Source organism: Psittacula echo (assembly GCF_963264785.1).
Source record: "Psittacula echo genome assembly, chromosome: Z".
Classification (NCBI taxonomy): Eukaryota; Metazoa; Chordata; class Aves; order Psittaciformes; family Psittacidae; genus Psittacula; species Psittacula echo.
The window spans coordinates 19,921,228-20,427,905 of NC_137742.1; the positions used below are offsets into that span (position 1 = coordinate 19,921,228).

Here is a 506,678-nt window from a genome sequence, read left to right on the forward strand (position 1 = left end):
GGTGCAGTCAAAATCTATAGGGCCAAATTCTGCACTGAAGTACCAACTGGAAATCTCACTTTATCTACTGCGATCAGTAAGACTTTTATTATTATTTCACATGTATGTGGATTTCATCTAGCAAACAGTGCATCACTTGACCTATAATAAATAAGTTTAATACAGAACAAATTATTCATGAACAATGTATACTCTCTTTTCCATATTACATCAATCAGCATGACCAAAATTCACTGTAACTACACCCAGTACTGATTGCGCTTCAAAGTTGGGTTTGTTTTTCGACAGTACTGGATCATTTCAGGATCAAGGTTTAACCAGCTGTTTTGAGGAGACTGTTCTGCAGTGAGAGAAACTACTGCAGGAAGCAGCTGTTCATGTCTAACGGCCATGAATGGTGAGGCTGTATTTCTCTCAACCCCCTTTAGGAGAGGAGTCACTGTAACGCTGGGTACAGTCAAGCTCCGTTCCAGACATCGATCTGGACTACTGAGGACTGCGTCTGTTTGACTTTTGACAAGTGGTTTTGTCTTCTCTTTCTTCTGACACATTAGCAAAATGCACACAGAAATGACAGCAGCAATGAGCAGCACAGACACCAGGACCAGAGGGATAATGATGTACCAACGGTTGCTACTTTGACCTGCCTGATCTCTGGGACTCCTGGCATTACCCTGGGTTGTGGTCTTAATCCCTGCAGATCCACTTGTTCCCACTGCCAGATTTAGCGATAGACCTTCCTCATGTAGATTTCCCCAGTGATTCTGACCTGGCAACATGGTTGGTTCAGTCTTCTGTGGTGCTGCAGTAGGCTCTTCATTCTGAAAGAAGGCTGCTCCCTTGTCCTTCAAGGTAGCGTGAATCTTTAAAGTGGTCAGGCTGGTTATGGAAGGCACTTCGGTTGTAAAACTCTGCACAAGTCGGGGACTGTGTGGCACAATGGAATACTGAAAACAGCCAACAGCAGGCTGTACAGCATTTGCCCTAAGTATATATGTGAATGAGTCATTTAACAGATCAATGCCTGTCATATTCGTATTGATGTCTAGAAGCACAACACCACTATCAATGTCAGACTGGGTGAATGTCTGAATGTCTTGGAACACTACATCATCCACAAACCTTTTCTTTACAATTCTTCCATGAGATGGCGGCACTATCACTTCAAATCTAGGATTGCTATTTGTCAAATTAGCTAGCTCGGAAGCATCCAGGTCACTGCTCCTGAATTTATAAGCTGCTTGATTTGAAATCTGCATGTCAGATACAACTTGTACTAAAGGCTTCACTGTGATGTTCAACACTTGTCCTGTTAGATTGCATTCTGTAGTGAAAAGCATAAACTCTAGTACTTCTTTGGAAGCAGTGAGGTTTGTCAGGTGGTAACACAGCTTTCCTGAGTACAAATCTGCCTGCTCAAATTTAGTAACCTGTTCATTTCCAATCATTAGGTGCCCATATTTGAGTGGCTGAGTTATTTCATATATGATATTAGTGCTTTTTCCATTTGTGACAGCTGAAAGCTGAACATTAGTAATAGTGACAGATGTCTGACCCTGGGGAAGCGCAACACTGGTCAGGTTGACCAGGACAAGAGTGATTGGTATGACTTCAAGACTGAACAGCTTGTATAAAGGGCGATGTTTACCATCAGTCACACTGAAATAGAACACCCCAGAAGATGAACTACCATCCTGTACAAACCAAACTTTATCACTGTCAACATCAGCTTGTGTGAAATCATTTATAGAGACACTGAGATTGCTTTTCATTGCTAAATAACCATTATTGGGGTTATTAACAATGGTGTATTTGAGCTCAACTGGGGCATTATCTAGGTCTTCAACTTTCAGATTCTCTGACCCCAACACTGACACATCTCCTTGCAAGACTTTCAAGTGCAGCCTTTTAGTCTTCAGTTCTGGAGCTTGGTCATTCACTGGAACAACTGTGATATTAAACGTCTCTTCTAAAACTTCGCCATGGGGCTTTGTCACAGACTTGCCTTTTAGGTTTAACCAAACAGCAAAAGTGAAATTGTCCTTAAGTGATTCAGAATTATCATGTATGTACACAATTCCAAATTTGTTCAGTATGTACTGGGAGAAGTTAGGTTTTTCTTTGGTAATGTTTCTTTCTCCAACAACTACCACACCATGTTGGGGTAAAGATACAACTTGATACCAGACTTCATATGTGGAGCGCTGCACCTTAGGTGGCTTAACCAATAGGTTTGAAGCATCTAGATTTGTTCTGTTGATTAATACTCTACCTCCCTCCTGGACTGTGGCACCTAGCAGAAAGGTAAAGAGAATCTTAGAAATTTGACTATTTTATAGTTGTAATGTTTCAGAAATTAGATATCAAACACTGATGATGCTCAGTAAAGATTCTCCTTCATGATATCCTTGATTTCCATATGTCATGGCTAAAAATACATTATCACTATTTTTAAAATACAGGCACATGCATGAGACAAGATGTTCTGTTGATGCATACATTAAGAAATATCTACATTCCAAAAGCTTTTCACCCAACATATAGCAAAATGGAGAATACAGCAGGTGCAAGGATCAACTGCAGATACTTAATCTCATTTTTAAAGATGCAGTGATGCAGGTTTCCAGGCTACTGTCTACACTACACTCTGCTAAAAAAGTATTTTAGTCATTTGTTACAGATGAGAAAGTAGCATTGTTTTTTCACATTTATTCATTAGAATCCTGACAGATCAAAACAAATCTGGAGCCCAAACTGTACAGTGTCTTTACCTGTATTTGCCAGAAGACGACTGTTCCGATCATGCCTTGTAATTTCATATGAAATAACAATATGGAACACTTGGAGGTCCAGAGCCGATGGTGGAGACGAGACAGTAAATGTGAAGAAATCTTCTGCACTCCAGCCAGCTGACTCGCCATGTAAGTGCTCATACATGATCACACCTTCATCCACCTGTTTCAGGTGAAGGGAAACCACAGATGTAAGAGGAGAGACACTTACAACACAGAAGTGTAAGGCCAGTAAAAAAAACATTTGGAACACTGTTCAAGAGAGCCCTTGTACCTTAGACCACAAAGTGTATACAGAATCATAGGAAAAAAACCCTTACAGTCAAGTCCAATCGTTAACCCAGCACTGCCAAGTGCACCAATATACCATGTCCCTAGGTGCCACATCAACAAGTTTTTAAAATACCTCCAGGGATGGTGACTCCACCCCTGGCAGCCTAGTCCAGTGCTTGACAACACTCCTGGTGTAAAGTTTTTCCTCATAGCCAAGCTAAACTTCCCCTGGAGCAACTTCTTGTCCTATTGCCTGCTACCTGGCAGAAGAAAGTTACACACACCTCGCTACAACCTCCTTTCAGATAAAGAGTGATAAGGTCCCCCCTGAGCCTCCTTTTCTTCAGACTAAACACACCCAGTTCTCTCAGCCGTTCCCCATCACACTTGCACTCCAGACCCCTCACCAGCTTCAATGCCCTTCTCTGGACCTCCTCCAGCACCTCAATGTCTCTCCTGTAGTGAGAGTCCCAGAACTGAACACAGGATTCGAGATGCAGCCTCACCAGTGTCAAGAACAGGGGAACGATCACTGCCATGGCCCTGCTGGCCACACTATTCATGTTCATCTAGCTGTTGACCAACACCCCCAGGTGCTTTTCCACTGAGCAGCTTTCCAGCCATACTTACCCAAGCCTGTAGCATTGCATGGGATTGTTGTGGCCCAAGTGCAGGACCCAGCAGTTAGCCTTGTTAAATCTCCTACAATCTGCCTCAGCCCATCGATCAAGCCTGTATGTAACATACACTGAGATTACCTCAAAATTCTCCTTCTCTTAAGATAGACTCTGTGTTGCCAGACAAGCTTACCTGAAGGTAGGTGAAATGTTACTGTATATGAATACTTACCAAAGCCCTCATGTGAAGAACAGAGATATAAAACACTGAGAAATTTATCTCAAACTAGCAACAGCAAACAGGAGATTAGCTGGACTGTACTTTTAACGAATTGCAGTTTCATATCTAGGGTTTTTTCTTTATAAGGATACCAGTGGATCTGGAAAAAGCGTATGAAAGACTGAAGGCTTGGAAAGGACTCTGATGCAGATACTTCATGATGAATAGGCAAATACAGTTGGTAAGAGACTAAGGAAACCAGAAGGAGGTGCAATAACCACTGAAATACAATCTCATTTATAACCAAGAGCTGATGAGATTATTTAGAGAAAAATTCCTGCATCACAGCAAGAAGGGGATTCCCAAGAGTCACAAATGAATCTGGTTTGTCCTATACCTGCCTTCACTGACCTTGCAGACCATTACACTCAAGATAATCCTACCAATCCCAGCATGAGTGTCTAAGCTTCAAAGTACTGCGAAATGCTGTAGTCAGTCTTCAGAGAAACACATATTTATACAAGATACAAACATTTACCTCTTTAGGCCCCAAATCAAAAGGCAGAATTTTCAGACTAGGATTCTCATTCTACACCTACACTTTAAGATCAATACCATGATACACTGAAACTGCAATAGGATTCCTAATAACCGCAAGACCAGAACTCTTACTAAATCTCATCCAGTGGATTCAGCGTCTGGTCTGCTTGATAATTCATTCACTGGCCTGCAGAGAAGACAGCTATACCTATTAAATCCCTGACAACTTCCCAGGGAACTACTGACCTTGCTTACATGTGTTAGTTTATAATGGCCAGAAAGATCCCTGTCTCAGATGGTGCTGATTCTAAGTCTACTATTCATAACAGGCTGCAAACACCCTGAAGGAACTCACTACCATGTTTTCCTATCACATATGCTTGAAAGGTGTGAAAAAAGAGAACACCCTCCTCACCTCCCTCACCCCTCCACACCCCACCCCCCCCCCGCTGCTATCATAAATGAAGCACTTTAGCAGTATAGAATCTGAGTTGTGACTACAGAGAGAGCTAATCCTGAAATTACTGCAACAGACCCCACTGAGATCACTAGAGAAACAGGGCTTTCAGGGTCGGTTTTCTCAGCTGACTCAAAACCATCGCATCTCATTGTCTAAAAAATTCAGACTGATGTGATAAAATCCTATACGCACATCTCCAGGTTTATACTTTCCCTATACTGATTTAATTCTTAATGGCCATTGTAGAGCAAAACAAACAAAATTGATACTAAAAAGACACGTTGGTTCAGGATAACTTTCCAAAGAATATATCTAGGACTTCACGTTGGAGAATGCTGATATCTGTAACAAGAACAGGCACAACATGCATTCTTTAAATCCAACAGTGTTTAGGATCAATCTTAATAACCTGTTTGGTTTTTTTTTTCAGTTGCAAGACCATGCTAATATCTGGGATAAGAAGAAAATGAGATTGGTAAGGATTTCTGTGTTTACCTCTGCAATGATTTTAAATATAACAAAGAAACTGTGGCTTGCAGCAAGATGAAAATACTTTCAAGATACCATAGAAAGTATTGGCAGAGAAAAAAACCCCAAACATCATGTTGAAAACTACTGTGTTACTCAAGTGGAAGGGCAGACGCAGGGACTGTGAGAATGAGGACCCTAGGCCCACTGTAAGAGAGGATCTGGTTCGAGACCATCTTAAGAACATGAATGTACACAAGTCCATGGGACATGATGAAATCCATCCATAGATCCTGAAGGAGCTGGCGAATGAAGTTGCTAAGCCACTGGCCATCATATCTGAAAAATCATGGCAGTCAGGTGAAGTTCCCGACGACTGGAAAAAGGGAAATATAACCCCCATTTTCAAGAAGGGGAAAATGGATGACCCGGGGAATTACAGACCAGTCAGTCTCAGCTCTGTGCCTGGCAAAATCTTGGAGCAGATTCTCCTGGAAGGCATGCTAAGGCACATGAAAAACAAGGAGGTGGTTGGTGACAGCCAGCATGGCTTCACTAAGGGGAAATCCTGCCTGACCAATTTGGTGGCCTTCTATGATGGGGCTATGGAACTGATGGACAGGGGTAGAGCAGTTGACATCATCTACCTGGACTTGTGCAAAGCATTCGACAATGTCCCACACGACATCCTTGTCTCTAAATTGGAGAGACATCAATTTGATGGGTGGACCACTCAGTGGATAAAGAACTGGCTGGATGGCCGCACAGAAAGAGTTGTGGTGAATGGCTCAATGTCCGGCTGGAGACCAGTAACGAGTGGTGTCCCTCAGGGATTGGTGTTGGGACCGGTCTTGTTCAACATCTTTGTCGGTGACATGGACAGTGGGATTGAGTGCGCCCTCAGCAAGTTTGCCGATGACACCAAGCTGTGTGGTTCGGTTGATACGCTGGAGGGAAGGGATGCCATCCAGAGGGACCTCGACACGCTTGTGAGGTGGGCTGATGCCAACCTTATGAAGTTTAACCATGCCAAGTGCAAGGGCCTACCCCTGGGTCAGAGCAATCCCAGGCACAGCTACAGGTTGGGCAGAGAAGAGATTCAGAGCAGCCCTGCAGAGAAGGACTTGGGGGTGTTGATCGATGAGAAAATGAACATGAGCCAGGTTCAGTGTGCGCTCACAGCCCAGAAAGCCAACCGTATCCTGGGCTGCATCAAGAGGAGCGTGACCAGCAGGTCAAAGGAGGTGATCCTGCCCCTCTACTCTGCTCTCGTGAGACCTCACTTGCAGTATTGTGTGCAGTTCTGGTGTCCTCAACATAAAAAGGACATGGAACTGCTGGAACAAGTGCAGAGGAGGGCACGAGGATGATCAGGGGACTGGAGCACCTCCCGTATGAAGACAGGCTGAGAAAGTTGGGGCTGTTCAGCCTGGAGAAGAGAAGGCTGCATGGAGATCTCATAGCAGCCTTCTAGTATCTGAAGGGGGCCTATAAGGATGCTGGGGATGGACTCTTCATTAGGGACTGTAGTGACAGGACAAGGGGTAACGGGTTCAAACTTAAACAGGGGAAGTTTAGATTGGATATTAGGAAGAAATTCTTTACTGAGAGGGTGGTGAGGCACTGGAATGGGTTTCCCAGGGAGGTTGTGAATGCTCCATCCTTGGCGGTGTTCAAGGCCAGGTTGGACAGAGCCTTGGGTGGCATGGTTTAGTGTGAGGTGTCCCTGCCCATGGCAGGTGGGTTGGAACTGGATGATCTTAAGGTCCTTTCCAACCCTAACTATTCTATGATTCTATGATTCTGTAAGTGTGTTTAATGCAGGATTAATTTTCTGATATTGAATGAACAACAACCGTCCGTGAAAATATTTCTTGGAATGCAATAGTGATTTCAATTATAGTGGTTTTTTGGCAATGAAGCAATAAGCCATGTGGCACAGTGAAGAGTTCAGAATCATAGCAAAATTGACAACTACCTTTATAAGGTAGCTGCATAGTACTTTTCAGAAGTGAAATTTCAAGTTCTGCAACACAGAATTAAGTCGATGAAAACCCAAAGATCTAGTATCTTCAATTCAAATCAGATTTACAAGCTTCTTATTGCCAAAAAGAAATTTAATGTCTTATTCTCCATTACATAGAGAATATGTTTGCAAGACCAATGTCATTTTGCTTCATGTGCCTACAACACACTAAATAGTGAAAGCTTTATTTAGGATCTCTTTTCTCTCCCTCATACCTCATTCTGTACCAGAATAAATAGCATGCTGGTTAGGATACATTAATTCTATCTGCAGTAAGTCACTTAGCTCTACTTTGTCTGAAGTAAAAATGGCCAGTATAAATACCTCCGACAGAGAAGAATAGCATACACATTATTGCAGCTCAAATCCTTACACAGCTTACAAAGATCAAAGGAAGTTTAGGTCTACATTAGTAAGAACTAAAGCCATAGAGAGTGAGTGGTATGTTCTGACATGGCACTATCTGATAAACATACGTAAAGACCATACCCATAAGCAAAAAGTGTAAAATTCCAGAACCTTAGCTGAAAGACTTTCTATCCAACGTGCTTACTATTTCACCTAATGCTCGTAAAAATCACAGATTTTAGGAACAGAAGGGAACATTGTCATCATACAGTTCATCTCCATCAAAACATAAGAGAAAACTTGGCAACTATTGCAACAAGAGCAGTATCATAATGGGATTACAACACTTTTACAATGGGATTACAACATTCTGTGTTCGCCATGATTTATAATGTTCAAGTGGAGATTCATTTCACCACAGTCCTTGACCAGGTTGTTTCAAAGTCTGATGGTAACTAATAAGAATGTCAACCTTTATTCCAGGTTTTGTTGGTCAAGTTTCAATTTCTGGCCAATAGATTTTCTCATTCCTTCATATATACTAATCAAATAGCCACTTTTAAGATCTGTAAATGTAGGTTAAGACCAAATTATCTCTTAATTTTTCCTAATACTGAACTCCTTTTATCTCTACTACTTAGATTTTCTGAGAATAACTTACTGCATGCACAGCTCACAGTTATATTCAGATTCTGCACACAGACAGAAGTAATTTCAGTTGCAAAAGAATGTTTTCCATCAAGTTACGTGAGCTTCCACGTTTCAGTCGTTCAAGTATGAGTCCCTGTATCACAGCGAAGATTCTTTAAACACTTACTATCACAGCCAATCATGTCAATAAAAGTCCTCTTGGGGACACCCATGAGGACTGTGCACAGCTGAAATTAATCTCCTACTTGGACTTTTCATAGATCAAAAGGCTACTCCTTCTGCCAAAAACTAAAGGCTTCCAACTTTGGACTGCTGGTTAATGGCACCAGAACAGCTCTTTTTGAAAAATACTGTTACAAGCAAAACAGTGGAAATTGCCAAGACCCTGATAGTATCCAAGTAGAGGGGAAAAAGGGCTCCTCCTGTGTTCATTACTAGATGCCAGATATTTAATGACATAGCAAATCTGGGTGATTGCACTGATGGGTCAAATATGCCTCGTTATTTAACACATATAAATGGATCAGACAAAGAACAAGCAACTGAGATGCCCTCTGAAGTAACAATCTACCCCTGAACTTGGTATTGAAAAGTAAATGCTTACCATAGACTGCGTAAAACTGAGGATTTCCTTAGTAGTATTATCAGAATTTACTCTGATCAGCCTTCCAAGTTTTGGGGAAGTTACAATCATAAAAGTTATAGTTCTGTTTCCTGCATTGGTCACATCACTGGTTACAGCTTTCAGATCATGTTGTGAAATAGGCTTCCTGGAACCTAAAAAATGTCAATTATAAGTAACACAGATTTGAAAGAGCAAAGGGCCCCAAAGGGCAAGTTTTGTATGCATGTCTCACCCTCTCATCTAGCATTTTAGTAATGTTTTATAAGATTAGCAGGTTTACCCTTTTTATAGTTACCTTCTACTTACAACTCTTCTACAGCTTTTTCAATCAAAAAGTCCATCAGTAGTATGTACCTTGGTTTTACAATAAATGAAGAAACTGCAGTTCTTTTCAGCGCATGTAACTGCTAAACACTAGCTTCTGCAAAAATAACCCAAAGTAAAGAATACAGCATGCATAAGAATCTCTGTTCCTAAATTACATGTCTAGAACTGAATTAAAACTCCAGTCATCACTGTTTCTAGTAATCTCAGCTGCCCACAGAAGGCAGTGTGATTTGGCAGGGAAAAACCTCAACACAGCAAACTTTCCAGTGAACACACAAACCAAAATCGATTATTACCAGCAGCTTGAACCACACTTTATCAATATGAAAGAAGATTTTCATTAAATGAAATTAAAACATAAATACTAATTGAACACATTAAGAAGAACATCACATCACAGAAATAATGACCTGAACTAAAATAATGTATTATTAAGATGGATGGAGACTGAGGGATACCAAAATCCTTTTAATACATAGGACCACACTAAACAGTACATTCTGGTTTAAGTATTATAAAGATTATAAAGAGCTTTCCGGCATTTAGTCAAACAAAATAAATGTTGATATAGCTGACAAAACCAAACCTACTAATTGCTTAACACAAAAAAAAAAAAGTATGTTTATTTGTCTTCTTTTTGATGCACTGTTTCATGGTACATATTTAATGATACTTTTGGAGGAGTAATAGATTCCTGTAAACCTATTCCCCCTGCTTCCACTTCTGCCTCCATTCTTACATTTTCTTTTTTTCTTCAGCTAGAAGCTTCTATAGATACTAATACATAATTTCAGATGCTAGTAATATATATCTTGGAAGTCTGAATTATCAGTCCATCTTCAATAAAGCATAATGTTTATACAGGAATAACACAAAATAACATTTCCCTGCTATAATAATCAGAAGAAAAAATATAGTGATGTTCTGCAAGCCTTTAGCAACATTAGGATTCTGACTGTTTGCATGCGCTTGTGCCCTGGTTCAAATCACATCTACTTTGCAATAGAGTTGTTATAATGAAATGAGATGTTTTGGTTCTGCCTGTTTTCCCCTTTTTACCTTCCTATGCCTCTCTTTGTCTATACTGCTTTGAAAACTAAAGCAGTCACGCAGGTCTAGAAAAATTCTTCCACACCGTATCTAATTTCAAGGAGTCTCCCTCCTCTTCCTCTCTCTTCCCTTTTTTGCATGACAGGCAGAGTGAGAAGCATGACCTTGTGTTGTGTGTATAGCAGATGTGATCAGGAATGTACAACTGAGAGCAACAGTTAATCAGACCACGTGCATCTGCAAACACAGTTATTTCTCAATAACCTCCTACTTACACAAATAAGGCCTCATGGCCTTAACAAAGTAAGACAGAGCAACTCTCGAAATGGTCACACTGCACTGATGGAAGTTACCACTACAGTTTTTCGTAACAGCACCAGGTTACCATGCCACCACCATCACAGTTCAGATGTCACTCACTACACAAGATGAAATACAGTCTAGGGCCACAGACAATAAAGTCTCTCAAGCTTTTCTGCAAAAATGAGATCCTCTGCCAAACTTAACCTGCTCCTTCACCCACTTCTGTCCTGAGACTTAAGAACCTTTTCCAGCACCTGCAGTAGTTCTGCTGTGGTTTGACACCTCAACAGAGAGAGTCAACAGACTGGGTAAAGGAAAGGGAAGTGAGAATACTGGCTCCTTGTTCCCAAACATGGAAGCACAGAGGTTGCAAAAGCAACCCAACAGAAACACAGGGAAAATTAACAGAGATGGGGAGGAAGACACACAACAAGGATGGGTGATGCACAGTAGGGCAAAACTAATCCAGACAAGTAAAAGACGACAGCATAAGGCCATCACTGGTACCTAACAATTTTGGTACCCATTTTTAATTGCCTACATTTAAGACTTGGAAAGTGCTTTGTAATGATCATTCTGCCTATTACTCCTAAACAGTTATGAACCATCTCATCTATGGACTGCTCAGACAACTTTGCTTACAAATACCTACAAGTAAGGCTGCCTTTCCTTCTCAAAGAGCAACCCAGTTCATTCCTTCCTTGACCAATTGCTTCCCTGAAGAAAGCAAACCCCCACATTTTAGATATCTAGCATACATAAGAAAAAAATAATCTATCTAGCAGTCAGTTTTCTGAGCACACCGAATAAAATAAGCTTCTGTTAAACAGAAAAAAATCCATGAATTATATGAACAAATCTGGTATATCCAACACAAAGGAAGACAGCAGTACATGCTCTTATAAAATCACAGAACAATATACTTGAGAGAACACCCAGTCATGAAGACATGGCAATTTCTTCACGGTATTTTCAATTTTTACTTCTCTAGAGAAACAATTCTTCAAGTTGCCTCAAAATTAACTTTTCCTGCAGTGCTATAAAATATAACAGGACACTGGCTATTGTTTTTCTGTGTATTAACCATTTAGCAGCATCATTACTGTAATAGTCATTTCATGATCAGCAAGTACAGCTGAAGCCCATACACCTCCAGAATGTCTTTAGAAAGTATCATAAAGCAAACACGTGAAAAAGCTAATAATACTTTTTAACACCAAAAAGGAGTTTTGCTAACCCAAAGTAAGCAAGAATTCAGGAAAAACTGTGGGCTTAGACGAACACAGCTTGCAGTGCTGAAAGAAATACTGTACTTCGCAAACCGGAGAACAGATTGATAGCCTAGAGTCTTTGCTTTCTATGGAAGTATCAGGTATAATTTTCTTACAATTATTTTTGGCTTAAGATAGAATTCCTGTAAATCCCTGTGCCTGAGGCAACCTTACACACCAAATCACAGATTAATAAGCTTTTTAAGTGGATTTATGTGAATCCCATTTATATTGACTGAATTAGAAGATCATGCTGCTACAATCTCATTTTTTGTTGCCTGTGTTTAAGTAGCTTTTGTTGCAAGCCTGTGTTTATGCAAGTTATACCCGGGAAGCTTAAGAAACTAAAGTGTTCCTCTTCTCTATCAAATTAGTAACTTAAGGTATAGTTTAATACCTATAAAGCTTTACCAATTCTCAGTCTCTCTCTGGCTGTACAAATGTTCAGAGCAAAAAAGAAGATAGCACACATTAAAGTGTAATGCAAGACACTGCTGAGAGAAGACTAATCTTCATTTTTCCTTTAGTCCTGCAATTAATGTTAGATTACTAACTCAATGAGGGATTACTCCTGCCAATGCAAAGCAGTAAATGGCTCTGGTGAGGCTCTCTTAACACATAACTCCTGCATGGTGGGATTTCACAAAAAAAATACTCAGCTGTTGAACCAACTAGTACAAATGCACAAATACGAATCAAAGTCTTCAGTCCTCCTGATTAATCAGTGACTATGCTGCTGTCTATAACTCAGCTCAAACAGTAAGAAAGCGAATTAGCAATCTGGCGAGTTTATGTTTGCTATTCACAATCCTATGGACACAAGCTTCACTCTGCTTTTACGAGGCAAAATACAACCAGCTAAGACACCTCCAAATATATGAATAAAATACCGACCTTTTAAACAAACATGAAATGGGAAATGTTGAGAGCTTAGGAGAACAACGTAGTTGTTACTCTGTGCTCGTATATTTCACTGCCAATTTCCATGACTCCAAGCACATTAAAGATTATAAAACAATAAAGCAATACATTGTTTGAGAAAACGTAAATGTTCTTTTAAAACTCAGATAGATGGTCCAAGGTACAGTTTTCAATAGTCTACACAGTTAGCTATCTGAAAAATGTATACATATTTGTACATTTGCAACTTCTTCAAGTGTACGAAATCACAGTAATCTTTAAAAACAGACCTGGGAAGACTCCGAGTCCTTTGTTCACTTCAAGGGTAATGACTAGTGTCTGAGCTGTTATGCTAAAAATCTGGCGAGCTGCAAGGTTCAAACCATCTGTCACCTGAAAGTTGAAGCCTCCAGACATTGCTCCTGTAGAAAACAAGAATGTAAATTTATTCTTGTATTATTCTGTCTGTCATCCAAAACATGCAAACATACACGGGACCTCTTTTGCTCTTGGCTACAGTGAAATATATCCAAAGTAATACTGAAGCAATTTTTTACTAGTACCTTCATATCTTAATTAGAATCAATTTATAATGCAGAAAGAAGAACTTTCCAAGGAAGAACTACTGGCTATTTTTTGCACTGAAGGCCAGACAACCCTTAGATGTAAATCAGCAGAGTGCCCTTTTCTTTCTTTCTTCACTGACCACAGTGGAGGTGAAACCAAGTTAAACTTGGGGAGACAGTGACTCCCAGATTGCCTACTCCTTTGTATCTTAGGAGGGACCAAAGCACTTAATAAGCACATTTTGGCAAAGAAGGAATCTGGGGACAAAACCGACTAGAAAGTTCTTTCATTTAGATTTACATTTTAAGGACTGAATCAACTACCAGGTTGTTTCCTTTGTCTCTTTACTCTGCTTCATCTTTGCTGAAGAGCCTATGTTGTCACAGCTTAAACTATTTCAGAGGTTATGTGTACTCATAATAAATGTACATCTTTTTCTTTAATCTTAGGACCTGTATGTACTTTGGCACAAGCAATAGCAAAATATCTCCAGGAGTCTGAGTGGATTCCTGTAAAAATACATGTTTCAGAACTGACTTATTGCTTTAAGTAGAGGCTCCCCAGATTGTGTAATTAGGTAGAAAGACAGAATGAAAAATAAAAACATTAACTGCTGCAGTTACCATTGCTCATCTACTTGGTTTGCCGAACTTAGCCATGAGATACTGCTACATGAATATATATCCTGAAAATGAGAGAGTGTCATGTATTTTCACATAAAGATCAGTACTGCTTGCTGAACTACAAATTAGCATACCAGAAGAATCAAATGTGGGTTCTGAGATTATAGTTAACAATTCCCCTAGGCAATGCTCTTATAACCAGCCAGGCACAAAAGCAGTTCAGATCATACTGTTTTTATTTTAAATGTTTTTTATTCTCTGATGTTCCCTCTTCGTAAAAATGCACAAGTAGTTGCACATTTAAAAAAGGCATTGAGGAGTCTATGACTTGCATCAGGTTGTGGAAAAAAGGCTTACCTAGCCTCACTTGTATTTTTGGCTAATACAGCTCAACTGCCCAACTCACACACACATTTTGTCACTGGCAGTTAGGAACAGAACTAAATCCTGAAGTGCTGCTTGGGTGGAGCATGTATTACTTTATCACAATTGATTTTTAAAGGCATATCTGATCAGATGTGATAAAAAGGACACCAGAAAGAGGACTGTACTGCACTGAAAAGACACTGAGAATTCAGAACCAGCAAGAGTTCAGTACTGCCCTAAGGGAAAAAAACACAGACAGGGTTAAACGGCAGACCCCATACTGTGAAAGCAGGATAAGAGCACCCTGGAGTAGAGCAAGGGTGGAAAAGGGAAGGAATTCTCATACTGAAAGAGGAATACAGGACCAGAAAGCTATGTTCTGGTTCTGCCTTTATGTTGGTGACAGAAAAATCAGGGATTATAGAGGAAACACAGAATTTAAGGGGAAAACATGAGAACAAGGAGGGAGATTTGCAAGTCACAGCACAGAATAAGGAGCACAATGTAACTCGCAACACTGAGCAAAGATGAAGGGAAAATTTTATGAGGTCGAACATTAGAGGCATAAAAACAAAGTTCAGTAGTACTTTTTCTAGTAGTACAAAAGATCCTGAGTCACTGCCATGTACAGATGTAAAAGACCCATGGTGTCATGAGGAGCAGCCAGGGGATGGAAAAGCTGCCTGTGCCAAGAAGATGCTGCTCTTCCCCTTGCGAAAGGCTAGAGTGAGTAGGAAAAGTAGATACCAGGCTGTTGAGAACATGAAGTGGGGTTTCCTCCCAGGAGAAGCCGAAGAATCTGGCACACACCAGAAGACTGAAGATGAGGGACAGAGCAGCTGAAAAGGGGCAAGAGAAAAGGGGTAAAAAGCTGAATGACAGCAATCAGAGAAGCAAACCTCCCTGGACAAAGCTGGGAGCAGTAACATCAGAGTACTAAGTACACTTCTATCAACAGTCCAACACGAAGTAGGAAAGAAAATCACAGACCGAGAAAGGAAAAGAAGAAAAATGTTCAAAGCACTTTCTGGAACACTGGAGGCCATGAGGCTGGGAAGATGGCAGCTCAGAGCAGCTGTAAGAGGTGACACGTCACCTGCGCAATTTTACATTTCGAATTTACAATACAACCCACACTCCCACTCACTGAAAAATTAAAACTGGTGTTCTTTTTGCTTTTATTAATCAAGATTCACTTCCTGAAACTGCAGATGTGCATTTTCCCATTCTAGAACACAGAGTGGATTCATTTCCTCACACTGAGACTACCACCATTCTAACACCATAGGAGTTTTTACATGTCGAAGTCTCCCTCAGAACAACTTAGCAGCTTGGATCACTTTTGCCATGCTCTTAACCTTTTATTTCCTGACCAAATTATTTGAGCAGTATACTTAGAGCTCACCAGCACCTGCTTGTAAAACAATTTCAGCAACACATATGCACTCTGCAAGGCAGAGCATGGAATGTTGGAAAAGTTCAACCTGCAACCAAGCCTCATGAAGACACGGCACAGACCTAGAGTGACTGTTGCACCCAAGGGAGCATTGGAACAATTCCAGCCTTCTTGAAGGCTAGGAAGAGAACACCTCTTGCATCTTCTTCCCCAAAACTGGTTTATTGCTTCATTAGCACCTCGCTTCTTCTTTCAGCTGAGGTAAGATGTTAGTAGAGTTGGTTATACCTACTTTTCTCCTCTTCCTCTGGCTGTAACCCTGCTAGGATGTTCATTCCTGTGGCTTCCTAGCCTGCCACTTTATTTTTATTCCCCAAACATTCTCTCTGTAGCAGCAGCACAAACAACCTGATCTCTAGCTCTGGTCACTGGCAGAAAGGAGCCAATCATTAAATCTAAATTCCTTCACAGTCTGAAAGGAAGATTGACATCACCTAGATGAACCGTAACTTCATTGCCCAGAGCTGTTCAGGAACACAACTAGGCTGTGACAGGTATCTGAGACACTGTTGGTGCATGAGTAGCTATGCACTCTAGCAAGCCACAAAGGTTCCAGGAGATTCTCAATGACAAAGGTCAAAAAAATGGATTTCCTATCTCTGAAAGCTGCATGACAGCGTTCCTCTCTGCAAACTAGCATTCAGAAAGAAGGCTGCTACCAACAGAACCACTAATACACCAAGGTTTCTTGGTAAGCACACATTAAAGTAGCCATCAGACCCCTTCCTGTTTAGTTTGTGAGACCACGTATCACATAACCGGTGCTTTGAGATTTTTGTGACATTACAAGATCTTCAAAGGATTACAAATGTATGGAATAGGAGCAGTATTTTGGTAACAGAGGTGGCACTTTTGAAACCACATACCATTGTGTACAAATACCAGCTGCCCTTCAATTATATGAGCCTGGGTAAAACTAAGGATGCTCTTGTTTGGAGAAGACTTCAGAGCCAAGTGCCCATTGCTAGGTGGAGTAATGGAATATATGAGTTCTGATGGTGAGGAGTCCTTGTCTTCTGCACAGAGGTCATCAATAGTTATTTCTGTGACTGAACCCACCCAGACCTAGAAAAGCAAAAAAAAAAAAAAAATAGTAACAAACAAAATGCATACAAAATAAAATCAGAGGGGGAAAAAGGCTCTCCAACAAAACAGTAAGTATTTCTGCTGTGCCACACTAGCAGCTGTGACAGGTTTCTCATGACTGTCTCCTCATGGATTGGACCAGTTAATGTTGGCAAACAGTTTTCAAAATACAAGACCATGAAATAACACAAGCAAACACATCCTGCACCAGTTGGAGTTTTACATAGCTTCAGTATGAGTGCTCTATTTGTCAGGCAGTATCCAAACTCTTACAAACATAACAGAATTCTATTATGACAACTGAGTCAAAGGAGCAACTTTCCAACACATACACATGAATATTAGTGTTATGTACTTCACAGCAGGCAATACATTCAATATGCTCTACTTTCACCAGCAGAAAAGAAAAAACAGCCTAGGGACAGCACAATCTGTAATACAAATGAAACACTTCTTCTAGCTGCCTTATTTCCTTCTAACAACACATGCTAAAGGCCCTTTCTCAGTGCACTGAACAACCTACAGAGGTGCTTAGTCCAGTGGGAGATGACAGAATCAACACCTCCAAAACCTACTTAGCACTTTGCAAGGTCACGCTTTTTTTTTTTTTTTTTTTAAGTTGCACAAACTGCAAAAACCCTTCTTTCAAGCAGGGACTGCTGTCTGCACTTCATCCCTATCTTACTGGATAATTTCTTGTTTGGAAACGATACGCAACAGCCCGTTTTACTCTTCATCTTTGCTGGTTTTAGTTGGAATCACAGGGAAAAGTACTAACAACAATACATGTTTATCTCAACATGAAATGAAGCCCCCAAACATTCATTCCATCAATGGCAATGCTTTCTATGCTGAGTTTATATCGCAGTATACAATCTCAAGAGCCTGAGCTTTTAAAAATCTCAGCTGGAGCTTCAAAACACATACTGCATCGTCCCTTCCTGTCTTCATAGGGTCTCAGTACACTTGAAAAATATCTCGTAGTAACATCACACCAAATGGTTGAAGAGGAAGTGTGATCCTTGTAAAAGGGCATTTTACCTCTGCTAAAACCAAAAATGAGCAATCACAGATTTTTCCTTAAGTATTAACTTTACTTTTTAATAAAAACCATGGAAGAAAACCTTTCAAAGCCACTGGGATTTTTGCCACGACACTTCAATAGAGGAAAGATTTCAGACTACACAGTGTCACAAAATATGTGCCATGGAAAAAGAGACATTAAAATGAAATGATATGCGTTTTCTGGTTAAAGGCTTGAAAAAGAACTTGTATTATAATTTATAATAGAAGTCTTGCAAGCAGGAAATAGCTATTTCCTCCCTTTAATATGTATTTCTCTGTAACTTAATTACTACTACTGAAGTCTCATAAAAGATGCTACCTATGAGCACAAAGGATGATAACTAATAGGAAAGACTGACACACTGAGTGGCACCAAATAAGCACATCAGCGTCACTGGTTGTGTACTGAGACCCTTTAACTTGTCTCTATAGAACTTGATTTAGATTATTCTGAACAGAAAATAAAAGGTCAGGTACAGGATACGCAAAAAACATAAGAAAGGACTATGCAAACATGTTATTACAAGTGACTCACTGAGTTTTGAAATATTTTCTCATCCTAAAGGAAAAAAATAGCTTTTTTCTAGAAGGACAGTGTTTATTTCTATTGTTCCAGCACACTAACACACAATGCTTTTTAAAGCATTGTACATGCCTTGCAACATGATCCTCAAGGACTGAAAGGAGATCCACGAGCTGAAAAGGGCTATAGGAAGTGGACACCCAGAACTGCAATTTGTACAAGTGTCTTATTTTCCACATCTGGGATCAAGTCCTCCTTTAAAAGCACCATGAAAACTGTATCCAAACTTCCAAGACGTACCATTTCACTAATTCTGCATGTTCCACAGCATGGTCAAACAAAAAAATTCATGACCCTGCCCAATGGAAAATAATTCATTCTGTTTTACTTAGAGCATTCAGCTCATCAGTATCTCCTTGCATGCTATGCATCCTACCAGGCACTCTATATTCACAGCCATTTTAATACTCTGGTAAGTGAGTGATATTGAGAAAACAACAAAAAAAAATCAGTGTTTCAATTTGCTGGATTTTTTAAAATCTAATTCTAGGAAAATACAGCCCTCTTCTGGCAAAGGGAGGATACAGTCATTTCACAGCATCCCTACCCATATACTTACACGTATACATAAATGCAGCAAATAATGCCAGATAGTGATTTTCTTAAAAAAATCCTATCTCCCTTCCCCATTCCCACCCCAGAAAAAAAAAAAATTGCCATAGAACCTGCAGAAATTTTAGGAAATTATACTTGAAATGCTCTATAGTTCTAAAGAAATAAACCCCTCACGCACTTATATTCTAATGGAAAGGCTAAAAACGTCACTTTCAGTTCTTAGAGAAAAATAAGAAAATCCTCCCAAAATGGTTCATTATTTGTCCTCCTGCACCTCCTGCTACGGTGTTCATAACCTTCATAACAACAGACAAGGTTGTTTGAATGGATGTTATGGATGCCTCATAAATGAGATTTCTCAACAGCAGATGCCATACACTAACCATATTTCAACTGTTCAGCAGTTCTTTCTAACTCTTTATACTGGGACCTGCAAAATTTCTGAGGTGCTAAACTTCAGTTGACCCAAATGATCCTACTGGACCTCATGTAAACCTTCATACATTTTGTACAACCTGTCAAAAGATATAAAAGAGCTACTGCCTTTTTAAAAGCAACACACCAACATTTGCTGCTGGTAATGTCCTCGAAGAGCACAGGCTGTTTGGGCACCAGCTAGTACCACCCTGCTCAGGAATCCCTAGCTCATCTAAATATTTAGCACGACCAAGAGAAATCCATTTTCTCCCATCTACTTGGGATGTGCAAGCTTGCTTTGAAGAAGGATCATCTCAGTGTATTCCTCCCAGTATACAATCGTCAGCTTTGTTACAATCTGCACATGAATCCATCATTTATGTGCATATTAGTACCCACTCATGCCAAAAATAAAGGTTATTTCTCAGCAATAGCTTATGCATGACCAGCAAAACCACAGGCACAAAGGCAGCATCCCAATTCTGGGTATACAAACTGCCTCCCCAGCAGAGAGGGCCAACTTTGGCTAGGTTAAGCTCTGTTACCACTGTTCCTGGGAAGCCCAGACTTAGATATTTTTAGAAAAATCCATATGCTGCACTGCAGAGCACTGCAAGGCCTCAATTCTGTTAATAGACTGCAGTTCAATGCCAGCAATGCACCAAAAGGGAGACAGAAAAATTTCTGACTGGACACACATCCTTCTTGTCTGCGACTAGACGAACATTACTACGTGCTGTGCTGATGTCTGTAAAGTACCACTGTAAATACTTTAAACACAGTTTTTACTTGGTACCACCCAAATGCTTGTCAAGTGAGTCTGCCCTTCTGTCAGCACTCTCTGCTCAGGGCAGGGTATCTTGTGTCATAGAGACCTGCACATCATCACAGATCACCTACCTTCACTGTGAAGCTACACAATTCTACCACTACCACTGTTCAAATATTATGTCTTTCCTCATGTGAAAAGCCTAAATACACAACACAAGGTTATAATTACCTTTGCAGTAACCCATTCTCCCTTTGCCACACATAACTAACTATGCAAAATTAAATGTATGTTTCAGGTATCACCACTATGTAAACTGTATCATACAGCACTGTGGACAATACATATGGATGTAGCCTCAACGTACCCTGCTTAGCTTCTTTTAAACTTATTCCTAAATATCTTTGTCTTGATGCCTCCCAGCTGGTTTACTGTGACCACAGGTTAATTATATATCCATTTAAATCTACTTTTCAATCATCTAATTTGTTTTTACTCATCAGATCTCTGATCGGAATCCTTTACATACAGGGGCTTTTTAGTTTACATGGGCAGAAAGTCCGTAATAGATTGGTTCTGGTTACTGAGTGCTATTGTAACACAAACAAATAACAATCCTATAAATAAATCAATAAATAAATCCAACAAAGCAGAGAAACTGAAGTGACAGAAATTACTTTTTTTGAAGCCTGAATGATTACAAATCCAGTAATGGTTACTAGGAGGAAAAGGTAGCATCAGTCAACAATTTCAAAATTTTCTTCAGGAATTTGGGTGGCACAGAGTTAGAAACATGTTCCTTTTTTGGTGATTTCTAACACCCCAGATTTTCACAGATTGAATGTATTATCATTATCAGGATTTTTTAAAGAAGGAAACATTCCTGTTTTGTAACACAAATACCCCATATGTACTCAATTCTCTAATGAAGCACCTGTGAGAATGCTGCTCTCATCTGTCGTCCTGCCCCACTGGAGATTCAGAGAGGAGCAGGCAGCAGAATGCACTTCAACAGGTCTGACCCTTTGGCACACTTAATGGCAAGAGGCAGAGTCTGAAGGCTCTGCAAGGACAACAGTGAGATGTTTGCATCCTCACCATCGTTAGTCTTGGCACTTTTCAAAGCTACACTGTTCATCAACAGCCCTCAAGATGCCCTAGCAAACAACACCAAAACACAACAGTGATTCAGGTGGAAGACATCCTACCCCACAAGCCCTCAGTCAGTCCCAAGAGACTTCATGTGTCTTTTAGATTAAAGGAAAGCTCAGTCAGCCTTCTAGATAAACTTGACTTGTTCTCCATGATGACTAGATTCTCCATAAATACACACTACCCATGTACTGCCTTCCTTCATTAACACTAATTCATTTAAATTCCAGAACCACCTCTTATTATATTGACTATTCCACCATATACAAACCTAATACTGTGCTAATGAAGGTGCATTAAATGGTATCAGGTTCAATATAATTTTAACATTTCAAAATTTTGACAAACATACCTGAAGAATTCTGTTAACTTGTATAACAGGAGCTTCATCATTTACTGCAGTAACTGTTACAAATACAGTTTTGGGCAAGCTTTGTTTCCATAATTCTGTGTTATTCACTATCACAGTAAAACTGTCCATCAGTTCTTCACTGTCATCATGAACATAGTAGATTAATTCTTGTTCCACCTGGAAATTACAACAACCTGAAAAATTAAAGATACTAAAACATCATCTGTCCATTCTTCTAGCCAGAATATCTTAACTTGCCAGTCTTGGCATTTCTCCTTCCTCCTCAAGGGAAAGTGGAAAATCCAATCCCCCTATACTTACCACAATGTTTCCTGGAACCTATAAACTGAACATAGTATTAAATGGTGACTTATGATATGAAGTTTTGCTTCTTAGAGCTAAAAGACTGAAAATTAGCTTATCATGCATATACTGGCTCTCTGTGAGTAGAACCATGACCTGAAGGTTTTTTTTCCCCACTTTCCTCCTTGTTCAATCCACATATCATTTTCTCTTTTTGAAATGTACCCACAATCTGCCTTAGGTTTCCAGAGTATCAGCTCTGCCTGAATATGAGTGGCCCATGAGTATACTGTGATTACAGCACATTAGTCTGTGTGATCAGTGGCAGTTTATCCCAGCAATGCACCCTCCCTCCCCACCCCAAATGACCAGCTAACAACTGCAGAAAGGTCCTTGATACAAGGCCAGAATAAGGCTCAAACTCATGCATCTCACCACCTCCCACCAAATCATCCGACAGCTTTTAGCAATTTCATCGTGACTACAGCAGAGCAGATCTAAACACATTACCTGTTTTCTGGTAAATGTGGTTAACTTTATTCCAGGAACACGAGAGTTTTCAACATACCCATGTTTTGGCTGCTCAATTAAAACAAATTCACAGCTGAGTCCAACAAAGTGTCTACTAGAAATTTTTAGATAGTCTTCCACCAGGGCTTTAGAGCCCCCTTCAATCACAGTGAAGTTCTGTACTTCCAGTGGAATCATTCTGGGGATGATGTCTAAGGAGATCTCTATTCCACTCACTGTTCGGACACCGTTAGTCACATCCAGAGAAAAATGGTCATGTAGTTGGTCAGGAACTGTCTGCACATACTGAACTTTGCCTTCATCAACATCTTGCTGTGTGAAGCTCAAAACCGGCCTTTGGTCAGCACTGAGATAACTTTCTTCTGAGGAAAACTTCCGAATGTATCCATGCACTGGAAACTGTCTTACTGTGAATACAATCTCAGATGGAGAACTGTTTTCATGAACAACCTTAAATTTAAAAACACACCCCAAAATTACTTAAACAGAAACAGGAGAAATTCTATAATTCTCTTCTGATTTTTTTACTCTCAACCCTGGCATTGTCCTTCTAATTAACTGGTATTCCTTATTTGGGTTACATGGTTCGTAATACAATACTTCAAGTAGACGTGTGTTAAACAAAGATGGCATGGGAGTGTTTTGAAAAGGAACAGCCTCAGAACCCCTGCATGAAACAGGGATTTCAGTTACACAGTAACGTGCTGCCAGAGCCCCCTTGCGGTGGTTACTGAAAGGCTACACAACAAACAACGTGTAGGAAGGTATCAATCAAGGGGAAACGACCTCATCAGGTTTGTGACTGGATGTTTTTAAAGTTTTGGATGCAATCCTCAGAGTGTATTAATTGGGCTAGTTCCAAACTGAATGAAACAAAACCCAAGAAGTTTATATTGGACATTAGGAAAAATTTTTTCACTGAGAGGGTGAACAGGAATTGGAACAGGCAGCCCAGAGAAGGGGTGGAATCACTGTCCCTGGAAGTGTTCAAAAAACATATAGTTGAGACCCTTAGTGAAATGGTTTAGTGATGGACTTGGCCGTCCTGCGGTAACAGCTGCAACTGATGGTCTTAAAGGTCTTTTCTCATCTGGTTGATTCTATGATTCACTGGCATTTCACACCAGCTCAACTAAGAATGATACATGAAGTAACAACAATTGTCACAACAAAAAACAAATATACAGGTGCAGTATCTTCAAATCTTAACCTTCTCGAGCACCAATATGTAATGGAGTCAAAGACTATGGGCAACTTTTTTCTTTAACATAACCAGTTTTCCGTTCGAAGATTGCTAGTGTCAGCCCCTCCAGAATAAAGTGTCCAGAATGCAGACATGTTAGTGCGAACTAAAAGGAGTTGAAGAAGAGACTGCAATAGCTGAGAAAGCAGTGAAGAAAACTTGCTACAAGACTGGAGAAATGAACAACACAGTTAACTTACTTGAAGTTTTCCTTTACTGATTTTAACTGGTTTTCCTTCTTCAACCAAGAGATTGTTTTTGTTCACAATCGTTGGTGGCCACTGATGACTTTCCAAATATATGCGAACATGCACTCCAGCATCCAGATGGACATCTCTAGCATGGACCGTAAAGTTAAATGTGTCAATAAAATTGCTGCTGTCATCATGCCTGTAGGTCACATACCCCTTTATCAGATCAAGTTGAGAAAAGGTATCCAGCAACAGATTATTTACATATATTCTTCCATATTTTGGGAAAGAGAATATCTCATATGTAAGCTCATGACCATTTCTTATATCTTGGTTTGTAGTAGCACTTAGGTTAGCTGTTGTAACAGTTTGCTCTTTCCCTTTTTGAACCAACAAGCCTGTATTATTTGCCAACCTAACATAAGGATCAGTGGCACTAACTTCTAGAAGCAAAGACGTATAGTGCTTGCCATCAGTCACAAAGAGCACAAAACGCCCAAAATCCGCACCATGGTGTATAAACAGGACTTGCTTTTGCTCCAGGTCCACTTGTTTGAATTGGTAGAGTCTATGTGAAGTATCATTTGTTAGCACCAACTCTCCATTGGAAATGCCACGTCTAGTATATAGCAACTGTCCATCATCAAAATCAGAATCAGGATCATGATAGCAAAGATCTGCCGAAGTCAATAATCGCTGCCCATTTCTCACTATGTTAAATATCTTATCAATTACACGTACTGGTTTCTCATCATTCTTCAGCTGAACAGAAATGTTGAATCTAATTTCTACTGACAAAGGCTCTACTTCAGGATCCAAGTTTGTCCAGTTTCCTGACTCTTCACTGGAACTCAAAGCTCTGACAAGAAATTCATCAAACACTGTCTCTGAATCGTCATGCACATACATAAGGCGCTTATTAGTTATATCTTTGTTAGTGAAAGTGGTCAGATTGTCATTACTTTCGAATGAGCCTGAAAAATTCATGAGTTTTAATTTCCCATGTTTAGGAAACTGTATAACTTTATATTGGAAAGTTTTATTATCTGGTGTTTGCACAAACAGCTCTGTGCTTGTTATTAACTCTCCTTCACCTTCAGTAACTCTAAGGCCATTGTTAGTCAAAATGATGTTTCTGAGATCTGATTTGATGTAGACTTCAAAGCTGTATACATTTGATTCCAGATACTTTGTAGAAATGAGGAACTGAAATGAATCAATGTTATCTTCATGACATCTGCAGTTTAATTCATATGCCACTTTTTGATCAGTAATATCTTTCTGGCTAAAGACTGAACCTTTTTCCAAAGGCTGGTCATTAAGTAGTATCTGTCCATTCTTTGGTAGGGATAGCAATTTAAAATTCAGCTCATCTTCAGGTATTTCTAGATCCACAATCACAGCAAAAAGATTATCTGAATTCAAGTACTTCTTCTTTGATTTTTCAATTTCTAGAGGAGTATGTTTCAATAAACTGTATCCCAACCATTTCACTTTGATTGGAAACAGGTGCTCTTCACTCATTCTGTTTCCTATGCTAACTTTGAATTTAAATTGGTCAGTAACATTTCCCAGCTGTATTTCTTTAAAAGTGCTGCAGTATCTCACACGGCCGCGCTCAAGAGAGCGTTGAGAAAAAGAGCTGACTCGCCTCCATTCCCCCCTTGAATGCTGCCTTTGGACTTCCCCAAACTGGGGTGGCTCTGTGATCTCGTAGCGGATCTCCAGCTCCTGGAGGTTGGCATTTGTTTCAACTGCCAGATGCCTAGGTGTGATCAGAGCTGCAACACCTTGGAGTAGCTTTATTCCCAAGTTGTTAACAACCCTGTAATCCAATGGAACTGCCATGACGCGTAACACAACAGTGTTGCTCACCTTCTCACCATCACTCGCCCTCAGAACAATCCTTGAGTTCTTGACGCCTGTGTGGACAAAGAAAATAGTGCCTTCTCTTAAGTCCTCATTAGAAAAAGTAGTAATAGCTTTTCCAGGATGCTTTGAATCTTCTAAATACCCTACATCTGCATTCAGATTTCCAAGCACTGAAAGACTCAGACCAACAGGATCTGTATCCTTATCTAGAACTTTTATCAGATCACTAGTCAAACGTTTCCTTGAGTTCTCCAAGAGAAGAAGCAAGTTTCCCTTGGGAAGTATAATTTCAGGTGCATCATTTACTGGAGTGACAGTAATGCTAAACACATGCTGCTCACTTCCTTGTAAATATGGAGGCACAATCTTCTCCCTGCTGGTAGAAATGGAGAAATTAAAATAATCATAAGTGCCCTCAGAGCCATCATGGACATAAAGAATCTTCCCTTGCCGTATGTCCTGCAGAGTAAATGTATACACCTCCTGCGCTGGTTCAGCATCTAATTTCAAGTTTCCATGAGAGGGTGTTTTTTTAATTTCAAAAATAATTTGTGATAGATTAATACCTAATTTCTGAAAGTCTAAGTTGACTTCAATATGTTTAGATTCAAGTGAAGCCTGTCCGCCCTCAACCACAATCAAGTTACTAAGAACTAAAAGGGGGCTTTTGTCTTCCTTGCGTGGAAAGACAGAGCTTTCAGAGGAAATGGCAAACGTTGGAGCTGCTTTCACAGTAGGGCTCTTCACAGCCATCTCTAAAGAAACGTTTGTATTAAAAGCACTCTTTGTTTCACATCCAGCTGAAATGTCCTTTGTTACCAGAACATTCTTAAGCGATTTCTTTTCTGAATTGGTTTTCAGGTCTCGTATGCAACCTTTGAAGGATCCTCCTCTGGCGTACTTCCCAGACACTGAGACTAGCTCTAACTTAATCACTTCTGATCGTGTGCTGTCATCTACACCACCTACAAAGAGAGACCCCTCCAGAAGCGGCAGCTTACTGTAGGGAGGCAATGATTTTTTCACGGTTTCTTCATCCAGTGTCAGCTGCAAATATTCTGCAGTAAATTTCAGTTTGACGTAGTGCCAGTGACTATCATTGACTGACTTACGAGAGGAAAGCTGGGTTCTACTTCTAAATTTTCCAACATGGGCTTTAATTAGTCCATTTTCCATTTCCATTGCAATGAAATCTCCCACCTGCCCAGCATGGTAAAGCAGCAAGCCACGTGTGGCTGAGGTCTGCAATGTATACTCCAAGATTCCCTCATCATCAACATTCCACGATGGGAAAGAAACATAGGATCTGGAACTGAAGAAACTAATGGGTTCGTCTTCACTTGCAAAGAATTCATCACTGCATCCCACTGAAACTTCATGGACATTTTTAAAGCCAGGAGAAGGTCTCAGAGGCATCAAAATGTCTAGCTGATTGAGTGATACATCATCAATACATCCTCGGAAACCAGGTAGTGCTCCAACAAGGTAGGGAACATCAAGTTTACTACTACCACCTATATAGAATCCATAATCAATATTTAATTCATGGAAAATTCCAGGCATTTTTGCACTATTTGTATCCTGCTTATCAATTACCAATGTGACATTGTCATGTTCATGATGTAGTTCAACCAGGTGCCAAGCTAAATCGTTCAGCTGAGATCTTTGCTGAGAATGCAGTACTCGTTCCCCCATGCCAAAGTTAATTCTCAACTGCAAGAGACAGAATTTTAACCATTAAAATCCAAAGTAGTATTTTTCACAATCATGTATCAATATGTAGTTAATACATTGATTTTTGTATTAAGCACATTACTTACAAAATGTAATTGAAAAAAAAAAAATCCACTAAAATTTTCTGTAGGTTTTCCTGCCATGACAAATACGGCTTGAATAATTGCAGAAGATTCCTCTGCAGTTCTGCTAGGATCAACAACTCCTGAGAACCCAAAGGGCAATAACATTTCAAGGACTTACTCTGCATAAAAACCATTATTTGAACCATTTTCTATGATGCTAACATCATCAAATCTGAAATTTTGACTCTACTGACCTCATGCTTTGAATACAATTATCTTCATTTTAAGATCTAGGGACCTCAAAAGGCATTTAGAGTCAAATTTTAGTAACTATAATTGTAAGAAATAAATACCATATTTTGAAATTATCAATTATATTTTGTGATCTCTCCATTTTTAAAAACATAACCTATTAGAATTGTTATAGGTAACACCTTAAAACATTAAACAATACAAGCCACACGTCCTTTTAGCTACAGTTATATACCATACCTTTAAGTACCCTGAATGTAGCTCCATTAAACAATAACCCTTCTTCCCAGCTGCAAGAAAAAGCAGTCCATGTGGCTTGCTTGTTCGAAACCGCAACTGTAAGGATATCTGAGAGGATACTTCTACCATGTTCAACTCCACAAAGCTATCACCATAAAATGATACTGAAAGAAAGGAAAACAGAGGACTTAGTCACACACACACAAAAAAGTATTTTTCTTATCTACAGCTAAATATATGTTTAAAACCTCTATTAACCCTCTATATACTTCAATACGAATGAATGAAACTAGATCTCAGACATCAAATTTACCAGTTCAATCTACTGGATAAGAGCCCAAAGGCCAAACTAGTATGGACAAAGAATGAATATGGCTCAGTATTCTACCTCCAACAGTGATGACAGGGCAATCATAAGAACAGTGCAATCACATTTAGTACTTTTCTTCAAATACTCTTCTCATTGTTTTTTTGTTTTGGTGTTTTCCTGAGCTTGCCATAGTCACTCTCTTTCGTAACTGCCAAAGGATTTCTCTCTGAAGTACTCCTCCAGTTTTTCTTGGAAACATATTTATCTAGAACACACTCCCATGTCCCCATCAGAGACATCATCTGCCATCTCTGATGAAAGACCCACAGGTCTCCAGATATCTGCATCATTCTTTCATGTTTTCTCACCCATCTCTTTTCCAGGCTGAAGTTCCCTCTTGCTTCCTGCATGCAGCCTCCAACCACCCCTGCTGCCCTGTTGGCCAGTCACACAGTTCTGTGCAGTCTTCCTTCACTCTCCTCCCCTCTTTTCTGCCTTGAAAAACAGTAACAGCAGCAAACTTCCTCATTTGACTACTCACTGCCTTTACCATCCTCGTTATTACTATCCTGAACAACACAAGACCAGAGACTCTAAGACCAAATCATCAGAAACTCTGCTGGTAACTTTCCTCCGATATTTACACTTTTCTCCCATCATTTACTACTTAATATGCAAAGCCCTGCCTTTCTATCCAGTGGCTCCTCAAAAGCTTCCGATGTCAAACTTCACCAAAAGCCCTTTGGGAATCGAAATCTTAGCTAGCCTTCCCATGCACATCAAGAAAACTCCTAGAGGTTTGTAATGCAGAACTTATACCACAGAATCACAGAACGGTTTGGGTTGGACGGCACCTTAAAGATCATCTAATTCCAAACCCCTGGACAGACCGGGTTGCTCAAAGCCCCATCCATCCTGGCTTTATCTTTAAAACAATCCTACTGGCTCTTCCCAAGTTGATCTTACTTACTCTAGCATCTTTTACCCTTTGTTACAGTATCTGTAAATATGAATGGCATGGACGTCACGCTTACAATCCCATGGTCATTCTTGTTTTAAACACTGACATAAAATTTGCCACCCCCCGGGCTTCAAGTACCCAGGTAGTTTGAAGTACAAGATCAGATGCTACCCCTAGCAAGTAAGTGATTTCATCCCTGAAGTCTTTTAAGTCAGTGCCTCTTGTTCCCCCCACAAAAAAAGGGGTAATTTCAGCTTGGGAATCTTCTCAATTAGCAGTAAACACCATTTCCTTTAGCTTCTCTGCAGTAGTCGTGCCCTTTTTGAGTGCTTCTTTTATATTGATAACTTAATCAACTGGCTGCACAGACCCTCTGCAGGGGTTTTGTCCTTGATACATTTAAGAAGGATTTAGTAAAAGCTTTGATTCATTCAGCTAGCTGATTTTTGACCTTTTTTTTCCCCCAGGCCTTTCTATTTTCACATTACATCTGTCAGGGTTTATGATGCTTTCAGCTGTGTCTGGACACAACTCCTTAAGGACACCATCAGTTAAATATTTATTTTGCAGCTTTTAGCTTCATTCTGAGACAACTTTCTCATTTTAACACAGTTCTTTTTAAAAGTAACCATAACTCCAAAGAAGTTTTGAGGTTTAATTGTTCCTGTCTCTACATTAACTGTCCCTTTGCTGAACATAACATGCCCTGATGACACTTACAAAGTGTGGCTTTAACTCAGATCCTGAACTGGATTTTGCACAGTACAGAGTACCAAATCAAAGCTCTCATTAAACAGCTGTTTCGTGATACAATCATTAACAGTATCTAAAAATTCTCTGCAGTACACATAAAAATTCGAGGTGGCTCTCCCAAGAATCAGATTTCAGCAAACCCCACAGCCAACAGCTATGCAACAGCATGTTAAGTACCCAGAGAAACACAGGAAAGATTTTTAGATTACTGAAATACACCTATTTCTTGCAAAGAAAGAGTCACCACTGTGCAGGGAAAAACTGGCTCCAAGTTTAACAAAAAGGAATTCTTCCCCATCAGTTTACTTCTAGCATAAAAGTTTTCATCAAATAGCTCTAATATAACTCACAGGCCTTCCATTAAATCTATATAGCAAAGGAACCAATGCTGTTCATTGGTAACAGAAATGTTTATACCATGGGGTTAATAAAGACCTCCCTTTTAAAGTATGTATTTGGATAACAGAACTAGAAACAACCCACATACACATGTAAATGAGGACTAACTTTTACTAATAGGATAGGAAACAGGTTAAATGCTTGAAATTTTTATACTGTTGTAAATTCATATTACAGCAGTGACAAGGACTGCCACTGTTCTACCTATGAAACAGATAACTATAGGTGATTGTCTCTATCCTATAAAGCTTTGCACCCAGTAATACAGGTAAGGGAGAGGAGTCCCCTGACTTCCAGAGATACCTTCTGAAGATCAAAGGAAGCATAACCTAGCTATCTGAAATAACGTCTTAATCAAAAGATTACTCCTTTTCCTTCAGCCACTGTAGTAACATCAAAGCATCAATATAATGTTATGGGTACAAGAAGGTTTTACCTTGAGAAGAGAAACCATTCTAACCCTACTGAGACTGAGAAGCAGTTACATTTGCTTTGCTACATTACATCCTAGCACCCCTACAGAACTAGCAAGTAAGAGACTTCATTATAATTTTCTCAGTGAAGTTCCTCAGAAATTAACAAATAAAATCCAAAGCATTCACAGATGTTAATGTCCTGGAAGTTTCATTATGATCATTCTCACACAGCCCAGAATTTCTGAATTGAAACAAATGGCTGCTGATAGAACAATAACTTTTTAAAGACATCATAATCTCACTAGTATGTAGGGGGAAAAAAGGATTTTGGGGAAAGCAATTAGGCAGAAAGATAAACTTATTCATGGATTATTAAGTATAGTTTAGAATAACTAGAAATGAAGTTGCAGAGTCAGTATTTTGCAGTGTGCCACTTGGAAGCAGTTCAGTGTTTACATTACATATGAATTTCCTGGAAAATTAAAATTAAACATAAGTTAAAGCTTCTGCCTTCCATAAAACACTTCAGAGTCAGAATCCACCACTGAATGTGAAGCAGGAAACTCAACATCAGCCTACGCACTGATCCAGCACTAAATGACATCTTGGGCCAAGACCACCTACAGTACCTTGGTGTGATTTCTGCTTCACTACCCACCAAACTAAGCAGCATGTTATTATAGTATAGGAATCAAGTTTCTCTGGAGCAGAAACTTTTAGACTGATTTCTGGCTGAAACCGTGTTATGGGTGACCTCAAAATCAATGCGGTGCCACAGCTTACTAAAAGAGGGTATTTTGTTGCGGACTGTTACAGAAAGTAAGCGGAATTCAATCAACAACACCAGCCTTGCATCTCTCTTACTACTGGACAGGTGAATTCAGCAGATCATATAGGGAATGATTCCTCTGGAATGCCTGGGCAGACAACCTACTCTCTTAATAGCTTTATGCCCTAAACGGAAAAGATGAGTGGAAGCAACTGCGTCAGATCTACGTCAGCTGTAATGTCACTCCATGGACATGGACACAGATACATGAAGGCTTAAAAAAATAAGGTATAATCACTTAGGATGTCAATTTAAGGATCTGTCCAATCTGAGTTAATGGCTAATGTGGTTCCCATCCCTCTTTCTTCTCCCTTAGAGCCAGTCCTCAACTCTGACTACAAAAATATTAGGGCTATAAATCCATCCTAATATTTCCATCATAACAGATAACATTTATATGGGAAGTGTGAATTTTATTTCAAGTAATTTTACTAAAGATTTCTGACCAGCTCAGTCCACATTTTTCTTAGAATTAAGCACAAGAAACCAGGTCAGGCACAACAGCGTTCATAATCACAGACCAAAAAGTTCTTCATTCTCTCATCATCTAGTGATGGCATTGGACTGTCATTTTACCCGTTTGTTCAGCTTTCATTCTCCAGTGTTAAAACCTTCATCAAATTCAACAAATAGCTACACCTTGAGTAATTTTCCTCTTGGCTTCTGTACTCACAGTGCAAAGCAACAAAAGCTCTCTTCTCCATTGCCAAAATTAACAACCCCAGAAATGTAACCACAAGAAGCCAAATCTGGACTCAAACAGTTATCACAAGCTATGCACATCCATCCAAGAACAAAATCAAGACTAAAGAGCTAACTGAAAGAGCGAACTTATTTTTTTCTCATTTTTTCTGTACTTCTCATTTCAGACTAGATTACATATCTTCTCAACAATGCATAAGGATCATAAGGAGGAACAGTGATCTTAGAATCACAATTCCATATTCACATCTTAATTGGAAATAATTTAATGCAGCTTCAAGTCTGCCCAGCGTCTTTTCATCTTTACTATGGACAAGAAGCAGTAACCCAGAAAGACTTTTATACTCATAAAGCTTTTTATATTCATACCAGATGAAAAAGAGGGGCATTTAACCAGATCCCTTCCCTGCCCTTAATAGCCATCCTTTTATGAAAAAAATTAAAAAATATAATCTTCAAACAGAAAAATTACGTAGTTCCCATATAAGAGAATATTTGGACAAAGTTCTTGTCTTCAGAATGTTCAGGAGATAACAGTGCCAGGCCCCTTTAAAGATAATGCTTTGGCCAGAAGCCTACAGTGTTAGGAAAAATAATGTAGGCAACAGTTTAAAGTATTGTCAGACATCCTAAATCCTCCTGATGTAGACAAAAACATTTGTTTACTTTTAATACCTAGCATATTGATCTTCTATTTTAAACTCTACAATAAATGCCATAATTAGACTACAGAACTACTGTTGCTCATACAAACTGTTTCCGTGTAGCCTGTCAATCTGCTGTGAAAACAACTATATCTAACTTGATTTATGGGAAGGGGACACGTAGTCATGCAAACTATTACACCGCTCAGTCATTAAAGATAAAATCATAAAAGTAGAGGATTAAGTCTAACATAGCCCAGGTATTTTCAGTAAGGATCCTCTCCAAATTCCGGAACTGCCATTCCAGGAGTTTTTGTTGCAGCAGACAGCAAAAGACAATCACGACTTCTGAGCCACAGTAACTCCTCAGTAGAAAACACAGTTCAGACAGTGGCCTCACTAATAATCCGTATCAGTGTGCTCTACAGGCTCGCTGTGTAAGAAGGAATTAAAAAGAAGAAAGCAGGAGGGGGAAGGTCACTTTTGAAATTGCTGTCTTGCCATCTATGTTAGCCTGTGGTGCACTGGTATCTAGGAGCCCCAACCACAGAGGGTCCTTATCTGCTAGATCATAGAGTCATAGAATGGTTTGTGTTGGAAGGGACTTGAAGATCATGTAGATCCAACCTCCCTGCCATGGGGGTTGCAACTAGACCAGGCTGCTCCAAGCCCAGTTCAACCTGGCCTTGAACACTGCCAGGGATGGGGCAGTCACAGCGTCTCTGGGCAACCTGTTCCAGTGCCTCACCATCCTCACAGGAAATGATTTCTTCCTCATACCTAATCTCAATCTAACATCTTTCACCTTAAATCCACTACCATTTGTCTATCCCTTCATGTCTTTGTAAAAAGTCCCTCTCCTGATTTCTTGTAGGCCCCTTTAGGTACTGGAAGCTGCTCAAAGGCCTTCCCTGAGCCTTCTCTTCTCTATGCTGAACAACCACAGCTCTCTCTGCCTGTTTCCATAGCCAAGGTGCTCCAGCCCTTTGAGCATTATCATGGCCCTCCTCTGGACTCACTCCAAAAGGTCCACATCTCTCTTGTGCTGGGGACCCCAGAGCTGGTCACAGACTCCAGGTACGATCTCCCTCAACCTGCTAGTCACAATTTGCTTGATGCAGACCAGGACAAGGTTGGAATACTTGATACACATTTCTCCCAAGACACTCCAACTGTACAATGTACCTTTAAGAAAATAAAAGTACTTTATCTTTTTGGGTGAAAAATGCGAACTCAAAATAAAGGTTAATGCTTCCATCCTACCAGCACACTCAGATAAAGTGCAAGAATCACATACAACATCAGCTGCAACTGATGAGGTCCTGGCTTTATCACCTTTAGCATACCTATAGGCAACATCTGTTTTAGGCATTTGAATGAATAAGCTTCCCATTTTCCCGCTCAGATTTGCACCATGAAGATTTGTACCCTGCAGCTCACTCATGAAAGTGTAACAGGAACAGAAATCAACTGGCACAGGCAGCTCAAGTATTAATCTTCCAGACGACTGTGGGTTTCCCTGTGTTGACAAATTCAGGTATGTTTTTGACTCTATTTTGGAAGTTCAAGTAGAACCTCTTGCTAAGAGTGAGACCTGTTTCTCCCTGTGGTTGGTAAAAAAGGTGCAACCTCTTCTTTTGAGAAGCAGACCTTTTCACACTAATATTAAACAACTAGGTACGTTCTGAAAGAGCTCAGTTCAGGGCTGTAGAGAAACCAAAGCCGTATAACTTGGTCCCCCCCTGCTCTGCCTTTGTCCCTCCATTCTCAAAACAGAGCAGCTGATTTTCTGTACTGATACATTTATTTTGTACCATCAAGTCTTTTACAGCGATCCAGTGAGAGGTGGAGGGGTTGTGCAACCTAGGGAAGAAATAAGGTTTCCACACAGTAAAAATACTTTCAAGCTATACAGAAGTACAGCTTGAAGATTCATTAAGGGTCCTTATGCACTAAATGCTAGGCAAACAATGAGAGCCACCGTGAGTTCCAAATAGCTTCTGCTGTAACCAAGATGAAATATGCAGGTCCTAACTTTGCTGTCCTAAACCACAGGAAAAACAGCACACAACCTCCAAAACAAATGTAACAGGAACACGCTCCCTTGGGACAGGATTTGAGTGATGGAAACAAGTGTTCAGAGCCTATTAATACAAAATATAAATAAGATGTTGTGATATTAATAACTTCTAAAGGCCTTGTTTACTGTCATTGTACAGGACAAGTGGAGGCACATTAAAACGGAGAGAACATTAGTGAAAGAGTACTAAATTCCACTTACTCAATGTAACAAGATTTTAACAGCCTTTTGCCAGAAAAAAAAAAGGCAGAATGAGAGATTAAAAAACACACTTGCAGTTATTGCATGGACACACATTCTGCAGTATAAACATGCCTAGAGGTGTCCCACAGAACCAAAACATTTCTCTCTTTCCAGCTAACAAAGCTTTGCACCCAGGTCCAAGACTTCTATCACCGCTCCACTAGAAGAGCTGTCATTCCTCTCCAAATTGAATTTCCTAGTGTACAAATACTGACTCTACTCCTACAAAAGTCTGCTACTTTAGCATGTTTCAGTTTTGCATTGTGCAGCTTAGCTGGAACCATTTATCAGCACAACTGAACCAAAGTGGTTTTTTACCATACTGTGCGTATCTGCTCTGAATTTTGTTATTTTGTACATTTATTTCCCCATCTAGTTGTATTTCTTTCTTTCACCTTGAATATGCCAATAATGTGTTTGAAATCATTGTGACTATAGTGAATCCTAACTTCAGACTAGATAAAAATATCTTGGAGAAACAGATATTGTGTTCTAGCATTCACGTACAATTACTTTAAAAGTGATTAATATGAAAAAGATACTATGAAGCGAGGATAAAAAGAATTCACTATATTAAACTGTCCTAACTGAAAAGTAATTCTTTCAGGCAAACTACCTTGTATGGCTACCATTTTCCTGGAACTTTGGAAAAGGTTTGCATATACTTTACTACATCAGTAGTAAAGTATATACATCAGTAGTAAAGTAAATACATCAGTAATAAAAGTCACTATTTTTTAAAATGCACTGCAAATAGTGAAAGAAATTGCCATATGTTTCATGTGGTTGTCAGGAGCTGCATATTCTAGAAATAAAGATGACCAGTTCTGATGATTCAAAGCTCCAGTAAACTAGCAGTTAGAAAAATAAAATTTAACAGCAATTACTTTCTTCAAGTACTTTCACATCTGGCTTTTTGCTTCTGAACAGCAGTGAAGAATCAGATAGGTAGCTGATTTTTTCCAAGTTTCTCATTGAAACCTATCCTTATGTTAGAAAATCCTACAGTTTGTGTGACTGCCCATTAAAACTAGACTGAGTGGGCTTTAAAGTCCTAACCAGAACTTCATAAGCATGACTACCTGCCATGGTTTAAGCCAGTGGGCAAGTCAGCCACACAGTTTCTACTCCCCTTCCCCTCCCCCAAGGGATGGGGAGGAGAATCGAAAGAATGTAACTCCCATGGGTTGAGATAAAAACAGTCCAGTAACTAAGGTATAACACAAATCACTACTGCTGCCACCAATAACAATAAGAGAAATAACAAGGGAAGAGAATACGATACCACTCGCTGAAAACAAGCCTGACCAAGCACAGCGTGCCCTTCCGGGTAACTCCCAGTTACACCCCCAGGCATGATGACCTGTGGTATGGAATACCTCTTTGGCTAGTTTGAGTCACGTGTTCTGTCCCTGCTTCCTCCTGGCTTCTCCTCCTCCCTGGCAGAGCATGAGACTCACAAAGTCCTTGGTCAGACTAAACATTCTGGCCAGCAACTGAAAACATCAGTTTTATCAGTACTGTCCCCAGGCCAAAAGTCAAAAACACAGCGCTGCACCAGCTACTAAGAAGGAGAAAAAGTGACTGCTACTGCTGAACCCAGGACAGTATCCACCCCTTATTCCATACCATTCACGTCATGCTCAGATCCCACATTTTCAATATACCCTCACTCTCATCTTAGTGCACTGTTATCTTAGTGTGTGGACCAATCCCTATAAAGCTGCTGAGTCCACCCAGTCCATGATGTTGGGCTCCATCTCTTGTAACAGTCTTTCAGAGCAGGAGAGGCTGTGTGCAGTGTTGCATCGTTGCCTGCTGATGCTGATCATTCCTTTACCACAAAACTCGTCTGGTTCTATCAAAGTTCATTCTCTGTTGGGATGATGGTCAGAGGGAAGTCAGGGTCAGTCGCTGGTGCCCTGCAGACTTCTAGTTGATGGGCTATAAAAGTATTACATAGCAGGCAACAGCATACAGTTGAGTTCATTGGCTGTTTTCCCCTAAAATCAAATCCCCTTGAGGTATAAATCGGACTTCCCCATCTTCCCGCATTACCCACCAAGTATACCCGGGTCCCTGAGCAAAAGCAATCCCACGAGTGGGTTTGCCTTTACCTGAAGCAGGAATAACCCAGACTGTCTTCCCCAGCAAATTCTTTATGTGCACCACAGGAACTTTGTCCCCCTCTACAATATGTAAAAGTTCTGACTGGGCTGGGCCAGCCCTGTTGGCAGATCCTCTGGTGTTGACCAACCAGGTGGCTTTTGGTAAATGCGTATCCCAATGCTTGAAAGTTCCCACACACATTGCTCTCAGTGTAGTTTTTAACAGCCCATTGTACCGTTCGATTTTCCCAGAGGCTGGTGCATGGTAGGGGATGTGATATACCCACTCAATGCCATGCTCTTTGGCCCAAGTGTCTATAAGGTTATTCCGGAAATGAGTCCCATTGTCTGACTCAATTCCCTTTGGGGTGCCGTGTCATCACAAAATCTGTTTCTCAAGGCCCAGGATAGTGTTCTGGGCAGTGGCGTGGGGCACAGAGTATGTTTCCAGCCATCCAGTGGTTGCTTCCACCATGGTAAGCACATGGCGCTTGCCGTGGCGGGTTGGTGGGAGTGTGATATAATCAATCTGCCAGGCCTCCCCATATTTATACTTCAGCCATCGTCCTCCATACCAAAGAGGCTTTAACCATTTGGCTTGTTTAATTGCAGCACATGTTTCACACTCATGAATAACTTGGGCAATAGTGTCCACTGTTAAGTCCACCCCTTGATCACGGGCCCATCTATATGTTGCATCTCTGCCCTGATGGCCTGAAGTGTCATGGGCCCACCAGGCCAAAAATAATTCACCTTTATGTTGCCAATCTAAGTCCATCTGAGCCACTTCAATCTTAGCAGCTTTATCCACTTGTTGGTTGTTCTGGTGTTCCTCAGTGGCCCAACTCTTGGGTACATGGGCATCTACATGGTGTACCTTCACCACTAGGTTCTGCACCCGGGCAGCGATATCATGTCACAGGGCAGCAGCCCAGATGGGTTTACCTCTGCGTTGCCAGTTGCTCTGCTTCCATTGCTGCAACCACCCCCACTGGGCATTTGCCACCATCCATGAGTCAGTATAGAGATAAAGTACTGGCCACTTTTCTCATTCAGCAACGTCCAGGGCCAGCTGGATGGCTTTCACCTCAGCAAACCGACTCGATTCACTCTCTCCTTCAGCAGTTTCTGCAACTTGTCGTTGAGGACTCCATACAGCTGCCTTCCATCTCCGATGCTTTCCCACAATACGGCAGGACCCATCAGTAAACAAAGCATACTGCCTTTCACTTTCTGACAGTTTATTATATGGTGGGGCCTCTTCAGCACGCATCACCTCCTCCTCTGGTGACATTCCAAAATCTTTGCCCTCTGGCCAGTCCATGATGACTTCTTGAATGCCTGGATGACTGGGATTTCCTATTCGAGCTCGTTGTGTAATTAGTGCAGCCCATTTACTCCATGTAGCATTGGTTGCCTGACGTGTAGAGGAGACCCTGCCTTTGAACATCCAGCCCAGCACGGGCAACCGAGGTGCCAGGAGGAGCTGTACTTCAGTGCCAATCACCTCCGAAGCAGCTCGAACCCCTTCATAGGCTGCCAGTATCTCTTTCTCAGTTGGGGTATAGCTGGCCTCAGATCCTTTGTATCCCTGACTCCAAAAGCCGAAGGGTCGACCTCGAGTCTCCCCTGGAGCTTTCTGCCAGAGGCTCCAGGTAGGACCATTCTCCCCGGCTGTGGTGTACAGTACATTTTTTACATGTGGCCCAGTCCGGACTGGTCCAAGGGCTACTGCATGAACTGTCTCACGTTTAATTTGCTCAAAGGCTTGTTGTTGCTCAGGGCCCCATTTAAAATCATTCTTCTTCCGGGTCACATGATAAGAGAGGGCTTACAATCGAACTGTAATTTGGGATGTGCATTCTCCAGAACCCCACAGCACCCAAGAAAGCTTGTGTTTCTTTCTTATTAGTTGGTGGAGACATTGCTGTTATTTTGTTGATCAAACCTGTGGGGATCTGGCGACGTCCATCTTGTAATTTTATTCCGAAAAATTGAATCTCCTGTGCAGGTCCCTTGATCTTACTCCGTTTTATGGCAAAACCAGCTTTCAGCAGGATTTGGATTATTTTCCTTCCCTTCTCAAAGGCTTCTTCCACTGTATCGCCCCACACGATAATGTCATCAATGTATTGCAGGTGTTCTGCAGCTTGCCCCCGTTCCAGTGCATTCTGGATCAGTCCACGGCAGATGGTAGGGCTGTGTTTCCACCCCTGGGGCAGTAGGTTCCAAGTGAACTGGACACCTCTCCAAGTAAAAGCAAATTGTGGCCTGCACTCTGCTGCCAAAGGAATTGAGAAGAATGCATTGGCAATATCAATCGTGGCATACCACTTGGCTGCCTTTGACTCTAATTCATACTGAAGTTCTAGTGTGTCTGGTATGGCAGCACTCAATGGTGGTGTGACTTCATTCAGGCCACGATAGTCTACTGTTAGTCTCCACTCTCCGTTAGACTTTCGCACTGGCCATATGGGGCTATAAAAGGGTGAGCGGGTCCTGCTGATCACTCCTTGGCTCTCCAGTCTACGGATCAGCTTATGGATGGGAATAAGGGAGTCTCGGTTGGTGCGATATTGCCGCCGGTGCACTGTTGTGGTCACAGTTGGCACTTGTTGTTCTTCAACCTTAAGCAACCCCACAACAGAAGGAACCTCTGAGAGACCAGGCAAGGTGGACAGCTGCTCAATTTTCTCAGTCTCCAAAGCAGCAATACCAAAAGCCCATCGGTACCCTTTTGGGTCTTTGAAGTACCCTCTCCTGAGGTAGTCTATGCCGAGGATGCATGGAGCCTCTGGAGCAGTCACAATGGGGTGCTTTTGCCATTTCCTCCCAGTCAGGCTGATCTCAGCTATAGCTATAGCAGCAGCTGGAGTAAGAGAAGAGAAGTGGACCTTAACGAGCTGACCTGATAGTGATGCCAGTGCACACGGGCTGGCACAGCTCATCTTGAAGACAGCTCAGCCACAGCATCCTGCACTTGCTGCATCTATGTCAGCATAAGCATCAGCAGCCTGCATTGCTGATGTCCCTACTTTGCAGTTTGGAAACGTACCCTCTGTCTCTGGCTTTGTCTTGCACTGCCTTTAATGCCAGGGATAGAGACGCTACTGCAACAATGAGGCATAAAGTGGTCTGACAGCTTCATATTTTCAAAGCAGTACGGGTTGGCTGCACGTTACTGCCAGCAAAATTAGTGACAAAGCCCTCTGTTATACCACTTAAGACAACACTACTATTAACAGAGAAATTTCAGTGTCAATCACATCTTCCTGACATAGAATCATAGAATAGTTAGGGTTGGAAAGGACTTGAAGATCATCCAGTTCCAAACCCCCTGCCAGGGGCAGGGACACCTCACACTAAACCATGCCACCCAAGGCTTTGTCCAACCTGGCCCTGAATACCGCCAAGGATGGAGCATTCACAACCTCCCTGGCAACCCATTCCAGTGCCTCACCACCCTCACAGTAAAGAACTTCTTCCTTATATCCAATCTAAACTTCTCTTGTTTAAGTTTTAACTCGTTACCCCTTGTCCTGTCACTACAGTCCCTAATGAATAGTCCATCCCCAGCATCCTTGTAGGCCCCCTTCAGATACTGGAAGGCTGCTATGAGGTCTCCACGCAGCCTTCTCTTCTCCAGGATGAACAGCCCCAACTTTCTCAGCCTGTTTTCATAGGGCAGGTGCTCCAGTCCCCTGATCATCCTCGTGGCCCTCCTCTGCACTTGTTCCAGCAGTTCCATGTCCTTTTTATGTTGAGGACACCAGAACTGCACACAATACTGCAAGTGAGGTCTCATGAGAGCAGAGTAGAGGGGCAGGATCACCTCTTTCGACCTGCTGGTCACACTCCTCTTGATGCAGCCCAAGACACAGTTGGCTTTTTGGGCTGCGAGCACACACTGAAGCCGGCTCATGTTCATTTTCTCATCGACCAACACTGCCAAGTCCTTCTCTGCAGGGCTGCTCTGAATCTCTTCTCTGCCCAACCTGTAGCTGTGCCTGGGATTGCTCCGACCCAGGGGTAGGACCTTGCACTTGGTATGGTTAAACTTCATAAGGTTGGCATCAGCCCACCTCACAAGTGTGTCGAGGTCCCTCTGGATGGCATCCCTTCCCTCCGGCGTATCAACCGAACCACACAGCTTGGTGTCATCGGCAAACTTGCTGAGGGCGCACTCAATCCCACTGTCCATGTCACCGACAAAGATGTTGAACAAGATCGGTCCCAACACTGATCCCTGAGGGACACCACTTGTTACTGGTCTCCAGCCGGACATTGAGCCATTGACTCTTTGCATGCGGCCATCCAGCCAGTTCTTTATCCACTGAGTGGTCCACCCATGAAATTGATGTCTCTCCAATTTAGAGACAAGGATGTCATGTGGGACAGTGTCGAACGCTTTGCACAAGTCCAGGTAGATGATGTCAACTGCTCTGCCCCTGTCCATCAGTTCCGTAGCCCCATCATAGAAGGCCACCAAATTGGTCAGGCAGGATTTCCCCTTAGTGAAGCCATGCTGGCTGTCACCAACCACCTCCTTGTTTTTCATGTGCCTTAGCATGCCGTCCAGGAGAATCTGCTCCAAGATTTTGCCAGGCACAGAGGTGACACTGACTGGTCTGTAACATCCTTGATAGCTCTAAGACATCTCTAGAAGCAATAAACCCTCCACCACCACAACCTTGTATGAAGGCTTTTTGTTCACAAAACTGGTGAGAACATCACTTAGAGCTCTGAAATTCTCTTGTGGAAAGACAAGAGTGGCATTTCATTTGTAGTATCTGAAATTAATCCAGTAGTAAGAAAAACTACCGATGCAGCCATCACTAATCTGTGAAAAACCAAAAACTATTTTTTTAATTTAGAATTAAGTAGTTAGGGTGTTTTTTTCTAACTAGTCTTTTCTTCTAGTGAAAACAGCCACCATATAGTGACGGGAACCGGCAAGACACTTGACAGTTTTTAAGAAAGGGAGTTACGGCAACTGATTTGTGTCACATGGGAATGGAAAGAGTACGAAAAACTACCCTTCTGCAACTGCCTGATTGTCCATTACTTTGAAAAGGTATTTAAATAATAAATTTGATTACCAAACTTTGATGCTGTAATGTAGCTGAAGACATACGAAAGAAGAAAACCAAAACTTCCAGCTGAAATTTGTGGTTGATCCAATTTTTTAAGTCACTGCCCAAGACCCACACCTCAACACCCATCACCACCACCAGCAAGAGCTTCAGGCCCATGGCACGTCTGAAGTCAGACCTAACAGCGCTGAATTTGGGTGCCAAAAACCAGCTCCCCGCAGTAGCTGTGCTGTGCAGCCTCCCGGAAGGCCGCTCCCCGCAGAGGCAGCCGACAGCAGCAGGGCACCGGCTCCCGACCACCCCGAGGGACACCCAGCCCCGCGCACACTCCCAGCGGCTGCAGGGAAGCCTCTTCCGCGGCCGGTGCCAGCGGGGGGGCTGGGCCCACGGCCAGCTGCGGCTGCCGGGCCGGGGCACCCTGCTGGTGGGCTGCTGCCTTTCCCGGGACCGTGGCGAAAAGTCCCCTTCAGCGCTCAGGCGACTTCCAGTGTGGTCCCAGCCCAGCCCAGCCCGACCGCGTGTAACCACCGCACCGGCTACTACCGGTCATTGGCGCCGGGCCGCCCCTTCCCCCGCCCGGTGCAGGTGCCTTCCGGCCGGCCGGGCCGCTGGCCAGCGCTTCCCCCGCCATGGCGGCGCTCTGCGGGCAGCCCTACCTGCGAGAGCCGGCCGGCTGCCGGCCAGCAGCAGCGCCAGCAGCAGCACCGCCAGCAGCAGGGCGCCGGGCACGCTGGCCCGCTGCCCGCCCGCCATCCCGCTGCCAAAGCAAGGCCGGAGTCGCTGCCCGACCGGGCACCACCACGGCCGGCTGCGGGGCCGGGGCCGGCGCGGACCCTGAGGAGCGGCGAAAGGGTGTCACCGCTCCGGCCCCGCTGCCAGCTCCCGCGGGGGCCCGGCCCGGCGCTCCCCGCCCGCCGCCCGGGACGGCCTCCTCTTTCCCTTTCTCCCTCCTTCCCTCTCTCGCACGGCGCAGCTGTTCTCGCGGCCCGCCCCCTGCTCCAGAAACACCGGCCTGGGACTGGAGAGGGGGCCGTTCACTCGCGGGGGATAGGGGAGACTGCGGGGCGCCATGCGTCGCACGCGGCAGTCAGGTGGTCTTGAGTTGATCTATGTGGCCAGGTTAGACCAGGCTGCTCAGGGTTTTGTTGCGCACTTCTTAGAATCCTCCGAGAACGGAGGCTCCGGAGCATCCCTGGGCCACCTGCGGCGAGAACAGGCTTCACTCTCGTCACGGATCTAGTTTTGTGTTTGTGTGAGGTGGCAACTGACCAGGGATCGTTTGTAGCCGTGTCAGCCCTTAAACCATTGTACACGGCTCGGTGGCCTGTGACAGCTGGAGCTTGCCCTGGGGTGCCCGAAAGCCTTCTGCTCTCCTGCGTAGGGCAGCCTTGTCCCTCACAGTGTTTGCGTGCTGTGCATAGGGAAATGCATCATAGTTCTTTTTGGAGGAAACATGTAACAGGTTAAAGAAGCATTAAGAACAGAAACTGAGATGATTATAACCAGTACAGGACCTAAAGTAGACAAAGTTCTGCATTCCCTCGTTTTGGATGGGGCTTTGAGTAGCCTGGTCTAGTGGAAGATGTCTCTGGTGGCAGGGGCCTTAGAACCGGAGGAGCTTTAAGGCCATAGACATTCTATAAGATGTGGTTTCACACCTCCTCGGTGGTGTCCTGTGCTTGAAAGCACAAGGTGTTGTTCGGAAACTGTTTCAAAGAGGACACTTGAACTGCTAGTGTGTAAGCCACTTACTGAACTAATCAAATATGCAGACATTCCTTCAGTTACATATCTCATCCGTGCCAGGAACGGCCTTGCAGGCATGAAATTTTCTCTGATGTTATCAGCTGCGAGAGTGCATTGCAGTGTGTCTCAACAGGTCGGTTGTTTTTTTAACTTGTTACTCGCTTACACCTAGGACTGGAATATGTGCCCTGAAATCTGACGCTAAGCAAGCAGATTAAGTAACCTAGATAATATTCCATAAACGGCAGAAAGAAGAAAAAGTGGTGATGGCAAGAATCTCTTTACTGGGTCAGCTGTCTGGTTCTTTCTCTTCCTTTGAGGTTTGCAGTCATCATTTAGTCTAGATTTCCCTTAGGCATTTTTGGCAGGCCACGCTATCTTTACGTTTTTAGAACAATATACATGGTGGGAGGGGTGATCCATGCCCAGAGGGAAATCACAGGGAGTGGTCTTCATCTAGATAGCACTTAACAGCTTTGTTAAAGATCTCAAAGACAAAGGCCTAATAGATTTAATTCTCTTCAAACTGGCACTCAAGATTTGTGAAAACCTGGAGAAAGAATTGTAAAAAAGCATCAGTCTGAGATGTAAAGAGAAGGGCAAAAAAAGGATTTAACGTGGAATAAAATGGAATAGCAGGGCTGAGGCTATAAAAGCAGACCTCCAGATGTGCTGCAGCAAAACTCTACTGCAGTGGGGAAGCCTGGGGGAAAAATTTGCCTTTGCACCATTCATGTGTTCAGGTCTGACTTAACAATTTGGCTTCCCTAATCCTCTGCAGAGAAGTTTGCCATGACAGTCCTTGCGTATACCTCAGAAGGGTCAGCATTGCTGGCACTGTAGGCTTTGGGAAGTAATATTCAAAACCACCTTAGGAAACAAATACTGCAACAACATGGTTAGATGAGAGGCCAGGGAAGGCAAATGGAAGTATCCTGTACATACTGTTTTGGGGCTACCTGCAGAGGCAGTGGGGCAGGAGTGTAAGAGCCCTGGTATCACATGCAGGTGAGACCTCGTGCAAGATGCCATGCAAGCAGTGCATGCATCTGTGCTGGACTAGGCCACCAGATAGAAGCATGAGGTGAGGGAAGGGGAAAACATTTGAGTAATGTGATTTGAGGTATCACACTGGATACTGAGCTACCAAACTTGTGAAAAAGAATGAGACTTTTTTTTTTTTTTTTTTTTAAATACCTTGTAATTCACGGTGCAGGATGAAATTTGGGAATACGATGCTTTATTTTAGGGTATATGAAACTTAAAATCTGTTCCACATAGCTACACCAACACCATCACAAAAATGTAATCAGTCAATTAATATGTTATTAATATGTAACTCGAGTAAGTAATTCAGCCATCACTAAACTAACATTGTCTTGAAAAAGTAATCCTTTTTTTTCGTATGCTCGTTTCAGAGTTACCTCTCATCCAGCAAAAGGCAATCCACTCTAACACAGAAGAGACTGACAGAGCTGAGATCTGGGATTCAGCCTGGAGAAGAGAAGGTTCAGGAGGTCTCACAACTGTCTATGAACAGCTGGTGGCAGCATGTGAAGAAGAGGAAGCAGAACTTCTTTGAAGTATCCAGTGAAATGACAAGAGCTAATTGGCACAAACTGAAATAAACAAAATTTCATTTAAACACAAAAGATCTTCCTCACGTTGGGGCTGATCAGGTACCAGAACAGGTTGCCCAGGCTGGCTGTGAGGTCTCCATCCTTATTGATATTCAGAACTTGACAGGACACAGCCTTAAGTAGCCTGCTGTAGGTGACCCTACTTTCAGCAGAGGGGTTGGACTGGGTAATCTTCAGAAGTGCCTTCCCATTTCAACTGTTCTGTGATGCTGTGACTCAGACAGAAATCCCCATGGTCACTTAAAACAAACTTGTAAGTGACTTCTGAAAAAAGAAAGGCCCCATCTTGAGAAAGGCCTAAATGGCCTATGGCTTTAAACCACATTTCCTTAAAGTCACTCAGGGGTTTCAAACCCCGTGTCCTACTTGCTTTCAGCAGGATTTAGCTTTCTTAAGAAATGTAAATCTGAATTTTCCTTTGTTTCTGCAGTTCTGGGGGGAGGCGGTTGTAGGGTTTTTATCATCCTTGGCTTTTATTACTCAAGGATTTATTTTTTTTTTATATTTTGAAAGCTTAACAGGACTTGTTTCTGAAACAAAAAACCCTGGTCATGCAGTCAGACAGGCAGAAATCCAGTATGTGGAATGTGCTGGTTTGTGTTCTTTCTTCCTCCTACGTAGGGTGGTTCCTTGCGCCAGCTGCATATCCACTAGTTGACCTCAGTGCTGAGTACTTCAATGCGAATGTGAAAAATCATTCAACCAGTTGACATATTCTTTCCTATTAATGACAGAAATCTGCTTGTTTGCATCTGACAGCCTATCAGTCTATTCATTAAAGCAGAACATGTGACATTACTGACCACTATAAGACACTGCACATCAGTTTCTTTTTATTGGATTTGGTTGGAGAAGAAAGGAGTTTTGTGTGGTACTAAAAGAGTAGTTTCTATTCAATTTTCAACAAACAATGCCGTTTGCAAATTGCTGTTGCAGCCAAGACTTCCTTAGGGTTCCTATAGGCTTTCAACCAATTCAAAACAAAACAGAAAAACCACACACAGAGGGGGAGAAAACCACAAACAAACAGAAAAACCCTCTACCTGTTTTGAAAAAAAAAAACTATCAATTTTTTTTGGTTTTTTTTTTTTTTGTTAAGTTATGCTGAAATTACTGTTATGGATACATAACAAGCACTCAGAAGACGTGCCTAGGTAATTCTGATGGGAAAGATTGAGCACTGGCTGCAAGCAGTCAGGCAAGGTACTATGTTAACAATGTAAAGATCTCCAGCTAAATAGAAGAAATAGTCTTTAGGTAGAAGAGTAGTAACCTAACATTTATTTAATTGAAATGGCTTTTTGACTTCTTAATTTTAATTTAACACTGTATTATTAAATGGCAAATACTCAATTTGGATTTCCTGAGTGGAGGTGCAGTGTAGTGGACCAGATCTTCTTAACATCTTGGATATCTTGGATATAAATAAGAAGTTAGGGATTTATGCTTTGTAGTCTTCAAAGAAAATACAAACCTGCAGCGGTCCGTACAGTTCCCCGAAGAGCCTGGCTGTAAAGACACTAGAGGGAGTCCTGATGCTGCAAGAAAATCTTTTTCCTGTAACATTTTCCTGTAAAATTTCTTAAGTAAATAGTGCCTTATAAATGAAAATGTTGTTGAAATAGAGCTTCTGGGGAAGATGAAGAAGACATTACATTCAGATGGGATCAAACTGCATCCAAGTTTTAAATTCCAAGTTTTCCCACGATTCATTAAGTAAGACAAGTGAATTTTAAAAAGGGCATTGTTAATAAGGACTTTTTTTTTTTTTCAGTAAAGAGAATATTTAAAGTCAGAATTCAAAATGGAGTAAAAGAATCTCTTACATTATTGTTTTTGTAATTTAAATTACAAGGGCCCTGCTCTAAATCTATGCTCTTCTTGTTCTTATTGAACACTTAAAAGGTGGACCATGTAGTCCTGAGTTTTTGAGTTAGACAACTGAATTTTTACTGAAGCCAATGGCTGCTGTCAGGACTCAGCACTTTGAAGTTCAGGCTACACATCTGCAGTAAAAGTGGGTTTCCCAAAAGTACATAAGTGCATTCCACAAGTTACTGTGCCATGCTGGTCCATGCATGTTCCTAAACCACTTTAAGAATTTTGAAAACTGTAGGTATCTGAAAAAGAAATTTGCATGCACCCACGACTGGCAGTCCTCAATAGCTGAGAATGATAATTTATCCTGTGCCACTGGGATTGGGAATAAGCGTTGTACTCTGAGAGATCATAATAGGCAACCCTAAACCAAGGCAAGGCTCTGTGCTCTAAATGAAGAAGGATGGCACTGGCATTCACCAGGGTCCCAAATACTTCCTTTCTTCCCCTTGGTGGCCCATGCCTCAAATCAAGACCTCTTAGCATGCTTCAGGTATTAACCGTACAAACTGTGTCCCTTGCAAGATACCATGAAATGAGTGCTCCACTCTTGCTTCTCTCCTGGTGTTGGGTGAGCGATACTGGAGAGCTCGTAATTGCATTCAGGAACAAGTCATTCAGGAAACTGAAATCTTCCTCTTTTTGAGCCAGAGTGGCATGGCCTAAGAAGCTTGGGAGAGGAGGCTGCAGCTACAAGAAGGAAGAGGCTTAACTAACCGGTGAAGGGCCCAGGGAAGAAATTGGTGTAGTAATGTTACCAGAGCAAGAGGAAATCCACAGCCATGTAGGCAGGCCAGATACTGCATTTTCTCTCTGGGGCTACCTATGGGGTGAAGACTTAGGCATACTGTTTCTTATGTTTTTTAACCTGTGGGTGGTAAGGCCATTACATCACTTTGCAGCTGTGCACATCTACAGGCTGTGCAGGACCTGCTGTCTTCATGGCTGAATTGTTGTTACTGCTCAATTACACTAATAAAAGCTACTCCTTCTGCTAAAACAATAGAGCTTTAAAAAAGACACGCCATGAAGAAGCATGAGTGTATATTATGATGCTGCCATGGTGTAGACTGCCTTGTTCTTCATAGGATACATGCTAGCAAACACAGGGTGTGCTCCATGTATTCTCTTCTAGTCACAGATCAGCCTTTCATCCATTTCTTAGCAGCACAATTCCCTGATTTAGAGACTATAATAGAGTATATTAACTTGCATGTTAAGTGTTAATGAAATCAAACTATAATTAAAACAAACGTGAAAAATTGACCAAACAGTGCATTGGCCTTAGTTTATATTGTCTTGTTTGTTCAGTTTCAGTGTGTGGAGATGTGTTTCTTTATCACAGGTATTTATTAATATACATATGTGCAAGAGTCTGAACTCTAACACTGCCCTTAAAAGAAATATTCATTTGCCTGAAGTCCAGTGTTAAGTGTTGCAGTTCAGAGTTCTCTCTTCTGCAAATCTGTGTGCAAGTATCAGGTCATTTCTTTCAAGGGAAGCTATTAAAACTTCTAACTCCAGAAGCTTCTTCAGAGGAAATCTGAGTGAACTGAGCGTCTTGAACCAGATCTTCACCCCTGTCTGTCGAAGCAAAACAACTGTCAGTCAGCCAAAAAAGGCCAGCAAAGAAAAAACAGAAACACAACTGCAGCAAAACTGTGCAAGTTATCTGAGTGCAGGGAGAAGTCTAGAAATGCAGCTTTTGTACAGGTCAAAGAAGGCAGAGGATCTCAAAGGGATGCTAAAGAAAATGCTTTCATGTCCCTGGCTTCAGCACACTGAAAGAGAAGAACCGCTTCCCATAGAGGGCTTCACTTCCAGGGCAGTAGCAGGTGGTCTGCCTCAAGATATTTGCAGCATTTAAGTTCTTATTTTTTAATGAAAAGTACCATCTCATTCCATGACATGGCTGATTTAGGGACTGTATAGGGATGGGACACTGCTGACTCACATTTACAAGCAATTTATGTCAGAATGCTGAATAAAAGTAGTGAAATAGGAAAAAAACCCCAAACTTTCATACAGTTTTGATCTTGGTTTTGTTTTTATTTTTGTTTTTTATGTACTTGCTTCACTGATTTATGCAGTTTTAATAAACCTTTTTGGCTTCAGCAGGCTTTTTTATGCCACTCCTGCTGATCAGTAACTTCACAGTTGTTTGTAACTCAGTCCCCTTGGCTGGACCATTATTCTTCAGGAAAATAATTTATATCCATCCAGACTGATGTGATGTTCTCATTTGCCTGTGCAAACGGTTCAGATTCTTCCAATAATAATAGATCTTTCTTTCACCAAGTGAATCCCGTGTTAGTGAGAACTATCCTCAGCATCATTATTTTGCTTGAGCATCTGGTGCTTTTTCATGTGCTGCCTTTAACATCACTAGAAATAACTGACTTCTTTACAGCTCTCCTGCTCTGATACTCACATGGCTCCCATTCCTGTTGCTTATATTAAAAGGTGCGTTTGCAAAACCATTTTGTAAGGCTTTGCCTTTGAGATACTTATCAAATTGCAGCTTTAGTAAGTTTGCACCACTGCTCTGCAGAAAGCTGCCACTTCCTATAAATCAGTACCCTCTGCTGATAGTTGCTTTTGCATCAGAATTGGATTCCTGTCTTGCATCAATCTTACACAGGTGCTGTTGTGCTTGCTCAATTGTCTCTGACTCATGCTAGCTATTTTCACAGCCTTCACGATTTTGACTAGTTTGCTCTTACTAAAGCACTTGCATTAGAAGTAATGGGAGCCTCTCTTTTTCCTGTTGGCCATGGGTACGGAATAATGTTGGCTAAGGATACATAATAATGTAGGATGGAAGGGACCACCTGAATCACTCAATTCCCCCTCATAGCTACTGCAGACATTACCTCACATGGGAAGTATTGTTTTCATTTACTGAACTCTATGTTAAAAACACTAGATGCCTTGGTCTCATCCTTGTCCTGTACCTGACTGGCCCTTTGGAAAATTGCCCCCGAATGGGATTATTCTAATGGTTTTGACTTCTGATTTTCAGCTGAAGTTCTTTATGGGCAGCTGATATCTTATTTGTGCCAGCATTGCTTTTTAATCTAAGCAGTTACTAAACCTTTTGTGCTGAGCTTTTTCCTCAATGTTCTGTAAATGGCATTCCTTTTTTCTTCAGCCCTGAACAAACCTAGCTCATCTGTATAGCGGCCTCTCACACATTTGGTTCTCAGCACCCTCACTGTTCTTTTCAGCCTTCTCTTGCTTCCTTTCTGGCTTGAAAACACCTTTCAGAAACGTATGTGACCAAAGTAATATAGATCCATCCAGACATGGTCACAGAAAGGCCTTTTCTCATGCCTTTCCCTTTTTCCTTGAGAAGGTATATCTCTACCCTAGTCCATGGACCGGATTGTCAGATCCAGGGGATACCCATTTTACCTCAAACCTGGCAAAGAAGGGGACTACAAGAGCTGGCACACAAGCTGGCTGCAATTGTGCAGTCGTGGGCTCCGGAGGCCCCAGCTTTCTGTCTTTGTGCTGTCTGATAGCATCCTCTCAACAATGGCTTAGACTGATAAGAAGCACTGGACTAGCGCCTATGCTTCCTCACACCAGATGTGTGGAGTACAGCTGGGACTGCTGTGGGCCTAGTGCAACAGCAGGATTTACCACACATCTCAAGGCATCGTGGAGCCTGTGTAGTACGCAGTATATTATGTTCACTGTTGTGGCTCTTTATTCCTTGGAATCTGAACATTATTGATTCCATGCACCTTTATGAACTTGTGTTGGTTTGTTTCTTTCGTATCTAAACAAGTTGCCACATTGCAGCTTTTTCTTGAGGACTCTGACAGCTCTCTGTCACTTATCGTTATCATTCATTTGCCTGGGGTAACAGAAGTGCTGCATTTCTCACTACATAGTTTACAAACAATCATAGCCCAATAGGATAGGAAATGGGTCTGATGAATGATGAGATGTCGTGGTTTAAAGAGTGAAATGGTAGACTGAGATGATGTGAGCTGCAAAAGGGACTTTGCTTAGGACTGTCTCTGTGTTTTGATTACTTTGCTGATATGTTTCTCTAATGGTTAATAGGATTAGTATTTTACATATTGTGTAGGTTTTGCCACAGAGTTTGGAAGAACAGGATTTGAAGGCTGGACTTGGCACTCATGTTTGGGAGCACTGCACTGGGTCAGAGGAAGTACAGGAGGGATTTTGAGAGAAGGGACAAAAGAACATCAAAAAGACCATCAAAGCAGTGCCCTTGATGAAGCAGATGCCACAAATTCAGTCATGTATGCCCTTGAATGGAAAAGCCAATAATAGTACTTACCTAAAAGTCTACTAACACCAGCAGAAGCATTTTCATTGAGCTTGACAAGGCTGAGAGTTAATCAAAAAAGTTTAAATCTAATACACATAGGGGCATGGGGACATGGCAGGTCTCAGGGTGACTTGGTCACTGGTAAAAGTTTATTCCTAATGGCTGCACTTTTTAAAGTCTGGGGGGACACAACCGTACTTGAGTTCAGGTTTTGTCTTTTTGTGATAAACTTGTCATCCAGCCAGGATTCCCAGTGTTTCCCAGCCAGGACAGTTCCTTACACAAAGAAGAGCAAGATTTATTAAATTTTTAATCCATTAATTTCCTTAAGAAGGAGGGTGTTGATCTGAAAAGCTACCTCTTAACACTTCAGGCATGTTTGACTCATCCTGTCTGGCCAGTCCCTCAGTGCCCTGATAAATCCGGTGTGAACACTTTGTTCTGGTGTGTGGTATTTCAACCCTGAGATTACAGTTTGGAAGCAGCCTGGTTATTGTATCCCACTCCACTGTCCAAACCAACTGAACTGAAGCCAGTTCACTCTGCACTGTTACCACTGAGGAATGTTTCAGTGGTCTGGGTGGCCTGTGGGAGCTGGGAGAGGGAAAGACATACCCTGAAAACAACAAGAGATACAGACTTTGCCATCTGTAAATGGTGATGATACCTACTCCGTTTTGTGGAGTGTCTACACTACTCCAGGCAGTATGCTTGTAGACTGCTATATGGGAGGTGCTGGACTCTTACCTTCTTCACTACATTGTGTGTAAGCAGCCCATAAATCTAACCATTGCCCACTCACTGCCAATACACATAGTCCCACATTCAGATAGGTTCTCCAATATCAGTAATGCTGTTGCTCCATTTACTTTGGTGACCTTATTAGTGTATATAAATATATAAAGGGGGAGTGTCACGAGGATGGAGCCAGGCTCTTCTCAGTGGCAAACAATGATAGGACAAGGGGTAATGGGTACAAACTGGAACACAAGAGGTTCCACTTAAACTTGAGAAGAAACTTCTTCTCAGTGAGGGTGACGGAACACTGGAACAGGCTGCCCAGGGAGGTTGTGGAGTCTCCTTCTCTGGAGACATTCAAAACCCGCCTGGACACATTCCTGTGTAACCTCATCTAGGTGTTCCTGCTTCGGCAGGGGGATTGGACTAGATGATCTTTTGAGGTCCCTTCCAATCTCTAACATACTGTGATACTGTGATACTTTTTTTTTTCTTCTAGCTGTCTGATCACATGCTATTCCTGTGTATCTGGTTTAGACTGATCACTGATGAAAGCTTGTTTCCCTGCTGTTATTTACCTTGAAGAATTCAGTGCAAAAGCCTTAGGCAACAAGAAGATCATCTGAGGGACATCAGGCTTCTCCCTTGACAGCTCCTATTCATGAGGACTGCTTGTAAGATAAGAAATACATGTTCAAGCCCTGACCAGTCGCAGGTGATGGTAGGGCTCATCTGCATTGTCTTTCAGTGCAAAATCTCTAACAAGTGTTGAGGGATAGTTTCTCCTAGCTTTTACCAGTTGTCTCAGATTTACATAGTGCTGTTTTTTTCAGGTGGTGCTTCATGATCCTGCTAGGATGGGAATTGCTGTTCTCTTCAGCAGTTTAAGAATGCAGATCTCATCTTTGCAGGACTTTCCTGTTGTCCCCTATGTGGCAGTAACACTATCAGCACTAATAAAACTTGTGCCCTTATTTGAGACCAGGTCTCTAAACTTGCAGTGACACTCTAAGCAGTAGGTATGGTCCTCCCAGCCAGGGCCATCTAGTGATACGGTGGTTGAAAACAGCATCTGTGTCTGAAAACCCACCTTCACTGAACCATAGCATCATACAAGTGGGCTTGAGTTAGCTAACATTGAGAGCAGAAATAGGGTCAGGGGTGTGGTGTGTCAGTATTACTTCCCAAACTATATCTAGGCTCTCCTAGGCTGCTTTAAAGATATGTACACTACCTAGGGCAATTCCAAAGTAGAAAATCTTCACAGCCGCATCACTGAAGTGAAAAGCAAGCAGAGATGAGTTGCTTCAAAACAGAGGGAGCCTGGATGTTGGTGGTCAGTCCAGCTTCTATCAGGAATCAGGAAGGCATTTCTAGGATTGTGGAGGATGAATAAAGAAAAGAGAGAAAGAAATTCTGGCAAACAAGGAAAATTAAAAAAAGAAATATGTAAAGGAAAAAGACAGAAGGGAAAGTTTCTTTCTTGCTTTCACCCACCTTGCTGTCCGCCTTGCAGGCACTCGATAGCTAGCTATACATGTGTGGCTGGGATATAGATACCAGAAAGAAAAGTAAGTATTCTAATGAATTAGGGAAGAGGTTTCACCCATCATTTATTTTTACAGTCTGTCACCATTTTTCCTAAAGCCAGACTAATCCAGAGAGCTTATAATTATTTCATAGGCAGATCCCCAAGCTTCCAATCACAAGCCTGTTCCCTTTCAAAAGAAGGCAGCTTCTCTTCCCTCTTTTTTTCTCTCCCCTCTTTTTTATGCTCACAGTGAAGTGTGATTTTCCAAAGCTCTAGATTTGTATTCTTTGCACAGAACAGTCCTTTTTATTGTTACATACTCTGATCATGCTTCTTCTGCAAACAGTTCAGCTTTTAAGCACAGCATGTCTAGTTTATTTTGGCTTCCTTGCTCTTTTTACCCAGCGTATGAGGAAAATAGACATGCATCTCCATTGCATTGTGCCTTGCTCTGTATTCACAGCACACTGATCTGTACCATTTTCTGAAGACACTCTTGCATCTCCTGGCAGGGTTAATCTTGTGCTGCCAGTGAGAACCGCTTGAGGTTGCCATTGATCAAAACACCCTAAAGCTAGAAGAAGCGTTGCTTCCCCAGTATTGTCCCAGTTTTCTCATTAACAGTGGCAGAGGTCAGCCAAATCTAATACAATTCTTGTGATGAGATCTCAGGCCTAACTACTTGTGTGGGTGTTTCCTTAGGAGCAGCCTGCCCGCAGAGAGCCCAAACTCCCTCTTCACGCCTACTGGTGTGGCACCACTGAATCCAGTGGAGCTCCAGCGCCTAAAAACTGCTGCCAATGAGAGCAGCATCGGGCCCGCCCATGGTGTGTGTTTTACAGGCTCTGTAATTTTTTCCAATCCACTCCTGACTCCGCTTCAGGACTGTAAAATTGATGCTCATAAAATATAATGCTCAATAGATCGAGGGAGGGTTTTTGTAGTTCTTAAATAGTGTGGAGTTCTGAAAGCTATTGGTTGCCTTAATTTGTGAGAGTGTGGTTTTTAATATGGAAAAAGCAGAATTAGTTATTTGATAGCTGGCATTTGAATAGTGTTATGTTGCAAATAGTAATTTTTCCTTTAAATATGGTGTGGAGGCTTTTTTTTTAGTAAGTAAGCCACAGCTTTCAGCCGTGTGATCCAATGAAAATAATTAGAGGTAGGAAAGGGACTCCCTGTGGATCTTAGTGATCCAAGTCTTTTTTGATTACACAAGTATCTGCTGCTTTGACCCTCAGAATCCATCTATCGTAAAAATATCCTTAACATTTCAGTTTGCTTATAGAGGTAGTTTTAATCCTCCACCTGACAGTCAAGCAGTATGGGCAGCCTCAGAGCTGTATTTTGCAACTGCTCAGAATTCTCTGAATGCAGCATGACCTCTGCAATAGACCCATTGAAAGCATTACTTTCCCTGACATATAATCTTCTTTATAGGATATTGCACCATCTGTGTACCAGTCCTCAAGAGGGAAGTAATAATAGAGGGAGAAATTTATTTGTTCTGTTCTCCTCCTTTGCTACTTTTGCCATACAAGGTGTGCATGCCTGAGCTCTCCATCCTCCAGCAGAAAGAAGGATTTCCTTTGTGCTTACAGACCTTTTCCCGAAGTGTTGATCATCCAGCATCTCCTTCCAGTTCCAAGACAAACTGCTGTATGGCCAGTTGTTTTCAAAACACTTAATAATCCCCAGTTGCTGCTGTTTTGGATGGTCAGACTAAGCAATTATGCTGTTTTGACTGCTTAACACTTCCCTCATTATGTTAATTTTCAGTGGAAAGACTTGCAGTAAAAAGTCAATGTTTGCCAAAGAAACCACAAAGTCATCAGTTATTTCTGTTTGTGAAATCAGAGAGTAACTGTGGAATCTCACATACACTGTCTAGTGAGGATAGGCACATGCCAGCACCAATGTGACAGACACCAGAGCAGTATCAGGCAAAGAAGCTTTTGAAGTGTGAAAAGAGATGCTTTGGAGACCAGTGAAACTTATGAATAAATGTCCATTAATTAGTCACTGGAATATGAACTCAACAGTTTGCTTTTCCATGGAGAAAAAAAAGAGAGCTCCTCACTTTGTCTCATTAATGTTACAAGCAACAATAAGAGTAATATGAGAAAGATACAGAAATAGGGATATAATTTTTATGAGTATCTGTTAACAAACTTGTGCTTGTTAAGATGAGGACACAACAAGTTGGTATGTTTATTTGCCTGCAAATATTTCAGTTAATTCCAGGGAGTATTACCTACTGTTCTTGTCAAAAGATCAAAATTTTAGAGTGCCATTACCATTCATTTTCCAGTGTGAATGTGATTAATTTGTGATTTTTCTGATGATTCATTCCCTCTTCTCATCTGGGCTTCTCCAGATTTAAATTGCAAAATATGTGCAGTCCTTGTCTAATTCTCATGGCTGTTTTGGTCAAGTTCACTAGGTGTTTTAAGTAATTCTTAGGAAGCATGCAAGGCCGTCACATTGCTCTTGCAACGATGGAGAATAATGCTTAGATTAAAATTATCTGACATCTTTCTTTGTTAACAATTTTCTGAAAACACTGAGAACACTCAAGCAGTTAGCTCTAAAGTATTAGTTTCTTAGTCATATGCTTGTGAATGATTTGACTTTTCAATTAGGGAGCTAAACTGAAAGAAATCAGGAAGAAATATTTTAGGTCTACCTTGGAAAAAAAACCCTGAGGTAATATATGTGGTGAAAGGAAATTTGATCCATAAACCAAACATTTATTTCATTTTCAGCAGTGCTGGGAACCAAGCAAAGTAAAAGAGAGTTTGCCTGCTTGTAGGCATGTGGCTTTTGAAGCATTTCTTTCTCAAACAAGCAGATGAGTTTGCCCACCTTATCACACGGCACTGATTTTTTCTTTGTCAGGGGCAGCAGGGAGAAGAGGAGTATTTAAAACTTCTCTAATTTCATTTAGCTGAGCTTAATTTTAAGCATCTTTTGGCTTTGGTTTTTAATCATAACAAATAGTCAATTGAAAGAATACTTTCAAGAACTTGTAAGCCAAAAATAACAACCCTTCTTCCATCCAGCTCTGGCAAGTATTTCTCTTCCTCTCTTTCTCCAATTATCCAGCCATGTCCTCCTACAGGACCAGAGGCTGGGATGTTAAAGCATACAGGAAAGCAGCTGAGGAGAGAGGACATAAAAGCATTTTAGGTGTGGGGGGGACAGAGATGTTTTCTCTTGTTCCTTATATACTTTCTAAGCATCCTGCCTGCCTTAGAGGGAAAGTACATCTTATCTGCCAACCAGCTTTCATGTCACTTAAACTGATATCCTTTTCCTAATCCAGTATTTGGAAAACTGGATTGCCAGTTGGCAGTCCTAAAATGTCATTTCAAAAGAACATTTGAAATGGCTTATTTGGAAACTTTAAAATTACACCTCTTGAATTTTTTAGAAAATAAATTTATTTATTTTCATTTTATTTATTTTTCATTTTATTTTTATTTTCAGATTTATTCACAGAATCAATCTGAACTGTGTGGATAGCTCCATCCAGCCCCAGCAGTGCCATTTTTGAACAAACTGAATGCCTGCTCTAGTACTTTGTCAGATCCTGGATGTCATCTGCAACCTGCCAGCCACTGACTTACATCTTGAGAAACAGTGTTTTTCTTTCAATGTGAACTGGGTGTTCTTCTTGTTTATATGCAGTGGTATAGAACAGCTCCTATTGTCCATTGTTCCTTTATGTACTTTCAGAGAACTTGTTTGTTTCTGGCAGCCTTCTTTTCGAAGAATGTGATGCAGAGCACAGATAAAAGCACAAGCATCGGTTAAGATGATTGGCATTATCCTGACAACAGTGTAAAAATTGTCTGCTTGGGATGGCAGGCAGGCACAGCCAAACAAAGTTAACAGTAGCTTCAATTTGCAGTGGGTATGATAAAGCATATGCTTTAATTCAAGGAGCCTGTGCAAAGCTCTCTGCTTATTTCTTATGCTTCTTATGCATGGTAGTTGTGTACACACTGATTCTGTCAGCAGGAGCTGATGGTTACATAGGTGCTAAGCTCCAAAATACTTTTGAGGATAATAGTATGGCTAAAGGAAAAAAAATAGAGTTCTTTAAATATTGTTTGTTCTTAAGAGCATTAGGGAATGTTTGCAGTCCTGAAAGCTGGTACTTGACATATTTCAAGTGCTGATGCTTTATTTCAGTCCTGAATGATGGAGGAAAGCATCGCCAGTCATCAGTGCTATTTCAGGCATCACCAAGAAAATTCTTGATGTTTTCTCATTCAAGCTTTGACCTGGCCTGACCCTGCTTAACTTTAAAATCAGACCAGCATGGTCTGGAAATATTTTTGCGTAGCTAAGTGTTGAACCCATATTTAAATGCTTTAGGCCTTCTGCTACCAATGTTAGTTCTCTGTTTCAAGATATATTCTTATATTAAGCTTTTACATAGCTGATTTTGCCTTGGCATCCAAAACAAATATTTATGTTGGGAAAAATTGCTGAAAACTGGCATCCTATGTGTTTTTTGTATTTCTCACTAAAATATATTTTAAAAAAGGAACTGAGAAGCTTCACTGGTGTCTGTTGAAATTCCCCACTGTGTTCCTGCAATGACTTTTTTTAACATTATTCCTGATTTTCTGGCTAGATTCAACCACATAACCTTCCTGAAAGAGACCAGCTGTTACTATTCCTTCCATTCACTCCTCCCCCAGTGTTTTATCCTCAGTTTTGCAATACGAAATGCAAGAAATCTTCTAGATGCTTTCAGTGAATACAAGTGTCAAATTCCCAAAACATCAGCAAGAAAATATAGCTGTGGAGAGTCTTCTGCAGTCCCCAGCACCTTCATAAAATGATCAAAGTGAAATGCTGGCATGCAAACCAGGGAAAGACTCTCTCCCATCACTGACATTTCCCTGTGGACTGCACAGAGATATCAGGTTGATACTTTGATAGATTGCAATCTGTTTTCAGCAGCTGACCCAGACATAACATCATCATTTCCTGATTATATTGATATGTGTTTCTATTATTTGCTTATTTTGCGCCTTGAGAAACAATTCCTTTTTGTTGTTAAATTGTAAACAGCATTGCAAGGCCTCATATTAAATCATAATTATTTACCGTGCTGTTCACGCACCTTTGTCCCCGGGGAATGTGGTGACGTGAATTTACAGGAAGATCAGGGTATTTCTCACCAACAGTTTCCTGTTATTGATATGCTTTTGTTTAGTTGTGATCTTTTTTTTACCCTTTTAGGTTCTCAGGGGAAAAATAAACAGGCACATGACATTAATCACAGTCCTCGGGTATCATATTGGAAGCCTCACAAATACTTTTGATGTGGAATTGGGAACAAGGTTTGGATCTTTCAAAAACACCAATGACAGGTTGTTGTTTATTAGTACTTACACTCCTATTCTGATACATGATTCCAATAATCCTTAAGAGTTCCTTTGTGATTGTGTTCCTTTTTAGAAGCCAGAAGGGTTCAAAAGTTTATGAAGACAACCTTGAACAGTTTGTATCTCTGTGTGTAGATTTGCATAACTGGGATAAGTTTATGTTTGAGAGAAAACATGGATCATACGGAGATACAGAGATTCAAAAATCCTGAGTCCTTTCAGCAAATACTAACAAACATGGACAGAAATGGTTTCTTCAAGGTGGCTTGCCAACTTCTTTTCTTTATAAATAAATGAAGCCCATATTCTTTTTGCAAAAAGGTAGTACATAAATTGTATTCACCAATGCATCAAGAGCCACCAGCATATCTACAAAGGTAGTTATCCAACACATGTAACACACAGATCTCAAATCTTTGTCAGTGGTTTTGGCTATCCTACTTTTATTTTTGTCTCTGTGGACTTGTGGTACACTCCTAGCCAGTGACCTTTGCTAATATCTTGATTTTGCAATAATGAGCTGCAGCAGAACAACCAAGAAATTTAATGTCAAACCAGATTTTGGGAGGGTTACATTTTTATTTTTTTTCTTCCAAGATATTTTATAAATATTGTGGTAAAAGGCAAAATGACAGTGTGTTCCAGAGAACCCACACCAGGAAGACGCTGAGGGATAGATCTGTTGGCTAAAATAAACCATTAAATTAAACTCACAAGTAATGTAATAGCTATTCAGATTCATTACCAAATTCTCAGGGTTTAATATTTTTGTTTCATGTATTGTTGAGTAGGACCTTTCTTGGAAATTGTGTTTTAAGGTTTAGAGCAAAATCTCAGAGTCAAACCTACATATACACATCCTAGTAGTGGCTGTAGATTTACTGTATTTGGTACTTAGTGTTCTTTGTGTGACACTATCGTTTTCCTTCATTACTGCTGCTAGCATTAAGGACTACTAAGAACAGACCAACAAAAGTTGTATGTCATATAATACCAATAAAAATCTGTTATATAACTTCATGCAGAGGTTTTTAACTACCTTCTCTATTCCTTTTTGGAGCATTTAACTTCTGGATAACATGTAGATTTTATTTGAATTCTTGAAACACTTGATTGTTCTTTTTCTAGCAGGCCATGTAATCCAAAAGACTGCAGTTTTCTCTATGGCCACTCACAGTCCTGCTCCCACTGGATTTCTGTAAATTTGCCCTCATCTGTAAGCTCAGCCAAGTGAGATCTGTCTTATTTTCAGATGACGAAATTCTGAGAAATGTCAGGTTATTAGTTCTAGTTGTGGCATGTCATCCTCTGGACTTCCAGGCCTTGAAAGCAATTTGTCAGTTCCATTACTGGATCAGATATGTTTCCTCCCAGCAGCATCAGCTTAAGATTTCACAACCTGAACAAAATAGTTTTTCTTTATGGATCTCACTAGAAAAAACTGGAAGTGGAAAAAGCCACAGATATTTATTAACATAACAGATATTTATTAACGTAACAAGGCATCCATTCTGATTTTGTTCTCTAAGCATATTTATCCCTCCAATTATGAGTGCGTTCATTCCCCATAGTCAAGTTCTTTCCATTCCAAGTGAAGTTCAAGATGAAGTCACAGCACACCAGCAAGCTCACCTCCCACTCTGTGATATCACCCTCAAAGACCTTGGGTGCTGAGTTCTCTCCCAGCACATAGGTGTTGCTAGATAAAGTTTCTGTTTTACTCTTTTTCCAGCACAATGCCTTTTTAGCAGCACCTGTGGGGATGTCAGCTTCGAGCTGTGTACCTGTGCAGTATGCTCTGGCTGTGCTTGAGCAATTGTGTGGTCTGAACAAAACGGTGGCTTAGCATTCTATTCATGTAACTGATGTATCCTTCCACCTGCTGCCAGAGCTGATTGACCTGGTGAAGATGAACTTGGTTAAAGTGCTTTAGAAATGAATGAAATTCCTTATTCCCTTGTCATATCCGCAGTTACTCACCCTCCGAACACACAGAGCTTTAACACACTTCTTCCTTCCTTGGTAAGGGTTTTAGATAGGGATCTGGATCTTCTATTTAAGTACCAGACAGGATGGAAGGAAGTCAGAATTACATGTCATCCAAGACATTCCAGGCTCTTCACTCCTCCTGGTTTGATGTTTGGAATCAGCCCTTAGTAGAGAGGAAGAGAAAAGAGTCCATCAGTTCTCTCAGACCTTAAGCATTTTGTGGCTATCCTTCCTCTATAGTACTTGCTCTCTGCTAATCGCCTCAGGAGCCATTTCCACTAAGATGGTGAGACCATCTTGTAGTTTGCTATATACGTCTGAAACCTCAGGTAGTGATTTTGATACTTTTAGTATCTCTCTGGATAATTTTTATTATTATTCTTTCATGCTACAGTAGAAAGTTATTTCTATTGTTGCTGAGTGCCTTTGGAAAGCAGAGATGTCAGTCATAATCATTACAGAATCATAGCACCAAATCAGGATGCCTTTCCGTCTGTATGTATGCTTGTGGCAACTTTGGTTGGTTTTATATATGACTAACTGATTACTTTCCTATTTGTCGCACTTAGGAGGACAAATGTTCAAGATAACAGATGAAGGCTAAGTTTTTGAAGGTCAGTGTCAGATAAAAATGTTTATTCACAAACTCTGTCCTGTTTTCAGAAATACCCAGCTTCTGGAAAACTAAACTTTTTTAAAAGCTCACAAGTCTCTCCTATTTCTGTGGTTCAATATCTTGCTGCAAAATACTAATTTCACCCAGGATGTGCCCTTACATATTAAATCAGCAGATATTTTACATAAAATAGAGTCATAACATCAACTCAGTTGGAAAAGACTTTTAAGATCATCAGGTCCAACCATTACCCCAAGAATTAGTCCACCTCATCTACATGTTTTTTGAACACTTCCAGGGATGGTGATTCCACCACTTCCCTGGGAAGCCTGTTCCAATGCCCAATCACCCTTTCGGTGAAGAAGTTTTTCCTAATACCCGTATTTCTCTTCTTCCCTAATGACAAATTTATAATGTTCTTATTAGTTCCTACTGGTCAAATAACACTAAAAAGGCCTTGATTTTCTTGCCACTGCATCTTAGCTTTCAGTGATATTTAACTGGTCAGGCAATTGGACTAGATGACTGTTGTAACTCCTTTCCAACTGAAATATTCTAGTCTAGTCTGGTCTAGCCTAGTCTGGTTTGGTCTAGTTTGCTCCATTCTGTTCTGGTCTAGTCTGATCTAGTCTAGCCTAGTCTAGTTTGGTCTCTACTGTTCTGTACTATACTGTGTATCGTATACATATATGGTATATATGATATCATGCTATACTACACTACATGACATTATATGACCTTATTTTAATTTCCATTCATCAGCTGCAGGGTAGTGTACTTCTTTAATGAGTTTGGGCACTGTCTTCATGTTACTGGTTTACTATTTCCAATCTCGATATAGCTGTGTTATTTTAACAGAGGGGCCAGAAGAGTACTGCTGTATTTAGCTGAAAGCATGGGGTAGTATTCACCTAACCTAACTCTAACAACTGCAGTGCAGACACGTGCTGCCTACTGCTGATCTATTCTCTCTAGTTCCACAATATAATCTACAGAGAAAGGTTCTTTGAGTGAATTCCTTTCACCTTGTAGAGAACTCCAAGTGTAGGTCAGATGAGGATGTACATTTGCGGCTGACCTGGGTTTAGGAGCATAGAGGTTTAGCTGTGTATCTCCATTTAGTGTGGTAAACCCCGCCTCAGAACCTTAGCACTACATGTGCATCCCCTTCTCACCCTGGTGGTTTTTCATCACTGCTGGGGTTTTAGCATTGTTCATTGCTGAAGTATGATTTAGCAGTGAACTCAAGCACAGAGAAGTACCCAGCACATGGTACCCAGGCAGTGCAAATGGAGTGCTCTCTCTGCAAATTGTCATGGGTTGTGAAATGGATGCTGTGAAGGCTCAGTCACAGTTACAGGGAACAGCAGATATATTCTGTCTTTGAGATGCAGGGTGCAAAAAGCAGGTCAGCTTCCAGTGGATCTGTGCAATTGTCTTGGATTCCTAAAAGAGATCTCAGTTTTGCAATTAAAAAGTGTATTGTCTACCTGAGAGGTCAATTACATGGGCGGGTTTTTAGATATGCAAATGACCATGGGTGAAATGTGTGGCCCTCTTATCTGTAATTTTTTTTGCAGACAGAGAGCAGTGTCCCTTAGTATGTAAATCTGACTGATTTGAAGGTAAATGTAGGTTGAAGTTGGACCTCAAAGCCAAGTATAAATCCCACTTACGGACTTGCTGGGCAAGGCTCTCAAAGCTATCAGCAAATGTTGCCCTAGAGACAGCATGGTCTCATTGAGACACTGCTCAAACCCAACACAGAAAGAGGGACGGTGACTATGAAATCATTCCACTCTGTTTAAGAATTCCAGTGGGAGGATCAATGGTCCTAGAAAAAGTCTCCTTGAAAACCCAGCCAGTCTGAATACAGCGTTTCCAAACAGCTTTAGTTTTAGCTGAGGAAGGGTAACACAGGTTATTTGAGTCCTGGAGACATTTCAGCTGTGGTGTTCTCTTCTGACTTATTTAGCTAATGAGAGCTGAGTCATAGTAACCAGGAGACTGACACAGAAATGGGAATGTGTGAGTGCAGGCACTTTCTTCTTTTATTCCAGAGGTACTTACAGTGTCCCACGCCAGTGAGATGCAGAGCACTGTCATCTCACGCAGGGAAATTTCCAAGCACTTTCAAAGTTGCACAGTGAAGCAGAGCTTACAATATTACTTGTATGCTTAAATCTAAACACACCACTCAAATCCCACTGAAGAGCTGAGCTCCCAGCCATTGAGGTCTACCACAGAGAGTGCATTTATAAAACATAAAAACCCACTATCTTTTCTGCTGCAAAATATTTATTCTTGCCTTTCCTAAGCTTTGTTTTTCCCTGACATTTTTCAGATATTGCTGCCAATGTAATTTTACAATTATTTGGCTCAGAGTACAATATATTGAACTCTTCCTTTCCACACAAAACAAACAAATGAAAAGAGGAACAGAAAATACTTTATCTGTTGTCTTTATTTTTTTTCCCCTTATAAGTAAATAGCTACCCATTGTCGTGATAGCCACAAATCACTCATGAATGTTACCAGCAACATTCTGGGGAAAATGAAGAATATAGATGCCACTAAATAGTCTTAGTCCAAACACCTCAATATGTTATCGTAGCAATGGACACTGATTTTATTTATAGAACTACATTTTAAAGGACAAAATGCCTGTTTGCACTTACAGTGAATTATGGCATGGTACTAAGATGTATGTTTTTCATTATTTTTTCTCTGGATTTCACCTAAAGTTCTGCAAGCCATGACTGAAAAAAATGTTCATCAGGATCCAAACCTGCAATGTGGCCAGAGCACTTTGCTGCTGCGCTTAAGAAAAAATAATACAATAATCCTTCAAAATGTCCAGGTTGCATTGCTTGTTGATTCTTTATTTGAGCCCTCCTGCTTTCTTCCATTGTACTTTCAACTCCACAGGTTCCATCCAGTAAAGACTCATTTTAAAAAGAGATTGAAATCAACACGAGCTAAGCAACATATTTTCAGTCAAGGTTATGGAATACAAGTACAGTCCCAGGGAAGTTTGCACAGGTAGAGAAATTATTTCATTCTTAATGATGAGAAGGGAGAAAAGCACTTGGCTCTTTCCCTTGGAAACGAGGTTCTTCAGCATTATGATTTGAACAAATTGCTGCCCCACAGTGGTGTAGCACGTCACACTAACATTGGCTGTGAGCCTGAAGGAAATTGCCAACAAAAGCCTTAGTGGGTACACAGTTATTCTGGAAAAAGACTCCTATCATCAGAGTTTATTCCACTCTAAACTGGTTTGAGCAACATCAACATAAGTGCTCCCTTGCTTACTTGGTGCAGAGATGGTGGGTGGGCCCTGGGGGTGCACATGACCCAGCTGGTCCCCAATGCCTGTTTTGTGTAAAGACATTGGCAGCGAGAGAGGAAGGCTTCAAAAGGACCCACTCATCAGCTGCCTATCAAGCTGCTTCCATGGGTCCTCGGTTGCTTAACCCACACACACCAGTATTACTGGTTGTGTTGCCACAGAGGTGGCATCTCCACACAAGGTAGGGTCATGTTGCCAGGTCTGGAGGATAACCCCTATACAGCCCACATGGCTCTATGTGGATAAGATGCAAGACAGGAACCTGAGCAGGGTTTGGGAAATATATGGTGCTCAGCAACTACCTTTCCTGGGAGGAGAGAGACACAGGTGGGGAGATCACCAAAGCACTAGCAAAGAAGGCACAACTTGGGGAATGAAAAACGGGAAAACGGGGTGGAAGGAAGTAATATGACAGCTAAGGCATGACCTGGTAGGCACAGATGAGCCGCCTCTCCCCAGTAAGCATTGCTGTGTGTAGCTTTATGGTCTTATTTTTCCTTTCGATTTATATGTTTGCTAGGTTTTATTTCTCCCCTGAAGTTCAAGTGTGTGTGTGAATTCAAAGGCAATGCCTTTTGTCCCAAACTCAGAAAAACTCTGTGGGATTTGGGATTTATAACTCCAAATTGCGAGACACAAAGAAAGTTCCTTTCCCAAAATGATGCCTCATTTTAACAAACCAAGTAGTAAATAGAAATCTCAAGCAAAGGAGACTCATTATTCAGTTGGTAATGACCAAGTTTACATGAGGTTTCTGGCTTTTTTTTAAATGTATTTTATTAGTAATAGATTATTTCTCAAATATAACATTTGACTGAATGATTTATTTCAAACAAGAGGTCAGCATCCTGTGGCTGATGAAAACATTTCATCAGTATGTACAGATCACATTTCATCAGAAGTGTACAGATCTGAGAGAAAAATATTTACCCTTCATGAAGGCATGATGGCAAGGAGGAGATCCTGGAGACATTTCCAGCTGCTGCTTGGAAACTTGGCAATGTGGCCAAGGGACTTGTTCTTGCAGTCTTTACACCCCTCGTACAAAACCCCAGTGGCCCTCATGTAAGCCCTTACTGGGGAATCACTGCAGAAACAGACCCATTTGTCCTCAAGGAGATAAGTCCTAAGGCATAGGCTTAGGTTTTACAAAGTGACAAATGATTTTCAGCATCTCAAGGATTAGAAGGAGACCTGAGTCTGCTTCCAGCTGCCCCCCATCTTGTAAGTAAACTTGGTTGTGTTACATCAGTACTTTGGGTCTCATTTTCTTCCTTCTTTAAACAGGAAAGGGAAGTGTGCTTTAGAGATAAGGATGCAATCATTATACGAGAGGCAAATTTGGCTATTATTTTTTATTACAAGTGTAGGACATAGTCATTGCACTAGTGTTAAGAGCTTCAGCGCTTCAAACACTGACTCAATGTTTCTTCTATTTTCTTCTGTTTTCTTCATTGCATGTTCCAGATCATGGAAATAAACCTTCCCTTACCAGGAAGAACTGGACAGAAATAGTATAAAGAAGTAAACATTTTAAATTTAATTAAAGAAAACAATTTAAACCTGTGTTGTGGGAGAGGGAATAGATAATCAGTTTTAGAATGAGATCTCATTCTGTGTTACAGAATTGTAGGAGAATGAGACATGGTTTGTTTGCTGAAATAACTTTCGCTGCACCCTGGAAAAACATCTGTGGTGATAAAAATATATAAAAGAACTTTTTATAATAAGAATTAGAAAAAGCACAGACAGGAAGAAACAAATTAACATAGTAGAGAGGCTAAATTTACTATAGCCCAGCAAGAGGCAAGATGAGGACACTAAATAGCAGCTCAATGAGCTACTCCAATACAGACAGCATGTTGTCCATGTATGAGGACATACTGCTACTCCGATCCTCCTTGTGTGTAATTCATGCTTTAGAATCATAGAGGGAATGTCAGGGCTATTGAACCATGATTGTGAGCTACAGGTGTGATACATCACTATGCATGTTAATTATAGCCAACATTTCAAGTATATGTGTTTGCATAGGTGCATGCTTAGATGGTGGGGTTTATATGCATGTATTTTTCTCAGAGCAGCATGGGTTTGCACAGTCCTGCACTGGAATGGGACTTCTTTGTACTTCACTCTGTGTAAGTTCACAGGAAGACATGGTCTTTGTCCCAGAGCATTTTAATGTCTACCTAGAAACAATGGCATGAAACAAAAGGAGGGAAGCAGAGAGGGAAAGGGACAATGAGGTCTCACAGTTACGTGAGTCAACTCTGTGTACAATAGAATTGACCTGAATCATCTGAAAGGCTCCTAGGGTAAATAGCTTTGCTGTCCTGGTACGTGTCCGGGCAGCTGGTGCTTTTACATGGCTTTGATGGTGTGTCTATTCAGTTTTTGTTCTGAGGCGGAGGATGTTGTTCGCATTGTAGGAGAAGCAGGCCTGGTTTTGAGGAGGGAAGCAGGACTTCCAGGTTTCCATGCCATTCCAATGAGTTTGCAAAATAAAATAAAACCTAGGACATACAATGTTTTTACAGCATGTCTGAGGAATACAACAGGAACTGATACTGGTTTTATTATCTGTCCTTCTGGACTTCTCTGCTTCTACAGCCCCAGCAGGGGCAGAGGTTGTGGAGAGGATGCTCCTATGATTTAGTTTATGTTCCCTGAGAAAATCGATAAAATTTAATTGCAGGCGACAGTCAGGCAGCATAACTTTCACATGAGTCTTCCAGGAGAAACAGTTGTAAAGATGCACAAGCATGCTAGAAGCAAACATCTGCCCAGAGATGGAGGAAACATTCATAACTGTTGTGCAAACTTGCTGAGCTGTGATAAATCAAACTGCAGCAGTAGCCATCTCTTGCTCAGATATTCTTCATTAAAATGATAAGGCTCTAGGAAACAGAGAAAGTGCACACTCTGCACCAAAATCAAGTCCTCCACTGTACATAGCTGTACAAATCATAGCTACCAGAAGTCAAACTACAGACATCCTTCTTCCTATTAAGCCACTGGATGCCTGGAGGTTTACCTTGGAAACATTTTGAAAGAACTTCATTAAATCAGGACACTTCTTTAAAAATCAGTGACATCATTTTGAAAGCATTGAAGAAAGCCAACAGTGTCCTGGGCTGCATCAAGAGGAGTGTGACCAGTAGGTCGAAGGAGGTGATCCTGCCCCTCTACTCTGCTCTCGTGAGACCTCACTTGCAGTATTGTGTGCAGTTCTGGTGTCCTCAACATAAAAAGGACATGGAACTGCTGGAACAAGTCCAGAGGAGGGCCACGAGGATGATCAGGGGTCTGGAGCACCTCCCGTATGGAGACAGGCTGAGAAAGTTGGGGCTGTTCATCCTGGAGAAGAGAAGACTGCGTGGAGACCTCATAGCAGCCTTCCAGTATCTGAAGGGGGCCTACAAGGATGCTGGGGAGGAATTCTTCATTAGGGACTGTAGTGATAGGACAAGGGGTAACGAGTTAAAGCTTAAACAGGGGAAGTTCAGGTTGAATACAAGGAAGAAATTCTTTACTGTGAGGATGGTGAGGCACTGGCGCTGGCATTTACCACTGGCAAGTGGTAAATGCTCCATCCCTGGTGGTGTTCAAGGCCAGGCTGGGCAGAGCCTTGGGCAAAGTGGTTTAGTGTGAGGTGTCCCTGCCCATGGCAGGGGGGTTGGAACTAGATGATCTTAAGGTCCTTTCCAACACTAACTATTCTATGATTCTATGATTAAATGATCCATTATGAAGGCCATTAGTCTGGTACCTGTAACAGCTGGCTGGAGCCCCTGCTTTGGCATGAGTGCAGGTGGGGTCCTGGGTGGGACACTTGGCCTCCTCTTTCTTCAGTTTGCCATCTGTAAGCTGTAGCTCCTTTCTGCCTGTGAGTGCACTGATGGGGAGCACACTAATGACTGCGAGGTGCTCATGAAATGATGGAGGAAGAGCCACACCACAAGGTGGTGAAAATGTTTTGTAATACACAGGGGTCCCCACTGCTGTTTTCAAAAGAAAAATATTCTTACCTGCTCAGCACAGATTCAACTGAGTTGCTGTGACAATTGCATGTGAGTTTTTCAGAGCACAAGAGCTACAGGTAGCTCATTTTCCATTTCCCCATATGTGAGCACTGCCAGCTGAACTGCAAATGCTTCTTTCTTATTAAGGGTGCTATTTATAGCCCCTCTGGCTGCATTCCACCTGAAAGTCAGATTGTTTACATGGAATGAGGATATATTGTGTTTTTCTAAATAGAGAGCACATTTTTTGATTCATAGAAAAGCCTCTTTTCCCTGCACAGCATAATGGACAGACCTTAACTTCTCACCCACAACAGAGACCTGGCTGCAAATCTAGGGAGTTCCAGAGAGCAGAGAAGGCTGAAACATCGGGAGAATAGAGTAAGGATATTCACATACATGCAGAAAGTAAAGAACATCCATGTAATGAACACAAATAAATACAGATTAGTGCAAGGGTATTTATCTCCACTGAATGTTTCACCCAGGGTTATGTTTGTATTTTTTTGCAGCAACTCCTGCTCTAATAATAAACAGCATATAACAATTTCATACTCCTCAGACAGTGCTACTGTTCCCATTATTTATTTTCCAGTCACATAAATCTTCCTCTTTCCTTTATTGGAAGCAGAATTTAGTCAAAAGTTTTGGGGATCTACAAATCTGAACAGAAAACAAAAATGGCAGATGCTGTGAAAAGTAAAATTTCAGTTTATATGGATATAGTAAGTATTACATCTATTTTTTCCACTGAATTCCCCATGTAATACAGAAGTACTTTGTGTCCTGGTGGAACAAAACTGTGCCTGAGTACGACAGGACGTGGTTCTCCTTTTTTTTCTGATTTGTAGTTCTTCAGCATCTCCTCACCTTGATGTCACAAGGGGGATAAAAAAATATCACAAAGATAACAACTGTTCTCTCCATTCCAACATTTAAAGGCATAAATAAAGAAAATGAGATATTTCATGACTTTGATGATGCAGTAGTTTGCGGGACAGAAGAACACGGATCAGGCAGAAACTCTTACACATGGAACCAGGTAGTTCACATTGATCGGCCACAACACCTATTTTTGGCGTTTTATCTTGATCCTAGGAGAATAAGCTTCCTCAGAAAGAATTCTTACTCAGTGTGCAGTAACAGAGGCTGGTGCACGGACAGTGAGCTGATTATAGTCTCAGACTTAATTGGAGAATTAAGGTTGCTGGGCTTTCCTCCCCGTTAATTCCAGTCACTGCCAGGTCAGTTGCAGCTGTACACGCTGCCCCTGAAATGCAGCCTGTCAACAGCCTTCAAGCCTGTTCTTTTCATTACTGAGGTGACTGCAAAGATAAGAGCTAGTAAAAAGAAAGAGAAAAAAATAAAGCAAAAATAAAATGTTTAAAATGAAGAGATTGGAAAGGGCTCTAGAGTACCCACCACCTTGCAAAGGCAGCCAAGGAGCCTCATCTGCCCAGATGGGCTCTGCCCAGATGTATGGCAAAGGAGAACTGTTGAATTTGCTGATGTGCTGTGGGCAGCTGGGAGGCTTACATGGCTCACATTGGAGAATAGGCACTGTGAGGCCAGGGGTTAAGGCTGGATGGTGTTTGTTCAAGAATTGCTTGAGGTAATAGAAAACCAAGGGTTTCAAAGAAGTTATTCTGTCTTCAACTAAAAGACATGAGAAGCTGCAGGTGGACCACTACAGCATGAAAAGTACTTCATGAAGTGAAGTACTTCATGAAGTGACTAGACTGTTGTCTGCCCAACAGCTCCATTCATAGCTGAGTCTTTCAGGGCTATTCTGCAGCACAACAGAAGTATCTCTGCCACCTGCACTGGTAGGCACTTCCCAGAACAATCCCCTGCCTTGTTGTTAGGACAGATCTGGTCATTGGGAAGAGCTGCCAGATCCCAAGGAGGTCCTGAGGAAAAGACCGGCAGATTGGATGGCTGTTAGGGAGCTAAGGGTCGTTATGAGGAGCATATTGGTCTAGAAGGATATTTAGTCTGAGCTGGTATGGCTGTTCTTACTCCCTCCTTGGGGGAGTGCTGAGTCACTGAGGTGAGCAGCAGCACTGCTCTACTTTACAAAGTGTTGACATCAGGGTTACCATGGGTTGAGATCAGCTATCATGTGCTTCCTGCGTGTTCCTGGTGTCACAGTGTTTGACCCTATGGAGTCAGCTGAGACTGATCCCACCTTATAATTTTTGTGCATCCACCCTGAGGATCAATAGAAAACAGACCCCACACTAGATCATCTGCTTACCTAAGACAGAAGCAAGCTAACCATAGACTTGAACACCATAAGAACCTGGGAAAAAGGTTAATCTGCACCCAGGTATAGCCTGTGCTGCCTTGGTAACCATTTAATTTTGTGCCCAGGGCATTTGTGCAGTTTCCATCGGGCATTGTTTTATCGCTGTTAAGCCAGGTGTGCTGGTGGAAAGGTGCTGTGACTGGCAGAGCTGGGTTGCCTGCGCACACACTGGCCAGAGGGAGCCAAACGTTGTGACTTGCTATGGTAGCAGCCAAATTTCAGTAGCTCGAGGAGGCTTTTCAAAGTAGGGAGACAAGAGAATTAAAGGAGGGAAGCAGATGCTTTCAGTGTTCACTGTCCTTTGTTGTGTGCTCTGTACTTACTGTTGGTCGGTATCAATACTGCCAGCCTCAAGCTTTCAGTCTCAATTGGGAGCCAAGTCCCAAGAAATCATGGTGTCAGTTTCGAAGTCTTAAAGGGTTTGGTGTGGTGGATTTCTAACAGCTTTTTGACTGTGCGTGTGGCTGCTGTGTCTCTGGGTGCACACCTGCAATGAAGCGCATTCCCTGCACTGAGGTTTGTTGTGTGGGAAATAAAACCTCCCCCAAAAAAACTTTCTATGCTTTTAAACATCAGCTGAGGTCCCTGACTAATGCTGTGCAGACAGGTCCTAGGCCACCAGCAAAGCCATTGGTAATGTAAGGTTTGTGGTATGGCTTTAAGAGGTGATAACATTTCCTGTTCTGTAGATAAGCCTGTATGACTGTACAGTATTACAAATGCTTCAATGTATAAGTAAGGTGGGGTAAGGGAGTGCGAGGGGTGATTTCTCTATAACACAGTGTTTCACCAGAGCTCATTTTGTTCCTTTTATTTATTAAATGCCATCCTGGAACTTTAATGTGGGACTGGGTACTGGTGGTTTCCCGTGTGCAAAGACCAGCATATACTGAAGGGCAGACTTGGGCTCTCCTTGTGTGCTGCTCTTTTCTTACGCTTACAAAGCCTGAGCATGTTCAAAGCTGAAAACTAGCAATGTAAATTTCCTAAATGCCTTTAGAAAACCAAGAACTCAACCACTGCCAAGAGAAACACGAGTTCCTGAAACGGGGCAGCGCGGCTTGGGTTTCCTTTGAAGACAAAAAAAAAAGAGAACAAAAAAAAGAAAAGCCAAATGCCTTAAATATGTAAGACGGAGCTATACAGGAGTTAAAGGGAAGCTGCATAGGAAGCAAAGCAAAGCCCAAAATAAAGAGCAGGAATGGAAAACTAAAAATAACAAACAGGAAAGTGTGACACAGCTGCAAGGGCTCTGGTGCATTCTCCCCCAGCATTGTACCTTTTTTTTTCAGGAACATACTAATATTGTGTTTGGATTTCAATGGCATTCCAATCCATTATTTGTTCTTCAAAAATAGATGTTTCTCTTGTGAGGAAGAAAGATATTTTCAAGTAATGTTGGTATGATTTCACTTGTCTCAGTTTATCGAATAACAATATTTTAGCCTCAGCATTTGCAGAGCAGAAAGATTGCATCAAGTATGTCATTTCAACAAGTTAATCTGTGTCTCGTTAGAACTGTGAACATCAGTTCATGCATTATCAACTGTTGCCCTTAATTCCAGTTGAATATTTACTTGACAGCTTCCAAAAGTAGGAAACGATAGCACATGAATCTGAGTTGCAGCTCCTTTGGCAGCACCGTGGAAGGGAAGGGATCAGGGAGGATCAGGAGCATCATGTATTAACAAGGTTAAGGAAATCTCTGTCTTTTTCTTCATCCAAACACAGGTTTGTTTGTTTACACAGAGCATCTGCCTGCCCTGAGAATCCTGCAGGAAGCAGCGTATGGGATACGGGGCTGCTGGGGCCAGATTCCAGCCAGCGCCTGCAGAAGAGCCGGGCTCTCCAGGCGTGGATGCAGCAACCACCCCAGCCATAGCCAAGGAACCCAGCACAGGCACAGGGGTCAGTGGCAGCTGCTGCGTCAGGAGATGAGTTAGGGTCTTGCTGTATTAACACCTATTTACTTGTTATACTCGCCCATTCTGCAAACATGAGCCATGTGGCTGCGTTGTACATGGCCTGTATCCACCCAGAAGACAGATGGACAATTGACTACACTTGAATAGTGCTGGTGCCTATTTCAGGAGGGCAAGAAAGCCAGAGCACTTCAGTTTGTCATCCCAAGTTTCCTCGGACTGTCACAAACCCCAGTGGAAACCACACTAAGACGTGCCAAACTGGACATTGTGGTGCCTGTCAAGTTATCAGTCCTACTTGTAAAATTCCTATTTTCAGCAGACACAACAAAACCAGGAAATATTTACCAACTTTGCAGGTGTCAGGAAATGCTTTCAAAGCACTGCTACAACCTGACAGTCCATTTAAACAGATAGCAAGCATGTACAGAGGTGATAATAAATATATTTTAATTTAAAATACATAGCGTGGTGGTTTTGGTCTAATACGTGTATCCTGGCAGATCAAAGTGGCAAATTTATATTGTTAATCACAGCCTGGTGATTAGGCCACAATATATCTCACAATACTTGTGTGAATGTATTTATGTAATGAAATTGTACATTAAAGTATGTTAAACCTGTTTTGAGGTTGAAGCTGATAAAGCTTTTTTTCATTAAAAGTTGGTCTACACTAGAAAGATATTTATTACATATTATTATTTCAATAATGGAATACATGTGTTTCAGATTTTTCTGTGTATTTCAGACATCACTCTGAAATATATGATGGTATATTGTCTGAAATGTAATGGGGACTGCAACATCCTATAACACAGGCTATAATAGAAGCTATAATATTGCATTACCACATACTTCTTATTATTGTCACTTCATATTAAATATAAAATAAGAGGCGGTTTGTATATTACTAGTTTACTGTTTAGTAGTTGAGAAAAGTCTACCTACTAGAAAAAAGGCCTGTTTGCCAAACACATTTACACTGGAAATAATATGCAACCTCCCCAGAATAAATCTAGAAACTAGATGATAGGAGCACTTTGTATGATGAACCATCTTATGGCTTTTTCCCCAGGAGAGAAGAGCATCTGTAGCTACCTCCAGGTTCGTGTGGCCAGGAAAGGTTGAGAAGGCGATGCCTGGAACACAGAGTTAAGAAAGGAAAAAAGTCTAAAACAAAATCCACCTGTGTAAAACAGGGGAAATGAGTTGGAGTGTGCAGGGGGGAGCCAAGAAAGATGTGAAAGGAAAGGTAGAAAGACAAAGGGGTGGAAAATAAAAAAGAGGCTGGTGAAGAACCCTTGGTTCCATAAGCATCACTTCATGTTCCTTGGGAGGCAATCCTAAAGGGCCAGTCCTGTTTAATATCTTTATCAATGACCTGGATAAGGGGATCGAGTGCACCTTCAGTAAACTTGTGGATGACACCAAGTTGGCTGAGAGTGTTGATCTGCTTGAGAGTAGGAAGGTTCTGCAGAGGGATCTGGACAGGCTGGATCAATGGGCTGAGAACAATGGTATGAAGTTCAACAAGGCAAAGTGCCAGGTCCTGCATTTGGACTACAACAACTCCATGAAATGCCTCAAGCCTGGGGCAGAGTGGCTGGAAAGCTGCTCATGGAAAAGGACTGGGGGGTGCTGATTGATGGAGCTGAACATGATCCAGCTTGTGCCCAGGCAGACAAGAGGGCCAACAGCATCCTGGCCTGTGTCAGCAATAGTGTGGCCAGCAGGGCCAGGGCAGTGATCATCCGCCTGTACTGGGCACTGGTGAGGCTGCACCTCAAATCTTGTGTTCAGTTCTGGGCTCCTCACTGCAAGAGAGACGTTGAGGTGCTGGAGCGGGTCCAGAGAAGGGCAATGGGGCTGGTGCAGGGTCTGGATCACCAGTGTGATGGGGAACGGCTGAGGGACCTGGGGGGGTTTAGTCTGGAGAAGAGAAGGCTCAGGGAGGATTTTGTCACTTTCTGCAACTACCTGAAAGGAAGATGGAGCTAGAAGCTGGCCTCTCCCTTCTCCCAAGGAACAAGTGATAGGACAAGAGGTAATGGCCTCAAGTTGCTCCAGGGGAGGTTTACACTGGGTATTGGGAAAAATTTCTTCACTGAAATGTTTGTAAGCACTGGGCCAGGCTGCCCAGCGATGTGGTGGAGTCACCATCCCTCGAGGTATCTAAAAGATGTGTAGATGTGGCACTTAGGGAAGTGGTTTATGGTGGACTGGGCAGTGTTAGGTTAATGGTTGGACTCAATGACCTTAAAGCTCTTTTCCAACCTATTCTATGTTTCCATGATCATTTGCATTATTTCTTCTACCAGTGTAGTCCCATTGCCACTAGTAGCAAGAGGCAGACATTTCAAAGGATAAAATTTGATTATAAGTTCATCCTGGAACCTCCATCCAAAAAAATTTTACAGGCTTCCATCTCCTCCTTCTCCTTTCTCCTGACTTGCCAGGTGTGGATCCACAGGTTATATGGTAAATCAAGCAGTGCCAAGGACTGGCAGTCACTGCCCCAGGTCTAAATGGTCCCTGGCATGGTGGTGGCTGGGCCAGCAAGACTCACAAACTCTTCCTGTATTGGGGTTGGCCAGGAAGGGGCTGTCCCCAGTAGGCAACCTGGATCCAGCCACTTTGTTTTGGAGGTCATGTTTGGTGTGGACACAAACCATTCTGAACATGGGCTACTACTCAGCTTCAGCAATGGATAACGATGCCCAGCAAATTCCCTGAAATAGATGCAGCCATTGTGAAAAGGTTTCTGTGGAAGTGTTCCTGCTCTGCAAGCTCCATGGCTGTGCCATCACCAGCAGTCTTACTCTGTCATTAATGGATAAGAAAAATAGACAGCAATGCTTTCAGGGTTTTTTTTATTGGACAATAATCATACAATTTTTTAATCAACCAGCTTATTACATATACATTCAAGAACTTGTAATGTCATTTATGACACTATTGCAAAATAATAATAATGTATGCAAATATTTACTACATTCTTTAAATAATTCTCTTCAGTCTGCTGAAGGACCATGGGTGTGATCCTGCTCTCACTGAAATCAAGAAAAATTACTTTTGATAACAGTAGATGAGAATCAATATGCTTGCTTGTAAATAGCCCAAGATAATATTGCTCCCCCTCAGACCTAACCATTCAGTACACATTAAAATGTGGTATATGCTAGTTTAAGATTTTTTTCATGTTTGTCCAATTATCACCATAACAGAGCCTTCACTAATAACGCTGACATTTGGGTGTTTACTACTGTCATAATTCTCTTGCTCTAGAGCACTTTTCAGCACTGCTTTCCCATGTGAAAGCAGCCTGCATCCGCTAATGCTGGCTTTGAATCAGGATCTGGACTCTCTAAAGGCATTGGAATTTCTGTTGTTCCTAGATTTAAAAGCATGTTTTCAGATCCTGCACCAAACTTTGACTGAGGTACTGCATGCTCCTTCTTTCACTGAATTCACTGTCAAAGCTCACATTGATTTCAAAGGAATACTCACTTCAAAACACATTTCCAATGAGAGTGCTCTGCATTCCTGAACTCAGGCAATCTAGCTCCACTCTAACACAGATACGTCAATTTCCAGTATCTGTTGTTTCCAGACATACTAGCAAACCCATCTCAGTGTGGATTTTTTTGTGGAACAAATATCTTGCCCAGTCTGATCTGAGTGAGGGACTGTCAGTTCCCGCAACACTCTTAACGTGTATAAATTGCTCTCCTGGCTGAAATGGAGCCACTTGCTCATGCAAGTAAGAAACTGAGTACTACAGGCTGTGGAGGCACTACTACCAGTTAGTGAAAGCCCAAGCCTTCCCTACACTGAACCAGGTGAACGCTCTGTGAGTGGCAGATGGGCTGCAGCCAGCAATGAAGATGGAAATTACAAAGGTTCATTTGCTGGGTTCTGGCATTGGACCCATTTTTCCCCATGAAATGCAGACATCACCTTAACACACCATAGTAGCTACTTTACACAAACATATATATTTAAATAATGCTAAACAGCTTGTTTCTTTTCAGATCCCCATCTACAAATCGTAGAATTTACCAAGCTGCTGCTTCTCTGTACAGAATTTAACTTTAGAAATCCACCTAAATACAATATATGGCTGCAGTGTCTTGGTTCAATTATTCACAATGTACAAACTTAAATGCTGGGTGTTTTCTTACTGAAGAAAGATGTGTTTATCTCTGAGGAATTGTCACCAAACTTCCAAAAACCAGAAAACAACTAATGACTAACACTGGTTTATTTAATTCACACTGTTGTGCTCCTATGCTATTATTATTCTTGTGATTCAGGGGTGTTGTTTGCTATCCTGGGATTTGTTTATGTGAGTTTCTTTCATATTGGCTCCACACCAATAGTTTCACTCACTCAAACTGTCCACTGAATTCAATGAGAGCTCTCCCTGCCTCAGGCTGCAAAAGTCAGCCTCTGGCATTATTTAGATGAGGAGGGTTGAATTGTGTTGGGTTTTTTAATATTACTGTACATTCAGGAATCCACAATACATTTCTGTTCAAATACTTATCAAAACAAATATTAAAAATCATATACACTGTACAGTCTATTTTTAAGTAAACATTTTTCTCATGGAAAACAGAATAACAATTGGCCTTCAGAGGTTACATTTTCATATGCTATACATCTACTTTGTTCTTAAAGTGTGTTGTTGCATATTCAATAATCTGTGAGAAATGCATTCACTTGAAAGTCTTATGAGTGTGAGTAAATATCAGCGAGGATTTAGCCATTTCATTACCGGAGAGCGAATAGTTTTCTCCTTAACGAATTCCTCTTTCACAGAATTGCCATCCCCTGATGCCATGTCATTGTCTGAAAACATACAAACATAAAGGTGGACTTCATGAAAATGAGAGTTAAAGTACTGTCCTACAGCAATGTCCCTGGTTTGGGGAACGCTTCACAAAAACATTAGTTGACAAATCTTGCAGGAATCTCCCTGAATGCCTCCAATTATCCAGCTGCAAAATTTCTGGCAAATTATGATGGCATAAGCCAAATGTGCTTTCCTGTAGTTTAAGCATAAGGTGGGTGATTTGAGTTCAGTTTCCAGTCTCACTACAACACTCCTGTGTGACAAGGGACCAAGCATCACATCCTCTGTAGCTACAGTGGTAAATGAAACATGCTTGGAGCTACTCTCTGACTGAGGCCAGCTGGCGTGGAATAGCCTGGTGCATGCCACTAAACTCTCTCGCTCTCCAAAAAAAGGGTAAAAGGTATCCAGTTTGCCCACTGAGAATGATCCCTCAGTGACACTGATTCCTGGGCTGCAGCTGAGATTGTTTGGCACAGCTGGATAGACTGGAACAAAGCGTGCCAGCCACTGCCCACTGTTCAACCATGAAGGTGGTCAAATTGCAACATACAGGAACATGCTCCAGCAATGTTAAATTTAGTAGGGTATATGTAGTCATAATGTCTTTATAAAACATATGGGCCAGAAACTAGTCTGTTTAAAATTCAGAGGTATTCACATCTGGTTTAATTCACTGAGGATCTGTCCTAAGTGCTGTAGCTACCTCCAACCACTATTAAATGAAACTGCGTGTGACCATCCCATGCAGTACTACACAGTGTCCCTGGTCTGCTTCCAGTGATGGACATCTGGGGACAGAAATCAGTGTGAAACCTTTGCACTGGTAAAAAATGGGGTCAGTATCACCCTGGCTGGGAGCAGACAAGTTGCTAAACATTGAGGCAGCTAAAGGTTTGTAACCAAAGGCAAGAGAAGGACAGGGAAAGAGGAACTGATGAAAACAAACTACTTAGGAGGATTTGGAATATAGGCTGGATACAGGAAATAAAAAGCAAGACAGAAGTATTTTTTTCTTGTGATTTCATCACCCTTGGTAACAAAAGCTGGAAAGGCAAAACAGCACAATCATACAGAAAAATACAAGAAGTTCATAACAGATGCATCTCATGAAGTTTTTTTTCAAGATCATTTTAAATATGGCATGGTCATGAGCTGTAGAAGTTTTCTTCTGTCCAACTAAATGGAGAGCGGGGGAAAGATAAACCATGTATTAAGGCAGCAAACTCTAGATAGCTTACTCTAACAGGAGGAAATCAAAATAAGGCATACTAACTGCAGTTGAAGAAGAAATAAAATTTGAATACTTTGGGGTGAAATCCTAGTAAAGCTCCCAGTAGGCCTATGATTAAATCTTTGATATTTATTTAACATATTCATCTTTCTATTTATACTGATTGATGTTTTAAATTTAGAGTGAGCATTGTTTGGTTAAATATACCTCTGTATCCTCATGTGGAGAATAAAAGAGGAATAAATTTTAATCCCAGCTTTAAAAAATGCTTTCCTGCTTCAAACACTCTGCATTTTCAATTCTGAAAAGTTCTGGTTTTAGGCTTCAGACATAATGTTACAGGTAAGAACTTATTCTAGAAATAATGTGATTAATTATTACAATAAAACATTTCATAAAACAGCCTACTGACATCTGAAAACGTATAAAGCTCTGGGATGTTATTTTTACCATATATTAGCTAACAGTAATAAAACTTAGTGAAATCCTATTCTACACATAGCAGGTACATGGGCCACATCTCAAGTGACTAATGCAAACCCTGGCATAGCCTCCCATTGCACGCAAGACGCCGTACTCCTAGCACATGCAACAGCTGTGAAGTATTTCACTCATGTTAGGATTTCAGAATGTTTTTACCATGTGCCACAGCTTACCTAACTCCTTGCCTTAAGTTAGGGGAGCTGCCAATAAGAAACATAAATGTACCCTTGTGCTGTTAGCTGTTTGCACAGCTCCAGCAAAGTACACATGACTCACACGCAGCGTACATAGCGTGGCAGTAAATCACGTACAAGGTGATTTCTGCTAGAAGTAACTGCCCAACAAGGTCTTACCTGTGTGTGAAACGATTTTTCGTCGATTTGGAGGCTTGGAAGCAGACAGTTGAAAAAATGGAAACTTTAGACACTTGCCAGTTACTCTGTCACAGATGCCAGAGGGACAGTTGCAGGTTTTCCTGCATTCCATGCCATAGGTACCATAGGGACACTCTGAAAAAAAGTAATATAGCAAAGCAGTCCTCAGTGATCCAAGTTAGCTGCTGTCTTAGTAGCTTGTCTGCTTATATCCTTAAAAGTGGAAAACCTTTGAGTGGAGATCAGCTAAACATTAATTGCAGGATTTCAGCAAGCCATCTGCTTATTACAGGTATTTTCCAGTTTTAACAAACCTTGACACACATTATATACACAATTTCTCTTCCTATAACTTACTTACAATGTGTTATTAGTAATCCTTCTGTGAAACACTTGTAATATTGAAATGTAAATTAAAGGCAATATGAATATGTAAGTATATAGTCATAAAGGATTTGGTTGAAGGATTGGCATTGGATTTAGAAAAGAAAACTTCAGAAAGTTCCTGAATTCACTGTTTGGGAATGATATTGTGTGACTTATATGATTGTCATGATTTAGAGGAGCAATTTATTGCTGGCATGGGCAGCTTGTGCCTGAGGCCACTGCATGTCGGCTCAGTGAAGACTGCTGCCCAATCCTGAGGAGCTATCCAGCAAATGCACCTTCCTCCTGGAGATACTCCTGGCTCCTGGGGAAGAACCTTCCCCTGTCAGATGGCTTCTTATACAGCAAAAGTCTGACTTCCCACGGCAGACAGCAAAGAGCTCACCTACATCTCCAGCTTGAAAAGTGAGTATGTGGTAAAGGGATCTCTGGCACTAAGGCAGCTGCTGGTTATACTGCATCTGGTCACATACTGCCCCAATTCAAATCTCCTGTCCCTGAGCAAGCTGGTAGAGGAGCACCAAAGCGCAGCTGTCAGGATGGGACCAAATGCTTTTTAAAAAATTAAGTCAGGTGCAGAGGATTTGCCCTATCCCATAGCTGACACATATTCTGCTGGACCACATAACTTCCCAGAGGGGTCACAGCACTTGACTTTCTCTGCCTCGATGATGAACAGAGTATCTTCCCAGGACCATAGCTGAAGATGGAGACAAGGAAAATCCAGCTCCAGTGTCCTCTTTCCAAACCCCCACACAAGAGATCCTCACAAGAGAACTTTGGGATGTCCCAGGAGAAAGGTCATTATGCCCAGGCTGCTCTTGCCAACCTGGGGCACATGGTCACCTTAGATGGCAAGTCCTGGAAAGTTTCAAATTCAACTCCTAAAGGCAGATGCACGACCATTCAGGGCTGTACTAGGTTCCCACAAAACACTTGAGAGAAGATGACCATGATAAGCAGAAATTATACCTCCTTTATCATATTCTCCCCCATCTTCAGCTCTGGGACCTCCTAAGCCAGACGTGGTTTCTGAGCATATAACCCCACAACAGGGTTATCCTTCTGAGTTTGCCCAGTCTCCTTTTGAATCAGCACAAATATTTAGTTTTGCCATACAGCTATCTGAAAATCAGGCTAATGTCCCAAAATGAAATCAGTATCTTACAATTCTCTGCATGTCCAGAGGTTATGCTTTTATAAATGAAAGTACTGGAAAATTGACCAATTCCCTCGTAGCAACTGCACAGTGAACCCCTCCAGCCTGGATCACCTCACTGAGCTTCCCCAGACTCCCCTTTCCAAGCAAGGACACTCTTTGATCTGCTGTTTGTCCACATAAAACAAAAACAAAGCCTTGCCAAAGTGAAACAGGTTTTGTGTGCACAATTCTCCCTGAGGGACAAACTGAGAGCACACACCACACGGAGCATCAATCTGTCTGCTGCAGGTGCTCAGCTGCTCAGCTCAGAGTGGTGGGATGCAATGCTGTGCACAGCAACATGGAAACAAGTCTGAGACAAAGCAGTTGGCTCCATGTGGAATAATCTGTCATTGATGCTGCTTTTCAGATTTGATAAAACCGAGATCTGAGTCAATTTTGCTGTTAGAAGGTTTTGTTCAGCAGAAGCAGCTCCCGATAATCTAAGGGGGTACAAAAGCAGGGTCTTCACTGTGACAGTTATACCTCAGGTTTCGAGGGTATTTACTTTAGTAACAAAAGTGCAGAGCACCAGTGTTCCTTAGTCTGGTTTGGACAGTTATGGCATTGCTATTCATAATAATATGATTATTATACTATCAGTCTTGTAACACCGAAAGTGCTCAAAAAATTGCTCTGAAACTTATTCTGTCCATGCCTTACACATTTTAAAAATAAGAAATTGAAGAACAGAGAGTTCAGATCATTTTTTCACAACTTCAAAGTAAATGAGTCGCAGGCTAATGGAGGCAATATAGCCATCCTGACCCTGTGAATTAGTACAAACATGGAAGTTATCAAAATGAGTGACATGGTATCATAGTGGATATAAAAAAATAATACTTGGCCTCATAATTTGCCTGATAGGATTCAAATTCATACAGAAAGACATTGTACTATCTCAGGCCTGACATGAAAAAATGAAAAAGAATTGGAAATTACATGGATAATAGTGCAAATAAATATATGGGGCATACAAGCCTCAAATACCAATTTACAACTCTAAATCAAGATACGGCTTTATTGAAAATAATGGGAGTTTTTCCACTGACTTGCTAGGAATAAGAAAGAAAATATTTTCCACAGAGCTTCCAAGATTCAGCTGCAGGGATTCAGATGTCATGTCTCTCAGTGTTTCTTTTTTCCCATTTGAAGTGTGCTATTGGAAAGAAATTCCTATGAGGACATTGAAAACTATATAACCATCCAAAAGAACTGTTAGAAGAATTATAGGCATATCTTGCACTGCAGTAACTTTTAATAAACTGAAAATCAGACATCTATCTCAGTCAAATACTTTTCTGGTGTGTGTACCAAAGATATGACATTTATATGCATAGATTTTAGTCCTTAGAAATAAAAGTAGTATTTTGGGTCTCACTCTCAAACATGCACATGAATTTGTTTTTAAATACCAATGTAATTAAGTGTGTTCTATATGTGAGTCAGCCTGAATGACTTTTGCAGCATCTGGTCCTAAGTCATTACTTTAACTGAGGCTATTAATACTCCTGATATTTAACTGCCAAGACATCTTCACTTTTAAGGAAGTTATTCAAAGGCATATCTGTATCTACTTACTGAAGTGGTACATGAACACAGGAAAACTGACTGCATTTACATTTTCCAAAACCTTTTTTTAAAATTATTTATTTAAAAAAAAATTCATCCTCCTTCTCCTCTCCTTTTTGCATGGAGTGTGGATTGCTCTTAAATGAAAAATGCTGTTCTAGTCTATGACTAAAGAAATCAGCATGCAGCATACCTGGAATAAGCTGAGAGCAGTGGCTGGCTGCTCATCTCTCAGTCAGCTCTGTTCTGTTATTCCCGTCTTTCAGGCAGGAAGGTCTCTGCCTTCCCTGGCAGCATCCCTAGGGTAGCTGAGATCTCAAAGGCAGGACTGAATTAAACAAAACAATGTCCCCAGGCGCTCAGGAGGTGCTGTTATCTCCGTCTCTCAGACCCCAGAGAGAGTACCTGGTCCCTGGGCAGGCAGCCTGCAGTGCCTGAGGGAACCTCACCCCAGGGAGAGTGCAGCAGGAGCAGGGATCCGGTGACAAGGTTGGACTTGCAGGATTAAAGTCTTTGCAATTTATAGAAAGCCACCCACCAAATCAGTGGAAGGATCAGGACTAGTGCCTGCGTCTCCCAAGTCCCAGTCAAAAATCTCATTTCCAAGCACACCCCATCCGTATTTCCTCACACATGACCCCAAATCTAAACAATATTCTCACATTAATAACCCTGTCCTCCTACATGTAACACCTGTATTTTACACATTCTTCTTGGATAAGGGCTGAGCTGGAAAAATCCCATTTTAGACCTTCCAAGCAGGAGGCAAGCTCTATATGTAGGTTGCTGTCAAATTGCCAAGGTGGGTGCATGCAAAGTGAATATTGTTACCTTTGCAGATACCAAATTCATCACCAAAGTCATCCTCCTCAGTGTAAAACTGGCACTTCAGCCCAGGACCACACTTGACACCATCCATACCCGAGACCGTACGATAGCAAGTCTCCCCCAGAGCAGCTGCACACACTCTGCAACAGCCACAGTCATCCAGCACCGTTCTCTTACAGCGCAAGGTACTTTTGCATGCGTTACTGTCACAGGGCTCAGGACAATCTACTGCGTATTTCGCACTCCAAGCAGTTCCAGCGTGCACGGGCATCAGGAGGAGTGTGAGAAACAGGAAGCCCTTCATGTCTTGCAGGGGTAAATGCTCAGTTCCAAAGAGCAGGCTTTAATGCTCAGCCTGCTGGTGCCTTGTGCCGAGGGAAGCAGCAGTACAGAATCCAAAGTGGTAGCTGCACACATCAGCCTACAAGTTTATGAGCTTTATACAGTGTGTTGCCCACATGCTGCACCGTCGTCAGCTTCCTCAATCCGGCAGCGCTGCTCCTGCCAGCCTCCCTTGTTTCAGTTTATGAAATCCAGGATGAAGGTTGGATTAGCACTCTGCTGCCATCCAGGAATTGAAAAGCCTGAGCTGATGTAATCTGTTATGTTTAGTTGGTTGTTTTGCATGAGGACTAAAAACTCTCTCACATCCGTCTCAAATGCTCAAGGACGTCTGCCAAAAGAAAAGGGAAAAAAAAACCACAACACACAACCGAAGAAAAAAGAAACCAAGTAGGGTGCATTACTGTCCTGCAGGACAGGGATCGCTCTGACACGGGGCACACTGCTGGCAGGACAGCTCTGCCTCACTAGCACAGCTCACTTGGCCAGAAGAAAATCACACTGAATCCTCTCACTGCTGGAATAATAATCGTTAAAAGAATAAATCTTTGCTATCTCCTTTGAGGGCATGTGGACAGTTACATTGAGGAACAAAGCGAGATTATGTAATTTAACAACCAAGCTCAAATGCTTCAGTAGTGTTTTCCTGCCTGCATCAAAATGGTACTTTTTAATCAGTATTTAGGAGGAGATGAATTAAACATTTCACTCAACAATTACTGCTAGAACTTAAAACAGGTCAGACAGAAACCAGCATTTTGTGGGAGCTTCCGCAGGAAGTTCAGGAGAATGATCAATGAGCTGCCCCGACCTCACAACCAAAGGGGGAAATCCACATCCATCACCAGCACAGTCTGCACAGCCTCAGATCCAGGGGGGCTCGTTCTCCTCCTCTTTACACCACTTCTATCTGATCAAACTCTGTGGGATGCCCTGATGTTGCTCTTCAATGACATTAGTGTAAATAAACAGAAAATAAGTCTCAATTTCCTGCATCCTCCTTTTAGATTTATTCATGCTGCTAGAGCCTTGACAAGAAACAGCAAACAACCGAAGATTTCAGTGTAACAGATGAGCCACTGGAGAGACGGAAATTTCTGCTCTAAAGAAAGATCTACAGGAAAGCGAAAAAGAAGTAAAGCTAGCCATAAATAAATCTCTGCATGCCAAAAGTTGCTACCACTGAAGTTAGTGGGAATCAGATCAATCTAAACTTGTATGTTGTGATCAGCTTGCTATTTGGGAACCCTGTGTCTCGAGTGGGCTCAGTACACTGCCCACTCGGGCAATGTACGTACTCAACCACTGAGTAGGCTGCCAAATAAAATGAAGGGCTATGCTGGAAATAGAAGAGAGCAGGAAAGCCTTTTCTTCATGAATGCAAATGTGAATTGATAGATCCAAAACAAAAAGCTGAACTCCTTTCTTGCGAAGAAGATGAGAAAACCAACATACAGTATACTGAATTTGGGTAGGTTGTTCATATAATTCTGGTGTACATGGGTAGAAGATCCTGGAGAAGGAGAGGAGTGGAAAAGAGAGGGAGAGGGAGAGGAGAGGAGAGGAGAGGAGAGGAGAGGAGAAGAGAGGAGAGGAGAGGAGAGGAGAGGAGAGGAGAGGAGAGGAGAGGAGAGGAGAGGAGAGGAGAGAAGGAGAAAATATGTTTAACATATATCAAAGGTAGACTATACTTGGGCAAACATTTGCAAGCATCCATCTTATACAGTATATAATTACTTAAAATACAGTTCTTCTCACAGTTGCCAGCTGGCAGATGTTTACATGCACTAGCTCATGCCTGTGCTCACGAGTAATCTTGGACCAATCAGTGAATTTAAAGTGTAACAATCAAAGCATTACGTTGAAGTCTTATGTAAACCATAAAAGTACTATTGGTAGCTATGAGATTACAGCAATTAGTAGTAGTAAATCATTTTATCTTCGAAATCCAATGCAACTGTCCTCTGGGAGGTGAAAACTTCAAACATGGAAGTGAAGATTGCACCTAAAAACCAAGGAGGAACAAAAGTGCAAGGTTACAAAGAGCAGATAAATTAGAAATGGATGTGCTTACCGATGACCCCATCACAACTACAATATGGTAAAAGCCTATTCAAAAACAAAGTGCAACCCAACATCACCCCACAGTTCACAGCTCAGCAAAGTAATGTAAATCACTGCCCATTTCTGCTAGCATCAACTAAAACTGACATTGCTTTATATTAATAGGACTCGCTGTGGGCCTGAGGAGCCTACATAATCCCACTGGACAGTCCCCTCAGTGGGAGAGAAAGACTAAGTTCAGTCAGAGGGCAAGGGAGCACAGCTAAGCGCAGGAACAATTTCAGTTCCCTGGCCAAATCTGCTCACAAGTGTGGAATAGCCCAAAGAAGCAGGTTGCATGCTTGGTGCAGGAGACCTCACAGGGCAGCAGGAGGGCTCTCCCTTGAGTCCCTCCCTTAAGTCTTCCCTAAATTAGTTCACACCTGCCTTTAAACTCATACCTGCTTGCTCCTTCAGAGAAGATAACAGGGGAGTGTGCAGACCCACCCATACATGCACTTAGTGTTTATGTCTGGTAGTAACCACCAGCTGGTAAAACTGTGTTCTGTAAATATATTTAGGAAATGCTCTTTGTATAAAACACCTAAAGATCTGAAACGGCTGCATTTCATGTTTGGGTTTCTAGCGGGAAAAATGTCCTATGGAGATGATAAATAAAAAAATTACAGACAGATGTGGTGAGGAAAAGAAATCGTAAAAGAAATCAGCACACTCCCCTAGCAACTCTCCAATATTATTTGGACTAAGAGGGAAACCGTATTCTGTGCTTGGAGGTAGAAGCCAAAGTAAATTATTACAATGGATAAAAAAATACATGTAATGGAAGAAAACAATATGAAGAAATAGAGGTCTGTCTTATACATGAGTGGCATGGAGAAAATAATGGTATTGCGATCTTTCACACTGTCTAACAATTAGTTTGTGAAATAAATCCAATGTCACTCCCTTTAATTTTAATGTTTCTTTGTTGGTTTACCTATTGAATCCATTAAGCTTTTCTTTGCAATGAACAGCATGATAATGTAAGGCCCTGAACTAAGTTCTCTCTTGAAATTGGTGCAATGGGAATTAATAAAGCTTCCCCAGCTATCAACAACAGAAAAGTTGGCACTATTATTTAACCTGTGGTATAAATATACTTTAAATGTGGAAGATTTTCTGGATCATATCAGAGCTAAATTTCTTTCCCAAATTTACAGTATAAATTGTCTTGGTGCCAGTTTACATCATAATTACTTCACCATATATAATGTTTGGCATTTCTTATGGAAGCAGAAAAGGTTTCAGCCCTTAGGTTCAACGCTACAGGGAACTGAGCAATCACTGCTTTAGCATCACTGAGCTGTGAAGTGTGTTTCCAGCTGAATACTTCAGAACACATTTTTTCTAGTTCTTTGGCAAATAACCAATTTCTCAATCAAAAGCAGCTTGGGAGGGGGGGAGTCTTGAGGTTGTATTTATGCCCTCTGAGAAGCTTGACCCCACTTGTTTGACCCCACAAGGTCCCCATGAAGTGACATACCTCATGATACATGATTAAACTGTGCTGGTAAACAAGTCTATTTATTAGGTCAATACTGTAAGGCTTTGTTTGTTTTACTCTGAAAAACAGAGAGTAATTCACCTCAGTTCTTCTGAACTTAAGCATTCTAGCCACTGTTGTTATTCAGTCTTTTGAACACATAAAGGCGGTTAAGCAGGAAGCATTAATATCTCTTTAAACATAGGAAAAGGTTTAATACATGACCCTTGTTGCTTATTTCCAAAACGCAGTCCCTAAACTAAAAATATGTTACCGTACATTCCTGAACGATCCAACCTTTTCCCAGGCTTCCTTTACAAAAAGCCATAAGCACAATGCTACAGGAGAAGCAAAGATTCAAAGGGAAACACCAAAAGGAAGCTGAGCTGCAAAGTCCAAAATGAAAAGCCAGAAATAGGAAGTAAAAGATAAGAATCAGGAAAGTGAGATAGCGGCAAGGACTCCCCTTTGTATGACTTCTTTTCTTGTATCTTTTCAATGAATTGCTAATTACTCTTTGTTTCGACTGTAACATGGCAACTCAGCCTCACTCTGGTAAAAATAGATGATCTGGGACATTTCCTACTTGCTGAAGGCAAAGAGGTGGTTATTTGCTTTCTTCAGGCAGGCCAGGTGCTATGCAGAAAACTTGGTAAGCTGGCTACCTATGCAGACTACATGAGCTACTATAGAAATTACTGGATACGGTGAGGGTATGTGCAGAGAGCTTCAGGAGCTACAACCACAGCTTATTTGGAGCATATTAAAAATATATTTGCCCATAACTCCACATACAAATATGTGGCATGTCCAGCCTGGGAGCTAGAAGCCAGACTTGCTGCAGATGACTTCCACTCTGTTTCCTTCTTTAGACCTGTGGCCATACAAATGGAGCTGGGCACCTTTCAAGTCTATGCTACTGAGTCCATGTGGCACAGTCCAGTGCCTCGTCAGGTTACGGTCAAGGCGTGGCTCCGACTGAAAGATGCCTGCACAGTGTGGCTATTCCCAGTGATTTTACAACCACTGCGATGATCGTTGTGGCAGAAATCACTGGCTTTTCCTCAATGAATTAATGAATTGAGTCAAATATTTCTGCTGTGCTTGGAGAACATGTTAAAGAGACAAAAAATATCACAGGAGTGGTGGAAAAGCTCTACTACATGGCAACAGGGCTCAATTTTCTCCAAGGCACACAGATTTGGGTTTGTCAGACACAATAAATAGGTAGTTTATATACGTGGGGAAAAATGAAAAAAAAATTGGTTGTGATTCTGTTATGCTGAAGCCTTTTTCTACTACTTTCAAACCACCGGCTTTTCCAAAGGAAGAAAGGAGTTTCAGTGTCCAAGACCTCTAGTACCTATGTTAGGGAATTTGATAAAGGTACAAGAAAACTACTCGTTTTCTACTTCAAAAAATTTGCTTCTCTAAATACAATGCTAGACTTGATTGATCACTCACAGCCCAAACCAAAGCTCTGCCTCCACAAATCCCCACCTTATCAATAGTTTTATCAGTAGCTGTTTCTTTGTTGAGATGTCTTGGTCCTAGGAATCTAAATCACCCTGACTAAACTGTATATCCACCTAGGAAAATAGGAAAATAAAGCCTTTCCACATAGAAAAACATCTTCACTGTTTTTCATAGTTATGATTTTCAACAACTTGCAAAAAAAAAAAAAAAAAAAAAAAAGACTCTTTCAGGAATGATCTTCAAAAATTATCAATAAAAACAGATGTGAACAATGGTTATTTGCATGTTCTACTTTGGTCCCCAGGTGCATATATCATGCCCGTATGCTAGGCATCTTTAATGCTGAGATAATGTCAAAGATATTTTTTTGCCCCACTATTTGACATAATAAACTGATGTAGTAATACACACTCTTTTTTCTGTTACCATTCAATCTATGATATTGGTAGTTCTCTGTAGAACTAGAACGACATATATTACACTGTAATAGGCATTTCATTGTTTTTTGGGGACATAGCAACAACAACAGTTAATAAAATTTCAAATATTGTGAATTTTATCCTTTCCCTACCCAATGTGAATTGTAATTGTAGTCTGACTCTATCAGTCTCTGATAATTAAGCAACATTCCCATTTGAGAGAAGTTTTTTCTTAGTTTCTGTGCAGCATTTCAAAGTGCACTGTTTGGTTTTCAAATCCTAGGTATAAATTCTAGAATCAAGTATTTCAGGATTGTTTGGGGCTATCCTCTTACTTGCAACTCAAGCTGATTTTGATCTTTGTTCTTTAAGAAAAAAGGTGACATTTCTATAGATAATCTGTACTGAAACCTGGTTTTGAAAACCCTGGTGTAATTAATCAATGCTATTGTCTTATAACTCTTCTGCAAAAGTTTCAGCTATGCTTTGTATATAGTTTAGACTTGACTAAGTAGCTATTTCCTGTAATGAATGACAAAGCTATTAAAAGCTCAGCTTTTGTACTCCATGGGTTGCTAATAAGAAAATCTGTGGTCATATGTGTGAAATGTTGAGGTTTTTGAGTTAGGGCTAGGTACCCTCATAAGCTAATATTTCCATGTATTCTTTGTGATATTGCCAGGATAATAACCTTTCTATGAACTAATTCATTTAGATAAGCAAAATTACCCAAATCTAAGTCAATCATCACTTTTCTTTAACAAGAAATGTCTCTTCCGTATCTCTGTGTTCCAAACTTTCTTTTACCCATCTTTGAAGCATAAACAGTTTCCAGAATAACTAGATGACCCAGAAAGGCCGTAAGAGGACTTCAGCATCTCCTAGGTAATAAAACTTAAGGGAAGAGCCAGCCAAAGGCTGAAAGCTGTAAGGACACCAGCGGGACTATTAAAGAATTTTCCGCAGTGTTACACACTTTCTTTCCTTAGGATGAGGGACTGTTTTATCCTGGCTTTTCTCTGCGCACAATCTCTCCAGCTCACCCTTATCCCTTATTATGCTGTTTTATTCCATTGCTGACATTTTAATCTCTTTATTTAAAAGTCCTCTTTCTCTGATTTATATGGAGCTTCATATGCAGACTCTTCACAAGTCTGTGCTATACACAAAGCACAGACTAAAAATGAGAGTGCATCACTTCAGCTCACCTTCATTGCTTTCTCATGTTCACAGTCCTTACATTCTGTCCATCCTGTCTACCCAGACTGACGTCTATTTGAGACTTTGGGCTAATTGGTGCAGGGTCTTCATACAACCATGAAATCACAGAACAGTTTGGGTTGAAAAGGACTTTAAAGCTCATCTAGTTTCAACCCCCTGCCATGGGCAGGGACACCTTCCTCTAGACCAGGTTGCTCAAAGCCCCGTCCAACCTGGCCTTGAACACTGCCAGGGATAGTGCAGCCACAGCTTCTCCGAGCAAGCAGTTCCAGCGCCTCACCACCCTCACAGGAAAGAATTTCTTCCTAATATCTAATCTAAATCTCACCCTTTTCAGCTTAAAGTCATTCCCTCTTCTCCGATCACTACAGGCCCTTGTAAAAAGTCCCTCTCCAAATTTCCTGTAGGCCTCCTTTAGGTACTGTAAGCCTCTCTAAGCTCTCCCCAGACTCTTCTCTTCTCCAGGCTGAACAAGTCTAACACTCTCAGCCTTCCCTCACAAGAGGGGTGCTCCAGCCCTCTGATGCTCAGAGGGCTCCTCTGAACTGTGGTCTCCTCTGGAATTGCTCCAAAAATATCCACATCCTTTTTGTGTTGGGGGCCCCAGAGTTGGAAGCAGGACTGCAGGTGGGGTATCAAAAGCAGGGTAGAGGGGCAGGATCACCTCCTCAACCTGCTGGTCATGCTTCCTTTGATGAAGCCCAAGATACGTTTGGCTTTCTGGGCTTTAAGCACACACTGCCAGGTCCTGTTGAGTTTCTTGATAATCAGCAACCCTTAGGGTTGATATCAATCCATTCTTTGTCCAACCTGTATTTGTGCTTGGGGTTCCCCCAACCCAGGTGCAGGACTTTGCCTTGGGCTGTTAAAATTCATGAGGTTTGCACCAAACCTGTCAAGATCCCTCTGGATAGCATCCCTTCCCTTCAGCATGCTGACTACAGCACACAGCTTTGTTTTGTCAGCAGTATGAGTTATGTTTCCCCTTTTCCCTTCTCTTCTTCAAGAAGTCTTTTGACGTTTTGTCTTCAAGCGTTTTCATGCTATATGCCATCAGTAGCTACTTCAGTGAACAGGTTTGGACAGGATTTAAATCATTATCTTAGCTTCCATGAAAAAAAGATACCAATCAAGGTGTCCCAAAACAACGCACTTGGAGGTGACACAAATGGCACAGGTCCATTTGTGTCACCAGGGTGTCAATAGGATTTTCATGCATGCACATGCTTCCCACATCTTTGTCCTTTACCCTATCAGTCATTTGGCTGTATTTCCGAATATTTGAATGCTTTTTTTTATTTTTCTATAGCACATACATTGTGGGTGAACACTGACCCTAACAACATAAATGCTTTGCCACTTATTTCAGTGAGGCCAGGATTTCACATAATACTTTCCATGTGTTATGATCTTCTTTTGGTTTCTTGTAAAGAAACAAAAACCAATTCAAAGATTTTTATGTGTGTTTTTCACTCAAAGAAAAGGAATGTTTGCAAACAAGTTCCAATTAGAAAGCAATGAAAGGTAAAAGCTGCATATTGCCTGTGATGAGTTTGTGTTTCATTAAATGACAAAATTGTCAAAAAGCTTAGAATTATAAGTCTAAAACCAGACAAATTATAAGCCTAAAAACAGCCACTTTCAAATCCATTTTAGCTTGTATCTCATTATTTTTAACTTTCTTAATATATTGCTAAAAGAGGTCTTATAAATAAGAAGTGTTACCACAGAACACAACCTTTCGTTTTGACTCAGAAATTTGATCTTTTATACACATTTATATCATTAGGTATATTTGAGAGAATTAAATAAAATATGGTGAGTTGTATTGCTTTCTTATTCTATTCATAAATGAATCTTAATTATTTAATAAAAAACCTTGATGTTAATTTTCAGTCATTTAATCAAATGACCAAAACTTTATCCTTTAGGACAAATGCTGAAAAAAACTTGAGTAAAACATCCAAAGCTGCAGTATTTTCCCAAATTATGAGTCTGACAGACTGATTCTGTGATTTCTCCATCTTGGCATATTCTTCTTCTCTTTTGCTCTATCTTCTGAATTGTCATAGACTGACCATGTGTTATTTTATGTTTCTTGTCCTGATAGAATAAACTTTTTAAGCAAGCAGAATTTTTTAAATAGTTCACAATGAGATATATTGTCTTAGGTGGTTTAATTAAAATCAAATAGCTACTGTTCAGCCCCCAACCCTATGTTCTAATTGCCCCCTATGCTGTATAATGTGCCCTCTTCACTGTGACAGGAGTTGGCCTATGATGTTATAGACTGTGAATGTTGGCCAGGTGCTAGGTATATCTTATCCTTCCTGTCAAGAAGCTGCAAGGGTGACCGAGAGGAAGATCTGCTACAGATGGTTGTTGACAGTAAAAATCAGCCCCCAGAATACCTCATGTGTTACATGACATGTGGATCCCATGAGGCCAGCTGAGCCAGAATTTTGCAATATTATCCTCAGTTCCAGCTTTAGTAGCTTTTTCTGTTTAATAAAATGAAAAATACTTTTCATTTTATAAAACATTGATAGTAAACAAATAAGCCTGTTTTCTAGAACCAACGTGGAAGGAAAGCATTTATTTTGTTTGTCTATTTCCTAAGATAAGTGCCTGAAACAGGGCTTATGACTCATTGGCTGTGCGTATTGAAACCCACCAGAGCCACCAGCAGTGTTTGGCTAAGCAGATGAATACTGCCCAGGATGGCCAAGCTGGAACCAAGCATCATGAGAAGGCAAAAACCCAACCCAGCTGGTAGAATAACAAACCCTTCTGAAAACCACTGTCCCAAGTATATCAAAAGTCATGACACAAGTTTTGATACCAAAATGTGACCCTGACTTAGGTAACTGGGTGCAGAACAAACAAGGGGAGGGAAAGAGGCCTGAAAGAGAAACACTTTAAATATCCCATTAGAAATTAGTCTGTTTCTTGTGTTATCAACACCTGTGCTGTTATCTTAGAATCATAGAATTATAGAATCATAGTATGGTTTGGGTTGGAAAGGACCTTAAAAGCATCAAGTTCCAACCCCCTGCCATGGGCAGAAACACCTTACACTGGACCATGTCACCCAAGGCTTCATCCAACCTGACCTTGAACACTGACAGGGATGGAGCATTTACCACTTCTTTGGGCAACTTATTCCAGTGCCTCTCCACTCTCATAGTAAAGAATTTCTTCCTTATATCAAATCTAAACTTCCCCTGTTTAAGTTTGAACCCGTTACCCCTTGTCCTGTCACTACAGTCCCTGATGAATAATCCATCCCCAGCATCCTTGTAGGCCCCCTTCAGATACTGGAAGGCTGCTATGAGGTCTCCACACAGCTTCTCCAGGCTTGAACAGCCCCAACTTTCTCAGCCTGTCTTCATATGGGAGGTGCTTCAGGCCGTGATCATCCTCATTGCCTCTTCTGGACTTGCTTCAACAGCTGCAAGTCTTTCTTATGTTGAAGACACCACAACTGTACAAAATACTGCAAGTGAGGTCTCATGAGAGCTGAGTAGAGGGGCAGGATCACCTCCATTGCTCCTTTTGATGCAACCCAGGATACGGTTGGCTTTCTGGGCTGCGAGCGCACACTGAACCTGGCTCATGTTCATTTTCTCATCGACCAACACCCCCAAGTCCTTCTCTGCAGGGCTGCTCTGAATCACCTCACCATCCAACCTGTAGATGTGGCTAGGATTGCCCTGAGCCAGGTGTAGGACCTTGCACTTGGCTTGGTTAAACTTCATCAGGTTGGCACTGGCCACCTCACAAGCGTGTCAAGGTCCCTCTGGATGGCATCCCTTCCCTCCGGCGTATCAACCGAACCACACAGCTTGGTGTCATCGGCAAACTTGCTGAGGGCGCACTCAATCCCACTGTCCATGTCACCGACAAAGATGTTGAACAAGATCGGTCCCAACACCAATCCCTGAGGGACACCACTCGTTACTGGTTTCCAGCTGGACATTGAGCCATTGACCACAACTCTGTGTGTGTGACCATTCAGCCATTTCCTTATCCACAGGGTGGTCCATCCACCAAATCCATGTCTCTCCAGTCTAGAGGCAAGGATGCCGTGCAGCACAGTGTGGAATGTTTTGCACAAGTCCAGGTAGATGACATCAAACTGCTCTACCCCTGTCCATCAGTTCCGTAGCCCCATCATAGAAGGCCACCAAATTGGTCAGGCAGGATTTCCCCTCAGTGAAGCCATGCTGGCTTTCACCAACCACCTCCTTGTTTTTCATGTGCCTTAGCATGCCTTACAGGAGAACCTGCTCCAAGATTTTGCCAGGCACAGAGGTGAGACTGACTGGTCTGTAATTCCCTGGGTCGTCCATTTTCCCCTTCTTGAAAATGGGGGTTATATTTCCCTTCTTCCAGTGATCAGGAACTTTACCTTTTTCAAATATGGTGTTGGGACCTGTCTTGTTCAACATCTTTGTCGGTGACATGGACAGTGGGATTGAGTGCGCCCTCAGCAAGTTTGCCGATGACACCAAGCTGTGTGGTTCGGTTGATACGCCGGAGGGAAGGGATGCCATCCAGAGGGACCTCGACACGCTTGTGAGGTGGGCTGATGCCAACCTGATGAAGTTTAACCATGCCAAGTGCAAGGTCCTACCCCTGGGTCGGAGCAATCCCAGGCACAGCTACAGGTTGGGCAGAGAAGAGATTCAGAGCAGCCCTGCAGAGAAGGACTTGGCAGTGTTGGTCGATGAGAAAATGAACATGAGCCAGGTTCAGTGTGCGCTTGCAGCCCAGAAAGCCAGCCGTATCCTGGGCTGCATCAAAAGGAGCATGACCAGCAGGTCGAAGGAGGTGATCCTGCCCCTCTACTCTGCTCTCGTGAGACCTCACTTGCAGTATTGTGTGCAGTTCTGGTGTCCGCAACATAAAAAGGACATGGAACTCTTGGAACAAGTCCAGAGGAGGGCCACGAGGATGATCAGGGGACTGGAGCACCTCCCGTATGGAGACAGGCTGAGAAAGTTGGGGCTGTTCAGCCTGGAGAAGAGAAGGCTGCGTGGAGACCTCATAGCAGCCTTCCAGTATCTGAAGGGGGCCTACAAGGATGCTGGGGATGGATTATTCATCAGGGACTGTAGTGACAGGACAAGGGGTAACGGGTTCAAACTTAAACAGGGGAAGTTTAGATTTGATATAAGGAAGAAATTCTTTACTGTGAGGGTGGTGAGGCACTGGAATGGGTTGCCCAGGGAGGTTGTGAATGCTCCATCCTTGGCGGTGTTCAAGGCCAGGTTGGATGAGGCCTTGGGTGACATGGTTTAGTGTGAGGTGTCCCTGCCCATGGCAGGTGGGTTGGAACTAGATCATCTTAAGGTCCTTTCCAACCCTAACTATTCTATGATTCTATGATTCTATGACAGTGGCTTAGCAACTTCATCTAACAGTTCCCTCAGGACCCATGGATGAATTTCATCAGGTCCCATGGAGCCCAGGTTCTTAAGATGGTCTCGAAGCAGATCCTCTCCTACAGTGGGCCTAAGGTCTTCATTCTCACAGTCCCTGCATCTGCCTTCCAAGACTTGGGTGCTGTGGTCAGACAATTCTGATCAGTGAAGACTGAGGCAAAGAAGTCATTAAGAACCTCAGCCTTCTCCAAATCCAGGGTAGCCATTTCTCCCAATAGCTTCTGGAGAGGGCCTACATTGTCCCTAGTCTGTCTTTTGTTTGCTACATACCTATAGAAGCCCTTCCTGTTATCCTTGACATCCCAGCCAGACTCAATTCTAACTGGGCCTTAGCTTTCCTGACCTGATCCCTAGCTTCCTGGACAATGTCCCTGTATTCTTCCCAGGCCACCTGTCCTCACTTCTACCCTCTATAAGCTTCTTTTTTCTCTCTGAGTTTTCTCAGCAGCTCCTTGTCCATTCGTGGAGGCCTCCTGGCCCTCCTGTCCGATTTCCTTCTTCTCAGGATGCAACACTCCTGAGCTTGTAGCAGGTGATCCTTGAATATCAACCAACAGTCTTGGCCCCCCCTGCCCTCTAGGGCTATATCCCATGGAACCTTACTAAGCAGGTTCCTGAAGAGGCCAAAGTCTGCTCTCTTGAAGTCCAGGGCAGTGAGCTTGCTGCATGCTCTTCTTACTGTGCGGAGGATCTCAAACTCTACCATCTCATGATTGCTGCAACCAAGGCTGCCCTGAAGCATCACATTTCCAACCAGCCCCTCCCTGTTGCTGAGCACAAGATCAAGCATGGCACCTCTCCTTGTCAGTTCCTCTATTACTTGCAGGAGGAAGTTGTCCCCCACACAATTGAGGAACCTCCTGGATTGCTTGTGCTGGGCTGTATACTCCCTTGTGCAGATACTGTCGATATTTCTGCATAATGAGGCCAAGACCACTTGATAAGATCAACACCACTGTTCATAAGACAGAATACACAAATCTATTTAGTTTAATAATTGAGGGCTCTGATGTGGAATCCCTGTCAAATCTCACTGTGACAGTGTCTGGCTGATTGCTGCTGCAGCACAGTATTGCTTCACAGCTCCACAAAATAATTCACAGGGCAGTAAGTTAACCCAAACCACCCATTTCCACTCCTGGAGAAGCACTAACACCAATCCCCTCCAGCTAGAGAGGTGATAACTTCTGAAGTTGGTGAACCTTGAATCGTGAGCACCATAGACCCCCATATTGCACTTTTCGGCACTCTCTCATATACTCATGATTTAGTGTAGATGCATCCCCAAGAAAACTTGCAGTTAGAATCCATCCCTCTGAAATATTGCAGGAAGAAACTGAACTGTGCAGCAGTAGTAGCAAGCTTATTTTCTGTCTCTGTGCATGCGAGATCTCTGGTGCTGCAAGTAGAATTGCTGCCTCCACATTACCGTTTCTGCTGTGATGTGGATTGTACATAGTAGGAATTTGTTGACATGATCTAGCTGGACCACAGTGGAAGATGGGGCCTCTCACGATCCCCACTGAAAAGAAGCAGTGCAAGTTTCTCCACAGTGCTCCACCATCATGCCCAAAGCCTGTTCAGAGTATTGTGTGCTCAGTGTGACCATTTGTTACTTGAACTTTGCTAAGACCAGTGCTAGGCCAGGACTGTGGCTTCTGGCAAGAGACTGGCATGCCCCAGGTTCTAATCAGTAAAAACCACATCACTGTCAGCGTGGTCCATTGCCATTTGAAAATGTCAAGAGTTTTGCAAACATGCTAGTCCAGAGCTCCCCCTTCTTTTCATGCATCTGCTTTTACCTGGAAGCAGGGGTGCTGAAAAGGTGTGAGATACAGCTTTGGTTGTAACACCTTGAAACAGGGATGTTCCAAGAAATCTGGACACTACATCCTGATAGGTAACATCCTCTTTGTGGTTTCAAGATAACCTAAACCAAAAGCCATGTGCCATTTATTTGTTTAAATGGAATGGGTTAATTGAATACTCATTACTAGGAGTTTTTATGACAGCAGTGATTAAGAGTGATTTAAGCTGTTTTTTTTATCTACTGATGTCATTGTTTTAATTATTGCTTATCTTAATTTCCTATGTGGCTGCTGAGAGGTTTGATATTTTATTGAAATAAAGGTTTTGTGAGAGTGTTTCAATGGGGCAAAGCTTCTTGCTCTTTACAAACAAATGTACACTAAATGAACCTTGTGAAACTCCATTGTTTATACATTGAATCTGTTCTGTGTCATTGAAAGTAGCCAAGATCTGTAAGTTTCTGTTCTATTTTTCATTAAAATAAGGGCTTTTTTGCTCATCTTTCTGTGGTTTCTTCTTTGTCATGACAAGCATGTGAGTTTTCGTACAGCGTTTAGACTCAAGGACTTTTTGTGAAATTAGTGGCTGACTTTCAGTGCACATTCCACAGCTGATTTCAATGGCTTAGAAGCAACCTGTTTCACCTTAAATGAAACTACAACTAAATTTAACCTATTTGCAATCTGTTAGATGTTGATTATTAAATATAATCTTTTTACACTAAGTCAGTGCAGAAAGAGCTTCATCAGATGATTGCGGGGTTATAAACATGGTGGGTTGGTGGGGTGAAAGTGCCTGAACCATCTGCCAGACCATTAATGAAATGAGGAGAAATTTTGGAAACTAGTAAATCATAATTAAAAGGTGTAATAGACATATTTAAATGACTTGCTGTAATTTGACTGACTATGGAGAACTGACCTGGTCAGACTTAGAAAGAGCCTTTGAGTTTCTTTTTATTTCTCTTTGGCAAGTATCCAAGAAAATTATCTTGAAAATCTGATGGCATGCTTTGTTTTAATTCTGTTTTCTGAATGTTTCTTCCTGATGCCAGATTGAGTTGCCCAAAAGGAAGGTTACTTTTACGGCCTCTTAGATGGCGGTCAGCTCTGTAGTCAGGAGATAAAACAAAGACTTTGACTACGAGCAGTGGAGGCAATCCATGCTTCAAACATATCACTGCACTTTCAGGAGACAACAGTTATTGACAATAGAAAATGCCACCCTCCATATTGAGAACTGGAAGTTTGTTTAAAAATAAAAAAGATTCCCAAATCGAACATACAGTCCATTAGATGTACAGCCAAAACAAGCACAAAACATCAGCCTTGAACATACAGTGCATTAGATGTACAGCCAAAACAAGTACAAAACATCAGCCACTACTGCCCAATACAAAGGCAGAACAAACGTAAGGACTAAAGCCCACTGCATCTGCATCCCTGAGTGATGTGTGAATACAAGTTGTCAGCCCCCTCTATTGGACAGATAGTCGTCAGCCAGCTGTACACTTCTACATCAGCGCTGTATGTCATGTCTTTGCTTGGTTGGTTAACCATAGGGGCTGCTTTCTGTGCCCAAATGCAACTATGTGACAAACAATGAGCAAGTCAGACTCCTCAGCGAATAATCGTTCAGCAATATCGCTGACCTGGAAGACCTCAGTAAAAACAGATAGGTGCAATTGTCTGACAGAGATGTCATCTGAAGCTGCAAGTGCAAGCACGGATAGGAGCCCAGCCTGGCCAAGGCCAGAAGGATTCCTAGGGCAGGGCTCATTTAATCCACTCAGAAATTTCAGTAAAGATGAAAACATGCATTATGACCAGAGAGCTGGTCTGGTACAAGAAGCCAGTATTTGGAAAACGGGAGGGAATGTGCAAGGGGACACCTCACACAAACCTGGAGGTTAGTGGTATGACAGGTTAAGAGGGACAAGACTAGATTTCTCTTACTGAAGGGAAATGGAATTGCAAATGCTATGCTGGAAACAACTAGAATCTGTAGTAAATTCCATCACAAGCTTGCCTCTCAGTCTAGTAAGAATGGGTTTCTAGCTTACTCCGTGAGACTTTGTGGGTGTCTGTTATTGTAAAACTGTAACGTACCTGGAGCTACTGTCTGTGGCTGTCCTGTTTTCAGCTCAGCTGTAAGAAACAGCCCAGCTCTGTAAACCAGCCCCCCTGCAAAACTCCTGCCCAGACTGCCCCTCCCCTGAGTGTACACTCACCTCTGGGTGCACAGAGTCAAGATTACTGATCAGCTCCCTACTTCTGCACCTCTCTGGGGCAGGCCAAGGCTAGGCTGGGACATGGGCTCAGCAGGGCCCATGGCAGGGCAGTGACTGGCTGAGGGGAGAGGAAGACTGGGCATGCTGCAGCACTGCTGGGGCAGAAGCTGATAGCCCTGGAGCTGACATGGATCCTGGTCCATGGGCTAGTGGGTAGTGGAGCCCCAGGGCTGGGCAGGGGCAGCCAGGCCTGGTGGTGCCCTTGGACGCCCAGCAAAAATGCCTTTCCACCTGCTGCATCACCGTGAAAGAAAGAAAAAGGTGCTGTAAATGAAGTAAAGTCATTACAGGAGATCACACACACAAAGCCCAACATCTCGAATGGAATTGACCTGCTAGGTTATGGTTTTCAGACTCTGTCACTCATTATTTTCCATCAGTGACTGAGATACAGCCACTATTACACGAAGCAAGCAAGCAAAACCTTTGTCTTCGAAAGACTAAACACCAAATACTTCTTACCAGGCTGCAAGGTGCAAAAAGTCTCCTGTGACATGGGAAGGATAGCTAGCTTTGCTGTTATTTACCTTACAATGGTAAAAGGGACTAACTTGTGTTTGCAACATCGTCTGAAACCCCAGCTGAAAAAGACAACAGCAGTATACTAGTCTTTCTACTTCTATATCACTTCCCTTTTTCCCCCCAGCTTTTCTTAGTTCCTGGGAAACCACTTCTTCAGAAACACAGCAGGTCCTTCTGTTGGTAGACATCTGTTGAAATCCACAGCAAAATTCCTGGCTTTTTGAAAGATTTTAGATTGGAACTGTGTTGCAGAAGTTGCATAATTACTCCCATTGCAATCAGCATTCATCCTTCTTTCAACAGACCATTTACTGAAAGGATGAGATCATTAACCAAGCTGTGAAAAGAGATGATTCTCTGCTATTTGATCTCAAAAAAAAAAAAAAAAAATTAGGGGGAAAAAAAAGATAAATTATTTTTCTCCCTCTCATAATAGAAAATTAATAGAAAATATTTAACTGTTTAATATTTCAACTCTTTGAAAATTAAATTTAGTGATGGATAATTGACATATAACATCATGAATAACATCCCAGAGAAATGTTTGAATATTTAAAGCTTTTGTTCTGTTCTTTGCTCATACAGCAGACATCTCATTCACTATCAGTCTGAAACTGAATTTTCTGTAAGTACACATTCAGAAATAATGCCTTGTCCCAGGCACAACAAGCAAGGTGAGCAGTACTTTCCCATCACATTAAGAAGTAGGGTGAAGTCCAATAAAGACTGTGTTATCTAAGAGGTAGTTTCCTACTAAAGATGAGTAAGCATGTTATCTGTACAAAGGGGAGTATTTTGAACTGTTCTCTTAAAGCTGAGATGATAATTGCAAAGCTGTAAAGCTGGGAGGTACTTTTTAATGGTGACACACTAAAGCAGCAGCATCTAGATCTAATGCACAGCACAGTATTTACTAAAACTATCTTGCCTGTCTCATGGATCTTTGTAAAGGGAAATTATTTTTTTCAGACAGTCAATGTATTTCAGTCATTCACATATAAACTCCAGGAATGTCTCTTCTTCCATACCCTTTACCAGAAGAAATAATCCCACTGTATCAACCAGCACAGATTAAAAACCCACATGAATCTCCCTGGAACACACAGTAAAAGTAACTACCCATGTGTGTTCCTTGCTCTCCAGAGGAGCATGCAGTGCTACCTGCAGTGCATAAGCAAGTTTGGAAATGTTGCTTCTAATCTGTTCCAACCTATGAAATGGATCAGTTGACTTACATCATTTCATGAGAGTTGTGTGATGTATAAAGAGAGGCCGATTTTCAAGCCTTACGGAGCATTCAATGTGAATGCTGTAGACCAGCACAGTGCTATCATAAATCTATTTCAAAAGGGGGTTTTTTATTGTTGGTATAAATGTATTCTCACTTTAGCAATTGTCTTTCTGGACTTGGCACAAAGACATCAAAAACAGCACTTCTGACTGTATAGTTAATTCTGTACTATTCAGATGTTGATATCTGGAAAGGATCTGATGACTCAGACCCTGAAAGTTCTTTTTCTCTAGTAACTACAGGTGGTGCCTAAGGAGAGCACATTAGCTAAGAAAGGCATCTGAAGTTAACTGAAATAATCCCAAACTCAAATTCCCACACTCTTGATCTGGCTGAGTACATTGACCTAAACTACTCAATGTTTGAACACTTATTTCTCACAGCAACAATTTTAAGAGTTGTTTTCTGAAGATATTTTGATGGCTTTCCTTAAGATGTGATTCCCAGCCTGGAATACGCATTGTGCCAGGTTTGGTATCTTCACCAGTCAGGAAAGGCAAAAGTTGTGTATATTCACTCAGTTTTGCAATACCATTCAGCTGGAAAAAGGAAAACAAAGTTTTCTCATGAAGAAAGGGAGGAAAGTATAATCTAATTTCATCTGGTATTTAGTCTAATTTTACCAATACTTTCCCTGTAAATCACTTTTCAATATTTAGGAACTGATCCTGAGCTTAATTGCCCCTTCGCAAATCCAAAATAATTTCCCTGGTGTCTGTATAGAAATTCCTTCCCTGTGGCAGCTGTTCAAGTCCAACTTTCCATTGATTAAGTAGGAAATTAAAAACCTGCACAGGAGTTAGGCTGTTGTGTCAATGTCCTGTTCAAGAACGGAACTTGCCACTGAACTTCTATGTTGAAATCATTCTGGTGCTTGACTGGCACATAGAAAAGTCTCAAAGCATGGTGCAATGTACCCAATAACAAAGATGAAAACAAAAGCCATAACCAATTAGACATGACAGCAGCAACATAACGGGGGAAAATGAGAACGCTTCAGATTGCTAAGTTTTTCTCTGGGAGATTCAAGAGGGCTTAAATGATCCAAACTGTGTGTTTTGCAGGCTTTTATCTGACAGATTCATCCTGAGCATAGCGTGGATAAAGATCCATCCAAGATTTCTTAGGCATCGTACAAAAGTCATGATATTTTTAAAGGTAAAGGCAAGATGATATACAAGTCTTATCTTTCTCAGGGAGTTTGGATCAGTCCTGAAACTGTTTCTTCTGCAGGAAGGCAGACCTCCAGACCCATTTGACTACCTATAGGTTTCCCATATAGAGGCTGCCCTCTCCCTGTTCAAAACACCCATGGGTGTCTCCATGTCAATCTCAGTGCTGGATTAACAGAATTCTCAGTACAGGACATGTGAGGCACAAGCCAGGTTGAACAGGACTGGTATGCAGGAAATTCTTACAGCCATACCCCACTTTGGCATCCAGGATGACGATGTTGATGACATCTTTCCATGCTTCATTCTCAGTTTCCTAAGCCTTCTTCACTATGTAACCACCCTGTGCTCCTAAAGGTGAATTTAGTTTTGTCCTGTATTAGCCATATTTTCACTTCATCTGGTTACCCCAAATAATAAACAGTAAGATTCATCCCCATTTTTGCTTAGTCCAGCACAAGATATCCCTTTGGGATACAAGTGGGACTCAGACTCCATTGCATCACTTCAGCAATGCCCTTGAAAAATTACTGAAGAATGTGTTTTGGGGTTTTGGAGGGGTGAGTTAAAGAGTTTGCAGTGAGTGGGTTAAAGAGAGATTTAGAGCACAGAATGGGCTTGAAATATCATCCCTGCTCACAGTGCCAGCGCTCCTCTAATCTTATCTAGATTAATACAGCCAAAAGCAGGGTGTTCTGTGATACTGTTAAGCTATCTAAACAATGTACTCTTATATATCAAAGAATAGCCAAAAATTATCATCAGCAAAATTCCTTTTATAATAGTACAACAGTAATTAACACAATACCTTGAGGAGTATTGTATCATTTTCCTTGGAAGAGCTGCCAAACTGAGAATTAGGAAAGCACTCCATAACCTTAAATACCTGCTGTTCTTTTTCAGCCATGGATGTTTGATGGGCTCTAAGAACAACTCTAACTTCTGATATGTTTAATCTGTAATTTAAAGAAAGTACAGGGAGAGAAGGTCACTGCTGGAACTGAACAACGTCTCTCAAGATAATCAAAAGACATGTAACATAATACTCAATTTTGTTTTACAACAACATGATAAAACACAGGGAAGAATACTGTTCATTCCGATGTTTTGACATGAGCTTGTATTTCCCTGTACAAAGTAACATTTCTTTACCGTTAATCTAGTTTGGTGAAATAATGGTTTGGTAGCTTCAGGCATTTCCAAAGTTTGAAATTAATTGCATGAAAAATGGCTTTTTAAGGAGAGTCCCTAGCAAAAGAACTGCTGATACTGATGCCTTTCATTGATCTTTTAACTGTCTACTTTGAATTTACAGCCTAATTCCTCAAAGCACTAATACGTGTCTGACCTACAGCATATACATTGTTTTGCTGACATCAGTGGGATGTCAGAACCCACAATGATACTCAATACTCATTCTAAACATTATGCATACAGGTAAGAGGTCTGCAAAAGTGGACATCTTCAATATTAGTAAGGGTTTTGTTCTTCATTAAATACAGGATTCAGCCCATTAAGGAAGAAGAATGGATGTTGCCCAAATCAAGACACTCCTATAGTGAATATTAAAATGGGAGACTGCCAAAACCCAAAGAGAGTTATATGTTCAGTTCCTGCTAATAAATAGTATGAGTTAAGCAACTAATAAATTTCCCTCTCCCCCAAGCTCTCTGAGTATCATCAGAAATGTATTTATTGGAGTTTGTCTTTCTTCATTTTACCCTGCTAAACTTAATGCAGCCCAGTAAGATTACACTGCCAGAAGACATACAGCTAGTTTCCTGTGCTTCATCTTTAGGACACAACATCTCTACACACATGACAACTTAGTCAAGCCAGAACAAAGACTTTATCAATCAAAAAAACAAAAAAAATTACGTTCCTTATTCCAGCTGCATGTCTCACTGAAAGATACAAGTAATTTATTTGTATTTTAATGTTCCTTGTGAAAACAGCTGCGAAGGCAGTGCTGGATCTTGAAAATGTATCTTTTTATCTACTAAGCATGCCTACACAGTGAGAACGATGTAAGACTCACAAAACTCCATCCCTGGGACTCTTACAGGTATCATCCCCAAACGCAGGTGCAACTGCTAGACTTGCAGAAAGCCCAGGCAATCAGCCACTGTGCACACAGAAAAGCTTGGAGGAGGAGGGGAGGAACCAAAAAAATACCCACTGCCACCTCATCCAGGTCTCTGGCAGGTCGTTTGAAGGGCACACAGAAATTCATGTTGCTGGATTTCTGCAATTTTGTGTAAGACAAAAACTATTCCAGAAGTGATTATCACATAATGTTCATTAGCACTTGCTAAAAATAGTCCACACATAGCATAGGGGTGGGTAGGTTTTGCATGGGCATCATCATATAGCTCAGGAGAAGGAGATCAGACAAGATGTTGCTCCAGTCTGCCCCAGTGATGAAGACTTAAAGTTAGCCAAAAAAGATGTGCTTGTTAGAAAACAAAACCAGTGGGCAGAGCACACTCTTCACAGGACCAGAGACAATCTTTCCACTGAATAGCTGCCAAATCTGATTTTTTATAACCATAACTGACTGCAGATCTCTGACCCACGAACTGAAGAGAGACCCCAGCTCCCAGAAAAAGAAAAATCTCTTAATTCCAAAGAGGAAAGTTTGGCTTTTGTTTTGTAAATGTCCAAAACAAGCACCTGCTAGGTGCGAATGTTTCTACCCTTTCAAAAAGTGCAACCAAATCCGGTTCAGCTGGAGAAGAGTGAAAGTCAAATTCACTTAGAAAGAAAATGCTGTGTCCTCTGTTTCAGACTAACTGATGGAAGAAGGCTGGCTCAGCTGACCACAGTGAGAGGTCACAGTGTGAGGTCAGTTTTGCACGGGTTTATTCTATTTGGTTTGCTTTTAGTTACCCAAAATACAGGGGGGTAAAAAAAAAATGGAAAACTAAAATACAATTTAGAGAACATTTTTGCAAACACATGGCATTTTAATTTCTAACATGAACAGCAGATGTCCTCCTTACCCTGAGCCAGCTGTTCAACAGCTGTGCCAGCCTTGGGGTATCCCACCTGGGGAAGGGTGCTTGTGCTCGCATTTGACTTGTCAGGCTCCTTGTCATAGTCATGACTGACATTCAGGTTTTGTGAGCCCAGGTCATTAAAATGGGAGGAATAGTATGGGAGGAATAATGTTTGCATCTAATTCAACTTCATCTCTCAGAGTGTTTTGAGGCTTAGTCCAAGGAACACAGGTAAGATTTGTTTAAAGCACTTAGAAATGTTCTGCTCTAAGGCCCTGCTGTTTCAGATGCATAAATAATGATTGGGTCATTAATAATGCACAGTCTGTAGCATTGGCAGGATCCGACCAATGAAGGTAAATGTATGCAATGCAGTAGTTTACAAATCAACTTAAAACAGAATGACAAGTACCTAGATCAGGTGCAGGCTGCACATAGTAGGGCTCAAGTCTTCAAGAAATCTTCAGGGCTGTGTGGTAGTGACACTTCACTGAATGTAACCAGTTAGTTTATAGAATATTTGATACTCCAAATTACTTAATATCAATGGAAGTTATTTCTATTGTTTGGATATATATTTGGAAGTGAGAAACTGTGCTTTTACAAGGCTCTAATAAGATTTATTCAGCTTTCATTCAACCAGAGGACTGGCCAGTCTAAACAGCTGCTCAGAGAACAGAAATAAATTCTTGTCATTTTATTCTGTAAAAGATATGCAGCCCACCACAGAAAGAGACAGCATGCAGTTACACAGGAGCAAAAATCCTCCAGACAGATGATGAGAGATCTCTGCTCTACTGGACATGTTGGCTAGTCAGCCAATCTTTCTTCTTCCTGTCTGACTCACAATGCAGACGGCTATTTGGCCTCACAGAGTGCCTCAACAAGGCAAGACGTGAGGTTTACATGACATGTCCCAACCCTTGCCATTGTGGAGAGGACCAGAGCTGCTGCTGAGCCAGACCTCACACAGGAATTGTCAACAGCCTACCCGGGACCAGTGAATCACTGGACTCAGCAGACATCACAGAAATTTATCCATCTTTCCTATCCCCAGCCAACAGGGAGATATATGGGACCTACTACAAAGGCAGCATTTTGCCCAAAAGCAGTTATATTAACATAACATAAAGAGTGTTTCTAAATGATATCACATTGAAGAGGAAATACAATAAATAATTAACCTCATGATGTTCATGCAACAGTCAGACAGCTCTTAATAGTTGAAGGAAAGGAAGGAACCTCTTCCTCAGGGTTGTGTTTGCCACACAAGATGCAATTGAGGGCCAGTGACACATCTGCTGAATGAATATTCTCCTATTCAGCTGTAACATACATTGTTCTTCCACAGGCAGGTGTAACCATTGTCCACAAAAGACTGCTTGACCAAGGAGTGCTAGATTCCAGTTTTCTAAACCAGAGAGCCCCAGCAGGCACAACTCTGTTCACCACTTCAGTATTCAGTAAATATATGAAGTTGCAGAACAAATTAGAGAAAGGGAATGAGCTACGTGGACTCAGAAAATAGTGTCTGAATGATGTTAGGACAAAGCAACGGTACAATCCAGTCCAGTCATGATGATCTCTGAACTCACAGTGCTGTGAGCTGTTCTCCTAAATTTTCAGCACTTTGCAGAGGGCACAGCTGGTGAGACCACTACCAACAGCAAAGCTCACGCATCTAGCCCTCATTCAGCTCCCAAAGGTCAAAAATAGGGGTAGCTTCAGAGCCAAGTAGCTGAACCCTGTCTATGCTCTTGGGAAGCTGAAAATAAGATAGCAAGAATTTTGATTCACCAAGTCAATTTTTTATTTGTAAAATCTTTATATTTTTCTAATTACTGTTGCTTTTCAGGCATAAGAAAAGAGATTCTGTAGCGGCTGGACATTATAGCACCAACTTTAACAACAAGGAATTATGGAGTTACAGCAGCAAATTCTGCTAACTATGTTGTCACTCTTCAAAGGGAAGGAGGCAAAGTTATTCTTGGACCTGATTCACAGACAGCAAGAGGAAGACAGGTTTTTCAGATTCAAAAAGACATTCACTACCCATTCTACCTTTCTAATTGCATGGAAAATGATGTTATGCTGCTGAAGGTATAGACTTACACATCATTTATGGAATATGTACCTCCTATGATATATCGTTTTCTTCCTTCTTATGATGGAAATGAGCCACAGGAGTTTCTGGTGACTTTTTTGGGGAGGTGATATAGTCTGGTCTGCTAAATCAGCAAACTGGTGAATTACAGATGCACTGGGAACTAAGGCAATCAGCAAGTTCTATACTGCATGCCAACGCTAGAAGGAGAAAAATTCTGGAGCTTGACCAAGATAGTTCAGTCTCTGGCTTTTCAATGAAAGAATAAAGACTATCCACAGAAAGAAGTATATTTCATACATAAAAATAATTTGGTTAAAACTCCTAGTGTTTTGTCTGGAAAACAGTTCTAATTAAAAATGTCCTACTTGTCTGATTTTTAATTTTGCCATTGTCAGTGAATTTGTGATTTTGTCTTCCCGATGATCTGAGAGCCAGTGAAGTAAAATAAGGTATTTTTCAGAGCTCGTATTTCAGCGAAGCTACATGGGTTTTCATGAGACATAGAATACTCATTTTCCTCATTCTTACATTGATTATGTAAATCCTGTCAGAAAGAACTGAGGAATCTTAAAAAGGGGTTGCAGTAACCCCCTATTACCATAATAAAAATGATCCAATGGTTAACATGCTGGGGCCTCTATTAGACTCTGCCCCATAATAACTATTTTCTGTATCTTCTACAGCTCCAGAAAAGAGCAAAACTTGATAAAGCTGTGCAACTCATTCCACTGCCTACCTCAGATGACCCCCAAACCAGGAACACCTTGCACAGTAGCAGGATGGGAAAAACAATCGTCTGAGAAAGGCTTTCTGATACCCTGAGGGAGGTCAATATCACTGTCATCAGCAGGCAAATCTGCAGCAAAAATCATTATAAAAACAACCCTATTATAACAGATAACATGATTTTCACATGAGCTAATAAAAATCTTAACTTCAAAGGAGGAAAAAAGAAGAAATCCACAATACATTTTATTTCTACATGCAACTGATGCAAATTTTATTTAGAAGAAGCATTTTTCTGCCCTTGTAAATTTGAATGATGTATTTTTTTTTTTCTCTTTTCCACAGGGATTCTGGAGGACCCTTAAGATGCAATAATGTGATGAGAGGCATCACTTCTTTCAGGGAGGCAAACAAGTGTTGATGACCCTGGTGCTTACATTTGACTCACGAAGTAATACCCTCAGTGAATAAAGAAAACCATAGAGGGAGCATAACAGATGAGGTTTTGACCAAGTTTGTACTTGTGTAACAGTATCTAGTTTCGAAATAGGCTTTCAAAAATCACTTCATTATACTGGTAAAAGAGGTATTCCCATGGTGAATTTTAGCAGCTTTATGCCCTTACAGATGAAAATATGTATGTCTGTTTTCAAGACAGATGAGATCTTAGCAGGGCCAGAATGCAGTGCCTGCTGCAACAGGACTTGTAGCTCATACTGTCAGCCATGGAAACATTTAACCAGTATTTGTGACTCAAGTTTCCAACATTTTTGTGTTGCGTATTCGGACTGGGCTCTACATGTATGAGTATTTCTGACCAAGAATCTAATCCAGCTGCCTGTGCCCTCACTGCATGCTGAGTGTATACAGCACTCTTCTGTACCTGGACTACTGCAAATACACTGCATGGCTTCAATATTGATTAGCTCCTTTCCTACCAGAGTCACTCAGACTGTGTTACAAACCTTTTCCTATATTTGGCAAACCAGCACCATTAACGTACTGTTAAATGAAAAAAAGAATTTCTGGGGAAATTAAAAAAAAAAAAAATGGGTGAAGAGACTAATTTCAGTCTTTTATTCTCATTTAAGAGAGAAAAGAATGTTTTGAACATTTTTTAAATTGTTTAAAATACCAGTTTTAATATTTAAATCAGATTGAGTATTTTAAGTCAGATTCTAAACATGTAATAAAATTTACTGCAACAAACACACTCATATTAGAAGACAGGCACAGTGCAAGTTATTTCCCATTCTTAGACATCAGCTTCTTGGTAGTAATTTCTCAAATGATATTCAACGTTCCCATTTTCTAACCTGTTTTGAAGACCACACAGATGACCACAGAAACCAGCAGGTTAGTAGCAAATTACTAGGTAAAAAATGGTCTTAGCCTTCCAGATGTGAAGTTAGCAACCATGTGATTTACGAACAGCAGAAGATGAGGTTTTAAAAATGATGAGAACTAAAGTCATGATAGTTTCACATTCATTTCCAGAGATACTTGCATCCCTGCTAACGTATCCTATCTCCTTTCATTCGATTACAGTGTAATTTTCCATGGGCTGACACTGCTTTACTCCCCCAATCTCCCATTCTTCCCACCTACAGGAAATAATCTATATACATTTCCAGGAAAAAAAAAAAAAAACAACAAAACAATGAGAGTTTCTGAGCTCACAGGGCTTCTAATATACAGGTGCAAGAGTGAATCCTTACCACTTGCCTCTCGTCACTCCTAACAATAAAAGCAAAGCTCCAAAGACATCTGTGGATAGAACATGTCTTGAATAACACTACTAAGTTGCATCTGAATAGCATCTGAAGACCAATCCTGACATCCTTACTCAGCTGTTGACAGTGTAGAAGTCTTACACAGGCAAATGTCTGCTAAAGTCCAAGATGCTTGGCTCTTGGGACCACTAAATACAACTCATAAGAAAGCAACAGCTACCAGGTTTGCTGTCACACAGAATTAAACTGGTACCCTTGAGGAATGAACGAATGAACTGTTGTGTTTGATCAAAACAGTGTGCTGCTTAACTACGTCCATCCAGCTTATTAACCAGTTGATCGCATAATTATGCCTAATAATAGAATTACGAAGCGATTATTTATATTTTCATTGTCAAACATAGTAGGTGGATTTAAGGAAAGGAAAAAAATCAAAATCCAATGGAGACAGATTGCTAATTAAGCTACTTATTATTACCACTGTGAAAACAATAAAGAATTCCCAAGAAATCATTTATATCTATTTACAGTTACATATTTAACCCAGATCTCTACAAATATCTAAACAGATTCTGTACCATGACCTATGTGATATATAGAACAATACAGACCCCTGAAGTGGTCTCTGCTTATCCTAGCCTTTGAATGATTCAAAGCAATTTATACACATTTGCACGTGATTTCCAGTGGAGATACTAAAATGATATAAAATTACTTACAAGCATCACAGCTAAAAGCAGGACCTACGACTTTATGCTGGAACTTGGCGCAGGGTGGATTTCATTAAACTTGCTAGTTTAATGAAAATAAATATGCTGCTATTCTTCAGAGTTAGAATATTTTTCCTCTAGGGTAAGTAAGACAAGCTACTAATATTTCACATTATGGACTGATGAGGAAAATGGCTTTCTCTTGAAAAAAATTGTACTATCTTTTGCCATGTTGCCATTGGAAGGAACACACATATTTTGAATTATTGAATGGGGTAAATACATTTAAATCATTTGCTTTCAAGTAAAAGAAGTCAGAAAAATGAGCTCAAATAACCCTCAGAAAAAGCCTTGCTGCTGTGCTTGCTCTCCCCAGGCTCATGGCATTTCCACAGACAAGATGTTCCATCAGCTGCAACAGAAAAAAGCCTGCTGTGATCTGGACTCACAGCTGTGTGGAGGACTCTCCCTTTGTGACCTGTAAAATAAAATACATACAAAAAACAAAAGATACATCACAATTCTGTGCTAATTAGGCCAGTCATTTTCACCATCCGCAATCACACTATGGCTTGTTCCACTTTTACTGCAGCAGCAAAACATGCTGCATAGGATGTGGGAAGCTCTATTACCTAATAATATCTAATATTATCTATAGAATATGTTCACATTAAGAATGAGCTGAAGGCAATAAGTAAAGTGAATAGGAAAACAGGAATCAATGCTATAAAAAGGTTACTGTCTTTCCGTTGTTATTCTGCTCTGCTCAGTAATAGGCAACCTCAATTACTAAAGTACCCAACAGTTGCTGATGGTTCGTCATTGTTAGCTGAAATCTTCAACATTTTGGAGGAAGATTTAAAAATGGTGTTTAGTTACAATTTATCTGTTCATTTCTTTGGGTGTAAAACTCATGTGGTTAAGGGTGTTTGAGGCTGATTTAGAACCACTTCACAATTATCCATCACAGTATTTTTTCTGAATGTATTTTGATACATTCACAATTTCTTCCAATATTCAATTGCTTACAGAAAAGTATTAAGAGCTTTCATAAGCAGGAACATATGTGTAACAATTATCTGGTCTTTTGTTCATGAAAATTAGTTTCTTTTGCAGATGAGTAAACTGAATAGGAAACAGGATGATGTGTAACACTCCAGCTTCATTAAATTACTAATGCATTTGACTTATATGGTAAAGGTTTTACTCCATACACTATTATAGAATCATAGAATAATAGAATAGTTAGGGTTGGAAAGGACCTTAAGATGATCTAGTTCCAACCCCCCTGCCATGGGCAGGAACACCCCACACTAAACCATGTCACCCAAGGCCAACCTGGCCTTGAACACCGCCAAGGATGGAGCATTCACAACCTCCCTGGGCAACCCATTCCAGTGCCTCACCACCCTCACAGTAAAGAATTTCTTCCTTATATCCAATCTAAACTTCCCCTGTTTAAGTTTGAACCCGTTACCCCTTGTCCTGTCACTACAGTCCCTGATGAATAGTCCATCCCCAGCATCCTTGTAGGCCCCCTTCAGATACTGGAAGGCTGCTATGAGGTCTCCACGCAGCCTTCTCTTCTCCAGGCTGAACAGCCCCAACTTTCTCAGCCTGTCTTCATAGGGGAGGTGCTCCACTCCCCTGACCATCCTCGTGGCCCTCCTCTGGACTTGTTCCAACAGTTCCATGTCCTTTTTATGTTGCGGACACCAGAACTGCACACAGTACTCCAAGTGAGGTCTCATGAGAGCAGAGTAGAGGGGCAGGATCACCTCTTTCGACCTGCTGGTCGTGCTCCTTTTGATGCAGCCCAGGATACGGTTGGCTTTCTGGGCTGCAAGCGCACACTGAACCTGGCTCATGTTCATTTTCTCATCGACCAACACCCCCAAGTCCTTCTCTGCAGGGCTGCTCTGAATCTCTTCTCTGCCCAACCTGTAGCCGTGCCTGGGATTGCTCCGACCCAGGGGTAGGACCTTGCACTTGGCATGGTTAAACTTCATCAGGTTGGCATCAGCCCACCTCACAAGCGTGTCGAGGTCCCTCTGGATGGCATCCCTTCCCTCCAGCGTATCAACCGAACCACACAGCTTGGTGTCATCGGCAAACTTGCTGAGGGCGCACTCAATCCCACTGTCCACGTCACCGACAAAGATGTTGAACAAGACCGGTCCCAACACCAATCCCTGAGGGACACCACTCATTACCGGTCTCCAGCCGGACATCGAGCCATTGACCACAACTCTTTGCGTGTGGCCATCCAGCCAGTTCTTTATCCACCGAGTGGTCCACCCATCAAATTGATGTCTCTCCAATTTAGAGACAAGGATGTCGTGTGGGACAGTGTTGAATGTTTTGCACAAGTCCAGGTAGATGACGTCAACTGCTCTGCCCCTGTCCATCAGTTTCGTAGCCCCATCGTAGAAGGCCACCAAATTGGTCAGGCAGGATTTCCCCTCAGTAAAGCCATGCTGGCTGTCACCAACCACCTCCTTGTTTTTCATGTGCCTTAGCATGCCGTCCAGGAGAATCTGCTCCAAGATTTTGGCAGGCACAGAGGTGAGACTGACTGGTCTGTAATTCCCTGGGTCATCCATTTTCCCCTTCTTGAAAATGGGGGTTATATTTCCCTTCTTCCAGTCGTCGGGAACTTCACCTGACTGCCATGATTTTTCAAATATGATGGCCAGTGGCTTAGCAACTTCATTTGCCAGCTCCTTCAGGACCCGTGGATGGATTTCATCAGGTCCCATGGACTTCTGTATGTTTAGGTTCTTAAGATGGTCTCAAACCAGATCCTCTCCTACAGTGGGCCTAGGTTCTTCATTCTCACAGTCCCTGCGTCCGCCTTCCAAGACTTGGGTGGTGCGGTCAGAGCCTTTGCCAGTGAAGACCGAGGCAAAGAAGTCATTAAGAACCTCAGCCTTCTCCAAATCCCGGGTAGCCACTTCTCCCGATATCTTCCGGAGGGGGCCTAAGTTGTCCCTAGTCTGTCTTTTATTCGCTGTACCTATAGAATCCCTTCCTGTTATCCTTAACATCCCTAGCCAAGTTCAATTCTCAAAGGTAAGATTAAATCTAGTTTTCATTTCATGTAATATAATGAAGACTTACAAAGATTTGTGAAACCTCAAGCTTCCAGATAATTTCTCATAGCAACACAGGACACTGCCTTAAAAGATGTACATAAATGAGGAGGGATAAGCAAGGAAAAGCAACACAGACAAGCAGCATTACGCAAGGATAATGTGTAACCAGATCCACGTTTGTCTCTGCTGCCCTTTCTCTTCCATCCATCTTTGCTTTGACCCTTCTGTGCCTTCGTCTTACAGGCTACTACTAAAGACAAGTCCCTGGTTCCACTCAAGTCCCTGGTTGAAATTCCAAGGCTTCTTTGACCACATCTTGTCAGTGAGTATGAAAAACCAACCATACATAAGAAAATGCAGCCAGTGCACAAGAGATTTGGTTTTTTTATTTAACTTCAGACACTTCTATTGGATCACTTCAGTTAACACTGAAACAAGTAAAACTGAATGGATAGGAGTGACAGCAAGGACCAGAAACAAGAAGGCCTAATAGCAAGGAACAACTTTTATGTGTAATGTATCCCTACACAATGACACAAGGAATCTCCACCTTCCTCTAGCTGTCAACATGGAACAAGGGAAACATGCTGCACCACATTGTTTCACAGTCACTCATTCATTAAAACCCAGGCAGCAATAAATAACACATGGTGATTTACTTTAAATATCATTTGGAAGCTGGTTCAGTATCCTTGCATGATGAGCTGCAAATTCAAAGAGCTAAATCTAGTTCATATTACCTAGAAGGCCATCAGCCTAGAATATATTGGAAGCAACCTAACATTACCACACTCAATCCAGGCCTAGTAAGCCTTAGGGAGAAGTGGAAATCCACATCCTTCACCTGGGATTGCCTTAGAAATAATAGGAGATAACACCATCATTGAAACAAAAAAGTTTTACAGAAGCAGCTTAGAATACTACTCTAATAAATCAACCTTTACAATCCCATGAATCAGGATTGTGCACATGAATGCATTGTGTAGGCAGAGGAAGGATGTGTAGGTGACTGCTCTTTTAACTCTTATTTCACATAAATGCATGAGGTTTGCAGTTGCAAAAACACACTGGTTAGACAGACAGCTAACTGAAGTAATTAAAACTACTAACTGAAATACTTGCCATAGAGTTCTGATGAATTGATAAGTATGGGATACTTCCATATTTTCATCTGATGTCCAGGAAGGCCATGTCCAGTCATCAGTTCGCTGGTTTTGGGTAACCAGAGCAAGGAACAAATCTATTGCAATTTAAAATTCTGCTTTAGTTTTCAGAAAGCATCAATATACACTATTCAGTGGATCTGAAACGTTATCTACAATGTGTAAACAAGCTACTGTGAAATAGTCACAGCAAAATATTTACTTGTTTAGAAGGATCATTTAATTCCTTACACCACTTGGAAGTACAGTTGCCTTATTGTCCTACCTAAATGTGACAATAGTCTATCAGCATAATATGAAAGCACTTGGAAGACATCCTCAGCTAAGCTATAATAGCTCCAGGAAAATCAACAGTTATGCTCCTTTACTCCAGATGAAAATCTGTTCCTCTGTCTCCTAACATTCAAACTCCAGAGACAGATGTTTGCCCTCTGACTCTTACACCTCTTCTCACCCCAGCACTCTGGGAACCTTCCCTCTTCCTCAACATTCTCTCCACATCAAGAATTTTGGCCAAAACTATTACTTCCAATAAGGAAAAGATTATGAGAAGTGTCTGGCTGCAAGACCACCTCCTCTTCAGTCACTTCTATGTGGAGACAGAAGTGGTGAATAAGAAACAACAAACTGCTTCTGAGTTTAATCACACACTGCTGTGCTGAACGTAGAACAATTGCACATCCAGAGAAAATCCTGCTGTTTCTCTGACCACAGAACCACCTTTAAAGGCAGTGGGAGTTTGCCAGAAGAGCACAGCTATACAAGAAGAGCACAGCCTAACTATGCAGACATTCCATCATTTCACCTGAGAATCTGTAGCTGCACTTTGGATTATTTTCTCATGATTAATGTCCCAGACACGCAAAATCCCATCTTTCATTCCACCTCCTGTAGCAAGGACTTTAGACTGCCAAGGACACCAGTTCATAGCCTAAAAAAAAAAAAAGACAAGAAAAGATACCAGAACAGACTAGACTAGGAGGTTAGCTGGAAAAACAGTAGTTTTTGCTTAAAAGCCTAGTTTGAAAAATTAACTGCAACAAGCACCTAGAATGTACACACACAGCAATGTAGGATCCCAAAACTCAAAATAGTGCTTCCCTTGCCATTGTTTCACAGTAGTCTACACTGTCCCACACATGCTCATAAAACTCCATCTTCTCTGCTTAAGTTCACAGGCTACAGACTCACTCCTCAAAACTGGAAGAACCCAGCAGGATAGTCTTACTGCCTAAGTCATTGTAGAAGCCTAAGCACCACAATTCACAGGGCTTAAAAGAGACCTGGTTTCTTCTGAGATATTTTCAGGATTTGCCTTCAGGCTCAGACTCAACCGAAGAAAACTAAGAACTCAATTCCACCTGTTTCTGACTCTTTAACCCCAGCACTTCAGGCCAGCGTCAGACTCTTTCAGGAGGATAAACAGCTTATAAATGCTGGACTCTTCTGCTTCTTATTACTAATACCTATCTTCTCTCCCACGCAGACTGGGACTTCATAAAGATGATGAATCTTTAATTGTCTCATATCCAGTTTACTACTTCAGATTGTTTCCTAGCAACAGTTACATGAAAATATGGGCAGGACACAAAACAAACCTCATATTTAAATTAATTGCAGCAGAGAGAATTTTCCAAAAATCAAAAAATTGGAAGATCTTGTTTATTAACTTTTAAGTACTGTGTCTCAAAACTTCTTTGTGCAAGGCAGAGAGATAGAGAAGGATGTAAACTTTACTTCTGTTTGGCATTATATTTACAAAGGCCTAGTAATCCAGTAACATTTCCTAATCAAAGCCCTAGCAAACTTCTTTGTTATTTGGAATAAGGAGAACTGGTCTTAAAATTAACTGCATCACAGACAGGGAGAAGAAACTAACAAATCAGTGAAATAATTTGAAAAATTACCTAACCATCCACATCAACAAATGAACACATTTGTTCATGAGAACAAATACAGAAAAACAGACATTCCTTCTCCATATACCTTAACTGCTGAGGAATGTGGTATGGTTTTCAGTGGCTGTGACTGCAATTTCACACCAGGGTCACTAGGCCAGATATTCAATATACCATCACTAGACCCACTTGCCAGCAACTGGTTGGTTAGTGACCACTTCAAGCTGCAAATGCTTTGTTTATTTTGGCAAAGAGTCCCAACATGGTGCTGAGCAACCCGAACATCATGGTGATGAATAGATCCTAGTCGTGAACCACTGTAGATGAGAAAAGACAGCATGGGTTTAAAGAAGACAAGCTACATCATCACACTCATGTTTCTTCAATGGTTTCAGAAGCAAACCACATCAGAATGAAATGTGTCTGCAGAACAACAGTAATTCAGTAAAAGGAAACACAAACCAAGCACCAAAAGCACACCCTGACTGCAGGGGTGACTGACAACAGAAAAGAGCCAAAGAGCTGCTCAGTTCAAGCCAGGCAGAATACTTGTCATTTGTGGTTTTCATTTTCCCAAAGAAACATTGCATTGTATGGCACTAATCTGCACCCTGTTCAACTGTCAAGACATTTAGTGTAAACTATTTCCTGTTCTTCATGAAAAATCACTTCACAAGATGATTTTTGCCAAGGCCGGATATGCCTCCACACCCAACAGAGGCACTCTAAAACTGCACTGCCCTGGGAAAGGGCTTACTAGCAACTAACTGGGTGTTCTTTGGTTCTGTCCCTTCCCTTTACTCCTTCCTGCCTCCCACTTCAAGGCTTAAAGAAGATCTGTACAGCTTGACACTGTTGCAGTAATTGCCTGTTAGGAAGTGAATGCAGGGTTCTACAGCCAACACCATCAGTTTACCAAACGAAGGAGGAAATACCCTGCCTGGAAGCACAGCTACTATTACAGCTCAGTTCCCAGACATAGGCATTACATCAACAGCAGATTGGAACTGAGAATACTGAAAATTTGCAGTATTGCAAAATTGCAATTGCGGTGCATTTTCTTTTCCTGCTTTTTTAAGGATATTACCTACATTAAACATGACAAAATAGAAGAGATTCCTGCTGGAAATTCATATTTCCAACTGTCACGATGACACTGAAAACATCAGCAAGTTCAATACCATCTTTCTGGGTATCTAAGAAACAGGTACCTGACTATTACAGTAAACTAATTTAAGGCAATAATGACTGATGACTATCCTGTACTGGGTCTTAAAGATTTTTCAGATACAGTTGAGTGATTTGGAAGCTCAAAAAATGCACATACAAAACAGACTGACTGCAAAAAATACCACTCTGGTGTGCTTGTGTTATGGACTTTCCAATTCTCTTGAAGTTCAAAAAACCATGAAAGATTGCAACCAAGCAGTGCTCAAGTGAGTATCAGAGACATCTTCATGGAAAATACCTATGAAAATACATGTGAATACATGCATTATATGCAATGGCATCACCATTTGCCCGCCAAAGAGCTAGATAGATTTTTCCTGCTAAATAATAAGGAGAAAATCTAACTCAGTGCCTTGTGCCTGGCTGAGATGGAGCTAGCTTTGCCATAGCAGCCCTCAATAGCACTGTGCTCCTTACTAGTAGCTAGAAAGTTGTTGGTAATGCACAGTGTTTGGGCTTCTGCTGAGGAGTACTCACTCAGCATCAAGGCTGTCTCTCCAACATTCCCCACATCACCAAGACCAGGGCTGGACAAGACCATGGTTGGAGACACAGCCAGAACAGCTGACCCAAACTGACCAAAGGGATATTCCAGACCATACGAAATCTGCTCAGCAATAAAAGATAAGAGTAAGGAGGAGGATTTGGGAGCATTTGTTACTATGATATTTATCTTCTGGAACATTCTTTATGGTACTGAAGCCCTACTTCCCAAGAAGTGGTTGGACACTGCCTGCTGATGAGAAGTAGAGAAAAAATCTTGTATTTTCCTTTGTTTCTATGCACAGCCCTTGCTATTTATTAAACTGCCTTTATCTTGACCCACAAATTTATTTTTTCCCCTCCCCCATCCAGCTGAGAAGGGAATTGAGAGAGCATCTTGATGGCCATTTGGTACTCAGCTGAGCTCAAACCACCACACCAAAAGAAAGAAAACTGAATTGCCTGTGTTGGCCATATGAAGGATTTCAGTAATTCTAGTAGTGTTAAGTGGAAAGGAACAGGGCTCCTGAGAATCCTGGCTGAAAGGACATTTTTCCACTCAGCATAAAAAGAAATCGGAATTACTTGCTTTAAACACAGAAGATGGCATCTGTTTTGCTAAAGGCAAAGAGAAGACAAAAATACTGTGGTGAGTTCATTTATGGTGCTGAAATTTATTTACAGTTCATGATGATGTGTTGTTGGACTATTTTAACCACAGGAATTAGTACGTAATCCCAAATTATCAATTGTCCAGTGACATTTACTGTAACAATGCTACTCTTATTTTATTAGCAATGAATATTAACCATACATCTTTTTTCTACTTATACAGATATTTTAACTCTGCTCTAATGTTAGAATGAACCGGTTAGCTTCAAACCTAGCGAAAGAAATAAACATTATCTCAACCTAATCTGTCAAGTTCACAGGTTCATGATGAATTACCAGTCCCCTTATTGAAATAAGCCCTAAATATATACCAGCTAGTATAAAATTCACCTTTGGCAAAGCGAAAGTCAAGCACTTCAAACCTCCTGGATAGCAGTGAGATGGCCTTCCCTTGTAGATACACAGCTAAAGAGGTGTGCAACTCTTAGCAGCTGTTTCAGTGGGCATCTCAAAAGACAGATGCAGTCTTGGTATCAGCAGAGGGGCAGTCTAAACTACATGCCCCCTGCCCAGCACTGGGCAGGCTACAATTTTGGGAGCCCAGACCAAATGGAGACACCATTTCAATCTGAGGCTTTGCACAAATGCAAAGCCTAGCGATATTCTGCAACTGGTGACAGTTTTCTGGAAGGAAAGTAAGAAACTGAGACTAAAGAGGCAGGCTAAATCCCATTTGGCTGCTTTCCTACATGCAATAAATCTACATATGATTTCTGAGATGGCTGATAAGTAGAGAGACAGAATAAAACACTTTTGAGCAAAGCCAAGGAAAACAGCCAAAATGAATAGGACATTTGTGTAAGTAAAAGCAGCAGTGCTGTTTCTGTGAATATACTATACCACCCACCTGCTCAGAATATAATGATTCCAGCTCAGAGCTCCAATCACGGACAGGTGACCAAACATATTTCTCAACCTCTTTTTGGTTTCAATGTCCCACAGCTGCCAATCCAAAACAAGAAATTCAAATTTAACAACAAAAAGAAAAAATATTTTTGTTCTGTTAATTTTTTTGCAAGTAAGCCACTGTCCAGTTCTGATTCAGAATACGGACAATCTCAAGCTCATTTATTTCACAAGTAAGGAGTATTTCCAAATTTTGGCACCTATATCAGTGATGCTGAAGTCAGACAGGATTGAAGGGAATACATGTCTCTGAGTTCAAAGCTGTTCATTAACATATCAGTGTTTGGAAGTCCATACTTGAAAGCACCAGTCTTCAGTACTTTCAGATTGCTGACTCAGGACTGCAGCAGGTAGGTCCTCATATCATCTAGCATCTCAGCCAAAGTGCCCCAAAAATCTTTTAACAATAGGACTGTCCTATAACAGCAGGCTGAGACATGTACAATCAGATTAAAGGCAAATTCTCATATGTGAATCCGTAAGGAAAGTTTTGGATTGCGATCTCAAAGCATAGATCACTGCAGTGAATTTAGCAACACAGACCCAAGAAAAAATAGGCTGTGCTGAGTAAAATAACTTCATAAGAGTTCCTCTTACTGGTGGCAAAAAAAAAAATCTGACTGTCTCTGGGCAACTGAATCATTAATTAGGTCATCAGCAACTTAGTGGCTTCAGAAGCTCCCCTACGTATAGATAACGCTGGATGTCACTAAGCCCTTCAGTAGAGTACTATATATTGCACAGGGAGTGCTATATATTGTGTCCCACAGAGTTCTTCTATAGTTTAGCCCATCTTTTTTATTTGTTTCCACTTTAAAAAAAAACCCAAAACACCACAGTATCAAATTGTCTTGTGACCACTTTGGCTAAAAATGGAGAAAGACTGAAAAAATTATCTAGTACTTGCACTTCTCCATCACTGGTGCCAATCGCAAGGCAAGTTCCTTCTGTTATCCAAGCTAGAGAGGAAATGTATTTGGAACTGGAATTCAAATCAATGCTTCCAATGGCTTGAAGAGTTCCTCCATTCCAGATGTGTGCAGCAGGTCCTACAGCAATAGCAATGAGATTTTCAAGGCTCCAGTCCAGTACATTTAGATCTAGAAGAAAGCTACTAAGAATTATTGCCAGAAGTTGTAGGTAATAGGATGGGGACAGAGGGAGTATGGTTTGGGGAAGAGAAGCCTGTTTTTTCTTTTTATTTAGCTGTGGAAAAATAGCAAGAGAATGTTTCTATGAAAACACTACTTACAAGTATTCCTCCTACATGAAGGAGAGTCTCTCTAACAAGCCAAGGTCTTCATAAGTCTGATCTCAACAACTCATATGTTTGTATAGCAGGATCTGACTTACAGCTTTCCCAATATAATATTTTATCCTCTCATCCTGCGTTTTGGATCACCACATCATTCACTCAGATTTCTGCTACCAGAAATGAGGGTCCTCCATCAACAGCTACTGTTCCCAAAACACCCTCGTTCCAAAGTAATTCTTGTTATTGAGAAAGACACAGGATAAAGTCTATATGCTACAGTCTGTCCTATATCCTGAGGTTAATAACATTTACCCTGCACAGAACAGGAAAGAAAAAATGCAGAAAGGAATTAGACAAATTCTGCTCCTCACCTTCAGAGCTTGCTCATCAAGTGTAAAACAGAAATACTGTTCCCACTGCCCCTGATGCTAGGTACACTGCACTTGCAGATCCTGGCAAAGCAAGTCATTAGTCATTGGTGATTAGCCTTTCAACATCCTGCTATGGCAGGTACGACAGAAGTTGGTATAGAACGTTTAATATTAATCCAGTACATTCATATATGTCAAGGAAAATCCTCAGCTGTGCACTCAGGGCAGTTGAAAATATATCTTGCATGACACCTGAAGCACAGAAGACTTTTACCACAGGCCAAGATCTCACATCATATATTGGAAACTAAAATCACTTTGAAGAACAGTTGACTATATCAGTCAGCTGTTTGTTGCAGTCCTGGTTGTCGCAGCCAAAAATCACTTCCAAAGATTTCTGTTGCTGCAGTTGGCCTTGGAGCATACTTTATGCACAACCAGTGTAAATCACACAAACAAACCTTTGTCCTGTCCATAGACATACATGAGCATTTGCAAAGATATGTTGAAAAAATCCTCAAAAGGACAATTAGAACACTTTCACAGAGTTGCTCATTAGATGTTAATTAAATGTTAAAACATGTATTTGCTGCTCTAGACTGGAGATCCATTTGTGTTCAAGTGTAACTTGAGACTGTTTAATGTTTTGCTTGTGCACCACCAAAGACATAAGTGAAAATTTAGTTCAGAAGGTATCTATCATCCAAATTACAATGTCACTGATACCTCCTAGAACAAGAGATGTCAAAATCTGGTCAATAAAGCTGTTGCTGAGTTGACAGGCTGCTAGACATCCAAAGCTGATAGCTGAAATGTTTAACTTAATTAAGCAGAAGTAAGTATACTGGGTTGACCTGAAAGTTGTATTGAGATCAACAACCAAAGGAAACTGCATGAGAGGCAGTACTCATTCTAGGGTTTGATCAGTAAGTCTACATCCTGGGACAAGCGGTTTTCAAAGATGCACCCTTGTAAGATAAATGACACCATGCATATGTCCCACAGCTTCCATTTTATGTGAAGGGGACACACCTTTGCCATCTTTCTTGAAAAACACATAAGAATTCCCAATCTCTGCAAAAACCACCACAAAGAAGAAATTAACTTACAGTAATCATTGCGCAAGCCAGTAATATGAAGCCTCACTTCTAGCTCCATTGGTACAGAAAGTTTCATCTTGGTAACAGCTCTAAACTCATTTTGGTTCCCCCCTCGGCACCCTGTATTTGAAGATTCATCACACACAGATCAGTAATGCAAAACACCACCAGTTCTTCTCAGGCCTAAGCCTTTCATTGTAGTTTTACAATCTTTTTCAATCCTCCATGGATTTTGTCAGCTAGAACAGAAAATAGGATCCGTTATATTTTGCTTAAATTCTACCACAGCTCAATACAGAATGTGAGGGGTTTTGTCTTTTTTGCCTTAGTTTTCTGTCAAAGTTGTTAGCAGCAGAATGTTTTATATGTGCTCTCCCACTTCAAAACGCCCTCATACAGCAATTATCTTTTTTGCTTTCTGGTGTTAATTTCTCACCAAAAGGTCTCCCTCATCAACACATAACCAAAGGAAAAGGTTGTTAAAGCACATGACGTTGATCACAGCACACAAAGTTTGTGACAACACATATGCGAGAAACAAAAGCGAATACAAGTATAAGCAAGCAGAAAAGTCACCCTCTGTAGTCTTCATCTATATTATGCTGCAGGGGCTCCTAAACATCACACTAAAAAAAGGCAGATCATTAGTACTATGAATCATCTCATGTCAGATTTTTATGTGTAAGAAATTACCTTGCAGTAATGTGCAGAGCAGAAAGCTGGAGATCCACATTTCTGCTCTTTTCTCTGTGTTTTGACTTCCTTTTTGAATTATTCTCCAGAGAGGAATATTTAGTATCAAAAGTTCCACAGTCAGAAGACATTATTTATCTTTACAACTAACCTCTGTTCAAAAAAATTCCTCACTGTAAATGTAACTTAAACACACACATAAACATCCTATATGGAAATCCAGTGACAAATTGTGGAGAGCTTATTTCACGCAGCTCTTCCCTACTCTGTCGCAAGTCTTCCCCCCTAATCCAAAATTCATTTCTGCCAGACAACAAATGTTTCCCTTCTCAAGTGTGGTACCCCCTCTCTTTCCAAATAACAAATAAAGACTGAAAATGAGCAAGAAGCAGGCCACAGTGATTTTCTTCTGTATCTAAAATTTCGTGCAGTGAAACAATCAAGGAAAACCTGCCCAGTGGGACATGTAACACTGCATTCTAACTGTATAAAGGTCTAAGGAATTCCGTACAGAATTCTCTGTACAGAAAAATCTGTATTTCTAATAGCTAGATTTTTTAGTTATTTCTTGCAAACTGTACCAAAACTTTCTGAACCCAGCCAAGTAAGATAATTCAGGAAAATTAAAGCACTTAATTGTCACAGCTTCAATAGCAGCACTTCTGAAACACTCTGAAAATCTGTTTCTTCTTTAACACTGGTAGTTGTTAATTGAGAAGTGAGATATGAAGGATGAAATTATCCCTGTTACTCATTTCAAGTTACTCTTCTCTCATGAGTAATTCATCTACCCAAATTCATACTGATTACTCTTTCAGCTCATTCACTAATTCACAGACACACGAATGTGCATAACAGGCTTTTTAATTAGTGCAAATTAAGTTTCATTACACCATTTTGTGTTACTTTGCCTGGGCACTAGCAGATAGCACTGACTTTTGATAGGATTTTGGCTCTCACATGCCTCTCTCACTTCTCAAAATGAGACCTGAGAAATGGTAAGTAGTACTGTCACACCAGACCACCTGATCAACAAGTAGGTTGGTGGGATAAAACCCAGTATTCCTGATACCTGCATGCATTTGCCATTAAAGAAAACAAAACAAAAACAAACCACTGTGACTAATTCCTCTACTGTTGCTATTGACTGCTCTGAAATTAGTCTTATTTGCATGAAGAAGAACAACAGAATATATAAATCTATCATGTAGCCCCCAACTTCTTCTACAAGAGCTGAACTACAGATTAATAAAGAAGCTGGTTTTACTGTTTTCACTTGAGCATGAATCAGGCCCGGACTGCTAAGAACCCACCATATACAGAAATAGCCAGATTACCAAATCAAATCTTATGTCCAAGACAGAACACAACAAATATTGGTTTGATATTTAATGAACTGCCTCACATTCAAATAACTCTGAGAATATCCGTATTATTCCACAGGTTAGCTCCTCACACCCCACCTTATTTTCCATCACCTGATCATTCACACTCTCTTACGCTCATTCATTTCTAAGAAATCTTTTAGACCTAACTAACCAACTCCCCAGCACATTAAACCACAGGCAGTGCAGTTTACCTACCTTTCCTTACAGGTAGGAGAAACAAGACCCCATCATCTCTGTATGTCTTGCACTTTCATGTACTCAACAGTCCATGAAATACATACCCTGTGCCCATACTGCAGCACAACCCTACATTATCTGTAGGGTTCTGAAACTGAAAAGCTAGAAGAAAATTAATGTTTTAAGCCATCAATGCTTAAATCAGATGGAGCCCAAAGGAGAGCCAGGTAAAATACTAGGGGTTAACCACACTGGAAGAAGTTCCCACAGGCAGGGGAACTCTAGAAATAGCCCTGAGCAGCACAGCACAGATTTCAGCCACTTTGTATTATCCTGTAATATTTGTTGGAACAGGATGCACTTGCTTTTCCTGTGTAGACACAGCCTGCTGTATCTTACTGTTCAATACACACAAACATATTTGCTGTAATGGAACATACCCTTCCAGGTGCAATTGGTATTTTCACAGACCTTCATGTCACCTCTTTCTGCAATGCTATATCCAACGTCCTGGACCACTGGAAGCTGGGAAGGACATTTCTGTCAATGCAATGAAGAGAAAACACGATAGAATCAATGAATCTGTCAAAAACGTATTTTAGCATAATGGACAACATAAATGTCCTCAAAGAGTTCAACACTTTTTACAAAAAGCTTCAAAATGATATCTTTTGGATGGACAATCAGTAACAATACCATTGCCCAAATCATGTGCTCTAACTTGAGCCACCATCTTTCCTTTCATAAAACATCTATTCGCTGCTAATGATCACAGAAAATTTAACAAACCTGTCTGAACAAAGCCATCTGAGCAGTGGAAGAGGTCTCAGGCCTATATGGCTGTAGGTACTACCACAGGTCACCTGCCAAACCTTAGTGTGCTCTTGTCCTCTTCTGAATTAGCATTTGGGCTAATTTTACCAGCAAACACCACCATGTTTTCTGCATGCAGTCAGTATGCGGAAGACGACTCAGGCTGGCTCTATGAGGGAAGACAGGGTTTGTGGTGTAGACACTGCAGGGCCACTGATTCCAGCATGAGACCTACTGGACATCAGAGTCCTTTCTCAAACCAGGGTCCCAGAGCATGGACAATATGATCCCATTATTTAAATCAGTATTCCAATATGAAAATGAAAATACCTACAAGATGTCTCATCATTTCCTGGGGTGTCAAAGAAACAGATCATGCAGCAGAGATGAGAAAAGGTAGATCTGAACTGTTACTGGAATTTTATTTTTTTTTAATTAGCTTAGGCCTTTAGCCAAGATTCAGGCAAAGGCTTAGATCACAAGATAGGAATCTCTTCACCAATCCCTAACAGTATGCATTTCTTCACAGTCTGCGCCAAGTTGAATGCTTTGATGCCAGTTGTCTGTTTGGTCTGTAATTCTTTATTACAGTCAGATGGAAATGCAGCTGATGCTTTCACCGACCACTTAAGATTAGTATGCTCTTCCTCCAATGCCTGTGAAACCTATGCTTCCAAGCACACTCAGTGTTACTCTTCTTCAAAACCCTGTTGCAATCATGATAAGAAATGTCTCATAAAAACACAACCAGAAAAAAAGTGTTCCTCCTTTATATATCCCAGTTGTTATACAGCAGGCCTTCAGCTTTGAGAGGCACTTTCTGTATAATTTATATTGACAACTTGGCAGAAAGCTAGTCAGATAGCTTGGATCTGTGTCCCTCTGAAATAAGTGAAGATATTTCTGTGCAAAACTGATTGTGTATACATGGAAGTAATCTTTTGTCCCACAGGGAGACCACACACAATCACTGGAATGTGGAAAGACTTCATTTTTAATGCATCCCATCCTTTAATGCTTCAAGGCAGCACAAACTAAATAGTCACCAATTACTATGTCTAAGAAGATTCATAGATTTGGACTGACTTCCAAGTGGTGTCAGGAAGAACTTGAGATTTGGTCATCCCACAATGTTACCCCAAAGACCCCCAAATCACACTTTAAGGAAATGGTTGTGGACCTTCATGTAGAAATCGAGTATCTTAGTTCTAGCTCAACTCCTGCTTGTAAATCACAGGTAAGTGACTAGGTAAGTAACTTCATTGTAGAGATGGAACACTGACACATGGAAGACTGACACACAGTGCTTACTGGGATCAGTATAGTTTAGTATCTTCATCAATGACATAGACAGTGAGATCAAGTGTACCATCTGCAAGTTTGCAGACAACACCAAGCTGAGTGGTGAAGTTGACATGCCTGAGGGATGAGATGCCGTTCAAAGGGAGCTGAACAAGCTTGAGAAGTGAGCTCATATGAATCTTATGACGTTCAACAGAGCCAAAGTGCAAGGTCCTGCAGCTGGGCCAGGGCAACCCCTAGAATCAATACCAGCTGGGGGATGAAGAGATTAAGAGCAGCTCTGCGAAGAAGGACTTGGAGGTACTGGTGAATGGAAAAACTGGCCTAGAGAAAAGAAGGCTCTGGGGAGCCTTTATTGTGGCCTTTCCATACTTGAAGGAGGCTTGTAAGAAGATGAGGACAGACTTTTAGTAGGGCCTGAGCAACAGGACAAGGAAAGAGGGTGGATTCAATGTAGATGTAAGGAAGACATTTTTGGGGATAAAAAAATTGTGGTGAAACAACAGAACAAGTTTCCCAGAGAGGCTGTAAATGCCCCATCCTGGGAAAGAAGAGACCCTGAGCAATCTAATTGAAGAGGTCCCTTCTCATTGTAGGGGGGGTGGTTTACATAACTTTTTAAGGTCCCTTCCAACCTATACCATTTTACGACTTTATGACTTAGAGCGAGGACAGTGACATGTACTCATCTTTCAGAAGACACTACATTTTAAGGAAGAATGGTTTACATACATTACTTTATAATAAGTTCTTATCTCAAAAAAAAAAAAAATTAAATTTCTCTGTCAGATAGATTCAACTAAGGTTATTAAACCCATTGAGTTGTTTAATTAAACAGTTCTGAAATTCATAGACCATGGAGGGGGACAGGAAAGAAGAAAGCATTGTTGTTGAAAGGAGCTGAAAACAGCTATCAGCATCCTCAGTAGTGACTTTGCAACTGGTACAGTCAAGGAAAGGAGAGCACAAGAAAAAGTGTCGTCACTGACTAAAAGTTTGCAACTTAATATATTAACTGCACCAATTAGATAGCTAAAATAAAGAAGTGGTTTAGAGTGTAATGTTATGGTAGCAACTTTTACTAATACAGACAAGTATCACCATGCTACACATGAACAGAAAATTTTCGGTAAGTGAACAGAAAGAGGTGGGTGGCTGGAGCGTAGTTTATTTAAGATGACCAAAAAGCAACAGATAATATCTAAAGAAAAAAAAAGCTATGTGAGTGTCTACTAGGAAAACTGAAGGGATAAAATGTACACATGCAGAAAATAACGCCTACATGAGAAATGATCTGAAGCTTGTTTCACATGTTAAGCAGATTCCATGTGTTCTTTTATCCTTGGCCAAGATGCTGACCTTCTATTGTAATGACAAAAAAATTTCTTTTGAAAAATAAAATCAAAAACTACTTTTTTGTGAATTTTTCATAGCACTTCATTCTGTCTTCATGACAAAATGAACAGCTACATACTGCAAAATTGAAGAAATTACCTTCTTCGGACATAGTGGTTATTAAAGCAAGTGGAAAACTGAGTCATTCATGCTTTTCATGCATATTTTTTACAATACACATTTTCCCCCAGAGGTAACAAATGCATCTTGAGGGGTTCATTAGCTTAGTTCTGATTTTAATTTGCAGGACAATAACCTGGAGGAAGGGAAGAGAAGCTGAATCAAATAAATAATGAAGGAATTGCTCCTGACATTCGTCTAGGAGACATTTCTTAAATGGACCTCCTCATGTTACTGTTCTCCAAGTCAGTAAGATAGTACCCACATAACAGATTCCAGGCCCACAATAAGGTTAAAAAAAAAAAAAAAAAACAGGAAAGAAAATACCCTACCTGTGCATTTCAATGTTGCATTACTCACCTGTTTCTTTTCCATTCCAGCTCTCCTGATATTCCTCCCTTCCAAGCCTGCTGCAGCATGTCTGCTAGATAAAGTCATAACAGTTTTTATGCTGGAGAGTTCCTTAGGCACCTGAGATGTCACTGGAAAACACAATTTTAATGGTAACAATTCCTTTTAAAGCCATATACAGGGATATTTGTCAAGTACTTTTCAGAATAACACTGATTTTGTAGTACTAGTACTCTAAATGCAGATCTGATACACTAAGTGGGACAATGCAAATACTGACAATTGAACCAGTTACCCTGCTTTCTTTTTGTCAGTGAAGCTAAAGAGATATTTCTACAGCACTATTAATTTTATCCTAAAAGAGTTGTCTAAAAAAGGTCAGATTGATCATTCCCTTCATAAAAAGCGTCTGTTTACTACTGCAGCTCACATACAGTCTTAGATATATTGGCTGGTTACACAGGATCCTACCCCATAGGAAATCAATATCCAATTTCCCATAGCCATATAGGCTTTCACCACTGCTTGTACAGACAGCATGCAGGACTTTCTGTTCTAGAAACCGAAGTAGGGAAGACTTCGTCTTATTTTAGAACCTGAGTTTCGTAGAGTTAGCATGTATTATTGAACAGCTCTAGTATTCTGCTTAGCAGAAGATAGAATTGCACTTTCTGACTAACAGCCATAGCATCATAGGTATACATTCTAAACACTAAACAGCATCTTTTATTTGCTGTCTAAAGATTTCAATTATTAATCAAGAAATAAGCTGTCTTTAGTTCCCTAGACCTTTCTGGAAGCTCTTCTCCTACATGCAGCATTTAAACCCTTCCTCATTTTCCCTAAGTGCTGCTTGAAAGTAGGAGTCAATGAGTTCAAAGGCTCACTTAACTTTTCGTCAGCTCCCTCTGTTGACACAAACAGCCTCCCCTTCAGTCACTTCTTCTCCAGACCAAGTGAGAATACTGAAAGCTTGACCTCTGCTCTGAACCGCCCTCAGATAAGTCTCTGCATGAGGTGAACTGAGCGTGACCATTCCTTGGTTACTGTCCCTTTGTCAGTAGCTGAAGCTTTACACTTTGAAGGAGAGACAATAACAAGGGCAAGCTTCTCCGTAAGAAAGTGTACACTACACTGCATCAGGCATGGACACTGATCCCAGTCCTGCAGTTTTGGCCAAGTCTGTGGTAGCTGTGTGTAAGGCAAAGGAGAAGCAGAAGGAAGTGAAGGACAAAGGCCTGTATGAATTCTGCTGCTCTCCTGTCACTTACTGTTAACTATTCCAGATATGAAGGTGCAGCAACAAGCCCTGTGCAGTTACAGCCCAGTGCAACTTAAACCAAGTCTAATACAGCCCCATCCTAGAGGAAAAAAGATTGGTCTGGAACCGGCATTACTTGGCTTGGGATAAGACTTCCTTTTCATTCCTTGCTTTCACCCCCCTTGATACCAGCTGCCCATATGACCTGCTGTCCCATGCTGGCTGTGCACTGGCCACAGAAACCCCAAGGTGGCCCAGCTTTCCTGTCACGACAGCAGTGCACTCCTGTCCTGCGTTAGCTCTGCCTGTGAAGGCCAGCACAGGCTGCTGCCCAGAACATGCACGCTGCCATGGCCAGAGCCCGACAGCGGGACACGGGGAACACACCAGCGCACGTCTCACACCAATGCCCCACACAGAGTTATCTCCGAAGTCCCTGCACGAGGCCACCCCTACGGGAAGGCTCCTCCGCGCCCGGTCTGACCTGCCGTGGTCCCCGGGCCGCTGATAAGCCAGCTCGCGCCGCGGCCCCCGACACCTCCTCCAGCGTGCCGCTGCTGCCATCTTGTGACAAGGGGGCTGCTGGCCAGAGGAGCCCGGGCCGCCAGCTTTCTCCTCATGGCGTTCTTAAACCCGGAGTACGTGGTCCCTTCGGCCACTGGGTCCTGCACAAGGGGAAGGAGATGAAACACTGAAATTAGTCATGACTAAGTATCATTCCGTCCCTTCACGCTGTCTCAGGTTTTCCTTTACCATGCCACGTGGGCGCTGGTCACCACAGAGCACAAGCCATGGAAATGGATGCTGGCAGTCGGTCACCCAAGTGGACAAAACCAGAAAGAAATACATGTTTCTGGATTAATAAGCACCCCTGAATCAACTCGAACACAGAAAACCTGTGGCAGAGAAAAAAAGCAATGACTGAATTTGTGTTACTTACACACCAGGCTTCAGCACTGGCCTATGAAAGACCCAAGGCATCTTCAGACATTTAGCATAGGCTCATGGACCTTGTCTTTCCTGGGGAACGGGCATTTGGGCAAACCCACATGTTAGCTGTCTGGAACCAGGCTGTTTTTTCTGATCCTCACCCAAAGGAGGGCTTCAGTCTCTTCTGATTTCTGAATCTTATCACCACTGCAACTTCTCATGTTATTATTTTTAATGTTATCTGATACTTTTTAATACATTAAGGCATACTAAATAAATATTAAATTACGGATTTAAATTCCATAAACTCATAGAAAGGTTAGGGTTGCAAAGGACCTTAAAATCATCTAGTGCCAACTCCCTGCTGGGGAGGCAGGGACATCACACACTAGAGCAGATTGCTCAAAGCCTTGAACACTGCCAGGGATGGAGCATTCACAGCTTCTCTGGGCAACCCATTCCAGTGTCTCAGCACCTTCACAGGGAAGAACTTCTTCCTTATATTTAACGTGAACTTCCCTGTTTAAGTTTGAACCCTTTATCTCTGGTCTTATCACTATAGTCCCTAATGAAGAGTCCCTCTTCAGCAACCTTTGTAGCCCGCCTTCAGATACTGGAAGGCTGCTATGAGGTCTCCACGCAGCCTTCTCCAGTCCCTACTTTCTCACCCTATGTTCATAAGGGAGGTGCTCCAGTCCCCTGATCATCCTCGTGGCCCTCCTCTGGACTTGTTCCAACAGTTCCATGTACTTATGCTGAGGACACCAGAACTGCACACAGTGCTCAAAGTGAGGTCTCACGAGAGCAGAGTAGAGGGGCAGGATCACCTCCTTTGACCTGCTGGTCACACTCCTTTTGATGCAGCCCAGGATATGGTTGGCTTTCTGGGCTGTGAGCACACACTGAACCTGGCTGATGTTCAGTTTCTCGTTGACCAACACCCCCAAGTCCTTCTTCTCAGGACTGCTCTGAATCTCTTCTCCTCTCAGCCTGTAGCTGTGGATTGTCCCGACTTGGGTGTAGTACCTTGCACTTGGCTCAGTTAAACTACATGAGGTTTGCATGGGCCCACCTTTCAAGCACGTCCAGGTCCCTCTGGAGTCCCTCCCTTCTTAATTTCAAGTTTATTCATAGAGCAATTTATGTCAGAGAAATATAAAACATAAGAGTGTATCAAAATTTGAAATGTAAGAACCTAGGTAATATTGAACACAATATTTTGGTTTTTTGGACAGTTTTAAAGCAACGTTTATGTGAAAATAACTACAGTAAGGAAGCACAGGAAGTATAATAGGCTTCTGGATCATTATTAGGTACTCCAATAAATATTTATAATATACAAAGTCCTTTTTAATCTCTGAAATAATATTAGATGCTGATTACAAGCTGTTGAGACAGACACCAGAATCTTGCATGGGTTTTCTGAAATCAAACACATTCAAACTTGCTTTTCAAGTCAGCATGTGAGGAAGACAAAACAAAATCTTGAAAGCTGAGAGGAAGAAAGGAAATAGCAAATGAACAGAAAGGGAAAAGGGAAGAACTGAGTAAAGGAAGACATGAAGACAGAATATTTTCTTTCCCATAACTTGTTTGTTGTAACCACTACATGTTGATCTACCTTCAGAAACTAAGGTCAACAGGCAAACATCTTTAACATGTACAACAATAAATGAAGACACGTAAAACACCAGACTTGTGTGGCTCTGAAGTTCAAAGTGTCTTTCACAATTGCATCAGCAGAACACCACTGGAGCTGTCTAGCTTATACTTGAAATTCTCAGCTAACTCACGCTTCTCTCGTGCAGACCTTCAATCTTTTCATCTCAGCACAGCTAGTTGCCACTTATCCAGAAGCAGTAAGAAAAGCAACCCATCTTCCATCATCAGTCACACACACACACCCCTTTCAAAAACAAAAACCATTTTACTGTCTTCCCTTATGCCAGTGCATCAGCAAGCAGGTTTTCTTTGCCTGGTGTGCTGTAGAAAACCTTTATGAACAGCTGGTCCCCAGGCTGCTTGTCCAGGTCTCCCTGATAGCTGCTGAACCGCTCTGCCAGGGACACCCAAGGGGCACAGGGGTTGCACTGGAGCTGAACTACAAACTCAGGGCACCAGCAACTCTCACGACAGTGTGCGGCAGACCAACATCAGTTTCCCACACAGATCAGTTAAACAGAGCACTCGGCATCCTTAGGTTATAGGAATACACTTATCTTTCATTTTGGCTTTGGATTTTATTTTTCTCCCCAGAGAGATTTCTGGTTTTCCCCAGGGGCTCGGAAGCTCGGCAGAGGAACTGTGATACGAAACAGCTGCTGCTGCAACACAAACAAAACGAGCAGCTTGCTCTTCCCAGTCCGAGCTGCAAGTTTCATATTTCAGCTCCTCCTTCACTTTCCAGGCCTGCCCAGGCGCCTCTCCAAAGATTCCAAAAATGGAGCCTCTCACAACTACTTATCCTCTGAAATACTCAGTGCCCAAAGCCAGGGTCTTTGTTGTCTTTCTGTCAATGGTTTTGTGTACCGCCATTCTCTGCCTGCTGCAACTCAGATTTTTTAAACCTAAAACCAAAGATTTTTATTCTTTCGAAGTCAAGGATTCACGAGGAAGGATCATTTCCTTGGAGAAGTACAGAGGGAAAGTAAGTTACGATTTTATTACATCTTCTTGAATCTTTACTGAAAACGGGTATCCAATTGTAGGTAAACGAGAGTTTGGTTATGGGAATTTTCAGCAAAGATTTGTGCTAAATTCCTGCTCTTCAAACAGTTATCTGGTAAGAATTTTTTTTTTTTTTTTGTTTAGGCCTGATCCAGGAATTAAACATTAGTGTAATAAATCAAGAAAAATGGGGGAATGGAGTGGTGTATTCTTTATTACAACTTAGTATAGCCTAACAATACAATTTGTGCGTTTTAATCTTGGTTAAGAATAGTAGCATGTTATATTGAATTCTGAAAATTGATCTAGTAAATATGATTCTAGTGCCTGTCTTATTAAATACCTGCTTTTTTACATGTTTATATTAAAACAAAGCTGTAGGTTGAAGTTTTTATTGAATTTTTAAAAAAGTCTATCATCTTTACCTGCTTTCTGGCAGGAACGATTATGTTAGTGGGAGATGCCATTTTAAAACTTAATTGTATCTCTACACAATCTCTAGGGTTTTTTCTTACTCTTATAACTTTATTCCTCTGAAGGCAACTTTGGTTGTAAACGTGGCCAGTTACTGCCAGCACACAGACAAAAATTACATCGCACTGCAAGAACTACACAGAGAGTTTGGCCCCTCCCACTTCACTGTGCTGGCTTTTCCCTGCAACCAGTTCGGAGAATCAGAGCCTAGTTCAAGCCAGGAAATAGAGTCTTTTGCCAAAGGAAACTACGGAGTAACTTTCCCTGTTTTCCACAAAATCAAGATCCTAGGATCAGAAGCAGAGCCCGCCTTTAAATTTCTAATAGGTAACTGTTTTCTTTTATATATCGAGTGTTCTGTAACCACGGTATTCTCCCAAAGTTATAGTCTGAGTTTGTTTGTTGGGAAACATTGTAGTCCTCATAGTCAATGGAGAGAAACAGGCACTCACCATACAGTTCATCTAGTTTCAATGTGGGTATCAAAAATATGGTCAGACGAGTTGTGCCCTGAAAGCATCTGTTTCTCCTCGCTGGTTATAAAAACAGCTTACTGTGTCCAGCCCAGCTGGAAACATACATTTTGCAGATGTATAAACTTGAGAGCAAAGAGTACCATCTACAAAATCCCATTTCAAATTGTATAACTTTTGTTGTAAAACAACTTTTTTTATAGCGAAAAATCTAATTATGTGGGTCATAAAATTACAGACAGATTTTACATAAGCACATGCACATTAAAAAAATTCCTTTTCTAGCAAAGTAATATGTCTATCTTTATGTAAACTGTATTGTAAAGCATGTATACCATAGTTATATATAATCACTGATTTGCATTAATTTGTCTTGTGAATTTCAGGACCCAAAAAACTCACTTGCACAGGTAATCCTGTTACAGTAAATTTAGTGACTCAGAGCCTCATATTCTCACAAGCAAAATGAAACTCTCTTCAGCTGACCGAAGAGCTCGTAGTGTCGAAGTCAACTTGAAAATCCTCTCTGAATTCTCCTAAGCTTTGGCCAGGTCTTTGAACCATACTAAATACTGACATACGAAATAAAGGATAATTAGAACATAATCCTTCTCTATCACATCATTTTAAAGAGAAAATAAGGTAGAAGGCTCAAGCCCATATTCCATCTCCCTGCCCCAAGACAGGATCATGGTTACCCAAATTAGTACTACAGCTGCTTTTCCAGACTATTACAGTAGTCAGATGAGAGATGCTAAAACCTCCCAGTCTGTTATAGGTGTTCACAGCTCCTCTTGTCAGAAAGTCATTCCACCATCTAAATTAAATCTTTCTTACACTACTTAAGTCTGTTGCTTCTTGCCATATCCTCTGTGATACCTGTCATGTACTTGAAAAATAGTATCATTCAGGAGTCATTTAAGTGGTCACCATTGTCACTGTAACTGTGTTTCTTCCTGCCTCCCCTGAGGCATGTCACCAAAGACCTCAGGTAAGGTCTTGTTGCTGTTGAATAGCCTGATGTCCAGTGGAATTATTAAATGCACTTTGGAAGTGCCTTTTAGTTCATTATAAAGGAGACTAAAGCACATAGGTACCAGCTGTGTGGGATGAATCTAGATTCTAACTACCAATCAGTATCAGACATAACACTTAGAAACAGAACAGCCATATGCATTCAGTTGGTTCTTTGACGTGCTGTTCATCCACAAGGAGGAGGAAGATCCTCTGATACTTACATATTTTGAAATAAGGCCTGTCTTTTCCTGCATTTCTGTGCTTCACTTGAAATTATTGTTTATCTTCAGTTAAAGAAGCATCTGTTTTCTTCATGTAGCCATCTTGACAGTCAGAAGGGAGTCTCTGTGGCGCAACTGGTCAGCGTGTTCGGCTGTTAACCGAAAGGCTGGTGGTTCGAGCCCACCCAGGGACGGGTTCTGCTTTCCCTGCCCATGGCAGTGGGGTGCAACTAGGTGTCTTTTAGTGTCCTTTCCAGCACAAACCATTCTATGAGCCTAAGATTGAGCATCTTCGTGCTACACCCCCTTGTGACAGTGACTGCTAGCTACTATTTGTTCAGCACTGTAAGATAGTCCAGTGCAAAAAGAATCCCCTGGCAGCATAAACCCCAGGGCTTTTACACAACTGCTGCTTGTTTCTGTCATAGCAGTAAGGCATTTTGTTGGGTAAAGTTTGTGGCCTCACCTTTCCTCAAATAATGTCCAGCTTCCTACATGTCTGTACTTTGTATATTCATATAAATTGATGAACAAGGAAGAGTATACAGAATCACAGAATCACAGAATCCCGAGGGTTGGAAGGGACCTCAAAAGATCATCTAGTCCAACCCCCCTGCAAGAGCAGGGTAACCTAGAGTACATCACACAGGAACTTGTCCAGGCAGGCCTTGAATATCTCCAACATAGGAGACTCCACAACCCCCCTGGGCAACCTGTTCCAGTGCTCTGTCACTCTCACAGTAAAGAAGTTTTTCCTGATGTTCACATGGAACCTCTTATGCTCCAGTTTACACCCATTACCCCTTGTTCTATCACTGGACATCACTGAGAAAAACCTAGCTCCATCATCCTGACACACACCCTTTACATATTTGTAAACATTGATGAGGTCACCCCTCAGTCTCCTCTTCTCCAAGCTAAAGAGACCCAGCTCCCTCAGCCTCTCCTCATAAGGGAGATGTTCCTCTCCCTTAATCATCTTTGTGGCTCTGCGCTGGACTCTTTGAAGCAATTCCCTGTCCTTCTTGAACTGAGGGCCCCAGAACTGGACACAATATTCCAGATGCGGCCTCACCAAGGCAGAGTAGAGGGGGAAGAGAACCTCTCTTGACCTACTAACCACACCCTTTCTAATGCACCCTAGGATACCATTGGCCTTCTTGGCCACAAGGGCACATTGCTGGCTCATGGTCATCCTCCTATCCACCAGGACCCCCAGATCCCTTTCCCCTTCACTACTTTCCAGCAGGTCAACCCCCACCCTGTTGCTTCAAACTGATAACAACAACTCAGTAAAGATATAATTACTAGGTGGGCCAAAGCCTCCATGACATGAGCTTTACTATACCCATTTGCTTGCCATGGTGTTCCCTTACAGTCATAACATTACAAATGTAGTATAATGGCAAAATTCAAACCATTGATTCCAAGAATCAGTGTAGGATTCAGTATTGTTGCCCACTGGACGCATTCCCCAGTCAAAATCTCCTGGAGTTTTCTCCTAGTTTTTCTCTCAGAGAGATTTCCCTCCAAACCTGTAAGACCCTCCAAAGACAAAGCCTCTTCTAGGAGCCACACAGTTTATGGATAGCCCTTTGATCTCAGAAATTATCTTGCTTGGTATTCATCCTAGCAAAGATACTGGTAAAGTTTTGCCTCACGGGATTTAAGGAGTCAGATTAAGCCATCACCAGAGCGACTTCCTGCTCCCATTTAATTTCCCCTAAACCAGCATAAAACTGGGGATTCCCGAAATGAGTATTCAGACCTCATATCATCCTCCCTAGGAAACAGAGCATAATAGAAGTAGGAACTCTTTATCAATTTCACAATGAGGGGAAAGCATAATTCACTTCCCACTTTTCAGATTAACACTAACCACTAAACCCATGCCCAAACTACTAGCAGAGAATAAGGTGGGATTACTTCAACATAGTTTTAGAATCACTGACAGCAATGAAACTATTACAAGTGTAAGTCACTAAAATGATTTGATGCCATTCTTACAGATTCTTCAAAGAAAGAGCCTCGATGGAATTTCTGGAAATACCTTGTCAGCCCTGAAGGTAAAGTTGTGAAATTCTGGAGACCTGAAGAGCCTATAGAAAATATCAAGCCAGAAGTAGCATCATTAATTAGGCAGATTATCGTGAAAAAAAGAGAAGACCTATGAAAAAGCCATTTATGCGGTAAATCCATTCAACAACATGGGTACACAGCCTTACTACATTCTTGGAAAATGCTGCTAGAAGCTAAACCATCAGGTGATTTTACTTCTCTTTCGTGTTAGTATTTTCAGCTATACTATGTCTATTAATGTTGGACTTGGTCGTGTAATGGCCTTGAGAACCATGGGAGGCTACTGAGAATAGCAAGACACTCAGTACCTTGCGGGGATGGACCTTGAAATTGCATAAAGTTTTGAATGTTTCTTTACATTACTGACAGTAGCTATTAAAGTCAAGAGCAGGGAGACAGGTAAAAAGAAGAGGAATTGTTGATAAATTACTCAGTATTTGCACAGAAGAGTTTTGTTTCTCATTTACCAGGAGCAGATTTTGATATTCCATTAACACATAAATGCCCTGACTGAAACACATGGGGCCAGATGCATCACAGCAGGGTTTTTAGAAACAAATGCAACTGAAGATTCCAGCTTTGCAGTATCTTCTCAGAGAAGATGAGTAAATTGTAAAGCTGTCAACTTAGTTGTAAAAAATTGTACATAGAAAATAAAATTATGAAAAGAAAAAGGAAAATTTGCAAAAATATTTCGTTGCCTGCTTTGTATTTTGATTAATTTTACATTTCACCTTTACAGCAGCACCTTTAACCACTTTAGCCTTCTGCATACATTTGCCCTGCAGTAGAGCAGCTCGGCTATGAGCTGGATCCCCAGCCTTCTGACCTGGATGAAAGCAGGGCCTGTGTGAATACATACACATGGGTGCTCACAGGAAGATTCAAGGGGCAACAAACATCGACAGCCTGGCAGTCAGACATCCTTCTACATTGCATCTCTGGAATAAATGAGTCCTTACGTAAAGGTAGAAGAAGGGGCTGAAAGTTCATGCTTTAAGCCCCACTCTTCTCACCTTGCAGTCTCCCCAATCCTGCATGTAACTGCAAACCCATTTCCAGCTCTGTTCCACTGTTCTATTTCAAACTGCCAAGTGCTTTGATTTATCTTTTGATGAATATAGACAGAAAATTGAAATAAGGAAGTTCATTCCAGCTGTCCAAGTCTTAAAGGAAGCCTGAGAGAATATAAATGAAACAGCATCTCAGAGGGGTTTTCTGTATGAAAAAGGACTGGAAGCATTAACACTGTTCTCTTGCAAATCTAACAGTGACTGAAAATATCCAAAGTGCTTCAAAACATTTTCCAATAAAGATAGCCACATAACTGAATTTAAAAAGAAATTCAGAAGCAATTTAAAAAAAGGTATTTTCTCATTCCTCTGTGAAATTCATGGAGAATTTCACAGGAAGCCTCTGAAAGATAAGGACATAATTTAAAAAGAATGAGTAATGATACTGATGTGGAGGATTAAACAGTCACCCTCAGTAAGATAAGCATCATTTTGGAAGGAAGGTCAAACCTTATGCATGACAATTTTATCCACTCTAACTTTCAGAGATTAGCAGAGGCCTACATAAGGGTCTAGTTAGTCCAAACGTGCCTATTCCTGGTGGTTTAGACCAACCTCTGAGCTGTTTGCTCACAGGTTTCTACACCCAATCGATCAAAACAGCTCCTGCTTTTACACTGAGGTTCTGTGTTTTACTCCAGTTTTCTTGTGCATGTACAGTTCCAGCTTTGGGAACATGTAGTGGAAGGTGTCAGATGATTTTTGTCACATGTCCCTGCTGCTTTGATGGAGTAGGAAGGAAATAGAGATGTGAATTTTCTCCCCTCACTGGCAGCAGTCTATATTCCATAGAACTAAGTGGCAGGACACCATGTTGTTCCCGTAAGTTGTGGATGATATATTTACTTGAAAAAATGTATGTGACTAAAACATGCACATCCATTCATGTGCACTACTATATCTCCCTGGTTTTTGTATCACCGAATAAAAAAGGGTAGGTATAAAGAAATGTTGGGTGCTGCTAGTGGAACACCTGAAAAATAATATATTTTAGCCCTGTTATTGCCTGAGCGTATTACTCAACATACAGGAAATTTCACTCAAGTTGTGAAATACCCTATTGAGAGATAAACTGTGCAGTATCATTTTCTCATTTGGAAGGGATCAGAAGGGAAGGGAGTGTGCACACCTTGCTTGCAGTTCACTCACTGAGGTTCACATTCTGTTTTTCATAGGGCATGCTGTAATCTTAAATAACTCAGTGCCAGCATTGAGATTAAATATCTTTCCTGGTATTCAGAAATAGCATGGGATATTAGCAAAAGAGTGGACATGATTATTTAACTCCCTGCTTCCTGAATTACTTTTACTTCAGATTTCTAGGAAAGGAAGGTTTTGCCTGAGGAAACAGTCACTAAATGTCTTATTTCACTGTTTGATCAAAATCCACTACAACCATCTTCTGTAGAAATTTGAATATAGGTACCATTCAGTCCTGAATTTACACAGAGTTTAAGTTTTTCAGTTTCTCAAACTGTAAATTCAGTATGTTTGTATTACTTATTCTTCATGAGACATACCAGCTTTTCCAATGTAATATTTAGGGCAGATCACTGATAAACTTATCACTTCTTGCTTAAAATCAAGTTAACAGTTAAAAAGGGTAAAAATAAAGCAGGCATCTTTGCCAGCCAAATCTACACAGACTTGGAAGGGTGAATAAATAAAATGAAAGATAGAACACTGTTATACAAGCACACATTTATCTATAGTCGAAAGTCAACAAAGTAATATGAATACATGTTTTTATAAATGTCCATTTACAATTTGTGAAGGATATATCTTATAAAAAATACTAAACTACAAACACTATAAACAGATTAATACCTATTTATTAGATTCTTAAATAATCTCACAAATTTAAGATTGAACTGCCCAAACCTGAAACTCTTAATTAATACTTACATAATTTGTTAACTTCTTTAGAAGCCAGTTGGATTAGCTGTACAGGTACATCAAATACAGTTACTTTTTTACGCTTGTTCACTTAGTTTGTATAACCTAGAAGAGCTCCTTTCAGTCAGGGAAATTAGGCAGGCACTGGGCCCAATACCACCTTTAAGGATCAGATGATATATTTCTAAAACAAGTGTATTTATTGTAACAGTATTTATGATAACATTCTTGTCTCAACAGTGATGTGGTAATGTGGCAATGTAGTCAGTTGCTGGTGTATGTAGAACAGCTACTAAGTACACTGCCTAATCACCATACACAGCAGCAGGATCACCCCAATTCTTTGGACCATTACAGTGTTGCTATTTCTCTTCCTATGACACCTGCACTTTGCAAGGCACATATGGCATCACCCAGATAAAGCAAGTAATAACAAGTTTCTTTATAACCATTCGAAGTGCCTGAAGTGCCAGGATGAGGATAGAAGTAACACTCAGTTACCTGTGGCAGTATGATAGAAGTTTGCAGTGTAACATCAGTCAAAGGATCAGTGTATTTCCAGCCTTTATCCTTCCGAGGTATAGTATTATGTCCTATTCAGATTGCGTCTCCTGGTTGGTGAGACTATGTGTATGTCTGTTTACAATTGTATTGCTGTTCACAAATTAAGTTATTCTGAGAAGCAAGAGGAGAAGAAAAACTCTAAAAGGTGACTTGTCTTTTTTTTTTTTTTTTTTTAATATAGAATGGAAAGGTAATTATTTTTCAGATACAGCATTCAGGCAGTTATTTTAAGTCTTTCCAGCATCTATTTACTCAGTAAACCAAACTGTAAAACTCTTGTGACTTTTTAACTGTTCTTCTTTTGCTTTAAGAAAATTTCTATAGCTTAAAATTGTTTCAAATGTTTGAATTATTTATCTGTTTCAGGTACTTACAAACTTTCTGTTACCTTGGTAGCTAAAAGCAGATGAAAATCAGAGACTAAATCAACTAGAAATTCTCACAATTCTTTGGATGATAGTGGATAACAGAAATACAAGATACCACTGTAATACCAAAAATAAGTCTGACAGTCAAAAAATTAGGTGGACCCAAAAGATTCCTGATGCAGAAGTAGTAGCTCTCCATTGCAATGATCAAGGTATGTGGAAAAGGATAGCAACTGCATGTTAGCTGATATCAGAACTTTAACCAGCTAACATACACTGCCATCCCATCACACACAAACACACCACCTGCATTCCTGGAAATTAGACCCCTACCACGTTCCAAAGTGGTTGGCTGTTCCTTTAAACAGTGATGAGCTGGCTCTGCAGCTGGTGACAGTGCAGTAGTGGCTGCTCCATTCAGCTACAGCAGCCAGCTAGCAACACACTGCCTACCAGACACAGAATCCCTGCAGAGCAAGATGTCTCATGAAATAACATGCCTGGAAACATCTCTTATTTTCTACCTAAATTCAGCATTGCTCACCTGTTTTGAAGTTGATGTTTCACATACATGCAGAAGTTCAAGCAGTAAATATTGTAAATATATGAAAATATATCACACAGATAAGTTTCTGATTCAGAAAAACCAGAAGTAATAGTTAAAAACGTATGTGCAGTATGACTAGAATCACATCCCAGACTATCCAAAACAAACTGAATAGCATTGCAAAGAGTTTGTTGTCTCGGTTTTACCAGCACCAATATAGCATGTTATCTCCACAAGTTAATTAGTATCACATATACTTAACTTCTGTCCTTTCTCTCTTGGGCATCCATTTGTGGTCACTGTTGAAATCTTAGTCTAGATGAGCCCAAAGTATAGTCACCTTTAGGCTATTTTGAAATTAGAATTATCATTGGTTACTCCGTAGAGCAACTTAACATCAGGTGATCAGCCACACTACCTCCATGTACAGCCACATAATAGAAGATGCATAAAGATCCCAAGATTCAAGCTAATGGATTTAGGCTGAATGGAAGGCAAAATTTTACCTACAACATCCATTTTGATGGAAAGCTGTTTGAAGTCACGCTGGAAAGCAGCCACCGAGTTATACACTCTATATAAACATGAATACCAAATTCAAAGCTTTCCCTTGCTTCTTTAAAACTGGACTTAAATCACTCAACATAAATCTCAACTCAATACGAAACAGAACACTGGAAAATTTACTTGCCTGAATGCTGTTGTTAGCAGCCACATAAAAGCACTGGCTAATTGAGTTCTGCTTGTTCCATAGCAAGAGGAGGCCACCTCTGAGTTTTCCACGATGCTTTTGAATGAAACAATATGGAGTGCAGCTAGCAGCTGCTGACACTTCAGACACAACAGCCAGCTAGCGCACTGCCAGACTGTTACATCCTCTTGAGTTTTGGTCATTAGTGCTCCCTTACCATCCCCCTTCAAAGTTTCTTCTCCTAGGACCCAGTCATTGCTCAGTTTAACAACATAGCTTTTCCCACGGGGTCACTTACATGAAATATTTATGTTGAAGTGACATTCTCAGCATGCTGGTGGCTACGTTTCTATACTCTGGTCACATCTAAGAGCATACTGCTCATCGCCTGCTTCAGTATTTTCAGCATGGTCAATGCCTTCTACGCCTTCACCTCCCATTCCACCACCCTGTGTACTGCTGTCTCACCAGGTTTTGTGATCTCTGTCAACTCCATAAGGCACAAGCTGCCTATATTTTGCCTCTTTTTACTGTCAAGCATGTTGTTGGTGATTTATAAGCTTTCCACCTATGTTCCTACTGGTCATGCGTGAGGGTTTTCTGTCCCTTTTATCTTTACTACCTTCTAAACGTGGACAAATCAGCGTGCACTGCCGATAAAAAGACAGGTCTGGAAATCCATACAACCCCTTCAATCATTTCAACCAGTTTAAACAGCAAGCAGTCCCTCTAGTGTCAAAGGAGAGAAGCTTACACAGGTGTTTTGAATTTCTCCCCTCAACAGATGACACTTTACCATAACTTGTGTTTTCCTGACATTTCAGATGGTACATTTAAGGAAGTGTGAGAATGATTAATAGGAAAGGAAAAAATAATATAATCTTGGGGGTTTTTTTAAGATCCCTTATTTTCGACAGTTTCCACCTCTCCCTGCCCCAGAAATGTAAAGAGAGGAGCTCTTTAGCGCAGCGCATATAAATTGTGAATGCTTGTGCTTGCCCTTACCTTAGCTGCTTTCTGTAGGCGTTGCTCTCGGCTCCGCTTCAGATCTTTTCCAAATGTTCTCATCCTTTTCTCCTTGAAAGAAACACAGAGGCACAACACTTCACAAACGCGTGCCTCGCAGCTTCTCCTCCCTTAAATTACTCTCCACCCCGCCTCGCTCCTTGCAAGGCTTCGCTGGGAGCCACAGGACAAGCTTCCCGGCCGCCCCCTACTCCCCGCACAGGGCACCGTTACCGGCAGCAAGTCCTCATCCCTCCTGCCTGTCCTCGGGTCGGATTTCTCCAGCTTCCACTCCATCGCCGCCGCCAGAGGCAACCACCGCTGCCGCCTCAGGCTAGACGACTTGACCTCCAGGTGGGTCCCTGCGGGCGGAGGGGGGCCCGCCGGGGTGTGATCGGCTGGCCAGGGCAGGTGTACTGAAGGCAACCTGTGGGAAAGTCTGCTCGCAGCCCCGCCAGCCCCCGTGTCCTGCTGCCCGCGCGGCGGTCCCAGCCTCTCCACCGCACACCCCGCACCGCTCCTCTCCGGCCGCCGGTGCTCTTTAAGCAATCCTCAGACGCGCCAGGCGAGGCGGGAACCCGCGGCCAGCAGCGCGGCTCGGCCCGGCTCGGCACAGCCTGGCAGAGCCCGGCCCGGCCCGCCGGCGGGCCGGAGCGCGCCCGGGCTGCGCGGCGGCGCCAAGGAGCGGCGGCGGGCGGCGGCAAAGGAGAGCGCCGCGGCGGGTCCCGCAGCCCCTGAGCGGGAGGAGCGGGGCAGCGGCCGGTGCCGAACGGTCCTGGCTCCTCTCGGGCACTGACAGGCCGCGGAGCCGTCACCCCAGCGGCTGGTGACCTCGCGCCGGGGCGGTGGGTCACATCCACAGGGCTGCCTCGGCCCCTGCCCGGGGAGCGGAGCAGGGCAGCTTCGGCACACTGCACGGGCAAAACCCCTCACGTCGGTTGGCTTCTCACCGAGGGTTTTGCAGACGGTGAGGACCCGGGCAACGGCACCCAGCAGCGGCCTCGCAGCGAGGCCTGGGGAGCATCGCCTCGCTGGGGTGACCGGGCCCTCCTGTCCGAAAACGGGAGCTTGGCAGAGACCTAATGCAGTGCACCGCATCTCTGCACCGTGTGGTGGTGGCCAAGGCTTCCAGAAACAAAACCGGGCAGAACCTAACCATGGCCATAAGCAACCACTCAACTTGCGATCACTTGCTTCATGTGATGGGCAAAGGCACAAGTCGTAGGGGAAAATGTGGACAATCAGTTTGTCCCAGCAGATGAGTTGCTTACCTGTGTGTTATGGAGTGCAGGTGACAGGGGGATTGCACACACCTTGGGCACTCGTGTCACCAGAGAAAACTGGAGTTGGCAGGAAATAAGTTGAACATGGTTTTTGTGGTTTTGTTGCAAAATAAGGTTTTGTTAAATCCAAACAGCTAGGAAATGGAAAAGAGGAGTTACCACAACATATATCTCCCTGTCTTTTCTTTCCTTTTTTTTTGTTTATTCCCAAAAAGTAAGTTCAGAACCATCCTTTTTTCAGCCCTTGTTACAGTTTCAAAATTTCGAGTGATCGTTTTCAAGTGACAGAAGCTGAGGGACAAGCAGCTTGTAAAAAAGAAAAAGCTTTTCATCTTTCTAGCTTTTGGATCTGAGAATCAACATTAAAAGTGTTATATTTTTTACAGTAAGAAACAGACTGCCACTTTTAAAAATGTGCTCAAAGTTTTTTTCACTTAAGGTTTCAGGAATATAAGAGAGATTTTTCCAAATTTCAGTTGGAAAAGTATCATTTGAACAACAACAAAAGAATTCTTCTGCAAAAATCCAATAGAACCATGGAATAGTTCGGGTTGGAAAGGAGCTTAAGATCTCATGAAAAGTCCCATTTCTGATTCATTACTATTTCTATAGCGCTGCACATATCACATCTGAAAAAGGTCATAATGTAAGCAAGACGGAGGAGAATATTGGTGCCTGAGTTACAGGCAATACTTAAATATCAGATGATAGACCTGTTTTGGCACATCAAAATGAAACTATTTCAAAAGTGCCATTTTATTATCTCATTTTGTACTGGTAAGGACACAGCTAAGCAGAATCAGGACACAAAGTGTCTGAGTCACTCAACTCCACCTTAAAGCTTTCCATAAAGCAAACAACACATACAGCATTCATTGCTAAAGTACTACCACAAAGGATTGTTTGCAATGCTTCAGTTGTTCGTTTAACTGAATACGAGCTCTTCCTACAAGAGCTCTTCCTACAAAACTATCGTTCACGGCCAACCAGCAGTTACCCTCCCTTAACAGCAAACGATGGCATGCATGGCAAAGCCAGCTAACTTTAATACTCAATGAATTAGCAACACTCAAGCAAAGTATATTGAACCGTTACGTATCACATCAGTGTCTAGGCCTCTTAACAAAGCTTTTGCACGCACTGAAAAGTTAATTTCAGGTGAGCAAACCTGTAACCACAGTTTGTCTGACAGTGGGACAAAAGAGGTCGCAGTCTGAGAGCTTTATAGTTGTAAGCTGGAATACAAGTCAAAAGTCGTTCAGTTAACAAGGTTTTCTTTGAGTGAATTAGAACTACGATTAATTAATGCCAAGCAAGTCATTAAAGAGTAAATAACATGATGCACTGCAGTTGGTGTTACAAGCAGGGATTCCTGCCTGTGAACCTTCAACTTATGCACGCATACCTCGGGAACATGTTACAAGAAAAGATTTGGAGGCTTTTCTGTAAAATGGCTGAATGCTGATTAGCAAGTAAAAAACATGCCAAGACATTATGTTTGCTAGTAGCCCTAAAATAAGTAGACCCTTAAATGAAGTCAGTGGTAAATAAAATCCAGAAATAAGCAGAAGTGGGAAAATCTGAGTTGCTTTATGTTTGCTAAGGAGGATGACTTGAATTTTGAGGCAGGTATTACGCAACACACCAAGGATATCCTTAAAGCTCTCATCTTCACTTGAAGCACCTGGTACTCTGCAAATGATGTGGTAGATAAAACCTCTGTTGTCACTTAAAAATTGAAACTGAATTTTAGATAATGGACTTTTGTTTTAGAAAAGCTTTCCACAGATAAGCGTATCTCTTCTGAAATGTTTCCAGCATCTCATTAACATGTGTCTCTTCAAAGTGAAATGAAAAGTTCATCTTGGTCAAGTGTCTTAATTTCTTTCTCACTTCATTTCTTTCTCATTTTAGGCTTCTCATTATAGAACCGATGCAGCCAATTGCTCAGTTATTTCACTTACATACTAGAAACGGGGGTGAATTTTTGTAGCTCACTATAAAAATATTCCCAAACCACTACATAGGAACCATGTAGTTTGTCTCTGCTGGCAGCAGATGGTGCTGGTATGTCGTTGCTTGGTACATCCTTGAAAGCTGGCATGCAGGTTCTCAATACCATAGTAACTTTGGGGAGGGGGTTCTCCTTTGTTATCCCCAGTCTTTAGATACCAATTTTTCAGCAGAAGCAGCCTTCAGAATTTTTCAAACTAAAATACGAGTTTATAGTTTGAAGGTGGGATCTGGACATCAGCTACAAGCCTCCCAAATGTTATCAGGTAATTAAGCACTGACTGAAGTAACACAGTTCAGCAAAGCTGGATTCATCACATCCAGACTGCTGACCAAGGACCACTAAAAACTGTAAGCCCAGGTGTCTTGGAACATGATAATGAGGGTGCTCCTTGCCAGATAATTGCTGACAAGAGATGATGCTAGTTTTCACCAAGTTCTGGCAAATAGAGGATCACAAGAGCTGGTCATAGAAAATTGTCTTAAAAGTGGTAGAAGACAGCTTGTATCCATGTCAGAGAAAGAGAGGTAAACAAAACTGCTCTTTAGATTCTGTTGCAGCTCCATGCCATTATTTCCCATGGAAATAAGTCTCTGGTTTCACTTAAAAAAACCTAATATTCAGGGAATGTCAAACAATATTTTCAACTATATTATGTAACTGTTGGCCTCTGTAAGCAACTGACAATAGTAGTAGATTTATAAAAGGAAGCTTTGCCACTCAAGTGTTTCTAAGTGCAACAGAAAGCAGAGAAAGGCTGGGCAAGGAAAGAATCAGGAAAGGGAACGTGCTGAGTTCATATGGCTGTTTTCATCACATCATTTCACACTGCAACTAGCAACCATTGTTTAGACTCCAATATGAAATATTGTTGTCCAGACAACTGGAATATTCTGGCAGTGAAACACAGCTCCATTTTAGCTGTAAAAAAAGCGCAGGTTATTAAGATGTCTTCCAGCGGACAAGGAGGGAAAAAAGTTCCTGTTTCTTTGCTGGGGTTTACCTTAAGCTGTGCACTTAACATCTCAGTCTACTAGTTTGCTTGTCAGGCATCTCCCATTTCATGTCTTTGCCAGCACAGGAAACGGGTTGTGAGTGTGTGGGAAGTGAGCTGTAGAAATGATTGTCCATTATTTATCCTCAGATGAACATCTCAGACATCAAGAAAAATTGCATCTATGCAAACAAGTGAGAAAATTAATTAAAACCCCTGTAACTGTCTCTTATGTGCTGCATTCTGTCACTGCAAGTATGCTGTATTATGTGGATAGACTGACACTTAAAAGGTGAAGACTGTGTGTATATTTTTCTGACTTTTACCATTTATCCACACCTTCCCCTCCACCTAAATTTTTAATATTTCCAATGTTAAATTCAGCACTAATAACAAGCCTCGTTGTCAGGCATGTGTAAGTAGACGAAGGATCAGTTTATCTCAGGAAGGAATTTGGGTCAGCTGTCAGTTTCTGGCTTGTAATAGGTCTTTATTGGTTTAAAAACAGGGTGGGGGGAAGGGAGGAGGAAAAACGAAAACAAGTGTACCAAGGGATAAGCGCATTTTAATACATTATATGACTTTTCATGTAACATACCGTTTAACATGACCTTCAGCTTTCATAAAACAATAGCGCATTCTAGTAATTGCCTGGTTTTGCTGCTCAGCAGGCAGACCAAGACCTATCCTGCTTGTCCCAGGCCTTTCTGCTAAGTTTCTGTCTTCAGTGTTCACCTCCTTTATCTGTGCATATTAAGAATCCATTTCAGCACACCACTGCTACAAAAAATGTTTCATTTAAGGCTTCAGAACACCTTGGAATCCCGTGGTGGCTTTGGGGTCTGCAGAACATAGAGCTACATTTTGTTTACCTTGGTTAAACTCCAACCCAACAACAGAACCTCTGCGTTCCTTGCCAGCTGCCAACTGTGTGCTGAAATAATAGTTCTTCTTGGAATCCTGAGAGTCTGGATTAGCAAACTGCCAAAACGCCACTCAGATGTGGTGCTTTCCAAAGCTTCTCTAGCAGCTCTCACTGTTATCACATTACTTATTATTATATTACTATACCAAACTGCTGTTATTGTAAAATTAAGTTATCAAAAAGTAATTATGGCATTGAATAATTATGAACTGTAACTGTATCCAAAGTTTCAGGCACCTGTTGTAGACGATTCTTCTTGGAGGTGGTCTTGGAGACAGGGCAAGGTTTCTAACATTCTTTCCTGGGTATACAGGACATACACCTTAAAAAGCAACTGTCATCTCTTTTTGCAAATATGTTTCAATCTAATAATTGCTGACAGGTCCAGCTCCATCAGCTGAGAGGTCCTCAAGTTCTGTTGCACCTCCACACCATTATTTCCCATGGAAACATTCTTTGGTTTCACTTCAAAAAACTAACATTCAGGGAATGTCAGACAATATTTTCAATCTAGTTGAATATTTTCAATATAGTTGAAAATCATAAGCTAAGTTTTTGATTAAATTGTATTTTGGTAGGTTGTTTGGTTTGGTTTTCTTGTTTTGTTTTGGTTTGTTTTTCTGTTGGGTACTACACTCTTCAAAAACAGGTCTGTAGTTACACTCAGATAATATCCCTCACTATTGAGACAGTAACTTCAGCAAACCAGTGGTTTACTCAGTTTCTAGATGACATAGGTTAATTCATCATTCATATCCTAAGACTGTTCATTCAGTTAAGCACTTTAAAAGCTTCTTGAGTCAAAGATAGGCAGTTTGTACCTAACTTCATAGTAGATATTCATCTATTTCAACTCTTCCACCTTCTTAAGCTTCTAAAACCCCTTCTTCATATTCAGGTTACAGATATAGGTCAAATCATCTTTGTCCACCCACAATCTGTGAAATTCTCTTCCCTAACAGAAGATACAAGTCCATTCCAGCTCTTTCTTCTGTCTCCACACCAAGGGCCTTGGATTTCTGAGCCCACCCAAAGACCAACTGAGACAAAGGGGACTCTGAATTTTGCTAGAAGACATAAACTTGGCATCAAAAGAAAAGAGAGAAACACAACACATACATACAAATGGGACTATGCTGGGGACTATCAGATCTACCAAGAATAAAATGCTAGAAAACATTTATCAATAAATAGATCTGTAGTTATTTTATTAGTAACACATTTCATACACACACACACAAAACTCCACAGGGTAAGAGACTCACGTATTATTTGTAGCCTCATCTCTTCCTTTCCTCTTCATTTTGTTGAAATGCACGTGCTCTGCATTGCACACCCCGGAACATCCTGGGGCCTGTGTAGTCCATTACTGTGATAACGTGAATAGATATTTGATAGCTATTACATTTCTGAAGAACACTCTGTAGAGGTGTTGGGTACACACCTCTTATCACCTATGCAGTCATCCATAGAAAACCAACCATGTGAAGGAAATACAGGTATTTTCTCCTAAGAAAAGAAATAACTTAATCAGAGCTTTTAGAAAGCTGAGCAGTGGTGCGTCACAGGTTAAATAGTGACTTTGTACCACTCTTTACCTCTCACCACAAAAAATTGTGCAAAATGCCCCAAGGATACAAACAACTGTAGGAAACTTTTGTCTGGTAATTTCTACCTGAGATCCACCTAAGTTAGGGGATTGCAAAGCTACTTCTTAGTTGGTGGACAATGAAGACCCATGAAAGTAGAACAACACAGCTTGTACTTTCAAGAGAAAACTCTTCGCAGGCATGTAAACTTTTCAGGCATTTGTTGTCAACCTATATTAACAAATGGAACTCTTTTTCAGGAGTCATTGAAATTTAAAAGCTCCAACACTTGAAGTAGAGAACAGATCTGCTGGTTTTCAGCAAGGGGGGCATTTTTCTGTAAGTGCTACAGTTCCTTTTATTACATCCCTCAGGATGGCTACGTCATACAGCAGTGAAGTACTGAAATACAAAACAGTAGAATCATGATCTCTAGAAACGTCACTTTAGAAAACCTCCCTTCTCTTAAAGCTTCCTACTTAAATCTTCAAGAAACTAATATATCCTGAAATCCTGTGGGATCCACACCTTACCACACAAACCATACAAGCAGAACCATCACATCTATTACATGATTAGGCCTAAGTAAGGCAGTCATGCAAAAGTCACTAGGTCAATTTGCGTATTCAAGGTTAAGTGGATGTACTAGTGTTTACAGACCTCAGGCCACAGAGTCCTCTCATGTGCCCCAGCAACAGCTCAGCCATTGTCCATGAAAGCTGGGACAGGCCTCAGTAAAAGGTATAGACAAGTAAAAATCAGGGGGAAATGCAAACAGACACATTGGTCTTGAATGCCAGATACATGCTTATGGCAAAAAACGTTCATAGAGACAACTGTATGAGTCAAATGCAGTGTTTTGTTAATGCCCTTCAACTCTGAGGAAGGAAACAAAGATCAGGAGAGAAGAGGTGGCTCCATACACTGGCAGCCACATGTGGTTTTACACACACCTGCAGAAGCACCCCTTTCATCACCTGACCCAAGACACTGTCAGGAGGACCTGCCAGTACTGAACAGCAATACACCAGTACATCTGAACGACTACAGAGCACTCCTGACAGCTCAGAGCGCAGCTGGAGCCACTGCTTGACTTTCTGCCCTTCGATGAGTACACACACCATTACACGTTCAGGTTGTCTACACAGAGCCAGAGCTGGGAGAAAGAAATGTATCTTGGAGCAGATACAACGCCAAGAAAATGCCCACTGCAAAATGATGAGTCCAGGAGTCCTGCATCCCAAACTGAGGCATTGCAACGCCTCAACCTTCACTGGATTGTTACCTCCACATGTAACATTGACGCTCGGACACTGGTTGTCAGGTATGTGGTTGTGTTTTGAAGCATGGATTGCTATGATCAGGTCTTTTCCCAGTGGATTTGTGAAAGCGCTTGTGAGCAGTTACTGCCTCTATTTATTATATTGAAATACAACCTTGTGTGCTACTGATTGTCTTCTCATTTGCCTCTAAATTCTACCTTCACCTTTTTTACCTTGACTGTAAGTACTACTGCTAATATTTCTTGCTTGTGTGTCATCTCCCACCATTACTTATTTTTTGTTCCTCAGTTTTAGTATTTTCTTTTTGAAAAATCTTGAATATGAGCATTGAAAGCCAGTGCAAATCCCGCAGTACTTTCCTCCACATCCTAGTTTGTTTCACTCTTGGTTGTCATTGAAGAACTTTTTGATGTCAAAATCACTTCTAAATCTAGCCCTTGTGTATCTACTGAAATGTAAACATAATTGACAAGAATTCATTATCTTGAAATTATGACCTACTTGATAATTTGCACTGTAGTGAATGCTAGTAAAATGCCCCTTGGTTACACAGGCGTATTTGCTTTGTGATAGAGCATACCTGGAGGTGTTTTGTTTAAACAAAGAGATTTGATTAGATTATGGGGCAGTTTTCAAAAGCATCCAACACCCCTAACATTCATTCAGCCCAATAACTCTTTCCATACATGGCTTAAGGCTTGGGAGAAGGTGAATCATATGAAACAGAAAACCTTACTTGTTCATCTAGAAGACCATAGGCTATTCCACAGGTGCTGCTGGAGTTGCACATTGTTTTCAATCAAGGCTCCTTCTGTAATAGCAGATGGGTGAAGGCTTTGGCCAACAAGCAGACAAAATTCAGGACTAAAATTTCTAGTTCCTCTCTAGATGGATCTCCTAGTTAGCGGCAAGCATTCAGGTCTGATATCTGCTTGCTGGCCTTTGTTTATTTTATTGAAGCAAGTCAGACCAATGTTTTGCTTGCTTGTTGAACTTGAGAAGTTCATGCCTTCCCATCCTCTGTAGCCTGATTCAAAGCCTACAGAAGAGAGCAACAGCCCCTTTTGTTGTTTTGAAGGGGCTGTGGCAAATATGAACAAACCAAAAAATCCACTAGAGAACTTCCAAAGAGATTCAACTGGACCATGGGGATTTCCAAGATAATATCTTAGTAACTAATGAGGAAATAAGTAATTTTTTCATAATCTTCAGGCTTAACCTCAGATGCTGAATGTGTGCTAAAGTGTATTAAAGAATTTGTGTTGGAGGTCAGAACTTGCTCTTTTGCACAATAATTGGGAAAGCCTTTGCAAAGGTCCACATCTCTATTTCTTCTACCCTAGCTGTTTGTTAAACTCTCCTGTGAGAGGTTGGTCAGGATCAATGCTCCTTGCACTGACATCCTGGCCATGTAAGACATTCTAAACATGTCCAGAAGGGTTCACCAAATACTAGAAAAACCTTTGAAAAAAAAAGCTTAAAAACCGCTACAAAGGGAAAGAATGCATTAAGAAGAAATATCATATTTAATACAGTTAGGTAAGTATCTTGTTTTCCTCTGCTAAATATTTGACCATGAAATTCTGCAAGTTTTCTGCCACCAAAGAAGTCACACAACATAAGCCAAAAGGACATCCTTCCAAAAAGGACACTTCCAAAAGACTGAGTTTACAGAGCATGCAGCACAACAGGACTCTGTTTTCATGTCTCTGGGTACTTTTGAACTACCAACATAGTACTATGCTACAAACTATATATATATATATATTTATATATATATATATATATATACCATAGTATATACTAACAACATAGTACTCCCTTCTTAAGCAAGCAGACTTTAAGAAGGGAGGAAGAAGACGAAGGATAAAATATGAAGTATTTTTTTGTGTAGAATTTTTTGTGTAGAATTTTTTTTGTGTAGAATTTGAACTTAATGTATGCATTGACCAGCAGTAGCACTGTTTAGTGTATTTTGCAACTAGGGACTTAATAAACCAAATTAAAGCTTAGCTCGTAGAACTATGTTCACCTCTAATTCAGTGTGAGCACATAAAGCCATATCTCTCTGTCTTAACTACTGTGTCGGTACCCATTGCCATCATAATATGGGAGCTCTCAAAAAAATTACATTTACCCACCTATCCTCTCTTCTTGAAAAGAGGCAAATTTCTGGCTATTACCCTTGCCAGTGCACACCTGGGAGCAAGTCTGAATAAAGAGATAGGTTCCAAACTTAGTTCTGAAAGCCACATCAGCAATACTTGTGCTTCTTCTTTTACCACCTAAATCTGTGACCCAGTTTGCATTCATTAATTGTTTTGTCCTGGATATTCTATCAGTGAGTTGATAATTTCCTTCTTCCTCTAAAACGCTGCTTTCATAGGAAACTAGTTCCAGACTGAAAAACAGTATCTTGGGTGATGAAGATTATTTCTAATCAGGCTTTCTAAATCAGGAAAAAGTAAGTGAGGTGCACATTCAACAGAATCATGTGCTGGGAGATTTGTTGGGTATTTTCTGGTCAAACTGAAAAAATCTCAGAATTGTGGTAAATGAGACTAAAATTACAAATACAGGGCCAGATGTTTGGTGAGGAGCAGTTGTTTTGGGGTGTTGCCAACATTCCCACGTACCTCCAAAGTCAGTTTGTAGTCTGGCTCATCCCAGGGCTGCAGCCCAGTCTAAGGTACAGAAGGGAGCACCTGTACATGGATAAGGCTGTGATTCACACATTGTTGTAACATTTTTGTCCGCTTTGAAAGTCCATGATTTTGAAGGTTTCATGGTTTGAATTTTGAAAAACTACATGAGGGGGGTGGAACTAGATGATCTTTAAGGTGCATCCCAACCCAAACCATTCTAGGACACTATGAAAACAGAAGAGAGAAACTCTACATTTGAGTCTAGCCTTGGTTTGTATTTTTGAAGGGCTTATATTTCATCCAGGAAGAAAGCCATATACAGGTGAGATGAACTTCACCTGTTTGATGGCTCCACACATGCCAGAAGCTGCAATTTAAACTTCATAACTTTGAGTGTCTGTCCTTTGTTAGGCACTTGTTCAAATGCATTCATAAGCTCTCAAGATCTGTGTTGCAACTGTTGACTGAAAGAGGGTAACAATATACCGAGGTGTGTCTTTGGTACAATAAACAGGTTAATCTGGCTAAATGGAAAGAGTTTAGGTCTGTAACATAATTTTTTATCACTTTATTTAAACAGCTGTATACTGTTCAGTAAATTGTAAGGAATGCTTTTGCACTGTAGTTTTGACATATTAAATATATTTTCTTACAGTAAAAAATCACCTTATATAATGTTAATGACTATTAATACACATTAATAGAACTTTGATTATATGAAGCTACGTCTCAGTCGTCTCCTGCAACCACTCAATTGTGACGGTAGTGGAAATGGACTTCAGTTTCCCATGTCTCTCCATTGAGCTAAAAGAAAGTAAATCACAGGTAGTAAATTTGCTAATTCATGTTGCTTTTGTTGCCAGAATAGACAGCTGCACAGCTGCAAAAGAAACAAAAAAGAAACCCCAAAGGAGCTATGATTCAAAGTAAAATTGCTTGGATGATATCCAGTGGAAAGTAATCAGAGATGCAGAGGCTGCAATGTCTGAGCACCTGCTAAACAAATAAATATAACCCTTCTAGTTCTGGCCATTTACAAAAATAACCAAATGTTTTCAGTCACCTTCTTTTCTGGTAACTTATTCCTGTGCTTCACCTTTTTCTTCCTAAATCAAGGTTGTGTAAGAGTTCATACAAAATAACAGCATAGTATTTATGAATACTTTCTGCAGGTTCACGGTTCTTCTTGTAGGTGTTGATTTTGGCCTTAATCCAAAACCCCAAAATGAGAAGTAAAAAGATTTAATATGGAAGATGTTGGATCCATTGCTCACAGGGAATTCTCCTCATGGCAATCATTTAGTATAAAAACAAAATTATCTTAGCTATAGACCTTGATTCCACCTGCTCTGAGTTTCATTCAAATTTAAAAGGGATTTTTCTGTGTTATGTGAAGAATTGAACATATCATTCTATTTAACTATTTCAAAAGGCAGTGCTGAAATTCAGGGGCTAAAAGATTATAGTTGTACACTACTTCAGTTTTAACACCTTATAATTCATACTGAAAACACTAGTAAGCTTTACAGTTGGCAGATATTTCACTTTTTTTTGTTTTAATTTCCCTCCTTTAGTTGTTTGGTTTTGGTTTGAGTTGGGGTTTTGTACGTATTTTTTTCTTACCACAACAGTTAACTCTACCACCATGCTGGGGCTGTAAGGCTTGGAAGGAAGAGGCATGAGTTGATTATGGGTTTATAGTGTCCAAACCACCAGTTCTGGATCTGTTCTGGTCCGTGGTGTGAGAACACAACATAGTGAGATGACCAAGGAGCAGGCAGAGTAGGCTGCCTGAGACTAACCACTAGCACAAAGGAACTGAAAGCCCAGAAATAAAGGGAAAACCTTTCCTACAAGGCATCTCTGATTCTGATTCAATTAAATACATAGTGATTTAATTTTTTTTTTATGATAGTTTTAAGTCACCTCTCTGGCATCTTTCATTCAGAAAATTATTCCTTTAAAAAGTTTATTTTTATTGTTTTATTATTCACAGTGGTATGAACCCAAAGGTCACTGCTAACCAATCTGGAATACAGAACAAAAGAAATTTAAAAAGAGAAAATCCGCAAAGGATTCATTATAAATAATTTCATTTTTCAATAGAGAACTGAACATAATCATGGACATAAACGCCTTTATTCCTAAAGAGTTCAGTGACTTGAATTATGACATTTAATGTGCAGCTCCTGATCAATTCCTAAACCCTTTTCAACAAAAAGAAACTTGCTTCCAAACCTACAGTTTGGCTTGCAACATTCTTCCTTCCACACATCCCTCTCCTTACTCATAGCTCCAATATCAGCTCGTTATAGTCCTCCAAGAGGCAGGATGAGTTTGGGGCAGAGAGAAGAGACAATACACAATTATGAAAAACAACCTGAGCAGGTTGCAGCTTGTCAGGATCCTGTCTCTTATTTTGTCACAGGCATGTGCAGTGGCCTATGCCAAAATATGTTACACCTCTGTGCTTCAGCTTCCCAACTGCAATCAGGGTATAAGATGCTTCCTTTTGTATTATGCCTATCCTTTTGGAATCAAGGAGTCTACGGACTATCTTTTACTACGTGCACATGCAGGGCACTGTGTCCTCTGTGTGCTACTGCAGCACAGCTTAGGAAAATGGCAATCCTATTAGTCTAGAGGAGAAAAGTGTCTCCAGCAGGTCACTGACTATACTCCCTCAGCACTGTCATAAATGAGAGCTCACCTGATGTCTGGGACAATTCAGCTGTTACCACAAATCCCCAAGGAGAAACTATTAATTGTTCACGTAACAGTGCTAAAAAAAGGGCTGCTTTTTAAGGTACTGAATCAGCTGTACACATCACTACAGAAAGGCTTAAAAGAGAAGACATTTCTATAGTTCAAGGACATAGAAGAGAGATTAGAATTGTTAGTAATTATTTGCATTAAGTGCCTGCAAATGTTGTCAATCAGAGTTGAGATTTCCCAGCAATTTTGTGAAATCCTGCTAAGTCAACGTGCCATTGGTGTCCCCTCTCTGAAAGCCAGAGCAACCCACTCAAAGGGACTCAGGGAGATCCCTGGTACATGTGCTAAAGCTATTTGAAACTGTAAAGCATCAGCTGAGGTGAGCTTTGCACAGATAGAAATGTGAGATTCAATACAAGAGTTACTGCCTGAAATCCTGAGACATGTGCCGTAGAACAGATCAGAGCACAAAATGTATCCATCTTCTGGGGACGTCTGAATCACAGCCTCATAGGCCATTGAAACACCTTTCTGGGTGAGAAGGAGAATAATCCTCAAAATTTCCAGCTACCCTATTTTAACAAGTGGGTTCTAATTGTAACCACATTACCCACACAAGAAATCCAAAGACTTTATCAAAAGTGATTACAACATGAACATGCAGTGTTTGCTCTTAGTGACACATTGAACAACCTTGGAAACTCAGGAAAATGGCCACGCTGACACTCAGACTTGGGTATTGCCTTTAGACCAGGAAATGGGCAACACTGATAAGAAAGGCTTTCACAAGTTATTGTTATACCAAAAGCCCTGTGCCATTTCTAAATACTTCTATGCAGGTCCCTTTTGACCTTTCCATCCTGAAGAGACCTAGAATTACTGACTTAATATGCAACTATTTACTAAAGATAGTTCCTCTTTCTAGTATTTCTTTTTAATCAAACTGCACCTTGAGATCTGGTGTAATTTTTTAATTAACACCTAAAGATTTTATCCAATGAAAAATCCACATGCCCAGAACAAGGCTTATGTAAAATCAAGGCGCTTACGTTCGAAACACGATCACTAAGCCCTTTGCCTGCTCCCCTCTGCCCTCCCACCGCAAATTAAAAGATATTTTCCTGTTTCACCTCCAAGTGTCCCATGTGTCCACATTTCCGCACCACCACACATCCACAGCCACCTATCCCGTGGCCAGCACCAGCAGGACAGGGAAAGGTAGAGGAAGGTTACTTATGAGAAGGAACAAGGCTCAGGAAATGTCATTGCATCTGCTTTGTCTTACTTCTATTAGGAGCCTGACCAGCTCCCTTTACCCACCACAAGGACAACACACCACCAGGGAGAGAAAAACAGAGTGAATGTCAATCAGAGACCAGCATGCTTTTCACTCCATCACACCTGCACATCCAGGGGCTCCTGCCTGGTGGCACAGATCCTGACCCAGACACTAGCATAAAGCCAAACCAGTTTGGACAAGAGGTTTCCTAGAGGTGAACTTCTTCAGAGATCACCTTCTGAGGGAACAACCATGAAGCATGAGCATGCATGAAGGGGCCAAGCTTTGTTCCCTGTGATCCCACCAACTCCTCTGACAGAAGGACAAAGCACTGGGAGTCTTTGTAAGTTACTGTTGGTGAAAGCAGCTGCTAGGCTGCTTTAACCTGTGCAAGAGATTTGTCCACTTTTCATGAAGGTCCTGTCTGGAGGTGGATAGATAAATGTGAATTAAAAATAAAATACACCTGTAGAGCTTAAAGGAGATGTTTGTGATGATGATGATGGCTTAACTTCGCGAACAAAGATTTGGGAAGGGCTTTACCCACGCTTACTGCAAGTGCACTGATGACTAAAAAGGCCAACGTGAGATAGGCAAATCCAGTTGCAAAAAGCGGAGACAGTGCTGATGGAAGCATTCGAGGAGTCGCAGGTGATGGCGGTAGATAACCCACGATTCAGACCCATATAAAAGAGTAGACATGCAGGGTTGGGTCTGCGGCTTCCAGTGCACCTTGTCACCTACCGTTTCGTCCCTCGCCTCTCGCTACAGGGCTTTGCAAGTGTGAGTAAACCCTTTGGGCCTGCACAGTGGATTTTTTAGGTGAGGCGCAGCATGTGCAGAACTGGCCCCACCCTTCACACCTGAGGTTTATCTGTCAGGGCCTAGATAGCTTGGATGGTGACAGCAACGTCCTCAGGTCATAGGTGTGGTTAGAGTGTCCTTCTGTTAGATGGATGGCCTTACAAGGCTAAAGGAGCTCCATCTGCCGGGGTTTGAAGTTAGAGTTGTCCTTCTCCTAGGATGGTTGCCCGAAGGCTAGTGAGCCCATCCTGCCCATGGACACACTTTGTCTGACCCTTCAGTTGAGACCTGTCTGACATGGGAGACCCTACCGGAGGCATATGCCACCACCAGCATAGCTCCCAACCTCACAAGGGCACACAGGCTCTTTCCCCACGACAAGGGGGTGTCCGTGAAAGATAGATGTTTGTAGTGTATCACTATAACTATGTAACTATGTTTATAGCATAATACTATGAATATACCATGTTACAGACCAAACACCTTTTCCATGTTACATGCCTGTGTGTCTGATGATGCTCCTGTGAGTCTCAGTGAGAAGCATCTCGGTCTGATTAGCCAATTCTCAGCCTTTCCAATTGGTGGGGATTAAAATAAAGGAAGTTTCAAGACGACATCTACTTTCATTTTCTGTTACTTTTAGATCACAACTCAAAATTAATCAAGGATACTTTTAACACAGAAATGCTGTGAGTAAAAGTAATCAGTGGAAAGTCTATAGCAGGTTAACTGCAAAGGTAAGTGGATAAACATGTTTGTAATTCTGAAAAGACAGGAACAATACTAGTGACGATCCAAGAGGATGATTATTTTTGTGTTGCGTCCTGTATAAAATCTCCAGTTTTAATGTGTCACTTTGTCTCTGGGGAGTTTATACACTTATGAGCATTACAAAGCTGTACACACTGAATGTGTTGTGTTTAGCTTCATAAAACACATGGAAGGGAACTGTAGATATCTATACAAGGCGCTTTATGTTCTCTGTTTCTTTCCTGCTGAATTCAGTGCAGCCAGGCAGATTTTGTCTTCCATCTCTGCTGCTGAACCAGAACTTTCATAAAGCATTTTGGCCAAGGTGACAATGGTTTTCTTTTGAAATATGCACATCTCCAGAGTCATCCCAGGGCTGAGCCCCTGACATTCCAGACAGGGCTTCAGCAAGAAGCCCCTGCTAGAAAATGGCAGTGCTGCAGACATGAAGGACCACAGATAGGAAGGATCACAGAACCTGTGAGGAGCAGGGAGTTGGACTCCAAGGTCCTCATGGGTCCCTTGCAAGTTGACGTACCCTGTGACTCTGTGAAGGACCACCCCTGCAGTCTCTAGGAGCCACATAACTATACATCATGCTGGCAACAAGGAATGTTCTCCTTTCTAATACAGCCTCTGCCTGCCAAAAGCACAACTCTATGCACAAGGCTGTGGCTACCCTAAGAACTCTACCAAGATGATGGCATAGTGCTGTCACCTGAACCGTCATACAAGCCTGTTACAGTTGAATTCCCAATAATGTGCATGGAGCTGTTCAGGAATATTGGAAAATCTGGGCATTGGAAAGCAGAAAAACTGATCACAGAGAGAAAACCTCTGTCATGGGTAGAGCACAGTGCCCTCGATCACTTATGTGCCACAGGAAAATAAACTTCAGGTACCATTTCACGTGTGCTGCCAGTGGTTCAGCTTCCAAACCAGTAGGCGCAAGTGAAGTGTATCAGCCTTTAATTGAGACAGTATCATTGAATGTTAACAGCAGCATGTTTTATTCTACCATTTTCTGCTTGAGCACATCAAGAAAACTTGCTGAGCTCCTTTATCCCTAAGGAAAGCAAATATGCATGCCTGGTGCAAAACACTGTGTTTACATTAAATCAGTACAAAGAAACATCAATTCTAAGCAGTGTTTAATCATCACACTGAGTGCAAGTATCTGCACCTACGGTTGCGTACATGAACGACACAAGTGCAAGCTGTAAACATTGTGGATGTGAAATTCCATGATGAGGAAGGTTTAAACTTCTCCGTAGGTTTTCACGCCCGCCAGCTGCAGTCACTGTTCTCCGAGCTACATTTTCCTGCTCAACTGAGTGAAAACTCTGGGCAACACCAGGCAGAGCTTCATTTAATCTCTACATTCATTACATTCATTAGTAAAAAGAGAAGCTGTGGCTGCACCATCCCTGGCAGTGCTCAAGGCCATGTTGGACGGGGCTTTGAACAACTTGGCCTAGTGGAAGCTGTCCCTGCCCATGGTGGGGGGTTTGGAACTGGACGGGCTTTAGGGTCCCTTACAGCCAAAACTGTTCTATGCTTGTATGAAACTACTGAGGGCAAGCTGCCAACTCTATAACCACAAGAGCTCTGTGTGTAGCCTGGCGACCGCTGCAGTGCCCCCAGCTCACTGTCGTTGCCGCTGCCGCGCTTCTCCCTTATCTCCAGCCTCCAGCGATGGGGGAAAGTCCGAAATACCGAAATACCCGTTTTCAAGGACAAGAAGAGAAGCGGGGGGGTGGACGGGGATCCCCGCCAGCCTGACGCTGCTTCAGGCCCCGCTCCGCCTCGCCCGGACATGCGTGTCCGTGGTGGCGGAGCCCGGGCGCGTCTCAGCGAGGCACCCAGCGAAAGCGGTACCCGCCGCCGGCCGTGCGGAAGGTGAAGGCGCTGCCCTGCGGGAAGGCCAGGGTGCGGATGCCGCCCGCCTCGCCCAGCGCTGTCCGCAGGCTGCCGCCGCCTTCCAGCCCCCCACCGCCCTCCAGCTCTCCGCAGCCAGGACGCGATGCGGCGCAGCAAGTGCGCAGACCGCGGAAGGAGCCGTGCAGGCGCGGTGCCGGCCGCGGGCGCTTGGCCGTGGGGCTGCTCCCCGGGCTGCTCCCCGGGTTGCCCCCCAGGGTCCGCAGCGCTGCGCGGCACTTCTCCGACACGGCCCGCAGCATAGCGTCCACCGCCGCCGTCTCCTCCCGCGGCTCCGCCCGTCCGGCACCCACACGGGACGCGGCGGCGGGAAGAGGCGGAGGGTGAAAAGGCGGAGAAGGAAGAAGAGCCGCCCCGTCGGTGCTCTGCGGGAGCATCAGCGTCTGCCGGGGGAGGAAGCGCGACTTCCGCGGGCTGCGCCTCACCGCAGCCCTGCACCGGCACGCACTGCCTTGTCCCGAGCCGCAATACGCTGTCCACCACTGCTGCTTCCCACGCCTCACTGCCCTGCCCCACACAGCCCAGCCCCACACAGCCCCATCCTGCACCACCCCTCTCCGAACTGTATCACACTGTCCCCCACTGCTCTGCTCCATCCCGCACTTTACCCCCCACCACACAGGTCCACACTGCCCTGCCTCACACCATCCCACCCCACCACACAGACCCCCACTGCAACACCCCATCCCACAATCCCGCCACCATGGCCCTGTCCCACCCTTTGCCACTCAGCCTCACCCCGCGCCCTGTCCCCACCGCACTGTCCCCAGAGTCCAGCTGTGCCCTGGGGCAGCTAGGCCAGACGTTGTGCAGGCAGCACTTACGTCGAGGACGGCAGCCAGCTGCCTGGCCTGGCTTGCCAGCTCCTTCAGCTGCACGTTGCTTTCCTGCAGTGTCACCAGCTCTTCCTGCCTCTGAGTGAGGGTCTCCTGCAGCTGCCAAGGGCAGGTGAGGACAGGGTGGTTGGGACAACCCCACCACCCGGAGGCCGGGAGATGCTGCACACCCGGGCTGTGCAGCACCTCAGCAGGATGAGAGAAGGAAGAAGCCCAGCGCATGCAAGCGAGCGTCCCTACCTGGCTGTTAGCCTCAAGGGCATCTCCCAATGCTTTCTGGTTCTGGTCTGCCAGGTCCCTCCAGCACGGCTCCGGGGAAGGTGGGTGCTGCAGAGGCATCTGTGCCGGCGGCATCTGTGCCAGCATGCTGCTCTCCAGCTGCGGGGTGCAGCAGCCAAAGGCCACCTCCTCACCAAGTGAGAAATCAAAGTCGGTGCAGTCCAGCGATGGTGGCATTAAGGTGGATGTGTCTGAAGGGAATAGCCTCAGGTGTTAAGACAGGTATTCACATCCTCTTCCCCTTGACCGCAGTACACACATTCTGTTATGTCCCAACAAGATTTTTCTCCACTGTGGCAGCTGTGCACCTAAATTCAACCTCTTAATTTGGCTTTAAATTCTTTCCCCCATGGGGAAAGCTCAGTGCTAGCCCAGGTTCCCTTAACGGGGTATACAGAGGCATGCTGCCTTAGACTGCCACGGGGTGGGAATCCTGAGTGAGTGGGAACCCAAAATCCAAAATCAAAGCAAACAAAAGGAAGACAAAACAGCGTGACTGCTGACATGCACATGCAGGTGCGTTTGGCTCAGGTAAGGAAAAATATCTACTTGCCAGATATAAAATCATGGATAGCATCTCTGAACTCCTGGAAATCAAACTCTGGTCCATCTTGGAAGTAGGGACCCTGCAAGGGGTGAAGTTAACATGCTAATGAGCAGGACCCAGGGCTCATACCTTCCCGCACTAGCCACTGCTGCCCATAGCGCTCAGACACAGGCTAGTGCCTGTGCTCAGCACTTTCCCGCAACCCCAGCACCCCTGGGTGCCTGTCTCCTGCCCTCCCACATCTAATGAGTGGGGCAGGATACATTCCCCCACTGTGCCCATTTCACAGGGGAGAAGCCTGAGGCCGGGTGGGGCTGCCAGCACCCATCAGCTTGAAAGGACCACCCCGTGGATGCCCTGAGATGGGGGCTGCCAAGCCTGCCCCAGCTGGGGGTTACCTGCTGGAGCGTCACAGGGCCGGCCGGGGTGCTGGGAAGGATGGGGTCACACGCTGCCAGCCCCTGCCAGTCGATGGTGGTGAGCGCTGGGGGCAGTGAGAGACAGCGGTGAAGGGCCCGCGCAGGGGTGGGCACAGCGAGGGCTGCGCGGCGAAGTGTGAATCGCGGCCAGGGGGCACCTCGATGGGCACGGCCGGGGGATGCAGGGCTGGGGAGCACGGTGGGGGCCGGCGGACACGGGCTGGGGTCGGGGCTGCCATCGCGGACAGACTCACCGAGGCCGGGTGCGGCGGGGGCCGGCGGGGGGCCGCTGCGGCCAGGGAGGGACAGGGGCGCTCGGGGGCTCGGGGCGGCCCCCACCGCAGCCCCAACGGGCCGGGCCGGCTTCTTGGCGGGGCGGGCGGGCGGGCCCGTGACCCTGTTGGGGCAGATGCTGCCGAACGCCCGGCGGCGGCCGCCTTGCTCCATCCTGCAGCTGCGACACCGGCACCGGCTCCAGCCCCGGCACCGGTGGACGCCGTCCTGCCCGCGCCCCGCTCGGCACCGCCCCGCGGGCAGGGGCGCGGGGGGCCGGGTCCATGCCGGGGGCTGTCCGCCCGCCTGCCCTGCGCCGGGGCGCGGAAACCTCCCGCTGCCTCCCCGGACCGCGCCGGCGGCTCCCGCGCCCGCGGAGCCCTTCCCCGCGCCCGCGGAGCCGGGGCGGGTGGTGGGGGCTGTCCCGAAGATGCTGCCTGCGCCGCTGCCAAGGACACTCCGCCCCGGTCCCGGTGTCATCAGTTTCCCCCCGCCGCGGTCCCTGCCTGGGGCTGGGCGCGTGTTTGTAAGGATATTTCTGAAGCGGCAGGGACAGGGGCCGTCAGCGGCGGAAAAGTAGAGCGGGGAGAGGAAAATCCCAAGCCGTCCTGCGGCATCGGGACTTTACTGAGCCGCGCACCGGGAGCTGGAGGAGGGGGGGGGATTGCCCCCACCTGGGGAGTCCAGCACCGCTGTTACGCCGAGCCCGGCTGAAATCACGGACGGGGCTGGAGGAGGGTAAACCCGAGACTCCCGCGATGGGCGCGCAGGTGTTCCCCGCTGCAGCAGCTCGGGCGGTGCTGCTCCTGCTGCCTGCAGCCCTGCCGGCAGGCAGCCCTCGGAGCGCGGCCCCGCTGCAGGCGCTGCGCGGCCCTCGGCGACAACCGCGGTTGTGTCTGTGCGGCTCCAGCGCCACAGCAATGCAATGGAGAAAGTGGAGTTCTATTATTCTAATGTTCCCCGTGCTACGGTGCCAACGTATTTGGAGCATTCACGTGGATTACAGACTTGCTTCAAAACCAGTCACCAGTTGCTTTGTTACTTGGCGTTTTCGTTTCTTACACTCAGACCCCTTCATCTATTTTATCTTTATTTATTTTCTTTCCCCAAGCCAGGACCCAACCAGCAAGAATCAGTTTGAAATGGTGAATGACACCACCGGCTACCACTGTTTTCTGGAGCTGGAGCTAGCTGCTGGGCAAAGTCGTTCCGTGCCACTGTGTGTGCTTTCCCAGCACATAAACGAGAATGGGTGACAAGTAGAAAATAGTTTATTCAGCTTTCATTCGGTCCTTCTGCAGTTATCTTTATGGACCATCCTCCAAATAGATAACACAATGTTATCCATGTTATTTACACACTGGGGTTTAAGAAACAGCAAAAGGAAAGTGCAACTGAAAGACAGTAACATCATGTGCAAAACGTGATCTGACTCTGAAACGCTAACGATCAGCTGATCAGACTACACCACCTCTACAAAGCACAAACGGCGACCCATCAGGGAGCCCGCTCAGCCAAAACCGAGGCGGGCAGTGCAGGAGCCGGAGGTGCCGGTGCCGGGCGGTGCAGAGTCAGCGGCCGCCCCGCAGCCAGGGGCACTTCCGGACCACGTCCGGGGGCAGGAGGAGCGGCAGGGACTGCCCGTTCAGCGACACCAGGAGCTGAAGCTGCTCCATGCAGTCCCGCAGCAGCTCCTCCGAGTAGCCGCTGACCCGCAGGTCCAGGGGCCGGCGGTGGCCCAGCAGCCGGTCCGCCAGCCCCAGGCTGCCGACGGCCAGCAGCGACGGGGCGTACCCGATGAAGGCGTAGTCCGCCAGGCTGAGCTCAGCGATGCCGCCCGCCAGGATCCGGGCGTCCGCTGCCTCCGCTGCGTCGGCGCCCTGCGCCTGCAGCCGCACCTGGCTGAAGTGCTCCAAGAAGAAGCTGATGGTCGGTGCAGACAGGTCGAAGCCCAGGCGGACCAGAACGATGCACTCCAGGTTGCGGAGCTGCTGGACGGTGAAGGCGCCGCAGCACAGGGCGAGAAGCTCCTTTACGCTGGGGGGGTGCACCTCCACCTGCAAAGGGAAGACGGGAGGAAGGAGCGGGGGGAAAGGGATGTGGGGCCCGGCCCGGGGCTGGCACCGAGGCCACTTGGGGTGGCCGAGGAGTGTCGCAGAGACTCCGGCGGCGGGGCAGCCCCACCTACCTGCTTGGAGGCGATGAGCAGCGCCGTCACCCCCAGGAGCTGGAAGCAGTCTGCGGCCACGGGGGTGGTGGCGAGGAAGCGGTCGAGAGTGTTGACGGTTAGGCAGAGCGCCTCGAAGGACAGCCCGAAGCGCCGGTGCACAGGGATGAGCCAGCTCACCAGCTTGCAGCGCGCCTCCGCCGTCACCTGCGGCATCGGGAGAGGGTCAGGCGCGGCCGGTACCGCGCTACGCCGCCCGCCGCCCCTCGCCGTCCCCGCTGTCCCACCTGCGGCTGCCGAGCGAGTGGCTCCCGCGGCTGGAAGCGGCTCTCCAGCCCCTTGCGGGAGCGGTACCAGCTCTCTCCGTAGTCGCGGAAAGCCTGCAGCTCCTGCGGGCTCTCCGCCACCGCCGCTGCCGCTGTCCCCGTCCCCGGACGCCGCCGCCGTTCCGGGAGCCGCGGGCAGCGGCAGGGGGAGCCGCGGGGTTCCCGCCGTTGCGGGGTGCAGCCGCGCAGCCCGCTCGCCGCCGTCACCATGGCGGGGCGGCCCGTGCCGGCTCGGCTGCGGGGAGCGGCGGCGGCCGCGGCTATTTGAGCGGCTGGGCCGGGACCGCCCGCCCCCTGGCACCCCCCTCCCGCCCGCAGCGGGGCGGCCGCTGGGCACCGCCGGGAGCTACGTCTCCAAAACAGAAGAGGACCGTTACCAACCTCGGGCTCTTCAGCGCTTCCCGCCGGGCGGGACGGCTGAGGAGGAGCCGCCGCGGGGCTGCGAACTGCGGGAAAAGGCTCCGAGCACTGTCCCTCACTGGAAGGGCATGTAAGGCACTGGGCAAAAGTGGCGCAACACCCGCCTATGGCAGAGCCTGAACCGAGCCCGCTGGAGCTGCTGCATCTTCTCTTTTCCTCGAATGGTTTGTGTTGAAAGGAATCATAAAGCTCATCTCATTCAAACTCCCCTGCCATGAGCACCTTCTACTAGACCAGGTTGCTCGAAGGCCCATCCAATCTGGTCTTGAACACTTCCAGTCTGACCTCAACGCTGCAGAGTTTAAATGAAATGAGCTTTATGGTTCCTTTCAACACAAACCATTCTATGATTTGGTTATGTGAGCCATGGATCAAGTCCACTATAGATGAGGAAAGACTTGTAGAAGGAAACAGAAAATCCCTCCCAGGTAGAGTGACAAGGAAGATGTTAGTGGGAAAAGGAGAAGAGAGGTTCAAGCAGTCTATTCAACAGTGTCATGGTTTAAACTCTGTCAGCCACGCAGTCTTGCTCACTCACTCACTCCCCCTCTTCCTTTCCCCCTCTGCTCTCAGAAGGACGGGGAGAAGAATCAAAAAATGTAACTCCCACGGGCTGAGATAAGAACAGTCCGGTAACTAAGGTATAACACAAATCACTGCTGCTGCCACCAATAATAATAGTGATAAATAACAAGGGAAGAGAATACAGTATCACCCACTGATACCCAGCCCAACCGAGCAGTGAACTAGCCCTTCCGGGTAACTCCCAGTTTATATACTGGGCATGACTTGCTGTAGTATGGAATACCCCTTTGGTCAGTTTGGGTCAGGTGTCCTGTCCCTGCTTACTCTCGGCTTCCCCTCCTCCCCAGCACAGCATGAGACTCAGAAAGTCCTTGGTCAGACTAAACATTTGAGCAGTAACTAAAAACATTGGTGTTATCAGTGCTGTTCCCAGGCTGAAAGTCAAAAACAGCGCTGCACCAGCTGCTAAGAAGGAGAACAAATGACTGCTACTGCTGAACCCAGGACAAACAGTAAGAGAGGAGGGGATGGAAATTCTGCAGAGGATAGCAGGAGTAGTAAATCGTCTGCAAGGAGAGGAGACAGCAGCAGGACAAACTGCCTTTAAAAAGGATACAACCTGCAGAGCACTGTTGCAACTACAGTAAGAAAGAACAGTTGATACTGGTCATGTGTCTGACAAATAACTTGAGAAAAATAACAGGGGTGTTAACAGATTTATTAAATAAAAAAGTTAATCTACCGAACAGAGCACAGGCACAGAAGTTGTTCACACACATTGCAGAAGCAGAAAGACATTGTAGTCTTTTTCATATGTGTTTAAGATAACCACACTGCACACCTGTGTGACCCATTTCACCTGGTTTGCAGAAAACTTGCTCACTCAGGAGTGTGCAGTTTCCTAGTTATTACATATATCCCCTTAATAGTAACAGAAAGAAGCAATTTCTTTAAAAGATTACAAAGCAGGGCATGCCAGAGGAAGACACAGAATGCCTCTGAATTTCAACCTTACCATACATAAATAGAACATAACCTCTCTATGCATCACAGTTAAACAAGGGAGAACTCAAGAAAAATTAACACTTTCACTATGGTTTAGCCATTTAAAACCAACTTAAATGCAAAAGTGAAATCCAGAAGAAACAGGTGCTTGTTAGTTGGTGAATTACTGAAATGTATTTCTAATTTATGTTTCCAAAGGACACAAATAAAACACCTCAACTAGAACAAAATCTAGAAAATTGTTCAGGGTCTCCAAGGAATGTAGTTTGCAGGTTTAATTCTTATGCCTCTGACACGAAAGAAGCATGTGTCTGGGCATACAGAGTGCAAACCTGAGGGCTTAACCTCAGTATTAAACTGTTTCAATGCTTCCTTGCATACATGTTGTATACTTCGGAATTAGAAAACAGCACTTCCTGGCTCTTCTAGGAAACTAGGAGAACTACTAATTTATCACAATTAATAAAAAGATAACATAATAATTTTTCAGAGTTCATAGGCAAATACTGTTTGGAGAACTTGCCTCTTCCAGAATTGAGCACAGGGTACTATGCCCAACCTGGTTTACTTTCAGCTTATGTTTCTCTCTCAGCCCAGCAGTACCAGTTCTGCTGTCTTACTTCAACTGGATAGCTCCTGTATTCTGCATTTTCATGTATTTTCCTCAGTGCTCTTTTTTCACATAATTAACATCTACTTTACGAAATCTGTATTTTTCAGGTTACAGAAAAGTATCTTCCACACTCTGCCTCTGCCTGTACACACAGAATTCTTACTTGACTGCAGTTGTTTAATAGCAACTGCCCTTCTCCCCGCCTCCTATCCGCAGTATTCCTCATTTTTGAAACCTGAGATGGTTATCTAAAATTTCAGTTCATATGTGCAAAGGGTGTGGACAGGTGTAATGTAAGAGCATCTGGTTCATTAAGTTATCTGGTTAAAGAACACTCAGTATGAAAGAAATAACAAACACACAAACATTGTGAGCAAGTGGTTAAGAGAGAATGAGAACCAGGCGGATTCAGTCACAGATTGATGATGTGAGAAGAGGCAGTGGATGGGCAGGGGCTGCTGGCAGTACCCTTGTCTAGCTGAGCACTTGTTCACAGGAGTCCACATTATCTCCTTAGAGCATCTTCATGTAAACCATACAGAAAAATGTGTAAGATGTATTGCTTTAATGCTGTAAGTTCATCGATCAAAAAAAATCTACCACTTAGGAAACCCACCTAAGAAAGGTTTGTCTCCCATTTGAACGGAATTATGTCTCATATCTAACAGAATTATACTCACTGAGATTCAGGACCCAATCTTTAATCATTACTACAGTCTGCACCACCAGTGATGTTATGATTAGTACATCAAACAAAAAGAATAATTTACCACAGCCATTTTTATATTGGAAAGAAGCTGCTTCCATCATTTGTAGTCAGACAAATGGCACCAAATGTATTGTAAAGGCTAAACATATTAACATTTCATTTTTAAAAGTAACAGAGAGAAAGGTAAGGTCTATGCAAAATCATGCAGTCTTTTCTCATCATGGCTGTTATCAACCACACTAAGCATTTAAATACTTTCAGCTAATGTTGGAGTCCACATTTTCTCCTGCCATTACTGAAGCTCCAGTTTGTTACCGATTTCTGTGTTTCAGTTACCACTCTCCATTTTTATCAGTTCTTTGATGATGTGTAAGACCTTGTCATCTAGGAAAACACAAAACAAGCTGAATTGGAAAAAGCAAGCTTAAAAGTTGATTCCTAAAACCCAAGAATATCAGAAGACAAGTCTAGTTCTCAGCAACTTAAAATTACTATGTTTTAGGTTATGCAAAACTCTAAAGCAAGACAAGTGCTTCCCATTTATGAAGCAAGAGGGCAAACAAGTACGTGCACAGTACATGATTAGAAAGTTTACAGAATTATTCAATGACCTAGTTATGGCCATTTCGGTATTTCACAAGAGACTGAGAAAGTTACAGGTTAACTACAGATACATTAGCATACGGGAAATTCCTTTCTTCCTTCCACCTACAATATTCCTCTGAACACCCGGTGTTCAAAGTTCAAATTGTGCCTTTCTATTGCTTGCTTTGGGGCCAATATGCAGTTCCCCATCTTTAACCTAAATTGTGAGACAACTTGCATAATGCTTAAAATTCATCAATGCCTGAGGTTCAACACACACAACCTTATTTCTGTTCTGAGATGCATATCTCACTATTACTACATTACTACTTTAAATGATGTTATCAGGGATATCTTTAAAAAAAAACCACCAGTTGTGCATATCATATGTCTGGGGTGAGCTACATAGTATATGTAGGATTAGTATTAACTTTTTGGACATCTCTCAAGATAATGAAATGATACACAAGTCACACTAACCCTTACTGCATGAGAAGGCAGTGTTCTCATGCTTCCCCAAAGTTGCCAGGTCTATTTAACAAATAGTAATTTCAGCAATGCAGAAATAAAGTTACCTTCAAGTGACATTTTAGGATTTTCAAGCTTCTTCTTTAGAACAGATTCAATGAGAACCCTCAGCTGTTTAAAAATTACTGCTATCTTTACAGGAGCCTATAAAGAACAGAAGACAAACATTAACATTATTCAGACATTTTATACCAAAACATAGATTATTACCTTACCTATAAATAGAATTTTAAGATACCTACAAACATGATGCGTATGCATAATTTTTCAGCATATGGATAGTGTACTCATGAAATGACTGGGCTTACATTATGCCCTCTTATATTTAAGCACTTGTTAGTTGTGGCATCACAGCCTAAAGAACAGCAGCTCAGAATGGTAACTTGGAATATGTTCCTACATATATGATGAACAACCAGCATATGGTGAAATTATTAATTTACCAGTATCCTACTTACTCTAATTGCCTTTTTTTTTTCCCCCAAGTATTAAAGTACAAATTAATTTATACCTGATATGCAATACCTACACATTTCCCTCCAGGACATCTGCCTGGCCTCCTAGAATGCTGTAAGTTCCCCCTGAGGAAGGTGTCACAAACCTCTCCTAAATCTCACTAGGAACTTGGACAACTACATCTGAACCCTCTCCCAGGAATCTTTCATTTTATCCCTCCTTTGCTATTCCGGTCTTTATTTTATCTATGTAATGCCTATGGTACAGTAACTAGCTATTATGGACAAAGCACAAAACGCAACATATTCTGCTTAGCATTTCAGTAGAAAAATAGAATATTTAGTCAGCCCAGCAACCACACAACCTGTAGCTTCCCAGGGACCATAAAAGTTATCCAACAAATCCACAAGGTAGCTGCTTTTAAAAATTCCATATTCATGGTAATGAATCAATTCAACAGTCGCTTGCCTGCATCAGTAGAGTGCAAAAAAGTAAAATATTTTGTAGCTTGTAGTCTTCCTCAAGTTTAACAAGGCCCATATGGGCACAGAAAATTGTGACAAAGTAGCTGGCAGGCCAGCAAAAGTCAATGTTGGCTATTTAACAATTTATAGAGAATTTGAGCACATCACCAATTTTTTTTTTTTCTTAAAAATACACTAAGAAATGCAGTTTTCCCATTCACAAATAAAACTTTTTCACCTGAAAGAAAAAAAACCAAACAGAATCAGCAAACAGCCCAAACCCAAGCAAACAGGTATTTTCTCCATTTGGATTTTTTTTCTTTACCAAATAATTTGGTTTGGGCTATCAAGCAAAATAATTAATATTTTAAAGATAACTATGTATTTACGTGATTATAAGACTGTAGAAAAGGGTATATAAAATAGCGCACTTATTTTTTTAGTATCAGCTCTATAAAACATCAATATTATATAATAGTTTATATTAATTTCCAACCTCTTCTGAAAGAACACTGAATTTCTTCATGAAGGAACTGATTTGTTACAAGCCACAGATTACAAACCTGTCCAGTGAGATTCGCTAAGACTATCATTTCCTTTAATTCTCTCCTTGCTTAATCCCTCTTGTCTTCATCCCATGAATACGGCTTGTACATCAACTGTGTAATACAAAAGCCCATGAAACCACAAAAGGTAGTTATCACTCCAGCACACCTGAAAATGGATCCAGCCATCAACTGTCAGAAGTCGCTCCCGATGCTGCACTTCTATATCCCCCCCAAAAAGCAAAATGGGAAAGGGGGATATTAAAGTAGTCTCTCTCAAATACACCTTAGCGTACCTCACCTGCATATGAACAAACAGAAGCATTAAAAACAAGAAACCTGAAGCCACATAAAATCTGTAACAATGTATTTGATTGCTACTTTTAAAAGCAAAAAAATACACTTTTTTGCTTTTAAGATCCAATTAACATATATCACTACATAGAACAACTGAGGGCAATTTGTCTGTCCTAGACGACATGAAATAAGTCACCTCTAAGCAAGTGACAAGCTTATATGATACCAGGACACTAGTTAAAGCCACAGTTTTCTTGTTAAAGTTCAAACAGAAAGATAGTGTTAACCTAGTGCCGTTCAGAAAAGAGACATCAAAATTAATAAATGTACTGAAATAAAAGGCAGGTAAAACTCTTCTGTTACATATTTTTATTAGTAGCAGCTGGTTTGTCAATCTAAGTACACACAAATGCATAAATGTGGGCACACAGAGAAACTATTGAGGTCAGCACATGCTACTTCTGAATTTGGAGCCTCTCACAGATAACAATGGAATGGGATGAGAAGGAGTTATAATCGGAAGAAAGGAAACAAAACCAGTGCATTTTCACAAAGAACTGCAGGCTTTTTTTGTTCCACTGTTCTTAGAACAACCTACCTACTTTAGCTGCTGTCTTGTCCTTACACTACAAAGTTCTTGGAGGCAGAAAATACGTTACACTGGTGTGTCTTACTTAATATTACAATAAAAATGATCAGCTACACTGATTATTTTACTTACCTTCTCCTGGTAAAGGAGCCATCCATATGTCTGTAAGTCTCGATTTACAGAGGAGGGATGCACTTGTGCTTTACCTTGAGCAGTTTCTACCATACAAGCCAGCTTCTCTGTAATATCCACAGACTTTGTATATATTATTTTTCCTACGTTGTCATACAGTCCTGCAGTCAACACAGCTTTCAGAAGAGCTATTTCATGGAGAGAAAGGGACTGACTGGCTCCATTTCCACTCCATCCACATTGTGTTGTAGGTGCTGTGAACCCTGCTGCTCTGACCACCCTCATGAGTTCTTGCTTCACATCCTGAAATTAGTAACGTATTAGTAAAACTCAATCTAAAAAAGAACATACTCCACTCCATCAGTTGACAATGACAACTCCATCCCAAGTACTCATGCTCTCCATGAAAATACCTCTGCTAGAGATATTCAATCTCTCACCTGTAGTTAATATAAAAATATACTTTTGCATGAAAGATCCACTTCTGCTTAGGAGAGCTCATTCACCCAAACTTAAACAGGAAAGATGTCTTATTTAAAAGATTTCCTCACAAAAAAGAAAACTCCATTTACATAAGTTTGTGGCTAATCTTTCAAACTGTTAATATCAAGAGATCGATACAAGAATAACACAATCTAAGCATTTTAATCCATAGGTTTTGATTTTCTAGTGGATGTAAGGACTACCTTCTCCAACGGCAGGGACTACAAAGATGTATACCAACAAAGTGTGCATATCAAAACTCACATGAAGACACAGTCTACCTCGACTGAGGGTGTGCATTTCATCAGTCCCTAGCATTCCACTTGGTTTTGTCTCGTCCAAATAGTAACTGTGGTGTATCACATCTTTAAAACGGAATGACATTTTCAAAGGGAAATTTTCATAAAACTTTAGCGTGCAGAGTACAATTATTTGGTTTACCTCCAGAGTTAACAGGGAAGTCCTACTGAGGAAATTTCTTCTGCAATAAGTCATTTCAGCACGATATCCCCCTTCTTGTCGAGCTTTTTTCCACCTAAGGAAAAAATCCTGTCTCACTACAGCAAAAAGAATCACATCAAGAGCATAACATTATGAAAGTAGTAGTAAGTTAAAAGGCAATATTGTGTTCTGGTCAGCATTTTCCACTCAAAACTAGAAGTAAGTGGCATTAATGAAGATGAATGCTGCAGGTCTAAGAGCACTTTGGAGAACATGCCCAAAACATAAATTTGGCAGATGCTAACAAAAATACCAGTAAGTTTTGCTCAAAAATTACACACTCCTGTCAGTCTTGTCAGTTATACAAAATTCAGACATGGTTTTTGAGGCTTGGTCTCAAACTGCCTAAAAATATAAAAAAATTACTTATGCCATTTTATAATATGCACTTCCTCAAATACAAAGTGTCCAGGTCAGCATACCACAAACAGCAAACAAAATACACACTAAGCAGACACAGTACGCCTCTGGATGTGTGCAAGCATAGTTAAAAGGAGTTAAAGAATAAGGTACTAAGCAAGCTACTCTTCTGTGTTGCAGTATTTGGCAATCTATTGTTGTCTTGAAGAAAACAGCTTCAGGTGCAACCAATTCAACATAAGATACTTATGAAGAATTCTTTGCAGAACCGCATTGCTCAGGTGTTATTTGCATCTAGCTATAAGCACAGGAGAATTATCACTTACCCTAGATAAGCATTGTAGATTGTTATATGGTCTGAAACTGCCATTGCTAGAGATGATTTTGCAAGATCTGCTTCATCTTTTCGACCAATTGGTGTAGTAAATGGGGATTTTTCTGTCATAACAGCAGCCAGAGTTGCCTGCAATTAGTAAGTGACACACCACTTAAAGTATCATTAAGTGTTACTGTGAAAGGAAATGTAAAGCTATTTTATGATAAACTTATATTCTTATAATAAAATACTCTGCTACCAAGTCTCAAGGAAAACTTTGCACCGTAAGAAATTCTACATGCAATTCAGAACTTACATTAAAGACATTGCTTACATAATGCCTTACGTAAAAGGCTGGAAAAGAAAAGTTAAATCTCAAAACCCACATGAAATGGTTTGTCGGATGACAGAGCAACCCCTGATATGATACAGTGAAGGTCGCTTCATATGGTATGTTACTGTATCAATTAATTCGCAATAACTTTACATGAGCACGTTCCTGGTCCACAGACTGTGGGCTAATTCAGATTAGTGTAACCAACATCACAGGACTTTTTCTGTAGGTGTCATATTCCCTGGGATTGTAACAGACAGAACGGGAGACCAAGTCTGACTACGCCCTTGCAAACAGTACCTAGGAGTTTAGAATCATAGAACCATTTAGGTTGGAAAAGACCTTTAAGATCATTGAGTCCAACCATAAAGAACACATAGATTGTTCCCCCCGTGATGTCCAGCTGCATTCACCTTTTAATAAACATTTTAACTTCTTGCATCATCCCTTCAAAATACCATGTTGAAAGAAACCAGATTAATAGTAAAAAGTATTGTTAAGCATTTCTATACTTTTTAAATTATTCTTTTTCTTACTCACCACAGGATCCAAACAGCCAAATATAGCACCAAATATAAGCATTTTGCCAATCTTTACATTGACAGGAAGGGCTGCAAGGTGCTGGCCCAACGGAGTCAGCTTGGGCTCATTTAACAGACAAGCCCCAATCTTCCTCAACAGGTTCATTGCATTACCAATTACTTGCTGCTGTGGTGGGTCTAATGCTCTGGAAAGAAAATCTTCAGGAGATCCAATATTGCACTTCTGTGGAATAAATTGGCATGTATTCCAATATAAGAATTTATTACAAAAAACTTTCTATAGCAGTTACAAAGGAAACCAGAAAGCTATGACTGCCATCAAAAGCCTGCATTCCTTCCCCTCTACACCAACCTCTTGGTTCCCAGAACACAGATGCCCCCCACATTAGGTTAACAAAGCTTACCACTGACCAGAGAAGCATGTTATCAATGGTCACAAATCAGCAGGAGACTCTCAAACCTGATGCAATGGAGTTCAACCTAGCACTAATTTGCCAGGTAGCTAGTTTTCCCATGTGTATCCTGCTCACTCAGAACGAGGAGAAAGGAAATGGAATTGCTTCCTTAAGCAGAGATCAGTTTGAAGGCTATTTAGCTAACTTTCAATTACTCTGAGATAAAGTAGAATAGTATAGTATGCTATTTTCACTCAGCATTATGCTCTGGATTTTTCAGTCAACATGTACTGGGTTCCCTCTGCCCTGGTAGGAGAAGCCCCACTAACTACAATGGATTAGGGCTCTCTCCTAGCAAACCTCTCTAGCTAACAAGGTCAGTGACTCCAAAAACCAAAACCAGACAATAGTATGAAGGTGTAATTCCCTCACAGGCACATCTAATATTTTTAGCTAACAAGGTCAGTAGTTCTAAAACCCAAACCATACCATAATATGAAGGCATAATTCCTCCAAAGGCACACGCAGTATTTCTGGAACAGAATATTCCATGAAACTTTCAAACCTGCAACATCATAGAAACGTATAATCACAGATTGTCTTTAAATTCAACTTAAAAACACAGGTTTCATATGCTCACTCTTTCAAGACGTTCTTTTGAGGGGCAGTGGAGGGGTGGCATGTGTTCTAATACATGGGTAAACTGTTCATCCTTTGAATTAAGGCATGTGTGGTAGCTTGCTTTCCACAAGAGTTTTAGGGAAAGTTTTCACTTACAGAGTGAAGGGCAGTTAGACCTTGATTTTCAAAACAAATTCTTAAATGCATAGATCTCAAAGTTTTACATGTGGTTAAAATGCATGTCATTGGTTATTTCAAAATACTTCAACTGTTTCTTAGCTGCAAGTTGCTTCAGACTTTCAGACAAGCAGGAAAAAGTTTATTCCACTGCAGTAACAGAAACTAACTCTGCAGTGCTGTGTAATTTGGTATTTTCCCCTTCTCTCATCTCTAAAGATACCACTTCAAAAACCTGCATATTTGTCTGATAAAAAAATTCAAAGTTCAGGAAGCAAGCTTAGTGTATATTCGATCCAGTAGATGTTGTTAAAAAATGATATTCTACAATTCCTGGGTACTGCATTTTTCCTTTAATTATGAATTTATTTTTGTTTTTACATTCTACAGATACTAAAAGTAAAACTAACTTTTAAAAACAGTGAAACAAGAAGACTATTATAACACTTCATTAACACAATATTCAACTTCTGGGTTTTGGATTTTTTTTTGGGGGAGTTGGTTGTATTTTGTTTGGTTGGTTTCATTTTGTTTTTTTCTGTGGAATTGTTTTTTGTTTTGTTTGGTTTTTTCTCTAAGTTTACTCTTTCCAGTTTGCAATAATTAAAGTGAATTTCAACAAGACTTGTTTTTGCAGAGAAAAAGAAAAGATATTTTTATGATTTACAAAATCTTGCTAAGTTTACAATACCTTTCTCTTGTGTACATTCGGAAGCAGAATCCGTCTCTAACACGCCCAGCTCTTCCTTGTCGCTGCAGAGCACTAGCTTTGCTAACAAAGGTCTCTTCTAGGGAACTCATCTGACTACTTTCATGATACCTTGAAAATTTGAAAGCAAGTGTCCATTCAGATTTCAGAATTAAAATTTTGATGTATACTTAACTTAAATACTGGCATATTGATAACATACGTAAATACAATTTACTTGAAACAAATGGTAATTTTGAAAACTAAGCATACCTAAGCAGGATCTAAACCGGACTTTAGATCCAAGGTTCTTAGTCGTATTAACTTTGGATACAATTCACTAAGGGAAGTCTATATATTGGAAAAGGAAACAGCTACGTATTATCTTATTTCCTTGGCCATTCAAAGTTATTCTAACACATTCTGTAGGGCTTTTCACATTTTAAATGAACAAATAATAATTTCTAAGAACTGAGATAGTATAAAAAGGATCTACTTTATTTTGAAACCAGTACTTAATCACGGTTCTCCACATTTATGAGAACTCCCTTTATTGTTCTTCACACCAAGACCCAGAGATTCATCCCAAACTTGGACCTAAACTGCAAGCTGTTTACTGAGCTCAGCACATTTTTCTTTTTGTCCAGAACTGTACTTTAATAAGGATAAACAAAATTCTTGCAGTACTAACCTCAAATATTTACAGTAATCACAATATGATTGATGAAAATCAAACTCACCTATTTTCTTTTGTTCTCCCAGTATCAACTACAAAAACAACATCTGGTATCGTAATACCTGTCTCTGCTATATTGGTTGCCAAAACAATCTGGAAAGAAGTAACATACATAAATAAAAAAATTATGGAATGTCTGTCTAACAGTTTTCATCTTTTCAATCAGTATTACAGAGTGAGTTTGGTTGAAGCTTTTTACCCATGTTTCCTTAAGCAATTTGTCAGAGCATTAAAAACTACACAACTTGGAAAACGGTTTAGTCTTCTTCAATTACTGAGGAATCAAGAGTTAAGGGACAATTTCCTGTTCACTTTCTCTTTTAAAATCCATCAAAATACTAGCTAGTACCTGCCAAAATTGCTCAACTTTTAATTAAACAGTTTGGCAGCAAGTAAAATACTGTTTTCCCAGATAGAAAGCTATAGTTACTGGTTAACGATAATTAAAATACAGAAAAGCAACAATTAAAGAACTTTTAGAAAAATAGTATGTTTAAAAATTTGCCTGATTACTGTCAAGGTTTCCACAGCATGATAGATTCTGTGTCACAGAGCACCAAATTAGAACTGTTCCTTACAGTGAGAAAACCACAGGAACAACTGGTTGCTGTGTAATTCTGCGTGATCAGATTTTAAAACAATTCAGAGTTGCACCCACAGTAAGTTTCTCCTTTCAGTGGTGAACTTTGCCCTTCTAAATGTGTCGTACCTTTCTAATACCAACAGGAGGTATCGTAAATGCAGCTGCTTGATCTTGAGTTGAAAGAACAGAATGCAAAGCTATCAACCTGTGCCTAGAACAAGAAATTACACTAATAAATATAAATTTACTAAATTAAGACACATTAAAAAAATGAGACCAGAACAATGACAACAGTTTGTCATCAAAAAAGGATGAAAGCAACAAGAATTAGTAACTTGAAAAGATGAAAACTTTGTACGATTAAGTACAAAAGTCTGATTCAGCATTTGTTACAATAACAAGAAAAGCTAACACCATTAGTTCGTAAGTGTTCTCCTCTTGATAGTAATGCAGGAAAAAGCACTACTACTGCAGAACTAGGTTAATTTACATAAATAGACCAGCAAAAAAGGGAACTAGATGTCCACAAACCCAAGTTCTTTACATTGTGCTTCCAAGGACTAGAATTGCATAGAATTATATATACATGCAACTTTCAGCCTGAGTAATAAAAGCCTTCAGAGATGGGACAGCCAGAGGTTTGTATTTTCCTTCTCTTCAAGACCTTGATATCTCAGTCCATCTATGAGTTTTTAGAATTTGACTGCAGATGTTCTTTTCATGCCATCATGTTTCAAACTTTTTGTTACCCACAAAATAAATTTCAAAATTATCTGTCATTACAACACTATGCCTTTTCGTCTTGGTAGATTATTGTCTCTGGATCTATACTCAGGAAGTAGCCACTTCCATGTGAACAGAAAGCCAGAGAAAGCTATGTCCCAGATATGGCAGCTTCCATACTCTATGAAGTGGAAAAGAAGTAGTCCAGTGCTTTGTGATTAAGCAAGCTTGTTGAAAAACAAACTCAGAATAAAAAAGTTACTGTACCATTCCTAAGCATCTGTCACTTTTGCTTGTGTAATTTTTAGATAAAAGTACATCTATAGCACAAATAACCCTGAGGTATAACTGTTCCTCCTTTCAAGAACAGCAGACCTCAAAACACAAACATACATACTGATTAAGTTAAGCTATTAACTTTATAGAAAGTATCTGCATTACCTGTCACGCAAGTTAAATCTTCTATCAGTTGAAATGAGATCATACAGCTGCTGAATATGGGCAAGGCCTGGTAAAAAGATCAGTACAGCACCTTCAATGTTCTTGAACTGGGGACTTCTGTCTGGAAAGTTACAGTGCAGGCACATAGTTAAAACAGAACACGCATTTGCAAACAGTTTCCCTGGAAAAAAAGGAACTAATTCTGGTCCATGTGGTAAATGCTTTTTAGGATATTCCATATAAGACTGGGGTAAAGTACTTCATTATCAGTAGAAAGCACTGGAAAATAATTCCAAAGGACAACCCCAAGTATATAAACTTCATAAGTAGACTGTACCCAAGTATGCAAGCAACTCCAAAATGAGTTCAAGGTTGATCTTGTAAGGGTTCATATAGAAGATAGCCTGCTGTGTACGACTGCTATACTTTGCATAGTAAGGAGCCAAATTGATACCAGATCCAGATTGGATTGGGACATACTCCTAAAAAATAAAAGCAGGAAAAGAAAAAAAAAAAAACACAACACATTCTCAGCATTTTAGAAGATAAGAGATCAGAGGTCAAATCATCATTCATTTAAATTTAGGTTTCTTAAAACAGAGATTGAGACATTTAGTTGATTAACTTCCCACCAAAATCAGTGTAAGTTAGATTAAATCCCACCTACATGACCCGTGTATAGGTATCTACTGCAGTTAGATAACATTCCAGATTTAAAAACAAAAAGTTAAAGTCTGTCCAGGAAGTACTGTACATACAGTCTGGTTTGCAAATGAAAACAGTTCCTAGAACCATAAGTGCCATCCAACCAGTATCAATTCAAAATGGGATTAACAGTGTGGCTAGTATTCTTTCAGAACTCCTATTTTGGAATATAGGAAATCAGTCTCCCCTTTCTCCTCTCCCTCACCTTTCGCAAGTAATGGTTGCAATGAAAGTTAATAGTTACTTAGGTGGCAACTCCTGCCGTGTTTTGGAGCAGAAGGAAAGGGAAAGGAAGGAAGAATTAGCAGAACATGCAAGCATTTAAATTGTCTATAAACATCTTCCAGACATATACTCAGCATTAGGCTTCTACGTCTAATGGTGCTATTGTAAATTATCTCATTATTAACCAACGCACTTGAAGAAGTTTGCCACCACATATCCTTCTGTACTGAAGGCTCAACAGAAATAAACTACAAAGATTGAGAAGCACTCAGAAAAGCACTTGGGCTTCAACTAAAGGATGCTGTTGTGATGTGTGGGGTAACTACCACTATAGGAGGAAAAAAAAGGAACAAAAAAATAAAAAGTCAGCAGAGCACATGAGAACATATTTTTCAGTGTATGTGTCGATGTCTGATCATGCCAAGCTCAATGGTCCTGCATACATTTTGAGAGAGCAAGTCCGAGCAGACAGGTAGATAAACAACCTACGTTAGACGGCATTCCTATGCAATTCCCTTTAAGAATTTTGATCCAAAAGCACACACAATTATCACTACAGAGTATCTACAATATTAACCACAGCCTATTAAACAGAAAACCTCTATGCAATAATCTCATGCCAAGTTGGAGGATCTTGGGAGTTTGCCTGCTAAGAAGGACATGGCCTTGTCTCTTCTGGTCTTAGGTTCACTACTTAGGAGAATTATCTGGGAGAAAAATCTTACATGCTTTCCCCTATAGCTGCTGCTTATAGATATAGAGCTAGGAAACTGTACAAGAGAACTCAATGTCACATACAGCAAAATCAATATGACTATAAAGAAGTTGTAAAAACTAACATCAGGGTGCAGTGTTAATAAATATTTGTTTTCCACTATAGGAGTGCCATTGTGTTTGTTTCATCAACTGAAAGAATATTTGCTACTATACAATCCAATCACATTTAATAAAAAGAAAATTATAAAATAATTAAAAATACCAAAATTTCCAAGCCAAAACTAGAAACACCTATTTCACCTGATACTTTGTGGTGCCTCCTCCTTTGCTAGTAACATTTATTGTTACTTCTTCCTCCTCCTCCAAGAACTTCTGACAATATTCCGAGTCTTTCTCCAGGACATAGCCTGTTGCTTCAATTACATCTTCAACATGGAAAATCTTCAGTGAAAATTCACAGAAGAAATACAAGGCATGTTAAAAACTAATCAGCAACCTTTTCTTTTTTTTTTTTACCGGTTTTTTTTTCTTTTAAAGCTTACATACAAAGCTGAACATGTCATTCCCTTCTAATGTTGTAATAGCTCCTGTAAGTTTCAACTTAATCTTTCTTACAATTTCTGAAAAACTAAATTTAGACCTGCTATAAGTTCATTAATGCTGCTCCACATGATCTCTAACATTACCTTTACCACAGTCTATAAAACATGCAAGAGAAACGTATGTAAGAGTACAATGAAAGTTACATGGCAGTGGGAGAATTCTTTAGTACTTTCTTTTCTACATAGGTTGAACAGAGAAAAATCTGCCACTGATGGACTGATTTAAATCAATAATAAATCCATCAGAAAGAACAGTACAACTCTGTAACTCAAAGCACTGAAGCTATTTTGTATTTTAGAAAAAAAAAAAAAAAGAGTTAAAGCCATTGAAACATATGTTTAAGATATGCATTTCTGGTGAGAAAAAAGTGATGTAGGTGTATTTTCTACAGACACCAGACAGACAAACACTGTTTATGTGTCTACAAAGTGTCTTGCATAATCAAAGAAATATTTACGTACCTCAACAGGGTAACTCCTCCCTGAGATCCTTAAAATGGGACAGTGTGAGAAATAGCTGGAAAACTTCTCGCTATCTACAGTAGCACTCATTAAAATCAGATGCAGGTCTGACCGCTTATGCAGTATCTCCTTCAGAATAACTAGCAAGAAATCAGACTGGACACTTCTTTCATGTACCTGTAATTGGAAAAACATATCTATAGCAAGGGTTTAGTACAACTCAAGACCCGTAATAACTATAGTTTGTGAAGACAAGTAAGAGCTGATAACCTCATCTACAATAACATGAGATATACTTGAAAGAAGACTATCTTCTTGAAGTTTCCGAAGCAGGACACCTGTTGTACAGTACAGTAGTCTGGTGGCTTCTCCTGTTCTGGATTCCATGCGAATTTGATATCCGCACAGGGAATTCTTAAAAAAAAAAAAAAAAAAGACATTAAAATGATTAATAATTTAAAAAATTGTATACAAGCTAGAAATATTAAAAATTAAGTGAAACGTAGCACTGTTAGATTCAGATAGTGCACAGGCTGGTAATTATATAGTGTGAGTAACTACCACACTGTTCTTTCATACACACACTTTCCTCTGTTAAGAAAGGGAAAATACACTGAAATCTACAACTAAGTTTCTCCAAAGTAGCAAAGAGCTGGTAAACTCAGAGTTCAGGTTTCTCAGCAGTCCTCAAAAATATTTTTGCAGTAATACTAAAAAACATAAAAAGTAATAAAGTAATATAAAAAAAAAATCTAACTACCATAAATCACACAGAACATTGGTTTTTTCTTCAAATAACAAAATAACTGATGTTGGAAAGTGCCCTCTCAAAGCAGAGTTTCACTCAAAGCTAGATTGGATTTCTCAGAGCCTTAGTTTGCCAAGTTTCCTCCACCCCTAATGACAGAGATGCCAGAGTCTCTGGGCAATCTGCCGCCCTATTTGACCACCTCTTGCTCTTAATCACCCTCTAAAGATCTTAGAAATTATATATTGATACCCAGAGGTTCACAGGTGACAATCTGGAAAGAAATAGCTGACACAGAAAAAGCCTTTTCAAGAGAAAATAACATCTAATTATTTAGAAACAATGTTTTCACTTCCTACCAACAACCCAGTGCCCTGTTTTTGATAAAGACTAGACAAAAGAATTAAGACACATTTTACCTTTCCTCCCGGTCCTGATTCACAGCCTAGCTCTTCACATACCCTGGTTGCCAGACTCACTGCTGAGATTCTTCGGGGTTGTGTGCAAACAATATTACATTTATTTGAGCCTTCATCTAGCAACAAGTTTTCTAACAAGAAATGAGGCACCTGGGTACTCTTCCCACTGCCTGTTTCACCAGCCACAACAACCACTCTATGTTTTTTAAGAGTTTCTACAATGGAGTATTTGTGCTTAAACACAGGTAACTCCTGTCTCTCTGTCAGAAGCCTCTGGTATCTGGAAGAACTTTGTAACTTTTTGAACAAAATTCTTGAAGGTTCCAAATTATCTGTGTCTGAGGTCTTAAGTGAGAGACTGCTGAATTCCTCATCAGAAACCAGGTTTTCCCAGGAATCTTCAGGACCCTCAGATACTTTTGGTTGGTTTTCAGATTGTAGTTGCTGTTGTTGTTTGAGTTTGTTTAGTAATCTAGCAATGAAGTTATCACGAGGTTTGTTCGTTTCTATCTTGTTTTCTTCTTCCTTTTTCTTTTCAATATCCCTCCATTCTAGCCAGATATCTCTGTAGGTGGGAGGCAGTAACTGATGAACTGACTTAAGATGGAAAAAGCAGGAAAAAAAATATTACTTTATATACTACTTAGCGGTATCACTAACGTTTTATGTGTAAATCAACTCCAGCGACAAAACATATGACAGCACCTGAAGAATACTAACTACAGAAACTATGAAAATAGTAATATAAAAGTCAACAACACACTTTTTATTTTCAGCTGGCTTACACTCTTTACATCACCGAAAGAACAGTTTTACTATCAAAAAATCTTCTCCCTGTATGCCACAACTCATATGCATGATTGAGGGTAAAAGTACATGAACATAAAGTACTAGCAAAGAATTTAATGGTAAACACTTCACTAAACTGTTTTTAGAACATAATTACGTATACTTTAACAAAAAAGTGCAGAAGCAGATTCCAGGCTAAGAACAGGAATATTAGTGAAAATCTTACTTGTCCTTTGGTTAAATGATAGAGTGCCAAAGTAGCAGCTAGATGTTGTGCTTGCATGCTATCTTCTGTTACAATTGTAGGACACATTGCCATTACATCATCTGAAGATTTGATAATCCTGACCCTTAAAAGACAAATTCACACAGGTATTTCTCTTAATTTGTTACCTATATAAATAGCACATGCATTATTGTTTTTGTTTAAAACATAACAGCAGAATTCAAATAGAAAAACTAAGTAAAATAAACTTATTGTTACTCAATAATATTCCATAAACAGAGAAAGACAATAAACTTTGATTGAGTAGCAGGAAATTTTCAGCAGCAGATTCCAGCAGTGAATTTGTGATATTTTTTCTTTTCTCTTAACAAAAGTCTCCACTTTCTTCAGAGCAGAAGTATTTACGCACAGGCAGATCACCATTAAGATTAGTTGCTTTGGAAGGACTAAATATTTATTTGTGTGCTTGTAACTACTTAGCATGGATTGTGATGACAGTTTATGATCTACTGAGAGGCAAACATCTGTTTTAAGCAGCCAGATTTCTTGCATTTTTAAAGGCATATTATATTAATAGCTTTTAACTTGAGCAAGACTACAGGTTCTTTCATTTGGCTCGTTCTAAAAGCATTAGTCATCTGTAATGCCACATCCACTTATTTGCCTAGGATAATATTCTACTTTATACCACAATATTATAGATTCATTTTCTGAAAGAAATTTTAAAATTACTGTTACTGCACTGCTTTGATTACAAACTAACAGCAACTTTCAAGCAAATTTCTATATTCCACCTTAAACAATCCCTAAGGGGTTTTGGTATTCATATGCTTAGAACCTACGATTAAATGTATTACTTTGAGTAAGAATACCAGAAGTTAGTTGTCTAGTGCAAGTTTGACTTGCAGGTTTGCTCCAGAACCTTTCATTCAACAGTACAGAATTAAAAACTAATCCCATTTCTATGGCATCATTCACTAGCCTTTTATTTTTATGATAGTGTTCAGTCTAACCATTAGTTTTGCAGAGCTACACAGAGTGACATACCTCTCTGCTGGACTAAAACAAAACAAAATGAAATTTAGTTACAACACACTATTATTCATATGAATAATATGCTACAGGTTAGGCAGAGAAGAGATTCAGAGCAGCCCTGTGGAGAAGGACTTGGTGGTCTTGGTTGATGAGAAAATGAAAACGAGCCAGCTTCAGTGTGTGCTCACAGCCCAGAAAGCCAGCCTTATCTTGGGCTGCATCAAAAGGAGTGTGACCAGCAGGTCAAAGGAGGTGATCCTGCCCCTCTACTCTGCTCTCATGAGACCTCACTTGGAGTATTGTGTGCAGTTCTGGTGTCCGCAACATAAAAAGGACATGGAACTCTTGGAACAAGTCCAGAGGAGGGCCATGAGGACGATCAAGGGAATGGAGCACCTCCCGTATGGAGACAGGCTGAGAAAGTTGGGGCTGTTCAGCCTGGAGAAGAGGAGGCTGCGTGGAGACCTCATAGCAGCCTTCCAGTATCTGAAGGGGGCCTACAAGGATGCTGGGGAGGGATTATTCATCAGGGACTGTAGTGACAGGACAAGGGGTAACGGGTTCAAACTTCAACAGAGGAAGTTTAGTTTGGATATAAGGAAGAAATTCTTTACTGTGAGGATGGTGAGGCACTGGAATGGGTTGCCCAGGGAGGTTGTGAATGCTCCCTCCTTGGCGGTGTTCAAGGCCAGGTCGGATGAGGCCTTGGGTGGCATAGTTTAGTGTGAGGTGTCCCTGCCCATGGCAGGGGGGTTGGAACTAGATGATCTTAAGGTCCTTTCCAATCCTAACTATTGTATGATTCTATGATTCTATGAATCTGGATAAACATGACCAGACCACTATTTTTAAATGAACTAAAAGGAAAATGTAAAGTTTAGAGGAAATACATACCTACATTTCCAGTATTTTCCAACTGGAACCTTTTCAAAAGCAGGATTTGGGCTCTTAGGAAAATTCTTCCTGCACCAGTCAATCAAAAATTGTTTCGGAGATTTACCAGTCCAGCTTCGAGCACTATAATCAAAATTTCTTATATCTAGTGGTTCTTTCTTTTTCACTACAAGAGCAAAAATACACATTATAAATCTACTAGAATTTATTCTACCTTCCTCTGATAGCCAAGAAAGCCTTTCCCTCAAACGTATTTTACTAGAAGAGCAGTATTTTCTGAAATGTTCTGCAGAAATACTGGTACTGCTGTAACACAGATATTCCTGCTCATCCCACAAAAGAATCTAGCAGGAAATAAATTACAATACCTTGTTTGCCTTCTTTGATAGCCCAATAATTTAAGAATTCTAGTGAAAGACTGGTCATCAGAAAATAATCTAAACAGTTTAAAGTTTGCGGTGAAAACAGAGTAAAAAGATGGAGTGAATATGGAAAGAGTAACCAGCCCTACGATTAAAAAAAAAAAGATAAAAATAACGGTTTTAGATGTGACAATACGGCAAAAATAGCCATATACATAATCTGATAAAACAAATACAGAGCCTTTAAAGCCAGCTCAGTCAGTGAGGTAGTCTACTTGCCTTTCCCACAATCAGAGCTTGATGAAGCAGCACTGCCATCCAACACATACTAGAAAAATAAAAATTAATACTAGAAATCTGTGGTACACTTCAAGCTTGTAATGAATGATTACCAACACACCTTTATCTTCCTTCGCAGCACCATCAGGTTTTTCAAGCAAGCTCAAATTCAAAGTGGTTTCTTGAGGCTGAGGCGAGGGAGTTTTTTTCTTTTCATTTTGTTGTTGGATTGAAACCTTTATAGCTGGATTAAATACCGGATGTTCCTCGAGTATGGCCATTTCTGTCAGAGAGAGAATACAACTTAAACACACAGTTGCTTAGCATTTGTTCTTTGAAATCAAAAGATCAATTATAAAATTGACACATACATAATGATATCAATTCACAGCGAGTACCCAAAACCAGAAATATTTCAAAGTTACTGACTTCTTAGAATTTGACCCACATGGAAAGGACAGATTCAGGAAAGTCTGCAATTCACACAGTGGCATGAAAGATGATTAAATCTATTCAATCTGACTCAGAAATCTACTGGCCTAATAAATACACAGGTCACAAAGGAAAACACAGATAATTTGCATAGCTCTACCTTGCTGGATTCTTCTTATTTTCTCTTGTGCTACCTTCTGGCCTTGCTTGTCCTTATCTTGCTTGGAGATGCTTGCTTGTTCTTTTGCTTCTGAAAGCTTAGCAGCCAGATGTACATACCTTTCATTCTATTTCAAACAATTATTGATTATAAGTTGAATATTGTATGCTTGTCACTTTTAATCAACTTCATAATTAAGTGGAAGTTTCGTCCTTTATACCAAGCTCACAAAAGGAGGAACTATTAGTTTTCATGGAACTAGCAGTCAAAACCTCTCAGAATTTGATAGTCAGTTGCCTAATCTCATGAAGATACGTTTCAGGAATTCTTCCTTTCCAGCACAATGCATTCAGTATTTTGAACCTAGTATAAAATGACAAACCCAAACAAAACCAACAAAAAAATCCCCACCCCACACCCCCTCCCCCCCCCAAAAAAAAAAAGCCAACACAAAATCCCAGACCAAAGCAGGAAAGGAAAAAAACTTAGGAAAGTAGAGGTTTCAATATTTTTCCCTTCAGTAGCCCATAAATGTAAAAGCATCTAATGTAAAAAAAGTAATAAATCTCCCAATTTTAGCAAATAGATCCAATACTTGCAGATGTACCAGATACACCAGGTTTTTAAAGACTTTCATGAAGTATTACTTTCTTACTGGGTCAAACTTCTCTTCATCTGTCTCTTTCACAGACTCATTGTTCTCTTCATCACTCTGTTGCTCAGCATATTTCAAAATCCATTCCTTCATACTCACTTCTTTTGCCTTCCCCACATTCGTCTCCTAAGAAGAGTAGTAGGTAAAATCACCAATGCTTTTCTCCAACAGTATTGAGGGACTATTGCTTAAAACTTCATAGATAAACTAAGTTTTTGACACAAATAACTTACAGAAAACTTCCCAATGAGGATAAACATCTCACAATATACTTCCATAGATTGAATGATTATAATTGAATATAAGAAAAACTTTTGCAAGAAATGTTTTCAATTTCTAGGTTTACAATTCAATAACCACAGAAATCAAATCACTGCAAGTACAGAGGCAAACTTAACAGAAGTTTGTAAAGAGGGCCATCTGTAGAAAACCAGAATGAATCCATTCTAGGAGAAAATGGAAGTATGATTGACCACAAAAATGAACTATGAAGAGCCTTCTAGACTTCACATGAAAAAAGTTACCTTCAAATGACTATTTCACTGAAGTTAAAATGAGTGACAATTATTAAGTATACCATGTTTTTAGAAGTTTTTAATATCAGTGTAGGAAGTCAATGCAAATTCTGTATTTTAGAAAACTCTGACCTCTCTTCCCTGTAATAAATATAAATGAATTTCTCGGATTACCTTAGTTTCAGGGCCATTTTCTTTCTTTTTGGTATCTACTAAGCGAGGTGGAGGTTCACATTGTGACACAGGAGAACAAAATTTTGCTCTAGCTTTCTGTTGTTGTTCTTCAAACTGCTGGCTAAAACCTTCAGGCAAGGCATCTTCAAAATAAAAAAAAAACCCCTCATTTAACAGAATATGCCAATAATAATTCCTGAAAATTTATAAACTGTGTTGGGACCCAACTACAAAAACATAAACAAAACCAGCATGCCTGAAATATAATCAGGATTTAGCATTTAGATAAACCAGCATTTGTTTGCTGGACTTCCACAGAATTCTAAGATTAGGAAGGAAAGGTCTACAAGACTCCATACGCTAAAAAAAAAAAAAAAAAAAAAAAAAAAAAGAAATCCCAGAACCAGTCAGCAGCACATATAGTAAAGGAACACTATAATGACTACAGGTCTTAATGAAACAACATATTCAATTACTATTATAAAGCATTCCTATGCTAGGGCATGTCCTGTTACTCTTCTGTTAAAAAACCTAGCCAACTCCCTGTCACCATACTCACCATCAGGAAGGTTTAAACAGAGCCAGTCAAGTGCAGAGTGAAGATCACCACCATATAAAAGTGTATTTTTCATTGCCTCTTCAATGTGCTCAGTCTTAAAAGAGAATCTTTGTAAAGCCGTGTATACATCCTAGAATCAGAAGATACTAGGATTTAATCTAGCAATCTAATACAGGCTTGTAAACTTCTATTTTCTACATATCAGATAACTGGCATTAAACCGAAGTAAACAGCATAAGTTAATGTATCAGAAGGCCAAGCAGAAAATCCTGGTTTGCATGCAGAGCTTATAATATTTTTATTGGAAATATGTATTCATATGCATAAGTCTACATTCCAGCCTATGTACAGAATGCATTTTTTAGTTAGAAAGATAAACCTACAATTTTCCAGCCATATGGAACAGAAAACCGTAAGAAACCTAAAACACTCATATTAAGCTCTTCCCTGATTAAGACTCAGATTTTAGTTACTGAATGCATAAAGGCTTATCTCACTAATGATCATACTTATCAATTCCACTGACTAATCATTATTGTAACTACTCGAAAGCATGCTTCACTGGCTTGTACCACATGCAGAAGCATAGTATGACACATGACACAAACGATGAAAAAGAAACTGTTTATTCTAAATGAACAACAGTCAGAAAACACCACTTTAAACTCTACCTGTAGTTTCTTAGTAGTAAGTCTTCTGGAAATCATTCCTTTATCATCATTTTGTTTTTTATGGTCATTGATTAAATTAATAATCCTTTTCTCCAAGTTACCATTTATCATTACCTGCACAGACAAAATTAATTGATACAAAGCAAAACATTACAAATTTTTATCACATAACGAATGCTCTTCATGGCTAAGGAAATAAGAATGCAGAAATCTCTCCGCAATTCAAATCCCAACTTTTACAGCTTTCCATAACTGCAGTAAGTATTTCTTATGAAAGGGGCACTTTTTCTTCTTTTTACTTTTGCAAGCTACGTGCTTTTACTGAAAATAAGAGTTCATTCTTTATTGCAGAGAAGACCTATTTACCTCTTCAAGAAAACTTAGTATGTCATGGGAAATACTGTAAGAAAATTAAAAAGAAAAAGGCCTTTCTCCTCTGCTTATAAAAGTCAGTATAAAATAACTTGATCATCAAGATACATCTGTGCCACTCTCTTTTTTTACTTGGTTTCAAAAGTAATTTTAGTAAAATAAAAATTCTATTATTTTTGACACTTTTAAAACATGAACCAAGCTTTGTTTACTATTGAGATTGTTGAATAAAATCTGTACTCTTCCTCTGACAGGAAGAAGAATCCATATGCACAGTAAAAACCCAGACGTAACTCTTAATAGTCCTGCATGCAATATATCATTCACTACTTAACACAGATGTTCTTCTGCCCTTAATTTACCCTGTTTCTTAATGCACACTCAAAATCCCAAACGTATCAAGCTCAAATCAATGTCTAATACACGAATGTAGTTTATCTGCATAACATAATACTGAAAAACAATTGAAGACATATTTACTTAGCTAAATGGGTACTATGAAAACCAATCTTACTTTACCTAAAGAAGATACTTACCTTAAGAACAGATTTATCTAGATTGGCAGCAGTACTGGAATCTGTTGTTGAACTAAAACTGTAAGTTTTTGGACCTGCAAATTACAAATAACCACCAACTACACAAGCAGAACACAGAAAACATTGTTTACAGTATGTAAAGCAGACCCACATAATACAGGTTAGTGCAAACAAATCTTACACTAATTTGACAGAAATATGCAGATACATAGCAAAAATAAGAATAATCAACTGTACAGGAAAGCCCTTAAACAAGGAATAGCAAAGAAGAGTATGGCTCTGAGACAAAATCTAAAATCACAAGTAGCACAATGAGAGGAAACAGGATTGACTACTCACTCTGATCACTGGAATATGAGTGTGAAATAGGAAGCTAATGGCAGGTTCAAAACAATACTACTGAGTATTTTTTTACTGAGTTTTTTGCTCTGTTTGTTTAGGTTTGGTTGTGGTGTTTTAATTACAATGTGTGTAACTAAACTCTTTGCCACTAAAGCTGTGAATATAGGACATTTACTTAAGTCCAGTAAAGACAGAATAGTTTTATAGTATAGAAATCAACTTGGAAAGGCATTAAAAAACATTGCTTCTAACTCGGGAAGACTCTAAAACATAACAGGTGGAGGATGGAAAAGTACCCCACAGCAGTATCACTGTATGTCTGACCTATTCTTACCTGGGTACCCGCTTTTGGACCCTATCTAGGAAACGGCACTGGGTTACAGAGGCTTTTGGTCTGATCTGATATGCTTATTCTTAAACACTTCTCCTTTAATCAGAAACTGTCAGAAAAAATATTAATTCACAAAACTATTTATTGGCATTAGAATGACAACACATAGCTTGCTGACGTATTCTATCCTTTTCAGAACACACATACTGTTTCTTGTACTGCACAGGTATAACCAACCTCATAGCTTTCACCACCCTGCAAGGCTGTGTGCCACTCCAAAGGGAGCAGTGCTGTGCTCTAGGAGGCACAGCTACCTCCCTACTTCTCAGCCACCTCCCTAATTCTCCGCCTGCCAGCAGGCAGGTTGGACAGGTCATTTGTTCTGGCTGCCTGCAGAGAGGCTCCCGGAGCCTCATTTACTAGATCGGGACAGGGTGTAGGTAACCATATTTCAGAATGTCCTGGTTTCAGCTGTAAAAGTTATTTTTCTCCTTCCCAGTAGCTGGCACAGTGCTGTGCTTTGGCTTTAGTTTGGGAACAATGCTTATAACACACCAATGTTTTAGCTGTTGCTCACTGGCGCTTACCCTGATCAAGAATTTTCGGTTTCCCATGCTCTGCCAGTGAGGAGGCACAAAAAGCCGGGAGGGAGCAGAGACAAGACGCCTGACCCAAAGTACCCCAAATCCACATTACGTTGGTTTTGAGCACACATAGAATGAAGCTCCACGAGAAAGGCTCACTACTAGTAAAGTGCCACACCAACACTTGCCACAAAAGAGCTACCAACAACCTAATGACAGACTTCTTGTAACTGACTCAATACGCCCAAGCCAACAAGTCTCATCTGCTCAGGGACGTCCCAGAAAGTGAGCCGGCCTAAAGCCCTTGTCAGAAGGGTTTAAAGGACCTGAGCAGATGAGCATGAGGCGGCCACGACCCTTCTCGACACTCATTAACGCCCAGACTTAGCAGGCCTCGCCCCGCAACTCCGAGGCAGCCAAGCCACAACCCCGGGAGATCTCTGACAAAGCAGCCCCTCCGAGCGCTCCCAGACAGCCGCGGCACTCCTCAGACGCCTGGACTCCTCCTCCTCCCCCAGGCACAGCCGCCCCCAAGGGCTGCCCAGCCGGGGCCGCATCTTGCCGCGGGCCTGGTACCTTGCTTGACACGCGGCTCCTTGGAGGCGGGCGGCGGCCGCGGCACCGCTCTGGTGCTGACCTCGGCAGCAGCGCCAGCGGCGGCGCCAGCCTCAGCAGCAGCTCGAGCGCGGGCAGCCGCGGTGGCGGAAGAGGCGGTGCGAGCCGCACTGCCCACACGCGACTTCTTGTTACGGCCACCCATGACACCCCCTACCCACACCGGAACCGCACAAACCCCTACATCCGGACACCGCGCACACCCCTACATCCGGACACCGCGCACGGCTCCGCCCCCCGCTCCCGATTGGCTGTGCCACCTCCCTGCTCCTCCCATTGGACAGAACTTGTCTGACTACAACTCATCGCCTCTGGGCTGGCTAGGTCATGCAGAAAGCGGGTTCCGGGTTGAAGGCCGCGACCGGCAGCGGGGGGTTGTGGGAAGGTTTGGCCTAGAGGCCCTTCCGCACTGGAGGGGCGTCACGGCGCTCCAGTGCTGGTGGGGTGGGACAGAGACCGCTGTCGGCATCGGGCATTGCGTGGGGGTCCCGGTGCCGGCTTGCTCTGTTCCATCCCCGGTTTCAGTTCCAGAGCAGTAGCAGAAAGGATCCGGGTAAGGGTGGCTCCGAGAGGCAGTGTGGGAGAAGTGAACAAGATGGCGGACGCCTTTGGAGACGATCTTTTCAGAGTGTTTGACCAGCCTGCCACCGCATCTGCCGCCAGGAAGAGCAAGGCGTTCGTCATTGATGGCGTCAGGACATCGGGGTGAGGTCGCGGCGTGAGGCCGGAAGAGCTGGCTCTTTGGGGGTATTCTGGCGTCTGAGGCTCGCGCCGCACTGCGGGGCGCTTCTTTTGCCTCTTAATTTGCGTTACTGAACCCCTGCGGGGCCGGGGAGGCGGTGCAGGCTAAAGCGTATGCTTACTGTGATCCCTGGCGCCCGCGCTGTGGTCAGCCCTGATGCAGTGGGCTACTGGGGAGCGCCGGAAGTTGGAGGCAAGCACATGCCGGAAGTAGTTTGAAAGCGCATGGCCGGTTGTACCCGAATTCAGCGTGATGACCGTTTCCTGTCAGGCCACATTTTTTCTCTGAAAATAGATGCATATAACTGGCAAATGTTACGTTGGCTGTCTCTTTATGTTGCAGAAAACCATCAGAAGAAAAATCTGCAGCAGTTACAACAGCAAGGCCGAAAAGGAAACCTGAGGTCAATCATACTGAAAATGCTGCTTTAGGAAAGAAGCGAAAATTGGAAGATGAATTAGAAGATGACAAGTAAGTGCCTAGCTTAATGTGTAAGGAAATCATAGCAAGACATACCGGTTAGCTGTATGCCAGTTGTGGATAGTCAATGGGAGTAGCTCTGTAGTGTTTTCACATAAAGATGAATTTGCATATGAAGTTGATTTTCTCTGTGTGAGTGAGGATGTGTTGGTAGCACAGGTTCAGCAGAGATGAGCACTGGGCATATTTAAACTAACAGTACAGGCAGATAGACTACTGTGGTATGAAATATTTGTGTGTGCGGTTACTGCATATGGGTTGGTGGTTCTTGGTCAAGGCCGTCATGTTGACTTCAGTCATATAGCAAGAGGTAAGCAGTGAGGCACATGGGAGGAGGCAGGCTTGCTGCCTACCACACTGTGAAAGACTTAAATGGCTTGGGATACAGCAAGAATTTGATCAGGGAGACAGAAAAAAGGCTCTTGAGAAATGGAAGATTATAACTGCAGCATGTATTTGGAATTTCAAATACGGACATGCTTTTAATTTGAGCACAAATGGGGAAGTATTCGATATGAAGAGGGGTTATAAAATTGGGCGTACCAACAGCTGGGGAGATAAAGCAGCTGAAGGGATGCCAGAATGCAATTTCTGTGCTTCAGGATCCGTATGTATCTCCCTCTTTTCTTTCTAGAACTTCATGACTGGGATTATGAGTGGTTTTGAAAGCAAATTGAAGGAACAGTGTGGGCACTGTTTCAGCTTAGTGTATCTTAAGAGATTCTTGTGAATTTGGAAGTTTATGTTGGTTCAGAAAATGATTAAGAGGGTTCATGGAATAAAAGTTAATATAGAGCTGCCAAACACAGATGTGTACCTCCTAGCTCAAAATGCAGAAAACTGCTACAGAAGGAAAACTTGCGTGCTTGCTGTGTTCTTATACTTTTATCTGGTTTATGTATTATTGACTTGTGTCAGACAGAATTCTAGTATGGATTGTCATTTGGGCCTAGATGGTAATTTTTCTGAAGTTCAAGGTAAGATTTTCTGTGAGAAAGTAATGAAAAGACTTCTCAGAGCACTGTAAACCTGCATAGAAGCAAACCAGAACCAGAGTCAACACTTGAAGTCAGTTTCTGTGTTGGTGGGCTCAGTGGAAGTATATTTGCCCCCAGTAGCTTACGAAATATGGTAAAGCAATTAGAAAAAACCCAGCATTTATGCAGTGAGATACTAGTAACTTCTTGTGGCCATGAGAAGAGGGACTTGTAAAGAAGAGAGCAGGGTCTCTTCTTCAGGCAGTTGCTTGGGATCCTTCAGATTGCTGTTACTTGGTGTCATGACTAGTAGCGGGAATACTGTTCTTGAATTTTGCTTTGTTACATGTTGAAAAAAAGTTCCAATTTAATCAGAAAACTCTATGTGAGTAAATGTGATTCAAGTGCTGTTTGGTTTGTGGTGCGAGTTTTTAAGGCGTTACAAATCCCAAGGCAGTAGCTAGAGCATATTTACATAGTAGCAATGTTCTAAGACTTAGAGGTGTTAGTACTGGTGGGAGTCTTTGCCAACTGCCCATTTCAGGTTTCTCTGTCATTTATTTTAGTATTGCAGTAAAAGTACAGGTGAAGTTCAAGATTTTAGCATTTATAAAGAAATTGAGATTTTTCAAATACATTTCTGGCAATCCTAACTCACATGTTTTTAGTCTGGCAGACGTGATGCCTTGGGTAAGGGTGCAAGCTGTGGAAACTGTTGAAGGTTGTACGCATGAGGTGAGTGCAGCAGAAATGCATGTGGAAAGTATAGGCTTGTTTCATATAATTGTATGTATTACTGCCAGTAAAATAATATTGTGCTTATTATATCATAGAGTTATATAATCATTTAGGTTGAAAAAGACCTTTAGGATCATCAACTCCAACTGATAATATAGTACTGACAAGCGCACCCTAAACCAGGTCCCTAAGTACCACATCTACACGAAAGACTTTCAGGGATGGTGACTCAACCACTTCATAGACAGCCCTTTTGGTGAAGAAATTTTTGCTGGTATCCAGTCTAAACCTCCCTTGGAGTATTTGAGGCCACTTCCTCTTGTCCTATCACCTGTAACTTGGGAAAAGACATCAATAGCCACCTCTTTCAGTCCTCCTTTCAGGGAGTTGTAGAGAGCATTAAGGTTTCCCCTGAGCATCCTTTTCTTCAGACTAAACAACCCCAGTTCCCTCAGCTGCTCCTAATCACACTGGTGCTCCAGAACCTTCATCAGCTCCGTTGCCCTTCTCTGGACCTGCTCTAGCACCTCAATGTCTCTCTTGTAGTGAGAGACCCAGAACTGAACACAGGATTCAAAGTGCAGCCTCACCAGTGCCCAGTACAGGGGAGTGATCACTGCCCTGGCCCTGCTGGCCACACTATTGCTGATACAGGCCAGGATGCTGTTGGCCCTCTTGTCTCCCTGGGCACAAGCTGGATCATGTTCAGCTCCGTCAGTCAGCACCTCCAGGTTCTTTTCCACCAAGCAGCTTTCCAGCCACTCTGCTGCAAGCCTGTTGTTCTGCATGGGGTTGGTGTAGCCCAAATGCAGGGCCCGGCACTTTGCCTTGTTGAACTTCATACCATTAGCTTCAGCCTATTGATCCAGCTTGTCCAGATCCCTCTGCAGAGTCTTACTACCCTGAAGGAGATATTTTATGTTATATTTAAGGTAGAACAGGCTTGTAAAGAGTTTGAGGTCTGTATCTGGCACTTGAAAAATTAACAGGGTACCTTACCAGAAGTTGTTCAAATGATACTTGCAATAAAATGAATGATTGTGAAACACTTGATGATAATATTGATAAGTTGCCATATTTTAAAAGTGCCAAGCTCATTCTGTCTTCTGTTGTTGAGGATGAAAACCTATTAGTTGTTAAAATAGGTCTGTGTTTATAGTGAAATCTCAGTGTGCAGCTGTTCACGGAAATATTTTACTATTTTGGTTCAAGAATGAAAGGCTTTCTTGTAAGGCTGATTACTGTTAAAAATTGCATTTTGGGAAAAAGGGATAAAGATTTTTAAGCAAAAGCAAAATAATGAAAACTTTGCATTTTCAAATTGTATTAGACATAAGTGCAATATAAAATATGAAAACTTGGAAGTATTAATGTAGATTTGTATTTTATCATCCTTCATTCAAAGATGATTATCAGAGTTTCTGTGAGAATTAGATGTGTAATTTTTAACTACTTTGTACTTTTATGATAATTCTGTTTTCTGTGCTGTCTTCCCAAGCTAGCTCAATTTAAATGGGGTTACATTCAAGCACCCTGTATGATTAGACTTTTGTAATGAAAGTACAGTCTTTGCTATCTCAAGATGTCTGGCAGAGGTTTGCCATCACTTAGTAACTGAAGAGTGTTTAAATATTTAGTATGAATGAGTGTTAGATATTAACCAGCAGCAGGAACTTTCCTGTATAAATACATAATCCTTGGAAAGGGAGTATTTTCAATGTGAGCTGAGTAGTTGGTGTCCTTTGGCCAGAAGCTATGATTGTGTCTTGGCTTGAAGAGCTGATGTTCCAAGGTAGTTGAAGCAGAAATATTTCACAGAAGACAGTAGGAAGTATCAAAGCAGTGAGAGAAGGAACCTTGTTGGAGCAGAAGGATAGAAATATTGGTTGAAAAACTTCTGAGAGAAAGGAAGGAAGCCTTGACACATGAGGTCATAGAAACAGGATAATATAAATTCACATTTGTTTTCATGCACATCTCCTGCCCTAGATCTTCATAGCTTGATGTGTCATTGTATTAGACACTGAGAATGCTGCAGCTGTTTTTATTGTATTTTATAGGTTGCACTTCCAGCAAATGAAGAGTTCACAGGTCTGAAGCCAAGAACTGGGAAAGCTGCAAAAGTACGTGATAGATTGCATTTCTTTTCGCATATGCTTCAGAGAATAAATGAGGGTAGAGGGAAAGATTATGTATTTTGTCAGTAAGGCTTGGAAAAGAGTGTGTTGAAAAGGTGACCTCTTGCAAGTAAGGTGGGTGTTTCTATATTTTAAATTTGGTAGAGTATAATGGTGTGGTTGAATGGGGTGGGTAAGCTGACTGCAATTCTATTCTACATCAGGCAATGGCTTCAGTTGCACTCAGTAATTTCTCATCCTAAATTAGTAAATCAGAGAAAATTCAGTTATCGGGGCAAGACTTCAATTTGACATGACAAGAAGATGCAAGCGAAGATCTTAGGTGAAGTATTAGATTAAATTATTTAAGTTCAAAGTAATTGAGAAATACGGGGTATTAATATCGTTTGAAGTTACAAATATCAACAGGATGCCATTTCTGCCTACAATTTGCACATTAGATTAGTCACAGAATTAATTAGATGTAAGTAACAGTCCATCTTAAAAGTATGTAATGTTTTTTCTTGCTTTCTTTTTAGGAATATCCATTTATTCTTGATGCTTTTCAGAGGGAAGCTATTCTTTGTGTCGATAATAAGCAGTCTGTGTTAGTGTCGGCTCATACATCAGCTGGTAAAACTGTTTGTGCAGAGTAAGTAATTTTCTGACGTGTTCTAATAAGAAAATGGTGTGATGTTTGTCATGTCCTTTTGTTGAACCATCATAGCTGTTATGCCTCAAATTCTTGATACGAAGTTTGGAGCATTAGTACTAGACATGAATTGACTACTCAGATATAAAAATTACTTCTTTCATCTTGTTTAGTGGGTAGTGAAGGGCTTAATTCATGTTTAAGCTTGTCTTCTGTGTTTAAACAATCTGGGTTTGTTGAGATGTTATTATATAGATTGAAAGGAAAGTTTCTGCTGTCCATAATCGCATGAATTAAGAAAAAAATACATTGCTTTTCTAGCCTCTGGCTTTAAGGAATTTCTTGTGTGTTTGAACTGCCAAAAGCAGTGGTTTGTGTTAATTAGCAACTTTGTGTTTGTCAGACAAGAAATGCTTAAAAGATGGTGTACGTTTTTTGTCAGGGATTGTTCTTGACAGTGGAGTGGCTTCCTGACCTGGGGTGAGAAGTTAGATGTACATGTAAATATGTTAGAGCATGAGTTCCAGTAATAATAGTTTGTCATGAGACTGCCAGATTTTTAGATAAAACTAGGTGTGCCCTAATGTCCATAAAAATCAGTTAACTTGTTAATGATTTGTTGCTCTTCAAAGATGCATACATAGTTGAGTTAAGGTTGCACTGAACTTGTAAGAAGTGATTTGTATTCTTGTACTGTGTTCTGCATTTCTTTTTTTTATTTTTTAAGGAGAAGATTAGATGAAAATAATATGTTATGAATGACTTCCTGACAACTTCATAATGTACAGTGTTTAAATACAGGTATGCAATTGCCCTGGCTTTGAGGGAGAAACAGCGTGTAATATTTACAAGCCCAATTAAAGCTTTGAGTAATCAGAAGTACCGTGAGATGTATGAAGAATTTCAGGATGTTGGTTTGATGACTGGGGATGTCACCATTAATCCTACAGCTTCTTGTCTGGTGATGACGACTGAGGTAAGACCAGACATTAATTCTTGATCTGTCAATGATCATTTTCATGATGCCTCCCTTTAATGTTTGAACTTCTGGTTTTTGAAAAAGTTAGGTAAATGTCTGTAAATTCATGCTTTTGGACTGTCTGTCAAGAACTTTCATTCTCACATGGAGAAAGACAGAACTTAATTAATTTCCTGAGTGCTCAAGACAGAGAGTTTTCTTTGGATAAATGTGAAGTACTAAAAGTCAATCAGTCTAAGTGAATCCTGTAGGAACAGTATTTTGGTTTTGGGAAGCAAAAGGTTGAGAGGAAAATCATTGAGTGATAATTGAGTGTTTCACGCCAGATGCTAGTACTCCAGGAATATACAGTTTTTCACCTTTGGTAAAAAAGTACTGTTGACATGGTTTTGTTGTATTCCTGTTGCAGAAATCTGTCCAGCCATGAGTTGAAATTTTTCTCTTTCTGTCTTTACCTTAAATGAATAAACTGTCTTACAGAGAAAACTCTGGTAGGAAAACATGGGGTGGAGAGACAGAATGACTTGATTTCTGACCAGAGATTTCATGTTAATCGCAGAGAGGTTGTCTATTAGGATGAGGGAAGAAGGCAGCTTGGCAGGCCTGTGCCACATAGAGGCTGGGAGAAAAATAATGTTTTTTCTTTCATGTTCCTTTGCTGGTTTTGCAGAAAAACTGGCTCATCTCAGACAATGAGATTTGGAATCAACTTGGAAAGCACCTCACAGCCAATCTTAAAATGCTTTTAAGATTTGTGCAAAATATGATTTCATATTGCCACATAAATGTGAACCACAAATTCAGGCAGTTTCTTACTGAAATCTGTGTAGTATGACTGTTATTTCATGTGTTTGATCTCAATTTTTTTTTTTTTTTTGCCTTTCCTAGATTCTGAGAAGCATGCTCTACAGAGGTTCTGAGGTTATGCGGGAAGTTGCATGGGTTATTTTTGATGAAATCCACTACATGAGAGATTCGGGTATCCTATAAGTACTTTCTTTCCCCCAGGAAGTTTGATGTTTGGTTTTTTTCTTTCCCAAGAACATTTTTTTTTCTTTTGATGAATTCTTTATTCTCTCTCTCTCTCTGAAAGTAGCTCATCTTTGTACATAAATCACTCATAATTTGTTTTGTATTGAATGTGTGTCAGACAGCTATTGTGTGTCATAGTCTGCATTTTCTTTGCCAAGGCAAAAGCCGCTTTGAGGGCATTTGTGTAGGGGAAGCTGGTTTTAGTTTTCATTTTATTCTTTCAGCATGCTGTTGTTTGGTTTCAGAACTGAAAAAAACCAGACTTTAATCATGTACATTTCCCATGTGACTTCTCCGTTTTCAGAACGTGGTGTGGTTTGGGAAGAGACCATTATTTTGCTTCCTGACAATGTTCATTATGTCTTCCTTTCTGCAACTATTCCAAATGCTCGTCAGTTTGCTGAATGGATCTGCCACCTTCACAAACAGGTAATGTTTCTGATGTGCTATATGTCCATCCTTGTTGTTTTGTAATGTAATACTGTCTCTTTGATGTGAACTCAACCCTTGAGCATCTTTTCAGTCATCTTATAGCTTATAAATGATGGTATTGATCACTTATGGCTTCTCTGGTTGTACTTTTAGCTTTTGCAGCTATACTGGCTGTTCGTTCTGCATAGTACCATTACAGCTGTTTCTTTAAATTTTATTTTTCACACTTTAGACACTAGCTTGATTTCAACAAGCATTCTAAATTACAAAACATGATGAACATACTCAGATAGACAAGAGGTTATTTGGAGAAATTGTTTGAAAAGCTCTGTAAAAAGGCCATGTGGAAATAAGAAATAAATCATAAATCCATAGGAAATACTATATTTACTATGCAGGCAAAGTAAGAAAAGAGGAATATAAGAAATCTATCCTGTTCCGTAACTATTAGGTTTATCTCACTCCATTTTTTTAAGAGATGCTTTTGCAGCAAAGAAGATGGGAATCAGGACTAGGGAAGTTAATATTTGTAAGAGATTGATCAGATTGATTATTATGTTGTTTGTAGTGAAAGAGATGTAGTATAAGAGACTTTGTTTTGAGGAACACTAGACTGTAATTTACTTTTTTTTAAAGAAGAAACCTTTCTCCATGCAGTTTTTAAGTCTGCTGTGTGCCTTTTTTTAGGTGGTGTAAGAAATATTGTAGGGTTTTGCTTACAAAACAGAAGTTTACAGTTTTTCCTTTGGTTTTAGAAGGTGTTAGGATTTTTAGTGTGTAATAATGCAGAAGGAAATAGTACCTGTCCTTACTTTTTGTGTTCATGAGAAAGAATTTCCCCCCCCCCCCTTCGTTAAGCTAAATTGTTCTAAAGAAAATGGAAACATTTTCTTAAGCAACATCCATAGTCAGGAAAGAAAATCTCTTGGCTTCTATAAGTCTTATTTGTTAGCTTTTAGAAATATGCATTTTAATAGGGATGTACTAGATTTTCCATCAAGCAAGTATTTCTACGATGCAATTAGAAACATTTACATGTACACTGTTGTTTCTTTATAGCCTTGCCATGTGATTTACACAGACTATCGACCCACTCCACTGCAGCATTATATATTCCCAGCAGGAGGAGATGGGCTCCATCTGGTGGTTGATGAAAATGTAAGGAACATTCAGTTTGTTTGAAAGATCTTTTTCATTGTGTATCAGCCATTAGCTTGATCTCCTGCAAAATTTGGATTTGCTATACAAAGGATGTTTGTATTAAAATGAAGTACACAAGGGTAACAGTGATTTCTGAATTGCTGTTAAGATTTCTTTCGGTCTTATAGAAGAGATAGGTTTTGTTATCCTAATGTCATATAGTTAGCTGAGTAATACTTTGCTGAGATGTCTTAAGTGTCATGTCTTGCTTTGTTTTCTAAAGTGCATGCTGCTTTCTGTAAATCTGCAAAGTAGCTGATGCTTCTTGTGCTGTTTCACACACAAAAGAAAATGCAGTAGTGTTCAAATTTTACTTTGGTTGAGGGTGTAAAATACTCTTGTGTCTTTAGGCGATTTTGAAGTAGTGACTTGTTTAAAATCCACCATTGGCTCGCGCAGCAGTAGCTAATGCCATAAACAGTAGTACTGCACCTGAAGCTAGATCTTCACTGGGCAGTGTAGTTTCATTTAGACTTTGCTAAAAGTTAGTTTTGGTATTGTGTCAGGTATTGGTATTCAGCAGGTGTAGTGTGGTTAATGGTGTGATGGATAGAACAATGGGCAATAACTTCAGAGACACCACTGTAGTTCTGAGCTGTGACATTGACCCAGTAAACTCACTTGTTGGCTTATGCTTTGTTTTTGTTCTGCCTGTAGAAGTGGGGTAATGGTACTGGCTACAAATGGTACAAAAAAGTATTTTTAAGTGGGCTATGCAGGAGCTAATTGCTTACAAAGGTTATGTTTTGTATCTAGGGAGATTTCAGAGAAGATAATTTTAATACAGCTATGCAAGTGCTTAGAGATGCAGGAGACTTAGCAAAAGGAGACCAGAAAGGCAGGAAAGGAGGAACAAAAGGTGAGTTTGAATTCAATTCTAAAGTAACTTTTTGTATAATACCACAAAATTTTAGGCAAGCTGTGCTCGTGTTTCAGTTATTGCATAAGATACTTTTTTGATAAAATTACATTTTAATTAATGCAATCTCTCTGCAGGTCCTTCAAATGTTTTTAAGATTGTGAAGATGATCACGGAAAGGAATTTCCAACCAGTGATTATTTTCAGCTTCAGTAAGAAAGACTGTGAAGCCTATGCACTTCAGATGACAAAGTTAGATTTTAATACAGGTACAGATAAATAAAATACAGCTTTATTTACAGTTGTAGTTTAATGTGAAATGTTACTCTGGTTAGATATTTCTGTTTCCTTTGGAACTTTTTTTGTAAAAACAAGTGAAAAATACATATTACTTTTTCACTTACTATGCTGGTACATCAGTCTATTTTTAGTAGGAAACTATTGGTGCACAGAGTACTTAATTATTCCTCTATTTTAAACTTTATTTCTTTCTTCAAAATCCTGTTCTCTGTAATAATACAAGAGTTCCTAGAAAATTCTATGTATAATGGGAGAGAAAACTGATCATAACAAATGTATTTCCAAAAGTTTTCATTTATGTCCATAAAAAAAGTAAGTATCCTGTCAAAGTCAAAACAACTGTATAATGAACCGCTACACTGTTCTTTTTCAACTATTCAATACAGTTTTCTTTCTCTCCTTCTTTTCTCCCCTTTCTCCTCAAACCAAAACCTGAAAGGTAAACAACATTTTGGATTAAGACCAAGCTTGGAAAATAAGTTTAAGTTCATCGCTTGGAAATGTTAGGAGTTGTAACAAAAATAAGGAATTTGTTATGAATTGATGTATCGTTTCATGTCTGTGAACTGTTCATGCTTGCTTACTTGCTCCGGTCCTTACACCTTCAGGTTCACTGTTGCAACTATTTCTGTCAGAACATGTACAGATAGGCACAAGTGCAGAGATTAATTTTTCTGTATTTTCTTCTCTTGTATCTCTGAATTCTTAATATTTTTACCATTTCAGTAGAACAGGATGTAAACTTTTAGGACTAACAGAGAAAAGGGAAAGCTTCTGTGTCCATGCAGACAAGGAATAGTAGCTAGAAGAGAAACAGGAGGAGGTTAATTAAATAGACAAAGTACTTAAAACTGAGAAATCCCAAGCTTGGAAATAACTGAAGTTAGAATTATTCTACCAGGTTTGTTCTGTTTTCCTTTTGCCTGAGCATCCACTTCTGGTTACTGTTAGGCTTCTTCAGTCTTACATTTAAGTCTTGATCGTCTCACCCAGTCTGGGTGGCTGACAGTCTTCCATAGTATTTTTATTGTGAAGTTTTGTTAATATTAGAATGTGGTAAAGCTTTTTTTACATATGGTATAAACCTTCTAGATTTTGTAATAATTTACAAATTGCATTCTTAGATGAAGAAAAAAAGATGGTTGAAGAAGTGTTCAATAATGCGATTGATTGTCTATCAGATGAAGACAAAAAGCTTCCTCAGGTCAGTGGAGATAGGATAGGGGTAGCTGCTGCTCTCCTGTTTCTGCAGCTTTTGAGGCTGTGGGGTTTTCGTAGTGGGTACAGAAATCATAAACTGAATATTGTCATTCATCTCCCCAGGTTTTAATAACTCTTACATTGCTCCTTGACATTGTGAAATAGGATTCAGTGATTAGGATTCCTGTTGTAATGGCAGCAAATGGCATATGCCAGAATTAACTGTGGAGTTCCTACACTGTGCTTGTTTTGTTGTTTTGTTTTTTTTTTTCCTAATTATGTTTTTAAGTCAACAGGTATGTCTGGGTTAAAACTGTCTGGGAATAGATCAAATAAGAGTGCAGTATGCACTTGATCAGGTATTAACTGCTGAACCTTTTAGAAAGTTGAACTGATACAACTGTATTCTAATTTGTTGCATAGATGACTGTCTTTACAGTGGAAAAAATACAAATTTCTGAATGGACAAAATATTACAGGTTTTGATATTTTTGTAACGTATACTAAAGCTGTAATTTCATTCTCCTCCCCTCTTTATTTATTTGTGTCCATCAATTAATGCAGTGACCTTTATTGTGAGTGTGGCAATTTCTTCTTGAGAAAAACAACCATTTAAGTTTTGGCCATGCCTGCTTGCTTCAGATTCCACATTTTGTTTGTGAATTTGGGATAATAGGAATCCAATATATAATGTGTGTTGAGTTGTTAGCGTTTTTTTTTCTTGTAAGCTTACAACAGTGGCATTATTTCCAATAATATCCAATATTTATCCAATAATATATCCAATATTATATCCAATATTGGATATTGTATCCAATAATATCCAGTCATTATATCCAATAATATCTAGTAATCTCTGGACAATGATATCTCAAAAGCATCTTCTCAGAATTGGGTTTTGGATGGTAACCAAGTGTTAATAGATTGTGAATGAGAATCGTTTTCAAAGAGAAAACCAGAGACAAACCTAATTTCATGTAAGTATTTGTTTGAAGTACAATGCTTTTAGAATTTAAGAGATTAATTCAGTCATTTACAACCTGAGTTTCCTTGTATGGCTGTCACAGGTGCTGACTTCACTGTTTTACAGCACATTTCAATAAGTGAAATCACTGGAACTAAAACTGAAAAGAAGTATCTCGTGCTTACAAGATCACTGTTTCCAAAAATGACTTTAAATGAGGCTTTGGGTTTGGTGGGGTTTTTTTGTTGTTGTTTTTGGGGTTTTTTCTTTTTTTTTTTTTTGTTTGTTTGTTTGTTTCTTGGTTTTTTTGTTGTTTTTGTTTGTTTTTTTTAATAGATGCAAATTTAGATGTGTAAATTAGGGCACAGCTTCACAGTTTGCCTAACCCAATTTAAGACTAGTCTGCTGAAAAGCTTGGCCTCTGGCTTTACCCTTCAGATCATTCCTAGTTCTATCTGGAAAATAATATTGAAGGGATATCTGCTGCACTTAAAATCAGGAAATAGTGAATCATGTGAACACTGAGGGCAATCTTGAGATTTTCTATACAGGTTTTAGATTTTAGTAACAAATACTAACATTTGTTTACTTGTCTTTGTTTCTTGCCAGGTTGAACATGTACTTCCACTTCTGAAGCGAGGAATTGGTATCCATCATGGTGGTCTGCTTCCTATCTTAAAAGAAACCATAGAAATTCTTTTTTCTGAGGGCCTAATAAAGGTATATATTTCGTGTCCATATTTAGTTTTTTCTCTGTTGTAAATACACAGTTGGTAATGCTAATAAAAAAACTCCCAAGAAATGTATCTTAGCTCAGCATGTATGCTAGTATTACAGTGGAGATCTGCCTCCATCTTTGTCTGAAAAAAAACCAATTCTTGAAGCTGTTTGTTTGGATTTTTTTTCTCTCTGAGGAAAAACTTGTAGTCTTTAATACTTAGCCTTAAATATCTTAAGTTACAGTTCTAGTTTTAAGTGCTCCAGATTTTATTCTAAACTATTTAAACTTACATTGAGTAAATTTAACATTTTTGTCAACTGTTTTAAGGTATATTTTGCTCCTATAAATGATTGTAGACATTTACCAAGATGTTTGTGGGTTGCCTTAAAGGACATGCATTCAGAAAAATCTAATCTTAGATTAAAATTGTGGGGTAATTATCTGCTGTTTTTTTTCTTGCAAACATTGAATGTGGAAATCTACTTTTCAATAATACAGTTTGCACCCCCTTATGTATTCTTTTGGAATCTTCCACATGATTCCATCTTAGAAGTTTTCATGTTCTCACAGAGGATATAAGGGAAGGGTTAAATAATGTTTTTTGGTTTTTTTAAATACTAAATATACCTCTGTTCATATGTTGACTCTACACAAGAGGTAGAATCTGATGTTTTGTGTTGCTATCTCTGACTGTTTGAATGCTTGCTTAGAAATCTTTGTTTTTGCTTCCTTAACTTTAGTTTGTTTATTTAGGCCTTGTTTGCCACAGAGACTTTTGCTATGGGAATTAATATGCCAGCCAGGACTGTGCTATTTACGAGTGCCAGTAAATTTGATGGAAAAGATTTCCGATGGGTAAGTGAAAACCAGTTTCAGTAGAATAACTGAGTTGCATTATTTGAATCTAATAAGGATTAAATTTGCTCTTGATATACCCACCTCACTTTAGTAGCAAATATTTCTTTTTTCTTCCAAAAATCTTTTTGTTTACTAATCCATTTATAATTAGTGTACAAGTTCCTAAAGACAGGATTCCTCAGATATGCATGATATGCCCAGCAACCTTTCATGACATGAGACATTATTAAAATGTTTTTGGTGCTTATTAAAATGTTGCACCATGTTACAGAAGTCACTATATCTATGAAAGCATTAGTTAACTTAGGCTGCTCACATGCAAATCCATCACTATGAATAATGAATCTTAGTAGTTTAGTGATCATTAGGAGTGGTGAGTTTAGTCTGTGAAAAGTTCACGTATTAGATAACTTTTCTTTGCTAATATTTATGGTTCATGGTCGCTTAATGTATAACTGTAAAAAGCACTTCATATGTTTTTGCTATTTTTCTAATGTTTGTTAATTTTTTCTTTTTACTGTTTTATCCTAGATATCCTCAGGGGAATACATCCAAATGTCAGGTCGTGCAGGACGCCGAGGCATGGATGACAGAGGAATAGTAATTCTTATGGTGGATGAAAAAATGAGTCCAACAATTGGCAAGCAGCTCTTGAAGGTAGGAGACAAGTTAACTTTTTTTTTTTATTCTCACCACTAAGGTTATTCTCATTTGAATAATGTAATATGTGAAATTACAGACTTAAACAAAAAGCATGTAGAACATGCAGGTAGGAGATAATAACTCATAAAAGGAGTACGGGCTTTCACTGAGTTCTCATTAAAGCAAGAGTTTCTGTTGTGAAACAAAATTAGAAAACTAGTATCATCCTTCTGTGTATAAAAGGGATCAGGAGAGGTAGAGTTATATCCTATTTTCTAGTGATATCAGTACTAATACTGATAGTATTCTGGGTTTTTTTTCTTGCTGACCATAATTCAAGGATATTGCTGAACTAGAAAAGGTTTGCTAAGCTTTCACAAGAGTTGCTGAAGGCTTTGTTCTGTGGTGAAGTAAAACTTTGTTAATGGTCTTTTCAGTGTAACAGACAAACCGGACAAAGTCATGCAAAAATGAGGTATACATGATCAGTAAGAAAAGTGAGATGGCTGTCCAAGCTAGAATGAGCTATGGAGAAATAGATAGTGCTTGTAGGAAACTTTGAGGTTTGGAAAAAAACACCCTTGTAGTTAAGATGGTGTCGTGGTTTAAGCCCATGCCGTAAATTAGAACCACGCAGTCTACTTCCCCCCACACCCTTTCTTCCCCCTGCTCCTGGAGGGACAGGGAGGAGAATCGAAAGAATGCAACTCCCACGGGTTGAGATACGAGCAGTTTAATAACTAAGATATAACACAAATCACTACTGCTATCACCAATAATAATAATGATAAGGGAGATAACAAGGGAAGAGAATACAACACCTCACTGACCGATAACTCGCCCCCACCCAGCAGTGATCCAGCCCTTCTGGGAACTCTCAGTTCTACATCCCGGGCATGACATGCTGTGGTATGGAATACCTCTTTGGCTAGTTTGGGTCAGGTTTCCTGTCTCTGCTTCTTCCCTGCTTCCCCTCCTCCCTGACAGAGCATGAAACTCACAAAGTCGTTGGTCAGAGTAAACATTCTGATCAGCAACTGAAAACATCGGCTTTATCAGTATTATTCCCAGGCCGAAAGTCAAAACCACAGCGCTGCACCAGGTACTAAGGAGGAGAAAAATGTCTGCTACTGCTAAACCAGGACAGATGGGTACTAGATTATAGGGCTTCCCCAAACTGTAATGGAAGTTGTTACAGATTATTACAGTAATACCCGCTTTTTTTATAATTTGAATGTGAAACAGTGCACACATTACAATTCTGTTTAAATTCCACGGCAAAAAAAATCATAATGAGGCATAATATTCTGGTGTGAGTGTTGCCTATCTTAGGCTGCTTATTTTAATTGCGCACACGTGTTAAAGTTTAATCTTGGTGAGTTACTCCGAATGTTATTCAGGAGCTTGAGAACTGCTGAATTGAAGTTCAGTAGTTTGAAAATTATAGAACTCAAATCTGCATGAATTAAGATTTTTAAAAAAAGGAGAAAGTAGATCACTTACATTTACTCAATACAATTTTTTTGCCTAGGTGTGAAGGAAATAAAAAAGAATATTTCCGGTGTTGTAACTTTAAGCCCTTTGATTTTTTTTTTTAATAAGGAAACAGGGGAAAAATAATGCCAACTTTTTTTTCTTTCTGTGTTATCTCTTGGTTCTTCTTCACTGATCTAAATAAATTCATGTATTTCATTAATTTTTCACTTGCAAGGAAGGACTAAATGTAAGTTTTCTTTAAAATATATCAGAAGGGGCTTTAATGGAGGTATTAATGGTTCTGTGGCTTCTGTAACTATTCAGCCAGTTGCTAACAGACTGTAAAAGTAATCTTTTGTGAGATGTGCAGTACAACATAAAAAATACTTTGTATTTTCCTTTTTAAATACAAAACACTTAGAAGAAACTTTGTGTCAAAACAGGCCAAGAATGTATATAGACGTAAGATTTCTTCAGGATTTACATTTTTTTATTCATTAAGTGTGTCTGAATTAGGTTTTACTTACTAACTGACAGTATTGTCTGTAGTAAGATGAATATCGTGTCTTGCAATAGTATTTTGCTGTCACTTCATATGTTGTGGCTTTGCTCCAAGATAAGCTAAAGATTTATAGGGAAAACTTCAGGAGAAATAAATTGACCATATTGACAATGATAGAACATTTACATAAGACATTTTTATCATAGCTCTTCAACCTTAATACATGTCTGATCCAAGCCATTTCCTGAATACTAGGGCAGAACTTCTAGGAATAATGTTACCAGCTGCCTAATGCTGTGATCAGTGAAGTGAGAGCTTTGAGCATTCTTCCGTACCAGCAGTATTGCTGCAGCTGTGCACTTTGGCTGTGGCACTTCATTGCGACATTTGTGTACATTTCTTCAAACATAAATTCAAAGTTCAAATCTTAGATGGAGTTCTTAGGAAGGATATTTATAAATATTTCCTAAACTCAGTAATGTACATTTGTCTTATGCAGTGTAACTAGGTTTCATTTATGCTTAGCATTTATTTAACCACCAAATATTTAGTAAACTGGTGACTTATACACATCTATAAAACTAAATGCTTACAATACTGTTGAATAACTTTCTGAAGACAGTAATACTAAGAAATATTTGATGTTTTTTTGGGGGGCTTGTTTTTTGGGGTTTGTTTTTTTTTTTTTTTTTGCTTGTTTCTTTAGCTACATAGTGTTAGATTAGATAGGAAATGGAAAGCTTCTCCTTGATGCTTTGAGAGCAGCATCTCTGTAGCTGGAATTTGGCCATGTTACAAGCATGTATTCCTACAGAGACAACTCAGTTACGGAACAGTGGTAATCTGTTATGTCTCTAAAAGACAAACATCTTAAGCTAATTATGTTATGGAAATAAATGATTGCATAATGAAAGAAAATGTGCTAATGTAAGTAGATTTCTGATCCTCAAATTGGAGTGTATCAGTTCTTTGCATCTACTTATTCTTTCACAGGAGAAGTTAGATGGACTGAAAAATTGAAAGAAAACATTCATCTAGCCAGATAAAATACACAGTATTATGCTTTCCTTTTCATTTCTATATGGAACATAAAGTGCCCGGATGCCAAGCTGTAGGAGATATTCCACTAGCTACATCTGGTTCTTGGCAGGGCCTTCATTTATAGAATTGGCAGTACTGTGCTTATTTGGCGTGTACGCTGCTATTAGAAATCTGTCTGGTCTTTCTGTATTTTACTTTGACTCTTAGGTTGTTTTATTCTACTAGGCAAATAAACAGGATAGCAATTCATAAAATTGAATATGTTTCTCTTTAACTTCCTGCCTGTTTGCACAGCTCTCTTGTATGACCACTGTGCAGCTGTTGGAAAGTTTCTTAAATGTGAAAGGGCAAATCAGAATTCCCTTATAATTAAGGCAGCATCATTATATGTTCTGTGTTTTAATCATCATCATATCACATATGGCTGTTCTTTCAGACTCCCAGGTACAAAGAAAATTGGTTAGTGTGAATAGCAGTATTTCAATAAAAATAAATAATAAGCTGATCTTAAATGTAAGATTGAAATGAGGAGGAGGTGATGTTAAGCTTCATATGCTTGAAGAGAAGGTTTCTGAAAACGAATCTTCCTCATAAAATTGCTGGAAGTTAGCTATGCTTTTGCAAAAGTACTAGGGTCTGCAATAGGAATTAATAATAAGCACTGGCCACCAGTGTTATTTTGTGTGTATTTCTTAACATAGAAAGTGTTATCAAACAAGTAGAACTCTTGCCTGGGTTCTGAGGAGTGCCCTAGTTCTGTAATACTATTTAAAAAATGTGATAAATCAGAATTCAGGAAAAACAGTGGTTAATATGTAGGAAAGAAACACTGTTTTATGCAGAAGTAGTTCACTTATCTTTGACTATGGGGTTACTTGTTCCTTCTTTTGGCTAGTCTGATATTGACTGCTCCTGATATCATGTCTATGAGTAATGTTTTCTTGCACAAAATGTGGTGGCCTGTATTGAAACTCATATGGAATGATGAGGCTTACTACTTCACTTTTATGATAAAGACTCTGCAGAGTCTTTAGTAGTGCTGATTCTCCACCCCTTTTAAAACTGCCCTATATGCAGATTGCCCATTTGTTTTTCCCGAAATGCCTTAAAGATGTTTCTAGAGAAGTAAACTTGTATTTCAGTCCATTTCCTACACCTTGTGAGTAGTAATAGCTTTCCATTTAATCTTGGTATTGGGGACTGTGCACAAGACAGCAGATGAAGCCTTCTAGTGAGACTGTCTTCCGTCACCATTCAGTTCCTCTGTGAACATCAGCTTAACATGCCAGCTTAATTATACTATTGTACCTTAGTTTGATTTCAAGTTTACTCATGGGGTAGGGAAACGGGAACGCAAGGAAGGGAGGATCTGAGAAAGTTGTCAAAACCTAGTTTGGGAGAGAAACAGACTTCAGCTGAAGGTTGGCACTGCCATTCTCTAGAAAAGCCATTGCAAAATTCAGTTTGGGAAAGTACTTAACTTCTAACCTCAATTTAAAATCTGCTTAAGTCAACAAGATTTTAGTGTGAAATCATGGAAACAATCCAGCTGGCTTAAGGGAAAGAGATGTTTAAATGCTATTGTGAACAGGGTCATAATGGAAGCCAGCAGATAGAAAAGTAAATAGTTCTTCCTGAGGTTTGCAACCAAAATGTAGGAAGATGGGTTTTATCAGATGGTGTGTAAAATGGTTAGTCACTCTTGAACTTCACCTCAGGCTTTTCCAGAGCCAGAAGGACTAAGCTAAGTGGTATTAATTGTGGCTTGATAGTTGCTGCTTGCTAATACCACAAGTTACTTGAAGTTTTATTAGGTCAGTCTGTGGAAGGCAGTTTCCCCCAAGTGACAGACTTTTGGGAAATTTTATTTTACTTTGGTAAACTGATCACTACAAATGTAGATGTGTTTTGATTGATGAAGCTAGATTTGGTTTTCTTCTTGCTTAAAACAAAGAGATAACTGCGAGGTGAACAAAAGGCAAAGTTTCTTTTTTTATTTTTTTTTTCTATTTTCACTTTTTGTAGAAGTATATGTTTTTGCTAAGCTACACATTTCCTGTAAGTTAAAACATGTTGACTGAAATTATAAATTGTTACACTACTGACTTGATATTTATAGTAGTAAATCTGAAACCAGTGAGTGCTGAGGATCTCAGCTAGCTTCTGAGTGCCATTTGTTTTTTTCCATTTCAACTTTCTTTGAGTTATCCAACTTAGAAGGAGCAAAATTATTCTCTTAAATGTAATACACAAATACAGTTACCAGTCCAGCTCAGATCCAAAAGAATCATTGCACAGTGTGGTGTTGAATACATGTTAAATTACCTTTACCCCCACCACCCTATGTGTGTCCTGTGCAGAGCAGTTAATGTAGCAGTGCTGAGATCTTGGTTTAGGGAGGGCAAGTTTTGAATTTTTTTAAGTGTGATATCTCTATTGTAAAAGTTATTTGTAGTTTTAAATATTTGCATGAAAGTTTAAATATTGCGTTGTTGAATTGGGATGCCTCAACACAAGTGTGTGGGGTTCTTCCATATTTTTCTTGTTCAGAAAGAAGACAGAAAGCTTAGGGAAAGAACAGAACTTGGAGTTACCAGCCTGAAGTAAAACTAAGGATAGTTACAGTGGTAGGAGACACTGTATTAGAGAGGGTAAATGACTGAAATAGATACTTTTTTTTTTTTTTTTTTTTTTTTTCCTTGTAAGTCTCTTATTACAACCAGAGCATTTGTGGAACCCAAGCCTGAGGTATTTTCATCGGCAAAGCCTGCTGAAGCGGTATTTTGCCACCCACAGTGGCTTCTGTTTGTGGTGGTGTAACTGTTTTTGGGGAAAAGCAGTGAGCCAGATTGGTGATAAATTTGTGTTTCAAATAGCTGCTTGCCATTGTCTGTTAAAAATAAACCTCACAGAAGTGGGTTTATTGGTTTTGCAGTTATGCTGATATAGCTCAGGATAATTGTGTTATCAGTATAACTGTGCAGTCTTCTTTGATATTTCTGAGAGTGATCTGATTATTCATGTGGTAGCTATGACTGATGGTGGAAAAAATGTTCTGTTAATATTTCACTGAAAGTATTTCTATATCTCACAGTCAAGTATCAAGCAGTCACTTGCATTTTCATATAATTCATATAATAATTTTATTTTTTTCATAGAAATTTGTGATGGTGACTGTCACAGACAGCTAAGTGTACTTGCTTCCCCTTGTGAGGAAAAAAGAGAGGGGTCTTTTAATCAGTGTGTTCTGTTCTTTGCTCTTTTTGTAAAGCAGTGCTTTGTTTCCTTTTTAGAAACTCGTTCATTCAGCTTATTTCTGGAAGCACCATTAAACAAATGAAACTATCAGTGAACCAAATAGCATAAATGTGTCCTGTAGTGTATCTGATTTGTGTCATTAAGGAAGATAGTTTATTGTTGCTTTGCAAGTTGTCCTTTTTTGCCTTTGTTAGCTCGTAATGTCCACGTGAGTTAGCTTCAGACTGTATTTGCCATCTGGTGTTCCCTGTGAAAGCTTCGTACATGTTTTCCATGACAGGCTGGAGAGCAAGAAAGCGATGTACAAAACTTGTTCCTCTCTCTGCATGGGAACAGTTTTGAAAATACAAATATTTTTCTCCCACTGTAAAAGAGAACAGAGAGAGTAACCCTTACCAAATGTATGTCTTGGTAAATACTGTGTGCCATAATGCAGCAATGACAGCTCTTACATCTCTGCTTAGAGGAGGCTTCCAAGTCTTGCAGTAATGAAAAAAATTTGAAACTCCCCTGTGAATATCCATTCCAGACACTAATCTTCCGCTTTCCCGATATTTACAGATCTTTCTAGTTTACATAGGCAAGAAATGGAAGGTCTAATAAATGCTGAATGCTCCGTTGGATTATTTGATTGTGTTAAGAAGATACTCCGTCCTGAAATTGTTGGCAGTTGAACAGGCCACAGCATATAGCAGTTACAATTTTCAGATAGCTCTGAAATGATTCTGAAACTAATTCTGTAATGAATTGTTTATGATCATGTTCTTGATTTTTAATATTATCAGCTTAAACCAGTCTTTCTTTTGCAACCCAAATCTTGGAAAACTTGAAAGGGTGCTACTGGTAAATTGGCTTACTATTTCTCAAGAAGTGAAGTGGTTGCAAGTGCACAAAGTTATTAATTTCTGAGAAGTTTAGTTGATATATCCAAGCTGTTCTCTTGTCTCCAGGCAGTTCTCATTAAGAGGCATAAAAAATCTTGTAGAATTATGCTGTTTTTTAGAAAATATTCAGAAATAAAGCTATTGCTACTGTGTGTTGGAAGATCTGAGATGGAGAGACTGCCGTCTTTGAAGTGGTCAAGAGGAGTATTGCAGAGAGGAGGCTGGAGAGCTCCACCAACAGTAAAGTCACGGATGCTCTGTGTTTGAAATTGACTTCTTGATGCCTGTTCAGAGTAGTATTTCTCAGCAGTTTTTGCTGCAGATATGATCAGCTAGGCTTTTGTCTGATATCTTCATGGATGGTCGGTCATTCTTCCTTTCTCTAATGTGGTGCCTTTTCTCTGGAGACAAGAGAGAGGCTCCCTCAGAGACTGATAGAGGTTGAGGCAGGTGATTGCATACTGTAGCTTGTCAAAGAGAAGGTTGATGGATTGTGGTGGAAGAATCTATATTAGAGGCTGAGCTAAATGTCATGCACATATTTCACAATATTTTTAAGAAAGTGAGAAAGAAAAGGAATCAATCTGGGAGCTGGTGGCACAGGGGTTGAGCAGAGAAAGGGATTGCAGGAGGAGCAAACCATCGTAGACAAAACGTAAGTTAAACTGATTTGCTCTTACTGTTAGCAGCAAGCACAATGCAGGATAATTGAACACTATACTGTGTAGGCTCTTCAAGAGCAAGTTAGGAAAGGTCCCCACCTTTCGCATTTTCCTCTCCTCAGTATATCCCTACTTCTCTTTCTCCATGATATGTATCTGACAGGTGTCTTAAGGTAACCACTAACTGCCTCTTCAGTAATCATGTGATCTTTATAATTTGCCAGAAAAGGCTGGTTGTCTAGTTATGTTTTGTGTGTACTTGGTATGGGAGAACAACTGTATTTGGATACAAGGTTTCCTGATGCAGCAGAAAAATCTGTTATGTTGCTGCTGGTTTGAGTGCTGGGTAAATGGTAACATCTGTCTGTTTGATGCAAGTCTACTGCATCTAACATTGCATTAGTAACTATACTGCATTAGTAGAAACTAATGCACACTGCAGAATTCACTGGCTGTGCTGAAGGCGTAATACAGTAAAGGTACTATAGCTGTATTTAGTTTGGAGAAGTAATGGTTCCAATTTTCAGAAAAAATAAGCTTCTCAGAGCTTTTGATTTCAAATGTAGTTTTGCCTAGAGAGCACTGAGAAAACAGGAATTTCTGAAACTTGGACAAAGATCTATTTATGAGATGAAGGAACAGGAACAATTCACAATTTTTGCCAAAAAAGGATTTGTATTTTAACTGCTTTGTCTTAATAGAATGATCTTTATTTTCAACTTGTAAAATACTGATTGTGTGTTTTAAATAAAAAAATGCCACATCAGCAGCTGGCTCAAGTACTGCCTTTCAAATAAGTATGCTTTATATAATCTTTGAAATAGCTAGTTTTTTTACTTTGTTTTTAAATCACTCCTTCACAGTTGAGCTGTGCTGATTTTATAAAAGGCTTTAAAGTGAATCTTCAGGAATTGCTTGGTGTTTCTGGGCATGTTCTGTGCATATATTTTAGTTGTGTAACAAGTTCATTGTTTTCTCACTTTATTATCACAGTTAAATGACAGTGTGACATGTTGGATTTTATTCTTTATTTGGTCGTTGGTGATCTTTCAAGCACACAGCTATGTTATGCCTTAAAGCTATGTAACATTGTCAGGAGTGGAAAGGGATTCATGGTGTAATCTTTCATGCACACAGTTAGGTTATGCCTTAAAGCTATGTAACATTGTCAGGAATGGAAAGGGATTCATGCTGTGATTGAAGCAGTTTGTAGGTATGTTGGTGGCTGTAGCCAGCTGGTGCTTGTATTCTAGCTGCTTTAGTTGGTGCCTGGCTACAGCAGTGGGTGTTGCTGTAGGAAAGAATCTGACCCACCATTGGCTGATACTGGCATAATTGCTGTGCCATTCTTCTGTAAATACCATTCTTTAAATGGCATTCTCTGTTGTAGAGAAGCTAGCTATTTTGAGTGGTGATTTCTTTTTTCTATAATAGCTGATATATTTAGACAAATAGACAGGAGCTGGGGTACATAATCCTTCTACCAGGTCTAAAGAGAAAGCTTTGTTACACATTGGTTAGCATCAGCAACAGAAATTCTTAGTCTTCAGTGTATCAGACCAAAGACATCTGTAGAAACTTCCTCACACTGCAGCTTGGCTTTTGATGTCTTACTTATTGATGTATTTCTGTTAGTAGAAATCCATTCATGGTAATTTCAGAACTGATGGTGTTACTTTAAATACAGATTTCATGTTATAAGAGGTATTTCTGTTCTGTGGTGCATCACTTCAGGTGAAAACCTACGTAAGTATTTATAGTCTACTCATAGATGTAAGCTAGAATGAATGAGTCCCTGGCCATGGATAGCAAAACATTAGACTGTATGATTTATCTTAAACTTGTCGTACATGTATTCATGTTGGTGCTTTTTTAGTATAAACATATGCTGAAGGCTTCTGTGTAACAGCTGGGTTTTTTTCTGAGAGAAAATAATCATGCAGTGAGTAGGATTCTGGCATTTGCAAGATAATCTCATAAGGCTCTGTATCTTACACAAAGCAAACAGGATTACTGTATTCTTAAATCTCCTACATGTGAAGGAGTCTCAGATTCAAACTATATAATTCAATCTGAGATCAGTGCATCGGTGGATGTAATAATCAGAATTCCTGACAGTACGTTTAAAATTGAAAAAAAAAAAAAAAGAAGAGTATATTGTGGTAATGTCATTTAAACTCCATCAGACTTAGATTGATCTAGGAGAGCACTTGATCTGAATTTCAGCATTTGTATATATAAACTGATCATCAGGGGCTTTTTGGTAGACTATGCTTTTTGTAAATGAGTTGCAAAAGAATATGATATAATTGGTTTAGGTAAAGAAAATCTTGAGCTTAAAAGAATGCTCAGAGAGATGTTTTTCCCAGTGTCAGCCATCCCTGAGCTTCTAAAATGTCTGACAGAATATGTTGAACTTTCAGCAATCACAGAGTTGTATGAAAAATATGTCTTGGGCAACCTGCAAAATAAATTAATTTTATAATGATACATTTGTTAAGCTAAAGAAGTTGTAGACTACCCATTTTTGGACAGGCTTCTCAAAACACCAGTGTGATCATAAGCCTTAAGAGAAAAAGGTGTGCAAGTAAGTTTTTTCCAGAGTGTTAAAATAATGGATTGCTTTAAATAGTTAAATAACTATTATTTTAAGGTTAAAATAATAAAGGCCAAGTAGTAGACTATAAAAACTATCTGAAGTTTTTAATTTGAACTTTTCACTTCATTCAGATTTAATTTATAATATTATAGTGTAACTTTAGGTACAACGAGCCATAAATACTGTTACATGTATAATAAAATTGCTGAGGATTTCATGAGACATGTAATCTAAATTAGTAAGTTGTTGTGGCTGTCAAAGCAGCTCCTCGTGTAAAACACTGCATCATGATTTATTTGATTTGTTCTTATATTCTGCAGTTAATATTTTTTTAACCAGTTCTTGGATCCTTTTCAGGGTTCAGCTGATCCTCTAAACAGTGCATTCCACCTGACGTACAACATGGTATTGAACTTGCTTCGAGTAGAGGAAATTAACCCTGAATACATGTTAGAAAAATCCTTCTATCAGTTCCAACATTACAGAACTATTCCAGAAATAGTAGAAAGTAAGTATTACTGTATGTTGTACTCAGAAGAGTCAGTATAAAAAACGCTGCACTGTGAGATTGGGTAATTACTTTTCATTACACATTAGTAAGAGTTTATACCTGTGTAGTACTTGTCTGCTCTGCCAACAGTATCCACTGCACCATTTGCTGAAATGTTACAGTTTCAGGAAGAGTAATTTCCTCTTGTTCTTAGGACCTACATTGATATGCACTGTCAATCTATGAAGAGAGCTTTCCTCCCTGAGTCAGACAAGAGTGGTTGTCCCATTGCTGAACTGTAGGACAGAAAGAAGGAAAAACAATTTAAAAATTCTTGTGGCTTGCTAGAGGTGCCAAGAAGAAAAGTGTTATTCATTTTTGATGTGCAGAAGTTAGCTAAAAGAAACATAATTTTAATATCTCATTACAATTTCTAAAAAGAACTCAGGCACACTGTTCAGTAGGAAAAATTGTGTAATTAAAATACAAAGCAAAATTGAGAGAGTACTGAGAAATTATTCTCACTCCACTGAGTAACTGAATTTGAGCCTTGATCTTTAAATAGTCTGTTTTCATGAGCCAAAGTTAGTTTCTGAAGATTTCAGCCAGTGTTTGAGGGTGAGGCTTCTTTCAAAACTTAACCCAGAAGGACCTTAAGAACACAAGAGGTAACTACTTCCTCTGCCATTGATGAATGAGCAGTTTATCTGCTCATTAATTGAATGTTAAGAGAGATTGTGTACATGCGCATGTAGCTTGGACAGACATGCAGAGAGGGAGTTTTGATTTCCCTTTGCAGTTTTTATTAGTTTGCAGGTGCAGAGTTAAGACAGTAATAGTCAAATATAGTATGTATTTCCTGAGAGCCTCCCTGATTCAGTTGGCATGCCTATATCTCCAATCTGGCATTCTAGTTCTGCTACTTAAATAGAGAAACGGAGCTGGAGAGCATTCTTCATATTTCTTCAACATATATTGTTTAGGCACCAAACTGGACATTAGAATGTTGTAATCACATCAACTGCAATTAAAAACATGAAGATGTTTAAAACAAGGGGGAAATTACGTCATGAGTGTGGATTGCTAGGTTTTTTTATTCAAAAAGTTGGTAGCTAAAAATAGGGAACAATTCCATGAGCTGTCTCTCAAGTCCCAATGAAGTGGGATTTCTGAGTCACCAATATGCATTTCAAATAGCATTCAAGAGGGTGAGTTGGTAGAGAGGAGAAAGAGATCTTTATGATGAGTCCTTTGTTTATGTTTACTAGTGGTGTTACCACTGTGAGAGAGTAAAGCATGTTGTTTGCAATAGAAACTGATTCATCTAAATAAGATGTGAAATGTTGAAGGAAGAAAATACTGATTTCCAACTGATGAAATCAGAGCCTAGAACAGCTTAGGAAGAACTTCCTCTAACAACTTCCCTCTTGTTGGAGGACATCCTGTTAGAAGATGCCTTTGAGCAATCTTGTTTTCATAGGAGGAGGTAGAAAAGTGCTAGTGGGCAGCGAATACCCTCCTACAGTAATTGGAAGTTTTTTGTGGGACTTGCGTGCAACCCTAAATTAGTCACTCTTCGACAATTGGGGGTCTAGCCTTCTTTCTTTTCTCAAGCTTGTTTATTTAAAAGAAAAAATACTATTAGTATTTAATTTTCTATAAATAAAATTCAGTGGACATATTTATAGATATTTAGCTTTCCAGAGAATGGATTATTATAAATAGAAAATGAGTACCAAAAATGATGACAAAATACTAGTTATATAGACCTGAAAGTGAAACATTGAAATCTCTAAATCTGTGAAGTTATTATTTCCATGAGATTTTACTTTTTATTGTAGGAGTGACTAAGTTGGAAAGACAATACAACAAAATACTCATTCCCAATGAAGAAAATGTGGTCATATACTACAAAATCCGACAGCAGCTTGCAAAAATGAGTAAAGAGATTGAACAATATGTTCACAAACCAAAGTACTGCCTGCCATTTCTACAGCCAGGAAGACTGGTAAAGGTGATTTGATTTTTTTTTTGTGTGTTTTGTTTTTATTTCACATCTTTACCAATCCATGAAATTTTCAGGTTTTGTTTGTGTCTGCCAGTTTATCATCTTGAAAAACCGTGTGCATCACACTAAGCAACAATTTTTATTTCATTATAATTCTTTGTTAACATTCATCAGTAAATTAAAAAAAAAAACCAAACAGCTGTTTTCATGATTAATCATAGAATAGTTAGGGTTGGAAAGGACCTTAAAATCATCTAGTTCCAACCCACCTGCCATGGGCAGGGACACCTCACACTAAACTATGTCACCCAAAATGATAACAGTCCGTGACTGCTGTTGTAAATATCAGAAATACAAAAAGATGGACTTGCTGGGATGTGATTATACATGGGTTATGTTATAACATCTTGTAATATTTTCAGGTGAAAAGTGAAGATGATAACGTTGGATGGGGAGTGGTTGTTAATTTCTCGAAGAAATCGAATGCTAAGGTAAAATATACATTCTCTCCATTAGAAAAACATATACATTACTGCTTTTTCTGAAAATACAATCAGACTTGTATGTTCTGGGTAGTTTTCAAAGGCAAAAAAAATTTTCACCCCAAATTTATGAAAATCTTAGGCTTTCCTGAAGTGAGAATATAAAGAAAAAAACTCTGGAAGGTGGGACCAACCTCAAGTCTTGTGATTATTTTTTAACTTTTGGCGTATTTATGGAGCAGATGTTTACAAATGTTTTGTGTTTGGGGTAAGTAGTTAAGAAGTGCATATGGCACTACAGACATTTCAAACAATTTAGTTTGTTTCTGATACTTCCCCAACAGCCTTACAGTAAGCCCTTCATGGGAAAGATACCTGGTTATCTACTCTCAGAAAAAGTTGTATGTGAGGGCTGAAAGCATAGGGATACTGACATTTGGCTCTATGTAGAAGGTTATATTAAACTGAGGAATTATGTCTTAAGTTAGTGCCTGACGCATGGGATTGCTTGTCCCTTGAGATGCTGTTGTAAGGTTGAGGGTTGGGAAGTTAAAAAGAGAGCAAAACAATAGAAATGGATTTGGGGAAATGTGGAAGAAAATGCAGAGGGCAGTGATGCAACAGAAGCCAGATTTGGGTTTCCTTCCGAATACCCATTTTTATAGTTGGTCTGTGCCTAACCCCAGAGATGATGTTTTGGGCTCCCTTTCAGAAATGTTTTGACAGGCTACTCTGCTGCATAAATTAAAACCTAAGTTTAAAGTGTATTTTTCTGTGGTAGCATTTATTCTGTAATTTTGGCAGAAGACCATTGGCATTAATTTCTAGGTCTAAATGAGAAGTTGTCTTTGTCAGGTTCTGGTGGTGTCTGTACATTGTGGCACCTTTTGGTGCTTTTCTAATTCATTGAAGAGGAAATGGGAAAAATGTGTGCATACAGAACTTACTAAGAAAGATTCTGTTTTGGTTTTCCATCTTCCTTTTGAAAGTCACTTTTATTTTTCAAGTTGGAAAACTAGACTGTTACTGCTATTGCTTAAACCTTTGCTTTTAGACTGCTTTTTTTTTATAGAGCTGTATGAGCAGTAACGCAGATTCACCTCTCACCCACGCCTTCTGTATGAAACTGCCAACTTCTGTGTCACTGGAGGCATTTCTTCTGTGTCATATTTTATTCACATGGACATTTGCCGTCTCTGTTTGGCCTGTCTTACTGTTGTATAAAGACTTTAGGTTTGAATGTTAGCTTTGAAATGATGGTCTGTTCTGCAGGAGGTGGCTCTGCCTCTAGCAGAACTTTTTTCATTATGTCATTCTAGCAGCTGGGTTGAATTTTTCCTTCAGAGTTCTGTGGAAAGAATGACAATAGGTGCTGAAAATTATGGAACAGGCTCAAAGCTATGTGACTTTTAGAAACAGTATGAAAGACTAGTTTCTATAAGCAGAGGCAAAACAAATGACTTAAAGAAGCTGTAACTTACCCATTTTAATGTGTTTATTCAATGCGGTTTTGTCCTGGGCTACAGGTGCATTTCCCCATTACTGTTTAATGTAGTAGTATATTAAGTTAATATTGGAAATACATCACTATTATGTCATGTCTTTAAATTCACTTCTAAGCTGGGACAGGTCTTTGGATTTGCTTTCAGAAATTATGTTGAATTTCATCTATTACTAGTTTTTCTTTAATTGCAAGTTTTTCTTCACTGTATTATCATAGTTTCTGATGAAGTCCTTTTTCTAGTGAGGAATATATGTAATTAAGATTGACAGCATTGCAGTATGCCTGTATTTCACTGAGTAATTCTTTGTTCATTGCAATATGAAAGCAAAAGCATGAGTCAGTGTCAGTTATGTGCCTTGTTAATTATATTTAGATGTTTTTGCAGCATAATTTCACAATGCAGTGTTCCACAAAGTTGTGAATGCAAATAGCACTTTATCCTGAATTACAGTACACTGAAATTTATTTCAAGCTGTGATGCTTAACTATGTATTTCACATTATAGTAGGCTGCTGAGTAACTATTTTTGAGTAAGAAATTTTATTTCCACTAGATTGTCCCAGCAGTATACTAGTTTTATTCTTGAGCTGCGTATAGGCCATATTGTCATCTGGTCCTTGGTTCTAGACGTTTTTGTCTGTTCACAGTTAATGATACTAAAATTCAAGATGCTGCAATTTGGTCTTCCCTATTTGGATTGTCATAATCCTTGTATATTAATTTTGTGTACGTACCTGTTCATGTTTATTTATAATGTTTACTGCATAAACATCGTTTTTAGTGCTGTGTCATGGTCATGGAATTTTCAGTGGGTCCAATGTTACTGATCTGGGAATCTGAATTTATCTGTGCCACATTTCTGTATTTGCAGATATGATCAGCTGTCTTACCTGGTTTTGTTTTCAGGTACATGAAGTAATAGATGATTCAGGGCAAATCTATCTTTGGGAGGCACCTAGTCATGCAGTATTCTGCCAAGGAGGACAGAATGTTACCCTTGAAGCATGTGAATCTACGCAAAATAAAGGAATCATTCAAAGTTGATACGATAGAGATGTCTGTGACTATCAGATTTTTACCGAGTGTCCTAACCTTCTTTTGCATATAAAAATATGCCAGTATCTAAAATACTGTAGGAAACCCCTTGAAGGGAACAGTACATATTCAAAAAGCAGTTCTAGATTAAGTCACGTCTGGTCAGCATTATCTAAAAGCCATTGGTATATGTAAACTTAGAATATTAGTAATTAACAGCAAATGTTAATGCATACTCTTGCTTTATTAATGGGTTTACAATATGGTTACTGATAAAAAGTTTTTTCCCCTCATAATTCTCTAGATATTTCCAATGCTAGTATTTTCTGTAGCATGTATGCACAGCTGTAAGTTTAGTCTCTTCTTCATTCAAGTCACCATTAAGCTTTCCGTGGCTTTGTCTGGACACTGATTTGGTACACGTGGATATTATTTTAAACTTCTAATTCGGAGAACAGCAAGGGTGTTGTACATTGCTGTGAGTGCTTTCTGCAAATGTGTCATTGAACTCAGAGAAACGGCTTCTTCCCCAGCAAGTAACTGCATTTCTGGAAGAAGTTACATACCTTGTAGAACAGGATGGCCCTGTTTTTCTGTTCAGTTTACTATGGCAGTTTCAGTACTTCTGAGAATCTCTTAGAAATGCTAGCTGGCTCCACCCTGCTTTACATGCAGTGAGAAAAACCCAGTATGAGGTAGATTTGTAATGAAAAACACTGCCCAGTAAAACCGAACTGAGTTAACACAGGATTTTGAAAAGACTCTGTCTTGTATTTGGAAACAGGGAAGCTTGCACATACTATTTTATAAGATGAGGTCTGCCTTCAGTGTTAGGCCTGTAAGTTAGTCAATCTCATAAAAATATTTGCCTGTTGTAGGAGTCTATTTGAGCAACCTTAGCACATACTGATCCAGTCAAATAAGTAACGTCAGGTTTTTTTAAAGCAGTGTATAAGAAAGGATATGGCTTTGTGAACAGTAGTCTTAAGCACCACATCTGCATGTTTGTGTTCTTTAAATGAAGGTCAGATGTTATGTGTGGAGTTCAGGTCGTATAAAGATATGGTCTGCAAAATGCAGCTTCATCTGCAGATAGAAACTGTAATGCTTGCGAATTTTTTCGGAGGTTTTTATTGTGGTAAAAAACTGAATGTGAAAACCTGCAAATGGAACAGATGCCTCAAATTGTGTTTCTTAAAAAAAAAAAAAAAAAAAGGCAAAGTTCAGTACTCCTAGCATGATGTGAATATTTTGCATTACAGTTGTGAAGTAGTGGGCTTACACTGAAAGAGCTATGTCTAGAAGAAGACAGAAGCTCCTGAAACTGCAGGTAGAATTTAGGCTACACAGACAAGGGAGGATGGGGAAGGGGTAATTTTGTCAAGGTTTTATCTGTGACAGATCTTTCAAACAATACTAATTCAGTAGTTTTTAGAACATACTGCATCACTGAGCTGATACTCTGTGATGAGCACTAGCTCATTTCATACCTTTAATATTGAATAAATCATGCTTTTTCCTTAAGTTCTTTCTGGTATTTTAGAATAACTGATAATCTGTTTTTTCTTTGCCCTCAACAGCCAAATTGTGCTGAATTGGACTCGTTATATGTAGTTGAAGTGCTACTGTACTGCAGTAAAGACAGTTTGAAAAATTCTACTATTGAGTCCGCAAAGCCAATCAGCCTTGATGAGAAAGGAGAGATGCAGGTTTGTTACGCATATTTGTTCTCAACAGTTTCTTATAAATGTTCTCAAACATTCTATTTCCAAAGCATTTTCAAACTGTGGTGAAAGAGGGGTTGATGTATTAAGGAAGAGAAAGGAGCTGTTCGCCTGACTCTGCTTTCTTAAACAGTCGCTAATTTCACTGAAGAAGTAACTTGAAACTGTGAACAAAATACTTGAGTGGATTTGTTAACCTGTAAGAAGTGCTTTGAAAAGTGCTTGCTGTGTGTTATGTATTTCAAATCAGTACGTAAAAGACAATAGCAGTAATGTAAACGAAGTTATGAAAATTACCTATGTGTGTGATAAAATCTACAAATAACCAGGTGTTTTATAAGCTGTTTTTTTCTTGCATGCTTGTGCAAGATGTGGGTTATGTGCATTTGTTCTACTAGAACTGAGAATTTAGTTAGAATTTTTATAATCTTTTAGTAATAAATTTATTGATGCTGTTTGGCAGATACTTTTCTTAGCATTATCTTCTGCCTCTGGGAACAGAATTCTTTTTTTTACTTACTTCTCTTTTTCAGACCCATTCTGCTCTGTGAGCCTATCTCATTCTAAAATCAAATTGATTTTTTAGTGAAAGCACTGCATTATTTAAATTGAAACTCTGTTTCAGATCAGAGACAGATTTTAATTTTTCTTTGTCTTTTTTTCCCTTTTTTTTCACGAAGTCAGCTTAAAGCTTGAGACACAGACTTCATGGCGGCTTCATGGTTTGATACTTACGTATATGTATTTGCCGATTTGATGTTCTCCATTGTTAGCATTCGTAGTTAAGTATATGACAATAACTTTGTCTGGTTTGGATCATAACAGGTATTCCTGTAGATAAGAGACAAGGTAATAGAAAAACTGATCTATTTTTTTTTTTTTTTCCCCACTCTTTTATTTTATTTTTAATTAATTTAAGCCTCTCTCTTGATTTAACTGAATACAGAATTTTCCCATTTGGACAAACTCACTTTTCTTCTTTATAATACCTCAGGTTTTGTTTTCCTTCATAAAGTTGTGCTATGTGACAATAATAATAAATAACAATTTTTTTACTGATGCATCAGTTACTGCCTTCTTTTTTACAGGTTGTTCCTATTTTGGTCCATCTTGTTGCAGCTATCAGCAGTGTCCGACTTTACATACCGAAAGACCTGCGGCCTGTTGACAACAGACAAAGTGTGCTAAAATCTATAAAAGTAAGTTCCACTGGGCTGTGTAAGCTCTCTGCTCTGATTAGTAAGGTACTCTCGGACCCAAGAGAAATTGTTCCAAAGAAATTTGTCTAAAGCTATCACATTTTCACCCTTATTCTTTTTATAGAGCTTGGAAGCCACCATGTATGTCAGTTGATTCCTCTTGTCAACAGTCATTTTAAACTGATTTTGAAAACTGCTGGAAGATCACATAACAAACTTACACCACTTCCTTCTGTGTCTCTGTAGTTGTGCCAGCTGATTTGTAAGAGTGTAGCTTATTTCTGTTCCTAATTCTAGAAAAAAAAGTACCTTTTTCCTTCCAGGAAGTACAGAAGCGATTTCCCGATGGAGTACCATTACTAGACCCTATTGATGACATGGGCATCAAAGATCAAGGACTGAAAAAAATAATCCAAAAAGTAGAGGCATTTGAGCATAGGATGTATTCACATCCTCTTCACAATGATCCCAACTTGGAAACCATATACAAACTTTGTGAAAAAAAAGCACAGGTAAAAATATAAAACAGAACCCTCTATCTGTATTTAGCTGAAGAGAGAGAAACCAGTACTTCCCTTCTTACTTGCTTTTTTTTTTTATTTTTATTTTTTATTTGCAAAGCCAAAATAATCCTTTTTTAATGAAGAAGAGAAAATAATCCTTTTAAAATTAACAAACCCAACTAATCCTTTTTAACTACAGCAAAATAAATTAATCTCACTAACAAACTGGCTGAGTCAGTGGTATGCCCATGATTAATACATCTGAAAATAAAACTCTCCAGAAAAGGTCATCAGGGATTAGGTTACAGAGGTGCCACTAGAGTCTTTTTCACTAAATAGGTCTAGCAAAGTGCAGGTCAGGTCTTCACATGTAGTTGAAACTGAGTATTTTTTTATATGCGTGTACAGAGCTAAGCTGAATTGATGAGGCTTACCAGCTTGGGGAAGTATACCATCCTAATCACTAATCATGGTGCTGCTGCTTCCTGAGCCACCTCCCACACTGGAAGCAGTACAGTTATTTACTTTGTACAGAGTTGAACCTTGCTAAACTGAAACTGGTTGCGCACAAAAACAGCTGTAATGTTTTTATGCTGCTCTAGATAACAGGTTCTCCAGGAGCCACTTCACAGAAGCGAGGTGGTTCTGGTGTGGGCAGCACAAAAGTTGTATGTGGTAAGACCTGATGGACCAAGCAGTGTTCTGCAAAGGTGTCTGCACTGTACAGCCAGCTGTGAGAACGTTGACAGTGACTGTGACAAACAAGATGACAGTAGAGAAGCTCTAATAGCTGGAAATAATACCTTTTGGTTGCATTTGATTGGACCATTGATTAGCTCAGATTTAGTACAGATTTATTTTTTTTTAAAATTTGTTTTAAATTTCCTAATCTCCATCTCAGTGGAATTGGATGAGTCACTGTCAACTGTGTTCATATTCTGTCATGCTGAGGCCCTGATGTAAATGACACAATTTCTTTAGAACAGTTGTGTTTGTTAAACCAAGATCATGTTATTTCTCTCTGCCTCCCTATTCCCCGTCTTCTCTCTCTCTCTTCCTCCCCTCTCCCTTCCCCCCAGATTGCTGTAGATATCAAAGCAGCAAGACGAGAACTGAAAAAAGCTAGAACAGTCTTACAAATGGATGAACTCAAATGCCGCAAGCGTGTTTTGAGAAGACTGGGGTTTGCCACATCCTCAGATGTTATTGAGATGAAAGGGCGGGTTGCATGTGAAATCAGCAGGTAATTGTTTCTGGATGATTATTGTCATGAATACACATTTTACTGTTTTTGATGAAATTAGTATGCCATGTTTATATTTCTAAGTTCTGAAACCACTGAAAGAAAGATGGATCAGAGACTGTGACTTATGTCAGAATATGCTGATTGAAACAATAAAGATAGCAACTTAAGGACAAAATACAATTAAAAGTGGGGAAGCTGAATCAGAATTTTACCAACTTCCTGACTTTCAGGAACTGTTTGCTGACAGGTTACGCTTTTTCTTGTAAAAAAATACTTCTTTTCCCCATCTTATGCATTTGTCTGATTAATTCCAAAAATGAATGTGTAGTTTTATCTGCAATTTGATATTTATCCAAATAGCATGTTTGGATTTTGTATCCACTTCGTGTACTTCCTTTCGTAGTTCATAATTAAGCCTTTATTCTACTAGTAAATTGAAGCAAGTTTATTGCTTTTTTCAGTATCTTGGAAATATCCAGTTTAATCTTTTTTGAGCAGCAGCAGTACTAGTTCTGGTCCTGCTGCCTAACTGCCTGGTTCTTTTCAATCTCTTGGTAGCCTGTCTGATAAAAACTGAATAAAGCAATTGTTAATACTAACTTGTGAACTATCAGGAGAGATTCTTTGTAGTCCAGTAAGAGCTTTTAGTTTCTTTAAAATGCTGTCTCACTCTTACTAATTAGCATCCTTAAAGAGCCAGCATATATTAGGTTTTGGTGTTCCTATAAGAAAAATAAAGAAGCTCTTGTTTCTTATCTGTATCAAATTACTTCACAAAACAGATTAATAGTAGTTAATTTAAAAATTACATATCCGTAAGTCTCTGTAAGCTTGTTCCTCTTTATTTTAGTGCTGATGAACTACTCTTGACAGAAATGATGTTCAATGGTATCTTCAATGACTTATCTCCAGAACAGACAGCTGCACTACTAAGCTGTTTTGTATTTCAAGAGAATGTGAGTTACTTTTTCAGTGCATGAATTCTAGACATTTCTGTCTACCAACAATGTTGTTTATAATTCAGTTTCAGAATTGGTCATAACAGTACCAGCCATTGCACATTTTTTATCCTTTCCTAAGGCGTTTGACATGAACTCCCACTGAGCTTAGCAAAAGCATTGCAGCTTCAGTGCTGAAATATCTTTTCCCATGTGTGACATACCAAAGGTTGTGTAAAATTGCAGTCCTTGTAATCAGTCTGCCAGTTTCCCCCTATCATGGTTTAAGCCCAGCCAGTAACTCAGAACCACGCAGCCACTCGCTCACTCCCCTCACCCTCCTTCCTTCCCCCTGCTCCCGGAGGGATGGGGAGGAGAATTGAAAGAATGTAACTCCCACAGGTTGAGATAAGAGCAGTCCAGTAACTAAGGTATAACACAAATCACTACTGCTACCAACAATAATAATAATGATAAGGGAAATAACAAGGGAAGAGAATACAACCGCTCACCACCCGCTGAAAGATACCCAGCCTGACTGAGCAGGGATGTAGCCCTTCCGGGTAACTGCCCCCCGTTTGTATACTGGGCATGATGTGCTGTGGTATGGAATACCCCTTTGGCTAGTTTGGGTCAGGTGTCCTGTCTCTGCTTCCTCCTGGCTTCACCTCCTCCCTGGCAGAGCATGAGACTCAGAAAGTCCTTGATCGGAGTAAACATTACTGAGCACCAACTAAAAACATCGGTGTTATCAGTATTGTTCCCAGGCTAAAAGTCAAAACCACAGCACTGCACCAGCTGCTAAGAAGGAGAAAAATGACTGCTGCTGCTGAACTCAGGACACCCACCATGCAGTGAAGCTGTATTAATAAATTCTCAGCTCACACACTTGTGTTTATGTATGTATACACACACATTCTTAAAATGTAGAATAATTATTTCAAAACAGAGGCTTAACAATATTTGCTCCTACACTCTGGGGTGAGCGTACCTTTAATTCTGAAACATGTCTGTGTTACATCATTTGGACAGTACCCTTGACCTGTTGATGGAAATGGCAGCACTACATAGTATTAATACGAAAAGAGCTGTTAAAAAACAGACCATATATTTAAAAAAAAAAAAAGAGTATTTAACATCAGACACCATTGTTTTCCCACCTACAAGCTGTATAGAAGTTTAGCATCATTAAGAAAATACAGTAAAAATCCACTTGCATATGAAATATTACTGCAGATGTAGAGCAACATGTATCACTCAGGTTAATTCCAAATGTGGGAGGCACATTAGTGGCAGATGCTAATGGGTTACTTTTGTTAGTAGAAGGCATGCCGAGGTAAACCATCGTTAGAATATTGTGGTTCACCCAACAGTAGTACTTGGGTCTAAACAGGTAGGACATAAAAATGTTGCTGTATTTGTATAGCCATATTTTCATATATAGAATCATAGAATCACAGAATAGCTAGGGTTGGAAAGGACCTTAAGATCATCTAGTTCCAACCCCCCTGCCATGGGCAGGGACACCCCACGCTAAACCATGACACCCAAGGCTCTGTCCAACCTGGCCTTGAACACTGCCAAGGATTCACAACCTCCCTGGGCAACCCATTCCAGTGCCTCACCACCCTCTCAGTAAAGAATTTCTTCCTTATATCCAATCTAAACTTCCCCTGTTTAAGTTTGAACCCGTTACCCCTTGTCCTGTCACTACAGTCCCTGATGAATAATCCATCCCCAGCATCCTTGTAGGCCCCCCTTCAGATACTGGAAGGTTGCTATGAGGTCTCCACGCAGCCTTCTCTTCTCCAGGCTGAACAGCCCCAACTTTCTCAGCCTGTCTCCATACGGGAGGTGCTCCAGTCCCCTGATCATCCTCATGACCCTGCTCTGGACTTGTTCCAACAGTTCCATGTCCTTTTTATGTTGCGGACACCAGAACTGCACACAGTACTCCAAGTGAGGTCTCATGACAGCAGAGTAGAGGGGCAGGATCACCTCTTTCGACCTGCTGGTCATGCTCCTTTTGATGCAGCCCAGGATACGGTTGGGTTTCTGGGCTGCGAGCACACACTGAAGCCGGCTCATGTTCATTTTTTCATTACCATCATTTTGGCAGTTCAGAACTATGAGACAGCTAAACAGAGGGAATTTTCAAAGTATGCAGAAAGCAGGCAGGTTTCTTTCATACTGTTGCCACACTGTAAAGAAAGATCTTTGGTTTTCTGATTTAGTTTGAGGAATGAGTATGTGGGGAGTTCAGTAAATTTTATTGTTTGATAACACATTTGAGAAGTCATTGGAATAATTTAGGATGGCACTAGCACACACTGAGCTTCTATTTTTGCATTTAATTTGGTATAGAGAAAATGAAAATGTATGGAAGTGCATGAGATTATTTAATGTCTTGTTTTTCAGTCCAGTGAGATGCCAAAACTGACAGAGCAGTTGGCAGGACCACTTCGGCAAATGCAGGTAAATGCTGTCTGTTAGAAATAGGTCCAAGCTCAGTGTTAATGCTAACATGAGTGAAGAGTGTGGGTAAAGTATAAGCACATAGTTCGATCATCAGTGAATTTGGCTGACACTGCATGTGGTTTTGCAATGTGTAATAATGGGTTATCTTGTTTGCAGGAGGTCTTTATGCTGATTTAGAACATGCCTTTAGAAACTTCTATGAGCTTGCTTACTATACTCTTAAGATGCTAGTGCAGGCAGACTTAATGTGAACAGTGGGGTTTTTTTCTGATTCTGAATTGTTTAAGACTGAAAGGGAAACCTCATCCTGTATGCAGTACCTAATAGTATGCAAGACTTAATCTGTTTAAGCATATTATAAATTTAAAAACCTTTATTTTAAAGGAGTGTGCAAAAAGAATTGCCAAGGTGTCAGCAGAAGCAAAACTGGAAATTGATGAAGAAAATTACTTGAATTCTTTCAGACCTCACCTCATGGATGTTGTCCATACATGGGCAAATGGTGCTAACTTTGCTCACATCTGTAAAATGACTGATGTCTTTGAAGGTATGTTAATCAGTTCTTCTTTAGGTGTGAGATGGTAATTCCATATCGTGGAATGGTAATTCTGAATAACCGTATGAAAGATCGTAAAATCTCTTAACCCAGGTGTATTCAAGTCTCTGCATGGCTGAAATGAAGTTGGAAAGATTTTTTTACTATATAGGTTAATTTCTAACCTATATAGAAGTCTTAATAGAATTCTATATCTAATTCTGTATCTATAGATTCTATTAAGAATCTATAGAAGATTTTTAAAAGGCATATCTCTAAATTTTGAAAGCTTTCTATAAATGAAATCCTGTTTATTACAACAGAAGGTAACTTTCTTTCACTAGTTAGAGGAAAGAATCATATTCCCAATGCTTGACATCAAGATGTACAGTTCTTGTGCTTGTCCTTGTTACAGTTAATTGTTTTATTTACTTGGTAAGTTGAAGGTTCCTCCTGCTGTCTTAGTGATGATAGAAGTGAGAGGTGGTAACCACATCTCTGTTCTGGATGGTTCGTCACAGCAGTGCAGTGCAGATACTTGGAAAGCCTAGATGTAACCTGCCGCCTGGGTCAGTATGGTTCTTAAAACTGGAGAACTAGGAACTGCAGCTTGAGGAAGGATACTTGGTTTTCATCATTTAAAAAGTAGGATCACTTAAAGCCCAGATATTTTGTAAAAACTGAAGGTCAAACCAGAATGGAAACCTGATTTCATCTTTTATCAGCAATGTTGAAAGTTGTGAAGAACAGTAGGATGAGTGCACCAGTCTTCCAGTGCTGTTTGTAACTGCTGATACGTGAACATTCTTCTTGAAGTCATTCCTGTCATCGTTGTCTTGCCTCTTTCAAATGCTGTTTAATTTTTTGTATGTACACAGTTGCAAATGGGAGCCCTTAAAACAAAGGAAGTCATGCAGTTCTGTAACCCAGTGCATAGAACTTTCTAAAGTAGGTTGCCTGCAAGCAATAGGAATCCTGGCAGTCTTTGATTCTGGATTTAGAATCCTTAACATCTCCTTACATCTGCTGTGGAGGCACCCTGAGGCTGAGGAACACAGAAGGGAGAAGCAGTAGCTGGTTTATATTTTCACATTGGCACTTGACTGTTCAGAATACACTGGGCAGTAGTGCTTTTCATTCACTGTATTTGGGCTAAGGTCAGCCAGTTAGGTAGCTCCCTCAAAACCAGATCTTGCAGGCCTATTTTGAGAAGTTCAGCTGTTGTGGCAGGGGTTGACACATGTTTCTTCCCTTAACTTTTAATTTGGCTGGTTTTTTGTGCATTGTCCAAAAAGAGGGGAAGCCCTTCAGAAGTCCACTGCCAGTTATGCTTACCTTAAATGCAGAGTGGTGTTGCTAAATCCCAGGGGAGTTTGTCCCATTAGCCAAGTTTCTACATTGCTAAAACAAAAATAACCCAAACAACAAAACACAAAACCCCACAGCATCCTTATTTTGATCTGAAGTACAAATTTTCATATTAGGTATTAGTGTTTCCTGTTGTGATTTTGATGGAGGTTGTTGATGGCTGATTAGAGCTCTAAAATGAGGTCATTCTTCTTTGACTTCTGGGCAGTGTGGAATTAGCAGTAATGAACTGCTGTTATTACAGGGAGGCCCAACCTCACTGTAAGGAGGCAAAATTGTCCAGCCATTAGAGAGGGCATTGGAAGCCACCACTTTTTTTGAAACTGCTTTTCATCACACACACTTTCCCCAAACATACTAAAAGTGCTTTCTGAAAGACTGTGCCTTTCATGAGACACTGATGTTCAGCTGTGTGATCCATCCAGGCTAACGAGCACCAGCAGAACTTTCCTAGACAGAAACCTTGAGTCAGTGGCATGCTTTCACTATCACAGCCTAAAGATGGATGGTGTTGTGTTATTAGTACTGATGGTCAAGTGTCTGAAGCCCCTTTTGGTGCAGTTATGAGTAGTGTGAAAATTTGTAGCTGCCTTTTGAGGTTGCAGCAATAAGCCTGAGTGCTCAAAGAGCAAACATGCTTGCCACAAACTGGAGCAGTGTTGACTAACTGATGAAAATAAGTTGTCATGAAGCTGAAATGTGTATTGGGAAAAAATAGAAATGAGAGCTTTTTAAAGCTGCAGGGAAGAATGGTAAGCTGATCAAAGTATCCTAATAACCAATTGCAGATCAGCCGTTTTGCTTTGTGGAAGGAAGTATACACAACAGTAATTTATTCCAAAAATGCAGGGTTTTTCATTCACCAAAAAAGTGTACCTGCAACACCCCCAGTTATGCTGCCTGTAAATGATACTCTCTGGAATGGTTGGCGGGGGTGGCCTTGGAAACTGAGATGAGTAGGATCTTGCAGAGCTGAGCTGGAGCTAGCCATAACACAGCATGGCCACACTTAGGGGAGCTCCCTGTAGTTCACTTGCTTTGGTTTTGTGCTTGTGTCCAGTTGACAATCACTGGGGTTTTTCACCTAATGTCATTGCAGTAGGTTTTACAGACAACTGTCCTCACACAGACTGTTCTTTCTTTAGAAACTGACATGGCCTACTAGTAACATATGAATGTGTTTTAGAAGAGAAGGGTTATTTTACTTCTCACTTTCCCAACAGCTTTATAGAATGTTCTTTTCATATGGACAATTCTTTTCCAGTTACTATGCCTTGTCTACAGCTGATCTTTCTGTGGTTCAACGAAATGCTGTCTAGTCCAGTATTCCTGCAGTGAGCAAGGGCATCTTCAAGTAGATTTGGTTGCTCAGAGTCCCATCCAACCTGGCCTTTAAAGTTTCCAAGGATGGGGCATCTACAACCTCTCTGGACAATCTGTTCCAGTGTTTCACAACCCTCATCCTAAAAGATTTCTTCCTTACATCTAGTCTGAATCTGTCCACTTTACTTGTCCTGTTGCTACAGGCCCTGCTAAAAAGTCTGTCCCCATCTTTCTCACAAGTCCCCTTTAAGTATGGAAAGACCACATAAGATCTCCCTGGAGCCTTCTCTTCTCCAGGCTGAACAAGCCCAGCTCTCTCATCCTGTGTCCATACGAGACGTGCTCCAGCTCTCTGATCATTTCTCTGGCCCTCCTCTGGACTCACTCCAACGCGTTTGTGTCCTTGTGTTGGAGGCCCCAAAGGTGGACACAGTACTGCAGGTGGGGTGTCATGAAAGTGGAGAAATGGGGCAAAACCCCTTCCCTCAACCTACTGGGCATGCTCCTTTGGATGCAGCCCCGGACGCAGTTGGCTTTCTGGGCTGCCAGGCACATTGCTGTGTCAGGTCCAGCTTTTCATCTGCCAATACCCACCAGTCTTCTACAGGGCTGCTCTCAGTAACTCCATCCCATACTTACCCTATGATGTTATTTTGCTTACAGCAATTTTGACTCTAGGTGCAAGATGGTGTTGGAGGAAATAACCAAACAGCACGCAATTTGCATGCCACTGGAAGAGCATAATGGTTAGGGTCATTTTGTGACACTTGTTATAGGGACTTGGACTGAGCTTGGAAGTTAAAACAGAAGGTGAATGTGTAACAAACTATTGTGGGGTATTAGGTTGCAGTGTGAGCTTTTATGCATTAACTGTAAGCATGCAATTGAGTAGTAAAGATTGGTCCATAGACTCCTGAGTGGCACCGGGGTGGTGAGGTAGACCACACACCAAAGGCTATAAAAAAAATTACAAAAAATAAACCTGTGTTCTTGAAGCAGGAAACTTATGAATCCCCCAAACATGTGTGTTTTTTGAGGAAGGGCTAAATAAGTAACTTGTTAAGTTTCAAGTACTTGAAAGAAAATAGAATTAAACAGTCCATGAAATCCTGATTAAATTAGTTAAGAGGCTATGAAGGCAGTAGAAGGGAACAACAACACAAGCATTTGGAGACAGCTTCAAGGAAATGCCTGATGGAGAATTCCACTGTTAAAGAGAAACCAAGTTTAAGACATACGGCTTTTCTTACCCTTGGCTTCTAGATAAATTGAACAGGGCTGGAGAAGAAACTAATACTTTAATCCAAAGTGAACTCGAGCAACTGAATTAGTGACATGATGTAGCAGGAGATACACAGTTTTCTCCCACACCTCTTATACAGGCAGCATAATTCGATGCATGAGGAGGTTGGAAGAATTGCTTCGGCAGATGTGCCAAGCTGCAAAAGCCATCGGAAACACAGAGCTGGAAAACAAGTTTGCAGAGGGTACGTATTTCACTTCCACAGTACAAGAAGTAACTCTAGAAAAGGAAAGTTGGGGAGGGCAGGTAGGACACACAATGTGGGTGAAGGATTTGGTAACATAAGCTTCTGCTGTTGATTTAATGGTGAAGAGATCATTGCTCTCTTTCCAGAGAAAAGAGAGCAAACTTTATCAGACAGAAAGCATCTGTCTTGTAAAGTTTGACTTAAAAAGGTGGTGGGTTTGGTGCATACTGACAGTTTAACAGTTTGTGACTGAAAATGGATGTACTGTTACTTCCGCTTAAGACTCATATCACTTTCTTTACTGCAAGGTGTTACATGTGTGACTGTATTTAAATAGTGATTGTGTCAGTTATGAGTGTTGGATATTAATATGTTTTCCTTTTTAACAGGGATTACAAAAATCAAGAGGGATATTGTCTTTGCTGCAAGCCTTTACCTGTAACAGGTTGTCTTCCAGAAGCAGCACAAGAGCCACCTTATGGGGAAATTTAATCACACGATACTTCCATTTCCAATAATTTTTTTTAATGGAGTGTATTTTAACCACAGTTATTTTAATAAGGCATGTACAAACAGTTTATGTAATATAACTGTTACCATGTTTTCAATAAAAGTTTACAGTTTGAATAACTTTTTTCTTTTAAGCAAGGGCTTGCACCAACATATTTAAAGTTTAGATATACAATAACTGTGGTTATTGTAACTCTGGTAGATGTTATTATATACAGGTAAAGTGAGCATCCAAGAGCAGCAGCAGTCCCTTAAAGGCATTTACTTCCATTACAGAGTTAGACTTGTGAAACTGTTTTCTTTTCAGAGAGCAAGACAAGTGGGTCATGCTTCATGGTTGATGATTGCTGCCAAAGTGATTTCCATTTGTTGGAGTCTCATGTAGGGTTGTGTGGGAATCTTCTTTCGGTTGAAATGTACATCCTCTCACTTTGAAGAAGTCAGACACGTACACAACCTAAGTGAACAAATTAGTGTTAAGATCCTGTACTTGTAAGTCTTGGAGACAATGGGTAAATGCTTTTTCGGAAGGTAAACTCCATTATCAAAACAAAGTTTAACAGGTTGAAACATTAGAAAGTTGCTAAGAAGTCATGCGTAAAATTCCATCATCTGTTCTTTCAATAGCTTTTTCTCCAGCTATTGCTCCGCTCTGACTGACTGCTTCACTACTGATGGTTTAAGCCAAATTTAAGGTTTGTGTGGTAACTAACTGCTCTAATAGCCTTGTTGAGAACTGCTTCATCACAATAGCCATAGTTTGAACTCCTTCCTTTAAATGGAAGAGCAAAATATGCTTGCTGAGGGACTACACCACATGTATGGTTAAATTAACTCTGTAAGTTATTTAGAATAGGACAGGAGAGCCTGTACTTTAGCTGAGGAAGACGCTTCAATAGTTAGTAACTGTTACTCTCCGCAGTGTGACCCTCACTTGCATTTATTCTTGCTGGCTAAACCAACCTTGGATTCCTCTCCTTGGCAAGGTTCACAGCAGCTCCCTCCCCAGTTCAAGTGTCTCATAGCCCCAGCAGCTGTAAGGCTAACTGCCTACGTTATCCTTCCTTGCATTTCTTTGACCATGCCACCTCACTTTCTTCACAGTACAAGACACATCCTTTGATCCGATTCTGCAGTTTTCTTCCCTTTGCCCACTTCAAGTCATACTAGTAGGCATGCTGAGTACAGTGCTGCATGAAGTATAGTAATTAAGAAGCTTTCTCTCATGATCCCTTCCTACATCACCTCCTCCCATCCCACTGCAAACCTGAGAACTTCAGAACACAATTTACGGCAGCAGAAGAAACCATACTCCACACTGCAGGCTGGCTGGTGGCCCAGCAGGCTGCTTGAGCTGCATACCAGATGAGTTTCAGCTTCCACTCAGTGCTAAATTCACTCAACTCAATTTAGTGCTCCATTTGTAGTTGCTGCCCCAGCATGCTCTCACCTCAGCTGTTCCTGGACTCTTCAGTTCTCTTTAAAAATAATTTCCTCATCTTTCAACTGTGTTCCCTGTAGTGCCACTTTCTATTCATGCTTGTATTGCCAAGCGTCTCTAAGATACCCTCCTTGCAATCATCCAGCAGCCCCCACTAAACTTATTATCCTAACAAAAAATAAAATTTCTTTCAGCTTTTCAGTCCCTGATGCTTCTCATTCCCTGTACCCCTTTTCTTAGAGAATGAGGTTGTACAAAAGTGGGGGGTAGAATTATGTTTTACTCAACATGCAGCCATTTAACAGCGGCTAATGCAATATGCAGAGCTTCCCAGAGCAGCTCCAAGGCTTGTTTTGATGATTGATTGCCACAAGTAAACAAAGCTTTATCTTGGAATGAACTATGCCCTTCCGACTTCCAGCTAAGAGAACATTTGTTTATCTTGGACATGGTCCTTGCCGGTGAGCCTCAGTTCTTGGTAATGGAATTCCTCAGTATGACCTCAATTAGCTCATGTCTCTGATCTGTTCCTTCCCATGACTGAATGCACCATGGCATTGTGATGATGGCCAGCACAACTGCTGCCACTAAGTCAGCCAGGTCTGCAGCTCCAAGTTTAGCTGATCCTCTTTTCTGCGGGATAACTCTTCACTCATCAGAACAGCTCAGCTTCACATGCCTTGTGAACACACTTTTATCACTCAAAATTCACACAAGGCATGCTGAAGAGTTTTTATTTCCTATCAGACTGAAAAAACAGGCTGTTTAAGATGGCAGAGATTAATATTTTCATGCTGCCCTTATCCTTAAAGGCTTTGGGTTTGCCCCTCTTACCTCATACACAGTTCTCCTCTGCTGTTGTGCTTTGAGATGTAGAATTTAGCTAGGAGCAGAAGGTAGGGATATTTAGAGGCCCACATGGTTTTGCCGTTGATCATTTCCAACTTGGTTGTTTGAAAAGCTCTGGGGCAGGGACAATTTCATGTTGTCCAACAGCTAAAACAGCCACTTATCTCATCATTGGCGCAGTCTCTGCCTCACTCACTAAAGTACTATTGCTACACCCACTTCAAGGAGTTACTTCGAAAGTTGCTGGAGAGGGGAAGCATTAGGAAGAGAGACTTGCTTTCCTCTGAACACAGCCTGCAGTTCTAAGGCGCTGCTTATAAAAGCATTCACACACTCACTCACACACACACACACACACCCCCCTCTCCCCTTAGGAATTACTTACAATGAGCACGGCTACCACAGCTCCCTGAATGAGTCCTGTTAAAACATCACTCCAGTGATGCTTGTAATCAGATACACGTGACAGACCCACATAGATGGATGCAGCAATAAGACCAAATTGTATGGTAGGACGTAAAAGTCTTGCCCAGTCTCCTTTCATTCTGGCCTGAAGGTAAAGCTAAAAGGAAAAGAAAAATAGTTCAAAAATGCAGGAAATGCAGAAGCAGTAATCGTGTAAAATTGTGCAGGGTCTGTTCAAAGAGCTGAAATTTGTGTTCAGAGACATGATGATGTCCACAGATATTCAAAGACCTCTACTCTCATAAGTATGCTATGGCAGAGTTTGCTAGTCAGTGTTGGTCTTTATGTTTTTATATAAAACTACATGACACCATCATATAGGTGCTTACAGGTACTTGCTGTATTTGTACCAAGGTGACAAATCACAATTTTCAGGATAAAGGTACTAGTAATACCAGAGATACTTACAGCTTAGAAAGAATGCAGTGTTTTACTGCTGCATTAACTACAAGTAAGTCTTACTAAAAACGAGCAGCAACAATCCAAATTTACAGTCCTCCAAATATAGGGAGCCCCATCTTGCTCTGAGCAGGGAGATCATTAACATCTTTGGTGACATTACATATAATATATGTAAAGCTAGTAATCTTTTTTACTTTATTCTCAATTCCAGTCACCTTTAGCATGATCAGCCTTCTGGCATCACATTCCAGCTGTAGTCAAGCATCAGAACTAACTTGATACGGTGACCGATAGCATCTAGGATCACATTCTGCAGTTGTGTATTTCACTGAGCTCCATCTGTTCCTTGTCTGTTCTAGCTGCATATTAACCATGTTACCACTCCAGTAAGCAAGTTGGCATGTGCAGGTCCCATGCTTTTTCTCTCCCTTCAGCTGTGTTTATGTTGTATCTACGCTTTCGATGAGTTCTCAAATTCACAGTATTTTACTTAACTCCATTACTTTCCCATCTAAGACCCTGCTTTGTCTCCCCCTCCTGTCCGTCTAGGACAGAAACCTCTTATTTCTGCTCTAAGAGGAGCTTCTCCAAATCCACCCTGTAAGCAGTACTGAGGACTTGATTCTGCTGCCAAAAATGGCACCATAGTTACCATATTTATGGAAAAGAACAATACAGCTGGAAGTTATATTTAACATTTCAAGTCTCTCTCTTCAGTACCACCTAAGAACTTCTGTTCAAGTACAAACCCTAACTGACAGTCCTGCAAAGTCATAGAAGCTGACTAAAACCAGAGCAAAACAGCACACTAAACTGCTGGTAGATCCCCCCTTGCCAACAAAAGCCACGGCTGCCTTTTAGCAGCATTAGATTTACAATATAAATACAGGCATAGAGCATGCACTGTGGATGCAAAGGTGTTACTTTCCAAAGTTAAACATGTAGGGAATGTTTGGTTGGCTTCTCTAACTTCTACATCATCAGTTTTGGCATGCTGACTTTTTCAGCTATAAATGGAGCATCAAAAGGATCAACCCTATCCATAACTGTCTTTCTTTAATAGGTCAGGGTGAAATCAGCCTCTGAAGAAGCTACAGCTGAGCCTGAACTTGGAAATATTTTCCCCCCTCAGGTGGTGGGCACTGCTGATTTCTGGTGACCTTAGTTTCACCAGTAAGTAAATGTTGTGCAGCCACTTCAAAAATTAGCTGTCTCACAGTTCTTTTAACAAAAGGTGTTTTAATGTTCATATATTAATACCACATCTGAATTTACCCACAGTAGACCAGAACACTGCCTGCCGGCTTGCCAAATGGAGCAGAGGTGGGTCCAAGGAGCACATGCTGGTAGCCTAAAAAGAGCTGGCTGACCATTCGATACTGACTGTTCTTTCCCCTTTCCCTATTCCCACCAAATTCTGCTTAAGGCAGCTAAAAATACCTTGCTATAATAAAGTTTCTTTCATGTAAGCATTTCTGGTAGCTGGCAAAGGTGTAAAGTCATATTAGAAAGAGAGTTATGAAACTGTAGATAGGTGGGAAAACAGCTTCTGAACAGAGGAAGAAAATGAGGCAAACCACAGAAAGAGCAAATTTGGAAAGATGGTAGTCCACACCACCTGACAACCAATAAAATAGTCTTAGAATCTCCCTTACACAGCAGGTATTCAGATTTTCTTTATGCTTGAGAAAGCAAACAAGAAACTTGGATTTAACATCTACGTAAAGACTTTATTTTCATACTAAGAGTGTAACCTCCAGTCATAGAGACTATCTGGAGCTGCTTTGTCAGCTGCAGAATACACACAGTTGTCTACAGGCTTCACCAGTTCTAGGTGCTTCTTCACACCACCAGATCCAATAGTTGTAGAGGAAATGCCCAAAGCCCTTCTTGCATGTTCTACCAGGAGATTAATTTATATTACTCTAAAACTAGGTGTGAGAAGGGTGAGAAATCACACCACAGATAAGTGTCAGTGTGACTGATCACTGCTGTATTTTAATTTCAGAAGTAGCAGCTGTTCTGGTTACAGCTGTTTTTTTCTCTATTACTTGTTTTTGTTCAGTTGAGAGTATTTGCTGCAATAGCAAATGCCATGTTATTTTAAGCAGGTAACTTCAAACTGACACTGCTTTTAAATAGGATCACCTGTTGTGCTCCCCCACAAAGATTCTTCCTACTGCCATGACTCACTCTTTGCAAGACAACAGCCATGTGCCTGGGTTGAAACAAGCCAGCACAGGAAAATGGACTAGCTAAAGAGGTTCTGCCTTATAATTCCACTAAATATAAACCGCGGTTGATATCAGAAGCATGCCCAAGTCCTCTATATAGCATTATATGCACAGTATAGAGATGTCTTGGTATTATGCTGCACTAACACTTACTGCTACTTTGACCCTATTGACTAACGGGTCAGTGACTTCAAACTGTTCATAGGGCCTCTCCCGACAGGCACAGCGCGCCTCACGTTCTTCTGCTCCTCTCTGAAGTCATTTACTTTAAGCTCAGCCTGAAAGAAGGGAAACAAGCAAGTCCCCACCAGTCTCCTCACCTAAATCTCTTTGCTGGAAAGGAACAAGCTTTACAAGTAAAATTAATCTATAGAAGCAGGGGGAACTTAGGAAACGTCATCTCATTACTACTACTGTAATGCTCCTTGGCAGCATCTCACTTGCTGCTGAAAAATACATTTGTGAGACTATGAATGCAACAGGAGCATCTGGAACTGTTCTGGTAGCAACATGCTCCTATCCATGACAGCTATTTGATCGTGGTAGCTCCCTGATACCCTGTTTCTGACCATCTGTCTCATCATTCAGTAGCAGCATTCAGTTATGACCTATTTCCCTTCACTCCTCCATCCTGGTGTTTCTCATGTTTATTCTTTTTAAGGTGCACAAATAGATTTCATAGAAACTTCATTGTAATGGGATTAAATAATCTCCAACTTTTTTCCCCTACCAGCTAATGCTTACTCTATAATGAAAGTATGTTCTGTACACCACACACATCCTGAACACAAGTTTTTTCTTAATCTATGGTCTGGTACTTCATTTCTAAAAATACACACAGGAATGAGGAGAAACTCACAGCCACTTTGTGGTTTCTTGAAAGAAGCCACAGATGTGAATGGAAGGGTCTCTGCAACTGGAGAATTATTTGCTACTCAACGTTTCTAGCATAACTTTCACATATTTGCTCTTCCACCAAAGCAGTATTAATATACATATGCCTGCCTCCCTAATCTTAAAGTGAATTTTAATTTCTTAGATAGACTTTTAGAGGCTCCACAAGAAAACTTAACAGTCAACACCTTTAGGGCACAAAATTCTTTTAACTCTATCAAAACGTAATCAGTCCTCTAGACAAGGTCATACTTCAGATACTGAGTTTTGATTCTTAAAAATCCTGAGCCATTTTCCATTCAATACTTTCTCAGATTTTTTCCTCAAGTCCTATTAAACAAAAAGTTCTGTACTGTTAAGATGTTTTTACCTTTTAAGATATGAGAAATCCTCTTGCATACAATCATTCTGTGATTCTCTCAGTTCTTTACTGTGAGGGTGCTGAGGCGCTGGCACAGGGTGCCCAGAGAAGCTGTGGCTGCCCCATCCCTGGCAGTGTTCAAGGCCAGGTTGGATGGGGCTTGGAGCAACCTGGACTAGTGGAAGGTGTGAGGGGCACCGTGGCAGGGGGTTGGAACTAGATGATCTTTAAGGTGAAGGAAAAGGATATATTTATGCAGTTACTTCAAGGTGGAGGTATATCTGGGCTGCTATTCAAAGGCATGGTCTGTCCCTTTTTACTCTAGCCATGTAGTCCTGCTGACTCCCCTGTGCAGACTCGGATGTTTGAATAGCCCGACAGCAAGCTGGTACAGGGAACTGATCCATTGAACAGCTGAATTAAGGGGGGAAAATGAACACTCAACCACAGATCCCAACATAATTCAAGAAGAGGATTTCACGAGCAAAGGTTGACTGGCACATTTAGGAGCAGGAGTACAAAAAGCAGCCTAATGCCTTGTCTAACCTATGATCTCTGTGCAAAAGAAGGCGGTCAGCCCAGGTCACTGAAATACCAATTGCCCTCCTGTTCTCGTCTGTAATTCCCTGTGTCCTTGTACATACAAGCTGTTCTTTCCCAATGAAATGTGGGAGAGTTTGAAAGCCACTCAAGTTACATCATGCAAAGACTCATCATCCCTTTTCATCCCAAGGCAAAGCAACACATCCCCAGAATAGCAAGGCAGCTTGGCTGGGTTTCTTTTCCTCATCCCAGGTGCTCAGGCCAGCTACAGCCAAGACTGACTCCATTACAACAACCTGATCCTCAGGGATGCACTCATGTCTGCCAGCTGCAACACTTGCAGTGGGCTCATTCTCACTACTGAAGACACCATACATTTAGCTTTTTAATTTACAATAGCTTTCAGATGTAAGTTTAAAAACATAAAAAAGTTGAAGCAAGACCTTATGATTAACTGCAGCATTCCCCCTCAAGGGAAAGGGTGCTAGTTTGGTGTGTGGACATTGCTAGAAGAGGTGCTCAGCTACACTCGTCCTCCCATTCCCCAAGTCAGGATCAGATGGTTTGTTGATACAGGAGAGACTGTGCCAGCATTTAACTCCAAAAGGCAAGGAGCAGGCAGGGGAGGGGATGACAGAGGCAATTTGGGATCTGGCATGTGTTACTAGGTCACTGGGTTCCCACATACTGCTGCAGCTCAAGCTCACTCCAGTTTCAACATGAAGCTGTTGTTGGCAAGAGCATCCCAGAGATAACGGCTCCGTCTGGAGCAAACTGACACCCCTAGCTCTGCCAAATTAATTTCGAAATACATTCTCCAGCACAACTTCCTGACCTGACAGTGTGCAAACAAGTTTTGTCTACGGTTTCACTCATTCCATATACGAATGAGTTAGAAACTAGAAGAAACTATAAGCCTAACCAGGAAGTAGGCTAAAAATCCCGGCCTTAAACTGATCCAGCTGTGTCTTTTTTACAGGTATATGGCAGGGTAACATCCTGTTAAATGCAGCCATGATCTGTATGCTGTAAGAATTACAAGTGATATATACTACTGCTTATTTAAATAGTATATTATATAAGCTGTTTAACAAATAAAATTATTTTAGACCCAGATTTAAATCAATATTATTCAGAGCAGCCCTGTGGAGAAGGACTTGGGGATGTTGGTCAATGAAAAACAACATGAGCCAGCCTTCGTGTGCACTCACAGCCCAGAAACCAACCATGTGCTGGGCTGCATCAAAAGGAGCGTGACCAGCAGGTCAAAGGAGGTGATCCTGCCCCTCTACTCTGCTCTCGTGAGACCTCATCTGGAGTTCAGGTCCAGACATAAGAATGACATGGAGCTGTTGGGAGTCCACAGGCAGTCACGAAGATGATCACAGGGCTGGAGCACCTCTGCTATGAAAACAGCCTAGAGAAGGCTCTGCAAGACCTTGTAGCAGTCCTCCAGTAACTACAGGGGCCTATAAGAAATCTGAAGAGGGACTTTCTACAAGGGCATGTAGTGACAGCACAAGGGGGAATGGCTTTAAACTGAAAGAGGGTAGGTTTAGATAATAAAAAATAGTTCTTTACTGTGAGGGTGGTGGGGCACTGGAACAGGTTGCCCGGAGAAGCTGCGGCTGCCCCATCACTGGCAGTGTTCAAGGCCAGATTGGACGGGCCTTTGAGCAACCTGGTCTAGTGGAAGGTGTCCCTTTACCCATTCTATGACTATGATTCAAACCACACAGTTCAAGCATTTCTCATTTTACAGTGCCAGGGTTTATGCCATCTGTGAGAGAGAATTTCTTGTTTGATTCCCCCAAGATGTTCTCTTGTTTTTGAAAAGCATTACCTCTATAGAATTATTTAGGCTGGAAAAGATCAGACTAACACAGCCAAGTCGACCCCTAAACCACGTAACTATGCCACATCTACGTCTCTTTAAATACCTCCAGGGATGGTGACTTGATCACTTCCTTGGGCAGCCTGTTCCAATGCTTGACAACCCTTTCAGTGAAGGAGTTTTTCCTGATACCCAGTCTAAACCTTCCCTTGCACATCTTGAAGCCGTTTCATCTCCTTCTATCACCTGTTACTTGGGAAAGAAGACCAACACCCACCTCTCTCCATCCTCCTTTCAGGTAGCTGTAGAGAGTGATAAGGTTTCCCCTGAGCTTCCTTTTCTCCAGATTAGAAACCTCAGTTCCCCTCAGCTGCTCCTCATAAGACTTGTTCTCTGTGGAATCACAGCTTCACCTTCACAGTATACATGTTCAGCAAGTAACATTTAACATACATTTTCTACAGTATGCACACATGGCAGACTCCTCCAGTCTCTCCAGAAAACCAGCACACTAGTGTCTGCTTATGATTAATACCGCCTATGAGTAATGCCACATGTTAACTATTCCATCCTGCTTATGACTCAGTCCATGGCTGGACTAAGCGTGCAAAGAGCAGATGAAGCCAGCATCAGAGTTCAGGTAAAAAGGTATCAAGTGCTTCAGGTTTGGTGTAGAGCCAGAGGCTCCGCCTTGCCACATGGGCAACAGGAGAATTAGAGAGCTGTTTTCCTTACCTTCCTGCGGTAGCTGTCTGCTTGAAGACATCTGCACCCTTTTTTTAAATAACTCTTTTTTATTATTACTTAATAAAGAGACCACATTCAATGAAAATGTTGGTATGCAGTAATGCTGTTTTAATAGAAATGTAAAATCATCATGCACAGGAGTCATTAACCTTCTTCAGATGTCCTTATGAAGGCTTCCCCACAGTTTCTGGACTAATAATCTTATTACAGGACAGAAGAAAGTAGAACTCTAATCTCCACAAAGCCTCTTATTTGTACTGGACAGAGAGAAGGTAAGAAAGCCAAGTAAATATTGCATCTTTTGCATTCGGTCACTAATCCATTTAGATGGAAAGAGCATACTTACTGCTAGGAAGAGCATGCAGTACATGGAGAACGAAGAATGGCCAGAGTAAAATGATAGTCTGGAAGAGAAGAGAGCAAACATCTCATTATTTTTCTTTTGCAACATCCGGTCTACAGTGATACTAATTTGTCTTACACAAATGAACTGGAAAAATGCAAATATTCCATGCTTTTTCTTCAAGAAGGCTATCTAAGCACATCAGATGTCTGACAGTGGCTTTTGACAAACAGCACAGATTTCACCACTTAGCAGCTATCCTGTTCCAGCATTCACTTGATCTCCACATCAGGCTAGTAACTACTAGCTCTTTGAATAAAGTTGGAACAGCAATGAACACATCCTCAAAGCTAGAAATCAAGTGCCCTTTAAAACAGTTTTGTTTCATCTTCTTGATAAATACCAGCATACTGTAAATAAATGATTTAAAAATTGATAATATCTGATAGTCATAGTGCCACAATGTATGTGTTGAAAGTTAATCACCCCAAACAAATTAGTAGCCTTTGGTCAGCATCAAGACGCAGAAGTTAACAGCACATATTTAGAGGTATATACCACAAATACACATGTATACCTTTGTTAAACATACTGATTCATACAGAGCACGATCATCTATCATTGAAGGGTAGGGGGAAAGGCAGGAAGGCAGTTCATTAGTCAGCCAGCTGCAGAAGACACCACCTCCCCCTATCTATTATTTTCAGAAATAGCTTCATGCTTGGCTATCTCATTTAAAGAGTGGCAACACTGCCTTTGGCTTGTAAAGGCTTCTAGCAGGTCCAGACTGAAGGGACTCCGCATTTGATGCTGAAGGTTCGCTCCTGCACAGATGGTTTCTGTGATGAGCTGAGTGTCAAAGCTGTAAAACAAATGCCACCTACTTCTTGTCAGGAGTAGAAGGCAACATGGAAAGACATTCTAATTCTGTCTAAAGTGGAAAGACTGTACTTAAACTGTATTTTTCTCTTTTATGCACATAGCTTAGAATCATAGAACAGTTAGGGTTGGAAAGGACCTTAAGATCATCCAGTTCCAACCCCCCTGCCATGGGCAGGGACACCCCACACTAAACTATGCCACCCAAGGCCTCATCCAACCTGGCCTTGAAAGCTTGTACCTGTGCTGTTTGACAGTCTATCAGCCAGGCTCCTGTGCAATTTAGCTACATAACAGAGCACTCCTTGCTTAAGAGTTTGGCATTCCCAAACAAGGCCAGCTTAATTAAAAGTTTCATAACAATCTAGTTTGCCCTCCACCATACCCAGCAGGGCCCTGTTTTGGTGTCTCAGCCAGGCAGAAAGCCCAAGCCCAGGGAAATTCCTGGTGAAGGAAATGTTTCTACTCTTTGGGTAAGACTAATGAAGTCAGCTCTGATATGCAGTTAGTTAATTGAGTTAAACATTCACTACTCAAATACACAAAGGCAGCAATAAAACTATCTTGTGCACAAGTGAAACGGCAAAACTTTCTCCATTAATACGCATGTGTAACATCACAAAACTGCATCAGCTGTCGAGAGAAAAGAAAACCACACAGAAATTTCTTCCATAGGTTTTAGAGTTCTTGGTTTATAGTTGACTCAAGCATTGCTAATAGTGCAGTGGGAAGTACTCTGAAGTTGTTTCAGAAGTACTAAATAAGCAATCCTGAAAATAGTAAGATGAATTTTGTGTGTCAATATTTGTATATTCATGCACAAACAGATATTTTTTCAATTAAGTTCTTAAATAGAAAACCTGTATTGACAATGTGTTATCTTAAGATGTTGAAAAATTCAAAACCATTAACATTACATTTTAGCTAGACATCTCTTCTCTACTTTACTACTGTAGCTCTTCACCAGTTAAAATTTCTGGGCAAGCGTCCACTATGAAAGCCAATAGAGTAAGCATTTTGAAGAGCTCTGCCTTTCAGATAAACATGTCTTCTGAGCCATGGAAGCAAAGCATGCTGTTCCACAGAACAGAAGACAGATTAAGGAATTCATGGCTCCTACGCCAGTATTTTATCCACTGACTTCTGGGGCTATTCCTGTTGTCCATGAGATGACATTTCCTGCAGTTGTTGACGGCAACCTGTTGCCAACTGAAGGAATTCAGAAGGCTGATAAGTAAGAAAAGGAATAAAAACAAATACTTGAAGGAGGGGTTTTGGTTTTTTTAGTTCTTACACAGTTTAATGGTGGTGTTGATTACTGGCATTCTTGGTTTTAGGAATGTATTAACCCAACATAAAAAATGCCTTGTTGGAAGCTGAAGATTACAAAATGTGAAGGCATTCTCATCAGGCATAGATAAGTATGCTGTACATGACTGAAAATGTTGTGCTTAGAACATGAAGTATTGCCAGAAATACAACTGGGACAAAGTATTGATCCAACTTGTACATTGTGCAATCCCAATGACATTTCTTTGGCAATACTGTCATCTCTAGATTTCTTTAAGGAACAGACATATATTTAACAAATTAAAGAAATCTTAGAACCCTTTCAAACACTAGGTTTGACAATGGAGACGTTTCCTAGTGATTCCTCAGCATGCAAGCAGTGTCATCCCAAAGCCAGGAGAACATTCTGTCTTCAAACCAGCCAAGCTGCTGCACAGCCCAGGCTTTGGGATCATACTGCAGGTGCTATCTTGCCATTAGCCAGCATTATTTACTAGTCCTAAGAATGCATAAGTATCACAAGAAAATAAATTTATAAATAATACGGTACAGACAACTCTCAAACCCCTACCTTTCACTAATGAAGACTAAATTATTCCAGTAGGAATTTGCACATCAGATTTCAGGAGTTCTTTTTCAAATTAATATTAGAACAACATCCAGTCAACATGAAATAAGAGCTGGTTAAGTGCAAAGTCTTGTTTTGATCCTTTCCAAGATGGCAGAGTCTGGCATCAAAAGAACAGCTTTGCAGAAAGAGATCCATGCCTTTTACTTCGTACCTACCTCACAGATCCCTTCTGATGTGAGGAACAAGGCTGTAACAGGAAAATGCTTTAGCTATTTCCACTGGGGCAATACATTATTAGCAAGTTAGAAGAATGCCTTAAGTAACAACTCGAAACCAGTTTCAGATCTTGGTTGAGGCCTAAAGTTTCCAATGTCTACAGTACAGCGGGACATCTCAAAAAGGTCTTAAAACAAGATAACTTAATGGCTGTTCAGCTTTCTGTAAACTTAGTTTTGTCACAACTTTCACATGGCTTATTATAAAGACAAAAGTAAAAACACTACTTTTAAAAGGTTGCCGTAAGACTGATTACAATTAATCACTACAGTTCTTAAAGGTTACCTGGGAAAATAATCAAAGAACAAACAGTTCCTAAAAGATGTAATTGAACTGAACCACTTAGTACTTTCAACCAGGATTTCTAATCCCAGATTAGCATGTCTGAAACAGATGGCCTTGCGAGACTAGAAACTGACAACCATGTCATTCTGTTCTGTTCTTTTCCATGCGCAAAGGCAATTTAGCCTAATGTGCAGAGCCCACTTGATAGAAGGTACTGTTTAAGCATTTATGCAAAGTACAGGAAAAAGAAAGTACAGGAAAAAGAAAGTACAGGAAAAAGAAAGTACAGGAAAAAGAAAGTACAGGAAAAAGAAAGTACAGGAAAAAGAAAGTACAGGAAAAAGAAAGTACAGAAAGTACCTGTTTAAGCAGCTAAGCAAAGTACAGGAGTCCAACAGGGAAATTAAGAGCCTTAGTGAAAACAATACTAGAAAATAGCTAAATACATATGGCAAACTGGGGCATTAAATGGCAAGAAATTAAAGTGTTAGAAATTACAGTAGAAACAGATAAACCAGAAGAAAGCTTATCTTATGGTGCCACAATAAACCTAGCAGAGGCTGAATGATAAGAGAATCTTTCCAATACAAGTACTGAATTATGGAATGATCCCTTACAGAAAAACAGGAGGCCCAGCAAAACATGCATGCTCCCACATCAATGCAAATAAAACCACTACTGGGTTAGCCACCAAGTCCCTTCTATCCTCAAGTTCTCTGGATTCTCCAAGTCCAACTCAAAGCTTCCACTGACATTCACATTACCCATTTCATTGATCTGGACTGGAAGAAGTGCCAGACAGAGCTGTAGCTCTGCACATATGTGCTGAGTAAGTCAGACAGCTCCACATGCTTGTCAGTGAAATATTCCTAGAATCTAAATGCCACAAGGATGTGGTTTAATGAAGTGCTAGTCATACGCTTCAGCTAAAGCACCATATTCTTTAAAGTCATTTTTGTCTGCACTCAGCAATGAACATGTTTTCACAGCACCTGCTCTTTTCTCAAGTGCTGCATGAGTACAACTTTCAAGATTGGCAGGGACTGAAAGATTTGAGGACTCTGTAATGAAGTGCTTCTGTGATTACTGCAAAGAAATGTTTAAATAAAACACACAAGCAGTTCATGTATTTAACTACTTAGAAACCCATTTTCAAAATACAACATTCCTATTTTTGACTCCACTTTCTACCTTTTCTTCCAGCATTTAAACCCACACTTAAGTATAAAGCCTTACGCTTACAGAAAGGAAAAAGCTGCTAAAGTCTTTCCAGTTCAGTAATCCCCATATGGATAATTTTATTGACAAAGGTGTTTTGACATAAGACTTTAGTGTCTTGCACAATTCTCTAATCATATTTGGGGTGACAGGTACGTGCACTTAGCCCTACTTTAGGTAGTAGTAGCAGATAGAAAATTCGGACAATGCTGACACTTAACACGTAAGACTATACCCATTTTTTTGCAGAGAGTTACATATCTTTTCTTTTACCTTATCTTACACAAACTTAAGTTCCCTGCTTATTGTACTGACATAAAACTGTCTTCACTGCTAGGCTGACCAGGTTTTTAAGCTTGTTAAAAAATTCTGCTGGCATAATTTGTTGGGAATTGAAGTAGTGTCTTAAAATACATCAAAAGAGACAGATATAATGTAAATTATCTAAAATAACCTGTCAAAAAAATCTTACCCTCCTCCTATTTTTTCACTTTCATATGAGCAGCAGTCAACCTGCATCTTGAACTTCTAAATATTCCAGTTTTATCTAGAAAGGAAGAAGTTGCCAACTCCTGGCATTCATTACCACACACAGACATGTGGGATCTCAATATTACAGAGTCCAACCAACTGGCAGGCTACAATGGCATTCCATATGCTTATTGCAAAAGCGCTGTAAAATGAGTTCTCATCTGTCAGTTTTGACCTTGTCACCCAATTTAACTCAACACACAAAGCAGAAGTTTAACTTCCCACTACATTTTTAGCTAGCCTCCTCCAACAGGGAAGAAAAAAGAAATCAGGACTTTTTTTACTCGTCTTTCCTAATAATCCCTTCTCAGAAAAGAGTTAAAAGTGAAAAGAGCAGCAAGGGGGAGCAACATTTCAAACCAACATTTCTACAAACTAGTATCTTTGTCTCACATGCATCAGATTACAGGCTTCTGTTTCATTAACCGTGTCTGCACAAGTTATCCACGTAATGCTGCTCTGAGTCCCAAGAGTGTTATTATCATTTTACATAAAGATAATCCCTGTTAAATCAGGGATTTGACTGTTATTCCCTCTCTAAGAAACCGCTTTGGGCATGAAGCACTGGGTAATTGTGGAGAACCCTTCCCCCTAACAGAATTTTTTAATCTTTGAAGGGGAAAAGGAAAAGGAGGCTGCAGAACTGTCAGCGTTATGGGGATTTCAGTTCCTACAGTACCGTTCGAGCAAGACTCGTCCAAAATCTTATCTTAGGAGACTTTTCCACTCTATTAACTTTGACATAAGTTTTGCAAATCAGTGACATTCTGCCAAGAATGAGAAGATGCATCTACCTGCTTGCTTAGGCATAGCTTTAGCTAGCTTCCAACTATTTTCAGGGCGTGCTGAGCACAAGATACAAACTTCGTTTTCTAATGAACTTAAGCATGATAGGCTATTGAAGTATCAGACAGACTGCAAGCACAGCTTTTTCTGAAAACCATTAAGGGATAAAAAGTTTTATTTTCAGTTATGAAAATGAATGCTATTCATCACCACTGAGAAGAGCCAATTCACATCAGGGCAAAGGAGATGCAAGATCAGAAATACGCAAGATCAGAAGGAGATGCAATGATCCAGATTGCGGAACTGCATCTCAATTGGTTAAAGCAAGTTCACCTTTTAGACTTGATTCTCCCTACCACCAGTTAATTTCTGTTGCAAAGGCAGCTCTTTTTGGTTCTAGATCAAGTGCAGTCCCTATTTCATCATCCACTGTAGCCTCCTTGAAGCTTCTAAAGTTTAAATATTTAAAGATTCTCATTTTCTACCATATTTTTGCTTTTCCTTCCATATAAAATTAAGTATAGGGTGCCCTGCCTAAGATCCAATCCTGAGAAGTGATGAATTAATTCATCAGGACTAGAAGTATTCCCAAATCAGTCATGTTACATGTCGGAATAACAGTAATGACAGAAGACTGAAAGGCAGTGTTTAAACGAAAAGTTGCATCATCTGAATAACAGTGCACATCCACAACCATCCATTCTTCTCTTTCAGTTGCTTTCGTATCCAAGCTCCTTGAGATTTTTTTTACTATCTTTTTAGAATTGAAAACTACTAAATTAGCCTGTGGTGAAAACTCGTGAGCACAAACGTTTCAGTATTGTAGAGCACTTAAGTTCCATAACAGAAATAATTAGAATGCTGCAGCCGACATACCAGTATGCCCCAAGCAAACACATAGTTAATAAGCCTGTAGCAGCTTTAGAGAAATTTCTGATCTACAGTGCTGTTAGAAACTGCCAGATTAGATAAGTAATCCATTTAGTTATGCTGAATTAAGTGCAGTTTGATTTTTGACAAAGATTTAAGACGTTTTGAAACAAAATATTAGAACATTCATACAAGCTAAGTTAGTTTAATGCAAAAATAACACTTCATTATAGAAATATTCCCAGTACTGAGAGATGTGCAGGGGGAAAGAGAGGGGAAGAGAAAAAGGAGACAGTAACAATTGTTTCATAGAGATGGGTTAACTTGAAGCAAAAGCCTGGTCTCTTGGGTTAGGTTTAAAAATTGTAAAGCAAACCAATTGCAAAGGCTATCTAATGAAACAGAGGAAAACAAAAGTATTCAATTAAAATGGAAGTAATGCATGAAGCTTGTGTTTTTTGTTGTTTTTTATTTTTAAACACAGTCACAGTTTTGAAGGTGTAGGTGTAATAGAAAATGTGAGAGTTGCAAAAGTTTGGGTAAGCTGCAAAACAAAGTTATGCAGGTTAGCCCTGTACTGGCCGTCTAGCACAGGTGCCCAGCTACTGGGAGCTGCTGCATGGTTTAGCTGCACTCACCAGCATGCATGAGTACAACCTGTGAAACAAACCTGAAATGAAGTTCATGATAAATGACTGATAAAGGGCACCACCTTGGCAATAGTGTTTAAATAAATTACAAAGTTCAAAACAGTCAGCTCTAATTTCCTAAAAGCTCCTTTGAAGATTACATTTTGAGTTTGCAATGGCAGACTAAACACAGTTTGTTTTGAGAGCAGTCAGCATGGGAGAAATACATCAAATGAAATAGGGAACTGGTTTTTTTCCTTTAGACATACAAATTGTAATATGAATCTGTACATTAGTAACACAATTATAGTTATGAACCTTAATAGATGCATTATCTGTTACCACAAACAGAACAAAGTGATAGACTGAAATTAGAGACCTTCAACTATCCAAAGTGAAACTCACTTCAGAGAAAGTTTCACACACACATACACATCCCTGCAAGCTGTATGAAGTCTGTTTTGAAGCCTAACAGAGTTCAGACTGCACAGCGTGCCTCTGAAGCAGCTAGACTTGTAAAACATGGCTTAATATTTACATTTCAGGGTCAAGGGTTTCACTTCTGTGTATGTGTTTAGTGAGCTGCGGAATAAACCAGAAAGGCCAGCTTCCTGGAGCTCCCTGGTCACTAGGTTACCGGTGCTCCTCCAGAGCCAGAATACTGAACTTCCAGATCCCACCCTAACATCTTTACTCAGTAGAAAAGATAAATAGTGATAATTTAACAAAAATACTTTTAAGTTGTTCATTGCATTATTGTAACAAACCTGCACTGCTCAGATAAAATGCATCCAAGAAAAACTTGTAGTAAACTCAGGAAGCCCAAGCAGGTTGACTTAGGGTCCTTTAGCACACACATAAGACTATTACACATGAAAACCAACAAACAAAAAACCAAACCAACAAACAAACAAAACTTCACACTATACAAGAATGTGTGCTGATGGGGATTAGTTTAACCAGTGTTAAAGCAACAGGATAAATCAGCAAACTGTACTGCACACTGCAACCAAATTTAGCATGACTACAAGAAGAGAGCATTAGCGGCCTAAACGAACATGCTGGCATCCAGTTCATCTTCTGAATACCCATACCACTGCTCTGTTTCTCCTCCTTTATCTGCTGCTGTCCTAGAGAACAAAGATTGGGGGGGGTGGGAAATGATTAAAAAATAATTATTTTTTTTCTAATTTGATTCTAGGGCTCTGAAAAAATAAAGCATGTCCTTCCCCAGAACTGATTGATTTACAGTGTGACTCAATCTTCAGCTACAAAAAGCTTTAACAGCAAATTCCTTATACACTATAGAAGAGAATTAAGGTAATCACTTTAAAGTACATCATCCACTGTCAGTACTCATTTGCAGATCACCTTCACCACCTTCTGTTTGCTCAGAAACAGAGGTTACACAAGACATGGTTTGTATGCACATACATAATACACACATACTCTTTGCATCATAGCTAAAATTTAAATACTGTTTAGATATATTCTCACATCCTTCTCTAGAAAAGATCTGAGCCCCTACTTTCTACTCCCAACTTTGTGGAGTGTTAACCAAGAAATAACATGTTATGTTTATGCCTTTCCATCTACAACTGTTCTGTGTTTCATAGCAGCAGCATGCTAATTAAGCAATTTACATCACTGGAATTAAAAAAGCTGCTTGGTTTACATGAAGATTATACAACATTGCTGCATGTAATACCTCCGCTTTCTCCATTTTAAAAAGCATGAAAAAAGTGCAGAGTGAGTTGTTTGCTATATGTGGTTTTTTGCTCTAATCAATACCACTCTCTCCATTTTCAGGAGTAGTAACCTGAACTGTTCAATTGCATAACATTGAAAATACTTTGTTATGGCACTAGTGGCAATATTTCAGTTTCAAAAATGTGGAAAAAAAAAAAAGTTCTGAATTGCATTCAGGAGGGCTTCAATTTCTTTTTAATCTTCATTTTTTTAAAGAAAAGCTGGACCCAGTAGTTACCCAGATTTGAAATTCACAGTATCACAGTATGCTAGAGATTGGAAGGGACCTCAAAAGATCATCTAGTCCAATCCCCCTGCCAGAGCAGGAACACCTAGATAAGGTTACACAGGAATGTGTCCAGGCGGGTTTTGAATGTCTCCAGAGAAGGAGACTCCACAACCTCCCTGGGCAGCCTGTTCCAGGTTTTTCAGTTGCAGCCTGAAAGGACAATAAATTCCATCACAAAGGTACACATCTAGCATTTATGAAATCCAGTTTGGAGCAGATCTCATATATGAAGACAGAAAGCACTCACATCTATGCCTCAATAGAAGAACAGAAACAAGCCAACAAAACCTCAGCCATAGATATTTTAAGACAGGAAGACTGGATCTGCATTTTAAATGAGAATTCAATAAGCTCTGGAGTAAAAGTGAATTGAAGGGTTCAAGAAATTAAATGACATGCTGACCCTTCTCCTTTTCACTCAACATAAGGTACACAGCAAGGTAAGAAAATGCAAAGTCATTAGAGAAGCTCAACGAGGAGGAAAGCCCACATAGGTGCTTGGAGCCAGGGTTCAAGTTTTGCCCAAGGCTGAATAACATGAAGAATTGCCAAGTCTTCCTTTCAGGCTTGGACAGTAATTGTTGTATGGAGAAGGGAGAAGGAAAGCCCAAGATATGTTAGAATCCACTGATTAATCTTTAACGCTGAAGTACAGATTAAAACTTCTAGAGGCTAGAGACATAGAACTCTGGCATCTTGTGTCTAGAAAGGGTTCGTAGAGAAGTACAGCTGGAAGAGCAAACATGGCAGGGGATAAGTAATTCAATAGCTTTGACAGTACTGTTGGACAGGCCTAATAGGGTAAGTGCTCTCTCTAATATGTTACTCAGGTGCAAAGATGAACTAGTTGGACACGTAAGCAACAGCTCTGGTTGCATAAAATGCTGTGATTTCAGGGACAACACCCTTATTCCATCCATCCCCTAGGAGAAAAAACAAGTAAGAATAACAAGAGGCCATCTTGATTCCTTGAGCAACCTCTGACTGAGTTTAGGTACAAATAAAACCATGAGAAGTAGAAGTACGCTGCCTACGATGGACAAGTACTGAAGCATCGCCCAAGCATGCAGAGGACGAACTGGGAAGGCCAAGGCTGGAGCTATTGAGGCATACAAAGGGCAACATGAAGGTGTTCAACTGGTAAGTCAGCAGCAAAACAGAGACATAAATGAGGATAAATGAGCCCACCACTGGACTGGGTTAGTTATGCTGTAACAAAGGGAATAGAAAATCGGAAGGTGCGTGATACCTTCTTTGTTTCAGATTTTGAAGTCTTTTTCCAGCAAGACTTTTTCAGCCTCCCAGATCTTCATGCCTAGTAGTAAAGTTTAGAAGAGAGAGGTCTAGTCAAAGAAGATCTAGCCATGCTTACTTAAAGCTGGACTTGCAAGTCCATGAGACTGGATTGCAGTCCAGTGCAACCAGTAAAGAGATGCCAAGATGAGGCTATTTGGATATCTTTAAGAAGCCATGCTAGGGAAGCAGGGGCCTGATGGTTAGAAAAAGGACAAGAAATACTGAAGGAATTGATTCTCATAACAGGCAGTGGAATCTCCATCCCCAGAGTTTTTTGAAGGATCAGGATGTACACGGCTATGTCAAAACTCTACAGTAACTTCCGCTTTAAACTGGAGGATGGACCAGATGACCCCCAGAGGTTTCCTCCTGTATATACATAAAGGCTTCCTAACCATCCAGCTACATAAGTCTCCACAGTCTTCAAGATGATGTGAACATTAACAATACTGGGGGGGGGAAATCAATTCAACTGTAAGAAAAGGTTCGATGAAAATTTCAGAAAAGACTCAGAATTTTGTAAGATATCTCTAAGGTATAATTGAAAGAGCAGAAAACATTTGCTTTTAGGAAGCCAGCATGTTTATGTTCTGAAATGTTCTAATACTTTTTCTGGTGATATTTTAAGACTTTTTTTAAAAAATATTTTCTACCATCATCTGCAGGTAACGATCATCCTGAAATCCAGTACTAAAATACAAATTTATGTTAATCCAAAACTACAAAGAACAATTTCATAACCCAATTGTCAGCTATCTGAATGAATTCTTAAACTAGTATCTAATAAATTCATTGGCCCCAATTAGTTTTTCCAGAGACTTTTGTGACCACTATGGCAAAGGCAGCAAATTAGGTACACTGAACATGTGAGAATAGAAACATACTAATCACAAGCCTTTTGCTTTCAGAGGTTGTATGTTCAACACAGCATTGGCAACAGTTTTATTTCGCATTCCTTATCAAGTACTCATATTACAGACTTACTTTTCCTCTACATTATTACTGCAGGAAGTGATTCTAAAACCAGGAAATTTAAGGAAGTATGCTTTAAAGTTTTGAAGTTTTAGGGAGGCATTTTTTGCCCCAGCAGTAACTAGAATTTGTTCATTTCCACCTTAGCATATTGCCGACCCTGTGAAATTATCCAGCAGAGACGGAGTAAAAATACTGCATACTTCATGTTGCAATATTTATTTTTAACATTTTGTGCATAAAGTGTAAGTTTAAAGTGTCAGATTCCATATACCTGACCTTTATACAAGGTATTTAATGTGCTGCTTGTGCTGCCAAGTTTATAACATGCTGTATAATAGATCTGAAAACTACAGCACAATCCTAAACTAAGTTCCAAACATACTGTAAGCTGTATATAGCACCTGCTGCACTGTTTGGTAGTTTAAATTCATTCAGATGCTCTTGCAAATAAACACAACTATTCAGTGCCAAAGCTTGGATTCTGCGGGTTCTTTATGGTTGTTTTGGGGAAGGTTTTGTTCAAGTGTGGGTCTTTTTGTTGGGGGGTGAGGGAGGGAAAGGAGGCTTAGGGGACTTTGGGTTTTTCTTTTTTACCTGTTTGTAGAAAGAATTTCATAAAACTGGAGAGAAAAATCCTACTGCCGTTACTAAGTTAACATCCCTCCTCAAAAAAAAATAATTGACAGAACCTTTATTTAAACCATGTTTACTGTCTGTGAGATTGGATTTTACAAGCAATAAGAAAATACCCATTATTTGCCTAAGATGACAATCCAAGTTTAGAGACACACTTAAGACTGACCTTTTCCAGGTTCAGGCTGGCCTGCTTAAGCATGTCTCCTGGATTCCAGATCCTACTACCTAGAGATTACCAATGCATGTCTGCACAAAGGTGATCAGCACCTCATTAGCATTTCTAATTGGCATACTCATTATGCCAAAATGAGTAGGAAGCAACCAGTTAACATCACCACCCAATATATTAGGACATCTAACTATACTGTTAGAAGGCACTCTATCACCATCTTGAAGTCCTGAAGTATTTTTCCAGACCAGTCAACTGTTAGGATATACTAACAACAAAAAATTATTTTGTGTGTTGAAGACTTATCCCACAATTCATGTATTAGAGGAAAATATAAGTTCTTGTGTTCTATTGTTATTTTACTAGACATTCAAGCTTCACTGTTTACAAATCTCATTTCAGACAAGCAACCAGCAACTACAGCTAAGTACGCTCAGCAGAGGAACAGTAAAATATTAATTCACAGCTCCTACTGCTGAATACCTGTGGTTTCTATTAACTCTTTTGGGTGCAAGAATGCCAACAAACAGGATGCACAAACAATCTGCAATGAACTGGCTAGAGCAGACAGGTTTAGGAAGTATGTCCTATCTACCAATAAGGAATGGAGAAGTCATCACCTGTCCTTTAGGTGTCCTCTCTGCCTACTCCTCTTTGTGGAATCTGGGTATCTTGCCAATCCACTTAAAGCCGGGCAAAGGCAAGCAGCAGCAAGCCAAAAGTAAAGGATAGTTGAACAAGAACAGAAGCTGCAAAAGCTGAAGAGATCAGCGATTAGTAGAGACTGCTCACTAAACACTGCCATGTGATCAGGGATATAGCCTAGCACACCTATGTATTTACTGCACCTTACATTGCTGATTTGAAAAAGGAATCGGCCATTTGGCAAGTCATTACCTTCATAGGTGCCAAAGAAAGTACCTTAAAGACAACCCAGTAGCACTGAGCATTGATATACTTACAGTGACATGCTAATTCCCAGCACCAGTGACAGGAGGACCTCTTGGCTTTGATATCCATTCATAGGCACTAAAGACTTGTGCTTGTATATCTAACTTATTTTTGTAAAACACTAAAACATGCCACTGTCTCCTAGTAAAGAAACTACATGATATTAAGTTCTGTACCCTTCTGCCCAGTGCAATTACGATTTTAAAATACGTATCTTACTCAACTATGTTAAGTGCTTTAAGGAGAACTGCTTTTTTGATACTCAAAAGAAAACTCGCCTTCACTGTTCAGGCACCTTTTTACTGAAACTCTTAGTATTTATTTAAATGGAATATTACAGAGTTCTACACAAAACTAGTTGACATCAGACCTGGCAACACCTTCATAAAAGCTTGAGAATGCAGTTCAGTACAAATCATTCACCCTAAGAAAACTGCCATGAAGTAGCTCATATCAAGCTTCTGTGGCTAGCTTAAAATGAAATGCCAAATACTGCCTGTTTTACAAAGAAACACAGCAGAATACAGACAGTTTCTAATACTAATAGTTTATTTAGCTTGCTTTTTTTAATAACTAGTGATTTTCATGCATATTTTAGAGATCTGCAAGTGCTATATACTTTCAAGTAATACATGCATCGTTCAACAAATACGAATGAGATTTACTAAGCACACAACAGTGCTTATGATCCTCAACCACCAGTAGTACTGAAAGTGCAAGCACAGTATAAACATGGTCAAGGAGAATCTAAGATGTTTAAACTTTAAGAGGACTCTATTTTCAGCATAACACAGAGCAGACAAGATATTTACTTAAGTAAACAAGAACTAGCTTATTAAGATCAGGTAAGAATGTAAAATCTTACTGAAACTAACCAAAGCCCATAAGCATCTTATTAATTTAGACAACCAAGCTTAAGTCCATTGTTTTACACACATGATAAAGCATATTTATGTTTTAGCATATATTTCAATACTACTGCTACTGATGAATAACAGAGACTAATTATTATCTTTCCCCTATGTCCTTATGTTATTGTGTAGTAGACATACACAAAGTGTTGCAAACATCAGATTTGCGTAAAACAGCACTGGAACAAAATACGCTATGATGCTGGCCCAAAACTCTCTAATCCTCCAACCATAACTTACAGGCTTCTAGTTATTACAATCAACTCAAATTTTATGCTTTTCCCTCTTTACAGCTGAAAAACATTTTTAGACTCATTTAAAAGTTTAACTAAAGATTCAGATCTATGCCCAAGTTGAATTTAGACTCCAGAGTTTCATGCTGAAAGCACACAATTCTGTTTCAAAAAAGCACCTCAGCAAGTGCAATTTTGTTTAAAGATTCGTTCTATTTGGAACTTAAGTATCTTCTCATATAGTAGCAGAACAGTAAAAATACCATTCTTAGTGATTTGAAGGAAGAGAAAACATTTTACACCTGCCACAACGTAATGTACAACAAAATCTGCATCTCCCCCCTCTTGTGCTGTAAGTTATTTTATCTTCTTTTAAGCTCTAAGAATTAGTTTCTGGCAATTACTTCTGCTAACTCACTACACTAAAATTTGCAAAGCTGACATGATACAAAGACAATTTAGTATCCTGTGGGAGCTAGCATATCCCTTATTCCAATTACCAAGGTGTTCTACTGCAAGTCAGATTGTTGAGAAGTCAGAAACATTTTAAAGTCTGACACCTATGCTGATTAGAAATTCTTTGTTTTCCAAATTTCATAAATACCCTCCTTTGTTTACTCTGCATTTTTCCAAACTGCAGTTGACCGTCATACAGAAAGTGACCATTACAAGTTTTAAGAAGTACACAACTGAAACAGAGATAAAAGTTATACCATTGAATACATAAATAAGCCTTATGAGCAGCTACAGGTGTCAGTAATACAAAATAAAAAAAGCTGCATATGAAGCACACTAATCTCTCACACTAATCTTACTGTTTTAATTGGAGAAAAAACTCCAATTTCTCTTTTACTTCCCGCATGAAGTTCTTCTCATTGAAAGATTATCTGCTATACTACCTACCTATTGTCGTGCACTTGCTTTTCTACTAAAAGTCATGCAAAATACAAACTGCTCCTGGCACCTTTGAACAGCTGTTGTGCATGACCTGAAGCAGGACCTGGTCCTCCACCAAATAAATATGCAAGACTTGTGTGGCTGCTGAGGAATACCATGCCTGCTACTGAGAGATCCTTAGGAGGGACGCATGCTAGAGGAGCCAATGAGCACAGGGGACAGTAAGCAAAACCTACACATACTTATTCAAAACACACGCGCGCACACCCCCACCCAGAGAAAAGATCTAAGAGGTTATATAAATCTTCTGGAAAAAGAATGGCAAGAAGCTTCTCTAAAGCTATGATTCCAGGGAGCTTAAGCAACTCTAATAGCAGAAATTACTCTGAACATACTTTAACATTTCAAATAGCATTCAAACACTGATGTTTATAACAGTGACAAAACTCCAATGTCTCAGACACTTCATTTTGTTTCACCATTATCTTGCTACGATTGAGCTGGCACATACGTATTTAAAGTAATAAAATGCCTAATAATGAGAAAACTGAGTAAAGTGATCCTCTGAACAGTCCGACATATTTTTAGATGGGTAAAAACTGGATGTATTTGCTTTCATTGTAACTTTGAACTGTTTTCCTTGCTATTTCACATGAAATTTTGAAGGCAGATTTCAAATTCTTCTGTTCATTGGGATGCACAGACATTTTAGAAACAAATAGAAGCCAATCAAAACTGAATATCATCCCCATATTGGGAAAAAAAAAGGCAGAAATTGATACACAATAATTTATGCATTCTGCTGTACATTAATAAAACAAGCTTCCACAAAGTAGAAAAAAATCCCAGTGTCTAGACAGAGTTCAAAATTCATTAAAGAAATTTAATCTAAAAGCACAAAAATGCAGTAGCGATAACAAAGTCATCATCCCAAGTCAAGAAACAGGCCTTACAACCAAGTATACAAGGTTAGTCAGACTCACCTTCCCTCGTTGATTTTTGCTTTATCCCCTTGACATGAGAAATTCTCAATGTAACCTAAACTGCAGTTGATCCGTGTCCAGTCAGGCTGGCACACAGCAAGGAAGTGAGGACGCAGTCTACCTATGGAGTACTTGGCAATGTCTGTCAGTGACTGGCTAGCAGCTGCTCCAAAAATGAAGGTCCCAATGGCTTTGTAAATAGTGGCTATGTAGTTATTTCTGACAAATGAGTTTGAGTGCAAATGATTACAAAACACAGAGAGCGTCTCTCCTAGGATTATCTGAAAGAGAAATAAAGACAACAGTTAAAATATAGGTAATAGCTTAAAAATAAAGATATTACTCTGTTATTAATATGCACACATGTTGTATCAGAAATTTATTTTAATAACCATTAAGCTGCAAATTTACATTTTTCAAGAGTCAGCAATAATCATACCCAAACTTTACACATTTATGTAGAATATAAAAAAACCTTTCACTTTATCCTTCTTTATGTTGAACTTAATGACATTAATTTTCTGAATACTTGGGAAAACAAAGCCTTCTCAGAGTAATGTTTATGCTAATTAGGATAAATTAGGCATGCTTTAATTAGAAATACTGTGCCCAGTATAACATTTTATTCTACATTGACTTTTCTTCAGCTAAACTTCTGCTGAGCAAAATTTTTTGTATTTCATCATAAAGTTATTAGGTTTTTTGTGATGCCACAGACTATTCTGAAGGGTCTTCATTTCTAGATGTGGAAGGCCAGTTCTTTTAACAAAGAAAATTACTGTTCCTCGGGAAAATTAAATCCTATCGGGAGAAAAATAATGAGATTAGGGAAAGACAGGCATTATTGAGGTCTTTCCAAGGGTTTTTTACCCTGCATGTCCAAGATCCGTTTATCAACTATTGATAGGAATGCAGATTTAATTTTGTTTTCCTGCAACTCTGCCTTTCGCAGGAACTAAGTTCTTCCTCAAGCAAAGTACAAAACGTCACCCCAGACAGACGGGACACTGAATCAGATGGTCCCATGTGGTACAGAAAGGCTCAACTCATATGGGTGATCAGATGGGTGGGGGACTGTATGCATGTATGTGAAGTGACTTTTAAAAATGCTGTGCAGATTAAATGATGGCTCCATCAGTCCCTTAAGAGTGACAACTCAGGGATCCCAGCAAAGCAGAGCTTTGATGAATTAAGCTGTTACTGGACACTCCGACACCTGGGCAGACGAAGCAGCTGTCAGCAGCTTTGCACATTAAAGCAAACGGACAATCCCATCATATGCATGACACTTCAGTTTTACATGCTGCACGGTACCAAAACATGGACTGAAGCAGAGAAAGCTTTCAGTAAAACAGATATTGGTAAGCTCTTATAGAAAATATACCTCTTAATGAAGACAGCTTAACAGAAATACCACAGCCATGACTGGTAAATAATGAACCTCTTTTCAAGAACACTGCTACAAAACCTGCAAGAAGGTCACCCATCTCAGTTGAGATGACTAAAAATTAAGTGATCTCAATGCAGCTACTTCACTGGACACAGATATCAGAGTATTTATCTTCTATAATCTGACTGAGCACTGAGTAAAGGACATCAACATTTACTTTTACCATCTGACTTTAAAGCAATCTTGACAGAAAAGACTGATTTCACAACTGAAAGGTGGCAACTTTGTAGGCTCACATGGAGACTGGATAAATTCAAAGGAAATACACCCACTGAAAGTTACTTAATTCACGTAAGCCTTTTCTGACTCTGGAAGCCCCAGAGCTGCAAATGGCTGGTAGCAAAATACTGAGGGCAAAACATCAATCCTCACTTGCTTTTATGTTCTTCCTCAATCATTTCTTTTAACTGCTGCTAGAAACGAGGTAACAAGCTAAATGGACTTCAGCTGTGACCAAGTACTGCTGCTCTTAGGTAACACTGATTACCAATGATAGTAGCAGTTTTAAAAAATCAGACATATCTTAAAAAGTAGGGTCTTCCAGTATAAATGATTTGTCAGTTAACAGAACTGACAAAACAGGAAAAGAGCTTTAATCTGCTCAAGAAGTGTTTCTGTAGGCTTTTGAAGCAGTTTTTCCTAAGAAAATGAAAACTAGGTAGAGTTACAGCCCCACATTTCTAGAGTTACGAAAAGAAAAATTCCACCCAGGAACAAATATAAGCTACAAGCTAGCCTTTATGTTGAAACCTAGATAAAAAATTCTGTGCAATCCTTACACAAGAAACAGGTAGACTGCAATAGTTTTAACATTTTTTTAACTCATTATCCCAGAGAAACCGCTGGTCAATACTAAGGTTTACATTTAGCTGCTCCTTTTCCAGCTTTGATTCCTAAAATATACCTGGATAAATATTTACACACCTAAAAATCTTATTTGGCATAACAGTTTTAATTCTGGTTAAAAGTGTAGCTCTGATGAGCTTGGATGTCACCCAACACAGAACTGTGAGTGGAATCTGGAGCTTTTCAGTACACCCAGACAGCGATACTGAAGATGCCATTGAAGGGCCACTGCTGGAACTAAAATGCAGTCCCATGAGACTTAGGACACAAAGTTGGTAACTGTTGACATCCAGCTCTCCTCGCTGCCCATGCCCACCACCACTTTTTGCCCCAGCACTGATGTTGTATGCTTCCAGGAGCTATTTTGCTCAACCTAGCTCAAAGCAGCTCAACGAATTTCAGACAAGCCACCACAGGTGGCAAAGACAGTGGGACCACACCTTTGCTCCATAAGAAGCTATTAAGGTGGCTCAGCTGATAACATGTAAACACATCTTAAGGATACACATGAGCCAGTTCAACTGAGCGAGGAGCTGTGTTCAACAAGGGAGATCTCAAACTGGCTGTTGGAGAGCCAGTCTCTCAAGCTCACTGACCTGAGTGTGAAGGGGAGGGAACAACAGTGCCCCATTTCCAACCAGGTTAGGTGCAGTATGAAAGTGAGCCCCACCATTAATTCAAACACAAGTGGACCCAGTGTTTTATCACGACCTTCAGCAAAATACCCCCTGAAAAGCTCCCTGGATAACTTATTCTTTTTGTTCTGGTTATGCTTTTAGTAAATTCTGGCTGGAACCCATAATATTTTTCTGTGAAAGAACTTAATATCTGTTGTTATACTTTCACACAGAGAAGTATTCCCAGTGACTCTGAGAAACAGAAAAATGCTAACTTAATACTATAATTCAAGCTCATACTCTGCAAGTAGAAGCTCCCAAAATAGAAAAGCTTGAGACAGTAATTTAAAATACATTAGTGCTATTCTTAACGGATATGCTAAGGGAGGAAAAGTTTTTACCTCTCAGACTACAGAATTAAGTCACCCAAGTTCTAAGGTATTCTTTTTTTTGTTCTATAATTGTAGTTGTTTGACCTCAATTGAAAAAAATCTTTTGGTTATTCTTGTCAGAATACCATTTCTACTGCTTTAGCAGCTTGTCTGAGGACATTATTTTAAAAGTCAAGAAATCCTATAGAATACAGTTTTAGAAGTCTGTATTAACAGATTGCCCCTCCTCCCTCTTCCCAAACCCCACTGAAATCAAATGCAATGAAGAAAAGTTTAACTTACAATAATTATACTGAAAGGAATAAGTATTCCCGCTAACAATTTATAAGAAATGGTGTCCTCTTTGTATGGATACCGGATGGATTCATCACTACAGAAAACTCCTCTCTGGAAGGGTATACGTCTTGAACTGAGAATTGCAAAAGGCAAGCCAGCTAGCAAAAAGGAATAAAAAATACATTACAAAAGCAACACAAACTCTAGCAATGATTATACCCCCACATTTCCAAAGAGAAGTGCATAAAGAGCAATGGGCATGCAGCAAGTTAGGAGGTTATGCACTTCCTCTGGCCAATGACTACTGTGTTGTCTTTGTAGCTTCCAGGAAGGATCGCTGAATGAAGGACAGCAGGACAGGGTGTTTCTCCGACCTTGGCATTTGTGGCACATAAAGCATGGAAGCACGCCAAAACCATGATTGAGTAAAGGGTTCAGTGACAATCCCCAGCTTGTGCAATCTGCTGCTACTGCCACAAATATATACTATTCCTTTATATTCCCACAAGCAGCAGTTGCCCCTTTATACCTTCTCTGGACAACTTTGCAATCAGAAGAGCAAAAATCTCATTTTATGAAAGCAGAGAGGGGGTGCTTCTCAGGGAATGCAAGTGCAGAGGGAGTTTTAAGGAAGATACAGAAAAAAGGAAAGAGTTACACATGCATTCAATCCCCTCGCTTTGCGTACACTGGATAGCTCCCCAGAACAACCTGGTCACTGCACAAGCCCTACAACCTCAGGGCACAGAGATTTTATTCCCCTCTCTGCCACAAAACAGAAAGCCTTTGGCTTATCCTAAACACAACATAGGACGTAAGATTAAGGCACGCAATGCTTTGTGCTATTGCACCTCAAAAGACCTGCAACACTAACCAAAACAGCCATTTGTATACTCAGCCTAAAACAGCACTACAGACTAAGAGAATCACAATTTAAACCTCTGATCCTCTATCCTTGACGTATGTACAGCATCTGCACAATCTGTTTTCTGATGTGAAATTCAACTATTTGTGATGAGAAATTCAACTATTTCTGATTAATACCCTCAGAAAGAAATGTCTATGTGGGGGACTAACAGGAATGTTCAACAAAACAGTCCCCTTTAACTTAGGGATATCCAGCTCACTGACATTGAAGTGCTTAAAAGCCCTTGATTCTGTGCTCAAAATTCAGCAGTACTGCACATAAAATGCATATCCATTTGGAAACAAACAACAAAAATCATATAGGGGAAGACACGCATAATCTACCAGTATAGCATCAGAAGGATGAAAACTAGCCACCTTCCTTCCTGCCAGAGAAAGATGTTGCTGCAGTCACAGTTCTCTTCTCAGGACCTTGGTGTCAAGGTCTAGCCCACCTCTTCCTTTCCATGTACACAGCTAGCCCCAAACAAGTGTGTACAAACAAAAGTAAACACAGAAAGAACAGGAGAAAAGAAAGGGGAGTCAAAAAAAAAAAAAAAAAGATACCAACCAAGCAGTAAGAGAAGTGTTATAGAAGAGAAGAGAAACACTAAGTTACGCAATCAGGATTTATGAGAACTAAAAAAAAAGGAAAAGACCAAGGGTCCTTTTAACCATCTTCCCCCTTTAACATCTACCCACGGAATCCTCCAAACTAATCCTGACTCCAGGGCCCATCGCAAACGAGACATACTCTGGTTTCACCAACGACTGGTCTTTTAATTCACACCATATTTAATTCAAACACTACTGATTTTTTAATTCACACCATAAAGTGACTTCTTAAAAGAATACTTCAGCTTAAAAACAGACACAGAAAGAAGAACAAACAACAAACTAAGGTGAAAATTTTCTTGAAGTAACTTGAGTTTGCAGTTAACTGCCTTACACTTATCATAGTGCTAATGTACTATTAGGTAACCCTGTCACAAAGTCAGTCACAAAGAATCAAGTATCTACTGTACTGCTGCAGTAATAAAGTAAAATAGCATGCAAAAAAAGACACGGCAGGAAAAAAAAAAAAATCCACTGTCATTGTGAAGAGAAGTTGTTTCCAGTTCTGTGCCAGCAGGACTACACTAGCTCTGGAAGCTGTCCAAGCACACCAACAAAAGCAGAAGGACAGCAGGATGGGCTAAGAGCCAAGCCAGAGCCTAGCCAAAACAGTGAGCCATTCAGACACCAGCCAGCACAGGGCTCTGGAGCTGGACTCTGCTGTACAGTGCAAAAACACAGCCTTTCCTACCAGAAAGGGAAAAAAGAAATCACTCACTCTTTCTCCTAATAGCAAGCATGGAAGGGTTTATGAAAAACACTGCAGCCCAGACCTCATTTCTGCCCTCCCCTCACTCGTGTTGGTATTGTGACAGCATGTCATGAAACATCACCAGTTGTTTAGAAGCAGTGTGCAGTAATGATGATGGAAGATGACTTGTCAAAATAATAATTCCATGGTGTGTTTCCAACACCATTTATTCTACAATGTATGTATGGAATGAAAACTTCACACTTTGCCCTGCACACATACTAACACCAGATTCAATACAATATGTTTGAGAGAAGTTTATTTTTTAAATCTCCAAAACTGGATGATTTTGATGAGGCTTGCACAAATAACAGTCTCTCAATTTTTTACATGTTTACTTCTTTAGAATAGGCAGTTCTAAGCATCATGGTAAATCAGGTGCTCAAAAAACAAGTTCAGCCTAGAAAAACCTTATCACAGCTTCAGCACATTGCCACAAATCAAAGGTAGGTGTCATCACTGACAGCGCATCACCAGCTTTACATCATCCTTTTAAAGACCTGCTCTATGAATAAAGGTGTCACAGTGGATTCCTCCTCATTTCCTTCTAGCCACACCTGAATGTTTCAGCTTTTCAAGGTGGGAGATAAAATTTTCAGAGTGGTGGAGTTATTCAGGTGTTGTGAGGGGTTTTTTTCTTTATGTAATTAGTTGCTGCCAAATTAGAAATAGAAAGCAACGGCTTGAAAATCGTGCTCACTCTTCACCAATATTGAGATTATTATGTAATTAGTCTGTAATTGAGTCTAGCATCCTCTTTTATCAAGGTCATGCAAACAAAATACGAAACAACTCAGGGTTTATTTTTGTTTTGCTTTTTAAGTAAGAACCATCTAAAATAAAGTTATTAAAATGCCTTCTCTTCCATATTTTTTTTCCACCTCTTTTAACCTATCTGAAGTGAATCCCACTTTGCTAATAAAGAAAGAAAACTTGATAAAGTTTCCTGAGGACATAACCTGCAAAATTCAGGTAGGATAGTATGAGTCTTAAAAAGTTCTAGGTATTTACCTGGTTTGAAGTAGCAATTAATTGGAAGAGCTATGCACTGGAATACAGTACTGCTGAAAAAGCTTATATAGCAAGCTTCATGAAGTTGTTCTTCAGTTTCCCCTGTGTAACAGATTTTAAAAGTAATTCCAGCAGTCATTTGTCTAATTGCTGTCCTCAGCACATTTCAGTGCTGAAAGGAGACACGTTCCATGAAAGCATGAGATGAAAGATTTAAATTGTTAAAAAACAGATTACAGTAAAATTGATCAGATTAACACTGTTAAACTGAAAACTAAAGTCACAGAACAACATTTGTAATTTACTTTTTGCTCAAGGCAGTTATTAGCCTGAAAAAACAGTACTAGCTTTTGATGTCTTTTGGTTAAAGTACTCTCCAATGTCAACACCTACTCCCTCAGAACACACTCCGTAAGCAGGTTTAAATTTACTTCTTTTGAACACACATAAATTGGTTTCACTATTAGATGGTGGGAGGTGGGACAGAAGTAGAAGGTAAACCAGAGGGGCAGCAACTTCTACTGTTTCTGGCAAGTAAAGCCGTTAAGAAAAACTTCTTCCAATATATAGGGTGTTTGTTCTGTTTTAAATGAACCAGCAAAGCCTATTTTTTTAGGGTTTTTTTAAACAAACAACAAAAAAACAACCAACCATCAAAAAAAAAAACAAACCCCTAATTTAAAATCCCACAAAAGAGTTCTAAAATAAAGTCAGGTATTTCAAATATATAGCTTAAGTACTTTCTGCAGTGCAAGCTTCCCTCAAAGATAATGCAGAAATAGGGTAAAAAAACCCACCAAGTTTGGCTTTTTCATGAATACAAGCAGGACAAACAAACAGAACTGGCGGCAAGTGATGAAAGGGAAAAGCCTCTTACCAGTACAACAGAAGGGTTTCCCTATAGTTTATAGACATGTTACTTTTTCACCTTCAGAGGTACCTTAATTTCACAAGACAGGAATATGTTTTTGCATCACAGTAGTGATTTCTGAGTATGAAACATCAGGAGGACTTGATATCACTGAAGACACCAAATGGTATGTGTCTTCAGAATGGTACAACTATCTTTAGTGTCAAGGTCTTTATCTACCCAGATACAACTGAAGAACAAATTTTACTAGTACTTCAGGAGGTGGTATACTTTGCCAGAAGACTTATCCACATAAAAGTCTACAGTAGTTTCTCAAAAAAAAGTAGCAAAGATTCAACAGCAGATCACTGGGAAAAGCAATACTGCTACTCATCTGCCACAGTCACATGTTGCCACAGAAAATCAAAAAAAAAAGGTCCTGCTTTTTCCTCCAAATATCCCTTTTTTCCCCAAAAACATGCTACAACTTCTAAGGGCAGAGTCTGGCCCATTAAAAAGGAAAATTTGTAAAAATCAGTTGAGCTCAAGTTTTACATGAAAGTACAAGAAACTGGGGAGTTTATTAATTTAAAGTAAGGAGCAAAGAAGGCAGAGGGTCATTAAAGGCTCTCTACTGAATACTTCCCATATGAGAATACCAAAAAGCATCACTGATGTATATTCATCTTCCAAGTCAATTGTAACACACTGAAGAAATTGGCTAAAGGGAAGATGACAACAGGTATGTGAAGAGGAACTATAGGGTTGGGAAAAGGTTACCAGGGTAATCTCAAGGATAAAGCTAACAGTCTGGTGTTACACAGTTCATATGCCAGCATCATTAATGAATAACTACTAGATGTACTGCTGACAGAGCTGTCAATTCTTTGATACAGTGGAAAGTCAAGGTCAGCCAGTTCTGCCTGCAAAACTGCTCTTAAAAGACTGAAGCAAGAGAGCAGACTGAGTCTGGAGTCACGCACTTAGAGGTTAAACAATCTGGATGAGCTGGGAGCTTGTCAGTTCAAAATATGAGGGAAAATCATGTCTGCTTCCTATGGTTGTTATACATCAATGTAATAGTGTGAGCAGTCTTTCCAAAAGCATCAGCACTTTCAGCCATCTGACAAGAATTTCTTCTCAAATAGTATTCACTGAGAATTTGCAAACATGTTTGGTTTTAAATTATCTGTCTTAAATGCAGACAGAGACAGACTGCTAAGGTACATTCCTTATTATCTCAGAGCTAGAAAGGTTGGATTTTGCACAGTTCAACAGAATGTAAAGGCTGTAAAGCAACTAATTGCATAGGCAGTAGACATCAAGGAAAAGAGCAATGCTGATCCAACAACAACCAAGAAGTAAAGAGCTACAAAGATAGCTGTCAATAAGGATATACATAGGCCTCCAAAACAGTCTTTCAGTTGGAACACAAGAGGTAGAAACACACGTAGTTCAACTGATAAGACTAAATATTTTAAACAGTCATGGCACATTCATCCGAAAGTCTGGCTGATAGAACCTAATGGATTAGATTTCTATAAACATCCTGTACAACACATGCCTATTTCTTTCCAAGTTTCTAATCTCCCCACAGAACTATGAGCTTATCATTGCCACTCTGGTGACAAGAAGAAAAAAATCACATTATATGCCACCCTTGAGCAGTCCCTTCCACTTTCCTCAGGATGGAAATCACTTGACACTTATCCATGCTGTTATTTCATCAGCCAGGTTGCCCTCTTTTGTATTTATTGCCAAGTAGGCTGCTTTACTACCTCACTGCACACACTCTTCTCTAGGGCATTTATGACTACACTGAACAGAGAAGACTCCTAGAGAATTCTACTTGGTACCTTCCTCCCTCCATTGTGAAAGCCAAGGAGCACATACTCCTACTGTTCACTTCTCACATTTCAATGAATTATTTATACATTCAAGTATTCTCCATCTAATCTCACGATTATTTAGTTTCTTGATATTTTGGTGAAGTAATCATTTGAATGTACAGATCCAAATACTGAGGGTTTTTTTAATTTGTTTTCTTTAATTCTACCTTTAGCCTGAGCATGCCATTCTCCTGAAGGTACCGGAAGGATTGAGAAAAGTACAGCATCAAGTCCATAGACTTAGCAACTCCCTCCAAGTGATTTATTTGAAATGAACTGGAGGAGTGATCTGTACACATTCCAAACTATAAGTGGTGCTCCTCAGATCCAAACTGAGAACCAGAACACCTTCACCATGGATGGGGCAAAAGTGAAGCCAAAGCTGGATGCAGCAACTGCCATTTCTCAGCCTCTATCCCCACAGCACTGATTGCACAAAGGAATTACTGATCAATTTGACCAAAATGCATCACTTTGCACATTAACTCGTCGCATAGTAATAACAACACGTTTATGCTACGTTTGCTTTAAAGAGAGTTTGAACTAACACAAATCAACAGTTTATTTTTCAGGGTAAGATCAAGTTCAGAGGTGATACAGATCTGTAGGATTACCAGATGAACAGTCAAACTCATGCCAGATTATGAAGTTCAACAGCATTGCCACAAAAGATTTCCAGTACCATGAAATTAAAACATATGAAAAACCCCACGAAGATAAAACATTACTCCTTTCTAAAAGTTTACCAGGTAAGAGGCAAAGTCTTGTCCAGAGCACTACAAAATTATTAATACATAACCTGAAAGTTAAAGTTCACTCTAGTGTCAAACAGCAGGATTAATTTCAATTAACTGCAAAGCCATCAGTGGGCCATAAAGCTTTGACACTGCGGCAAACAAAGTGCACATCTGCCAATCGCACAGTCTTGAATATGTTTCCTTACAGTCCCCTACTTTATCTGCCACAGTAGCTAAACTTGTCCCCCAAGAAACATACGAACTAGCCCGGTAAGTGTTTATGTTGTTAGTTAAATAGGTGTTTTCAGTGAGTTTCCATGCAAAATTTATCCCTTTAACAAACAGAGCATAAAAGATTAGTTTCTTTTGCCAGAAATCAGTAATTGCCTTCAAAGTACAACTGTGCTAACCTATAGCAAGGAAAAATAACAGTCTGAATATTGATACATATGGTGGAAGTAGACATTTGTGAAAACATTAAGCCTAATGCCTAATATGTTAAAGCTGGCACAGGAGCAAAAGCTACACAGTAAGTACCCTTTGGAGAAAGCATTATGATACTCAAGTGTCCACAAAACCAAACTAAGAATGTTTTGGTTTGTTCTTTGAGGTAGAAGACAACACGACCTGACCAGCTAAGTATCTTTTGGATGTGTTAAAGGTGGAGAAATTAAGACTTCTACAGGCTCATAACATTCCTTTCAGTCACATAAGTGCCAAAGAGAAGAGCTCATCCCAGAGAAGTGACTTACTTAAAACTCAGTTTACTACTGAACACTTCCCCTATAAGGAACATAACTTGATAGGGGTTACACTGCCTGTTTTAGTAGCAACAGTTTAGGCAAACTACTTTGTTTCTCAGAAACTCAGTGCAGCACTTCAGCCAAGTTAGAAGAACTGAACTCTTGTCCCCTCGCAAATCGGTTTGTCATATAAAAGCTCACCAGTGGGTTGTGTCTCTTCAGCTCCCAAAAAGGGCAGCCAGGAAAAGCTTTGGCAGGGAACTACAAAAAAACCTGCTCAGAACCTAGAACAGGGAGCAGATGAAACTCAGCAACTCCCGAGTTGCTCAGTTCTTCTGCTCCTTTGGTGGAAGAATGCTTCAGAGAGGCCTCCTTTGTTCTGTGCTTCTTCTCCCAGTCACACCTACCCTTAAATCTAAGAGAAGCTGTATGAGCATAAGTGAAGGCACTGATTGTAAGAAGTAAGATGACTGAGGAAAACTGATTTGGAGGTGAAGTCAACAGAAAAGACCAACTGAATAGAACACATGCAAATAGGTACACTTGGACTTTATTGTAACAGGAAGACACAGACATTAATTTGTCGTTTATAATTGCAAGACCTAATCTTATGCAGACAGGTAAAGACCAAAAATGCAAGACCAAGTACATCTTCTGAGAGGTTATTTTAAAAATATCCATAGAGTTGCAATGTACATACACTGCCCCTAACTAGTTACGGCTTTCAGATTATTCAAAATTACTTTCTGAACATCTCTAAAAAAGATCTGGAAATGCTGAATTATTGGAAAGATCTTCTGGGATTCTTGAAATGTCAGTCATCATGGACATGTGCTTCTCCAGACACCAGCCTAGCCTAGACATCTAAAGAGATTCATTTTTCCAGAGCACTACCAAGGCCTGTTTGACCCCAAGTCTCAAAAAATTCCAGTACAAAAATTTTGCTTCTTACCCAGACACAGAAAACAAATTGGAAAATTGGAAAGTATGAAGTGCCATTATGAAATGGTACTTTGAAAAGAATAAACATGAGGTTTTTTACACAGACATTTTATTTCCCGATAAAAGGTGGCAACGAGAACAGAAAGAGTTCAGACCTATAAATGGAACTGTCAATTCTAAGAACATTCTTTTATTTATATTTTTAAGAAGATCCTTGATACTTACTAATACATCTTGTAAATCTTCATAAAATGTTCTTAAGACAGCCTAGTTTCTTTTATGCATAAAGCAATTTCTTAACAATTAAGTATCTATGCCTTACTTATTACTGCAGGTTTTGATGTTTGGTTTTGTTTTGGGTTGCTTTATTGTTTTTCTTTTTTTCTTCCCTTTGAAGTAGTTTTATATTCCACTATGGGCCTAACCTCAACAACTGAGCGAGGTAAGACCTATTATTATAGAGCAAGACATTCAAGCCATTTCTTATACCTTCTGAAAACAAGCTGTTAGCACAGCAAGGGGCATACACATAATATTATTTCAAGCATTTCTGCTTATACCTCCCCAAAGGCTTTAGGGACGACTAAGGACTAAATAACTGGATCAGCAATACCTGCATATTGTTGAATGCTAAGCCTATAATCAGTCTACTAAATTAGCCATTCACTTTTTCTCCCCTCCAATTTGCTAATATGATTCCTTTTGCTTCCCTTAGCTTTGCACTATGAGTCGTTCTTTCTATTTTGTGATGTGATATAAAGCTGAAGTACAAGCCCCAATTTAGAACAAGTATCCTGTTCAAAGTAGTTTTTGATTAGAGAAGAAAAGTTCACATGAAATGCACGTTATCAACTCTTAAGACTAAATTTTCACCATCAATTCCTTCATTGAGAAGCCTGTTTCTTTCAGGAAAGTGTCATATCAGGATAATATTTTTTAATAGATGTGGGATAATTAGTGTTACTGCCCAAGAAGTTTTCATGAGCCATCTGTGTCCCTGCTGAGGATACTGACTCTGGAAGGTATGGTAAATTAGCTGTAAGTCAGATGTTTCTCCACTGCTTTAAAGACAAAAGGAAACAAAAAGAAAGCACTCCCACAACTTCTTCATATTTAAAAAAGGAAGAGAAAACACATTATGCAACTAAAACTGAAATGCCTCTTTAGAAGTACAAAATTGCAGAGCTGTAATTGCTAGTTCACCTCTGCATGTACCAATTAAGGTACACATGCATCCTAATGCAAAAGATATTTTCTTGAAGTTGTGCTAAAGATTTATGTCAATACATGTTAAAATGAAAAAACTTCAGACTATTTTCCTTAACAGAAAAACTATACTAATGATAACATTATAAATAACATTAAATATAGACTGTTACATCTACCTTATGTTTACTGCACAGGACTAATACAAGCTTTAATAAATAAGCATTTAAGGGGAAAATGAGTAATACATGTAAAGGTTCCACAGATTTCTGTTTCCTCTTTTTTTAAATTACTACTTCCATCCTTAATCCAATTTAATGTATGTTTCTTACTCATTAATTTAGCATATACATTTACTAGAAACCTAGAGATCATGACCATCTCCCAGTACGGTTTGGTCAACCACTGCAGGCAGAAACAAGATCCAGTTTCAAGTTCAAGGCTATTTTGAATAGCTGAATTTTGGTTTCCCTATACCTGCTCAAACCTTACTAAAAACTGGAATACAGTCAGGCTAAAAATATTGTTAGAAAAAAACTGAGAAGTTGTTCCTTGTAAAAATCATGTGATCTTGAAAACACAGTCTCTTTTCTAGAAGTAACTAGATTTTCAGCCTTTCTCAGTTTGAAGCGTTTAAAAAGTCATCACTTTAAAAAAAAAAAAAAAAAATCAAGAAAACTCACTCAGTCCAAATTAAGACTTATTTCTGCAGAAAATATGTGGACACAACAGCCACTAGTTCTGTGTGTTTCACTACAGTGGAAGTTTTAAACATCACAAGTGTTTAAGTTCTCAGAGTAACCTGTTCTGAACATGGGATGTACTTACTCCACAGCATCTTAGAAGCCTGTAGAATTATTTTTTTTCCTCCAATGATAAAAGCTTAGACTAGCTAATAAAGTTTAAATCCTCATCTGTATTTTTCCTTCTTGTAAAACAAATGCTATTAGCAATACTAGCAGTCAGAGATTAGTTCCAGATTTTCTGTGAAAACAGAAAGTAGCAGTGGCACCTTTCACATGCGAATGACTACACATATATGGAATTTAGCCTCTACAAAATGTCTTCAACTTGCAGTCACAGTGCTGAACTCTTGGAAGGCATACATTTTATTCCCATCACCAAAAGCTACCTATGTATTAGCTACTTACAGAGAAAATGGGCAGGGTGAACCCCACTGTGTAGAGGACAGTGGATGTGATGGTACTGTCATGGAACGGATACTTGATGCTGTCATCATTACAGAAAAAGCCTCTTTGATACGGTTTTATTTTGGCCAAGTTTAGAACACCAAGGGGCAAGCCAGCTGTTGGGGGAAGGAAAACAAAAAACAAAAACAAGAAATACACGTGGTTAAATAAAAAAAAAAAAAAAAAAACCAAACCAAAACCCAGAAAACCAAACAAACCAATTTTTAAACATGCATGGAGGAAGCTACCAAACATGCAAAAATCAGATTTCCTAAGTATCATGCAATGCACACACTTACCAAATCCTGTTTATAGAAATTTATCTCTTCTAGAAGGACTGAGGCTGCCCACCAGTTACAGAACTTATCAGAGTGTAGAGGTAAGTCTTTTCACGAGCAAGGTGAGTTGCCACACACTGAACCAATATTATGCTTAAGAAAAGCATCTGCTACCTACATGACTGAATAGCTGAGGGCAGGCTGCCTTTTGTGCCCTTCCCTTTGCCATCACCAGACAACATGAGCTTGTGTCTTAACTACCAGCCTCGCCCTACACACTATAACCTGGCTGGTGTTTACAGAGACCACCATGAAAATACAGGTTTTGCTGTAGTTATGGAAGAGATTTAATGCAATTAGGTTTCATGCAGGTAAGGGGAGCAAGAGAACTACAGAGACACCTATGGAAAATATGGACACTTGAAAAGGACTGCATCTCAAAGTTTTTTTTTTCACTTTTTTTTTTTTCACTTTAAGAGCTGAATTTACACAGCTTTTGAACACTTTGGAAAATGTCTGAGTGAAAAATCACTAAGTTATTAACACGGAAACTGAGATTTGAGTACAAATGAAAACGATAGCTCTATGAAGTGAGACTTTGTGACATATTACCTATTCCCTCTCTTATAAATTAGCTTCCACTATACCAGTAATCATAACAACAAAGCCATCAAGACCTTCAACAACCACATTCAGGTCTGACTTATTTCTGACAAGAAGAATCAGCTAGGGAATAGACATTTGCAGAAGTGATGACCTCAGGAAATGCAAGGTTTGTCGTTTGGTCCCTTGAGAATGAATAGATCAACAGTTAGACAATGGGTAAGTTAGGCAATACTGTATTTTGGACTAAAACAAAGTAAAAAAGGGCAAACAAAACTTTTTTTTCCCCCAACGTCCATGCCATATACAATTCCACATATAGGCACTCTATATGCAGGTTAGATAGTAAGTGCAATTATTGAAGCAGAAAAGAACACGCATGATTGATGATCTTTCGAGGTCCCTTCCAATTCCTCATGTTCTGTGATTCTGTGATACAAGCTACTGTACTGCAAACAAAAGCATTTCAAAGAAGTTCACACAACAGAGATTGCTTTGATCTCTGGTGACACTTGTTAAGACAACTATCAGATAAGTCACTTAAAAGGGTATTAAATAAGCTTATTCCTGTATCCTTATTAGAATAGAAGACATCAAGGGTGAAACTGTAGGAACAGAGGGATAAATCCTGGCCTTTGCTTTGGGCTGCTAAGTTGCAGTGCAAAAGCTCATGAAGTGCATATTGAAACTGTGTATGAGTTTGGTAACACCCCAACTCCTAGTCCCTCTTCCAAGAAAATTGCTGTGGTCACAGAAGGCAGTCTGGCTGGAATTTACAGCCTCCTATGGAGCAAAAATGAAATTTTTGTCAGGAAATATGTCAACTCCTAAGGACTGTCCACACTTAGCCTTAACAACTGGGGATGCTGATGCAGCAAAGCATTTCAGCAGATGCTTTCCATCCTGTAAAGAAAAAACAGAACAAGAATACAAACAGCGCTAAGCTTGTTCAACTTTAAGCACACAGTTTTTCATGAAGTAGGATGATACCTTCAAATCAATTGCATCTCAAAGGTTACTCTCCTTCCTCTGCTTTAATGATTGAGAAAAAAGATAGAACTTGACACAATGCAGATGGCAGAAACAGCCAAAACAGAACTGCAGCCCTTCAAATACGAAAGGAGCCACGCCAAAGAACTTTGAAAGTTCACTTAGATCAAAGGACACATGTCTGGATCCAATTTTTAGCTCCACTCAAGGACATGGCAAGATGCCACTAACAAGTCAGAGCCCGTGTTTCCTGTTTTTATTTCTTCTATTGCATACCCAGCGTCAGGATGATGGAGTGGCAAAGCCATTACTTATTTGATACAATCCTATCTTCTCAAACAGGTCACCAGTTTTTCACTTGCGGAAATATTACATCCTTGTGGTTAATTTAAGCAGCAGCTTGTGTTTTGCAGAAGTTGACTACTTAACTGACATAAATACCTCTATTCCCAGAAAAGCAGCTAAAACTCAATACCAAGCATCTTGCTGTTTCATTTAATTACGTTTTCAGCTTTCCAGATCAACTTTTTATTTTCTAACCAATATAGCTCAGTTTTCACAAAAAGACTGAGGTGGTTTGCTTGGTTTTGTTTCTGGGCTTTATTTCATTAGGATGGGCTATTTCATTTTCACCATCAGCTGAAATATAGAACAGTTTGGGTTGGAAGGGACCTTAAAGCTCATCTGGTTCAACCCCTTGCCATGGGCAGGGATGCCTTCCACCAGACTAGGTTGCTCAAAGCCCCATCCAACCTGGCCTTGAACACTGGCAGGGATGGACATCCATACCTTCTCTGGGCAACCTGTGCCAGCACCTTACCACGCTTACAGGGAAGAATTCTTCCTGATATCTAATCTAAATTTACCCTCTTTCCTTTTAAAGCCATTCCCCCTTGTCTTGTCACTACATGTCCTTGTAAAAAGCCCCCCTCCAGATTTCTTTTGGAAGACAGCCTTCTTCTCCAGGCTGAACAAGCCCAGATCTCTCAGCCTGTCTCCATAGGAGAGGTGCTCCAGCCCTCTGAACACCTTTGTGGCCTCCTCTGGACTTGCTCAGGCAGGTCCACATCCTTATGTTGGTGATCCCAGAGCTGAACACAGCGCTGCAGGTGAGGGCTCACAAGAGCAGATAAGAGGGGGAGAATCACCTCCCTCCACCAGCTGGTCTCACAGGTCATGGGTCATGCATTTGGTTTTTATTTTCAAGGAAGATTTCTTTAGGAACTGGAAGAGAGCTATTACATGAGTGTACATCAAAAAGAAAAAGAACAGTAAGTGTTTTAAACCTACCAGCAAAACAAACAGGGTTTTTTTTGTTGTGTAACTGCAAGCAGGAGAGAATTACTCACTCTGTAACCTAGTTAAGACAGAAGCTTGAGGGTTGGGTTTTTTTTTTTAATTAGGGAGAATGAATGACATTAAGTGCTCAGTTTTATTAAACAGAGGAAAGAACCTCAAGATTAAGTTTATGCTTTCTTTTCTTCCCATTAAATAATCTTCTTTGTGAAGCTTATAAAAACTAGTTTGTGAGAACTTTTACATAACCAGAAGTTATTCAAGTCTTTCTGATGCCTAGATATTTAAATATTTCTTCAGACATTTTTATTCTTTTCTACACATTCCATTGAAAGAAAAGGATGTACCTTTTTGTTACATCAGATTGATCTGACTACATTACACAGTACTTACAAAGTACTTTAAAAGTCTGTCTGATCTACAGTTGGATTAAGAAGCATGTTTTTACTTTCAACCATGAGATTCTGGGAAGGGGGAAGAGGAAAAGCAGCAAAGAGGGCAGTTTCACTGAAGTGAACGCAAAATTCATTTTATAGTTCACAGTAAAATAATACAAGAAACTGGAAGGTGATTACACATCTTACACTCACTGCCTATTTCCATTTTTTTTACATTACTGTTAGAATTCCCACTGCAATCTAAACAATGCACTGCTTTCCAGCACTGAAGTAAAGACCGAAATGGTGTTTAGTTGACCGTTAACCTACCCTAAACAACTAGTAGCATTTTTACCACTGCTCATTTTACACAGAGAGAAGACAAGACTTAGTACATTGTAATTAAAAAGTGCTGAAGATTTCACCATAACGGGGGGGGAAAAAAAAAAAAAAAAAACCACTAAAACACACTAATGTACATAACCAACCAGTATTGCTGTCACAGGTGCCAAGCATCTCCATGACCTTTAAGCAGGCAGACTGTACAGTGAACCTCTGAAGAATGCATGCATATTCCGTTTCATTAACTTCTACAAACTGGAGGAAAGGCTGACCAAGATCTACTGAAAGATTACACGCTAAAAGGCAATCTTGTAGATCAACTTTCATGCCTTGTTCTCTTCAAGATGTACCTCCTCTTCATTTTTACCTTGCCAGTACCAGCAGTAACCTCTGAGGGTGCTCTTCTGGTCCAGGTAACTTTATACCTTGAAGGATCAGAATGCATCAGTTGTTTTTCACATCCTCTGAAGCATGAACTTCAGCTCTAAAAAAATGTTTTCCTTGAAGTGCCCTATGCTTTGGACACAGAATTAGAGTTTCTCTATTTTCTGTTAAAATTTGTCTAGATGATCTCATCATAAACTAGTGACCAACTGCTTCTGGGCTGTTTTCCAAGATGGCAGCAAGAAACAGATGGCACTCCTCTGATCTGGTTTCTCTCCCCTTTAAATATACAGAGAAAATAACCTGATCACTTAAGTCCTCTGAAACTGGCCTATCCAAGAGACACTTCTGTAATGCTCATGCAAACAGACCCTGGCTAGCCCTGAAAGCTACAGCAGTAGTAACAAAATTGAATAGGAAAAAAGACTGTGGAGATTTGAAGCCTTTACCTATGTAAAGAAGGTGAAAAGGCTTCATATATATTAACAAGAATAAACGTGCACAGGATGGACAGGGAGAGGAGAGAGGCAAGATATTTGAATTACTGAACAGTGTTTGCATGGAAGAAACAGCAGTAAGTTTTTGGCTATAAGAACAACACACATTTGAACAAAATTAAGTTAAACTAACTGAAATACCTAAATGGGGCTATGCTGAGTTCACAAGGAGTTTCCAGCACTAATCTTTAGGTTCAAGCCAGTTGTAGTGTGGTTTCCATTGAAAAGCTATGGATACCTCATGGTAATATCAATACTTCAGGGAACTCATTTAATCACATCTGGCTGGACAACACAGCACAACACAAAAGCCTGTAAGGAAGGGAGGGAAGTCCAGGCTCAGAAACTAGGGAGGAAGTAGCTGTGAGAATGGTTCTCCACCCACACAAAGGGAATGTCAAGAAAAACAATACCCAAGGGAAGAGGGGTGGGGTGGGTGTGAAGTCTTGGTTAAAAAAGACAAGAGTTTAATGAAAAAAAAAAAAAAAAACAACCAAACCTGCTTTATTTTAGAGAGGTTTTTTTTTAATATGTTATATTTTAAATAGTTTTAAGATGCAATCAAAGAAAAGTCATTAAAGTTACATAATTTTCTCCTACAAATGGAAGTGCTGGATACCAAACTATGATCTTTTCCCAATGTGTCTAACACTGCACTATTCTTTTAATTTGTGGCATTTATCAAAACTGTAGCTTTAGAGTTAGGTGCTTAAATTTAGAGGCATATGGAATTGGATTCTGATACCAAGGAGTCCATTTTGCTTTGCCCGCAAGCTGCATGGAATACTTCGGGGATATTCTTTCCTAAACGGGAAAAAAAAACCCAAAACAAACCCACAAACCCCCAGCATATATAGCTGAATTTGTTTTTAAACACAGCCAGCAGTTGCCATAAACATTTAAGACCAGCAGAGAATACAGTTCAACATGAGGTAGCCTCAGGGTCTGAAAATACTGCGTGTTACTTAAAATTTAGGAACATTTTCCTAATCAAGTCTGCGGACACAGCTTTAGATAGGTCTCTAAGTTTAATATTTGAAAGGTAAGGGACTCTTGAAGTTTCTGGCCATATCAGGTATACTGTACAATCTGGATCAGAACCAACTGTGGTAGTCACAAAACCTGGCTATATTCTCAAGAGCAACTCAAGACAAGCTAGACTGTCCTGCCCTCCTCTCACCTCTGGCCCTCTACTGGTATCCCCTTCCCTGCAAGGAGCACTAGCTTTTCACATCATCCTGTCTCTCCAAAGAAAGAAAGATCCCATGCCCACACAACACACTTTTTCATGAGCACATGCCCATCTAGGGAAGTGTGCTGACTGTTAGTGAAAGGGACAGAAAAGAAACATGTAGCCAACGGCGTGGAAAAAGGGAGAACAAGGACAGACTAGCCATAGTCTCAGATCAGTTTAAACACCTTGCCGCATTTTTTCCTGGTCAGTGCTGCTTTCCCCTCCACAGTTTCAAGCAGTTCAAAGGAATACACTGTATTCTATGTAAACATCCTTTAATTAACACAGATGCCCTCCTTATCTGTGGAAGCAACAAAATCTTGGCTTGAGGCCCTGTGCAATCTTAAAAACTAGTGCTGAATTGGTGTTTCAAGTTCCCCAAGACACACAAGGCTTCTCTCTAGTCCTCAATCGGCAAGGTCTTCTCATTTAAACAAATGAATATTTAGAACTAAGAGAAAAGCAATTACTCTTAAAGCAGTCTATAGCAAATGAGAATATTCTAGCTTGATTATTAACCAGTTTTCTCCTTATGCTGTAGTGAACTCACAAGTAAGAAACTACTAATTTAACATAAGCCTGGAGAATTTTATGTTTCTATACATTTATCCTGAAAAGTAGGAATTTTGGCTATATCGGAGAAATAATCCCATAGGACACCATAAATAAGAGCCTCAAAACAGAACAGCTATCCAGCTAAAGCTGCTCATCTAAGGAAAAGGTACTTTTCATAGCTCACATTCTTACTAGAGAGATGCTGCTGTAAATAACCCCACACAGAGACAAATGCTATCATTCTGAGCTGAACCTATACAGCTGGCAACTACCACTGAGGGCAACAGAGAATTCAAGTTCCCCCAGTCTTACACATGTATTTTTGCTTTCATTTTCAGCCAAGACAACCATGTTTGCTTTGCTGCTCATTTTGCAATGTACAGTCTGAGGTAAGGAAGCAAGCAAGAGATTTAAAGAAACTGGGAAAGGTCATCCTTATGCTGCTGGAGAGATTCTGAGAGCATCTGTAAAAAAGACTGTTCTTTGTAAAAAAGCAGATGTGCCAAATTTATTCCTCCCCCCCTCCCCGAGCAGTCAAGAGAAGGAATCAACACCCCTTAGACACGAAGTTCTGGAAACCCAGAAAGCTACAAAGAGTAAAAAAAAAAAAAAAAAAAATAAGAAAAATATGTATTTAGACTTTTGACACCTAGAAGTGAGGGACGTACAAGAGAAAAATCAATACATCGTATATTTTCAGTAGCTGAGATGAGCAGACAGCCCACAGTTCACCTCACAGCCACTTTAAAAGAACTTTATCTTACTTTTCTACCCCGAGGAATGCAAAGTATTTCTAATATCAGCACACTGATTGCTCTGGTAACACCAGAAGGTGTGCTAGGCTTCAGTAAATAGGATATATGTATTTAACAGCATGAACTACATTCTAATCTCTGTTACTATTCTACTTGCAACTGCACACTACTTAAATTTTTGTTTTCTGATCAATGATTTGGCTAGCAAGAAGCCTGGTCAGCACTGCAGGCTAGCTGAGGACACCTCACTAACCAACTCCCTCATCACGCCTTACACTTTTGATTTAGCAAACGTAAAGGCGGTGGAGGCTGGAAGCAAAGGAAACCTTCCTCTGAGCTGGACCAGTGTTAGCACAGAAAAGTGCAATTTTTAGTCCAGTCATTTACTAACAGAGAACTACATTATAGGATCATAGAACCAACTAGGTTGGAAAAGATCTTTAAAATCATCGAGCCCAGCCATTACCAAAGGACTGTCAAGCCCACCACTAAACCATGTCACTAAGGACAAAATGATCTCCCGTCATGGCTGCCCCTCATGATCTTCAGTCACAGCCACACCTCACATGCCCCTTCATAGTGGCCCCACACTATATAGGTGCTACCCCTACACGTCATAGTCACCCCTCACAGCCCATGGCCGCTCCTGCTCTCCCCTGATGAGATCTCCTCTCACCCCTCGTATTCTAGCTCCTCCATATTCAACAGTTTAGTACTACATGGGAGCACTAGTTCAGTTACCTACCTTACCAATCCATTCAAACAGGTCACAACACTTGTCTAAAAATATTCCTATGAGAATTCATGTCTACATTTGAATAAAAAAAAAAAAAAAAAAAAAAAGGCATTTAGAAGCACTAAATACCTGTTAGTCTAAAAACCATGCAGTTGTCTCTTCTCTGAGCAAGTACAGAAGTACAAATACAGAATAAAAAATGCATAGAGGCAAGTCAGCAATATATCCTAGCCTGCTCTATTACTCACATAGATTATAGTATATGGCTTAATCAAGCAGTGGCAGGTCACAAGTAAAGTCTGTGCCCTGGGCTCTGCTGTGCTCAGGGGACTGAGAAGGCTCAAGTTAGACCAGCCCATCCACAACCTCCTGGAACTCATCACCAGTCCATTCGGTGAGCCAGGGGCCAGCTGCCCTCATTGCTGACAGACCTGACAAGGATTTAAGATCCACAAACTAACAGGTAAAAGACAATAGGAGGCCAGGAGGGTGGAAAGGGAGAGTAATGTTGGTCATGGCAGGGGTAAGAGTCCAACTGGCTGCAGCCAGAGCAAGTGAGACTGACTTCTACTGTAACCCTTTCTGGTGAGGGAAAATTAAATATTCAGTCACTGCTCACATTATGTGATCAGTACTATGGTCACTGATAAAAGCTTTGACTGTATTGTCTAGAGAATTAAAAAGCCCACAGATACAAAACCATGTACACACCCCCAAAGACCAAGATGATCTACAAACAATCAAACTAAAGCACTGGGCTTACAGACAGGGAAAACTATACAGCAAAATAAACTGAACTATCAAGGTCAGCTGCTGGCATGGCAGGGAGGGATTTATTTTATTTGTGCTTTTTTACTGCAGGTGACACCAACTCCAAATGGCATTTAAGACCAGTGCTCTTTTAAACTCCAGGAGTTTTAATTATTTTTCCATTTTAATCTTTGTTTTGTGGGAGGGCACAGCAAGAGGCTTTCAGAGCATTTCACATATAGCTAACACACCCTAACCTGAAATACCTCTCAGCTTCTAGAAAGGTAATGGGCAATTAGTCGTTAGGAGTGCAAATGCTTTTTCTAGCGAGCCTTACAAGCATAATAATATTTTATTTAAACAGTCTTTAACAAAGCCAGGTCTTACAATGGCAGTGTTACAAAGGGACTCAGAATTTCTGTAAGATTGTCTACCTTGTCATTCACCAGAATGTCTTCATACTGTACACATTGTTGCACACCACCATGTTTGAGTACTTTTACACAATTTTTCACTGTACACTGAAGTTTGTAATGTCTAACAGTATATTTTAAAAACACAAGCTCTGTATTATGCTAGATCCATATAGAATTTTAAAAGAAAAAAATTAGAATACCCTATATATTTTAGAGCTACCATAGCAATCATTTGGTACCAATTCAGAAGATTTTCTGAGAAGTTAATTTAACCAGAATTTGTAAAAAATATTTATACAACACTGCTCTTAATACTTGAGTAAAATTAATAATACCACAGTAGAGAAAGTCTTCCAGTACTCACATAAGAAGAGCAGGTGTCATTTTCCAGTTTCAGTAGAAATTAACAGTATTTGTGATCCAAGTTCCTATATATGAATTACAGATTTCATTTCCTGTGTTGAGGATAGGAGTCTTAAGATTAGAGAAGATATGGGAATAGTAACAAGAGGCTGAGTCTGCAACAGGAATAGTGACCTTGCTTCCATTCCCAAGATCTGCATTAGCATTAGACCCAGCTACCATACTGGTTTGGAGGATTTTAAGTGAATACTAGTACTGCAGTATAGACACACGTATCAAAACAAAAACTGTTAAAGTTAAAAAGTTAAAAAAAAGAAAAACTTAGTTTCTTTCAGTCAGCAAAAAGCTACAGAACTCCTAAGAAACATCAAGAAAAGGAGACACTGACCGAGATGATGATTTTTGGAATATAACAGGGTACAGTTCCTGACTGGATGGAGCTATTTGCAAGGCTTGATCTCACTGCCTCCCTTTTGTATCTCAGCATTAAATGCCCTCTTGGCCCCTTAAGTGCCATATATGCTCCCCATTAGCTTGCTGCACATCAGAAGGTTCCATCATTATAACTAGAAATTTATTCTCTCAGGTCTCTCCACCACTAGCTTTCAAACCAGCCTCTTCAGCTTAAGGTAAGGATAATCCACTGCCCTTCAGATACCTTAAAATAAGGAATACATGCTTAGATACATGTATGTTCCTTATCATTCCAATACTCCAGTTTCAGAGAATACTGCACCTACTGTAAAATTTCAGTGACACAGTCAGAACAGCTTTACAGTAATCTGCAGATCTGCAACAACAGAACAAAGTTAAAGGGACAAAAATGCACTGAAATTAGTTTGAGGGGAAAAATTATTCCAAGAGAGTTGAAGTTACCCAAGGTACTGAAATTTAATACGTAATCCCTTCTAAACTTAAGGCAAAAAATGAGCAAAACTCCCATTTGGTACTGCTTCCTCCTTGCCTAGGAAAGGGATCTTGTAACAAAAACATGTAACCCTTCCTCTAAACCAGGGATGGCTAGCTAACAACTCAAAACCACCTTATGAGATCGAGTAACCCTCATGTGGTCTCCCTGAGAGCTGCACAATTAGCAGTAACAGATGAAGGGGAGGAGACACTAAAATCTAGGCTAAGCCTAGCAATATTCAATGTTTCATAAGCAGCATCAGAGGAACAAGGATGTATTGATATGGCTCCTGCTTACCTTCAGTTCCATATAGTAGAATCAGGATTTACAGCTATCCCAAGACAGCTGCCCTGATCTGACATACTTGCCTTTTATAATTTAAAATAAAAAGTCTTATTTTCCTGTTGCCAGATAGCAAGATGCCACATGAACAGGGATGCCAAAACTGTGTTGAAGTACAATATAAATAAAACTGTTAAACTACAACTAAAGATGTATAAATAAAAATGTTGAAATACAATACAAATAAAGCTGTTGAAGTACAATACAAATAAAACCTTAACACACTTCTGAGTCAGACTGCTTGGTTACAGCCTTTTAAAGATGAATCAGTGAAGTCTGTAACATAGCAAGACCAGCCTAATAATGCCTCTTATACTGGATCACTTCAAATTCTGTAACTCAATGTGGTAACAGAAAGAGTACTTAATAAGATCACCAAACAGTTTGAACATGATTTTCCTGTACCATATTCTGCTAAAAAGCTCTGGGTCTATTTTTTGTTTCTATATGAACAAACAGTCTTGATTTTAAAAGTGGAACCTGACTGTGCTAGACAGATTCTTGTACCAGAGAATCTGGGAAAAGTAGTTTGAAAGACAAAATGCAAGTTTATCAACAGAGAGCTTTCAGTTCTGTGCCTTCAAGATAAGTCTCATAACTTGGAAAGCTCTTTCCAGAAAGTGGGTCAACTCATTAGCAGCTGATACGAGATGAGCAAAAGACCCTTACTGGAAGCAGCAGTTTCCTTCCAGTTTTTAAACTGCAGGACTACACCGCTCTGGCTGGAAAATTGCTTGTAGGTCTACTCACAAGCAGACTGAGAGGTATAGTGCTGCAGCTGAACTGAACAGTATTTCCTGATGTGGTAGCAACTCCACTGTTCCTACAAACAGTCTAAGAAAGTATCTTAAGGAAATCTTGCTTCTTCAGGATAGCTTAAATGGCTTTTTTTTTTTTTTTTTTTTGTCTTAAAACTAGGCTGATTAGTCACTTGCTAGTCATCTATTACCTGCATGTCCAGCATTTGTGGATTTTTCCGTTGTCTTCAGTTAATCATTTTACCTGATTAAACCCCAAGAAGGAGGAGCTTCCACTGCAGAACAGGGAAAGGAACCAATCCCTGGCACCACTACTCCTGAGCAGATACAGCAATAATCAAGCCCATCACCAATGAATCTAACTTAAAATTAAGGCCCTACTTCTGTGGGTGGTATAACTCGCCAATAAAGTCCCTTGTAACTCTGTTTCTCACTTGCTTTTCTCTTTTCTTCTCCCCACCCTCCAAGGTGAGTTTGTTTTAACTCTCCTGAACTCATTCTGAAAAGAGCATTATCCATTGCTGTGGATAAAGTCACCTGGAAGGCTGCAAAACTCAAGTTATCTCTCATCATCAGATACCTTCCAGAGCTAAGCCACCTCTTCATGCTACCCACTTATGATGCTCCAACAGTCACAGATAGAGGACTATCACAGCTTTACCCTGTCATCAGTGTCTGATCAGTGCAACACTGCTCCTATATAACATTATGCAGTAAGACACAACCAGTAGTCAACTCTACTTCTCCTTCCACCAGGACTCTTGTGTGGTTTTCAGACCAAGGTGCTTTTAGTCAGTATGAGTTCACGCTACCCAACTCTTTAAAAACAGGTCAGTGTACTTGATCTGCTCAGCACAGGCTCAACAAGCACCCAAGCAGCTACAAAATTGAGGAGAACCTCTTCAACTATCAGGGATGAGCTATTTTATAATGTAGCTGTAGTGTGATACTTTATTTTCTGTTGAAAATGTCAGAAGCCTCTTCCACTCCCTTTGAGCAAAGGTCACCACCTTCACATAAGCACACTGCAAGAGCTTTCTGTTTAAGGTTAACAGGCCACCAGGACTCAAGCAGCTGGTAAGGAGCCTCACTGCTGATAAGCATCTTCTTGTATTATGCCAAGAGGAAAGAGCATAGAGCCAAATTAAAGATAATTTGGGAAGGCACTGGAAAGTGAATTAGGATTTACCCACTGCTATAAAAATGAAGTACAAGAACTTCTCTTAAGGCAAGAGTTAGCTAGACTACAAGATACACTGGAATAGCAACACCTGGCAGAGCAAGAATCAGACTGCTGACTTCAAATAGCGTTCACTAGCTGAGTTCTAACCTGCAGTTTTTCAGTAGACTTCCTAGCAAGACGGAGAAAGTCTCCAGATAGAGCATTTTTCTTTACATGGGGGCAAATAAGAACTGACTGTTGCCAGAACAGTAACAAGGGACAGCGTCACAACTTGGTCTCATATGTTTAAGAAACCACATCAGGAAAGGGAAGACTTTCCCTGGTTTAGATGACAATCATGTTTCCAGTGAACTGAGAGTCAACTTTGCGAGTATCATCTCATGGTACCTGCTGGACAGTGTCATTTGAAAACAAGCTGCTCTTTCATATGAACCTGTTACAGCTTAACAATGTATTTAAGCACTAGAAAAAAGATTCAGCATCCACATGACATGGAAAATAAGGATGGTGACACATGTCAGTGAGTCACAAGTAGTCGGGGAGGAGGTTTTATTTGAACTAGGACAATCAGGAAGTGCTAACCCACATACAAGGAGGCCTTCCCTGCCTAACAGCAACACCTTAATTGTCACCCAGACAGGTGCCTTCAGTGAGTATACACTGCCAGAAGGGAAGAATGGCACCCAGAGCAGACATTGTACAGGGTGTGCAGTGGTTCAGTCACCTCAGCTTCCCACACCACATACTGCAAAAGCAAACTCACCTGTCCTATACACAGGAATCTGCTGTTTAGCATACGTGTATAACACAACATCCCATGCAGTATACCAAGATCCTCCTTTTTTGCATAGCTACTACTTGCAGTTCAAGGTGCTTCAACACTCAAGGAGCAGATAGTCCCACTGCTAAAGAACACCTGGGCAGTAAGGAAGTTTTCAACTGGCTTCTTGAGCCAGCACAGGGTAGAATATGGAGAGGAGAGGGAAAAAAAAAAAAAATCCCCACACATCTACCCACCAAAAATAACTAGATACAAAATGGATGTAAATCTATTTAAGCAGTTCTTTACTGTCTCCAAATATTGCAGAAGAGTGGATAAGAACAGTGAAGAGCTAAATTCTTTAGAAGACATCAATTTTTCTAGTCTTTGGTTGTACATATTCTTACATTTCACCAGCAATCACATATTGACAAGTACACTCTCTAATTACTTAAAATAGCTTGTCAGTGATGGTATAGTTAGGCAAGAGACTAAAGAAACATAGTTTCTGTTGTACTGCATCCCTGCACTGAAGTTAAGACATGAACTGCAACAAGCACAGACCAGATGAGAGCTCTCCTAGCGTCTAATCTCACAGAGAATGTTTTCCTTATTGCTGCAGTCACCTCTGCAGAACTACTTTAATCTGACTTGGTCTAAAGGTAAATGCTTTAGTAGTTCTTCCACTTAAGTGTTGTTTACCTGCCTTAATGAAGAAGGTGCCTGATTTGCAGTCAAACAACAGACATGTTAAGAGTGGCAGAGAATATATATAAAGCCTAAGAAGACATCACTCACAAGCTAAGTAATTAAGTTATTAGAATAAGCTGTTATTTGTTGCATGACAAATCAAAAGTATAATAAACCATACGAAACAAGTCATAGTGTCAGAGAAAAAATGGTTCTATTGTTGCCTAGAAATATCATTCCATCTACACAAAATGTCTCTCCATCAGAAAACCAAACAGAGGCAAGTAACAAAAATATGCAGGAGAAGGAAACTCTGCAGTCCAGGTCAGTCATGCTTTCCAGCAATGGAAGAAATCAACCACTGTCTACCAGCCCACAGAGAGGAAGGGAGCTGTTGGCTGCACTGCAGAGCTGCATACGGCCATGCAGCACACACACCCTCAGCATTGCAGATCAGCACTCACAGAATGCAGATACAGCCTCATCACGCTATTTTAGGGCAGCTACTGCAGAAATCTGCAGCTTTCCTTACAGATTTTCATTTTACAGAATATGAAACTAGTTTAATGCTGAAACAGTAGTATTATTTAGAAAGAAGGAATTCTCATCCTAGTAAGACAGTTTTTATTTACTCTCAGGGCACCAAAGACTGCTTTCCCTAAATCCTCTCTCTCTCTTACAGGGTAGAAAAGTGGATGAGGGGTCCTTAAGGCCGATTAAGAGCAACCTTAGACTTCAGTTTCAGCTTAAAGAGATCTCTCTCCTATGCTGCCTGCTCTTTCTTGGTCTCTTCTGCTCCATCTTGGGCACTTGTGAATTTAATGGGTTTAATGAAAGGTCTGACAAGAAGAAAAAAAAAATAATCACAGTAAAGCTCTTTCCCAACACAAGTTTTCCAAAGGGAAGGAAAGGAGAGAGTTGAACCTGCACAAAGAATGGTTTAACTAAAACAGGAGTAAGTCACAGACATACACAGTCAGAGTCATCCACTTCCACTGTGGTGAATTTAGGGATAAGCCAGATCACTGTAACTTGAAGTGATAACCTTAGGGGTTTTCCTGGCCTGCACTGCTGAGGCAATTAACAGAATTTTTCTTCCCCATCCTCACTTACCATGGGGAAGGGATAACAGGAGAAAAAGCACAAGCTCTATATTAAGTGATAATAAGAGTTACCCTGAGGATCATGACTATGCAACTGGCAGCCCTTTTTGTGTTAGAACAGACTACAACACCAACATTGAGAGTTCAGACCTCAACCGAAGCTGGCCTTCACAATTTTAAACTTTCACTGTGACAGTTAAACAACTTTTCCCTTAGAGGCTCCATGTCTCTTTAGTGATGATACCAGGTATCAGGTTATTAATACCTGCAAGTCACTTTATCTGAGCAGTTATCTCAGTCACTTGAGCAGACACCAAAGTGCACAGGGTGGAGGAAGGGCAAGGAGAAAGTGAGAATTAGAATAGAAGCACACAATCGACAGGAGCTATTCTTCTTACACTAAAAAAATTACAACAGATTCCCGCTTAAGACCTATGTTCTTCTATGGGCCTGCCTCAATCACATGGGAGCCAGGGAGAAGGGGAAGGGAATTTGGTGCTCTAGACATTATCTTTGCCATTCCTACATTTAGCATATTTTTGTCTCAGCTAAAGTTTCACTGAAACCTGTAACTCGATGAGTTTAAAAGTTGCAGATGCCAAGAGACTTCAATGTTATGCACTGTCTGTACCGTTTTTTTCCCCTACTAGAAGGAAGTAAACAGGCCCAAGGGAAAAGAAAAAGTCTGTTAACCCTCCAGCACACTGAGGCATCAGACTAGGGCATCTGTGATCCAAGTGCTACATGGAGGCCGGGGAAGGTGTGTACAGTGATATTATACTGCAGGGCAAGGTCAAGAATACACCCCCAGGTGGTAACTTAGGGCATAAGCAGGGGGAAATTCTCATTCTTTTAGCTAAATAATCATGTCATATGCCTCCTACAGACTTAATATATTCTGTTTTCCTTGATTACTCAAGATTAGTTCAGAATATGCCCGTATGCTTCAAACAGTCTGAAGTATACGCACAGTGCAAAACTTTTGCTTAAAGATTTTGTAATGACAATAACCAGTACAGACAAAACTGCTTTACTGGACATAAAGACAGTGTGGAAGTTTAAGCCTTGCTATAGCACAGCTTTGTAAAACTTCTGATTTGAATGAAGATTGCTCCTACTGGACTAGGTAGATCCACTGTGATTCCCTAGAGGCTCTCTCTCATATTACATTTTTTTCAGAGCAATGCATCATTCACTGTAATTTTGTTCTTTCAAGCCATTTAGCTACAAGTACCATTGCTTTTTGAAGCACCTATCAAGATGAAATGCTGGCCACTATGCTCCTACTGATGCTAGAGACATCTGTCGGACTGAACACAACCCAGTGTGAATGACAAGAAAGTGCTTTGCTTTATGACTGCAGTCCTATTCTCATTCGATTAGGAAGCAAACATCCAAAGCTAACAGTTCCTAAGATTAACCAAGAAGTACATCTACAGATACTGAAGACACTTTCCAGGCTCTCAATAGCCAGAGGTCCAGAGGAGTCACAACTCCTAGAGAAAAAAAACTTTCTCTCCACTGATAGACAACAAACATCACTACTCGTTACAGCGCGTCATTACCTAAAAGGAGAGAGCTGATGCAAACTGACAGACCACGATGCATTACTTGGGGCAGCCAAGATAAGCCGCTGCTGTCCTGCGGCGGTGTGCTCAGCACAAGGCCATCACCATGGCGTCTCTCCTGCCCCTGCTCGTGCTCTTCACCGCTGCACACAAACATCACGTCCTGCCGCACATCCCCGCTTCACTCTCAGCCTCAACCTAGAGCATCACCGGGACCGTAGGCAACTAAGGCCTCAAAGAGAACCACCTCCTCCTTCCTGCCGCGGCGCGCCGCCGCTGCGGGGCACCGGGGGAAGCGCGCTTCCCGTGATGCTGGACGCTGCAGGGCAGCCCTGGACCACCGGCCTGGCACACACACCCTGCAGACGCTTACTTTCCCTCACAGCACAGGATTTGCCACCACCGGTTTACAGCCTACGGAAGGGGTCAAGGAAGACACAGTAAGGACAACAGAGATCAGAAGAAGCTCCAGGTATCAGTGGGTAAGCGGCAGCAGCTCCCTCCCTTCTGCAATTTCCCCGGGGGGCGGCAGTGACCAGATTCCTCCGGGAGAGGGGCGGCAGCGCTGCTGCCTCAGCGGCAGCGAGGGAAAGGAGGGACGTGCGGGGTACCGAGGGGCGGCAGGCAGTGATGAAGGGCCAGGCAGGCACAGGGAAGGGCATGATGCCTGGCGCCGCTGGGGAAGAGAGTGGGAGGGGGGCAGCATGCGATTAGCCCGGTGTCGTGCGGGGACAGAGCTCAGAGCCGCGCCCGGGCCGGCCCTTCTCGCCCCTCCGCGTCCCGCCGACCTACCCAGCACCACGCAGATCACGTCCAGCGCCACGAAGGGCAGCCGCGTCCTGTCAAACATGCTGGCAGCGCCGGGCGCCCGGCGCGGCGGCGGCGCCTCCTCGCGCGGCGCCGTGACAGCCTCGGCCGCAGGGGCGGGCGCGGAGCGGGAAACGGAGGGAGTGGCTGAGGCCCAGCCACGGCCAGGCGAGGCGCTGCGCTCCAAACCAGAGGCTCCCGCCACCCGCGACCCCGGTAGCCGCAGCGCGCTACTACTGCCGTCGCGGGGCCCACAGGGGCTTTAAGGAGAGCGGGCAGGCGCGGGGGGTCTGAAGGGCGGGGTGGCGGTGCCTCATCCCGCCCCTCCCTGCCAGCCACTGTGACGCCCCTCTACGGGCCGCGTCCCAGCGGGCGGGCGGGCCCAACCAATCGCGGTGGGGCCGGCCTCATGCCTCGCCCCGCCCCGCCCTCCTCGAGCGGTGTGGCTGTGGCGGCCCTTCGGACCCCGCCCGCTGCTGGCTACGGGCCTGTGCCGGTGGCGCGCAGGGCAGCGCCGCGGTGGTACCTGCGCTCTGCCTCCGCCTGCCTGCACGACGCCGTCCGCTGGCGGGGCGGGCCGCAGAGCAGGAGCGTGGCCCGCCCGCACCCGTCTGCTGGGGGGCTGCCCGCCGGGGTGACCGTCACCGGGCGGGCGGCGGACACGGGGGCTCAGCCGCCACCTGGCTGAGGAGGGCTGCAGTGGGTCCTGTTCTGCAAACGCGGGCGCTGCTGCTGCTGCTGCTGCTGTTGTGTTTTTCTGAGATTTGTAATATTTTTATAACAAGGAAAAAGCTGGTTTTTGGAAGAGCGCTGGAAAATTGCAAAACATCTGAAAAGTTGAGTTTCAGCCCAACCCAAAACAATCTTTTTCCATTTTAAAAGGTTTTATTTGGGAAGGAAAATAGTGACCAACATGGAGAAAATGTGTTCTGCATAACTGCATTTTTATTTTACCACAGAATGGACAGATTTGTCCTCCAGTGTTGTCATGCACAAACCTATCACTTGGTCTACTGGGGACCGGCTGCAATTGCAGGTGGAGTGAGCCTCCCGCTTTCAAGGCATCAGGCATAAACTTTCCTGCAATTTCTCATGTATTCCACCTTTCAGTTCCGTAAACACTTTGTATCATATCCTCAAGGCTGAATAACAGGTTTGGCAGATCAACAAGGGAAACAAGTCCTTGTGGTGGAGGTTCCTCACTAAATATGCTGTATCTTCAATTTGGCCATGCTGCCCAGAAAGGCAACCAGCGAACACGATCCAGCTTGTGCCCAGGCAGACAAGAGGGCCAGCAGCATCCTGGCCTGTACCGGCGATAGTGTGGCCAGCAGGGCCAGGGCAGTGATCATCCGCCTGTACTGGGCACTGGTGAGGCTGCACCTCGAATCCTGTGTTCAGTTCTAGGCCCTTCACTACAAGAGAGACATTGAGGTGCTGGAGCGGGTCCAGAGAAGGGCAATGGAGCTGGTGAAGTGTCTGGAGCACCAGTGTGATGGGGAACGGCTGAGGGACCTGGGGGTGTTCAGTCTGGAGAAGAGAAGGCTCAGGGGGGACCTTATTGCTCTCCACAACTACTGCAAGGAGGTTGTAGTGAGGTGAGGTTGGTCTCTTCTCCCAAATAACAAGTGATAGGACAAAAGGAAACAGCCTGTGGTTTTACCAGGGGAGGTTTAGACTGGATATTAGGAAAAATTTCTTCACAGAGAGGGTGTTCAGGCATTGTAACAGGCTGCCCAGGGGAGTGGTGGAATCACCGTTCCTGGAAGTGTTCAAAAAACGTGTAGACGAGGCTGTCAGTGACATGGGTTAGTGATGGGCTTGGAAATCCTGAGATAAAGGTTGAACTTGGTGATCGTGAAGGTCTTTTCTAACCTAGTTGATTCTGTGATTCTATAAATCAGTTCCATTTAGAACACATAAAGGAGCTCCACATGACAGCCTGTACAGGAGTTCCCAATTTCATCTGATCACCCAAGAAGCATCCCAGCTACAAACCAAAATGGCCAGTTCTAGAGACTAAAATGCAATGCTTTATTTTCATAAGTGTGTAATTTACAGAGCACATTTTCCTTTGCAGGAGTTCTGGGATGGTCTCGAGGCAATAGAAACTCCAGTGTTGTCTTAAAACATAGTAATGGAACAAAATGAAACACAACCTAGCAACGGTGAAAACTGCTTATCTTCGTGAGAGCTGCTGCTGAAAGACAAGTGTGCAATCTGCTCTGCTCCTCACAAAGCAGGGGATTGTTCACAAGGCCTTAAGAGTAGATAACATCCCCCAAATTACAAGGTGGTTAGAGAAACCAGGAGACAGAAGAAGAGCAATGCAAACATTCCATGGGCAATTGTCTTAATTGCTTTCTTCAACCCAAAAGCATCACGTTAATCTTGTTGGGGCTAAGCAGCAAACAGCTCAACAGCTCTCCTGATCCACACCCCTATGCAGTAAATTAGAGACTGAAGAGATTACGTTAATTCAAATGGATCTCTTCCCAGAAAAATGTAGGCAAGATAGTGATTACTCTTAAAAACACCTGGAAATTGGGCTGCAGCAGCTCAGCATTCATCAAACAGAGAAATTAATCATGCTTTATTGTCTTGCAGTTTCTACATCTCTGTTTCCCCCTTGAGACACGGCTTGCCTGAGGGAAGGGGCATTGCTGCAATCTTCTGCCAGAATTCAGGAAAAAAAGCAGTTCCCGGGTTCCTCTCCAAACTTTCCGTTGCACAAGGGATACAAGCCTCCCTGTTGCAACCCTTTTCCCACCACCAGGCTTGCTATGTCTTGGAAACCCCCAGCTGAGCACAGATTGAGGGATGGAGCTAGCACTGCACTCTCCTGGGCTCTCGGGAGGTTTTGCTGGGCCTTTACATGCAGAAAAGTATTAACCACAAAAGCACACCAATCCAAGCACTTTCAGCCTGAATTGCTGCTCAGATTAGCAAACCTCTATGTTACTTGAGGGTTGTGTTAGTACAAGTACTGCATATTCAGATATGTTGTTATTTTACACAAAAAGGATGTTTTGGTGTAAAAGTGAAGGGGGCCCAGGGCTGACCAAACCTGGATGCTTGAGCACCTTTTCACAGAGTATCTGTGGCAGCAGCAATGCTCGGGGTAGCAGAAATGGGAAACTGGTGATGCTTGATCAGGGGTCATCTGGAGCAGTGCGTTCCTGAAGGGATGGAGGATGTTTGATTATAAACACAAATAGAAGTTACATTCAGCATCCATTAGAGGTTGGGGTGTTTTAAGTATACAATACAAATATCAGAGTCTCTAGATCAATTTTTTTCCTGGTACTGAGAGTTTTGTATTACCTTCTGAGTATGTGGCATTTTTCCTGTCTAGGCTTTGCTTCGTACCTGTCCTTTGCTGCAAGGCACTTAGATACACAACATTCTTAACACTATGGTGATCCGGTGATGTCAAGTCAGATTCACTCATTTGCTTAGCAGGGTCTATGATAAAGAACATTTTTGAAGTGGGAACTGAGTAAAATGAAGGCAGCGGACTATAACAATAAGGTATATTTTATCCCTTCATTAAATATACTAGTTTTAAATGGTCTGATATTACTTCATAGAATTTAGATTCTTCTAAATATCTTCCGCTCTCACATATTCTCCTGTTTGGTTATTTATTTTTAGGGGGTTTGGTGTTGGTTTTTTTAATTATATCTTTTTGTTTGTTTAATTGAGAGCAGTGACTTCGGTTTTGTTCTGTTTTTTAAAATTGTATCTTTTGTTTAACTAAGAGCAGTGAACAGCAGAGAACATCAAGACCAAGTTAAATCCCTGTTCATGTCTTTGTTTTCTTTTGGTTCTTCTATCGTGAAATCATGACCTTCAGTGTTTTGAACATGCTCCTTACAAGTAAAGTATTGTGTGTACTAGGATTAAACTCTCAGGAAGTTTATGATCAGTCTGTAGTGGTACTTGTATGATAATTAATTAGTACTGACCCAACAGGACTCTTAACTACAATTAACATTCATATAGATCAGCAATTTTAGTAAGGGATGGGACTTTCCCAGGCTTGTTTCCCTGTAGCTTGATCTGGGGTAGGAGTCAATAGCCCTGAATAAGCTGTTACCACTTAGGAAAGGGATGAGAGGGTCATGGTGGATAGTTCTGGGAAGCCATCCTTTGGGTGCTCAGGGGACAAATCACCATCCCTACCAGGGCGCTGGGAATGCTGTTAGGAAAGACATCGAGGAAAATCCATCAAGCATCACTATGACACATTCTTGAGTGCCAGCAATCTCACATCAAAATGGCTAAGTAGAGAAACAGAAAGCTCAAATGAAGGCAGAAAGGTCTTTAGAACTTGTATACAACAGCTGCAATGCAAGAGAAACAGAAGTACAGTAGGGTTTTTCAACTTGGAAAGAGTGATGGAAAAGGAAGAAGCTTTACAAAGTACAGAAAATCATGAAATGTGTAAAGAAGGTTAAATATGTAGCAAGCATTCATTGCTTTGCATCAGGTAAGAACTATGGAGAACCTGTATAAGGTGTCAGACAACAGGACTCTTCTACATGACAATATGTGGAATTTACTGCCCCAGGGTGCTGTGGGGCTCAAAATTACAAAGGAGCCAAAAGGCACTAGGTAAATTCATAGGGGATGGATTCTGGTAGGTCAAGAAGTACCAGAACTGCTGATTTCCCACATTTAGAAGGGTCTGCTGGGGAAGAGTCATTCTGCAGGTCCTGTTTCTTCAACTCCTCTAAACATCTGCTGCTGGCCACCGTTGCACGGTATTGGGCTGCATGAACTTGATCTGAATCAAGTCTTCGTATGTTCAAAGCCAGCCAGCGACCATAGCGTAACACTGCAAAATACATTAGTAATAGCCAAAGTGAAATAGTTCAGACTTGTTTGTAATGCTCTGTCAGAGTCAGACACTGCAATACTTTTGTGTGGTTACTTAGAATTTATCTGCCAAAACTCCACTCATGCAGTAAGACCTACAGAAGAGGACCAAGGAGGGAAGTCTGCCAAGATGGCCCTCCTGAATTTCTCTTACATCATCTGTCTAGGGCATAGGATTTGCCTCTTACAAAATGTCATACGCTCCTATAGATCGTGTTGAGGCCTGGACCTCTGAAATCAGTCGACACCCCTTGCACAGCAAGTTTCAGGAAGCAGAGTTTAGATTCCACCAAAATGTCTTGGACTCATATCTCTTCTTTTGTTTGGTCTGGCCATATAGTTGTTTTCTTTCTTTTGTTCTTATGCCTCATGTTTGTTTGGCTTTTCATAAGGGAGCAGTGAGCAATAAAGAGCATTTCTATTTCTTATAAACAAAGCATGAGGAGTTTCCTGTCTTCTCTGCTTTTTTTTCTTTTCCTTTTAAATGCAGTTGGGACTTGTTTGGGTACTTCATCCCCACATCTGTTGTCTATTCACCTGAAAGCTCCTGCTGTCAGGCTGAAAATGCTCACTTGTGGTGCTCTGCTCCTTCTCTCCTGGAAGAGTTCATATTCATGAAGGGTTCTGCCCCCTCTCAATTTTAGGTTAAAGTTACAAGAGCACTTCTGCAAGAATGATGAGTCTAGTAGAAAAGATTATTTCTAAAGATTATCCACAGCAATAAGGTACCAAGCAGACATCACCAGTCAGCATAATAATATAATAAAATAATACTCATGTTCATGTAATGACTGAAAATGCGTTAAAACCCAATGCAAGTATATAGCTTTGTTTATATTTATTTAATAGCATAAGATCATATAGTATATTCTAGAGAAACCACTTCAGGCTACGTCTACATAAGTTAATTAAGTGGGGCCAGAACACACAGAGCAGGCACTGGCACGTGATTGTCCATCCAATTTATGTGTTAGCTCACAAATAGTGTTTTCAGAGCTGACTACCACAGGCCATGGAGCATTCCCCATAGCAGTTTTGTATACAGCCATGCTATTTTGACAGGAAGAAAATGCAGCTGTGTGGCCAGCAGCTATGCTCTACCAGTTGGCCTTAAGGCTAAGAAATTGTCCCTGTTTGCTCTTTATTGGATTTTATTATTTGTTTCAATTACAGATACTGCTCTGAAGCAATAATAGATTCTGAAAGAAAGAATGTCTCAAGGGCTCTCACAAGATGTTCATGGCTGAGTGAAATTTTTCTTAAAAAAGTCTTGTGATTATTGCAAGCTGGAGGGATTTAGGGGCTGCAGGATTTGTGTCCTCTGGCTCCCAAGTTCCCCTCTCTCTTCTTCCCTTCTTGGTCATACTTTTCAGTCAAACCAGCTAGCAAACCACAGGGAAGTCTTGCAGCATTAAGAATCTCAAGAGATGAACTTCAACAGAGTAAACCAGTTGCACAGTGAAGAGTCTGCCAGTGATGTATCAAAAGTACTCAGTTTTGACTCATCACACACCTAAAACAGTAACTCAGCCCCCTGAGCACGCTGTTTGGATATCTCCATCTCCACTTCAACAGACAGAAGGGAAGCTTCAGGGAAGATGTGTCATGGCACCATGTGCTTCACTGGCTGATGACAGCTATGCATCCAGAGCAGCGGAGGTGTCTACTCCTACAGCCCCACCACCCTGACACCCTCTGTTAAACAGGCAGCAATCTACAGTGGAACCATTGCGAGGCTACAGCTGCTAGCCTTGTACCACTTCAGGGTGGCTTGGGTGCCGGTACAAGTACTGCTAGAAGTACAGCATGGGGGCAGTGAGAAGTAGGTCTGAGGTTTTTTCCTGCCCCTGCCAGGGGAATGAGCCGCCTGACTGCTGCCCCTTCAGTCCCACACCTGCTTGTTTACTTTGAAAAGGCTTCAAAGCAGCAACAGTCCCTTACCATGTACATTTTCTAACACAGGGAATTGAGCCTCAGATGTTGCTGTAATACGCATAAGCTACACTCTGAAGCTATGGCCAGCCTGATATAACCAGAGTTAATATAACCAGATATAACCAGAGTGGCTATGGAAATATGTCCGTAGCAAGCCTTTTGCAGCATTTTAGTAATAGTATTATGCTGTTACAGTTCTCAATGTTGCTTTTGTTTGAGCTCTACAAATCTGAGATTTTTTTTTTTTCCACTGCCACAGATCCAAAGGAATTTATTCACAAGTTCATAGCACTTTGTTGTTGTCGTTTTCTTAAGACGTTGTAAATGTATTGGGTGAAATTCAACCTTGGACACATCTTCCTGCACTGTTACAATGCAGTTACAGTAACCTAGCACATAAATAATCGCAACTACAAAAATAAATTATGAGAGGGCTTTGAAAGTGAAATAACAACAGGCAAAATGTCACCAAAACCCTCAAGCTGGCAGAATCAAGTAAGGAAAAAGAAGCCCACTCCAGTGTTGATGGTGGAGCACGTTTATTCCTTTCATCTGTGAATTGTTCTTCACAGAGCATTATCAGGGTCAGTTACCACTCAAAACAAAATTAAAGGTGAAGGAGAATAAATCAACAAACAATCGCAACATTAATTATTCAGAATTCCTCTTCAAAGAACAATGTGAGGATATAGGTCTTAATACAATCATAATCTAATGAAAACTTTTGCCTCTCCATCTCATATAAAGTGGTGTTTGACTCCTTGAAGTAGTCATCTGAGAACAGAAAAAGCCACAGCTGGAGCTGCTTCAACATATAGAGCATCCAGTTATTGAAATCACTTCCCCTTAGTTTGTGTTCTACACGCTGAGCAGCAAACGTGGGATTTCACTTTGCTATCTTGTCCCTTTACATGCATTCACCCTTGTGCCAGATTCAGTGCCTTAAGGTACAAATCAATGGCTCATGTAATCTACTGCCAGAGCACAGAATGTCCAGATTATAATTAAGCCCTGACCACTTGGTATTGACTTTTATTACCCTAATATGGAGAGGTCCCAGTAAGATTGGAACCAATTGTGTGCTGTACACACAGTCATTGCTTCAAAGCCCTCACAGAGAAGGGTGAAATAAAGTAGGATTTTCCAAAGCAGCAAAAAAAGCCCTAATTTTGGTGCTGTTCTCCTTGAGGCATTAATACTGAGGGAGACAAGGAATTAACCTGTCCCACATGAGTCATCTATGCAGATGAAAGCATAAAAATACCTTCTTATCTCCTGTTTTATCTTTCCTTTCCACGTTGCTGCTTCTTTCCCAACTAGAATAACAATAAAAATAAGTGAAGTCAGCACTGGGCAGGGATGTTGTCGTGTCTGGAGCACCAGAAGCAGTGGAAGCAGGCAGGAGTCTTGCTTGATGTGCTCTGGCTCCTGTAGTCAGAGCAAGCACTTGGCAGAGGAGAAGAGAAGGATTAAATCTGTCAGAATAACTTTTATGGGATCCAACTCTTCCAGGGATTGTTTAAAATCCACATAATGCCTCTGAGTGTTAATGCTTGCATTGGGACATTTGCATTAGCAGATAAATGTGCAAGAACACGTTTCCAGACATCTGCCTAGTGACTGCACATCTGAGCAGTTTGCTAAAACTTGGTCCAAGGTCCATGAGGTCCTTGGGCTCCTGAAATGACTTCCAAGGTTTGTAATAAATTGTACTGCTGAAGCATACCGCAGTTAAGCAAGTCTAACATGATAGAAACAATGTGTGGTGCACTGCACTCAAACCACTCCGTGTTATTTTAACTTTTCAGCCTTTGAAAGCATTCAGAAGGAAGCACATACATACTGACAAAATTCATACTTACAAATGTTGTGAAAATAAAAACGAGAAAAATTGGGGTGATGCCCCAAATTATCACCGTCCCAATGCAAGACTAGTAGATAACATAGTGCCAGTCTTCGCTGTGCTTTGTATTAGCCAGAAGTGAGGAAGAAGAGGTGGCTGCTAAGGAATGAGCACTCCCCCAGATTTCCAGGGAAATTGTTTATGTGCCCCCAGATAGGTTCCTATTCCTTTAGCCATGTTAAATGAGTGAGGACTTGAATGACCAGCGCCATAGGGTTAAGTGGTGGTGTCTGGGAAGGAGGGGTTTGTTTTCAGGCACAAAAGGCATTGCAGTGTTGTTGAGTTTCCCTTCCTGGTGCAAACACAGGCTTGTGTCAGAGTGTGAGTCAACAAACAGGTGGTGTGGGCTTTTAAGGAGCTTGGGCTTGAATAGGAATGCAAGCCATGAGCTAACAGCTAACATACACCCTGATCTCTTCTGCCAGGTGAGAAGATAGCGCTGCTGTGCTGCAGGTAGATACTGTGAAGATATATGTCACAGAAATTACAAGGGACTCAGATACTACCGTCATGGGTATAGATTCAGAGCACAGATTTAGTTTGTTCCTTTGTCTAATGCTCCTATTATTATGATTATAATTGTTGTTGTCATTATTAAGAATTAATCTATTCTCAGGCTTAGACAGGAGTTTTTGTTCAACCATATTTTGAATGAGCACAGTTGCTAGCTTTCAGATGCAAACCCAAATTATTTCAGGTAAGATCCATTAAGGTACCAGTGCTGCAGCATCAGCAATAAATAGCTGGGATGGTTCCTCCTATAAACAGCGTCTTACAGAACACACACAAATGATGCAGATCCATGAAAACATAAAAAGCCAGTGTGAGAGACATATTGTGCAGTACTGGTACAAGAGTAGAGCAGCCTCATCATAGAATGCTTGCACAAATCAATAGGGCAAAATCTCTCTGTGTACGTATTTTGTATGACTAAAGCAATTAAGAGGCATAAAAAGGCCATGCCGTTGCTAAAGATAGACAAATGGGAAGTATCCTGTCCCTGGCTCAGCAGTGGGCAGAGGGTGTGTGCTGCAGTCATTTATCATGGACCCGATCTTTGTTTTGCTTAGGAGTTTGTGAGGCATGCAATACATTAACTTATATTGGAGCAGCCATGGCAGGTTGGCCATCTCCCAGGACTGAACATGGTTTTTATTCCCTGTTACCTGCAGTCTTAACAAAGTTTTGTAACCATGACTCAAGATAGGTGACATGAATTCCGGGTGGCGTTTCACCAGCGTGTTTCCCTACTTCTGGAACAAAAGCTAAGAGGAAAGCTATAAGCAGAAGTGGGAGAGAACATAGAAGAGGCAGATAAAAGCAGGTCTAAAAAACATGTTAGACTGTGTTAAAAAGTGACATGTGTGATGCAATGCAATTTTAATATTACATCTGTTAAGTATGCCCATGGTATGGTTTGTTTTCTATCAAGTCATTTGTACTCTTAACTAGTTTTATAAAATGAAACAAAAAACCAACAAAAAAATGACAAACCAGACCTGTTTAAGAATCAAGACATCAGCTCTATATGGTAAAGAACCCGCTTGACTTCCTGACATTTAAAGACAACTGAGAAGTGATTCTGTAAGGCTGGTGATTGGGAAGATCTTCAATTGATTGTAGCTTTTGCCATAGGTCTGCTCCACATGTGTTATGGAAAAAAGGGGGAACTCAGCTTCCCAAATCTCCCATCACCCAGCTGAGTGCTTTTACTGCCGGATGTGGGCAGGACATAACCAGTCTGCTTCCTGGCTGCGTCTCAAGGGGCAGTTAGGGGTGCTCTGGCCATTCCTGCTAGACCAGGATTAGCAGGTAACAGAGGCTGGAGAACCCCGGTTTTTGCATCTCTCTTGCTCTACCTGTGAGGTAGGCTCTGAGCACTCTTGTGACTCCAGGTGTGACTGTAGATGCCTGCAGGCTTGGTGAATATGCCTAAATGCCAGTATCTACAAAGGCTGTTAGGCATCGAAGACTTCGTGAATCAGACTCAGGATGGACACCATCACAGAGATGTCAGTCTTCAGACCTGACCTTTCCTAACTGCATTTCTTTAGTCTTACTCATCTTTGCTGAGACTTGTTTGCTCAAATGCTCAATCCAACACATGTAATTGTTTGCAAGACAGGAAGCTTCCCTTTCCTTTGCAGCCTGCTCTAGCATGACCATGCTGTTGATTTTCCTTGCGCTTCCATAATTTGGAATATACCTGTATTTAAATGTATCATAATAAAGTGTGTGTGTGTGCATACCTGTATTTACCAGATTAAATAAAACTATTATTCAGTTCAGTGCTAGGTTTTAGTGTAAGAAGTAGGAAAAAGCCAAGGCATTGCAGACAAATGATATTTGTTAGAGAAAGGACCTTCTGCCATCAGTGCAGTTCAGAGCAGCACCTGGATCCTAAGCTTGCTGAGACAGGAGTGCAGCTCTGGAGACAGAGAGGAGAAAGGAGGCAAATGAAATGCAGAGGCATCCCCTGGCATGTATAGTCACTGCAGAGCGCATATGTGATTTTATCAGTGTTGTTAGTGTTAGTCTTGCAAGAAACATTTTGAAATAGAACAGTGCAGGTGTGAAGGAGTAAGAAGTGGTGGAGCCTCACCTGAAAGCATCAGAGAAGTCAGTGATTGCAGCAGCTGAGGTGAAAGGCTCAGTGGGTTGCTCTAATAAAGGAGATCAGTGTCAATTACGAAAGTGTTTCAAGTAATATTTCACAATGGAAGAAAATATGGGATTGCATTCTGGGTTTTTTTTTTTTGAACCAGGAAGAAAGATGACAGATGTATTAGAGTATTCCAATATGAAGATCCTGGATAAACTAACTCAGCATCATCCTTCAGGCTGATGACAAATGAGATGACACAGTTATCTAGCACAAAAACATGCTGAGAAAGATTCCAGAAATACAGTGACTCATGCATTTCCAAAACAGTCTTATAACAAGTTGCTGTCCAAATTTCCTGCTGTATTATATGTAATGCACATTCAGTGGTGCTGGTGCTGCTGGCACATTTCCCTCTCAGTCAGTATAGAGCCATTGCCTTGATTCAGAATTGGGTGACCACTCTGCTGCTGGAGCTCCTGTCATTACAAACAGAAGTAAAAGAAATGTCCCAATTCCTTGTAGTCATCAGTATCCTTATAGAGATGGCAGTCTAATTCATCTTTGACCTGGTGGCCATGTTTAAAGATGTGCACTTACCTTCTACATTTATGTGCCCTTCCAGTCAGTTAAAGCAGTTTTCAGTTGGATTAACATTTAGTAATGGGGAGAAGGTTAAGGAAAGAGAACAGGAAGCTGGAAGAAAGCATTACTATATACATGTTTTCTCTTTCTTTTGAACCTAATGCAATGATACTATGTCTTAATGCTCCTTAACCCTTCCTGTGGATTCTCCTTGCACTGTGTATTTGACAAGCCCTCAGAGGCACAGGAAAGCATGGGGAGAGGTGAAGAGGAAGGCAAAGAGGAATGACATGTACTGGCCTTACCCATACAGACATGAAGGGATTCACCAGCGCCAGGGAGCAAGATAACCTGCTTACTCCACAAGCCCTGGAGTAATCCTCCATGGGGATTTCCTTCACTTCCCTCTTTTTGCTGTCATGGGAGTTACTGCTAAAAGAGAAGCCTTTGGGAAATCTTGACCTGCCTATGTAGACATTCATCATTAGTGTAGCAGCATTGAGCTTGGACTGAAATGATCACATCTAAATCTATTGAAGCTGCAAAAAGTCAGACTACAGACTGCAATAAAAAATTTGGGGCTTTCTCTGATCATTGGAGGCCATCACAAATATGAAGAAAAAATAGCAAAAGCCTCTTTCTTTTTTTTTTTTTCCCTTCTTGGTGTATTGGTGGTTTCCTTGAACAAAAGACATCACGAGGCTCTGTGTGCCTTGCCCTCTGTAAATGTGACTGTTTCACACCATGTGGAAATCTGGAAATAAGAAACTATATCCCAAAGGCAATTGAATTGCATTGAATTGATAGTCTGGTTTGAAGGAGTCAAGTTTGAGTTTTTCCCAGAGCACATTACTCGTGTGCTGAAATAGCACGATGATTTTCAAAGGTTAGGTGTTTCCTAATGCATGCTGGAAAACCATCTTTGTAGATTTGCACTGAGGCAAGATGGTATTTGAATCTGCTGGAGTGCTTTGCATATTCACATTGCCTGAAGGTTGGAAACATTTATCACCAGCAGAGTAGCACAGATGACAGTAAAGATACAGTTCAGGCAATGGAAAAGAAGATGAAAACAGTTGTTGAGACTCAAGTTTTCTTGAAAACACTTTTTTTGAAGGCAGAAGTCCAGATGTCTTTTGTTGAGATGTACTGATTTGCAGAGTATGTTATTCTGTATCCCAGGGACAGCTCAGATAAGTACAGGTTGATCCCTGAATGGACTTCTGATTAAACATGGAAAATATAACAGCTTTTCTTGGCTATAAAGAGTGACATGCCATGTCCCTGCAGCTCAGACTCGGGTGAATAACTCCCCGTAGCATTTCCTACAGCATTTCCTTCTCTACAGAAATCTTGCTGGCTAGATCACAGTTCACTTTTTAGCAACAATGGTTTTCACAAATCTTACTCTTGGGGATGTAAGTCTTCCTCCAAGAACCTACCCTGAATGGCAGGGCAGTAAAAATTAGACGCAGTAAAAAATCAGACACAGTGATGAAGAGCAACCTAAATCTGTTGTCTTTTTTAATCTGGTGCTAAGAAATCCAGGAGAACCAGACTATCCTCAGTTTTAGTCCTGTCTCAAATAAAATCCAGATAGACTTCTTGCACTTGTTTTTTTCAATGACCTTTCTACAACACCACTCTTAAAAATTCAGTTGCAAAATCAGACAAGGCCAAGTCAAGAACAGAGCTACTGACAGAGGAGGGAAGGACATGGGTGGGTTTTATACTAATGCTTAGTTCCTGGTTCTGCAGCTGACAGAATCCCTAAGCTTTACTGATGTCTGGAGATCTCTGGGTGTGTGCAGTCACATTCTTGTGCACACAATAGCTGGAAAAGTTGCCGCTGCAGCCCTGGAAAACATGGCTTTTCTTCACAATTACAGTTCATTTGTATGACTGCAAAATGCAAAGCTAAGACTGCAGTTGGCAACACAGCAAATAATTAGGGATGCTCTACCTTGTGGGATATATTCATGAGCTGTATTAAATAAATTGTTATGCACTCACATTAAGTAAGAATATTCACGTACTCCACTCATGACATATTAAAAAAATCCAAACAACCAACCAGAGAACAATGCAACAGGCACACACCTGGGAAAGGAAGAGAACGAAAACTCATTGAATAAGTAGTGCTATAAAAAGCAGTAAAACTTTTGCCAGAGACCTTGTAGTCTCTTGCACAGATTGACAACTGTGTTTGATCCTCCTTCTTCAGTTTCTCATGGGACCCTTGTCTAGCTTTGTCATTCTTTATTACGAGACTGACATCAGTCAGCTGGTTTGTAGCCAGTTGCACTAATAATAAACTGGCAGGGAGTTCAGAAATTACTGGAACTATTTGGTCATCTTGAAACTGAAAAAGGAGGACTGCTCCAAAACTCTGGAAGGCAAAAAAAGGCACGCTTTTAAATGCCATTTCTGTAATAGCTGTTTCACAGCAGAAAAAGTCTACAAAGTTCAAATTGTTTCAGTTTATTTAATGCTGTGTTGGCCTTAGGAGTTGTGAGCAGGGCCAGGCAGCAGAATCTTTCTCCTCCAAGAAGGATTACTTTCATATTAGCAAACAAAAATACATATTGGTTGAGGACCCAAACCTTTAAAAGCACAGAAATAATTTATTAAGGAGAATGACTTTTCACAATGTGTTGCCTACAGTTTTACAAGTAACATACTCCATTTGTCTCAGATGGTTTATAGTCCAATGTGGAACATTCACATCCTTGTGTTTGATTGCCTGACTTGCAGTTTTCTGAAGAAATTCAGCTCTCCTGTGCTGAGGTCATTCGCTTACAGCTTTAGAGTTCTAACCTGGCTCCATGGGAGTACGTACTGACTACTTTGGAGTGTCTGGCTGCAGTGAGAGCTTGGTGGAGCTTAGTAATCTTACTAATACTCTGTGCGTGGTTAGAAGATGGAAACAATGACACAATGCTGTCCTCTATCTCTGCACCTCTAGGGTTCTGGGTGGTGCTGCACATGTCCTGAAGTAGCTTTTGGCATTGTATGCCATTTTTCTATTAATTTCCTATTATTTCTTCTACAGGTTTTATGTGCTCAGAAAGGTACCCCCTCAGGTGTGAATGCCTGGAAACTGCATATAGTCCAGAGCAGCTGCAGCTGTGCGTACCTGTATTCTACCAGCAAATCCATGATTGCTCCCTCCCCTTCACTGCCAGTGGGAAACACACATCTTGAATTCACTCAGGCCATCATAGAATCATATAACAGTTAGGGTTGGAAAGGACCTTAAGATCATCTAGTTCCAACCCTCCTGCCATGGGCAGGGACACCTCACACTAAACCATGCCACCCAAGGCCTTGCCCAGCCTGGCCTTGAACACTTCCAGGGATGGAGCATTCACAACCTCCCTGCCTAATATGTAACAGAAGATCAAAATCCTTAGACTAGAACCATGACATTTTACTGTTCCTGAGAGCCAGGCTGTCGACTGCTGTCACGCATTCATCCTCTTGGAGGACTGGATATTGAGGCGGGTGCATGATGCAACTGATCACAGCCCACCATAGGCAAACTTCAGGACACAAGAGTGCAATGTGTACTTCAGGGGTTCAGGTAGCAGCAGAGAGATGCATATTGCCTGTGTCTCAGTCATACCCAGTGGTGCCCTCTCTAAACAGGTCAGCACCAGAATGTGCATGCTTAAGCCTCTAGGTCCCCAAAAGAGATTCTTTCTACTTGAGTTGCACAGGTCAATGGCTCCTCTGCAGAGATGTCTGCTGGACTATGCAACTATATAGTCATCTGCTGAAGAAGAGCTGTCATTGGGAGTGCCAGAACAACGACAGTTGGTAGTTAGGTTAAGCAAACCTGTGTTAGTTGCTCTAAAAAGCAGTGCAGTACAACGGACAAGTGGTGAGGCTGATGGAGAAGCACATAGCAGAAAACTGAGTGCTGAGTCTTCCGTGACTTTATATATAGTTTATATATAGTTTGGCTTAACATTTTAAAATAAACGTGGTCAAAAAGCTCCTCTCCAGCTGTCTGCTGGCTTGAGGTTTGTGGCTCTAGTCAGTAATGAAGGTAGTGAACTGCACGGAAATTCACACAGCACTTAGAAAAGGGAGGATCTTTTAAAGCTCTGGGACCATTCCTTACAAGTGTTTTTGAAGAGGACAGAGTGCCCTTAGTGTTTTTTTTTCTTCCTCAGAAATACATGACAGCATCTACACACAATGGATTATTCACCAAATTTAGCAGGTTCAGCTTGGTGCATACTTTCCGTGTGGTTCAAGTGCTATAAAATACTCCACGGAGAAATGCTGCTGACAAATAACTAACAGGCAAGGAACAAATACAGAGGGAACAAACAAATCCCAGAGCACTTGTGCATTTTTGCCCAAAGAGTCAAAGAAAAGAAAGATCCACCTGGATGAAACAGCCAGCTGAGGGTACTTCATAAGTATTCTGTTTCTTCCTGTATGAGTGATCACTGCACAAAAAACCCCAACAAAACCAAAACCAAAACTCCAGCACTTAAACCCTACCCAGATTGTGCTTCTCACTTACATTCTGTGTTTTACTTTGTTAGTCACCTCTTCAGTGAGTTTTTTTAAAGGTAAATCTGTTGTACCACACTCAACAATACAGCATGTAAATTGTGATGCAGGTCGCACTGCATCTGAATAACAGCTGCTGAGGTACCCACAGCTTTTTGCATGGAAAGCTGAGTCCTGCTCTTTCTGATGGAATCTTCCCCTAACTGCCAAGATCTTTTCAACAGCAATTTCTCCTAGGCCTGAATCAGTGCCCACTGAAAGCAAAAGGAAAGATTCCTATTGATGGCAATGGTCCCAAGTAAGCCAGAGGTCTAGGCTGCCCTTGCCAGAAAATCTTGTTTATGTGCATTTTGATGACTTTTAAAGCTTCTCTTTTTGTAGTTGTCTTTCTATATGGATCTAAGTTTTCAGTGAGTTTTTTCCAGTCACTTCACATACTGGATAAAGCAGGGTTGTAGTGTTTCTATCCCTGACTCAACACAGAAGATCATTTTATCAGATTAATTTTTAAGAGACCTGCTTTACTCAGGGTGCACTGGGAAGCATATGCAATGTTAAAACATTCTGCCATCCAATGGCCTCATTTTCCCTGTATAAACACATGGGATGGAGGTAAAAGACTCAGTCATGTGCTAAAGAAAACGGTGCAGTGCCCTCACAATAAAACCATAGAAGCCAAGGTTTTAACAAGTTTACCCAATGGCTGAAGTTTACTTGCAGTTTGGCCTCAGAGGTAAGTATAGACATTCCAGTGTGGATGGGGATTGAGGGTAGATTTCACCGTGGAAAGAACTGGGACAGTCTGGTAAACTCTCAGGGAAGGTGTGGGAGCCTGTGGTCATGTACATACTCCTTTGATGCTACTAAACGGCAATTTATTACCAAGGTGCAAATCAGGTGAACAAACCTGTCTGAAACAGGCTCATTGGGGCATCTGAATTATCTTCGAAAACAGACAGGAAAGGAACGAAAAACTGCAGGCCTTTAGGTAAGAGTTTATTTCTGGAAGTGCTGCAGGCCATCATTTCTTGCAATTGCTATGAGGAGGTAGCTGGCTGCCTGCAGAAAGGAAATGCTGACTGTGATATAAACAAGTGCACTCAGAGAGCAAACTGTCATCTACTGTTTTGCTTTAACTAAACTTGTTTTCTCCTGTTGGAGTAACAGCAGGAACAGCCGCAACTCACTGATTTCATATATCAATATTGGTTTAGGACAGACTTCAGTTAGTTCAAAAAAATCGGCTCCCTCTCCCCAGCTTTAAGAACAGCAAATTTTGTTACAACCACTATATCCCAAATAACTATTCAGAGAAATCACAACTAGATGGAGCTTGGACAAGGTAACACCTGAACCACCACCGTAAAAATAGTTAGGGAGTTGGTGGCACCATAAAGAATTGTGATTTCAAGAGCTTAATCAATTTAGTCTTGGGAAGAAGAAAGCAGTTTCCAGGGCAAGAGCAAACTGCTCATGGCAACTCTGAGACAGGATACGATCATTTGCCCATTGTTGTTAATCTGGCTGAGTCCTAAATAGCTGCTCTATTTCCGTAACAGTGGACTTCAGTTATGTAAATCCTGTCTCTCAAGCCCAAGGGCTGCAGACAGGATAGCCGAGATTCAGCCTTCCTTTAGTAAAGACTGTTGTCCTTCTACAGAAGAGATGCCAAGTGAGCATGAGCATTCCCAAATCCCAAACCCACAAAGCCAGCACAAAGCATCATCAGGAATCAGCAGCCTCTGCCACCCTGTACTAGCTCAGAACTCTTGTGTTGGAAGGTGTTTACGCTAACTCGGTATCCTGACCAGGCATTTATTACACATCTGTATGAAAAAAACCCCAGATACTCACTGAGGAGATAAATAAATAAAATGAACAGCTTCAAAGCAAAACAGCCTTCCCTTTCCTACCAATTTATATATACCAATATATACCAGCTTGCAATTTGAATGCCCTGTGGTAATTTCATAATAAAATCTCCTTCTGCTCTAAGTTGAAGCCAGCTGCACAGTGGGGACAATGTCTCTGTTTGGTGTGGCATTTACTATCTAGCCTGGAACTCAATGTGTAGGCATTTCTTCTCCCTTCATATTGCAGCTGAATGACTTTGCTGTGTTGATTTGAAATGACCTGACTAATCTCCACTTCCTCTAACAGTTTAATGAAATGTCAAAAGTGAACAAGGAATTGAAAAAAGACCATTCAAACAATGATGAAAAGAAACACATGGACAGCAGTTTTTAAACAGTCTTTGGGCTATTGGAAATAATTCAATGAGCTTCAGCCAAGCTGCAATATAAACATACTAAGAAGGGACCAAAAAGTGTTTTATATAAAGCCACATTTTTCATCTGGACTGTTTGATCTACTTCAGGATTACAAAAAGGAGGTATACGAGGAAAGCCGTAATTAAGTAAGTTTGAAGAAGGAGACCCTTCCTGCCCCACTCAGATCAGTTGGTGTTTGGAAATACAAACCACAGAGCAACAGCTACGTGGTGCTGGTTTCACCATCTGAAATTTCAGGAGTAAGAGGTAGAGAGGATCTGGCAAGTCGAGTGCCATTCCCTTCCAAGGAAAGTTTAATGCTGTTCTCAACTGCAGAAGAAATTAAGTACCCTGATTGTGACTGCAACCTCACAGAATACCAACTTGCAGGGAAAAGCCTACACTGTACTCCCCCATCAAGCACGGTACAATGAGCTAAAACAAACATATCAGTGCTTTCGATATCGTTAGCATTTTACTTCCTATTAGGAAGTTACCAAGAGCTATCATGAAATAGCATTTTCATTACTGAAGACAGCTCCCAGATTTCATGAACTGCCCATGGAATGAATTTCTGCTCCTGACTGAAGGTAGAGGAATACTGTTTTACTGGTACAAGCTATTACCAAGCACTGTTCCTCTTTCTATTATTATTTTTCCTCAGTTGCCTTCATACCCATTATAATGATGACAGATGTTAGTGCAGCTGTCCTCTGGAACAAAACATCCTGAAAGGCAAAACTATGCTTTCCAGAGGCTATCCTATCTCTCACCTCTTGTCCTATCATTTTGCTGCAGAACATGGCCATTGCAGCATCACCCTGGTGCTATGCACACAGCAATGTCTGGCACTTCAAGAAGCCTCTCCTCCTTCCCAGAGCAGCTCCAGCACCCAGTTGTACTGAAGCTGCCTCTCAGCTTTCTGCTATTATGCCATGAATGTCATGGCCATGGCTACAAGGGAGTTATAAGCAACCTTAGGACTGACTGCACATTCTTGCATGTTAATTAACATTTGCACAAAGTCCAGCATTTACAGTTAGGAGATGACAGGCATAAGCAATGATAGGTAACCAATTGCTCTTGCAACCTCTGCATGCTCAAGCTGATACCCTGTGGAAAAAAGTTATGGGATCATGTAATCAATAGCCAACATTTGTGCAGAAACCTGGTGGCAGAGGGGGCAGCCTCAAGGCTGGGCAAGCTGTCAGCCTGAACCAAGTGTCAGCATTGCAAGCAAATGCATTATTTTTACGTATTTTTTGTATTTGGAGTTTGAAAGGCAGAACTTTGAGAAAAGGAAATGTGACATAAACCAGCCTCCCATTTCAGTGCAGCCTCTCCACTTACATGATGCAGCGTTTGAATCCCGAATGCCCCTCTTTGCTGTGCTGATCCTTAAAGCCACAGGATTTAATACATTAAAATTACATTAATAACCCAGACAGAACAGGAAAAACTGATTTGTAGGAACAAATTCAAGCTGTGAGTGACTTGAAGAGCAAAGGGAAACAGAGAGCTAATAAGCACAGCAGAGATTCTGAAGACTGCTAGAAGCTGAAAGGAAGAGTCTAGGCCACAATAACATTAAGAAACTGGAACAGATGATGACAGGCCATTACAGAGTAGGCAGTGAGGTTAGCCCAAACATGGATATGGAGAATGCAATTCTTTCTCTTGCAGTGGCAGAAGGCAGACATAAAAGCCCCGTCATCTGTCTCTGTCCTTAGAAAATATAGCTTCTGTTCATCACACACCTCCCACTGAAAAACAACTTGGTCTTAGCGCTCAGGCTGTGTGTAATCACCCACAGACATTTCCACAACTGCTCCTGGAGCTTCCTGGGAATTTCCCCGGCTACTGATGCTTTGGCACTGTCTAAAGGTCATGGTGGGATAACGCCTTACGTGTTTTGAGATCCGGATTTTAGCTTGATGGTATCAGAACAGATGATCACAGCTGCTTGCGCCTCATGCAAAGTAAACCAGTTTGCATCAGTGAGTTACCACACAGTATGGAGGGCTGGATTTTTAGAGTGCAATAAGGTAGGTGCCAGGCAAAGGGCCTGGTACTGTTACAAAGAAAACCTTAGGTTCTTACTCAACACCCAGAGTTGTATTTCACCTCACAGCTTAGTCCAGCAAAGCTCAAACGTAAAGACAAAATTTAATATTTCCAGCAGAAACTATTTTTCTGCTATGAAAGGGTAATAAATGACATTTCACAATACACCACTGGGTCCATGTATTACTTCTTCTGCTCCATTAAATTACATGATGATTTGCTGGAACAGAAAACATAAGGAATTGGAATTAGCGGGCTGTCACTGAGGGTTGCTTGAGCAAACAAGATGCAGTGTGCATTTGTGGAGAATTACATTTCATGCTTGCAAGAGAAGAGATGCTGCAATCTAATTCTGGTCTCTTAGATAATTTAAGTTGCCATTAAACTTTAAAATATTACTTAACTTAGGATGTTATCTACTGACAAACAAAAAAAACCATGAAAATGCCACTCTACTTACACATTCCTAAGCTGCTTCTGACACTTGTAAAGATCTCAGTCGCTAGTAGTAAAAGAAATACTTTTTCATAAGAAAACGTACTTCAGGTGATGACAGTGCAATGAAATACTTGTTATCATTTTAATACTTATAAATTTATAATTGAAATCACAGCTGTTAAAGGTCTCTATAAATAAACAGCACAGCAAGAACCTATCTCTGTAACCCAGGGCTCAACCAGGCTTTTAGAAAGGTACTGAATAATTTCCTTCTAAATATTAACTTGGATCATTGCACAGAATGATGACAGGTGGAAAAGAGACAAACAGAAGATGCAATTAAGACACTTCACTGTGAACTTGGGAATTTCTGGTGAACTATTGGATCCTAACAATTTAATTCTGTTAAAATCAATGAACATTTTACTATCTGCTTTAATGACAAGGATTTAACTCATAGAATCATATCCAGATGTAATCTGGAAGGACATGATGAAATTGAAGTACCTGTACTCATCAGGGTTAAGCACTGAATGTATCATAAATAACCACAAGAGCTTTATGTGACTGAGCCAATGATGCTTGAAATCCTGCATCTTTTGTTCTTTCCTTCTGGTGTTTGAGTACTTCTCTATCAAATAACTGTGGAGGTTTTAGCAACATACTACAGTTGTGGAGCTGTAAATTTGTGAAATTTGTGGGAAAGAAGAGGAAGTTTGTGGGGAAGTAAAAAATAAAAATACAGGTTTAACTGGTGAAATACACTGCTGAGATCATTGAGGGAATGCAGCCACCTAGTTACATACAGCAACAACGACTTAGACATCCACGTAAGTATTTTATGGGAAAGGTCAGACCCAGACCCTAAAAAGGAGCTGTGTAGGCCAGTGCTGATGGTCTCAGCACTGCGAGATACATTCACTGTCAGGCAGTGAAAAGGATGGACAGATACACCTTAGACAATTAGGAAACAGAGTGGAAGATGGTAGCATACACAGGGAAAATTACCAGGATGGGGTAAATACTTCTCTGTAATACAGAAGAAATGATGGATATGTTCTCCAATCCTGATCTAAAGGCACAAAAGGTTTCACAACAAAAAAAGAATCTGAATTATTCTACTCTGCAGATAATATTGAAAGCCCATATGATTTTGTATTTCATACAAGCAAAGGACATTTATGCAAATCAGTGTCCTTTACACAGTTTGAAGAGCCTAACTCAAACAGATGTACATTATCACTAAAAAAGTTCACATAATTTCCCATAGAAGCATGGTGATAATCTAGGTTATGCTTTTCATTGTTGTTCTGATGAAAATGCAGACTCTTACCCAGCAATGTAATAATCTTTCTCAGCTCAACTCCTACTTCATAAATATTGCATCATTCCAACTTTTTTCCTCTTTTACTTCTGAATTCAGCATTGCTCAGAGTCCTCTTTCAATTATTCCACATTTGTTGATTATTTTAATACACTGAAATTCTGCACAAAGAGGAGGTTTTACTCTCTCTCTCCAACCACAAAAGATGACATCCCACTAGTGTCTGGTAACTTCATTATTGCATGTTTTGGGTTAAGACTCAGACTCATATACGGTATGTGAAGGAAGGTGCTTACACATGTACACCCTCTCAATTAGCAAACAAGAAGTTAAAAAAAACAAACCCACCCAAACACCAAAAAACCCACAACAAAACCTTTCCTGGATTTTTCCAGCTTCTGTTAGGAATTATTTAAGACTTAAATTATTTTATTTAGTCCACAATTCTGAAGAGTGCTTGCTTTGTCTCTGCTCACATCTAAAACATCTGGAGTAATGTAATGGAAAAGCGTAGTGAGAGACTAGAATAAGACCCTACAAGGGAGGGAGCAACCCTGTGATGAACATTGTATCCAACTTGCATCCATAAAACAACATGCAACTCCTGATAAGGCAACTTCACAGCATGTAAGAGCCGAGTTAACAGAGTTGAAGTGAGGTAAAGCCTGGAATTCTGATTTTAATTGTCGTGTTCTAATTTCTTTCATCCTCCTGACTTTTTTCTTTGTAAGAGCCCAAATAACTTGTGCATATATTGGTTCTGAATAAAACACTGAGACGTGACTTTATTGTTCCTCTTAGCTGGAATTTCCTAGAGGAAAAATATTGCCAAAACAATTTAACAACACATTCAAAATTAAGAGTGCATTTGACCCAAATAACTATAAATGAACCTAAAACAAAACAAAAGAAAAAAAAAAGAATAATTTCTTCCATTTTCCAAACAAAACAGGAAAATAACTGCAACAAAGAGCATTTCAAACAGTCACTAACAATACCGTGAAAGCATGTTTGTTAATAAAGGTAAGCACAGTTCCTTTGGAGAACAGAGGAGTTCTACAGCCCAAGGCTGAAAGCTGTGCATTTGGAGAAGTGTGGTGTAAAAAATTAAAGTATGCGAGCTTCATTAATCTTTGATGTACATTCAACAAAACAAGGGACCTACCTCACTGTTATGTGAAACATTTCACTTCCCATAAGATTGTGTATTTAGAGGAGCAAGACTGGGTTCCTGTCAAGCACCTGAAAGATGTGCTTTGAATTTATTTCAAAGGTGCAGCTTTTCTCAAAATCATATTGAGGACTGTTCGTTCTCATGCATGACAATGTTGCTCAAGGCTGTTGCCAAATGTCACAGTACCACTTGTGACAGCCACAGGGAGAAGGAGGAGTTTTCACAATAGGAATTGCGCAATCAGGTTAGCCAGTCCAAGGAGGATTATAAAGACATGAATGATCAATGCTGGCCACGTCAGCTGCCCAGCACGATGCTGCGAGATCACGTAGATGAGGGATGGATACACGAACACAAAGGCCAGACCACATGTTGCTCCAGAGTATCTGAGGAAAGGGGGAGAGGGCAGATGAGGAAAAAAAGAAAGAAGAATGCTTTGTGTAAACTCTTTATTTCTTGCTGTCATTTCTCCCTCCCCTCAAACCAATGCACAGTTCGGCTGAACAATGACTATCTGCAGTTGCTGAAGATCAATTTCTGTTCCTTGCTGTCCTTCACCAGCATTTAATTGTCCCCCTCTGTGTTGTTCAGCCCCCTGCTCCCCTGTACCTGCACTCTGACACGCCTTTGACATTTCAGTCACATGCCCAGATGCTTCTGTAGACTGATTCCCTATCTTTGACTTAATGTTTCTACTTTGAGGAAATGTGTCAACATGCAACAGAAAAAGATAGGACAGCGCATTCTTTTTTAGGCATCCTTTACTGTTGGAACTGCAAATCTCATTGCACCCAGACATCTGAGGACACATGTTAAAGCTTGTAAGCATAGAAATCCTCCTATGCTCTCATGCTCCTGAATCTGCAACTTTTATTTTAATTTATTTAATGACGTCCCAGCAAACCGGTCTACAGAACCAAAAAGATCAACATGCCCTCCTGGTAACATGATGAACCACAGCAAGTGAAACACGTAACTGTTTCTTTTCTAACTGCTCCCTTGCTTACCAAAACCTCATTATTTTCCCTTACTTTGAGTTTCCACCTAATAAGCTATACTGCAGCCAAATATGCATTATTATTTTATTTCAAATATTTGAACACTGCTTTGAGACAAAGCAATCACAACCATCACAATACAGACTAACCATCTGCAACACAAAACCAGCAAATACCTAAGTTAGGCTGTATCTAGAGAATTTATCAGGTAGAAATTTACTGCTTTAAATGTTTGGTTACTGTGCACAGTGCACACGTTACAGGAGGTAGGGATCAGTTTTGTAAAGAAGAGAAATGTATTGCATGATATTTATTTGGAATGAAGAACCAGAATATCTATATTACTGGAATACAAACGTTTTCACTAAAAGGAAAAGTAGGGGGGGAAAAAAGAAAGAAAAAAGGAAAAAAAACCTTAAAAGTAAGTTATTTTGCTGATCAAGTCAGAACCAAGCCTGTCATTCTGGTTTTATAATTGCAGATTTCTGTATTTTTAAACACCTCCCTCTCCTGGTTGCTGTAGGAAAGATGCAAACCAGGAATGAATAACAATGATTACAAATATGGTGGTGTCAAATGTAGAAAATAAAGGTCCTTACACTGTTTCCTCTACTCTTTATCAATTCTATGCTAACATGGTAAATTTAAGTTATCATTTAGAAGTACAACTTTAATGTCACTTTTCCCTTTGAAGTTACTTATTTTCTTGGATTGCTATTACACACTTCCAAAACAGCTTCAAATGGTCTTAACACAAAGCAAAACCTCAAGAGAAGCCACAAAATAACCAAGCAACTTTTTCCCTGACACCATAATCCTTCACGTGTATAGGTCCTCAGATACAGCCCCAATGTAACCTGGGAAATCATCCCAATCACCTCAGACAGACAGCCATGTGTCACAACTTTAAAAGAGCTAATTGTTTATATCTCCAAAGCATTATTTACAGCTTAAAAAGGTGTAAGCCTCTCAAAACATAAAGATACAAGTACCTGCACTAATACTGTTCCTTTCAACATCAAGAGGCAAACATGCAGCAACACCACAGGCAAATTTACTTACCTTATGATACCTCCTATATTTGGATAAAATATTGCCATTGCCACTCCAGCTCCTACAATTGCTATGTTCAGGATGAGCACATGGAAAATGCTACAAGAAAGTGAGGAAAGAATGTTAAAATCGGTGTTGTATTTATTACAAAATACTGCTAATTATCCTTCATTTACACTAACATTTACCTGGTACGTGGATGGCATTTGCATTTGTATGACTCACTCTATTAAAGCTAAGAAATAGCTCTAGCAGGATTTGATTTCTCTATTAGTTTCACACCAAACATAACATCAACTGAATATTCAGAGTGCCAAACTCTAAATATATGATGTTTTGACTCAAAATATTCTTAAGGAGTAAGTACAATTCTATGTATAATTTGGCAGTTCTTCTGAAAAACACCATACATGGTACTCAGCACTCAAGTCTTTCAGATGGATATTCAAATACCAAAAAACCAATACTGTATAACTTAATTCCCACAAGAAAGAATTAACTTGCTCAGAGAATTATCTGAATTGCTGAAACTGAACTAATGGAAACCAGAAGATATGAAAAGACGCATCAAGCAGAAAACATTACACAGAATTCTAGGGGGGAAATAACACCTTAAAACTTGAACTCTGATGCATTTTGATAGAGGACAAACATTTAGATGTCATTTAATACTTGATCTATGTTCTATTTATGCTGGAATTTTTCACTGAATTTGTTTTTATAAATAATTTTGTGTTGCTTTTAATTTTGTGCTAAGAATAAAAAGCCAGAGATTTTCTGTTCTGCAAAGGCAGCCTTTAATGCATCAGGCAAACTCAGTGTGGCTTTGTACAGAGCTGAGACTCAGGAGAGTATCGCTTTTCTTTAGAGAATATGAAATGCTGGCATATTTTACATAAGGTACAGTCAGGAGATATCATAAAAAACTGATATTTTGGTGACACACCTGTTTCTATGAAGGGAAAAAAGAATTCACACAGAAAAAACAGGTTTTGTTTATTCTGCTGGAGGATTTGATTTCTTAAAATAAACAAAATCTGTAAGCCAATGCTAATTTTTTCCTAACTGTAGAAAGTATCTGGATTATGGACATGCTGCAAACTAACAAGCTTTTCAAAAGCAACACTTCCATGCCTGAAAGGCTGGCTGCCAGCTTGCAAGATAGGAAGAAAGATTAGAGATGTAGGGGAGTCTCATTAAAGTTTAGGGTAATGTAGGCAATTTAAACTCAAAGAAATAATTTAAGTTATGGACTATTTATGTTTGCTTTTTAAAATGAATTTAAAACAGACAAAAATTATATCTTTAATTTTGCACATGACATTTTAACAGTGGTACAAGAGACTGAAGATAACAGCGGGAATACAGTAGCTGAAACTAAGAAAAACATAGCTGTATATAAACCTGGTAAACTCTCAAGAATAAAGATATAAAATCCCAAGAATCAGACTTATTAAAGAAGAAGGTTTACTGCTTCTCAGTATTGGTAAGGAAAGCCAATTCACTAAACTGTTCACAAAAAAAGGTGCTATTAAAAATTACTTCCTCTCTCCCCACACATACAGCAGGTTGCAGATCTTACAGACAGCACAACTGAAACCAAATATTTATGAACACAGAAAATAACAGCACTTTTTTCTTTTCTGATATTAAGTTTTTAGGAAGAAGGATTAAAAAGAATGCAGGCTTAGTAATTTGCTTTGCAAATTTAGGTAAGTTCAGACTATTTTAGCAGAAACCCTGTAAAACGCCTGAAGTATTTCATTCTAGTATGTTTTGAAGCAGAAAAAGTGATTTTGTAGTTCAAAGTTGTTGCTCTTTAGAAAATTAATTCTAGCTTCTTATAACTGCAAAAGCAGAAGTGGGGTGTGTGTGTTTGGTGTGAAATGAAACATTTCAACCTCTTGATCTGGGAAAAAGTACTTGGGTTGGGAGGAATGTGTTTTGGCTCAACTCAAAACAATGCTCAAGATGCTGAGCATCCAAAACAATTCCGTACTTGCAGAGCCCTGCTTTGCAGTTTTAATTGTTACAATTAAACAAGTCCTCAAGAATAAAGCCAAAATCAGAAAACCTGAAAAGGACTTAAATCAGGACAAAAGGTTACACTGTGTTTCTTCCTTGGAATATTCTTGCTTCTTTTTCTACCTTTTGGAAACAGCCCCAGTTGTAGCCATGTTATTGGACAACAAATTGCAAACCGTTTCTTTTACCTTTGCAGATATTCATTCCAAGACAGGAAAAAGCCTCATTCTTAATGGAGAGAAAAGCATTATCATTTATCAAAACTGTCCTTCCAAATAAAGAAGAATCTGATATCTAGGGCTACTGGTAGCTGTATTATTTAAGATAGCATTTTTCTTAAGACGGTATGTCTCATGCAGGTGTGCCGCATAAGGAAAAAGGCTTTCCCATACCCCATGACATTTAACAAGTTTTAAATTGCTCAATTTTAGCCTGACACTGGCTTATGGTACAATTAATGGTACTATTACACACTGCAAAAGTGCAGTTAGAAAAACAGTATTTTGTGAGAATAACGATACCTCTATTACAGCTGTAGGAAGTAAAGTAGATGATATTAGAGATCAGGGGAGACTTGGGCCCTTTTTACCTAACCTTCCTGTTTGCACACAGCTGTTTTCTAAGCAGCATAACTTTCTTTCTCATGGTCACAGGCTGCAGAGTTGGTGGCCCGCCGATGCCAGGGCTCGACTGCCCCCCTGGGCAGCCTAATGAGGTTTGGTGCTCTGAGGCACAGGTTGGATTGCCTTAAGGATGCTGTGATTTGCAAAAGAGGCCTACTACAATCCACGTGCACTCTGTCTTGTACATTCAGTCCTCAGTCTCAATATTCTCAGTTGGGCAGAGGAAGACTCTAGCTCTTTGCTATGAAAGGAATCACTGCTCACCTGCAAAAATCCAGCAACACCCACAAAAAGCATAGCAGAGAGGAGGGAAAAGTAAATAAAGATCTCCTCTAAGCCTCTTTTTTACCCCATTGCAAGGTTAACATTTCAGATTGACAAAGTCAAGAAACAACCGGGTATGTCAGAAAATCACTACAAGGCTTGCTCTATCAAGTTCTGTCCTGTGGAAGCGATAGTTAAAATTAAGCCACTGAACAACGGTGACCACATATATCAAATTAACTTCAGGTTCGTCAAAGTAAGAATCATATTTAAAACTGTGAAACCAAACTCTAGGGCAGGAGATGTTTAAAGAAAGAAACTGATTGTAAATCCTCTCAGGTCAGATGCAAGGAAATTGGAAGTGCTGGACTCAGCATGCAGTCATACACAATAAGGGAAAAGGGAAACAGGAAAGCAAGGAGAAAAGAGAAACAGGATCATTTAAGTAAAAATTTTTGAAAGATTACTGTGTCTAAAACCGCATTTTCTTCTTCACTCAAGTGCCATTGGGCAAAAATACTATGAATTAGAGCAGTTAAGAAGCAAGGTGAAGAGCTAGGTGAAGAGCAGATAACTAAAGACCCATGCAAACAGCAGAAATCTAATTACATCAGAAGACACACATCTGTGGGAGAACTGGCAGGTCTGCTGGGCTACCATGGAGTAAAGGGAGGACAATCTTTAAGGAAAACCAAATGACTTCTGTCCATCAGCTTATTTAACATCTGAAAACAGGAAAGATGTCAAAAAGTTCTAAAATCTGATCAGATGACTATGCAAAGCATTTTATGTGCAGCACGTAATTAACCAAGGGAATCTCTGTCACAAATATCATCGTAGCTAAGAGTCAGTAACAATAATAAAAAAAATAGCATTCTGTACACCTAAGATCTAAAGTCACGTAAGAAACAGCAGATAAACAACATGTCTTTGGCCCTATGTCACCCATTAAATGATGCCATTGCAAACATATCTCACTTTAGAAATTAATTTCCCAATACACAGCATTTTGGCTTTCCTTTACAAAACCAGGGAGAGAACAGAATGAGCAATTCCTTGGGTTTTATCCCAGTACGTCACTTGCTATGTTGTAGTCTGTACACTAGCATAGATTTTGCAAAATGAGAGAAGGAATTGAGATGCTTTCTCTTGTCTCTGAATCTTCTGTAGGAAGCACAGAAAGGCTGAAGATGTCAGAAGATTTCTGTGCCAGCATGTCTATGCGTGTATTTGTTTTCAAGACAAGAACAGACATAGAGAAGTAGCTTTTACTGACAGAACCTGATATCTCACTAGGGACATAACTCTCACCTCTGAGCCTGCCAAGGTCATGGAGCAGATCCTCCTGGAAACTACGCTAAAGGCACATGGAAAATAAGGTCATCGTTAGTGACAGCCAAAATGGCTTCACTACAGGCAAATCCTGCCTGACCAATTTGGTGGCTTTCTACGAAGGGGCTACAGAACTGATGGATAGGGGCAAAGCAGCTGACGTTGTCTACATGGACTTGTGCAAATCATTTGACACTGTCCCACATGATATCCTTATCTCTAAATTGGAGAGACATCAATTTGATAGAGGGATCGCCCAGTGCATAAGGAATTGGCTGGATGGCCACACACAGAGTTGTGGTCAATGGCTCAGTGTCCAATTGGAGACCAGTAACGAGTGGTGTCCCTCAGGGATCGGTGTTGGGACCGGTCTTGTTCAACATCTTTGTCGGTGACATGGACAGTGGGATTGAGTGCGCCCTCAGCAAGTTTGCCGATGACACCGAGCTGTGTGGTTCGGTTGATACACTGGAGGGAAGGGATGCCATCCAGAGGGACCTCGACACTCCTGAGAGGTGGCCAATGCCAATCTCATGAAGTTCAACCAAGCCACATGCAAGTCCTACACCTGGGTTGGAGCAATTCCAGGCACAGCTACAGGTTGGGCAGAGAAGAGATTCAGAGCAGCCCTGAAGGGAAGGACTTGGGGGTGTTGGTTGATGAGAAAAGGAACATGAGCCAGCTTCATGGGGCTACGAATTGATGGACAGGGGTAGAGCAGTTGACATCATCTACCTGGACTTGTGCAAAGCATTCGACAATGTCCCACATGACATCCTTGTCTCTAAATTGGAGAGACATCAATTTGATGGGTGGACCACTCGGTGGATAAAGAACTGGCTGGCTGGCTGCATGCAAAGAGTTGTGGTCAACGGCTCAATGTCCGGCTGGAGACCGGTAATGAGTGGTGTCCCTCAGGGATCGGTGTTGGGACCGGTCTTGTTCAACATCTTTGTCGGTGACATGGACAGTGGGATTGAGTGCGCCCTCAGCAAGTTTGCCGATGACACCAAGCTGTGTGGTTCAGTTGATACACTGGAGGGAAGGGATGCCATCCAGAGGGACCTCGACACGCTTGTGAGGTGGGCTGATGCCAACCTTATGAAGTTTAACAATGCCAAGTGCAAGGTCCTACACCTGGGTTGGAGCAATCCCAGGCACAGCTACAGGTTGGGCAGAGAAGAGATTCAGAGCAGCCCTGCAGAGAAGGACTTGGCAGTGTTGGTCGATGAGAAAATGAACATGAGCCGGCTTCAGTGTGCGCTCGCAGCCCAGAAAGCCAACCGTATCCTGGGCTGCATCAAAAGGAGCGTGACCAGCAGGTCAAAGGAGGTGATCCTGCCCCTCTACTCTGCTCTCATGAGACCTCACTTGGACTATTGTGTGCAGTTCTGGTGTCCGCAACATAAAAAGGACATGGAACTGTTGGAACAAGTCCAGAGGAGGGCCACGAGGATGATCAGGGGACTGGAGCACCTCCCGTATGGAGACAGGCTGAGAAAGTTGGGGCTGTTCAGCCTGGAGAAGAGAAGGCTGCATGGAGACCTCATAGCAGCCTTCCAGTATCTGAAGGGGGCCTGCAAGGATGCTGGGGAGGGACTATTCATCAGGGACTGTAGTGACAGGACAAGGGGTAATGGGTTCAAACTTAAACAGGGGAAGTTTAGATTGGATATAAGGAAGAAATTCTTTACTGAGAGGGTGGTGAGGCACTGGAATGGGTTGCCCAGGCAAGTTTTGAATGCTCCATCCCTGGAAGTGTTCAAGGCCAGGTTAGACAAAGCCTTGGGTGGCATGGTTTAGTGTGGGGTGTCCCTGCCCATGGCAGGGGGGTTGGAACTAGATAATCTTAAGGTCCTTTCCAACCCTAACTATTCTATAATTCTATGATTCAGTGTGCGCTCGCAGCCCAGAAAGCCAACCGTATCCTGGGCTGCATCAAGAGGAGCGTGACCAGCAGGTCGAAGGAGGTGATCCTGCCCCTCTACTCTGCTCTCATGAGACCCCACTTGGAGTTCTGCATTCAGCTCTGAGGTCCCCAACATAAGAAGGACATGCAACTGCTTGAGCAAGTCCAGAGGAGGCCATGAAGATGCTCTGAGGGCTGGAACCCCACTCCTATGAAGACAGGCTGAGAGTTGGGCTTGTTCAGCCTGGAGAAGGCCTTGGGGAGGCTATAGAGCAGGTTTCAGTGCCTAAAGGGGCCAACAAGTAATCTTGAGAGGGACTTTTTACAAGAGCCTGCAGTGACAGGACAAGAGGGAATGGCTTTAAACTGACAGAGGGGAGATGGAGATTAGATATATAGGAAGAAATCCTTTACTGTGAGGGTGCTGAGGCACTGGCACAGGTTACCCAGAGAAGCTGTGGCTGTCCCATCCCTGGCAGTGGTCAAGGCCAGGGTGGACGGGGCTTGGAGCAACCTGGTCTAGTGGAAGGTGTCTCTGCCCATGGCAGGGAGGTTGGAACTGGATGATCTTTAAGGTCCCTTCCAACCGAAACCATTCTATGTATTTCAGCAGCTGGTAAAAATGAACTAGCCCATCCTTATGATGTTAAATCCAGAAACAAAACCAAAGCAAACCACCTCAAAACCTTTCTGTAAAAAACTGAGCACTATCGGCTAGAAAAGGCTGAGCTGGAAAGCTGCAAATGTAATTGAACAAAACAGAAAAGTGCTTCGTGTTGAGTTGTACCAGTTGGTCCCCATTGCATAGGAAAACTAAGGGATGGCCTTGCTAGTTGTAAATGCAGAGAAGCCAGAGCCTAGGAGGTTAGCTGAATGATTTCTGGACTGTATTTAAGGTACCTGGGATACTAGAGAGGGAGACACAGCCAGACAGCCAGAATATACTATCTTATCACTATAGATTGGAGAGATTTAAGTGGCTCCATAGAAACCATTTTTGACTTCTCAGAAACCCTAAATACCTCCGTATGAGGAGTCTAAAAAAAAAAAAAAAAAAGAAAAAAAAAAGAGTGAAGCTACCCACAGGATGTCCTGGAGACAAGAACCAAAAGAACCAGGGAAGTATTTGCATCATCACATTCGTCATACGATGAAGCCTTAAAACAGCAAGCTGGAATTAACCTGAGAAGAGACTGGTATGAAGCTGTAGGGAAATGAAAACCATTCTGATCAGGGAGTAACTGGAGGGAGGAGATAGGAAGAGGCACATCCACATAATATATAGGACATGGCTATTTCCCAGTGGCTGTGAAATCCATGTTTAGCACTTAAATCAATGGCCTTGTTTCCAACTGTAACTTGTAGCAGTTCCTAAAAATCTCTTCAACGCTGAACTGCATGCAATTTAGCATCAAAAAAAGTAGGCTCTTATTTCACTGCCTAATTTTAGGCATACAATTTCTAGACCTTCTTATATCTATTTTAGGACCCACAAGAAACCTGAAACTCGGAACAATGTTTTCCGAGACCTGTAGGCTACTGCTGATGCCACAGAGCAAATACACATTTCTTCCTGGGATATTTTTTTTCCTTTCCTTCGTCAACAGTAATTCACAACATAAAATAAGAAACTTGGAAATAAATGCCAAATTGGCTGTGACAAATTCAGACAATACTCCAAATATAAATGTCCCAGGTTTTATTTAAATGACCCCAAAACAACAAAACTAAAATTGAGATCTGGATCAGCTCTTTCCCTGGAGTTCATGCAGTGTACAAATGCAGAGGTGTGGCTCATCTCTGAAATTAGCATGTGAAAAGCTATTTTTATAAGCATAGCAGCAGCCAAGATAACACAGCTAACAACTCACTTAGCTATTAGCTGTGTATGAAAATAGATGGATGATTACTAGTTACGCACAATCAAAACACATATTACACCCTGAGAGGTTAATAACCAGAGTGTATGTGCTTCACAGCATAAAGGCTGCTTGATGAAATGTTTCTGGACTGAACAAAATCTTTTTCCTGTACAACTTTATTTTTGCCATAGAGATACATAAAACAAAGGAACTGTGTTGACAAAACTCTATCATTATTGACAAAATGAAGAGCTAAAACAAAGGAACGCCTCCCCATTCTGCTCTGCCAAGCTGTAGCATTCGTGATCAGCAGGCAAGTTTATTTTGCATGCCTATTCGCCCCCTGACTCTGCAAACATTGTGAAATTAGCTTTTGAAATGTACCTAATGCAGCAAAGGAAATCCCCAAAAGCTCAGCCAACTTTCTGACAACAGAAGGCCAGTTAAGCAAAGTGTGCCAAGCTCCTGTCAAGGGGTAGCCTTCTTACCTTGGGTAAGCATTTCCAAAAAACTGTCTTAACAGCTGAACTCGTGCCAGATAGCCCAACAGCGGGTATACAGTCATCATCTGGAACAGCAGGAATATTCTTGCAACAAATGACATGATGTCATCGCTGGGAAAGTTATCTAGAAAATTCTAAACACAGGAACAATGTTACACTTATCAATAATACATCAATATGTTACATATATATGCTGATTTTTAATAGCTATATGCAAGAAAGAGATAAAACCCAAGTAACTTCAACTGCTAAATGAATTCCATTACATGAAAACCCCTCTCTCTCTTTTACAATTGTCTTGCCACCAAACGCCAACTGATCTTTTAATATTGCAGGGCTGATGTCAGCTTTCATGTTACCATTAAAGATGGAATTATTTTCTATGCTTCTGAACATCCTCAAATAATCAAGGCCATATGATTTTTCAGGCAGATGAACTCACATGCTCCTATTACCTGTCATATCATATCTAGATATTAAAAAGTTATTTAATCATTAAAACTGGACCATATACCACAAATGAGAATGTCTGAAAAAGCAGTATAAGACTTAAGTATCATGGAAATATACAAATGGCTTCATAAGTATTTAGGATAACTACAGAAAATAAATGGTAAGAAAATATCTTGTCATCTATTATTTACCTGTGGATTTAACCCCATTAAGTTATTTCAAAGGGTTCAAAAAATCATTTAATGGTTAAACAGCAGTACCAGTTCTAACTAACCTACTGTCAGAGGAAGCCTTTAAATGCTGTTTCATTGCTAAATATTATGCAAGAGACATGGAATATCTGGCATAAAATGGATCACCAATTGATAACTGCTATCTTTGAAGTCATTTAGGGTGTGGTAATCAGCTTCACATATAAGCAGATAAGAATTTAACAGCCTTCACAGGGTGTTTCATGTGGTGCTATTATCTGAAGAACTCTGCTGGCAAGGCTTACCATAGTGTTAGGCTCCAAACCTACCCACAGCGAGGACTCCTACCTAAATGAGTCTGCACTTGCATCATATTTCTTTTTCTGGAGTATCTGAAGACAGTTCCAATGAGTGGGATTGGTCACTGCACACACAACTACACAAACTTTTCAGGATTAAAGAAGCTAAAGAAATTAAAGCTTCAACTGTTCACTTTGGTCATTTTGGTCCTTTCTTCATCACTTAGGTAAGAGTATTTATTAAATGTTCATTTTTTTACAGAACTACTGGCCACCAGACATGAATATAAATGAGATAACACAAGCATTACTCATCTACTTGTGCCCATGAGGCATGAGCCAACTGACCAGAGTCAAGAACAGATGTGTCTGCCAGGGTGAGTCATGAAGCAAGAAGCAGTAGCTGTTCTTTTTTTAATACATGTTTACTGAAAGATCAAGGACAAATATATACTGCAGTAAAAATCTCACCTGTTCAATACATTCTTTGGATAGCGGTGGTGAAGGAAAAGAAGCAAAAATTATCACCCCGACATACAGGTACGTTAATCCCACCAGGAAGTATGCAATAGAGAGGTCTCTCACCTGAGCAAAAAGAAAATCTTATTTTGGCCAGCACTGACATGAAAACAGACAAAACAAAACACTCATGAGGACATTCCTATGACATTTATTACTGTCACTTTTGTATTTATCACTGTTTAATATTTATTACTATTTCTTTCTATTACTTAAATGGGGGCTTCAAAATTGGTCCTGGGTCAGATCAGAAAGCCGCAAAAGGATACCGCAAAGTGGATCTAGACAAGTATTATTTATCTATCTACATACAGAAAAGGCTTGAAGAAACAGATATGCCAATAGATGTAACACATTATTGCTGGATGCACAAGCATACACTAGTTATTACATCAAACAAACAAGAAACACTCTCTACTTTCCTACATTTAATTATCCCTACTAAGAGCCCTGGGACACAGAGGCAACCGTTGAAGACAGAAAGCACAGCAATGCCATGTGTTAAATTTCTTGTTAGGATGAAAATCTTGCAATTAAAGACATCAGCCTACCCAGCTGCAGGTATAATGTAAACAACATTTTTCAAGAAGCTGCTTTGAAACCCAAAAGGATGGTCCACACAAGCTGGCTCCACCCGGAAAATAGTATGCCAGGCTTCTGTAAGAATGGTGTGAAAATTCAAGACATAACTTATATACCATTAAATACAAATACAAAGAAAGAAAGATAAAATAGAAAGGCATAGGTGGGCACAGAGGTATGTATGTCCTTTAGCTTTACAACTGTATTTTATTACTTTAATTTAAAATTACATATTCACTTTGTCACTAAATTTTTATAAACACCTCAGGTAAATGCACTAAATAATCATCAAATATTTTTAGGCGAGAGTGCTGAAGCTAAGATCATATATCCATATTTAACTATATTACATACACCTAAATACAGGTATTAACTTCAGTGTTCACTTCTGAAAATTTTGACTATATTTATAAAGTATCTAGTGTATAAAAAGATTGTCAATGACATAAAAATAACTAAAAGTTTTTAGCACCATTTAGCATTGGAAAATAAGCAGCAAATCTTCTCCAGTACTTTATGAATTTGCAGAATCCACATATACACCAGAATGATGTCACAACACTGTACTTAGTATTCTCCTACATCAGTTCTCTTTTTTTTTTGGAAACAAAGAGGGAGACCATTTGTTTCTAGTTATTAGCTAACTAAATTCTGTATAAGCTTATTCTGCACTACAAAACACTTACTACCTTACAGCAAACCATTTGTTCAGCTGCTGCTGATAATCAGCTTCTTAAAGGATTACTGGTAATGCTTCAATACATGACCCTATTTTCCTATGACTGAAAAGCAAGTCTTATTAACTCAAGCAAAGTACCAAATTAGGACTGTATGGCTTCCAGACCAGGATCATTATTACGGTCTCCAGATGGCTCACTGAGCATGGGCAAATCCTGCTCACATCTGTACATGTAAATGTTTTCCTAAGTGTTTCTTCATATTATATCCTTGACAAAAGCAGCATATTCTATACCTTTCTGGGGTCTTCCGAGGCAAAGGCGGTACCCAAGGAAAACAAAGCATGCTAGATCACAAGTTTCAAGAAAGGTTCAAAAGGAAGCATGTTTCAGTGAGGGAACTATAATTTTCTGCTCATTTTGCCATTGCTTTTGGGGTAGAAGACTGATGCCTTTTTCCCATCAGCCTGCAAAAGGCCAAAGGTATTTTTCATCAGACAACGTGCTGTTAGCGTGCACCCCAGGGTGGCCCTCATGCCCCTGGCAGCTGCAACCTCTTCCTCCTGCTGACCGCATACATGCAGCTGGAAGATGCTTCTCTGGTTTTCACTCTCCTCGCACTGTTCACTGAGTGAGGACTAGCAACTTCCACCAGAGGCTGAGCAACAGCATTTTCTCTAAAGTATACTTTAAAGTACTTCCCAGAATTCTCCTCAGATATACGAGAAGCTGTACAGGATTTTGTATAACAGCTACCTCTTCAAAAGCACCAGTGCCCATCCTAAAAACTGAGTTTAGGAATACTGAAATCTGAGCATTCAGATTTCTTGCTGGATTAATGAGTAACTTAAATGCAGGAAGCAGAGACTAAGGAACGTAAGGTGGTTTTGCAGGGTGACATGGACTCTCATCTCCTGAAGTCGGGAGTTGGACAATTACTCAAAATGCACCCAAGACCTTCTTTAGGCACGTTATCTGACAAAATCTGTTTTCACTTGCATTTGGTATTTTTAGGTGTATTCCTCATGCATGAAGACAGCATAGTAACTCACAGTTGTTATCTGTACTATCGTAAACCTATTTTTGCTGTGACAAATACTTGCAGCTGTGAGGGCAAGCAATCTGAAATTGAATTCTTACTACTTTGTTTGGACTACACTTGATTAAGAGTGGATAGCTAATGTGCTATTACCTCTGATTATACTAACCAGGTTCATGTTCTTACAGTTCTTCAGTGTGTACGCTTTAATCTGTTCTGAAACTAGGTGCTGAGGTAATTTTGTTAATGTATTTTTATAGCATGTAACAATACCTCTTTTTCTTCAGGTATTGTCACCATACGAAGAAAACCCAGATTTTGATTTCCATAAGCAACAAGAAAAGAAATAGGCAACTCAAATCCCTGAATTTACTTTTTCTCAAACATCCATCACCTTCCTTGCAAACACCTGCTTCTGCAAACACCAATAAGGTGGTTGTTTTTGTACAAGAGTGTGTTATTTGTGTATATAACAAGAACATCTTTTGATTAATGTTCATTACTCTTCAGGACACCTAGGTTCACCCCTGAAGACTGTGACTATAAATACTCTTTACATAGCAAAGACTGACTATAAATACTCTTTACACAGCACAATTCCAGCTAAAACCAAAGCACACATGGAGAGACATGAAAGGATTAATTTTAAGTAACAGAGGAATAATCGCATTTGTCTATTTTAAATTTCACATTAATCCGTTTATATTCAGAGTGAACATTACTGTGGTGGAAGCTGCCTGAGCATAAAAAATACAGCAGTCATCACACCTAAAGTTTATAATCTAAGAATCAAATGTAGAAAAAATGTGGAAGAATCAAAGATAACATGCAGGTCATGGCCATAAGGATTACAGCTTGCCACCTACCAAGCTGCTGTCAAATACACTTGAAGTAACAGGCAGATTTTGAGGTGAAACTTGGAGAACGTGTTAACTGCAGCTACTGCTGACCAGGAGCTTTTCTAGTCAGATGCACAGAACAAAGTGTGGAAAGTGCCTCTGGAAGGACAGAAAATAGGGTCCTGAGGCTGGTGGCAGCAGCAGCAGAACAAAGGCAGAAATCAGCCTCCTAACAAAAGGATGAGTCTGATAACTAACAAAGAAAACTTTGACAGCAGAAGACATGATATCACATTCATAGACTAGTACCCAGGTGCAAGCTGGATGTGCAGCACAGGACTGGACACAGACACAGCGACAGCTCTGTGGCTCTACGGATATTTCCTACGTGGTGCTGAAAAGAACAGGCAACTTCCAGGCCTTGTCTTCCTTATTGCATGCCACAGAGAACACAGTTCATTTTTCTCTCAGTACCAAAGTTAAAGCCAGTTTGTAGAGATGCTTCTTGGATGGAGAGGCCTATATTGGTGCTTAACAATTATTACCACATTAGAAGAAGTAGCTTTTGATATCCCATTTCAGACTGGTCACTTCTCGAAAGAGAGATGTTGCCTCTGCAATATTGCAACAGGACTCCGATCCATATCATAAAAACAGACTTAACCTGTTCAAGCATCAAGGGCAAGTGATAACATTTAATAAGGTGACAAAAAAGTACTTCACCAGGATGCATAATGCTGTGCACAATTTTGGCTGGAAAGAGAAATCAATAGTAGAGCAGCATCAGTGGAAGCTCACTCTTTACAGGGAATAAACAGTGTTTGAATATGGCAGAAAATTAGAACTATTCACAGCTCCATGCCTTCTGCAGTTACTTTCTGGACAAAAAACATCTCCTCACTACCAGCCTTTCCCCCAGGTAAGTAAGTCCACAAACAACTGTTAAGAGACAGCATTAGCATATTTATGCTTCTAGATCACACTCTGGGCTTGTGTAGCATCTGTATTTTGCATCAATTGCTCAAGGAACCAGATCACAGACATGAATCAGAAAAAAGAAAACCCTAAACAACAACCAACCAACCAAATGCAAAAGCAAACAAAAAACCCAACTAATCAAATCACCCTTTTATGGTTGGGTTAGTTTTTTAGGCAATCAGTTTCCAAGCTAGTTTTTTGGAACTAGTTGTGCAGTGCACAAAATTTTGAACTGCTATATATAAGGGGGCAGCAGTGGGAGATGGGACCAGGGAGTTCAACTTTGAATTGTAGACTAAGTGAACCCCGCTCACAGGGCTTCTCCAGGCTTTGCTGCTGACATTTGACTTATCCAGTGCACTGCTCCTCTCACACCCACACACTGTACTGGAATAGCAGCCAAAGGAATCCTCCCGTCTGTGTGTGTTTTAGCTTTGGGCAGTGATACACGCCTGTGACCAGAATGGAAGCTGCTATTGTTTCGGATTTCTGACTCCATAAAAGGAATGTTATTGTTTCTCTTTACTTTTTTTCCAGCTCCCTGAAGGGTTGTTCTTATGACCACTAGTTTCAGCAAGTTCAAAACAGTATTTTTCCAGCTTGCCATGTTCTGTGTTGTGTCTTTTCATAGAACTCTGATGGAAGTGACATGGAGTCTCCATTAGACTCCCCATGAGATACTGATATAAGAAAGCATCTTGCTGATGTAAATACATACGAAAAAAACACCCTATACATATGTAAACCTCCCACTTAGTCCAGCAGCTTAGTGAAATAAGCACAAACAGCTTTTCAAGAGCATCAGTACTTCATTAACATTTGGAAAGCACTACCAGACCTAGGTGAAAGGCTGCTGTAATCTCTAGCCAAATAAAACTCCTAGAGGAACTATGCACAGATTTGCTTTACCATTAAAAACCTTTCCTGCTATACTTAACGGTGCTCTTTCCCTGCAATTTTAACACTCTCCTGGAATGCAAGAGTCTTGTCAAGGGCTTGGGATCCATGCTAGGACTGCCTTGAAAATTCAACTTAAACTCTAGAAAGGGCATTCAGAATAGCTGATTCAAATGCAAGCAGCAGTTTCTTCCTCCTTAACACAGGAAAAGCAAACTGCAGAAGATTCCAGGTGCTGCTATTTGTAGTTGATTGCTTACTCTCATGTAAATGGAAGGGGAAGTGCCACAGGAAAAGTCTTGAAGGTGGCATGGAAGCATTAAGCCTCCACTGCATACAGAGCAGATTGCTGGAGCCACCACACCTTTAGAACTTGAAAGCCATAGCTGAAGAGAGAGAGAACTCTTGCTCTTTTCCAGATCATGAGATATTCTTATAAAAACTGAGAGAAAACTTACTTAGTTTTCTTTCTCCAGAGCTTCACTAACCCCCTTTTTAGTTAAACTATATTCAGAAATGTCTATAAAGCCCAAGACGCCTTTCTGGAGGAGAATTTATAACTCTTTAGCAGAGATGTTCACTCACAAGCTGGCCCTGGTTCACAGGTACAAAAAAGTAATTGGGCAGATTATTAAAGAAAAAGGTTATCTCACTGCATTGCACATAAAATGCATTTCACCTTTGAATAATCAAATCAGGTATATTTTATCACATGTGTTGGCAACTGGCTCTAGTTGCCAACAAGGTTCAATCCCTGCTTGAGTAGAGGTGTTGGACAAGATGACATCCAGAGGTCCCTTCGAACCTCAACCATTCTGTGATTCTGCACCAGTTTATCAGGCAGTTAATATTCTTAAATCTTTGCATGTTATCATAGTTACCTTTACAGCTAAGATTTTAATGAAGCTGGACAAGAACCCTGTAAAGTATGGAAGAAAAAATAAACAAAATAAAAGTAAAAATGTACTCTATGACTAACTCTATAATGTTTACTCCATTTTGTATTTTATAAGGGGAAGATACTAAGAAAGAATGCAGTTCCATCTGGATGAGAAATACATAATTTTTTCTAGGGCAAAGGACCAGCCCAAAGTCTACATATCACAGATTCCCCATCCAGGCTTTAACTTTGAGGATTTCCTAAATAGGATCAGGTTTCTCTACGAATCTTGACTACTGAAGCAAAAAACTACTGAAGCAACTCTGATTAAAAATATCATATAGACCCCAACACTGTTGTTCAGGACTCTGTTAAAATCAGTCTTGTGCCCTGTGTCCTCCAGCATTTTTAATTCTAAAATTGGTCAGTTTTTCTAGGGTCTTAGAATATTGTCAAACCTGCCTCTTGTGTGTAATTTGGCCATTTAATACCAGCCTGACCACTAATAAGTCTAGGACACTTCTCAAGGCTTTAATCTCAAAAAATTGTAATGCATCTGTTACTCACTGGTAGCCAGTAAAAGTATGTATAACTGGTTTCTTATCAGATCACAAAAATGAGTTACATTTTCTGAAGCTATCACAGTTCCTGGATCAATTTCAAGACGAAGCAGACAGGAAAAAATCAGTGTCGCCTGGCTATCTAGATATAAATCAGCACAGTCTTGTGAAATTACTTACATTGTTTTCTTGATTCCTGTTATTTTGAAGAAGTGTGATGACACAGTTGTGGATGAAGAAGGCAAGTGTCAGAACCCCTGTCAGCTGAGGGAACTGAATTCTAAACTCTAAGGGAGGAGAAAAAGTGTTAATAACTTACTTCTTTGAAACAACGCCAAAACGCAGAGGAGATACAGTGCTGTGGAACCTGCTGGCAGAAATATGAGCCTCCATGTCAAAATGGGACAATCTATTTCATCTTTGATCATAGCCAAAGCATGGTCAGGAAGTACAAAATGGTTACTATATAACACACTCTCCAGCAAAATTTTTAAGGAGATCCCAACCATCAAAGATCATTAGGATAATCTAGGATTTACATATACAAACTTTTCTGCTTCTTAAGAGTTTAACTGGAAAACGTTTTTGAGGAAGGAATTAAGGCTGTGTATCTCTTGGTTTCTGAACACGGAGATGGTGGGAAGGAATCATACTCTGTGAGCATCTTCTGCTGTTAAGAAGTTACTTATGCTACCAGACGAAAAACGAGGTCTGTAGATGTTTAAGAGGTTCTGCTTACAAACCAGGGCATAAAGAAAGGCAGATCACCTTCTTGTCTTATTTAAGGAAAAAGTATTTATTTATTTTTTTGTCTCCATGAGAATAGCATTGCTCTGCCTTTTTTAATACTTCAAGGACAGTGTTCACAAGATTGTGTTTCTGGAAGCACCACAACAGGTCTAGGAATTCACTGATGTGTGACATCATTAAAGCAGCATCCTGCTGGTATTATATAAGGATGTATGTACTCTTTAGTGTTAACGGCTATTAGAGATCCCTGAGCTAGCTCAGTTCTGGAAAGCATCCAGCAGTGTAGCAAAACACTCATCAGAGGCTCACAAGCCCTTACAGATCAAACCACAGAAAGCTCCATGCAACATATTTAAGCCAATTGTCTCTTATGAAGTCATCAAGGTAAACACACCCCAGAAAAATTAATGAAGGGCTCATCCAGGTTGAAAGAATATGCCTTCCCTAGGGCCAGATTCACCGTATCTTCAAGACCTAACTAGTATGATGTGCTACTGACATAATTGAGATAGCATGCAACTTTTGGGCTTGTTTTTTATCCACTACTTTAATCTCAATGATAAAAAGCAAACAGATTCAGAATCTTTCAGCACTGCATTTCCCCCATCACTACAACAACCAGTAGTAGCCAGATTTATACACACTGGCTATGTGGTTTGTCTATCTCCTAGCTGTACTAGTCACATTGCCAAAAAAACTGAGTGCACCACCTCTTAGTGACTTGTGGGCACATCTGTCATGCTGTATCAAATTTTACACAGGACTGCTTAATAGATCAACTTCAAGAGACTTAACACCTGATTTCTTAGACGTAGTCTGTCTTCCAGTTTATGCTGGTTTGTTAGTGAACTTTAGTTTGGGCAAATTTTCTCCTGTGTTCTCAGGAAGAGTCCATAGCTCTGAGGCCATGCAAGCATTTGAAGATTGTCTGCTGCGTCAGTTCAGGTTGAAACCACATTTCCAAGCTTGCAATGGAGGAAGACAAAACACTGCGGTTCTTTCTACTTACAGATATCATTCAGAATATTGAAATACAAAATAAATTAGGTCATTAACACAGATGATAATAATCCAGTGATTTGAAGTAAAATCTTTTACATTGGAGACAAAAGCAGTTTATTAGTCCAAAAATTCTGTCTAAAAGTAAAGGCTAGTGATGCAGGAAAATATACAGCATAGAGAGCACTGTTTCACAACCATCTACATCTATCTTTTAAGTTTGTACTTATGCTGCAGTAGTCAGGAGGATTCTTAGGGAATTATGAAGATAATCCTGTCCATCCTTAAAGCATCTGCTTTGGTCTTGCACACAGTCATACTCAGCAAAAACTATCTGGCTTTGAAGACTCAGCATGAAAGGACAATAACCTTTTTTTCTTGGTGACATAACCAAGCTGAAGAAACTGCTTTAAACAGCCTTTCACTTGTTTCTTGGCATTCAGATCTCGAAAGAGATGAATGCCTAGCAAAGAAGGAATGACCTTTAGCAGTTATGGAAAAATGAACAGATTTGATGACCGCTAGAGGTTTAGGAGTGGAGAAGGGGAATACTGGGTTTTTAGCAGACCTCTTTGTCAAATGTACATAGAGTATGCTAGCCAAGCTGTTCATTCGGCTTCTGCCAGATCAATTTCTGCTGGAGAGCTACATCAATCCAGAGTGGTAGAAGACAACAAACAGTAAGCAGATGCAAGACCACTGCAACTGTCATGTGAACACACTTAAACCAGTTGAATTTCATATTTGTAACTTTACTCAACTATCTGTAGTTTACTTCCTGAATTGTTGTCACAGTGCGTTAACATGATTCCACAAATTAGATCAGATTCTGTTACGAACAGGGAAAAACTCCGGTGTTTCTTTCTTTCTTTCTTTATTTCTATATTGATACAGTATTTCAAAACCCATCCTAATGTTTTAAGATATCCTTGTTTTCTTTTCCAATTCTACATTATTGGACCTAACAATAGTTTGCAACTCATGTATAAAACTGTTAAAACAGTGCTTATTGTGACTAGTACACTAAAAATGCACAAACCTTTAAAAGAAACTCTAAGAAGGTGCATATCTCTGAATTTTGTCTTAAGTAAATGAGTAACTTTTAAAGAAAGACAAACTACTTTTGTTTCTAAGAAGAGAAGGAGTGATAATAATTCAACAGTACAGGGGACATCTCCTTGGAGCTAACTGGTCATGTTTACATTTGGCCTGTTGTAGAGGATGTAGCCTCTACATGCCAATCAGACATCATTTCATCACTTTATTTATGTCACAGAGGTGTTAAAAGGTGAGAAATTCACCAATTAATTACTCAAAAAAAGTCTTAAACCCATCATATATATGCTTCATTAATGCATTTTATCTTACCTGGTACAAAAAAATCATTCTCTATAAACCAGTTGTATTCTAAGTGGATTCCCAAATGAGCAGCCTTTACAGTAACCAGAAGAACTAAGTAGACAACTGAAACTGTACCTGGAAAAGACCAGAGCCAAACAAACACCATGAGAAGTAGAAAGTATTTAGTTGTGTTTTATTCCTGCTCTATCCAACTAGTTGCCTATAGCCCAAACACTTCAAGTTGGTATTCATTCTTAAAAATACAGGCTACGTATAAATTTTCTTTTTCTTTGTATCTTTTATAGGTCAGAGAGAAAGAATAATGCACTTGAACCCAATGCAAGCTTTCAGCATGTGCAATGTTTTCCAGATGCTACACTAGTGACAGTGGAAATACCACCTCATAATCCCTGGTGCTGGGCAGCCAGGGAGGTCTTTAGGCAGTAACAGGTAAGTTCCAGCTTCAGCTGTTAGGATTTTAATTTAACATGAGACAAAGTTGGCCACTGTACTGCACTTACTACAATGTCCATTGAGTCACTGCTGTTTTGAACCAAATAGCCCAATGAGCTAGGAATGTTTACTGCAATTGTGAACTTTACACTGGGAGCTAGAAGCTGTTAATGACATTTGACCCCTATTGATTTAAACTTTGTCATAACCTTGGATAACCTTGATTATAAGACTGGCTTTGCATTCCATCTCATTGGGTCAGAGGTATCCAGCAATACAGGTAGAGGACTACAAATATGATCACAGATGGGTATAAATGCCTTGCTGTATCTACATATGGAACGGACAGCATAGGATTTTGGCTCTGCCATTTGAAAGAGATAAGGGCAGAATGGTAACTACCTAAAAATTGAAGGAAACTGTGCAACAGTAAGTAAAGCTACTGCAATGCAACCTGCTGGCCAGTAATACTGTTAATCACAAGAGAACAGGCTATAAGTGAAGACAAAGAAACAGCACTTTCACAGTTCGCAATACAGATTCAGATAAGACATCAATTCATTCTAGCACTATCTCCAAGGTTAAAAAATAAACTGAAGAAATTATCATTTGATTACATAGAGCATAGTTAAGGAATTAGGAAGATAAAAGGTTCTGTAATTTAGGATCAGCTTAACAGCTAAAATATTCAGTATTTTCCTAACCATTCAGGTTTCCATAGGTGTAAAAGAAAGTAAAAGTTCTCCACTAAGAATAATTTCAGCATCTCAAAAAACGGCCTTTATTTTTTTCTTGTCCTACTGGATTCAAGGTTTACAAAAATTAAGGCAACTTTGAACAGTTTCTGAATTACATAATAATCTACTGAAGTTATGACAAATTTTGTATTTTTAATATTCAGATTCTAAATAAACTAGTTGTCCATGATGTGTCTCTTTTTAAAACAGAGACAGTTATGGCTAGATCTCACTTGGCAAAATATTTTCTTATCACTAACGTTATATTTAGCTTACTTAAAAACCTTACTTTTTACACAGAGGCACTATCACTTACCCATCTTCTGTGCTATATTATCATCTAGTGGTTCCAGCCACAGTAGAACCAAGCTCTAGTTGTGTGTCTCACTGGAACAGAGGACAAAGTAGACCTTCAATCCCCTGTCCTCTACCTCCTAGGATAAGAGGAAATTACCTCAAATTGCACCAGGTGAGGTTTAGCTTGGGTATTAAAAGAAAAATCTTCACCAAATGGCTATCAAGCGTTGGAACACTGTGTTTGAGTCATGACCCCTGGAGGTATTTAAAAGACTGTGCAGATGTAACAGTTAGGAACACGGTTTAGCGGTGGACTTGGCAGTGCTGGGTTAACGGCTGGACTTGGTGATCTTAAACATCTTTTCCAAACTTCTAACCTAAATGATTCTGTGACTCTATTCTATGATTCTACTCACTGGAGTACCTTTCACTGTTTTCTATGCATTTTAACCACAATGAACACCTTTAATAGTATTTGTTACCTACCTAGGACATTAAACTTTGCAAAGAAGGATGGAGACTTTAGATTTAGCAGGGGTAGAAGAATAGCGACCAGGTAGAATGGTACTGTTTCTGATTTGTTCCACCACTTCTCAAAGAGCTCAAAACCTGTATCATTGCCAGAAGAGAACATCACGCTCCTGTTCTGTGGTGGGTGACCGCTAGCAGCACTTGGACAAATGACTGGAAAAAAGGAAAAGAAAAATATTCCCAGATGAAAAAGGTTTTAATTGCACAGAATCTTCACAGCCAAATCCCATATTTTCTGGAAAGTGTTTAACCTAAGAGAAACAGGATCATTCAAATGCAATATGTGACAATTCAGTCCTTACCCACTTTTTTTAAACTAGGAGTTGAACACTAAGATTTCACTGCTAGGCACCTTGCACTAAGCTGGCAAGTGCTACAGTTCTTTCAGCTGAGCACAACAAAGATGCTTACTTGTCTGAAGCCTGAGCTGTGGCATAGGGTCACATACCTATAGCTAGGTGTCTTCATGCCTACATGCATGTGCTGGAATCATAGAATCACAGAATAGTTAGGGTTGGAAAGGACCTTAAGATCATCTAGTTCCAACCCCCCTGTCATGGGCAGGGACACCCCACACTAAACCATGCCACCCAAGGCTTTGTCTAACCTGGCTTTGAACACTTCCAGGGATGGGGCATTCAAAACTTGCCTGGGCAACCCATTCCAGTGCCTCACCACCCTCTCAGTAAAGAATTTCTTCCTTATATCCAATCTAAACTTCCCCTGTTTAAGTTTGAACCCCTTCTCCTGTCACTAGAGTCCCTGATGAATAGTCCCTCTCCAGCATCCTTGTAGGCCCCCTTCAGATACTGGAAGGCTGCTATGAGGTCTCCACGCAGCCTTCTCTTCTCCAGGCTGAACAGCCCCAACTTTCTCAGCCTATCTTCATACGGGAGGTGCTCCAGTCCCCTGATCATCCTCGTGGCCCTCCTCTGGACTTGTTCCAACAGTTCCATGTCCTTTTTATGTTGCGGACACCAGAACTGCACACAATACTCCAAGTGAGGTCTCACGAGAGCAGAGGGGTAGGATCACCTCCTCCGACCTGCTGGTCACGCTCCTCTTGATGCAGCCCAGGATACGGTTGGCTTTCTGGGCTGCGAGCGCACACTGAAGCCAGCTCATGTTCATTTTCTCATCGACCAACACTGCCAAGTCCTTCTCTGCAGGGCTGCTCTGAATCTCTTCTCTGCCCAACCTGTAGCTGTGCCTGGGATTGCTCCAACCCAGGTGTAGGACCTTGCACTTGCCATTTTTAAACTTCATCAGGTTGGCATCAGCCCACCTCACAAGCGTGTCGAGGTCCCTCTGGATGGCATCCCGTCCCTCCGGCGTATCAATGGAACCACACAGCTTGGTGTCATCGGCAAACTTGCTGAGGGCGCACTCAATCCCACTGTCCATGTCACCGACAAAGATGTTGAACAAGACCGGTCCCAACACCGATCCCTGAGGGACACCACTTGCTACTGGTTTTCAGCCAGACATCAAGCCATTGACCACAACTCTTTGCATGCAGCCATCCAGCCAGTTCTTTATCCACCGAGTGGTCCATCAATCAAATTGATGTCTCTCCGATTTAGAGACAAGGATGTCATGTGGGACAGTGTCGAACGCTTTGCACAAGTCCAGGTAGATGACGTCAACTGCTCTACCCCTGTCCATCAGTTCTGTAGCCCCATCATAGAAGGCCACCAAGTTGGTCAGGCAGGATTTCCCCTTAGTGAAGCCATGCTGGCTGTCACCAACCACCTCCTTGTTTTTCATGTGCCTTAGCATGCCTTCCAGGAGAATCTGCTCCAAGATTTTGCCAGGCACAGAGGGGAGACTGACTGGTCTGTAATTCCCCGGGTCATCCATTTTCCCCTTCTTGAACATGGGGGTTATATTTCCCTTTTTGCAGTCACCGGGAACTTCACCTGACTGCCATGATTTTTCAAATATGATGGCCAGTGGCTTAGCAACTTCATTCGCCAGCTCCTTCAGGACCTGTGGATGGATTTCATCAGGTCCCATGGACTTCTGTATATTTAGGTTTTTAAGATGGTCTCGAACCAGATCCTCTCCTACAGTGAGGCTAGGGTCTTCATTCTCATGTCACAGCAATGCACCTTTGCACCTGGCTGCATATTTAGCACTGCAATCTGTCCCTCCACACTTCAGTAAGATCAAATGAACCAAGATGCAAGAGTATCTGTGTGCAGAAGAGCTGTATTATTATCCATTGCTCTGGGAGCACACAGACTAAGGATGAGAAGAAAGCTTCCAGAACAACTGAAAGGACTAAAACTCATATACTGAACTGAAATATCTCATCACCTTCGTGCCATGCCATGTGCAAGTACATCACTGCTATACAACACAAGTAATTAAAGATATGCACCCAAAACACTGCCACATGGTGGCTGATCAACAGCATCTGAAAAAGTGACTGCAACAAAAACAACCAATCAAAAAGATCCCTTGACAAAAATGTGCTCATTTGATTTTTGTTAATATAAACACTTCTCTCTAACACATGCTTACAAAGTTATGTGTTAAAATATGAACTTGTCTTCTTGTTCTCATGTCTCAGATTTTAGCATCATCACAGCACTTGATAGCCTCCCTCCCACACTGGCTGTATGCCTGTTCGTTACCAAGGCAAAAGTGTGAAAAGTGTTCTGTCAAATTTACTTCCAGTTTTCTCATTTGCTTTCTCTCCATTGCCTGTAAGTGGATTGTGTCACAGACCTTGAACAATGCTTTTGTTCTTACTGACCTCCTCAGTAGCCCTGAATGCCATGCCAAGAGTCATCTGAACATCTGGCAGCCCTTAACTTTGTGCTGCATCTGATTTAAATTTTCCAGTTGCTGGAGGATGCCATGGAATAGTTGTCTACTTTGTCTCCAAGTCATACCCCCTGCTGCATAAGAATAGGACAGAAAAGCAGAAGCAGCAGAAAACACATGAGAAAGAGCACTGCAGCAGCTATTGGTGCCTTCTGGTAAGGACTGTAGGGGAAACAAGATTCAACACTAGTTCAGATACAAATCAACTGGTTTTCAGAATTATTTCTCAACTCCTTTGCCTGACTTCAACAGCTGCTCTCCAGAAACATGACTGCAGCCAGTGTGACACACAGCCGCCTGGCTGGTACTGAAAGGCTTCCCCATTCCCAGAAGCGCTCAGGATAAAGAAAATTTTCTGTCACATTACAAAGCACTACATGTTCAGTTACTATATATAGACAGAGAGATCAGATGCCGACAATGCCCTGCTCCTGCCTTCACTGTACATTATTCTGCCTGCTTAAGAACTCTCCACAGTCCTATCTCTACACTTGAATGCAGCTTCTCCTCTGTGTTGTGTAAATGTCAAAAACTCTTCACAAAACTCAAGAAGATGCTCATGTAGGGCCTGGCACTTGTATCTTCTTGCACTCAGCATCATCAAAGCTGTTCTTACAGCATTCCTTTAAATAATACTGCTGCAGAGGTGATGAGGAGCAAAGATGCCCCAGCTAAGATTTTAAACGTCAAGCAGATCTGATGCGCTTCAATTTTAGGGTGCCAAAGTTATTCCTCATTGTGCAACTACTGTTAAGAGATCCAACATTCCTGGTTTTAAGGCAGATCTATTTGGTTATAGATAAATTCGCAATACACTTTTTAATCCCACTTTCTTCTCCCTTTCTTCCCACCCCTCTCCTTCCTTCCCCCCACCAAAATCATTAAGCTTTCCAAGTGTATAGTTCTTTGTGGAAGCACAAATCCCAGATAGAAAATTACTTTTTTGGTTTTGTTTGAAAAAGGTAGGTGGAACTTACGATATACACTTTATAACTGAAATGTGGTTAGGTATGGAAGCATGATGATTTTGCCTTTAAACCCCCACCCCAAATCAGGAAACACAATACTAATAAGTGCTTCTTACCTTTATTACTTCCATTCGTACCAGGAACAATATCTGTTACATTAATGTCATGAACAAAGTCTGAAAAGAAGAAAATCTTACTATCAATGTCCCAACATTTTATCTGTTGACTTGATAAAAATTAAGGAAGGTAGTATTTTGGAAAACTACATCAAAAGTGTGATACATCAGCTTGTACTCCCTCCAACTCCAAGCTGGTTTAAGTCTCACTGTCTACAGTCATTTCCAGTAGTATTTTGTTTCCAGTACACCCACTCCTACGCTGTTTTACTGCTCTGCCACACCAGGTATTTCCAAGTTTCTGCAATCAGCAGTGAGAATATTGGATTGCAATTTCCTTATATTTATGTATATATATATATACAGAAAATGCCCATCAGCTTGGAAATTTAATTAGTATGTCTCTGGCTAAAATTTGCTTCTGCTGCATGTGGGTGTATTATGCACACATAAAATCAACTGGGGCAAAAGGCCTCAGACTTTTGAAATGCAATTAGCAGCAGCCTGTTTCTCATAAAAAAGGCAAAACGTATTGTGGGAAGAAAACAGTTTTTGTTTCTTCATCATGTTTTATGATACCCTGAATCACAATTGAGTTTTTCATACTTACCGATACCAGTTCAGTGTATACAACAATCAGCAGACTGAACTAATCCCATTCATCAGCTCCTCACTTCACCAGTGTTTTGTGTTGCTACTTAAAAAAGTACATGGTATGAAGCCATGATAAGAACTGACAGATCTTACGGAATTAGAGCACTTTAAAGTTTGCTATAGATGGATAGCCAATTTATGTTTCCTGTGTGCTTAAAAAGTGTTTTAGGACTAGCACTTGCATTTGTGGATTTGTTTCATAAAGCAAATACAGAAGCACAGGACACCATGTTAAAAAAAAAAAGACAATAAATCATACTTGGCTTAAAGTTCTTGTATTCTTTGCACACTGCTACTTTCTAGACCATCCTTCCTTAGGAGATCAATTTTTTCCCACCTGAATTGTGTGTGCAGATTGTTTAAAAAGTCATCTGAATGCAGCAGAATTAAACACCATACCCTGCTTTGAATAACTTGGAACGTGGGGCTGGAAAATGCCATTGTGTCAAACCTACATCCTATTACCCATTTTATAACCTACTAACTAAGTAGCCACAATGACAGTTGGGACAAGAATTCAGTGATTACTTATCACAGAGCAAACAATTTAAATAAGAACCCCAAACAAATATAGATAAGTGATACATTAACATGCCAAACTCAGGGAAAAGCATGACTTTTTTTCCTAGAAAAGGAACTGTTTTGTTAATTCTGGTGTTTGGTTAACAGAATTGGAGTTACTTGGTTTAGAGTAATTCAGGATTAAAGAACTAACCTTATTTAAACAAACAAACAAAAAAAACCCAAACCCAAAAAACCCAAACAAAAAAACCAACCAAACAACAAAGTCTAAAATGAAATGGCCTTAACAGTGTATGAATTAGGTCAGATGTAAAATACACCAGTCATTAACCAATTAATTATGTCCTTCAGGGATGGTGGGAACTCTAAGGTATAGTGTCTGCACTGTTATTTGCCTCAGATTTGTTTAACTACCTTCAAAACAGAAACTCTTAAATCTTAGTTGTACTATTCAACGCTATGAGTCAGGTTTTCAAAGCTCTCAATTCCATCATTTATTCCCACAACTCTACATACATAATTGATTGTATCCACAAAGGCTTGTGTATCTGTGTGCGTACCAAGGGTGCAAATAACTAGTATGTTTTCTTTTGTAGCAATGCCAGATTAAGAACTGTTCTTTCACTGTGCTAGAGTTCCTTCCTCCTTCAGGGACACTTGCAAAAATTTTCAATATGGCAGCACTTTAAGTGTGTTTGTTGAAATCTAGACTGAAACTAGATTTTTTTTCATTGATCTGGATCATTCCAACAGCCTAGCCTGTTATATGGCTGCTCAAATAGTTACACCCATGCAAACAAGGAGGGAGCAAAAATACAAAGTGGAAACAAGCAACCAGGTCTGGGTTGTTTAGCCTGCACCAAGAAGCCTCATTACTGACATGCAAATCAGATCACTGGCCCTTCGTCTTCCATTAAAATCACACTTTACGAGAAAAATTGAGAAACTGGTTTTGAAAACATACATAACTCTGCTCATTAACTCCCCACACTGCTACTTATTCTTGCTTGACTTTTCACTCAAAGCAACAGAAAAATCAAGATTAAGTAAAACAGACAATGATTTTTCAGTATAAAGCGAAGTCTTGATCTTTCCACAAGACAGCTGTAAATGTTAACCAAAAATGTATACTTACTGTATATAAACTTTCCTGTGTTGAACAGAAAGTTGGACATAAGCACCCAATAAACAACCATGGCTCCAACAAGCGATACCATAGAAAATAAGAGGCTTGACCACTGACCAAAGGATCCAAAGTAATACTTGCAAACATCTGGGAATTCCCAGTTTGAGGTATCTAATAAAGCTGAAGAACATACAAAAACATAGAAACATATCTAAACAAAATGTTGCATTAGAATCAGTAGAACTCTTCATGAGGATGTGTTCTTGTTTCAGAATACTACTACTCTGAGTACTTCCAGAAGCACCAGAATAAGACATGGTGGTAAAAATGCAGCTATGCATTTGCAGCTAAAGCCTTTTGCGGAGCTTATGGCAAAGTAGATCAGACCATGAACTAGTCCTCAACAGTGACCAGAAATGAGCTGTCACAAACTGGAGGTCTTAACTGCCTTTATTTGAGGAAGTGAAGGGTTAGTTTATGCATAAAAGCACCAACTACAAGTGCTGCAAGATGTGTTTTGAAGAACAGAAGTACATTCTAAGCAGAACCACTGTCAGTGAGGTAATTGTCTGTAAACTGCTTCCAAAACACATTACATACAAACATTAGTGTACAGGCATATGAAACAGTGGATACAGCTGTAGCCCACATATTCCACTACGGAACATGATCAGAAATACATGTGGAGAACTGGACAGTGCTTATAGAGAAAAAGGGAAGACTCTTAAGTCCCATAGGTCGCCAAACACTTAGTAAGTGAACACATGAAACTTTGCTTAACTAAGAGTTTGGTTTTGGCTATAATACTTAGGTCCCAAGGAACTGAAGGATAATCTCAGAAAGGAACACAGACATTTAGCTTACAGAGCTTAGTTCCAGACTACAAAAATACAGAGACATTCAAAGGAACAGCTTTTATTTGCAGGTTAGGTCTAACATACAGTAAAGATAGGGGCAAACTAAGAATCTATCAGATCTCTGTATTTCACACTTAATGGAAATATTTGCACTATGAGGCTTCGTATTTCTTACGTATCATTTTCCGTGATTTCACAACTCTGTAGCAGCAATAAAGAGTCAAAATGCCCATCAGTAAGATGAGAATGATTCCAGAAGTAAAGCCCGCCTGTTAAGAGGGAAAAATACAGTTTAATTTATCTATCAGCAACACTACAGAAAATGAACAGCAAGCCGTGTTGCCAAAACCATTTTCATATGTATACATTTTTCATAGTATTACCTGCTTTATTCCCCATGGGATACTTAATATAGATGTACCCATCATTGTGTTCCATATCATAAATCTAAGAAGAAAAAAAAAAGCCAGTGAATAATTTAAGAAGCACTCTTATGTCATACTATCCTTATAGCTACAATAGTTATGCATACATTATAGAACAATGAATACATTTTCTGGCTAATACATGGCAAGGTGCTTAACATACATTGTCACTATACTGGAGTTTTTACCATAGCCATCTGTGCAACTGTCAACTTTAAAAGCAGTTCCTAGCGGACTGTACACGTAGATTTCATCAGGAGCTGGAAGTACATGATCAGGAGCAATCTAACAAATGGATAAAAACCAAGACTTGTTAGTAACACCAAAGTAACTATTGTCCCAAATACATCAAGCCAACTGTTGTAAATCACAAAACCTTTCCATGAAATCACATTAAAAAAAGAAAAGCTGCACTACATTAATTTTATCCCCACAAAAACCTCCTAGTTGATAAATTTTTAGTAGAGTGCAGGAAAATATATTTTTCTTCTGCAAAATGTCTGTAACACACTATGTACAGCTCTTGCTAGTTCAATGACTGCAGCTGACCACAGCTTAAATCCACTTATAGGTGGGAGAAATAAGTACACGCATCTGGGTAGCCTGAACCACTGTTACAAAGTTCAAGCTGTTTTTACGTTTTCGTTGGGTGGTGAAGGCATTGCACAAGAAGTTAATCATGGCTTGTGATAACACAAGACCTTGTTAAGGCAGTCAGCTACTAGATATTTATTTTAAGGCAAGCTGCAGAGTGGTTCTCCCACTGCCTTCACTTGTACTTCTTTTATAAATCTAGGCTGTGGAAGACCCAACATGCCAAAGACCACTCAGTTTATCTGGTCCTGTCTTTGCCTTACCAATGCCCTGTCTGCAGGAGATGTGAGCCTGCTATAGTAATGAATTCGCTTATTCATTGCTGAAGCTTCATCAGTGACCCTTTGCATGTCATCATTCGCACTGACTATGTTTGTAGGCTCCACATGAAACGGTCTAAAGGAGGAGACAAAGAAAGAAAAGGACAATATTTAAAACCCTAGAACACAAAAGCTAACATACAAGCCAGAGCACATCACTCAGGATGAGTCTGTCATACATTGACACAAAATAAATGCAAAAATATCACTGCCAGGAGGGAAGCTGCCATCCATGAAAGAACCACATGTTTATATCGTCCATATTAAAATGGCTTCTTGCCCAGATTCTGTGGGGCAACTTAACATCAAAATTCAGACCTAATATTTAGCCTGTTGGTTCTCAACAATGAGTCACACCAGAACTACATGTTAATAAGCTTGGCCAAGCTCATTAATGCTTATAATCAACCAGTGCTGCCAGACGTAGTGATGAGGAACATTGGTAGAAACAGAAAGTGTGAGAACGCAAAAGCAGAACGGAGATGGAGAAGAATGAGCAGTGGTAATGAGGACCACCTATGAAAAGGCTAGGAATTACTAATCCATCCAAAAACACTGTATAAAATTGTGTTTACTGTGGAAGGAATCAAGTCCAAATAAGTCCATGTGCTCATACTATTTTTAAGTCAATGCAACCAGGAATGGAATTTATTACATAACACAGAACAACGGATGTCCATTTGCAATTTTGAACTACTTCATGACTTCCCTTCAGATATAATGGGGTAATCATAGAGAACACTGTCAGCAACAGAAATCCTTCATCTCTCATACAGAGATGTACAGAATACAGGGCGTCTACCCTCTTCCCCAGCCGAGTTAGATTGCAGACATGGTAACAGCTACTGAAGAGACAGCAGAAAAACCACACGCCCCTGGTTTCTCTGCTAACATGCAGCTACACAGCAAGCAGAGTAAAAGACACTCCTAAAGTTACAACACAACATATATCTAGCTTCATGCAACGGGTGCTACTAGAGATATGCAACCCAATCAAAACATTGCAGAGACCTTTTTTTTTTTAATCAAGGCATACTAACCTGTTGCTTAAACATTCACTCCTAGCTCTGACAGGCTAATTTCTCAAACAATACAGGGGACTATAAGCCTTGATAGAGGGGTTTGGGTTTTTTTCTTTTTCACCAGTTCTTTTAATTCCTAAAGCAATTTCAACAGTTTTCTGATCTTCTTCTTCAGGCTGATGTAAAAATCACTCAGAAACAAGAATCACCCAAAACCCAGAACCCACTAAAGTATATATCACAACAAGTTTCAGGCTGAGAAAAGCAGCAATTAAATCAGCAATAAATCCATGCCATATTTCCTCTAATATAAGCACAGTCTGTTTGAATTGACTGTTTTTCAATACCCATCAGATTACAAAGGAACTTGGTCAACCCCTCCAGCCTCAGCTTTCAATACTGTGACAAAGGTCCCATTCTTTCTCAGTGAATCATTAAGCATTTGCACCATGGCACTACCTTTTATCTGGAAGGGAGAAAAGGAATACAGCTCTGAAGCTGGCGATTGTATCTCTAGAAGAGGTAAAGGTAGGTCCTTATTCCTGTTTGCTTAAGTGGACACAACAGGTAAGAGTATTTACTGGCCTAATAAAAACTGACAAAGTGGAAAACAGATAAAAATAACTTCCTTCTCCACAAATTAATTCTTTCCTTCGCCTTAGACTTCATTAATTCTTATGTCTTACTTCATTGTGGAAAAAATGGCTTAGATTTTCTAAGTCGTTACCCATTTACTGAAATGAAAATGAACACACTTTCAATTTTTAAGACATTCTCAATTCTTCCCCCCCCGCCCCCCCAGTCTGTGACACGAAAGGGGAAATTCCCATTTTGTGTGTGGACTTCTGTGGTGTCCTTATAAACAATTAAGAGAGATACTGCAATTAAACAGGAGTAAATTTTAAGCAATACCTTTATTATCCAAATCAGAGGCACACAGGGCTGATCCCATAGGTATGTAACATACAGAAATACTCAAGAATTATGTAAAGGATTTCACTTGTTCTAGGTTAGAATTTATTGGGCTGATCCAATCACTAGACACTGCTAAAAAAAATTCATTACAAGACCTGTAAAAGGAAGACTACTTATGAAAACAGGAAATGTAATATGTTTTAATGCCTCCCCACTCCTAGTCCTCTCTCTGCTGTATTCTTTTTGGATCACTGGCACACATAGTTAGAACACTTAAAAGTATGTGTTCTGCCAATTATATGGCAGCTGCATAGTGCGAAGAGCTTCATGAAGACTACCTATTTCCCATCTCCAGTTAATATTATTAGTACAATCCCATAAGCTTCCAGTGCTACTGTGGAAAAATTACACTGAGACAAAGTCTGCATTTTGTTTCAAAGCTAGCAGATCCACGGCAAAGACTTCCTTCGCAAGGGTGTTCAAAAACTGCCGACACGGATGTCGAAGAAAACTGTTCCAGTCTGGAAGAAGGTGGAAGGTTGCTTTTTACAGCAATTCAAGTTAAAGCCATGGATGATTTTAAAATTAAAATATCAGAAAACAGGAGTACAACATCTTATTTTACAGAGAAAGAAGTGTTGTTAATCAACAACCAAATATCAAGAAAAATATTCATGTAAAGCAAAAAAATGTATCTGTCTATGGGAAATAAATTCTTTAGAGGATGATGTTTCATTTTCTCCTGTATTACGAACAGAATCTAGACTGAAAAGCAATTTACAGTCTAGCACAAAACAAAAGGGTACGATTCAGAATCCAGTGTATAGGTGAGGAAAAAAATAAACAACCCTGAAGAAATTCTATGTGTTTGTGGCTGCTGCTTCCTGCCTGAAGGAGTACAAGTTTAACACTGCCAGTACTTAGTCTGTTTCCCCTCTTATTCCATCTGGTGCAAATCTGTTGAAAATGATATAAAACAGGAATTAATTTTCTTTTTCTCAGGATACAACTGCACCTCTAGTCTTAGGCAGCAAGTGACTGTATTAAAGTAGACTGTCTACTGATCAGTTTCATGGTTGGTTGAGATCTCTTTGAAAATATCAGTCTGACATGGAAGCTATGTGGGCAGGCTGGGATGCAACCTTCCTCCCTCATCTCTCCTAAGACAGGGCAGCACTCTGTCTAGGAATCAAGGTAATTTCCCAGCCCCAGCTACACCCACATCAAAGACTGGTTGTAGGGCATACTCAGAAGTCTGAGAAGCTCTCAAAGACTCAAAGAAGTTCTCAAAACCTGAGATTTTCAAAGCCCAAAGCATCTAAACTTGACAAACTCTCCTCAGGGATCTTGAGTCTAGCAGACAAGTACTCTGTACATGCAAGCATCAGCACCTGCAACAGATTCCTAGAAAACTTTCTGATTTATATAAGTAACCACATTATCACTCTTGCATGGCAAAATGATTATAAAAAGGATGTGGGACAATGTCATCTGGGGGAAAGGGAGAGGTTACATGACGGGAGGGTGTGAGAATGCAAAACAGTGCTGACAATTTCCATGCATTGAGATAGACTACAGTGTCAGATGACTTTATTGTACCCATACTGAAAAACACAATTCCAATTTATATTTGAATAGTTGCCTGAAAAACAATGGTCTTTTTACCAGGGCAAACACACTGTTAAAATACAGCTGTTTTCCCACAGCACAATGAGTGCACAAGATGCAGGATCTCATGCAGGAGTTCCACACCTTCCATATGCTATACCATGCACATGTACATCGAAACAATTCCCAGAAAACCTTCACCTACACTCATCTGCTAGATATTTCTCATGCATACAAAGAACAGTTAATATGAATTCTAGTGCTGGTTTGGGAAAAAAGAGGGCTGTCTAAACTTGCTCACATTACAAACTTTGGTGGCAATTGTGCAAGAAAAATGAAGAAATGTTCATGACTAATGTTGTTTGCAAATATTGTTGGAAATATTTGCAAAATTCAAGTGATGGATTTGAACTGATATGGGAACAGCACAATAGGAAAATTTGTCTGGCAAACTACAAAAAAATGGTTCTAGACATTTGATCCAAAGTAGTGGTCTGAGTATTGAGCTGTTACAGTATAATGCAATTTTCTGTGCCAGTGTGTCTTTTGGCTCTACATGATGGTATTAATGACTTCACATTACACAAACGTTTTATATTTAAATAAATATGAAAAACGTATATTCTTTACAGGTTGCTTAGCAATTTCTTTCCTCTCCTCCAAAGAAATCATGAGGAGCCACTTATTTTAGCTTATTGCACGTATTTCTTTGACACCCCACACCAATCAGTTACTTTTAAAGGATGCGATAGGATTATTACACAAAAATAAAGCTAGCTAATTCCTGTGGCTTTACTGTCTTACTAAGTTACCAAGTTATTACAGGAGTGCTTTATATAGTACAGGAGAAACTAAAGAGTAAACCCGATGGAAATGAAAGTAAGGAGAAAAAGTAGTAAGATGACAACTATACTCATCAGTTGCTATTTCTAAATTGGGAACTGCGTATCAGGATAGGAACATTAGAGATGCCCATGCGCTTCTCCTCAGGAAAACTGTTCCAAAGAATTCCACAACTGCCTTGATTTTTACTTTGTCCGCTGTCTGAATTTACCTAAGCATTGTAAACAGTATGCTTACAGTTTATCCTATAAGATCTTAAGTCTCTTGGCAATATATTTAACTTAAAACTTTTCCCACACTCATATCACCATTGTCATGATACTGGTTACAGCATGACCACACAAGCATCTTAAAATGTTGCATGCAGAACCAAAATAACCTTTCAGACCAAAATACTAAGCCATTTCTGTTGCTTACAGGAAATGCATTTTAACAAATAAAGAATCACAAGCTTTACCATACCACATCTCAAGAACTGTTCCCTCTTATGTGCCAAAGGCAAAGCTATTCTGCTTTTCTGTAATAAAGCACAAAGGTTCTTAACTAAGGTTTAAATTTTTCCCAGTTATCAAGCAGTAATACTATGTTATTATATTATTATTATATAATAAATGCTAGCAAAATTGCAGGCAATGGAGTAAAAAGACCACATGAGCATGGAAATGTAAAAGCATAATGTCCGCAGAACTGAATAGGCAGTTTTGCACAGGTTAGTCCTGACCATTGTCTACCTTTAGTGAGTTGAAAGAACTTTGAAAATAAAAGGGAACTAACCACTTCTGCCTGAAAAAGGCTTCTGTAGCTGCTACCTACAGACACTGTTTAATTTATAACTTTTTAAATTCACCTACTGATCTACATTATATGAGAACACTTCAGTAGTTCAAAAACAATGAAAAAAGGAAGAAGGCTTGATCTCCCTTTAGCAGAGGGCATCGTCAAGGTTTATCATATGCAAAACAACCAACACAAAACATCATTTGTTTCTTTGAAGGTTCAGGTATTCCTGAAGACAACTGCAGTATCTGTTGACAATGAGCAGATGTAAAGGGCAGTCAGGAGAAAAATCAGAAACTCCCTCTCTTGCATACAATAATCATCAATAAGCCACTGCAGCAATGACATACAAGCTTTCAAAGGGACCTACAAAATAGGTAAAACACACCTAATACGGTGTGAGTAATTCTGGTCATTGTGGAGAAAAATAACATCCTCTTCAAAAGGATTAAGACTGGCTTTATATTTCCCAAAATTAGCAACAGAATACAAGACAAAATAATTTACAACTCTAGAAGAGCAATCGTCTTATTGTTCTTATGTAAACACTGAAAAGCATGCCTTTCAAAAATCCCAAATCCTTCAAGCTGTTAAGTAACCCAAATAACTATGTAAATGCCATTAAATCGCAAACAACTCAAGCAAAAGAACAGAACAGCACTAATATGGACAAACAGTGATTATTAGAAATCACACAAAACACTTCCAAGAGCTATCTCCGTCAAAGCAAAATGACCACCCACCAATGTCTGATCAAATTTCTGAATAGTGAACTCAAGTGGAAAAAACTAAGCAGAGCAACTCATGTACTACTGCACTTGCACTCCACTGGATACTCCTATGTATGATAAACATCTCTCCCTGGAGCTGCTACTCCCTAAAGCTCCAATGAAGAAGCCCTTCAAACCACCCACTGCTCTGACCATGACTGACATGGATGCTGACGGCCTCTTCTTCCTTTTCGTAAAGACTGTGTCTGCTTCTTCTAATATGCAGAGATGGAGTTCAACTTTCTTTGGCCCGACTATGATCTGCAGGCTTTCCTGACACCCCAGAGCTCATGCCCTTCATCTTTGTGCCTCTGCGTGCTTGAAAGGCAGACGACCAGGTTGTAGAAAATGAGAGAATAAACTGAAGGGGAGACACAATAAGGACAAAGAGGATGGATCTGCAAAGCTGAAAATTGTGGAAGTGGGAATATAATCCAAGTACACACTTCTGTTTTTTTTTTTGGGGAACTTAATGCCAAAAGCTATGCCATTTTATGAAGCCAGGTCTCCAAATTTTAGAAATCACAAGAAAAGGAAAAAAACCCACACACAATGAAGAAACAATACCTAACCTCACTTTTGAAAAGTGAATCTTGGCATTTTGATATATTGCAAAGGTGAAAACTTCTCTTGTTGCTATTGCATCACCACATCACCTGAAATCCACTGCTCTTCAAACAGAACACATACTTCCTCCATCACAAGGAACTTCCAAAAGCCATATAAATTAGCAGTCTTTGGAAAGAAGATAAGGCAAGAATTCATTTTGTGCATTTCCTCTTCCCACATGAAAGTGCTCCACTGTTTCCTAACTTTTACATACAGAATTCTGCAGGCTTCTACACCTGTGCTCCCTGTGTTCCCCAGGGCTCAATCAGACCCTTATCCTCCTTCCTTTGCTCTCAGAGAAAAGAGATTGCTTAGTCCCTGGCTAACGTGTAAGTTGGCTCTTATGGCTTTCCAAAGCTGCGGGCTGAGACAGTAGCAAAACACTATCGTCAAGAACTCTTCTGACTGAAGGTGGTCCCAACAAGAGGATTTCTTATACAACAGTGCCATCTTCAGTTCCCTCAGGAAAACTGCTCTACTGAAACACAACGCTGGACACGAAGGCTAAAAGGGAAAAAAAAAAAAAAAAAGCCATAAACGGGGTCCAAGAGGCAGCAGGAGTTAAAAAAAAAAAAAAAAAAACAAAAAAAAACCCCCCAAAAAACCAAAAAAACCAAAACAACAACCCACAACAGATTGGTGCCTCCAGCTAGGATCAGAAAGGCAGTTCCCACTCCGACCTCAGTTTTGGTTCCAGGACCAGCTCACAGAAATCTTAACTACACCAGCAGAGGGCACTGCACTATAAGGGCATGTAAGGATAGGACAAGGGAGAACAGCTTTAAACTGAAAGAGACAGATTTAGATTAGATATTAGGAAAAAAATCTTTACTGTGAGTGGTGAGGTGCTGGCACAGGTTGCCCAGAGAAACTGTGGCTGCCCCATCCCTGTCAGCATTCAAGGCCAGGCTGGATGGGGCTTGGAACATCGGGTCTGGTGGCAGGTGTCCCTGCCCATGGCAAGGGGGTTGGAACAGATGATCTTTAAGGTCCTTCCAACCCAAACAATTTTATGATTCTAAGTCTCCCACTATGACCTCCTTTTGGGAACAGAGCTGTTAAACTCTAAGAAAATATTCAAAATAACCCCTCAGATATGTATTATTTTTGCAGGCATGGCAAAAACTCTGGGCTCATGAATTTTTCATATTTTCTCAGTCTCAAAAAACAATACATTTTTTTTCCTTAAAGGCAATAAAAGGTTGCTCAATTCCCTCAGTGCTAACATATAATGTATTTTTCCAGCATGACCTGTAGAATGCATACAGACCCATTTACACATACTGATAGTCACTTATCTCCACCATCTGGCAAGCTTTCTTGTGTAGTCTCAACATTTCAGTTCATTGTGCTAAATAAAAACCATAATGCTTCAGTATACACAGGATACTCGGTGTTTGAAGAGCACTTTAAAATCCACATGCCAAGTTCTTATAAGAACACTCTCTGAAGTGATGTCAATACAAAAGTCTTACAAACAAAAAACAGTATGAAGATACGTTCACCTGGTGCTTGGAAATAATATACAAAGTAGGAACCGCTCGTACTCAGATCCTGGTTTCCAAATGCCAGCTTTCTGTCCCTGTAGAATTCTGTTCAAATTCTGTTAAACAACTCATTAATATATAATCATTCTGTAGCTTCATGCTTCCTCATACCTTTTGCACTTAAAGTCTTCTGGATTGAACTGTATATTCATGATGCCATAACTGCTTTCATCACCTCCCACAGGAACCAGGAGAGGCTTGGCATCCTCTTCCATATTTGTGAAAGTTCCTCCTTCTTCTAGATTCTGTTAGTTACTCTGACCTGAAGAAAAGGAAATGAGACAACTACAGTTAAGTAAAATTGTCTCTGCTAGGCATTTAACACTGGCTAAGCCCCACAGCTTCAGAAGCTCGTGGGGTGAAAAGCATCTTCAACTTGCCACTTCAGAATTCTTGTTCCATAATGCAAACATCACAGGGTAATTACACTGGGAACAGTAATTTTTATAACACACTATCCCTTTAAGTAAAGTAGTCAATGTACAATCATGCTCCAAATCTCTTTTAGCACCACAACAGACAATATAAATTAAAGGAATGTGATAGATGCTGTTGCTTATATTGGGACTGAAACAGGTCTGTAAAAAGTGAGGTTCAAGATCCTTTGAGCTAACACAGCTAAGAATAAAGTCCACCATGTGCAAACTAAAATTAAGTATATTCATACATAGGTCTTATCCTCCTGTTTCCAAAGCATGGGGCTTCTTTTCTTACAGCTCCTCTGTAAGACCAGTGTGATTTTTAAAGGAGCTGTATTTCCAGCTTGTAACAGTACAATAGAGAACAATTTATCACTTCTTAGAGACTACTGTTTCACTAAATTACTTCAACTTTGCAGCAGACACATAGGCAGTTTTCCAGTGTACTTCTCATAATAAAGATCAGATTACTGCAGTTTACGGTGTGCAGGCTCCTTGAATTAAAGACAATGAATGGTTTCATAATGCATTAATAATAATGTATTCTATGGATTCAGAGCACTCCTGGCCAAACAATGGGGAGCAGACCACTTTTAAGCTAATGGAATTATACTTAGACTGAACTACAGTCCTCACATGGGACTAGCTATGGTCTTGTGCGCAGCTGAACAAACGTAATGGCTTTAACAGCTCTCATTCCTGCTACCTCCTTAAGTTTCTCAACCAGGACTCCTTCTTCAAACAAAAATGGTAGAAGTATCTGTTCTTTCATTGGGACTGTATCCTGATGATTTAGAATGTTAAAGAGGCTGATGCAAATACAGATGAGAAGCAGAGCTGGCACAGGGTAAGGGAGGATGGCACTGGACATTTGAAATCTGGGCTGGTGATGTAAGAAGATAGAAAGAATGAGGTGTGTGTGATACTTCTGCATCCTCATGGAAATACATTGTGCAAGCCCAGTGCCAGAAACTACATCAACTAAATTAAGCACTGATGTGACTTCATCCATTCCTAGCTGTGTGTTGCCTATCCTCTTGCATTAGCTCATCCTGCTAATGCCTCTGGGAAAAAAACCCAAACCAAACAAAAAACTCCCAACCAACCGACCAACAAAAACACAAACCAACAAAAAACAAAACAAAATAAAAACAACAAGAAAATCCAAACAAATGAGCAAAACCCAAAGAATCTGAAGGAAAGGATGAACAAGGAAGCAAAGCTATCATTTTTCAACCATGTTCAACCTGTGGGGTTCAAACAATAGCTAACGGGGCATGGAAAAATACTGAAGGAGCGCGCAGGGAGGAATGCAGCACAAAGATCATTCCTCATCTCACCCTGCTGAGGAATTGCATTTTAGAGGACAGGCACTAGCTTCTGTTCCTCTCTCCCTCCCCAGGTGTGCTGGGCACTGGTAATGGCTCTTTGCTCTCATCACTCTGTCCTGCATTTTTGCAACTCTCTCAGAGTTTAAATCACACTTTGGACTCAGCCATAAAAATGCAGATGAAAATTTAAATTCATAATGGCTGCACTGAAATAGGAAATTAATTCAATACCCAAATACTTGGAAGTGGTTTTAGTCAGAATTTTCCAAAAGACTGCGGTACTGAGATCCTGTCCTTTCACAGCCCCTGGTTTATGGCACAAACTAAGCAGACAACGAATGCTAATTTAAGATAGTGCTTTTAATACATCCCTTCCCTAAAACCTGTTGTAAATAATGTATTTGTGCTTTACAAATCAATCTGGCAAATGGAGGCAACATGGATCATCAGTTTGATTTTCTCTGTGCTATGTCTACAAAGAACCCAGACATTTTATAATATTCTATAAAAGAAAAAGATAAATCATCCTTAGACATGGCATACAGTAAGTTTGGCTTGACAGCATGATTTGAAGCTTACAGAGTTGCTGCTTACAGACTCTTTAGGGTCTACTTAAAAGATCCATTAGCAACAACAATTTATTTTTTAAGTGCTTGTTGTTGAGAACAGACAAGTGAAGCTTATGGCCAGCAAACCGATTACTTTACAAATACATGCAGCTATCACACATGTTGCAGCTGGAGCCAGTACAGCTTGAAAGACAACTGTAAGCAGAAGAGCAGAATGAAGAATGAACCTGATTAACCTTTCTTTTATCTAGTTTCCACCCATTCTGGCTGGACCACACTCTCAATAAATTAATTTTTAATACATGGGATGGAGCCAGTTGTGCTATCTGAACTCATTGCCTAACTCATAACAATAACCTCTTCTCAACTGCTTACTTTCCTAGTGACCTAATTTTTTTTATGCAAGGTATCTATCTATTTTCACCTCATTCTAGAAGTTTCTTTAAAAAAACCCTGTGATATTACATGCAGTACTCTCTATATGGTCTTAAAAGCCTATAATCAGGACTGAACTGTCAAATACGAAGAATTCATGTCAAAAACCAAAGTTGTTTGACAAACCTCATTCTGTTTTCATACTGTATGATACACCATGATTACAGTTAGCATGAGGCTATTGTAGCATTCAGAAAACTGCTATGGATCTCTGGGAATTAACATATGGTTGCTTGGAAATGGAGAAAGCTGTTTTAAGGATACTTGCCTCATTTGCTGTCAAACTGTATTTTCCTGCAAGTGGGAAAGAGGTAACTGCTAGCTGTAGTGTACCTGGAGTCGGTGACATGAGTTCACGGTACTTTGTCTTTGGCAGTGCTGAGTTATAAAAGCATTGCTGCTTCCCGCTGTTTAATCTCTCAGTCTTTCCTCACAGATACACTGTGAAATTGCCTTTTACGTAAAGCTTAGCTGTGATTTGTACTTAGCACTGCAAAAATGTCCAAGAGGACTAGTTAGGGTTTGTTGAGCAGCAGATAAGGCAGATCAGTCTCACATAAAAGTGAACTGAACACTAATCACTTTGCTGCTCTGACAAAACATTTCCCATTCTAAGAAATGTCCAGCTTGAGAAAAATAATGTTCTTATAACCATTTCTAATCAATAGAATAATTTGTATGTACAAAGACGACTAAGATTATCCAGGAAATTTTAATTTTCATAAAACTTAGCAAAGTCTAATGCTCCAATCTTCGAATACTCCAACTTTGTTACCTCTGTCCTTTTGAATACAAGTTTGTGTGTATAATTATCCTTGCACAGTTACTGGGTTTGCTTTGTAATGTATGAGAAATAGGGATTTTCTCCCCAACAGTTGCAGGCTATATTCTTCTCTAAAAATCCTTGCCTCTCCAGATCCTCTGCTATTTACTTGTTACCATTCTACTCTTCTGCAAGTTCTCTTTTTACATCTGCAGAGACTTGCTTTCCGTCACCTTATGGCACAAGCATCCTGGTCTCTCAGCTTTTTCTAGTAACAGCAGAGATGAAGATGAGAGAGAGTGCTAACTGCATTCTCCTACAACTAAAATCTTACTGATGAAGCAGGAACAAAGGAAGAAATTTTATGTTTTCCCCTACAGCATGCTGCATTGCTACTGAGGGGACAACGCTGTGAAGAGTGTATTCTCTGCACCCATATTTCTTTTCCTTTTCAACTCAGCTTTGGTGAGGAATGCATTTGGTTTTGCTTGTGAAACACCTAACCTATCACATAACAGATGCAACTTAGCCCTCCAAGCATTTGACTCCATGAAGGCAATACTCTGGCTTTGCTAACCCCATGAAAGTCAGTGGTAAGCACTGTTAAAAACATATCCCTACATTTTTCTGGCTCTACCCAGCACAGTTATTAAGAAAAAAACATACATCTTCCACAACAGCTGTGATAAAGGAAATATATTCTTGATACACCTTTGTAGTACCAAAACCCCCACAAATTTGGAGCAACATTGACTCTAGCATCTTTCAGGAACTGCTGTACACTGCCTTAAAGCACACTTAGTCATCCTCCCTCCTTTCACCTAACAAGGAATGGCTACATCTATAGGGAAAACTTTAAATAATCTTCCAGATATAAAAAATCTGTCAAAGCTGCTAGCATACTAAAGTAAGTTTGGGATTCTCTTCTGGGTAAGGGCTTCAAACAGAAGGTATGTTTTCCAATCATATGCTATCAACACAGTCCTAACCATCATTAATATCTAATCAGCTACATAGTTATACATCATTAATGTCAAGGTACCTTTCAATGGTCCAAAGTCTGCATAGAGTTTAAATCCTGCTCTCCCTTTTCTTTGTAGGGTACAATTACACCTATTGCTGTGTTGAAGCTCAATATGCCCTCCCGTCCTTTTTATAATTCTCCTACAAACATCTGAAGCACTGTATCAGAAGAGCAGCAAAACAGAACGAATAGATGAGAATTCAATAATGGAGGTTTTCTGCTGCTGGTTGTAGCTATGAAGCACTACCTAGAGGTACACAAGTTACCCTTTCCAGTCCCACTCCAGGCTATACTCCACCTGGTTTTTATATGATAAATATGAAACAGGGCTAGACCTTCATTAATCTTCTCCAGCTTGCCCCTATGAGCTTCTGCTTTCACTGCCCTCAGGTTCTGTCTTTGTTTCCTGTTACAAAGTCTGAAAAGCTTGGAGGAGTGAAGATTGGTGGGTGAAGACCCAGCAGGCTTAGAAAACTCATTCTAGCCTGGTGGTTGTGCTGTGATTTGGTCTTCTTTGTACTGGCGGACAAAACTATATTACAGTTTGCTTGCACTGTGAATCAAACAATGGTGGCTTACGGCTCAGACACAGATGTGTGTGTCAATGCTTTAAGATGAGACACCCACCTTGAGAGACCAGAGCTACAGTGCAGGCCACGCAAGAGGGTTACCAAACAGGTTTACCCCACAGCAGGAACAAAACTGTGCTCAGTATGTCAATCATGCTAGTCATCCCACAGGCACAGACTGTGCTTTACTGGTTTGTAGGTCTGGTATTTGTCAGAGAACCTTTCCTGAGGGCAGGGGGAGGAAGGCGGAGAGGAGCACTACCAAAGGAGCAATGGCTACCTGTGCAATTGGACATGGCACTGGAAAAACAGCATCTGGACCTCTGAGAGAGATTTATGCTCCATGTCACTAGAGCTGAAGCTGCTACACAGACAGCAGTGGTTCTGTAATGATTTCCTTGTGTAAGAGACTCTGCAGATCAGCCATTATAGACGAAGTCAGAACTTTTAATCTGTAAGTCATGCACCTTAGAATAAATAAATACTGAATTTAGTCATCTATAACTTGTTAACTTTTCAACCTGTGCAGTCTTAAATTATTTTTATAGTGATTTTGCCACTGAATGCTGTTCTTATGCTTATTTGCAGCAGTCATATTCTTTGTTTTGATATTTCCAGTGTTTCTTAAAAGGATTGCTCTCAATCAGTTAGATTACACATATAAAACATGATAACTGAAACTGTGGGCATATACTGTTTCATTTCTTATTTAAAGTCACTATTCCTAAACACCCACCTCATGCTTGTGGTTTAAATACAAGAACCCATTTAGCTCAAAAAAGGAAAACTTTTTAAAAGTGCTACTTGGTGTGACCTGGTATTTTTTTAAATTTTGAAGTGAATGGATGAATAAAGCTCAAGGCATAAATCTCAAACTGCAGGATCTGCGTGTATAAATTGTGAGAAATAAGCAAGGCCTACACTGAATGACAAGAACTTTAAAGCAGGACTGCAGAGTTCCTTGGTCCCTCTTTTGGGGCAGTGCATCCTGTTATCAGAAGGGGCTGAAGAATGCTCATCCTAAAACCAGGAGCCTGGGACAGCATACAACTAGTTAGCTTGTCCATACATCCCTACAACTGTGTGGCTGAAGACGATTAAAACTGTACAATGTGTTAGTAACTTTTTTGGGGAAAAAGCCTCTTGAATATACAAGCTGAACCACTGCTGAGCTTCTGCATACCTCAGACTGCACCACTGGGTACGTGGTTGCTGCCAGAATCTGAGTAAAATTAAAAAACGGAGCATTGATTTGTCTTCAAGAGATAAATCAATTATTATTTGTACACAGATTTTTTTTTTTTTTTGGTGGAGACTGTAAAGAAATACTTGCAGCATTTCTTTATACAAAGTTATCACCTTAGGTATGAATTTACATTTTTAACACCATTTTGGTTTTAGGGGTTTTTTTGGGACCACAGGCCCGTTAAATCAGATGTAAGTTACTCCCCGATTTATGAGTCACACGAGGAGCTGTCACGCCGTTTCTACATCTCAGACAGCTCTCCGGAGTTCTGTTCGGCCTCCCACCTTACAAGCACACCAGACAGAGTGTCACGCCGCTTCCCCTGTCCCACTCCTCCCTGCAGACACAGCGCCTGGGCAGCAGGCAGGGTGCCTCGGAGGGAGGCCGAGCACGCCACCGCAAGCTGCGGTCCGGCCACAGCGGGCGAGGCTGCGGTACCTGCCGTCACCCGGGAGCTCTCCGTGTCCGAGACCCCAGGGCCCCGCTGAGCCGCCCTTCCCTTCCCGCCCCCGGCTGGGCCCGAGAGCGCTTGCCGGCCAGCGCCACACAACCAGACGCTACTGCTCTACCTGCGGCGGCGACACCGCCTCGCTCCGCTCAGTCTCCAGCGGCGCCGCGTTCCCGCGGCGGCAACAGGAAGCGCCGAGGCCGGTGCGGGCCGCGCGACTCCCGAAGGCGGCCCGGCTGCGGAAGCCCCGCGCCCTGTCGAGCGCAGGACTACGCGTCCCAGGATGCCGCGCGAGGCGCGCGGGGCGGAGCCGCGTTCCCGAGCCGCGTTCCCGGCGCGGGGTCGCGAGGGAGGATGAGGCCCTGTGGGGTAAATACCTGCGGTAACGGAAACCCCGAGTGCGGGAGTTCGTCTCTCTCCTCTGCTCCGCTGTAAAAACAGCTTCCACTTGGGCAGCTGAGCCCATCGATGTCCAGGTGCTCGGCTTCCTTGATGTGAGGCACTTGTGCTCTGTACCTGGCCAGTTCTCAGTGGGGCTGTTACAGTATGGACAAGCCTTTACCGAATAACCACGAAGAAAAGATTCACATTTGCTGGTGTTGGTGGATAAGGTGCCTCTCACCTGTTTGCTTCCATGTGTCCTTGGTCAGCATGTTGATGAGCGTAGGCATGATCCTTGCTAAGGCAAACCACTGTGGCCTTCATGTGACTGGCTGAGCACCTCTTTGGGGAATGACGTGTTCTGAGTCTCCTGACCTGCTCAGGGAGGTTTGCACCCGTTGCTGAGCACAGGAGAGGTCAACAGGCGAGACAACCGGTATGCCAGCCAGCCAATGCAGCTTAGAAGTTCACTGCTTAGGTCTTTTGGTCCTAGGACATGTTGAGAACATGTCCTTTTCATAGCTGGAACTCTGGTTAAAGTTGTATTCTAGGGGTATTTATAGCTCATGCTTGGGAAAAACTGCTGAATTGCATGCAGTTACAAAACAAGCTAGACACAAATCACAATCTGTACTTTCTGTTAAAGTGCAGTCCAAAACAGCTCATGTGGCCACCCGTGGGGCTGATCCTGCAAGAAAACTGCTGCGTAGTTGAATTTCAGGCTGGTTGACAGTAGGCAGCAGACACAAACACCACGCGTCATCCTGTTCAGCTGCACACAAGCTCAGGCAGACCAAAACTCCTGCTCCTGTGTAGCCCTGCAAACTTACTATTGCCTTTTGCCTGTCAGGCACTCTTTGGGGCCAGGTGCACATTGCTGCTTTCAAACACATCAAGATTTTGGTTAATGAGTCAGGAAGTCCATCCATCTGCTGCCACATGCAATTTGAAATGCAGTGTTAACACTGCATGCTGGTGCTATGAAAGTAAATTAAACTAAAACCTAAAAAAATAGAGATGCATGAAGAACTGGTTATTTTTGGTTTACAAGCTTCTAGTCTTACTCCTGCAGGCCTGTCCTGTGTGTCCTGTGCTAGACATAGGTGGTTACTACTACAGGAAGTAGATGACCTGCATTTCATTTAATTCTTGGTCAGCAGCTATAGCCCTCAAGGTATGCTTAGGAAAAATATTTTACTTTAAGAATCTTAAGCAAGCCAAACAGATGAGGGGAGATTTCTCCTGCTCCCTTACGAAAACTGCTGCAAACTCCAGTCTTCACAAAAGTCACTGTCGTGCAGTGTTTGTGTTGCGGTTTTCTGTTCTGAGGACACAGTACTTCTGGGCAAAAAGTGTCTCTTCTACATTGCTGAGCAGTGTTTAGAAAAATGGGAGCCTAAATTCATTGAGGACCTCTTGATAAATCTGTATGACAAAAACGATATTAAATCCAGCTCTTTAAAAACTTTCCACCAAACACTATAGTGAATCTTCTTTTGATTTAGCCTTAATAGATACTTTCACTTGCAGATAATTGTAAAATGCACAAAACTTTGCTACCTTCACTAAGCACAGCCTCACACGTATCATCCAGTGGTGCAGGTTTAAGCACACTGTGAGACAGAGAAGCTGGTTCTTAAGTCTCTTGGCTGCTTTGCATTTGGAGCACAACCCATGTCCTGTTGTGATGTTTCTGAAAAACAAGCAGCTGTAAAGGGTAAGGCTCAGCTGAGCATGAAAAAGGTGAAAATAACCAGAGCTTTCATTCAGGGAACACTCTCAAATGGTCTCATCTGCTGCAGCAATTTGCCTTATTGTTGCCCTAAGCCTCTACTAGACACTGAGAAGTTCACTGCAGAATTACAGATCTGGTGTTGCTTCTCTGCAACAGAAGATACGAAAGTTCTTAAAAGAGGCATACAATTTTTCAAATAGATTTTCTGACAAACAGATTTTCCAACAAAATCTGTTGAATATGGCAGGACAGGTCAACGAGCATCACATTTACAGAACGGTTTACGCATCCTTTATGATTTTCAGAATAAGCACTGCTGTATTATTTCACAGGATGAAAAAAGGTGCACAGAAGGCACTCAGAAACTCAAGTAGCTCACAAACACAAGTGGAAGGGCCAGAGTACTTTTTTTCTACAATTCTTAAAAGATGCATTGAACTGATACAAGCCCTGTCTCTGTTCTCCTGCACTTCAACATAAATAAAACTCCTGAGCCAGGAATTTATCCCTCTTTCCTCTAACAAGTCTGGCGTAACAAAAAACTGTGGGAAAGGGATGTTGTTCTTTTTGTTTAAAATAAGTATGTAGCCTGTTTAACCTAATTAAAGAGTTGGGGTTTGGTTTTTTTGGGGGGGGGTTTGGACTTTTGTTGTCTTTTTTCCCTCTCAGCTTGTTAGCTGTTATGCTACTGCTGAAAACTCTTGTTTGCAGGAGAACAATTAATGTCTTAGTTGCATTTCTGCCAAACAGTGGATTTCATAGAATCATAGGTTTGGTTGGAAAGGACCTTAAGAGCATCTAATTCCAACCCCACTACCATGGGCAGGGATACCTCACACTAAACCATGTCACCCAAGGCTCTGTCCAACCTGGCCTTGAACACTACCAGGGTAGAAGCATTTATCACTTCCCTAGGCAACCCATTCCAGTGCCTCACCACCCTAACAGTAAAGAATTTCTTCTTTATATCCAGTCTAAACTTCCCCTGTTTAAATTTTAACCCGTTACCCCTTGTTCTATCACTACAGTCCCTGATGAATAGTCCCTCCCCAGCATCCTTGCAGGCCCCCTTCAGATACTGGAAGGCTGCTATGAGGTCTCCACGCAGCCTTCTCTTCTCCAGGCTGAACAGCCCCAACTTTCTCAGCCTGTCTCCATACGGAAGGTGCTCCAGTCCCCTCATCATCCTTGTGGCCCTCCTTGGACTTGTTGTAACAGTTCCATGTCCTTCTTATGTTGAGGACACCAGAAAAGCACACAGTGCTCCAACTGATGTTTGTGAAGTAAAAGTACACTTTAGGTTATCATGAAGAAATTAAGGGATATTCAGATGGCCAGAGAGCCGAGCAGGACCATGAGATGTACCCGGACACTGTGGACCCGCATTTTCCAGAGCTGCCGTACGCTCCCACAGGCCTCGGGACTACCCCGGCGCCACAGCGCAGTCCCCAGGGGAGCGCCGCATCCAGCCCGCCCGCCCTCCCGCCCGCGGCGCAGCTCACCTTTGCCAGGTGCGGGCCGCGGTGTGGCGCGCGGCACCACTCCCCCTCCCCCCGGCCCGACAGCGGCGCGCCTGGCGCGCGCCACACTTCGCCGACTACAAGGACCGAGGCACGCGCTCTGCCGCCGAGGCGCGAGCCTATTGGCTGGCGGGCTGGGCACGTTACTTACCAGCAAGTGCACGTGGCGATGGCCTTATTAGGGGCCGAGGAGAGGAAGCGCCATTTTCCTTCGGGACAGAGCGGTGGCGGTACGGAGGTAGGTGCGGGGTTCTTTCTTTCTCTTCTCTGGGAGGATAGCCTCTAATCTGACAGAGTGGTGACGAGGGCAACGAGTGCTGGAACAGGCAGGCTTAATGGTGTCTGCTGTGTGGGCGCTGTGGGACCCACAGTGGGGGACAGGCAGGGGTTGCTGCTAATTTATTTTGCCTTCTCCAAGCAGATCTGTCAGGCCACAGCATGAACCCAGAAGACTGGAATGCAGAGATGGGGGATGAGGCATCACCAGTCCTCCCACCCCTGGAGCAGGTATGGGGTAGCAACTCTTGGGCTGTAGCATTTTTGCTGTTCTTCCCCCTCCTTTTTTCCTTCCATCCCCAAACCTGCTGCCCGGACAGTTTGTGGGCTGAGGTCCCCTGTGATTTGTGAAGCACTTTGAGGAACTCGTTCTTAACTTGTGTGTTGAAAAGACAGCCTTTTCTTAACAAATAACTGCAATTTTAGTTTCTAAATGTTTAGGTGCCCAGCCTCCCTGGAGTTTCTGGGACCATGATCAGTGTGGCCAGTTAAGTGTTACTCTTTCACCTGCTTAGTACTGGCTGCACATTTCCATTGGGTTGTGATAGGATGTGTCCTTTTTGGAAAAGTGTGTTTCATGAAAGTGGCACATACTAGTAAGTCATTAGTTATGATCTTTGTGCGAGGAGTTTAGTACCAGTGTGGGTAGGCTAGTAGACTAGTAAAGGCTGGAAAGAAAGTAAGAAGAACTTAAGTAGGCTAGAAGCTTCTAGTTGTGGATCAGTGGTAAGGGGTATTCAAAGGGCTCCGTAACTACTGAAAGTGGTGGTTCCTCTTGCCTGTCATTTTCCCCTTCTCATGGATTCCCTTATGTATGTCAGATCTTTTGTTTCTGAAGTTGTAGGTAAACTGAGAACAGATCACTGGGTTTTGGGTGTTAGTAGGCTGCAATTTCTCACACTAATCAGGTTGGTTTGATGGTCCTTGTTACTGTCTGTTGAATAATGAAATAGCAGTGGTAGAGCTGTGTTACTAAAGACTAGCAGAACCATATTTTTTGGTAGTAGTTTAGTTCTTGGATGTGGGTTTGTTACCCAGCTGGTAACTAAGTACCTGCCACAGAGCTGCTTGTTTTCCTCTGCTGCCTTGCTCCCTGGTGATATGGGGAGGAGAACTGGAAAACAAAAGGTAAAAGGTTGAGATAAGAACTGTTTAATAATTCAAATAAAATACATTGAAAAAATACTGAAAAATACTTAAAGAGATTATAGTATTGTTTTGAACAATAAATGTCTGTTGACAAGGTGACAAAGCTGCTACCTACAAAGACAGAGACAGAAGGTAAGTTAAACTTAATTAACTCCATGTTATCTGTGTATAACATGGTTTTGGTGACATTCAGATGCAAACAGTGTGCCCTTTAGTATACCAGAGAGTAATAAACAAGTGAACACAAGAGTCTGAGAAGACTGCATCTAGTGCAGTAGGCAGCTTGTTTTAAGTGCAAGACTTAACAACTGTATTTGTTGTGTTTGGCCTGGGTTTAACATGATGTTGTGCTTTCTTTCTTTCTGTAGGCTAGGTTCACTGAACGACCAAATGGCTCCTCCTCTGACTTCAGTCCAAGTGCAGGCTCATTGGGTATGTAAAAGGCACTTTTACAGACATTTGGGGGGAGTTGATCACTTGAACAGTTTAAAAGATTAAAAAAGAGCGCAGTATTATTGTGATATTTTCATGGAGTAAGCAGGTAACATAGTGAGCAGACTTCCCTTTTGACCCTCAACCCTTCTTTATTTATTGCAGGTATCTGTTGAATACGGCATATAATTTCTAGTGAGAATCAATAGGTGTTACCTCACAAGCATTTCTAAACATGAACTGTACTGAAAATAAGTGTTATTTGCAATGTTTAGCAGTTCTAGTGATACCCTGTTTCACAGATGTGTTGAAAATAGGAAAAGATCAGATGAAGTTGTAGAAAGGAAATCCTAAAAAAATACAAGACAGAACATTAATGTTTGGTATCAAGTTTCTGTAAAGCACTCTTGATTTAATGAACTTAATGCCTCTATAAACTTGAAGAGAAGCTTTACATACAGAAGTTAGAAGAAGTTTAGATTACGAGACAGAAGTTTTAAGTATGTCAAGCCAGAGTTGCCGCTGAAGGAAACAGCAGACATGTTTTTTAGGTCTCCAGGTTGCTAGCTAAAATAATAGGTGACACAGAACAAATAGGAAAGGCAGTGCTTGTGAAGAGAACTTGAATGGCAAGTTAGGTGGAAGTGAGTCTTGATGCTTCATGGTTGGTTTGTTCCAGCTCTTTCTTTCTGACTAGCTGTCATCCCTGATGTATTTTCCATTACACACTGCTAAAGTAACTATTTTCTGATTTGTGTCTCTTGTGCTGAACTCGTGGCAGGGAGGACTTTTCTGCTGAAGGTCTTCCTTTCACTGTCATCATCAACGGTTTATTCCTTTCCTAAGCTGTGCATATTTTGCGATTTTAGATCAGTGCGAGCAATTTCAAAGTGTTTGTTTTGATTTAACCCAATCTTTCTGATGGTTCTTAGATGAGGGGAACTCTACCAGTGTTTTCAAGCACAAGTAGTAATACCGTGATTGCTTTACTTATGCTGGATATGAGTAAACCTTATTTGCTGTTTAAGTAAAGAGTTGAAGAACTAAAGCTGCTTGGGAAGTCCAGAGGTGCGGCTTTCACTTGATAAGATTATGCCTCTTGTCTTGGCCTTGTTTAAAAGGGAGCATCAGCGTTAGGGGTTCTTTCACGACAACATGATGGAAAAAGGTGTCCTTTTTTTTTGTTTGTTTGTTTGTTTTGTTTATTTGTTTGTTTCAGAAAAGGCTGCATAGGCCTTCTTTCTTTTCTTGCAAAACTTCTAATTTGTTAGACTATGCTTCAGCTGATCCTTAAATTAAGCTCTTACGAGCTGCTTTCTTGTATGCAGTGGACTTCTAGGCTTGGGACATAGCTTGCCTGTTTGACACTAAATGACATGAGTAGAGTTAGTGTATGCAAATTAAAACTCTGAGTTTAGTTTTTTTCCTTGAAACAATAGTAGTAGTACTCTTGTGTAAATACTTGCAATAAGGATAAGTTGAAAGTAGTATTGCTTACTTGCAGATTATTTTTTATAAGGAAGACGTATATGTATATATACACAATATCAGGATTTAATAGCTCTTACTCAGTGATATGCTGATGCAGTGCTAGTTTCTGATGCCAGTGAACTGGGAACAAGGATTTATTCTGTTCCTCTTAATCTATGAAGTACTGCATGAAAGCTAGTAAATTTAGAGTGGTAAGTGATAACAGTGATGAATTAAACACTAGCATCTAGTACTTCTACAGTTCCTATAAGACCAGTGAGCATGAAACCCGTATAGAATCAAGGTACATGAAAAGTCACACAGTAGGTAAATAATAATTCTGAAAATTGCTATTTTACCGATGTTAATAGGTTGATTTACAAGTAACAGTGTGGTCTGCAGTCAATTAGGTCTAAGTGCTAAACATAGCAGACTTGACTGAAGAGTGATTATTGATTCTATTCTGTTCGCTGTCTATAAATCTGTGTTTTTTATCCATCATGTTTCATTAGACAAACGGCAGCATGGTGGAGAAACTTACTGAAGCAGGTTTACTGATCAAGTATTTTGTTGACACGCATTGTGCTTTCCAAAAACGTTGAATATTTAATTAACGCAGTGTGCTTAAGTTATGAAAATTTCAGTGGAAGAGGAATGATGCAATAAGGGGAGAGTCTTCACCCATTTAAAGGCAAATAGACTTGGTCAATGGAAGCCAGTCTATTGTAATAAACAATAAAAATAGCAGTTTAAGTAATTGGGGTGGCTTTTTTTCTGCTTGTGCCATTTAATGTGAATATCAGAATCTTTTATACAGGGTTTGCCACGAAGTACTCACATCTTCCGAGTGAGCAGGAACTCCGAACATTGTTCAGACTATAAATGCAGCAGTTTAACATTTCCATTATTGTACAAGCCAAGTTTCCTAATTGAGTGTATTGGTAATGTATCAAATGTAATCAGTCTTCTTTTTTCCTTTATGACAAGCTCTTGTGCACAGGTGATCTCTAAGGTGTTTATCTTGTTGCAGAATGTACTGGTGCCTAGGGTTTTTTTAAGGATATCTGTATCATTATGTAAAGCAGTTTTTACTTGGAAGGAAAACAGTTTGCATGATGTGTCATATACTTGTACGTCATGGAATTTTGTAGACTTAGTGTTTTGATTTCAGATTTCATAACTTTATTATGGTTGCTTGTGTTCCCTGATCTTGACTTTGATACTGCAATTTATGGAATTTCTTTTTTATGGAAGGCCAGCTCTGGAGATTGGCTGGTCCAAATCCTTCTGTAGAAGAGGGTCAGCTATGGCAGTTTGCTCAGGACCTTGCCTAGCTGAGTTTTGAATTTCTCCAGGATGGAGACTATGCAGGTGCTCTGGGTAATTTGTCTAGTGTTTAACCATACCCATAGCAAAAAGATTTTCCTTACGTTAAATTGAAATTTCCTGTATTTCAGTTGGTGCTTATTTCCTCTTGTCCTCTTACTGGCTATCAGAACAAAGAATCTGACTTTTCATCTTTGCTCACTTTTGTTAAGATGTAAGATCCTTCTTGTTTCCAGGCACAGCAGTTCCAGCTCTTAGGCACTCTGTGTTCAACAGCTGTATCAATCTTTTCTTTATCTTTGTGGTCATTTGCTGGACTCACTCCAGTATGTCAGTGTCTATTTTTTACTGGACAGCCTAGAACTGAATACAGCACTCTAGACAAGGAGTCACCAGTGGGGAGGGACCACCTGCCCCCACCTGCTGGTAACATTCTTCTTAGCTGTTGGCCTTTACTGCTAGGGCACATTGCTGGCTTACATTCAACTTGATTTCCACCACAGCCATCAGTTTTTTTCTCATCAAAGATGTTTTCCAGCTGATTGTCTCCAGTGCATACTGGTGCCTGGAATTATTCCTCTGTAGGTGCAAGATTTTGCATTTTTCTTTGGATTTTGGGGTTCTTGCTTCAATTTGCCTGCCTATTTCTATGTGTTTCCTCTGAGTGAAACAGCCCTGTGCTACGTACTGGTTTTGTATTTCTGCAGGCTTGGTGAGGGACGAATTCAGTCCCATCATCCAGGTCATGAATGAAGATGGTAAACTGTATTGGCCCCAGTATTGATCAGCGGAGCTCTCTGCTAGTGATTGACTTCCAGATGGAGTTTGTGCTGCTAATCACAACTCTTGGAGCACAGTTGGTTCAGCCCACTGAATCAGTCCTCCTCAGTGTCCAGTTATCTAGGCTGTGCTTCTTTGGTTAGTATATGAAGATGTTATGGGAGATGGTGTCAAAAGCCTTACTTTCTTGTTTTCCAGGTGCTTTTGGAAGACCTAATAGAAGTCTGCATATGCAGGATCATTTTGGAGGGTATTCTAGAGGTAGAGGTAGGTTTAGATGGTTAAAATTTGCTGTTTTGAGAGTGTTTAAGCCTTCCTTTTGGATAAAACATTTAGAATGGAGGATCTTGCAACTGGTGTCCGAGTCTGGGAACTCAAATTTCACTGAGTTGGTAGCAGTACTGTTGCTGAGTGGTGCTATTCCTCATAGAAAACAGTAGTTGCACCTTTATAATTTTATATATAATTATATAATTTATATATAAGCTTTATAATTTTAATACATTGTCTTATAAAATAGCACCTTTGTCATGTGGTTGGTTTTTTTGTTGTGTTGGAGCTAGGCCACGGGTCCAAGGTCCCTTTCAGCCTGACTGATTCTGTAATTTTACTGTTGGGTTTAAAAAACCGAACAAACTCCAGCAAGCCTATCCTGAAGTCAAATATAGCTTTAGATGTTGATTCTTTTTCCTAATTATAGGTAGTGATGAATCTCTGAACAGATGGTGTCAGCCGGTGGGTACATTTGGTAGCAGAAGGAATTTTGCCAACAGAGGTAACTTTCCGGAGTGTCTGTAATTCTAATGGCTAGTCGTATTTGATGCATTAAATTTTCCCTGTGGAGGTACTCAGTTATGTTGTATCAGGGTCAGGTAAGAATTTTATGAGTTGGAAAATCATATGCCTGTACCACTCATTATTTTTCTGCATAATGTAGGCATTCCGTATCACCTCTTAGTTTTGACTGCATAATGCCACCACATTTGCTAGAAGGCAGGACTCAGTATTGTTTTGTTCACCTCTTGCTTTGCTTCCATTTTTCTTGGAAAGGCATATTCTCATAATTCTGTTGAGTCATAATGTAATATAAAAGGCAGCTGAACATTAGTATCCATATACATGCTATGTGAGGGAGTATACAAGTGCTCTCCAGAGGAAGATTTCAAAGCTTTCTTCAGGTTCCAAAAAGCAATATTTAATCCCTGTGCTCTTACTGCCTATAACTGCCTATAATGTCAAGTTCCACTCTGGTATACAGTGCACATTGAAGAGCTTAGTAATTGGCAGTTTGTCAGTATTGCTTCCACGAAGTATTATGGGGAGCACATAGGGCAGTGGAAGCTGCTACCACTTAACATGTGTCTAGATTGTTCAATGGCTGTAAGTGGGATAGGTTATGAAACAAGGGAGATGGAAACTGATACAGGCAAAAAATGCTTCACTTTTCCATGTGTTTAGACAAATCACTTAGTTCTATTGTACTTTTAATCTGAATTCACAAAATCAGGTCTGTGAACAATAATTGCCAGATAAAAGGCGTTTGATCTGCACATGCAAAAATGGGCAAATGAAGTTGCTGTGTGCTGTGCTATACTGCAGGTTTTCAAGAAAGGAACGCTGTAGAAAATTCCAGTACACAAAATAGAGGTTTTGGAAGATGTCCTGGTGGCTTTGGACAAAGTGAGTAAGGTTTTTATTTTTTTTTATGCTGACTGATTTGTGTGGCAGCAACATACAAGCAAGGTTTGCTTGCTTCTTGAAACAAGTATAAAGGTGGAAGCTATGTAGAAGCTTCTGTTCTTCAGCAGTGTTGTAGAACATGGACAGCATCTTCAAAAATTAATATTACTGGGAATAATGCAGCATGGATTAGGTTTACAAAGAATGTTTAGGTTTTTGCAGTGTAGAGATTTTTAAGTAAATGGTATTAGCTTTAGGCATAGTATTTTATTCTGTTAATTCTAGACACTATATCTACTACACTGTTTATTACTCACAGATACTAAAGATGAGCAAAGAGAAAGACTTCAGTCTGGCACTTCCTTTGGCTCTACAGGAAGAGGAGCATTTGAAGGTGCAGGTGAGACTTTTTAGTAGGGTCATATATCTTTCGAATTTCCTCATTGCAGATTTTGTGGCAATGCAGTACCTTCTTAGCCTTGCTAAATGCTGTCTCTGTGATTGTTCTGCCTGTCTGAATTAAGAACATTTCGCAGATGTTAGGTAGCTTGCATGCCTGCAGACACAAGACAAATTTGTAACTTGGATAAATTTTAGAAATTGGATTTTCAAAGCTATTCTCTCCTATAATTTTTATTACCTTCATCCTACTGCTACTGGGTCAGTTAATGCACAGTGAAGCAGAGCTGCCAACACCAAAATTCAAAGCAAGTCTTTAAGAACGTGCTCAGTTTCAAAATAGTCACTCTAGACTTTTTCTACCCCTCCTATAAAGGGAAGTGTTTTTAGGTTTTTCCAAATTACTTTACTGAGAATAAGGTTTTTAGCTCTGAGAGACCAGCTCTTTCTGATGACATTATTTTAATATTTTGGGGTTTTTGCTGTCCGCAGAGAAGTTTTTCCCTCATTGTCTTCCTTTGCCACTGATCTTACTATAACTTGTAACTCATCTGTTGTGCTGCTTAGAGCGTAGTAGTCTATCACTTGCAGAAGTCCCAGAGTTAAAATTAGAAATACCATTAAACCAGTGTAACAGGTAGTGGATGGCTGGTATTCTCAATGTAGGAACAGTTTGTATGATCCTGGTAAAAGAATTTTTCGTCTTAGTAAGGATAGAATGATAAGTGTGCATTTTCAGAACTGTTCTTTAACATCCAGAGAACAATTGGTTTGCCTCTGTTTGACTTACTTAAAATTAATTTTTTTAGGTTTTTAGTTCAAATAATGATGTTCAGAAATGTTAAGTGTTTATAAAGGCAACATGTTAATATTCATAACTGACATAACTACATCCTTAATGCGGTATAGTAATTCCTTTCTTACAATCATTGTATGAAATATTAGTATGTGAAGACTGTTAGGGATATTGGTTGCAACAGTTGAACTAGTCTGTAGATATTAACGTGGAAAGATAATGCTTCATAAAGTGTAGTTTGTTACATGGGAAGTCTGTTGTTTTACAGTAAGAGGTATGTCTGGATCTAGCAAAGGAACAGAGCAAGCGCTGCTGGGTTGTTGTGCGGCATCCATTTCTGAATAGTGTTCTTGTCACTGACAGAATTTGTAGAGGTAGCAAAGGTAGGGCTGTGTTGAGCTTTCTTAAAACAGTTATGCTTTTTGTAATTAGATATAACTGTGTAAGCGTATTATCTTCTGATGGAAAAACAAATATTTTAAAGTGATTACATGCACTGTATGTTGCATCTTTACTCATATTCTCTGTTACTGTCCCGATGAAACTGTGGTTTTAGAGAGTTGCTTAAGTTCTTAGATTTTCTCTCAAATGAGTTTTATTCCTTAGTAATTATCTATGGAATGCTTCTTTAACAGCAGCTTCCAAAGAACACAGAGAAGAAATAGGATCTGGAAGAGGTGAGTAGCTTCTTCACAAGTGACATGCCAGTTTTAATTTCTTTTCAACTTGAGGAACACTCTGTTACTGCAAGTTGCTGGAGGTGATTAGGTAAAAAAAGAAGGTAGTGATATGGGTAAATGCAAAACATCTCAAAACTGTTCATGTAACATGAGTTGCCAAGCAAATAATGTTAAACTTCGTATGTTTAAAGTTCATTCATCTTTAAATTACTGGAGACCATAGTAGTGGCTGTCACCTAAAGAATGACCAACATTTTGGAATGGAGTGCTGTAGAATTCCTTTATGCTGGCTGTTCTTTCTTCATAATGGTAAAGCTTATATACTTGAGACACAAGTGTTAGAGAACTTAATTGTCAGTGGTGTAGGAATCTGAGTGATGATAGTCATTAAAGCAAACCACAAAGGAACAGTAGATTCTGAGTTTCAGATGCTGTTTCCGGAAAACAGGCTCCATGTGTTTTACTGAGTAGAAGTTAGTAAACAGAATTTCATGATCTGCAAGCGCAGGAGATCAGGTTCCAATGTGTGATAAATGACTGTGGCATGTATTGAAGGTCTCAGTTGGAACAATCTATGAAATGTTTACTTGCCTGCGGGTTTTGTTTGCGGATGACTTAAGCCTTATTTTGCCTTTCTCTTGCTCTTGAGATAAAAAAAGACAAATAGTGAACTTCTGACTTTGTATGAATAATTTTGGTTCCTGAGCCCTCCTCATTTGAGATCCCTGTGATTGTGAGCATCAAATAATTAACTTCAGTTGTGGTTTAAGCCCAGCCGGCAACCCAGAACCATGCAGCAGCTCACTTACTTCCTGCCCTTCCTCCCCCTGCTCCCAGAGGGATGGGGAGGAGATTCGAAAGAATGTAACTCCCAAGAGTTGAGATAAGAAAAGTCCAATAACTAAGGTGTAACACAAAACCACTACTGCTACCGCCAATAATAATGATGGGTTGACTTCACAAACGAAGATTTGGGAAGGGCTTTACCTACGCTTACTACAAGCGCGTTGATGACTAAAAAGGCCAATGTGGGATAGGCAAATCCAGTTGCAAAAAGCACAGTGAAAGGTCTCCTTGAGTGGTATAGACAAGGCACGATTCTTTCTATGTTGTCTTTTCTCCTTGAGACTCATTCTGCATGTGTTCTCAAAGGAGACAACAGCGTTATGTATGGTGTGTCTCCAAGTCTCCTGATTGGAGGCCAAGGTGGACAACTGATGGTAGTCAATATGGCCAAGGCTGAGGTATTGTTTCAGAGAGTCCTTATATATCCTCTTTCGGGCGCTTCTCTTGCGGCAGCCTGTGGCGAGTTCACCATGAAACACAATCTTAGGGAGGCTGTGATCGTCCATCCTGGAGACGTGCCCTGCCCAGTGCAGCTGCAATTTCAGCAATATGGCCTCGATACTGGTGACCCCTGCCTCTTCAAGGACAGTAACATTTGACCCATAGCCAGTCCAATGGATGTTTAGAATTGCACGGAAGCAGCACTGATGGAAGTGTTCGAGGAGTCGCAGGTGATGGCTGTAGATAACCCATGTTTCAGACTCATGTAAAAGAGTAGACAGTACAGTGACTCTATAAACACTAATCATTGTACTTCAGGTGTTTATTGCACCAGACTCTTTTATGGAGTTTTCCGAAGGCTCCATATGTCTGCTGTTCTGTTGACTATCTCTTTGTCGATCGTGGCATCCGAGGAAATAATGCTTCCCAGATAGCTGAACTGACTTAAGCTCTGACTCGCCAATGGTACTGTGGGGATGATGGTAATCTTCTTGTGGTGCGGGTTGGTAGAGAACTTCTGTCTTCTTCAAGCTGACTGCCAGCCCAAAGAGCTCAGCCGCCTCTGCAAAGCAAGATGTTAAGCACTGCAGAGCTGCTTTTGTGTGGGCAGCAAAGGTGGCATCGTCAGCAAAAAGCAGTTCATGGACAAGGTGATTTAGGGTCTTAGTGTGGGCCTTCAGTTGCCTTAGATTGAACAGGCTCCTATTGGTACGATATCAAATATAAATGCCGTTTTGTTCGTCAAGGTCTACCGTAGCCCTTTGGAGCATCGTGCTGAAGAAGATTGTGAATAAAGTTGGTGTGAGAACACAACCTTGTTTCACACCACTGGTTATTGGGAAGGGCTCAGAGAGTGCATTGCCATATCTGACTTCGCTGCCCTGATCCTCATGTAACAGAATAATCATTTTGAGGAACTTAGGGGGACAACCTAATCGTTCCAAGATCAGCCACAGGCCTTTTCTGCTCACAGTATCAAAAGCTTTGGTAAGGTCAACGAAAGTTACATAGAGCCCCTTATTGTGTTCTCTACACTTCTCTTGCAGTTGTCTGAGAACAAATACCATGTCTGTGGTACTTCTATTAGCTCTGAAACCAGATTGACTTTCAGGTAGAAGTTCTTCTGTGATAGCAGGTACTAATCTGTTCAATAGTATCCTTGCAAGGATTTTTCCAGCAATGGAGAGTAGAGTTATACCTCGGTAGCCTGAGCAGTCTGACTTTACACCTTTTTTCTTACACAGAGTGATAATGATTGCATCAGAAAAATCTGACGGTAATTTACCTTGTTCCCAACAGTGCGCAACTAGCTTGTGAAATTTAGTGTGAAGTGCTTGGCCTCTGTGCTTCTAGATTTTTGGGTGGGATTCTGTCTACCCCAGCTGCCTTGCCAGTTTTCACCTGCTGTATAGCCTTAAGAGTCTCTCCTATGGTAGGGACTATATCCAATTTGTTTTTCAGTGGATGTTGTAAAATGTGCTGGATTGCTGCGCCTTGGACTACACGGTTAGCACTAAAGAGTGTTTGAAAATGTTCAGACCAATGATTCAGGATGGGGATTTTGTCTATAAGAAGCGTTTGGCCATCTGCAGTAAGTAATGGGCTTTGAACCTGGTAATGTGGGTTCATACGCTGCTTTCAGAGCCTCATAGAATCCTCTGTGGTCATCCAAATCTGCGCATAGTTGAGTCTTTTCTGCTAGGTTGAGCCACCACTTGTTCTGGATGTCTTGAAGTTTCTGTTGGAGTTTACTGCATGCAAGACAAAAAGCTGCTTTTCTTACATGGCAAAGTGGCTGAGCGAAGTGTGCTTGATGGGCAGATCTCTTCTTTGTCAGCAGTTCCTGGACCTCTTGATTGTTACTGTCAAACCAGTCTTTGTTTTTCTTTAAGGAAAACCCAAAGGATTCTTCGGAGGACTGCAGGATGCCATTTTTAATATGCTGCCAAAGCACTTCAGGAGAAGAATCTTTAAGATGGTCTTCAAGCCTAGCTTGAAGGTTAATCTGAAAGCTGTCCCTCACTGTGGCTATTTGAATGAAGGTTATTAATTTTGAGCCTCCTCCTCGGAATGCCACCCCTCTTATGTGTGGGCTTAAAGTAGAGGTTAAGTTTGCAATGCGCAAGGCAGTGGTCTGTTTGACATTCTGCACTAGGCATCACTCGAGTGTGACAGACATTGTGAACGTTTCTCTGGCGCACTAAGACATAATCAGTAAGGTGCCAATGTTTAGATCGAGGATTCATCTAGGTTGTCTTCAGGCTGTCTTTCTGCTGGAAAATAGTATTGGTGATGGTAAGCTGCCGCTCTGCACAAAACTCTAGCAAGAGGCATCTGTTATCATTGCATCTACCAACACTGTGCTTGCCTAGTACTCCTTTCCAGGTTCAAAGTTCTTACCTACTTGGGCGTTAAAGTCACCAAGGATTACGATCTTATCATCTATAGGAACCTTTTGAGTGAGGCGATGCAGGTCAGTGTAGAATTTGTCTTTCTGCAGGATCAGCTTGCAGAGTTGGAGCATATATGCTGAAAAAAGAACAACATGTTGCTTATTGTGTAGTGGAAGATGTAAGGAGATAATACGATCGGAATGACCTGTTGGCAGATTTTCAAGTTTAGAGACGACGGAGTTTTTAATAATGAAGCCATCTCCAGAAAGATTACTTTCAGTCTTGGATTTACCTGACCAGTAGAGTGTATAGCTGGCACGATGTTCTAAAAGGCTACCTTCCTCGTGAAGGCAAACTTCACTGAGAGCACCTCACACTCAACCATGCCACCTGAGGCTCTGTCGAACCTGGCCTTGAATCCCACCAGGAGTGAAGCATTCACAAGTTCCCTGGGCAACGCATTCCTGTGTCTCACCACCCTTACAGTAGAGAACGTCTTCCTTATATGCAATCTGAACTTCCCCTGTTTAAGTTTTAACCCATTACCCCTTGTCCTATCACTACAGTCCCTAGTGAAGAGTCCCTCTCTAGCATCCTTGTAGGCCCCCTTCAGATACTGGAAGGCTGCTGTGGGGTCTCCATGCAGCCTTCTCTTCTCCAGGCTGAACAGCCCCAACCTTCTCAGCCTGTCTCCATACGGGAGGTGCTCCAGTCCCCTGATCATCCTCATGACCCTCCTCTGGACTTGCTCCAACAGTTCCATGTCCTTCTTATGGACACCAGAACTGCACACAATACTCCAAGTTGAGGTCTCACGAGAGCAGAGTAGAGGGGCAGGATCACCTCCTTTGACCTGCTGGTCACGCTCCTTTTGATGCAGCCCAGGATACGGTTGGCTTTCTGGGCTGCAAGCGCACATTGCTGGCTCATGTTCATTTTCTTGTTGTTGACAGTTCATGGGCAATTAGCACAGAGTGGCACTCAGGATGCCCATGTCCGCTGTATCAAGCATGGTTCTGATGTTCCAACATGAGAGTGTCAATCTGGACACACCTTTGGAGGCAGGTGTATGCCTTTGTCTCTTTGACTGACCGCAACAGAAGATGCCCGTTGACTGCTGCTAGCCAAACAGGTGGAGGGGGAGATGAGCTTTGGTTAGGCCACCTTTTCTAGGCCTCTCTGTATGGAGCAAGCAGTGCTCTCCTTGAAAAAAGGCTACTTGGTCATTCAGGATGTTGCTGAACAAGACTGTCATCTCCTGGGTCAGTCTCAAGTGACCAGTGTCCTGAACTGCCTGCATGTAGGGGTGGGTCTGCAGCTTCTGGTGCACCTTATCACCTGCCGTTTCCTCCCTCGCCTCTCGCTACAGGGCTTTGCAAGTGTGAGTAAACCCTTTGGGCCTGCACAGTGGATTTTTTAGGTGAGGCGCAGCATGTGCAGAACTGGCCCCACCCTTCACACCTGAGGTTTATCTGCCAGGGCCTAGATAGCTTGGATGGTGACAGCAATGTCCTCAGGTCATAGGTGTGGTTAGAGTGTCCTTCTGTTAGATGGATGGCCTTACAAGGCTAAAGGAGCTCCATCTGCCGGGGTTTGAAGTTAGAGTTGTCCTCCTAGGATGGTTGCCCGAAGGCTAGTGAGCCCATCCTGCCCATGGACACACTTTGTCTGACCCTTCAGTTGAGACCTGTCTGACATGGGAGACCCTACCGGAGGCATATGCCACCACCAGCATAGCTCCCAACCTCACAAGGGCACACAGGCTCTTTCCCCACGACAAGGGGGTGTCCGTGAAAGTGACCACCAATAATGATAAGGGAAATGACAAGAGAATACAACCGCTCACCACCCGCCGACTGATACCCAGCCCGACCCGAGCAGTGATCTAGCCCTTCCGGGTAACTGCCCCCAGTTTATATAGTTGGCATGACGTGCTGTGGTATGGAATACCTCTTTGGCTAGTTTGGGTCAGGTGTCCTGTCTCTGCTTCCTCTTGACTTCCCCTCCTCTGTGGCAGAGCATGAGACTCATGAAGTCCTTGGTCAGAGTAAACATTACTGAGCACCAACTAAAAACATCGGGGTTACCAGCATTGTTCCCAGGCTGAAAGTCAAAAACACAGCACTGCACCAGCTACTAAGAAGGAGAAAAATAACTGCTACTGCTGCACCCAGGACAACTTTACACCTCTGAGAGCTGTGAGTTGATTAGCTTGAAAAATACCTTAAGGAATCCAGAACTATAAGTGTGCTGCCATGAACAGATTAATTTTATTCTTGTGTATTAGTAAATGCATTGTTACTGAATTTGAACTGAGCTTTGTGTTAGTCTAGTAGTATAAACCTAAGTTTTAATAGAATTTCTGAAATTCTTTGCTTTCTGAAAAGTGGAGAGAAGTCTAAATGATGTCTCACTGAACTTAACTTCAGTATTTCCATACTTAAAATAGGTCAGGTTTTCTTTATATTATTCATAAACTTGAGTGGTTTTGTTCTTAAGGTCCAAAGGTGACTTACGTGCCCCCTCCTCCACCTGCTGATGAACAAGCCATCTTTGCACGCTACCAGACAGGAATCAATTTTGACAAGTATGATGAAAATGTCGTTGAAGTTTCAGGACTTGACCCTCCAGCACCATTACTGGTTAGTGAACTCATTAATCTCAGGGTTTATGTTGAATGTAATTCTGCAAGGGTGTATATTGAGTCTTAATATTCAGTACTAATGAAAATATTAAAAAAGATTTTGAACATTGCAGACAGCATTGCATTGAAAGGAGATGCTGCCCATTTGCAAGACAGAAATTTTAATTCAAAAGGACATTGACAGAGTACAGAAATGGCCCAGAGAAAGTAGTGCTGAATGGACAGGAAGTATAGTCCTTAAATTGCAGCAGTTTAGATCTTAAAAGAGGTCTTTGGCAGCAGTTTCTGTTAGGGCTGGTAGAGTTATCTTGTTGAAGTCTGTTACTGGGGGGGTCTTTAATGCTGTAAATGACCACCTGTTGGAATAGTTTTCAGCAGGTGGTTTGAAATAATTTCTAGCCCTGTTTTTGGGGCTGCTGTCTATTGTTTATAAGTTTTGTATTAACTTTGCTTCTACTATATACCAGTTGGCTAGTGTTTTGATTAAAAAAATGAGGGGGAGGGGAAATAAAAGCTTTTTTTAAGGAGAACAATAAGGAAGAAGGGTGGAGGGGTAGTAGCATGCCATCATGTGAGTTTACCTGCTTGAATCCAGATGTGTGGCTTCTGAGCAGCTTTCTGTCAGAGCTAATAAGACTAGCTGAATGCCTTCACTGTCCTTCAGACAAGTTCACTTGCATGGCATGAGCAGGTTGAAAAAACCTCTCAAGACTTTTACCTATCAGGGCAGAGAAGAGATTCAGAGCAGCTTGCGGAGAAGGACTTGGGGGTGTTGGTTGATGAGAAACTGAGCATGAGCTGGCTTCAGTGTGTGCTCGCAGCCCAGAAAGCCAACCGTATCCTGGGCTCCGTCAAAAGGAGTGTGACCAGCAGGTTGAAGGAGGTGATCCTGCCCCTCTGCTCTGCCCTTGTGAGACCTCACTTGGAGTATTGTGTGCAGTTCTGGTGTCTGCAACATCAAAAGGACATGGAACTGTTGGAACAAGTCCAGAGGAGGGCCACGAGGATGATCAGGGGACTGGAGCACCTCCCGTATGGAGACAGGCTGAGAAGGTTGGGGCTGTTCAGCCTGGAGAAGAGAAGGCTGCATGGAGACTTCATAGCAGCCTTCCAGTATCTGAAGGGGGCCTACAAGGATGCTGGGGATGGACTACATCAGGGACTGTAGTGACAGGACAAGGGGTAACGGGTTAAAATTTAAACAGGGGAAGTTTAGATTGCACATAAGGAAGAAATTCTTTACTGTGAGAGTGGTGAGGCACTGGAATGGGTTGCCCAGGGAGGTTGTGAATGCTCCATCCTTGGCGGTGTTCAAGGCCAGGTTGGATGAGGCCTTGGGTGTCATGGTTTAGTGTGAGGTGTCCCTGCCCATGGCAGGGGGTTGGAACTAGATGATCTTAAGGTCATTTCCAACCCTAACTATTCTATGATTCTATGAATCTAGATAACTGGTGAGGCCCTCTCAGAAGTTAATACTTTCTGGTATTTGGATGTCTGAATCGTATGCTAAGCAGTGGAGTTTTAAAACTTTTAACTTCCGTCGTTGTGTATTGCTAATATTTTTTTTTCTCTTACAGGCTTTTGAAGAAGCTAACCTCTGTCATACCTTAAATATGAACATTGCTAAAGCTGGGTACTCCAAGCTTACTCCAGTGCAGAAGTACAGCATTCCTATTATACTGGCAGGACGTGATTTAATGGCATGTGCCCAGACAGGATCAGGAAAAACTGTAAGCATTTTGTGTAGTCTTGATACTACTGAAAGTGTGTGACCTTGAGGGTGCCTCAGAGTTCCATGTGCCACATGATTCACATCTTGCCATCTAAGGGTTTGACTTGCAGTGCCAAGTCTAGCATTAAGTACAGATGAATGGTGGATGAATTGAAGCATTTTTTGGCTGAATTTCTTTTTAATTTCAGTGAACTTGTCTTGTTACAGCAGGCCAGTCTTCAGGGCTACAGATACAGATGCAGAAATATAGGCACTCATAGAAACAGCTGATGAGGAAAAAACCTCAGCAGTTGGAAAGTCGGAATTTCTTTCTGCGTTGTGTGAGCTTTTATCTGTTGTTCTGTTGGTTTTTGTTGTGTGTGTTGGTATGTATGTGCTATGTGTTTTGCTTTTGTTTCTGATTTTAAACTTAAACCAGATTGTAATATGTTTTTGTTCATCATCCTTGGTTTGATCAAGTCTTCTCTGCGCCAGACTTAGTTTTACGTGATTCAGTATTAATCATGGAACAGTGTTGAGAATTGATAGTAAGTTGACAGTTGTCTGAACTTGTTAGATTGTCTAATGTACCCAAACCTAACTACTGAAAACTATGAGAATATTTGAATGTTAAATATAGGGGTTTTTTGCCATTCAGTATAGTATGGAATTCTAGCTTTGATGTTATGTGGGTTATTAGTTACTTGTTTTGAAAAACCTCTGTTTTGAGATGGGGAAAAGTTCAAAATTTATGCTAGAAGTATTCTGGATGTTTTTGGGATTGCTCTGCAGGTCTTGATAGTCTTAATGGAAGGAAGTGTGCTGGTGCAGATGTGTTGCAAAATGATCTGCTGTTGTAGTAGCCAGGAAAATTATGATATGTGGTTTACCTTAAAAATCTACTGATGATAATGGAAAGCATGTAAGGTAATGCTAAGGAGGGGTTTGACCCTGGGGTACCTAATTATCAGTGTATGTCAGCATGATGTGTAGAACTGCCTGAAGAACACCCAAGTTAGCTAATGCATGACTGTGTTCCTGCGTTATTAGATGTTAAGAGTCTTACTGTCAGAGAGGTATTTTCATGCATCATAACCAAGGAGAAAGAAGCTTAAATGTTCTGAAATGCATTCACATCAATCCTTCTGCAGTCTGATTTCCTTGAAGGTGATAGTGTCCTTTATCATTTAGGCTTTAAGGTTGGTATACAGCTTTTAATGTGACTGGTGTAAGTTTTAAGACTAAACATCATAAATGCTGTGGGTATTTTTTTTTTTTTTTTTTTTTAGGCAGCTTTTCTTTTACCAGTTGTGGCCCACATGATGAGAGATGGCATAACTGCCACCAGCTTTAAAGAGCAGCAAGAGCCAGAATGTATTATTGTTGCTCCAACTAGAGAGCTGATAAATCAGATCTTTCTAGAAGCAAGGAAATTTGTGTATGGGTAAGCTTTTGCACTATTACCTGGTATTGATCATTATGTTCCAGTTTTTCTGGTTTCAGACAGAAATTTCACAGCTCAAGCAAGCTCTTTTAGCTCTGCTTCTTCAAAACAGAACCAAAGATCTATAAACTTGTCATTGAGCCCTTGAATGTTGGGTGAGAACATGTTTTTGCTAGTTTCCCAATGATCCTGCAATGTTAGTTTTACCAGTGAACAGGGAGGAAATTAAATCTATTGTGTTAAAGGCTTGTTTCTGTTAGGAGGCAGAATGAAAAACATCGAGCAAAATCTGTTGGGCTAAGTTAGACTTGCCCTTGCTCATTGAGGCAAACAGGCTTGAAAGCTGTCTCTGTCTTTTGAAAGTACCATCATAATTTGCTTATTGATGTAAGCATGTTACTAAGAAAGCTTCCTCATCTCTAGAACTATTTTACCTAGTTCTATTAATTATGCTATTTTAAACTATAGATACTTACTGCTTCTGAATTCTAAAAGTTTCTCCTGCAGCTGCCCTGCAGGAAAAGCAAGATAACCTACATTTTGGGGACAGTTAAACAGTATCAGAGTGTGAACCTGTTCCCACTAAAGGATTGTATGCATATTGCTCAGTCCAGCCTGCTTCTATTCTCAACTAAAGCTTTCGGAAAAGTTTCCTGGTAAAAAATTACCTGGTTTATATGAAGCTGAATTAGTACCTTCAACAATAGGCAGTTTGAATTTGAGTATGAAAATGCTTACTGCATGCATGTAAAAACCTTAGCAGGAGGTTATAAAGGTAAGCTTACAAACTTGCTCCTCTGTGTAAGCCAATTCTTGCTCATAGACTGTTTCAGTTGGAGAACAATACCTGATACAGCTCTACTCTGTAGATCAAACCAAACAGACTAGTTAGAAGAGCACTAAGTATTTTAGTGTTTAAGTGGGTTTGCAGTCTGATGTGTGAGTGACACACTGGATTGTCAGTATGATTAGTTGCTTTATGAAGAGCCATCTATGTGTTTTTTATTTTTTACACTGTCAGGTATGGAAAGATTACTTCTGAAACTCTAAAGGCATGTATTTCGTGGTTCTAAGTATGCTGTATGAAAGAAGACAATGTCTAACACCATTGTGTCACTTACTGCCAGTAACTGAGTTGAAGGGAGAGGGATGAAAGCAGATCAAGTGAAGCATTCTTTCCAGGCAAGCCACTTGTGCAGCCTCTATTATAATAGCTTGAACGGGATCTTTGAGATTATGGTGACTGAGTTTTTAGTCTTGGGTCCTGCTTTTGGTTATAGGCTGTGCTGGCTGGTGAAGGAATTTTAACTGCACAAAGTAACCTGTTTTATGGTAGATCTGGTGTAGTTTTTTATGTATTTTCATGAAACAATACAGTTTGCATTAATCCAATTTTTTTCTATTTTACAGAACTTGTATAAGGCCTGTTGTGATCTATGGAGGTACACAAACAGGCCATTCAATCCGTCAGGTGATGCAAGGCTGTAATATACTGTGTGCCACTCCAGGAAGGCTTCTAGACATAATTGCAAGACAGAAGGTGAGATCTTAGTCTGAATTACCTAAGCATGTTTAGCTTTTTACATACTGGTTTTCATTTTTCAAAGATGGAGCCATGAAAACCAGTTTGAATGCCACCTTTATACAGGCATTTACGAAAATAAAAGAGCTTTTCATGGAGTATCTAAACACCATGAGTTTTCAAAGGAGTTGCGTGAGTCCAGATCTCTTCAGTACCTTTCATGGTCCATTGGAAAATCTCAGTCTAAAACAAGCTGGCTGCAGTGTTCTTGGCAATTAAATTTTATAATTTAAATACTTGGAACACCTTTTAGTTCTTGTGGAAATTCCATACTAGGTTTTCACTTGATGTCCTGTTCGTTTTGCTAGAATAGCTTTTATCTTCCTGGGAATATGGTAATATTAATTCTTTGAATATTTTAGTATTGATTTTATTAATATGTAAAATTCAGGTGTAATACTGTGTTTGATTTTTTATTTTTCCAGCCATTTTAAGTTCAAATCAAAATGGCTGTATATTAGAATGGTGGCTCAGTGTTTTTGCAGTGGATAAATGAAGTTTGGCAAAACACTTGGTAATAAGCTGGAGGTTGGCTTCTGTGTTGACAGGCTTCTAGTAGTCAGAATGACAGTCTTGGTCAGCAACAGTGAAGTTGTAATGTCCTTAATACTTCTTGACGTAAATTTTTTCAGAACAAGGAGGTTATATGAGACAACCTTTCTGAAGCTCAGACATAATTTCAAAATAGATGTGCTGATTAATAGATATATCTATAGGCTCTATCTTGGTTTACTTTGCTGAAACGAGTTCTGAAGCACTTCAGTGTCTACTATTACTATAGATTTTTACTATATTTATTATATTTATATATATATATATAAAATATATATTTATAATATTCCTGTATATATTACTATACTATTACTATTAGAGTTAGTGCAGATTAAGAAGTAAAATGAAAGTTGAGATGCAAATATAATGCACATAAGCTTTTATTTAAGGATAAAGTGGTGGATAAAGAATTGGCTGGATGGCCACACACAAAGAGTTGTGGTCAATGGCTCAGTGTCCAATTGGAGACCAGTAACGAGTGGTGTCCCTCAAGGGTTGGTTTTGGGACCAATCCTGTTCAGTATCTTTGTCAGCGATATGGACAGTGGGATTGAGTGCGCCTTCAGCAAGTTTGCTGATGACACCAGGCTATGTGGTTCGCTTGATAGGCTGGAGGGAAGGAATGCCATCCAGAGGGACCTTGACAGGTTTGGGTGGCCAGTGCCAACTTCATGAAGTTCAACCAAGCGAAGTCGGGACAATCCCAGGCACAGCTACAGGCTGGGTTGAGAAGAGATTCAGAGCAGCCCTGTGGAGAAGGACTTGGGGGTATTGGTTGATGAGAAACAGAACATGAGCCGGCTTCAGCGTGTGCTCACAGCCGAGAAAGCCAAACATATGCTGGGCTGTGTCAAAACGAGTGTGACCAGCAGGTCTAAGGAGGTGGTTCTGCCCCTCTACTCTGCTCTCATGCGACCCCACTTGAAGTATTGTGTACAGTTCTAGTGTCCTCAACATAAGAAGGACATGGAGGTGCTGGAGCAAATCCAGAGGAGGGCCACAAGAATGATCAGGGGGCAGGATCACCTCCTATATGAAGACAGGCTGAGAAAGTTGGGGCTGTTGAGCCTGGAGAAGAGAAGGCTGCATGGAGACTTCATAGCAGCCTTCCAGTATCTGAAGGGGACCTACAAGGATGCTGGAGAGGGACTCTTCATTAGGGACTGTAGAGTTAGGATAAGGGGTAATGGGCTCAAACTTAAACAAGGGAAGTTCAGGTTAGATGTAAGGAAGAAGTTCTTTAGTGTGAGGGTGTTGAGGCACTGGAACAGGTTGCCCAGGGAAGCTGTGAATGCTCTCTCCCTGGCAGTGTTCAAGGCCAGGTTGGATGGAGTTTTGGGTCATGGTTTAGTGGGAGGTGTCCCTGCCCATGGCAGGGGGGTTGGAACTAGATAATCTTAAGGTCTTTTCCAACCTTAACTATTTTACAATTCTGTAATTAACTTCTACCAGAAATCTGCTAGAAAGAAGTGATTAAAAGGTGGATTTTGGCAATAAGGATATTCTATAAGTATATATTGTCAGTGAACCAATACAGTTTTTCTTCCACTGAAATACTTGCAGATTGCTTTGCATAATGTGAAATACTTGGTGCTAGATGAAGCGGACCGCATGCTTGATATGGGTTTTGGGGTAGATGTGAAGAAGCTGGTTTCTGACCCAAGCATGCCACCAAAAGAGAAACGTCAAACACTAATGTTTAGTGCCACTTTTCCTGAAGAAGTTCAGAGGTAAGTGAAGTAAAAATGATTCTATATCTGAAGATGTGTAGAATGAATGTCTAAAGAGTTAAGAGCACTCCTTGTATTTAAAAGCTTACAGTCTTGCTAGAAAACACTGAAGAGCTATGATGTTAACATTCCCTGCTGAAGAATTCACGTTTAGTTTTTTGGTTTTTTTTTTTGGTTTTTTTTTTAGGTAACAGAACTAATAATTTGCATAGATTAGCTGCTTAATTTAGGTGGGGACTCCAAAGCAACTTACAAAGTTTGTCTGAAGGCTTTTAAATTCTACTTTTGCAGAAGTCCTTGTGCCGCCCCTGTTTTCTTTCTTGTCCTTCCTACACTATATATGTGTAAACTCAAAACCAGTGATGTTACTGTTTCATGAGCAGCACTGGTAGTGCTCTTTGACACCAGGACATAATATAACTAGGCACCCTAATTATTGCCTATCTTGCCAGCCTTTCCAATATACAGTTCTTATTTACGTGCATAAATGCTCTTTGATTATAATGGTTTTAAAGCTTTCACAGATGGTTTATGATGTATCTTACAGCTCTAGTAGTCACTACCTTGAAAGTTCCACTTCCCAGGCTCTTTGAAAGAATGTCAGTGAGTTGCTGGGCCTGGGAGTAACAGTACAAAACAGCTCAGTCCCTACAGGTGGATGAAAATCATTCAGTATTTCCACTGCTTAAGAGATAGGCATCTGAATACTCATTCTTAAATCAGAGGAGTGTAAACTCCAGTTTTAATACTTGACATAATTTTGTGTATTTTGTGGAAGGGATACTGCTGCAGCAGTATCACCAAAAAATGCTAGTAAGCATATTACAGTTTGGGAGCATGTAAACTGATCAGACCATTACAGTGAAGTATTTTGGCATTTCAGTGAGTCAGATCCTGGCAATTTTCTTCTGGCCTTCAAAAAGTCTGAAAAATCTTTTCTGAGGCGGGGAGAAAACATCTTCAGTAGCCGACTGTCCTGATTGAAAGAATGGAATGGGCTGCTTTCCTCCATTCAGTCTGTTAATACTGACAGCTGTTGGGGAGATTAATTGCCTTTCTTTGAAGTAGGATTGAATTAATTTTAAACTCAGTCTTAAGTCACCTGTTGTGGCTTTGGGTCCTCAGTCAAGACTTCATTAATAGTTTTTTTCGTCTTGAAAGAAGATCTTGTGATACATAACAAATTTCATGTTGCTCAATTTCATTTCTTTTCAAGGCTGGCTACTGAATTTTTGAAATCAGATTATTTATTTGTTGTTGTTGGACATGTGGGTGGAGCTTGCAGTGATGTTCAGCAAAATATTCTTCAGGTTCCTCAGTATTCCAAGAGGGATAAACTGATAGAAATTCTGCAAAGCATAGGTAATTTTCCTCATTGCTAATTGTTTGTTCTTAAACTTGTGCTCTTGCTATTGACCAGGTCATGATTCTCTGCTGTTATGCATGTTATATGCTTTACAGGTCTTACTGATGGAAGCTTGAAGCAGACCATGGGGGCAGCTGGGTTTTTAGATATGTTTGTTGTATAAGTATTTATCAAGGTCTCATATCTATTGAATACTTGCAGACAAGCTTCCCAGATGAATAGTTTCTTCATATGGCGAATTACAGAACTTCAGCATCTGGGGGTATTATCTTGAGATTATAGGTGTATTTCACATCTTATGTCAACTTTCTGGCCTAGATTTTGTTAATGGCTGGGGTTGTTCTGTTTTTGCTCTGAATGTAATTTAAGTTCCCATGCTGAGAACTGGAAGGGAGTTTGGAATTAAAAGTTGGTCTGTGTACCTTCATGTTCAGTGCTTAGAATGGCATGTGCTTCTAGCCACATGCTGTAAAAAGGGAGTGCATGCTCATCATGGAGAACAACATGTGTGTCCTCCTTTATAGAGAAGAAAAATACAATGCACTTGTCTTCACCTAGATGTCTGTGTTGATCTCAAAATTGATGGATTAAATTTAATTAGTTCAGCATGGGCAAGAAATTGCAGTCATGCCTTAAAGACTTTATTCAAAATGTGTTCTGGTAGTATGTGTTTGTATAAGTTAACTAACTGTGAATAGTGAAAATGCATCTGGTTTCAAACTGCAGTGAATCTGAACTTCCGTTTAACATAGGTCATGAGCGAACCATGGTGTTTGTGGACAAAAAAAAAAAAGCAGACTACATTGCAGCCTTTCTTTGTCAAGAAAAAATAGCTGCCACTAGCATCCATGGGTAAGTGTTTTTAAAGTGAAAGTCACTTGCCAACATATCTTACCAGAAGCTTTCATTGAGATTCGTGTTTGGCTCTATCTGTGTGATTTAGCTTGTTTCAGATAGCCGCCTTATCCTTAGCAGGTCTGCCCAGTTGAGAATATAGTGTTTCTGAAGGCCAGTTCTCGTAGCATTTGCTGTGTATATGTCTTCCAGGTTGATCAGACTTGCAGTGCTGTGTATGAACTGGAGAATCCTATGCTTACTGCTTAAAAATTAAATATAATTAATTCAGTAGAATCAGCTTTTGTTTATATGTAGTTTTTGTTATCATTTATGTGACCAAAACCAGACCTTAGGGTGAGATGATGTTCCTGAATTCAAGTGGCAGTTGTGGGCCACTTTGTCTTACAGGCTTCCTCAAAGTGACGAGATAAGTTGGGTCATGTACCATGCAAATTCCTTATGCTGTCATTTCTGCTTCTTGATGTGGAGAACGAGAAGATGCTTCTAACCTGCATTTGTAGTCTACTTATTAGCGTTGCATACCTGAACAAATTCGGAGAAACTGGGTGAAATAGTTGCTAATTCCAGGTCTAAAAAAAATGGTTTGTCTTTCATGTGATGAGCTGGAATGCAGTTCTGAGATGTTTATATGTCAAAATACAGGACAACAAACTGAATCTCAAGGTTCAGTGAACTGTAGCACATGGAAAATATTACTTTGTAATATTTTTCATCTTGTAATAGGAGAAAAGAGGACTTGAATTCTTGCCACTAAAATGATGTTTTGTTCAGTATTCTGACAGACATCAGAATATCAAGGTTGTAAATGGGTTAAAATGATGTTAGTACCCAGATAGAGGATGTTTGTATGTGCCCTGTGCCAGTCAGTTTTACAGGTATGTGAAGAGGTCAGTTTGAGAAGATGTGGCCTTCTGTTATCGGCTAATCTGAACTGCTGTTCCACAGCTTGTCTTGTGTGGAAGGAGGTTCTTAACACATTTCTGTATAGTTACTACAGTGTGAGTTAAGGCATACTTATGAAGAGAATAATTGGTTCTGTGGAAGCTGCTAGACTGTAATGAATGTTACCGATTTCTGATTTGAGGTTTTTGAGTTGAAGTTGGGATAGTTGCTTTTCTCTGGAATAGCATGCATACTAGACTTCGGTAGATGTCCATGTTAGATTCAAAAGGGCACTATTTTTTAGCTTTCTAAATTGGATGGTGAAGAACGTAACTTAAACTCTGATCTACTGTATGTAAGTACTGTATGGTCTGTAAAGATTCTTTAAAAATGCAAACCCCATAGCAAATCCAGTTTTCTGAATAGGGACTAAAAGCATGCCAGAGAGGGACTCTTCGCAGGAGGCTGCAGTGATAGGACAAGGGGTAATGGTTTTAAACTTAAACAGGAGAAGTTCAGTTTAGATATAAGGAGGAAGTTCTTTACTGTGAGGGTGGTGAGGGACTCAGCAGGTTGCCCAGAGAAGCTGTGGCTGCCCCATCCCTGAAGTGTTCAAGGCCAGGTTGGACAGAGCCTTGAGCAACCTGGTGTAGTGTGAGGCATCCCTGCACATGGCAGTGGGGTTGGAACTAGATGATCTTAAGATCCTTTGCAACCGAAACCATTCTGTGATGAAGAAAAGGCAAGTTTTGTGCTGTTTGTTGGCCACTTTACTGTATCTGCAAATGGCCTATACAGGAGTCTAGGTAGAATTCATCTGTGCTATTCTGGCTTCTTTCTGCAGAGAGTAGGAAAAGCATTTCTGAGTATGGCATAAAGAAGCAATCAGTTAAACAACTGGATTTTTTGGCAAGGCAGTGAGTTCATTACATGGTTGTCTCTGGTTCTTTTTAAAATAATTTCTCTAGAGACTTAGGTTAAAATAGTTGCTGTGTCTTACTGCTGCACGGTTAAAAAAATCTAAACTGCTGGTGTGAGGGTTGTGTTTTCATGGTGTGTTCCCCCAACCTACTTCTGTCCATGAATCATGACCTTTTAGCCTGTATCTTAATACTGCAGATTTTTTGAGATACATGTTCTAAACATTTGCTTTCTTTGCAGAGATAGAGAACAGAGAGAGAGAGAAGTAGCTCTTCAGGATTTTCGTTCTGGAAAGTGTCCAGTTCTTGTGGCAACTTCAGTGGCAGCAAGAGGTCTGGATATTGAAAATGTTCAACATGTTATTAATTTTGATCTTCCTCCCACCATTGAAGAGTATGTACACCGAATTGGACGAACTGGTCGTTGTGGAAATACAGGCAAAGCAGTTTGCTTCTTTGATAACACTTCAGATGGCCATCTTGCACAGTCTCTCGTTAAAGTGCTTTCAGATGTAAGTTTGAAATCTTAGTGCTTAACTTTTTCTGTTCTTCAGAATTCCAGTTTAATGTACTTAGCAACTATTATTTTTTGGTACAGCTATGGAACTCTTAAAGTGAATTGGTAAGGCAGTATCTAAATTCACTTCTCATTATGTAGGCCCAGCAGGAAGTTCCTGTTTGGTTGGAAGAAATTGCTTTTGGTTTTCAAGGAGAAAGATTCTTTACACCACCTAATATCCAGAAGGTAAGTCTGCAAATGAACTGGAAGTCTTAGCTTTTCGAAATTTGTCTCAGTGTAACAGTGTGTTCAGCAGTATATATCCAGAGTAATGCCACTGAAACTGTTCCGACTGTCACTGTGTACCCTATTCTATCATACATTCTTTGTTGGAATGACGGTTGGGGGCATATGCCACCACCAGCGTAGCTTTGTACCTCACAAGGGCACACAAGCTCTTTCCCCACGACAAGGGGGTGTCCGTGAAAGAGACCACCAATAATAATGATAAGGGAAATGACAAGGGAAGAGAATATGACCGCTCATGACTCACCGCTCACTGACCGATACCCGGCCCGACCTGAGCAGTGATCGAGCCCTTCCGGGTAACTGCCCCCAGTTTATATAGTTGGCATGACGTGCTGTGGTATGGAATACCTCTTTGGCTAGTTTGGGTCAGGTGTCCTGTCTCAGCTTCCTATCAAGTTCCTCTCCTCTGTGGCAGACCATGAGACTCAGAAAGTCCTTGGTCAGAGTAAACATTACTGAGCACCAACTAAAAACATCGGGGTTACCAGCATTGTTCCCAGGCTGAAAGTCAAAAACACAGCACTGCACCAGCTACTAAGAAGGAGAAAAATGACTGCTACTGCTGAACCCAGGACAAACAACTGAGTTGAATTCCAAATCTTAATACCTTGAAAGAGACCACAAGAACAATAATTACTGTGACTCCTTACACAATCTCCAAAGCTTGTGTTCAAGCTCAGACCTTTTCATTGACTGTCTTCTTTCATACCATTATTATTGAAAGTATTGGGTGTTTTAGGTGTATTTACCTCCCTGACTAGGTCCCTAATCAGATTTGAACCTTCCCTCTTTGGGTCTTTATGAGACTTCCTGCTCATGCTTGCAGCCTCAGTGAATCTTTCTTCTATATTCCTGTTCAAGGACACTTCTAAAATTCAGATAAATTGCTTTCAAAAGTGGATCTCAGTCAAGGGGGATGGTGGATCTCTAGATTGCTTCTAAATCCACATCTCCAACCTTTGTGTAGTGTCTCCCAGAATTAAATGACATCTGTCATTTCGAGGTCCAAGTGGATCCTTCATGTCCTTTGAGTCTTTGTCCACATAGAATACTTTCAGGGCAACTGCTCTCTTAATCATATACATGCAGTACACCAACTCTTTTGAGTTGGAGATCATCAGGTTGTGTTCCTTTCTTATGAGACTTCATTGTCATTCTGACATGAGATTCTGACAGAAACTGTGTATTTGTAATCAGTCCTCTTGTTTCTTTTTTTTTTTTTTCCTCTGAAATTAACTATTGAAGCTGATTTTTGCCATTTTACTATTATTGAAAGAGGCATTTTATCATCTAGTGTTCAATAAGGATCTTGATGCCCTTTCTCTTGGGGAAGAAAGGTAACGCTTCTGTTTCTACACTGTTCACTTCCTTTTTCAAAAGGACTGAATGCAAGGGCCATTTGATAATCAAATGATGAATTTGAAAGAGGAATCTGCTGGAGGCTCTTAGCCTGTTTATTTTGGGACAGTCTTACACGTGACTGAGTATCATCATTTTTCCAAAGGAAAAGGCGTTTGTCTTTTTACTGGGAAAGTAATGCAGATGTTCATTCTTAACTAAGAAATGGAGAAAGAAGTTTTTCCCCAAAGCTGTGTCACCTGATTTGTGTTGGGTAGGAGAAATTGGGATTTGAACTTTGGGAAGGATTATTCTCACACCTGATAAAATCTGAGGTTGATTAAAGTGCTTTAGTTTTACACTGAGGCCTAACCACCTATGTATAGAAATCTTATGAAAGAGCTTCTGTATTTATTAAAAACATGATATTCAAATTCTATTGAGATACATGCATGCAGAAAGCTAAAATTGTTTTGTAGTGACTGTCACCTCTAAATTGTTGGAAGTGTTAATGATTCTAAACTGGTACCTCTTCTGTCCTAGAATTACAGACGCAGAGGCAACATGGACCCAGAAAGAATGAAGATGCTATATTCTGGAAGTGCACAGGAGTCATGGGATTAGAACTACTTCAGTATCAAACTAGATTGTATTCTGTTGTGCTTTAAGTGAACTGTTGCACTTCATGTTCCTTACTGTTGAGCTTCTGAAATACATTCTTCTTTAATGTTTAAAAGAGTAGTTCATATTATATGCTAAAGCTTTCAGCAATGTATATACCCTGTGTTATGATGAACCCAGTGATGATTATCACTTAATGTAGGAAGTCAAAATTAATTTTTTAGGAAACACTTCAGATATTAAGCGTTAAAACTTTCAGTATGTGTTGGATGTTTGGTAGCTTGCATGCTATAAAAAGATGGGGGTTTTGCAAGCAGAAAACAGTGGATCCCTTTAGCTTACTAGTTTGTTACAAACTTTTGCATGAGAAGATAGTCTTGCAAAGAGTTAATTTGGGCAGAGCTTTAGGAAAGGGCCTGTCTAAACTTTGTGCCTTTTTGTAACAGATCAGTTATAAAACTAATTTAGTGATGAGATCACATAAGGATCTCTTACACATCTTTGAAGCAGTTACTTAATAAAAGCTTGAAGAGTGCATATTGATAGTTGCCTTTTTTTTAATATCTAATGTAAAACCATATGTCATTTTGGTTTCATAAATTGGTATTATTTGACATGCATGGAATACATGTCTCCATAGGGAACTAAAGGTCAGTGGCTACATCCACAACTTAGTTGAAACATGTTTTTACAGACCTGTCTTGAGAAGTGTGGAGCCCTGTGTGGCTTCTGCTATGTTTTTGCCTTTCACAGATGTAAGTCCTCTTCTGTTATCTCTTACGGAAAAGTTTACCCTAGAACAGGCTTCGTGGCTCATGTCCAAAAGGGCTTCCCAGACTTGTAGAGGCTATAATTGGTAAGCAGCCATTAGCAACAGGTCAGGGATATTTCCTTAAAGTTGCCTTTTTTTTTTTTTTTTTTTTTTTTTCAATTTCTTTTAGATTTATTATTCATTACTATTTCGGTATGCTATAAAGATGCATATCATTATGTCACTTTCAAAAAGGAAAATGGCAAAGTAATTGTTGTAGTTTGTAATGTCTTGCACGGCTGAGCAAGCTTAAAAGCTTCTCTCTCAAGTTCTCTGGTATTTAGCATACCATGCTGAGCACTATTTCTTGTACAGTCTTCCCATTTAATACAGGGAAATAATATGTGTAAGTTCTGCTTAGAAGGTTTAATTCCTATGTTTGCAAGAACTGGAACTGACTTGGGCAGTACTGTGTAATCTGTTGTGGAAAAGCAGGCTGTCATTCTTACTTTTTATATGAATATATTTTCAAAAGTATTTGTCTACTTAAGTATCTACAAAAATACTGTTATTTTTGTAGACTAGTTTTACTGCTACATAATGTGCAAAAAAGGTAGAAAAAATCTTAACTGTATACTCAGAAGCAGGCTGAAGGGCTGGTATACCTAAATTGCAGCTCATAAACAGTGTATGTATTTAAGCTTGAAGTTTGTAATTCAAAGTACAATACCCTGACTTTTTCCTGACAAGTCTCTTTGAAGATTTTTCTGCATCCATTCTGAACTTCAGGTAAGACATTGAGGGTGCTTTTTTTCCTGGCAGCAGGAAATGCTAGTGAACTATTATTTTTGGAGCAAGCTGTACAGCTGATAGAGTCTTCCATTTCTGTGAGAAGAAACCAAAGGAAATACAGTCATGGGCCACTTGTACAATAGCCTTACAAGGGAACCTGGATTAGCCGAATTTAAAGGTCCACTTAGATCACTGGGTGTTTTTGTTTTACCCTCCCATTTTATGCCTTATGAATCAGGGGGGTAAGCAGCAGCGGGAGTTCTGTAACTGTCCAAAGAGCTATTCTGGCCCTGTTGTTCTTAAACCCTTGTACTGAAAGGTAGGCAAGAAAAAAAATGGTACTGTTGTAGCTTAGAGCTACTGTTACTGTAGTGCTGTGTCACATTGTCATGATTTAAACCCAGCTGGTAACTCAGAACCATACAGCCACTTGCTCACTCCATGCCTCTTCCGCCCCCTGCTCCCGGAGGGATAGGGAGGAGATCAAAAGAATGTAACTCCATGGGTTGAGATAAGAACAGTCCAGTAACTAAGGTATAACACAGCACCACTACTGCTACCACCAATAATAATCAGGGAAATAACAAGGAAAGAGAATGCAACCGCTCACCACCCACTGACCGATACCCAGCCCGACCTGAGCAGTGATCTAGCCCTTCCGGGTAACTGTCCCCAGTTTATATACTAGGCATGACATGCTGTGGTATAGAATACCCCTTTGGCTAGTTGGGTCAGGTGTCCTGTCTCTGCTTCCTCTTGACTTTCTCTCTTTTGTGGCAGAGCATGAGACTCATGAAGTCCTTGGTCAGAGTAAACATTACTGAGCACCAACTAAAAACATCAGTGTTATTAGCGTCCCCAGGCTGAAAGTCAAAAACATAGCACTGCACCAGCTACTATGATGATCAAAGGGAAGACAGGGCCAGTTGCTGGTGACCTGAAGACATCTAGTTGGTGGGCTATAAAAGTGCTACATAGCAGGCAACAGCATACAGTTGAGTTCATTGGTGGTTTTCCCCTAAAATCAAATCCCCTTGAGGTATGCATCGGACTTCCCCGTCTTCCTACATTACCCACCAAGTATATCCGGGTCCCTGAGCAAAAGCAATCCCACGAGTGGGTTTGCCTTTACCTGAAACAGGAATAACCCAGACTGTCTTCCCCAGCAAATTCTTTATGTGCACCACAGGAACTTTGTCCCCCTCTACAATATGTAAAAGTTCTGACTGGGCTGGGCCAGCCCTGTTGGCAGATCCTCTGGTGTTGACCAACCAGGTGGCCTTTGGTGTGTATCCCAATGCTTGAAAGTTCCCACACACATTGCTCTCAGTGTAGTTTTTAACAGCCCATTGTACCGTTCGATTTTCCCGGAGGCTGGTGCATGGTAGGGGATGTGATATACCCACTCAATGCCATGCTCTTTGGCCCAAATATCTGTGAGGTTATTCCGGAAATGAGTCCCATTGTCTGACTCAATTCCCTTTGGGGTGCCGTGTCGTCACAAAATCTGTTTCTCAAGGCCCAGGATAGTGTTCTGGGCAGTGGCGTGGGGCACAGAGTATGTTCCAGCCATCTGGTGGTTGCTTCCACCATGGGAAGCACATGGCGCTTACCTTGGCAGGTTGGTGGGGGTGTGATATAATCAATCTGCCAGGCCTCCCCATATTTATACTTCAGCCATCGTCCTCCATACCAAAGAGGCTTTTAGCAGGATTTGGATTATTTTTCTCCCTTTCTCAAAGACTTCTTCCCCTGTATTGCACCACATGATAATGTCATCAATGTATTGCAGGTGTTCTGGAGCTTGCCCCTGTTCCAGTGCAGTCTGGATCAGTCCATGGCAGATGCCCCATCCCTGGGGCAGTCGGTTCCAATTGAACTGGACGTCCCTCCAAGTAAAAGCAAACTGTGGCCTGCATTCTGCGGCCAAAGGAATTGAGACAAATGCATTGGCAATATCAATCATGGCATACCACTTGGCTGCCTTTGACTCCAGTTCATACTGAAGTTCTAGCATGTCCTGTACAGCAGCACTCAATGGTGGTGTGACTTCATTCAGGCCACGATAGTCTACTGTTAGTCTCCACTCTCCGTTAGACTTTCGCACTGGCCATATGGGGCTATAAAAGGGTGAGCGGGTCCTGCTGATCACTCCTTGGCTCTCCAGTCTACAGATCAGTTTACGGATGGGAATCAGGGAGTCTCGGTTGGTGCGATATTGCCGCCGGTGCACTGTTGTGGTCGCGATTGGCACTTGTTGTTCTTCGACCTTTGGCAACCCCACAACAGAAGGAACCTCTGAGAGACCAGGCAAGGTGGACAGCTGCTCAATTTCCTCTGTCTCCAAAGCAGCAATGCCAAAAGCCCATCGGTACCCTTTTGGGTCTTTGAAGTACCCTCTCCTGAGGTAGTCTATGCCAAAGATGCATGGAGCCTCTGGAGCAGTCACAATGGGGTGCTTTTGCCATTTCCTCCCAGTCAGGCTGATCTCAGCCTCCAGTACAGTCAACTCTTGGGATCCTCCTGTCACTCCAGAAATATAGATGGGTTCCACCCCTTGACAGCTTGATGGCATCAGGGTACACTGTGCACCAGTATCTACTAGAGCCTAACACTTCTGTGGGACTGACATGCCAGGCCACCTGATCACTGTAAGTGCTCAAATTGCTCAACATTTTCATTTATTAGGACTACATGAAAAACTAAATATGGTCCTCTTCTTCAGAAGAGATAAATGTACAACTTGCAGCTGACTAAAGGCCAAAAGATGTGATGGGTGGAAGTTAAAGCTGCAGGAGTCTCAGGCTTGTATTTTATTTGTAGCTTGGAAAGTAACGATTAGAATGGCTTTTTAGTATCTGTTACAAGTTTATCAAATCTAACATCTCAAACTACTTCTGCAAGAATTAAAGATTGATTGTATACATGATGTTTATCAGAACACATAGACTTTCCTCAAAAATTTTTGGGAAAGAGTATTCATCTTTGTGTAATTTGGGATGAGTGGGAATAGGATTGATAATCAGTCTGGTTTTCTGGATAAGCTTTCAGTTAAAGGTAAAACTGAAGAGTGAATATGTGTTCATGCATTAATATCTTTACTAATGCTGATTTACTGTTTCATTATTCTGTTCTTTATAGATACTTTCTACATCTTGTCTTTCCATGCAGAGACTTGCTTGCTTGATTTCCTCATGCCTTTAGGTAAAAATAGGTTGCATGGAACTTCTACTTGAATATGCAGGTATGCAGTCCTGAAGTTCTGAAATGTTTTGAAAAATAGTGGTGTTATGCACTGAACTACATTGTTTTCTGCTTCAGCTGGGTATTAATGTGCCTTAGGATATCTTACTTATAAAAAAATATAAACCAAACCAATCTAAGACAAAAAAAAAACCCAACAAACCCAAACCAATCAATAACCAGCTGACTTCATCAGTGTAATAATTTGTAGTGCATTAAATAGTACATGCCTAAATCTGGAACCCATGGTAAAGTCTGTCTAGAACATGTGGTGTCATAACATTTGTAAACATTAGTGCTCAAAATTCTCTTTTACAACAGTCCATAAATAAACCTCAGTATTGTTCAACACACACTGTATTACTCTGGGCAAGGCAGACTTCTTTGCATTATTTTTATATGGAAATGTTTACTTCTTACCTGTGCATTCTACAATTTCAAGCTTGTTTTCTGCATGTTTGGAACTGCTTCTTTCCCAAGGAGTAGAACTGGACATTTCTTTCATTTAAATAGTTTCTGAGGGTGGTAGGAGTTGCCACAAGCAAGTTGCTTCATAGTGTTAATTTTATTCCTGTTACATCACAAAAAACACAAATGCAACAAAACCTGTCCCTGGGATGGTAATGAAATAATTTTAAGAGAAAAGTAAGTCAGACTTACTACTTTTTATAAAGGAAATATGGAAGAACTAAGTTTGATGACAGATGTTTTTTCTGATCAGAAGTATAGAATGTCCAATGAAAAGGTAGTGACGGAGAATTGGGATTAAGGAAAATGTAAAACTTAGTATTTGCAGAAAACTACAGTTCTTTATGGAGTTTTCAGTTCTATTTTAATCCTCTTGTGACTAAATATGTGCTTAATCTGCAGGAAAATATTTAAACCTTATTCTCAGCCAGAGGAAAACACTGACAGGGGAAGTTGGGGTGGGGTATGAACTGCATAGGCAGCTGCCTCTGTGTAACTTATTCCTGCACTTGTGTAATGTCATATTTATATGAAGAACACGTTGAAAGTCTTACTGGGAAGTACGGTTAATATGTTCTTCACTCAAGAGTCCCGTTTTCCTCCAGGTGGCAGTCTTAACAGGTTTGAAACCCGAAAACAGTGTACCTGTAATTCCTTTTACACAAGCTCGTGTTGCACAATGCCTTCTTTCCTTCAACAGTACTTCGCTGTTGTTTCTTATTCCTCTCATACTGCAGTAGTAACACACGTACTGCAATGCCTCAGGTGGTTTTTTTTTTATCTCATGAGTTTCTCATCAGAGCCTAGGAGGACTGCAGTTATGAAGGTGAGAAGGAAGGAAGGTCTGTAGCAGTGTGACATGTGCCAGCTGTGGTTTGACTCTGGATTCTGATCAGCAGTGCTCAGAGTAGCAAAGAGCACATAAAGGGTTTCTTTCTATAGCCTTTGATCTTCAGCTTCTCATGGGCTAGTTCTAAGGAATCAGCAGGTAGTAACTGAGAAAAGCAGGCATTCTGCATTTAAATTTGCTGATTAAAGGCTGCATCTCCACTTGAAAAATTCAAGTGTGTTAGAAGGATTGTAAAGAAGAGCTCAGACCAGCAGAAAGATACGATAGTATGTTCTCAAAACTTACTGCCAGATTGGCTTAAGTCTGTCACAATGTTTCAGCACATAAGAAAGCACACTATAGGAAGACTTTATAAGTAGTCTGTTCTGAATATGTCTTTTTAATTGTCCGTAGTTATTTGTTTGAATTAGCATTCTTCTGCAAATTAGCTTAAAAAATACCAGACAATGGACATGTCTGTCCTTACTGATCTCAGTCAGGGCAGGGAGTAGAAAGCGAGCTTGCCGGACATTGTCAGTGTGTCAGCTGGCTTTATTCAAAATCTGCATTCTTCTTTAATTTAAAAAAACTGTAAACCTTTAATACTTGGTTAAGGTTTAATACCGGGTAAGAGGGTTTTCTTCTGTGTTAACTAGTTCAATAATTCAAGTATGCTGTTCAGCCGTTTGAAGGAATTCCCTGGTGACACAAGAGGGGGATATTGTGACATCTGTCAGAACTTTGTCTTCAATAACACCATATATGGATGGGTCCTGGTCAGTTTTGGACGTCTGTACGTGAACTTGTACATAAGGAACTGTCGAGGCTAAACACAGTGTTTAGTTCTGTCATTGCAGATTTTACTTTCTGTAACTATTACTGTGTTTAGTTTCAGTCTTTGCTAATGACATTTCTAATAAACCCTTCGTTTTTTGAGATATTTATGGTATGATTGTTTTCCATTTCTTAACTGCAGTAGCCAATAAACAACAGTAGAAGAAATCATGTGCCTGTGGAGTAAGGACCAAGGACGTGAGAGTCTTACATGTAAGTGCATTTTCTTCCATTTTATCTGATCTTTGTATTTTTTCTAGTATAAGAAAAAAATACTATCCAACATAAAGAAAACATTGGAGCCAAGTGGGACAGTAATTCTAGGTTATATATGGTAGTGCCTGAAATACAAATACTAGCTGCTTTTAATTTTATGCTGCTTATTTTCTTCAACTGCACAGTACAGTCTTTTGACATCAAAGTGTAATGAGCTTTTTTATTTTTAAGTGGAAGTGAAGATATTATGGCAAGGAAGGATACTTAGAGGAGGAACTACTTTGTGTTCAAGGCTAGGGAGTCAGTTCTTTGTTCAGAGTTGAGTGGACAAATTATTTGGGAGCCATACACTATTTAAACTATCTGCCTTTGTATGCTTCCACATAGTTGTAGAAACCTGACTTGTCTTTCAGAGCCTAGTGTCCATTCTTTTGGAACTCACCTACAGATGTGCCTATTGCCTGCTGGTCTTGTCTGGGAAAACAGTAGACAGTGTCTGTAGTTAACTGTTTTTGTGTACTAGCTTGTCATCACTACTGCAGTGTAATACTATCAAGTAGGGTTTCCTTGCATTGTTCCTCTCCTTTTGTAACTGAGCTAAAACAGGTTTCAGTACCTAATCCTTACTAAATAGCTCCAAACTTTAAAGAATGTGATGTTTTGGCCTTCCTCCACTATTCAAAGTGAAATATGGACATAGTCGCAGGATATGGGATGGCTGCTTAAAAGATTTTTCTTCTGGAAAGGTGAATGAGGTTTGAACTGAAAGAGGTTGACTCAATTTCGGCCTTTTCATGCACTTCACTTTTACCGCTAGTAGCAGGGAGGTGAAAACAGGCAGGTGACTTAGCAATTATGCTTTGTCTTGATAAACTCAAAAAGTCCAAGCAATCAGCTTTTCCCCTCCAATACCCCTGCTCTAAAAATGCTGGGTTTTCTCCCTCATACACCATTATTATGTATCGGTTGAAACCGAAACTACCCCTGCAGCTCTATTCCATGGGTTTCTCAGTCTAAACATGCCAGTCATACAATAAAATGATACTAAAGGAAAGACATGTTTTTCCTTAGGAGATTCTGTATTTTGAGATCTCATGCAGCATACTCAAATGTATTAAGTAAAAGAAATCATTCTGAACTGGAAGGCACAAATAGCTGAGCAGATACTAACCTTTCCTGAAGCAGTTGGTCTGGTCAAACCATAAGGATCCCTTCTAGAACTGAACATGCTCTATTCACATCTACTGTCTAGATTGGTTAATGTGTAACCCACCCTGACTGAACCACTTTTCCTTGGGAATTTTTCTTGTGCATAAAGACTGCAAGTATAATATATACAACTTAAGAGTGGAAAGCGATATATACTGGAAGGTATAGTTAACTAGGAATTCTATGATTCTATGTTAGGCCTAGCTAAATGTTAATATGCGCCTCGTAAGACACCTAGAAAGTCAAGAGAAAGAACCTCGACTCAGACTACAGCAACAAAAATTCCCAAGTACAGACTTGGCGTAACTCCTTGGGAGGTAAAATTATGGGTATCCCGATAGGAGGGAAGAGCTCAAATCATTCTATCAATTGTATATGAGAATTTCAGAGGCTTAGAAGTAAGTAGTTTATATCAGAGATATTTCCTAAAATGTCTGTCCTGTTTCAGAAATGTGGTGACTGAGCAAATACTTGCACAGTCTCAGATTCAGGCTAGTTATGCTTCTATAACTCCATCTCTAAGCTAGGGATATTTGTTCATTTTTATAAAAAGCAGTTGTATTTCCATATTGTATTTTTTAACCACCAAGATTTGCTTCAGATTTGCCATGTTAAAGATGCATTCATGAAGTGATTACCTCATAAATGTTTTCCACTCAAAAAGCATTTTTTGACATAACAGCACAAATTAACAACTCCAGCTTACTTCAGAAGAAAGCCTGTTTGTAGCTGCCACAGTGGCTGGTCCCAGGCTGCCCAGCTGAAGAATGGCAGTCTACAACCCCTGTGGTTCTTCTAGGTGGAACCGTTGGTGAACTAAAATATCATCACCAGTGAATGAAGTTCATAGAGCTCACAGTCAATGGTTAATGACAACAGATGCCAAATTCAGCATGTGTCAGGCTGCCAAGCAAAATGACAGTACCTTGTTGCTGCTCTGGCTGAGGTGCCAGAGTTCTTGCTGGAGCTTGTAGGTTGGAATAAAGGCATCGTAATAGAGCAGAAACATGGTAATAGGACAGAATTGAAAATGATAGTAAAAGAATTAAAATGTACAAAACAAGTGATGCCCAGCTAGTTCCCAAGCAGTGGACCCCCAGCCAGCTTTTTGCCAGCTTTACATGCTAAGGACAGTGTATGGTATGGGATATCACTTTGGCAGTGGGGGTCAGCTGTCCTAACCTTAATCCCTCCCAGTTTCGTGTGCCCTCCAGCCTGCTCCACAGCTAGGTGGTGTGAAAAGCTGAAAAGTTCTTGACTTAGTGTAAACAGTGCTTAGTAACAACTAAAACATCAGTGTGTTGGCATTGCTGTCACCCTAAATCCAAACCAGCACTGTACCAGCCACTAGGAAGAAAATTAACTCATCATCCCAGCATAAACCAAGGAAGCAGAGAGAATACACCTCTTGTCTCCCTTTTCCATGCTCAACTTACTGCAGGGACTTCTCCCTGCCTTGTTATTGTTGCAGGTCAGCCTCACCCCCTTAGAGTGGCATGAGGGGTGGTGGGGAGGATTTGGGGGTGGTGGTGGTATTGTGGTCAGTATGTAGAAGCTTTACTCTCCTTCCTTCCTTCTCCCAGTGTTGGTTTGCTGCACCCCAGGTTCTCCACAGGCTGCAGAGCCTATCTGCTCTGGTGTGGGTTCTCTGTGGGCTGCAGGGAACACCTGCTCCACTGTGGAACTCCTCCTCCTCTGGCCCTGGTGTTCACTTTGCTGCTTCTTGCCCCTTTTTATTCCCTCTTCATCTGTCTGTGGTGGTATTGCCCTTTCTTAAACACATTTCCCCTGAGGCACCACCACCTTGGCTGGGGCTCAGCTGTGCCCTGCTGAGGTATGTCCACTGGGCTGGCTGGACCTGCCTGTGTCTGTGCTGAGAAACTAGCTCTCAATGGAGGTGGCTGTTACTATGAACTACTGCGGCTCTCCCTGCATAGCGGCTCTCTGACAGGAGTAACTCATGCTGTTGTGGTCCTCACTGCACATCTGTGCTCACTGTGGCCTTAGGAGAGAAAATGAGAGGAAATGGCATCTGGTAGTTATGCTATTGAACCCACATGGGATCTTCAGTAATGCCTGTTCAGATGGCCTTAATTATGCTTCTCTGCCTTTGTAATTGTAGTAAAAGATTTGGGGAGCTTGAATTACCTTAGGATAAAAACATTTAGAAAACTTCTTTAGTAAACCTCCAAAGGCAGCACTCTGGGGGTAAAGCATCCCTTCTTTGCCTGTGTTTTAACAGATTGCAATTACAGCTGATGTGGTGTTGCAATACTGTGAAGGCAGATGTGACAGGAAGGAAGTATTGCATAGTTCTCTATTCTGAAATGGATAACGGCTTTGTGGCCTTCTTAGGAAAGCACCTGATTTTTTTTCTTGAGGAATAAATCCTCTAGTGCAGAGATGAAGAAGATTCACAAATAATTGCACTTAGCTGTTAAAACTTTTCTGCGTATAAGTAAATGTGGGCAGTTGCTCACTGCACAGCATAGCAATTGGCACATATCTTACCCTTTTTGTTAGGTTTGGACACTTTGTAGATCTGCCTCTAAAACCATGTCAAATTAAAGCAATTAAAGGTAGTCATAACCTTGGCTGATGTGTTGCATCGACACTAAGACTATAGTCATAAATACGAAGTTTAAGAGCATGGTTCTGCAGGCACTGCTGTTTTAGAATTTTAATGTTTATCCTAAAATTAAATTTAAGGACATAGTTTTTCACCCTTAAATGCAGCCCTGCATGGAGGTAGATGCTAGTAAATTTCTGGTGACAAGATATTTACTGAGTTTGTGTATACTCAGAAATTGGTAACAGATAAAATCCTCTTTTCACTGGATCTTCACCACACACAGGCTAGATTGGTAGGGAATAGAAGGACACTCTTGTTCTTTTATTTGTCTGTAGTTCTGCAGCGACTTAAGTCCATGAAAGGCAGTACCCAGCCTTTCCTCTTTACATTTAGGGGAATGAGGTGGGTCAGGTCATTGGCCTAGGAACAAATGAGCCCAGCAAGTGATGTGGGACCAATTTAGGTTATGTACAGGGTCTTGTGAGCACAAGTACTGGCATGAAGAGACAAGTCAGGAACGTCAATGAGGTAACATGGGACTGAGGCAGTGCCAATTTTCATTGGCTTGCATTGCTGTGGAATTGTACCTAATATGAACTGGTAACAACACATCTTCATATGCAGAAGAAAGTTTTATCCTGCTGCTGACAGGAACAAAAATAGTATTCTTACAATGATAGTTTCCATTGTGTGCTTTAGCTACACAACTTCATGTGTTTAATGATCTTGTAAAGCAGTCAGAATGTGGCTCAGTTTGCAGCATAACTTTAAAACCATACTACTCATTTCCTAGTACACTAACCTGCTAGATCTGAAATCTTAGCAATTTGAATGCTACTGTGCAAGGAAGCTGTAGGTTCTGAAGCAGTTCAAATTTCCAAATGTAAATAAAAATTATTAATTTTATTTGCTGTTGTGTATATCGGTAAGGCCTTTTTCCAAAGATGTGCTTCTGTCCTTTCAGTAGTTAGAAATACAGATAACATTTAAGAATGGTGTTTCTGCACAAATAATTAAAATAAAATTAAATAAATTTAAAAAAAAGATACAGATCACTTTTATGTTAACTATTTTTTTTTTAGCTACAAAACCTGTCCACAAAAAAAGATGTGGCTATCTTTGAATTCCTGTAAAAACAAGTCTCAAATAATGTGGTGATCTTCTGCAGGCTACATTAACATTAGCATTAAAGTTGGCAAAAAAGTCAACTCAGTATAGGAGTATTTGTTTTAGAAACCAAAGATGTAATGCTCTTCTGCTTCCTTTCACAATTATATTATGCTTCCAAGTTCATAAAGTTATGGCTTTGGCATTTGAATTGGTCAATAGCATCAAGGGTGGGTCAAGTGCCTGGTTTTCAAGAGAATGGCTCATCAAGCTCTGACAAAACCTTTGTAGCAGGATAGGAGAAAAAAGGAAGTATTGCTACGAGGACTGGGGAAACCTGTGCAGCTTGGAGAGCCATAGAGTCGGAGCAGATGGAAAGGGCAGAGTTAAGAGAAGAGTTTAGGTTTGATCTTGCTTTGGCTAAAACTTTGTGAGGCTATTTATTACAGTAGCTCAGGCAATGCTGCCTTCTCAACATAAGTCACTGCCACATGCATCTTGACTTCTTCCTTGCCAACAGCAACGAGCAATGGCTTTTCAGGATGCTGGTGAAATGGTTAATGTGGACATGGCCTGTTTGCTTCTCCTGGTCATTATTTTTTCGCCCATTCACATAGATTTCCCTGATTCACCTATTTCTGCCTTCTGGTCACTGATGACTGGGCTGGCAGGGATGTTTAGCCTAGAACTGCTTTTGATACATAACATTTGAACTACTTAATATTACCAGAAATGGCTGAACAAGCAAGAAGTAAATAGAAGTGTCTTTTTTTTTTAGATTGTTTTTTCTTGCATGAGAATCTGGCCAAGTTGTCCCTGAAACATTTTGGTTGTTTTCTTGTGCAACATTGGCACTCAGGTATCTTTGATTTTACAGGTTTTACACCCCAATTGGATGGATAGAAAGAAGATGTACATGCAGCTCAAAATGTGGCAGAGTTTTTAAGTGCTTCTTGAAATTACAGTTGCAAATGCTTGAGGGTTTCCTGCATGTGTGGATGATTCTTAGAAAATGTGACCATCTCATGTTCTAGTACTTGTTGGGGGTGTGTGTCTGTCCCCACTCTTATGATACCACTGGTGTTCAGTGATTTCATGGTTAAGCCCAACTTTGCCACTTCCTGAAGTAGAATTGTGTACTTGTTTTCCATCAAACCTGCTTTCATCAAGACTGCATGGTTAAATGCTGCAAGGTCAATTTGCAGGACTGGCTAGTGAAAAAGCACCTCATTTTCCCACTTAACTGCACAATTTTCTGTTCTGTGCTAAAGCATTTATTTATACAGACTCACTATAATTACACAGTGATTAGCAACTTTATAGGGTGTGCTCATACATCATACAGATGATACATGCTTTTTGAAACTCGGCTGCTGTAAGGTAACAAATTAATGTGCATCAGATTTTTAGCAGTACTTGTGCAGCGTTGTGTCTCATTCTGCTAATGGGAACAGCCCAAATGCCTCCCTTCAGGAAGGGGTAGCATCGGGGACCAGCCGGTCCCTGGAGCATCCATCCATGAACCACTAGCCACAAGAACACTGTCAGAGAGGAGCGGGAAATGAAAGCAGTGAGTCTTCCTCGTGAAGGTACTCTCTTTCCCTGTTTCTGGAATAGTGTCTTCACTTCCCTCCCACTTTAAGGACAGAACAGTTTGTCCTTTTAGAGCACTCCTGTGAAAACTGGATAAAAGCACCTGTAAGTGTTGATATGAAGCCACAGTTTTGGCATGATTTCTCTTATTCTCTAAAGGCTTCCTGTCTTCTATGGCAAATAACTTCGGGTAAATCACATCACCATTTTTTGTAAGATGTTTTTCTCTTTACTGTTACATCATTACAAGTGGTGGTAGCTGGAACAGTTACTGCCGCTTTCATTAAGAGACCTCTGCATCTTGGAATCTCCAAAGTATATCAGCTCAGTCCACATCGAAACACCTAAGACTAAGTGAGCTTTAATGTAAGCATGTAAGTAGTCTTGAGGCAGTCAGAAGGAAGAATTAAGTTTTTTTAAAAGGTAAGCACTTGCTTAACTATTTTGTTAGGTCTAGTGCATCTTTTCATTGCTTTGAACAGCCATCTTTCAGCAAGTCAATCAAAACAGTACAGGCAACTGTTGGACAAAGTCCAGAATAAAGGACCAAGTGTTACTTGGTAGTAAAATAAATTAAAGTTTTCAAAATACTGGTATACATGCTGACGAATGCTCCATCCGTGGCAGTGTTCAAGGCTGGGCTGGACAGGGTCTTGGGCAGCCTTGTCTAGTGTGAGATGTCCCTGGAGGGATGGTGGGAACTAGATGATTTTAAGGTCCTTTCCAACCCTAACATTCTATAATTCTGTGATGTGTTACAATACTTTAAATAGCAGAGGGAGTTTAGAAACATCAAAGCAGTCCAGAGTCTTCTACTGAGGTCATGGATGAGGGGGAGATGGCAGCATCATTCAAAAATAAAAAAGAGATCAACAGGCTACTTGGCTGAATCTGGTAATTAATTAACGGGTGCTCTGGAAGCTGGAGTGGGTGCTGAGCTTATGTGTTCCAATGCCTGCTGTGAGGCAAAGAGGTGTGAAAACCATGAGCTGGACAGGTCAGGGTAGTGGGAATGAGTCAGTGATATGGGCATCAGCCCACCAACAGCATGGACTGAGACATGGGTATTGTGCCTGGGGGATTTTGCTCTCAGCCAGTCTGCTCATTTACAGACTGGAATCAGCAGGGAGACATTGCATTGTGTAGCTGTGGAAGGCAGAAAGAAACTTAAATTGTGAATGCTGTCAAGTAATTGCCACAAGTAATTGTATTGCATGTGCAGCGTCTGGAACTGAACTTTTGAACTCCTGAGTACAAGCCTGCTGCTTGCTGTGTGACTGCTTGTCACACCTGAACTAAGCAAAATCCTCCCACTAACAAACAGGCAGGAGTTGGTGAGCAGGGAGATCATCCTTTGTGCTTTTGCATGTAGATTATCACATGGGAAAGCAGGAGCTTGGGGAGTGGAAAGAAGGTGAACATCCTGCAGAGAGAAAACATGTTGGAAGGGTGGAGAGATCCTGGAAATGGGAGAGTTACATGGAGCCAAACACTGAGGGAGCCTGGGTGCCTGGTCTGGTGGTGGTGAACAGCTGTGGAGCAGGGAGCCAGCAATGCCATTCCCAGAGGCCATCTCCTTGATGGGACGGGCTGGTGTGCCTAACAGGGGGTGAGATCACTGGTTAGGGTGACAGCTCAGTATCACTGATTCTAAAACAAACCTCTGTATCCAGATCTGCAGCTTGTCTTGCCTGTGACAGTACTGCAGGATGAACACATTCATTGTCTTATGGATCTCTTCCTGAACTGGGGCCAAGGCGTCTGGGTGACATCTATATTGATTAAGATATTAAAATGCAGGATCTGTTCTTGAAAAGCTTCTTCTTAGAAAGAATGGTCAGCGCTCAGTAAAAGGTGTGTTACTGGAAACCTTGGATTTCCATGTACTAGCACCTCAATATCTCTCTTAATTGCAACATTCCTTCTAATTTTTATTCCTTTTGTTCCTTTTTATGTTGCTGATAGCTCATTGTTCGCTTAAGTCAATAATTTAATACATTTGTTAGCTTTAAAAGGGATCATAAGTCCAGTTGTTTCTCTCAGTGCTGATGCCCTAAATAATACATGAGGTGCACATGTGTGAGTGCTCCTCGGTGACAGCTGTTGCCCAATACGCTTGCTTCATGGTGCATGTTCATGCAATTTAATAGCATGTTGAATTGGCTCATCTGCCAATAGAGCAACCTGCAGCGTTGCTCTGTAGTTATGTAGCCGATAGTTAGTGCCCTGTGAAAGTACTGTGAGGTTTGTGCCAATGTGCCCCAAAATATAGCTTTAAATGGAAAGAGGGACGTTTAGGTTACGTGCTAGGCAGAAGTTCTTCCCTGTGAGGGTGGTGAGGCGCTGGAACTGCTTGCTCGGAGAAGCTGTGGCTGCCCCATCCCTGGCAGTGTTCAAGGCCAGGCTGGATGAGGCTTTGAGCATCCTGCTATAGTGCAAGGTGTCCCTGCCCATGGCAGGCGGTTGGGACTGGACGAGCTTTAAGGTCCCTTCCATTCCAGCCCAGTCTGCGACGGCCTGGCAGGCACCCTGGCGCCACCCAGCCCCGGAGGCTGTCACCGCCTCGCCCGCCGCCCCGGCTGGCAGGTGGGGTGGCTGCTGCGGGCGGGAGCCGGCGGGACGGGACCGGGAGCGGCAGGGAGCGGAGCGGCGGAGACGTCGCCCTCCGGTCCCCGCGGGTCCCCCAGCAGTGGCTGGGCGGGGCGGGAGTTGCCGTGCTCCCCTCCAGCCCCGCCCGCCTGCCGCCTTCGGAGCACGGCAGGGCGAGCAGGGCGGGCACCGGTGCGGAGTGGGGGGAGCCGGGGGGAGGCTGACACCGCGGGCCCTGGCGCCGGGGTGGGGGCTTGTGTCTTTGACACTACAAGAAAAAGCGTTACTTGCCCGCTGACTGCCTATCTGGTTGTGTCGGTGGCGGGGAGGCAGAGGTCCTGAGACATCGCTCTGCTGCTGCCGTAAGTGGAAGGTTCGTTTGTGTGTTTGTGTGTTTGTGTATTTGTTTGTTACCGGAGGTCCCTCTGCTCATTTTTGACAATACGGAGCGTGGGAAAGCGAGATGTTCTTGCACGCAGTATTACTGGAGTGGACCCTTACCAGCGGTGATGATCCTTGCCTTCATATCCCGTCAGATGTTCATCCCACGCTTGAGGCAGTGCATGCTGCTGTGCCTGCGGGCCAGGCGACTCCTTTCAGTTTCTTTCTTTCGAGTCCATGAGACAGAATTGAAACTTCCGATTTTATCTGTTTGCAGTTGTCTCTTTTTGGGGAAGAATGTGATACAGATGCTTGGCGGTGGTTTTCTTTGTGTGTGCAACGCTGAGGCTTAGTTCTTAAAAGTTTTGCAATATATGCAGTCATCAAGGCAGGAAAAGCTCTTTCCTAACTGCTGGCTGCTTAAGTTGTTTGATTTCACTCACATTGTCTCAAAGTGGCATATCAGATTTAAATACACTGCCCCCATGCTACGTTTGTGCCTCCTGGAAAAATACGATTTTGTGTTATCCTTCAGTACACATCTGCCATAAGTATCACCTACCTGCTCTCATGCTTAAATTGAGGAAGCTGTGAGGAACTTCTTATCTGTAATGGACTGTATTACTGGTCTGTTGAAGGTGATTGTCTAGAATAGTTGAAATCCAACTTCTAGCCTTTCTCTGTGGATTAAGACACTGGGCAAGAGAACGTTTTTATGCTTTAACAAAGCTCGATGTATTGGGCAGAAGAGCAGAATGGTCAGTTCAGATTTTTCTACTAGACAGAGGCTAATCGGTAACAAGACAGGTCTCAGAAGGGATAAAAACAAGGACAAAAAAAAAAGCTTTAGGTTTATATCATAGAGATTGCAGTATTGAATGTTAAAGATCTCGATTTTTCTATGATAATCAGGTAAGTCTGGTAATTTTTTGCCTCATGTGGTACTTGTAGGGAACATTTTCAACTAAAAAATGCTCTACTGGGAGATCTCAAAACGCAGATGTTTTTAGTAGGTGCCATGGAGCCTAGTTTCACAGGCTGTGCCAGCTGTCAGTTTGACTAAGATGTAAAATTGTTGTTCATAAAGTTTACAGTATAGGCCATAAGCAAAAGAAAAACGGGATGTATAACCTTTATGAGATGATCTGAATTAGCAGGGTGATACGGCATTTCTCTTATGCAGGTCAACACCAAGATAAATATATTTGGGATCAAAGAATACAGAGGATGCTCATCGGGACAAAAAGCTCTTGGAAAGTAGAAACATAAAGACCATTTTAGATGACCGTATCCTCTGCTGCTGAAGAAAGGGGCTAACATTCTGCTTAGAGTAATAGGATAGCAGGTAAGTGTCTGGTAGTGATCTTACATTTCTGTAATGAGGTACGTGAGGTGTTTAGCATCCAGCAGTGAAAGGTGGTGAGAAACAGGTGAAGGTTAGCTCTGCAGAGGCTTCCCTGTCATGTTACTCTGCAGAGGCTTCCCTGTCATGTTACACATTCACTGCATTAATGCAATGGAGTGTGTAGCTCACTTTGTAGATCTAGATCCGACTACTCAGATATTGTGTCTGCACTTCAGGAGGGGTGTGGAATACAGGAGAACCTTCAAAAGAGAGAGAATATTAAAAAATAACCAAACGAAATGTAAATCCAACTTTTATAAAATGAGTTAATATATAACCTTTATGTTTATATAAGGTTGAGATTAATATGGAGAAAAATATTTGATAGTGGGAGTGTAAGTAAGCTTCTAATGGTGAAAAGATAAAAGCTGAAATGCTATGTAGGAGTTGTTTATGTTGTAGATTAGCTCATAAAAACAAGAGCAAATGATGTAGTAGCATTATAAATGCCACAGCCCTGTTGGCTGAGTCTGTAAGGAGTCTGAATTTATAATGTTTTCTGGAATGTATGGTTAAATCTTGCTTTTCAGAATGGCCTGTTACGGGTACAGGTAAGCTGCAGGATCACAGTCATCTTCTCTGGGTGGTAAGAAAGTATGAGTGAGGTTATGCTCTTTCCTTCTTGTGCCTGTTGGGAGCACAGGATTACCTGCATTGCTGTCTGTGTTCTTGTAACGCTTGCAGGCCTGCAGTGTTAAGTATAAAGACAGGAATTACAATTACATTCTGTGTTTTGGGGCTATAACTGATTTTCTGAATAGTTTCAGCCAGTCAAGTTTTTATTTGCTTTCTTGTGAAACACAGTTTGGTAATGTTGTTTAAGTGGATATGTGTTTTGCACTGGAACATCTGGAATTTGTCTTAGTTTAAGAGGCAAGGCTGGACAAGGCAAAATATTGCTCTAAAGTAGCACAGAAAAATCGTGCTTTGGATTTCTGACAGATGTGTATTCTGCACAAACTTAAGGTTAAAAATACCCAATCTGGTAGACCACGACAGCCTGATGCAGAATCCTCTCCCAGAGTAGACTCTTGTATCCAAAATAGACTTTGTATTCCCTCAGATGCTGAGCCTGAGAGGAAGGCTCTAAGCCTCAGCTTGGCTGTTCTTTCTCAGTGAAAGCAGAACAAGGAATGACAGTGCCACTATGAGAACTGCAGTTCTTTCTGACAGTATCACTAGCATTTGTTTCTAGTGGTATTGATAGCCTAGCCTTTCTTTCAGTGAGCATTATCAAATCAGATATAGTCATGTAGTTAAAATGAGAAAAGTGACCAATATATAAAAATTAAATCTTGGTTTGTGTTTGTAACTTTAAGCCTTTCCACTATTTTTTTTTTTTTTTTTATTTATTTGTGGGGTCTAATACATTAATTAGCAAACAAATACTTATTTTGCAGCTTTTGCATCTAGGTGAGCATTTTAATCCATAAGATATATTTAGAGGCTTATTTGTTAATGCTTGCTTAGAGAATAATAAATTCTATCTACTAGATAAGGATTATTTTTCTGTATTGGTATCAAGTTGCATTTAGGCGAAAATTACACTTAAATTCCAATGTATGCATTAATATTCATATGCTACTAAGTATTAAGTATAAATATTGTTCTATAACAAAAGAAAGGGTTTATCAAGAAATGTTTTGCTTCTGAAACTCCAGGGTATACTAAACATAATAACTGTTATGCGCGGTTGTCGTGGTTTAAGCCCAGGCTGTAAATCAGAACCACGAAGTCCACTTCCCCCCCCCACCTTTCTTCCCCCCGCTTCTGGAGGGACGGGGAGGAGAATCAAAAGAATGCAGCTCCCACGGGTTGAGATAAGAACAGTTTAATAACTAAGGTATAACACAAATCACTACTGCTACCACTAATAGTAATAATGATAAAGGAAATAACAAGGAAGAGAATACAACCGCTCACCAACCGGTACCTCACCCCCACCCTGCAGTGATCCAGCCCTTCCGGGGACTCTCTGTTCTACATCCCCGGGCATGACGTGCTATGGTATGGAATACCTCTTTGGCTAGTTTGGGTCAGGTGTCCTGTCCTTGCTTCCTCCCGGCTTCTCCTCCTCCCTGGCAGAGCATGAGACTCACAAAGTCCTTGGTCAGGATAAACATTCTGACCAGCAACTGAAAACATCGGCTTTATCAATATTTTCCCAGGCCGAAAGTCAAAACCACAGCGCTGCAACAGCTACTAAGAAGGAGAAAAAGTGACTGCTGCTGCTGAACCCAGGACAGTATCCACCCCTTATTCCATACCATTCACGTCATGCTCAGATCCCACATTTTCAATATACCATCACTTTCATCTCAGTGCACTCTTATCTTAGTGCACGGACCAATCCCTATAAAGCTGCTGAGTTCATTCAGTCCATGATGGTGGGCTCCATCTCTTGTAACAGTCTTTCAGAGCAGGAGAGGCCCATTGCAAAGTCCACCCCTCGATCATGAGTCCATCTCTATGTTGAATCTCCGCCCTGATGGATGGGCCCATCAGGCTTAAAAAAATTCACCCTCCCCTGCAGCAGTCTCTGCAACTTGTCGGGGACTCCATGCGGCTGCCTTCCATCTCCGATGCTTCCAAAGCACTGGAGGGGCCCAGTGGATTAGATACTCGCCCATACTGTCCCACACACCATGACACTCATGACTGTCCAGCCCTGGGGAAAACCTCTCGGTCCCCCTGTATTGTCTAAACCCAGACAAGACCCAAACCTGACTCTGCTTAACTCTCGGGATCAGACAAAATGGTTGTGGGTAGAACACACTCTGTGTGTGTGCCAACATGGTGATCCCCATCACAATCAGCAGGCAGGTCCCAAGGGTACTCAAAGGCCATTCAAAACTGTCAAAACTCTTAAATGCTGCTGCTGTACTTGTCACTGGGGCTGGTGTAGCTGCTGTGCTTGAAGGCTCTCTCACCACCAGCTTCTCTTTTTCTGAGTCCAGATCTTCCTCCTCTGCCTTGCTGGAAAGTGCTGCGGGGTCTCCTGCATCCTCCTGGGGCTCAGGCTCACGGGGCTCGGCAGACGGCTGCTGGGGAATGCTCTCGGCTGCCGCGGGGCTGGGCTCGGCCGTGGGGCTCGGCTCCTCCGCCGCCTCCTCCCGCTGCTCCGCGGCCGCCTCCTTCCTGGCCTCCGGCCCCGCTCCCGCCGCCGCTTGGTCCCCGGGGCCGCGCTCCCGGGCCGCTTCGGCCGCTGCCGGCTCCCGGGGCCGCTCCCCCTCGGCTCCCCGCAGCCTCACAAAGACGGAGGCGAAGACGAGGGCCAGGACAGTGAAGAGCAGCGGGACGGCCAGGTACAAGTCCACAGCCACGTCCATCCCGCCCTGCTGCCGGAGCCCGCCCGTATCGCAAGCCATTACCATAAAGTACAATGAAACAAGAACCTTAGCCCAAGGCCCACACTTGATAAACACTAACACAGCAAATGCCGGCTCTAAGTAAGCAACGACATACAGAAACTGTGACATCAAAAAGAACAACTTTGAGAGCCCATAAATCAGCATTGTGCCTCAGTCAGATCTGTTGTTATCTCAACCCTTCCTGCCCCACGTTGGGCGCCAAAAAGAACTGTCGTGGTTTAAGCCCAGGCCGTAAATCAGAACCACGAAGTCCACTTCCCCCCCCACCTTTCTTCCCCCCGCTTCTGGAGGGACGGGGAGGAGAATCAAAAGAATGCAGCTCCCACTGGTTGAGATAAGAACAGTTTAATAACTAAGGTATAACGCAAATCACTACTGCTACCACTAATAGTAATAATGATAAAGGAAATAACAAGGAAGAGAATACAACCGCTCACCAACCGGTACCTCACCCCCACCCTGCAGTGATCCAGCCCTTCTGGGGACTCTCTGTTCTACATCCCCGGGCATGACGTGCTGTGGTATGGAATACCTCTTTGGCTAGTTTGGGTCAGGTGTCCTGTCCCTGCTTCCTCCCGGCTTCTCCTCCTCCCTGGCAGAGCATGAGACTCACAAAGTCCTTGGTCAGGGTAAACATTCTGACCAGCAACTGAAAACATCGGCTTTATCAATATTTTCCCAGGCCGAAAGTCAAAACCACAGCGCTGCAACAGCTACTAAGAAGGAGAAAAAGTGACTGCTGCTGAACCCAGGACAGCGGTTAATAACTGAACTAACCTTTCCTGGTCACCGTCCTTCAGGATTTTAGAACAAAAGTATCTTATCCTCTTGTGGCTATTTTTTTTTTGTATTTAGAGACTGAAAGAGGAAAACGACTTTCCTGCCTTTTCAGTTGTGAGTCGATTTGCAGCTTTTGTATTGACAAGTCATTGAACTTGATGAATACAGCCTTTATTTCTTTCATTTTTTTTTTCCCACTGTTGCATTTTTAGAACAGGGTTCTGCAGTCAGAAGTTGATACAGCATTTTGAGAGGCTCTGCTCCACTCTGCTCCTTCAGATGTATCCATAAGCTTAGTGGTTTCTGTTTTCTTAATAAGTATGTATTTGATTTTATTTAAATTATTTTAGTAGATTTATGTTAGCATTATGTTTTAAGTTAGGCTGTCATAATTTCACATTTAAATGGGGTTTATTTTTAAAAAGAAAATGTTTGGATCAAGTTCTATTTAAATGTTAAAATCTCAATTTTATTAATCCTGGTATAATGTTCAGCTGAGTATTTTTAGCTCAGTTAAGGACTTGGTTAGTTAGACTTGGTTAGGACTTCATAACTAAGGATTATGAAACCAGTGTGCTCAGATCTTTTACTACAGTGTCTGTCATTTTTCCCATGGAGAAGTTTATCAGTGTGTGATTTATAGGGATTTGAGAGCTGGGAAAAGCCGTGAGCTGTTCCTCACATTTGTTGCTTCCTCCAGTAAGTTTACACATCATTCTCTTTTCTGACCTATGTAGAGAAATCTCTGTTTTTCTCTTCTGTTGCTCATTGGGACTCACTTTTGATGGAACCCCGACCAATCCCGGAAGCTGATGTTTCTACACCCTGTTATCTGGGAATGAGACTGAAGTTCATACTTGGATCATTAGCCTGATGTATTCTCTTTCATAGAATCACAGAATGGTTTGGGTTGCAAGGGACTTTAAAGATCATCTGATTCCAACCCCCTGCCATTGCAGGAACACCTTCCACTAGACCAGGTTGCTCCAAGCCCTGCCTAACCTGGCCTTGAACACTGCCAGGGATGGGACAGCCACAGCTTCTTTGGGCAACCTGTGCCAGCGCCTCAGCACCCTCACAGGGAAGAATTTCTTCTTGATACCTAATCTAAATCTACCCTTTTTCAGTTTAAAGCCATGCTCCCTGGTCCTATTACTGCATGTCTCACTATATGCCTTTTCCGTCTAAGATTTCTGTAAGCACTGTTTAATTTGAATCTTGGAGTTCTGAAAACTGATGGTTATGGCTTTTCCAGTTGCATCTGTCTATAACTTCTTGGTCAGGGGTCCCAGTGGGGCAGAGTGCAGGCTAGGGCTCCTATGTTTTTATGATTTCCCAGTGCTTCTGAGTTCCAATTCCTGGCTAAAAATCAGCATTGGCTGATCTCATATAGGATAAGGTCTGTCTCTCCATGTGGTAGGTAGCATGGCAGAGCAGTAGCCATTGCTACTTAAGCCTAAATAAAAGACAGCAATGACTGTTCAGTGCCTTTCTTCTCTCACAGTTGGTAGAAGAGTGTCAGACTTAGTAGGAAAGGATGCCCTGTCAGGTTCCAGCAAAGATGTTAGAAATTCTTGAAGATCACTCTGCTTATGTTTTATAAAGGCTAAAGGCATACTGCCTTTCCATTTATAGATGTACTGTGTTCTTTATTATTGGTGTAACAGCCACATTGCATGCAGAAGTATGTGTTTGTGTAGTTAAAACCAATCTTGTAATTGGATCTGACTGGAAAAAGCTTTCCTGTCCCTAAATGGGGGAGAATTAAGAAATAATCTTAAATACAGCATGGAGAAAAGTTACTTGGGGTAATTTTTTCCACTAACTTCTTTAAATTTTTAAACCATAGCTCTTTCAGGCAACCTAGATTTCAAAGTGAAAATGGAAAATCAGAGGTTTTGGTATTGAGCAAGCCTTGTTTCACCAATGATGTGACACAATTTTTTATTTATCTAATGAGACCTTCATTGAGATTGCCCCTTCCTGCAAGAAATCTGGCTTTGGTGAATCAGGGTTTTTTCTGTTTTTAATAGCTGAAGACCACAGTTCTGTTCATGATATTTGCTTAGACATTAGAACTTAGCTTTTATAGGTATCTTTAAGTGAAGCACTTCTGAATTTATGATGTGACTTTCACTCAGGGATGTTCTTTCAACGCTTTTACACGTGCAATTGTTCAAGTGAACAGCTCAAAAGTGATTTAGTGATGTACCAGTATAATGACAGCCATGTCAGACATGGGCAGGGTTGTAACCTGCTGTGTTACTATCGTGGCATATAGTAAATAGCAGCTAGCATGTCAAATAAATGGCTGCTAATTGGTATTGGGGAAAGTGGAAGGAGGAGCAACATAGCATCAGGACTGAACTAAACTAACAGCTCACAGCTGGGAAGAAATGTGATGAAGGTCTCTCTCCTCCCATTCTCTCCTCTATTTCTCCAGTTTTGGCAAATGGAAATGACTTACAGTGTGATGCACACTAGAGGAGCAAAAGGAGGGAGAAAAGGTAGGTATGTTTATAGGATGAGGACCGCTCACTGAGTGTGGATGGCATCTTCAGCTGTTTAAGGTTTCTGGTGAGCATGTGGAACTAGAATTTTTCAAGGGCTTGTAACTTGCATGCCAGATTTGCCATGCCTGATCTTTTAGTGCTGTGCTCTGATGTGGTGGAAAATGCGATGGTATGTGCTGGTTTTGGTACATGCAAAATTAAAACAATGTTTTTATGATTTCCCAGTGCTTCTGAGTTCCAATTCCTGGCTAAAATAGTGTGTGGGATTGCTGGATCTAGTCAAAGGAATATGATAAAAAAAGTACTTTTGTTATTCTTAGAAACAGCTGAACTATTTTGGCTGAAATGCAGCTTCTTCTGTTTCATGTCCTCTCAAAAATAGTGAACCAGCATATGCAAAGCATCAGCAGAAACTGCTAGAGCTTTGCCAAGTTGTAAGCGAAGACAAACAGTGGGAAGTGATAAACTTATCAGGCTTTTCCTTTTTATTTTTTTATTTTTTTTTAATTTTTTTTTATATTTAGCAGATTGTTTCTTGTCTCCCTCCTAGATTTTTTGCGCCTTTGAAGTGTTCTATGCTCTAACCAGAGTCATGGTTCTGCTCATGCTGCCTCTTCACTTTTCTGACAAGCCCTCAGAAAAGATCTATACAATAATTTAATTTCCAGAAGGAGCGCAGCTGCTCCCAGATAAAGTCATGTCTGTGTCAAATCATAGTTGCTTTTTCTTTTTTTTTCACTGAATTGTGTATTGAAATGGTCTGTCAATTTTATTAGAAATGTTTTGTAAATCGATTTTTTCCTGGGCTGTAAAAAATCAATGACCCATTAGCTGATTTTTTATTTTCTTTTTTTTTTTTTTTTGAGTAGTCCATGAAGTAGGAAAAGCTGTTAGCACTTAGAGCAGTGTAATCATGTTCAGTATTGACAGCTGCTCTGTGGTGACATTGCTTTTCTCTCTTTTTTGCTCAATTCTTTTATAGTTGCATATAATTGAAATTATGCTGCTGCTTGTATGAGCTGGAAGCAGTTGTTTCTTGACATTCTGTTATCTAATCTATGTCAGCTTTTTACTGTTTTTTGTTACTCTGTAGTTCTGTTCAGTGAATCTAAGGAAGGAGTCAGTCACTAGGGGAAATGCTTTAATTAATCACGACCATAACATGTAAGCCTTGTATTCCCATGGTTGATGCAGACAAGTGGAAAATCTCTGTTTTGAACTACTGGTTTTATTTCGCAAGGTCTTTACAATACTGAATACTCAGTGAGCTTTTATTACATGTTGCTAGCAGTTAAGCCTGCGGAAAAGAAAGAATAGTGCTTTGTTATTTATATTAAGTGCCTTAAGCTCTTTAAACAATTACATATACACTAATCTTTACATGCAACACAGATTTGGTATTCTCATGAATGAATGTATGCTCCAAGATTAAAACGATATTTATAGAGCTGTTGTAAAAACATTTTATTTGACTAATATGATTATTTACATTTAAGTTTTAAAAGAAGTGCTTATGCCAGTGTAGCATTTGTAACTCATTATTGATTTTTCTTTGACTCATCCTGTCAAAGTTTTGCTTAGGCAGATAATCTTGTAGTGCTCTTGGTTATTTTCCTGGCTTTTGTTGCTGCTGATAATTACCTTGGAGGTGTGTTGGTTTTCTTAACTACTAGTTTCCCAGCTAACGAAGTACTGGCTAGGTCGGTGTTTACCACAGCTGCATAACAACCATTGGTGTGTGTTCCTGTGAAGTTGGCAAATCCTTTTTTAGATTCATAATTACGACTTTTCTTTGGTTTTGAATGGAAAGTACTTTTCTTATAGCCATGGCTTTGGGACTGATTTTTTCAGTTTGATATCTTTCTTAAACTTAAAAAAAATATGATAATTGCATGCTTTAGTGCTTACAAAAATACTCCTAGCTTTAACAGAGCAGAACTTGTAGTATCTCATCAGCATTGCTATGGACTATATTTATTCTAAAATTTTAAAATAGCTTAATAGTTTAAAATCTATGTCTGTTTTTAGTTCTGCACCTCCTCGTGCAGAATACTGGAACAATTTCTTAAGGTTCTTTGTATTTATTGCCATCAATAGTGTAATTTGTCTTTACTGCATTGAGGACAAGAGCTTACCATAGGTAAAGCTGCAGTACGTTCTCTTTTGTAATTGCTTTATTTCTTGCTGTGGTACACATCTTGTTACTGATGAATTTGAGGAGTGTGTCACTGGGCAAACCCCTCTTTCATTTATCTTTTTATCCCATGTGTCCTTTTCATTTTTTTTCTTCTTTTTTGCACTGTCATAACCTCAAAGTTTATCACACGGTTCCTGAGAGAGTCTGAAAAGAATGTTTAAGATGAGTTCTGGCAGAAACTGAGCACAAAACAATTTTTTTGTTAAGGTTTTCTCTTTTAGGTTACCATAAAACTTTATCTTGTAGCAAAACCAGGAAGTTTTTGTGCAAGGGACCATAAAGTGAAGTTCACCAGAGTGTAAACCCCTTCTGCCTACGTCCCACCTATAGATCTGTGTCCCAAACAGTGATATGGTGCACACTTGCTTCCTGGCATTGTCTGAACCTGTCCTACTTTGTTTGGTCTGAAAGCTGCTGTTGTGCCTGTTCTAGGGAGATAGCACTTGCTTCCTACCTGAAGTCCCCCTGAGATACAGGTTTGCGTGGAGAACTGAAACCCCAGCAGCTCCTCAAGTGAATCTGAAATCCTAATGTGAAACAGGGACCCTAACTAGCTGCAGCAGTAGGAATGTCTGCTTTTGCTATGAGCATGACAGCTGCAGCTACTTGTCCAGTACGTAGGGATATTGGACCCTAGGCCCTCATCTGCTGAAGGAGACCTGGCACCTCTGTTTTCCACAGGCAGATCTCCTGATTACTAGCCAAAGGGGTAGTCTGGGTTGGAGTATATTCTGCCCTTCGTGTTGGAGTTGGGCCGCTTTGCAGACAGGAATTGTTAGAGACAAGCTGGGCTGGATGAACAGACAGTGAGGTGGGTTGAAAACTGCCTGAAAAAGTGGGCCCGGAGGGGCAGTTATAAGTGAGATGAAGTCTGGTTGGAGTCCAGTGACTAGTGGTGTATCCTAGGGGTCAGCACTGGATCCAGTCCTGTTTATCATCATCACTAACGATCTGGATGATGGGGCAGAGCATGCCCCGGGCAAGACTGCTGATGACACGAAACTGGGAGGGGTGGCTGCTATGCCCAGTGTTGTGCTGCCATCCAGAGGGACCTCAGCAAGCTGGAGAAATGGGCTGCTAGGAACCTTATCAAAGAAAACTAGCAAACCCAGCACCTGGGGAGGAACAACCCCAGACACAAGTACAGGTGTCTGTAGGAGGGCAGCTTTGCCCTGGGGGTCCTGGTGGACACCAGGTAGAGCATGAGCCAGCGATGTGCCCTTGTGGCAAAGAAAGCTAGTGGTATCCTGGGCTGCAGCAGGGGGAATGTAACCTGCAGGTAAACAGAGGTGATCCTTCCCATCTGCACAGCACTGGTGAGGCCACAGTTGGAGTACTGTGTCCAGATGTGGGCTCCCTGGTGCAAGAGAGATACGGACATACCAGAGAGAGTCCAGTGAACAGCCACAATGATGATTAAGGGACTGGAGCTTCTGTCATATTGGAAAAAGGCTGAGGGAGCTGGGACCATTCAAGCAAGAATGAGAAGGATCAGGGGGATCTCATTAATGGCTGAAGGGAGGGTGCAAAGACGAGAGAGCCATGCTCTTTCTAGTGACGCCCAGTGGCAGAACAATAGGCGGTGGGCACGAACTGAAACACAGAAGGTTCCCTGTAATCATCAGGAAACACATTTTCACTGTGAGGGTGACTGAGCATGGGAGCAGGTGGACCAGAGAGTTTGTGGACTTTCCATCCTTGGAGATCTACAAAAGCCATCTGGACATGTTCCTGGGCAACTGGCTGTGGGTGGCTGTGCGTGGACAAAGTGGCTGGACCAGATGACCTCCAGAGGTCCTTTCCAATCTCAACCACTCTGTGATTGTTTGAAGGATGACAGCAGTGCTTAGGGCAAGGTGAAATGTTTGACTGCTGTCATTTTCACCCTAGGACTCTAGATTAAGCTCTTCCTTTAGAAGAAATAATTCTATTTTGTGTTTTTCCTTCTTCCCCAGAGTTTTGTGGATTTTTGGCTGCACAGCAGTTCAGCTTCAAAGAACAAGTCAAAGAGAGGTGCCTTCCTTTGTCTTTGCAGAGTGTTCCTCAAGTCCAGTGCCTGGGACACTTAGCTGGGATAAAAATGTGCATTCACCCTCTCTTGGGTGGCTGATGACTGGAACTGTTGCCCACTTCCTGAACAATTGTTTTATTGGGTGGTGATGCACAAGAGATAAGGATCATTCCTTCTCCTGCAACAGCCTTCCTTTTTTGAAGAGTTCACTCTGCTAAGCGACTGCTCAGGAGGTGGCTAGGCAGGCTGGATTTCAAGTAGATGTAGATGTATTTCTTACCAATACTTTACCTGGTCCTTGGAAGGCAGGTTACTTCGGTGGATTGGATTGCCCTCAGAAGGATTTCAGGTGTAGTTGCCTCTCTTTACACAAAATGTATATGCTGATTTGAGGGAAATTGGATCAAACTTTGCCATCGTGCAAGAAAGTAATAGACAAAGCCATACTTGACTTGAATGTATGTGAGAAATGCTGAAGAGCATTACTAACTCTTATACGAATGCTAACAAAGTATTAGGGGGCATCCTTAATTCAGGTATATTATTTTTATTTTATGACAGCATTTCCTGCCCCTAGTTACTGAAAAGGAAATGTTCAGCTGTGTGATTTTGATGTTCGTCCTGCTCTGCAGCTCTATAGCAGGTATGTTACTTGACTGTTAGCACCTGCCTTGCCATAAGAAAGTTTTCCAAAAGGTGACCTTCTCCATATGAAATTTCAAAGAATTCTGGAAAAAAGAGAAAAGTATTTTAAAAATAGAAGTTGGTAGGTGGTTGGCTAAGTAGTGTACAGTATGCAGAGAAAGATTTATTTATGGCAGTCTTGATTCATGCTTGTGGAATGTTAATTGTGGCCATGATAGCCTGTGTTTGTTTTCTTTTGTATTTAAAGTATTAAAACCAAAGTATTACCTGTTCCGAGATTCATGCAATTGCTACTAATGTTCTCATTCAGTGTTCTCATTCCTGATCTAAAAAGTCACCTAACAATGTGTGACTATTGGGGTTTTTTTATGTGATAGTTCCATAGCCAGTTTAAGCTGACACAGGTAACTGCTGAAGTTGGAAGTTCAGGTAGTTCCACACTCTCTTTGGCTCTCATATTATTCTCCTTCTGCTGGAGTGCATGTTTGTGTGGCTAGTTGTAAGCAATCTGATCTAGATGGGATAGAAACATCATTCTTATATACTGCCTATGGTAATATAGTAATTAATATAAACTGAGTTTCCAAACAGAGATATCTGATTCAAGTGACTGAGCATTTTATTTGAACTCCATATGGAAAAAAATCTAATTAAGTGATCTGTAGACAACAAAGTAAGTTATCTTTTCTCCACTGGTATTTTAAAAGAAATCAGGTTATGTGATTTCTTTGATTTTGATTTTAGATGAACACTCTGTCGGAGATGCTGACATTTTCCCTTCAGCTCCTGAAATTGAAAGAGGATCCACCCTGAAACTATTTTGTGTTCTTGGAAAACACTACACACCTCACAGAAATGCAAGCCATATCATCTGGAAATTGAATCATGACTTGATCACTGAGGAAAACTATAACATTGTGAACGAGACTGTGTCTAGTGTAACCATCCATAATTTCACTTACAGCAAAGCTCATGTGAAATGTTTCGTTAAGTACTTGGGCGAGGAACAGCTTTTGGTTCACACTGAAGTTAAATCTGGCTGTAAGTAGAAAAGCCAAAAAATTAATTTTAACATTTTTTAAAATAACTTGCTGTAAAAATTTTACTTTTAAAATAACTACTTTTTCCTTTTTTTAAGCTTGTGGTGTTGAAAGACACATGTGTTCAAGTATCTCCCTTTTTTCTGAAATAAAGTATGAAATTATAGGCATTCCTTACTCACTGTGGTCCATAACCTCTTTGACCCTGACTTTTGGCCAGCTGAAGTGAGTGAAGGTTTTCTGTGAGTTCAGATGGTACCAAGTCTTTCTCTTCGGTTATGTCTTTTGTCTAGTTTAGCCAATGTTAGCTTTCTCTGAAAGTATTTCGTCTTTAATCATCTGTTCCAAAACAATTATAATTACCATCTCTGATGGAGAAAGCTACAGGATAAATATGTATACAAATTCTCTAGTTTATTGAACAGATTAAGTCCAGATTATATTAATTTATATCTGGGGGTCCCATTCTAGTAAAGAAGCAATATATGCAGATAAATAGATCTGTGCAATAAAACCCGGCATAAGGTATTATGTGTCTGCAAAGTTAGGTGTGCCATAAGCTTGACAATAAAAGAAAGATCTTTTCAGTCTTATATTAGGTGGGACAGAAAAGTACTATTTTGGAGAGAAGGCTTTTTCAACCCATTTATTTCACTGGGTGGTGTTCTCTTCCTTTGAATTCCAGTTTCTTCTATTGAGTGAAGAAATCTGCCTTTAACAAAGCAGTCTTTGAAGGTGTTAATTTTTTATGGATGACTTCAGACTATAGAGATCAGAGAGGATTGTTTTCTTTGTTCTATCTTGTTTATAAGATAAAGAGAGTCCAGAATTAGTACTCTTTTCAAGGTCATATAGATATGTTGGCCAGCAAATTGTCTTCTGCACTCTGAGATTGTGCAGGCTTCTCAGACTAGGGGTTTTCATAGGGGATGTGGTAAGTCATTCTCAGAAGGAACCAAGAGGGGTTTCACCTTTCAGAGAATGGCTTTTCCTCAACTTCTATTTGTTTTCCTTGTACTCTCTGGACTGGCCTTAAACTACAGGTTCAGGACAATGTATGTAGTGGTTAGATTTAAGATAGTTAATGAGTTACTGTGAAAATACCTTCAGGCCCACTTAGTTAAGTACTTCTAAGAAGCAGATGAAGAGAATCTCCTTGTCTCAGAGGGGAAGAATGGTTTCTATTTTAATTTTGTAACAAGTTCTGAAGGCAGTAAAAAATTATAAAATGAGGTGCTATGCAAGACGATTGGTGAAGTGTGCCGAAATCTGCTTTTTCACCAACAAAATCAGTTACACTCTAAAGTCACTTATTTTTACTAGGTTTTTTTTTTATTTATTTTAAATCTTTGTCATTGTAGTTCCACCAGACACACCAGGAAATATTTCCTGCATTTATTACTTTGATGCTGAACTTACCTGCACCTGGACTTCAGGAAGAGAAACTAATCTTAGGACAAACTATACTCTTTACCGAAAATTGTAAGTATAAGGTGTGTTGGGAACTGGGTTGCTGGGGTGAGACCTTCAGCTCCCTTCCCCTCACATTCTGTGCAAAAAACCCCTGGAAACGTAGAATCATTTAGGTTCAGAGTCATGACATTTGCTCAGTAAATTCAATTAATTTGGGGATGGTATTGGTTGGAAATAGTTGCAGTCTAAACCAATATTCAGTAGTCAAATGTTTACACTAGAATTGACATTCACTTATTTCCTTGAAGTAACATTACTGATTAGATCAAGAGCTGAGTGAGCCTAGGCACAAATGGTGAATGGACGCACTTTTGTTGGAAGTGTTACTGAGGAACTTTCTATGTAACTAACTATCCTCATTTTGGATGGGTAAAAAGATTAAAGCCCATGTCAATTCTGCTTGACACCAGTAGGGTTTAACCTAGGGACCTCTGGAGTCATAATGTTTCAGTGAAAGAATCCAGAATTAGTTGTCATTTTTAGATTGCTCCCATCTGGGGATTTGTGTTTACAAATACAAATTTTATAGTCTCTTGCTGTTTTGTGACCTCATTTTAGAAACATAAATACTTGATTCTTTCATTTACCATTACATTTTAAATACTGTTTAGGACCTTACTTTTTCATAAGCTACTGTGAACGTGGTGAGATCAGTGTTGTTTATTTTTCTTTTTTCTTTTTCAGGATGACAGAAGGAAGTGTGACTCTTCCAAGTACAGTGAGCTTCTGTGAAAGCAAAATGGAGTCATGTTCATTTTATTATCCAGATACTCCGTATAGTAGTTCTTTTTGTTTTCAGGTGAAAGCTGAAAATGTTTTGGGTGAAGCCTCATCAGGTTGTGTTCCTATACCTATGGAAAAAATAGGTAATTTAAAAAAAGTTAAATAAAGCAGTGTAAGTGGAGCTGTCTGCACCCTCTGCAATTCTTTTTCCTTTAGCGTACAGATGAGAGAGCTCTGAAACAAATTGTGCAATCAAAGAAGAAAATAATGAAAAAAAATTCAGTATACTAGTTTTGAAACTATTATTTGGGTTTCATTTGGTTTTAAATTGGTTTCAGTTTTGAAATGCTATGTAATTTTGATTGTTATCTAAAAGCATGAAGTCTCTGAAGTTACATTTAGGGTTTAATAAAATGTTTCATCCTTCCCAAATTTTTTTCATCCCGATTTGAATGCTTAGAATTTAGTTGAAGCAAGTCTCTTGTTACATTTCTTTTTATGCCTTTCCATGTAAAATTCTTTGATCTGGTTGGTGGTACAGCAGCAGTTTTCCCCAATTTCTTGGTCTTACTGAGAGGTGGTTAAAAATGATAGTGTGGCATATTCATACTGTGAACCATCTAACTAAATTTTTATTAAGCTGATGTCTTGATAGGATGTATGTTACTGTGATAATGATCAAACACAAATAGATGGAGCAATTCTGAACTCTTACAGAAGTTTTTTTCCCTGTTAATGTTTTTGTTTCTCCGTTCTAGAGAAATTTGAACCTCCTGAAATACTTTCAGTTAAAAAAATCACTGGTATAAAGCAGTTGCTTACAGTAACCTGGAAAATGCCTGAGAAGATTATCCCTTCACAAGATTTAACTTGCCAGGTTCAATACAGAAACTTATATTCAAACTCTTCGGTAAGCTACATAAATTTCCTTCTGAATGTTAGCTTCTTTGTGACTAATTAATGTTACAAAAGGCTAAATAGAAGAAAGGCAACAACTAGTTGGAAATAACAATTAAAACCTTGTTATTTTAACAAGGTAATTGTTTTGTTGTCTAGGATGAATTGTTCTCTCTTCCTTTTGGTCAGTTTTGGTACATATGATGCTTCTGAATATATTTCTGTGAAAGGTTGAGGGATTACCTTAGGCTAAAGGATTACACACACAGCCAAAATATTTTGTTTTCCTGTCACATTCTGGTGTTGAAAACAGCATTTACTCCCAACCACAATAGTTGAATCATATTAACATGCACTAAGAATACATTAGTTTTTAATTCATGTATTATTTTGCAAGATAGAAAATAAGGAAAGTTATTTTTCTGAGTTTGTCTTTCTTACACTTAAATGTCACTGCTGTAGGAAAAAACAGTAATCATTTGCTTCTTTCAGATGGCCTGTTCCAATGCTCTTCACTATACAAGTGAAGTCTTGCAGTCTTACTGTTTCCTCTTCCAAATCTAAGAACAGGCCAGGTTCCTTGTTTTTGGGGTATTTTTTTAAGCTAATTGAACTGAGATGTCTGCTTGACCTTACTATTTTATACATTAGATGTGTAATTCTGGGAGAGAAGAATCATCAGGGTAACTAATACTAGTCTTCAGAGTTTTAAAAAATGTTCCTGATACTAAAGATGTTTTTAATTAGCATCCTTCTCACATTCTCATGGCATTAAAGTGTCTTTAAAGTAGAGATGACATAGTAGTTGTTTGATCCAAGTTATAGTATTCAGGATGATCTGATGGGCAGGAATGCTCAGGTCCACCTGGGATTTTAGAAACTGAACTAATATTTATTTAAAAGACCTTTTCAAGGTGTTTATCCCTTTGGAGTCAGGACACTGGTGTTCTGATACTTACATGCATATGAGATCCTTCCAAAATGTTGAAAACATTCATATTTTTGTGAAGTTACAGTAACATTGTGTATTGTGTCTTTGTCATCACGTGCATAAGAAAACACCTGTCACTTTGTCTCCATCAAATACAGTCTACATCCATTGTCTTCCTCAGAACTTACCTGTGTTTTTCCACATTCATTCTAGAGAGGAAATAGCAGCAATGATTAATAACGACAGAAATTCAGTGACTTTAGTTCTGCAGGATCTTAGACAGCCATGATTCATAGTTTTGTCTGTAGCTGATCCAATTGCAGTGGCCAACAAAGACAGCCTCAAACCATCAGTTAGATATAGGAGCTTTTTTTCCTGTCTGTCAGCACATACATGGGAGAAAAAGAATTAAAATTGTTTGAGCAAATTTTCTTGACCTTTTAAGCATTTGTACCGAAACAATCTAAATGGATGCTGTGGACTGTTTTTACTGACCTATTTTTCTACTTGCGTATACAAAGTTTCTTAAGTATAATTAAATATTATTAACAGCCTTTTGGCAAGTAACTAAAAGCTAGTCTGGGGTGTTTGCAATTCTATGCCAGGTTCTGCAGGAGGTTGGTAATAGTTTTTAAGCCTGAATTCTTCTACAAGCAGTTTACTATTTTTGACAATGAGTTTCTTGAGATGAGAATGTACTAGAATTTTCAGTTTCATGAGGTAGTGCACTTCCCATTGCGGTGTTCAAAGGAGTGGGTGTCTGGATTTTGTCTTCTTATCGTTTGATTCACTTCTCGTTGGAAGGTTCAACTGGTGGAAGACAAAAATTTCTTCACAGTTTTTTGGCCCAATTATTGTAATTCTACATGATATTGCTACTTCAGTTTGGCTCCCAAGAGGAAATCTTCCTTAATCTAAAACTTATTTTCACTGAGCTGGTTATAATTTAGCTAGCTTGAAAATTTATTTTAGCATATTTCTGTTTCAGTCATCTGAAAGTTTAGCAGTGAAGAGTTGTTAATTACTGATTAATTTTTTCAGTTTGGAAGGGAAGACATTAATAATGGTGTAGTGATTATATCAACCCTTTACACAAACACTCAAATATTTCTGTAGTTCTTTTTTTCTTCTGCTTGCCATTGTCAGTCCAATTGAGTTGATGCATCCACTCCAATTCCTGGTTTTTGTGTCTTCTTTCACCTTTTGTTTTGGAACAACAATTTAGCTTCTGACTTCCATCAGTGAGAAGTGAGTGAATTCCTTTTAAGATGAAGAAATTACCTTGTCATTACTTTTCCAAGAAGATATTCTTGGGATATTTCTGGTTTTCTTATCTTCCTTCACCATTTAAAGGCTCCATCTGTTTTTTTTTCTCTTGGTACCAGAATTTTCTGTGTTTTCATTGGTCTTTTTATTTTAATCATATGCTGATAATCTTTGGGATGGTGTACAGCCAAACTGTTATATGGTTAAGACCTAGAAACCCTGTAGCCCAGAAAAGAAAATCAAGAAACAAGTACCTAGGTGGCTCACAAGCTGCAGGTGATCACTGCTTTCCCAGGGATGCTTCTGCTGTGAGCTGGAGCTGTATAAGGATGTTATGGTGATCCTGGCTTTAGCAGTACCCAGTTGCTTCCCAGCAGAGGGAAATGCAATCATCCAGCACTTTGTGTGCCAGCACAGCTGCTCTAGAATCCCATGTGAGCTGCGAACAGTTTGTGCCATCGGTCGGTCAGTACAGACCTAGTTATGGCTCAAGTTTTTCAAACCCTGGAGTTTTACAGGATGAATGGATGCTACACAGAAAAATGAAATGTGAAACAAGTAATGTTGAATTTCAGAGGAGTGAGATGGAAATATGAAAACTGCATCCTTTGTGGTTTGTTTTTTAAAACTAAGTTATATATCTGCATGCAATTTTATAGCAGATAACTTCTGTTCATGTACTTTCAGGAATTTATCACTGTCCCACTGAATTCTGCAGAGAAAATAGGTTCGTGTAATCTCACAGGTCTGTGGGACTCCACAGAATATTCAGTTGCCATTCGGTGTATCAGTGCTTTGTCAATATTCTGGAGTGAATGGAGTAAAGGGAAAAGAGCAAGCACAGAAGAGAAAGGTACCCTAACTCTTTCCTAAGCTTTTCTTTGCTTATGCTTCAGGGGATTAGGATTTAAAAATGGAAAACTGTATTTTTAGCATGTTATGTCTATTGAAGATAGAATTCTGTTTTTAAAGAGAACATGTGTATTTTGTTTAAATACAGAAGGACAAAAGCAGTTTGTGGAGAAGATTTAAAAGTTGATACAACATGGGCTGAGGAAGAAAATGAGTGAATAGGCATTGAAGATGAGAGGAATGAAGTATAAATGGAGACTGAACATTGCTAGGTAGGATAGTAACAGAAATGCAGTGTAGCAAGTGTGTCCAAGAAAAAGAATTATAAGTAGAGAAATTAAATTTCCAGTTATAAAACACACCTAGAAATTTTCCTATAGAACTTAAGAAATAAAAGAAAGCAGAAGGAAATGTATTGAAAGAGGGAGGCTGTAGTAATTAGAGAATTAAGGCACAACAAAAGGCACATTACCCAAGGGAAAAGTTTTTACTAAGTTACTCTCAGACTGCAGTTTTGAAACCTTTTTTATTGTTTCTGCTATGTTACAGCATCTTTTAAATATAACAACAAATGTCAAGATATTTTTATGTCTTTAAATAGCTCCTTCAGAAAAAGTGGATTTGTGGAGGGTAATTGAGTCTTCATACCCAGCTGGAAGTAGATCTGTACATCTTATGTGGAAGGTATATACTCTTTCTGTGAACTGGTAATCGTATTGGTATCCTGCGACTGATGTTAGAATCATAGAATGGTTTGGATTGGAAAGGTCCTTAAGATCATCAAGTTCCAATCCCCCTGCCATGGGCAAGGACACCTCACACTAGCTCATGTCACCCAAGGCTCTGTCCAATCTGGCTTTGAATGCTGCCAGGAATGGAGCATTTACCACCTCCTTGACAACACATTCCAGTGCCTCACAGCCCTTACAGTAAAGAACTTCTTCCTTATATCCAATCTGAACTTAAACCTGTTACCCCTTGTCCTATCACTACAGTCCTTAATGAAGAGTCCCTCCCCAGCATCCATGTAGGGTCCCCTTCAGATACTGGAAGGCTGCTATGAGATCTCCACGCAACTTCTCTTCTCCAGGCTGAACAGCCCCAACTTTCTCAGCCTGTCTCCATACGGGAGGTGCTCCAGTCCCCTGATCATCCTCATGACCCTCCTCTGGACTTGCTCCAACAGTTCCATGTCCTTCTTATGGACAACAGAACTGCACACAATACTCCAAGTTGAGGTCTCACGAGAGCTGAGTAGAGGGGCAGGATCACCTCCTTCGACCTGCTGGTCACGTTCCTTTTGATGCAGCACATGCTTGGTTTCTGGGCTGCGAGCGCACACTGAAGCTGGCTCATATTCATTTTCTCATTGACCAACACCCCCAAGTCCTTCATGTTGTGTTGAAGTATTTTAGTGTTGTAGGACATTTAGCTGCCACGGGGTTTTGCTGTTGTTGGGAAGAAGCCTCACTGAACTGCGTCAGAATTGAAAAGACTTTTTTTTTTCTTTATTGAACAGTAGATAAATAGAGTTTTGTGATCTGCGCAGAAAAGAAGGGTTTAATTTTGTTCAGATCACTGGAAATCTGATTGAAATTCCTTGCAACTGCATTTAAATAATACAACTTACCAAAGCTGTGTTTAAGTTAACTTTAGTCTAGTAGAGTGACCAGAGGCTCTTTGTGTTTCTAATCTCAGTATTTGACTTCTGAACCTTTCCTTCAATGAAGTTGTTACAGCTCATTGTCCTCAAAATGGGACTTAAGAAAGTACCTTTCTTTTCTAAATATATATAATAATTTTGTAATTTGATCTTTAATACAGTATATACTTTTGATTATACAAATAACACTGTGAAATACTTACTACTGAATGTTTTTGTAATAGTCATTAAACAGCTTTCCACCTTCTGGGAGAATTCTAGGCTACAAAATACAGTATTTTCCAGAAACCAATGCTGCCCTTAAAATTACAAACATCTCTACTGATAAGAAGATGATTTTACTTTTAAATGAAGACGCATATATAATATCTGTTACTGCCTATAACTCTGCTGGAAATTCTCCTGAAGCTATTTTGAGGATTCCATCCACTGATGAAAGATGTAAGATTTCTCAATGTTTTGGTACATTTTGCTCGTTAACAAAAAAAAAAAATTCTTCCTGACATTGTTTGAGTTCTGGTATAGTGGAAGCAAAGTTGTGCTAGGGACTTTTGTCTCATATATATATATGTATGTATATGTATATATGTAGTATTTACAAAGCTGTGTAGTCCAGTACTTTTTAGTAGAACAATATTATCTGGTTGTCTTATTTTGCTATTGCATATCATGCTTTTGTTGTAGGTGATTATTGTTAGGGTTTTTGCTTTGAGATGTAATTGTTAAGATATCAGCACTTTCTGATATCTTATTAGAATTTCTATTTTATTACTTTCTGAGGGTTGTTTTGTTTCGTTTTGTTTTTTTAGCCGTGGGTCTCCAAATGAGTTTATAGAGTCCCACTTAATTCTGTCTCATCCCTCTACTAGGTCACAAAATTGGTTACCACAGGGCATTATTGCAGTGCATTTAACATCATTCAAAGATGTGTTTAATGCAAGTCCCTAAGATATCTCAGTGGAAGCAGAATGAGAAACACTGTGTTTGTTCTCATTTCCTGTGCATTCCCAAAATACCTCATCCTACCTACTTCCAGGGTCAGGAAGCTGGTTTGCTCTAGCACAACAGTTGTGTTCTTTGGCTTTTATGTTTAATTCTGATATCTCTGTGAGCCTTGTGTTGCAACATCCTTCTGCCTACCCATGATCCGAAAGAGAGGTTATCCTACGCTGCTCACATATCAGTTGTTCATGAAATAAATGCAAGTGTTCTCCTGGAAATGCTCAGTCAAATTTCACTTCTAATCAGAAAACTGGATATGTAGATGTGAAGTCATCTTGTGGAGTTGGCTGGCTACATCTGTATACACTTAGTGTTCCGCAATAAATGTTTTCCTGATTTTTCCATGCTGTGACATGTCTTTTTTTTTTTTTTCCTTGTATACATTTATTTTCCTTCTACTTCACCAAGTCTTTTTTTGCCAGGTTGGGTTTTCACTCAGACTTTCCTTACCTCTATTATGCTATTTTGCTTCACTGTCATTCATGACCTTGCTGACTTGATTTACTGTTTTGCTATTGCCTTTGTAATTTCAATCAAAACTTGCTTATCAGCATTACCTGTAAAATTGGTTTGTGAAACTTAACAGTCTGTGAAATTTAGGTCCTTAAAGAAATACTGGTCTTGGATTTTGTATGTGTAAATCTCCTTGAGTATCATGTTTTCAATTTCCCCTCCCTTTTTTCATTGTAATAATTCATATATGCTTAATTTTAAAGTATTTTGAGTACCTGCATGTTAACACAGGTATAAAGTAACTTTAAAATATCTTTTTTAACAAAACCTTGACTAAGTCCCATACTCTTCTAAAGGAGCAGTCTCAGCTTGCTGTGAGTACTTTTCTTGCTGCAGTTTTTATGGCAATAGAATTGATGACACTTTCTGTTAAACTTTTAGCTTCTCAGATTATTGAAACAGTGAGGACCTTTACAACAAGTGAAGAAGTGATTGTGAAATGGGTAGCCTTCGAACCGGAAGTAACTGAATATGTAGTGGAGTGGTATGAGGAATTGGAGACAGATCCTTTCAGTAGATCATGGCAATATGTATCAAATTCTACAAGCTGGAAAACTAACAGAAGTATGTTCATTTATCAGTTACAGCTGTAATAATGCACAGATAGATATGTATTTATGTGTATTTATTTATAGGTAGACCAGAAAGAACAAACCATTTTAAAAAATAGCAGTATTATTACATGCTTTATTAAAATATTTGCATATTATTTATGGAAATTTTAAGTTTCTTAAATTGTCATGCGGTATGCAAGATGGTGTTTTCAGTTTTCAGAAAGTAAGTACCCTGCATTTTCTAAAGTGTAAAGGAACACTTGTTTTATTAATGATGAGTATAACTATGATGAGCTTGCCCATGAAATTTGTCTTACAGACTTAGACAACAGTGATTTAAATACTGTTTTTATGCTACAGTAAAACAAATCAAACAAAAATCTGCTTGAAGCAAAATTCAACAGCAGTTAATTACACATTGAACTGAGATGGCCGAGTTGAGTCATATGCTGAAAAGTGTGCTAATTCAGCAATTTACTGAGAGGAGTAAACACTATTTATGGCTGTTCTCAATATATAAACCCCCCAACTTTCCTCCTCAGCATTATTAGGAGATCTTTGTTTGCCCTAAGCACAAGTCACATTAGAAATTTCAAGGCAAATTCAGACTTACTCTTAACCAGGCCTAGTTCTGGCATTCTTTTGTAAAATTATTTTAAGGATGATATGTGGACCATCATAGCTTCTGCTGGGCTGTAATAGGTGTCAGGGACTGAAAAAGCATCAGAGAATTGATACAACACAGACATCTGTTAATAGCTGTACTCTCACTGAACAAGTTGCAGAGCTTGAGGATGAACAGTTTAGGAAATCCTTTACACTGCTTTCATCCCATGGGGTGTAATGCTACAGATGTGTCCTCTCAGAGCTGATGAGAGTTTCTTGTAGGTAGGGTTGCACTCTGTTGATTACTTGGCTGCTGGATTGTTCAGAGTTCAAAACTTCATTTCCAGAAGCTCAAACTATGTCTTGAAACATATAAGACATATAAAATTATACAGCAGGTATTTCACTTGTACAATTGTACTTCTGAGTCAAGCTGCTTAGAGGCAGATCTGTGGTTGGCATAACTGGAACATCAACGTAGAGTTAAGAGCTGGGGCTCCATTGTGCCTTTTAAGCTGTTTGATGCATGAAACAAAACTTTATTCTGCAGAACAGTTAACTGAAAGATACGTGAAATTAAAAATACTCCTGGAAGTATCGTTTTATACTGGTTATTTGAAAAGAAAAAACATCCAAAACCTTAGACTGTTACAAGGAAAGTTGCTTCCTACAGAGAAGCTGAATAACGCTGGAGTATAGTTACTCATTAAAATTTCTAGTTGAAAAATGAGTCAGAAACCAAGTGCTCTTATGAATACTACTAAATAAAATTCCTTGTGTTACGGACAGTAGTGGGCATTTGAGGCAATAAATATGCATTGTGCTTGCTAAAATGTTGAAGGAAACTAGAGGTCTGTAACAATGTATTTAGAACTGTGCTATAATTTATTCACTGTGTTAATCTTGCACAGAGAACTGTATTTCAACATTCCTTCTTTTCGTTTACAGAAAACTTTAAACCATATGTATGCTATAACATCTCAGTGTATCCTCTCTATGGAAATAAAGTAGCAGCTCCATATTCCATACAAACTTACATTCAACAGAAAAGTATGTATTTTAAACTAATAATGTTGTGAAATGTATGTTGTAGTCTCTTTCTCGGGGTGTATTATCTTTGAGTAATTTGGAACTGGCATTACTGAAGGAGAGATGCAGATGCTGAAAAAATTCAGGCTTCCTGATTTCTGTTCATAGATCAGCTACTGAAGTGTTCAGTAAAACACATGTGTATCTTGTGATACACATGCTGCTTGAATCCACTCATTTGTTGTAAAGTTTACATACTGTATACAAAGCACTTGGAAACATTTTAAACTGGCTATCTCTTAAATGTTACAGATTATTTAGGTATATAATTAGACTTGATTTTAATGCTTGGCTGCATTTATCAGTCCTAATATATGAAATTCTACTCATGGAATAAAATGATGGTTTGAAAAGCTTGCTTTTAAAAAAAAATGTATTTATAATGTAACAAAGTATTTACAGTCCTGTACATAAAACTTGCTGAGAAGCCATGATGTTTGCAGTTTGGGTAGAAACTGTGAATGATACTGTCTGTGTGTGTGGAAGGCTTCTTTATTTGTAGATGTTTAATGTGAATTCAGTGGTTTGTGCAGCCAGCTGTAAGAATGTAGTTTACTGATAATTTTAAGATTTCAGGTGAAAATGTCAATTTCTGTGCATGTGCATATATAGGTCTATGTAAGTGTGCATGCACACACAGTACAAGGCACCACTAAAAGGTATTAATTACTAGGAGGAGGTAATAGAGTATTTCATGCTTGAGTAGTACTTTTTTGCATGGTTAGAACTATGTTTTAAGTGCTTTCCTGTGTATAGGTACCTGTGACGTTACTAAAGGTTGTCAGAGAATGGGAAGGAAGGTACTTGTTTTAAAACTGAAGGACTGAGAACTCTTGCTTTGAAGTCACAAGCAATGCATGTGAGGCTGTATTGTATAAGTAGACTTTGTCTAATATAATGGACAAAGACTGGGGGTGCTGGAGATCTCAGCTGAATCTCAGCTCAGCCAGAGACGTCTTGCGTACATAGTGACCTTGCACCTGAGTTCCTTCTGAGTGTATAAGGATGTTTTACCTCTTGATCAGTCTGTGATGTTGTGAGGATAGAGCCTTGTAATGGTCTCAAGGTATTCAGATGCAGTAACAGTGAGAACTATGCAAACGCTAGGACAGATGAAAAGAAGTATTATCAGAAAAAAATCACACATTAAGGAGGATGAAAAAAGTTAAGGGCTATATCAGACCGTTAAGATGACACGTTTTCTTGTACATATGTTGCTGCTAATGTTACTGGTATGTGTGAAATAACACAGATGGGTAACACTGTAGTACTTAGACTATTTTACTACTTTTTTTTTTAATCTATAATGCTTCTGTGTAGAGCCATCAGAAGGACCTGTGGCTGACACAAGCATTCCGGGCAAAAATGAAGTTACAGTAAAATGGAAAGAGATTTCAAAGGATAAAAGAAATGGATTTATCAGTAACTATACAATATTTTATAAACCTGAAGATGGAAAAGAATTGAGTAAGTATACATTAAACAGCAGTTCTTTCAACAGGGTTATGACAGTCTGCTGTCTGAAGATAGTTATTTTCATAGTTATTACCACACTTTCTTATTGTATGTTATAAATATGTCTGAAAATACTAGTATTAAAATGTGGCTTACATAAAGGCTAATTTTTTTTTTTTAGGTTTAATTGAAATGAATATTCTAGTGAATAGTCCCTGCTTTAATACTACACATGTTGTTTTCTTCCTCAGTTTCTTTGCTCTGAATTTATTTTGTACAGCACTGCTTGCTCTCCATCTTTTTCACTGTTAGTGCTGTACTGTCCATGGTACTACGACCGTGACTGTTGACCATATTGTCCTTTCTGCTTCTCAGATGCAAATCTGATAGATCTCCATGCGATAAATGTAGTCAGTGTATGGCAACATTATCATTCCTCTTCCATTTCCAGACCAGTATGGAAAGTGAGAGGCTTTTTGCGGATTGTTATCCATTAACAGTAAAAAAGAAATAAATCAGATTTTCAGGAGTATGCCAAATTGGAGAGTATTATTTGTCAGATACTTGCTGTTTTTACCTTTTACGTAAAGTACTAGTCTCCCTTCATCTTCAAATCTCTCATCCATCGTGGCATACCTGTGCAGCTAATGGAAAAAGTAATGACAGAAGTAGAGGAGCTAAAATGAGCTAAAATACACTGGAGAGTTGTAGATCCTGTGCACATTCATGAATTTGAACCTCTTCAGGGTTCATTGAATTTAGAAGTTTCATGAGTGTCCTTGGAAGGATGCCTCTCCCAGGCCCTAAGCTTCTGGAAGTATGGTGGAAATTTTCCAATAATAATGCTTTTTACAGTCAGTTCTATCATAAAAACAAGCCAGCAAATGATAGTCAAGAAGCTAAAATATGCTGCCAAGAAATAGTTTCTTTGGACATAGTTTATAGATGATTTTTTTCAAATGTGCTTGATTTTCTGTGCTTGGTATTGCTTTTCTGCTATGGAAGCTGCATAACTTTTTGAGCATATTCTTAATCTCCAACCTCAAGTATAGCATCCATGCAAGGTGTCGGTATATTCCTATCTATTCAGAATTTCTCTAGCCTAAATCTCAGCAGAATCTTTTATGAGAGGTGTTTGGTGACCTAAATTTGTTCTTCCTGTATAGTTTATGAAGAATGCTATTGGATCATTCAGTGCTTCAGAAATGGTCCATTTTCCTCCTTTTTTTAGACATCACTGTTAGCAGATACATAACATAATATATATTTTTAAAAAAGTTGTCAAACTTACAAGTTTTTTGATGTCTTCAGTTGCTTCTGGGTATCCCGTTTGGAGCCAGGGCAAGAGTATTCTTGGTAAATTTTAAATTAGAAAGAGGAAGCTCATTATTTCTGTCAGATTCAGTCCTCTACAATCAACTTTTCCTGCCATTGTTGGTTTCTGATTAATTTGATGTTGACTGCTTTGTGCAAGGTTATCCTTAAGACATGCAGCCTCATGTTATGGAGCCATGTATATCTGTATTACTTCTGCTTAGTAAAGCAGACTTGTGCCCATTTTAGGGGTTCAGATTAGTTTCTTTAGGAATTTAGTTTTAAACAACAACTCAAAGAAGTTAAATTTAAATGGCAAAACCTTACTGTACTGGGTTTTTTTGAGGCTTTCTCAAAACTTTTAAGTAGCATTGATAAACATTGTTTGATAATTTTTCTCAAAGGACTAATAAGGTTGCTTTGTATTTCAAGTTGTCTGTAAAATACTTTGTATCACTGTAAAAGATGCTAAATAAGTGTATGGTTCCCTGATACAATACTATTTTGTGTGTTTATTGACATAAATCTTCTCCTAAAAAGATGAAACAGTGAACTCTGATGTTCTGCAATACAGACTGAAGTCCTTACAGGCTAATACACAATATACTGTCTATATCATGGCAAGCAATGAAGCTGGTGGAACCAGTGGAGAGCCAAAAACCTTCAAGACTTTGAAATTCAGTAAGTAATATTCCTGGTTAGTTACTACTATTTTAAAAACAGGTTTGGGAGTAAGAATTATAGAATATTTTTGTTTTAGGCATTTGTTAATTTTTTTTTTTTTATGTATTAGTGTTTAACAAAGCAAGAAAGAATTACCAGCGCTAGCTGAATTTAACTCAGTTTCACTGATCATCTCACAGAATAAAACCTCAGGATTAGAAATCAAACCCCAAAATCTTGTTTTCAGTAAAGCTGTGGAATACTATGGATGTCTGTGGGATCTGTCATGCTGTCAGTTATGCGATAGCATGCCTAACAGTTTGATAAAAAACAGTCATTTCCATCTGAGATACTAGATTTAGAATAGCTGGGCACTGCGTTGCATTTCTTCTTCTATGTAAGCTTAAGTAGTAGATGAACGTGCAGGTTGTGGCCATTGTGTGTGGGGAGATGATCTCTTAATTGTTTTAGATAGATTTACCATGGAGGTTGGTATGACTCCTGTAGGTTAGAAGTTCACATGGTTCCTCACTTCCGCTTCTGGAAGAATGCTTTCAATACATACATATATTTTCATGGTGGTGGCCAAACCGAAATGTAAACAAGTGCATGAACTATACCTAAATTTTTTATGGGATTCAAAGCTGATTTATTTTTTGTCTGTAAAGTCATCTGCTAGTTTCCTAGTCAAATGCAAAGTAAGGTAGACTATGCTGAGGTCTGGTTTCTATTGCTGTCAGTATTTACCTCTAGTAGGTTCTTGGAAGCCAGCTTAGAAATCTGTACACTGTTTTTTGTGTATTCAAAACCTATTTCCTGCATTGAATTTACTATTTATTTTGTAGTGATGGGTAGAATTGGCACTATATGGCAGTTTTAGGTGATGCTAAAACAACAGGTACCTGGAGGGGTGTAGATTCTTAATTCTAGGTGGCTTTCAAAGATTGGCTTGGTATGACTGTAAGCAACCTGATTCTAATCTCAAAGTTGGATGAGATGACCTGTAGATAATCCCCTCCAATCTGAATTATTGTGTGATTCTGTTAAATGAAGGAAATTTTAAAATTCAGTATATCTGTTCCTGAGATATCCTGAGAAGTCTCATTATGAGCTGCTTTTCTGGCTCAGTAACTGTGACAGGTTGGATTAAAAATATTCATCTTTAGACAAATTGTGCAATGAGTACCATACAGTATTCTGAATAGTTTTGGCTAATTTTGGCATAGCATTTTAGAACTGTGTAATTAGGTGTCTTGGATGTTGGACATTAGCTGTCTTAAGGCAATACTTGAAGAAATTATAAACATCTGTGGTGTTGGGTTTTCTTTTCCCGCTCTCCTCTAAAGATCAGGAAGATGTTATTTTCATTGCTCTGCCTGTTGGATTAAGCATGTTGGTTCTGCTAGGCCTTTGGATAACATACATTTTGAAAAAACATGCGTGAGTACATTTTCTACCTTCTAAAACTGAATGCAATCAGTTAATTTTAACTTGTAAAAGGCAAATTTTTATATATCATATAAATGATTTTGTTGGGTTCCAAACCAATGTCAAATTAAGAAAACAAGCAATTGGAGTAACAAAGAACTAAGCATACAGGTTATCTTGTAACTGCTATAGTCCAAAAATAAATATCAATTTTAGAAAGTGCAGTAAATCAGAAAAAAAAAAAGAAATAGGAGAAGCAGATTTACATACCACCTATATCAATTTATGGAAAATGCTGTATGCCAATTGCAGTTCCATGGTCAATCAAGTGAGGGAAGCATACTTTAAACTTAATTAGTGAAGAGTTAATAACACCAAAATACAGTTTTCCAGGTCCTCATAATGCATCTGCTAGTACACCACTAGAACATGTCACATAACTTCTATTGCTTATCTTAGCTATATTGATATTACTTTTGTTAGTTTGTGACACTTACCCTGGACTGTAAAGAAGTCATGAAGAAACTAGAAATTAGATCACCTGAAATCAAACATTTGAATGTTTGATCCATTGGTATGGATCCTTATCTATACCTGATTCACAGCCCTTTAATATGCTATCTCAGGTGTTCCATGCCAGATTTTAAATTGCTTCCTAAGAGCATGGGATGCTATAACAGGATTTGTTAAGGTTATAAGATGTGCTTTTCTTTAGCATGAAAAGTGAATGGTTGTTTGGATGAAGCTTAATAAGAAGGTTGAAAATCTAGACAATTTTGGGGCATTCTCAGATACTGGAACCAAGATTGTGGCCATGCAAAACATCAGGTAATAAGCTCAGCTGAAGTAGTAAGCATAACTTCCAGCTCTTTTACATATTCAACTGTGTTGTGTATTCTGAATTTTTACAGTAGTAAGAAACTATGTTTTGATTCTGGAGAACAATTTGAGATGTAGTTGAGTGTTTATATTTTTGTGTATATGTATATTCATATCAATATGAAAAGTCAAGCTATGGCCTGGTTCGCATTCAGTTACATGTACAGCCAGCGTCAATGAGTGATTAATTTCTTTCCTGTTTACTATGTATATTCATATCAATATGAAAAGTCAAGCTATGGCCTGGTTCGCATTCAGTTACATGTACAGCCAGCGTCAATGAGTGATTAATTTCTTTCCTGTTTACTACTCCATTGGACAGTTATAAGCTATAAGTGTCAGTTAGTGTTATTTATCTGGTGTTAACATAAGAACTCAGAGTAGCTCTAATATGGTGTAGTGCTAGGGACACTTTCTTAGAGCAAAGCTCACTTGAATTGGCTTTTCACTAAAGAACTACACTGAAATATAGTCACAACAGATTTTGTATGCAGCCTTGTTTTGGCGTGGTAGTGTTTGATCTGCTATATAATAAAATAAGATTACCTTTGTGCAGTAGTAATTTTTATGGCCTGTCTCTGTGACCCAAAGGTTTTAATTGCTGATACCTTTTGAAATAGAAATTAATGTGAGGGAAAACTATTACAGTGAAAAAGAAAATATTATGTTAATATAAGGGAGACTTCCTTTGTGAAAGTTTGATATTTTAGCAGTGCCTGGAATTTCTGGAGATTTGTTAGTTTTATTTTTAGTAATCTATTTATTTCATCATTTGACTAAGATTCCTTTCTCAATGATAGGTTTAAAAAGGCTTGCTGGCCTGATATACCCAATCCTGCAGAGAGCATTGCAGTTGAATGGCCTCTTGATACATCTATGGTAATTATTGCAATTTCATTTATTAAAAAAGGGTTCAAGTGGAGAGAAGTCCTTCTTTGACTTTTTATGACTAAATAAAAAATCCTGTTGAGTTTCATTTTCCTGTTTAAGTGCTATGGAGTGCTCTTAACTGAATTTCAAACTGATAGAACAGATGCATCTTTATAAAGTAAATTCATTTAATTCTTACATGATAATGAGGAATAGTGTTTTGAAGTTATAAAGTGATCAGTGGACATCATTTATTAAATAAAGTCAATTACATTTGCTCAGACTATTGAGTCTACCTAGTCAGATTCCCACACCAGGGTACCTCCTCCCTTTTCCACAAAAAATACAGGGTAATATGATAAGATTTGGTATATTATAATACAAATATTTCTGTCTTACTTATTGTTGGATATTTATTCCTAAATAAAGTTTTGATGGTTATTTGAATTAAGTTGATCAGGTTTACACAGAAAGTGTAATCTATGGAGAATAGGATTTAAACTTTTGTCTCAAAATTTGATGGTTAAATTGGAAAAGACAGCCCAAGCCTACTTCTGAGCCTTCGTTTGAAACTCCTTATTTTATTGAGCACAGAAAACATAATATGAAAGTGTTTAACGAATGGACAGGATAACATTGTCATTTTTAGCACTTATTCACATATAACTGCATCCCAGCTGAAATGCACATGAACTCTTTTATTAATGCACTTTTAAAATTGAGTTGAGCAGGGCTCAAATGACAATATTTTATGTATTTAAAAAATAAACTAATACATGATCTATCCTTATATAACTTTCCAATTTATCTCTTTGTACTGACAGAATAATTCATTTTTGAAGGGAGTAACAACTGAGGCTAAAACCGTAGACTTTGAAGACGTAAGTGTTTTGGAACATGGTTTTCCTGAAGACAGCCAGGAAGGATCACTACTAATGAATTGTGAAAACCATGTTTCTGCATGTACTGATATTAATACAAAAGGCATGGTTAACAGAGAGAAAACGATACTGTATAATACAGAAAATGAAGTTGCTAAAGGTTTTTCACCATCCATGCCTTATGTAATTACTGATCAAGATATCGGAAATCAAATGCCTTCAGCCTTGATACCAGTGAAGGAAATCCAATGCATAGAAAAGCTGGAAGATGGTGTATGTGGGTCTCCTCAACAGACCACAGTTAAAAATGAAGAAAATGATCGTGAAGTTTTAAAGCTGGAAGGTTTCAGTGAAAAAGCACTGTTCAATCCATACCTTAAAAATTCTGTTAAAACTAGAGAATTTCTTAGTTCTGACAACTTGCCAGAACACAGTAAGAATGAACCCAAAAGCCAGTCAACTGTCTTACCTCCTCTTCACCAAAATGTCGCAGGACAGTCCTACGTAACAGTGGACATGTTTGGGCTGGCCACAGCTCATTAGCATGAAGAAGCTTTCCTTTATAAATTCCTCTTATGAGATACATTGGGCACTGCTACTCGCATGTGTTTGTATATTCTAACCTGGCTGGTCTCAGTTAATTTGGGTGAAAACAACTCCTTCCCTTGGACAGCTGTGAAGTAATTTTTTGCCTTGTATTTATACCCATGAAGGTTCACTTTTCGGTGTGGAGAGGGTTTTGTTTGTTTATTTGGTTGGTTTTTACCAGATAACTGCCAGTCTAGAGGCAAAGGAAGTACCTTTTCTTATTTCTTCTTAGTTCTCCCATATGAGTTTGCTAAAAAAACCTCATCTTTACTGTGGGAGCATCTGGCAGTGCAAGCAGCTCACTGATTTCCAGTTCTCATGGCTGAGCTCTGCTAGGGAGACATGGACTGACTTGGACAGAGCCAGTTCTTGAACAGAGCCAAATTCTTCCTTAAGTTACAGAGTAGAACTACTTTCCTGTTCTTATTTCCCTCAATTGTTTTATTTTTTGTTGTATGGTAGATTTTAGTAATTGCCTTTATGCATCCTGACTCCTGAATCAGTGGTTTGGCTCATAGTTTCTCCTCTTTAATGAGAGGATATTTGTTCTGTGTATGCTGTTGATGTATGTGCATTTTGGAAAAGGTAGTGTTATGCTGGCTTTGTTCCTTCCTTCCCTTTCTTGTGTTGCATTTTGTGCTGCTTTTGTCTCCCCTGTTGTTTCCTGCCTTTTAAAACTGTTTACTGCAGGGTATCTTCTTATCTTTTTGCCCCTTCACCTCTAATTTCTCTCAGATTAAAACTGTTTCACAGTTGAGGTTTTAATAGTTTGAATGGAAGAAAGTCAACTAAATACAGCATCTTGTGCTGGAATAAGCACTGGGCTTATGCTTAGGAAATTATTTTTCTGGGAGGTATTGAAGAAACACTACCTGTACAAAATATCCCCAGATATCCCCTGATTTAGGATTAGAGATTTCTACATGAAGGCTGTAAGTCTGTCATTTGTTTTATGATTTTGATAAGTCATAATCCTCGTAGTTTCCACTCTATACCATGGCAATTAAGCAGGAAACTCTCCATCACACTAATTATTTTTATTTTTTCAGCAGGAAAGAGGCTATTGCTGTAAAATTCTTATAAAAATATTTACCGTGCTAAATGACAGGTTTTTTTAAAGAAAGAGATGGAGAGTCATCTCTAGGTAAAATGTGATAAAAGGGGATGTTCAGCATGACATGTGTGACATATAGCCATTTTAAGATTTCATTTTCACAGTATTTAAAGGCTTGATGTCACCAGTCTTATTTGCACATAATAACACTTCTTTAGGGGTGAAAAAGATACAGGAGTCATGGGGATAGAAAAAGGAAAGACAAATGTGAGTAGGAATAGAAAGCCTTTCCTTTCTGCACAGGAAAAAGAGTGCGAGAATGGAAAGACACGTTGTCCAGCATGAATGGGGAGGCTGAGCCTTATCCTGGATGAATTGGTTATTACTTGCATTATGTTGGGAAAGACGGGGTGAAGTTTGCATTTAGGCTTTTCATCTATAGTTTGGAAGCTGATTTTACATGTCTCATTTTTTGTTTAGTTTCCAAGGAAGGATGAGAAAACAATAACTGCAAATGTTACTTTTACAGCAACACTGATTTCCACTCCCTATGCCTCAAGTTTGTTGGATCACTTCCCTAACCACAGTGCTATAAGCCAACGTGTAAATATGTAAGCTTGTTCTTAAAAGCCCTTGCTTACTTGGATAAGTCATGCTCTGAAAAGCGTGTGGGACATGGCGTTGGTTGGGTCAATGCTCCTGCTGTTTCACTCACTTCCAGACTTCTCACTCATAGCTACACTGCCATTTCCTAGGGTTCAGAAATCACTAACTCACAGTAGGTTTTCCCCCTAAATATCATTATTTGTTTTAATATAATGAGATTTAAAAATAAACAGATATTTTGAGGCCTGTGTAGGAATTGTATAGCAGCCATATGAAAGCTGCATACTCTGAGTTGCATGATTGAGTCAGGTAAAACATAATGCAACCTTTAAGGGAACCATTTGAAAGGAGGGGTTCTTACTGAGTGGTTACAGGGAGAGCAGGATCTCCCTGTAACACCTGTTAGCTTCTATTACCCTGTTACTGGAGAGCAAGTAATAATTTGCTTCTCCATCCCATTTTATTTCCTTCTCTTTTGCTGTTCTGCATTTCTCTCCTCACTTCTCATTTCCTTGCCTGTTATTTTCTCTGAAAAAGAGTAATGCAATGAATGGTCTTGGTTTATCTTGGAAATGACGGCTGCCTTTTGTCTGTACTTTGGAACGCCAGCTTCTTGGACTTGGTTTGTTTTGCATTCAGTTGTATTGTTTCTGACCTTTTACAATTTGTCTTTCAAACTAATGCTGTGAACTGTGAAGAAATAAAACTGAGAATATGTGGAAAAGTTTTTATCCATTTATACTAAATACAACATTTAGACATCTTAGATTTTCATATTCATTTAGAAACATGATCGTATTTGAGAGGGGTCCACAAATAGATTGGGTATTTGGGCATAGGGTATTTTATAATGTCAGCTGGCAGTGACAAGTTGGATGTTACAATACTTTAACATTTCTGATACTGTTTTTAATAGAACACCTGGTGTCATTATTCCTAGAGAGTAATCTTCCTAGATCTCATTTCATTTACTGTCACTGATCTGAAAACCTCCCATTTCTATCCTTCATTAAAACGCAGAAAATTAATCTCTCAGGTGTGTCGGTCTTTGCAAGGTTAACAGAGATCAGCTTGTGGATATTTTCAGGATGATGTTGATGCATCTTCACGGTTGTCATTCTCTGAGTATGATACAAATTACTCATTTCTGATGTTAAGGCTTATGCCTTGCAAAGAATTCGTAGGTCATGTTTTTCATATTTTCAGCTAAATTAAATGTTCAGTCTTTGTTACCTGAACTTACCTTTAAGTCCCCAGAATTTTGAATTCTTTGAACAGGAATCCCACAATTCTTTGATATAACAGAGTGACCTATTATAGTCAGATTTTCCAAACCACATAACCTATGGTACTTCTGTGTTCCTCATGCCCTTTGCAATTGCCCAAATAGGGAGAAAAAGATATATTCATTGTTAATGCAGTGAAGAGAAGGAAGGTTTCTTCCTCCAGTTAGCACTTGCTTGGCCAGTGCATGCTCCTTCAGAGATGATGTGGCTGCTGCTGAGCAGCAGCTGCAGATGGACTGGCAAGGGTCTGGCCTAGGTGGTACTCTTCAGTGTTTTATCTTAACAGATAACATGTTGTCTTCTCCCATTCCTGAAAGGGTGATATATCATAAATAGATCTTTCTTTCTGAGATAGTTGGTGACTTCTCAAGATAGATGTTACTGGCTAGAACTTACTCAGAAGAGTTGTATCGCTAGTCCAGGTTTGGTATCCTGTGTAGCAAAGGTAAATATTTGCATGCAGCAGAGACCTAATCTGAGCACAGTGTCTGTGTGTGACTCAGCTTCTATTGTTGCTTAGCAAATGGGCTCCTGTCACCTTTGCAGTCATTTCAATATACCTGCTACAGTTCCTTTTTACCAGTTTTTCACATTGATGCCACAGGCTTTGTGATTGTGTGTTGCTTTGAGATTTAACATTGCAAGATGTGTGAAAGAGTCCAGGAAGGCTGGACATTCTTCAAGAAGGAAATCTTCAAGGTGCAGGAGCACGTCAACATGTGCCGAAAGACAAGCTGGTGGGGAAGACCAGCCTGGCTGAACAGAGAGCTTTGGATGGGAATCAGGTTAAAAAGAGAGATCATAACCTTTGTAAGAAGGAACAGGCAGCTCAGGAGGACTACAAGGATGTCATGAGGTTATGCCCGGAGAAAACTGGAAAGGCCAAAGACCAACTAGAAAGCACCTGGCTGTTGCCAAAAAAGACAAAAAAAATTGTTTCTGTAGATACATTATCAACAGAAGGAGAGCTGAGAAGACTCCCCATCCTTTATTGGATGCAGGGGGAAACAGTGACAAATGATGAAGAAAAGGCTGAGCTACTTAATGCCTTCTTTGCCTGAGCGTTTTAACAGTAAGACCAGTTGTTCTCTGGATACCCAGTTCTCTGAGCTGGAAAACAGGGACAGGGAGCACAATGAAGCCCCCATACTCCAAGGGAAATGGTCATCAACCTGCTACACAACTTAGACACACAAGTCTATGGGGCCAGATGAGATCCACACAAGGGACTGAGGGAGCTGGGGGAAGTGCTCACCCAGCCACTTCCCACCGTGTATCAGCAGTTCTGGCTAACCAGGGAGGTCCCGGTTGACTGGAGGTTAACAAATGTGACTCCCATCTACAAGAAGGGCCGGAAGAGGATCTGGGGAACTACAGGCCTGTCAGCCTGGCCCTGGTGCCAGGGAATATGGAGCAGATCATCTTGAGTGCCATCACACAGCATGTACAGCACAACCAGCTGATCAGGCCCAGTCAGCATGGAGTTAGGAAAGGCTTGACCAACCTGATCTCCTATCACAAGTTGATGTGCTTAGACGATAAGGGAAAGGCTGCAGATGTTTTCTACCCAGGCTTCAGTAATGCCTTTGACACCATCTCCCACAGCATTCTCCTGGACAAACAGGCTGCTCATGGCTTCAAAAGGTGTACTTTTCACTGAGAAAAAAGCCTGGATTGGTGGGCAGGCCTGAAGAGTTCTGGTGAATGGAGTCAGATCCAGTTGACAGCTGGTCACAAGTGGTGTTCCCCAGGGCTCAATACCAGAGCCAATTCTGTTTATCAGTGACCTGGATGAGGGGATTGAGTAAACTCACAGTGAATTTGAAGATGACACAAAGTTGGGTAGTAGCACTGATCTGCTGGGGGGTAGGAAGGTTCTGCAGAGGGATCTGGACACGCTGCATTGATGGTGTGAGGCCAATTGCATGAGGTTCAACAAGGCTCTGTGCTGGGTCCTGCACTTGGGCCACAACAACCCCATGCAGGGCTACAGGCTTGGGGCAGAGTGGCTGGAAAGCTGCTCTGCAGAAAATGACCTGGGGGTGCTGATTGATGGAGCTGAACATGATCCAGCTTGTGCCCAGGCAGACAAGAGGGCCAGCAGCATCCTGGCCTGTACCGGCGATAGTGTGGCCAGCAGGGCCAGGGCAGTGATCTTCCCACTGTACTGGGCACTGGTGAGGCTGCACCTCGAATCCTGTGTTCAGTTCTGGGCCCCTCACTACAAGAGACATTGAGGTGCTGGAGCGGGTCCAGAGGAGGGCAACGAAGCTGGTGAAGGGTCTGGGGCACCAGTGTGATGGGGAACGGCTGAGGGACCTGGGGGTGCTTAGTCTGGAGAAGAGAAGGCTCAGGGGGGATCTTATCGCTCTCTACAACTACCTAAAAGAAGGGTGTAGTGAGGCGGGGGTCAGTCTCTTCTCCCAGGTAACAAATGATAGGATGAGAGGAAATCGGTTGCACAACAGGAAAAATTTCTTCACCAAAATGTTTGTCAAGCATTGGAAGAGGCTGCCCAGGAATGTTGTTGAGTCACCATCCCTGGAAGGATTTAAAAGACATGTAAATGTGGCATTTGGGGACATGGTTTAGCTGTAAACTTGGCAGTTTTGTGGTTGGGCTCATTGATCTTAAGGGTCTTTTCAAATATAAATGATTCTATGAGTCTGTAGGGTGCATTGCAGACATACTCCACTCTGTTGTGTGGATGAAATTTCAGATCTCATTAAGTTCTCAGCTCCTGTCTGCCCTGGGAAACAGATTGCATTTCTTGCTTGTTCTGAGCTTCTTTGCAGCTAGGCTTATATGACTTACATGGGCACTTTGGTTTCCCTCCCAGACCCTTTGTTGTTTCCCTACATGAAGATGTGTTCAGCATTACCACACATTATGCATATTTGCGTGTCTTCATCATATTGGTCTGCATGAGAAAATTTAAGCATCCTTGTTGTGAAAACAACAAATTTACATACAAAATGGGAAGCATATTGTGCTGTTCCTGTCCACAGTATGGTTTTTACAGTGTATTGGACACTCACAGGTAAGGATAGATCAAATGTTACCTTCACTGTTTGCTTCTTTTAGAGCATCTTCAGAAAGTGGACTTCCAAGTTGGTGTAGTTTCAGCAGAAGTGATACAGTTATGCAAATGTGTATCATCTCTGTAAACACATTGATTCCTCTGAGAAACTGTGTGTTGCAGCGTTTGTGTGCATCTGAGTATGTTTGTGTACATGTGTGCCTGGGCCCAGACATACTGTGATATCATAATTAATCTAGGTTGTACAGCAATACCTGCAGAGAAGGAAGTTGTTTATGTAATTTGTATTGCTGCTTAGCCTTATTCATCAGCACAGAGAAGACTGCAAGCTGCTTCTCTTCTGGGATTTTCTGTTTTATGCTATGCCTAGAATCTATCCTAAGAGCCCACAGAATCCTGGCCCTTGACCAGAAATCCTTGTTTGTGTTCAGAGCGACAAGAGCCACCGGGAAGGGAGCCTCAAGGCCTCGACAGGACTTGCCCAGGAGGCGGCAGCTCAGCTCACGCGAGGAGCTGACTCACCGGGGGCGGAGCCAGGAGGCTCGGCGGCAGATTTAAACCGGCCATCATCGACCATTCCCGGCCAATTGCTGAGGTGAGTAGCTTGAGAGAGGACGCCTGCAACACCGCAGCCGAGCGGGGGGAGATCAGCGTCCAGCAGCCTCACCTCAGAGCCGCTGACTCACAGGGGGCGGAGCCAGGAGGAGCGGCACCAGCCCTGACTGGGTAAAAACCTGCCCCTGGGAGGGCGGCGGAGGCAGTTTGGGCGGCAGTTCGCGGGGCAGGCGAGCGGGATAACCGCCTGATCAAGAGGACTCGCTTGGAGCGCAGGAGGAGGAAGAACTGCTTGCTTGTGCGGAGAGACGTAGACGTATCGACCAGATAGATCATGGTCACAACACGATCAAAAGCTGTAGTGAGGAATAATGTGGGTACCCCGACTGAGCCTTCCCGCAGACATGCGGCCGTGCAGGTCTCTGGCTGCAGCGAATGCCTGAGCCTGGCACTTGTATTGGAGGGAGCCAGTGACACCAATTGTGTGCGGTGTGAGCGAATAAATGATCTGCTCAGGCAGGTGGTTGAACTGAGGGAGGAGGTAGAAAGGTTGAGAGCCATCAGAGAATGTGAAAGTGAAATAGATTGGTGGAGCCACACCCTGAGGCAAGGGCAGAGGGAAGTGGCTGAACAAGTGATGGATCCCCTTCCCTCCAATCATCAGATAGAAGGAGTGAACTTAAGGGACAAGGAGGTATGGAGGGAGGTCCCTCCTAGGAGAGGTAAGCGAAAACCATCACAATCCCTTCTTTCCTCCCAGCTGCCCTTGAATAACAGGTATGAGGTCTTGGAACTACAGGGCCAGCTAAATGGAGATGGAGGGGTAGATCTATCTAGTGAGTCACCTAGCGCTTGTCACTCACCCCCATGCCTTAGAACTTCCTCAACCAAGAAGAAAAGAAGAGTAATTGTGTGGGTGACTCCCTTCTGAGGGGAACAGAAGGGCCCATTTGTCAACCAGATCCATCCGACAGGGAAGTCTGCTGCCTGCCTGGGGCTCAGATTAGAGATGTTCAAAGGAAACTCTCTGATCTGGTGCAGCTCTCTGACTACTATCCGCTGCTGGTTTTTCAGGTTGGCAGTGATGAAATTATTACAAGGAGGGCAAGGGCAATGAAGAGAGACTTCAGGGCCCTGGGACGGCTGGTTAGAGGGTCTGGAGCGCAAGTGGTGTTTGCCTCCATTCCTGTTACAAGCAAGGGTGAAGAGATAAACAGGAAGAGTCTGCAGATTAATGTATGGCTACGTGACTGGTGCCAAAGGCAGGGTTTTGGGTTTTTCAATCATGTGCTACTATATGAGACACCTGGTTTGCTGGTGGCAGGTGGAATACACCAGTCCTAGAGGGGGAAAGGGTTTTTGGGGCAGGAGTTAGCAGGGCTCATTGACAGGGCTTTAAACTAGATATGAAGGGGGAAGGGGAGATACCTGGACCTGTTAGGAACAAGCCCAAGAGAAACATTCTAGGGCTTGAAGGATGGCGGACTAGGGAGGACTCTCAATCTATTGTTTCATTTGAGGGAAAGGATAATTGTTTAGACCCTGTCCCACAGGGGAAAAAGGGTACTAGGGCAAGAGTTAGCAGAGCTCACTCACAGAGCTTTAGGTCAGATTCAAAGTGCAAGGGAGTTGTACCTGAGTTTGAACTAATGGGGCATTGTTCTAGTGTTAATGAAGACCAGAAGGCCTCCCGCCTCCCAGGGGTGACATTAGCATGCTCTGCTCGCTCCCTGAAATGCCTATACACCAATGCATGCAGCATGGGGAATAAACAGGAGGAGTTAGAAGTCTGTGTGCGGTCTAAAGGTTATGACCTGGTGGCAATTACAGAGACATGGTTGGACAGCTCACATGACTGGAATGTGGTCATGGATGGCTATGTCCTTTTTAGGGAAGATAGGTCAGCAAAGCGAGGTGGTGGAGTTGCTCTTTATATGAGAGAGCGACTAGAATGTATTGAGTTCTGTCCAGGGGCAGATGAGGGGCAAGTGAAAAGTCTGTGGGTATGAATTAAGGGACAGGCTGGTACGGGTGATACAGTTGTGGGGTCTTATAGACCTCCTGATCAGGACGAAGGAGTTGATGAGGCTTTCTACAGGCAACTGAAAGCAGCCTCGCAACTACATGCCTTGGTCCTCATGGGGGATTTTAACTACCCCAGTTTTTGCTGGAAGACTCACGCAGCCAATCATTCGCAGTCTAGGAGGTTCCTCCAGTGCATTGATGGTAACTTCTTAATGCAAGTGGTGGACAAACCAACTAGGAGAGGAGCACTGCTGGATCTAGTACTCACCAACAAGGAGGGTCTGGTTGAAGTGGTGATGGTCAGTGGCAGCCTTGGCTGCTGTGACCATGAGATGGTGGAGTTTAGGATCCTGTGTGGGAGGAATAGAATACCTAGCAAGGCCACACTTCTGGATTTCCGAAGGGCCAACTTTGGCCTCTTCAATCAATTGCTAAGGGGAGTCTCATGGGAAAGGGTACTAGGTGGTAAAGGGGCTCAGGATAGTTGGTCAGCATTCAAGGACCACTTCTTCCAAGCTCAGGATCAGAGCATCCCAATGGGCAGGAAATCAAGTAAGGGAGCCAGGAGACCAGCATGGTTAAACAAGGAACTGCTGGGCAAACTCACGTGGAAAAACAGAAACTATGGATTATGGAAGGAGGGGCTGGCCACTTGGGAGGAATATAGGACAGTTGTTAGAGGATGTAGGGAGGCAATTAGGACAGCTAAGGCCTCCCTGGAACTTAATCTTGCTAGTCAGGTTAAGGACAATAGAAAGGGCTTCTTCAAATACATAGCGGATAAAACTAACACAAGAGGAAATACAGGCCCACTGCTGAACGAGGTGGGTGCCCTGGAGACAGAGGATATAAAGAAGGCAGAGGTGCTGAATGCCTTCTTTGCCTCTGTCTTTACTTCTGCAGACTCTCCCCGGGCGCCCCAGATTCCTATAGCCCCAGAAGGAGTCAGGATAAAGGAGGAGTTTGCTTTGGTAGATGAGGATTGGGTTAGGGATCAGTTAAGCAATCTGGACATCTATAAATCGATGGGTCCGGATGGAATACACCCACGGGTGCTGAGGGAGCTGGCGGAGGTCATTGCTAGACCACTCTCCATCATCTTTGGTAAGTCGTGGGAAACAGGAGAGGTGCCTGAGGACTGGAGGATGGCAAATGTCATGCCAGTCTATAAGAAGGGCAAGAAGGAGGACCCGGGTAATTATAGACCAGTCAGCCTTACCTCCATCCCTGGAAAGGTGATGGAACAACTTATTCTTGACACCATCTCTAGACATATCAAGGATGAGGGGGTCATTAAGAGCAGCTAACATGGTTTTACCAAGAGGAAGTTATGTTTGACCAACCTTATAGACTTCTATGAGGAAGTAACTAGGTGGATGGATGATGGTAGAGCGGTAGATGTGGTTTTTCTTGATTTCAGTAAGGCATTTGATACTGTCTCCCACAGCATCCTCATAGAGAAGCTAAGGAAGTGTGGGCTTGATGATCAGGCAGTGAGGTGGATCAAGAACTGGTTGAAAGGAAGAAGGCAGAGAGTTGTGGTCAATGGGGCAGAATTTAGCTGGAGGTCTGTGACTAGTGGAGTCCCTCAGGGGTTGGTGCTGGGACCAGTGCTGTTTAATATTTTCATCGACGACCTGGATGAGGGAACTGAATGTACCCTCAGCAAGTTTGCTGATGACACTAAGCTGGGAGGAGTGGCTGACACACCAGAAGGCTGTGCTGCCATCCAGCGAGACCTGGACAGGCTGGAGAGTTGGGCAGGGAGAAACTTGATGAAATATAACAAGGGCAAGTGTAGAGTCTTGCATCTGGGGAGGAACAACCCCATGAACCAGTACAGGTTGGGAGTTGACCTGCTGGAAAGTAGTGAAGGGGAAAGGGACCTGGGGGTCCTGGTGGATGGGAGGATGACCATGAGCCAGCAATGTGCCCTTGTGGCCAAGAAGGCCAATGGCATCCTGGGTGTATTAGAAGGGGGGTGGTCAAGAGAGGTTCTCTTCCCCCTCTACTCTGCCTTGGTGAGGCCGCATCTGGAATATTGTGTCCAGTTCTGGGGCCCTCAGTTCAAGAAGGACAGGGAATTGCTTCAAAGAGTCCAGCGCAGAGCCACAAAGATGATAAAGGGAGTGGAACAGCTCCCTTATGAGGAGAGGCTGAGGGAGCTGGGTCTCTTTAGCTTGGATAAGAGGAGACTGAGGGGTGACCTCATCAATGGTTACAAATATGTAAAGGGTGAGTGTCAGGATGACGGAGCTAGGATTTTCTCAGTGATGTCCAGTGACGGGACAAGGGGTAATGGGTGTAAACTGGAGCATAAGAGGTTCCATGTGAACATCAGGAAAAACTTCTTTACTGTGAGAGTGACAGAGCACTGGAACAGGTTGCCCAGGGAGGTTGTGGAGTCTCCTATGTTGGAGATATTCAAGGCCTGCCTGGACAAGCTCCTGTGTGATGTACTCTAGGTTACCCTGCTCTTGCAGGGGGGTTGGACTAGATGATCTTTTGAGGTCCCTTCCAACCCTCGGGATTCTGTGATTCTGTAATCTGTGTATTTGTTCCTGTGCTTTTACACTGACACTCCTGGTGGCAGTGTGTGCATTGCTTTCACATCCAAGCATCTGATGTGAGGTGGTAGTTAACTCCTTCCATTTGCAGCTCAGTGCAAACCAGCACTTAAGCAGTCTCTATGATCAAGAAGCTTGAAACACAGGCAGGCTCAACTCCAGAACTACAGTGATGGTGTAGGTGTTATCTTCCAGTGCTCCCATGGTACAGATAGTTTGTATGACCAATAGTAAGATCTAAATACCAAATACTGATGATGCAACAGCATAACTTTTGAGAAGTTACATAGCAATCAATGCAATTCTGAATCTCAGTGATCACATGAAACAAATTCACACTTCTTAGCATTATAAGAGGTAGCTTGTGAATATTTATTCAATAGCTTTATATTTTACTAGCAGCTGTTCTGAAATATTCAGGTAAGATACTCTGCCAAAGGTCACTTTAAGTAACACATAGACCCTTATCTATCATAAATGATTTGAGATTATAAATAACTTACTTGTAAACAGGTGAAATGTGTACTAGGTTGAAATAGTGTTCTGAGTGGCTTGCTCTGGTTTCAGATCTACTGCAAAGATAGTGAAAGCCTTGTTTTGCTGTTCTGTGTTAATGTTTGCCATATTGATTTTACTGCAATTTGAGGTAGTTGTTACTGGCAACCTCTTCTGCCTCCTGGCAAGACAGGAATAGAATATACAGTAGTCTTATGAGGTATTGGTAGGAGGGCTATTTATCAGAAAATGTGCTACCCCTGGCTAGAACACAGAGCATACCTAAATTGTTTTGTCCAGGATACAAAGGGTGACATTTGCAAATGAGGCTGACGGAAGAACATTAAGCATTCTTTTTGTAGAATGAACTGTTCTTAGTCATAATGTTTATTAGGCATATTCATCACAAAATATGAACTGTGCCCTTTTTATGTACATGTCGTGCTTCCAGTCTCATAACTGTAGGAGGGAGGCTCTGAGCAAAATACTGTCTTTTTAATCCATTTTATCTTTTAGTTTTCTTCACAGTGTTCCTACTTACCAGAAATTATTTTTTCAGTATTTGGCAAAAATGCAATTATTCTAGTGAACTGGGATTAATTTGCCTGCTCTTTTCCTGGGATTTTCTATGATTATTTTGTTTGCTCCTTTTTTCCAAGGGTAAATCATCATTTCACTGCCACCTCACTGTTCAGTTCAAACTGCTCTTTTATCTGGGTCTCTTGAAATCAGAACACGAACATGAACAGTGACAATCCAAAAGCTGGAACAGATGTTTGACTAAAATATTCTTCTGTGAAACAAGATTTTTTTTTAGTAGAACATCAAAACATGAACAGAAACAGATGTGTGTATGTATGGTGTAAATTTGTTCTCCTATCTCTGTTTGTAACAGGACAGTTGAAAAGTAGATGGAGTGGTCATTTCATGCTGCCCACCCCTGTGCTGTATTTTGTTTGGCTCTCAAAACCCAACACATCTGTAGAGAATGCTGTCCCCAGATGGAAAGGGGACCAGTCAAGTACCTAAGTTTATCTGAGAGATCAGTGCTCCAGCACACTGGCTGCCCTGAGCTGCCCTAAATACAGCCAAATAATGTCTGTTCCCGGGGCACTGAGCTATCCCAGTTATTCGGGTGAGCTTTAGAGCATTCGGAGTGCGGAGGGCTCCCCTGCTGCTCACGTGCCGCAGGATATGGATGCTGGGAGAGGCGCTGCAGCCCAGTGGGTGCTTAGTAACAGAATGGTCCATCTAAACTGTGTTTCCCTGTTCAAGCAGTCAAAGAAACTATGTTGTAACGCAGTGTTTGATATTTCAAAAGTGCTGTTTTGACACTGACTAATCCTACTGAGTAATGAGGTCAACACTTCCAAGTTTGTATGTCTGCCATCAGCATTTTTCTCAGCCTCTTAGATTGTCTTGTTTTTTAGGCATTGTTAAGCCCTACACTGATAATCTACAAGTACTTAATCACTGCTGAAAGCCTGCTGAGCCAACTTGTATATTATCTAGATTTTGGCATTCTAACTTGATAAAACTGAAGTTTTGATGTGAGTACTTATTTCTTGGAAAACCAGTCTGATTTATATTTCCTGGGTCTGACATTGCTGTCCTCAGAGTTCAGTGCTGACCTGCCCGAGGGTAACTTCCACAGAACTTTCACTATTACATGAGCAACTGTATGTCTAATGGAGTTTGGTGAAGAATTTCCATGTTTCATAATCATGGAAAGGTTATGTAATAGTATCCAGGGATGTCTGAAACAATGAGCATAAGATTATCATCAGGGTAAATGCTCAGGGATGCCCACTTAGAACATCACTCAACTAAACCAAACACTTTATTCTGAAAAAAAAAAAAAGGAGCTTGGAAGGCTTTCTAAAATGGTACTGTGGCAAATTGTGTCCTAATGTAAGAGAATGCAAGAAATCTCTTCTTACCCTTAATTCTGCCAAATGAGAACAGCATGCTGAGCTGGGAGGGGTTTTAGGTTTTGTTTTCTTTTTGTGTTTGTTTTTTTCTTCTCTTAGAGGCAGGAATTTTTCCTGGAGTAAATATTTTATGAGCTACAGATGCTTTTATTTATGAAATGTGTTTGGAAAGCTTCTGGCCGCAGGAAGAATCAAAGAGCAGGGGAAAGCGTCTTTGCTTTTAATGTAAAGCTTTTTCATAATTAGCAGAAACGCTTATATCCTGCTGTCTTCATGCCTTGCTGCCTTTGCTGCTTCTCTCTTCCATGAGATCCCAGCTCCTTCAAACACGCTTCCTGCATTTACTTTCACCTCCAGTGATTTTTGCAGTTTCATAGCTGGCTTGTGAATAGGCCTCAAGGTTTGCATCTCTCTTCTGCTTTTGCCTTTATTTTCAGAAGAGTTTAATTGCTTTTACACTTCTGATGAAGGGTATCTGCAGTTTACGAGCCTAACAATGTTTCATGCTGTCTGAGGTGTGAGAGGAAGGAAGCAGGGGGGCATTGAATCATTTTGGGTAAAAATGGACACACAGGAATTTAGTTTTTGTTAATTTTCACCTTTCCTCCAGCACACAGGCCTGGATCTCTGTCTATAAGTACTGCCCTTATGAAGTAAAGCATGATCCTAGATGTAACCTGTGCACTGTATCTTCTCATATAGCGGGTGCGCAAGAGAGAGGAGACGCTTGGTCTTCAGTAGACATGACCCTATCTATTTATATTTCCCCATCTCTCTTCAGCCTCCCTGTGCATTCCCACTCCCCCAGCCCTGTGTCCTGAGGGACATACAATTTCCTTGTGCCATTGGGTGAGTGTCTCAATGCAAAACTACCAAACAAGTTGCTGTGAAATTACCTAAGCCCTGGGTTTACTAGCACGTCTGCTAGTCTGCAGGTGTGGCCCATGTTCCAGCTCTCAGCTTAAGGTAGGAATGAGGTAGCTCACTTCCCAGTGAAAGCAAGCTGGCAATGCTGCATCTAATATGGGGTAGGAGCATAGGTGTTCAGGGAAACTCCCTATGTGACCCTGCTTGCTCCGTGAGTGGTTTTTATTGCCATGTCCTCAGATAAGCAGGACCAAATACCAATGGATCCCAGTTTTTTTAACAGTAGTGCCAACGCCATGGCTAGACAACAAGCACAGTGTGTTTGGACGGGTGACTAAAGGAATGGAAGTTGTTCAGAGAATCTCAAATGTAAAGTCAATCCCAAAACTGACAAACCGTATGAGGATATCAGCATCATTAATATCACAGTGAAGTGAGACCCAAAATGGGGAACCAGAAAGAACAGAAACATGTCCCTGCCCATGGCACGGGGGTTGGAACTAGATGATCTTAAGGTCCTTTCCAACCGTAATTATTCTATGATTCTATGAATGCATTGTCTCCAGCCTGTGGTTGTTCTGCTCCCACTGCTCAGATTTACTCTTGTAAGGACTGATTTTTTATTTCAGTGATGGGGCTGGCTAACCTGAGTTTCCCTATGGACAGAAATGCACATTGTGTGAGGTACCTCTATTCACTCCAGCTTTTGTGGATAGTCTCAGTTTCTCTGCCTTTAAAGGAGGTTGTGCTCTGTCAGTGTTTGTTTGGTTTTGGTGTTTCTATGTTGATGTTTTTATTTAAATTACTCCACATGTTGCACTCCCAGGGAGCCTAACCTTCTGCCTGCATTGCATTCAGGCTAATTATACAGGCTGATATGAGTTCCTCTATTTTTCGTACTTAGGTAATGATTCACTTTGCTTTCATTTACACGTGTATCCATCTACCTAAATGTCATTGATTTATATTAATAAGTAGAATGAAAAGGCTTTCTGACACAGACACACAGGAGTGTTACTAATTTCACTTAGAGATGAAAGATATCCAGCAAATGGGTGAGTAAAAATGCATGCAGCAAATGGAGCACAATCGGGACTTGCTGAAGGAGGAGTGCCCTACCTGCTGCTCTCTGGGGGCTATTGGTAAGTGCTCCTATAGACAATTGTCTGGAGGAAGATGGGGAGCGAAAGACAGAGCCTCTTCACGTGTCTCTGGCTGAACAGAGGGTAAGCTCGACTTAATTCATAATAAACGGCAGTCAGCGCTTGCTTTAAATGTTAACCCCATCAAGGCAAATTTGTCTTAGCACCAAAACAGCACCCTCACCTCATCCTTGACCAAGTGCTGCAGTGGTGGCAGAGAGAGGCAGTGTGCGTGGTAGTATGGTCATTGTGGCTCTTTGGTGCATGTTGCCATGCATGTTCTTTCTCCAGTGCTGAATCTCCTTTAAGCAGGGGGAAAAGCTGCATCTGTTCAAGCCCAAAGAGTTTTGCTGCCAAGTGTCTGCTTCAGAAATGGTCTTCAAGAGCCCCGTGTTTGTCCTCGAAGTGTGTGGGAATGTATATTGGTAACAGCTGAGGGTCAGTAGCGGTTATACTTGTCCGGATGGTGCAGTGCCGTGATTCAGGCTGTAGCAATGCATGAGAACAGGCTTCTGATTAGCAAATCCCAGCCTGTTAGTCAGCCCGTGGGGAAGAGGAGCCAGTCATCTGGCCTGTTTCTTGTGGATGGGCAATTGTGTGGCCCTGACCAGCAGAAATGTGGGCCAGAGGGCACTGGGAGGCTGACCTGGCAGGCAGCACGGGCGCTGAGCCTGCCCACAGGTCTGGATTCAGTGTCCCATCAGGACCAGGGGTGGTGGAAGCATAGAACAAGGGTCAGAGCTTTTAGTGGCACAGGGAGGAGGGGGGGAAGCCAAAGGGACTTGCCAAACCACCATGAAAGAAACATTAAAACAACAGACGAGTAACTTGGTCGCAGGTGGGAGCTGGGGCTGGAGCAGTCAGCCTGTCCGGCTGCCGAACGCTTCCTACTGCCGCCATCTCCTGGTACGGCTGTGGTGGGCTGAGTGTGCCGCGGCGCAGGGCCCAGGCTGGGCTGCGCAGGACCTCCCCTAACGCACCCGGAGGTACAGGCATGGGGACATGCTGTGCCTCTGAGTGGTGGAGCTGCAGCGTGATGGGTCCCACATGGTGCCCAGGCTCCTGCCCACAGCCCCAACACTAGGGTGCTCCCTCAACAGTCCCTGTTAGGTTTGCTGCACAGGTCTTCTGCTCAGTGGCATCCTGGAGGTAACGAGTGTCCCAGGCACAACCCTGAAGTGTTTTCCAAGGATTAGAGGCTGTACCTGCAGCTGCAGAGACCAGCTGAGTGCTCATGGGTGGATGGCTCCTGCAAGAGCTGTCACCGGCTGCTGGCCCCTGACCCAGCTCAGTGTCACAGCACAGCCGTCGCACTGTGCTGCTGCCCGGCGCCTGTCCTGGCTGGACAAACCAGCTGCCCCAGGGCTAGAACACGCCTAGGCACGTACCCAGCTCCGCTGCAGTGGCTCTGCTGGCTCACAGCCACTGTGATGGAGGTCTGCGACCAGGAACCTGGTGGCTTCTGGAGTGCTGATGAGTACACTGCACAATTATGTGTTTCCTGTGGAAAGCAGGCCATTCCTGTAAGTCACTGTCCAGCCTTATTTCCTTTAACAGCTACAGGAAGCAATCTCTCTGCCAGCAGTGACACAGCAGTGAGCAGTGATAATGATTCATCTTCTGCATGTGCTCCGCCCTGCAGTTGTGAAGCACAACTGGGCTGAGCTCAGGTGGGGAGGACATACAAAACCCCCATGTTCCTGTAGGAACTTCCGGGGGTGTATGTAAAACAGTGATAAGTGAACTACTGCACAGCGCACTAGCATTCTGGAAAAGGTGTCTAGTGTTACATTTGCACCAGTTACCATTTGCAGAGTGGTAACTGGGTGCCACGGATGGCTCTTCTGTGGCAGGGACAGGAATGATTTTTGGCGCTGGAGGTGACACTTGATCTAACACTTCTCCCCCCCTCCACTTTCTGGGTCAGATCAGGACTTCAGCCAGGAAGCAGAAGCTGTCTTCTTTCAGGTGCCACCCTTGAAACCTTCTGCAGGTGTCACCATGCTTTGAAGCTCTAACTGTGCCTTTTCAGTAATGAGATGTAGGTTCATGATGGGCCTGTGAGGGTCCCCACCCACCATTAGACACAAAAGAACCAAACCGAAGTGAGGCTGAGGGCAATGCCAGAGAAAGCCAGGTCACTTCTTTCTTGAAATAAGTCTGGGGGCACAGGTAGCATTACAGCCTGCTCCTCACTCTTAGACAGCTCCTCACAATGGGATTTTTGGACACATTTAGGTAGTGCCCAGACTCTCTGCCTTCTGTGGTAACTACTTACGTCAGCTTTACACAACGCTGACTCCTGCACACAAGGGATGTAGGAAATTTTGTTTTGGTTTCTTTTTGTACGTTATGTACTAGATAAATGCAGCATTCAGGCACAGCTGGGTAACAGAGAAAGACATTCCAAACTGATCATAGCATAAATTGTAAAAAGCAGACTTTATATGACAATAAACATGCAAGCTTGCAAAAGAATTAACATAGTGTACTGGTATTAAAAAACATTTCCATGCAGAGACAGCTTATGCAGCAGTTTACGAGTTTAACCTCTGGCTGGAGTATGCAAGCCCTTTAAAGCTGGCATTCAAATTACCAGTAGCTTAATCAGCCATACTTACTTTAAGTACAAAGTAACATCTGACTTAATGTTTACATTCACTAGCCATCCAATCCAGCATCAAGGCACTTTCCTTGTCAGTCTGTCTCTGTCCCATGCCTCCACTCACCTAGATGCATATATCGGCACAGCAATATTCACTACCAGAAGCCTTGACAGTTTCCTTAAGCCCAAATAAAAGCAGCTGAGTCCTAGATAATCCCTCACTGTATCAAAGTGCCCGTCTGAATGTGACACTGTAAACAAGACTGGCGCATTAAAAAAACATGACAAGTTGACTGGATCCATAGTGAATGTGCTTTGATGTGAAGAAAAGCAATAGATGTTACCAGTTTCAACACTGCAGAAAATGCTCGTCTACCTCGCCTGCAGCCACCATAGAAGCGCAGCCGGTGCGGGGTGCAGAAGATGCTGCAGCCTGAGCAGGAGGACGTGGAGCTTTCCAGCCATCTGTCGACAGTTGTGCCATAGGTGTTTTTCATCTATTGTTACAGAAGTGTGCTTCTGCAGAGTATTGCTGACTCTGCTGCGAATATCCCCTTCAAAGTTGGCTTTGCAAACAGACGCAAGTACTGACTAAGGCTGCATTCTGGGAGGCACTCACTGCCCACCCTCTCTCTGCACTAAAATTAGGAGTGGGGGGAAGCAAGTGAATGTTGACATCTGGCCCTCAGTCAATTTTATATTTTACAGATGCACAAAGGTGCATTAAGTCAGCACTGCTTTCATTTTTAGGAATGGCTCAGATTGCACAAGTATTACAAAGGAAACAAGTGAAAGCAAACACACAAACGCATTTTAGATATTTTTTTCTTTTTTTTCTTTCTTAGCAGATCCTTTCAATTCTAAGGAAAAAAAATGGAGATTTGTGAGTTCAATGAAAGATACTAAATTTTACCCTTCTCCAGACTTTTGCACTTACACTTCCACTTAATTGCAGTTTTCTGGGTCAATAGCCAAGCTGAACACTGTGGGGTTGGCTGTAATTCCCAAATGGCTGTGCGAAAAAAGACTTGACATTTTTTGTTATAAACTGCTTCCAAATAACATTAAAAGCAACTCTTGGAATTTAAAATGGCTACATGTACCCATCTTAGCAAACAGAGGTTACAAGGGATTAATGAAGATTTACAATCCATCAGTCAGGAGAACTTCGTAACATAATTTAAGGGATGTATCCAAATAACAAACAAATGTCTCTGGAAAAATAAGCTAGTATATTTAATCCCATTTAATGCACATAAATTACAATTTAGAATGTGCATGTTCTCATACAGGGCTGACTATTAACACTTTGCCAGTCTTTGGAGTTTCAGATCCCACTGTGAAGTCTATACCACAGCAGCATATGTTTATGTGGGTCTTGGATGTTCAAGACCTGGCACTAATTAAACAAGTTCAATTACTAAGTTAAATCAGTATGGATATTCCCACATACTGGGCAAACTCATTTAAGTTTTAACCAGCCAGAACTGCTCATGATTTACAATCAAAGCTGAAGCTGTAAACCCCACCACAGGCTTCTCCAGTGCCCAAGAACAGGAGGACTCAACACCGCCCCCCCCCCCCCCCCAACTCCCTCCTCCTCCCAGGGCCAAGGGTTTTTCCCAGTCCTGGTGATAAGCATTTTGCTAGGCTGCTGTAGCACAGATCAGCACATGCTTGTTACAAACAATCTAGAATAAAGCTTTAAAGAAAGAAATAGACTTGATTTTTTTTCCTTAACAAAGTTCTTAAGAATTTTTGCTCTGCTGTGCTTTGCACTGCCAGGTTAAGGCTTAGCAGGCAGTTTAGTTTGCTATGGTCAGGCATATGAAACAGTCCCAAGGCTTTTACTACATTGGAAGGGGATACCCACGTTAACTGCCCTGAAAGTGAGCCAACACACCCCAGAAACAACCTCCTGTTCTAACAGAAACACCGCAACAGAACTATTGAGATATATTCACTTGTCTTATAAGCTGAGGAGCAGTTAGCCAGCCTGCACTTAAAAGATTTTTTTCAGGCATGCTAATACAGGAAAAATACTCTGTATTTCTAGCCTGCTTTCCCTGCCACCAAAGTAAAAAGGTCTTCTCTTACCCCCACCTGAAAAATTCCAGTCCAGGAAATCAAGATGGACATGGAAATGGCAATACTGAAGTGTGATTTCATTTTAATAATGTCTTTATTTTGTAAAGTGCACCCTAGTTACTGGGAGGGGAGAAATCTTTTTCTTTAGTCACTATGTTAGAGCCAAGTTCAGAGAATTTAAGTGGATTGCTATTATTACATTACAGATGCTCTAAAAATCTGTATGCAACTGTTTGATACAATTAGATTGTTACAATCCAAAGTACAAAATCAAATTAAACCCTGAATACTGCATGATACAATATTTGGCACGTAAGTTTACAAACAAGCCGTAAACCTGTTATTCGTGTAAACCTGTACTGTGGCTTCAACAAGCTATTCACCCACCAGCACCTCCTGCTTAGTCTTTCGCATTTTATCCCTAGATAAATGCACAAGCCTTAAAGATACAACTCTGCCAGACAGAATTCTTTCTAGGATACACTCCTATATAATTCTGTGAGTTCATCACCACTGGCCCATAAATAACAAAGAAGGATGCCAGAAGTGACAGGCCAGAACTCTTTTTAGCACAGACCTTTAAAAATGAGAATCTCTTGACTAGTTGTTTCATATTGGAAATGGCCCATGTAACAGCAACTGAGAACAAAATGCCTTCCCTTTATACAACAGAAATGAAACCAGCAATTTCAGGAATAACTGAAGTTACCCCTCAAATACAACATATGATATCAAAAGTTAGTATCACTGGATCACAATTAAAAAAAAAAAAAAAAAAAGAAAAAAGCCATCAGTGTGTTTTTGAAGACATTTATACCTTTGAAGCAATGTTCAGACTAAGCAGCCAGGTTGTGACCCACAATATCTCAGCTATGAGGAGGTGGATTAGATGCATATGGCTGCAGGGCAGTTCTAGTAGGCACGCACACTGCTCAACAGAGACTTTCCCTTTTACGTGTGGTTTCTACAGTCACTATGAACTTTGCATAGAGAAGACAACCCATCCCCCAGTAAAGTAACTGCTACTATTTTCAAAGAGGAATGTGTTATGACAAAAGAATGCTCCTTCAATCTCTGAAAAACCCTCACAGATGGTCTCTGCTGTCTTGTGACAGCACTGTCTCATTATGCCCTTGCTCTCTGGGAGGGAGTTTGAAGGTGCTGCGGTGGAGTAGAGAGAAAAGGAAGGGGACTGGTTTGAAGAAAGGTGTAGTTACAGTAAGCTGCAACATAGCCTTTTAATTTAAAAAAGTGCCCAGGTAAAAAAATACCACTGGGAGACAGGAAATGTGGAATAATTGAAATGTTATTAAAAATTCTGCATTCTTTATCTGTTTTAAATAGTCCAGACCTCAAGAGGTAATCTCAGGTATTTAGCATTGAATTTTTATTACAAAAGCAGAAGACATATGTGAACATTTATACGTACACCTGTCCTTCCACACAAGCTGGCAGATGAGGACAAGGCAAGTTGAAATGATACTGACACCTGCCTTTCCAGGGCCTTTCGCAAGTGCTTTGCAGAACAGCAGTGCAAGAGGTCACAGAACAAAAGGTGGTCTTAAATACATAGTTCTTTTGTGAAGGAGAACCAAAATCCTTGTTTTATTCTCACAACACGGCATTTAGTGTTTTGAATTAAGGTTTTATTAGTGTCAGATTAGAAAGCTGACTAGACTAAGTTAAGGTTAAAAAAAAAAAAAATGCAAGAGTGCCATAAAATTCTTAGTTATCATTGGAGAAGGGGTTTATTTTAATGTAATTTCATTTTTCCTTAACCCCTAGTAGAGACAGTCTCCAAGAAATGCATCTTCTTCAATAAAATGCAAACTGTATGAAACAGGGTAAAAGTGAGAATAAGAATAAAGAATTTCAACAACCATGTAAGTGTTGTGGCTCATGATTGCTACTAGAGAGCAATTAGAAAAATAGTAACAACTTACAGCTTGTTACTTGCTTCACAAGCTGTAATCAACAAAGGTGCACTTAATAAACAGAGGCAATTTATATGACAAGAGGGGTATAGTATAATCTGACAGTGATTTGGGTAGAAAACCTCCAAGTAACTGTTAGTGTGTTCTCACCTGGATTTTTAAACTTTTGAATACAAGACTGAATTACTGTGCGTCAAGTTGCAAGGCACATTTTTAGGCCAAATCAGGATACAGTTCATCTGCATGCATATCTAAATGTAGGCAGAATATCAACTGCTATAGTAGCATTCAGAGTCAAGCAATCATGGTGTTTTCCTATTTGCACACCATAGCAAGTTCTATTTACTTGTTCTAATTTTTAAGTAGGGATGGACATGATTTGCATGTCTGGTAAATGGGAAACAGACACTGGGTCAAGTAAAAATTCAGAAAGTCAATCAAGGTACTGAAAGCGTACGACAAGTATTCTTTGACATTAGAATACTAAGCTTTAGTCTTACTTTTGCACAAAGATGCTCCAAGCACCTAAAGCTGGCTTTTTAGGCTTGTACATGGTCAGAAATCGAAGTATTTCTTCTAGAAGGTCTATTGGCTGATATGATTAATTGAAACTTGCCATTTTCAATCACGTGTAAATCCGATAAGATGCAAAATCCCCAAGGTAGCACAAAGGCTTATTCAGCTATCCAGACAGAAGATTTTTTGTAGTGCATAAAAGTTAAGTCTCCAGTAGGTCTGGACTGCAAATCTTCCACAAAAACAGTCCTTATTGTACATTGTCATATTACTCTTCACTTAATTTCAGTATTTCTATCTTCATTCAGATAAAAATACCTAGCTTAATTTATCAGAAACACAGGAGAAAGTGTGAACAGGCACTAATGAAGGCCTAAAACAGAGCCAGTCTCTTCTCTCACTGTGGCATATAGCCCCCTTGTCTCACAGTCTGTGGGAGGTAACTTTTTGGCATTTCATCAACTGATGGTGGATTTCCTTCCACTATTCCAGGTACCACATTTTGTCCTTCAGTACTTGCCTGTAAAGCATGTGATACAGCAGCTTCCTGGGTATTTTTTTCCAGCCCAAGGCCCAATAACTGGGAACTCTGACCTGAGATCTGCAGTTGTGCAAATCCAACAATATCCCCCTCATTAGCAGAAGTGATTTGCTTCATTCTTTCAAAGCATGGCCCATCTGTGTTGGTTTCATCCTGAACACCATTTTGTTTGAAATACTGCTGCCTCTGTGTTGTACTGTCACCTCCTCCAGTGTGATCCTCCGATCTCTCTTCTGAATCGAGCAGTGGCTGAGTTGACTCAGACCTTGAAAAGACTTGCACAGGTGTTTGGTCTCTGTAGCCGTTAAGTACTACAGTTGAATACTGTACAGTGCTTGAAGTGTTTTGTGTAGTTTCACCTTCATCGCTGTCAGAGACACTTTGCCTAGGAGAAGACATGCATGAGGACCCTCCAATACCACTGCTGTGCCCTTCTGAAGTACTTTTTTCCTTTTTAAGTAAGTCAAAGGGTTTTAGATCTTGTTCTGAAAAAGACTTCTTGTCATCAGCTTCTATTTCTACGACGCTTACATCTGTGAAGCTACCTTCTGGATACATCTGATCTTTGGAACTAAAGTTATGCTGAAAGAGAGAGATGGATGTTGCCTAAGAGGAAGGTTATGTTCAAAATAAAAAAATCCCATTAAATACCTGAATTTTTATTCTGTAACTTTTTCAAGTTCCTTCATTTAACCTTTTTCCTTACAAGGTTTGGCAGTATCTCCAAATTATCTGTTATGAAGGATGTAGCTTTGTTTCCAATACAAAGCCTTACTTACACAACTATTCTGAAAGCACAGTTGGTGTGCAAGCTTTGCTCTAATTTTAATTATTCTTAAGAGCCATAAACATAGAACCATTTGCTCTGCAGCACAGGAATATTCCATATTGAGACCCATACTTACCTGGTTTCTAATAATGCATTCAACGTGATGGCTATTCTTCAGAGAAATTAGAGTTTATTTTACAGAATGTGCCATGTCATTCACCCCTCATGGGGCATAAATTTTGCTGCCACCTCATCACGCATGAGTACCTTAAAGCTTTCTCTCTCATTCATGATTTAACTGTGCAAACAAGTCACACTTGAGGGTTTTAAGAATGGGAATCATGAGTTCCATTTACTTAATCCTGATTTTCCATGAATGAGTACAGTAATCAGGACTTGACCCTTCCAACTACTAAACGGAATACAATTCACAATGTTAAAGCCTGCTCTACACTGTGAACTTGTGCTAAGGGCCATGTATTTCTAATGCTAAATTTATTAATGCAAAAAAGTCTTATAACCATATTGTACCAATGTCATAAAACTTAACATTCAGGGTTTTTTTCCTTGAAATCCATGTTTGCTAGAAACAGAAGACTTCCACTGGTTAGTTTATTTGAAACCTTGTGGACTAGGAAGGTAGTGGATGCAGAAAGATGAGTATTACCTTAGCTGGAACTTGAGGAGACCACTGAGCAATGTTACTCTTGGATGGATCAGGGACAATAGGCCAGATATGCTTTTTAATTCTGTAAAGGATTAAAACCAGAATAGAATTACAAGATGCAGTTCCCAAATTCCTATGTTAGTAGCAAGTACTGCATAATCCAGGATACTACTCCTTTACATAGGAATTTTGCAAGAGTATTTATTTCCAAATAAGAATGCTTCCTGGACTACTTTACATCTCCGTAGGAAGCTGTACTACTTAGCAGAACACAGCAGTACACTTGTAACTCCTCCACACATTCGATGTAGCCATCCAACATAAGGCAAACCAACAAACAGTAATGAGTTAGTGAGGGATTTTAAAATCTATAGCACTCTAGAATCTACAGAGCACTTATTTGGTTAAAGTCTATGACGCATGTCAGTATAGAAATACAATGTTGCTTCTTTAAGATATCGATATCGCAGCTGTCAATCTAAGCCATCTTCACAGCTAAAAATAAAGCGAGAATATCTGAAGAAAAACTTGATTGGTTGTTTGTAACTCAACTCTCAAGTTTAAGAACATAGTAAAAAAATAGATACAGTAAAAATAGATGTTTCTGTAGATATCATTTCCAACCAAACTAACTTTGAAAACTAACTTTGAAACCAATGCATCTATCCCAATCTTTAGATAAGGTGCAACAACAGACACTCTGTAGGAGAACTCTGAAGAAAACTGCAAGATGGGCCTTGCAATTGACATCCATTAAGAACAGATTTTAGGAACAGCAGGGAGGTCAGAAAGAAAAGGGCACAAAATGCTGTCTTTGATTAGAAAGAAGATAGTTGACTGGGGACATAGGGTATGTGCTACTCCTTGCCAGAGAAAAGACTTCAGCAATAAGCACTCAGCTAAAGCCACACACAAGAGCTCTGTGGCAGGCAGAGGGAGCAGGAGGAAAGAGGATGTTTCCCAGCAGGCAGTAAACAGGCACAGAGTTTGACTGAGGTTATGCAAGGTAGTTAAGCAAGATGACTGCCTGATTTTTTTTGGCTGTCAAGCTTAAGGTTTGCTAACACTGTAATTAAGTAGCTCAAATACAGTCAGCAAACACATCATCTGTGCTTCACAAACTAAGCACCATCATTCCACTCTGACCTGATGACTAAGAAAACAACACAAAAGATGTCATGATCACAACTTAACAAACATAATCCTCACCAACACTAGCAAGAAAAGCAGCAATTTCCACGCAGGATTGAGTCATGGAACATTTAGGTTGTGTGCTAATCCTTAGCAGTAAGAAATTAATATCAGAAAAGGCAAATTTCTCAAGGGAAAAAATGTTTATCACCAGTGAATATATGTGTGTTTTGCCTTCTTTTTCTGATCTAGCTGCAGAATATTTACTTGTGTTGAATTATTGCCATCTGTTATTCCCAGAAATATCAGAAATGTATGAAAAAGACTTCATTATACTTACAAGTCCCGTTTGTTGAAGCAAAACAGAACTCCAAGGAGCACAACCAACAGGAAAGCTAGACACACAGGTACAACTATGGCTTCAATTTCTCCTTTCCCTGAAGGAAATGAAGAGAAGCAGTTATAGCTTACTTTGACATTTAAGGAACTCAGCAACAGCATACATTTCTGAAGGGACAGGGAGAATCTGAAACTGAATACATCAGCAGCACTCAGTCTTAAGATTCACCTTCAGAAGAACCTTTCCACCATATGAAAAGAGCCTGTAAGTGAAAACACAAAAAGCTCTGTCCCAACAATCTAATGCCTTGCATCAACAAAAAACCCCAGGTTGCTCTAGAAGTTATAGTACTGATGAAGCAAGTAAATTTACAGTTTGGGCAAATATGACAGGAACATCTATGTGAATTAATTTGTGGTCCAGGTGTTTCAGTGGCCTTATAGCTGCCATAACATCATCATGGGCAAGTAAGTAATGTAAGCAAAACCACTAGTCATCCATCAGTTTATTCTGTACATGAAAATATCCTCTGACTGCAAACATGTAAGCTGCACTATTATTATGTATTCCTTCCAGTGTTACAGACATTAAGTAAAAGTTACAGAACGCTTAGGGAAAAACAACACTATACAGAAAAGGAATATTAAAACCTGCCAAATCTAAAGAAGTGCTTTCCACAATTAAGTTGAATTAACATTGTTGCTCTTACTATTACAAATATGAAGCACTCTCTAGAGCTGAACATACAATAAATGTCACTCTTCAAAATGAGTCTCCGTAGAGAACTGTAACAAACTTTAATAGTGATATGAATGAGAATGTGGAACCTGATGAAGGGTTGCAAGAATGGCATGTACTGACTGGCACCTAGATTAGCAAATCAAGATCCCAGTAAGTCTCTGCAGCTTCTCAGGACATCCATGTCTGGATAATAAAGGCCAACCTACCTTGAGATTATAACAAAAAGTATGGACTCATAAGACCAGGGTAGGAGCCATCACACACCAGAAGAGAAGACAAGGGCACTGAGTAAATCCTAATGGCTCACACAGAGTTGGGACAAAATAATAGTATAACCCAAAGTATACAGAAAACACTCCCATAACAGTGTTTACCAACATAAAAGAGCAATCCAGGATGTTGTCCTCTGTACAGTCGGAACAACAGTGACTAAACTCTTTGTGACCTAGTACTATCCTAGGTAGCCTATCTAGGCTACCTGGATATCATGCACCTAGTGAGTATGACTAAAACATTTTCTTTAATGAAGTCACCTTCTCCTCCTATCATAACTTGCACAGAACCTTGCTATAGTGTTGCAACATTACTTCCTACTTATAACTGTGCCGCCTTTCCTTACCAAATTTTTGTGTAGTAAATGTAAAATCAGGACCACTCCTGCCTCCTTCATCTGTGTATGCCATCATCCGCACAGTATACAGTGTGTCACTGGCTAGAGAAGAAAGGGTATACTCTGTCTTGGAAGGATCCACTGTCACGGCTAAACAAAGGAAAAAATTATATTAGTTTTCTGTACAATTGATCAGATCTCAACATACACAGTAACATAGTCCTAGTTTTAGTAGAATGAATGGCTGTATGGAAAATACAACAAACACAGAAAGACTACAGGCTTGTATAAGAAATGCTGAGATACATTTGTTTCTGTTCAAGTGTCTGAATTTAGTCTCTTTCTTGATGTTATTTTATGTGTTAATTTCTTGCGGGTTTGGTTTTTTTTTTTTTGTTCCCCCTTCCCACCCCCAGTGTAGCTATAAAACAGAACCAGTAGTAATGTTGAGGCTTAAACGTCTCTAATAAGCAGAACACATGGCTAACTAGAAATAGCCATTTGCTAATTAGAAAAACGGTTAAAAAGCGGTAGAGTAGGCATAAGTAACTGGACTTTGCAATTTAAGCAAATCTAAAAATTAAAAGATTTTGATAGTGCTAACCCCTTGTCTTACGCCTACTGGTCATACGCACTAATGAGAACAAAAATGCACTTCAAACAAGATGTTTTACATCAGTAACATTGTATTAATCTAGGGCTTGAGGAGGATTAAGAATACCTCCCCTTTTTTTTAAGGCTTTATCCTAGTCGAATGCAGTCAACTTTACATCTCGAATGGTCCAGCTTTACCTTGCTACACCAACATCTCATCCTGTATTTAGACAGAAAGATGGGGGGAAAGTACTCACCAATCAGCTTTCAGCAACTAAACTTACTACCCTGTTATACACAGACTGAATGTTCTGAATCCTTTAACAGGGACTTTTCTGTTTGGTACAGATGCCTCAGACATCAGCTTTATGTTATCAGAACTGACTGTCAGCCACACTTGATTCTGTATCTCTTTTTTCAGGAACATGAATTAGGAAGGAGACAGACGGAATACTTTAATGCCACAAAGTACTTCTCTGCTTTTTGTTACCTGTTTCATTTCCATCTATAGTTTTGTAAAATATGATATAACTCCTTATAAATCCATTTTGTTCATCCACTGTGAGGCGGTTCCATGTCAAAACAGCTTCAGCTTTTCCTACTTTTTTTGTCTGAACGGTTGGTCCTTTCGAAGGACCTGTAATGAGAGATGAAGATTAGTTTCTGTTTTGCACCCTTGCATCCACAGAAACAGTGTATTAATTATTATACTGAACTGGTACTGTGTAAAAACTTCAACGGAATAGCTGGACTAACACATTTCCAAAGCATTACTTTCAGACAACACAGAGAGTTGTTCTAAAGATGTTTTGGAAGAGAAACCTCCAGGAAGAAAAAGATATGATGTGCTGATTATTGCTTTTCACATGAAATCTTCAATTGAAAGTAATTAGTCTTGGCTTGATACCTGAATTTGAAAATACAATAGCATATAAATATTACTATACCAATGAAATAATATACTCATGCCAAATAATCTGATAAAGGTTGGAAAAAGGGCAAGAGTCAGCCACAGACATCTGTTTAACTCCTAAAAACTGTAAATAAGCAGAATGGATGTGAATCAAAGGGACAAGATCAATTGTAACAGACGACCCTCAAATGTAGGACTACTTTTCATTATGTAGCCCATATTAAAGAAAAGGTCTCATTATTTTTAGTCAAAAAAGTCAGTTTACATGCTCCAAGATGACTATTTTGTACTTACGATCCTGTTGAAGATAAGCTTTCACAGACTGTCCACTTCCCTGACCATCAGCATATAGAGGGTACACAGTTATCAAGTAACACTTGAAAGGCTTTATATCACCTAAAAAAAGATATTAAAAAATGTGTCGTTTCAGATAGTCAAATTCTTCACCATCTTTCTTGTTTACTTCAGATATAGGGCTCTGGGTTTTGGCTGTATTATTAACTCCAAAATATTAACTGATAGATTAATATAACAGTTCACACTGAAATGCTAAATTTAATAAACAAACTTCATAGAAGTTTGTGTTCTTTTGTTTACTGTTGGGTTGTTTTTTGTTTTTTTTTTTTTTTTAATTTATTTTAAATGAAAAGCCTTTATCTGTCTGCAGCACTGAACCACAAAATTACTGAGTTGAGGTACTGATCACAATCTGAAAAGAACTGTAAAGCTGATGAAGTTTATTGTTTGAACTGCAAGAGGGATCAGAGAATTTGATTTTGAAGGAACTCAACCTTTTCGCTTCTTTAATGGTTCCCGAGAATGAGAAGACTAAAAAAAAAATGCAGATAAACCCCTTGCTATTACATAACAAATTTCAACATGAAAGATCAGATAAAATTCTGTATTTGACAAAAACACACGGATACTTCTATACTCATCGTAAACTAACAGAAGCCCTCAGCAAAATCCCAGATTCCTGTCTCACAATAGAATTCTAGTAAGTATGAGAATTTTCCTTACTTGGAGAATACTTACTAGGCTTAGAGAGCGTTTTACAATGCATTTGTAGACTTACAAGCTAAATACCTTTTAAGTATGTTCCTTGAACATTTCCTGGTTCATTTTGCCATTCTATGATGCAGTCTGAGCTGTTGGACACCAGACACCATTCAATCACATATTTAAGAACATAACTGTTAGGAGCAGTCCACCCTACCCACAATTTGCCATCTTTAGGCAGTGTTCTAACATTCTTCACAGGAGCTGTGATGAAAGAAAACAAAGGTTATATGTACTGACAGTTCTTCCACTACATATTCATAATGATAGCTATTTTGTCAAATGTGGATTCTTTTGGGTGATCGTAATGGTGACAATTACAGACGTAAAAAGTATACGTAAAAGCCATTTTCTGAAATACAAGCAGAATTAGGCTATTTAGGAACTGGAAATTATTCAGCTTCTCTGTTCTCAAACACAGCAGGTTGCCTTACTGCACAGTAAAAATACTGTTTCTTCCAAAATAAAGGGTTTATTTCAGAGAGATAGCAAACTTTGAGAAACTTTTGAATTCCCATTCTAATATTTACCTTCTAATACATGTATCTTACAAAATACTTCTATCTGAGATACTACTGCTTGAAACATATCCTTAATTAGTTCATCTAATAGTTTTAGAACCTGTGGTTCTTCTTTGGTGTTTAGGCTAAAAGCATCACCTGCCTATATTCTTGTTTCTTTGCTTCCTATCCTGGTAGTGTTCAGATTATCTAAAATGAGGATGGAAGTAAGGAGAAATCAGCCTGCAGTTACTACTACTGGATGATGAAAGGAACAGAGTAAATAGAAATATGAGCAGTAGAGAAACAGTGGAAGGAGACGACAAAACAACCAGGCAAGATACTGAAAATGTGGGAGAGTGAGACTGGAACAAGAGAATAAAGGGCTGAGAAGAGATCAGAAAGCAGAACAATGATGAGATGGTATATACAGGAACTATAGGATGCTTTCTTCCCCAACCCTTTGATTTTTTAAAAAAAGAAAACAAAAATGCCTGCTATGCTACAAAAAACTATTGGCAATATACTGCGGGGTAGCTCTACAGATCAAAACCAAGAGCAAAATAGCACACACAGTTTCAAACGAACCTGTAAGTATAAAAATCCACACATTCCCTGGTATATAAATGGTAGCATAATTATACGGCATATGACAGTGGATACATTCAGTAATACTTTAATTATGTGTCCATATTAAAGGTATCATTTTACAACACTGAAGATTTCTTAATCAGACACCATGCAGATGCATTTGAAAGAGACATTACTAGGCACTAACCTTTTGAATTACTTGCTGGGATAAGTAAAACTGATGGAGGGGATGCCCCAGCTCTGTTACGGGCAACCACAGTCACTTCATAAGTTCCGTTTGGTATCTTTAATGTAAGGCCAGTGGTATTAACACTGTATTTCTCTGGTGGACTAGAGAAAGATGACTTGGCTCTGACAGTCACTTCATACTGCAAGATTACTCCATTGGCTTCAAATGGCTTCAACGCCTGTTAGAAACACATCTTTGATTATAATAACACTGTAAAATGTGACAACCTTTATTGTCTGTAATTTAAAAATCTGAGAGCAAGACAAGCTACATAGATTGAATAGCTGTGTGTTTAAGGAAAGCACAAATAACCTGCATTCATTTCTGGAAAGCATTAACTTCTGAAATTATTTCCGGTTTAAATCCTATTTTTCTTGGCTTATCTGTAAAACTACCTGTAAACTTACCTGTACAATACCCTGCAGTTTAACAAAAGTTATTCTGTAGAGACTGCAGAACATGTATTGATAAAACCTGCATTTTATGTGACCTTACCACACACGACATTAAAGAAATCTTACATCTTAAGCTGTGTTAAATCCTAATGCAAACCAGCCTGAGTAGTCATCTTCTATTAATGTAGAAAAATACTTGTTTTGTGCAATAACAGTTTCTGTGTTAACAGTATTAGTTTTCAGACAACTTAAGAGAAAATTGTTGAAACTGTAAAGTAGCTCCAGTTTTCCAATTTTAAGCTAAACAATGTCAGAAGTGGCAAGCGGCATATGAGCTCCATCAGAAAATGATGCCATATCAATATACGTGGAACTTTATGCAAGCCACCTAGTAATAATAACAGCTGATCAAATGTAATGAAGTTCATGGACTAAAAGAAAGCTTTAGATGGGGACCAACCATAATTGTATTTGCTTTCTCAGCTGAATTAATCAGCCAACTAGACACAGCAAATGTGCAGTGCTGTATTTAATATGCTGGGCCTCTGGAATGTGCCTAAGCTTCATGGATTTTGCAAGTGAACTATCCTTGTCCAGACAGTGTTACAAAAGTTCTAGGATACAGCAGAAAGCATAACATGAAGGCTGACTTCGTTCAAGAGAAAGTTTCCAATTCCACCAACTGCTTAAGGACAGCAAGTCAGGAATCTGAAAGTGGATTCTGTATACTCTGGATCACAGATAGTTATTAGTTAACTGATGGCCTTTACAGCTGTGCTTTTAAATTTTTCCACAACTAAATATTATAGTAAGAATACCAAGGGCACTTCTCATGCTGATAAACCCCATGCTATCCCAGCTTTCTACCCAAGCTTGCTGAAGTAAATTTTGACACTTAAACCCTCATGTTTTTACAAGAATACTCCATCCCTGCAGTTTGTCATGTTGCTTTACCTTCCACATCAGATGTACAGTCCAGGAAGGTGGTGAGTGAGATACATCAATGATCCTCCATATGGGTGGTCCTTTAGATGGTTCTGATGAAAGAAACAATGAATTCATCCTTTGACTATCATTAGATGCTTATCTTTCTTTTTTAATAAAAGCATATTCAAAAAGTGTATCCTTAATTCCTCAAAGAAAATAATGCTTGGTATATTAAGTGAAACACCTGTATAGGAAGACTTCCCAAGGGGATGAGCAAAACACCAGCTATGCTTTAAGTACAACATACCAAACTGAGAGTCACCATGCTGAACAACTGCAAGAATGGGCTTAAGATGACAGCGCTGAGTGAGGCCAAACCTGCACCATGCAGCCTGTGTCCAGAACCACAGCCCTGCATATCTGTACACTGCAAACTTTGCTATGGTCTGTAGCTCAAACACTCTCCCTAGACCTCAAGTCTCCTAAAAAGGAAAAGTGCAGAAAAGTTAATGAAGAGACAAATTTCTCCTGTGAGTATTCCCCAGGTTTCTTATACCCTTTATGCTAAGATGGTAACAGCACTGCAGTAGTTTTTTACAACACAAAAATGAGCACTAAGGAACAAACAGGATATTACAGAAAGGAGAACAGGAAGAGTGTGAGCAGGAAAGGCTAAAGCGTATGGGAGGGGCCAGGAGTGTGGAAATCAGGCTGACAGAAGTTGAACAGATACGAAGTATTTGTAACAACTGGAGGAAAGAATAGAGTCCCTACCGGGTATCAAGATTAGAACTGGAATGTCCACTTGTTGGCTCCATATGGAGTATGATAAGTATGGGCCAGAAACAAAACTAATCTTGCAGGCTATCACAGTAGAAATGAAATGAAAACGGAACCAAGCTAAAGTAGTTTCACTCCTCACAACTCTAGAAGAGTTTGTAACTGATAACCACCAAGTTCCCAGAAAAATAAGACAAAATCCATTTAATTCTCTCTGAAGCCAGATATCACCAAGTGATTTGCAAAGGGTTCAACACTGTACTGCATGACATCCTTGTCTCTAAATTGGAGAGACATCAATTTGAGAGGTGGACCACTTGGTGGATAAAGAAACGGCTGGATGTCCGAACGCAAAGAGTTGTGGTCAATGGCTCGATGTCCAGCTGGAGACCAGTAAAGAGTGGTGTCCTTCAGGGATCAGTGTTGGGACCAGTCCTGTTCAACATCTTTGCTGGTGGCATGGGCAGTGGAATTGAGAGCACCCTCAGCAAGTCTGCCGATGACACCAACCTGTGTGGTTCAGTTGATACGCCGGAGGGAAGGGATGCCATCCAGAGGGACCCTGACACGCTTGTGAGGTGGGCTGATGCCAACCTTATGAAGTTTAACCATGCCAAGTGCAAGGTCCTACACCTGGGTCAGAGTAACGCCAGGCACAGCTACAGATTGGGCAGAGAAGTGATTCAGAGCAGCCCTGCGGAGAAGGACTTGGGGGTGTTGGTCAATGAGAAAATGAACATGAGCCAGCTTCATTGTTTGCTCGCAGCCCAGAAAGCGAACCGTGTTCAAGGCCAGGCTGGACAGCACCTTGGGTGACATGGTTCAGTGTGAGGTGTCCCTGCCCATGGCAGGGGGGCTGGAACTAGATGATCTTAAGGTCCTTTCCAACCCTAGTTATTCTATGATTCCCAATGCTGCTGCTACTGACAATTCAGGAGGAAACCAAACCAGCTTTTAAAATAAAATCCCTTTGAGAGTGATTTACTGAATCTAGAAAACCCAGAAATCCAAGTGCATATTATTATAATAGCTACAAAGCAAACCTGCTCTGCTGGATATAAAGACCCTTGGTTACAGTCACTATTTGGAGATACAAAGTATATGTTTTCTGGTAAGGATCAGGTAGTAAAATAATTGTCAAAAGATTTCAAAATTGCTGGAATGCTTGCATTACTCTTCAGCATCCTGACTGCATATTTGTACCTTTGCAGTTAAGGAATCCACTGAAACTTCACTTAATAGTTACAGTACTTAACACTTGGGAACAACTCCATGGAAATGCAGACATATACCTTTCCGAATACAATAGTGATAATAAACCTGTATCTACGTAGCTTGCTATGGAGACAAAGCCAAAATCTTTTGAAAGCAGAAGGCAAGCAGCTGAGATCTTTGGGGATACGGATCTAATAGTCTTCAACAAAGGAGATCATGTGAAAGTCAGTTTTATAATTTGACTGAGGGAAATAATAGTGGTGTAAGTAACTTAAGTGTCAGGTGTCTGCCCATTTCATTTAATCTTTCCAATAGGCAACTGTACAGTTAAAAAAAAACAACCAAACAAAAAACCCCAAAAAAGCCAGGAAACCAACAAACTAGACAAAGTTTTGGTACAGGTTTTTGCCAAAACTGCAACCTAACTTCTCTTGTCCAAGCCTGACATTTGGCAGAAAGATGATCAAGCAACAAAAGGCCTTATGAGCTTCTTTCCAACTGAAGTTATCCCGCTATCTATAAATTTGTAACTGTATCTAGGCATTTACATTTATATAGCTGTGTGTAAGCAAACTCAGGACAGATAATTGTTTTACTATCAAATTACTGTACAGTAGCTAAAAATGCTAACTGCAAGCAGCGTAGAAGTGTGACTATTCTGCTATTGTTAGGAAGGCTACCACCAACAATTAGTTAAAATGCTGTTCTATTAGAACAGCTACTAGAAAACAGACTATTTACATTTGCAATGCATCACAGCTAATGGCACAGGTCTCCCTCAACAGTTCATTTTATCTTTGGCAAGAAGCAAAATGCTCATATGTTGGGTGTTCTGACACCACCAGAAGTTTAAATTCAATAACATACCAGTTAGCACCTCTCAAGCCATCTATTTAAGACATTAAATCAGTTCCAGTTCAGTCTAAGTGGGCTATTCAGGTGAATTATAAAAGGAAAATGGACCACAGAAAGGTAAGCCTGGGGCTTTTATTTGGAGAGCAAATAAAATGGCCAAATGCACAGGTCTAAATTGTGTTTGTTTCTACACCGCATGCATTTTTTTTCTGTTACAGGAAAATGTGAGACTCCGCTATCTGAAAACAGGATCTTCTATACTGTAAAAAATACACAGGTGTGATTTTAATGTCAGTGTTCCAATAACTACTGCTCAGTTATTGTGTAAGTTTATTTTGTATAAGTTTAGAGTTGATGCAACAATTGCTAAGTCATGAGAGTGCTGCAAAACAAAATGGCCAAAATTGGGGGGGGGGGGGGGAATCAGTAACAGAAAAAGCTAAACATATTCAACTAACGGTTTTTGGCACAACTCAGTGGCAGAACACACAGTCTTTGTACTTAAGAACAAACCTGCAGGAGAGATTCTTGAGTGGGGAAATACTGCAATGAATTCCATGATCTGTGACGTATATTAAATTCATAACAGTGAGTTGTAGTTACTTTAATGCCACAGTACATTTCAAGCAATGTATGTGTTGATGAGCAACTGGAAACTGTTAATGAAGTTAAAAAACATGCTGTGTAATGCAGTGGACACGGATCTTAGATGATACAGTGTGCGGTAACAATCTCAAGTGCCACTGTCCTGAAGGAATGTGAATGAGTCCAGGCTGATGCAGCATACCTGCAGATCATACAGTTCAGAAGTAACAGACAATTTCAGTGGCAACAGACAATTTTGTAACAGCTGACTGGAGCATCACAAGATGTTAAAAAGCCAGGGAAGTTGATGAGCTAGTTGTAGTGGGACTAGATTTGGTGCATGGCAGCAACTTTGCAATACTGAGGATTTCTTCCACAAAGGACTGAAGCCTGACACTTAACTAAGGCTCTCTTAAGGTTGTTTTTTTTCAGGGCTGTGAACTTAAAACTTAACCTAGTGGTCTGTTGTCTTCTGTGTATTTTGAGCAGTAATCTGTTTATACTTTCAAGTTGTATATAATCTGCTGGCAAAGTCCTTTTGTGCAAGACTAAACATGATCCAAATATTGCTCCCAAAAAGCTGATGCTAGTAAGGTTTTCCTCATTAAGTCATAGTAGCAGCAATTCTGTGCTCACGCCTACCGCAGAGGGACCAGGTATTTGTTACAAGTCCAGATGACAACTCCAATGATTATGTAAGCCATCAAGAAGGAAATTGTAAGGTGATTGTGATTTCTGTGATTAAATATTAAAAATAAAACCATTTTCTACATAGACTCAATCATGCTCAAAGTGAGCTGTTAATACATGGCATTCTCTTCCTTATGCCTCTCACTGCGACAAACAAGTCAGTGATGAGACTCTTTATTACTGCCTGTAGAATGCTGCAAACACGCAAGTACTAGACAGTGCAGAGGCAGCTGTGACTGTGATGAGCAAGACAGGGTTGTAGATGCAGAATATCTTGGCAAAGTTAAGAGTGTACCAGGGTGTTTTATTTAGATGCTTTGGTGCATAACGGGCTAAACTTCCCATATGCACATTATTTTGTATCACTGTTCTTACAAAGTTTGCAAAGAAGTCTATGTATCCTATATGACTAAAAATCTTGTTTCATACTTTGATGCTTGTTCGCTTATGGCTTATTTATCAGCCTCCTAAACACCAAGTTTTTCACAAACTAAGGCAGTCTATCTTTCAAAAATACCCCAAAGCCTTTTACACAGGCAGAATAGCTTCTGAAGAAGGTAACCTTCAGAACAAAGGAAATGAAGCATAAAGCATACATCTCTTCTAAAAGACTTTGAGAGCATAACTTTCTGTGAAAAAGAAAAAATCTTTTCTTCCCTACTTCCTGTTTCAGTCATTTTCAAGGAGCACCTCTAGACTAGCTTTCTGGAAAGCTACTCTTATGTTCCTTGGAATGCACAGGTCAAGTTGGTCACTACAGAAAGTAATTTTGGTAAAGCCTTATTGCATGTATAATCAAACAGCTCAAGCAAGGATACACAATTTCAGCTGTCTATTGCCAAATTGCACATTTTGAAAGTCAGTGACCTAGTTTCATGTATTACTTACTATCTTCAGTGGTGACCCCAGTTTTCTCTTCACTCCAGTCACTCCAGTAGCCCACTCCATCTTCCTTCATGCAACGAATTGAAAAGACATACTCTGTGTAGGGTCTGAGCCCTTGAACACTGAATGAAGTTCTTGTTGAAGCTGTATCTTCAGGAGGAACCTGTAAATGAAAGAAAGGTTTTAGAGGCACTGATCAAAAGTTGTAAAGCTAAGTTCTGTGCTACTACAGCTGTCATCCAAGAGGGCTTTCCACCACATACATGCCCAATATAAACAACAGTTTTTCTTCCCTCTTATTTCTAAAAGCTTAAATTCTCAACCATAGTGTGGTAAGGGATCAGAGTTGTGTGTATTTATCAGGTATAATGCAATACATAGAGTAGAATAGGTAAGCAGCTATCTCATTCTGTTTTCTTTGATTAGTTTATGCCTACCTCTCTTTCATTCCTATGTAATTCCTCTTCTTACTGATCTGTAATAACTGAGCAAAGTCCTGAAAGGCAAGATGGGATACCTGCTGGAATATCAACTTGAAAATACCTGTGCTAGAAGCCTCCTACATGATCCTACAGGATCACTGCTTCCACTTATAGAGAATGTTTCTTAACTGACATGCACAAGAGTTCTAGAGTAGTTTATACTTTTGCTAATAAATTATTTTTATAAGCTCTTTCATCTTAATCAGCAACAGAATACCGGAAAATATTCTTACTGCATATGTACAGAAACAGATGTGTGATGTAGATAACAGCTATATGTAGGTACACACAGAGTGCCTCCATTGCGTATTATTCTACTTGCCATTAAGGAGTTTGTATAGTGAGCAACCCTGCAAAAGGGATGACTGCAGATTAAACACACATGGAGAACACTCAAGAGGTTAACCCTGAGTGCAAACAATTGTCAAAGCAGTCAAGTTTCACCTCAGCTAAGCAAGGTCAGCAATTTTAAAAGTTACTATTTCAATGGTCTTGTGTACATGTTTAAAGACAGGACAACCTCCCTGGGCAGCCTGCTCCAATGCCTGACAACCCTTTCAGATAAGAAACATCCTAATATCCAGTCTAAACCTCCCCTGGAGCAACTTGAGGCCATTTCCTCTTGTCCTATCGCTTGTTACTTGGGGGAAGATGCCACCACCCACCTCACTACAATCTTCCTTCAGGTAGTTGGTACAGAACTGTAAGGTCTCCCCTTGAGCCTTCTCTTCTCCAGACTAAACATCCCTAAATTCCCTCAGCCATTCCTCATCAGACTTGTTCTCCAGACCATTCACCAGCTTTGTTGCCCTTCTTTGGACCCGCTCAACCTCCCTCATGTAATGAGGAGCCCATAACTGAACAGGATTTGAGGTGCAGCCTCACCAGTGCCCAGTACAGGGGGATGATCACTGCACCTGGCCCTGCTGGCCACACTATTTCTGACACAGGCCAGGATGCTGTTGGCCTTCTTGGCTGCCTGGGCACAACCTGGATCATGTTCATTCACCTGTCAAGCAACACCCCCAGGTCCTTTTTCTGCAGCCACTCTTCCCCAAGCCTGTAGCACTGCCTGGGGTTGCTGTGGCAGTGCAGGTACAGCAAATTCAAAAAGCATTCCAGCACTTAAGAGTGTTTGCCCAAGCTTTAAATGATGTTTTCATGAGTTTTCATGTATACAGGAAGATGAAAGTTCATGAATGTTCTAGATGTTGAATGTACAGAATAAAAATGCAAAATAAACATACTGCAATATGATAGGGAGGATAGCAGACAAATCCATAAAGAAGAGACAAGGTCACCGTACTCCAGATTGTGCCAAAATAGCCTAGATAACAGCCTTCACAAACAGACCAATAAATTGCCTTGGGAGGCTGAATGATAATAAAGTGAATCCTCTGAACTGCAGCTGTGAGGGAACAACTTCTGCAGTGTGACAAAGGGCTGGGTTACACCAGGAGAGTTACAAGGAACATTAGTGGTATTACCTGCATCCAGTTTGTGTCACCCATGATCTTATAGCGAATATTGAATTTCAGCTTCATCGCAGTGTCTGAAATCTGATTCTCCCAAGAAAGCTTCAGAACAGTAGGCAGTATTCCTGAGTTGACTGATAAATTGTGTGGAGGCAGAAGTTTAACTAGAAGAGGAAATAAGAGTCATCTCTACAGCTGTATTTTATCACACCTCTAGCAGTTGGTACACTATGCTGTACCAACTTGTACTACCACTAAAGTCTTCCACGAACTCAAATGGCTGCTACTTCTCACTAGCTTCTAAAGCAGACTACTCAACAAGAACTTGCTAGCTGAATTGTGGTCAGATCTCCCACCTTCCTTCCTTTGTCCAGTGCAGTTCTAGTCAACAATATTTCAGCAGTGTTAATTTTTATAGTGACGGAACATTAACACAGCAATTCAGCAATATACATAGAAGCAGCAGTTATGTACAAGTAAAGTTTTATTAAGAGGCATATAGTTACCAATCTCAATGGGATCAAGAATAAGAGGATCAGATTCAGCCTTCCCGAGAGCATTTGCTGCTTCTACCCAGACCTTCGTATTAACGAAGAACTGAACATCACGAATCGTACAAGAATTGTTTACATCTTTTGGTATACAGTCAGGAAAGGTCTCTTGTAGCCTAAATAAAAGAGAAGGAAAAAAAAAAAAAAAGGTACAAAGCAGTAAGTTTGGTTTCCTTTAGAGAATCTTTTAAGTAGATCAGAACGATCAATCACTTTAGCTTGTATGCTTCCCCTCTGCCATTATTTTTGTAAGCAGACAGGTGGGATGAAAAGGTGAAGAGATTTAGAATGGCTTGTTAAGCAATGACTGCATTAGGATAGAAACTAGAATAAAACCTCTTGACTTCCAAGTCACGTATCTTCAAAAGCACAGGACACTATTGTTATTATGAAGTTGTACAGAAACCTGACTTAGCTTAAAGAAATAAAGATCAAGAACCGATACATTTAATCAAAACCCAATACAACTAGTAACTAGAAGCATATTCATGCATTAAAAGATGTAATCAATATTATATGCATACCCTTCAGGAGTACAGTGTTGCAGCTACACCTCATTTCTGCTCACCGCTCTCTGCTACATTAACAGCAGACAGTTCTAGGGGTGTCAGCAGATTTACAAATCATTAAGATTTTCTATTTATCCAATCTTCCTACTACGCTTGTTACCAAAACACTTTAGTGGAATGCGGTAGATGGAAAGCTGTGGGCAGTCATTCCAGTTTCCAAAGCAGAACACCAGTTCTGTCAATGCCATTTTCAACTACAGCAGACCATCTGAAGAGTTTGAAAAATACTTATTTTGCTTTCACAGGAAAAAATACTTTGGCTGAAACTTTCATGTTAGGATTAATCATGGACAAATGCCATTCTGAGTTCTTAGGAAGTACAGAGCAGATAATACCTCTACAAAATCCAGCCACTTAAGACTCAGATTTACTTAGAATCACAGATTTACTCAGAATCACAAAATAGTCTGGGTTGGAAGGGATCTCAGAAGGTCATATTGTCTATCCCTCCTGCAATAAGCAGGGGTATCTTCTACTTGTTTAGAATGCACTAGAACATCACTAAAAAAAAAAAAAAAGTAGAATATAAAATCTGGATCCAGCCACCTGATGATTACATGTATTGTACTCAAACCACACTAATAATTTATTTGAAGAATGGAAAAATAGGAGATAGAAACAAAATTCCAAGTCTGACTTAGAATGAGTTTAAATATTAGCTCTTCCCTTCCCCCCTGAATAGAGAGCTATGCTTCAGAAAACTGGATTTAAGTTAAGAACTCTTCCAAAGTATCAAGGAATTTCACGGAAGTTTGGTTTGGCACACAAGTATTTTTCAAAATTCTTTAGAAATTCTATAGAGGGCTACTTACCATCTGTATTTCAATCTAAAGTGAGTGTCCAGGAATGTATGCCTCCCAGGATTCCAGGTACAAGTCATAGGATATGTGATTTTTGACAGCTGATGTACAATGCAACTTAAGTTCTTGGGCTTCTCTGGGGGCACTGAAGACAAAAAGTTACAAATAATTAACCTATATACACATTTCAATCCAGTAAGGATCACCTAAGTGCCCAATCAGAGCAATTTCTATGAACATCGTAAGTATTTATAGTCAGTTTTATTTCTAAAGGAGGGGACAAAAAGTGCTAGCTACTATCCAGCAACAGACGCCAAGAAGCTTAACCAGCTACTCTCAAAAGCAACAGGCTGCATGAGGAATAAACACTTGATAGTAAGGAATAGCACAGATTTCTCATTGAGGCAGAAAACCTGGTATCATCTAAATCTATTTTAATTCACACGCTAGTGAGCTCTACAGCTGGATTAGCAAATGCTGACTTTGCCAATAACCTGAGCTCTAAGGCAATTCTGGATAGGTCTGTTCTCCCCTACCTGAGCTATGGAAGAAGGATGCTTTAGCTGTGAACATGTTCACAACAGATTAGGGATCTTCATCAATGCACTTCAGTAGTGTGTAAGAATATTTTTTCAAGTGCAGCTGAACTATTATTTTTTCCTTCTTAAATACAAATCCTAGCATACAATAAGTTTGTTTCTAGCTTTTAGAATACCACTTTATTTACAAGAGTATAAGGTACTTGAACTTGATTTTCTTTCCGGCAGAATGCTATTTTCAACAGAGCTATCTTATGAACATATGGTTTTGTTCCCGAGTTGTATTATTCTCAAACTTGTTACATTGTTTACAGAATTTTTCTTTAATCGATAGTTCAAAAATATAGTAGCTTTAAATACAAATGCATCTCAAGACTCAGAGGTGAATTACAACTGTAGAATGTTATCTGTACTGTCATTCAGTTTATCATCTTAGGAATCTGTCCTCACCTTTCCATATATTTTGCCTGTTGGATCTTTTATGGTACGAAATTTACTCGTCAGAAGATGAAAAATAATTTTTTTTTTTTTTTCTGTGAAAGGATTTTGTAACTCTTGTTAGAACCACACTAGCTTAAATTGTGAACTCAACCCAGGCTTTTGTACACAGACCATTCAACAACTGCAATACCTTTTCCTAACACTAGGCGGCAAAAATAAGTCATCAGCTATTCATCCTCTGTTATTAAGGACATCTGAACACTTAAGTTATAAACTGTCCACCAACTAATTACACCGTATATTAAGATATTCATGTTACTTTCTCAAGATCCCAGTCTTGTCTCAAAGAGCACATGCTCAGAGCTATGCAAGTGCTATCATGCTTGAACAAGACAAGTTTTTGAGTTAGTTGGAAGTATTTTCTTCTGTACTGAGGTAATTCAAAGAATATGTTCCAACCTTAAGGCAGTTCAGGTTAGTTTTAGTGATATAGATGGACCAATTCTTTCTCAGACCAATAATGAAGAAAACATTAATTTCATAGTGGTATTATGAAAGCAGGAAATACCACCTGCTTGTATTTCCTTGAACTCTGACACAGAAGCAAGAAAGGTTAGTTTACTTCCTAGGAGTTGTTTCAGTTAAATTCATATCTTTCTGTAATCTACATTTTCTTTCCTTGACATTTTTTTCTACTGTTTTCTATTATCCTGTTTTCTCCCTATTTCAACACAAACACTCCAGAGTACTTTCTATTTTTTTGACTAGAAATCATTATTCTGTGCACATTTACCAGCTTTGATGTCAGGTAATTTGACAATGTTTTTATATAGTTATCCAGGAACTGAGGGAATGAAGTGTCTCAAGATGTGCACACTTACTATTGTTTGCATTCTCTTCCCTGTTTCTCAGAAACATTTTTTTAAGCAGAATAAAAGGCAAGAAAAATGGTACTTACAGCCTACTGTAACTGTAATTCCATAAATGTTCTGCTCAATCTGTCCATCTGCTAAAATGTTGCATGTCAGAGGAGTAGATAGTGAAGAAGTATCATTAAATGTGACACTGGAAACTGTTCTATTTATTTCACGATACTGTTCTTTAGGTACCACTCTATTTTTAATTTTCCAGATAATCTGACTAGCATAGATATTGCCAAAGTCCAGACAACTCTCATTCAAAATGCATAATGCTGTGAAATTGGAACCAAGGGCCAATACAGGAGACTCTGGGATGATGTGACCACATGACTGTACAAGTCCACCTGAAACTAAAAAGAATTGCATCTTTATTAAAAAATACAGAACATTCCATAATATTGCTGATACAACACCTGTGTCACATTAAAACTACTACACATATTTAAGCAGGAAATTAGTAAATTACTTGACAGTTATAAACCCGAAATGCATTAGTGGACCACCAAGCAGATCTAAAGGGCAAAACCAGTGTAGTGCTCCCTAGGCTTTGCAAAAGCATTTTACCATGCAAGAAAAGCTCTATTAACAAACAGGGGCCTTAAGAGAGAGAGGAAAGCAAAGGACTGAATGCTTACTATGTTTTGAAGGAGAAGGGTAATACAGTTGACATGACTGGGATAAGTGTGCACCTTTGTTGTGGTGAACTAGTTTTTGATGAATTGCATGCAAACAGTTTTTTTTGAGTTGTCAATTTCAAAAGCTTCAGTGGGCATACTATACTATAAGCATATTTGGTAACTATAGTGAACTCTGCACATTTTGTAGTACTCTTTTTACTAATTTATTTCAACACAACATCAAAATCGTGACTACCGCTACAAATGCACATAAAAAGTGTCAAGTTCTAAGGATGAAATAGACAACTGAAATACTGCCTTGAATCAACAGCCATACTAAACATTGAGAATGATAATTTTCAACACAACAGCAGTGGCCCATAGCTCTGAATTGACCATAGAGCCTACTACACCAGTTCACTGGTAGCTTATTGCTTTAACAGCATTCAGTTTGACCAATACATGCTTTCATTTAGATACCATTTGGCATATGTGAAATTAAATTTCAGTTTGCTACAGTGACCGCCCCAGTGATGTCAGTGGAACTAAAGCAACCTTCCAGCAACCAAAGTCACTCTTCATTCTCTGTACACAGATTACTAATGAATAGAAGCAGAAGTATTGCTTTAACACGCATTATTTTAACACTCTATTAAGAGCAAAAACCAGTCTCCCTATCCTAATACATCTTACTTTCTGCCTTTATCTCACAAGTATCTATACAAAAAGCAGTATACGCTTCAAGCATCAAATTAAATAAGTCTCTTGCATTTGAGACAGGGAAGTCTTTACCTTCTAGAGGACAGATGTTCAAGAATAGATATAAGCTATGGACCACCCAGTTCCACCCAGAAAACATGCTGCACAGAATTCCTGTAACAGAGAAAAATATATAAATATATAATTAATTTAGACTATGAACTTGTCACTTCAGATCACCATCAAATTCAGATTTGTATTTGGTCTATGACAATTTCTTAAGTACGCACATTTCCTTTTCTGAAATAGTATATTCTCACTCTAGAAAAACAGTGGGCATACAATTTCCATTTTGCTTACTGCTGTAACAAAATCCAATGTCTAGTTAAGACAACTGATGCAGCTTAAAACCTCTTTAAAGCAGTTACAAATTTAAGAAATACATCAGCTTAAGGTTTTTGTGCCGTATATGGGAACAAACCTCACTGGAACTTCTGCAGGAGGTTCACGTAGAATAGAGAGCATAACACGGTGGCTCAGGTTTTGAAATGTAGTACTATGAATTTGAGTATGGTTACCATACTTAAGCAGCTTTCAAGTGCACTGATATAAATGCTTTGCTCAAGGTTCACAACAACTCACCCCAAACCCATGCATTTCATTTACAAGAGTGACTTAAAATATATGCAATAATTACAAAGTACAAAGCTTTCATATCAAGAACCATCTAAGAACCTTCAGTTGACTACTATAGAAAAAGCATTAACAAGCCTTCAAAATTGTACAAGGGAGTTCACAATTCCTCAGAAACTGGAAAGTTTTTTTAACATTTTATGTTCTCTATTTCTGTTTTGAAGCAAGGCTCGCTTGTTGCCATTTTGACAATTCTACAGAACAGTTCAGAGAAACTGAAGCGTTCAGAGTAGCTTCCACTACAGTTGTCTTGAAGCCACAAAAGTATCCTCTGGATTTCTCAACTTGCTGTTTTATAAAGCAGCCCTCAATTACTTAAAGCAAGTGACCATTCTCTAGTCATACTATTGGTAGTTACACCTAAGCATCTTTACAGGAACAGGAAGATCAGCCTAGTCAAGCTAGACTAGTCCACAACCTGATTTCTAGAAGCAGACTTCATACTATTCTTATAGCTAGAAACTAAAGATAAATTTCTATGCTTACTAAGATTTAAGATGATATTGCCTGTAGTAACCCTGCTTCTGTAGTTTTATTTTCACTGACCCAACAAAACTTTGCTGGAAACTGGTATTCTGAACTTTGGCCCTACAGAAGGCAACTCACTAAGTTTTTAGGAATTCCACGGTTCCCTACAAAGGAAAATTTAAATGCTACATTCACTATTATCAGAAGGAGAAGAAACTGCAGTTTATGATAGGAAATACTCTTTTAATTTGATTGCATGTAGTTTAGTTTATAATAATGGCAGAAAGACATAAGGCATTCCATAAAGATCAGTAACATCAGACATTTTAGCACTGATGTATCAGTAACAAGCTAGAAACTCATTCCTGAGGTATCAGCACATAAACATTTTCTTTTTCCAACAAATCAAGATTAACATTATAATGTAAAGAAAACCTTTATTCATAAGAATCAGAAATAAACAACTAAAGCCACACTGAAACCCTTACAGCAGAGTCTTTGTAGGACTCACAAATGTAGATGTGTTTCAGTTACACCTAAAATACTAGCAATCAGAATCACTCAACAGTATATTTGCATCTGTACTTGTGAGTTCATCACTCAAAACCTACCAAGATTTTCTATACAGAAATTTAATACTAGAAATATTGCTGATTAGAAGACTTGACAATTATGTTAAGAAGCATTAATATATGTGTCACTAGAGGTTGTTTGGAACTGTAGTTGTATGAAGTTTAGAATCAAAAGGCTATTCATTTTTTCTGTGTTAAACTGAAGTACTCTCACTGGGCTGGATATGAAAACCATTATGCAGTTTCAAGTGCAGTACATGTTTAGATATTTATTACAAGCACACAGTAAGAGAACTAAACCAATTGATTTTTTATTATTACGGATGTAAAGTCTTCTAACATCTGAAAAATAAGGTTTCTGCTCACTCATGCCTTTCTGCATTTTAAAGTCCCAAGTGGTTTCACAAATTTTAACAGATTCAGACAATGAATACAACCAAATTCAGAAGAGAATTCTTTTTTGATTTTGGTCTTCAAAGACTGAACAGAACTAGCACACAGGAATCTATTTTAGTGTCTTGACTTTATCTAACATTTATGAGAAATACTGCATGCTTGTTGTCAACCTAAAGCTTGTTGTGCTCTCTTAGAGACAGAGCTTCAGATTTTATTTTTTTTTTATTTCAGCAACGCTCTGTTACAGCTATTTAGTTGAACAATTTGAGTTGCAGAAGGTCTGAAACTCATGAGAGCCTAGCTGGAAAGAAGCAGCAACTCCCCTTTCTTCTAACTGCTAAAAGCTGCAGAACAGCAGAAGCTGCTTCCACACTGAAAGAGGAAAGACTGAAGCAGAAATAAAAAAGCAAAACCAAGAGTTTTTAAAAAGAACGCTCACTACAGCATTTCTCTCCCATTTGGTATCACAACTGATGACATGATAGAATAATCGCACATCAGCAAAGATAAATATTACATCATTACAAAGTATTCATTTTCTTTCTGGTAGTGATTTATTTTGGGTTAAACTGTATTTTCACAAAACTACTCAGGAACTGCTGGTTCTAAAATCCTAGTAAGTATGGCTCAGGTTAATACAAAATACCATGAAGCACCTGAAAGAACATAAAAGTCAACACTGAGTTAATAACAGACTCAACAGAAATAATAAGATAGAATTATCACATACTTTGCTCTAAAGTGTGTTTTTCATAACAAATCAAAGTAAGATGATTTCACCTTTTAAAATGTTATTTCTACATCCACCTGTCTTCCAGACCTGGAATACAAGATTTTAGGAGGATGAAGTCCAAATCTCTACTACTTTGCCGTTTGGAAAATTTAGTATCTGTTTTGAGGGAGCAAAGAAACCGTCCACAGTTTATAGCACTTATTCTACCACACTCAGCTCCTGAAAGGCAAGAGAAATAAGACTAATGCTCCATCACCTGCAACGGGAAGTTCAGAGGAAAGCCCACCTACCTACAGCACAGCAAAGAAACAGCTGTGACTATGGTGTCCAGATCACACTACAGTTCAGTATTTATCTGCTTCTAGGCTCTTCTGATATATTTTACTTCCTCCTCCCTGATCACTGCAGTTTGAAGCTACACACTGAACCCATGAAGGGGCTATTGCCTTCTAATGCATGCTGCTTTTTAAAACATTAGTCCTTCTGGCTTTTACAAGGCTGATTCTTAACTGAAATTTAGTTCTACACTAAGCACTTCCATCCATCTTGCTTAGGTGAAAGCTGTAAGATAAAAATAAAAATATGATGGGGCTTCTAACCAGCAAAACAAGGAATCATACTTCAGATTAGAGTGAGGAAGGGAGTTCTGTGGAAACCAGTGTTTTCTAATCTGAGCATATAAAGATGCTCAGGCGCAGAATGCAGAAACCCTGCATAAAATCTATACTAAAACTTTAAAATATAGTGCCATCACCATCACTCAAAAGAAATGCTGCTAACCCATAATTACTTCAAATCAGACTAAGATGCAAGTCTGGACCACAGAAAACTCAACAGTTTCAGCAGTTACGCAGCACAGCCCAAAGTTTTATAGGCTAGTGTAGTGTATTAGGAACCTAAGCTGAAAGTTTAACCAGATGCTGAACTAAGACTGAAGGAGCAGTTTTCTGGGTTTTTATTCTGTTCTGTTTATACTATGTAGTTGTTGAGGGCCACTAAGTGGAAAAAAAAGGGAGACAGAAACTGAGGTTAAAAGTTTGTCAGTTTACTTTCATAGTTAAGTTTGCCAAAGGACCAAAGTCCATCAAAATACTACACAGTAAAACCAACACAGTCAATTTAGAACTGCTCATAATGACAGAGCTTAACTCACAGAACATAAATTATCTTAGGAAAAAAAACATTATTACTTCAATAAAGACAGACAAACTCATATGCCATGACATCACCCCATTTAATCTCCAAATCATATGGGACTTTTATTAAGCTTCACATCCTGCTACGTTTTGAAAGAAAAGCAGTTAGCCTTTATGCCTGAACCTTAAACTGATGCTTCAGGAAGTGCCCTATAAAAAGCCAGTAACAACCCTAAAATCAAGCTTTAAATGAACAAAGTAGCTCATTGAGTTTTATGGCTAAACTATGAGTAACAGTTTTTGAAGAAATGTCAGGTGTTTATATAAAGCAAGTATCATTATTTATTCTGAGCAACTGAGAGAAGCCTTACAAATTATTCTGATTTCATAAATCATGAGAACTACCCCAAACTTAATACAGGTATATGTCATATGATGAGTTACCATCTTTCAGTTTCAGAGAGGTGACAATTACTGTCCAAGTGACCTACAAATGACAATTTCAGTTTAAGAGAAATAGCCAAAATAACATGTTATTGCCAGCAGCAAAGCCAACTTGCAAGTTGGGAACTATACAACACACCATAACCATCACAGGAAGGTGTTAAGTGTATTAAGGCTCATTATCACATCAATCACAGAAGCCAAAAGGTTGCTGACAAATGGATTTCTAGAAATACCCCCCAAAAAAATTTAAGAGTTTACAGCTTCAAGTGGTAAGAATTCACATAGCTCAGAAAGACAGAGCAAGTGATACTGCACATAGCAGTAGCATTGCTTGAGGTTTAATAACAAGCCAGGTACTACTGAAAGCCCATCTAAAGGCTCTAACTATTTTTATGGAATTTTGATTACTCAGTCTGTAACTACTTTCTAATTAGAAGTATTTCATCTGCAAGCTTCCTTCCTTTCTCCAAACCTACTTCCTCCTCAAAAATATCTGAGACTCAAAAAAACCCCTAACACCTCTAAAAGAATCACTTGAAAATCTTAGCAACACTACATGCACAGAATACTTTGAAATTCTTTTTCACATTTAAAATGCCTACACACAAATTATATCTCTGTCCCTTTCATGAAACAGATAAGGGATTACTCCACATTACTAATTCCAATTCCTTTTGCTCTAGAAGGAAACTTCTCCCTACATCCAGGGTTTTAATATAGCAGTCAGAATAAAAAACCCAAACAAAGCAGAGCACAGATTAAAATTACTTAAATACTTCATCAGAGCACTAAATACTTGCTTGTAAGAATTACATTCCTCTTTCTGGTGTCTTCTAAAATTGCAGATTGCTTTCTCTGAAATAATTTGGATTCTTCTCTTTGCAGCTAGAAAGTAGCTTTAGTCTAAAAAGCAAATGAACTTATACAAAACAATGTCTTATTGCATGTTCTCAGCTTAAAGTCAAACCTGCAAGACTGACAAGCACCAATGCTGGTTCTTCAGTTTGAATAGTTCTGGATAATACAAGAATCATTCTACAGAAATTGGCCAAGAAGTTTATTTATTTTCATACAACTACGCAAGTGCTAATCCTCCAGGAAAGCAGCACTGGAGACACTGTCTCTCCATTTTGTGTACACACTTACACGTGTGCATATGTACTTCTTCCCACCCCTCGATTGTATTTATGGGCTTTCCTTAAAGAGATCACATATCTAGACATGTAAACAAAACCCAAATGTTTCTTTTTAATGCTTTACTTTTAGGAAAAAATCTCAAATTTTCATCATCCTCTCCTACTGTCTTAATGTGATACACCAACATACAGATTAAAAACTTAGAAGTTACATACTTTCAAAATACTTTTTACATATTATTTCTCTGCAAGTAACTGTATTTAGGAAGAGTAGTATAGATTTTATGTTCTATAGGGAAAAGAGGATAAAAGAACCTGCAAATCTCAAAAGTACCCAACCTCTTCATGTTGTTTCCCATCCCCTTCTCAGTGACAGGCCAAGTCACTAACGACTTAACTACAACCCGACATAATTCTATTACCAGGTTTCTCATTCAGAAATGCCTCAGAAGTAATAAGCAGCCACCAGCTGGAAATCATCTAGTCAACCTAAAACAAGGATGAAAACTGAGAGTGGGATTTACTCTCCTCCGTGCTGCCAGCACACTTGGCAGACTGCTTTCCTTTGTGCCTCAGTTTCATCATCTGCAAGATGAAAATAATGGCTCCGCTTTTCTTTAGGAAGAGTCAGAGACCCGCTGCAAGGATGACTGGAGCTCAGAAACACATCAGAAGTTAGCAGACGACCCACGCTGCTCCCTGTACCCGCTCCTCCCTAATTCCTCAGGGAACCGCTCCGGTAATTGGCCCACGTGTAAACCGAAGTGTGCCTTTCTTTCAAGGCCAGCGGTTTTCTACCTTCTGGTCTACAAGCAACAAGAACAGGCCATTTGTGGTGAAGGCAATAAAATATAACGCATTTCAACAAGAAAATGCCTGCCGATAATACGGCCAAGCTTATCAGGGGCGAGAAAGCCCAAAGACACTGCAAGGGTCGCAGCACCTTTATTAATTATTAATTAAAACTGTCGGCATGAACAGCCCCTCCACGAGAGAAAAACCCAGCTAATCTTCAGTCTTACCCTTCGAGCCACGCCAGCGCGTCAGTAAAACTGGACCGAGCCAGGGGAAGAGCACCGGATGGGGCAACCCCAGCAACTGGTACCACACACACCAGCAAGAAGGAGGCCTCGACCGACCCTCAGGCCCCACACCGAGGAGGCCCCGGGAGGCGCGGCAGCGGGCGAGGCCATGTTGCATTTTAAGCCCCAGCGCCGTCAGTGCCCGCCGAAGGCAGCTGAGACTCCCCTGCGGGGCACGCTGGCCCCGGCACAGGGCAAGGCGGCGGGGCGAAGACGAGAAAGGCTGCACCCGGACGCCCCCGCCGTCGGGGGGAGGGCGAAGGATCGGCTCGGAAGCGAGCGGCGCACAGCTGCCGTCGTCGCCCCAGTCAGCCCTGGCCAAGCGCCCACCACTCCGCCCTCCCCGCCCTCGGTGCACGGCTCGGCCTGCTGAGCCCGGCTACAGCCAGTAAGCGAAGAACAGGCCACCGCGGCTAGCGCCGGCGGACGCCCCTTGCGAAGGAGGTGCGCACACAGGCGGCGAGGACGCTGGGAGAGGGATTAAGAAAAGGGTGCACCGCCCGCGCCGCAAGCCGCCTGCCGGCTCCCCCCCCGCCCTTACCTGCTGGCGCTGACGCCGCCTCACGGCGCCGCCGCCCCGCCGACAGACCCTAAATAACGGCCCCACCGCACCGCGCCATCCCGCCGCCGTCCCGCACGCCCGGCCCCACGCCCGGTCACGCTCCCTCTGCCCCCTCCCGCGTCCTTCCCTCACGGCTCGCGCCGCCATTGGCGAACGGTGCCGTGACGTTGCCGAAAGGAGGCGGGGGGTGGAGCTTCCCGTAACGCGCCGGCCGGTGCCAGGATCGCGGGCGCAAGGGGCGGTGGCGGCCTGCGAAGGGCGGGGGGTGTACCGCTCCTCGCGCCATCCGCGCCTCCGTGCTCGCCCCCGTCGCTGGTCGCTCTTCCCGAACAAGTACACCCCGCAGGGTTCCCCTCAACCTGTGTTTCAGAGTGGGAGAGGAGCTGCAGAGCTCCGCTGCCCCTGGGGGCGCAGCCACGGGACCCTCAGCTGAGGAGAGCCGGCCCCCGCCCGTGCCGCCGGCGGCGAAGCCTCTGAAATCTCTTCCGGGCCCTCAGCCGGCCGGGGCGCGCTCCTCCTGGGCAGACATGAGGAGCCGGCAGCCGCCCCAGCGTTTCGCAAGGCTCCCGTGGGAGCGGGAGGTTGGCGAATGCTCTTATCGACAGCAGCCGTGTTAGCAGAGCGCTGTTATCGAGAGCGGTCTCTAGACAAGGTGTTCTTGGAAGGCTGGGTTGCTGGGATATGTTCCTTAAATAGATCGTTCATGTGATCAGGATCCAGGGAAGCCTCTGGGTGCCCTCCATGGTTGTCCTTGGACATTTTTTCATTCCATAACTCTGAAAAGTGACTTTTGTAAATGAGACACGGTCATGTGCTCTAAGATGTCCTTTTCATTCCAGGTTATGTTTTTCCATTTCACGAGTGAGAAGGAACACATTTCAGTGGCACATGCACAAACTTGCACTGTGGTAAGAGTGTCCAAGTAGGCTGTCTCTAGCTAGGAAAGTACCAGACATCACTGATGCATGCCAAAGTTGTTTCCTGCCATATACTTTAGGCTTTTGCCCATTTACTTCTTAGGTTGTCTTTGGCCTTGAGAGGGATATGAGAGATACTATATTTTTAGTTACATCTTTAGAGGAATAGGCAGGTTGGCTAGACAAATAGGGCATCTAGTCCGATATCCTTTTTCAAACACTGGCTGGCATGAGCTGCTAATGAGAAAAGATTAAGAACTTTGAAAAAAGATAATGGAAGATAACCTGTTTCTTACGTGTTTAGTACCAGTGTCTGATTGTGTTTGGTTTACTTTCTGAGGTGGCTTAATATCCCCAACAAAAATAT

At 40.6% G+C, this 506,678-nt stretch overlaps 12 protein-coding genes and 1 pseudogene across 17 annotated transcripts; 4 read left to right on the forward strand and 9 right to left on the reverse strand.

Moving 5' to 3' along the window:
- Positions 1-239: 239 nt before the first annotated feature.
- LOC308231544 (chondroitin sulfate proteoglycan 4-like) lies at positions 240-43,597 on the reverse strand (the record flags this gene model as incomplete). The annotated part of the gene is made up of 10 exons (XM_080637118.1): positions 43,488-43,597; positions 28,294-28,457; positions 24,140-27,715; positions 22,676-23,146; positions 21,863-22,039; positions 16,750-16,948; positions 13,162-13,293; positions 9,000-9,172; positions 2,772-2,955; positions 240-2,293 (listed from the first exon to the last, which is right to left on the reverse strand). Exons 1-10 carry the CDS (start codon positions 43,582-43,584, stop codon positions 240-242), a joined length of 7,227 nt encoding a protein of 2,408 aa, XP_080493244.1. The 5' UTR covers positions 43,585-43,597.
- Positions 43,598-79,034: 35,437 nt separating this feature from the next.
- Positions 79,035-85,537, reverse strand: ESM1 (endothelial cell specific molecule 1; the record flags this gene model as incomplete). Its single annotated transcript, XM_080637486.1, has 3 exons — positions 85,222-85,537; positions 81,210-81,365; positions 79,035-79,135 (listed from the first exon to the last, which is right to left on the reverse strand). The coding sequence occupies exons 1-3, from the start codon at positions 85,520-85,522 to the stop codon at positions 79,035-79,037; spliced, it is 558 nt and encodes a 185-aa protein (XP_080493612.1). The 5' UTR covers positions 85,523-85,537.
- Positions 85,538-103,321: 17,784 nt separating this feature from the next.
- On the reverse strand, positions 103,322-109,157 carry LOC308232193 (annotated as a pseudogene). Its single transcript has 3 exons — positions 109,129-109,157; positions 105,602-105,749; positions 103,322-103,423 (listed from the first exon to the last, which is right to left on the reverse strand). The product of its transcript is annotated as an uncharacterized misc_RNA (transcript).
- A 4,225-nt stretch (positions 109,158-113,382) lies between these two features.
- CDC20B (cell division cycle 20B) lies at positions 113,383-133,361 on the reverse strand (the record flags this gene model as incomplete). Its single annotated transcript, XM_080638270.1, has 10 exons — positions 113,383-113,546; positions 117,286-117,403; positions 118,132-118,257; positions 119,313-119,541; positions 122,457-122,551; positions 123,419-123,615; positions 125,251-125,361; positions 127,940-128,039; positions 131,490-131,611; positions 133,226-133,361. The coding sequence occupies 10 exons, from the start codon at positions 133,359-133,361 to the stop codon at positions 113,383-113,385; spliced, it is 1,398 nt and encodes a 465-aa protein (XP_080494396.1).
- Positions 133,362-136,111: 2,750 nt separating this feature from the next.
- GPX8 (glutathione peroxidase 8 (putative)) lies at positions 136,112-140,696 on the forward strand (the record flags this gene model as incomplete). Of its 2 annotated transcripts, none has more annotated exons than XM_080637241.1 (3): positions 136,112-136,318; positions 136,878-137,139; positions 140,533-140,696. In XM_080637241.1, the coding sequence occupies 3 exons, from the start codon at positions 136,112-136,114 to the stop codon at positions 140,694-140,696; spliced, it is 633 nt and encodes a 210-aa protein (XP_080493367.1). The 2 variants fall into 2 exon arrangements, with proteins under 2 accessions (XP_080493367.1, XP_080493368.1); XM_080637242.1 differs by having other exon boundaries at positions 136,112-136,165; positions 137,004-137,139.
- Positions 140,697-168,890: 28,194 nt separating this feature from the next.
- CCNO (cyclin O) lies at positions 168,891-170,022 on the reverse strand (the record flags this gene model as incomplete). The annotated part of the gene is made up of 3 exons (XM_080637438.1): positions 168,891-169,376; positions 169,508-169,693; positions 169,774-170,022. 3 exons carry the CDS (start codon positions 170,020-170,022, stop codon positions 168,891-168,893), a joined length of 921 nt encoding a protein of 306 aa, XP_080493564.1.
- Positions 170,023-171,485: 1,463 nt separating this feature from the next.
- Positions 171,486-197,137, reverse strand: DHX29 (DExH-box helicase 29). Its single transcript, XM_080637547.1, has 27 exons — positions 196,951-197,137; positions 195,118-195,191; positions 194,210-194,323; positions 193,539-193,668; positions 192,980-193,122; positions 192,291-192,416; positions 191,636-191,762; positions 191,165-191,326; positions 190,403-190,568; positions 188,474-188,597; positions 187,459-188,055; positions 186,562-186,705; positions 186,292-186,468; positions 185,528-185,668; positions 183,918-184,062; positions 183,581-183,701; positions 182,543-182,627; positions 181,838-181,926; positions 181,101-181,229; positions 180,101-180,176; positions 179,215-179,439; positions 178,351-178,487; positions 177,605-177,698; positions 176,681-176,983; positions 175,832-175,963; positions 174,245-174,341; positions 171,486-173,468 (listed from the first exon to the last, which is right to left on the reverse strand). The coding sequence occupies exons 1-27, from the start codon at positions 197,132-197,134 to the stop codon at positions 173,413-173,415; spliced, it is 4,098 nt and encodes a 1,365-aa protein (XP_080493673.1). The 5' UTR covers positions 197,135-197,137; the 3' UTR covers positions 171,486-173,412.
- Positions 197,138-197,325: 188 nt separating this feature from the next.
- On the forward strand, positions 197,326-241,176 carry MTREX (Mtr4 exosome RNA helicase). 3 transcript variants are annotated; one of them, XM_080637942.1, is made up of 27 exons: positions 197,326-197,694; positions 198,074-198,202; positions 199,857-199,923; positions 201,987-202,049; positions 202,583-202,695; positions 203,497-203,671; positions 204,563-204,653; positions 205,011-205,135; positions 206,198-206,296; positions 207,095-207,197; positions 207,335-207,466; positions 208,622-208,701; positions 210,271-210,381; positions 211,136-211,237; positions 211,772-211,897; positions 222,662-222,812; positions 224,636-224,808; positions 225,225-225,293; positions 229,404-229,532; positions 230,636-230,746; positions 231,070-231,258; positions 232,329-232,492; positions 233,346-233,451; positions 235,852-235,908; positions 236,296-236,458; positions 240,520-240,624; positions 241,017-241,176. In XM_080637942.1, exons 1-27 carry the CDS (start codon positions 197,585-197,587, stop codon positions 241,067-241,069), a joined length of 3,096 nt encoding a protein of 1,031 aa, XP_080494068.1. In that variant the 5' UTR covers positions 197,326-197,584; the 3' UTR covers positions 241,070-241,176. The 3 variants fall into 3 exon arrangements, with proteins under 3 accessions (XP_080494068.1, XP_080494069.1, XP_080494070.1); XM_080637943.1 differs by lacking the exon at positions 206,198-206,296; XM_080637944.1 differs by lacking the exons at positions 233,346-233,451; positions 240,520-240,624; positions 241,017-241,176 and having other exon boundaries at positions 236,296-236,432.
- A 292-nt stretch (positions 241,177-241,468) lies between these two features.
- PLPP1 (phospholipid phosphatase 1) lies at positions 241,469-299,835 on the reverse strand (the record flags this gene model as incomplete). 2 transcript variants are annotated; one of them, XM_080637477.1, is made up of 6 exons in its annotated part: positions 241,469-241,594; positions 243,813-243,989; positions 251,254-251,311; positions 267,675-267,955; positions 271,262-271,413; positions 299,778-299,835. In XM_080637477.1, the coding sequence occupies 6 exons, from the start codon at positions 299,833-299,835 to the stop codon at positions 241,469-241,471; spliced, it is 852 nt and encodes a 283-aa protein (XP_080493603.1). The 2 variants fall into 2 exon arrangements, with proteins under 2 accessions (XP_080493603.1, XP_080493602.1); XM_080637476.1 differs by lacking the exon at positions 271,262-271,413 and adding an exon at positions 282,057-282,211.
- Positions 299,836-323,715: 23,880 nt separating this feature from the next.
- On the reverse strand, positions 323,716-355,576 carry SLC38A9 (solute carrier family 38 member 9; the record flags this gene model as incomplete). The annotated part of the gene is made up of 13 exons (XM_080637778.1): positions 355,444-355,576; positions 354,750-354,871; positions 354,545-354,608; positions 354,337-354,430; positions 353,314-353,484; positions 351,003-351,062; positions 347,042-347,239; positions 345,096-345,203; positions 342,159-342,265; positions 335,479-335,592; positions 334,050-334,198; positions 325,556-325,645; positions 323,716-323,881 (listed from the first exon to the last, which is right to left on the reverse strand). Exons 1-13 carry the CDS (start codon positions 355,528-355,530, stop codon positions 323,716-323,718), a joined length of 1,530 nt encoding a protein of 509 aa, XP_080493904.1. The 5' UTR covers positions 355,531-355,576.
- Positions 355,577-373,870: 18,294 nt separating this feature from the next.
- DDX4 (DEAD-box helicase 4) lies at positions 373,871-419,582 on the forward strand (the record flags this gene model as incomplete). Its single annotated transcript, XM_080638271.1, has 15 exons — positions 373,871-374,269; positions 375,825-375,888; positions 379,392-379,442; positions 380,165-380,239; positions 381,464-381,544; positions 389,199-389,341; positions 390,921-391,073; positions 392,344-392,498; positions 393,909-394,038; positions 396,196-396,362; positions 397,579-397,724; positions 398,481-398,580; positions 400,630-400,900; positions 401,047-401,133; positions 419,271-419,582. 15 exons carry the CDS (start codon positions 373,871-373,873, stop codon positions 419,580-419,582), a joined length of 2,334 nt encoding a protein of 777 aa, XP_080494397.1.
- Positions 419,583-432,598: 13,016 nt separating this feature from the next.
- IL31RA (interleukin 31 receptor A) lies at positions 432,599-453,303 on the forward strand (the record flags this gene model as incomplete). The annotated part of the gene is made up of 15 exons (XM_080638054.1): positions 432,599-432,659; positions 433,406-433,702; positions 435,063-435,183; positions 435,859-436,040; positions 436,656-436,807; positions 439,679-439,844; positions 440,445-440,527; positions 441,731-441,947; positions 443,403-443,585; positions 445,130-445,231; positions 446,591-446,737; positions 448,580-448,720; positions 450,049-450,142; positions 451,810-451,888; positions 452,704-453,303. The coding sequence occupies exons 1-15, from the start codon at positions 432,608-432,610 to the stop codon at positions 453,301-453,303; spliced, it is 2,616 nt and encodes an 871-aa protein (XP_080494180.1). The 5' UTR covers positions 432,599-432,607.
- A 21,853-nt stretch (positions 453,304-475,156) lies between these two features.
- IL6ST (interleukin 6 cytokine family signal transducer) lies at positions 475,157-505,436 on the reverse strand. Its single transcript, XM_080637104.1, has 16 exons — positions 505,374-505,436; positions 498,263-498,343; positions 496,892-497,203; positions 494,966-495,098; positions 493,540-493,700; positions 493,046-493,197; positions 491,080-491,239; positions 486,094-486,176; positions 484,703-484,922; positions 483,452-483,628; positions 482,660-482,761; positions 481,943-482,089; positions 480,868-481,008; positions 479,508-479,604; positions 478,037-478,118; positions 475,157-477,182 (listed from the first exon to the last, which is right to left on the reverse strand). The coding sequence occupies exons 2-16, from the start codon at positions 498,327-498,329 to the stop codon at positions 476,457-476,459; spliced, it is 2,760 nt and encodes a 919-aa protein (XP_080493230.1). The 5' UTR covers positions 498,330-498,343; positions 505,374-505,436; the 3' UTR covers positions 475,157-476,456.
- Positions 505,437-506,678: the final 1,242 nt, after the last annotated feature.

What these genes read in the sequence shown, in the direction of transcription:
- IL6ST (XM_080637104.1), bottom strand. Translation starts at nt 498,329, where the DNA reads ATGTTTTCTGGGTGGAACTGGGTGGTCCATAGCTTATATCTATTCTTG. An exon ending in TTTAGATTGAAATACAGATG is followed by an intron (nt 493,701 to 494,965) that starts GTAAGTAGCCCT and finishes TCTTTTATTTAG; the next exon opens with GCTACAAGAGACCTTTCCTG. An exon ending in TCTTGATCCCATTGAGATTG is followed by an intron (nt 493,198 to 493,539) that starts GTAACTATATGC and finishes TTCCTCTTCTAG; the next exon opens with TTAAACTTCTGCCTCCACAC.
- MTREX (XM_080637942.1), top strand. Translation starts at nt 197,585, where the DNA reads ATGGCGGACGCCTTTGGAGACGATCTTTTCAGAGTGTTTGACCAGCCT. An exon ending in GAACTGGGAAAGCTGCAAAA is followed by an intron (nt 202,050 to 202,582) that starts GTACGTGATAGA and finishes CTTTCTTTTTAG; the next exon opens with GAATATCCATTTATTCTTGA. An exon ending in AAGACAAAAAGCTTCCTCAG is followed by an intron (nt 208,702 to 210,270) that starts GTCAGTGGAGAT and finishes GTTTCTTGCCAG; the next exon opens with GTTGAACATGTACTTCCACT.
- DHX29 (XM_080637547.1), bottom strand. Translation starts at nt 197,134, where the DNA reads ATGGGTGGCCGTAACAAGAAGTCGCGTGTGGGCAGTGCGGCTCGCACC. An exon ending in CGAATGTACACAAGAGAAAG is followed by an intron (nt 180,177 to 181,100) that starts GTATTGTAAACT and finishes ATGATGTTGCAG; the next exon opens with GTTTGAAAGTTTCATGGAAT. An exon ending in GGCTCCTTTACCAGGAGAAG is followed by an intron (nt 175,964 to 176,680) that starts GTAAGTAAAATA and finishes GTTCATATGCAG; the next exon opens with GTGAGGTACGCTAAGGTGTA.